Genomic DNA, 439,247 nt, shown 5'->3' on the forward strand with positions numbered 1-439,247 from the left:
CACATTTACAGGAAAGAGTTTTCATGAAGCTTGGACTAGAAATCTGCAGAGAAAAGCAGGACTATGGTGCAGAGCAGCATCTTCTCAGAGCATACACTAAAAAATGCTCAAAAGGAAACTTTCCCAAAAGATGTTGCCAGTACAGGCTTTGGTCAGCTGTGACATGGAAAAGTCAAAGCAAGTACTTGTGAGGCTCTGCAAGGTTATAGGAGAGGTTCATGCTCTTTACTCCTTCTAGTACTAAGTAGTCATTATCTGCAGAAAGAAAATGATTTTGTAATATGTTTCTTTCTTTTAGCAGCTCATGTGACTGTGGCTGAGTGGCCGTTGGAGTTTGTGCATTTGTGTTACCATTTGCCACAGAAAACTGAGCATAGGCAGTTGTGTACTTTGGCAGGGATCAGGGAAGTTTGTGCATTTGGGATGTGCGTGCATTTGCACTGCACTAAAGGGAAACATATGTACAGTGTGAGATATGCCACTACCATGCAGTGAGGAGGAAAAAAAAGCCTTGGACTAGCAGTCTGGCTGTGTGTAATTAGTACACTGGGTAATTAGAATCTTTGGAAATAAAGTCACTTTTATTTAAGTCTCCTTTCAGTGATCTAGTTTTGAAAAATGTCTTTTTTGAAATAGACTCCCAGAGCCTTTATAATGGTGCACATACCTTATATTCTCAGCAGATGATCGAGTTAAGGGCTTTAGAAGTAAGAAAATCATCACTGCAAGCAGACAGCTTCCTCATGAAGAGGCAGCAGCAATTCTTCCTTATTCATTCAGCTTCTACTCTACCTGGAAGAGTCAAAAGGGACAGCTGTGGCTTTTTGTAGATTAGTATGGCAGAGGCTCTCACTTTGCAGAGGTTGTGCTCAGCAAGACAATGATCCCCCAGGAGAAAGCAGCATCTTGTGCTGCCAATTGCTTGTGTTGTGGGACACGTACATCCTCTATCACTGGCTGAAAAAATCACCCCAGGTCTGAGAGACACTGAGGTATCTGTGAATACAAAGCTCCTGTCATTGCAGCTTTGCTGGGGCTTGCTTATCTTGTCCATGTTTCTGCAAAATGTCTGCTGGTTGGTGGAAATGGAGTAGGGAGGAAGAATTAGAACCTGTGGTTTTCTCCATTGCCCCTAGAGGCATTTCTGAGCCTGGGGAGGAGGCAAGTCCTCTGCAGACAGCGCCTTTCCCTTTCCTTTGCAGTTCGGAACCACACTGATGGTGCCTAGCAACATTGTAGTGGCAGCCCAGGAGAACGTGAGAAAACAGAAAGGAGAAGCTTTATCCCTGGAACCTGAGCTTTTTGTATGTCCTTTTCTGGGGGTTTGTATTGCCTGGCTGTAAGTCCATTTTAGATGAAAACTTTTTTTTTTTTTTCGTGTGTGTGTGTGTGTGTGTGTGTGTGTACAGAAAAACTTTTGAAATACTACAATAAAAAGGCTTTAAGTTTTCCATGCTCCTGATTTTCCAGTCCCTCCTCTTCAAGGTCTCTTGTTACAAACCAGCAGTTTCAAAGCTGTGGTATGAAAGAGGTTTCAGTTTGTCCCGTCTCTCATTTGTTCTTTTTCCTAGACTACTTTAGCATTTAATGCAATTAATGGTAACAGGTTTATCAAACTAAATTCCCTAGGTCTGGACATCCCAGGGCAGTGCATCAGCCTGAGCCAGACCCTGGGATGAGGTGGGGAAACAGAGTCCTTCCACTGCAGGGATGGGGCAGTGGGTGATGGGCTGCACAGAACCCTCCACATTCCATCCATACCCATAAGCTCGCACCTGCAAACACGCCTCTTAGGTCCCATTCAGCCCTTCATACCCATCGGAGCAGACCCTCTACGCGTGCCATATGCTCATCACTCTACAGCTCCCCACCGGTGCTCCGGGTTTCCCTCCGGCGGGGAAGGGAAGGAGTTAAAGGGAACGACGGAACCGCAGCCGGTATCGCCGCCGGGCACCGCTTCCCCCCCCGCGGGCTCCGGATTTCCCCCGGTGGCGGCAGGTGGGGAGCGAGGAGAGAGCCGCCGGTGCTCCGGGTGCGAGGCCGCCAGGGGAAGCGCGGGGGGCGGGGGGTGCCGGGCATCCCGGTGAGAAAGCCGCCCGGGAGTGGAGGAGGCGGGGAAGGAGGAGGAGAACCTGCCGCTCCGGAGGGACGGGGCTGCAGGCAGTCAGCCCAGCGGCGGGGCTGCGGGCACATGCCGGGCTTGGAGAGTCGGAGGCGGGAGTTCCCCGCAGCTCTGTCGGACCCGCTGCCGAACCGTCCCCTGCGGGAGCGCCCACGGGGCTGCGGAGGGGAGAGGCGCTCACCTCCGGCTTCGCTCCCGGAACGCGCCGAGCCGAGAGAGAGCGGACCGCGGGGTGAGTACTTGGGAGTGCTTGTCATCTCTTATGCGTGACTTGTTGCAGTTTTTAGCGTTGCTCCGTGGGCAGGTAGAAAAGGACTGCTAAGGACGGGCGTTTCTAGGCGAGGTTGCGAAAGGCGGCTCTTGAGTTTGAATTTAGAGCCTTTCAAAGACGAGCGTGGAGCCACGCGCAGCAATTCCTCGGTTGAGCATCCAGGTCTGGTGGCTCAGACCAAATGCATTGTTGCTGTTTTGAACTTCTGCTGTTCGCAGAGTAGCTGGTGCCGTGTCACACAGCTCACTCTGTGTGTCGGCTAAGGGTAAAGGCTGGTTGGCACTGCTGAAATGTAACGTGTAAGGATGAGAGAAGGAGATGAATGCTTAAAATCATTAACTTAAAATCATCCCCATGAGAGTGGGAGGTAAAACCACGTCTCTGCATGCTGCCTTCACGCGTTGGAGCAATGTGCTTTTGGAGATTGCTTTGCCTTAAAAATAAAGTAAATGCTTTGCCATGTAATCTTCTTTCCTGTCTGTGCACATCTGGACACTGGGCTGGCACTGCTCCCTGCGCCCAGGGAGGGAATGACATGGCAGAGGCTGGGGGTCAGGGACAGACAGGCAAAATCCTTCCCTTCCCTTGCAGCTTAAGGACACTTTTGAGCCCTAGCCCAACTTTCTGCAGAGCAAATCCTGCAAGAGCTTCCCTAAAGCTGGGAAGCAGAATCTAAAGTATTTTGAATACTCAGTTATGCTCTCTACAAAGGGAATGGCTGAGAGGATAAATGCAAGTAGCTGAACCACACATCCTTCTTCTGAGTGTTTCCAAGTGCTGAGCCCTGTGCAGGACAAGCAAGGAGCTGCACGACACACAGAAGGTGTGTTCCCTGTTAAGACTTTCCAGAATGATGTCCTCACTCACAGGAGTGCTGGAAATACCATTTCTATCAGTGAAGCTATTGGGGAACAAGTCACTCCTCTCGCATTTTAAATCCCAAACACAGGGACTATCTCCCTCCCCCTATTTCCTTCACACGTCTTTATTTTTTCCTAATGACTTGCACTATTATTTGCCAAGTATGGCATACGTCTTCCTGCGCAACTTCACTTTGCTGAGATGTTCCTGTATCTAGGCTCCAAGAGCGCAGTTTAGGAACCTTCAGTTTGTAAACCAGATTTATATTTACTAATAACTGTCAATTGGCACTAATAGTTCAATTTTGCCTGGCGTATATCCATAGCATTTCTGGCTCTTCGTGATGCGATTCTTGCATAGTGACACGGGATGGGTGCTATCTGCACTGTAGTTTTGTTACACAGTGCTCACTGTAACACGTCTCCATATCTAGATTGCTCTCATCCTTAGCACTTTGCATTGCAGCCCTACAGGACAAGTGCTTTAACTTCAGCAGTAATTAGGGTGACTTTGTCAGTTGGAGGAGGAGCAGCAGGATCAGCAGCATGTACCTGTGTGTGTGTGATATGTTAATAGTATTTAACCTCAGAGAGACATGAACAGAAAGAAAACGCCTGCTTTAACATCCATCTCATCTAGGACATGGTATAAATGTGGGAGGCTCACACTAGTTAATATCACTGACCCAGTTTTATTGGTCTTGTAGGAAAATCTTAAAAGGTTGCTGCAAAGGAAGTTAGAAACCTGATACTCTGCTGTTGCAAGCATCTCTCTGTAACTTTAATTGCCTTGCTACGTGGTGCAAAGGAGGATGAAGGAAATAAACCAATGAAGCTCTTTTGATTTGCTTCCGTAATGCTGAAAGTGAGTTTACTAAGTCTGAAATAAGCAATGATTACATATTGTCTTTGGCTTAAGTTAAATTTCAGAGTGATTTTTCACTGTTTTTTCATCTGTTATTCTGTTCTACCTACCTCCTCCTTTAAGATCCTTAGCACTTTCTCTGGGCAGTGGTCCTATTTTTACAGTCAATCAAAATTGATAGCAATATCTTTTTGCAGGCCAAATGCACTGCATTAAACTACAAACCAACAGTTACAAATTACTTTCAGAACCCTCCTAAAACAAAATGCAGTTGTAAATAGAGTTTAGAGCAGCTCCAAATGCTGTGCCTTGAAGCTGTGGATGTCTAAATCTGGAAAGTCTATTCGGGAGCTCTCGGTGGGACAGCCATGGAGGGAGATGGCTGAAGTTTCTGGTTAGACCTCTGGAGAACTGGGAGCCCCAGTCTGTGGTTGTTGGACTCCCGTACGGAGGCTGGGTTCAGACCTGAACATAGTCTGGAAGAGATCTTGGACCATTTCATCCCGATTTGGCAAAAAGTCTCATCTCCTTCATAAAAGCATGCCAAATCCATACTAAAACATGCTAGAGTCATTTGATTTTGCCCTGCTTAGAGTTTTACTCAATAGTTTCCCATAACTGTACTCCACAGGTATGAGTTAGGAGGTTGTTAGCAAAGGTAATAATTCTTCTATGGCTGGTTAATATCCTCTGCTGTCTTTGCAGCTATATTATTCATTTCTAACCTGAAAGTAGGCTGTTCTTTCTCTGATTGTTCCAGCAAGGTGTTGCTACACCTGCTGCAGCAGACACTGCTTCTTATTTTTTATTTATTTACAATCTATTTCACTACATTGGCATCCAGTGTTGCAGATGGGATCTTAGCAAGCATTGCACAGCTGCCTTAATCCCTCTCACTGATGGAAACACAGCCATGATGTACATTAGGATTACATCTGCTTTTCAGACTTTAGCAGTGCATGACAGAGAAGAGATGTGATTATGGTGCTTTATAGTGTTGAAGAGGATTCATTGGTGAAAGCAGATAGATCCAGGCAGGACGCACTCTAGAATTTTTTATTTAAAGCTGTCTCTCTGAGAAATATCTATATTGTCTGTGATGACAGTTTGGATTTTGATAAAGTCTGGCTCTTTCCTGAGCAGTTGTATTGGGTCTGTTGAATGTGCTACAGCAAGGTCCTTCCTCTACTAATGTCCACATTAAGCTTCTCTTCAAACAGAAGAATGTTCTAATTGCCAAGCTAACATGTCATTTGGCTCTGTGAACAAGCTACTGAACACCGACTTATGAATGGAAACTTGAAAGGATCACTTGCAACCTGTTACATGAAAGAAATACCAAAATGAGATGAAAATGCCCCTGCATCTCTGTGGTTGCTGTTGCTGCTGTTAAAAGGACTGGGAACAGAAAGCTGATTAGAATGCCACTTTTCCTGGGAGTTAACTAATTTCATAAATGTTTTTTTCCTCCTAAGTTTCAGCAGCTGCTCCCTATGTAAAAGCTAGAAATTGTTCTTCAGTAGGAATGAAAGGAGAATTGAGCTCTATACAAATGAGGAGATTAGAGCTCCATGAGGCATATACCTCTTTAATGCTGCTGGAAACTAAACACACTAGAATAATCTTAACTCTCACTTCTGGTGAGCAGAAATTCTAAGAAAAAAAAAATTTCCTTTAGTGACTTATTAACAAAGGCTTTTCAGGTTTACTGGGATTTATCATGTGAGCCTAATCTATCTTTTGTTCATCCAGTTGGCAGGCTTTAAAATTTAAAAGGGTCTGCAGAAACTCCTCCCTCAAACTCCATATTTAATTAAAGAGGTTCTGTGCATTATTTACCTTCAAGTCTTCTATTTATGTGGGAACAATGAGTTGAGGTTAATATATTGTAAAATATTTGTGAATGCTGCATTATAAGCAGAGACAGGGAAAAGGAATAGAAACTTTGGCTCTAACTTTGTTTACAAGTTTGCTTTGACATACAAAGATTCATTTTGAATGTTTGAAAACAAGGCCACTCCTACATAAACACTAAAAATAAATACAGGTGTCGACTCCACAACAAATTTCCCTTCTTCTGTAGTGAGCCTGGATGGAGGTTATTCTTTATTTGCTGCTATGGATGTGCAGATTTGGATGTGCAGAGTCATGGATGCGCAGATTAGGCTTTGAACATATTGGTATTTTATATATTTTTCTTGGGTAGCTCAGCAAGGACTGTTAGCTGTAATTCTCTTACTATTTCCTCAGTTCCTCCTCCTCCCCCACTCCATTCATTGCTGTAGCTGTGAGCATCGAGTTGCAGATAAAACGACTTCTGAGAGAGCAACGGGATGCAGCTCTTGCCAAAGGCAATTAAGTGCTTAGGATTACAGTGTGCTTTACAAAGTGTGTTCTTGCTGAATCCCTTTCCTCTTCTGCTTGCTGGTACGAAGCAGTTTCTTGGCACTTATCTTTGTTATAATGAGTTGAGCATTGCTGAATTTCATTACAGTGTGTCAGCTTTCTCAATCAGTCCAGCTAGCTTCAGTGTCTTGTTCCGAGGATTGTCATGCCGGTGATTCTTTGCTGAGAGTCAGCTTGACCTCATCACCTCTGCTGTAATTGGATTAAGTTTACTCACTTGCCAAAAACACGTCCAGCTTATGGCATATTTATTCTTTAGCCTGAAGTACTGTTTGTATGCACAACGTTCCTCACGCTAAAGGCATTTTTAGGGCCAGTGTGATGCTGCTGAAGTGCCACAGGATTCAGAATCCCCACAGAGGGATGTTCTCAGTTATTTGCTTTACCTAGGAAGGATTTAAACAGTAGAAGATACAGCCCATGGGAGAAAGAAGAGAAGCTGAAATGCTGAGATACCACAGCTGGCTCGAAGTCACGGCCTCCTGGTTGAGGGAAGCGTATGATACTGCACGCTGTTTCAGCACATCCACTACTATTAATTTATAATTGTAGCACAAAAGATCAAGATTGTCACTCTGAATGTCCTTCTACTGCTCTCTGGTGTTTTCAGCTGTCTTGCAAGTTGCAGAGTAAACAGCATGACATCTGATATTTGAAGAGAAGTGTGTGACCAGAATGACACCAAAACTGTTTAGTGGAGGTCAGTCTGACCACAAGACCTGTAGTTTCATCTCCAAGGATGTACTGTCTTTGGTGTAACTCAGCTTCCAGTGGGAAAAACAGGCAAGTAACAAAAATTACTATCTTCATCATAAACCTCCCCAAAATATTAAGGGATGAGTCCGTAATGAGGGGACCAAGGACTGAGCAAGTTGCAAGTGCTCTCACAAATAGGATCAGGATTTGTGTGTCTGACAAGAAGCACATGTTGGTGCTTGGTCTGGCCTAGTCCCTTAAATATCCCAAACAGTGAAAGGATCCCCATTTTGTGTTTGCTGTTGTTATCTGCCCAACAGTATTGAAGTTTCTGTTTCTGTTTCAACAATTAGCTCTCTCGTTTGATCAAGAAGTTGCATTTTATTTCATGGTGACACTTCTCTCTTAAGTGCTATGAACTGATGAGTATTCATGATGCAAAACATTAGCAGATGGATAAGCAACATGGGACAGGGATATGAGGTTTCCTATTTCTACGAAGTGGCAGTCACAGTTTCATTAACTGCATTACTACATAAATGTGCAGCAGAGAACATAACAGGATGCCTAACTTCAGTAACACACTATAAAAGGAATGTAGTTGTGTAATCATGTTTTCTGCACTGTTTACTCTTGTGAAGTTGGTCTTTTCGTAATTAAAAAAGTATGTAATTCCATGAATTCCTTGCGATGATATAAGTGGTTTGTTAAATACTGAAGTAAAGGTGTTTTTTCTTTTATGTCATGTATTTGGAATTAGTGTAATATTAAAAAAAAAAAAATCACTGACCACCTCACTCAAAAATGAATTAACAGCCTGCCTGTAAGGAGAACAAATGAGAAGGCATGTTCTGGAAGTAATCACAAAGTGCAGGTCAGGGACGCACTGTCTGTATGGCCTTACACTACTGATTGTGTCAAAAAGACAGAAAAGGAGTGATTGGCAGACTGTTTAAAACTTACAGGAGAGAAAAATTTGAAGGAGGGAAATAAAAAATAAAAAAAAAAGGTTTGCTTTACTTACATTATCTCCTCTGGATCCTTTTTAAGGTTATAAACTTCCTGTTCCTCTTGTAGAAGACCAGGAGTATACTATGTAAATAATTCAATAATTCTCATCTAAACATGTTGCTAGGTCTCCATATCACTAATTCCAGTCCAGCCAGCTCTGGGGGTGAGAAAACCTTTCACTCTGTTTTGTGCAGTCTAAGTTTACTTGTCAGTTATATCACTGAGATCTGCTTGTGCATATGCTGCCTTCTTTGAAGCACTGCTGTTCTGGCTGTGGTGGCTCTGGGGGTGTATCTCCTGCAGGGCTTGTGTGACCATAGCCGAAGGAGCCCTGGCTTTGAAATGTAGCAGCTGGTGAAGGGGTGTCTCACCCCCAGCCGCAGTGCGGTGCAATCCCTCTGACCTCAATAGAGCTGCAGCATTCACAGTTTTCAGTAAGGTGGGGGTGAGGCTGGGCCTATCTTCTTTTAACTGGTCTATTTAGCAGCTCTTTTCCATATGCAGTCTCCATGCCAGTGACAGGAGCTTCCTGGAACTGACAGGAGACACAAAAGGCTCTCTTCTATAAATCACTGGACCTTAAGGATATTGAAAGGATGTTACAACAAGCCTCATAATAAACCATTGTCAGGCTCTCTCTGAGGATGCCTGCGGTGGTATCGTACCTCTGAGTCTTTCAGAGGGGGTGTGATGACCCCACATGGCAGAAAATAGAAAAGTAATGGTTTGGGTGGCTGTGAGGAATGTTGTGGCATTACTTGAAGCCAGCTGGAGGCAGTTGCTGCTGACTGAACTCATATCATTAAGAGGCAAGCAAACAGCCAAGCACGCATCAGGCAGTTTTCAGGAAGAGATCCTGGCTTGTGTGTCTGTGCATGCCTGGGTGCATCTTTCTCACAGACAGGGGAGTGGTGAAAGATGCTTTGTTTCTTCTTCATTTCCCTTTCTTCCTACTCATTTGCCTCTTCCTCTTCAGTACAGAAATGTTTCATGTTGCTGCGAAAATATCTGCCCTCATGAGCAAATTGAACACATTTGAATGGAGGAGGCCTGCTAATTTTTGATGTCCAAGTGCAGCTATTCCTAAGGGAGCCACAGGGTTTGTGTTCTGCCATTCCCTCAGCACTGGTCAGTGATGTGCATGAACAGTGTGTTGCTTTCCTTAATGGAGAATTCTTTGCAAGCCACCTCTTGATTGCCAGCAAAAAAAAAAAAAAAAAAAAAAAAGGGCTCAAAGCAGGGAATTATACATTTTATTTGTTGTTATTTGCCCATCAATACAGTGTAAAGCACTGCAGAGGGCTGGAGACTCCGTGCCCTCTGTGGGTGACTGCTGCCTCACCACCCTTGCACTGGCAGCCATTTTGGTGCCACAGTTGTGCTCTGGTGTGGCTTTTCCTCAGTGGCCCACTGGCACCAGAGCCCGCCAGAACCATCCAGAAGCGGCTTGGAGCAGTCATGGCCTCTGCACTGCCACATGCCCGGTAAGGGCTGTGTGTGAGAAAGGCAAATAAAAGGTGGCCATGAGTGTCCACTGAGGGGAACCCCACAAGCTGAGGGGCAAATGAGGAGGCAGGAGCTGGTCTGGCCCTGCTGACATGGCTGGCCTGGGCTGGGCGCAGAAGCAGATGCCATTTTGCCTCTGCTTCAACCTGTTGCAGTTTTGTTGTAATTGATCGGGAGTTTTGCTCAAGTCATGAGCTGAAATCAGCCTGGGCTACTCACTGATAAATTAATTCTTGAAATGCTTCAAATTTAGTTGAAGTATTGCTCCTTCATTTTACCAGAGTTTTTGCCAGTATCTTGTTCATCCCAGGTGATCAGTAAGCCATCCAGTCCTCCCAGGCTGTTCAGCTCTTATCTGCAATTTGGGAGTTATATTCTTTCTCCAAGGCATTTCTGATCGATAGCTGGGAACTTTGAAGTATGGAGAACAAATTGGCAGTCCTGGTTATCCTGAGCAGAGTGGGAGCTCATTTCCTCACTGAACAACTCTGACTTCCAGAAAATGAGGCTGTACGTGTTAACAACTCATGTTGTGTCTCTGCAGCAAGGACAGAAAGCCAGGAATGTTCAAATCATTAACCAGGTAAAATAACGTGGACCTTTCACCTTTCTCTATGTGGGATCTTGACCTTAGACTTAATGCAGTATCCTCTAACTGCATTCTCTTCATCACTTTATCCTTTCTGCTTTGTCTGAAATGGCAGAAGAAAACATAAACATATAAATAAGTTAGTAATTGACATTATGTTGTACTCTCTAGGGACATTTTTCAGCTCTTTCTCAAAACATCGTTCCTCGGATTTATTTATATATGTATTTTTGTCTAATGAACTCTGTATAACTTGCTTGAAAACTCAGGTAACTTGCTTTGAAATTGGTGTGATTTTTTATCAGTGTGTGGGCTCTCTGCAGAATCCTGTGTGTATGGGAGGTACTGTATTAGAGATGAATGGTGTAGAGAACTGTAGTAACATCCTACTTCTTGCCAAATTATAGCGAAGAAAAATGCTGATAGTGGTTCATGTCCCTTCATGCTTGTTATCTGTTTTGAGGTGAATGCATTCTCTATGTAGCTTTCCAGTGTTTGTTCCTTTCTAGCTGGTTTTATTACAAGCATAAGGTTCTGAGACAAAATGTATCAAGACCAGACACAAGAGGTATCTTTGTTAAACCTTCCTAATATTTGACCTATGTAGTACACAGAGATTTTTTCCCCCAAGGATCAAACAAAAATATTTTCTTTTAAAACTGTAGGAGTTAAAGATAATGAGGAAATGCATTGAACCTAAAAACAAAGGCTTTATTGTCTTGAAGACAAGCTTGCTGTAATTGCACTTCTTGTGAGGTTTTTCTTCCCTCTGTCCTTATGTTTCACTTACAAGACAGGAAATACAGCTTTACTGATTAAATTTTTTTTACAAGGCATAAATAACTTACTGCCTTCAAAGATGGTATTCATTTCAGGATGAATCTAAAAAGAAGGTGTTTGTGATTAATTAAAAATTAAATTAAGATATTTTACCTGGGTAAGTACAACTTTTTGTGGATGTCCGTACTGTGTGTACAGACATAAAAGGTGTTTTTATGCAAAGGGCATTGAAATAAATGCTCTGGCACTTCAATTAAGTCCAGTTTGTTTTATTTTCTATTCTTTGTGGTTCTTGTCTGTTCCTGTTCCACTATTTGCCATGAGAGCTAATGTATATGCCTGTTTTCTATCTACTTGCTGCTTTGCTAGAATTATAATACAGATAAAATAATTAAATGGATTCAGAAGCTGAATAGTCTGGGTTGCACCACTCATATACATACACACACAGACGTGTGTGTGTGTGTATATATATATATATATACAGCATTATTTATGGATAATATCATTAAATTCAAAGAGATGGGGATCAGCATGTTGGAAGAGAGCAGATATCTAACATTATACTTCTGTGTTAAGCCATGCAATAATTTCTGGTTTGGTTCTCACTGTGGCTAGAGGCCAAATTCTCAAGCCCCAATGAAAACTGATCATTGCTCATCGTCAGGATGAGGTACTGCATGGGAGCAATGTTGAGTCTACCCAAAAGATGAATAACATTAAAACTGACTCCAAGTTTCAGTTAGCCCAGCATTGTGCCTGAGAAGTTAGTGGGAGATTCTTAAAACAGCTACTTCTTAAATTCAACTTTTCTCTCTAACTCTTCAGTTCCCACAGTTTGTGTGTTAAGAGTACTGGAGGATACGTACTCATTTAGTCCTTTAACTATCCATTTATTAACCTGTTGTCCAGGAGCTTGTTTAATCTCTTTTGGAACATATGGATATCCATTGCCTTCACAGGTTCCTGTGAAAATAAGTTCCAGGAGCGTGTAACCTACTGTGTTAACAAGTATTTTCTATCTAAATGGGTTTACTGCAATCTTCAGTAAGTACAGCCTCATTTTAGTTTGTGAGATTTGGCAAATTACTGTTCTGCTTTCAGCAATTCATGTGTTTGTTTTTATGCCTAGTCATATCCACCCTCAGCTTTCTCCTCCTCCAAAGTGAAGATTACTGGCCTTTTTAGTCTCTGTGTAAAGTATTAGCTCCATTCCCACTGCTCACCTTTTCCAGTTCTCCTCTAATACCACAATGTCTTTCTTTGTATGTGGAGAACAGGTAAGTATTTAAGCTGTGAGAGCACTCAGATTGTGTATAATGGCATAAAGATGCTGTCCACCTTGCTCTCTGCCCTTCTGATGATGCTCTATGCTTTGGCTTTTTTTTTTCCACTTCTGCTGAACACTAAGCCAATGACTTTAGAGAACAGCAAGAGGTGTCTACAGCTTCTGAAAAGGAGCAGTCAAAGCTGATATTGTTTAGATGAGTTGTCAGAAACTTATCTGCACTAAAGCCTACCTGCAAACTTTTTGCTCAGATAGTTAGCTTTGAACATTGATAAAGATGCTGAATAACACCAGCCACTGCACTGATCTCAGAGTTTCCACTGCTGATTCCTCTATTAAGTCTGTTAAGTTCTATTCTTTGCTTTCTTATTCTTTCTAAAGTGTTCACTCTTCCTGTGAATGAGGTTGGACTCACCAGAATGTAGTTCCCCGGATTCATTCCACTGGGCTTCCTGTACTTGAGAGTTACACAGGCAGGACCCTGAGTGCCTTACACAGAGGCACTCAGTGATGCTGTCTTGCACGCCTAGGCTAGTGGTTCTGCAAGTTCACATTGGAGTTTTTTAAGAACATGTGTGAATGTTGTACTGTCTTGGTGACTTATTAACATCTGAGTTCCTTGTTTGTTCTAGCATTTCCTGAATTTATTTCGGTTTGACATACCTCCTCAGCCTGACTTTCTATGAAGAGTGTAGTGGCTGTGGAAATATCCCCTAAGATTTCAGCTGTGAAGACTGAAGAGAAGAATTCACTGTTCTTCTCCACTACAGCTTTATCATCCCTATCTGCCCTTGTACACATTTATTATCTTGAGGTTCCACCAGCTTCCTAGCCAGTTTCCTGGTGCTGATGTATTTAAAAATCTGTTTACTAGAACTGTGATATTCCTTTGCAGGCATTTAATTTTTATTTTTTTCTTAGCCTTCTTAATTTCCTGCTTACATTAGACTTGCCATGTTTTATGGTCTTCCCTATTTTTACAGAAGTGATCCATTTTCCAAGAGATGACCCCTGCCCTGCAGCACTATATAACTCTCCGTGAAGCTTCTCACTTTTTAGGCTGCTCCTTTTTAGTAATTTTTTTCCTGCTTGCTACATTATTGTTTAGTTCAATTTCTTAAAGTAGACTGTCTGACTGCTGGTTTGGTGACCCTTAGATCAGTGCCATTCACTGTATGCCCTAGCAGGTGATCTTTATAGCTTTCTGTGCTTCAGATTGTTTCATATCCTCAGAAGTGTCTTTTCCACTGGAGGACTGTATCTGCTTCTAAAACGTTGACTGATACTGTATTATCAATCAAATGGACAAAGAATGAGTATTTCTGTAAGTTCTTGTGTTGGTGATAGATGACAGCTATTAGCGTTGAAATACAGTGGAAGTAATCTATTAAATTTGAGAGGCAAGGAGAAGTTTTGGGAACCAATGAAACTACATGTATTTCCTTTTGCATATACACAGTGATGATTAAGTCTTCATATTTATGCACATTTTAGCCCAGGTTTTCATAAAATTCAAAACTCCTGCTCTTACAACATCCAGGAAGAGGATAAACTTGTTCTGTACATTTTTCAGACAGAGAAAAAATGTGAAGGAGGATATTTATATGAGTTTATATGAGAGGACTCTGTTGACGCGTTTACAAGAGCTGAAGTGTGTTTATATTAACTTCTGTGCAGTTTCTGGAAGATTGTCCTTCTTTCATAAAGCATGTGCTTGCATTTCAAGGAGCCATACAGAAAAAGTTTATTCTCTACACATGCACTTTGAAGAGCTGCTCTCACTGGTGCATTCCAGCATTGCAAGCTGTGCACACAAATTATTGTTGATTAATACTGCTTAGCAAGTTACAGCTAATATTAACCCATAACACTTAGGCAGATGAATAGCCTAGTACTGCATTCTCTTTGCACTGGATGCGTTTTTTCTGGACCATGTCCAGTCCTGTGCTATTTCAGTCACTCTGCATTCTATAAATAGTCTCACCTAAATCTGCAGAGCTTGTCTGTTTGATACTATACTTAACCCATGTGTACTGGACCAATTTTCCTTCAAATCTAGCTGTATGTCTGTGCTGAAGGCCTTGGATTGAAGCCTACTCCATGCCTACCTGCACCAGAATGCTTCTAGAAATGTGCGTGCTGTCTCTGTGTGAGCCTGGGGCATTGATATGTTGAGATGACTGCTGATGAGTTGCAGGAGTTTCACATCATGTGAGCAACTAAATAATGAAGAAGAGTTGTGTACTTTAGAAGTTACTGGGGGGGGGGGGAAGTGAAACTATCCAGAGCAATTTCTTTGTTAAAGCTGACTGGAATCACATCTGTGGTGAAAACCTGCATTGTTTCATTGTAATATGTGCAAGGGAAATGACGTTAAGTGAAACAGTTGTTTGTCATAAGGGGGAACTGGATTTCATGACATAGAAGACTTCTTGCAGTTCTGTATCTGATGAATCCATTCTCATGAATGATTTCTCATCAAATGATATTTCAGTGGTTGTCAGGTTATTTTGTGATCATTGGCTTTTGTGGAGCTCTTTGCCTATGCATTTCTTCTTAGCGCTAGGCTTCAGAAGGATTTTGCTTGTTATTTAGACAGCACTTTTTATTTTATAATCACAATGGTGTGTCTATGTGGCTAACTTGGCCAAACTTCGCTAGTCTGATATTTAGGCTGTTTTCCACAACATGTTAATTTACATCTTTTTCTATCTGTAAGCTACCTTCCTTTATGGATTATTTGCAGTATTTCTACTAGAATGTTTTTCCAATGCTATGGTCAAATACCTAGTTCTTGTTACTTTCACTAGATTTCAAAACACTTTACAGAGAAGTAACAGAGAGGAAAGAGCTGAAAAGGATTTCTTTAAAGCTTGGAAAAAAAGGTAAGCAAGGGGAATCTTTCGAGTCTCTGGCTGAATGCAAAATTCTTTTACTCTAGCTAAGACTGATTTAGGAGTTCGTTGTATAAATGTACCTCTGTGAGATGTACACCTGTGAGAGGCATTATGTTTAATAGGCTTAGACTAAATTTACCTTAATGTGCTGAGGGGGTGGGACAAGCAGACACATCAATTTTAAATGCTAGCCTACACACATGAATGTTCAACTTTTAACAAAATCTGAGGTTCTTACCTTTAAAATGTGTGCTTCATACACAGAATTTCTGCAACTAGTATCGTTGTAATGTGGAACATACTTTTCAGTCAGTTTTTGAGCTTAGTTCTCTGTGAATCTCTAAATTTTGCCCTGGGCTTGCAGTAATATTAATTCTGTCAGGTGAGCTGGATTAATTAGCGTAAAAAATGTAATTAATAATAAAAAAATTAATTTTTTTTCCCACAAGAGAAGATTCAACGTAAAAATGATTTTCAGAGTTAAACTCTGACTTCTTATTATCTATAGCTCTTCCACCTCTTCCTGCAGAGCAGGAAGACATTAGGAGCTCTCACACTAAGCATGAAGCTATTACTAGTTACCATTTGAAGTTTGTACCTTGAAAAATAGATAAGATTTTTAAAATCACTCTTAAACCCTTTACGTCAGCTCCCTGTTCCTTACCCCTTTCATATAACAAGTTATTCCCTCTTGTTCATTCTCAAGTGTGAGAACATAAACGTGCTTTATAGAAAAACAGTTCTGCAAAGTTTCCGGCCTTATAGGAGACAGAAAGACTTCTGGAAACTGGAAAAAAATGAGCTTGCTAGGAAAATACAAAGCTTTAGTGAGCTGTTTGACAAATATTGTATCTCAACTTCAGAAAACAAAACCAGACTTAAGGTTCAGTGTCAGGACGTGATGCAGTTATTTGAACACTTCTGGTTAACTTCATTTCTCAACAAGGACTGACTGTTCCCTTTTGCATTCTACAGTTACGTAGTACAGAGATTAACTCTGAGTTGTGTTACGCCAGCTGCTGTGCAAACACTGAGGAAAAACTTGTCATTACTCCCCAAAAGCTTTGTCCAAGATAATGAACAGCTTCCTTCCAGTGTGGTGATTTTTTTTCTTTTAAATTTTTTAGCGTAGAGATGTACTGAGCTGATAAAAATTGCATCTTCGTAATTTCTTTGCTTTTTTAATGTAGGGGCATTTGTTGCCCTGCACTTACTCCTTGCTTTTTGGGAGCCAGAGTCTATTTATTGATCTCATAATGTGCTAACTAACTTCTATTGTTAAAACGTATCCTCCACAAAACACCTGTTATTTATTTGAGAGAAGAAGATAAGGGACCAAAATGATATTCAATCACATACAACTTTTTTTTATTCCCCTCTGATTTGTTACCTTTAGAAGAAAAGAACACTCCAAGTTCAATTTCTGCACCTTGCTTCCAGACCCTGAATCTTGGCATGCCTTTCTTCAAGATAACTTTAAATTAATAGTCTCTCCTTCTGCCTTGTGTGATAAGAAATTCTTAATATATATTATTTTCAATGTACTGATTACTTTCATGGCCATTTAATTATCAAACTATTTCAGTGCCTTTTTAAGGGATTATCTGGATAACTCCAGTCTCAAGGCAGAATCTTGTGCCTTTTTCTGGCTCACGTGTGAGAGGACTTTTTGCTTCAATGAGGCAGTGACATTTTCCATTATGTGTGTGTGTGTGCGTCAAATAAACTGGAAGGCCTTGCCTGCACTTCGAATTTCTCTAAATTGCTAAATTTTGACCCAGACTCTGGAAGAAAAATTCTAATCCTGGATGTTTTCTAAAGGAAAAATAGGAAGAAAACAAAGGAGAGGAAGAACTAACTAGGCCCTGGGGATTGATCTTGACTGCGCCTTCTTACCACAGCTTTATCCTTTCCAGGTCTCAGTGATGCTGGCAGTTATTGAACCATGATTGGATTAGTGCACTGGAGGGATGCCTATAGATTGTGGTAGTGATATTGTTTCCAGCTGGTTTCCTGGCAGGCAGATTGGCAACAAGTTGTCATCTTTGTGGTTGTGAGGGGGAATAGTATGGATTTTTCTCTATTTTTATGGAGCTTGTCTCAGCAAATAAATACCAGTCAGTGGGTCAGTCTCTCTGAAAAACAGTAGCCTTGTGGTAAGCTGAATTCTGAAGATTTATTGGAGTCTATAGAGTAATACAGTAAAAGGATATGATATTTATATTGCTACCAGAGACTTAAAAGCTCCATAATACCTGCTTCTCCCTCAGTCAGCAGGGAGCTGTCTTTTGAAGCTACACGTATCCAGTGCATGTGGAATCTATAGGATAATCCCAGACATGTTTCTTGGGGCAAATACTGGATTTCACAGGACTTAATTCAGAGATTTGAGTCGGTCAATGCACAGCTGTTAGAAATTGTTCAGACATAAGTGTTCAGAAAATGGCTTTCTATATTTTGTGCTTCACCCAGGTAGCAAACATTAATTTCGATATAGGTGTGAAAGAGCTGAATTTGGTTGCTTACAGTATGCAGTGGGTCAGAATGAATGACAGAATGTCTGACCTTTCTTCCTAAAATTTTTGACACCAGTATAGTGTCCTATCCACTTTTTTGTGTTGCTAAGAAATTGCTGCTTTTTAGCAACAACACTGTTTTGTTTGTATGATGGCTGCATGTACAGCTGGCTCCATTTAAGTCATGAGGCTGAAGTGGTTTGTGAAGCAGTTTCTTATTTATATTGTTAAAGCACAGATTAACCTCTAATTTCCTCTTCTTAAAAAAGGAGACTTCTTTCACATACCAGTATATAAAGTGAAGACTTGTTGGGCAGAAGAATCAGATGGAAGACTGGGAATGTCACAATTCACTTCCTCCTTTGGATCTGAGTTCTTTCACTCCTAGAATATTGCTGCCCTTCTAAGAAGGGAGGGGAGCAGGATTCGGTGGGAAGTCCCGATCCTAATACACTGAAAATTAGCTTACAGGTTTTTGTTTTGTTTTGTTTTGTTTTGTGGGATTTACAGGCTGTGGTGTTTCACCATCACTAATTCATTTCAAAATTAGTTTAAGTATACCTAGATGAATTGTATTGTGTGCAAACAATAGTGTCCATATGTTTGATGCATTGTAACATATATGGAGTAAGATGGAAAATTCCTTAGATATTTTTGCCCTCCCACCTTCACTGCATTATTATTTCACACTCCGTACACATAAATATTTGATCCTACCTAAGAACACATTTGGGCACAATAGCTTTCCTCCTTTCTTATCTGTTGATCTCTTGGTGAAAGAAGAGATGAAGGTGGAATGAAATGATACATTTTTCTGACCACGGGACCAAGTATGCCCCTCATGGTTTGCACAGAAAGTGTTTTTTTTAAAAGGTGTATTCTGTAGCTTGGAAGCACCCTTACTGCTCACATTTTAACATACGAGCTAGGGAGACCATTGCACTGTTGGACTTTTAGCACTAGAAGAGAGGGAGATGATAAACTGCTACAGGACAAAAAGTCTTGTCTAGTATTTCAAACTTTAATAACAGTTTTTGTTGTAAGGAAGCTCTGAAATTGCAGTGGTTCAGAGCCAGACCATGCTATAAATCCATGATGTTAGAGAGAACTTGCTCGTAATGTTTTCTGAGGCTGAGATTTCTAAGAGAAAATGTGGTTCTTATTGCAATGTGCCTCCTCATTCCAAGACAACTGGCAGCTGGTTCTACTACTTTCTTGTGCCAATAAGGCTTTAACTCTGTTTTTCTCTTAATCACCAAATTAATTTTCTTCTAGCCCATGAAACTGAGACTTCCATTTAGGCACAGATTTAATGGTGGGCTTAAATTTGATGTGTCCTTTAGGTTGATAGTGTGCACTGCAGAAGTAAGAGACCAATGGTTGTGGAAATGCTCCACGTAACTACTTCAACTAATTTCAGTTTGTGCCTTGTCCTTCCTCAGCTTCACTACTGAGTCCTACCTGCTTCCATCTACAGCCAATCTAGTAAAAATGTTGTAGGAATTTGAAATGATACATACCAGACCACAACAGGAGAAAGCCAACTCATTGTGCCATGGTTCTAAACTAACAAAATCTCTAATGTCTGATTTGTGACTGGGGTGCATCTGGCCAAATGTTCCCATGCCGTAATTAATGACAACTCTCTGGTGAGCAGTCTCTAGTGGAAGGATCACTAAAGCTTTCTGTGAGAAAGCTCTCAAGGAAAACAGTGTTCCAAGTTCATTTCACCACTTCACTTGTCTTCCGAGGACCAACAGCAGCCTGAAGAGTACAGAAGCAACAAAGTTTTTCTCTCCATACTAATTCTACTTTGTAATCCAATCTAGAGCAAATATATATCAATGTCATTGACTAGTGTCTTCCACTGGAGAAAAAATGTCTTGGAAATAGATTAACTGCTATAGATGTTTGTATAGGAGAGGGGAGCATCTTGGCTTAGTTTTCTTAAACCAAGGAAAACTGAAATAGATATTCATGTTCCTGGCTTGATTCTTGAATTTGTGGGCAGAGGGAGAAAGGGAAGTTTATTCAGTGAAGTGAGTCTGGAGGCAGATTGCTCAGATCTGCCCTCAGAAATATAAGCACAACTTCCAGTAATTTCAGAGGAAAACATACAACATAATGAAAGGATAACATGATGCACAGAGGTATCCATTTCTAGTCCTGTTGTTGCATGGAATGAGACTGAGTGGTGCAGCAGCACCTGTCTAGCCTTTTTTTCAGTAGTTTTGTCATACAACCTCTTCATACTTTGGTCTTTAAGTGGAGTTAAGCTTCTTTCTGTGGTTGGGAATTGCTTTTTTTTTTTGCCATACACATGAGAATTCTTTTCATTTCTAAGCTAAATACATTCACTGTTTATTTTGTACCTGTGATTTTTGTGTGTCTGGTTGTCTCAGCCTTTTGCTGCTTAGATTTGTTTTACATATTTTTGTTTATTTGTTTGCAATCTATGAGAAGTATGTGGGACTGAAGTGGAGCTAAAATCCATCTGTGAGTAGTAGGAAAGAAATACGAGTGAAAAACAAAGTGAAGCAGTAGTATACTTACACAGGCAAGTTACCCAGTTTGGCTGCAAGAATGCAGATTTGGATGTAGGACTGCTTCAGTTCCAAGGTACACCTGACTGCTTGCTCTGCTTCTTTGCCATCTGAGCAAAAGGAGATTGAAGGCGCTGACAGCTTTATGTGTAAGGCTCCTGGAAGTGTCCTTGTGCTACCCAGCAAATGATGGTCTGTGGCAAGAAACTAAGTTGGCATGCTAGGATTTCATTTTATATCCCAACTTTTAAGTCTCTGAAAGTTAGCAGTGTGTTTATTATTTATGATGTCAAGAAATAATGATGTGGAGTAGTGTAGTGGAAATGCTAAGTCACAGCTTGAAGCAGTGACTGAGCACCTGGTGAGAAGGCAGGGCCAACCCAGGGGAGCTCAGGTGCATGCAATGTAGCTGAATGACTGGAAGGGGAGGAGCCAGGATTCACCTCTCTCCAGAGCTCATTTAAGGGTTGGCAGTGGCAGTGAGGGTATTTTGGTGGAGATCCCTGTGTACCTGAGGCCTTATGAAGGTGAGCAACTTCTTTCTTTTATTTCTTTGCCCGTGGCTGTTGCATTTGAGTAAATCCTTGCTTGCCATAGCCTGGGACCTTGCTACTCTGCTGTCATTGCTGTGCTTTCCAGTAGTAGCTGCCAGAGATTGACTTATGAAGAATATTTAATTTGAGAATGTTAGGGATTGGAGAAAAAGCAAAACACTCCATTTTATGCTGAATCTGGTAGTTCCTAAAAATAAATATATTTAAAAAACACATCTGTGTACTAGGGATGAAATTCCAAGCAAATCTATTTTCCTCTCTCTACCTTCCCTGTATTGTATGGCAGTGTTTGTCAGAAATACCTATTTTCTCCTGAATATTAGAGGGATTTAACGTGTAAGAATATGAGGAGCTCTTGAAAAATGTGTTCTCTTTTACTGTTGCTTTTGCTGCGGCTCTCTAGGGAGGCAGTGTTGTATTTAGGATTAGCAAGCTTACCTGTTCTGCCATGTTTCTCTTGGATTTGGGCTGAAACAGAACTGCAAGTTCCTGATCAGTGTGGAAATGGGGAAGAAGGCTGCTATCTCATGGCCAGATATGTGGAAATATATATGAACTTGATTACCTTTTTGGATTGATGGATTTGATGCATGTCTAATATTTGTTTAGGTATATGGGCCTTTCTTTGGCTGTATCTCAAACTTGTTTCTCAGCAAGTTAAAATAAGTTACGTAAGGATTGAGAAGAATATCCCTTAGAACTGTTTATATCTGTCTGTCATGGTTTGCACCTCACAAAAATTACCGGGTGCTGTATTATGATAAGAGTGTGGGAACTTAGGTTTGCAGTAGTGGCAGCACGAAAGAAATGAAGTGGTTTGTTGTGAAATTTTGAAGCTGAATAGGAACTGAAACCTGGTGAGAATTGCTTGTGAATTGTGCTGCTTCATCAGCTTGTTTAACTGAAGTCCAGAAATAATATAGTTAAAAGAAACAGGGAATTTTTGTGTTTTGTGCTTTCTTCCTGGTTTACTTCTTAAAACATCAATATACATCTAGTTGATTTGTACCAGTGGAAATCAAATGAAGACTTTGATTATTTCTTTGTTGTGAAGCTTGTTTGAATAGTTGATCACAATTGCCTTGATATTTATACCAAATCTCTGATAGCCACAGTGTGGCTTGGGACGTGATGTTACCCTATCTTCTGCTTCCTTAGCCAATCCAGAAGATCAAAAGTAGCAAGCTAATAAAATAAAACTGTTTTATAACTCCCATGCAAGCTGATAAGCCTCTTCCTCCTCCACATACCTATATAGGATGTTTCTACTAACCTTGCTTTCAATTGTGATATTATGAAACCTCTCAGGTCAAATAATGTTTGGCTTGTATCTATTTAGGTGGAATATTATAGCAAGTGCTTTGGTTACTACTGCAGAGGCTATAGCAATTTCTTGTTTGCAGTTTTGCAGAAGCACTACTATGCCTCTTGTCTGTACTACAGAGCTGAGTGCAGTAAGGGCAAACCTGAGTTTGTCTTCCTTCATTTAAATAAAGTGACCCTGAAGCTTTGCAGTTCCCCTTTTGTTCTCTGTTCTCCAGAAGTACTTTAATATTTGGAATTTGTAAACACAAGATATTGGGATTCTGTGTGCATCTGGAAAAGATAAACTATTGGTAGTACAGAGATGTAACCCTTCATACTTTCAACCCAAGAATTCTCCTGAGAGAACTTACAGGCACATCTGATGTAGATGCAGACAGATTCCTAGCAGCGAAAAGCAAAATGGAAGTGTTGCTGTTGAATGAGTTCAATTTTCTTTGATTAGTATGTCACTAGCAGGGACAAGAGGCAAAAATATATTATAGAGTCTAGCAGTAAACACAGCCATAATGTTTTGAGCTAGGAACTGTAAAGATAAGACAGACAAAACTTGTCATTTGGCATTAGTAGGGGAGAAAACCTTTTGCAGGAGATGGGCTAGTATATTAAAAAAGATATATATATGAATCATTTAGTTTTTATATATATATATATGAATCTAAACAGAAAACGCCTGGCAACTTACAGGTCATCACAGACCTGTTTCCATAGTGACACTGTTCAAACAGAGGCTTAAAGGAATCTGAGTACCATTGCAGTCCATAGAAGATACCAGTCTTCCAGCAGGGATGTTGGCCATTGTTGGTTTAGTGTTTTATCCCAGTCGATAGATATGGGGGGAAAAATGTGGTGGGGAAACGAGCTTAGGCAAATAACTGGCTTGACATTATACTGCTTCCTTTCTGGCTCCTGCTTTCTGCATTTTCCATACCCTTTCCACTCATTTTTAATTTGATTGTTGAAGGTGTTAAAAACTGCATTCAACTGTTTTTGGGAAATAAATAGAAAGAACAACCCCCTGTGCATACACTTGCCTAAACTGAAGCAAACACAACTTTATCCTAGCTTGGGATTCAAATATGTGCATTCCTTCACATCTGTCTTTACTCTCCTTTGATAAGAAGACGTAAACGAGCCATTTGCTAGCAAGTGGATTTGGTGTGAGTATGGCATGATACATTTATTTATCCATGTTGCCTGCTGTTCTGATCATTCTACATCCATTGGGAAACTCACTAAGTATCACCTTTTTTCATTACTGATGCTTTTCTTTGCTGAGAAGCAGGGCAATGTTCTTGGTAGAAAAAACCTTCTTCATGTTACAAATATTCTGGTGTTCTTCCTTCCCTTTTTCTTCTCTATCTGCCATTCTGCAGATTTTTCTCTGTTAAATCTACTCTAAAAATAAGCACAAAGGCTTAAGTTATAGCTGTATTGTACATATTTCAAGATTAAAAACATACCAGTCATGTCTTTGTCTAAATTGTGATACATTTTCTTAAAAACAGTTCCTTATTTAAATAAAACTGTAGCAGTTCTTGGATCCACTTGAGGTTTTTTTTTGTTGTTTTTTTTTTTTGTACAGGCCAAGTAATGTAACCTGTTAAGAAAAGAAAATGATGTATAAGGGTTAGTTAAAAAAACTGTTACTTTAGAAGCTTAAGTGCAAAGGGGACTGGGGTTGTATGGAAATGTTGCAGGGGTTTTCTTGTTTGTTTGTTTTTTTGTTGTCTTTTGATGTGGTGGTGGTGGTTGTTTTTACAACAGCCAGGTTTGGTTAATTCTTTAGTCTTGAGCAGCTTCTTGTTTTGGACAGATAGCTGTTGCTTATCACTACTGTGACCATTCTTACTAAAATATTTGAAACTATATGAAGTCACTGGAGTTGCACTCAATCTGGATCTGGTTGCTAACCTGTTTCTATCTGAGTAGTTTGAAGTGTGAACTTTATTTACTCATTGAATCCATTTACCTTTAGAGTTAAAGGGAATTACCTAGGGAAGGTTTTTGGCTTCAGAGAAGTGAATGAATTACTACTTTTTTTCCAGTAATTGATTACTTGGCTCAAAGCTTCACCTTTAAACTGACTTGAATGTATATTACATGATATTAATCTTCTGTATGTTGATTCAAGATCTGCTTTTTAAAGAAAGTCATATCTCAGCACTTTTCACGTGCAGAGGGAAGACAAATAACTGTGAAAGTGCAATGTCTTAACATAAGCAACTTTAAACATACTAAACATACTATTCTAGTTGGACTTTGTTTTGGTTAATGAAACAGACTGGTAAAAATGTCCTGTAAATGTATAAATTTGAGTATCTAAAAAAAAAATGTAGTGATGACAATGAACTTGGAAAATGATTCACTTCAAAATAGGTGTTTCTGCAGACTATTCTGCTTCGTTTTGTAATGGGAGTTTTCGCACATTCTGTGCTTTACCTTTCTTTCAATTATAGTCTTTCTGAATGGCAAAAGAACAGACAATAATTATTAAAATCTTCCCCCTCCATCTTAGGAGAAAAAACACCCTGATATAGAGGACTGGAATTCTCAGGCACTAAAGCAAAAGTTATTTATCTTTTTTTTTTTTTTTTAAACAGTGGTTTGATATTGGTACATCTTTGCCAGAAGATGAAGAACTACTAAATTATGAGCTTTCTTATGCATCTGAAGGAGCCTGCATTGCTTTTGTTTTCTCTGTTTGCTAAAAATGAGAAAATGACTTAAATAAAGTCATACTGTGAGGGAAAACTATTAAATACAATGAATAATCTTGCATAGGAAGTGTCCCACTGTGAAATCTGACACTAGTGTTTTCTTTTCTTTTGTGTGGGGAGTATATTTATGTTCTCCCCTCCCATCCTAAGCTGCCCTTCTACTTCCAAGTGATGTGAAAAATGCTGGTGCCAAAGAATAGCTAGATGAAATATTGATAAATGTGGGAATCACTTACTTAGAACAGAGGCAAATTAGAAGGCAGCTGGTTTCCATCTCTTCTCTTAACTTCATAGATTGAAGCATTGGGACTACTGATTTATGTCCCCATATCATGCTCTTGAAGAAAGGAAAATTCAAGAGTGCTGGGAATGAGGATTGAGCACACAGCATTTCTATTGACTTCCTTTTTATTATGGATGGACTTCTACAAATGGAGGGAATGGTTTTTGCAGCTCTGTGTCTCTGTTCTGTCAGATATGAGTGCATGGGATGATATGAGACTAATCAGTGGTATGCTTTATTCCTAGAACAACTTCCCTCTCAAAACTCTTTTTTTTTTAAAAAAAAAAAAAAAAGCAAAATGTATGTTCTCCTGTGTTCATAGTATGGGGAGAATCTGTGGTGCTAAATGTTGTGTTAATTCTAGATTGGTCATAGATGTCTTTTATCAGTAAGTACAACTGAGGATTCAATGATTCACGTACAGTATATTAATGGAGAGTGTAATTTAAATTCTTATGTAGGACATGTAATCTTGGCATTACTATAGACAGTTCATTCAAGTGTCTGCTCAGGGTGGCCAAAAAATGCACTTAAGAATGGAATAGAACAGAAATACTCTTTCTGGCATTATCAGAATTCATATCTGTGGCTCAGACCATGATTCCAAAGAGCATGCTAGAACCACGAAGGATTCAGAGGTGGGCAGAAAAATCAGAAGTACGGAATGATATCCATAGAACCAGAGCGCGAAGCTGGAACTCGTTATGCTAAAAAAGATTTCAGTCAGGATGAGGATATCATAAATGCAGAGATCTGTATGGAGAATATAAACAAGGAGTAGTAACTCATAGCCTCACTTGAATAATGAAAAGGAAGAAGTCCGAAGAACTCAGGCAATAAGTTTAAAATGAAAGTCTTTTTTTATTTAATTATTTTAATGCAAGGCATGTGCAATTGATTGTGTAACTCACCACAATAAAATGTCATGAAGACCAAGATTGGTTCAGGAGAAGGTTAAATTCATGGAGGTTAAATTCAGGGACTATGTAATATGATGGTCTGGCTTCTTAAGTCCGTAAACCGCTGATTGCCAGAAGGATGTATTTAGGAAAGAACTGCTGTAAGATTACTCTGGCTTTGTGTTCTTTCCCAAGGAATATGCTACTGATGGTCACTGGAGATAGGATATGCATGAGAATGAAATATTGGGGCATTTTTATGGCTTTCTTTTCAATATCTCTAGCTGTCTGACTCCATGTGCAAACAAGATACTTTAGTAACATTTCACTTAATAATCAAACTTCATGTTTATTCTACTTTTGTTCATATATCAAGGCATACAGAGAAGGCATAGCAATGCCTGCTACAGTATCATCCAGGAACTTGTCTGAATTATCTGCTCAATGTAACACCAGGATTTTATCAGAGAAACTGCTTGTGCTGATCCACATTCAGTTTTGTCTTTTTCTGCAGACTATGTATGCTTGTTTCATCGCTCTTTGTCTTGGGAGCCTTTGCTTTATATCGGCTTCTAGTTATTGAAGTTATCCACAGTTGTTATCTAGATAACTTAGCTGTCCTTTTCCTAATTGAGGAATTTCCTTATTTCCTAATTGAAACTTCTTTTCAGCCCCTAGCCTTCCTGTTTGTCCGTTCTTGGTTATAATTATTTCTCCCTTGAAATAATGGGTGAGGGGTATTTCCTACCTCTGTCAAAGAAAGGATGAAAGCGTGGCACCCTGCTTCATACTTGTGAGTTGCTGAGGGAAGAGAGACAAACTAGCTTACAGTATATTAATCTCCTTTGAAAATGGAGACAGACAAATGTATTTCACATGGGTAAAATGTACGTAGGATTTTTCTTGCTTAATCTTCCAACTGCTGTAAGAAAAACCGAGGTCAGTGTCAGTGCTGTGCGAGCCAGGGCAGCAAAGCTCACGTTGGTTCCTTAACCTCTGCAGAGGTATGTTCAGAAAGTGTGTATATTTTTGCTGCTGTCCCTGGGAGTGAGAACTTGGAATTTTCCCACTACAATCAATAGGAAACCAGCAAGTACTTAGGAATGAGAATTGCTTTCCTTTCTGGTAACTGGCCCACTGCCTATTTCTGTAATTTATGCAGTATTCCAGCTTTCACACTCCTTCAGGGGTGCAGAGGTGACTACTTTCTTCTCCAGCAATGCATGCTAAAATATAGTTTGCATACAGTGTGAATGTACGCAACCCTAGATGTGCCATCCATCTTCAGGGAGCTGTGGAGGTTTTGATGCCTTTCTGGGAAGAGTGTCTTGTTGAAAAAGCTGTCCAGAGGGAAAACAACTGTGCCTTAAACACATTACTTCTAAAGAAGCTTGCTTCATTTATTTAAAAAGAACTAGCTAAACGTTAGGGGGTTAGATAAATACAACAGTAATACTCTGTTTTCCATGACCAAAATATTTCAAACTAAGTCTCAAGCTGTTGTAGTTGCAAAGAAAACTTTTGAAGTGTGACCGCATCATAGCAGTGCAGCCATGGCCACCTGAGCTGGCAGGCAGCCCGCAGTAACAAGCCTTGAGGTGTGAATTCCTCTCATTCATTCAATGGATGGTTAATTCAAATGGCATTGATACAACTTGAAAGGTGAAACTTAACTGTTTCACTGTGCATCAGAGCAGCTAAAAAAATGGGCGGGCGTGTAATGAAGGTGAGTTGTACTGTGTTGGGCAGTCTTCTGACAGCACAGGGAGAGATAAAGGAACACTTGGCTTCTGGGGATCTGTGCAGCACTAGTCTGCTCAGTTAAAAATAATATTACTTATAGTAGAGCAGTGGTAAACAATGGAAAGTATGAAGTGAATAATGAGAAAAATAGACTTTTGTCATAACATTTCAACTGCAGATAGTCACACACTTGCATACTGGCAGCGTCATGCTCACTGAACTTTCCTATGCCCTTAGTATGTGTAAATGTTTACACGCTTCCTGGAATTAGAAATGGTGCCTATCTAGGTTGAGAGGGATGAGATCAAATATGCTTCCTACCTGATAGGTAGATTTTTTTTTTTGAGATAGGGAAGTGTACGCTGTATTTTGTTACTGACATAAGTAAATTAGTATTTTTCATTTAGCACAAAAAGATTAGTTTGGAGACATGAGTACTGAAGCTATGTAGTCCAGCTCTGGAGAACTGACGTGTTTTTAAAAGCGGATCTGTGTTCATCTGAGTTAGGGAACACTCAAGAAATTTACTGTATGAGCTTTTATTTTAAGGAAGCTCCAGCTGATTAAATAACCATCCTGAGAGGCTGAGATACAACTGAAAATCTCCTTTTTTTCTTTGTCCACATCAAAAAGACTTAATAATCAGATCAATTAATATTTTCAGATCGTTCCATAGTTAGAATATCCTGAGTTGGAAGGACCCATAAGGATCATCTAGTGCAGCTCCTGAAGTTAAAGGATTTCAGTGTAATAGTTTGGAAAGAGGACCTCAAGCCTCAAAGCACTGCAGTCTGGATTTAAGTGCTAATAAAGTAGAAAAGTGTAGTGTTCCAAGACATCTGTTGTGGCTAGGTTATCCAGGAACATCTCTTGGATTAGTGTGGAAGTCGGTTCTGTAGAAGCCAGGAGCTGATAAACCTTGGAAACTGTTATTAATAAGGGAATACTAATTTTAATGTTTATAGTTATAGCAAAGCTCTCTCAGGCTGTCCTCTCCTTACAGAAGCTTCTTAAAGCAGATTCTCCTGGTCTGTTTGGACATTGATACAGTATATTTTTGCCAAGGAGCTTGGGAGTACAAATAGCAGAGCTAATCTAGAATACCTCTGCTGAATGATTTGATCTTAGTTCATTTCACTGGCCTCAAACATGCCTGCAGTTACCCCAGTAGGCTTGAATCATTTCAGGGTTTAAACTGTTCTGGGTGCCCATTGCTCTAAGCACTGACCTTTAAAAATTGTGCTGCAGGCTTTTCCATCCTGACTCAGTGGGTTTGTTAACACATCCTGCTGCTTGTTTAGAAACTCTAAAAAACAGTGACAAAGGTACTGCAGTTCTCATCTTCTGTACAGCTGTGTTAGAGCTATCTTAAATCTCCCTAGTTTCATTCTCTTCCTTCAGTCTTAACTTTCCCTGGTGTATCATGTGTACTTTCCAAAGTAAGGGGCCAAATGCTGTGAAACTTGTTGGAAAGGTTTAAAATCTTTGACGTGCTCTAAGTTCCACATGTTCCTGCTTTTCTTAGGCTCTTTATAATTGGTACTTCCACTCAGTCTTTCCCTTCCAATCGAATCCCTCCTAGATCTTTTTCCATTATGCTGTTCTTGAAGATTTCTGGTCCTGTTGCCACCAACTCCTAATCTGGTTTATTTTCATGACTTGTAACTGTTATTAAACTTTTTAAGGTGTGCATTATATCCCAAAGTCTCCATTCATTTTCCAGTATTTCCAGCCAGTATCTGCCCAGTGCAGTGTCCACTACTGCTCTAATTGATCCTGCTGATTTACTAGCAAAGCTGTGAATCCCTCTTCAGTCAGAACTGCGCTTCAAGGCTAAGTGTAACAATCACATATAAAACTGTAATACCTGAAAAGCAGGTTGGGACAAAGAGGACACTTGAGTGTTTCAGATAGTAGTGCCAGCGTTACTGGAGGCCTTACTGTCTCCCCAGTGAAACAAGTCCAGAGATTGGCTTTGTTTCCGTAAAGCTGAATTCAGCCAAGATCATCCCTATCCAGCCTCTTAAGTGTCTTGAAAACATTGAAATGAATTGCTTTAAGCCCTAATATGTAATTTCTATTACCGAATAGGACGCATTCACTGCCAGCGTGGTACTGGTGCTGAAAGTGGATTACATTAGCCTTTTGTTTGAAATCAATTGAGTTTACAACTCCACTTCAAAGTCTTTAGAGATTTAAAATAGTCAGAAGAAACTGTTTAACAAGTCAATGCTGCCTTGGGATCTGCATTGTTCTATCTTCAGTTGTGAGAAGGAAAGACTTCATTTTCCTGTACTTTCACTTCACCCAGGGTGAGTGTTGCGAAACAAAAGCATCCTATTCAGTTTTGCCTTACCGCTAATTTGCTAGGATTTACCTATGTAAAGATGTCTCTTTATATAATGTATTGTAACTCCTCCAGTGCTCTCATTTGAAAGCCTGTTTTACTGTTAAATCACGCTGTCTTTTTGTTATCTCATTTTTAAGATCTTTAGATATGATGAAGAATCCCTTAAAACGTGTTATGGAGGAGTGGAGCCTTTTAGACTTCACGTAGTAACTTTTTCCTGTAGCACAAAGGGCAGCAAGTTCTTCCAGTGGCTGCAGGAAAGCAATGGCAGTAGTTTAAAGTGCGGATGCTACGCTACTGTTTAAAATTCGTACATTTCTCAATCATGATGCATGTTCCAGCAGAATCAACAAAGCGGGAAATCTTAGCTTAAACACTACTAGCTTCTTCTGAGGTAGGGAGCCGCTTTCCATGAAGAAAGGGCTTCTCTTTTAACCTTCGCACAATGAAAAGGCATTTGTCAATGTAAGCAGGCAGAAGGGGAAGCAGAGAATGAGTGGGTGAGTACTATTGTTTTACTAAACGTCTTTGCTCTTTCATTTGTCTCAAGCAGTGAGGAAGTTAAGCAGGAAACAAGGTGCCTCTTACCTCTGTAAAAGGCTGCATCAGTCTTGGTCTGCTTTTCACCCCTTTCTTGGTCTCTATTTCTCCAACTCAGGAGTAAAATTTTCTTCTTTTTCAAGGGCTACTGACCCAAGAACAAGCAGATGCAGAAGTGTCAACTGTGAAAATGAAAAACACATATGACTGATTTTTCAGGACTGAGGAATTTGAATTTCTAGTTTGAGAAGTATAGGCACTGAGGGTAGTTCTAGAGCCCGTCAAAAATGTGATAGATGACAAAAAGCAATACACACTCACCAGGCTTGATGTGTTGAGCATGTAGGTTTTTTCTGTAGCTCTGCCCACAGTAGGAAACTCAAAGTCCTGGACTTTCCCTGCCTCTTTCAAGGACAGGAGAAAGGGGAAATACAGATGCATATAGTCATACTACATAAAGAGCTTTTAAGCACACACTTTGCTACATGTGGAGCACTAAGGATCATACCTGGTGCAAGCATCAGGTGGAATCTGAATCATTGTGTCCTCCCCTCCCCCAGAATCTGAATGTCCGTGTGTTCTGACTCAAAGCTGATTTTGCACCTTCTATTCTTGATTGGAACAAACCCCTTCAGGCTGACCTGTATTTTCCCATGAAATGCTCTAGCTATGCCAAAGGAACTGTTTTCTTGAATTGCTTTGCCAGAAAAGTCTTCATTGACTCTTACACCATTCCCTTGAAATCTACCCTTTTTAGGGGAATGCAAATAAACTTCTGTTTTCCAGTTCTTACAGGTGCTATCTCTGACACCTAAGGCAAGGCTCTTCTTTGTGCAAATTGAAACAAAATCATAGTTGCTTGCTGGCATGAAACACTAAACCTTTGGACTGCCTGTAGCGTTTGCTGCCCAGAGCTTCCTTGTTCATACAGTGGGTGCACAAAGTGCGAGTGATGGGACAGAGTAGGTCTTGGGGTGTATGTGTGTAATGAATAAGGCAGTGTGCCTCACTCTGCAACTGCTGCTTCAATAAAGCATCCATAGGAATTTCCATCAATTGCTTTGCAGTACTGCCAAAGACAAAAGTTTAATAACAAGTGAGAAAAGCTTGAATTGGTTTTTGTACTCTGAATCTTTATCTAATGATTTCAACATCTCTGCATTTTAGGCTAAATAGGATTGAGAGTAAGACTGGAAGTTGTGAGCAAGCAATACTTGCATTTGCTTTTCCTGAAGATTTGTGCAAGGAAAAGAGGAGGAAAGGAAGGGAGGAAAAAAATGTAATAAATCCAGGCCTTTTGCTTAGAAGAATGGCTTTGAATGAACAACAACTGATATTTACAAACAGTTTTATTTGTTGGAGTGCAATTTGCATCCTTACACAATCTCCTCATTATAAACACTGGCTTCCCTGTGCTGGGTACAGAAGATGCATCAATGCTTAAGCTGCCAAGCGCTGTGGTTTTTCAGAAGGAAGAAAAAGACTTAATGCTATTTGTTCAACTCAGCCAGAGATCTACTGTTTATAATCTAAAATATCATAAAATGTGTTTTCAATTACCTTGTGCATATTTTCAAAGAATTAAATTTCCATCAAAGGATTCTGTGAGCTGTTTGATCTCACTGTGTCTGAAGGGCCCAATCTGACTGGAGATAATTTTGTCTGAACTTATATGGTACAATTGTAACAAACGTGCCTTTTGAGTTTATGTGAACTTAAGAGAAATCAGTCTTTTTATTAGTGAGACATGAGGATAGTGGGGGAGATAATTTCCAGTTTTAGCTGTGAAATGAGTAGTTGAAGACTGGACTTGCGAAGGGACTGTGGTTCTTTGTGCTGTATGGCTGATTTAAGTTTTTGTTTTCTCACTGCGTTAATCTGGATATAGTATTCCATTTTCCAGACCTCTTTAAGTGTGAGACAGGGCCCCACCCTATTGTGAGAATCTAGGAACAAAAGATGTAGTACTTTCTGTTGCACTGAGAAAAGACTGTTTGTGATGCCATTGTGCTAGGCCTGTACCAGCACAATGATTCTTTGATCTGTGAATTAAAATTCATTACGAAGATAAAAGAGAGGAAAAATGAAATGTTTGTATCCAGAAACAGCATTAGATATTTGAATTCCTGCTATGTGACAGTTATGCCTGCTAGATTATGTTGTCTTTCCAGTGTCAGATTCAAAGCAGTGCAATAACAGAATTCAGCTTTCTGTTGCACCTAAATGGAAACTGCATTGCTTAAGTTATTAAATCAAGGAAAACTGTTGAAAGTGTGCAGTTTATCTTGCTGTATGTGTACCTCTTACACAAAGGCACACCTGAAAAAAATTAGCTTAGGTTTCAAGAGTGTTAATTGGTCCAGTGGATTAACATGCTATTTTAGCTTTGAACTGGCCTGGATGTGTCTATAGGATATTGTACTGTCCTGATCAGGCTTACAGTAATGTAAGAGCACCTTTCTCATTCTATTAAAGAAGCTGTTATGTCTCCTTAATCAACACAGGTATTTAGAAATCCACTGTAGTCAAGCATGCATGTTTTTGGTCTCTCTTCCTGTTATGCTCTATTGCTAAAGACTCCTGATATGAAAGTTGCATTTTTGCACATTTTGCCCCTTTCCAGCATTTATTGCCCACCTGAAAACTGTATCTTGTTTGGATTTAAATGAAGGTTGGGTATCTTCTACTATTTTTGTCTACCAGTTTGAAATCCTCTTTCAGAATGCTAATTTTATCTATATTTAACTAATTAATGAAAATAACTACTGCACAGAATTAAAGTGAAATTAAATTGGGAACGCTTGATTATTTGTGTCATGGATTTGATCAGTCTTTTCCTAACACTGTAATTTTTAATTAGGAAATGCCTGTGATAACACAAGATGTCAGGTGGGAAATAAGAAGCAGAAGGTGAAACCTTTATAAAGAGCTTTTCTGTGCAGATATCACTCTTCCTAAGGAGAAGGGAAGAGAAAGCCAGACACTTTAGAGCAACAGCAGCTGGATCTAAGGAGAAAGGGGCCTATTTTTCCAAAGTTTCTAGCTAACGATAGTACAGGCAGTAATGAGATACAGAATTGCTTTCCATCTTACTCTGCCAATTTAGCTCCAACAAAGATGCCAAAAAAGTTCCCATTTATGAGCTTTTCAGTAGAAAACAGCTCTAGCAAAGTCCTTGCTCTTTTTTTTTCTACTGCAATTTTCTGATTTATGATATTTGCTACCTGTCTGACTGTCATTAGGATGAAGCAATGGAAGATTTGGGTAAATATCATGTATGGAAAATCATTCCTTAAATCATTCACTGTCTGTTTCTTAGTATTTCTAGATGGGAAAGCAGCAACATCTCTAGGGATGTTTTTTCTATCAGTTGGACTAATGTGATTAACAGTCTAAATGCTCCAAGTAAATCCATCACTGGCATCAGTTGCATTAGAGGTGAACTTTCTTCACTTATGAATATCCCAGTAAAAACCCAGTTTCAGCTTCTGAGAGCCAATGGATCAAGTTGAACATTTATTTTTATCTCCACTGAGTTTTTTGGATTAGTGTTCTTGTACAACAAGTACAGAAACATTACCCTCTTGTGAGCTTTGTTTCAACTGAAATCTTACGGGGAAACTCCCTCGTATCAGAGGCACCTTGACTGCAGTATGCCATGTTCTGTTCCTAGGTGAGTGGTTAACTGTAAAGACTTGCTGACACCACACAAGTCTCAGTAGGGCAGAGCTACTTTCCTTTTTGTTTTCCTTGTTTCTATAGCTTTGTGTGGAGACTTTTGTTTGTTTCTCTACACCAATAATGTAAGGAGAGCAGACTTATATACTTATCTGGATCTTATCACAAAGCAGACTTATGCTAATACAGTCACTTGTTAGACCACAAACATGGGAGCAGAGCGTGGGTCACATAAGATAGGGAAAAGCACAAAGCGTGACAAGAATATCTTTGGAAAGGTTTGGGGGCTAGTACTAGAGAAACAAAGAAATAAGGGTGACACTGTAGACGACAGGTCTGATTACTGAGAAGTAGAGGAGGAAAAAAACCTATCAAGGAGAAGCAGAAGTGAGGCATTGCTTTTCAGGGGCTATTATACACTTGCTATATCCAATATTAGCAGGCACACTTTATGAAAGAGTCTGAAACTGGAAAGGATTCAGGAAAGAGATAAAAGAGTGAGTCATTGTCTGGAAAAATGCCTTGAAACCAGAGACAAAAGAAGCTGGTCCATGTAGCTTTTCAAAAGGTTAGAACTTGACTTTAACTGGTTACAACTGTGCCTATCTGGGTAAGAGGTGACTCATGCTATAACTGGAGGTTTGAAGCTAAAGAAGAGCTTAATTGCTATTAGATCTGAGATGCAAAAATACTGAACCACCTTTAAAATAATAATCTGCCTTTAAAGCCACCTTAGAGTGACTGGATATCTTCTCTAAGAGACCTTAAATAAGTGGAGAAATTCTTCTATGATTTCTTTGGGCAGCATCCTGCAAAGCTCATACACAATTGATTGGAATAATCTCTTTTGACTTTGAACTCAGTAAAATTTCTCAGTTGTCAGCTTGACTTCAATTCAGGCTACCAGCTTGTGGTCTTGTTTATAGTCTATCTTAAGGCCTATTAGGAAGATAATTAGTGTTGTCTTATTTTTGGAGGACAGATATCTGTCAAAAAGCCTCCTTATAACTGGTGCCAATGGAAAGCCTTTTTAGAGCCTGCTTGACTTCCAGAGCTCTTCATTGTTGCCATGTTGCTTTAACTTCTGAGTTACATCTGGCTGTCTTCCCGTAAATTGGGTTGAGGACTCAGACCAAACAAAGACTTAAATCTCATTTTGTTTGTATAGTAAAGCTAGGGAAGATAAATTAGGGTAAGGCTTGAGCATGCAGCACGTGAACAGGACACACACTTTCATGCTCTAATGCTGCTTCTGTGGTTTTTGAGAACTCACTTTGGCCAAAAATGTTGTTAGTGAGTGAGCACGCTCAAGGGTGTGATTTGTGGCAGTAGAAGCAAGCAAAGCTCATGTGTTTGAGTATGAATAGAGAAACTTAACGAAAATTCAAGCTTTAATGAAGGCGATTTGGGTTGTTTTGGCCATTGTGGCTGTGACTTCAAAATAAAAAAAAAAAAGAGAAACTTTTGATTAAAGAGAGCCACAATGAGCAGCTGGTTAGTGTTACTATTTGGTGTATCAGCCACAGGCAGGCCTGCTGTCTCCTTCTGTGAGGGCTATGGAGAATCTGGCAGCCTTTGAGAATGTCTCACTTCTCAGCTCATATGCAAAGTCGAACAAAGGAGAAATAAATTCACTTCATCCTCTGTCTGAGGAGTCAGCTACTGATAGTGAAAACACATAGTATTGAACAAATACAACAGAATCATTTGAAATCTCTTACAGAGTTGCCACTGTACCAGTTAAAGATAAGTCTATCCAGTATCCAATTAGAATGTATTGATCTTAATTTCAGAGAAAAAACTGAAAAGCAATCAAGCTTTATTAAGCTAAGTTTTCAAGATATTACCAGCATGGTATTTCCACTACTGAGAGAAACATTGGTCTGTGCTAGCACAGGTGAGAAATGCTGTTCTCTATGTTCTGCCAGTCTCTGCACCTCCCTCTTGCAGTTTTCATGGATGTCTCTTGGAAATACTAAGAGGAAAGAGGTCATGGAATATGTCTAATGGAGCAACAGTGGGCAGGTTGATTTGTAGAGGTTATCTTGTACAAATGACTGCTCAAAAATATGAAGCCCAGAGTAGCATGTTGATACCTGCATCATCCATGTAATTTATTATTCTTTCTCTATAAAAATTAAATGTTTAGATTCTCAGCTACAAAGAGGACGCTGCAGAAGTTACACTTAATAAGTTACACTTAATACAGATGCCAGTATCCCTTTTAAAAGGAGTTGTCAAAGATGAGTCGTTAATTGGATTATCATTAATCATCCATGACTAAAAGGATGATTGTTGGGCAGACTATCAAGATCTTGTGTGAGTACTCTGACAAACTGTGTGTGCTGTCTTGCAAACTTTAGACATGATAGCTATACAAATGAACTCTATTTAATGCCTTTTTTTTTTTTTTTTTTTTACTTTCTCCAATGATAAAAATTTCTGTCTTGTGGTACACTACTTCCTGGGCCAGCAGATATATCTACAGGCACTTCATAAATAAGTATTTAGAATGAATAGGTTTCATATTGGGATTTCATTGTAGTAGTTAAACAATAGTCACTGTGAAGTAACTGGGAACTCCTCCTGCCTGAGCCAGCATGTAGATCAGGAAATCTCTAAGGCAGTTCTTATCTGGGAAAGATCAGATAAATTTTGCTGTGTACCACATGTTCTCAAGTCAGCTGTATTAAGAGTGAAGACCAATCAGCAAAGATTAGGTTGATTATTGCATCTTTCTTTAGGCAGTCTTCTATTTCTAATAAATGGCAACACCTCCTGTGTATGTAAGTAACACACTCTCCCGCCTGTTTAAACAATAATGATGATGTTATGGGTATATAACTAAAATCACAATTAAGACAGATCAATGAATATTTCTCTTCAAATTACATTTCACTGCTTCCCATAACTGTGTGAGGTGTGACCCCTGTACACAGCTAGGGCAGCTCTGAGTATAACTGCAAGCATTTTGTTACTCCTGTAATGCCCCAGGTGTAGGGGACTGGAGGAAAGTTCAGTGTATTTTATGACTGGACTTTGCTTCCCCTCTCATCTCCCTTTAAAGATCCCTCAAGTGCAAAAAAAAAACAAAAAACAATAGTGGCTCCTTTTCAGAGGCTATATTCAAGAACATATACTATTTCAAACAGCTGATGTAGTCATTGTAATCCTTCCAGTCCCCTCTTGTGAATGTCTGCATCTCAAGTGGATTGAGAAATACCTGAGGCATTTCAGACAAGCAAGACTATCATATGAAGTCTACAGAAAGAGAAGCAATGAACCGCATATGGGTATTAAACATGAAAAGTATAGATTAAAACATTTTTGCAAATTGTGTAACCTTATCAGCTTTCAAAATACTGCAAGGTTTGAGGTTCTTCCTCTTCCAACTAAAAGTTACAGCCTACTTCTAGTTAAAGGAATGTCAGTGATTGCATTTTTGATTACTGCATTTTCCAGTGTCAGTGTGTGTCTGGATCTCTAAATAATATCTGTACAAAACTCTTGAAGGCAAGTAGCCCTGTTTCCATAAATTAATTTATTCAGTACAGTGTGGATCTTCAGCCCTTTAAAGGGCAGTGAATTAATCTTGCCAGGAATTTCCATTTTCCCCATTATTGGGTGATGTCATTGCAGGCATGAAGAAAGAAAACGAATATAGCTGGAACAGCCAAAATTCACGGGAGCAGAAGATGTTAATTTTTTTTTGTTTGGATTAGAAGTTCATTTCAGACTAGTATATTTTTCCAGCATTTAAAGCCACTAGGTTTTTATTTAGTATGTTTTTACCAAGTTTTGGTATTAGTGAGAAGTCAAGAGCTGACGAGAACTGGTTGTAATCAGGTATTGCTTAATCTGTCCTCGTTTCTTGTTGATGCTGCAGTACTTCCACTACAGAGCCAACCCACTGAAAATCCCCACAGGAAAAAATGCAGAGATCTTGAAACTTCCACAGATGGAAAATCCTGATCTCTTTGTAATTTCCTAAATCCAATTTGTGATATAGTGACAAAACTGCTTTTTCAGCATGAAACAAAATAGCAGTTATAATGAGTGAGAGTAAATCAAAATGACTCCATTGGTATTCTGAAGAAACTTCATAGTGTTCCTCATCTCCTTCTCTGTCTCTACCTAGTAGAAATATGTAATGCACTAAGAATGGTTCTTTAGCTCAGTCAATGGCTTCTCATGATTTTAAGGCTGGAGTTGCATTGGTATAGAGCTGTCAACAGTGGTAATTTTATTAACGTTGTGATGTGGGGATGTAGATGTATATACCTAAAAGAAGTATTGCACTAAAAATAGAGAGAAAGTCATGGGATCATCTCCTATGTACAGGATTGTTATAGGGCCAGACTGAAGTCAACAAATTCTGCTACTAAAAAGGCTTTGATCATTCTCATACAAGGAGCAGACTCGAACCACCAGGGGTTATCTCTATTTAGAAACTTATCTTGTTAGTTTATTTTACATGTTAGCAGACTTTGTCTTTTTGGGGCGATAAGGGCACCTGACAGTTATTTTACTGACATATAAGGTTTTCCTCTAACAGACCTCTTGGGCTCAGATCACTTGATTCTTCCATGCAGCAGGTGTAGTAGCACTGTAGGAGAGTAGTTAAATCACAGGCAGCACTTGAATCTAAAGAAAGTAAAAGTTGATATAAATAGCACGGGGAGAATCTGGCAAAAAAAAAAAGAGTCCAGAAAAATCCTTTTCTCATCTCTGGGAGGTCTATGAGGTACCACAGGAGCTACCCAAATAAAATTCTAAATATTCTTAAAATGCAGCAATGCATTGGAAAAGTTATCATTAGTGTTGTGTTTTTTTTTTTTTTTTGAAGTCAGTGGCAGAAAGGCAAAGAAAACTTGAACAAAAACAAACCATGGGTGCCCTGTCCCTGGAGGTGCTCAGAGTCAGGTTGGATGGAATCTTGGGCAGCCTGATCTGGTGGGTGGCAGGGAGTGGAACTTGGAAGATCTTTATGGTCCCTTCCAGCCCAAGCCATTCTGTGATCCTATGTCAAGTGCTCTTGGCGAATAAGCACCTGCCTACTCAACAGATCTTCCCTTGGCCTCTTCAAAATCTTATCTAATTTTCACTTGCTGTAAATGTGCTTTGGCTCTCTTCTCTTATTGCTTCAAACTCATGGTAAGAGGAACTCTGTCAGCCATCACAAGTGGTGCTTTATATAAAATGCTTCTAAGCTTATGAAGGAGGTGGGTAGAAGTGAAATTAGCACTTTTTCATAACAGCCTCTTGAAGACTTGAGGTTGGTGCATGAAAATCCAGTGTGCCTGTAGTTCCCATCCTCTGTTTGATGTGAGAAGAGATAGCCCTGCTGCTCCCTGACATCTGTTAGTGTCTTGCGCTGTCCTGAGGCGATGGAGTATTGCTGAGTGTTGATATTTCCATTATTCCCTTCTCGCTTCCAAACCCCTTTGATCATTGGATCCACATGGTAGAATGCAAGTGGAATTAATATCATTTTGAGCCTTCAGGCTAGTTCAATTTAGCGTGTCTCTTCCTTCATATGTATTCAATATAAGAGCCTCCTGTTGAACTGAAAACAAATACACTGCATTTGTCTGCTTAATTCATTTTACAAGCCTCGAAGATTCGGTGCTGCTGTTACCCAGCTAACATATGTTTTTAAAAAAAAAAAAATCCTAGAAGAGGGGTAGATTCATTTTCCTGTGGCTCTGTGTGGTGAGGGAGCAAAGCAGTCATTTGCTGAATCAGACCAGTAGACTTTCAGCTGAAAAACAATTATTGTGACTAGAGCAGCAAGAATATCTGCAGCTTCATGCATACAGGCTCAGCATGGATCTGTTTTATCCTGTTTCTGCTTGATGTGGGTTTGCATTAAGCTTGGATTTCAAATGCAGACAAAGGCCGCTTCTGGAAGGAAAAGCTTGCTGTGAGTAGGGATGGCAAGGGTAACTGAGATGTTTGCCAGCTTCAGGAAATTGGCTTAAGTTTTAGACTTACAAGAAACTCTTTCAAATGGGGCAACCTTATTCTTAATTCAAGTTTGTTCTAATAATTTCTAATTGTGATATCAAAAACCTGTGGAAATTGTTTAACCACAAGTGTTTTGCCAGATTTCTTTTCATGCATAGCACCAATAAATGCAGAACAGTGTCTGATTTTCAGGCAAAGGAGCCTCTTTGTGGAAAACAGTTAATAATTGTTACAGATATTTCATGGGCTGAGCTAACAGTGCTGGGAAAAGCTGCTCTTGTCTGTTATGCTAACAAATCAATTCTTGTTTGGAATTCTACTGCATTTTGTCATTTGTACTTGCTGTTATTCCCTAGCAAAAACTTTAAAATAGAAAATTGAGCAGCAGTGAATCTTCTGAATGTCTTTTTTCTTCATTCCTCAAGAAGGGAATTTGTTTTGGCTTTGTGTTCATGATGGTATGAGTGTATTAAAATTACTGATGCTCTGCTGATCTTATAGTGTTATGTTATCTTCTAGGGTCCTGGAAAAGCCCCACTGTCACTTGTTACATGAATTATTCTGATTTTTATTTATTTATTTTGCTGTAGAACCAAACATAAACAGAAATACTAGCTCTGATCACTTGGATTGAAATATCATCTAAAAAAAACTGTGCTCTTTATTTTGGTCTTTGATTTAATGACAAAGCACAAAGCTGCAACGGGCACCTTGTGATAAAAAATAAAGTTGATTAGAAACCATAAGAGTCAAGTCCTACTGTTTTGCTGCAGGGCTTTGATCCAGAGTTTTCAAATGCATTTAAAAATAAAAGCTCATAACCATCTCAAATGCAAGTAGCATTTTTGTACTAATCAAGAGATGTATTAAGAGAATGGTGGAGAAGAAAATAACAATCTGAGAGGGAATCAGGATCAGAACCACAATCTGGCAGCTTGGACTCCCTGTCCTATTCATTTACTTCATCTTCTGTGAAGTTTATTAAGGATTATCTATTAAAGCAATGAAAAAGATGCTTAGAAATATCTCTACTGTTTGAAAATAGGACTATGCTATTCAACCTGAAGAAAACTCTTGCTAGCTGCTTTGTCTGCCATTTCAGATAACTTAGTTGCTCTAAATAAGAGGCTGGTGTCCCAGTAGCAGAAATCCTTTGTCCTGTGCCCTATCAAGGCAGATTCTGGGAAGCTGCTTTTTCCTTCCAGATAAGAAATAGAATAAATAATCTAGGTCACTGTGATTGTGGATCTCACAGAACAGTAGCACATAGTTTATGATTAATGGGTTTACACTGAGCTGCCAAAACTTTTACAGAAGGTTGTGCTACCAGATCCCCAGCCAATGTATGCTGATTCACTTCTGTGACACTGTGAAAATAAACCAGCTGAAAAGTTATATTCATACCTTAAGAGATTCTCCTATCTTATGAAAACATGATAATAGCAATTAAAAAAAAAAAAAAATCAACCCAACAATATTTACCTGTGCTTTTCTGGCCTTTGTACTTTACCTTTAATTTTAAATATGCTAGTGCTCAGCATTTTGGTCATGAGTAGTAATATCTGTAGAATATATCTCTGTACTGATAAAAACAAACCCTCCCAAACAAACAAGCAAACAAATCCTCCCTCACCACACCCCCAAAAAAGAAACTCAAATAATGTTTAAAAAAAAAAAAAACACCCCCAAAACAAAACAAAAACAAATCCTTTAGAAAGCAGGAGATGAATCTTTCAACTAAGTCCAATAGACTCAATTCTGTCATAAGGTGATGCTACACAAAAAGATCTTGTCTACCTGTATTGCGGACTCTGGAGGATAGTAACTAAGATTGAAATATGTTGAGACTTGTTAAAATATTGTCCTGTTTATCTGGAGTTCACTGATGCATGTATCTAGTCTGTATACTCATCTGGTCTTTTCAATTACTTTATCTCTTCTTCAGAGTTAGATTCTTGAGAAACTAGACTTGATACTAAAAATAAATTCCTCCTTCTGATTCCTTTAATTCATTTTTTTTTTTTCTAGAAATAATTGAGGTGTTTGATTTCTTTAAGTGTTTGTGCTTACAAAGGTCTTTCAGCAATCAATCGCTTTGCATGTGATTTTGGAGGTATCTTTTACAACTCAAGCCTAAGCATTCCAAGATCAGCGGACACGGATATGTATCACATGAGGTGCAAATATTCCAGGCATTTCCTCAGCAAGACCAATGAACTTTCTGTTTATGTACCTTTGCAGTTTTTAGTGCTCTGATTTCTACTCTCTGTTTACTGGTTCTGAATATGAATATGCTTTTAACTGTTTTTTATTAGAAATGACTGCCTGCCTTTTAAAAACTTCCAAAGAAAATGAAATAATCTTGCACAACTGATAAAACTGTTACTTCCTAGAATTGTGCCCATGTTTCATCTTTCCAGTAGGTCCACTAGAATAAGCAGTTTTCTGTCCTTTACTTATTTAGTGCTGGTTTCTAGACTGGAGGGGGTTTCTGAAAAGGGGATTTCTGTGTTTTGTGAGAACTCTGATTCCATTGTGATGCTGTGTGTGATGATTTCTTAGGGCAACTTTCTGGTTGTTCTTGATACAGGAAAACAGACTGTGTTTATGGGGAAAAGCAGCATGGGTTTTATTGATAGTTTCTCAGTCATCCTTCCCAAGGTTTAGAAATTTCTTTGAACTTTTATAACCCGTTAGTACTAATCAAAGCTCACATTTCCCTCTCCTTTTTATTTTATTTCCAGGTTAATCAAGAATTTTTTGTTCCCAAATACCTAAAGTTGAGGCATACAGTTATTTTTAAGATGTCCTTATTTTGCAAGCTTAGTCATTTTTTAATTGATAAATGATCCTCCAAGGCACATCTGCTTTAGAGCTTCTCTGAGAAGTTTAAAAGCACGTCCAGTTCTGAAATGCTCTTTGGAAACTGCAGTGCCCACAAGGAAGATCTTGCCTTGGGCCTGGCCCCCTTCAGACGCCGTGAGGGCACTGGAACTCTTTTTACTGATTTAGTTGAAACTGAAGTGAGACAACATCGTTTTGTCTATTACTCACCTCAGATAAACTACCTCTGGAATGATGTGTGACCAGGAACAGAATACAAACTGGCTCAGTTCTGCCTTCTGGTCTCCTTTGCTGATATTGATTGTCAGAATGGTTTGTCAGATGGAGAGAGATCAAATTTCCATCTTGGTTAGGGCTTCAATGTGCTACTTTATTATGTGTATCTCAATGTGGTGGTTAGGAAGCTACTTTAAGGGAAAGAAAAGGATGTTTATCTTAATCTATTTTTAAAGAAGAAATCTCTTCAAGAAAAGGGAATCGAAGGCAGTAGAGAAATCTTGAATTTTTTTGTATATACAGGAGATATACCAAAAAGATCATGTGGTAAGTGTCAGTGACTTTTGAAAACTGTGCATTTTTCACGTCATCTTTGAAAAATCTTCTTAAATGCTATATCTTTAAAAAGTGAGAATGCATTTCTCTGTTACAATAATATCAATATTTCACATTTTTATTCACATCTGTGTAAACACTTGGATAACTGGCATCTTTCCGACCAGCTTGCTTTTCAGTATTGACTTTCAGAGTGGTTGCTGGCATATTACATAAAGGAAAATTGCCCTAGACTGGCAACTAGACTGAGTATGTGAGTAACTTCTGTGGGTGGGAGGAGCATGGAATATAAAACAGTTTGCAACACCAAAGCTTAAAAAGAAATAAGGGAAAAGAATGATTCTTCAACAGCCTGACTTTGTCCATGAAAGTCTGTCAAAATAAGTTTGTATGAACCTCAGTTACTTTTGGATTATTTGTCTGTTCTTATGAGGGGGAAGAGAATCAAAGAAAGTGTCATGAAATTCAACAATGGAACATTATTAACTCTCAGCCATACTACCTGTTCAGCTGAAAATTGGTTGGCCTTTAGCAATTTTTATCATATATTCTTCTCTGTGACTGAACTCTTCTCCCAGCCCAGTGCTTCTCTGCATCGTTAGACTTGTCCTCTGTGACTCTTTTCCATTTTATTCCTTTTGTTTATTTTGCTTTTATTTGTTTTCTTAAATTTCAGATCTTCCTTTTCTTCACAGTTCTCTCCTTGCCAGGTATAATTTTTTTGCCTAGCAGTGGCACAACAATATTTACCTTCCATCACTCACTGCCAGTGAAGAGAGAGCTTAGGTCAGTTACTCCCAGTGTGATAGACCAGCTGATGTGACAGATGGAATCAAGCATCAGTTGAATATCTTCACCAGAACACTGTAGTGTTAAACCTTCTTTAGGCCTTCTAGAGGGAATAGGAAAGCCTATGCTTTGTAAACATGATAGAAAGATTTTATTATTCATAACACTTCTTTTTCCTTCTGATAGAGTAAAATTTGGTATATTCATTGAACTCTTCTGTTAATAGCAGCCCCACAGAATTGTGAAGGGGCTCCAAACCACTGTTTCACATATGAATCTTCTATGGATGCTTTTAAGATGATAAATTCAAGAGCGTGCACAGTGTGCACTTGTGGGATCCAAGTTGAATAAATCTGTTGTAATCCATGTAACTTATTGTAACTGCCAAACTTACAAATAGAAATAAGTGACCCAAATATGTAAAAACAGCTTTTTTAAGTGGTAAGGTGTTTGAATGTAACAAATCAAACTCTTTCAAATAGTGAGTATCTTTAAAGGCACCAATATCTTTGCCTGCATATATGACTCTGTAGTCTCAAAAAAAAGCTGCATTTGCTAGTTATCAGAACTGGACATTTAGCTGAGATTTGCAAACTGTCGTTTAAGTAAGATTAAACCAAATTCCTTCTGTCTGCCTTCTTGTAAGCCTTGCAGCGTTAATGATTTATATGTTGATACTGTTGTGGTTTTCATAAGCTGATTTTTTTTTAAGTTGTCTCGCTAGCCTAGACCCAGCGTGTGAAAGTCCTTTTCTATATTCCAACTTTAATATCAGTTGTCAGCTGAATCATAGAATCACGGGATTGGAAGGGACTTTAGAAGTCCATTTAGTCTTTCCCATGTCCAAGGCCAAATCAACTGTACATGCTGTTCTCGTCATATATTTTTATGGCTTCCAGAAGTGAAGACTTCACAGACTCTTTAAGCAATCTTTTTCAGGTCATCTTCAATTCTTACTCAAACTTTTTGCCTAATGTCTAAATTAAATCTCTTCTGGTGTAATTAACAGCTTATGACTTCTCATCATATTTCCTATTTTCCACTAAGAATTTATTTTTCTTCATTTTCTTTGCTGCAAGCTGTTAAGTGTTTTTGTACAGTTACCACATTAACTTTTCTACTTAGTGGGGTTCATTTTGAGGGATTTCTCCATACAGGAATTTATACAAATTTTTGTTTGCTCTTTTCGAAACCTCCTTATCTGGTTCAGGCTTTGAGTTCAGCATACAGTGCTGGATGTGAAACCTTATTAGCTCTTAGAGTGGCTTTGGTGTCATGAGCTGGTCTTGTTTGGTTATATTATTTCTAAAATTTTTTTGACAGAAGTGAGAAAAGAAAGGATGTGTTTAGGGGTTCACATTCCATCATCTACGGACTGCTTTCTATTTTTCATAATCTCTGGTACAGCTTTCTTTGGAAGGTACTCTCTAAGCTTCCACTCCTTTTCTTTCTATGAATAGAGATAGGGAAAAGATCACAGGAATCTGTCCTGTGCCTGATAGTTGATGTGGGCGTGAAGATGATGTGGACCTACCAGACATTCATTCTCTTTAGTATGTGTCACTTTATCCTTAAGTTGTGTGAGCTATCAACCGCGTAGAAGTATTTCTCCTGTACTCTGAAGTACACTTATCAATCCTGTAACTGGCTGACTTTCTGGGGCATTTTGCAGCAGTAAGTTCTGTGTGAAACTTTGATTATTTTATGAAATAAAACCAACTATCTCTTTGTTAATTAAAAAAAAAAAAAGAAAAAACGATTGCCATTATATAACCCATCTCATGTCTTGGTTTTAATTTTTTCAACAAGGCAGTTTTTATTTGCTTTGCAGTGCCAAATATATTGTCAAGGACTGTAAAAAATGATTGTTGGAGAATGCTGGCTTGCATACATGAAGAAAACTGCAGTTTCCAGAAAAAAATAAACTTGTGGGAGATCTTATGGGCCAGGTTTTATGCTGACAATTAATGGGACTTCATAGAAGGCAGAACAGAGTCTGGCTTTGTGCAGAGTATCTCAGCATGAAGAACCAGTGGCTCTTTCAAACAGAGAAACTAATTCCTTTAGTATTAAGTATTTGCAGCATAATTTGAGGCTTAGTGATGTTTATTCACAGCCCAGTCTATATTTGGCTGAAATCAACAGATCTTTTTCCAATGCTACCCTGGGGTTCACACACCTCAGCCAGTAGAGTGCATGTGTTCATTTTCCCAAATGGTGTAGAATTTGGCAGACTTGGGTCTCCTTTTTCTTTTTCTTTTTTTAAGTTCTGAGTATATCTGAAACTAAATCACAAAGCAAAATGTAGAGGCTAAACATTCTGTGTTCTATGAACTGTAAATCTACCATGATTCACCTTTCATGCAACTTTATGACCCTACTAGCTTGGAAATGGGCAACAGCCATTTACCACCTGCAGCATTACTATCTAAGAAACTTAATGTTATGGTTACTCTTTAAAATGTGCCACCTAAAAGAATTTAGTTTAAAAAAAAAAAAAAAAAAACTCCACTAGAAACTGCTGATTTAGTGTAATGTTCTACCACCATTAAGAAGCTGCAGAAGTATGACTTTTGCTATAAATCTTCTTTTAACTTAATAATCAGGAGAAAGGAATCTTAGGCAACCTAAAGGAAGCTATCTTGAAATGTTCCTGAAAATACCTCAAAATATTTGCTTCCCGAATTCTGACCCACTGCTGTTGTACAATACCAGGCAAGTCAATAACCTCTTGACTTCTGCCTTTTTTTTTCTCTAACTAGTTTTCTCTAACTAGCTTGCTATTCAGACCGTAAAGAACTTGCTCCATGCTAACTTTATCTGAAATTAAACTTGTTAGCTTTCCTGTAAGCCTTGCTGAACCGTGCACTCAAAAAAGATAGTTACCTTCCAAAATGAATAGGAAGAGTTTTTAATTCTTAAAAGAATGTTCTGTGTATTCAGTTCTTCAAATCTGAATGTCTTCACTTTTTTTTACCACTGTAGTTTTTAATTCTTTCTAGGTAAACATACTAAGCTTCTAGGCAAGCAGTGGAGCTAGTTTTTCCTCTCTTTAGGAATGTCATAGACTATTTAAAACATACTGCTGGCTCTCAACTCAGCTGTATATAAAAATGTCTCCATAAAACTGTAATATTTGCTGTGGTTCCCCTTACATCCCAGGACCTTTAGTGCCAGTGCCTGTCTACTTTCAAGTGAGATTGTTTCTCATTTGCCATTGTCTCCTCTCAGCTTTGTCTTTGTGGGTAGATGGGCGAGAAGGAGTTACCTCTTCACATGACAAACTGGCTTTAGTCCCAGCTCTAAAATGGCTACAGTTGTTTCAAGTTTTCAGAAAGTGATGACATTCTGCAGGTGTATATAGTGAACTTGGGAGTGAATTGACTTTTCTCCCTGAAAGGCCAACCCATATAGTAGGCCAGCAATTGTGGAGTAGAGACTAAACATCTGAAGACAAAATGTTCTTAAACAGACTCTCAGTGGAATCACAAGTTCTATGCTGCTTGAACAGTGAAAGGAGATTTTTTTAAATACTAAGTAGAGTACCATGTTCCCCAGAGAGAATGATCTCAGTTTTGCCCTTACCTCTGCCCTGAAGTTGTGATCATTAGAGGTTCACTGGGGATTCACAGACTGCCAATCTGACCAGTGGTTTCTTTTGTCACAAGTGGAAGAAAATGACACCAGCTGTCAATGATGAAATTTAAAATTTAAAATTAAATTTAAATTTGCTGTTTTACTTAACCTTTCCAAGACTAAGATGTTTGGGTTTGGTAAATACTGAGTATTAAAAATGATCCAGTAGAACTTTATTGATTTTGACCTGCTCCTGAGTACATTGAAAACCTTTCTTTAGGTCTTACCTTTTTTTTTCCTTTTCTTTTAATGTTGTTCATAAACTACAACTGTAGAGGGTTTTGAAGTCAGATTGAATTACCTTCTCCAACATGTTTCTTTAAGAAGCCTTTATGGCATCAGCAAAAACAAGCCCAGCTTGCATCCCGTTTGCCATCTGTGTTTCCCTCTGGCTTCAATTTTCTGCTATAAAATAATTCTTAGGTATGGATGCTATACTGAACCTGTATGTCATATTTAGTTAATCACATTTTTCCAAGATAACAGCTGCAAAGAAATTGTGTTTCTTGATTTACTGCTCCTTAATCTGATGTTTCAAATTAAACATGCCAGGTTTTTGAGTCTTAAAATGCATTGCATTCTTCTAAATTGCATGTCCAACTGCTTTGTAATGGACATCTTTTTTTCCTTAAATTTTAATGCTTGGTGGTTGCAGAATAATTGAATAATGTAGCGTGCCTGTCTATAATCAAGATAAATATATGCCGTTAAAGGAATTAATCTATTTCCCTCTTCACATGGTTTTCTGTACCATTCTTCATACCTGAAATACCCTCTGAGGCCACTTTGATATATCAATAAACCATTAAGATGTGATTGTGCAAAAGCAGATACCATGGCTCTTGTTAGATGTGGTCTGTTGCAGCAACATGATTACTGACAGTAGGTGAGGTTGGGTTATCTGTATCTCAATGGGCCTGGGATGTTTCAGTACCCCAAATGGCACTGTTAATTGAGGAAAATTGGGGAACGGTTACAACTGGCACTATCTGCAAGAAATGCACATCCTTGCTAGCGATTTCTCTGCTAAGCAGCACAAGCCGAAGGTTAGGGAGGGCATGATTTTTCTTCATTGATGAAAACATGCAAGTGTGTTCTTTTTTCTTATATGGCATATGTAAATGAAGATGGTTGACAGTCATAATTCTCATGCTCTAATAAACCTATATGCAAATAAACATCAATATCATATTGAATTATTCTCTTACACAAAGAAATGAAATTCTTCACTCATGGTAATCCTACCATGGAAAACATTTCAGTGGACAGCCCGTGCCATAACAGGCATGCAAATAAATATGCTCTAAATTTATTGATTAGACAGGTCTAATTTTAACTCTGATCTTGTAAAAGTAGTTCAGTGCTTTGTGTCACGTTAAACCATTACTGTTTCTGAAATGCTGTGTAGGGACTACAATAGTATTTTGTTAAAATTAATACCTTTAACAGTTTGAGCCTGCTCTGTCCTTCTTTCCATGTGCAAGCAAGAGTTTTGCTTGAAGCAGAAGCTCATTGCTGATGTGCTGAGTGAAATTCAAGATACTGTAATAATAGGATCTGAAGAACTTGCTTACTTCTGGGAAAGTCTTTGATGTAAAGATCCCAAATGAAATTGTAATTCAGCATGGAAATTTTTTGCTGTCACTTCAGAGATTCAAAGCTTTTGCACAAATCACAAGTTGGTCTGTAATTCCCAGGAACTGTGCAGGACAGTTATGTAAATGCTCTTTGTGGGAACATACCCTGGGATTTTACATGCACGGTGTTGCCTCAAGTTACGCTTGCAAAATTTTTGGATCACAGAGTAGCATGAGAAGATTTGGCATCTCATCTCATTACTTCTGATGTGCCTAATAGCTGCTATTAAATTTTACTGGAAAAATCTTGATTGGACATTTAGGGGTCTGGGTTGAGAACACCTTGGATGTTTTTTGATGAAACAGCTTTTTTAGAGGCTAGCTAGGTAGAGAATCAGTGAGAACAAGATGGTCATTTATGGAAGAGGCAATGGAGGAAGGAACACTAGCCAAATCAGAACTGATACAAGGACAAGCTGCCTACAGTGTGGCTACAGTTAGCAGGGTTGCAAGTTCTTTCTGTTCCCACTTCAACCTCTTCTTCTCCGCTAAATCCACAAATGACTTTGTCACTTGAGTTGCTGATTCCTTGTGGTTTTTTTGTCCTCCCTGCATGCTGTTTCTTGGGTACCGGTAGCTGACAAGAGCTGACAAGGATGCTTCCTTGTGTGGTCTGTTAAGGTAAGAGTGAAAAGATAGTCACAAGTGATATGGCTGCAATAAACCATTTCTGTAACTCTGTGGAGAGTGTGTTCTGATTTGTGCAAATGTATGGTCACCACACGTTAGTCCTTGTGGTAAAGAAAGAAGCTGAAGCAGAGAAAATAAGGTGTGTGAAAAGAAGAAGCTGTCAAGTCAATTCTGAAATACTGAATGTTTTGAAGCATAATGGATGGCATTTAGACCCTAGAAAAACTGTTGACTTCAGTGATCTATGTATGGGAATCAAATTTACATAGTGTTTCAAAATGCATACTTTTTTTGGAAACATCACTGCACTGGGGAGCGACAAAGAAGCATGCTATCCATGTTTCTGGAATTTCATAGCATTTTTCTGCCTCTTTAAAAATCTGTACTGTTCATATGGTTCTGTGATTGTAGCCTAACTCCCATCCTCTATTATAGTTATACTGCAGCACTTTTCTGTGGTAAAGTACAATAATCTCCTCTTCACCAGTAGGGAACTGTGGCAAAAGAGAAGCTTAATGACTTGCCTGAGGTCATGCAGGCAGCCCCATCAGCGAGCAGAGAATTCAGCCAGGATCCCAAATAGCAGACAAATGCTCCAGCTCTGGGCTGGCCTTTTGCTCCTGTATTTAAAGAGCTCAAAAGATTCTGTCCAGATTTCAGAGATGGTTCAGAGATTATTGAGGGCAGACTGGATAAAATAACAGAATATCTGAACCAAGTAAAAACGAGTTGCTTAGGTGGAAAGCTGCAATATCAGGAAGACTCAAAGCTCTGCTTTTCTCACAGTTGTGTGTACTCACTCTCTTACACACATGTCCTTTCTGCAGCTCATTTTTTTTTCTGCATCAGAGGAAGGACACGTTAAAAGGAAATTAGTATACTTAAATTTTTATGTAGGAAGCTGATTTTAAGTGTTTACTTATATAAGAAAAGTGGATGAGAAAAAAGATGAGATGGAATTCTCAGTTTGTTTTGGGGGGTTATTTTTGTGTACTGAGTGACAAATTTGTTCCCAGTAAAAAATGCTTGAAACACATTAGTCTGCTTTGGTATTACAAAGATTAGAGGGCACACTGAGAATTTGTACAGATTTATGTGCTTTTTAGAAAGGATTAAGAATAAAAAACATCCAGATTAGAAATGCTGTCTAACCACATCACTGCCCATCCAGCCAACACTTGCGTGAAAGTTTTCTTTTATGTTTAATGCCACAATGTTTTTATTGCAACTTCAGTTACACTTGGTTTTGTTTTAAGACCATAGTCTAGGTGTGCACAGCATGTGAAATGAAATGTTATGAAATATCTTTGAAATCTTATTCAGCAGCAAACTGAGAAAAACACTTTATGGATAGGATCGTTCTAGAAAGCTCCCTACATTAAAAAAAAAAAGTCAGATGTGTCCCATAGCTTTTAAGGGCCTGCATTTTTTCCTGTCTATTGAATTTAAGCTGGAATAAGATTTGTTCTTCAGAACGCTGTTTTCTTAAAGTATTTGGACATGCTAGTTCTATATTAACACCAGGCTGCACATGGATTTATTTATTTCTTTGGGAAAATAATTGTAAAACATTCTGTAAACTGGAAAAAAAAAAAAGATGACTTCCTAATTATCTAGTAGAAGCATCTTCAGCATACGCAGCTAATTAGAGTCAGACTGCTAAATGTGGATGATTAGAGGCTTATGTTGTTAGAAAACTGCTTGTACTCATTTGAGCTAATATTCTTTGGTAAATTCAATCTTATTCAGACACTATTTATAAAAAGCATAAATCCCTGCACGATGTCCTTAAGGAAAAGACTAGCTGTTACTTTATTTTATACGTTACAGTGTCATAGTATTAGGCTTCAAGTTGTTGACAGCTTTGGTCATGTTGGTTACCAAAATGCAATAGAAATGTAACCTGACCATACCAATGACTGTTAGTTGTCTTAGGACCTGATTCCTTTCCTTCTACTTCCCCCACAACTCACCTTACTTCCTTCAATCTGTCCAACTGTCTGTCCTCTGGAGCTCTGTGGTTCCCTCACTTTAGAACAAATCACCATCTGATGCTTTGATAAAGTATTTTTTGAGATTGACATACTCTATATTTACTGAGCGTGTCAGGTGTGTTGTATGGAATCACTGTGTTCTCAGACTGGATTTTCAGAAACATACATGGCAATGTATCCTACCAGAAATGAACTTTATGTTCCAAAATTGTCCAGTCCATTTTTAAAAATGCTTTTCTCGGTCCCTTAGCAAGAAGTTGGAAATTTTGAGCAAGAGTTTCAAGGATAATTCCTGGAATTGGCACTGCTGTTAGCTACAGAAGTTACAAATGCAGAGATCTAAGAGCCTGCTTTGCAGGGCCGTTTAGTTGGTTTTGTGTGGCATAGTGCAGGACTCAGAGGAACTACTACTATTTTTTTCTGGATAAGCTAGGTTTTTAGACTTTAAAATTATATTAGGGTTTTGCTTGTTTTTTTGTTTTCTATTGGGGATTATAAGGTATATAGCAGTACAGTCATATCTGAAGTAGGTATCTGTAACGAGATTTCTTAAATGACATTTATGTAGCGTAAAATTTGGTGCTATTTTACTAGTGTACGTGCTGTAGAAGTATTTGCAGTAAAGTGGAGACTTGGAATTTCAGCAGAAGTATCTATTATGTACTAGCAGTACTTTGGAGGGAGATAGCAGATATATCTTAAGATCTTGAAAGCATGGTATGAAAAATCAGATTTTCCACATTCCCACTCGCAACTTAACTCCAGTGCAAACAGAGGTCTCTTTATTTCATAAGACTTACTTAACACTGGCTCTTCTTCTGAGACTTACTGATATTGGTGTACTACAGGCCAGGAAAATCAAAGTCACATTGCAAAAATATCCTCCTGAAATAAGTTATTACAATTTAATGCAGTTGTAAAGGATGACTTCTTGGTTAAGGAGCTGGCCTGGGATTTGGGAGTTCAAACTGAGTTCAATTCAGGGCTGTGATCCTGTAACAACTGTAATGCACACAGTCTTCCTGGGTCTCAGTTCCCCACCCAGAAAAAAGCACTTGTTATTATAGGCTGAAGACTCTTAGCGGTGTATATGCACATAACATACATATATATGTATAGATATAACAATTTCACTCTGTTCTGATTCTTAGCTGCAATTGTAAATAATTCATTCTCCTAAGTTCTTCGTGTTTCTCTTTTACAGTCCACATCATGGGGGATGTGAAACTGGTGACGTCTACTCGAGTATCCAAAACCTCCCTGACACTCAGCCCCTCGGTTCCTGCTGAAGCACCAGCATTTACTCTTCCTCCTCGGAATATCCGAGTGCAACTGGGAGCCACAGCAAGATTTGAGGGGAAGGTAAGAAAAAGAGATGATGAAACGCTTCTCCATTTTGTCTTTTCCTGAGGCTGCCTAGTAGTCTGCACAGCTAGTGAAATTGCCTCTCCAATATGAAGTCTCTATTCAAGAAGACTATATTAGTGTTTCCATTCATGCAGAGGTAGTTACAGGTCTGTTTCTGAGTACAGGAGAGTGTTGCAAAGCTTGATTATGTGCTGATTGTAAAGTAGATAAGCGTACAAGGGACCAAACTATGTATCAGTGGAAAACAGCCCCAAGAGCTGTCTCTAATCAGGGAGCAAATACTCTCCTATGGTGTATTGAACTCCCTACCTCCTAAAGCTGCTGTTCACAAAGCTTCATGTGTAACAAAATAATGTTTTACAGTATGTACTTCCTGCTAAGTACACTAGGAATTGTTGTGGAAAGTTGTGATGTTTTTGTAGCTGCATCACCTCCTAATCTGAAAGGAAGAGGAACACCTTCAGAGGATAGGCTGACTTGTTCAAGGAAACTTGTTAAAGGGATTGAAGGAGTTGGGGTGCATGGATCCCAGGTTCTCTCCTTCCCCTCACAACAAGAGCATTAAATTGTCCTTACTTTGCATCCATGTTTCTTTCATTCTTCATCCTGCTATGAGCTCTTGTTATGTTTATCCTCTTCTCCTTTAACCCAATTTTTTTTCTCCTGGAGTCACTAGTTTTCTGTATCAGCCTGCTCAGTTTCCTCCTGTCCACGCTCTGATTGCATGCTGACAGCTATATCATCAAACTGAATGTGGTTCTGTTCTTTGAAGTGGTGGGATTTCTCTGGCAGAGGCAGGAAACTGCAATTTCACTATAACAAAAGCAAGGACTAGAAAGAATTTCAGAAATTTATAGCTTCTGAAACTAACATAAACAGCGGGCCAATAGAGGGCATCTGATATTTATCTTATTTATGCAAGAGCAGGCTAGGAACTGGGATTTTTCAACAAGAACTGGATTATATTAGTTTTTAAGTCCAAAATGATATTTTTTCTCAGAATTATCTTAGTTATTATTTTGAGACGAGACTCAGAAAACCTCTCTGTGTATATGACATATTCTAGCCCCAATAAGCATTCCCTTTCTTACTGGCTTTTTTCATTATTTCACCTTGCTTAGTTACAAACGGTAGAAAAATGACAGCATGCTGCTACTTTATTTATGTGACATTGATACACAATACTACGCTATGACTGGTTCTTCCAGACCAGCACTGCAAATGGTAATACCAGTACATTTAACATTAGTTCCAGCATGTGATGTTGCTAAGTTTTCATTTATTATGTTTCCTATTTAAAAGCTGAAGTAAAATATTTCCAATTTTGGTGCTATCTGCAGATATTTTATTAGTTAAATTAAAACAACTCTAAAATCTAGTTACCCACAAGTTAGTGTGTAATCATTGCTTTGAGGTTTTTTTCAGGGCAAACTGCAGCTTGTTTTTTATTTTTTTATTTTTCTGTAGCTTGGACAAAATACACAAATTCAAAGTACTAACTAAACAAAGATGTAAGTTTCTTGAAGAATTAAGCTTTTATTGAGATTCTGGATTGAACTTCCTTGATGACAGAAATGTAATTTAGATTTCATTTTGGTATATGAGCATGGCTGAATCCTTTAATCTTCTGTCCTCAGAGCACAGATGATAACACACTGGCTGCATGCTTGTCGGACTGTTGAACTAAACCTTTATAGCTCAAAATGCTTTGTGAGTGCTAGACCTTAAGATCACAGCTTTGTTGAAATGCATGTGGGATCTTCAATTTGTTTGTGGTGAATAGGCTGCCTCCACAGATTGGCAAACCGGGATGTATAATTATAGCCACTGTCTTTGGCACTTCAGCCTCTTGCCTTGCAGAGTATTGTCTGGTATTTACTTACTGCAGTTTCATTTTGTCTCTATGAGCAGATGCAGCTGAGAAGTAGCAGCATGTGACACAGCTGTAGACATAAAACAGCCAATCTCTATTATTGTGCACTAATTCCAAATTCTCTGGAATCAACTCTTGTTGGAGGCTGAGATACAAACTTGCAATTTGAGGGGGAGGGAGAACAATCTATAATAGATTGGAAATAGAGTGTAATGTAACACTGCATGTTCTCCTTATTAACGCGTGCTGGAAAAATGAGATTCTAATGATCATACTGCCTACTGAAATTCAGTTTATGTGCTTTGTTGTTTATAATATATTTGGAGGGCTTGCGTTCAGTTCTGTTGCTACTATTGGATTCAAATGAATATCTTCCTTGTGCTCCTTGTCTGGTAACATGGGCAGGGTTGGGTGAAAATGTGACAGTGTGGTTTGGAAGGACACTGTCACTCACTAGCTGTAGTCCTACTAGATAACAGCCTCAGTGGTTATATCATTTGGGATCATATTTAGCTGTTGTGTGCAATGTAACTTCTATCATAGCAATGTTCCAAAGAGTCAGAAGGACAGTATTTATTACAATTTAGTAATAGAGGGAGCTACTGAACATACTTGAATTCTTCTATCCTGGAAAATAAGCTACAGATGTTATGATGGATTGTTACTGATGCTTTGCTTTATCACACAGTATAAATATTGAACTAAGGCTAAATGAAAGTAAAAAGTTTTGAATATGGCTAGACGGGAGATTTTCTTCAAAGAGTTCCTCTGTAGTGAAATCTATTTTATCAGGAAAAAAATATTATGAGAATCCAAGACAGGATATAAATCTGATATTGTGATGATCCTGTGCTTTCATTAAGTGGACAAGGGGGAGAGAGCCCTAAAGTGAAGATTGTTGCTTTTCTTTCTGACAGCACATAAGACAAATTCTGTGAAATGCCACAACTGAAGACCAAGGAGAGAGCAGAAATTGAGAAATAGCCTATTAGATGTAGGAAATTGCAGGTGGAAAGGATCTGGAGTTACCATTAAAATTAATCTCATTTTTATGTTCCGTCCATTACCACTCTGTTTTTCATGCTAAATTCTCAGCAAGTTTAACTATATTTTATATATGTGGGAGCTATTGGTAATAGGTGAACGGTTGGACTGGATGATCTTTTAGGTCTTTTCCAACCTTGGTGATTCTATGATTCTATGACTTGACTGCAGATTTCAATTTCTCAGTGTGACCTCAGGGCAGAAAGTTAGCTCATCTTTCAAGAGTGTATGAACATTATTTTGGCCTGAAACTCAAACTGAGGTGTGGAACCACTTATGCTAAGACAAGGTTATCTTCTCCAGGCACTCTTCTAGCCTCTTCTACATGGACATCTAAGTTGCTCATCAATCCATTGCTGAGATGCCAAGTAGAGAAACTTTCCCAGATTATTTTGCAACTGTATTATGGTTCCCAATTTGTTAGGAATTGACTGATGAGCTGACCTTCATTGCATATCACATGTGAGGTGAGCTGGTCAATATAACAACTCCTGCCCTGTGCTAGGAGGGCATTCTAGCTTGCCCGTCAGCACCTTTTAAGATACTCTTGGAAAAGCAGAGTATGCTATAGTATTACGGGGCTCTGTTTTAAGCTGTTTGTTTCTCTGTTGAATTAATCAGTGGAATATTTATTGGTGACTTGCAATACTGTGATTTTTGTATCTTTCTAATTCAGATGTACATCACTGGATTTCATAATACTCACTGGCCTACTGACAAAGGAAATTCTTTCATTTGTAGAAAACACCATGAGGGTTTCAAGTGTACCACAGGATGAAAGGGAAATCCTTTTCAGATGAAGCTCTTAAATAAGAGTCTGTAAATTATCAAGCAAGGTGGCATTTTGGTGTACATTACTATTCTGATCTAGAAGTATAAGACCTTTAGCTATGTACCTACTTTAAAAATGATTTTATTTTAGAATTTCTTGATCTCTCTCAGCTGTGCTATTCTATTAGCAAAGGCTATATGGATGTAAACTAATTGAGCAGCTGAGAACTAAAACCAAGAATCTTTGCTGTTCTCTAGTGACCAAACCATATCCTCCTGATCGTTCCCTCTCTATTTTAAGCTTTGGGTCCTAAGACCGGTAAGGTTATTCCTTAAAATTAAAAAAAAAGAGTTCTTGAAAGCAAGATTTTTTGTTGTTGGTGGTAACTGTGATTAGCAACCCACACATAGTTTTGCTGAACTTAAATAGCAATAGAATGACTACACCAAAATATAACATGAACATTTTTCGCTCTTTGCTGTAATGTCACTGAGTGTCAAGCAGTAAAAAATGGCAAGTCAACCACTACTTTTCAAAAAGCTTTTCCCTGCCCAGAGTGATATTAACGTCTGTATTTGATTGCTGCTAGCAGTTAACCTGCTTTGTCTGTATGTTTGTATAATTTTTGAGGGTAAAACTGATGATCATTAATTTTATAAACTTAAAGAATACTTGTGCTACAGCTCTGTCTGAGAGGAACAGCCAAATGTGCTACAGATCATGGACTGACTGCCTAGGGGTAAGAAAAGAATTCAGCTCCTTGGATGCACAGTTGGAAGCAGTGCAGTACGTGTTGTTTTTTTGCTTCATGTGAACCATCATATATGGTCCATTGCCAGAACCAAGATATCAAGCTACTAAATCTAGTCTGGTATTCTAATCTGAAGGAGCTGGATTTCATGTAAACCATTTACGGACAGATGTAGTTCAGAGTTTATGTAGATGTTGGGGCATTTGGATCAGATTTTGATACCCACTGACTAATTACTATCCTGCTCTTCCCATTCTATCCACCTTCAAATAAGGGAGCTGGATGATAAATTTTAAGGCAAGCCAGGTTCTCGTCAAATCCTTCCCTTATGTAATGTGCTTTCTGATTTTTCCTTCTTCTATCCTGCTGCAACACTGGATCTGCGTTTGTTTATTCAGATCTCAGTCGAGTCCAGTGATGTGTGTGAACTTGCCAACTTCTGAGTGGCTTTTGCTGCTGCTGGTTACACAGGTACCCTGTGAAGCATGGTGTCCGAGCAAATTTGCCGAGAACAGGCAGAGAAAAGCAAGAAGCAATGGGGAGGCTGACAATGATCCTGCCACCTGTGCTGAGATCAATCACATTTTTTAAAATAAATTTCTGCTTTTCCTATGTAGGAAAATAAAATAGTCATTAATTGTCAGCAAGCGCGAGGTATTCCAAACCTCTGCAGAAGGCCCCATGTGGAGAAGGTTTATAATCAAAGCAAGTCATTACTCATTGCTGTTTTTTTGAGTCCGTACTCACTCTAGCTCTCTAGATTCCAAAGTTTAAAAAAAAAAAAAAAATCTGCTTTTAACATATTATTTGGCTCTGTTCACTCATGGATGCAGTTTGAAGTTTGGAAACCTACAGGGCAAAACTAGACAGCATACATTTTTACATGTAACATCTGGATTTCCTAGCATCTAAGTGCATGCTGAACCAAATAAGATCTGTGAATTGTGTACAGCTCATGAACAGATGACCAGTCCAGTATAAAGGCTTTGAGCTGACTGTTCACATAGGTTGAATTTATTTTAGGAAAACTGATAGACAAATTATTGCCTGCCAGTAACAGCTCAAGCATTTGATTACACTGGATGGAAGGTTCTCTAATTCTCTGTGGTACAGGCAGGAATATGTCTAGCAATCACAGTGACCAATTTTCCAAAGACTCCTTCTGCATTTATGTACTGAATGTGGTATTAAAGATAATTCTGGAGTCCAGGCCTCCAATTTGCAGTGAATCTACCTCCAAGTGATGTGCTGAAGGCCTGCTACAAGTCAGGCAAAGCAGGAGGTCAAAGATGGTCATTCTTGACTGATAAATGAGAGATCTGACATCTGGGCTAGCCTTCTCACATTGAGAATGTGTTGTAGTGATTCTCTGGAAGTGATCTAAGTTCTTACACCTTTCTTCTTCACAGACCTTATAGCACTAAGTATGACCCTGCATGAGTCTGAACACCTGGAAATGTTCCATTTACAAAAAAAAACAACAACATTAAAAGCATCTCTTTTTAGGCTTTCTGATGATGATAATAGTCTTAGTTTCTGTAAATCAGTGTTACTGTAAACTTGTGGTCAGACAGAAGAAAGTAATCCTTGTCTTCTGAAAATACTTTGCTTAAAGCTGCTACGAATTCCAAGTCAGCTCTGCATGTCTTTATTGCTTTATAGAGGTCTTTATAATTCATGTGTAGAATGAGGTGAAATGGAAAAATACATTTTTATCAGTATTTCTGAGTTTGCCTTGCCTTTCTGCACCTTTTCACAATATTTCAGCAAATGTTACTCTATGGAATATATTATTCGCTACGAGCAGAACAACTGAGCCTAGTAAGCTGCCAATTAGAAGCTGCATTGTCTGCCCACACGTAGCATATACACTAACTTTTCTTCTGAAGACGACAACAATTTGCACATATGGCCCAAAGAAAACAGAACATAAAAAATAACAAATGAATTAATTCCTGTAGTCACTTGACTGCTGATGACAGAATTCATCTAGCTCTCTTCTTTCTTGATTCATGATTAATACCATGATTTATCATAGTAATTTGCCTCTAGCTGTGCAGTAGAATCTTAAATTGTAGCTGTGTGTCTTAAGAGGCTGCCATTCTTTCCGTGTGCCTCATAAAACAAAAGTAACCCTATCATTATGGCAAATGTAGTATTTGCTTTCTTTTTGCAGGACTTTAGAGTATTGTGTGATACATTCTATTTTGTAAAAAAAAAAAAAAAAAAAAAAATTACAAAAGCCGCCTCTTAGTTTTACCTGGCATCTTGTATCTGAAATCTAACCACTTTGTCACATTCCCATACTCATCAAACAATGAATTAAGAATTCCCATTTCTGGGAACACTGGAACAACTTAAATACACTTTAGCTTCATTCTTCTGCTTATACAAGGTTAGTGTTCTTTAATAAAAGAATACCTCAGCATTTTGACTCTGCAGGTAGACACTTCTATATTTCATAACAAAATGATGTTAAAAGCCAGTGCTCTGGAAGAAGTAGTATGGTAAAATTGTACTCCCAAGGGAGTACAAATTAAACTACTAAATGATAATTGTCTTTTCTTAATTCAGGGTACCGTTTAAGCAGCCTAATTCAACGGGAAACTTACTATATGATTGTTGACAGCAACAGATACATAGGCCAGTTTAGAGCTGGGCCCTTCTCTGATTACATTCATAGCTTAAAACAGTAGAGAAAATAGTTGCTGCAATAGTTGTCCTCATTGCCTTGACACAAAAAATAGGTTGTTTTCATGTTATGGTATGCTTGTGGACAGAATTGTAGACAAGGATTTGTCTGCTCTGTGAACTACTACACACAGGTTTAATGGAAAGCATTATGATGGATTTGTTCAAATCTCAACAGGAATGCCAGCGACTGCAGTTAAGTGGGGCTCTATTGAAAGCATACGCAGAGTAAGCACTTTTTTTCACAACTTAAACAAATATAGCTATTTTTTGAGTGCACGTGTATGTGTCTCTTACCAAGATCACAGAAATTCTAGTTTTGAGAGAAAACAAAAAGGAGAGGCAAGCCCACAAATTTTCTCTTGAACTCAGCAGGTCTATAATTATTTATTCTGAACTTTTGAGCTAGAAATCCATAGCCACTTCACTTTAGGTTTGGTATTTCTTTTAGTATTTTGAAGGTTTTCTCTCTTACACAGTTGAACCTCAACCATTGACTGTTATTAGATACGTTTTAGTTTGTATGTTGTGCTGCATGAGTTATCTCTGCTAAACTGTGATTAAGACATGCATATGCTACACTTAGAAAGGTTGGGTTTTGTAGACGGTTATAGGATGTTTGCTGCTAGTTACTAAGGAGCACTTTGTCATGGGCTTCTGTATGGATGTCTTAATTACTTAATGCGTAACAGCAAGTGTCTTGTAACAGAATAAACAGTACAAAGATAAATGCCTAAACAGGTTGTCTAAAGTATTCAGATCTTAACAATCCAACCTTGCATTTTATATCAATTTGTCATCGCATCATTCTGCTTTTTGATGAAGTGTAAAACAAATGACATTTCATGCCCAATCTAGTTGTTAGCTCTGCAAAGTTGTATTAACAATGAAGCCATATATATAACTGAGGAGAATATTTATAGCCTCTCCAAACCACTGCCTTTGCCAGCAGCATTCATCACTATCAGATTTTAAATGAACATGCAACTGTGCAGTCAACTCAGCAACAAAGCCCAGTTTTAGCATTTCCTGTGGCCACTGATGTGCTGCTAAATGGCGAGAAATAAGTCTTGCATGGCTGGAAATTGATATAGTAGGGACATTCAGAGTTTATTCAGAGGCAAAACTTTTAGCCAGCACATCACGCTACAGGCGTGGATTACTGCCATTAGTTATGAACCTCAGAGCTCCAAACATATTTGCAGTAGCTGTGTGTTTTGAGTACAGAGAGCACTTTTTTCTTTTTGATTCTTCTTATTAATTTTCCATAGTAGATCATACATGTTTATGCACACGTAAATTTATATAGATTCAATGCTTGCAGATTGCATCATGTATTGATATTGCTTACTGGGGAAGACCATCTTCAAGCTAGGAAAGTAGGAAGATACACTGGCTGTCTTGGTCAGTGGCGTAGCTCCCACAAGAGGGCTAGGCTGCCTCTATTTCACGACACAAAATCAGTTCGCATCATGTTAAGATTGAAACATCATATTGGTAAGAAAAAATAACAATCTTTCAGAAATAATAGTCAGTGGAAACAGTAGTTTTGCATATGTTATTACAGTGAATGAAGAACGTTGTCTTGAGAAAGGCAAAAATGTTCTGTGCAAATAATTAATGCAGTTCAGTTCTTCTGGGTTTTTTTGTTTTGTTTTTGTGTGTGATATGACCTGAGTTTTTTGACCAGATGTTACACATACTAGCTGTGGCTCGGAGTAGACATGTGAACTGTTTGAGTCTTTATTCTGATTCTGCAGATGCAGTAAATCAGGCTGTCCTGTTAAAGTGGAAATGAATGAACTGCTCCTGTTCTGACAGTGCTCACAGCTTAGTGAAGTTCTGCTGTTTCCCAAGGCAGAGGTTGTTAATGCTTAGAAATGAACTCTGGCCCTACTGGGAAACTTCTGGAATGCTTCTAAACTTGTTGATTGTAGACTTATGTCAGCTACCTTATTTAGTAATACTTGATAGATATTGATTTAGAATCACCAAAAATGGGGAGGAAGAGAAGGATAGGGAACAAGAGCATACTTTAGGAACATACTGGGTACGTGGAACAATTAGCACAAGCTTATTTCCATTCTGCAACCACTGTGGTTTCCCTTTGAACTTATTTACACACTTATTGCATAATCCTAAATGACCCATAACCAGGCACACAGATCAGTTATTTCTTTGCATTTGGAGCATTTCAAACTATTCAGCACCTCTTAAACTTTTAAACATTTTACAAGGCCTTGACACCAGTTCACCTGTGAGAAGAAAGCTTCCTCTTAGCATTCATTTTTTTCTTTAAGGAGAGACTCAGAAGCAGGGAAAGTCTTCATTAAAATTTATAAGCATTTGATCCAAAAAAGGATGTAAAGTTTATTTTCCCTATTTTGTGCTTTGAATTCTTTTGTGACCCATTCTGTAGACTACTCTGTTCAGCAGAGCTGCGTGGCAGTGTTGGAGTTGCTGAGAGCTGACCAAATCATGTCTTCCAACATTGCTTACATTCTCCTGTGGTGTTGAGTTAATTTTCTCTTATTTGTAGCATTCTTTTGCATGTTTCTCATTTTGCTGCAAAAACCTTTCCTGCAAAGACCTGTGTGTTTGTTCTTTACTCAATACTGTGCACTTTGATACCTCTACACCAACACATTAATGTGAGGTTGATGGGCTCCTCTCATTATTGGAAGAGCATATGCCTTCCTGCAAATTCAGTTCAGTAGTTCTATTAATTGCTGCGATATCAATTTTGTTAGCAAGGCGAAAACAAGGTTAGATGGTTTGATGTAATGTTATTTAATAGAGAAAGCTAATTCTCTTCTAGTGTGAGGTTGGCAAAGTCTGAGTGTCTCCCTGTCTCAGATCCTCAGCTACGAAGTTAGAGGAACATTTTCCTACACAACAGCCATGTATTTTGGAACTGAGGTTGTCTTCAGTTTTTTGTATGTAACTCAGTACGTAACACACTGCACACCCTCCTTGTGATGAAGTATCAGAATTTCACCCCTTGTCAGCTTTGTGTGCCACTCTAACAAGATGTACAACTGTAAGAAATTAGGAGAGATTTGGGATGGTATGCGGGTGCTGATGATGGAAAGAGCCTATGCTTTCTTCCAGTCTTTATCAAATCTGTGACATCTAATTGGAATTGTTAACCCCCTTTTTTTTTTTTCAGGGGAAAATTCAGAAAGTGTCTAAAGACAGATCTAAAAAGGGACAGATATTTACTCTGCTTATAATCACATATTACATTCAGAAATCTTGCATTTACAGACAAAATTTCCAGGGGAACTATATGGGTGGTTTGCATAAAATTCTCTTCATGCTTTTAATAGCTATAGGTCATGGCTGACTGGCTGGCTACAACATAGGGAAGTAGAAAGGCAGGTGTTGCTTATGGTAGAATGATTTATTAAAGCTCCATTTAATATAGCACTGTCAGTCTGGAATTGCAACACCTGAGTTAAAATGCCCCCTACTCGTGTAGCAGAGGTTTACAGTCTTAAATTCAATAAATTGACATAATAGATACATGTATATAGAACAAATGTCATCTTCTAGACTGAATTGGTACTACTCATGTCTGCTTATTAAAAAGTGCAGAGGCCACCTTCATAGTGTTCCCTACTTCATCTCAGTAATATTTTGGGTTATTTAGGGACTGCATAAAGAGCCCTTTAACACTGTTAGTTTAAACTCAGTAAGATTAAATTCATTTTTTAAATGAATTAAAAGTTAAGAAAAGCACCTATGCACATGGTTAATTCCAAAAGATGTAAGTAAGGCTTATGCATATGTTTAAGTACTGGCGCTGATGTCCAAACTTGGAAATTAAATAAACTCAAAGCAGTTTCACACCAGTGCAGCTCTGAAATTCCTCTCGGAGATTTTCAGAAAAAAATCGGCACAGACAGACTTGTTATGTTACCTGGGAAAGCAATGCCTTAATCAAACAGCCATACACTGGTGATTGAGCACAAAGAAGGTACTTCATGCACCTCTGGGAACTCACCATACTGAGTTACACAAAACAAAAATGGTTAAATGTATAAGACCGAAGGCAATACCATCTGCAGCTGCTGTCTGCGTTTCAGTTAGCAGACCATGTCTTCTACGGATAGGTCATAAATTCTTCCCTGATGGAAGTGCCATGAATGCTGATTCCTCCGAAGATCTGTGCTGGTGCGTGGTGTTCAATGCCTTTGTAATCTGCAAAAAGAGGCTGAATGGTGAGATGACAAAGATTGCAGATAATTTAGAACTACTGAAAACAGTCAAAAGGAAAATTGGTGGGGAGATATCTGCAAAAGAATTTCATTCTGTTTAAGTGCCTAGATTATAAAACACGAATGCCTGGCACTGATGGATACAAAACAGTAAAATAATACATACTTGGTTCAACTTTTATTAGCTATTACCCCTGGAAAGAAAGATCTTATTCTGATCAACTTTCTTGAATAATCAGGTCAAGGTGCTGAAAATAACAAATTCTGTCTTAAGATGGATCTTCTTTGTGGGTCTTCATTCTTATTTAGGCAATTAGAAATTGAGAGGTGTGCCAATAGTTCCCTAGACCTGGATAGAAATGTTTTCCCTAATTATATAAGTTTTATATAATAGTTATTATAGTTTGTAATGTCATCATTGGTTTATGATCTGAACTGATCAATCCAAATACAGCATTACAGGTCTAATGAAGCAAGACCTGATTTCAACAAAAATTAATCAGAAGTTTTCATCAAAATTTTTTGTGCAAGTCAAGCATTTTCCTACGGAGTTCTAGATGGTCAGTATTGGTGTCAGGGATGGAATAAGCACAGAAGCATGGCAGAAATTTACTCTTCTGTGTGATCAGATCATTACATGCTTTCTAGTATGGATGAATGGACTCTTCGCCAAGGTGCTGCAGAAACTCTTGCAGATTGTCAGATAGTAAAATGGAATTCTAAGGAACGATCTCTTACACAAAAATTGAGAAAGAATCCCTGAGCTCTTTACTCTCCCCTAGCTTCTGTCTTATCTGAATTCTGTGATTGTGTTCTGTGATCTACAGGTTAGATGCAGGGTTCATAATCAGAACACTGTACGTATAGGTCTATGATATTGTGGTGGTTTTAGTGGACTTCTAGAAGTAGTTGGTACAGCAGTCAAAAGGAGCCAGAAGCATTCAGTACTTTTTAAGTCACTATTTCAAGTCAATAAAACATAAAAGCTTCATATTACCTAGTATCCACAGTTTTTTATAGGTTTAGGTAGAAGTAAACATGATATGGTACATTAACCATTACATTGCTGAAACAATGATTTTAAAGGAACAGCTTTTAATAAGTAGGAAGTAAAAATCTCTTTTTACTTCTGGGCCTCCTTATCTTCCTCAGATAATATCTCCTGATCTCTCATCAGAGGAAAAGGGACAATGGCAAAGCTTGCAGCCTTTTTGATGCTCCAGTAGTATATCATCTTTTCACTCAAGGCTGATAGAATGAGTTTTCCTTTACTCACAAAGATAACACTAGCAATGTCAAGGAGACCAGTTGTGCAGAGGTTTTCTTTTCATGGCCATGAATGGAATCAAGTAAAATGCATATGGTTTGAAGTTTGAGAAAGGAGTTTAATGTAATTATGGATGGTCTGATATTGCCTAAAACCAGAATGCAATGAGTGCTAGGGATGGGTGCCAGGAGAATGAGTTGTCACATTTGATGGTACTTATCAGAAGTTTTATTCTTTCTATTTTTGATTCTTTTTTATTGGCCATAGTTCTAGGATTGGTTTTGCTGCTTTTTTTTCTTCTGTTTTTGCAAGACAAACAAGTTTGTTTGAATGCTTGCATTGTCGTTTTTCTCTCCTTGCTTCACACCATTTGGAAGAAGAACCAGAGAATTGCGCACACCAGTTGTAAAGACTGATGTCTTCAGAGTAGGGTTCCAGTAAAGATTATGGCCAAAGGATTAATTTATGAGGACTGTATGCATACAGAACGAGAAAACTAAACACCAGATGTAGCATACCAGAGTTCAGCACTTGAAAAAAACATACGCAAAGTTTACAGAAAGAGTATTATTGTTTCTTATGGGTTCTACGGATAGTGCTTTGAAGTGAACTGTGTTTAGTCTTAGTGATGTATTCCAGTTTTGCTTTATATGAGGCAATTGTAGATTTTAGACTGCTCATTTGAGGAGATAAGAGATAGCTATAATCTTACATACAAAACAAATATCTTACTAAATTCCTAAATATTCAGTATTTTCATGTTTAATCTTGCCAGGCAGGTTCTCTGTTTTAGAACAAAGTTCATTTTTTTTAAATGGATAAACTATTTTCAGATAGAGTTTGTGTGTGTTTAATCTCTCAGAACTCGACAGTGTATCATATCCGCTTTCCTTTATCAAGCACATCTGCTGCTAATTTGTTAAAGCAAACTGTAGTCAGAACCTGGCAGAAGTACTTTTATAAGACCTACAAAAAAGCTACACTGGCCAGAACCATATTTTTCACCTGTGCTAACCAAAATAATAACAAATTTTTTCACCTTGTATGGATCACGTTCACTGCAATCTCCACTGGTTTGTAGTACTTTTCTCCTAGAATTGACATTAATATTTCACAAGAGTATAAGCTCATACAATTCATACAAGAAATAGCTTTCTTGTTGCAGAGCAAGCTGGACAGAGCATTTACTACCATAGCATCCTCTGCTCTCAATTCAGTTCATAAGTCTTTTGATCAAGGTCCAGAAATATTTGGCTCTTGCTGAAGGTAGAGGACACTGGCTAGAGCCTAATGACTCTGGGAAACACACTTTTTGGGGGAAGGATTTAGGATGAGTCTTTTGTGGGATAAGCCACATCCACAGAACAACTGTTGCTGTCTAGATTGAATCCTTTGGGCCCTGGATTGCCTTTAACTGTATGACTTTTAGATGAGACTGTCTAGTATGTAGCTTGCAATAAAGGGAATAATTTTCATTTTCTGATACCTAAACATTAGCAGAAGAGGTATGCGATACAGTCTGTATCATATTTCAAGTGTCAGTGATACAAATTGTTTATTCCCTTATTTACACTTACTTGAATATAATTTCTTTTACAGAATTTGTCATGCTGCTCAATCACATTTCTTCTCCTGTTTTCTTGATACAGTATGATAGATTTAAGTTTTGCAAAGGTACAAGTGCTTTACTTCCAGCTTGTAGTGTTCTTTGTCAGGCCTTCTTTTCTGTGTCAAGCTTTTGTTTGCGGGCTGCAGAATAAAGGTCAAAGTTGGTCAGATATTCTACATGGTTTTCTGCATCTCACTAAGTCTCTTCCTGGTGTGATGTCTAATGATCTCTCCAAAGCACACTCTTTGGAAAAGGTCAGTTGTAACTGGAGGCAAGCATAAGTGAGGCAATCTTTTTATCCCTTAGAAAGTTCTGATCTTGGTGGGTCTTTTCTTGAGCTGTAGTTTCTAGAAAAAAATGGTTTACATTTGGAAGCAGGTATGGGACAGAGGATAGACTGCAAATTCTTCTCAAAAAGTTAATTCACTCTGTGGCATTCTTTAATGTTAAGACAAGATAAGGCAGCCAAATAAGCAAGAAAACTACTATTCCTCTAAAGAAGTTCACTCCTGTCAGAGTGGACATCATCTACTGACCCACTGGCCACTTTCTCTTAGTGTTCTTTGACCAAAGTTGCTTGTGGAAATCTTTTTTTTTTTCATGTAGGCGTAATGAATTGATCAGTAGAAAGACCCAAAAAGCCAGGAATTTAGCCTAACTTGATTACACTTCAACCATTTGTTGTGAATTCAATTAGAATTTAATATACATGACCTTATAGCCATGGTTTCTTTCAGCCCTGTTTCTCACTAGTGTTCAATTAATTCATTTTTCCTCAAGGAAGAGTCAACTTCATACCCCCCATTCCTGATAGATGTTTTTCAAACTGCTGTATGGACTCAGTGATGACAGCCTTTCAGTGGTAAAAGCATATTTGTGTCTTTCAAAGATAAATTCAAAATCAATTGTTCTTTAGATGAACTGAAATCACCCAAATACAACAAATCTTCTTATTCAGTGATTTAGTAGTTTACTTATTGTGATTTTAATTCTGGATTTTGTGGAAGTAAAGGGCAAAGGCAGGCTATAGATAAAGCAACAGAAATGAACACTGTGTGCTGACAGATTCTGGATGTTTTAAAATTCTGATTTCATGGGGGAACAATGGCCTTCTGAGAAGACTTTTAGTGGTTAGTGGAATTCATACTGCAGCATATGAAGTCATCTTTATGAGGGGAGTTATTTTGAATAGCAATTTCATGACAGTTGTATCACTGCCAGTTTTTCTTGGTACAGCTTTTGATGTGCCTGTCTATACATGATGTACTTAGGGGCAATTTCTTCTTGGTCTTTTTGTTTGTGTGTTGCTGTAACCTTGAGCAGAAACAAGTGACATTTATCAAGCCCTTAACATCAAGAACGGAATGCTTCAGCCAGTATAATGAGTGATATACTTGAATATGCCATGTACAGTTTGCCAACATTTCCAAGAATCTTAAGGTGCTATAGTCAAAGGGAGTAACAACAATGTTATGCAGCCTGTCAGTAGTTCACAGCTGCTTGTGCTTCGGATTTTTTCTATTTGTGACTGATTCTTTTTGCAGATTCTGGGTTTGCATTCATTGTTAATCTCACTGAAAGCAGTGACAATTATCACAAAGTAGGATCTGAATGGGAGTTAAAAGCATGATCCAAAAGAGCTCATCAGATTACCCAAAGCTGTTACAGTTAAATAGGCAAACCTATGTCTTTTGGAATTGATACATAAGCAGCTGTTTTATGGAGCATAGATAAAGGCCAAGTTTTAGAAAAAGCTTTCCCTTACTTTGGAACAGACAGGAAAACACCTCCCCTGTGAGGACAGGCTGAATGTGCTGGGGCTGTTCAGCCTGGACAAGAGAGACTCCAGGAAGATCTGATGGAGGACTTTCAGTATTTTAAAGGAGACTATAGGAAAGAAGTGGACAGACTCTTTAGCAGGTGCTACTGTGACAGGATAAGGGGAAATGGTTTCAAACTAGAGGAGGGGAGATTCTGGATATAAAGAAGTTTTTTACGATAAGGGTGGTGAGGCACTGGCACAGGTTGACAAAAGTAGTGGTGGATGCCCTGTTCTTGGGGACATCCAAGGTCAGGCTGGATGGGGGTCTGAACACCTGATCAAGCCATGGGTGTCCATATTCTTTGCAGGGGAGTTGGATCAGATGGCCTTTACAGGTCCCTTCAACTCTATCAGTTCTATGATTCTTTGATTTAAAAGGGTTTCTGAATATGTTTGGCCTTAGATGTGACTGAATGCCTTTAGGTTTGTGACAACAGTGACTAGTTTTCAGTAGGAGATTTTTGAATAATATTGTCCTTTAGTAATAGCTTCCTTAGACTTGTTGGACAACTTCTGCTTGTTTCTTTTATTTGGGAACACCATTCCTTTTCATCAGCATATCCCCAAACCTAGCTGCAGAGCTGAATCTTAAGTCTTGAAATTTCACAAGCAACAGATTCTTTCTCAGCTCTGTTCACTTACCATGTTGATGTGTGAAGCAGGAGATTTGTTTTCCCTTGAGTTATCTAGTCCACTTCTCCAAGACTGTGAACAATTGATGAGTCCCAACAAAAACTCAGAGCTCACAGTGTATATACTCCTTGCAGTCAATTTTCCACTTGTTAGTGTTGTTTAGCAGGTAAAGAAAAGCCACAGCCTCAATGGGACTGGCAATGCTCAGACAGGCCATGCTGTAAATAAAGGTTATAGCCTTCTGCTGCTGGGCATTAAATAAGCAGATAAATTTCTCTTCACTGTGGATTTATTCAAGGCAGATGTTTTTAGTGAGCTCTGGAAAGGCTGGGGAGGAATATAAAACCTGCTGCAGTTCTGGAACTGATCCATTAGAATCAAAACCTAGTAACCAATCGTACGTTTAAGGGTCCCTGACACTTTTATGGCAAGACTATGTATTTCAGAGAGGCTGGCTCAGTTTGAAACACATTCCAAACCAAAACCTGAAATAAATTCTTGCAACAGAGCAATTCACAAAACTCCTACTTGCCCCTTATTTTTGACAAAAATGAAACAAACAAAACAAAATCAACCAAGATTGGGAATGGAACGATGTAACTTTCTGAAAGGAAATGGCGTGCTGATTGCCTGTGTTTCTATTTTTCTGGGTGGCATTTCTTCAGCATAGAGGTGTGGATAAACAGGTATAACAAGTATGAAATAGACACACATGGAAGAAAAGGAAGAATACTTAATATACGCTTAGCTATTTAATACTGAAAAAGCATGTATAATTGTCTACCTGAATTTGAGGGGCCAGGTAAGAATGTCTTCATGTGGTCCAAGGAATTAAGAATATGATGAAAGAATAAGGAAAATAAAAGTAAGATGATTCCCACTGCTACAGCCTAGTAGTTCCCTCAGAAGTATTGGAAGGCTTGTTTGAAACTTAATGGAACAATACATTGTAAAAAAAAAACAAAAAAAAAAAACAAAAAAAAAAACCACAAAGAGTAATGGAAAAATTGATGTTTTGTAAAGCATAAATGACAGGTAGAAACTCCCTCCTAAGACATTCTCTGGTTTTGGATAAGTCACTTAATCCAAAATGAGAAGATAGGCAGGAAAGCATTGACAATCCTATGACAAGAAATGGTTTTGTGGTATGAGTCACATTCTTTACCAGTGAACATATCATCACTTCTCAAGATCTACACCACCAAAAAACAAACAAACAAAAAATTGACATTCCACTAACTCCTTTTTGCGAAAACTAGAGATACTGAGAAAGACATCCATCCTGAGAGCCTGCCCTCTCATTAAGCACTAAACCAATGTTCTGGAGTAGTGGTAGGGGGCGTGGCTGAGTAGGAACTGCTGTTTTTCAGAAAGCAGAAAAAGACATGGCCACGAAGAGCTTTTCAAGATGCTAGGGTAGTTTTTAAACAGTGATTGATCCCACTGCACAGGGATCCAAATGCGTTCAGCATAGAACGTGGCTCTTGCTGAGGTAAAGAGACTTGGAGAGAACTGAAGAAGTTTGTACCAGAAGTGGAAAATTTATTCAGCAGATTCATTAATGTTCTCTCTCCATATATTAAGAAACGTCAGGAAGAAGTGGCAACAACATCACGGGCAACATTAATTTTTCTGAACAGATATCTAAGGAATTAAAGGAAAGAGACAAATTTCTGACAGCTGTAGCTTAAGCTCAGACAGATGAGAAGCCCAGATGTAGTGAGGTGGAACTGGAAGGTTTTGAAAGAAGAGAGCCTAAGAATGGGTAAGGATGTTTGGCTGAGAATTGTAATCTTGAAAATAAGAACCATGCAGTCAGAGGAAAGCAGAGCTGAATTGGTGATTTGAAGGTGAGAGGAGTCTGCAAGGAAGGATTTGGACAAGCTACAATCAAGTCATCTTCAGTAATCAATATTTTGCCCGCCTGGAATTTGAAGGAAGTTCCTGTTCAGTTGCCCAGGTTTTATAATATAGTTCAATATGCAGTATTGCCTCTTGCCTAGTGAACAAACTCAGACATGATGATTGCGTACCTGAGTTCATCTTGATCCACTCAGTTATTTCAAGGCATTTAGGCAAAGGATCAAAGAGTCGGAAGATGGCATGCTAACATATCAGAGTGGGGGAATAGGAAAGAAGTGGGGAAAACTGTAATCAGAGGTTGTTATGACAACAGGGGAAGTGTGCTAACAGTTAACACGTACTAAACCAACCTTCAAAGCGGATGGCACATCTCATAAAGCAGAGGAAGAAACTTTGCCTGAGGAGATAATTCATTGATGGAAACTGGTATATGTCTGGTTTTTCCATCTTTTTATGAAAAAGACAGATTCTCAGCAGGTTTCAACAGCCTAACTGAAATCAATAACTCGGTTCTCAGTTACTCAGAATCTGTCTGCAAATCTGAAGGTATCACTAATGCCATAGCAGGCAAGGATATATTAATGTGTCTGCTGTATAATAAGCGTAGGGCTGCTTTATTTTCTTGAAATCTGTTCTTTGGGCGACCAGTAGGCCACAAAGCTCCTTAAGCATAGCAGCATGTTTTTGTGAACATCTCTCGGTCTTTATTGTTCACCAGCCACCATCACATGAGAATTACCCTTAATGACACCATCTCAAATGGCAAACCCTTGTCTTCTGCTTTTAAAGACAGCTTCTGCTTTTTCAAGACGGAAAGTGGCATGTACCTGCACCTCCTGCCTGTAAATTGGCTGGAGCTACTCCATCTCAGCACGTATGAAAACTAGATAGCTTCATACAGGTTTACAATATAAGCCTAATCCTTAGCAGCCATGCTAGAAATTTTCGGTATAGATACCTTGCAGTCTTGAATACTTAGAGATATAATAGCACTTCTGCCCTTTGAATCTCTGGACAATGAAAACCCACACATCAGGATTTTTCATTAGCACCGTTTCTATGCTTCTACAGGCAAACCATTCTAGTGGGAAACTTTTGCATAGGTATCTATCTGCTTCTCTAGTCTTATGATTTTAACAGTTTGACTTAGCCAAAAGTTTTTTCATTTCATTATGTTCTGCCCATTTGGCTTGCGAGGAGCATGTGTTTAACAGCTCCTGTGTCAAGAACTTTCCACTGTATTGCTAAATGTCCAGCATTTCTTCCTAATACCATCATCTGTTTGCCTTCATTCTCCACTCTTTCTCACATTGTTCCAGGTCAGAGGCTACCCTGAGCCACAGATCACATGGTACAGAAATGGACATCCTCTCTCAGAAGGTGACCATTATGCTGTGGACCACAGCATTCGGGGGATATTCAGCTTGGTAATCAAAGGTGTGCAGGAAGGTGATAGTGGTAAATACACCTGTGAGGCTGCAAATGATGGTGGGGTTCGTCAAGTGACTGTGGAATTGACTGTGGAAGGTAAGACAATACTTAAACTGCTACTGTGATAATAATAGAGTTTAATTAAATGAATAGGTTGAGTTAAACCACCCATCCAGTTAAGATCATAACAGTACATACATGTTTTCTCACTGTTGCAAAAGTAGCACTCTTCTCTGGTAGAGGAGAAATCCCTTTTTCATAGCTGTAAGTCTAACAAGGGTTCGGGAATTGGGGCATCTAAATTTTAATATTTCCATTTCTGGATGCTAGATTTAATGCCTTTTTTCCCCCAAACCTTATGACCAATTAACTATGAATGGGATATTAATTCAGGTCATTCACAGAATTCTCTCATTTAAATCCAATCTAATATTTTGAAAAATTATGCAAAGACTTCAATTAAACTGATGAAACCTTTAGGATCTGTGATATAGTTATGTACTATAGCATATTGTATGGCTAAATATGGTAATATGCATTCCAGTGAGGAAATGCATGGTTACTAAGAATGACATTTATATGTTTTTTATTTTTCTGTACTCTTTGTTGAAGTCCAGTTCTACAAATTAAGATTTAATATTTGACATGGTGCTGCCTATTAGAGACACAACTGAAACAGGTGAAAGCACTTACTTTTGCCACAGATATTCATATTTACAAAACTGTGAGCAAATTACAAATTGCCTGAGAAAAACATTTGCTAACAGAACGTGGGTTTTTAGTTAGTTTGTTTGGTTTTTTTGTTTGGTTGGTTTTTTTGTGTGTTTTTTTTTGTTTGTTTGTTTTTTGTTTGTTTGTTTGTTTTTTGGTAGATATTGTTAAAACAGAAGTCTTATCCTAACAGAATATTAGAAATAATTTAATAGTTGTAAAGGACATCTTCCTTTGGAAGTTTGGCCACCGTTTTGAGGCAGCCTGAAAGTTGTTTCAGGGGCTTTCCTAAAAGAAACAGACAACTTCTGCCAGACTTCATTTTTCTTCTACAAGAGGAGGGCTGCTTAGTTTACATGTTCAGCTTGTGAGGTGCAAGGGTTTGAACAATTTTTCTTACTCCAAGCTACATTCTTTCTGTTGTTCCTCCTTTTCTAGTCCAAGTGTTGCAGAGGTATCAACAGCCTTCCTACTCTCACTTCTGAACTACTTGTTATCTTAACTGTTGAGTACTATTTCCTTCCTGCCTTTGTTTATGGACAGTTCAGGCCTGCTTTGCAGGGGGGTTGGACTTGATGATCTCTAGAGGTCCCTTCCAGCCCCTACAAGAGACCCTACAGCTCTGTGATTCTTACTCAGGCTTTACAATGATTCAATACTGTTTTGGATCTCTTTTGGAGGTTATCCATACTGTTGGCTGATTGCTCAACATGGCAGGGGAGTCATCTTTGCCTGCAAAGTTAACGTTTTCTCTTGGGCAGTAAGAGCTATGGGGATCTTGGAGCTTCACAGCATATCAAACGAGCACAGTGAGGCAATGTGTTCCTGGAGTTCTGCATGTGTGCTTCCCTTTGCTAAGTTGAACGCCTGGTTGCAATTGCGTACTTAATGTTACATGGAAACAGCTAAGATCAAGCCCAGGAATTTTTAAGAGAACATCTGCATATTAAATAGTTGCAAACTGCCATATTTAAAATGTAAAGAGTGACATAAAGCCAAGGAGTAATGGAAATCAACTGTGCTTCTTTTCTCTTAGCTGTTCAGTCCTGCTGGAAATCTGCTAAATATCAAAGCGTCTCAGGTCACAGCTTTGCACTGAATTCCTGAAGCACAGCAAAAATTGACAGCAGGCCTGAAACAACCAGCATTTGGTATATTCTGAGTAAAAATCTCTTACACACATCCTTGGAGTACTGACTGAATCATGCATATGTCTGACACGATATTTATTGCCTTCTGTTTAAAAAAAAAAATTGTGCGAAATCATTTTATTCCCTAGTTTAAAGCTGTCTGAGAAACAACTTCTGTGGAGGTGGAGTTTCTTTAATATGTTTTTATATCAGGTGTTCTGACATGGGCTTTGGTGCTGTTCAAAAGCAATTCCATGGTAGTACCCAGTGACTGAATTTATCAGAATTTAAGAATTAAAGTGGTCTTTATCCCCTCATAAAGGGATCTATAACGCCTCTACGCATCAGGATGGCAAGGCACAGGGTTTTTTTTGTTTTCAGCAAAGAATTCTACATGGGGCTGACTGTTACCTGAAAATATGAGTGACACTTTCTAGTTTTTCTATCCCACCATTCTATCTGAAAGTGGGTATAAATTCTTAGCAAATGCTAGCATAAGTTTCTTTCTTCACAGCCATCAGAGCTGTTTGTTCATGCTGCCACTTTGGATCTATCTCAGGCCACTATCCATTTTTTCTGAGCCAGATCTGCCAGGAATGCTGTGTGCAGTAGATGGCGCTGAACTTACACGATTTCATATACACATAACCCTGCTGCTAACACCAGTAAGCAGGATGAACTTCAGAGCTTCGAAAGGAATGTTGTTGTTTTTTTGTTTTTTTTGGATTTTTTGAAAAGGTATTCATCAGAGCAACAACCAAAATAACAAAAATAGGCAAGCAAAGCAAGACCTCCTTCGGAGTCTAAAAAATATATATATATATATGCTATCTAATTAGTATTAGTGCTGTGGAAATTAGACACTGTCATTCATTCAAAAATATTTTTGCATGATTAGTCAGCAGTGCAGTTACCACTGAGGTCAAAGGCTAGATGGTAACTCTGTTAAAACCTGTTTTTGAAATTGGAGAGCCTAGCTTCAGGGTTTAGATGGCATAACCTCATACTGCAGGTGTTGCATTCCTCCTTCATTTTTGAAACCTGGAGAAATGCATGCTTTACATAGACTAGTATCTGTAATTCCTGATGGGCTTGTCAAAAATTCTTACTTCCTATTTTCCTGTCTTGTGCTCACAGGAAACTCCTTGAAGAAATACAGCCTACCATCCAGTGCCAAAACCCCTGGGTAAGAAGTCCAAGGGCTTTCATTGTTTAACAGATGCATGAATGTATTTTGGTGGGTAAACAAATAAAATGACTCTTTCTAAAAGATATGCACTTTTCCTTTCAAGTGCTTCCTGCATCTTGTCCTTAGCTTTGATTTGGTCTGAGAGCCAGACTGAGGGTTGGATTCTTGTCTAGATCTCAACAGTTCTTCACTGGAAATGTATCCCCAATGCTTTTTGCCTGTTCAAGAATGAGGGAAATGGAGGAAAGTAAAGCCTGGTAGTTAATGACTCAGTTTTGCACAGCATGATGTTGGAATAGAGTAACTGGTTGGCATATTTGCTCACATTAGCAAGATGAGAATAGCAGGAATGCCTGTGCTCACAGAGGAAAGACAAGCTTAATTTCATCAGTTCAAAGTTCTTAGCTTCTTTAGAGCTGAGTGTCAACTACAGGCACAATCTGAAAACAAACAGATATTTGTGAAGTCAAGTGTGTTAAGTCCAACCCTCCATTTAATCCAAGCAGAATAGATACTATGGGAACTGCTCTGTCAGTAAAATGTTTGAGGCTACCAGGAAGGCATAAATAGCTTGATACAACTACTGCTCCTTCATACTGACAGGAATTCTTATGGCTGAAAACAGAACTTCCTGCTGGTGTCTGTGCTCCAGTTTTGCACTCTCCTGTCTTTGCTCTCTGATATTCCAAAAGCCTTCCCTGCATCTTTCATAACCTGACAGGCATCTTTTAAAAATCAGAAAAAACACTGCTTTTAGAATGATTAGAAAGAAATAAAATCAACTGAAACCAGCATTGTCTCATATGTAATTTAAATATTATATAGTAGCCTGGAAAAAAGACATATTTTGGTTTGGTGTAGCCTGGTGCCACGTTGATTAAGAGATCTACAGTGATTTACTCTGGCACACAGAAGAACCTTCTTTCAACCATACCTTAGAGGTAGCTTGAGGAGGACAACATTAAAAGCTATCTGATATTTAGTTCTATGATTGTTTCCCATTTTCGCATATTACAGTTTTCTCTCCTAAGTTTTTACTGATCCTCCTGTCCATGTAAATCCTTTCATCGTGGTCTTGTTTCTTATTTAGAAAACTTGAGTTGCCTATATAGCAACCATCATGTCGTGGCAGCACCTTGGCAATGCGGTCTCTTTTAGTATGTGACACCTGGTAGAAATGGTGAGGTACTGACATCTTACTTGCATATGGTAAAAGGCCATCTGGAAATGAAGGTCTTGAAAGTGGTTCAGTTTGCTTGAAATTAAAGGTTAAAAAAAAGGAAAAAATTACTGATTGCCACCTGTTAATGTGTGTCTTTGTTGTACCAGGGCTTTAGAGAAAAGAACATGAGTGTTCCCTTCCACATTAACATACTTGAAGTTGCAAATTTCTTTTTCTTGCTGTGTTACTGTTTGATGTTTGAAGTTTTATGGCTACCTAACTGAGGGTTTTGGATTGCAGTCACTCCTGTCATTCTAGCTTCATTCCACATGTGGTTTCCCAGATGTGCCATCCATTTAAATAGAGCTGGATTTTACACTTAAAAGACATTCACTGCTGTTTGAATGGGTTTGTGTGCCATTTCCACGTTTGCTTTAGCAGGATAGAGTCAAAAATGTTGCCAAAACAAATTGATGATTTATATTCAGAAATTGCACTGAATGCTAAAACAAACTATATGATAAAGAACTGTGAACATTGAACAGGTATGCACAAATAATGTATCAGGGGACAATTAAGAAACAGAAAAGAGGGAAAACTAAATATATGTAGTGTTTCTTTTCATTCAGTTTATCCAGCTCTTCTTATAAGCATCTCATATCCCCAAGATCTGTCCTATGTGTTATGTGTATCCTGGATGAGGGTGTGTAGCACTGTGCTTATTTAACTGCATGAGGAGGCAAGAGCAGTTATCACCAGCATTTGCATTTCTTCCATTGACAAAAAAAATAAAATAAATAGTGTATAGCTGAAAATCTTCTACACTAAAATGCTTCCTGAAGTGTGCTTAACCACAACAACTTCTAGTTGTTCTTCTTTAAAATCAGGATGTCAATTGCCTTTTTAGGGGAAGACTTAGTGTTCCACCTGTGGAGCTTAGGCCAAGCATCTGGGGAGAGAGTCCACCAAAGTTTGCTACAAAACCCAATAGAGTTGTTGTGCGTGAAGGCCAAACAGGCAAATTCTCATGTAAAATAACAGGACGACCTCAGCCTCAAGTAACTTGGTCTAAGGTATGATTTCCCAATAAATTAATGTTTTCTTTCTATTCTGAAGTTTTGTTACTTGGTGAAATGCATTTGCTACTGCAATATGACAAATCAACAATGGCAAGAATTTATGTACAACAAGGAAAACCATTTTCTTTCTCATTTTCATACTGAATAAATCCAAAAAAGATAATAGTGTACCTTCTTAGTACAAAAGAACCACTAAAATGGCAAGTACAAGATGAGCTTACCCAAAGACCTTGCTATCTAGATAAGAGAAATAGAGAAAGAATAGGAAATATGAACATAAGCATCTGTTTTATAGAGAAGATCTGCAGGAATTTAATGCTTTAGCTGTGGCCACAGAGGAGTCTCTGACAGCTTTGAAAACTACAACTGTATTTTCCAAGTTCTATGTCAGTTCCTCAATCATAAACTGCCTTTTCTGTTTCATTTATATGGGGTAAGTTAACCTGCACATTAAAATTAAGAAGCTATCTGCAAAGAAACGAAATGGAATTGAAAAGAAAAAAAAAAAAAACAGTTTAGAAACTAAAAGATATGATTTTATATTTGGCATGCATGATTGTTTTTTGCAAATTTAGAAAAAGAAAAAATCTAAAAAAAATCTAATCAGGTGAACAAGGGTTCAGCTGATTCAGTTCAACTTCTGCTAAAACACTGGTAAAGGAAAGGAGTCTGACACAGAACAAGAGACCTGAGCTGTCAACTTCAGGCTTGCATTAAAATGGGAAACTGTGGGCATATAGAATGTAGAAAAATAAAATAAAAATAATCAATACTTAAAATTCATTTGACTAATAAATGACACTGAAGATTTAAGTCCTACTGCCCCCTTTGGGCATATACAAGATCTGCAATCACTTTTGTCAGTAATGAGAGTTTCCAAGTGATTATTAAATACTTCACTGATTAGGCCTTTTTTTTTTTTTCCTTTTTTTTTCCTGAAACGGTCATTTCAGTGAATTACAATAACTTTCTTTAATTTAGAAGAACACACATTTTGATTGCTCTATTGGCATCTTGCTCCCATTCAGCCTTCAACTGTCTGATCATATCTCGTGGTATTTGCAGGGTGATATTCATTTGCAGCAAAATGAGCGTTTCAACATGTTTGAGAAAACAGGAATCCACTACCTGGAAATCCAAAATGTTCGACTTGCTGATGCAGGAATTTACACATGCATGGTGGTAAACAGTGCTGGGAAGGCATCTGTGTCCGCAGAGCTCACAGTTCAAGGTACAGTAAAGATAGTAAGGACAGAACACAAATGAATCACACTTACTCCTTTTTAAAAAAATCTTTGTTTATTAAAGATGAGCATTTACTTTTCCCTGTCATCAAATGACACTGTGATAGCTTGGAGCATACTATGGAAGAAAAGACCATGTTGGTTCAGTGGGAAGAAACAGTTGAAATGCTTGTTTGTAATAACTTTAAAATCAACCTCCCACTTTTACTGTAGTTTTGACCTTCGTATCTTTTGAAAATAAATTTTAATTTCAGCCAATTGAAATCTTGCACTTGTAATTCTGGACAGTAATTAATTTGTTATTTGTTGAGTATTGACACTGGGTGCATATTTATACCGACTACCTTTTGGGAAACAAAATTGTACCTGTGTTTGTGGAACAGGGAAAATAAATCATAGGAGCATAATTCTGAACTGCAAAAATCAGAAGTGTAACATTAAAATTCAGGCTTGTCAAATTCTACCTTTACATTATGTCCCTACGTTATGTCCCTATGTTAAAGGAAATAAATACTTTAAGATGTTCTATTTCATATATGCATTACCATATACAGTTCATTTTGTAGTTTGATGCTTCTTGGGGTATCTTTTACACTAGCCTCAAAGTCATAATGCCTTTAGCAACCACACTAAAGATAAATTTCAAGAGGTAAGCAGATGGCTTTACAATTGCTGGACTCAATGAAATAATTAAATCAACCGCTGATGCCCTTAGCTGCAATCACAAGATAAATAGGTTGCATGCACTCCAAGCCGTGAAATCTGTGGTGCAAGCTTTTTGGGTTCACATCAGTGCTGTCACTCTGTAAGATATCAATATAAATAACAATAAGATTTGCATTTGGGATCCTCAGAACTACTACTTGCCTTTACTAACTAAAGCTGTATGTTTTATCTGTATGTTGCAACCTGATGAGGCCTAGAGACCCTCTACAGGTTGCCTATTCTACTGATCTTTTATAGAAAAAAGGGCCATTAAGTACACTAAGCCATTTTTTAAAAAACATGAAACTGGATCCTTACTGGCTCTCTCTGAAGTGGGTGGCTTTCTGTTGTATAATGGGTAGGTACATCTGCTCTTAGACATGACGCAGAACTGGGGTCACAAAGTTGCTTGTGGTATATATTTGCTTCAGATGCTGACCACAACTATGAATAATGCACGCATTCTTTCTGGGATTAGTGCAGGTCAGTAAAAAGGGCACTGTCTTGCAATGAACTTGACTAATTGGATGATTTCAGTTACCTAGCCACTACATATAATGCCTAATTCTTTCATTATTGATTAAATCAAGTAGTAGGAATTGCTGCAAAATGCTAGCAGACAGTCAAGTGGCTCAGAAGTATTGAATTTTCTTTTTAAACTATGCAATCACATGTATAATCTTACCCCAAGATGGTATGCATGGTATTTTATATGTAAGTTACATATTCTTTTCTTCATTTTTTTTCTTTTTCTTTATTTCTTAATTCCAGGTCCAGATAAGACTGATACACATGCTCAGCCACTATGGTATGTTTTTACTGGGATTCTTTCCCAGCATATACTGGGGTTCTTTCTCAGTAGTGATTTCAACATTTAGTGCATGAGCCTTCCTCATACAGTGATAAATCTTTCTGGGTCTTATTTGGAAGTTAGAAAATGTGTACTTGGAATGAGATAGTGCCAATTTCAAGTCTTCTGGTAATATGAAATATTTGGTGGAAGTGATGGCTGAACTCTGAAATACGGAGAGCTGGTTTAGCTGGTTTAGCTAAGCAAAGTTTAGATGGCTTTATGTTCACAGTTTCCATGTAGTCAAATGTTTATATATTATGAAGAAAAACTATGTGAGGACACCCACACTTATTCACACACAATTGGTATATACGCTCTATTCCAACTATCAAATCATTTATTTACTTAACTTTTGAGTCAAAAGCCAACACATCGAGTGCTGAGCAGGTTGTTCCTTGCTGTCATAAGCAAAACACACTATGACCATGGTCTTTGATGTTGTCTGAAAACTGATTACAAAAGAAAGGGTAAAGTAATAAGAAACAAACAAATCAATATTTTAGGACTTAGTCAAGATGATTGATATTAAAATGGTTTCTTAAAAATCATAGTAATTTATAAAATTATTTCTCATAGATAGAAAATGCAGAAATGGAATGCTCTAATCTGATGTATAACACGCTTTAAGCCTTTAGGCCAGCTGATTTACAATCTCTAGGGTGTTAAATCTGTCCTTGTATGCCCTCGATGGAATTTCACAAGTAATGCATTTACATTGTCCTGACTTCATGTCCATTGCAAAGTAGATCTGAAAATTCCATGTTATCTTGTTTTAAGGTTTGTGTGATTTTTAGAAACATGCTTTCAAATAAATTTAGTGCAAATATGTCGCAGAAACTGTGTTTCTCTGCAGCCAGAATTCCCTATGTAGTGTGGGTTCTCCAGAGCATTTTTGCCTGCTCCATCATTTATTCATGGATGAGGGATATTTTGTAAAATGTAAAAATCTTATTGTTGTAACAGTAAATCTCATGTGCATTAAATCTCTAGTACAATTAACTCTAACTGAAGAAAGTACCATCATAAATATCCTGAATCTCCCTGGGAAAAAGACAATGACATATAGCAAAGCAGATCTGGATTAGAAATGGCTTTTAGTATTTCAAATATGTTCCAATTCTGCCTTGGGAATATATTTATGCTTTTGGAAGTGTGAGACAGACACAGCACTTGGGTAACAACTTAGTGGTCAGGGGATGTCAACATCAGTTTATGATATTTAAATTCAAGTCCCTAGTTTTTCAGTACTCTTGTGCCTTGATTTCAGAGCAGCAAATCCACCATAACTGTAAGAAATTCTTACTAATGAAACCATATCTGATATTTTTACATCCAGTCAATCAATTTTTGATAACAAACTAATTTTTGATCCCAGTTGCTCCCCTAGACTTTTGTCAAATTTACTGATTTACCCTTTTGAAACCACCTAATTTACAAGACACCGTAACTAGAAACAGTAAATTCACTGCCTAATTAACATTTTAATTTCTCCTTAAACAGCTATTTTATGTAGTGTTTTAAGCTATAAATACACATTGCCTGAAGTTATTAAAGCATGTAGTAGCATTACACTAAGGACATTCTAGAGTCTCAAGTAATTATTCTCTAGCAGCGCATGCAAGGTTAACATCTGACTCACATATCATCTGTTACAACCTGAACAGAGGATTTGTACTCAGGAATTTCTCAGTTGAGACAATATTTGAGCACTGATCATATTTAATTAACAATTTCATTTTACCTCTTCCATCCATGTTTTAATCTGTCTGAAGAAGAGTAGCACATTTGCTACTAAAAGCTAATCAGTTCAGTTTCCTTCTCAGGGTTTGGACATTTATATCACTTTTTATAATAATAACTAGTCTTAATACAGAGTCATATATCTGTAAACCTATCATCTTCCTTCAGCATGCCACCAAAACCAACAACACTTGCTACTAAAGCTATTGAAAACTCAGATTTCAAACAGGCAACTAGCAATGGGATTGCTAAAGAGCTAAAATCTAGCAGCACTGAACTCATGGTTGAAACCAAAGACAGGGTATCAGCAAAGAAAGAGACTTTTTACATCTCCAGAGAAGCCAAAGATGGTAAGCAGGGACAGAACCAAGAAGCCAGTGCAGTACCTCTTCAAGAACCTAGAGGAACCAAGGGGCCTCAGGTCTTACAGAAAACTTCAAGCACCATCACACTACAAGCTGTCAAAGTGCAACCAGAACCAAAGGCAGAACCCCAAACTACTTTCATCAGACAGGCTGAAGACAGGAAAAGGACTGTGCAGCCCCTGATGACAACTCAAGAAAACCCACCTCTGACTGGACAAGCAAATGCAAGGAGTAGAGAAGCAGAAAACAGAGCTGGAGCCCGGAAGTCTATAAAGGAGGAAAAAAGAGAGCCTTTGGGAATCCCTCCCCAGTTTGAGAGCTGCCCGCAGAGCCTGGAAGCATCAGAAGGACAGGAGATTAAATTCAAGAGCAAAGGTAAAGGGTGAAAGTTATTAGAGCCCCAGGGTTAGTCAGGTTCCCCTTCTGTGTGGTGAAGCACTTCCTCCTCTGCAAGTTGCCCTCCTCCTAAAGCATTTTGGAAATAAATAATGAATTTCATGTTTCCACAGTACTCAATGAAATTTTCAAATAATTCTATAAAGTAGCATCCATGCCTTCTCTGATGTTTCCTCAAATGTAATCAATGCCACCATTTCTGGGGAGTAGTTTAAGGACTTCTTATACAAGAGTGCAAAAGACTCTTCTACCCTTATATGTTCTCCATTGAAAGGGTCTCCTGCACTGCATTATACATCTCTTTTGCTGATATTCCTGCCCTTGCTTACTGTCTGTACCTTCCTTCCAGTCTGAGACACTGTTACAGTGGATGAAATGTTTTGAGTTGAGGAGGAATATCAGCAAGGTGAAAGTCCCTGAGAGTTCTGCTTGCTGAAGAGAAATCAGGGTTGGTGTGGGTGACCTTTTCTGGCAGCCATTCCTCTCCTCTCACCCATTACACCTACTGCCTCCCTGAGCACTGCTAGGACCAGTCTGGCTTTCCAGACCTCTGATACAAGAAAAGCAGACAGTAAAGATATATATTGCTGTTTTGCTTTTCTGCTTCCTGAAAGTTTACTGTTTTAGAATGCTGTCTGCTCTCTCTGTATCTGAACTTTAGCTGGGAAAAACAATCTTATAAGTAGGGAGGCTCCACAACCTCCCTGAGCAACCTGCACCACTATTCAGCCAGCCTCCCAATGAGGAGATGTTTCTCTATGTTCAAACAGATCCTTCTCTGTTTCAATTTGTTCCCATACTCTCTTGCCCTATAACTGAACACCACTGAAAAGTGCCTGGCTCTATCTTCTTTGAACCCTCTTTTCACATATCTGTATATATTGATAGCCTTCTTGTATCCAGTCTGTAGATTCCCATGATGAGCAACCACAATATCAATTTCAGTGGTAGGTATTATGGTCTGCGAAGTGTTGCTAGGTATTCAGAAAAATCAACTTAGCAGGAGAGGAAGGAATGGTGGTGATGTTGTTTTTTCTTTACTATCTATTTGTGTGTGTGTGTGTGACTTGTTAGAGGAACCATTTTCAGATAGAAGTGCTTGTTGATTTTTCTAGTACCAAACGTGTTATTTTAAAGCTGGAGTGGCTGAAACCTTTTGGAGAATCAGAAATATCAAACTGTCCTTTTGAAGATCGTTCACTATATCACTTACACAATTATAGAAACTTCAATGAGTATGTGTAAATTATACCTACTGAAGTACCTGGAACTACACTAAACTTGTTTAAACACAGTTCAAATACCTGATTGTCTAGTTTCAGGGAAACCAAAACCAGATGTGGAGTGGTTCAAAGAGGGTGCACCTATTAAAACTGGAGAAGGTGTTCAAATTTATGAAGAAGATGGAACTCATTGCTTATGGTTAAAGAAAGCCTGCCTGGGGGACAGTGGATCTTACAGCTGTGCAGCTTTCAATCCCAGAGGCCAAACTTCCACCAGCTGGTTGTTAACTGTCAAAAGTAAGTGTGTGTGAGCCCATCTTCACTTTGAAAATTGTGGCTGGGTTTTCCCTATCTTGTCAGAGGTTGGTCAATGCTAACCTCTTACTTGAATTTCTCAATGCAGATAAATTCCGATTTCTAGTTTTGTCATTAATGGGACAAATAGCTGGCAAACCATTTCCTACATCAGTTTCCTCTCTGATCTGTTTCTGTTGTTTGTGTAACTAAAACCATCTCATCAAATGCTTTGAACACAGGGAGAACTGTTCCCTAGTGGGATTTTACATTAGTGCTTGTATTTGATACAGGTTGCCAAAGATTTTGTTGTTGTTCTGCATGTAGTTCTCTCAGAGTTGCTTAGCATTTCTATAAGACGCTGCATATCTGAAATGTTTTGTGAACACAAACTGATACTGTACAGTAAAGCAAGAAGAAAAAAAGTGAAGGAATGAGAACTGTTTGCTGCCAAATTCAAGTACAGCTCCCAGCAGCAAATAATTTTGAGCTTGAAAGCACTGTCTTACTGGCTGTTGAAATATTTGTTGGCCTCTTAGGAAATCCTATCCTAAATTCTAATATTTTCACCTACTTTTAGGTTTTCTTCTGGAGCTATGATCATGTTTATGCAGTGTTTCTCTGTTTACTGTGCCTGAGTATAAATTAGCATACCCAAAATGCTCTCACTTTCTGTCTCATGAGACATCTGAAAGCAGCATCCTTAAGTCACCCTATTTCACTGCCAAACAGGGGAAACTGGTGAAGTTCTGAGAAAACACGTGAAGAGAATTATTCTTCATGTTCCTCGCACTGAGCTCTCAGTCAATGTGTTGCATATCCCTTTTTGTGATTGACTGCAATAGGTGGATTTTTATTTTTTGCTGGTTGACATGGATTTATTCTATTAGCTCAGCCATGTCACCTAAGTGTGCCTAGAAAACATCATGAAGTGGTAAAGGTAATTTTGTCAATTTGGGCTAAATAAACTATTTTCATTGTGGTTTTAAAGGGTCTAAAGTTGAAGAGGTCGCTCCATGCTTTTCCAGTGTCTTGAAAGGATGCACTGTGAGTGAAGGGCAAGACTTTGTGCTGCAGTGCTGTGTAGGAGGTGTACCTGTGCCTGAGATCACATGGCTTCTCAATGGTAAGGAATCCTCTGGTATGCAATACACACGTGCACCCACTTACGTTCTCAGTCTCAAATGCCACTCTGATCAGGACATAGCATGGCTGTGAATACTGGACTCTTAACTCACCATAAGATAGTACACTAGAAAATCTACTTATATGCATGTAATATGAAGAAAGGATAGGTTTTAAAAGTACCTTTCTGTTTTACTGCAGTTTTCTAGTATCTCTAGGAGGGACTTCAGTGAAAATGTTGTATACTTACGAGTTTCCTGGGTTATGTTAAATGCAGTTTTTACCATGCTGCAACAAAGTCTGTGTTGCTATTAAAAGCTGAATTACTGTATTCTGAATCCCATGATATGCTACTCTTTTGTTATGAGCCTCTGCTCTGAGAGTAGTGGGTTGTCATCATGATCCTGCAGGAAAAATATGTTATAAGCAAACTAAGTGCCTTATTATTCTTTAAGGCTGTAAAGAAATGCCTGATTTCACCTGTCGTTCACCTGGGTAGGTCATAATTAGTTTTACTATGTATATGCCCAAGATACTAAAATCACAGCTTTTCTCATTCCTTGTCTGCTATAAGGATTTTCCTTGAGACCCCGATGCTGCACAGGAATGCTTATCAAAAGACAATTAAAAAAATGATATTTTTTTTATTTCAGGTTCTCCTCCCATGCTGTAATTAAATAACTGAACATGGAAGCTTCTTTAGTGGTCCCCTCTTAATATGTTCTCAAACATCTGTGTTCTGCTTAGTTTCCAAATAATTTCAGGTATTCAGGGATTATATGATTTGACTACAGGCTCTTTCTGTTTGGAGTCATATCTATTAAACACTAGACAGATTTATTCTGCTCAACTCTTGATCACTTCTGTTACTCCTGAAGCACTATTGACTTTTTGCATACTCTCCCTATCTTTTTGTACGTGTGATTTAAAGACAAAAAACGGCGTGCTTCACCATAAAGCTATTTCCTCCAGAATTGTTTTAAAATGAATTATTTGTAAATGATCTCTGTTTTTCTTAGAGTAAATGGAATAACTCAAAAAGGTGGCAGGGCAAATGAACCATGACCTTGAGATCGGTATGTTCCCACAGCCTGGCCTGTTCTCCTTCCCAATAGTCTACGTCTAGAATAGAAAGGCCACTGCTTTATTTACAACATGAAGCATATGTGAATGAAAGCTCTGATATTCTCCCATTGGAAATCATTTGTTTCTCTTTCTACTCTGCAGTTCCTCCTTTGCAGACTGCAGTAGAATCCCTGTAGCAACTCAGGAATTACGTCTTGCAGCACAGAAAGAGTAACTCCTACCAACAGGGTCATCTGTTTCAGTTTTGTGTTTCAAGGGTACCCCATGCCCATACACAGTTCTTTTAGTCCTGAGTGAGCTATTTGTCTTCCATATTACACAGACCATATTCGTGTTTCAAACATTCAAGTTCCAAATGCAGGCACACATCTCCATTGATGTAGCTTTACCAACTAGAAAACCATTGTCTCCTGGAAAAAATATAGCCTAGAGATCAATAAGTTTAGGTTTCTGTAGGTCTTCAGTATGTACCACGCCATCCTGCCATTTTTCAGTACATTTTTTTATGCTTTGACCTTTCTCCTTTGGCCTCAGCTGAGTCTGCACCTTGTCAGGTGTAACTGGTATTGCTTCCAAGCTTCCAACTGCAATCGGATCAATATCACAAGGAAGCATAAGCAGTTTTTCCCAAATCATTGGATTTCAAACCATCAAAGGTTCTGTAGGTGAAAGCCAGTGCATTAACTCTGTTCTTAAATCAAAAGGCAATAATAATTCTGAGGTACAGAAGTACAATAAGCTATCTTAATAATAAAAGTTGGGGACATTGTGTATTTTTCTAAAGATGAATGCATACTTCTTTTGTTCTAGAAACATAGAATATATCACTATATGTTAATGCTTTTCTGTCTTGCATCTGATTGTGATACATAATGTTTTATATATCATTTCAGTACTAATTTGAATGGATTATAAACAGTAGTTTAATGCTGATAATTCCATGTACATGCCTAGGATCATGATTTTACATAACTATCAAATTAGCTGCTGTGAGCTCCATTTGAATGCAAAGATATTCATGTCTACTGGCTAACTAGATATACAAACTGCTCATATTAATATCCACAGTAGGAGATACTACTATTTTAGCAGTTGTGGCTGCATGCAAATTTAAAACATTTTCCAAGCCATTATAGATTGACTTGTCTTTTAGGTCAACCAAGACAAAAAAAATAAATGAGGTAAGCTGTGCATTGTCATTAATTACTTCTTACTATCTGTGTGGACAGGATTTACTTCCATATTCACCCAAACTGCAGAAATAAGAGCTACTTGGCTGAACCGTGGATTATTTTCTATTATATTGATTTAAAGCTGTTTTCCAACTCTTAAAAGACAGTTCTTTTGTCCTGTTGCTCTAATTTCCACTTTTTAATTTAAGTTGTTCTCACAGAATTTTTGCTGATTTAGTGGCAAATTCCCTGAAAGCAAGCTTCTTTCGTTGTTGTGCCTCACCAAAGCATTGTAAATTTATTCACATTCTCTGTGTGGTAGTACTTTGGTACACAACTTCAGTTTACTTTAGCCTCTCAAAATGTTTTTTAGTAACTTATTTTTTAATTTGCAGAAATATAACCTGTATCACTGTATTTCAAATGTCTTCCTTTCTATAGTGCTTTCCTTTCTCTTTTTTCAGTTGAACATCCTTCTGCTGAATTTAAAAACAGTATGACCACAACTTTAACAGAACAATTCTCCGAGTAGTGTTTTGTTTTAGAATAGCTTTATGATCTTTCCAGAAAGCTTTTAATATATGAGCCGGGGGAAATTTTTCCTTCTTCTGGCATAACATGCCACACTACTAAGGTATTTTTGTTATTGTTTCTGCTGCCAAGCTGTCATGGAGATTTGACTGCTCTGCTTCTAGAGAAGGGAACATTTCACTATTGGGAGAGTTGTTTTTATTAGATCAAACTATAAGTACAATGGACATAACTTATAATATTGCTGTAGGTTAATCCTCAGGGCAGATATATTATTATTATTTTCCAGGGTCTCATGAAAAGACAAAATATTGAAAATGCTTTAAAATAAATAAATAAATAAAGAGTTACAGTTCCGTTGAGTTGCAGTGGGAAAGGATATATGTGGTATCCCTGGACAAATTCTGATATTTTCATTTGGGTCATATTGAAGGAGAACATTTTCTTTTTCCACAAAGAACACTTATCCTATTTTTGTGTTTTTTATTTTTGTTTATGATGATGCATATTTTATCCTTAGTTTATTTCTGACCTGGTTATCATCATAATATCATTAGGCACCATTCATAGATTCAGAGTAAGAATCCCAGGCAGCATTCCCATCATGTTAAGTACTCTACATTCAGACCATAAAGGCAGTCAAGCACCACATACTCTCTTACAGAAAGCTTTTCTCTGCTAAGACCTAAGCTCTGCATTTGCATATTTCAATGTAATGTTATTCTTATATGCAAAAATACATATTTTGACTTAATCAAGACTTACAACAGTCTTTTGGTTGAATGAAAGGGAGCCAAGGGAACTAGTAATACAAATATGATTTATGAAAGAATGTTTATTCTAAAATTGAAGCCTTATGGGCAGTTGACTGAATGTTCAACCCAGTTTTTCATGAGGTAGACAATTTGCTAACTTAAATAACTTGTAAAACAAATAAGACAAGAAAATCATCTACCCCGAATTATATATTTTTCAAATATTGGATCAAGTTCATGGTATATATATATTTCAGAATTAAATTTCATAAGCAGACAGTGCATAGGTAATAACAGCCTCCAAATATTTTTAGTGTTGGAAATCAAAAATAAGAGAAAAATCTGGGCCATCGTTTAATTTATCCTGCTGATACTGCAGGGCTTGTTCTAAGAATCCCCAGAGTTTCTTGTCCTGATTTTTTTAAAGTCACTTTAGCAATGAAATTAATTTTTAACCTTCCTTTTGATCATGATTTCCCAAGTGATAGATGTCACATCTGTTTCACCCTCTTTTCAGATGATACTAGTTTCTCTTTCCAGCATGGTGTTCGTGAGCAGATATCAGGCTCTCTTAAGCATAGCATACACTGGGAAAGCAACCAATGGTGAGTCAGTAGTGGAAAGTATTTGATACGGGGAAAATAGATTGGAAAAGCATTTCAGAAAGGCTGAGATTGATGACTGTTTCTGAAGCAACAGCAAGGCAACTTTAACCTGTCTACATTAACATCTAAGGATTTTCCATACCAATTTACAGAACCAGTTTCTTAAAATGTACTTCTTAATAGCTATGTCACTGTAGGCCAGACTGTACCTGTCTGCTACCAGACTGTATATGCTCCAATTTAGATTAACTGTGTGGTAAATCAATCTCTTGGCTCCATCATAGATCTTTTTGCCTCTCTTGGAATGTCTTCTGTTGCAAAGTACATGATTTAAGGAACTTCAAGTGCTTCATCACACCCAGCAGATTTTGTACATTGGGGCAGCAATGCCAGTATTTTTTTTCAGGCAAAGTCCAATACATCAACAATGTCTGAGCAAACACACAAGACATCTCTTACCTATCTGAAAGATAATCTATTCGGAATTCAAAGATAAACCTGAGAGCAGCACTTGGCTCTGCACTCTAATGTACAGACTGCTGTTAAGCATCCAGATTTCAGGGGAAAGTGAGAAGTGCTTTTCAAACTTACAGTTGATGTATTAGGGTAATTCTCTTTCTCTCTGTCTGTAGAACAACCAATTCAGTATGCCCATTCCACTTTTGAAGCTGGAGTTGCAAAATTGACTGTCCAAGATGCCTTACCAGAAGATGATGGCATTTATACATGTCTGGCTGAAAACAACATAGGACGGGCATCATGCAGTGCTCAGGTCACAGTCAAAGGTGAGTATATCAGCCTGCTGTAACTACTGCAGTGATGACAGCCATCACTGACAGAATCCTGTTGATAAGTCATACGGTTGTTACAGTTACAGCATTATGCTCTTTGTTCTTATAATCTCATCTGGTATTCATTTTGATGGTTGTTTTATGGCTGCACATGATCAGACTTCAGCTCCTCCAAGATTCAGGACTATTTGTATTTGTCATCTGCAAGTTATTTTATTCTCAAAGTTATAATACTTTGTCACTGCCTCTGCAACGTACTGATGAGTGACAGTTGTGTTGGGAATTATTTGATTTGTCTAGGACAAATAAAACCTGCCCCAAATCAGTGCAGGCAGCTTGGTGAGAAATGTACCCCAGGATACCAGGGTACTAGGATACCAAGATTCAGCACTTCAGCAATATACCTGCCCCTATTTAGTTTATATGAATCCACTTAAAACACCAGGCAAGTTTAAAATGAAAACAGAGCAATTCTGGTTAATCTGAGTTAAATTCCTGATTACATAATTGGAAATGCAGTACCTACCCAAACCCCCCCCAAAAAGGGCACAATGTAAGAAAATATTGACTTAAAATAAGTTTGAACCTAATCTCATCTCAAAGCTGTCGCTTATAATTTCTCCAAAGCATTTCATCTGGATTAGCTAAAGCATCAAGAGAACTCCACCTCAAGGGAGCAGTCATTGATATGGGACCTGCTCATTCTTCACCAAGACACAGAAACCAAAAAGACAGCCTCTGTCTTACTAAGCAAATCAGTTATTTTAGGGTTGACATACAATGCTAACATGGGAGCACAAGTCACCTATCTTTTCCCGAGAGTTCTATACTCTGAGCTACCTCAAGCTACTTAGTCACCGTTGCACTGATTTGAATCCCTCCTGTACTTCAGCTAGTCTAGGGCTCAAAAGCTGCATTGCTGCAGTTACTCTGCAGTGGGGAGCTCATTCCTCCATTTCGCATCCCACTTTGTTTTCTTAGAGTCATGGAGCATGCAGTGAAAAACAGAAGCAGAACTGAGAACGCTCATGACAGGCTGTAAGGCCATGGGTTTAACATTTTTACAGCTTTAGCTCTTCACTTCCTCCCTAAAACTCATTATGTTCCTGTTGTCATGAGGATTACAGTAACTTTCCCCAAGACTCAGAGGGATGTGGATTTACCAGACAGAAATAGTAAATTTAAGATCTTGATTTCCAAATCTTTTTTCTTTTTACTTCCATCAGATCCCATATCAAATACTTACTGCCTTGAGGTTTCTTTGAGATCTTCAATGCTGCAGCTAAGGCTTCTCTAAATGCTTGGCTTTTGCAGAGATTACAGCAGGAAATCAGTGTACGTGCAGAGAGAGAACTTCATAAATCCTCTCCTGACCAGACACCGATTTTTGGGATAAAGTCCGTACAAATTGTTTCTGAATTGTAACTCATCTCTTCCTTTTCATCTCCCACATGATTCAAAGTTTTCAGGTTTCATGCAGTGCTGTTTGTTCATTCATGGCGAGAGAAATATTTTTTCTTCTGTACCTGAAATCTATTTGTATTTAATCTAAGACAGAATTAATCATCTTGCTATAATATCTGAGCTGTGTCAAAAGCCAGTTTTTCTTTAACTTGCTGCTCTGGTGCTTGGACACTTCACTGAGTCTGTCTGGGGCTGCATTTCACTTCATATTGCTGCTTTTGGCTTCGATGTTTTAATGCAGCATCTCATGGTGGAACTTCTACCTGGAGTGATTTGTCTGTTTGACAGCAAAGCACAGTATGTTTATTCAAAAGCAAGAAGCTCCATCTTCTAAATTAAAATAAGCACAAAGATAACTCAGAAAAGTCCAATCCTGACTGGAAGGATAGTCAGTAATGATTTTTTAAAAGGGAAAAAAAAAAGGAAGTCTCATGTTTGAATGATAGTGCATTAACACACTTATATTTGCTAAGGTTTTACAGGTATTCTCTGGCTCTATTTTATGTTCTTTCTGATCTTTCCTGCTTTCTTTGTCCTTCAAAAGATCTGTTACTTTGTTTTTGTCAGAGGAAAATGTGGAATCATTACAGGAAACGATATTTTGAAGACCCCATTTATTTCCTATAAAGGAAATAAAGGAAAGGCCTATAAAGGGCTACTCCTCCAAGTCCTACTAAAGATACGGAGATTTTTTTCCAGTACTTCATTATGCTTTGCGTCTGGCCCGGTGCTGTGGCAAAGTGTTCCTTCCAAGTCATCAGTCTTGGATTAATTTTGCCTCTCTATTATTAAGCAGTACAAATTCTGCCTAGTGCTCAGCAAGATCAGTCATTACATGGTTTTCTATGAAAAATCTTAAGGCAATTAATTTTGTTGGGGAGTTTTGGAATCTTGTTGAAAAAATCTCGCACTTCATATGGATGGGGCATAGTGCTAGGTGTCCCTGCCTACAGCAGGGGGGTTGGAACTAGATGATTTTAAATGTCTCTTCCAACCCGAACTATTCCATAATTCTATATAAGAAATGTTCTGGTCTTAAAAATTAAGCATATTCAAGCTAATCATTCAACTGAAGATCACTTAAGTAAAGTCAGGCTGACTGAATTGGCATAGGTCCATAGGTAGTCTGAAGAAAGTGAGTTAATCAAGGTGAAGCTAATTCTGATCTCGTGAAACACTAAGCAGACTAAATTGAATCTTGACACTCTTCTCTCTGATGGTGTTTTCTTAAAGCTGAGATACAGTTAGAGATGAACTCCTGAGAGTGAACCTAGCAGATAAAATGCTAAATTAATCAGTCTAATGTAAAAAAAAAAATGCTGAGTTGTGAGAAACTATACAGATTACTCAAATGCTTAGTGACAGACCTCCCTGTTCCTGTAGCACTATCTTTTGTCACTCTGTAAATGTTAGATTTTTTTTCCATTTAAATTTAGACATCAGTTTCCATACATAGAAAAAATGGAGTTTAGGAAGCTGTGGGGCTGATGTGCAAGTTTTTCTGTAAGCTTCTAAACAGTATGTGAGTGTCTGAGTCGTGCTCATTAAAAAAAAGCCAGCTCTTTAAAAGGCAGATGCAGAGTACATTCAGATCACCTGAAATGTATTGACAGTGATTATACACTGATGGGGAAACTGAGGATGAATATTAATCAACTTTTTGCCAAAGTGTTTTAACTTTTAAATTAGTTTTTTTTTTATGAAGAGGAAACTGTGGTGAAGAGAGGTTGATTGACTTGAACCTACATAGAATGAGTCAGTTACAGTACTAATAATTGGTGTAATTGAAAGTGAGGTCAGCTCCAAGGGATAGTAGCTGTTCTTCAGATCTGCCTCACACCTGAGATAAACATTCTGATATGTTGTTGTCTCTATCAGTTAACTAATCATTGACAGGGGACAACAGAGAGATCTGTCTCTAGCAAAGGTGTTATAAACACCAATATCTGGGTGTGCAACACAAGATTATGGAGGTGAGGGAGATCAGGAAGAGAGATGGGACATATGATGGATTCCATCTACTACTGTGCTGTTATGAACTAATATCATCTGTAGGAAGCTTTTGTTCTTTCGCAAACAGACTCTGCATGTAAAATAAGCAGTTATTTCCTTTTTCCAACGTATAAAGATGAAGCGCTTGTTACCTGAGGGCTGACTAACAGGAGAGTGTTCTCAAAGAGTGTTCTGTCTTGCACTTCTGCCCCACTGCAGAATATCTGACCTACTGAAACTCTTCTTTCACCATGTGGATTTCCCAAGCTTCACCCTTCCAGACAGCAGCATCTCTGGTTTCAAGAGGGAGGGCACAAAGCCTGGGTGATAGCAGCAGTATGGACTTGGAGCCATGGTACTCCTGGGGGCTCTAGTGCTCTGCAGCCTCCCAGACCTGTTTTGCTGGTGCTAGCCTTTTGTACATTGTTGTCTTGAATAGAGGCCTAGCACTGCCTCTCTCAGTGAGCAAATGCTATTTAGCAAATACTGTTGTTTCTGCTCATTGCCTCTTGACCTCATTTCTTCCTCCCTGCCAGTAGTTCACTTTCCTGATTTCACATCTGTTCCCCTTTCTCCCCAACTGCTTTCTGTTCACATATTTATTTTTTCTTTTAGTGCAGTTTCCCCAGCATAAGTGTCTATGTTAGGAAGCTTGTAGCCCTTGTAATCTGATTACTGTAGTCATTCATTGAGCATTGGACAAGCAGATTAGAGTCACCTGGAAGCCTGTCAGATTCTCTGCTCTAGTAACCAGTTTACCCAAGCAGTGAAGGGAGATGCTTTCTGGGAAAACAGTTTGTTTTGCTCCTGTCACTGTACCTGGTGTGAGTGGAACTATACAGTACAACCAGGGGAAAGAAAGGCTATCAGGTAGGTATCTTTTCTTCCACTGGTGAGAGATGCTTTCTTTAAGTCATGGGATGTTTTCCTTTCTATCTCATAATGACCTCTTGTAGACATTAATCTTTTTAAGAAGGTAATCACTGCAATAAGCAACCTCTCTTTGAATCCTTATATGAGAGGCTACAGTTGTGTTTCTCTGAGATATACTTCTGTCTGAGATAAGTGAAGTGTGACATCCAACTTGCCTAGAGTGATGAAATAGCTGTGACAGCTTTTCAAAGCCAATATTTGTTTGAAATAATTTGCAATACTTGAAGTGTAGCATAAATATAAAGGACTATAAAGTCTTTCCAAGATATACAAGTCTAATCTTGTTAAATGTCCAAAAGATATTCCAGACCAATAGCCTGGTAGAACTGCTTGGCTATGATTAAGAATTGGTTCAGAGTTCTATGAAAATTAGGCATTTTTTATTTTTTTGTTACTTCGTAGAAAGGTCAGAGGTAAGCTGTTACAAGCAGAGCTAATATTAGCTATCAAAGAAACTCTGTCCCAGTGCCTCCAAGAGTGTCCCAAAGTTCTTGGTCCAGTGCTTTGCATGGGTCAACAACAGCTGTAATCCTCATAAAACTGAGCTGCTTTTTTTAATAAATTGCCTTCTTTCAGCAACTCAGGCTCAAACATGAAACACAATACCAGCTAGAGAACAAAAATGAGGGACAAAAGCAAAACATGTGTAGAAGCTTTTAATGATTTAGGATTTGTGCCATCGATATAAACGGTGTTTTCTAAAGACTACTTCTTGATATAAACCATTTCCAGTAAAAAAGGAACCAAATTTGGATGCAAATGAGGGATGAGTGCTTGCAGAATGAGTTGAAGGACTGGAATTGCTTTCTTTCTTTTCTTTTTTTTTTTAAATGCAAAACAAAGCTGAGATGCTGAGAGAAAAAATGTGTCTAATTTAAAAAGAAGAAAATCACCAACAACAGGAAAACCCCCTGCATCTGATGGTGTTTTCAACTGTGGTCTCTGACCATTAAGCTATTGTACACCAGAATGACAGAAAACAGATGTTTTTTATAACACTCTTTGCAATGGCCCTGCAATGGCCAAGGAGCAAACTGTCCAACTCTGGATTGCCGAACTGTGTAATATTCTATCTTCAGCTGAAAAGTGGTAGTCATCAAAATACATACAAAACCTATTAATTGAATATGTGCCTGAGTAATTTTGAAAGCATGGGCATGATACTATCCCAAAGAATGTTTAAAAGAGCAGCTGATATGGATTAATTGCAGTGGGTTTACCTGGAGAGGAAAGGACTGAAGGGTCCTTCACTATTTTGTTAGTGGCATCCTCAGGGTCACTTGCACTTTCTGTGACTGCTTGTTCCTGTTGTGCTTCTATTGCATTTCTGCTCACAGAAAGCCTGTGGTTTTTTTTCCAATCAAAATGATAGATCAAGGTGCATTGCAATGAAGTTACACTCTATGTATGCAGCCACAGAGAAATCATGCATGCAAAGGTGAAATTCTGTCTTACCAGTATGCATATTTTCACTGCTGGGTTGTTCTGGGATACACAGAGCAATTTTCTGAAGCTGTCCATGCCAAACTAGTGTAATTACATTTATAACAATGCTATATTAGTGTAGGTATTGGAGTGCATTTCTAGAGGCTAACTAACGCTGGGGAATTTGCTAGCAGTGGGCCAACTGAACTGCTGTATAAATGCATTTCATAGATATACAGACTCTCGGGCCTTCCATGGATTTTCTCTCTGTGGCAGTGACAAAAGAGCCCTCACTTAATGTAAATAACTCACAGGCAGTGTTAGTCGTTAGTAAGGCAGATGGCTCTGAAGGCAAAAGCAAACAGCACTTTGGCTGCAAAAACTTCCAATGAGACTGTCGCCAAGAGATTTGGTCTGCTGACTCTGAAGAGATCTGCAGTGAACTCAACAGGCGGCTTTGTGTCTAAATTGAGACTTTTGACCATGTTTCTTCCAAATTGTTGGTCTTAGTGATATTGGCATCTTTTGGTTGTGGGATTTCTAGAGTGGCATCTCTTTGAAATGTTGCAGTGTGCAGTAGAAACTGAATAGACAAGGCAGAGGTTAAAAATGCTGAAGACCTGGATAAAAAACATACAGAGGGAAAGAATCAGAGAAGAAAGAGCATATATGCACTGCAGCATATGCTGTATTACTGTCCTGCAGTGTGCAGTAAATAGGTTGCCAGATTGGATAAAGTGGAACTCAGCTTCCTTTGTATAATCTTCACAACCCTGGCTAATATAAGGATGGGGTTAATAATATTTCTGGGTAATGCAGAGCATGACATCCAAACTATTATCATAAAACATCTCCCAAGCATATTTAAACCTTGTCTTCTATGCACAAAACTAGATTATAGCTGCAGAAATAATTTATGGGAGATAGATGTGTAAAAAAAAACAATGCTAGGTCACTGATTGTCTAATTCTTGTGACTAAAGCATGCAAAACAGCATACTCACCTGAGATTTTTAATAAAGCAGAAACATCTCTGCATGTCTCACGTGTACAGACATCTCATTTTTTTCATTCCAGTGTCATCAAGTCTGCAGTTCTTGGGAAAGTGGCAGAGAAAATTTTGACTCTATCACTTTAAGCCTGAGACAGATGAGATGTGTGTCATAACATCAATATTCTGCCTTAACAACTCAAAAAAAGTAACAGATTTTATAGCATTGTTAGTGTGAGATCTAGTAACAGCCAGATTTATTTACACTGAAAATATCTGGGGAAGTGAAACTCTTTTTAAAAAGTGTAATTCAGCTTGCCAGGCTGCTTTACAGCTCTAGCTATACATGTATGTGTGAATCTGAATCTTGCTTTGAGAGTTTTTTGTCGAATCTTTTATTCTCTCTGAGTTCACTCACATGGAGAGCGTTTTGAGTTAAGCAGTCTCCCCAGCTCAGTTGACAGATTAGCCTCTGAGCCAAAATTACATTTAAACACCATAAATGGTAAATGTTGCTGAGACAGTCCTTTCACACGGCTACGACTAGGCATTATTTGGCAGCTAACCGTATGATCTGGCAAGCAGATTCCTCGTGTATAATTAAATCTCTCATAAGACTAAACAGAGTGTTTGCAGTGTTCTGAACATGAGGCATCTAGCTCTCTATTCTTTGTGTGTCCCTGACCTGTAACCAGTTGTGGCCATGATCTTGTGCAGCTGAGTTGTTGCTTTGATGATGCATATGTTCAGTGCTGTAGCTGACTGCGCTTGAGCAGAGGACTGGGCCAGACGGTCTCCAGAGATCCCTTCTGACCTCAGTGTTTGTGTGATTCTGTGCGCTGCTGAGCATGCTGAAGTCCTGATATCTCAACGGGAGATGTCAGCATTCTGCAGCTCACATTTAAAAGTCTTTGGAAACTCTGGGCAGGCAAATAAGCAAGAAAATTTATTAGAATAGACAATGTGTGTACAATATTAGCTGTTTTAGCTAGAGCCAGGTACAGCCTAAGTGCAGTCTTTAGAAATCTTGAAGTTTGTATCTTGATATGAGTATTTGTTCCATTTTAGTTTCAGTAGCAAACCTGGGAATGAAAGTGCCAAAAAGCAGTTATTTATTCATTTTTTTTTCCTTCTGTATGCACTAATTTATCTGTTTCTCTTACCTTGGAAAGTAAATGGTTGTATACTTGCTGTTAAACTGGTAAATGTGTACAGTACAATTGATTTGTAGTGGGCTAATTTCAGTGCAGCATGAATATTCCACTGACTTTTTCTTTTATATATACACCTTCAACACAATAGCTCATCTCTGCTTATCCTTTTACAATATAAATGTTTATAGTTGTATTCAAGCACCAAGTTCTAATTCATGTCTGGGTTCTAAAAAATTCAAGTGTATTTTGGCTTGAGCCCATAGCTAACATTAACACTAGTCTTGCAATAATTTTCAGTCTGCAGATGTATGGAGGTTAAGTTGATGTAAGGCACTCTTTAAATCCCAGGTTAAGAAAAGTTGAAGAGGGAATAATTTTTTTCACCTTAAATTTATATGAGTATGGGTTAATAGATAAACAAATATTTGATATTATAGAGGTGGACAGATTCATTTTGCTATCCATTACATAAACACAGGAGAGCAGAATAATTGATGAATGGAAAGTTTTGTATCCTTACCATTGCCTTCCAAATATTCTAAGAATCTTTATAAGAAACTGGAAGGACTTTAATTCTCCTAAATCTCTGTGGATTCAATGCACAAAGTGGCTTTTTAAAACATAGTTTTGATTGCTTATTAGAGTGTTTTTCTAATAAAAAAATGAACCCTTAGGGATAAGTCAACAGTGTGGGAAAAGCCTAAATTAAAATTGCATTGTAGAAAATATACATAGGTATATAGGGTATCCTTTTCATACTTTTCTTCTTATTTCTGATCTCCCAGGCTAAGCTCTTTAAAGTGGCAAATGTGGGATGACCTATTTGTTTTTACTGAACTGTGCATTTTATCACTTGCTATTTCCCAGAAATCATGCCTGAGGAAAGGCAAAAAACAAACAAACAAAAAAACACTGTGGTGGCTGGGCTTTTAAATCTATCATCTTGTGTAATGCCATATCAAATTACTGTTGAATTGATAAGACCTCACAGCTCTTCAGAGACTGCCACAGCTGAGCTTATACATTGTGCCAGACTACAGCTCTGTGCACAGAGCTGTAAGTAAGTTTCACAGTAAGTGAAACTTACTGAGTTCATAATTTTAGTAGAGCCTTTGAGAATTCAGTGGTCTATAAGCAGCCTTTGAGAAAATCACAGTATCTTCTGCATTATCTTGGCTGATTTGACTTGCATGAAACCAACAGCTGTGATTAAAAAATTGTGACCGTTTTTATAAGCTACTGCAAAATGCACTGGTCGCACAATCTAAAAACAAGATATTGAAATAGGCATATGTTTTATCAAGCCCACCTTGTGTAGTGCTTTCTGATGTGCTTCACAAATTGCTTAGACATGACCATGTACCACAGCAGCAGAAGTGGACTGGGGAAAAGAACAAGAGGAAAACAATGAAAGGTCAGGGTAGATATTTTTTTAGTTACTATGACAGTATTGCTATGTGTTAAGTCTTACATTCTTTTTTTTCATTCTTAAAGTTAAACCTATTTTTAATTGGAAGCAATAAGAAGTAAGAATGGTGGGGAAGATGTTAAATGACTGTAGGTGATTAGAGGTGTTAACATAATAGGAAGATATCAGATCTCCTCTATTTCATATCCAGCTGATTAAGCTTGAGGATCGGAAGATATGTAAAAAAGTCATGCCCTTGATGCTAATGTCACTTTTCTTTATGTTCCAGATTTTCTTTCTGGTGCCACAGTGTTAAAAATGAGGGTGTTTCTTTCTCAACCAGAAGCACAGTAGTTGGTAGTATCTGAGAAGGTTCTGTGCTTTGTTTTTTTTCTTTCTCCTCCCTGATTTGAGTTCTGCAGCCAGTTGTCACTGAAGATCATGGGAAGCTGAAACAACAGAGTTTGTGTGGTGAAAGGGAACTTGAAGGAATGACAGAAAGCAAGCCCTAGTACTGTCCTTTTGTTATGTGCAGCTTTTCTACAAGCATTTACAAGCTTCAAAATTTGAATATAGTTAAGATCCAGACCTTATAAGTTGGTCTCTACATTATTGCATTAATCTCTTCTGAGGAAATGCAATGATTTTTTTGACCAAGACTAAATAAAACTAAATAATTAAACTAGCTCTGGTGTCAGTAAGTCACAGAATCACAGAATCACAGAATGACCTGGGTTGGAGGGGACCTCAAGGATCATGTAGTTCCAACCCCCCTGCCTAGCAGGGCCACCAAACATACACCTTTACTAGATCAGGTTGCCCAGAGCCTCGTCCAACCTGGTCTTGAACACCTCCAAGGACGGGGCATCCACAACATCCCTGGGCAGCCTGTTCCAGGACCTAACCACCCTCCTAGTAAAAAACTTCCCCCTAACATCCAACCTAAATCTTCCCTCTTTTAACTTAAAACCATTTCCCCGTGTCCTGCTATTATCAGCCCTTATGAAGAGTTTACTCCCCTCCTGGGAGTAAGTTCCCTTCAGATATTGAAAGGCTGCAATGAGGTCGCCCCGCAACCTTCTCTTCTCCAGGCTGAACAAACCCAACTCCCTCAGCCTGTCCTCATAGGGGAGGTGCTCCAGCCCCCTGATCATCTTCGTGGCCCTCCTCTGGACCCTTTCCAAAATCTCCATGTCTTTTTTGTACTGAGGGCTCCACACCTGAACACAGTACTCCAGATGGGGCCTCACAAGAGCAGAGTAGAGAGGGACAATCACCTCCCTATCCCTGCTGACCACCCCTCTCCTGATGGAGCCCAGGATCCCATTTGCTTTCCGGGCTGCCAGAGCGCACTGCTGGCTCATGTTAAGTTTCTCATCTATCAGGACCCCTAGGTCTTTCTCTGCCGAGCTGCTCTCAAGGACAACTCCCCCCAGCCTGTACAGGTGCCTGGGGTTCTTCCGGCCCAAGTGCAAAACCTTGCACTTTGCCTTATTGAACCTCATTAGGTTCACCCGAGCCCAGCTTTCCAGCCTGTCAAGGTCCCTCTGAATGGCCTCCATTCCCTCCACCGTATCGACTGCACCACTCAGCTTGGTGTCATCAGCAAACTTGCTGAGGGTGCACTCCATTCCCTCATCGATGTCATTAATAAAGATGTTAAAGAGCACCGGTCCCAAGACAGACCCTTGAGGGACACCGCTCGTTACCGGCCTCCACCTGGACATAGAGCCATTGACCACCAGTCAGATTTTTGATTGTTGGTTTGTTTTTTTTTTTCCCACCAAATCTAGAAGTCTACAATATCGGATTTTAAGTGAAGAAAGAATTATTACATGGAATAAGCCTCTATGATTTTTCGATGAACATATAGTGACAATATATGAAACTTAAATCTTTCTAGTTGTTACTGCCAGATTAAAAAGTGATGGACAGTTTTGGTCATATTCTACCTAAGTTGATCAGTAGCCCATGTTTATTCTACCAACAATGTACACTATTGAACAGAGATCTGCAATTAAAAAAAGTCTTCAAAATGTAGGAACAGATTGCTTGTTTTGAAGAAAGTCTGTTCAGGTTGCCATGGAGTCAGTCCTTTTAGCTATGTATTTATTGTGTCCTGGATGCCAAACATTTGAAAAGAAATACTGGTTGTCTTAACCATGACTAAGCTCTAATTTCTCATATGATGCTGATTTGAATTAGAAATAATTTATAATTGCTTAGACATTTTTGAGCTTTCATATGCAGAAGATTGCATATCTGTTGCTAGAGAAATGTCTTCAATATCCCCATGCTGCAGAGTATGCCAACAAAAGAAAAGGACACAATTTTTAATAAGTTTTGAGACATTATGTACTACTGCAAGAACTGTACTAAATCAAACTGCACCCATGCATTGGCATAGGATAAGTTTGTAAGGATAGGAAAGTCTGCAGAAAGGCTGTGACGTACAAAGTTGCTTTGTTTCTGCCTGAAATTATCCTCAGGGAATCATGAAGGTTGGAAAAGACCGCTAAGATCATATAGTCCAACTGTCAAATTATCAACACCACACCCACCAAATTCTTTCAGAGAAACAACTTTTCCTAATATCCAACCTGAGCCTCCCCCGGCACGGCTTAAGGCCTCTTGTCCATCACTGTTACCTGGGAAAAGAGGCTGACTTCTACTGACTTCTGCCTTGCCACAAGATTTTTTCAGGAAGTCGTAGAGAGAGATAAGGTCTCCCAATCTCCCGTATCTCCAGACAGAACAATTCCAGTTTCATCAGCCACTCCCTGTAAGACTTGTGCCCCAGAGCTTTCACAACTCTGTTGCACTACTAAGGGATGCTCCAGAACCTCAATGTCTTATAGTGAGAAGCTCAAAACTGAACACAGTACTGAAGGTGCCATTTGCTAGTGTGAGTACAGGGGGGTGTTCACTTCCCTAGTCCTGCTACACTATTTCTTATACAAGCCAGGATGTCATTTGCCTTCTTGGTCATTTGGGTAGACTGTTGGCTCATGTTCATTAGACTGTCAAATAACACCCTCAGATTCTTTTATGCTACTCAACTTTCCAGCAACTCTGTCCCAAGACTGTAGCAATGCATGGGATTGTTGTAACCAAAGTGCAGAACCCAGCACTTGGTCTTAACAGAACTTCATACAATTGACCTCAGCCCATCAATCCAACCCATGCAGAGCCTTCCTATCCTCAAGCAGTTAACCACTTCCTCCCAACTTGGTATCGTCTGCAAACTTACTGAGAGTGCACTCAATCTCCTCATCCAGATCATCAATACAAATACTAAAAAGGACTGGCTCCAATACCAACGCCTGAGGAACACCACTTATGACTGGCTGCCAGCTGGATTTAATTCCATTCACCACCACTCTCTTCTTCCTTTTTCACCTTTTATTCATTTCTGGTTCTTCTGCCAGGTCTGTTTCTGTCTAAGGTGCTAAGGGATTCTCTGCAATGCACTGAATTAGTGAAGGAATACCTGCTGATGCTGCTTAGTCCAACACTTGCATATAGCATTTTTCCTGAGTAAATAGTACAAAATATAGTATATAGTATAAAACATGCTGTTCATTAGTGCAGATGGATTTGACCCAACTTCATGGCTACTTTCTGTATAGTCTTAGTCACTTATAAGCAGATGCTATAGGAAGCCCTAAGACTGATCAATTTATTTTGATGATAAATCAAGTATTTCAGAGCACGAAGTCCATAAAACTGAGCTGAGTGGGTCTCAGTCACGTCCCATATTTCCATTCTCACATGTATCAATGTCTTGCTGCTTAGTGCCAGGAAAAGATCTAAGATGTAAGCCAACGAGACAGGATTTTGGCTAGAAAAAGCTTTACTACAGAAGAGGGAAAATTTCCTCTCATGCAGCTTCCAAATTTACATAGAGCTCAAATAGCCCTGGGACAAACTTAAATTTTGGTTTCCAGGAAGTTCAGTGGACTTGCTCAGTAAGGTGCTTTCAGCTTATTATAATCACCATAATTTTATGAATGGCTGTTTTTTTTTCAGTCTGGCACTTTGTGTTACTGTAATACTCTTTTGGATGGCCTTAATATACATTTGAATATTTTGAAGGTAAGAATAATCAAAATGAAGTTATTTTTATGTATGGAAAGAAAGTATGGTTGGCATTTTAGAGGCAAGACGTAAGAAGTCTGAACTGAAGCTAAACAAAACAAAAAGTGTATCCAAGTGACCGATAAATATTTATGGCTTCCTATATTTGGTCATGATCACTCCTTCAGCTCTAGAAGTGTCTTTCCTGGCCTAGTGTACAATACAAGACACAGTTAAATGACCTTCCTTCAAAATCTCTGAATATGATGCAGATCCCACTGCAGATACTAGAAATGTAGAACAGCTAGATTTTATTTTTAAGAGTGATTAATTTAAGTCCAGCACTAATAGTTTGATTGTATAGCTCAATAAAAAAAATCTCTGTAATCCAACAGTTTGTTTTGTGATATATGTTGATAACTTCAGGTTTCAGCCTTCTCCATAATCAACATAGCCAAGTTGGTTGGCTAAGTGTAATACAGGAAAGGATCATGGTGAACTTTTCAACTATGCTCTTAGCCATGTTATACTGACCATCTGATTGACCAGATGGTTTTTAATTTCAGAGTGGAAATTTCTATATTCCTGTGAGTTTAAATTTTTCACTCATCAATCGTGAGAATAGCAACTTGTTACTTATTTTAAGATTTATAACAACTTAGCAGTGGTTAAAGCATTGAATTGTTGGTTCAAGTTGTTGGGATTTTTTGTACTTGAGCACATGTACTTGGGAGAAGTGACTAAAAATCTATGTGATACTCTACCGTATATGCTAACAATGAGTTAGAGAGGTCTCAGGAGGAAGGTCCCAATTCTTACCATTTTATTTGGATTCCTGACAGAAGAAAACATCAGTATTGGGGTGGATTCAGCAATGCTACCCTCTGAGAGCTGGAACAAGATGACTGACTTCAAATCAGTTTGAACTTAAGGACAAAGCCTGTAATGAAAATTCCAGTAAGAAACCCCTCTTGTTCTCCTCTTGACTTCACAGAAAAGAAGAGCAGCAAGAAGGCAGAAAGCACACAGGCTGTCAAATTAAACAAGACTTTTGCACCCATCTTTCTTAAAGGACTGACTGACCTCAAAGTAATGGATGGAAGTCAAGTGATAATGACTGTGGAAGTATCAGGTGAGTAGCTATAGAACATTATTATTTAAACAAGTTCAGTCTAGCTGCACTTTTTGCCATTATCCTTTCCTTCTAGCAAGTGCTGTGTTTGAAAGTATTTCAAGGAACAAGTTTTTAAAAAAGTGAAAACTAATACTATCTAGTCTATTCTTCAGGCTGGATGAATGTTGTTCAATGTTAATATGTTCAGACCTGTGCAAATGTTCCTTTACGAGAATAATAATTTTCAGGTCATTATCAAGTCCTGTTACAGAACTATAACTAAGTCTCAGAGGACATGTAATAACCTTTGTTTTGAACTGAACAAGATTGAATTCCTGTCAGCTGGGGTAGACTTAATGCTGTAGAAGAAAGCAGACCTGGTATGAACTTTGGTAATAGAAATCCTTGACAGCTCACACTGTGGTAACTGGAAATCACTTCCCCTCCTTATTATATACTTCCTTCCATTATTCAATTATATTTTAACTCTGATAATACAGAATTAAAACTGTTCCATGCTGTGCAGCATGAACAGAGTTAGTGAAATTTCTGAAAGTTTTGAAAATGACAGTGCAGAGTCAGGAGGCAAAAAACAACTGAATTTTGTCATTTTCTTAATCAGAGCTAGGGGGGAGTTGTGTATGTCTCTGATTTTTGTTCTTTCCTGTTTTTCAGCTAACCCATGCCCTGAAATTATCTGGCTGCACAATGGGAAAGAAATCCAGGAGACAGAAGATTTTCACTTTGAGAAGAAAGGCAATGAATACAGTCTGTATATCCAGGAAGTATTTCCCGAAGACACAGGCAAATACACCTGTGAAGCCTGGAATGAATTAGGAGAAACACAAACCCAGGCTACATTGACAGTGCAAGGTAAGTAAAGTTCTTCTCCAACACAGGGAATACTAAAAGGAAATCACTTCAATGTGCTTGGAGGAGTGTCTGTTTAAAGCAGATGAGTGTTTATAAGGTCCCTTTTGAAGGGTGCTAGGAGTTTTCAGTCCATGCATCTGAATAAAAAAGGATATTGAGCAGAAGCAAGTTCAAGAAAATGATTTCACTCTGGAACATTATGTAACTATTTCAAAAATGCATTCCTGAGTCCTATTCCTGGGGACAGTGCAAAACTTCTGCAACGTGCAGCTTCAGATGATAATTATGAGGCTTACTTAGCTATGAACTTAATGTAAACCATTTAATGATGTGTTTTTTTGCTGTTTTTTTTTTGTTTGTTTGTTTTGGTTTTTTTTTGGTCTAATTAAAGCACTGGCTATTTGGAAAAGCTGTTTAGGAGCCAGGTATCTCTGCTTTAACACTAGTATTGTGACAGTAGCTAATGAGGAACATGTGATTTCTGCAATTTGAGAAGTGGATACACAAAATAGGACTTTGAATCTTCGTGTATGATATAAATCCCACAGCACAAACACTGAAGTACTTACAGACCTTCTGTGATTTGGGTATTCATTACCTTCATAACCCTAGAGTTTGTCTAATCTTGCTGCAAGCCAACTATTTTCCTATAGTCATTACTTGTGCTTTTACTATTTTTAGCATAAAGGATCTTAACTCCAGCATTGCAAAGAGCTCTGCCTCAGGGGGTGGGTCTGTGCAATGTTGTCACTGTCTTCCCTGAGCTCTAGCCTTTAGGGTCATGTGTTTTGAGTTAAATGCAGTTTTATGCAATTGTTAATGATTTATTACATGATCTCTGAACTAAACAGCAGTCATAGTACTGTCAGTTGCCCTTAAAGCTATTCCTACCCATGTTCTCTAAGGACAAATCTTCAGGATTCCTTTTAGGGCAGCTTTAAAGTCCTTTTGTTTTGTCCTTAATATACTATATCGAGCCAGTCAAGTGCCAAGTAAATGATTAATTTTAGTACCAACATTAAGTGACTTCCAAAATTAAAGCCTGGATTATTTTCAGATTAAAAATTTATACCCTGAGTGTTCAAAACAACTTTGCTTTGTTTGCTTCACCTGAAATTAGTTTATTAGTTACTTTCAAGCTTGGCATGTTCTCTTGATTTGTAAACTCTGTTTGTAAACTGCAGAACCTCAGGATGGCATTCAGCCCTGGTTCATTAGCAAACCGAGATCAGTGACAGCAGCTGCTGGGCAAAATGTCCTTATATCTTGTGCCATTGCTGGAGATCCTTTCCCCACTGTTCACTGGTTTAAAGATGGGCAAGAAATAACACCAGGAACAGGCTGTGAAATCCTGCAAAATGAAGATATCTTCACACTGATCTTGAGGAATGTACAGTCTCATCATGCAGGGCAATATGAAATTCAGCTCAGGTATGTTTACTGTGAAGAGTTTGTTCCCTTGGAACAATTAGTTATATTTACCATAAAGCTGCAATTTCTGCTGAGCCAAACAATTCCCTTCTATTTCCACCAATTGATAAAGTACTAATGGAACTGAGTATTGTGGAGGGATTAAAAGATCTAATCAAACAGAAAGAGGAAATACAAGAAGAGTCAGAGAGGACAAAATAGCGTACAGTTTCTTTTGGGATCTTGAAAAAATAAAGCTTTGTTGCAGCAATGTGGGAATCAGTTTGGGTTGCTAGCAGGAGAAACCATAAGCTATGTTTCTATTTGAGTCATTTTTTGGGGGGTCATTTTTATCATTTCTCTGGATGTTTGTAAGGATGCCTGCTTTCCATAGAACATCCTCACCAGGAGGCCTATTCCACTAGATTGGATGATCCACAAATTTAAGCAGAGAAAATGTTTCCCTACTGTTTTTGAAATGTCTGAATTTTATACAGAAGTTGGTTCTTTTTACCTTTCACAAAGAGCTTGTAGCATTTTCACTATAATGGTGAAGATGGGGCCTAATTACATATTGCCTGATGGATTAAGAAACAGAAATGTACAACTTTAGACAGTCAAATGTCATAATCCTCTGCTATTTACTGTGCATAGATGTATTGCCTTACGTGGCTAATATTTGTCACTTTCTTTATAAAAATGTTTTTAAATGTCATGGACAATTGAATTCATTATACTGTAAGAAAGTTCTCTGCTCCACATGCTACTTTTTTAGTCCAAGCTGACTAGTCCAGTAGACAGTTTAGACAGAAATTGTGCAGTATTACAAAACATTACAATTTCAGTTCTGTGTCACTTGCACTTGTCTGCTTTATGTTTTTTTTTGTCTTTTTTTTTTTTTCCACTATTAACAAGGTATATTTGTTTCATATCCTTCAGACTAGTACAAAATTCAAAAAGTGAATTATTTTATCAGAATTATTATGTCTGCCTAAGGAATATTCATGGAGCTAAATGTTAGCTATATAACGTCATGTTTCCAGTAGAGCTACAACAATTGTCAGCAGAAAATAATCTCATCTGTATAGATTTTGAACTGCCAACATATGTCTTTAATAGTTGATTGAGAATTGTTTATGTATTCAGAAGCTATCTTAACTGTATCTGTGAGTAGGAGAACTGCATTTAGTGTCTTTCTCTCAGAAACTCCTACAAAGTCCATTAAAAAATGTGGTTTCTCAGCTATTGCACAAGTCGATTTGCTAAGGATATAGAGAAGCTGACAATATACAGTGGGCTATTTCAAATCACAGTCATTTTCTTTTCAAATTAACTGTTCAGCTCCTTTTCACAAATTAATTTTAGAAGCATTTTGCATAGCTGCTCTTAGGGAGTCATTCTCTCTCCAATTCCTTTGCTTAGTCTGGTCATAGTTTCCTACCAATGTTAATTGTTTTCCTATTCTCTGTTATTCTAAGTCCTAAATTCTGTTCTTATATCTTCATGTTTCTCCTTTAATGTTGCCTGCTCACAAATTAAAACTTTGGTTTTAAAAAGTGGGGTTTAACAAAAGATCTTCTCAGTTCTTTCATCAGAGTGAGCTGACAAGGGTGTGATGAATCACGTGATTCATCAATAATTGCTGGTTGGCTTTCTTTCTTTCCTCCCCTCAATATCACTTAGGATATGTTCTTGCTTTCCTTTTGGTGTATAACAAATTAGTAAGTCTGACTTCTGAGGCAGCTGTCATGCTAACTTCTGCTGGTCCTGGCTTTAAGCTTACACTCATTTCTCTATACTTGCATTTTTCATTTTAATTGTCCTGATAGTGTTCCACTGGGCCTATTCTTGCTCAAGCCTCCAAGAATGGTCTTGCATAAATATCTACACTAAAAAAAAATACCAACAACAAGAAAATAACAACAAAAAATAGTTACACGCACAGCTGTAATTTATCTGTTGAGATTTGAGCATGCTTGCAAAATGCCAACCCATATAATTTAGGAGCAAGAAATCAGTCTCCATGAAACCATCACAATTGAAATGGGAAAGAAAAATCAATTTTTAATTCAGAAAATCACAGGCATCTTTTTCTTCTCCTCTGCATTGCATCCTTCCAGTGATACCAGCATTAGGATCCTTTTATCCCAGTGTGCTTCTTTCAATCGATATATATGTCTTAAGTGCAAAGGCAAGCAAAGAAATTGGAAGTACTGGGCTGAGACTGAGTTTGTTGAGCAAAGCCTTCATCTTTGTAATGGTAGAGTCAGCACAAGACCTCAGAAATCCTCTTGTAGTTTCTTAGGAAAATCATCTGCTTTGTTAACCTTTGTCTTCTTAGAAGCTGAGTATTTCTCTTCTCGCCATCTGCCAAAAAAGTTTGGTTAGTATTGATTAACCTTATTTAGAGATTTTGATACTGTGATTAAAATCAGATGTAAACATTCATCTTATTAATTACTAGTATCTCAAATACTCACCAGTTCAAGTTATACAGAAAGCAGTTGTAAGATTACCTTTCATTACACCACAGTAAATATAGCTCTGTCTTTGTGTAGCACAGAGTTCTCTGCTCTTAACACGTTGTCTAAGTTTAGAAAAGGAAGCCACAACTTCTACCCATTCCATTCTCCCACTCAGTGTTGCAAAATGCAAATAAAATGATTAGCTATAAGCACCCTTAAGAGAGGTAAGTCAGTGGATTCACATTAAAGCCAATAAAGCTGCTCTGTATTACATCCACTAAATTTGTGATCCAGTAGATCAGTTGCTTTCTTTAGGATGAAAACTTCAGAGGGCTCTAAAGTATATTTCTCTTAAACTAACTCACAAAAGAGTTGCAAAACTTCATGCTGAAGCTTTACAGGTATCTGCACTGAAGCACCAGCTATGACTAGTGATCAACTTATTTGTCATTGTCAGTTCAATCTTTAAAGATGTAATTTGCTCTGCAATACTTGTTTCACACTTGATAGGCCAGTTGGAATTCCCAGCATGTCCCCATGTTGTAATTAGCAGTGCATTTTTTTCCTCTTCTTCCAGAGTGATTCCTAGGAATACATGAACAATAAGTCTCATCTAAGGTTCATTTCATTGAAAATATTTGAGTAGATTCTGCCAAGAAACTAATATTTCAAGATATTTTGAACATAAAAGCCATTCCAGGGAGAACTGATCCTACAATAGGACAGGGAGCTATTTTTAAAATTGCTTCAGGCTTTGCAGCTGGGACTCTTTATTTTTGTTTTGGCTTTTTTTTTTTTTTTTTTTTTTTTGGTGGTGTTGTTTTTCTTTTTGTCTTGTTTTGTTTTGTTTTCTTAGATCATGTGCATGAGCATTATACAGAACAATCCTGCACAATTCAACACTTTCAGACAAATGTTTGCAGCATAACTACTAAGCTTAGCTTTTATCCATGTCTTATATTATTCCACAACAACAAAACCACTGTGGTTTGTCTTTGTCTAGGGTTTTCTTGATAAAATCCCAACACAGAGAACTTCATGTTCCAGAGGTAATGTTGTTGCCAAGACTCAAAACAGCAGAGACCTGAAAGACTTGAAGTAGTCCTTGTATACTGGAAAACTCATTTTCCTAACTTTCCCTATGTATTTTGCCTTACTTACATTATGAAATTGTATAAATGAAAAAAATATTTACAAAGCTTCCAGAAATATTATTGATTGAATTTTGCATTTAAATCATCCCAGTCCTTAATTTTTCTTAGCTTGTTTCTCTTTTTCTATCTTGTGATCTCCAAGTTGTTCAGTATTAGCAACTTCACTTTTTTAGACCCTGCAACTGAATTCACAGGAAAAAAAATATGTTGTTCCTTCTCCTAAAATCAGAAACTAAACTCCTTTTGGTTTCACTGGAAGCAGGATTTGAACTGAGGAGATCACATGATAGTCAGATAGAAACTCAAGATTTGTATTCAGTAACTTCAGCCAACCTCTGCCATTTCTTCTTGAGACTAAAGACTTCATTTCTACACTGTACCGATCCCTATTTCATTTTCTAAAACAAAAGAGAGCAATGGAAATCCATCTGAAAAGGTGATTGAACAAATTGCTGTTACAAAAACAAGTTTTTGCTGCATTTGTGTTAATGATGTTACCTCCTACATGACTCCATTGCAAGTTGCAACTGAGTTGAATTATAACTTAGTCACATAAACAGAACCATATCTAGGAATGTATTCCCATGTGCTATTTAAAAGCACATCAGAAAATACATTTATGGGAAACTAACAGAAAGATACTCCTAGGTCTATGTTTTAAACTTTAGGGCAAATCTAACTTAAAGGTGTTCTAATCTAGCAAGAGCTTTTTGAAAGAACAACATTGGGGAAAAAAAGCTGCCTCTTCCTTTCCTCTCCCCAGTTCACATAATTTTTGTCCATGCCCAGGAAATACTTTCAGCAACAAAAATTGTTTTTGTTTTCAAAAATCATCCAGGAGTTTGCAATCCATTTGCAAGCTTAAACTAGGAAGCACAAAAGTGTTTTCATGTATAAAAGATATCTCTAGCCTTCAATAAATTTAAAGGAGTACGTCAGAGGTTTTTAATAGTATTTTAGGGAAGCAGTGCCTAGAGGAGTTAAAATTTGCTTTTGGCATCTCCTGTGTTAAGTGGAGAAGAGCTGTTTGGGACTAGAAGAATGATATAAAGCTGTGGGAGGAAGTGTGCAGAGGGGGTAGGGGGAATGTTTTAATGAATTCTTTAATGGGAGCCCTTTTCAAAAGGCATCCGTGGTATTCCTCTGCAAAAGGAAGAAAAAGTACTCAGCACCATATATGGTGACACTTTTATGTTTTTTAATATAAACATGTCCAGGCTGGAGCAATCCATGTAGATGGGATTTGCTGATTGGTTGTGCTGTGGGGGAGGGAAGGAAATGAGACCCTGCTTTTAATATCTTAACATTAGGAAACTTAAGAGCTTGGGCTTGAATAAATAAACAAGAGGCAGAGTTGGAAAAATTTTCAATTTTGCAAAATAGCCCCCTCCTCTGCCTCAATTTCCAAGCTTTTGTGTTTGTTTTCCTTTAGCATGCTTGTCTTCAGCTGTTTCATTCTGTAAATTGCTTTGATTTTTCTTCAGAGAGAATCTGTTCCCAGTGTAGACAGCAACAGATCAGGAAAAGATATTTTTGAGATAGCTTGGCTCTGAGTAAAATGAGACCAAATTCACTTAGTCAACCACTACAATGCCACACTGGCTTTGAGCTGTTTTGTCACTGAGCTGAGGAAAGTTACAGTTTTGGAGGGAGAAACCTCAGCTTTTGTGATTTTGTTTAAACATTTTAGGAACCAAGTTGGAGAATGCAGCTGCCAGGTGTCTCTGATGCTGCGAGAGAGTTCAGCTTCCAGAGCAGAAATGCTCAGAGAGTGAGTATTTTTCCCAGGGACGTGCATGGGTGGGTTCTATTTTTTGCTCCGTTAATTCTCTGCCCTTACAGACCCAGGCTGGCTGCTGTTCAACCTAATCCCCAAATGTGACCCAACAAATTGTTTTCATCATAGAGGCTAAGCACATTTTACCAAGCCAGAGTAGAGAAGATCTTTTTTGTTTGTGCCCTTATATGGCTCCTGAAGTCATCATTGATGCAATAAACTAATGGAGTGTGCTCCTCTAATCAACCTCCCCTTCTATAAACACATTTTGTTCCTGCACTGAGATTGTTCTCTGACATTTTTAAACCAGCCCCTTTCCTGGCTGTCTCTTTCCTTTCTTTTTCGATCATAGTGGGAGGGAATCAGCCAGCTCTGGAGAGCGAAGAGATGGTGGGAATCATGGTGCACTAACATTTGGTAGAACAAGTGCCTTCAAAAAGAGCAGTGGTGAAAGCAGAGCAGCTGAGGAAGAGCAGGAGGACGTCCGAGGTGTACTGAAGAGGCGGGTGGAAACTCGGGAACATACAGAGGAGAGCCTGAGGCAGCAGGAAGCTGAACAGCTTGATTTCCGTGACATTTTAGGCAAGAAAGTCAGCACCAAAAGTTTTTCTGAGGAGGATCTGAAAGAAATCCCAGCCGAGCAAATGGACTTCCGAGCAAACCTGCAGCGGCAGGTCAAACCCAAGACCTTGTCAGAGGAGGAAAGGAAAGTTCATGCTCCTCAGCAGGTGGACTTCCGCTCCGTGCTGGCCAAGAAAGGCACCCCAAAAACCCCACTGCCAGAGAAGGTGCCACCTCCTAAACCAGCCGTTACAGATTTCAGATCTGTGCTGGGCGCAAAGAAGAAGCCCCCTGCAGAGAATGGCAGCGCTGGCACCCCAGCACCAAATGCCCGTGCTGGTTCTGAAGCACAGAATGCCACCCCCAATTCTGAAGCCCCTGCTCCCAAACCACTAGTGAAAAAAGAAGAGAAGAATGACAGGAAATGTGAACATGGATGTGCAGTGGTGGATGGAGGAATAATTGGGAAAAAAGCTGAAAACAAACCAGCAGCAAGCAAACCAGCAGCAAGCAAACCAACACCACCACAAAGCAAAGGAACAGCACCATCCTTTACAGAGAAGCTTCAGGATGCTAAAGTAGCAGATGGCGAAAAATTGGTCTTACAGTGTCGAATTTCCTCTGATCCCCCTGCATCTGTCACCTGGACCCTAGACAGCAAAGTCATCAAATCATCCAAGTCCATTGTCATCTCCCAGGAAGGTAAATTAATTGAATTACAAGCCAGCTGGGTGGCACTCTGTTATATCTGACTCATGATTAATAATATTTAGCTTGTTAAAGGTAACGCAATACTTTATTTAAGTTCTGTGCCAGTAACTGATTCCAGATGCAACTTTTATGTTATTTCACTGAAGTATACAAGGAACAGTATTGTTTGACGTTTCTTACAGATTCTCCTTTAACAGTCTGCAGATGTAATTTTTATAAAGTTGTACTTGTATTTCTAAATGCTGGTTACATTGCTAAAACTGTTTAAGATGCTGGTACATTACATTTATTTTAGTTAAACTTTAAAGATTTAAAATGCTGGAAACAATATTATTGCTGTTTTACAAATTGCGATTTAATTCTTTTGTATATTTAATATTTTAGGCTTTTATTGCATTAAGAATTGAAGAGAGATTGTGTTATAGAAGGAAATTACTACATCTTTGGATTATATACTCTACATCAGATTTGAGAGTTGATTTCCAGTGCATTTAATATCCCATCAGGGGGTATTAAATACATGCTTTGTCTTTAAAGACACTCAAGTATTTGTCCATCATTGGCATGATGACTTTTAATTAATTTCAGGACAGTACAGAATTTGGTAGAAGTCCTCAGAGAATACTTACTGTGGTCAAGTTGAGTCATTTTTTATATGCCACATTCTGGATAACCAAACTAATTAGATTGTTTCTGGATGAAATTTAATATTGTATCTAGACAAAATATATTTTCCTTGGGACAAAAATAGGAAGGATTCTGACAATACAGAAAAATTTCATTACTTCATATTTGTTTCATAAAACACATAGCAAATTATTTGGAGAATAACATTGTCCTGTACATATTAACAAAGTTCACACATAAAATAAGAATCATAGTTTGACATGGGGATCTATTCTCAAAATTGTGAATCTTTCATTTAATCCAGAGTATTTTCAATACTATTAAATGATAATCAAATGAACATGCACAGTGGTTTACCACTCAGTGAGCCAAGCACTGAAGCATGAAGAGTTCTTTAAGTGGATATAGGCAGAAAAAATATTTTATTCAGATAGAAGAAAACATAGTAATAATATCTGAATATAATATTAAGGAGATAAACTAAAGATGGGGAGAAGGAAATGCTAACAGGTGCACTGTGTACATGTCTAAAGTAGTGTGAGAATTCTGTTTGTGAGCACATGATGATTTTTACAAGAGGGGACCTACAGGAATAGGGGTAATCTCATCTGTATGAGAAGAAATTGACTGGAGGAAACACCAGCCTTGTGAAAAGCACTGACAGGATCAGGAAAGTGGGAAACTATATTTTTGTCACCCTTACATGGGAAAAAGTACAAATAGCAAGATTTCAAGAGTTTTCTTGGAGCTGTTCAAAATGAAATCATGTATCTCAAAGATCACATCTCCTCTCAGAGTACACAAGATAGCATCTCTGTCAGAGGGATTCCAGTTGCTGGTTTATAAAGGATCAGTTTATCCCATGAGCCATGGGGGAGCCTCTTGGAGCATCAGATCTTTGGTGCTGAGGTAATGTAGAAAGTTGTTTTCTTGACTGAGAGAAGCTGAGTAATTGACCAATCCCCCGGTTCATATTTGCTTTATGAAATGGTACTATGGTTGACCAGAGAGGTTACAGATTCTCTCTCGTTGGAGGTATTCAGAAGTTGTCTAGACATGATTCTGGACAACCTCCTAACTGGCTCTGCTTGAGCAGGGGGTTGGACTAGAAAATATCCTGAAGGGAGGCCCAGAAAACATCCACTTGCCTGGGCTGGGTATGTGGCATGTTCCACCTAGTTGTCTAGACAGGGTGACTCTCATGATTTATATAACATAACAGAGCTGGCACTTTGTCAGGATGTCCCACCTCCGCATGTTTTCCACTGAGGTGAAGAGTGAAGGTCACCATTGGATGAGGAACTCATTATTTCAGGACAGTTGTTTTTTGGTTTTTTTTTTCAGGGAATTTCCCAGCAAAGAAACTGTCCTTATGGTTTACCTGCATTATTATACTACTATCATATATAATTAAGTAGATATGCATGATACTTAAAGTAAGTTTCAATTTTATTAGAAGTTGATTTTCTCTTTTCCTATAATTAGAAGCATGTAAGTAGTCAAATAAACTAAGGGAGGAGAGGGAATAATTGGAACTACAGATTAGGATTGTGAAATAACAACTTCAGGATGAATATCAGGAAATATAGCTTGATAGAGAAACTCTCCGTATGGATTAGTGTCACAGGAAGTATTTGGAGGAGCTTTAAACAGAGAGGGAGTCAATAAAACTGGATGTAGTGCACAGCAAGCCAGTGGCAGTATTCTGTCTTTTGCCCAAAGGCAGGTTGGTCAGGCCTGCAGGTGTTATATCCTGCAGCAGCAATGCCTTTGGCCAACCCTGGAGCAGCATTAAATGGGCTCAGCAGATAATCCTCTGCAGCATCCTCAGCTGAAAGAGGGTTGAGTGTCTGGAGAAAGAAGGAAATTTAGAGGAAATGGACCTAGCTGAAATTAATGGGCTTAAATCATCCAAAGCTATTTTTTATTTCTTCTTATGATCTCAGTCCTCTTGTGTTCCACACCAAATTCCATCGTAAAAGTGGGAATGTGTGTGTTCTATTTCAACTGTTTTTTTTTTTCCGCTGAGCTGCTGTGATGTTTCATGGTCACTACTAGCTCTCATATATGGAAAATGGCATATGTATATTTTCCAGAGGAGTATCACAGATGAATCACAAAATCACAGAATGGCCAGGGTTGGAACAGACCTCAGGAATCATGAATCTCCAACCCCCCCTGCCACATGAAGTCTGTGTAGTCAGTTTAGTGATTTCCTGGTAACAAATATATTGTAGATATAAGTGCATGAAATTTGGTTTCAGAAACACTTGATAAAACAAGTGACATATTTGGCAAAGAAGAGCAGACTTAAAAATGTGCTTGTGTGTAACAAGGTAACTGGATAGGCAAGCTAACAACACCATTTATGTGCTTACTTTCCCTGGCACTTACTTCCCATCTGATACTAAGGCCATTTACCAGTTAAAAACACTCCTTTTCACATCTCTGGGCTTGAATAGGCTGAAACTAAAGTCTTTGTCCAAGGCAGTTTAGCAATTGGTGAGCAAGAAAAGCAGGGGATGTTGGCCCACTTCTTTGCCATCAGAACCCAAAATTCAAACACTGGGCTTTAGAATAATCAATGATTGTTAAAGTTTTCAGAGAGTGAAAAAAATGCAATCTGCTTCAAAAAAGCCTCATCTTCAAGCATACTGTGTAGCATATATTGTAATATAGTAATTAATCTAGAGTTTGCAGTGTACTCAGTATTCCAGGATAAAATTTACACTAGCAATTAGAAATCAAAATCTAGGCAGCATAATACTGAATGTTACAATCACAACATATCAAAGAACAATCTCAGTCCTTACATTTTGCATTTCTGTTATAAATACTTGCTCATTTCCCTTCCAAATAATGTAAATTAGTACTTTTCAGTTCATTAGTTACCCCATTTCTTCTAATAATTCCCCAATTAGTACACTGTAGGCTAGTTGACATGGAGTGATTTGTTGCTTAAAGTATCTTCTTTTATGAAGAAGTTGAGCTCTTGCTCCGCTTTTCTTTCACCAACTTGTCTGAGATGGTAGGAATTAAGTAAGATGACTTCATATTTTTCTTCTTTTAAATATTTGTTGGAGTGTTTATTCTATTTCTGGGATAAGCACTAATGTTATTGTTGGTGAGTTTTTTTGTCTGTGAAATCTCAAAATGTAACAGACAAACAAAGGAGCATGCTCCTAACTTGGAGCTTCATGCATATATATGGGCAGATTAGATGGTGTATGGTTAAGAGGTAGTTTTTAATATGAGAGAATGTCTTTGTTTGAGGCTATTGGGAGGCTTTTTATTTGAGAAGAAAAAAAAAAAGATTTTAAGAAGGCTGTAGCAAACACTACGTTGGAGTTAGACTTATAAGGACAGAGCAGAACAACAAACTTCCTCACACGGTGAACTCCTTAGAGCAGAATCCATTCTGTTTTAGATTTGCATGGTACTTGCCAGAGTAGTATTCTGTGCTAGTGTCCTAATGTGACTTTTGGATAGGAAAATCTGGATTGAAATTTTTTACATGGTTAAAAAACTGGTTTAGAACACAAAAGGGAAAGGGCTTTGGGAGCTGACATTCTTTCTAGACTAGAGACTTGAGATGAACAGTGAATATAAGTACAAACTAGCAAACTTTCCATTTTGCTGAGTCACCTTGCTATGCTTTTTTGTCTTTGTATCATGTGACTGTACAAATTGAGGAAAAACTACTTAATATAGGCATGGGTGGCAGTAGCACTGTAGCTTAGAAAATGCCCAGTTTGCACTGCTTTGTGTTAGACACTGCAATTTTTAATTTCTCAATGTCTTGGCAGCATAAAGAGTTGGTAATCCTCTTAGCAGTAATGCCTTAACAACTTTCTCGTGACTTAATATATCTCTTGTCTTCCTATCAGTTGCTCTTGTCTGTGTCATTCTAACTAGGATCTGCCATGAATTTTTGTATGTTTCAATTAGTGTTGAGCAAGAATTTGGTGTGCAATTAACACATTTCTATGTACTGCTGAAAGTAGTTGGAATCTGCAGCTAAACGGGCTTCTTCATAAAGTTTATGTCTAGGGCAATTGTCTGAGCATCAGTTCTAACGCAGCTCCGTGTTTGTCATGTGCCACAATATTTCTATACTCTAATTTTTTTCTGAAGCTTCCTTCTTTCAGGAAGATGTATAGTGTAGATTGAAATATAGCAGAAGAGATGAATTGGCTATAATCTCTGGCAATTTACTGCAATGGATACTTATTCTAAGTGTTTTGGTTTTAGACCTAGAAACAAAGAAATGTCTTTTTACATATTTGAATGTATGTGTTTTCTGGTTCCAGATATTGGTTTCCTTTCTTTAATAGGCTAAGGATCCCGTTTATGCTTGATAAAATGGCTTTGATTCTGTAATAAAGACGCTTCTGTCAATTCTCTTTTATTTTTCTAAGGCTTGACGAGTCAAGCTCCTATTAGCTTTCTCCCAGTAATGCACTTTGTCTAGAACTTAGTGGGGTTTTGTTTGGTGATTTTGTGTTGGTTTGTATTGTGTTTTGTTTTGTTTTTGTCTTTTTAATGCTCCTCTTCATTGCTGTGTGTTGGTTTATTGCCCTATGAAAGGTGGCAGAACCATATTTCAGCATCAGTGAGATAGAGGTCATCTTCCTGTTGCTGTGTTTGCTGGAGATAACTGGTCCTCTTTCTACTGCGTAGTGGAGCTCATATCTGTTACTTCTGTGTTAAACCTTTAAATATCCTGAAAATAGAGCATCCCTTGTTGCTTGTCATTTCAGTGTCTTAAGCTGTATTACTTGTCATTTCATTGTCTTAAACCGCACTTCCTTTGAGTGAATAGGACTTAGATTGAAAATTAGCTTGTCTGCGAGGCGTGCTCTATTTTCTCTTTCTCTTTCCATTTCCAACTGTCCTTTGATGTCTGTAAGCTTTTCAACATTTAATGTAGATATAATTGTACATCACAGATTAAAATATTGAATAGCTTTGGTCCTCAGTCTTGTCACAGAGGAAGTCCACCAAAAAGTGATGATCTCCTATTGTCAGCTTTCCCCAGGTTCATTATTTTGGCAACTCGAACTCTACCTGCACCTGCAGGTAGTGCATTAATGTGTACATTAAGAAGAACGTGTCCAGCAGATTGAGGGAGGTGATCCTTCCCCTCTACTCTGCCTTGGTGAGACTACATCTGGAGTACTGTGTCCAGTTCTGGGCTCCCCAGTTCTGAAAAGACAGGGAACTTCTAGAGGGAGTCCAGTGGAGGGCCCCAAAGATCCTAGGGACCTAGAGCATCTCCCCTGTGGGGAAAGGCTGAGCAACCTGGGACTGTTCAGCCTGCAGAAAAGACAAAAGTGGTATCTCTTCAATGCATGTAAGTATCTAATGAATGGGAGTCAAGTGGATGGGGCAGACTCTTTTCAGAAGTCTTCAGCAGGACAAGGGACAATGAGCACAAATTCGAACACAGGAAGTTACTTACAAACATGAGGAAAAACTTCCTTACTTTGAGAGTTTGTTTGGAGCACTGAAACAGGCTGCACGAGAGGTGGTGGAGTCTCCTTCTCTGCAGATATTCAAAACTGACCTGGACACTTTCCTGTGTGACCTTCTCTAGGGAACCTGCTTTAGCAGGGGGGGATTGGACTAGATGACCTCCAGGGGTCCCTTACAACCCCTACAATTCTGCGATTCTGTGAATGCTTTTAATGTATTAAAATAGTATTAATTACTAGCAGAAACATGAGATAACACATATTTCAGAAATGACTAATTACACAGATATATTTTGCAGTTAAGTGTGTAATCTCATGAATAATAAAAATAGGTTTTTCACATAGTTTGAATTCTATCACTTAGCGATAATTATATTTAACTCTTTTTCTTCTCTGAAACTCTGGTGAGTTTTTTTTTTTTTTTTTTTTTTTTTTTTTTTTTTACTACTTTGCCTGCTGTCATTCTGATTGGAGTCAGTACTTTCCAGGTAAATCCACTTGCCCTTTTTAAACATGACTGGGGCAGTAGCACATATTTGCACTTTCCTGTACAGTTAGTGCAGGATTTATTAGAAAATAAATTTATTAGAAAATTTAAAAAAATCAATTCATTACAAAATTAACACCAGTGAACCAAAGAGTTCTTCAATAAATTTATTGTGACTCTTAAACATAATTTATTATGGCCTAGTGTTTAATAATGTTACTAAACACTCTATAGTCCTCTTTGTCCCATGGGATACAAGTGAGAGGGTCAAAGTAACTTCAGTTTGTATTAGAGACAGGAGTCAGGAGTTAAGCTATCTAGATGCCAGAGCAGGGAATTAGATGCAGGAGCTGTTTTTTGTTGGTTTGTATATTTGTTTTATATCTGAAGTTCACTTTCTGCAGAGTATCATGGAAAGAATGCAGAAGCCTAGAGATATTTTAAACTGGTTTGTACTATTTCTGAGCAAGTCAGAAAATCCTTTAATAGCTCAGAATGTAAGGGGAAGGCTTTAGGTATATAAACCAGAGCCTCCAGTAAATTGTAAGCTTCCGTGGCTGCTAAGATCTATCTAGAGCTTCATCAGTTCTGTTAAGTGGAAGATCCAAACTCTAACCCCACAGTTTTTGATAGCGTTTTAAAGTCTGTCAGTGAACTGGTTCCTAAAAGGAAAAAAAAAAAAATAAGTAGAGGGATACTGGGACAAAACTGATTGCCAATTATTTTAGTTGACTGGAATTTATGAAGTGCCAGCCTTCAGAATTCCAACTGGAGTAACCTTTGAGTTTTCTTCCAGTTATGAGAAAATATGCTCATTTCAGGTCATAAAGAGTTTTTTCAGAGGAAATACCAAATATTTAATTGAAAGACATTTGGCCCTCTAGCCTCAGGAATCCTGCTCTAGATCATGGAACATTGGACTTCTGGGGAGTTTCCTATTCTTATTAGATCTCATCAAGTTTTGCCAATTTGTTGCTTTTATTTTTTGTTGTTAGTGGTTGTGCTTTTTTGGTTGGTTGCTTGGTTTATTTGTTCATTTGTTTTATTGTAGTTTTCCAAGAAAAGATTTCTACAGCCAATTCTGTTTTCTCTCTGCCTCCCCTTGTTCCCCCGTCCCAGACTGGCTAATACCTCTTTGGATCTTTGGCCAATTTCACACTGTTTGGGTAGTTCATATCTTCACAAATACTAGTAGCTAGATGAAGGAGAATAACCCAAATTATCTCATCTCCCCCCTCTACTGAGAGCAGAATGCGACCATTGCATCCAGTGGTAGAAACATGCCTGTCAGTCCCAATGTATGTGCTGTTCCTAGGTGATTGCTGGGGAGTATGCTGAAGTGAAGGGAAACAGGATACAGATTATTGCTGTAGGAATGTTGAAGTCAGGAGACAAAAGGCAGCCCTTGGAAAATCGGGTTTCTTCTGTTCACTACATGACTTACATTAAAGCCAAATAAATATTCTTTTGCACTGGGCAGGACTGGAATTATTTCGTAAGGACCCTCTTTTTAGTGGAGTAAGCCAAATGCAGCTTTGATCAGACCTCGCTGCCTGGCCTGGCCAATACTGGGTTCTAAAAGCACAGCTAGAAGAGTGCTGAATGCACATAGCAAGTAGAGGATCATCATAAGAAAATCCCAAAATTCTAGATTTTACTATAATAGTGGAGAATGACTTACTGTTAGGCTGGAGACTTTCTGTTGTGTTTCTGCATCAGGAAGTGTTTCTTGTAAGATATTAACTTATATAGCTGCAGCATGCTGTATGGACAGCAGTGTAACAATATGAATGCATATCGGTGAGATCTCCATCACACATCATTGCTTCACAGTCTCTGTTTTTTGGCAAGAGCATTTTTGGGTTATAATACATGACCTTTTCTAAGCATATCATATAGATTTTATGCAAATTCTTAGACTACAAGTTATCATTCATTTCCCCTCTGATTTTCTCTAAGCAGAAGAGCCACCTGAATTTATATTTGCTAGATGCCTGAAAGAATACTTTTCTAATGTCTCTCCTCCATTTGGAACAGAGCTGCAGCTCGTGACATTTTTGGCTCAGCCTAACTCATGAAGATGAGCTGACTCAGGGAAGGCACATGGCTTTTCTCTTCATGCTGTGGTTGGCTGAACACAGTCCCTGTGAGTGAGGGGTCAGTGCTCCTGAGAGTTTTCACATTGTTTCTCAGGGGGGAAATTGGCATTATTTAGAGCTTCTTGATTTTGTGGAGAATGAGGAGGAGGGAAACATTCAATTTTTTCCAACCCATGTGTCTCTGGCAAAGCAAATTTATGGAGAAACGGTTTGAAAATTTTTTATAAGATTTGCTTTGAATTATATTATATTATCCAGCTTTACAGTGAGGAAAAATCTGAGTACCAAAAGCATAATTGCCACATCAGAGCTGCAGTCTAGTCTCCAAGAGGAGCCATTAAGCTCGCAGTGTTTTTCTAATGCCATCTCCCTCATTACAAGTGATAGTGGTGATGGGGAGCCTGAGATCAGGCACTCTGGAAAGTAGAAGGTAGCCTCCAGTTAATGTAGAAAGAAAGATGGAAAATGACAACAGATGCTGGGAAATTTCCCTATGTGTAAAGACTCTTAGAAAGTGTCTAAGAAAGATAAACTCTCCATCCATCAATTAGGAGAGACTGAGAAAGGTAAATGGAGAAAAAAGAGAAGGTACTACTGTGACTGAAATAAATGGAGAGTGGAGGCATTGTGGGCAAGAGAACAACATTGTCTGAAGTGCACACTATCTCAGGCTGTGTTTAGGGCATAGGTCAGGCTTTCCAGTAAGAATGGAGAAAGAAAGACAACAATTAATGAGGAATATTTGGAAGCTAAAAGTGTTTTAAGTGAGGTTTTCCTTGGGAAGCAAAGCACATAGTTGTTCCAAGTAATGCAAGTGGACGTAAGGAATTAGGTGAACCACAGTTCTCTTTCCTTGTCCCCAACCAGTGGGAACATCTTCTGTTTTGGTTCACAGAGTTTTATTTTTTAAGAGGAAATGTATTTCCCTTGGGTCATACCAGACTCCCTTTGGTCACTACCGAGCTTATGTCGCATCCTGTTTCTACATACCCACTGAAGTCAGATGTTGCTTTCTAGTTTCAAATGGAACGAATTTGTTGCAATGACAAATTTGATTACTGATTTTATGTTGGACTTTTTAACAAATGCTTTACAATATCAGATGATCATTCTTTGATGAATTCAGGCAGAACAAAGTGGCTCTCAGTTCCATTTTTAAACTTGGCCAGCAAGCTAACATTCTACTTTCAAACATGGATGCTTATGCTAGCATTTTTTGAGAAACGAAAAAGTGAGGAGTTCTTTTCCCTGCTATAAGACAAAGAACATTAGCAAAGACGTTGCTCTCAGTCTTCTCTACCATTATCCACTAACCTCTTCAGGGCTGCAGCTTTGAGAATCACAGAATCACAGAATCACAGAATCACAGAATGACCTGGGTTGGAGGGGACCTCAAGGATCATGTAGTTCCAACCCCCCTGCCTAGCAGGGCCACCAAACATACACCTTTACTAGATCAGGTTGCCCAGAGCCTCGTCCAACCTGGTCTTGAACACCTCCAAGGACGGGGCATCCACAACATCCCTGGGCAGCCTGTTCCAGGACCTAACCACCCTCCTAGTAAAAAACTTCCCCCTAACATCCAACCTAAATCTTCCCTCTTTTAACTTAAAACCATTTCCCCGTGTCCTGCTATTATCAGCCCTTATGAAGAGTTTACTCCCCTCCTGGGAGTAAGTTCCCTTCAGATATTGAAAGGCTGCAATGAGGTCGCCCCGCAACCTTCTCTTCTCCAGGCTGAACAAACCCAACTCCCTCAGCCTGTCCTCATAGGGGAGGTGCTCCAGCCCCCTGATCATCTTCGTGGCCCTCCTCTGGACCCTTTCCAAAATCTCCATGTCTTTTTTGTACTGAGGGCTCCACACCTGAACACAGTACTCCAGATGGGGCCTCACAAGAGCAGAGTAGAGAGGGACAATCACCTCCCTATCCCTGCTGACCACCCCTCTCCTGATGGAGCCCAGGATCCCATTTGCTTTCCGGGCTGCCAGAGCGCACTGCTGGCTCATGTTAAGTTTCTCATCTATCAGGACCCCTAGGTCTTTCTCTGCCGAGCTGCTCTCAAGGACAACTCCCCCCAGCCTGTACAGGTGCCTGGGGTTCTTCCGGCCCAAGTGCAAAACCTTGCACTTTGCCTTATTGAACCTCATTAGGTTCACCCGAGCCCAGCTTTCCAGCCTGTCAAGGTCCCTCTGAATGGCCTCCATTCCCTCCACCGTATCGACTGCACCACTCAGCTTGGTGTCATCAGCAAACTTGCTGGGGAATCCTGGGGAGCAGTGATGTGTATCCATGTGGTTTTATTTTATTTCAGCATTAATAAAGTTCTGACTCTGATGTTAAATTATTAAGGTCAACACATGTTTTTCTATCAGTTAATATCAACTGTAGGAAAGGAATGGTTCGTTTCATGCATTCTGTTTGTTTTGTGGACTGCATCATGATGTCTCTCTTATTTGGTCTCTCTTTCCTTTGTATTAGGGACACTGTGTTCACTAACCATTGAGAAGGTCATGCCTGAAGATGGGGGAGAATACAAATGCGTAGCAGAGAATGCAGCAGGAAAAGCAGAATGTGTTTGCAAAGTGCTTGTGGAAGGTAAGTAGTTTCCTGGATACAGAAAAATCCTCTTTAATTTTATCCTTCCTTCCTATCCTTTCCCAGTAGCAGCCTTTATGAACCACGTACACAAAAAGTATCTCTGCCCACTTCTTCTCTCAACTTTTTAGTCTATACAGAAATTGAGTGCGCTCCATAAAGGAGCGTGAGCAGAGACAGTACAGACCCAAGAACTCTGTTTGCGTTGTGGAATAATCTATATTCTCCTGCTGCTCTCTGTATTTCACAAGGACTGTAGAGCTGGACTTGATTCCTAGCTATATGCATTCTTTAAAAGCATGTAAGAATTCAGAGTGGAAGCCTGGCTAGTATTCTGTTTCAACTCTACTACATATGGCTTCTCAATTCTTTGTATTGACTTTCAGTCCTTTGTTTTTTCTAGTGAAAGGGAGGAAATACAAATTAATTAGCAGCTCAATCACTCTTGTATGCCAAGTCTTAGAAGATGGATAATTGGCTAACAGGGGAATGCCACTGGATAGTCCATGTCCATGACTGGCAGAGGGGAAGGATAGCAATTATTTTTAAATAAGAATTGTGATCTAAAACACCAATTCATATTGCTCCTTTCTACTCAATCTTCTGTCAGCTTCCCAGATGATGATTTTTAGATTCCAGAAATAATCTTTAATTTCATTATATCCATTTTGTTCCCATGGACTCAAATTATGTCTGAGGAATATTTGACTTCAATGATCAAAACAGTTATGGGACAAATCTGTAAAATCTTAAGTGTCTGGACTCAGACCTAGCACAGCCTCCTTCTCTTAATTGTTTGGTAGGAGAGTCTGTTTCTCCATTAACTTTTTAGAGAATACAATTTTCACACTTTTCTGGTTCCTAGAGACAGATGACTGAAATGGGTCTTCCACAAAGTTTATGCTACCTTTTCCCCAGTAACAAAATTTTGAACAGCTATTTCCTGTACAAATAATTTGAAAGGTGAATATTTGAAACCTATAAGCTGATAGAGCTATTGCTGCAGTCATAATCCTGAATTGGATTATTCTCTTCTCTTCTGAAGAGAAATGTTGGGATCAAGCAGTCTAACAAATGATGCTCATTAGAATTTGTTACCTGAAATGCACTGCGTGGGATAACCTTTGTGAAAAACATTTGCATCTTCTACTTATGTGTCTATATCGTATGGGAACATACAGGGGAAATGCTGATTTTCAAAGCGTGCTAGTCTATAGAGTTTATATAGATAATGGAATAGAAGAATGACATGAAAGAGATTCTTTAGGGTGAAATAATGCTTCAAAGATGCCTTAGCTTCCCTATTTCCCTGCCACGTCTAAAGCAATTTTATGCAAATTGTGCTTTGTTCTATTGAGTCAAAATGGGCCCACTAGCTTTGATGGTGCCTCTTTTTCAGTTGTTCTCTCAGGCTCTCAGTGCAACTGCTCTCATACAGAGATTCTCCCTGTCTGCTCCCTCTTCATTTAGGAATGTGACATTCTTCAGCAAGTTTGTGCAGAAAATCTTGCTTGAAAAAAATAAAGACCAGTAATCTCCTCTAACCCTGCAGAAATATAAAAACAGACAGTTCTTTCATTATTGTTTTTAAATAGAATTTGTATTTTATTATTTGTTTTGACTGTAGATACCTCATCCACAAAGGCTGCAAAGCTTGCTGAGAAAAAGACCAAAAAGCCTAAGACCACACTTCCCCCTGTGCTGTCAACAGAAAGCAGTAAGTGACAGAGATTTTAATTACTTTCTTCTTACTGGAAATAAACGAGTGCTTTGGGATTCCACAGTCATACCCTTCTGTTTGCAGGCATAGTATTAGGAGCTTGTTCTGTTCCTTTAACCCCTGCACATAAGGCTTATGAAGTGTGTTTCAGTCTTGTGGGGATTAGAAGTAAGAGCTAAAACCATGAGTTCAGATCTAGCCCACTCAGTTCTCAGTTTTTTATAATGATGCAATAAACTTATGACACAGATTTCTTTTTGGCTGCCTACCAAAGAGCAGAGAAATTCTCAAGTGGTTTGCCTGCAGTCATGTTGTATCCAGTGTAGACTGTATATTGTCTTACCATTGGTAGGTAAGGTATCTTTGCTGAATCATCTTGTAACATGATCTTTTTTTTAATAAGAAATTTCTACTACTGCTTTTGATATGAAGTGCTCGTAGTATACAAATGTCTATCTCAGATGTCAATGTGAGTTCCTAAAAAAGACATAAAGACAGAATTCTAATGGAAAATGAAATATTTAATCCTGCTCTCAAAAGAAAAGAAAAACAGAAGTTTATAATGCAGTTTTCCACTTGGAGCATTTTCTGCTTTTTTTAGCAGCAGTCAGGATTCAGTGCAATTTTGTATTTGTTGATGATCACAGGTAATAATTATGCTTCTGGAATTGTTGTCTTATGTATAGCTATGCCCTAGGTTACAGCTGTTTCTTAGTTGCTTGCTGAGCATTACAACTTTTCCCTTCTACATGTCATTTAGGAGTGTGTGAAGGGCCACACCAGCAAGCTCCAAACATACTCCACCTCTGTACTTGAGCTTGAAATGCTGTAAATTATAGGAATTAAGCACAAGCTTTTTTTTTTTTTTTTTTTTCCCTTAGACATGAAAGGAAGTTTAAAGCCATTCAAAGCTCCACAGGATAGTGGAGTTTTGTATGCACTCACATTTCACAGAATCCCAGAAAGGTTGAGGTTGGAAGGGTCCTCTGGGTCCATCTACTCCAACTCCTGCCTAAGCAGGGTCACCAAGAGCACGGTGCCCAGGGCCATGCCTAGGGGGCTTTTGAAGCTCTCCAAGGAGGAAACTTCACAACTTCTCTGGGCAACCTGTGTCAATACTCCATCATATGCACAGCACCAAACTGCTTCCTGATGGTCAGAGAGAACTTGTTTTCCAATTTGTGCCCCTTGCCTTATGTCCAGCCCCTGTGCACCACTGATAAGAGCCTGGCTTCATCTTCTTTGCACCTTCCTGCCAGTTATTTATAGACACTGATACAATCTCAGTCAGCCACTCCCCACAGCTTCTTCTCATCCTCCCAGCAGCGTTATCAATTGCAGCTTCCCTGGGAGAACGTGTGAGTAGGAATTAAATCTAAATACAGGGATACATGCCCTGATCCACATCCTAGTAGAATCACTGCTTGTCTTGCTGTGGATGAAAATTGGATAGGAGGAGTGAAACAGAAGTTTGTAATCCTGGATTTAGTAATAAATGGGAAATAAATGGGAAGATTAAAATAATGGTGACTGTTGTTCTTAAGAATTCCCTTTTTTTCCAAAATGCCCTTAAAGCATCTTTCCTGTTGCACTGAAAACATCAAGGAAACCAGAGAGAATGTTGGCCTTTGCAAGAGCTTTTAGAAAACTTAAAAATAAAAAATAAAAAAGATGCATATTTAATTTTAAAAGGATTTGGTTGCAGAAATTCCATGGGTATTTTCTAACATCTCATCCTCAGTCTCTGGAAGACTGCCTGAAATGAGCAAAATATATAAAACTGATCCAGTATACTTCATATTTTCAATATGAACTGAAATCCCTTTCAGATGTAGAGAGGTTCCTTATCTGAAAGAGAGTGGGCATAACAATTCAGTTATGGGTACATCTTTGCCAGTTCTTTCCAAAAGAAATCACAATCTAATAAGCAGATAAATTTTTACTAAGTGCTCTTCTAGTCTTTGTTGCCACATCAACTCATCAGCAGCCCTAATGGCAACTAAAGTGGAGGGAATTACATGGAAGAAATAGCAAGGAAAAATATCCTAGCAACTGTATAAATTCTGTATTTTGAGTAATTGTTTCAGTTGTAAACATCCCACCTGTTACTTTGAATAGATTTTTGGAGAAATAAAGACATTACATAGCAGAGATTAAATAGACTGAGAATGTTTAGCTTTAAAAGATATTACTGAAAAGGAATATGATAAAATCTATAAAATGATGAACAGCACTGATCTCCTGCTCCTAGCATGGAAAAGAGCAAGAAATGCCATTTCTGGTTGAATTCAGAAATGACATGCCATTAAATTCAGGGTACACTTCACAAATCTGTAAATGGTTTGCTTTAGTTATTCTTCCTGGATTTATAAGTCTGAATTCTATGAAGTCACAGCAGTATATACTATATGGGTATAGAAGCTGTATACTCTGTCATCTTAAGAAATCCTTCTCAGGAAAAATATTCCATATTGTCTGTTTTCTATAAGAAAGTAGAAGTCAAATTCTGTATGGTGAGCATCTATGTCAACATTTCCTCCTTTTGGATAACTTATAAGAGATTCCAAGACTTTTGCCCTGGTAGGAATCTTCAGGAAATCTTATGGATATTAATTAACTTTTAGTTCCTGACAATGAAGGTCAATATGCTTCTCTTTCTCAAAGAGAATGAATGTTATTGGCTTATTAATCTGTAGACATTTTCTCACTGTGAGAATTGTTGCTGCCTCATTGATTGTACTATAATAGGAAGAAACTGTATCCCAGTTATTACTACTGAGAAAAGAATTGGTTTTGATGCTTCAAAAAATAACCATCCTAAGTCAATTGGATCAAAGTGTTTGGAGAGAAATGCCCACAATTTTTTTGAAGATCTGATTCACAGCACTACTCCCAGTAAATAGTAAGAGGTGGCAAATGCCACTTGTCATAATCAGTGATATGAAAACCTAACAGGAAATCTTGGATTCCAGAGTAACACACTTGTTAAACCTGCCATTCTCATACCCAAAGCACATGCATTGAAGGGTGGCCCCAGCACACATTTTCATTGCACAAGCATAATTTTTTCTGATCAGTTAAAAATAAAGTTACATCAGAGAAATAACACCTCCAAGTGAAGGGGCCCTACATGCATTAGTTAGCAGTATTTGGGATCTTCCTGATATAAATCTTTTATATCAGCCACTGCATTAAATCTGTTTGCTTTCATGTGAAACATTTTTGGTTTAGTAATAATGCACATTTTTGGTTTAGTAATAATGCATTCTCCTGCTGACAGTTGTTAATAACATGTTGTCAGTGACACTGTCCAGATTGAATTCTCTGGAAGGACTGCTCTGTTATCTACCAGATCTGATTTCTCAACAGTGCCGGTACTTGAATTCAGGCCGAACAATGGCATTTCTGGAAAAGAGCATCATAAATATAAATATGTTGGACAGGACTCCTTGTCGTATTATGTATTCATTTCTGTGGAGTTGGGGATGGGGTAGGTTCTAAGCATTTTAATTACCATGGAAAAATTGTGAGTCAGTGGCCCAAGTGATTAGCACACAGTTCTGTTATCTGCTTTTCAATAAACATTCTTGTCAGAGGATCCAAATCTGCAAACACTATTGTAAGAAAATGGCACATTAAATATTTAAGCTTGATGAATTTTTGGTTGATTTCTCTTCTTTCAGTGTATTATGAAAAATGGCCCTGAGGAATATAAGGTGTTTTAAAATTTTACTATCATGTCAGATTGTTTTCTCCTTAGTATAAAACTTGCCTACTTCTAAGAGAAGAACTATGTTGTGATGGAAGCAACTAATCAGGTCAGAGAAATTCTCTTAATTGCAGAAATGAGACTCAACTGTGGAGCAGACAACTGTGGCAACTGTGCTACTGGTGCCCTCTTTGGTCCCTAGAACCTTCTGAGATGCATTTAGGGTTCAATGAGACTTTTCAAACCAGTTCCCTCAGCCCACTCCTTTATCATAAGGTCCATGGTACTCCTGACTGCTGCAAGAACCAAGTTCTCTACACAGTGAATACAAAGTATCTAGATGTCTATTTAGTGTGTTGGAGCAGTATGAATTTCACTGCCAGAGAAGTCTCTAGCTGAACTTTTTCAAGGAAAAATCAATCTCTTTTTCTAAGAGAAGCTGAATCCTCCTCTTTTAGTATATGTAAATAAGATTATCACAAGCTATTATTAAATCCTAGATACAATTTCTCTGAAAGTTTGAATAATAAGAGGTGGTGAATGCATTTCTCAGGATTAGGATCCGAGGGTGAATAACTGTAGCACAAGTCCTCACAACAAAGCTATGTGAAACAACAATGCAGTGGTAACTGTGAAGTTTGGCTGCCTTCCTAGGTGAAAAGAAAATTCAGCAACTGTTCTTATGAAGACATCAATTGGAGAAACACTAATTTGTTGTTCTCCACGAAGCCCAGTCCAGTACTGCTGGCCCAGTACGCATTTTGATTCTCTGCCAGGTTACTTTATAGCTCACACCACTCTGACATTTTCTGAGTTAATATTGGCACAGAACAGTATTTTCCATGTGTTTTTCATACGGTCTATCCTACATAGCTGTATGTTGACCGAAGAAGACAGAAATGTTTATTGATTGTCTTATGCAGAGAAAAATGAGGATAGTTTTTGCAACGTGGCCTCGAACTGAGGAGGTGCCACACACCATCAATTCCCAGTTATGTCACTGATGACAAATTGCAGATCTGTGGCATGTTATAGAAATATTGACCAAAGTTTCTTTTCTAAAAGAGGGGCCTACACCCACTGACTTAATTAAGATACAAAGGCACAGAACATCTAACTTGTCCCACTAAAATAATTCAGAGCTCCTGAATGTCCAAACACTCTTACAGTCTTTTTCCTTCCTAGCAGACTGAATAGCAGGCTAGTGACCTAGTCTAGGCTGCTGATTGTACACAACTATGCACAGCGTTTTAGCATCTATTGTCCTTGACCAATATGAGAAATACCAAAAATGGAATCTATATTCAAGTAGCTAACATTCTCTTGCTCCCATCAAAACTTTCAGTGGAATTCACACATCTTTGATAGTAAACACTGTTTGATGTTGGACCTCTTTTGCACTTTAACTGCAGAAACTGCTCAAGCATTTTGGTGACAAACTGTGATGGGATTGTTTCTCTAGCTGAGATGTTTTAAATGCTAAGTAACTTTGAGAGTAGTATTTTGCGTTACTGAAGCGCTGAATGTGCTAGCTCTCTCTTGACTGAAATGCAAGAGTGAATATTTCTCAGATTATTTTTTTCTCATGGAGGAGGCTAGATTTTTTTTCAGTTAGTGGACAGTCTGTGTGTTTTAGAAACTAAATTTGGGATGTTGCAACAAAATGTTGGTTGTTTCTAATGAGAAAAATAAAAGCCCAAACTGCTGAAACGTGCAAACTGAAAAAAAAGTGACTTGTATGGCATTTAGTTCTTTAATTTCCTCATGTCATCAAATTCAATTTCATTTAAGAGTTCCTCTCTATTTCATTGTATTTAGGTATTAAATGTTTATTTGGAAACAGAACTAGTAATTTGCTTCTTGAGAAGCAATCAAATGAAATTAAGCTTTCAAACCATGAAGTTTTCAGGCTACTGGTCCTGGTACATTGTCAGTGTTGATTTTCTCTGTAGCAATGAGTATAGGTTCATGAATGCATTAATAAGTTGGTAAGTAATTTATGTGTTTTGTTTTAGTGCAATTTTAGCCATTATCTTTCTCTTATCTCAGCTTATTAGCTCTCAGTAATATCTGTAATAAGTTTTTGTACCAACAAGGAAGTCTGCAAGAGAAGCAAGGATAGAATGGAATAAGTCATTGCCTTAACTGTGAGGATTTTACTCTTCTGTACTTCTAAGTCTCAGTCACTTCATGCATTCTAGCACCAGAAATGGTTAGAGGAGACAAAAACTGTTTCCTTTGTATCATACTCTGATGTCTGGTCAGGAAGAGGTTACACTTTCTTATGTTTAATAGAATTAGGTGTTTACTGTGCTTATTTACTAGCAGAAATCCATCAGTACAGAAGATGTGCACATGGCTTTAGACATGTCCCTAAAGGAAAACAGAAATTATGGACTGGATGGAAATACTATCTTGAGTACTGCTGTTTTTTCAGACTGTAACAGAGTTCTACTTCATGCTTTAAGAAAGCAAGTTGTACAGAGAGCCATTTCAGGAAAGGGCTATGCTTATTTTTAGTAAAATTCCAAAAAAGGAAAACAAAAAAGAAAGAGGCTTCCGAACATATCTGCTCTCATGAATTCAACATCAGGGCAAAGAACTGCACAACCAAATGTCCCACAGCTATCGGCCTGTATGAAATCTTTCCCTTTTTTAGTGTATGTATGTGCCCCCAGACACAAGCTCTCTAAGAGGCAAACCTGGCTATAAAGTTATGTAAATACCAGCCTTGTGATGTTTACATTAAGTCGTTTCTAGAAGGCAGATTCGTTTAAGGAGGGAATATTATGTCCTTTTTTTTTTTTCCAGGCTGGTTTTCAGCTTCAGCCTGTTTCAATGTAAATACCAAAAGAGAGAAAAGGTCTTTTCTGCTGAAAAAGCAGCAGCAGCAGACTTACACTAACATTTCCGAGAGGCTCAAATATTTTAATGGAAACAATCATTTGACCTCGTCAACTTTGATTAATATTATTAGATTTTTTCACTGTCTCCAGCAGCTTTTGAAACAAAAGCTGCTTTCAAAAAGATGCATGAGATGAGCTGCGATTCTTAAGGATGGTCTACGAGCAGTAGAGCGTGCATCATCTGCCAAAAAAAGTCAGCTTCAAGGATGCAGAGACGTATCCTTCTACTCATTCCCTGCCACACTGCCCCTGCCTTGCATTGCTGCTCAGCGCTATTTGTGTCTGCAAAACAGGATATGCAGCCAGACCTTCCAGCAACCCTTTGCAGTCTGCATGGTGTGATGAAATCCAGTGACAGTCTGTATAACCTCAGTTAAGTGAATGTTTTGTCCTCGTGGGTAAAAACTAAAAAAAGTCTTGTATTTTCATGTAAAAAGCAGTGCCTTAATTGATTGGTAGGTGAGGAACTGGGAGTGGCTGATGATAGACTGGGGAAGGTTAGAGAAGTATCTGAATGATACTGAGTGATATAGACACTCATTCTGTATATGTATTGTGCAAAGGCAGCAAATTACAGTGTCAGCCAAGTGAAAAAAATTCGCGAGATATTAAGAGTTAGAGTGAATCATGAGAATTTGGAGAATGAGATCACCCCACCAGCACTTGCCTGACACTTGCAACAAACAAGTGAATATCATGCTAGATTAAGGAAAATGCTTTTTCTCCTATTTGTCTTCAGTGACATTTCTGAAAAATAGCTGTAGTATCTACAACCCAAGATGGCATTTACTTTTTCCTCATCACTTTGTTCATAACAGGCTTAATGGATTGTAGAAGTAATCAAATTCATATCATTACTCTAACTACTATTAGAAGTCATTATAACTCTTATAACCCAGCAGCTATTTCTCCCTAAATTTAGAGGAGGAGAGAATCTAATATCAAATGCAGCACCAAAAAATTATGTATTATTAAATTGTATAACTGAGTTATTTTGCATAAGATTGTGCATCCAGTGCTTAACTAATGGCATATTTTCACTAATGGCGATGTTTAACAGCAGACAGTAGGCTAGATTCTGCAGCCGTTCTAAGTGGCACCTGATCACAGAAGTAGTTTCATCTACATAACTGTGACTGCAGTTTGAAACAAATGAGTTTCAGCTCCAGGTGTGAAAATGCAATGACAAAGAGAAGAGCTATTTCAAAAATACCACTTTTTGCTTTCGTTCATAGAAGTTGGATGGGAAAGAGAAGCTGGAAATATTTTTGCTGTTACTCACTAGAGTAGCCAGGGGACATCTCAGTCCATTGATGACCCAACAAGTAATGAGTCCCTTTAACAAATAGTAGGGCTCTTTGAAAGCCTCTGTTTAAAAAGAGTTAAGCCCACATGGTAGACATGGTCCTGTTATGACAGGATAAAATCTACAGAAGTCTTAATCAAAACCTTTAATTACTGCTGTTGAGCTGTCACTGACGAAAGGCCTCCTTGAGAGATATCCAATTCTTTTTTGATTCAGCCATAAGCACTGCAAGAATATCCTACCTCTTCATTATTGTATCTCATCTGCTTTGAACAAAAACGATACAGATAGAGCATATAGAAGCTAAGTATACTAAGAGAGAAAATAGCTATGCAATAGAATAGATCCTACAAAGAAAGTGAGAACAACTTCACTGCACAATGAAATATTCTGCAGAATGAACTGAACATTGATGTTGACTGGTAAACCATTATTTTTTTATTAAAGCATTTTGTCTTTTAATAACCTATAGTAAATCAGTTGTGACTTTAAAAATTAAATCAGTGTTCACACAACTGCCCATGGCTCGATCTGTAACATTAGATCCCCACAGTGAATTCACATGTCACAACTCCTTATTCTCAAGGTGTCAGGTGACACATTGCCTGTGTATCTTGCACAGCAAGTAGCAAAGGAGGTTGAAATAAAAATCTCTGTTGGTTTGGTGGGAGGGTTGTGAGGTTTTGTTTGTTTGTTTTTTTCTGCTCAATGTCTTCTGAATTCAAAATATCTTTAACAATGAACCAAGTCAAACCTTTTGAGAGTGTTATGGCTGTCACTATGCACATATAGAGATGCTGCCAGATATTCAAAAGCACGTGGCAGATACTGCCTCCACTGCAGAAAATAACATCTTAGGAGCCAGACTGGTTCAATCAAGCTGCCTACCTGAGCACAAGAAAAGAAAATATCTTCTCAGAGCAGAAGCACCTAATCTAAGTGTCTTTGGCAGTCTTTTAGTGGGTAAAAAGAGAGTGCTTTACAAGGAATTATTTCCTCCATTTCTGGAATTCAGTGGTTTGAAGGCATCCCATTCCGTTACATTTAATGGCCAGCGCTAGATGTAACTCTTATGAATTTGTCCTTTTGAATCTCTTTATGTTTCTATCGTGCAAAACATAACTTGCCTGTGAACATAACATGCGTGCCACATTTAAAACCACTTCTGTTTCTTTTTTATCTGCTCCCTCGTAATTCAAGTAGCCTCTAAATACTTTCTTTTTCTTTTTTTCTGAGAAATGGCAAATAGTCATTTTCTACCTATTTTTCTTCTCAGTTGTTTTTCTACTTATCATTCACAATTTTCTAGAACGTTGTCTTCTCAATATGTAAGTGCATAAGTGTCAAATGTTGGGCATATGACTCTTTCATTGTGAATATTAGCAAAAGTTGTCCCTACCTAAGGAAGAAGATGTGGCAGAGGAACTGATATGAGTGTTTACTGCCAGTACATTTCTCTTTGCTAGCTCACACGAGGCATAAGAAGTAGCATGTGGTACTCATTGTATAACTCTGAGCTTGTTCAGCATTGATGATGCTAGAAATTTTAGCAGAAATTCAGTATGAAGTAGATGTCTGACTAGTGTCTTCACCCCTGTTAAGCTGCTATAAGAAATGGAGTATGATGGAGAATGGGATATGTGTAGCAGATGACTTTGACTCTTTTAAAAAGTTCTAGTTTCAACTGTAAATATTCTGAGGATCATTCAGAATAATTAGTGGCTTTTTAAAGTATTTTAATTTCATTAGTTTAATATGCTGCAAGAACATAATAGATTTCCAAGTTCAAAAAAAGCATCACTGTGAATGTAAGCTTCACAGTTAATCTGCTTCCTTCCAAAACTCAAAACTTTTAATTAACTTTTTTTTTTTTTAAATATAATTAGGTGAAGCAACAGTGAAGAAGAAACCAGCTCCAAAGACTCCTCCAAAAGCAGGTAATCATTTGCATGTATCATCCTGTAGGAATTAATAATAAACCATTACTGTTTTAAAGATCAGTCAATGCACTTCTAAGTACAGCTAAATGTACTGTGCATTTGTGATTAAATGGTAGGTATATGTTCTGTGAGGAGAAAAATGGAAAGCCAAGCCTGTTTTACAAGCTTGTTCACAAGGTTACATTTGGCTAAAATTTAAATCATGAGCATACAAAAATAATTCCTACTATTGAATAAACTACAGCAAAATTCTATAGCTTGTCAGCACTGTAACTCCAACCCTTCTGAATATCCACAACACAGCTTAGCCTTCAGCTAAAGGGTTTTTCTATGTATCACAGGATGCCAAATCTGTATAAGCACATGCCACTGAAAAGCTGAAAAATCAAAGATTATTCTGTGCCTGTGTAATAGATGTCCCACATGAAGCTCACCTGGCCGTTGAACACAGATGGTCAAAGGCAGCTACCAAGTTTTAGATTTTCCAAGTGCTGTTGTTATGAAGCAAGTTTGCAGTCTCTGCCAGCATATGCAAACTGAGATGAGGCCAGAAGGGACCCCTTTTCAAAAATGCGAAGTGAAGGAGAATCCTACAGCACATCTAGTGAACTGTTTGTTTGGAACTGGTGAACAGTTTCAGCAGCTTTGGCATTTGTATTTCTGTATGTTGGTCTTGTATGAGCAAAATTCTGATGTGTACATTGCTATTGCTTCTTTACAGTGGAATAAATAATGTTTACAGTGTTGTTTTATTGCAAACAATAGGTATGTGCCAATCCATGTTTCAGATGTGGCTCTGAAACTGTTGAGCTGAGAGAGAAATGTATTTTGAATTTTAAGAAAAATAGGAAGTATAGTAACATAAAGGGATTGGTGGTGTTTTTTTGTTTGTTTTGTTTTTATCAGCTACTCCACCTCAGATTACTCAGTTCCCAGAAGACAGAAAAGTCCGTGCTGGTGAATCAGTGGAATTGTTTGCCAAAGTGGTAGGAACAGCACCCATAACTTGCACCTGGATGAAATTCCGTAAGCAGGTAACTTGTTTTCTGATCTCTTTAACAACTGGGGAAAAAAACATAGAGCTGGACAGGAACTCCATCAATCCATCTCATCCATTTCTCTTCTCCAGGACCTGGCAGTGTTCATGTCATTCCTGACATATTTTTCTCACTGTTGCTGAAAACATTACAATGATGGAGATTTCACACCCTTCATTGACAACCTACTTGCAGTGCTTAAATATCCACAGTGTTAGATGTCTTTTTCCTCACACCACACCTAAATATTTCTTGTTACAGTTAATACTCATTGCTGTCTGTTCTGTCTCTATAAAAAAAAACAATTACTGTTTCTTTGAGAAAATCCTTGGAGCATGTAATTAAAGTATAGGTGATGCAAAGAATATGGTTACTTGAAAGGTATTTGTCACAGGAAATACTTCTTTCCTTTAGAAACAACCTTTTCTTCATTGATGCTTGGTCTAAATCAATGACAGAGGACAAAAGGGGGTGTAAAAATCTTGAATAAAATATCTTAAAAAACAAATGTCACCATGCAAGGCAAATCAGCAGTTGTGTTTCTCTCATCCCCTGGGCTTAAAGTTCTTTCTACTTGAATTACTTTTTATTGAATTACACTGCATGTGTCCATAAAGGCAGCTTATAAAAAGAGTTTCTTTAATGAATAATTAAAACACTTAAAACCAAACAATGCAATATGCAAGTGCTGTGTTAGGATAGAGCAAATATAAATATGTACTGTAGCTGCTATTGTGTTTATTTTATTCTGAACTTACTATGCACTCTATAGAACATAAACAAAAACAGCTCCTTCTACAAGGAAGTTTAGACTGTAAATTCAGATGGGTCAGCATTAAATTGAAAGAGTTCAAAACAGTCTGCTAGTCCAAAAGATCCATCTTTGCTAACCTCAAATAACCTCTTACTTTAGGAGAAAGAATATGGTGTAGGTTTTTGGGTTTTTTTTCCTGAACTCCTGAATTTCCTTCAAATTCTTTAGTGTAGAGATTGAAGATTAAAAAAGATTTACTCATTTCAGCAATAATAGCCCTCAAGTGATATTTAACTCCCTGTTTTGCTGAGCTCTGTCTTGGCACAGCAGTACAGTGTGCCCCTCATAGGTGAGTTTCTGATATGTTCACAATTCTGTGTTCACCACCAAGTATAACAATCCTATTTACATAGATTTTGAGTTCGTTTTTATATTAAAAATCTAAGTGAAAACAGAGACCAGCATTTCATCATACCCATAGCAGCTTCATAGTCTGTGATTTTTTTCATTTCTAAAATGATAGTTAAAATAATCATCTTTATACCTGCTTAATCATTTTCTATGAGACAATTTAAAGATTTGCAAAATTGTACATTACGATGAGATTTTTTTTCAGGTATGTCAGGATGAAAAGGAATTGATATAGAAAAGAAAAAGCATCATAAACAGTGCAGAAGGATAAGTGAGGGCAGCTGTATTTCACTTTTTTAATTAAATCAGGAACCAACTACTATGTATTTTGCTGCATAATTATTTTAATTTCTTTTTCACATACATTTCATCGCATTGTTTTTTTTTCTTCTGGATTTCTTCCTTTTCTATAAATGCAGATGATTTTGACTCTGTTCCATTTCCATTTGTAAAAGTGAAAATCACTGTAGTGTTCTTACAGTCTTCCTGGGGACTATCTGTAGTTGTTTCAGCAAAGCCAGAGTGGTTAATTCTGATTTCAGCCCTTCCGCTGTGTACTGCAGTAAGCAGAAGGGATTCGTCTCCTCTGTGCTCCTTCCTCACATTCCCTCAGGTTCAAAAATGCCACAGTGGCCTCCTACAGGTATGATCTGGATGAATATATTGGCTGAAACAAAGGAAATGTCACCTTGTGATGACCCATATAATTGTATGTGACAGCAATCTAGTGGAGTGATGCTCAGCTAAAACAGAGACAGCTTCTGAAAGCCTCTTCTATTAGCAGAGTAATAAAATGAATTTTTTTTTACCCCCCAGTTATTGGATATTCTTAACTATAGCCAGTGTATTTTTTTTTTGGTTCTCTTACTATTAACTAATTCTAATGAAGCAAAACATTACAAACCAGTGTAGAATCTCAGAAGATCATGGGGAAGAGAAAAACTTTCAGAGTAGTTTAAACTGTAATCCTACATAATCCCATTTAATTATTTTCTATTCCAATTACTGTAGGAACCATTTTCACAGGTTACTTCTGGGCATATAGCAATGTGCATGTCTCATCTCAGCTGAGGAGAAAGCAGAGCAAGTCCTGCTTTTAGCCTTGTAATTTCTGATTCACTGAATATACGTGACAAGATATGTCAAACTAAATAGCCTTCATTTTTATTGAAATTCTGAGAATAGTTGGAAGAGTCTCTTATCTAAGAATTATCTAAGAAGGAAGTGGTGGGAGAAGGGCATTGACATTGTTGTCTGCTTCATAAGAACACAGGGTACAGAGTCTATAATTGCAGCATAGCATTATGAGTTTTAAAATAATCTTTCATGTCTCCAGTTAATACTGATTAAAATCTAAGTCCCCTTGGTCATTTATGCTATGATAGCTTTGTTTCAATTAAAAGCTAGTTCTTAATATGCCTGTGGTATTTAGCTGAGATTTCAGGTTTTGCCTCTCCAGAAAATAAATATGCCTTATGATGGCTAATCTGCAGTTTGTACTTCTCTCTGCAGAGCTGTACCATTACATCTCCATTTCAGGCAACAATATCTTCAGTTGTTCAAAACCATGAGACTGTTACCATGATTTATGTTGAAGTACAGAACAAGACTTGTTGAGATGAGAGGGTAAAAGACACAGCTATGGATGATTTACACATTTGGAAAGACAAATGAATTAGGATGATGAGGGCTAAACCCTTGTGCCACTGTGATCTCTGTGAGATATGTGAGACCAAAGTTTTTTTGCGTGCTTATTACACAGTGTGCATTTTAAACCTGTAGAAGAGATGGTAGAAAGCAAAGCCCCTGCTCTTTAGTGGAGTCCCACAAGCATCAATGCTCCTTATTTCTGTTGCAGGAATGGAGCTATTGTAACATTCCACTGCATTTCTAGATGACTTGAGTCGACTACATTCTTTACCAGCTGAACATAGTCACTGCTTGGATAGAGTTATCTGCAGATGACCATCCTAACCTTGTGTTTTATGTACTTTGAGCTCTTACAAGTATGAAGATAAAGAAATTCCTCCCGTAAGATCTTTTTTTTCTTTTTGAACTTGGCAGATTCAAGAAAATGAATATATCAAAATTGAGAATGCTGAAAACAGCAGCAAGCTAACAATATCATCGACAAAGCAGGAACACTGTGGATGTTACACACTAGTTGTAGAAAACAAACTTGGCAGCAGACAAGCACAAGTCAACCTTACAGTTGTTGGTGAGTCTGTAATAATGATATAGAGTTATACTTATTCTAGACATTGTTCTTTATTTGTTTAATAGTGTATATGATGATATGCAAAAAACAAATAAATAAAACCATCAGATAAGTTAAGAAGAATGAAGCAAAAAAACCAATTCTTTAAAAAACATGTAGGCTGGACTGTGGCACTGTAATAAGCGTTATAAGTAATTTCAGTGGGGCCATACTGTGTTTTATTTTCAAAAATTACTAATTATAGATGGAGGTACAAAATACAAGAAAAAAAACAGAACAATTCATGCCTCCATTTCTGGTTAGGTACAACTGCAGTCCATCTTTTTCCATTTAACATTTGTAGCATTCAGATGTTTGCCAGACTGCAAATTTTAGAAGTGCTGGTTTAGGAAGGACTGAGATGGCCTCTCTTAAACTGGAAACTTGAAAACATCCTGTTGCTTGGAGCAGGGAGGTCTTGTCCTTGTAATTGCAATTCCTACCTTTGTCCGCTTGTTTTATAGGGGCAGAAAGCGATGGGTAGAGACAGTCTGTTTTGAATATAAAGCCCTTTATATTTGGATGTCTGTATCACACATGTATTCTTAAATATGCGTGTAAACTATGAGAGAATGAGAGCATTTTAAAGTTTCAAAAAGCCATATCAGATGACAGCTTCAGAGCATCAAGTTTGTTGTAATGGACTGTGGACAGCTACAGATAATTTTAGACTGGCAGACAGTTTCAGTGTGTTTGGAGATTTAACTGCTGCCCTGGTGAGTATCAGGGAAATCTAGGCTGTGATACCGAGTTTTGCAAGGGGCAATGAACCCATCTTGACATGGATACACAGCAAGTGGTTCCCATGCAAATCTAAGAAATTTCTACAACAGAGATTGAGGTCTGGTTAAAACATCAGTCTGCTTCCTTCTGTTCTCTGTGGCCTGCAGAGGTGTTTTGACATGAGGACCCCTCCCCTTGGGGAGGGAAGAGCCCAGGTATTTGGACAAATTCTAATTCAAATAGCAAGTCTTCATCCTATCACACAGTCATAACTGCATTGGCTCTGCTGTCTTAACAGATTGTGGGCTAGTGAGTAAGTAAGCAATGTGTGCATAATGCCAAAAGTAAAAATCTGACTCCAATGAAATCCATGGCAAAATACCACTAATCCAAGTTGAACTAGAAATTTATTCCAGCAATCCAGTGCAATGGATAATGTTCAAAGTTTAATGAGTAGAATCACACTTTCAGTTACAACAACCACTGTGAAAGAGAGAATATCTTCAGTTGAACACTATTGAGTGTATTTTCAACACAGGCCACCTGATTATTTAACTTCTTTTGCCCAATCTCTGGCACTGGGTGCAGTTAAAAATAACAATAAATGAGTATAAATATCATGTAGACGCCAGCAACATGCCATAGAACGCAAGTAAGCATTTTCACTTGATATATACATAAATCATATCACTCCTTCCAATAGTAGGTTGTACATGTCAGAAGTATAGCTAGGTTAAAAATAAACGCTGTGAAGGATTGGTCCTCAAATAACCATCGTATATATTATTCTGGCTACAGCTTTTGTGATCTAAGCCCCAACACAACTGACTAGCAGCCAGAGGTATGGCAGGAGATCATTTGCTCTTCACGTTTCCCTTTTTATTACTCCTTCCTGGGCAGCTGCTACAGGCTGCTAAATGTAGGAAGTTATTGGGCAAGATGGATTTTTTTCTAGATGAATTGGTCCAACAGTGCCTATGATCTTGTCATTAAGTGAACCTTGCCTCGTCATTATATAAGTCACTGTTTTATATCTGTTGGAGTTAATTGGTTTGAGAGTCTTTGAATTCTATAACCTTATAAAGCTTCATCTCAACCTCCTGCTTTGCTTTTCCATAAGAGAGAAATGTGCCAGAGAACAGTGGGATTCACAGAGATGCTTTTAGGAGAGTTGAGTGAAGAATCCTTACAATGTGTTCAAGTTTGCCATGCATTTTGGCTGATGACAAGAATGAATTCCCTTTTGTAAAATTGCCAAGCTCTTCAGTGAGATGTCTCACTGAGGTCAGCACTACCAGAAGCATGACAAGGCTCCTAGTTTGCTCTATATGCATTTTAAGGCCAGATTCTTTAATCTGGGTACCCCAAAATGTGAGGAAGGATGGTAAAAGTGTCTCCCTTCTAGAGGGAAGGTTTGAATCTCACTGCTGAGAAAAATCCTTCACTCTGTTTGCACTTTGAAATGATGGAAAGTGTTGTCTTTTCTCCAAAGTTCTAGTCAGAATGGGGAAGCTGTGCTTCTCTAAGCGTGCAAAACGTAGAGAACTCTAAATATAGCAAAGCTCATCCTTATTTCTGAATTCTCACCTGTCTGTACTCTGCTCTGTTCAAAGTACCAGGAAGGAACTTGCCCTCGCTCCCACATTTTTAACATGGAGAAAGCCCTAGTGCTAGAGAGTAGATTTCATCTGCAAGCTTAACTAATCTAGGCATTGATTCTGACACTCAGAGTTTGAGGAGTGTATGATGGGAAAAGAAGCACTTGAAAGAATCCCAACTTTGTTCTAAGGATTTTTATTTATTTATTTACTTATTGCAATTATAATTAATATCTATGAGCTTGTGGATCAAACCAGTTATCCATATCGATGTATCAAACCACTTATCCATTAAACTCAGCCTCCAGAGTGAGCTGCTTGCAATCCACACAACAGATGCACAAATATTCAGTTAAGTTAGAGGAGACCCTTCTAACTGATTGGCAGTGTGGTGTGATGATGAGCACACGGGACTGAGCCACAGGGGCAGTTTGAGCTTACCATTGATTCAGTGTCTAACTTTGTGCCTGTATAAGCACTAATAATACTGAGAGACCTGAAGCAGAAGACATCCAAGTTGCCCTTAAAGAACAGACTGTTCTCAAAGTGCCCGTGTTGAGTTTTTCTCTATTGTCAAAATTAGCTCTCTCAATTAAGCAATTCCATTAGTTGAAACATCTCTCTAGGGGGATTTCTGCAGCATGTTTCTGCTCCAAATCCAAATCAGCCTGATGTGGGACTGAGCTAATGATTCACAGCAGACACTGTATCAGATTAAAGCAGACTTCTGCTGCCAAAGCTATATTAAGTGAGCCAGTGATGTGCAGAATGTACGATAGGACTGATTTAAGAAAGGCAGAGCCCTCACTCTATGGTGATAGCAGGGAATATTCATTCCTTTCATGCCATTTATTGGCTATATCTGGGTAAATATATCAAACTGCTGTTTCTGAACGTTTTAGATATGTGACAGGAATGCCTCAGTCTGCAGCCATTTTTGAAAAATAAATTTGGTCTTCATATCAGCTGAAGCTGGGTAGTGTGACAAAGAGTCAAAAAAATAATATTTAATGAGGAGAATTTGTCAAGGAGAATAAGTGGTCTATTTGGCAGCTGTGCTGTAAACTGCTTGCATGATTCCGGGCAAAATGTGTAATGTTTCCATGCCTGATATATAGGGGTATTGAAGTGTTCAGTGAATACTTTTGGTATGGGTGAAGATTTTTCATACAGAACTAAAAGCACAAATACTGCCTACCTGGGGCATAAATTTAATCAACTAAGTATTTTAAGTCCTTTAAATTTGTACTGTTTCAGTTGTAGAGTTGTATAAAAATTATGGTGGTGATTAGTGATCTGTATGGCAGATACATGGAAAAGAATAAGAGCAATATCTTTATAATCTGAAAAGCCCAAAGATAATTGTTCTGGTATATTTATTATGCTGAGCAGCTGTGTACATAACGTACACTCTGTGTCCTCTGCACAGCGATAAGCCAGGAACTTAAGTATACTTACATATTAGCACATTCCATACAGATGTGCAAGCAGTATAATACGACTTTAATAATACCTGCTGCTCTGTGTGATGCTGTGATTCCCTGCTTGAGTGAGGATGGAGAAATCGCATTCTGTGGCAAAACTTATTTCCCTGCCTTTAGCAGAATATGTCTGAGCAGTCTCCCAAGCAAAAATGAAAACACTAACTTGAGAATTTGCATGAGAATAAGATTAACACTAACTCCAGTAGTCAGTGAACATAGTGGTAGACTTACTAATTATTATATGAAGGACTTTGTTCGGATTCAGCAAGGAATATAGCTGTACTAACATTAGTTCTTTGCTCTTAAATTCTATTGTAAGGAAATGTAGTAGCATAATCATCAGTTAACAGTGGCACTATCAGCATTTCTGTGAGTGCCTGAGAGGTCTGGCTTGGGGCTAGCTGCTCAGTGAGTGGATCCAGTAGTGTGAGAAACGGTGTGTTCCTGTCTGGGAAAGCAAGCGCAGGCATCAATGAAGCAAGCAACAGAAAACAAGGCAGCTCCAGAGCACTGACATGACTGCTTCTGAAACTTTTTTCAGTCTCTTTTGAGGAGCACCAGATTATATCTTGCAGAAGTCATGTGATTCCCTGTTTACATCTAGGGTCCAAGAATGCAGTGAATTTCCCAATAGTATGTGGGTGGATATGACCTCTAACCTCTCACCTTTTAAATTCCTTTGGATTGCTGGAGGATTTTTGTCATCAGTTTTCTGTTTAAAGGGCAATTAGACTGACAGTTAAGGAAGAGATGTCTTACGCTGCCGATGGTTTTGTTTCTGTTGTTGTAGTTCAGGAGTGTTATAACTCTCATTGTCAAGTCTCCCCTCTAATGCTTGGTGGCCCAACTCCGCAGTCACATCAAAACTAAATTATGTCTGCAAGGTTAGAGCATATAGAGGACAAACAGCTTATGTTGTCTTATCCATCAGTGCTGGTACATTGATCCCTTTATTCTCTGAAGACCCATCTAGTTTCAATGTCATTTCTGCTAGGAAAAATTCCAACAGAACAATCTATTTCGTTTTTTCCCTCATACTTATCTTCACTTGTTCTTTCCCAGTAAAGTAAAGGAAATGTCATGGAAAAGGAAATATTCTCAAACTTCCTGTATTTTACCTGCTGTTAAATACTAGGAATTTCTTAGTTCAATCAAGGAGTGATTGATTCATCGTGACTCCAGTTCTGCACATGAACTCAGTGTTCCTAGGACCTAAACTCACACTGCAAAGATTTGGAATCAGCTTACAGTCTCACCAAGGCAAGACTTAAAACTCACCTTGCTTTTCACTAGGCAGGTATCAGAGCTCTTGTTCAACCAGTTATCAAACCAGTTGCCCAATGTGTAGCACATGAGTAATCTGAATAGCTTGTTGACTCAGGGGCATAACAGATGGTTTAGAAAATGGGCTCCTGAGAATGCATTAGATATATTTGTTTGTACCACTGGGCCCATGGCAGAAGGAGATGTTCTTGTGCTGAGGGCATATGCGTAGGAGTGCTGAGCTCTGGTTTCATTCCCAGCTCCATTCTCATGCATGTCCTTGGGCAAGGTCATTGCACTCCTGCATGCCTTAGTCACCCCACTGGCAAATTGGGAAAAAAACGACACAAGGCAGTGCTGCAGGCCTTCTGTGTTCACGAGCTATTTTATCCACAGGTCTGAAAAATGCAGTGTTTAAATAACAGCTAGAGCTGTAGGGAAGGGCCCCAATTCATGAAGGCTAGCGCAAGTCTTCTGTATGCATTAAAGGGGAGAGGAGAATTTCAAACTCTGACAAAGCTGTAGCTGTGGAAATCCCCTGAGCTAAGGGACTTTGTCCATGAGGTCGTTGGCTCCCGCTGCAGAGGCTGCTTCAGTAGGAGAAAATTTCCTCTTCCCTTGTGTTGTTTTGTGGGAGAATGCAGGATTTTTTTTCTAGTTTATGTCAAACCTGTGGTGCAGTAACATCCAGCAGGATATTACCAGGTAATATAGGATAGAAAGGGGTAAGAGTCTCTCTACTTATAGCAGTTCCCTCCTTTGGAAAAAAAAAATCTGCAGGGCATAGTTTTCCAAGCACAGCTGAGAAGTCTGCCATGACCCCAAGCTCTGTCAGCAATAATGCAGAGTTCAGTTATGGCCTTTTATGGTTTCGCTTTTCTCCTGCTGATGAATTTCAAATGAAGGCTCTGCCAGTGCTGTCGGCATGGACAGTGTTCAACTGGCTTTTGCAGCATATTAAATACCTTCTCTGGCTAAACATCTTGTGGAATGGAATTAAATTGTTTCTTTCTGTCTATTCTGTATCTGACAGACAAATATCACAACAGCTAATAATAGTATTATACAGTAATACGATAACTGGGTTTAGAAAGAAACCAAACCAATTTTGAGAATAGATAAAGAAAACTACTTCAGAGACATTGCTTCGGTGCTGGCTCTGTCAGTAAAAGAAAAATTAATCTTTTCAGGGACTGCAGTTATACTGTTCTGCATTTCCAGAGGTTTTCTACTGCAACAGCTGAAGAGAGCAGCAGAGCCCTGTGAGCTCCTAATATGCAGCAAGCCCCGGAGCTCAGCTTGGGCTTGGGCTGATCCTCACATCAAACAGCAGAGCAGTCGCCATTTCCCTGCACTCTGAGTTAGATAAGGAGAACACTGCCTTTTTTGGTCTCGTAGAGTGGTGCTTGTGTTCTGCAGGCTCTGTAAACTGAGCAGTGTTGAGAAGTCAGTGAGAATCTGGGTAGCACAGTTTCATGTTATGCGGGCGCCCTGTATGGGCTGGGCTTTGCCACCTATACAGGAAGAGAGAAAGTTCCTTAGGAGGAGGAATTTGGGTTTGTAGACCACTGAAAAAGACCAGGACTTCAAGTTGAATTTGGTTCTATGATAAACGTTATGCATGCATTTATGTCTCCCTTGGCTGCAAAGTAGCTTCTTTTCTAATCTGTACATAGCTGCTGGAGCACAAAGACCAGAGGACCTCTTTCACATCATCTCCACTCTCCTCTTACTTTCCTGTGCACAGCGTATAGCACACAGGAGCTGCTACTTCCATCTTCCCTGTAGTGTTAGTGACTGTGACTGTATGCAGTCTCCATGCAGCTGTGCAGAGCAGTCCCTAGGGTAGGTTGGAGGCCAAGTTAGCTGATTGGCCTTCTCCTTTGCTTGCAGCTGGCCTTTGTGAGCCAGTTCAGGGCAACCCTGCTGGTAACCCTAAAGAGATTACCTAGGGAGCTTTGTGCCTGAGACACACTTAACGTGTAGCTGTCCAACCCCCAGCTTACCTTGTTCACTTTTGCAGTTATTCTATTAGGCAAATAAGGAGAACACGCATCCTAGCAAAAGAAGTGTAAGTACTGTCCATTTCAAAGGAAGGTGGAGTTTTTAGGGTTCTGACCAAATTCAACAGTACTGTGGATACAGCCAATTTTATGGACACCATCCAGAGTACCATAAAGCATAGCTAAGACTTTGTTTTGGTGTTATATGCATAATGCAAGCTGGCCAAGACTGGAATGTCCCTGGTTTTGCATAGATAAGACATCTGATAGAGAACATACCTTTTTTCTTTTGCTGCAAATAATAGTGAAGCTGAATTTAGATATTGATGTTTAAAATCAATAGCTCCCCCTACCAATATTTCCTGTGGAAGTGTTTGCAAGGAACAGTATATTTTTCAATGCACTCACTTGTTTCTAGTTCACATTTTGACTTGAAGCACTGATTTAATACAGAATACCAAGAACAAAATTGTGGTCTAATGAAGTCTACGTAAAGTTCTTGTAATATAAGCCTAAGTGTGATGTATATGAGTGTAAAAGACTGCACATGACACAAATGAAATAGTGAAAATTGACAGCTCAAGGACATGAATGGTGCAATAAGCACCAAAACAGAAGGACAAAATAGGGAACTCCACACCCCATCTCACTGGATGTTTTTATTGGAAGCAGTTAATTGTGCTGATAGATATTTCATATTCCAGAAGGGAATGTAGTTTGGCAAAATATCCTAGCTTTCAATACAGACAGATGAATAAAGGGTAACCTTTAAAATCCCCATGGAATAAACTACTGAGAAACAAAACAGACACATGGAGAGACCATCTGCAAATTCTCTGAATGTGAAGAGCTGTGGAATACCATCCAGTCTGATATAAAATAATTTTTAACCACATTAAAATGCTATATATACATCTGTCATATTAAGAAAGAGCAAAGATTAGGCTTTCTTGTTTATAATCTCCCATAGCAGCTACTAACTCCATGTGCATACATTGAGCAGATCTGCAAGCAGCAGCACTTGGTAGGTTTCAAATCAAAAGTGCATCTTTCTGGCTTGAGCAAGTCCAGCCAGGGCTCCAGGTTCACTTATTCAAAAGTCAAAAATCACTTATTTTTCTTACTGGGAAAAAATATGTATATACTGCAATAGAAATACTCTCAAGATTGGCAGATATTAAATTAAAGTCATGTAGCATTTTCTTGACAGTTGACATCCCCTTGGCCATGAATGTTTTCTTCTCAGTGCTCACATGCTATAGCCTTGCTTTTGCAAACTATGCTGACAAAATGTGTTGCTGTTAACCAGGTAAGTGGAAATGGAAAGAGAGACCACCAAGGTAACTGTGCCTTAGGATACTGATATCAGAGAATCATAGAATGGCTTGGGTAGAAAGGAACCTCAAGGATCATCAAGCTCCAACACCCCTGCCACAGGCAGGGCTGCTGATCTCCATATCTAATACTAGACCTAATTAATTAGGCATATCTAATACTAAATATGGATTCAGTGTAGAGCTGTAGTCAGAAGCTATCAAACGTATGGAACACTATAACCCAGCCTTATCTCTTAAAACAGGTCTTAGCATTGGAACAAGCTACCTCTTTCTTTTTTTCTCTTTTTTTTTCCTTAAAATAAACCCGTATTGCCCACATTCAGCTGTGTGCATGGCAGATGTCAAATAACCTGTGCTACTTGGACAATTCCAACCAGACATCTCTGGTGTGTGATACACTACTGGTGTAGGTTTTTCTTCAAAGTGTTTCCCCTTGCTACCTGGAATTGCACTGTTCTGTTTGGATTTAGGATAAGTCAGCCGTTAGCCAAGTTATTCTCAGAATCTGCATTCTGAGATGATGCAATATGATTCTATAGGAGGAAAATATGACATACAGCCAAATATTCTTCTGACCAGATTTTCAAGAGGACGTAGGCAATATTGTTCCCTGCAAGGTCTTTATGGTTAATAATTTGTAGTGACAAACAGTTGGCCAGTTGGTACACAGTTGTGTACCACGCAAGCAGTTCTCTGGAGCCTGATGCAGTATTGTAAAAAGGTGGTTATATAGTGAATGTGAGCACTGAACTCTCGCTTCTTGCCACTCTGAGGAGGCTGGGGCAGAACTGTTCCAGAGAATAGGGCTGCTTCTCTTCAGGCATCAGGAGACTGTGATTCTGTCCTAGTCTTCTATAAATTTGTGCTTGTCAGTAGTCCTTTATATTTTGCCAGAGAGCGAGGCCAGTAAAATGTGACAACTAAGCAGGGCAATAAGCCATTCCAGAGGTTAAGAACATCATGTCTCTATTTTGTTTAACAAATGAAGTACATATAATAATGACTCTTAGTGGAACAGTGTTTTACATGTTGCCAAAATTAGTGCAGATAACCTCTGCTCCGGCCATCAATCTCTCTTCCACACAGGCATTGTCATGTTGAAGCTATCTACAAAGCCTTGGTGCTCATACCTCTTCTTACCTCGCAATGTTTTCCCTCATACTTAAAAATTCTATTTATACATCTCCTACTACTTATAAGCTGTGGATGAAGGTGGATATTCAGTGACAACTGACTTTTGCAGGGAAATTATTGGTCTATGGAACTCTGTAGAAAGAGGATGGCCCTGTTCCAGACAATGAAATGATGTTTAACTGTCTTGATCAGATTAGACTATCTTATTTTCCTTCTCTGTGAGCAAAACCACAGGAGTCAGAGAGGTCTTTCAGTCCAAGAACCAAAGGCATGATTGTGGCAAACTGTGGCCACTTCTGCTTGCTCTGTCATTTTCCTAAGAATGATAATTTCAGTATGGAGACATAACTGATATAGTCCACCAAGATAATGTTTTGATCGAAGTGCACATCAATTTCACCAGTATTTTGATGTTTTTACTGCTAAGAAAATTAGCTGTGTATTTTGGCTAGTCTGGCAGCTCTGCCTCTCTTAAGGAAAATGTAATAATGTCCATTGGCAGTTTTACCAGCAAAAGGGGATGGCATTTTAACAGTCAGCATCCATTGCAACTGCTATTTGTAGCATAACACTATCTTTTTATTTTTATCTTCTGTCATTTTATCCCATCCCATGATTTTTCATTCAGCCTTAGTCCACTAGTTCACCCAGATCAACATCATCATTATTTTGTAGGTTTTGCTAGATTACTTCTGAGAGGATTATTCCCAGAGAAGATATTTTGTTCCCCTTAAGTCTTCAAAGTGCTTAACTTCCATAACCCTTGTTTTAATCAGTTATTTTTTTAGAAGTTGGTTTTGTTTGTTTGTTTGTTTGTTTTTTGGCCTTAGATGAAAATTCATTTCAATAAATAGTTAATGATTAAACTTTATTCTGAAAAAGTTGTATAACTTCAAGGTTTTTGTATTGTCACACTCCTGCATAGCTGGTTGCTCATCTGCATGCCAGGTTCTACTGATATTGGCTCTAACCATGCAAATAAGGAATGTATGAATAAGTCTCTAGGTTAGGAAGAGCAGTTTGAAGTCTCTGTGTTCCACCTCCCCAGCAGTTTCCAAAATGTACGTGATCTGAAAGTCTCAATATTTAAATAATGCATTGTAAGTTGAATTCCTTTCCAACAAAAAGCACACTGAGCTTCTAAAGTCTGCTCACAGGCAAAGAAGTTCAATAAATTATTGGCAGACATCACCCTTCAAGAAGATCTGTGAGGGAGATTTTCTTTCAGTACATGAGGGCTGTGACTGGTTTTAGTCTCAGTAGTTCCTGTAATGATAGCTGCGAAGGGCATTAGGCTTCAGCATGGCTTAGCTAGACTCCCAGGGACTGAACAGCCCATGCTGAGGCCCAAATGGGATTGGCATCTATTTTCTTGTTCAGGTATCTCTGTTTGCCTGTGTTGCAGCTGTTCCCTTACTCTAATACAAACATGCGAAGCAGAGAAATGGCATGGAAGGGCCAGTAACCCCCTAACAGAAGTCTTGCCTCTTTCACATACAGTTGCATCTAACATGCTTTGTGTATATGTTTTTACAGATAAACCAGACCCGCCTGCTGGAACACCTTGTGCATCAGACATACGAAGTTCCTCCCTCACTCTTTCATGGTACGGCTCCTCTTATGATGGTGGAAGCGCGGTGCAATCCTACACGGTGGAGATCTGGAACTCAGTGGATAACAAATGGACAGACCTCACTACCTGCCGCAGCACGTCTTTCAACGTGCAGGACCTGCAGGCTGACCGGGAGTACAAATTCCGAGTGCGAGCTGCTAACGTGTACGGCATCAGCGAGCCCAGTCAGGAATCTGAGGTGGTAAAAGTTGGAGAGAAACAAGAAGGTTAGTTTTAAAGAGAACTTCTAAGAAATTTGCTTTAGAAAAAAGCAAATTTGCTTGCTGCTAGCCAAGCACTGAATACACAACAGAAATTGAGTGTCTCGTACCTAGGTATAGTTCCCATGCTTCAGATGCCAGCATGGTAGAGCACCTCTGTCCTGTTGCTCCTAATACTCTTGATTTTGTGAATTCAACACTTGTATCCTACTTGGCATGTTGAGTTTGCAACATTGTGTGGTGCTAAAAATATTTTTGATTCCACTTGGATAGGTGTGTAAAACTACTGTTTAGTATCTCTTGACTCTTACTGTTTGCTTATCATCTTCTCAAATGGGAAGAGCTGGTGCATTTTAGAAATTACTCTGAAACTCGTACAAATATTTTAAACACACACAAAAAAATCAACATTATTTTTGACAAAACAGATATTGTACATAGATTTCTGTGCAAATCCACAACTACCTACTGTGCAAGAATCACATTTATACACCTACCACACTGAAAATCCCAGAACTGGGTACCAAAATGATGGTTTTTTTCCATATTTCCAGGTTTTAGGGACTGGTCTGCGTGTTGTCTCTCTCCTTCCTTACTTGTGTATGCAAGCATTGGAGTTCTGAGTGTTGTAGATAATCTTTGGACTGATATCTTCCATTGCACAGAAAGGCAAAATGATAGCAAGGTGGTGCAGCACTGAAAAGCTCTGTAAGCCACTCGGTAGGCACTTCTAAGCAAAATAAATTGTGTTCCTCTTTGGGTGCTGACTTGGATGCTTTCTGAGAAATTACTTTCCTCTATTAAAAAGATTTAGAATCTGATGTAAATCAGGATGCAGATTCTCTTCAAAGAGGAATAAATACCATTAAGAGTAGCAATAAATTTGAAAGAAAGTGAGATATTATTAACGCTTCATAATAAATTTCCCTGTGTTTGAATGCTCTCTTTCTTTAGTTGCAGGGCAAACATCTTTTAGAGTTGGGGATGTGACTTTTCCTGAGAGCAAGATATATGCGTACTGGACCAAAGCAAACAAGCAATTTTTTAAGACCGACAGTTTTTATACATAGTTTTAATACAAAGAACCTATAGAGTGTACAAATTATTGTGATAAATATTTTTAATAGCAAAATGTTTCTTTGGGTGAGAAAAAAATTGCATTTTGTTTGCAGGAGGGTGGGTTGTCTTTGTGTTCTTAATTCCAGAACTTCTTGTTTTCTGTTCTTGATGCTGCAGCTAGCATGAAGAAAGGACAAGTCATATAGAGCATGATTTTTCAAGTGCATGAGTATAGCTTTAATTAGAGGCAGTGGAAAATGCGTGTGTTCAGCAACTCTGAAAGTCAGGACATTAAATTGTCATCTATGTAAACACTTAGCTGAGTAACAGGGGATTTTCCATTACTGTCAGAAAGAGTGATTACTAATTTTCACACTGAGGTGGCTGGTACACATCAACAATCCCAACAAAATCCTAGTGAAGAAATGTGTGGGTAACTCTTCACTGTTAATTTCAAGAAAGCAGCTTTAAAATAAAGTTGTAAGTCAGAACATATTAAAGTAGACATTGCCATGTTTGAGGAAAATGTGGTGCCATTGGGAAAGTTTCTAGCACAGCTACTCAGAGCTTACCAAGCTCAGATATATTCTATTTATTTAATTTAGGCTTCCACTGGTGGACCAAAATGTTTCCAGTTCATGTCTTCAGTATCGTGTCTCTCCAGAACAGGGAACTGACTTCTTTGTCTGTCTAATCACTATTTGGCAGAAGCTAATAGCTGGCAGCAAGGTTGGGATCAGCTCCCTTATGCAGCCCTTAAAAGGGGAGGAAAATGTGATGTGCTCTCTGCAAGTGTGGTTTCTAGCTGAGGAAGATCTGAGGACAGCTACCCATGCATGGGGAGGGTTTGCTTCCCTCCCTGCTCTTCTGGTAAATGACTGCAAAGCAGCTACTCTGTGCTGGGACATACAAGGGGTTGCAAATCCTGCAAAAAGAGAGGGGGGCTTTAGGAACAGATTGTAGACCTGATTGTCTTTGCCACCAAAATACAGTTGCAGCTTTATATGTTGGATAGGTGATGCCTGTCTCAGACCAGTTATCTGTGCTCCCTTCACCCTGTCTTTCTGTTGTTTTCTTGTCACCTACTGCACCTAGCTCTATATTCTGAAGTTCATGATGGCATACAGGGTATCACATTAATGTTTCATAACATAAATTAGTTGACACAGTGGGGATAAATCACTTGGTTGGGCTTGCACTCTACAATGAAAAACTGCAGCTTAGTCAATTACAGGGAGAGTTGTTCAGGTTTCTGGAACTGTCTTTGCAGTTGCTCAAATTGCTGGTCATAGCCACAAGTCTTAGGAACAAGTCCAAGCAGTGTAAGTAATATATAACAGCATTCCAGCAATGGCCCCTTTGCTTCATTCTTGCAGGCAACATAAGAAATAACACAAAAACCTACTGACAGTTCAAGTACATGAGAATTAAAAATAAAAATTGGAACACTCAGGCCAGCTTTCACTGTTTTGTGTCATTGAGCTTGCTAACATCTCTGTCTGCCCTTGGGTCCTGCAGAACAGATTCTCCATTTGGATATCATCAATTTCAAAGTTCAGTCGTACTCAGGAAGGTGCACGCTCTCCAAATTTTCTAGTTGTCTTGAATCTGAAAAATGTGTCTGGAGCTCTGCAGGAAATCATTCTATGTATGACTGTGCTTTGCTCTTGGTCTCGCAATGACAAAATTGCTTTGAAAAGCCAGAAGAGGATTTGTCATCAAATCAGAAGTGTAGTTTTCGATTTTAATATATTTAATTTATTTTCTATTTCACTAAGACATTCCTAAAGCAATTTATTAGGTGACTGTGAATTGATTCAGAATGCTCATGTTTCTAGTAAGGAAGTAAAAAGCCAAGCAGTGCAAAACACGTGAACTTTATTTATCAAGAAACAATGACTAGATTCTGACTATGTAACTAATAGAAATAAAGAAGTGGTGAAGAGATTTTCATTATGAAGTTAATTCCCTGACTGTTTTTGATGCTTAGCCATAGAGTCTACCAGTTACACATGTGTTACTGTGAATAACATGGTTGTTATTTTTAAGTACCATATCCTATTTAACGAGCTATTCATGTCTTTATTCCCTTCACAGAAGAACTTAAAGAGGAGGAAGCAGAGCTATCTGACGATGGTAAGAATGTCATATTTTAATCAGAACAAACTAAAAACTCTAATTTAAATTAATGTTTTATGGAGATTTTAATCATGGTCCTTAATCCTTATTTGTAGAAGGGAAAGAAACAGAGGTCAACTATCGGACAGTTACTATTAACACTGAACAGAAGGTTTCAGATGTCTATAATATTGAAGAAAGACTGGGATCGTAAGTACATTATTGTGCCTTTAAAGACACCTTGTTTTTCAAGCTACCAGGCAATTACACAGTTTAGTCACTCTCACTCTGACAGCATCTTGTACTCCTAGCATTCCAGCAAGGCTCCTCTGTTGCTATCAAAATAAATTCTAATATATGTCAACCTCCAATGCATAAAGACCCTTTATTCCTATTAATTGATATTTTAAAATAGACATTACGTGCATTTCTGGCAAGGAAAATTGGGCCTATGTATGAATAAAGTGAGAGGATTCGTTCATTGTTCAGTGCTCTGAAGTCTAGCTGAGAAAAGAAGAACACACTGTGCACTTGCATTTCCATTATACCCATTAGTGGTAACAAGATTATCCTGCCCACAGGCTAGGATCTCTGCTGACAGTGGTCATAATCCCAAGAGCATTAATAGAATTGCTCAGTGAAGGTCAGTGATTAGCCTGGCTGTGTTTCTCAGTGCTCAAACTCGTGGTTATGTGAATTGCATGCCATGGTAATCTTTGAGCAATTTGTGCTGCTGGTGGTGCTGAAGGCCAGGGATGATGTATGCTTCACTTAACAGATCCGTCACTTCTAATTGTTAAGTGTATCACATAGGTGCAATTGTACTTATGCAACAAAGTGAATCAAAAGTACTTGAGACCCTTACATTCAAATTGTAATTTCACCTACATCTTGAAATGTCATGTCATAGCTGAGGTGTTTCCTCTCTGCTGCCCTGCAGAGGTGTATGGCCTTTAGAAAAAGGCGTGCAGAAGAATTAGAGTCATATGAATGAAAGCCTGGTTCTAGGCTTCCATTTTTTGAAATTTCTTGTATGAAAGAATTGTATAACCGGAGTCTCTCAAAATATGGTACTCATCAAAATTTCTTGTAGGTTATTTGCCATAAAATCAGTATGGAAGAGTACTTGATATGGTAGTATTTTTTTATTTCAGATGGATGTGTTTGCACAGGAATATTTTGTAAAATGTTACTGGTCATGGTGGACAATACATTGTGAAAACATTTTATGGAAATAGATATATGTTTTCAGGGGGAAATTTGGACAAGTCTTTAGGCTTGTTGAAAAGAAGACTGGAAAAGTGTGGGCAGGAAAATTTTTCAAAGCATATTCTGCAAAGGAAAAAGAAAACATAAGGGATGAAATCAGCATCATGAACTGTCTACATCACCCAAAGCTCGTGCAATGTGTAGATGCCTTTGAAGAAAAAGCCAACATTGTCATGGTCTTGGAAATGTAAGTATAAAGCAGATCATACTAACAAAGTTAGTAACATTGAAATGAATTATGCATCCAAAAGCAGCAACATATCTAAATATGAGAGACTGTCAAAAGTGGGTTTTCAGCCCTCAGAAACTTTCCTGATCATTTATTTAAGTCCTTTAAACTTAAGTAACCCCACAAAAATAGTGAAGATGCATTGCAGCCTTTATTGAGTTTGTTTTTGGTCTGGTGTGTGTGGTGCTTTTCTGCAGCTCGCTCTTCTATTGCCAGCTTAGGAGAGGAGAGAAGAAAAGTTAACTGTAATTCGGTCTCACATTTAGAACCAAAAGATCCTTAAGAAGTAGAAAAATATCCTTCTTTAAGCAGTTCTAAACAGGTATTGAGGAAGTTTGTGTCAATTTCACAAATTTCACTGACCAGTTGTCTCTTACAAAGAGCTGAATATTAGTTCATAACAGACTGTTAGAGGGGAAAAATATGCTTGAAAATGCAAATTTCAGAGCTATATTCTAACAAAATAGTTGGGTTTATGTGACAAATTCATCTAGGCAAATTTATAGTACCAAGAAGCATTGGAAGTGCTTCAGTCTTTATATCCAATTTTGAGATTTTTAAGATATCTTAAGGGTTTTGTCTGATGTGTTTTTCCTGCAACAACATAAATACTGATTGTATAACATTTATTTGTAGTAAAAGCACCATCCAAAAAATGCCCACAGATAAGCACAGTGCTGTAGAGCTTCTCAATGGGCTGGGACTTAGGGGTGTGAGGACAACAGACACTTTTTTCTTCAGGAAAAGTGAAAGCTGAGAACATGTTCATGCAGGAGAATTCATTGTAAGAACCTGTATGATGTGGGGTGGAAAGTAAAGGTCAGACTTCAGAAACACAAAGAATGAGTATGCATGACCAGCGTGATGTTTGCATCATGCATAGCACACCTGCTTAGTGTGAATCCCGTACTTGTGGCAGTAGCAGCTGGAAAGAAAATGAAATCCTGATCTGTGTTGATGTGTTTTTCCAAAAAGTTACATCAGCCACTGTGCTGCTTCTACAGGCAGACAGCTGCACATCCACGTGCTGTCTGCTGCAAGGAGAAGCAGGTTCCTTGCTGGCTGCGACTGCTGAACAAGATACAAATTGTTAGGAGCAAAAGAGACTTTATCTGTATTTGCTTCCTTGGCACTTGCCTCAATGATGTAAAAGCTGCTATTGCACTGGCATATTTCTGAGGCTGAAAGTCCGTTATACAACCTTAGTACTTAGTGTGCAAGACAGTGCTTTTATTTTTAGATTCAGTTGAACGGGCTGATGATGGTAAGAGAAGGGAGCCCTACTTAGCTTGGAACTGGGAGCTGGCAGGCCTAATGGAAAACAAGGAAATGTATAAAGAGGTTTGAATTGCATATGGCTTTACACTCCATTAGTTCCCCTCTGGCAACAAAAGGAGGTTATATAAAAAAAAATACAGAAATACCAATGTAAGCTAGTTTTGCTGATCAGTCTAATTATGATGAGATTTTAATTTGGGATGGATGGCTACAGTGGTTTTTGAAGCCCCACATAGAAATTTCCATAGCGTTACTTTTATAATAAATTTAGGTTTTTTTGATGACTCATTTTAAGTCAACTATTATAGCAAACGAAATCAATCAGTCCTTCTCTGAAAACCCTCCTATCTACTGTCTGCTGGAACTCATGTGCAATCTCAGGCATTTCCTTGTTATATATAAAAAAAGTACTTCTTCCAAAATAAGTATCTCAGTGGAAAATGAACATGAGAAACCAGTAGCATGTGGTAAATGGCATTCAGCATTGGGAGCTGAAGTGCCTTCAAGTGCCTTTTTTGCATACTTCAGATAGTTTATTTTGACATGGATAATAAGATTATTGTGTTGAAAATCAAAATTATTAAAGCAAAATTACAGCCATAACCTTTGCGTGTCTCCACTTACTTGGTGTGATTAAAGCTGGCACAAGGTTGTTGTTTCAAAGAGAGACGTATTACAATGTAGTGAATATTTGCCTGGGCAGTTCCAACATAGATTCTTCTCACTGTTCCTCCATGTCAAAATCTTACTTACAAAATCAGACACTTCTAAATGTGTATTCTGTGCCACTCTAGAGAAGAGCATTTTCCTCACACCAGCCTGGTCAGACACTTAGATTCTGATGCAGCTGTGTGAAGGAAGCTGCTTCTGCTATGCGTGTGCAGGACCTCGTCAGTTCAGTTCAGCTTCCTAACCCATGAAAAATTAAACTGGATTTCAATCAGGATATAAATGGAAAAACATATATTCTGTTCACGCACTTGAAGTTTAATGTAATGATGTTACCACAGTATCTAGATGTTCTAAAGTGAAGCAATGTGCAGATGCATTAACTGTAACTCATTTCCAAATAATATGATAAAGTGACACTTGAGGCAATGGCACGACTTCTGGAAAAATTTCACTTTATGGATCTGAAAAGTATGACAGCTCTCTGTTAAAAAGAAGTGATCGTTATTCGTGTTAACAGTCAAAAAGGAATCTTTACTTTTTTAGTGTCAGGATAATTATCGTGTGATTGCAGAGTGCTCCAGTTATCAGTATTTTGCAAGCAGATGTTTTCACAAACACCTCGTGTTACAGATGTGCTGTAATCCAATGTAACCCTCTGTTTGTGAAGCATATGCTGTTCTTTTTATTTCCATATTAGTAGGAAACTGCAGTGGCATTTCTGATTATATATCTTCTAAAATATTATAGCCAAAGTAACACATGTGCCCAGAACTCCAGATGTTTCAATTTCAGTTTAGGACATAAGTATGTATCTGACAATCTGCAAACACGGCAAAGCCATTTTTGACTTATGTGTTTTCTTTCTGTAGCTGAAACATGGAATTACATTTGGCAATAAGCATGAATGCTGCAAAATATTAAGCCATATAAAGACCATGGAATGTTTCAACTAGAACAGATTTCTAATAGCAAAGCTGCTCTGCAGCATTTGCTCCATTCTGTGTGGGTCGTTTATCTTCATAGAAAAAAAAAGTATTTCCCATCTTTGGACATGAGCAGATGATGAACCAGTTGAGTGATTACTCAGAATTAAAAAAAAAAAAAAAATTGCCCTTGCATTTTGTTTCACTAAATCTGGGTGAAATGTGCCACTTCTGTTCCACAAACAGTTCTGAGTTTCTACTCTGAGAAGACCTCTTATTTAACATCTTATGTTCATGTTAAATGAGCATAAAGATGGAATTGACTTACAAGGAGTGTTACGATGGCTCAGCTGGAAATACCTGCCCTGGAAGAGTTGTGGGATATATCCTTGCCCTGTCATAGCTAAGGGGAAATTCCCACTGAGCTCACTTGGGTCAATGATTTACCCTTTGAGCTTTGCATTCCAATTAATCATATCATTTGAATTCTTCCCTCTTCAGACATTCTTTGGCACCCTCGGTCTCTCTTCTTCCCAAACACCTTTTTGTTAATCACAAGAAGTTTTGTTTTCCTTTTCTGCAACCCATCCTATACTTTGAGATCACACTCTTGATCCATACTTTTTTCTCCTCCTATCCTGTACTGTAGTTTACTTTATTTCTAAAAGATATTATTTGCACTTGTGTAGAAATGGATCATAGGAGGGGTGGGAGCAGTGAGAAGTGTAAGTTTGGAGCATGGGATGATATTACAAGCAGTAATTATGTAATAATTATGTCAGTTGGGTGGCAACCGCTTTGCACACACCTTAGGGCTTGGTGCAAGAGGCTGCATGCTAGAGGCAAGATGTAAACCCAGCTATCTCCTTGCTGGCTGGGATAATAATGTGGCTGTTTCACAGTCCTGACCTGGGAAAAATGACTTCAGAATAGCAAAATCTAGTGTCTTATACTATACACGAGAGGTGAGTCTTCCTATGTGACACTTGTGTGTTTAGATAATTGTGTGTTTAGATAATGCTATGAAAAAGTATGGATTGCATCCTGAAGGAACTACTGTAAGCTTGAATTATTTGCATTTGTGTGAAGGAAATGAAAAGGCTACAGAAGTCCTCTTTTTTTTTTTTTTTTTTTTTTTTTTTTTGTCTTTTTTAGGGTTTCAGGAGGAGAACTCTTTGAACGAATCATTGATGAAGACTTTGAACTGACAGAGAGAGAATGCATTAAATATATGAGGCAAATTTCAGAAGGAGTCGAGTACATCCATAAGCAGGGTATTGTCCATTTGGATTTGAAGCCAGAAAATATCATGTGTGTCAACAAGACTGGTACAAGTATCAAACTCATTGACTTCGGACTTGCAAGAAGATTAGGTAATAACTTTTCTGTCTACTTCAGTATGGCATGAGGAAAAGGGCAGGAAAAGCAGTAATTTAATATTATATCAATAGTATATTCTTCTGTATAAAAGAGTAAACAGACATTTTTCAATATAAGTAAGAATGGTTTTAGGAAAAAAATATAATAAAGGGAAAATAAGATGTTTCAGAGAGAGACTGGAGCTCCTTATCTTCAAAAGGAGTTGGTAGTGAAGTGTTTACAAAGCAGCTATTTGCTTCTGAGGCCAGGAGTATAACTGGAGGTTACGTGGTGAAATATATAGTAGTACTAACATGAACAGACGTTTGCATTTACTCTAGGAAACTGTAAAACAGTAACTTTCTGGCTATAAGTAATAGAATGAAGCCTAAATCCCATGGATGTTACAAATACTTGAGACTTTTTTAACAGCAGACTTTAAAGTGATGCTCTCAAAGACTTTTGAATATGGACAGTTGCATTCAATTTACACTTCACAATTAGTGTTACAACTTCCCATCCTAACCAGAAGCACATTGTTGTTCATGTTAAATATGTGAGGAATTCAATAAAAAGCTGTGTTTAGGTTGGGCTCAAAATGATTAATAAAATGTCACTACTTAAAAATAGCCTAACAGAATTGAAAAGAAAAAAAAAGGCCCATTTGACAATCCTCTTCCAAAGCTGTTTTTAGCAGCTTCTTATTGTTCATTCTGGAGTAAGTTTTTCAACATGATCTGCAATTTGAAAGCGTAAGGCCTTGGAGGGTTCCTCCATCAGTGTCACCTCAGTTCTAGAAAAGCTAGAATAATTGATGGTCTTAGAGGTCTTTTCCAATCTCAGTGATTCTGTCATTCTGTGAATTGTGAACTGAGATTTCTCACTCATTTGCCATTCATTTGGTTCAGACAATTCACATGCATTGCTGCTCTCTAGACGGGGAGGCCCACAGATAGATTCCTAGTAGTAACTTTCCCTCTTTCCTTCTTTAATCAAAATTATATTTAGTGCTTATTATAAAACAGAACAATTATTATTGTAACAGAAAAGTTTGCAATTACAGCCTTCTGTTTTTTGTTGTCTGCCTACCTGCTGCTTATCCCAGTTCTTTTGACAATTAAATAATAGACAACTACATGCCTAAGAACGTATTTTTACTAAAACAAACCAAAAATGGTGCATTGAATGAATGCAGGAGATGGATCTACTCATTTTCAGGTGATGGAATTCCAAGAGGGCATTACATGAATCTCAGTCACATGGACACTGTGAAATCAGAGACATAAATGTTTATTCCATTCATTAAAATAGAGCAGTGCCACTTCCGTTCCTGCATCAGCGTGGAGCCCATGGTTTTCTGGGAGCACAAGCTGGGTCTTGCTCTTGCTGGGGAAGCGGGAGAACTGTTTATCTGTTGGTAAGGGTTTTGTTATCAGATATGTGAAAGACTTCATCTGCAGACATTCCAGCTGTAAGCCTGGAGAGTACTGCAGTACTGCTGAAGTGAGCATGTTTCATCAACAGGAGATATACATGTAGCCACAGAAGGCGTTTTTCTAGAAACTTCTTCAGCTACTTTAATAATGTGAAACCACAGTTAAACTCACATTTAGCAAGAGGAAGATGCTATTGTCAGCAGCCTGTTCACACCCATTAAGCTTTCCATTTTTCTGGTAAATGCAGTGGCAATATGGTGCGCTACGTGCGGACCCTGGTTGGTGAGCTACTATAATGTCCCATATAGCAAATCTCTAACCTATCTATAGTCTATTTATTTATTTGTTTGTTTGTTTTTATGTAGAAGGATGACGCTTATGAGCACTGAACCTGATTTTGATTTTACAATTCTCTATGTTTATCTGGCGTAATATGTTTCTATTTCTTGCAAAGTTACATTTGAGGGTCTTGCTGTTTCTTTAATAGCCTGCCATCCTGGACATCCCGGGGCATATGGTTAGGAAGAGAAGAGCACCCTGCTGTCCCATGCCCCCAAATCAAAAGCACTGTGTTCATCACTGAGATGTTTGTCACGTTTGGCTGTCATATTCTTCAAAAGCAGAAAACAATTTTACCATCTCATTTATTCAAAAAGTGCTAAAATCAATTTTTGTGAACTGGCCTCTTTTTGCCAGCTGTGCTTCATGGTGCACTGACAGCACATTCCTTCACTTGTGTTCCTTCATGCTTTGTGATTTTGGAATTGTCCAATTCACTTTGGTTTGACAGACGTGGGATTAGGAGCCCGTGTACTCCAGCCATAGCTCTGAGGCAGCAGATAGCACTCAGCCAAGGGACTGCCAAAAGGAACAGTGACCAATTTTGCATTTCAGCTTCTGAGATTTATTTATAATTTTTTGTAACTAATGCAAGTGAATGGATTTAAGTATTCCATGTTTCTTTCAGTTTTAAAGAAATTAGGATCAGTTCCTTCTGCTGTTGTTTTCTGCAGCTAATTAGTTCTCTTCTACTGTCAGGAAATACCAAACTGCAGTGGGATATTTTCCTGACCTTTTTTGGTGTGCCGAGGAACACATGTAGAAAATTGTTCAAGATAAACTTCTTGAGGAGAAGAGAATGGTTTTTGAGTACTGCAAAGACTTTTTTATTAATCAGTTGATGATATACTGTGTCGGGAGCCTGTCAACTTTCTGTCTGAACCGAATGATATCCAAACACAGATCCTACTTGTGTATCAGGCTTGTAAACATCTGGGTAAAGAACTGACATATTATTGCCTTGAAAAGATCTTTTTTCTTTTTTTCTTTTATATGCACAAAATGCTGTATCAGTTCTTTCACATTGTATGCTTGCACTCAAATGCCATGTTTTCAAAAAACATTTATCTGATCCATGGGCAGCACATTTAGTACACCAGCCTTCTGCATAAGGCTGGCTTGTGGTAGTTTATACAGTGCACAAAAAAGCTTCCAAACTTGGATGTGAAACATCTGAGCCTGAGATTCAGACGATTGTGATGAAGCTTTTAGAAAAACGGGTGCTTTGTGACAAATTTTGGTTCTTTTTCAGAAGTACCATTGTAAATACATGTGGATGCTGACCTTAGAAAAGCAGTGAGAGAGAAAACAGTATCTCAGGCTTCCTGTTCGAGCTTGGAAGAGCAATTTCTCACTGACAATATAGAGAGAACGTGGGCCTTGTTCTTAGCTAAATCAGTTAAGGTTGAGTGCAGAATAAAGGATCTGCCTTTTGGTGTAAAAAAGCTATTTTGAAGGCCAGTCAGACAGCCAGCAAGAAGGATCTCGGTGTTGGTGAACTTGCACGTGGGGAACAAGGCGGTTTCCTGGGACTGCCCCCGGGCTTCCTTCTCGCTGTTTCCATCTCAGAAATGACCTGCCTCTGCAGATAGAGGCTTCTTAGCATGTGAAAATGAGGTTTGCACAATCAATTTCCTATCATCACAGCATTTACAATGGGAAACTGGTGCAACTGTGAATAATTCACTGTAGTTGTGCTTAAATTTGTTGCAAGTGTGCTGCTTAATCTGTAGGGAAGTCATTAACCCCTATATCCTTCAGTTTTCATTTTGTGTGTTAGGAATTTACGTAACTTGAAAAAGTAGCAGCTTGGTTGTATGATTATGTTGAAAAGTGTGGTAATGGGAGTTCTGATCAACAAAAATTTCTGTCATGATTCAGAATTGTAGACAAGTAGCTTTTAGGGTACTCTTCTCAAAACTTTGACCTGTGATTTATTTGGTGGGGTTTTTTTTTCAAGCTTGTCTCTTGATGGCCAAGCTGCAAATCCCTGAACATGTAGGTACCTGAACAGACACAAGACTGGAATCTGTTACATCTGTCTTTCTTCCCATACATATCTGCTTTGTGTAGATGGTAATCTCTTTGGGAGAGGAATGGTTCCTCTCTCTGTCATTGTACAGTGCCTCATCGAGATGCTCCTCTTGCACAAAAGAGAAACGCAACATAATGGATCTCACTTAAGGCTGATTGTTCAAATACACCTGCAAACTGGACATGAGTTTCTCAACCCAAATCCAAGCTTGTCTCAAGTCAGAAACAATTTATCTCCTGACATTTTTATACTTCTAGAAAACTTTTTTTTTAAATTGAAAGTGTTTTTTTCCCAACCCTGTTCTTTTCAGCTTCCCTCCTGCCCATGCTTATTCTTTTCTTCTTCTTCCCATTTTATTTGAAATGAGCATCAATGAAAAGTGCTGCTTCAGTTAAAAGATGTGCAACCCAACATTGATTCTATTTTCTGTTTGAACTATATAAATATGTTGTAATAAAATAATTATTTATTATTATAATGTTATCATTACAGTACTTCTGCAGATCCCAAGCTTTAAAAAATCTTAGATGATTTGTTAAAACCCTTTTCTGACCCTGGAATCCTGAAATCCTCTTGTGAAACTGTGTGAACTCTTTGCAGTACAATCTCCTTATTTGTGTCTTGCACAGTGTTGTATGTTAGAGGATGCTTAATGCTTAACATACAGTTCCTTTTTTTATAATTATTATTTATGTTCCAGCTAAGAAAATAGCATCTCACTCGGTCTAGTATTAAATGTGGAGGTTGGTGGCCCTGCATGTGGCAGAGGGGTTGGAGATTCATGATCCTTGAGGTCCCTTTCAACCCTGGCCATTCTGTGATTTTGTGATGTTGTGATTTAGTTTTTCTGATTAGAATCATTAACAATACCACAAACATATGTGAAAAAACTTTTTTTTTTCTGTTGCTGGAAAAGAATAGTTTTTAAAAATTAAAATGCAGCAATTAATGGTTTTCTCTTTCATCCTTCACAGAAAGTGCAGGTTCTCTCAAAGTTCTCTTTGGGACACCTGAGTTTGTGGCTCCAGAAGTTATAAACTATGAACCTATTGGATACGAAACAGATATGTGGAGTATAGGAGTCATCTGCTACATCCTGTGAGTATCTTTGCTATTCTTGATCTAAATCCCAACAGTTTCTGAACATATGAAATTTCCATCAGCTTATGGGTGTTCTCCACGTTTCAGGCCTTTTATATTATATTTAATAGCTCCAGCATGGTTAATAAAATATCTCTGATCTCTGAAGCAGTGAACTGCAGAATTAGCAGTTCTAGAAATTTAGCCATGTAGTGTTATACATCTCACATCACAAACCAACCACATTTCTCATTTAAAAGCCAATGTGATCATATTTAATTATTAATTTCAAACTGTGTTTCCTTCCCAGCTGTTTAAGTAACATGTTTGGGCGTGCACTTGTAACTGATCTTCTCATTCTTTTATTCTCAAGAGAGAAAATTTTTGTGTAATTCTGAGGTCTTGCTATTCAGATTACGTCTCCCACGGGACAGACTAAAATATCCCAGCATTACTGTATTTGTTCACAGTGCATTTTAATTTATTATTTAGTGCAAACCACTGAATAAATTCATTTTAAAAGCAGCATGGATCAACCTCGTGGACATATTTTAAAGAACAGTTGGCTGCAGCTCCTGGTTACACACTGTGGTACTTGCTGCAGTCTTTATGTTGACAACATGTGATTACGCACTTCAGTGGGTTTAGAGAAATGTCTGTGGAAACAACACCTCCCAGGTCTCATGCCTAGGACAGTAATCAATCTTATTCCTACTGTGACTTTGCAAATGTGATGCTACATAAATGAATGAAACGAAACTCAGTTTGGAGTGTGGTTGTTTTTCCCTCACTGCAGTTTCAATAGCAAGTAAGTAGGAGATCTTTTCGCTCGTTCTCTTACCAGGCTTCTGTCAGTATCTTGCTTTCTTTTCTGGAAGAACCCTCTTCTCCCTGCCTGGTCTCATTCCTGACACCTGGTGACATGGAGGTTTTCCCCTCATCTTTGCTCAGTCTTACTGCAGTTCTCTGTGCCTTGTCAGCCTATTCTTGTTCTCATACCCTCCTCATTTCCAGACTAAGCAACATCATTTTCTTCCTTGTCCTGTGCAAAAGCTACTGCATTATCTCTCTTACTCCCAGCCAAGACTGAATACTTCTGTTATCTTCTGTTTCATATGTGAAGTGTGTTATACTCTTCAAGGTCACTTTGCTCTGCCAGTTTGTTTACAGGACCTTCATTTTCCATTTAGTACCAACATTTTTTTCTGGATCTTGAAAGCTCATTTGGATCATTCCGTAGTTCAAATAATTTAGACCACACAAGCTGTACTCAGAAGACAAATCCATTTATTTCTCTAACTTCTGAGGTCTCCTGTGTTACTGAGCACTGGAAGAGTGGTGTGGAGATCTCAAACTGCCTGTGCAGCAGTGAAAAAATCACCAGTGAAATCGATGCTGCATTGCCCTCTAGAGGCCTTTTACACGTTAAGAAACAAACTATTCAAATAAGACACACACATTTGAGGTTTCTAACCAAAGTATACAATGAGTTTTTGAGTGCTTGAAATATAAGCAGGCTATTTCTTTTGAGAAATGTCAGGCATGCATGGCAAAAGTTGGCAATGGTAGTTATGTGTGTTCCCAAGGGAAACCAAACCAAGGCTTCTACTCCCATACAGTACACACCAATCATGTCATCAACATCACAGGGCAAAGGGAACAGGTGAAACAATTGTGAAATGTCTTGCCAAAGATCAGTCTGCTGGCAGGGGCAGAAATACTTCTTCCCTGTTCCTCTGTGCCACCAGAAGTGAAGAAATTTGAAAGCTGATGGGACTGGGGAGGTGTTGCATCTGATCTGATATGCCTTGTGAAATACTTCACGAAATAACTTGTTTGTAAAGATGTCTTTAAGCTCATTTAAATCCTCATGAGGGTAAACTTACATTACTTAAATGCAATGAAAATCTCCTTTTTCATGCATAAACTATTGCCACAATAGCAATCAGCATTACTAATCAGCATTTGTCTTTCTTGCCATAAGAACAAAGTAATAGCAGTTGGGGAGAGCTGTGAGGAGCTGAGTCATCACTTGGACTTTCCCTCCCCACCCGGAGGGACAGGCTCCCAGTCTGTCTTCACTTCCTTAACGCCCAGCTATTTTTGCAGCCTTTCAACTCTGAGCCATTATCCAAAAGGGACCATCACATCATCATTACAGAATGCAAATAAAAGTCATTGAGAATTGGATCTCTCATTAACTGTAACTCTGCTTTCCTGTTTTGATTGTATGCTCAGAACTGCCAAATCTCATGTATGAAGTGTAAGATTCACTCACTTGGTGTCTGCTTCCTGTGCCATCACTGTGCTTGTACTTCAGCATTTGCATTCTTTCTTTCTGATGTGGTGAGTCTGATCATGAAAGAAGAGCTGAGCACTGCAGTGGCACTGGACATAAGCACAAGGCTGCTCCAGACAGCTGATGGTCCAGAGCTGCTGTGTCCAGCACATGCTTTAAGTGAAGTTGCAGGGAATGCTGCGAAACTTGACAGCATCTCTTTCATGGTAGGATTTGGGACAGCTGAGAGGCCTGCAACCTGCCTAGAGAGAAACATGCTTCCAGTATGCCCTGCACAACCAACAAGCAGCACAGGTGCAGCAGAGCGTAAGAGCTACTTAAGAGATCTCTGTGGGTGAAGGGTCTTCCCTACAGAATAATTATTAGGTGGGATGTTTCCTCAAGTGAGAAAGAGGGTGAAGTCATTCCTCCAAAACCCTTCAGGTAAACCTCTCTCCTGCCATACAGACAGAAGTACAGGTATTGCACTCTGCTGCATAGCTCCCTTACAGCATGGTTTACTTAATTCCATTCTACAGCTCATGAGTATCCTTTCCACATTTCTAAGCTACAAACTAAATCCTTTTAATCTTTTTGGATAACTGATTCAGTCCCATCTCTTCATCACTCTCCATTCTTCCTTAAATTTCCCTGTTTGTATTCTCCACCTCATGCTTTTTATCTTCCACTTTTATCTTGCTCTCTGTCCTGTTCTGCATCACAGTACTGTTCCACATACTTAAGTTGATCTATTGCCTTTGAAGTAACAGGCCACAAATATTATAGCTTGTGTATATCATCTCCATTTATGTCTATTTCAGTGTTTCTTTTTGCGTTTGCTGTAACCTTTATCTAATGAAGGTTAAAACCTCCTGAATTCTTTCCAGCTCCTTCTGTCCAATTTAGTCCAGGCAGAAATACTTGTTTGTCATTTTTCTATTTCCAGTTCTTTCCAGTGATCCATTTGGTTAGCCTGTGCTTCTAATATTTATTAATCTGAAACAATTTCTAAATTTTATTTTTTTCTAACCAGATTTCAGCCAAAGATCTCAGCTCTGTAATTACACTGACAGAAGATAGCACTTTTCCTTCTGTCACCTTGTAATCTAACTAATACAAGTTCATTGTCTGCCTCATAATACATACCGTGATTCTTCAGACATTCCCTTTCATTTTCATTTACTGTCTTATTCATCGCTGCTCCTTTTCCTCCCTCGTTCAGCAGTTAGGTCAGCTGAAAGACCTTTTAGCATCCTTCATCTTTTGAGTGTGCATACTCAGGACTTCGGTGCCTTTGCTGTCTTGCACTTGGCTTTATGCTATATTAAAAATTTAAGCCTTGTTGATATAAAGGTAAGAGAGCATTCTTTTTTCTTCAACAAAGCAAGCTAAGAGGCCTTTAATGTCAAGACAAATGCTCAAAAGAAAATGGATTATTTGGTCAGCAGCACTGGCAAAGTGTGATTCCACATTAATCCACTGAGCATGTAAAACAAGGATGAGAGCAGAGTACTGGCATGGCTTCAGCAATGAGCTGTGTTCCTTTACGTGGGCATCAGTGGTCCATTTCTTCCTTGCAATCACCAGTGTAGGAGTGAGTCAGCCCTCCTCTGAGGAAGAGGTTGTTTTGTCAGCGGATGCACATCTCCAGCAAATGAATCTACTGTAAGCTTTATTTGCAGAAGCATTCAAGTACTCATGATCTCCAGGGTGCAGCCATTATCACCTCTGCCTAAATGGGCTCACGTGGCATAACCTGCCACAAGGCAGAGGTAACTCTTCATACTGAAAATTGTTATTTTTTTCACTATTACTGCAGTGGAAAAACTGTAGGCAGGAGCTTGGTGTCAGAACAAATCAGTTACTGTTGGAAACTCTTCTTCCAGAGTAATGCTCAGTCTCATTTTATGAGACATGCAGCAAGCCCATCTTTCCTGGGTTGGAGACGGTTCTGGCACAAAGGCTTCCAAGTGAAAGCTGTGGACTTTGTTACGTAGGCACTAATACTGGTGACCACGTTGGACTCTTTTGATCTTGACATTTCTATATGTGCAGTCAGAGTTTCATTAGAACAGGCCAATAAACGTTAAGGATTGCCTTGAGAATAAAATATCTTTCTTCTTTATTTAGAAGTGGAAACCGTGAAAGACTTTCTAAACAAATGGTTCCAACATGCCAGGAAGATGCCTGCTTAAGTAGCTGGAAAAATGTTTTCAGTAAACATCTTGCTTCTTGTCTAATAGTAGCTTCACAGTGTATGCTCAGTATTAATTTTCTGGAGAGGTAGCTCATCTTTATCACTTAGCTTCAGCATTCCAAAAGGAAATTGTTTCCATAATCTGTCAAAAGAGTTGCTCAGCCATTATTACTTTAAATGGCTATTAAGAAATGAACAACCAAGACTGGGGTCAGTGAGATCTGTGATAAAGAAAAGAATTTCTGAGTATAACCTGCATAAGTTTCTGGGCTGGTTTTTCTTTTGCTTTCTGACTATACACAAGGATCCAGTTCTCCTTACAAATATTTTCATGACAAAGCAACTGATTCACAATGTAAAACTGTGGTGGACTGACAAGGTTATTTTCAGCTTATAAATTTGCAACAGCACATTCAGAAATGCAAAAATATGTTCACTGAAGCCTTTGAAGGGGCACTGTTACAGTGGTGTTTGGAAATGGCAGATTAATGGGTACCAGTCAGGTAATTAAACAAATGCATGGAGTGGTTTGATCCTATGAAAGCAAATAAGATTATAGCAGATAATCCTGTTGTGCAATTCTTCTTCTTCAAAAAATAAAATAAAATAAAATAAAATAAAGCCAACCAAAGCAACCCAGCTATTTTTTACCACTCTAATCTCCTCCTACTTATCCCTCATCTGTCAAAAGCTGTGTGTGACATGCAGTCCCTTTGCCCAGAAAGCTAGATGTCTCTCCAAACCCTGCATCTGCAATATCAGATTGGAGCAATGGACACTGTCCCTGTAGCATGGGAGTGATCTCTCAATAAGCAGCTTTAATCTCTGGACATGGGCCAAACTATTATTACAGTACAAGAGCTGCATAATACTATTTGTGGTAATACTATGCAGAGGTCACATTTGCTATCCTTCGACAAAGTGTTGAAGGGAAATGGGATTGTTTTTGCTCTGGCTACCCAAGTGTTTCCTCTGGAAGTTTAACAGCATGAAGAGCATCTCCTAAATTGACGGTGAATTAAATAAATATTTCACAGAGCTTTTGTTAGTATAAAACGTGAGCCTTTTGGTAAGCCACTGAATTGGTTGAGAGATTACTGTGCTTACTACATAGTCGCAAAAGAGACAACTTAGAAATCAGATTTGTAAGCCAAAACCTAGATGAGAGCTTTTCACCTCCTAAAACATTACAGAGAGAATATTTATTGTTGTTATAGGAAAATACTTAAATACTGTAGTGGGGGTAGTTGTAAGGCTCTGTAGGAGGGCTTTGTGGATTCTAGGAAGGAGTTTTTGCATCAGCAATGCACCTGGCCACGGCTGCTGATGTGCATGAGGACAGAGCAGAGTCTCTCATTCTGTGGTGGCTGCACCAGCTCTGCAGTGCTGTCAGGTATAACACGTGTCTCTTCCAGTAAACTGTGTCAAAGTCAGAGAACAGTTACAGTAAAGTAGGTTGTTTTATTGGAGTATTTTTGTGTGTGTGCATTAATCTTTCTGCTTTCTGCAACTCGTGCCTATGATATGTGCATAAATTTATGCCACCTTATACAGTTATAAAGGCAGGCTTCACTGTTGTATTTGAATGCACCCTAGATACTGAAAAATAAGACAGCAGATGCCTTCTGATCTAATTTACCTTCTGTCTGAGAAGAAAGCAACCTTTTATCTTCATCCTCATGTATTATTACTAGCAAATTTCTGAGGTATACGTGCAGGATCCTGCACTCTGCTGTACTGCACACAACTTCCAGAAATGGTAAAAGATTTCATATCTGCCTTGCCTGCGACTTCAAAGAATGCATCTTTCTGCTTGGCTTAGGGAAGTAAAATCCATAGGAAAAAAAATCTGAATGAGATTTTGAATGTAATTAGTAACAAAAGAGTAACAAAACAGCTTAGCAGGGGATTGTATTAATATTATTCACTCACTTTATTTGTTCCCAATCTCCTTTCTTACCAATCTTTCTGTAGTATTCAGAAGCATCACAGTATTTTTCCATACAATATTTCCAGAATAACCTTAGTAATTTCCACTTAACTTTCCAAATTAAAAAAAGTACTACTATTGAAATGTATCTGATTGTTTAAGAGAATGGTTAACGTGATTGTACAGAGAAAGGAAATAAAGTCCATAAAACGTGACTGAGGATAGGTTATCAGGTAGGTTGCATGCCAGGATGGAGACATGGACAACTGTCCAACTTGCAGTTTCAAGGAATAAGCCAACCTTTCATCTGAACATGTTCACTGACCTAGAAAGTATCAGAAGAATCTGGCTGCACAAAGGTACAGTATAATGAACGACACAGCTCAGCTACAGAAACATATACTGCAGAAATGAGACCATGATGTTCTGTAATTGCCTTTCACTTGCCATTTATCAGTTATACTGAGTTAAAAGCCTGGAAAGTTCAACTTATGCTATAAAAGTGTATTATTTCCATTTCAAGCATCATCATGACTGATTGAGAACATAAAGACCAAACTACTTCTGGATGCATCTGCATAGCTTTACAGCCTGCTGTGAAGTAGGACTGTTTTATCTGGCAATATAACTCTGGGAGAGAGAGAGGTGTGATTTTGTTTACAAAATAATCCTGGGAATATCATTATTTCATGCTGCACCTTTCTTCCCAGGCTCTCTCTACAGAAGTAAATGGAATAAAATGTACAAAACACTTGGTTTGATGGTAAAGGTGGGAAAGGCACTATGAATGCACACGCACACAAAAGCTGTCCAACTGACTTTGGTGTGAAGATGACAACATTATTTATGCAGAACGATGCAAGTCATTTCAGTCTCCATTTTCACCCAGTTCTACTTTACTCCTCAGAAGCCTTGGGAAGTGAGAAAGAAAGAGCAAAATCATTCCTCTCAGCTTTGCAGGTCTCTTCCCCATAGCTGTAACCCCAACTGTAGTTAACTTTGAGTCTTTTTTTTTTTTTTTTTTAAAGTAAGCTTTGACTGACAAAGATCTGCAGGACATAGGGGATGTCACACACTAATTTAATTCCCTTTGCAAACTGACGCTGTTTGCCTTGTGTCCGTCTGTCTGTTCTACCCCAGGGTCAGCGGGCTTTCTCCCTTCATGGGAGACAACGACAACGAGACCCTGGCCAATGTCACCTCGGCCACGTGGGACTTCGACGATGAGGCTTTTGATGAAATCTCTGATGATGCCAAGGACTTTATCAGCAATCTACTGAAGAAAGACATGAAGTAAAGCAGTTGGACTTGATACACTTTCTATGTTTGCATTTAGCCAAACTTGCCAGTCTTGTTTCCCCTGCTGCAAACTGCCGCATCGCCGCAGGCACCTCTGGCAATACTTTATAAGGAGCTCTGCGTGCTCTTCTCCTGCGTGCAGCTGGCATTTATTTCACAGTGCAGGGGCTGAATGGAGTGCTTACTTTTAATCACCCGCACTGTCTGCTATTGCTTTCCCTCAGGCTGGGTGCGTCCTGAGGCTCTGTGTGCCCACTGTGTCTTTGCTGCAGTGTGGCCACCACATAAGAACTACAGATTGCTGCATCAGTGTTCTGCCTTGATCTGAATGGGCTGCAATTTCGCTAGGTTTATTTCCTTGTGTGGCTTTTTGAATGTGGTGCCTTCAAGTACCACAGTATAAATCTAGCAGTTGGACAAGAAAAAAAGAATAGAATAGGAAACCCTGCTTACAGCAGACTGAACAAAGCAAGAAAGCCTTCTTCTTGCAATGAGTTTCAATGGGATTGACAGAGAGCAGAGGATTACGGGGTGTGCAGGCACAGGGAAGCAACAGAGTCACTGTCCCTGCAGATGTCCGTGAACTGTGGAGATGTAGCACTGAGGGACCTGGTCAGTGGGCATGGTGGGGATGGGCTGATGGTTGGACTGGATGATCTCAGAGGCTTTTTCCAACCTTTGTGATTCTGTGATCACAAAGTGGAGAATGGGTGTGGTGCAACCAGAGATTTGGACGCTGCTGTTTTGTTACATGCTTGGTGCTGTATGGAAGGGAGGGTATTAAGCTGTATGGAAATGAGGAAAATTCTAGAAGTGAGGGAGAGATCTGGGACAGGGTTCTGCAGGCATGAGGTAGCTGGATCATCACCATCGTGGCTCTGTTGTACGTGCTCCATGCCTAAAACATATGGCTTTTCGTGCTCTGTTTTATAATGTTTTATTCACACTTGAAAATGCACAGCTCTCTCTCTCAAAAAAAAAAAAGAAATCCAGAAATTGAGAAAGTGAGCTTGGGAAGTAAGCATGGCTGGGAAAGCAGTGCCATGTGATCCGTGCTGCTAAATTTAGGAAACAGAAAGATGGGCTTTGAGAAAAGAGAGAGGGAAATAATGTTAAAGCAGCTGTCATTAATGGCAACACTGACTGGTCTTTTTATATAAAAACAGGAGTCGCTTAAATTGTACTCAATGTCTTCAGCACCCATGGCTGCAAAAAGACACCAAAAACATGGAAGCCAAAAAACTTTCCAAAGATAGGATGAAGAAATATATGGCCAGAAGAAAATGGCAGGTAATGAAGAGGATGTACCAGTGGGCTTGTTATCCTAATAAGTCTCTGTATTTCTAATGTTTGTGATTCCAAGAAATAAGTCGTGCCAGGCAGTTTCTGCAAGGGAAACTCCCATGTGGGCTGTGCATGAGTACAGCACTGTGTGGGTGTCCGGGGGTGAGGAGGAGGAGGCTGTGCCATGCATGTAGTGTGACTGTTCCACTGCTACAGACCGATGAGTCCAAGCATAGGTTTGCCACTTCTGGGGCTCTGACTCCTTCCTCCCTGCACTAATGAGGGGTTTTTGTTATCCTTAATAAACCTGAAATCTCCCAAGCCAGTAGTTCCTGTCCTGTAGAGGCACTCAGCTTCTCATGGGACTGTCATGTTGGTTTAATAATTTTATTTCACATGTTTTTTTCTCCGTATCTTCTTGTTTCTTAATGCTGGAACGTTACACTCAGTCCATCTGTGCCATTCTGATAGTTAGAGTAGCTGAGACTAAAATCCTGGATCCAGCTTTTTAGTAGCCTACAGAATACTCATTTATGTTAAATCAACCTTATATTTCCCCTTAGGTTCTGTTTTGCATGTTTCTTAGGAGATCATGCAAGCTGTACAAAAACACACGTGTCTGTACTACAGGCATTGCGGTTCGAGCGTATTTTAGTACCCTGGCAGTAGATTCTTGAGCCTGTCAGAGGTCTGCTTCCATCATGCAGATGGTACTTTCTCATTCGTTTCATATTAGCTGCTTATTCATTCTGATGAAACTCAGTCCAGCCCATAACGCTATCGAGAAACCCATCCACCACCAGAGCTAAGTTGCAGTTAAACAGTGCATAGCTTTCTTGCTGGCTCCCCTCTTGCACAGCGCTTCTTATCCTCAGCTAACAGAGACATTCATTTAGGTATGAGTTCATCAGGGGAAGTTTATATCTGCAACTAAATTTGGTAATTCAGACCAGCCTGCTCTGTCTCTCCTAAAACATCAGAGCTATATATAAGCAGTTTGTCCAACAATTCCAGCGCGGTTTGCAGAGATCCCAGCTAATTTGTACGAAGCACCATTGTCACAGAAAATCACATGCCTTTTGGATTGGATTGATCAGAAGCCTTTTGTGTTATGTCTTAGAAAACAGGCCATGCTGTCCGAGCAATAGGAAGACTGTCATCCATGGCAATGATTTCTGGTATGAGTGGGAGGAAGGCCTCTGGAAGCTCGCCTACCAGCCCGATAAATGCAGACAAAGTAGAGAATGAAGGTAAGGAACTTCGCTGCAATTCATTTTTACCTCTTCAGGAATCTTAGGAAAACTCTTAGCAAAACGCTAGAAGAGACTGATTGTTGAGTTGGTTATTTCTGCACTCTGTCTCTGTTATTATCTTTCTCTTTTTTTTTTTTTAAAGAAATCTATCACAAAGTCATTGTTCTCATATTCTGATACTCTCAATGCCCTAGCCTAAGTAGTGGAAGCAAACTGTTCTCTTTTTAAAGGCAAAGAATTAAGGCAGATTTTTCAGCTGCACGCTGTATCAGTTTCGGAATGCATGTTTATACAAAACTTGCAGTGATGTATGAGCTCCTCATGAGAGCGAGCAAACAGTGAAGCATTAACACTTGCTGTGACCAAGAGCTGTACGATGGGTAAACCGTGCTACTCAGATAGAAGTTTTTAAATAAAATGTCCACATTATTCCCCTAGATCCCCATTAGAAGCGTGGATTTGTAGTGTATTTCAATCAGAAGTGCAGATGTTTGACACTTCTGAAGATCCAGCAAGTCATTCTGACATACCCACATAGACTGATCCGAGTTGAAGCAGTTTTCCCCTCAGACCAGCAGAAGTCTGGTTTTGATTACAAACAAATTCAAGGAAAAATTAAAGATTATTCATAGCACAGTGGCCTGCATGTTGATTTCATTCTATTTATGGTCTGAATATTTGTGCTGCTGTGACAGACTGGCAACAGCTATGCAGCTCACGTCCTCTCCGTCCCATCAGCTCCAAAGAATTAAGTGAAATGAAATAAAAGCAGCTTTCATTACTGCCTGGTTAAAAATAAATGAAATGCATTTTTTGAGAATATCCCCTAAAAAATTGTAAAACAATTAACAATATTTTCACTCTCCTCCAGATGCTTTCCTTGAAGAAGTGGCTGAAGAAAAGCCCCACGTAAAGCCATATTTTACTAAAACAATCCTTGACATGGAGGTTGTGGAAGGAAGTGCTGCTAGGTTTGACTGCAAAATCGAAGGTACACTGAATAAGCATTATCTCTTTCTTTCCTTCCCTGCCACCTTTCTGCATTGTGCTGTAACCTAGCTCTTTTTTTTTTTTTTTTTTTTTTTAATTGTTGTGTTGGTATCATTTTTCTTTACCAATATCTGCATGTCATAGCATGGATGTGTTGCAGTAACAGAACTTTGGAGCAGCATGGGCTTGTTCTGTGCTTGTCATAGAACAGCAGCCTCGTAGAGTCACTGTGTGAGTCACTAATTCAGAATACCAAGTGGGAACAGCAAGATGATTTTTGAGGGTGGAAACAATAAAAACAAGATGCAGTGTAATATCACAGGTTGCAAAAGTACACTCATAAAGATTGCAAAGACTGCTTACCAGAAACTTAAGAACAAAAAGAAGTCATTGTCTGAAACGACTGACAGGTCTCAGCTGCCCTCAAGATGACTTTAAATCGTGCATGCATTGTGGTAAAGGTAAAGAAATCCCTAACTCCCTTTGCAGAAGTAGTAATGATAATATCACTGTGCTGGTTGCAAAAGTCACATCTAGAAAATACTGTGTGATTTTATTTTTTTTTAATTTGCAAGATCAAGAAAGAAAATTCAGCCTGGAATATGCAGATAGAGTAAGTTTCCCAGTAGTCACTGAAGGAGCTTAGCTTGGCCAGCCTCGCAGTCTGAAGGCAGGTAGTGTGAGCATTTCTATTGCAGTGAGATTGAGGTTTCTATGTCACAGCTGTCAATGAAAACTGGAGATTAGGAAGAGAAGAGCCATTAAAACAGAATGGATACCGTTAGTACCATACTGCATGTGTAAAAAGTTAGACAAATCTAACCTTAAAATTAGATTCAGAAACTGCCTCACTGACCTTCTGCTTGTTTGTTTCTGTGCTCCTAATCTCTTTCACTGCCTGTGTTTCCTACCTCACAGCGGAGATGTGAGGATGGATTATTGTTGCTGTGGATGCTCAGCGTGAGGGGTATGTGCCTAAGTACTGCATGGAATAAATAGATGGATGTACATGGCCCACAGTCCAAACTTTCCAGTGCATCACCATAATGTTTGCTGTATATTAGGGATTCTGGCCCTTTATTTCTGTTTGGTGGAAAGCCATCCTCCCATCACAGTGCAGAACTTGGCTGAGACAGCCTTCAGTTTGTTACTGCAGCCAAGAGTACTGTATAAGGGATTGTTCTCCAGCATGAACTGTACAGCCCTGCTCTGGCTGCTGGAGTACAGCAGAGCCATTTGCTTCACAGAAGGCTCGGAAACTCCTGTAGAGCTGCATAACTGAAACACTTTCCTTAGACTCCCTTGCTTAACCTAACAAAGGGAAGTAGGAGGTGGGAGTGCCGCGGTCACCTTACAGGACAGGCTGGAGTGTAAGGCTTAGACTGGGAGGAGGAAAGTTCAGATCTGCCGAAACAAAGCAGCCTGAGAAGGATAATGAATTGCAGTTGTAGCCCCAAACACCGTCCCCTCAAAGCACTAAACGTCAGCATTGGGAACTGCAGGTTCCACAGAAGCTGTAGCACAAGGTAAGCTTCAAATACACTTTTACGAGTCCCATCCTCGCTGATGACCAAGACATATGAAAAGTTTTCTCCAGTCACTTTAAAAGCAGTTGTAAGTGGTATCCAGTTTGTACCTCAGAGGTAGCTTCCATTTTTTGCTCTTCATAATAAGGTTGTTTCAGGCAAATGTAAAGTAAAAAAGACCTCAGGTCATTTGCGTTTATTTTACATAAAACTCAATGAAATATTTCTGTACCAGCATGTCCATACACAGATGTGGAATCGGAGTTGAAAGTAATGACAGATGAGTTAATACTCATTTATTGCAATTGCTGGTCTCTCTCCGCTATTGCAGGCTATCCTGACCCTGAGGTAATGTGGTTCAAAGATGATCAGCCTGTCAAGGAGTCCCGTCACTTCCAGATAGATTATGATGAGGAAGGGAACTGTTCTTTGACTATTTCTGAAGTATGTGGGGACGATGATGCCAAATACACCTGCAAAGCTGTTAACAGCCTTGGGGAAGCCACATGCACCGCAGAACTCCTTGTGGAAACAATGGAAAAAGAGAAAGAAGAGGGAGAAGGAGAAGAAGATGAAGAGGAGGAGGAAGAATGAAACAAGGCTCAAAGAAAAAAAAAAAAGAAGAAAATATATTTAAAGACTCTCCTTATAAGGCTCAGAAAACCAAGTTAACAAAAGCACCTTGTGTGATACATAGGTCTTTGAGGGGTTGTTTTTTCAGCATGATCAGTTGATACCTGTTTGCTTTATGTACGGGCATTAATTGAAATCAGCAGGCAATTTAAGTTACTAGCATTTAAGCAAGTCATCGAGTAAGTTGTCCAGTCTATCTTTAAAATTAGAACGTATGGAAAACAAGTCTACAATTATATTCTGAGCTTCTTAAAGAAAAGGTCTGTTTACTGAGCTCATTGCTCTATACCATCATTTTCTCAGCCAAAACTGCAGCTAAGTGGGCTCCCTAAGGTCTCCTTTACAAGGAATCATTTGCCAGACGTGCAGTGCATCGCTCCAGTCCAAAGAAACTGCTCCCGGAGCAGTGTCTCCTATAAGGGAAGGTCTGATACAGCCAGTGTTGCAATTTGCCTGTTGCCACGGTTCATTTCTCATCTGGTTTAAACATTGTTTCATTGTCTTAACTTCAAACATATTTACTGCCCTGCTGTTGGTGCAGCTCTAATGCTGGCTAAGCTGAAATATCAGTGGGCTTTGCTGAGGTACTCCTGGTGCTTAACCAGCTGATGGTACCTGTCAGCTTTCCCTTATAGAACCTGGCACGTCGGGGCGCTTACAGACGCCTGCTTAAGAAACAGACTGAAAGCACAAAGACAGAATATCTTCTGTTTTGTTTTGGTGATTTTTTCTTTTTTTCTTTTTTTTTTTTTTTTTTTTTCTTTTTCCGGTCAGTTTAATAATGACCTATTGGTTTATATATATGCTGCTCTGAGAAATAGGTTATTGCACCGTCAGTGAATGGCTCTGACGTGCAGATGTGTGAATGGAATCCCAGGTTAGTTAAAATTTTACTTGCATTTATTTGGCAATTGCAAAACAGATTTCAACTGATGATAAGCTGGAAACTCCCGCAGATTTTTTGGAGTAGCCAAAAAGATAGTAGTCTGGATTACAAACTCCTTTATACTTAGCAGTTTCCAAAGAATCTTAACGTATATAGGACCTATTTGTACCCTATGAGCTTGACTGTCTTGTTTTTGTCTAGAACCTGCACCACTAAGGCTGTTGCCTTTTTAAAAAATGCAGAAAAAAAAAAAAGAAACAAAAAACCCCAGAGCCCAGCTTTCTTTCAGAAATGGTTAACGCACTCAAGACTTAATAACTTTGCTTTCCTTTCACAGTATTGGCACTTTTTATTTTTTGTTGTTGTTGCTGTTCAGAGGTAATATCAGAGGCTGTAAGGTGATATGCATAATCCAAAAGCAGCATGTCTTTCTTACATTTATGTATCATTCCAAAAGTGATTCTTTTCCACTTTGTGTGTAAAGTGCAACAATTTCAAAAGTTACCTCTTCAAAAGAATACCTTAAGTCCTCACAGTTAAGTAGGCAGTGTACTTTATTACAGGTGTGTACAATATCAGCCTTAGGTTGTTTGATATTACCGAGTTGTGTACGTGTTTCATATGATTTGCTCTTCTGCATTCAAAGCTCAACTAATGTGGATGACACAATGGTTTTTAATTGCTTTACTCTTTGTTGCTAAGTTCAGATTGCCAGCATGTCTTTTCCTTTTCAATTGATAAAGAATCTTGTTATACTAAACACAGTATTGCCACGATTCCTTATACAGAAAGGTTTTTAATCTGATTTAGAACATACAGAGCTTTTCTCACGTTTTTAAATGTTTTAGGCAACAATGGGGTGTATTTTGTACCTTAATAAAAATATGCTAATGTTTTCCCTGTTTGTTAAACCATCAGAATTGCAAAGATGAGAACGCTACGGCTGTAGTTACTCACAGTTCCTAAATAAATAATACCACAAAGCACACTACTTGTATACTCTATTGCAGGCGTTACTGTGTTCACATCGCTTAAGGAAACTGACAGCAGAGGTATTCTGTCCTCACACCTGCCTGGCACAGAAATGGGTGAGGTGACAGCAATGAAACTTGCTCAGTCTCTGCGGTGCTGCTGCACTTGCCCTGTTTTGTGAGTGCAGCAGGAGGCTGCTGTGCCCAATGCAATCAGGTGCAGCATGGGGCTGGTACCACTTACAGGTCTCCAGCCTTACTGCGTATCTCACAGTGACTGCAAACATGAATGGGATGGGACACCACTGCAGCTCTGCTCTTCTCTTACAGTTAAGAATTCCTTTATGATGGGGAAATGTATAGTTCAGGAAGTCTGCAGGAGCAAAAAAAAAAAAAAAAAAAAAGAGGAAAAAAATTGAAAAGTTAAAAAGTAGACACATTCATACCGGCTTTCCTACAAATTGTAAAGATAACAGCATTCAGCATGTATACTTGTGCTGCTCTTATGCTGACTTCTTTTAATGTGCAGTTCGACGCAGCACGGACCAGGCAGAACCACATAGAAGCTCTTTAAAGCAAAGATTGTGAAACACCTGCTTGTAGCAATATGTTTCTTGAGCAAACCTTCAGCCCTTGAAACAGTCGTCTTCGCAAGATGGGCTCCACCACCACCTTGTGAATGTACTTTATTCACTGACTGCTGATTTCCATTTGGATAGGCACATTTCTAAAGCAGCAAAAGATACAGCTTTGATCGCCTAGGATGTGGGCATGGCAAGATCTGCAGGTACATATGTGGGTAGGTAATAAAGCCTTTAAACTCTGCACACACAAACTGTGGCATTGCACAGATGTCCCATTCCCTCTCCTCCTTTAATAGTCCTACAGGATATAAACTGCCTCTTTTTCTCCAAGCATGTACTGAGCTTACCATCCTTCTGTAGCCTCCTGTTAACATCACTTCTTCAGTCTGCATGAAATCACAAACTTCAGAGATGGTGTGATACATAATGGTGTGATACAGTACCTAATTCAGCTTTAAGCAATTCACTCCAACTTGTATTTAACCTTTTGTTGTTGTTGTCAATTTGAAGAACAGGAGAAAGGCTATTCTATCTCAACAGAAGGTATCTTTATGTATTTACAACCCTGTCTAATTTTGCCAGCTATCCCAAATGGTCTCATAAAAGGTGTTACCTCTTCCTATAACCCTCGTCCAGCTCGTAAGATGTTTGCAGAGAGCCACACTTTGGGTGTGATAGGGTTGAAACAACCCCCAGAAGCAGAGTTTATGCAAGATGCTGCACAGGTTGGATCGCTTCATTCTTTTTGTTTTCCTTTTGTACAAAATTCAGTCTTGTTAAGCAGCATTGGAGATTTGGGACTGGCTGGTTTTCACTAGTTGAGTTTCTGGATTTGCAGAAACCTAATTGACCTAATTAGAGTCCTGTCGGTAACGAGCACCCAGCGCACACAGCGGGTGGATGAGGAGACACCTGCAAGTTCCATGCAAGGGACGCAGGTCCCTGCAGTGCTTCTGTTTGCTCGTGGCTGCCACAGCTCTCTCCTCTGCAGTGCCGGGCTTTGACAAGACAGAATTTTTGCGGTACTATCTGTGAATAATAAGCGAGCCGCTCGTCTAGCATTTCTGGGAATGCTTCTTGGGAAGGCTGAGAACACGGTGCTAACAAATCACTGTCCGAAAACTCTCACAAACCATTCTGCAAACAAAACCCACTCCGAGGAACTCGCCGCCCCGCTTCATCCCGCGGGTCACTATTTGTAACCTCTTTCAAGGCGCAAACGAAGACCGACCTCCCACCCCGCAGGTCGCATCCCGCTCGGACCTCCTCCAAGATGGCGGCGGCGGCGCCCCCGAGCACGGCGCCGGGAAAGCCCCGCCCCTCGCTCCCGCCGTGCGCCGAGAGCGGGCGGAGGCCGCGAGAGCGCCGCAACATGGCGGCGGCGGCGGGCGGCGGCAGCCGGGCGGACAACGGCTACGGCGGGCAGCAGCCGCGGCGGAGGAAGGGCCCGGGAGCCCTGGCCACGGCCTACCTCGTCGTTTACAACGTGGTGATGACGGCGGGGTAAGGAGCCGGGCGGGGGGCCGTCCCGGCGCGGAGAGAAGTCCCGCCGCCTCGCGCTCGGGGAGGCTTTAACGCCGCGCCGCTCTGCCGAGCGCCGTCCCGTTGCGCGTGCCGGCCGGCCGCAGCCCCGGCGGGTTCGAGCGGCTGCGGGCCGCTCCGCTCCGCTCCGAAACGGGCGCACCGTGCCCGGCTCTGCTCCCGGCTGGAGCCGCGCACGCCGCCGCCGCCTCTTCCTCGGCCCGCGCCGTGGGCCCGGCCGTTCTCGGCAGAGGTGCGCCCTAACGCGGGAACGTGTCTGTAGCGGCAAAGAAAGGCGAAGCTCCGGTGCCCGGCGTTCTCCCGGCCCTCCTTGCTGCGGCCGCGGGGCGATGCTGCTGGCACCGTGCAGCGCGGCAGCGGGAGCGGAGCGGGGCGGAGCGCCTTCGGCTCTGCGATGCCGGCGGCAGCCGGGACTTCATCGCTACGTTTTTGAGAGGCTGTAGAGTATCGGCGTAACTTGGATGACAATGAAATCAACTTTTGAAAGATGGAGGCGGTTCGGGTGGGAGGAGAGAAGAGCCTTAAAAGGGGCGAGCCGGCACTGCGGGGTGAGGGCTGCGGGCCGGGAGCCGGGCCTGGCTGCTCCGGGAGCCGCGTGCAGAACCAACGTAGGTGAGATGTGCCGGGATGAGGCTGGTGCACCCCGCAGCTCGCTGCTGCCGGCTCGTACTGCTCCAGCTTCTGAAGCCATCTCGCTCCTTTGGAGCAAAGGTGACTGACTGCGGGGCAGAGCGCTGTGCTCACCCAGCAGGTGTGTGGTTGCTGAGCACTGCTGAGATTTGTGGTTCCATGTGATGTGTGCAGGGCTTTTTACTTTGAGGGAGAGAATAATTGCTTACTAGTCTGATGCGATTCAATCTTTTTTTTTCCTCCCCATCAGCCAGAAATATTGAATTACCAAACAATAAAGAGCAGTGTTAACTGAACCTCTCCGGGCACTTCTCTGAACTGAACACGCTTACCTGTCTGTTGGTGTACAGATACTTGACTTACTGGTATTAAAAAATCTTATAAATCTGAGATAAAACCTTGCAGTAGGAATGGAAAGGGTTTTTTCAGCATCGTGGCAGGAGAGCCCCCGATTGTAGCAAACTAACACTTCCTCAGGAGAAAAAATGAAAACAAATCCAGGTGTTGGAAACCAGAATGAAGCAGCATAAATCTGCATTGGCTCCCTGCTGTCACATAATAAGGTTGTTTCCCAGGAGTTGGTTGCAGAAGCTCCGTTCTCCTATGAGATCCGTGCACAGGTGATGGCAGTAGTTGCTAAGTGTCCCCGTATCAGTTGAAACACTCAGGCTCAGCTCCCCACACTGCGCTGTGTTGGAAGAGAAGCATGAAATGAAAGCACAGACATCTCTGAGATGCGCAGAGGATGAAGCGGTGCTGTAAAACACACAACAGCTTTGCCTTCAGTCGAATGCTGTTGTCCTGTCACCACATGAAGCAGAGCTCCTGTGCCCAGCCTGGCACCCCATCTCATTCTGGAGGCATAGCTGCAGAATAGAGATTATTTCCTAAAACCCACGGCTGGCTGAAATCTCTGAGTGCTGGGGGTGGGCTCTCGCTGTTGGTTAATGTGCATATGTTGGATAAGTTGCTTAAAACGTGACGATGTCTCTTATTTGTAGTTGAGTGCCATAGCTGACTGTACTTGTAGAAGTAACTGACAGTGATACAAACAATGAATTTCAAAAGGATTTCACTCAGAGAAATTAATCTTAATGCAGCAGCTTTAGAATTTGCCAGTTGATGTTGTCAGTGCTGAGCAAGGAGTGCTCTGGGTTAGGAGCTTTGCTGTCCACAGCTGCAGTGAGCAGTTGCTGGGAGTCACAGTGCACTCTCCCCTTTGCAGGCTCTGTCTGTAGCTTTGCTGTGTTCTCTTTTTGCATTAACTAAGCACTACTTTGGTGAAGTTGGCACACTTTTAAGCTTAGCTAAGGAATTAAACTAAGGTCCTGAACACGATGTTTGCTTGTCAGGTCTGAGCATCTGAAAGCATTAATTGCGTGTATGCCATATTCATTTTCCTTAATTTGGGGTAATCAGAGAGTATGAGAAGTCTTGCTTAAAGTTCACGTGAATGAAATGCAGCTGTTGTATCAGGTAGATGGTGGTCAGAGAAGTCTGGATAAATGAGCTCCTAGCTTTGCTTCCATGAGGCACTGCGGCCTCTTCTTGCCTTTCTCAACTTCTCTCTAAGCTTCTTTCTTGGTTGGTGTTATTGTGTTCACCCACTTCTGTTTTTCCTTGTCATTGGAAGTGGAGAACTATGTAAGAAACACAGAAGTGGGCTAGAGGTGCTAAGAGTTTCAGTCCCAAACAGGAACATCTTTTACTATTGTGCAGATTGCTGCTTTGATGTGTGCTAACAGCAGTTCTGCTGGGGAGGTTGGAGGAGGTGAGCAAGGCGAGTTCCTCAGGTGAGAGCAGATGTCTGCAGGCACGAACAGGAACCCGTATTTTGTGCAACCTGAGAAGTTGCTCAATTTAGTGACATTTCTCAACAGGCAGGGAAAATCAGAGGAACACAACGGTGACAGCCTGCTGTGAGCTGTTGCTCTGAAGGAGGAGCATTCAGTGCTGCAAGGGAGAGTCCTTAATTCTGTAGTGCTTCTGCAGTGAGTCTAAATACCACATTCATCTGGTTCTTTATCAGTGGGAATTACTTGGCAAATGATTGTTTTGGTTGCACGAGACAGCGTTAGCTGAAACAACTTCTTAACTATGAGAAAAAGGAGCTTGTTCCTCACTCCCCATCTCTTCCCCACTCTGACTTCTTTTTTTTGGTGCTCGCCTTCTGAGAAGTCCAGGCTGAAATGGAATAGCTGGTTGCTGTTGTACTAACATACATTCCTACAAACACAACCTTGGATGTCAGAGTTGCTTATTACTGAAAAATCTGCACTTTAAAGTGCATTTCATGTAATTCAGCATAATATTTGGGAGAACATTTTTATGCACTTCATAATATCTAAAGTAATGTGGTACTTATAAGCATCTAAAGTGCTGTAAATTACTGGGAAATGTGAAGAAATTCCTTTCCAAAACCACAGCTGCAATTTTCTCTTTCAAAGGGTAAAAGGCTGTTGCGTGCTTTCTGTCTGCAGATACTTCCAGTGAGGTGCACCAGTGTTAGCAGAGACACCCAGGGACTCAGCATTACCTTTGTAACAGCACTTCTGGCTTTGGAAGGTGGTGGAAATGAGGTGGGCTGGTATCCCGAGTAGGTAAGGGCAGCCCGAGGGAGATCCAGGCAGTGAAAAGCCAGGGAACTGCCAGTAAAGATTTTCAGATTTACTTCCTAAATTAGCTGAGGAGTCAGTGAGCAGGGCTAGCAGGTCACATTCTTCATAATGAAGTTGAAGTTATATAGGCAGGCCCAGTTGTCTTGCAGTTACTTATTTATAATTCTCTCATAAAGTACATTGTGGAAATGAATGGATGGTCTATGATAAAGCCTAAGGGTCTACTTGGAACTGAAACATTAAGGTTGCTTTCTGATTCTTGCTTGCTTATGTCATAGTTCTTTAAATCATAGTACAGTGAGAGAGACTTGACTCACAGTAAATGGTTTTCTGCTTAAGCTAAACAAAATGTGGTGCCAATCTTGTTTAAAATTTCATGAGTACCTTCCATAACTAAAATACAGCTCATTAAAAAGTAAATCTAGGTGTTAAAGATAACTGTCATCATGTTGATGCTGCAGGATGTTTTAAAAAACATAGTATTTAATTTAATAGATTTGCAGAGCATCCAGCTATTGAATGTTTTGTGTGTTGCACTCCAAAGTTGCAGAAGGTAGGCAAAAAGTTGGTGTATTTCAACACAGTTCTGTATCTGCTGCTTTGCCATGTATTGAGAGAAGTGTCAAGGGTTTCTTTGTATTTATGCTCTACTTAATGCCTCCTTATCTTAGACCTTGTTTCTCTCTTTCAGGTGGCTTGTGATTGCCGTTGGGCTAGTTCGAGCATACCTGGCTAAAGGTAGCTACCACAGCCTTTACTACTCCATAGAAAAGCCCCTGAAATTCTTCCAAACTGGAGCTTTGCTAGAGGTACGTGCAGTGGTCTTGCTCAAAACACTCATCGGTTTTTTGTTTAGCAGAAACAAAGCAGCCTTTGAACAGTTCTTTCTGGGTGCCTGCTTTTTATTAGCATTTGTAAGGTAACTTGGAGGTAAATGTAACTCTACAAGTACATCACACAAATGCTGAATGTATTGCAGTGAAGGAGCTTTTAGTCTGCTATTTATCTGCTATTTATCTTGGGTAGCAGCGCTGAATATGGCTTAATATTTGAAATACCAATATGGAATCTAAAGCTTTTATGGTAGAATTAGGCGTTGTTTCTGAATTGCTTCATTTGAAATGTTAGTAATTTCAGTTTCTCTTTTTGTTCTAGATTCTGCACTGTGCCTTTGGTAAGCTTGCAAACCTTCATTTTTATTCTTTTTGTAGAAAACAGCAATTTTAGCAGTGGTTCAGCACTATATTATGCTCTGTGAATTTGCAGGTTTAAATCCTACACAACTTTTTAATGTTTGCTTGAAGTACATTCCTTTTTTTTTTTACTGAATATTTGACAAGTTAAATCACAGAAAAGAAAGTAACATATAACAGGTTTTCACTTGATGTTATTTGAGACACTATTTTTTATCTACCTCCTTCCAGTGTTACAGCTCTTAAAGCAGTTTACAAATGCTTTATAGGAGGTCATGACTCTCCATTCTCTCCATCCTATAATTTTCTGTACCAAGCTGACTTTTCTCAAACATTATTTCTAGCTGCAAATAACTTAAAACCCAATAAAAACAACATTCCAGGCACTTGAGCTTTGCTTGTGCTGTATAACTGGGTAGAGGGAAATTGCTCTTTATCACAGATTCATTTATGCTTTAACGGAACTATCTGTGAGACTGAGAATAACCAAAGACTTGAGTTGACAATTCTTGTTAACCTAACACTGTGAGCTTGTTAGCTTGGTACAGGAGTGTAGTTGTGTGTCAGTGGCCTGGGGTAGGCAGTGATATTGTGGGTCAGTCAATCTGAAGAGCCTCATGTCTGAAGGAAAGGTTGCATCTTGTCTGGTTAGTCGTCATCAGTAGTGAGCATTTTCACTTTAGCATCTGGGTTGTTTGATTGTAGGACAGAGAGCATAGAAAGCTCAGCAAGATCAAAGATGCAGTGCTTTAGAAGGGAGCAGTGCTTGCCTGTGCCTTTGCTTAGCTCTGATTTCTCTGAACAATTGTCTGCTCAAAAAGACAGTCTTATGTTCAGGTACTTGGTATTGTGGTTTTAAATATAAATGCCTGAGCTCCTGTGTGAATGTTTGCTAGCTACTGTTTGAAGAGTAAGGTAGCATTAAAGTTTCCTAAAGATGTAGCTACAAAGCTGCTTTTTTTCTTTTTTGCTTGTAAGCCCTCGTTGTACTAGAGCGTTCTTCAGGACCTGTAAGCTCATATTGGCTTTTTTTGCAAAAGACTTTTCTGAGTAATTAGTGGTTGCTGGAAAACTTAAAATCACATTCATAAATTTGTCAGCAGAGGGCAGCGTAATTCTGTGTTTGATGTGGTATTTCTTGCCTTCCTCAATAATTCAGTTGCTCTGAAATTGCTGCCTTATAAAGGGTAACTTGTAGATTGTGCACAGATCATACCGAGAAGTGAATGGTCAGATGCTCTTCAAATTAATGCAAAACCTTCTTAGAGTAGATGTTGATGTAGAGGTAGCTACAATTTAGGTGAAGGAAAACCAACTGGAGTTGTTGGTTTTTTTAAAAAGAATGTTCAGACAAGTTTTCTCTACCCAGTAAATGCTTGATCCTCTCCAGAGCTTCACTTCCTCTCTTCTGTCTTGGAAGCGATGCTTTTAATGTAAATAAATCAATTATTTCCAAATGAAGTCTTATAGTCAGTTTGTTTCAGTTTACTGTAATGAGCATACAGGTTTTTGTGAGCACTCCTGTTAGGTTAACCGAGCAGAAAATAGCTGTGTGCATTCTTTTTTGATGCTGGGTATTCCAACACAGGACTTAACATTCAGGGTCTGAATATGCAGCCATTGTAATCATTCAGGAGGTATGAACTATTAAGGCTAACAGAACTGTCACAAACAGGAATGTGTCATAGAGTTACCTGTGCTGCCAGTATGGTCCTTCGAATTCCATTTTATTTTACCAAATCTCAATTGCTGTTTTTTGTTGTTGTTCTTAATCTGAATAGTCCATACTTGCTTTAAAAATATTATTTTTGATGGATTTGGAAATCCTATTTAACAGGTGGCAAGAAGGATAAGTTAAACATCGGAACCCTAGGCCAAAAAAATTGTGAATAAAATGTTCTTTTACAATTCCAAAGCTGTAATGCAAAAACACTGGAGCACCAATGCCTTACTGTTTTCTTAAACGAAACTTGTTTGCAGATGATGACTCATAAGGGTATAAAAATTCCCTTGGGTTATTTTTTCCATGCTCCTTACAATGTATCTCTACACAAGTGGATGGCAGGAGATGTGGTCCTGTGTTCCAGGTACCTGCAGAACTGCTTCCCAGTAACCCTCTGATAAGCTGGTTGACTTTGCTTTAGCCTGCTCTGTTAGGAAGGATATGAGAGCTCCACTTTTAATCTGTGATGCATCCAGCCTGTTCTCAACTGGGAACTTCCTGGGAAAGAGGGAGAACTTGTCGGAGTTGGAGGATTTTCTGTGGAAGGTGGGAGGCTTAGTGCAGTACGTGGCAGAGGTCTGAGCAAGGCTTACTGCCTGGTTCTGGGCTGGGGAGCCCTCTGTCTGCCAAGAGCTGCTCTGGCATGCACAGTGTTAGGTGACAGATGTTTTGAAAATGCCAAGTTGAAAAGTGTCTGTTGGGTACCTTTTTAGAACAATTTGTAAATAATTAGAGGTGAGTAGAGTTCACATAAATTGTAGCTAGTGAGTCATTGAATTTGATCTCGTGTTTTTGGCTTAGATTGACATTGTCTTGGCCATAACAAAACAACCTTGTTTGTCTTATTGTGACATAATCTTGGTTGGTTCCTAGTTGGTCTTTTTTTATGGATGAGGGTTTTTTTTATTTGCTGCTCTGGGGGGTGCACTCTGCAAAACATCTCTTGGTTTTACCTTTTGAATCATAGTAACAAAAATTATCTTGTATGTTTCTTTTAATGAATCAGATTGTATTTGAGAGATTGTGTTCCAAAGGCTATCTCATTCAGCTGTGTTATGTATTGAGCAATGTGCAAACTTTTATTTGCATTTTGGTATACAAAGTCTTGGTCAGGGGGCTGTGTAGTGCTGGGCTTTATGAATATACCACAGGACAGGCTTCATACTCAAACTGAAAAAAGAAAAAATGATTTCCTTCCAAAAACTTTGAGTAAGTGGACTTTGACTTAGCTGTGCTTTATTTCCCCGCCCTCATTCCAATGGTCAGGGATATTTACTAATTGCAAAATATCTTCCAGGCATTGTTCCCTCCTCTGTTGTTCTGACTGCTTTCCAAGTGATGTCAAGGGTTTTCCTGACCTGGGCAGTAACACATAGTGTAAAAGAGGTAAGTTATGCTACAAAATAGATTACAATAACTAATGACCCATGCTGAAAAGCATTTGTTGATTGCTGACTTGTTTTCCTGCAAATGTCTTCTGTTGTTTCACATTGTGTGGAATTGAGTTTACATAGATCAAAGGAATAAGATTGACATTATTTATTTTTTTCTTGAAAATCAGATAGATCGAAGTTTGAATCTCTCCCAACTTTTGTAGTCTTTACTGCAAGTTGAAGAGGTACCAGTGTGCCATCTGGACCCCAGGATTTGGGACAGCATCCTGGTATTGATCTTGCTGGAAGCAAAATATTCTCACTGTCTCTGTACATGATTTACTTGCTGTTCCACAGCATATGGAAGCTCCTACTCAAATGTTTGTTCATGGCAATTCTTATATGTTTTCTCTGATCTCTTTTCCAGGGTAATCTTCCCTCTGTATTTTGTCAGTCTTTCTTGCATTCAAGTGTAGATTTGGGTTTCTGGTTGTTTCACATTGCTTACCATACCAAATATCGCTGTACTTTTCACTAATGTCTGTAGAATCTTCTGGAAGCAATCATTTGAAAATTATTCCCAGTGGATGGCTATTTTAATATGTGAACATGCTTTAACTGATACAGATGGTGCTGACTGACTTCACGTGGTACAAATACTTTGCGGTAGTTCACGTGTTGCATCTATGCTGTTAGTGTAGCCAGCTGATCTTTTTGTCTGCTTAAGGAGAGAAAGTAGTCTTGATTCACAGTCAACATGGCTGGCTGAAAGACAGACATCTAGTGTTGTCATATGTGCCTGTGAAAGATACTTTGTGGCTTGACATGGAAAATGTCCTAAGGAGTTTGTCTCCTTGCCAAGTAGGGAAGCTGAGTTCTCTTCCTTACTCCAGCACCTGTTATGAAAATGTCCATTTGTATGCAGAGGAATGTAAGATGGATCCTAATAATTAACTTCCCTTTGTGATATTATAGTGGTTGTCCATGTGGAACCTTATTTTTGTGTGGCTTGAAGTGAATGAGTGTTATTTTTCTCAAGAGACTCAAAATCATATAAATAATTATGTTCTGGCAGATTTTATTTTTGGTGCTCGTAGACAGTGTTCCATTCTCTGCAGCTCGGTGGAGGTAATTGTTAGATAAATCTGCAAAGTGATTGTGGGTTGGGCTTTTTTAAACTTATGCCTACATTTTCACTAGGAAAAAAGCAAAAGTGAAACGAGAGGATATACAAGAAAGTTTAGGCCAACATTCTTTTTAACAAGGATCATTCCAATAATATTGCACGTGGTTTTTTTCCCTCACGCTTGTGTGATTGGTTAAAATCTTGAGAGAGACTGTCTTGTGTTCCTTTTTTTAATGTCTCAAAAAGTAGGCATAAGAATGGTAAAGATTCTTGTGATGAGCTTTTCACCTCTGACTTTAGAAGTATTAAGTCAAATGAAGAGGTGATGTTCTTTCCCCCATCAGTCTGTCTTCACCCTAAGCAAAGAGCCTGCAGTCTCGCCTGAGGAGGTGTATTTCAAATGTCATAAGTGTTCTACTCTTTCTAAAGGGCTGCCTGCACAAGTGAGCTCCATGATGAAGTCCAGGATTAAATTCTCACACAGCTTATGGAACTTGTAAGCTATGCAGTTGCATGATGAGGTTCTCGTAAAATAAAACTCAGTTTTCCTCCTTTAACTTTTTGATTGAGAGCTGTTCAATATCTTTTTCAGACTGTTTCATATCTAATGAGGTTAAAAGAAGAAAAGTCTGTCTTGCATCCCTTCTTTCTGCCCAAATATACTTTGACATACTTGATGTGATTTGAAGCATGCTTCTTGCCACTAACACGTTTGTGCTTTTTGTTGAGTTTAGTAGTGATGTGTTGTTAAATTCAGTATTTATTATAAATGTTAAAGCATGGCAAATGTTAAAGCACCACGCACTTCTTGGAGTAGTGATTAGATTTCCCTTTATCTCCCCAAAGTAATTAGCTGTTAATGTAGTGGAGAAGGGCCTGGTGTGTAATATAGCACCTGCACTCCAGAAAATAGCATTTTGTCATTATATTGGAAAGGAATTGGTTTGGTGAATTTTACTGTTTCCTCTGCGAAGGAGAGAAGAGAATGAGGAGTGAAGGGCTGAAAGAAAATAGGGAGAGGAAAACAAGTTGCCTTTCAGTTCAGAGTTGTCTTCTTGAATTTATGTGAACAGTAAGATCATCTGGTGCCATCACAGAGGGCCTTTGTGGAGTTCAGTGTTGCACCTGGTTCTGACAGCTAATTAGAAAAGGTGCTAGCTGTGATTTAAAGATGGTGTTACAAAGGTAGCATTGTATATATTTAGAGGAACCTTTCTAGAACACAATCAAAAAGCACAGTGTGAGGAAGACATGTACAGCTTATTGAGCAGATAATTAAGACTCCAGCATCTGCGAACTTGCCATCTTTCATCAATAGTAAAGGATACTTACACTTAAGATTGAAGAGCATTTTGATTTAAATAAGAAGCACACACTGGGAAGTTCTGAATACCAAATTGGTGAGCATAGCTGACAGGCCTAATTTATCACTGCTTTACATGTGTGTAAAGTTTGAGTAATTCTGTACAACACAAATGTCTGTCAGGCCCTTTATACATCCTGTGAGGCTGCAATGTTTTTTAACTGATATACCACGAAACCCAAGCTGTGGACTCTGGAGAGAGGTGTGTTTCAGCATCTCTGTTGCACAGTGCTGCTGTTTTTATCTTTCTATTTTATGATGTATGTAGCTGAAATTATCACTACACTATTTGTCAGACTGTTACTCTTAATTCTCCAGGTTTTTCCGTATTTCTACACTTATGATATCTTATGCCTTTCAAATCTTGTGTGTAACTTTTGTGCATAAGAAGTACAGTAGAAGCATCTTAGGCTGTATTTTATTGATTCCCACTTCTGAATATCAATTTTGCACCTTAAAAGGCTATAAATTCTCTTGTATTTCATGACTGTTTGTTACTTGCAGTCATGATGGCAAGCTAAAATATGTTCAAGACCCCCTGGATGATAAATGGAAACACGTGCCAAAAATTATGCCTGTGGTATAATTCACCCTAACTAAGGCAGCTGGACAAATAAGTTGTATATAAAGTGTAAAACGTGCTTTGACTTTTTCTAACACCACCTTCAAAAACTAGAATGAAAAGGTAGAGGAAGAAAAATTGGGTTCTGAGGGCAGCACTGGGATTTGTGGTTTAAAAAGGGTCTGCTGTTTATTGGTTGTATTATCCTCTTTCCATAGAGGTTGCAAGAGGAATGATGCAAATGCAGCATTAGCAGTGCCTAAATGAACAAGGCTCTTGAGGGACTGTTTTGTAAATTAGTTCCCAGGAGTTTGATAATGTGCATCTCAAACATCTTTATCTAAAGTACTGAGAAATTGTCAGTCCTCAAAGAGAAGCTGTAATAGTGACAGTTTTTTGACAGATCCATTAATGTGTAAGAAATATACTTTTTAATTATGAGCTATGGAATGTGGTTAAAATGTGATGATAAAGTGCACAGTTTGCTCCTCTTTGTTTGAAAAGTTCATAGTTCATAGGCCACTCTTACACAGAACAACTACCAATTTCCAGCGTTCTTCCTTCTTTAAGTATGGACACAAACTGTAAGACACAGTCTGTAATTCCCTGTTAAGTGACCCGTTTGTTTTTGATGGTGTGAGCTGCTTCAGTGATTTCCAAGCATGCTTCCAATACCAAGGTTGATGGAAAAGACTAGACTCGAGTGTTAAAAAACCTGCAGTCATCTGGCAGCTACAATTTCAGTTCTCTCTCCTATGTGCATCAGTCACTGTTGGCCTAACAGTTTCTTGCTTGGTTCTTTGTGTGCTTCTTCAAGCTACAAATTTTCCTTTGTTGGTTTTACTGACTTCCATAGTTAGGAAAAGAGGTGGAGTTTCAAAGCACAAGTTGAAGTCTGCGATGCATAAGCTTAGCTTACTCGCTGAGCTGCTCGTCCTGATCTGACCAGAAGATGCAGCTCCAGAGTGCTTGTGAAGCATGTTGCTCCTTGAGAACAGCATCATCTGTGAGGTGATGCTGACTTCCAGGTTGAGAACTAAGTTGTCTTTATAAAGCAGACCACAAGCAGAGTTAGGATCCTTTTCTAGTTACTCAAGTAGTGTGAAAAATAAATTTGGTTTCTTCTCTGAAATTCTTCAAATAGGTTTTGGATACTGTTCTTTTATGGTCCTGTATGGTAGGCTAATATATAAGGAAATTATCAGTTTCAAGTGAAAAAGGATGAGGTATGCTTGATGCAAAATGCAATGAGAATGACTTTAATTGTTCTACACAGCAGAATATAGAATAACAGTAATTGTACTTCACAGGATTTCCAACATTTTTATACAATTCTTCTTGGATTCTGTGGTCTCTGTAACAAAGGGATTTTTTTAATGAGTAATCCTTGTGAACTTTTTTGCACACAAGTATATGATCAGTCCCTTCCTATTAAAAGGTTTCTGCTCGCCCATATATTTTCTTGTTCCTTTGTTTGTACATGTACTCTGCCCAAGATGAATAGGGTGTACCGCCCACACCTACTGACTTCCTTTTCCCTTTTTTCGAGAGTTGGAGGAAAAAAGTAAATGCAGCTCCTTGTAGTTGAGCTCTTTTTTGTTCCCACGGTCTACAGAACTTGGGCTGAAGGTTCTCAGACAGCTGAGAATTCACATCGTGCTTCTGTTGGGTGGGGAGGGTGCTGCATAAAAAATTGTGTTCACTCTCTGGAGTTTATTGGGTAGGTATGTGACCCTATATAATTCCTCATATCTGCTATCCATCTGAAACTCATAATTATGCTCCCAAATCTAATGGTTCATTTTAAAATACATGCTTTTGAAGGTTAATCTTCAAAAAACAAGGGGAGTAGGAACTGTTTATGTAACATGCATTTGCAGTTCGAGCTCTAAGGGGGGTAAAGCTGTGAAACAAAGTGGTGCCTTGAGTGTAACAGTAACATTTAAAGGAACAATGTTGCACACAGTAAGCTGGGAGAAGGAGCAGGGAAGGATGCAGCAGGTAGTTGTCAAGTTTATCTGAAGCGAGGCAACCTGAACTGCTGGTTCTCTGCTCTGAGCCTTTGTCCTGCTGATTGCTACCTTGCTGCTTCTCGGAATTTAGAGCCAGCTTCTCACTTGAAAGGTGTGAGGAAAACAGTTTTCCTTTTACTCAAGAAATAGTGCTGGGTAGGATAGGAGTGTAAAATCTAAACCAGATCCTGAGTGCTAGCATCCTGTGCTCTTCCTGTGCTAGAAAGCAATCACAGGACTGAAGCAGAACTTGGTATTGTATAGGAGTGGAAAAGTTACAAGCTGTTTTCAGTATCTGATCAGCAAAGCTGTTCTTAAGCCAACTAGAAAAATATGGAGCATGGCAAGGGATTTTTTTTGCTGTCGTTACTAATGTTGCTTTTAAGCTTTTTCCCAGAGTCTGTTTTCTAAACTGATGCAGTAAAGCAGCCCATGGAAATTACTTTCTTTGGGGTATTTAAGTCTGGTGAATAATTAGTAACACTTGTGTTCTGTATTTAAGCTTTTGCTTCTTCCTTGCAGGTACAAACTGAAGACAGTGTCCTGTTGTTTGTAGTGGCCTGGACAATCACAGAGATAATCCGTTACTCCTTTTACACCTTTAGCTTGTTAAACCATCTCCCTTATCTTATTAAATGGGCCAGGTAGGTGGCAATTAAAAAAAAAAAAAAAAGCAAAGCTTTGAAGCACTGTTTTGATGTGGATATTTCTCTTGTAACATAGTTGCAGCAGAGCAAGTTACATTCTCAGAGTAATTGTTCTGTTAGTGAAAGTGACTTCCTAGCTTCCTTTCAACGGATTTCTGGATTAAGAATGTATTAAATGTTAGCTGAAAGTACTTTATCAGAACTCAATACCATTTACAAAGTGATTATGGTAAGTAAACTATTATTTACCAGTAACCATTGAATCTGAGGGTTGTACTTGAAACAGTTGAGCTCATTAATTAATACTGACTGGTCCTATTTTAATAATATGTTCACAACTAAAGAGTTTGGAGGTCAAAGTAATGAAGTATGGAAGTGGGGGAATTGTTTTAAAGATACTGTTCAGATTCTCAAAGATTGTCCTTAAATAATTCAAAAGTGGTTGCTGATGTCAGTATTTTGTCTTGCATTGATGTTCATACACTGCCATGCTCAAATCAAATCGAAGTTAAGGATTTAGAAGTTGAATATCCATAGTGGTACTTAAGTTCTTTGTCACAACTTTTAATCCTGTTTTTAAATGTTTTGTTCTAGGTACACTTTGTTTATAATATTGTATCCAATGGGAGTCTCTGGTGAATTACTCACAATATATGCTGCATTACCCTTCGTCAGGCAGTCTGGCTTGTATTCCATTAGTTTACCTAACAAGTACAACTTTTCTTTTGACTATTACACATTCCTGATCCTGGTTATGATCTCTTACATTCCACGTAAGTACAAGTTTTCAGTTCTTTAATATTAAAAGCAGTATCAGGAAAAGCTAACAAGTGTGGGATTAGCATGTATACAAATAATCTTGCAAAATTCATTTTGGACATTTAAAGAAAGAAGTCAGAATTAAAACTGCAGGATTTGCTTTCTAGCAATGCTTGTAATATAGCAAAATGTGTTTTTTCTCTTACATTTGATACATAAAATAACTATAGGACTTAGCAAACATTGACATCTTCATTTTGTTCCCATTTACAGGCTTCCAGGAGAACAAGGTTTAAAGCAATTTCTTAAAATGTGATTCAGAAATAAGAATGTTGCTTTTGCAGTAATGGCTGGGGAGGCATTTCTGTTGAATTAACTTGAGTTGATACTGTCTTCGAATGTTTTTACAGATGAAGGTTTGGCTTTGCTGCTTAGTGATTAAGAGCATGTAGGTCTTCAGCCAACTTAAATGTGCAAATAGCAGTTTAATGTGCAAAATAATGCAGTGCACTGCTGCTAGCTATCTCTGTAGCTGTGTTTATATGGACCTTGTTGCTTATGCTGAGTGACAAATCGTATTCTAAGATTTAAATTTCAGTAGTGTGGCTGTCTATAAGCACTTATTCTTTCTGTGAACTATTTTGGATATCAAAATTAGTAACTTTTTCCTGCTGTTCCTAAGAATTTTTTATACGTGTGCAGCTGTTTGTCTCCATCCTCCAAAAACACTGATATTACTAACTCCAAGGAGCCAGAACAATAACTTTTGTTCTTCCCCGATAAACACAAATATTAATTACTTCTTATGAAATTGCTTGATCACAACTGGCAGACCACATGAGAGGGAAGCACAGCAAACTCAAATAATTTTAGCCCTGTTTCTCCATTAAAATTGCAGTCTTTCGGCTATTTTGTAATTTGTTATCCTTTGCTGGTTGTGTAACTTGAATTCAGTCTTTCTTTTTTTTTTTTTTAAATTATTGTGAATTGGCTTCTTACTTAAGTCTAAGAACTGACTGCGTGGACTTGAGAAGTCCTAGGTACCTTTTCACAGGCAGACATTCCTCTGTTGTTCCAGAGATGTAAGAAAAGCCACAATCATTGCAGTTATTCATAAAAGCAAACTGCAGGAAGCTTGTCTTCTGAACTCACTGAAGGCCTTAAAAATTTTGGGAAAGTTAACATCATGAAAAAAGCAAGTTTTAAATCCACTGTTAAAAATTAAGATTAATATTCTTGTTAGTTGCATCTTACCATTTATCTGGCTTTAAATATCAAAATTAGTTCTTGCCTGTCAAATAGACATCTTGCAAGAAAAGATATCATTAAATTCTTTGTGTATAAAGATACCAATTATTTAAACTTCAAAGAGAAATCACATGGCTCTGTATACTTCTACATTTCTGGACAGACGTATTCACTACTTAACACTGGGGGAGTTAAATGAAATGAAGGGTAGGATTGGAGGAGATAGTCAAGATATTTAATATTGGGAAAGAAACCCAAGGGAGAAAACGCTAACCTTAAAAAAAAAAAACAAAAAAACTATGAATTAAGTAGTCTTTGGTTGCCTCACACTCATGGCAAACATTAGGCAAGTGTAACTGATGTCATCTATATTGATATTGACCTTGTTTTATTTTCACATTGTTCACAAAGATGGAAGTTTTTGCTGTTTTGCATCCCCTAGTTGTTCTTCTTCTTCTTCTTCTTAATGCAATGTTAGAAATAGGAGGAGAAAAGCTTTGCAGGAGGATAGAGATGCAAGAGGTGCCAGTTTGTATAAAGTTTTTTTAGATCCTGAAAAAGAGACACTGGAATCATAAGATATGAAACAAATTTGTGAATTTCATTCTTTTGGATGACTTCCATTTCTCATGGTGGTTTATTTTGCCTCCTCACAAAGCAGTTTATTTTCATTGTATGCATGCAATTCAAGAAACTTTGTCATTCTTCTTGTACGTGCAAAGTTAATTATGAAATAACGTATTTTGCCTTTAATTAAAAATGGCATAGTTGTAACAAAATTAAATAATAACTGAAGTCTAAAGGCAGTATTGCTTGTTTTCAGCCAGTAGATGATTTGAGCAAAGTGGAAAAGCAGATTTTCTTTTAACAGAATCACTGACTTGGAGTATGTGAGTGTGTTTTACACCAGCACAGAAGCCTGACTTCTTCCTTGTCTGTTTTCTCTTCAGTCTTTCCCCAGCTGTATTTTCACATGCTACGTCAGAGGCGAAAGGTGCTTTCCCACACTGAAGAACACAAGAAGTCGGAGTAATTTCAATTCTTTCAGAACTTTTCAAACATCGAAATGCTGCAGATTTTCAATACCCAGCATATTTATAATAAATATACCAAGATAAAACTGTCAGAGGTAAAAGACCAATAATTAGCAAGAATAACCAATAAATCTGATTTCACTGAAATTCCACAATGTGAAACATTCAAATAATTTTCAGCTTGCAGTGCTTCAGAAAACTTCTAAACCTTATCTGGCTTGGCAGGTAGCCTTTTACTTTTCATTAAACATTGTGCTAAATGGTTTTCATTTTTGTTATTAAATGCCTGAAGGTTACAGTATGAATGATAAAATTGTAAGCATCAAATGCCTGAATTGGGATTGTGTCACTGATACCTCTCTCTTTTTTTTTGAAGTGCTTGACTGCATGCCAGAAACTGTATGTATTGCTGTGGAAGCAAACAATATGCTCTGGAATGCTTTAGGATTTTGTCAGAGACTCCAGTGGAGAATGTAATCCAGGCAGTGTTTGAATTCAGAAGGGTAGGTTGTGTATTTAAAAGGTGATGGAAACAAGAACAGGAAAGCAATTATGGGAAATGAGGGGAACGTGGTTCATTAGGAATTGAAACAGTAGGGTGTCTGACCAGAGAGCGTTCTTTGAAGATTTTGTTTAAGCTGATTACTCAAATGTTAATGTTAATTCAGAGGCTATAATGCTTATCTGAAACATTAAAAATCCTTGAAGTACTGCAGCCCTGGATGCTTTTTTAAATATTGAGGAAATAAAAAATACTAACTGTAATATTTCTTGTGATATCAGTAATTAATCTAAAGAATATAAGGAGGCGAGTCAGCCCAAAACAGGTGCAACTTCTCCATTTTTGACTTTAAATGATCATCTCTAATCATTGTCCACTATTTCAGTGGTACTCATCTTTTAGTGTTAAGAACTATTTGGTCTACTGTGGAATCACCTGAGGATGTGTTCTTCAACATGACTTTTTCTTAACTGATTAATGTTTATCACTCTAGAACATCCAAACAGGCAGTTCTAGGCACTCAGCTTCTGAAAAAACCCTTGTAGAAACCCTAAATAACAAGTACATTTTTGAAAGCAGATTATCTCATGTGTTACTTGCTGCTTTTACAGATTGGACTAGCTTTCCCTTATCTGCTCTTTTGAAACAGCAGAAGAGCATGGAAAGACAAATTTTCCAAGGTGCTTGCTTAGGTTTCTCAGGCTAAACCTTCCCTTGGGAAGGCAAAGCAGAAAATGAAAGGACTGAGCCATGTGGTGAAGCAGAATCCACTACTGCTGTGTGAGCAGTGGCCCAAAATATGAGCAAAAATGTTTACTGGGAGGGGGCAGTAAATAGAAGCCACATAGGGACCAGGGGAAAGAAAAGACATCTAGTCAAAGGCAAAAGAAGCGTAACTAATGGTCACAGCTGTATCACATATTGAAAGTTGAATAGTACTGTCCTTGCCCCTTTGGAGCTACTAGACAACAAGACAAGGGTATCTCTGACTTCTCTCTTGTAACATTGTGATTTGCTGCATAAATGAGGTGTGACTGTTTTATGCCCACCAGCACCTACCTTCCCCTGGGCGCAATCCATATCTGTGTCCCAATTACCTGTATGTACCTTGCAGTTCTCCCTAAATGTAGGGCAATAAGTACTAAGTGCAATGCCTCTTTGTTCTAGTGCTGATGCAGAGCCATATTTACAATTACTTTTTGTTTTCACATTTGTCATAGCTGTATTAAATTTAAAAAAACCCACAATCCTGCAATTTTCAGTCATTCCTTTTGGTTCCATCAAAACATCTGACTGGACATTCCTAGCACTCAGTAACATGTAACAACTTTCCTGTTCAAAACAAATCTATTAGATGCTGGAAGAGGATAAGAGACAGTAATGAACTTTGCTTCTATTTTGAACCTTTTGTAGACAGTTGTAGGCTGAAAGCAAAAATACTGTGGCAACGTTTAACTTCAGAGGGGTTCTGCATTCAAAGATGAAACAATTCAAGTTCATTTCTCTATTAGTCTGTGTATTTATTTGCTCTGGTTGTCTGAGAAATGTTGCATTATACTGAACTCATTGTTTAGAACTTCCACATCTGAACAAAACATCTCCTTTTGCTTGTTCATGCTATCAAAGATGTTTGTGACAGCATTTCTGAAGAATGTCATCTGAAAAATGTGATTTCATGATAGATTCTGGTTATTGGATGTTGTGGATACTCAGCTCCTTCATTTTTTTCTTGTATTTAGGCACAGAGTCAAACTGAGACCTGGATTCAAGTTTGCAGTTCCAATTTCCAGGGAAAAAATGGTTGTGTAATACTGCTATATGAAACAAACTCATAGATCTATTGATGAGAAAGATGTAGTACAGATCTGTATCAGATAGCATGAGCAATACGGAGAAGCAGAGAGATCTCCTGATATGGAAGAGGCTTGTACAACCAGCTGAGTAAGCTTTATTATGAAATATTTAATTGAAATTATTAATTTGCCTTTAGCTTTTTGAGAAAATTCATTTTCCTTCTACAAGAAGAAGCTGAACTATGAAACATTTAGTGCTTGCTCATGTCAGGCTTCCATGGAAATCACTGGAAGGTGGTCCTGAGTACAAACTGTAGTGCAATTCCCTAATATTGTTAGGGTTTTCCCTAGCACTGACTTTGGTCACATGTATTTTTTTGCCATCTTAGTAAGCAAATTTCCCCTCTTCAGTTACTGAAGCTGTAATGCAATATGTGAATTTTATAATAAAAACTTTGATTAGTACTCTTTGTCACAAATCTACAAGTTTGATTTTTTTTCCTCCCCCACAGACTATTTACTTGGCTTGCATGTTTACTATCAGCATCACCAAACTGCTGCAGCAGATGTTTTCTGCTTTGGTTGTCTTTGTGTTATGTGCACTGGTTCAGTTGATGGTACTTTGTGTTCTACCATGCCAGCTTTGACCAAGTTAGTCGTTACCCCCTAAAAGACCAAGGTTCTTACCAATGTCGAGCTTACAACTGGAATTGTAGAAATGTTCACAGTGTAAATTACAGTACGATGCAGATGATACAGTGCAGGTAAATAGTAATTTTTCACAATGCAATGTTTCTATCCAAGTTTTTTATTTACCAATAGCAAGGTTGGTATTTGTGTAGACCAATCTGCAGTGTCATTTAAAAACCTATCTTTCATCTTAAAATTTTCATGAGTATACATCAAATCATGTGCTTTGATGTATATTTGTCGGTGAAATTTTGGGGAAAACTATATACAGTCATTTTTGTATTTTTTTCTATGTTGTGAAGAATAAAGTTGTAATTTTATAAGTCTGATTCACTAAGATTATTATAAGTTAAATGTTTTTTTTGTATATTTAGGAATCTGGTATTACGTGGAGCTCTGAAAGATTAAGCATAAAATTTTATGCATGTTTGGAAGATATTTCTACTTGACAATGCGGTGAAATGGTTTGTATGCTAAAATACTAGTCTGTGTTTTTGCCTTGTGAAACTGATTCTGTGCTCTCTGCCTGGATTTGGCCTACTACTGACCAGTGATACTAATTGCTATAATCCAAATAAAAGAATTCCAAACAAAATATGCTGTATTGGTACTGTTTAAGGAATATAAGCAGCTCCTTAGTAAATGTGAATTAGGGCTGTGTTTTTACTCATCTGATGTAAGGCTGTACATTGCAATTCCCAAGTTTCTGGGGCATACCTCACTTCTGGAGCTCAAATGAAAGTCATAGTAGATGCTTAATGCTGTTACAAGGGCTCACTTCCAAAAGAAGTATTCATAACAACATGTTCACTGACTGTATGAATGTTCCAACTTACAGCTTCCTGAAGGATCCTCACTAGAATGGCAGCTCTTTGTTCTTCTGTTACCTGCATTCTAGATGGTGATGCTTTTCTACAAAAACAAAATCTTTTGAGTATTATTAAGATAGTTGAATGCTTAAATAATGCAACTGAATATTTCAGAGTTCATTTACTAAATATAGTATGTCTGCTACCACAGCAACGTTCTTAGCATTTTTAACACTTCCTGAGAGAGATTTAAATGCTGTGTCTAGATGCCACTAATGCTCATAAATAACAAGTTATAATCCTCTAATAGGAACTGAGCACCAGTTGCAGAGTGCATGCTATTATTCTAGGCATATGCTTGTCATAAGATTACACAACTACAATGATTTTTTTGTTTTACTGCAGAAAGGATGAAATGTTGTCATAACAGCATCAGACATACCCTATGCATGATAGCTGGGACTGTGCAATTAAAAACTACTTTGAAATGTTATGCTGTGAAGAGTGGTGCTCCATTTCTGTCTTAAAATAACTATGACTAGTTACATGTTTTTTCTTTGCAGCCTAAAAGCAGCGTGTGTAAAAACAATTTTAGCTACCTAGGGCAACATTAAGAAGTCTGAAAACGTAAAGTTCTGTGCTTGTAAGTAAGTTAAGCTCTTGCTAGTATTTAAGGCTTATCTTAAATAAATCATAGGCAGTTGCTGACTTAAGACACACCAGTGCAGATCCTTGCATGGGTTTGGTGTAAAATGCAAAGGAGTGAATGTGTGTGATTTCTTTGGAATGGAGTGAGCATTTCTGGAGAGTTGGGGTTGATTGACAGACTCAAGGCACTTGATTTTTTGGACATTCCATTCAATATGTAACTGTTTTTAAGCTCTGCTTCCTAAACTAACACACTTTCACACTTCTAGATGTCTTCTGACAAGTGTGGTGAGAGAGAATTAATAAAGCTTCTGTGGTGGTTCCTGAAGGCTCCCCTGAAGCAGTTGGAATTAAAAATTTGAATAGAAAATTTAAAATGTTCCTAATCTTATTGGTCACTCTTTTCCAAAATAATGCCTTCTTTTACAGGTATAAAAGATTCTAAAGCCTTTTTCATGTTTTCACAAATTAACTTGGCATTGCCAGACATGTGCTTTTCTCTTTGATATATTGATAATGTGCTAATGTTAGGAAAAAAGATGTTACAGACAGTACTATCCCTAAATTTTCTATTCTTATGTAGATGCATATTATTTCAATTCACTATAAAAAGAAAATTAACAACATTTAACATCCATGTCTAGTTACACTTGCCAAGGCACAAACTCTAAGGTGTCATGATAAACTGTGAATTCAGTCTAGTTTGTACATAAAAATTTGATGTTACCTGGTACTACATAAGGATGTTTGTAATGTGAAATTCATTATCAGAATCCTTTGCAGAGGCTTATTTTGCAGAATTGTGAACCCTGAGCTGCGTTTTCTCCTGTCTTTTGACTTGCCGCTTTTGATGGTCTGCACAGACTATTGCAAATCATCGAGCTGCTATTTAGACACTATTAAAATACACATCACTTACTCTGGCCATGTGTTAAACTGTTAATGCTGACATTTTTCTAGTTTGATCACCTGAACTTGTGGAATTGTGCTGGCTGTGTAATCTGAATTGTGTGCCTACGAAAAAAAATATCCATTGGAGGATGATATAGGAAGTGGAGGGCTTTCCATTCAGCTAAATAAAAGGTTACTTTATGAAAAAAGTTGGCTTTTTAGTTTAAAGTCCCTTCAGGTAAAATACAAGCTCTTCAATTACTGAATAAAAACAAAGATACTGAGTGCTGGGCTTCTCTACTAGATGATATTCTAATACAAAGATGAGCTGGAAGAAGAGGACAGGTACTGGAATATACTGAGCTACTGAGTTTCTGAAAAACACTTTGGAACTGGCAAAACCTCAAACTTGTCTTTCTTTTTTTTCCTTTGGTATCCAGTTGTCTTTTTAATTTACAAAAGAAAAAAAAAAAAAGTAGAATGATAGCTTTAAATGGAAGTGCTGATATGTTTTTTTCTAGTGTGCTGCTGACACGAAGTCCCTTTCATTCCACACCGAGTGTTTATTGCTTGTTTGTGGTGGTGGGGATGGCACACATGGCTTAGGTGTGCTGTTTTAGTGCACTGTTCTTGTGTATAAAGTATTTTCAGGAAAGCTTCTAGGCTGGCTATTAATTGTGTTTCCTTACTCAGCTTTTCAGTGCAATTTAAATTGTTCTAGGTTTTATTCCTCTAATGTTTCAAACCTTAGTACATTGCTTTTCAGAAGCAGTGAAGCTGAATGGGATAAATGTTCACACATTTCCTTAGCTGAATAAAAGAAGTAGTTGAAACCAATTTCATCCTCTCCAGAGGATGCATTTGTAAAAGTTATTTACTTTCTCATTGCTCTTCATAGCATGGGAAGGTGCTGTTTCAGTAGAACAAAGAATGCAAAACAGTATATGGGACAGAACACTGTCAATGCATACGGGAAGCATCAAGTTCATTCGAGAGGAAAACATCCTTCATTCTCATGCTGCTGTAATGATTTTACAATTACAGTATGCTGCTGCTTTGCTTTAGGAGGTTGTGGATGCCCCATCCCCAGAGGCATTCGAGGCCAGGCTGGATGTGGCTCTGGGCAGCCTGGTCTGGTGGTTGGAGACCCTGCATATAGCAGGGGGGTTGGAACTCGATCATTGTGGTCCTTTTCAACCCAGACCATTCTACAATGATTCTATATGTGCTTGCTGGATTGCCCTTGCTAGACAGTAAGAGTAGTTGCAAAATAAGTTGAGCTTTAACTGTTCTGAAGTTAGCAAATAAACAGCAAAAATAAATAATTATTTAAAAAAGCTTTTTTTTTGCATCACAAGAAAATGGCTGGGAAATTGAAAATAAGACACCACTGGTTCATTTACTAAGTAAGTACTGGAAATTAACACTTGTAATATTGTCCAAGCTCTACCAGAAAAAACTGCAATCTGAATGGAGCTCCTTTATTCTTCAAAAAGCGTTGTCAAATCAAAAGACATGGAAAACTGTTCTGCTCCTAACAGGTGCAAACAAACGTGAGGCAGACATGAACATTCAAGGGCCAGGAGTGTTCTGGGTTCCTGGTGACATGTGACTGCAGGTCACAGCTTGCCAGATTTTGCAGAACTAAATTGCTGGTAGAAAGATGTAAAAATTGATATATACCACGGATGTAAATCATATGATTTAGTTATTCTCAGTTCTAACTTTCAAACCAGTACTTGTTTGCATAATAAATGACCACTGGCATCCTATTACATGTATTTGAATAATAAAAGCACTGTACAATGTAGTGTTATCTGCCCATTGCACAATTGGGAAACTTATAACAACTTGTGAATATAATAGTTTCTTTGTATATTATTATTCAAAGCCTGGCTTCATGATGAAAACAGTAGGCAATCATTCTTTTTTCTTGTGCGTTTATGGGAATATTACCAGCCACATTTGAAAGAATAGTAGAAGCCTCAGAGAAATTCCTGCAGCTTGTATGTGCTTTTTTTTTTTTTTTTTCTTTTTTTTTTGACCAGCCATTGCATGTGCTCATTCCATGTCTGAGTAAATGAGGAGGGGAGCACAGCATTCAGGTGAAAACATTTGAAACTAGGTTTTGTTGGTCACCTTGAGCACAGAATAATGCTCTTCTATCCCCCTTCTTTTTTCCTACCCTCACTTAATAAAAGGAATTGGTTTCTCACGTAGCTATGACAACATCAGTCCACTTTGTTCAGTATATGAAGCTGAGGAGACTTGAAATAAGTGGTAAGTCTGATCGGCAAAAATGCAACTGGCCCCTGCTTGTCAGGTGTACTGAAGTTAGCCTTTCTGGAAGTGGAAGCTGATGTGTGGCTGGTGTTTTGCTTACTGCCTTTTAAGTATGGGTGACCTTGAATATTGGTGTCCGTTTGTGTTTGTGCTGCAGATAAGTTTTATAAGTGAAACTTAATACCAAGCGTCACTATAGCCTGTGCAAATGTACTTGATAAACCAGCCAAAAATTGTATAGCTGGTGCCAACAATGTAACTGTTGAACTCTGAGCTGTATACAGGCAACATACAGGACAACTGTTTCAGCCATAGTAACTTTGTTTTGATGTTATCTGCAGGGGAGCTTGCAAGAGTAAAACAAGGCTGTATTTAATAATTGTTCTTGCAATCTTTTTGAAGAAATGGAATTCTCAACTACTTTTTCCTTTGTGTTGGGCTTACAGAAAATCCCTGCAAATGATCACATGAATTCTATGCATGAAGGTGAATTTCACGATCACGTGTTATGTATGTGTGTTCCAGATCTAACTTAACCTAAACAGCATAGAAGTGCAAATATTTTTAGATCTGCATTTGGGGTTAAATGCTGTGGATGCTACTAAAGAAAAAGCTGATAAATCCAATTCAATAAGCACCTTGATCTGACGGCTTTTATGTGACCCTAGGAAACCTGAGTCAGTGATGAATCAGGCTGTTTTGGTCTTGCTTTTTAATTTTTTTTAATGACTGTGTTTTTATATTTTCATAATTTTCTGCTCACTTTTGGCTCTATTCCTTGTGAATCATCAGATTATGGGGTAGAGGGAAAGCAGAGACTATGTAATATCAGCTTGTTCAATTTCAGTATTTCATGTCTCTGGGTCATGTTCTCTCATTAGGTTTCAGAAGGCTATTTCGGAGTGCGCAGAGATAGTCGGTGAGAGGACCAAGAACATGTCTTATAATGGCTTTACTAATTTAGGGAGCATTGCTATTTTAGAATTTTGGTTTTAATACTTGCATGAATCATGAAGGCTGCAGAAAGTGAAATATGTGACTGACGTGTGTTCTGAGGCTACTATGTAGATGTTATTCCTGTTGTGTGTAAATCAAGCAAATGAAGAATGCTGATGTTTGTCTACTGCATCTGTTGTAACAGTAATAAAATAAAGTGTTTGTATACAGATGTGAGGCTATGTGTGAAATCAGAATTGCGTAAATTGTTCGTGCGTTGAAGAACTTCTGTGCTTCACTTAGCTCTGTGGCTGTACTTGTAGGTTCTCTCACATATCCTCTGACAGATCTTGTGGAGCTCATATTCTAGAAACAGTGTGCCAGCATTTTCTATATCTTCTGTATAGCTCATATGGAGAAGCACTTGCTGAAGGAAGAAGGGGTTTCTATTTTGATCCAGAATTTGATTAAATTGTGATTGAGGGAACACAACAGAATTTCCCTCCTATCCTTCCCCCACCCACCCTACCCATCAAAAACAAACGGAAGAATAACGCTTTCATGATTGGGTGAACAGCATTTGAGAAGACTCTACTAGCAGGGAAGGTGGAAGTTGCTTCGTTTGAGTATTGCAGTGTGAACAGGACAAGTAAATGTTCTCATTTCACAGATTAGAACACAAAGGCCACCTGTATGAACTGAGGTCATAGCTGGGACAGAACTGAGCTGTACAGATGCAGATACCTGTCTGCAGTCATCAGAAAGGCCAAGTCACCAGAGGAAAGGGTAACAGTTCTGTGTGTGTCATCTATTTGTTAACAGGGAGGGTATTAACTGTCTGAACCTTCTTTTAAGGATTGTTTGGCATTTTTGAAGGATGTTTTTTCCATCCAAGGTATGTTATTTTGCTTTCACGTGTGACTCTGAAGAACATGCAATTGTGTCAAAATTGCACACGCACTCATCTCATTTCCTTAGTGCCCAAACTTTCATGAACTCTCTGGATGGCTATCTGTGGCGTTCATTATCTGCCATTTATCATCGTCATTACCTTTCTCCGAGCTCTCCTTTATCGACGCGGTCACAGCCGGCCCGAGGCTAGGACAGTTCTTCAGGCTTTACCTTCTTCTGCTTCTCAGCGCGGTGCCGCCTCCGTTTCTCACGCTTTCACCTCCAGGTCCGGGTACCGCCACGCCCGGGCCGCCCCTCAGGCAGCGCCTCAAGGGCGGGACCGAGGACCGCGCCGAAGCGGTTAACGGCCGCGCTGCGGCGGCACGGCCCCCGCCCGCCCTCCGGCCGCACTGATTGGCCGGCGGGCCGTCGGCGGCGTCCAATGGCGGCTGGCAGCGGCGGGGGGCGCGCCAATGGGGGCCGGCGAGGGGCGGGGGCGGGGGCCGGCGCGGCCGGCGCCCGGTTGAATGGGGAGTACAAAGAGGCGCGAGCCGGGGCGGGCCGCTGTCGTCCCTGCCAGAGGCGCGCGGAGCGCCGCTGCCCGCAGCCCCGCGCTCCGCTCCGCTCGTCCGAGAGGCGCCGCCTTTTTGCTTTTTTTTTTTTTCCCCCCCTCCGCTCGCTTCTCCCGTTCTCCGGTGTCCCTGGAAGAGGCGCTCCCGCCGCCCGCAGGCGCACAGCGGCGGAGCGGCGGCGGCCGTGTGCATGAGCGGCGCGGCTGCCGCCCGCCGTGCCGTGTCGCCGGGGCTCCGCCGCCGCTGGGAGGCGAGGCGAGAGCCCGGCCCGCCCCGGGCAGCCCCCCCGCCGCGCCCAGGGCCCCCCCTGCAGGGGATGCTCCCTCCTCCGCCGGCCGCCGCGGCCCTGCGAGCCTGAGCCTCCGCGCCCTCCCAGCCGCCGCCCGGCCCGCGGGGCGGCCGCTGCCGCCGCCCGCCCCGTGCCCGGCCCCGAGCGGCGGGTGCGGGCCGGCGCGGCGCGCTGCGATGCGGCTCCCCCGCCGCGCCCGGAGCCCCTGCGGCCGCCGCGGCGCGGCTGAGGGCGCGCGGCCGTGAGGCGGGGGCGGCCCGGCGGCCCCTCAGGCGGCGCCGCGTTCGCTCGGGGGGTGTCGGAGCTCCGGGGCCGGCCGTGGCCGCCGCGCTGCCCTGAGAGGACGCTCCGGCTCCGGGGCAAGCTTCGGGAGCGTTTGCGGGTTTTGCCTATATATATATATATATATTAATTTTTGTATTTTTAATTATTATTATTACTTTTTAATTCCCAAGCTCTTTCCCCGTTGCGTTTTGGGGTTTTGCCCCTCGCGGCCAGGACCCCCCCCTCCCCCGCCCGACGTCCCCTTCCCGCAGGGCATGTCCCGGTCCAACAGCGTCAGCCCCCCGGGCTTCGGCGGCCCCGCGCCCTGGGCGGCCACCGAGCAGCACCGCTCGGCCTGGGGCGAGGCGGAGGCGCGGGCCAATGGCTACTCCTACCCGCCGCCTCCCGACAGGTCCTCGGGCAAGAAGGCCTCCCGCATGGCGAGCAGGTGGCGGAGCGAGGAAGACTACGAGCCCCAGGCGAGCCGGAGCCGCGGGGAGAGCGGCTGCAAGATGATGATGAGCTTTAGGTCCAAATCTGCTTGGCAGGAGCGCGGTGACGAAAGCCGACGTCACCGGTCCCTCCACCAGCCCGGCGGTGATTCCCCAGCTGCCCCCAACAATGCCAGCCCCCGGGAGCAGGGGGAGGTACGGCCCCGCTCGGTGGAGTTGGGGCTGGAGGAGAAACGCATCAAGGCCAAGATCGAGGAGCTGGAGGAGGAGGACGGGGACGAGGAGGACTCCGAGGTGGCCTTCTCCATGGGCAGCTGTTGCAGCAGCCTGCTGCAGATCTTCAGGTCCAAGAAGTTCCAGTCAGAGAAACTGGAGCGCCTCTATCAGCGCTACTTCTTTCGACTCAACCAGAGCAGCCTCACCATGCTCATGGCCGTGCTGGTGCTGGTCTGTGTGGTCATGCTGATCTTCCACGCCGTATACGGCCACTACGAGGTGTCCTACGTCGTGGTGCTCTCCCTGGCCATCCTGCTGATGGTGGTGCTGTGCATGGTGTGCAACCGCAACGACTTCCACCAGGACCACATGTGGCTGGCGTGCTACTCCGTCATCCTCGTGATCCTGGCTGTGCAGGTGGTAGGGGTTCTGCTGGTCTGGCCCAGGAGCGCCTCGGAAGGCATCTGGTGGACCGTCTTCTTCATCTACAGCATCTACACATTACTGCCGGTGCGGATGAGGGCTGCTGTTATCAGCGGGGTGGTGCTGTCCGCCATCCACCTGGCCATCTCCCTCAAGATCAATGCAGAGGATAAGTTTCTCCTCAAGCAGGTAGGCAAACCCCTGGCCTCTTTGTGTCTGCACGGTGGCCCCAACCTTCCCTGGACGAGCTGAGTAGGTGGCTTTGTTGGGCCATGACCTGGAGCTGGATGGGTTGGTGTCCTCCAGCCTGAAACCTGGGCTGTCTGATGCTGCATTGTGCTGCCTGGTGGTAGCCCATGCTGTAATGTTTTCTCATTTCTGGATTTCATTAAGGGTCTAAATGTTTAGGAAACCCGCCTGAAGGGTTTCGAGTGACTGCGTGGTTGCTGGCTGGCCCTGCCAGTGCCCTTCAGCTGTGTTTAATGTCAACAGCTGTGCACTAAGCACACCTGTGGAATGGTGTCCTGTGGGCTGTCATTATGTGCAGAACATTGTGTGGGTTCAAGGCTGTCCTTGTGAGGAGTGCTGGGGTCTGAATGGTTTTGGTGCACGGCTTCCAGAGCATGCCCCATAGAAGTGTTGGGTGAGGTTTGGGTTTTACAGGAAGGTGTTTGCTCTGGAAATAGTGATGGTGGAGAAGCCCAGCATTTGTGTACAGCTAGCAGAAAAGTGAAGAAGTATAAATGCAGGTCATTAGCTGTGTTATCATGTTAAACTGGAACAGCTTGGTATGCAGGAACAATAAGTGTATTATTGAATGCGTTGCAGTGCAGTTTTTAATTACCATATCTGTACAAACAACAGCAGTGCAAGGTGCTGCTTTCCTTTTGGAGGCATAGCAAATGGATGTGCGGGTCCTGTGCTCAGCACCATGGGGACCTCAAAACAGCGACCGGGAGCGTCGCAGTGTGACAGTCACCGTGCCTCCGAGGGGCAGGGGTCTGGGTGAGGAGCATGGCCACAGCCCGGGCACCCATGTGTTTGCTGCTATCAGGTGCTGGGCTGCCTGCTGACCTGTGGCATCGTGCGCACACAGCCTTGTGCCTGTCTCTGTCTGACCTCGAAGCTGCTTTGAAGCTTTGTAATGTCAGGAACGTTTCTAGGGCTTTTTTTTTTTTTTTTTTTTTTTTAAAACCCCTTTAAATAAAACTCCAGCATGCTCAGGCTGTCGCAATCTGCCTTACAAAATATCCCATCAAGTTATTTCATTTTTCCTCCCCTCCTATTCTTCTTTCTGCCCCCCCACTCAGCTAAGCCCGTTGGACAGTTTCTGGCTTTGTTCTTAGCTTCTTACAGATATTTTTATAAACTGCACATGGCATATTTTTCTTATGCTCGATATAAATGGCTTTTTGTGCATTTCCAGCAGAGCATACGCTGCAAATGAGACAGTGACTGTTTTTTTTTTTGCTGGACTTGGAAAAGTTTGCTAATGGACTCAGCTCCTCCTTGTGGGGCTCTGGTCTTGCAAAGCCGTAATTTTATACTGAGGCTTCTCATGTTGAGTTCAGCGTGTTGGATGGAGACTGTTCCTACATATGAAGGCAAAGCTCATCATGATTAAAGCCAAAAGTCTTAATCTGTTAATTTTTGAGGGTACTTGGAATATTATGTTGGAAAGAGTTGATGATAGCATCTTAATGGGAAGGAGCCTATGTGATCACCTCCCTCTGTGGAGAATTTGGGGCAATGGCAGTTCAGAATCATTGGGCTTTACTGCAGTTTCAGAATAAGGCTTCAATTGATGAAAAATGTCTTAGGAGTCCCCTCACTCTGATTTCAAAGACAACGCATCTCTTCACATTGTGGTTTTTTACACCAAACGTCCTCTCTATCTTGCCGTGGTCTCCCTGCTCCCGCTGAATTTGCAGGGCTGTACAAGGCCAAGCATCAGATTCCCCACACATTTGCGTCCGAGCGTGTGCTGCTATCTCTGGCTGATGTAGGGCTGTGAGCTGCTATCTCCAGCTGATAGAGAAATCCGTTCTGCAGAGTGCAGTGCCTCAGCGCCCAGCAGGCCTTCCCTGCTGGGGCTGCCTCTGGTTGCTATGGAGATCTGCTGTGCTTCGCTCTGCCCCACCGGGCACCTTGGCCCCGCTGTCCCCTCCGACTCGCATGGGTGAAGGTAGATGGAGGGCTGATAAAATTGGAAGGAGAGGGTTAAGTTGTTGCTGGTGGCTGCAGTCCGACAGTCACATCAGCCTGGGTTCAGAGGGGCAGGTGTGGGGATGATGGCATCTGTGAGGACGTGACCAGATGGATCTATATGTACAGCACTGGCAGAAGGGCTTTTTGGGATGTGTATCCCCTGGTTCCTTTGTGTCACAGCATTTTAACCATCGTACTTGAGCGGGTTCTTTGCAGGGGCCTTTTTTTCTTTTCATCTTCTCCTAGTTGTTTCCAAGCAAGGACAAATCGTGCGTTCCTGCTGTGACCTACCCCAATTCTGGGCCGAGTGACTCTTGCATAGAGTCCTGAGCACTTTTTACCGGGCTCCTGAGCCTTGTAAACCTTGCTGTTTCTCTTGAGAAAAAGGGTGAAGTCCTTGGTTGCTGGTCCCTTTTAGGAGAAAGGCAACTTTTTTATTCCCTTTGTGAGAATGCACAATTTGTTATCTTGCTCCTTGCCTCTCTGTCACCAGTTCTGGCTGGGCTTCTTTACAGCACAGCCTTCCTCATCCCTTGGTTCAGGAAAGGGTTAAGGCCCTTTGCTGGGTGGGGTGGCGGGAATAAAGGTGGCTGTGGTCGTTGCTTCCTAGCTGAGCTGCTTTCTTAATAATTTTGGGGTCACTGGACTCTGTCTAGGTACAGGCAATGGTCTGGGCATCTTGAATTGATGTTTAATTGGAACAGAAATGCTAATTAGTGGGAATTATTGCATTATGTTCAAAAGTTATCCCATGGTGAGGGAGGGAACCAGAAGAAATTGAGTGCTTGAGAATTTACTCACATCCAGAGGCTGCTGATACAAGAAGAGCATAGTCCCCTAACACATACATTCTTCCAATTGCAAATTGTGATCACTTAAAGTTTTCTTGTGCGTGTACCTATGATCAGTTCCAGGGGTTGGTGTGGGGTTTATCAGGGAGAGAATGACTGCATTTATCTTCAGGTTTGTTTGGGATATGTTCCATGCTCCAAAAGAAAGAAGTCACCTAACTGACCCACAAACTCTGTACGGATGCACGGGGGGGATCTTGCTGTGCATGGGTTGCAGATGCTTGGCTGAAGTCATGTGAGTGGCCCAGCTGCCCTCAGAGCAGCAGGTCTTGTGTAAGCACTGGCATTTCTGTGTGAGTGGGGGCTAAGGGACAGGCAGTTTCACAATGGGGTTTATTGGGCTGTGAATCAGTGTTGAGAAGAGATGGGGATGGTGTGTGGGAGAGGCGGGGGACCAGGAGTGAGGGATAAGAATGCAATATACAAACATCAAACAAACCTGTGGACTGAGGTTAGATTTACTCCAGCTTTCCCATCCAAACCTGTTCCATTGTAACTGTCTGAGGTTCCTTGTTCAAGAGTACAGTTAAGGCTTTGTAGTTTATTAACTCAGTGTGAGTGGGTGACTGTTAAGGTACCACAAAAACAGAAGGCTGGGAAAAGATGTATAGAGTTGGTTTTTTTTTTTTTTAATTTGTTATTGTTTGATTCTTTTTTTTTTTTTTTTTTTTTTGGTCTTGTGTCTATAACATCACTGAAAGAGAAGTTGAACATCTCAGATCTTTTCCCTGCCCAAATACTATTGCAAGCCTCCTGTAAAGAGTTTCTAATAGCACGGCTGTCAGCAGCTGCCCCAGCACACGCTTGTGTTCTTGGCACTCTGTTTCCAGGCTCCTGATGTCGAGCTCCCTGTCACCCGTCCCTGCACCTTCATCATAACAACATTACATGAGTACTCCTCATTCCTCACTTCTGAGATCTGTGTGTTGGCCTTTCTCCCTGTCAGTCCAAGTTAATGATATGTGATGGATCCACAGCTGCACGGTGCCTCTCTCCAAAGTGCAGTGTTTTGATTTAACTGTTTCTGTGTTGGTAGAAAAACATGTGTATTCTTTTTTCTTTATTCTTAAATAAACTGTCACTTCAGCAGGGCTAAAAACAGCTTCTTACTGTAATAGGATATTGACTTGTGTCTTATGGGTATCTTCTAGCATCTTGTAAAGATGCTTTTTGGATGCAATTTAAATGGCGTTGTATGAGAAGCTTGCTGTGTAGCAGGAGAAATAGTACTGCATGTTCCATCTGGGCTGCAGCATGCTGAAGATAAGTAGGTGATGACTGATTTTGAGACTAACAGATTCTCAGAAGCGCGTTACCAACTCACTGCATTGCCCTTTCATTGTCTGCTGGTGGCATTTATTTACAGAGGAGTGATGTGCTACCTGAAGTGCAAGTGGATCTGTTTGTTTGAATGGTTGTATGCTGCCTGTTTGACATTTGAGTAATGTTCATTTGGGATGTGATTTTATAGCACTTCAGAGCGTCCTGTTCTGCATAAGCATTGCTGCTGGGAGAGCTGCTCGTGCAGCGAGATTTGCTCCAGCAGCGCTGACAGCTGAACAGCTGAGCCGTACTTTGAACTTTGTAAAAACTGACCATTTGAGGAGAGGAAAAAATGGCAGCCCAAAACATCTAGTAGCTGTTGCATTGATAATAGCCTTCCCAAGTGTAATTCTCTAACAGAGGTAATTAATTTAATCCCCGAGGTATTGTATATCAATTAGTCCTTAGAAGCAATATTGCCTGTGTCTCTAGGGAATGAACGCATTGCTGAGGTTTATAAAGGCGTATCTGTTTTTCTTATCTGTGAAATTACCCTGTGGTCCTGCCACCTCTTATCTTCTTCCCTCACTTCTCCACCCCCGCCCTTCCCACCACCCTGATTTTTTGGCATTTCGCTGCAGCATGATGCCCACAACTGTGGACAGATGCGTGTCCCAATCCTACAGCGCAGTTATTGACTTGTCCTCACGTGTCCCAGGCTGATGCCTTGGTGCGACCACAGCCCTTATCCTCTGTTGCAGACCTGTGTCCCAGGGCAGGACCTTTTATTTACATGCTCTTTTGTTTCTGACCACATTCAAATGATTTAAAACCTGAACTGCAGTGGAAACAAAATGCTGATGAGTCTCGTGCTAACAACTCACTGGAACTGGCTGTGCCTTCCCAAGCCCAGACTGGCTGCAAGCACTCCCAAAATGCCCTTTTGCTGCATGTTCACCGCTGCTGGCTGTGCTGCTGCTGGGACTCTGCCCAGCTGCAATGTGAACTTTGGGCACCAGGCTGTTTCAGTGCATTCAGCTTGTGTTTGATTAGCTAATCTTTCAGTCATGCACCACATCTCCCTCTGAATCTCGTAAGAAAATTGAAACAATTGCTAACTTTTGGGGCATTTCAGTAGTGGGAACAGCTGCAGTCTCTTGGGAATAGCTGCTTTTGTCTTTTCATTTTGTTAATGGGTATTACTCCCATCTTCTCACCAAACCAGAAGACCTTTCCTTCTGTCCTGGCACAAGATGCAATGAGAAAAAAACCTCCAGCAGCAGCTGAAACACCAAGAGGTAACAATTGCAATTATTCTGACAGCAACTTCCATGTTTGTAGTAAAGCTGTCCACCCTGTAGCTGTGAGTGGCTTCTGAGAACCTCTGCTTTGAGAAATTCCTGTCCTCTTCTCTTTTTTTCTTATGTTTTCTTTTTTTTTTCCTTTCTTTTTCTTGCTTTTTTTTTTTTTTTTTCCCTCTGCAGGTGGGTGCGGTTCAGAAAAAATACCCACTTTTGTTTGGGGAGGTGGAGGACAGGGCTCCAAGTTCTGCTCCCCTTGGGCAAGCTTTGTCTTCCCATCTGCTTTATACTATAGCATTTACCTGGCACCTTGCACAGGCAGTGTGTGCCCAGAAATGCAGTGCAGGAGGAGCTGGAGCTCAGCAGCCTCCCCCCAACCTTACAAACGCTTCAGCACTGCGTGGCTGTTTCAGGGCCCAGAGGGGTAGGATAGTGACAACACGTGTGTGTATGAGGAATGCAAAAATTCACAGCTTCTGGGAAGTGGGTGGAGTTACTGTATAACTGAGTGGCTTTTTTCATCTCCTGTGAGTCCTGGGTTTTGATGTGGGATGCAGCCAGTGTTTGTGCCTGTATGCCTTCTGAAGTCTAGCCTAGCGATCTTGGCTACTGATATCTTGCATCCAGGGGATGCTCTTTATTCTTTTTGTTTTTTAATTGATGATACTTTAAGAAAAATCTTTTTTCTCTTCACCCAAGATGTATCCTGCTGCTGCCAGAAGTTTAAATGGATCCATTATTATGAAGTCCTTAGGCTAGGTAAAAACCCAAGGGGAAATGCCATGCGAATGAAAAAACACAACCCCAAAGATATTAAAAAAGATAATCTAGTTGTGAGGGGGTGTGAGAAAGAGACAAGAATTTTAATATTTGTCTCCTGAACTCCAGGATGTTCTCACTTTATCGTGGAAAAGCTTGAGGTTTCTATCACTTAATAAGATCACACATAAAGTAGCTGTTAGGCCAAGACAAGAGTCAAAGTGCTTTTTAGCACCTGCAACTGGACCACTCCCAAGAAAATCTGTGCTTGATGCTTTGTGATGTTGATGAGTTCTGCCAGCCTCACTGTTGGCGGGCAGAAGAATGGCATGGTTGGATCCCTTTAGCTAATTGTCATGGTTCTTTTGCAGTTTGATGAGTTTTCAGGTGAAATATGGAACTTTCTCTTCTTTTCAATGAAATGTTTTGCACACCTGTGGAATACCCATAAAAGTTCTTACTGTGAATTGGGACTTCATGGTATTGCAGTGCTGCCTCTTCCTGGGAAACTTGGCTTTCAGGGAGTTGAGCTGGGGATTAAAGCTGCTATTTTAACACACGTATTTAACATATAAATATAACATACACATTCCACTAGTATCAGAGTGCATCTTTGTAGACAGTAAACAAAGGACTGTGCTGATGCAACAGGGGAGGAATATAAATGAAGAAAGTTGTTGGTTCTGTTCCCTCCCCCTCCACCCAGATATTAGAAATCGATCTCTCAAAGCAGCAGCTTAAGCAAATTGTTTATTCCTTAAACATGTTTGCAGCTTGTACAAGATATTCTGTCTTACTTCATAGTCAAAAGAAAAGACTGTGACATTGCTTGCAAGAATCTGTCATAAAGTATTTCTAACACAGATGGTTCCCTGGCTGCATTTTCCCGTTCAAAAAAGCCGCAGCTCCTTCCCTTTATTCCCTTCCATAGACTAAATGTTACAAGCACTGATCCCTGTGTACCTCAGGCTCTGGAAACAGAATTCTTAGAGCTAGCACTGTGGTGAGGGACTATTCAAATCAGTATTTCTAAAAACAGTAGTTTGCCAGTCAGCCCACAGATGACAGCACTCAGACATGCCTGCTGAGTGATGTATTCTTTCCATTTGCTGGGAGGTACCCAAAAGCAGCTTTGTCTGTGTTCTTCCTTAATGTATAGGGAGGTACTCACACGAGTGGATGGACCAAGGAAAATGTTATTAATGAAGATGCTTCCAACTGAATGGGATTTCTTATTTTTAGGCAAGCCGTTACCTGTAATCTCGTAGAAGAAATGCAGCAATGCTGCATGGTACCAGCAAAGGAAGATGCTATGCGCTGTAGTGGGGGACTGTAATTACAATGTCATTCTAGCTCGTTAAGGATAACTGCAGTCTTTAAAACCGTTAAACCAGAGGGAGGTTACCAGTGTGGGAAGAGCTGTTCTGCAGAAAGCCTGCTGGATCGTAAGGCCAGAAGGAGTGCTGAGGTTGCTGACGCAGTTCAGTGAACCGTTCCCTTGCACTTAGTGATGGCTTTTGCTCGTGGCAGGTAAAACAAGCTGAAATGCTGAATGGATTGTGTTTGTCAGCTGAAAAAGGAATTGACATTGATCTCTGACCTGGTGGTGAACCGAACCGGTGCTTCCGCCACGTCTGTGAGACAGGTTTATAACACCCTGTGATGGAATGTGCTGGGAATATTTTCCTGCTTAAGGTAGCATCGTCCACTTGAAGCATAAAACGTGGTCGTGTTAGTTTGTGAAGGGGCTCTGACATCGGGCCCAGATTTCATGCTCAGTAATTACATTCTTACCTTTGTAACTGTTGTTGAACACAGCATTTTCTCTGCTCTATTTCTATCCTGGTGTCTTTAACAGAACATGATAGCACCATAAGGTAATTGCTGTGCATATGTGGGTTTTACTACCATAGCTGAGACATTTTCAAGGCTGGTGGCAGGCCAGAAAAAAATTGTGTGAGTAGAATTCAGGCTTGTTATCTTCTCAGTCACATTAATGTGCTGGAGCAAGCACCCTTCCACTGCTCTGATAGATACACTGACAACTTTTGAAAGCTACAAAACTGGAAATGATGTGGTTGAAGGATGCCTTTGGAGGCCAGCAGTACGTTTGTACAGCATCTGGCACAGCTGGCTTGAATAAGGGGATCCTCAATAAGCTTGGCATTAAGCTCCTTTTATGGGTGACTTCCCTCAGCTGCTGGGATAGGTGCCCTTGGTTTGCTTCATTCCTGACCCGTTAGCACTTCAGGGCTGCTCCATGGGCTCTTAAAAGCACGTACTTTTTGCAACCACGCTCAAAATGTCTGTGAACAAATACTTAAGAAAGTATATCCTGAAAATATTTTCATTTCTCTTTAGATAAGTTTGGAGACTGCAATTTATTTTTCCTTCTTAATGAATGTAGATAATGAGTGTCTGGCTGTAGACAAACTTTTGTGTCATGACTGAATAATGATGTCCAGGAAAAGTAATCACAGGTGGATTAGGTAAGCCACAAACAACAACAACAACAACAAAAAAGAACAACTCAGCACTGTATAGAAGCTGTTTGTCCACAGCTGAAATCGCCTTATTTTACTACTGCAGATGCTAATGGATCCAGTTAATTTAATTCATTTCCAGAGGGAATGCAAACTAAATAAAGTCATGCTTGTTAGAGAAGTGTGCACACAGGTTTAAATAATCTTCAATCTTTGTTGATGAACTTTTCTGAGCAGACAAATGTTTACCGTAGTGTCTGCAAGGTAAGACTGTAGCTTGTGTGAGATAAGAGCATTTATATTATTAATGTAGGAAGCAGCATATATGGGCAGTGCGCTTTTAGAACAGACAGTATCATCCTCTGTGCTATGTCCTTCCCCCTTGGCATAGGCTGGGCTGTCTGTGACAGGGACAGTCAAGAAAGGAGCTCATCTGTCAGGCACAGAGCTACATCGCAGGAGCAGCTCCCTGACACTTAACCTTAATGGCCAGGCTACTTCACCCTTTTATTCCCTGTTGCACACAGATCTAATAGGAATTCATACCTCTGTCCAAACCATACCCTCAATCCTCATTGCCTTGTCTAGTTTGTATTTAGAACCACAAGAAATGAATGGAATCTAAATGTGTTCTACCCAACGCCAAAAATACCTTTTTCCCTCTGGCTGCTTGGGAAGTGCCTTTAACTCCCCTCAGGGCCTTTCTGTTTGAAGGGACAGCTGGTGCAGAACAATAGAGACTGATTTGCAGCGATCAGCCTTCACCTTTCTGAAAGGCATCTGTCCTACGGTAGTGCACACCTTTCAGAAGGGTACCCCTGGGAGATGTTTGCTATGCTTCCAGTCCCTCTGCTCATCCAGACTCCTCTACAGGTCCCTAGAAAACAAAACCAAACACACTGAGAAGAAATTCTTCACAGCTTATTGGTGTGAGGTGTGTTTTCCTCTTCTCCACCTACATGGTGGGGTTTTGGGTTTGCAGAATTTTGGTTGCATGTCCTTCAGGAGCAGTATGTGCCAAGGAGACTGTCCAACTTGGTAACTGATATGTTTTTCCCTAACCCTGGTGTCAGCCCAGCTCAGCAGAGGTTCGTTTCCTCTACTTACTTGGATCAAAACAGTCTGGGAGGTGCATGTGTGCACCTGATCTGGCAGCTGGGTATTGTCTTGTGAGAAAACAGTGTCAAGGAGACAGGAGCAAACACAGATGTAGCTAAGGACAACATCCTGATAAGGACATGCACTGCTTTCAGATTCTGCTAGGAGGGAAGAACATAAACCCTCTATTTCCAGAGAACCCTTAAAATAACAAGAGAACAGCCATGCCTGGCCTTTCCACCTGCTACAATCTCCCATCTCTCTTGTGCCTTTGCTTTCACCTCCTCACTGATGTGAGCAGCCACAGAGAGGGCACTGGGCAGTGCAACTTGGTGCTCATACTGCTGGCTGTTCTTTTCCTGGAGCACTTTACCTGTGCTGGTGACTAGGATGAGCCCTGGCAGCAATCATATAGCAAGAGGAGAGCAAGCTGTGAGAGGTACCTACAGCTGTTGGTTGGATCTTCACTGCCCTGTCCTCCAAAGGGACAGCAGTGTTTCAGTGGCTGTCATTCCTCTTACCCCAGTAAGCAGCTTCAGGCTTTGTTTGTTTGTCCCAAATGTCTCCAACAATCAATCGAGTGGAAGGTCCCTCTTCAGCCTCTCGATAAATTGTAACGGGTAGTTTTATTAAAAACAGGGCACTGCCCCAGTTCCCCCCATTTTGCATTGGTACAAGTGGAGAGTGTGATTGAGAGCATGACCCAACAAGTATTATTTTGGAAGCCTCACCTACTGCATGGGATTAGAGGTAGTGCCTACTCCCTTACACTTCATGTGAGGGCAATTAGTGCACGTGCATGGCAATTAGTGCTGCAAATGAAGTCGATGCTGGTGTATTCTGCCTCTTTAATGGCTGGCTTTCCTCCTCTGCCAACAGAGCAACCAGGCAGTCTCAAAGGAACCTGCTGCCTTCTGATACTTAATTTGCTTCAGGCTTACCTTGGCATCTGCCTCTTTCTTCTGCTGCCCAGCCTGGCCCACCTGCCTGTTCCTTCTACCTGCACTGCAGAGAAACATTGCACACTTCTAGAAAATCAGGCCGTGACTTGCACAGCGTGCAGAAGTTCTCCAGCACTGTCTCTCCATGCTGTGCTTTATCTTTCTCCATTTCTGACCTGTTCTCTGCAGAACGTTGGGGTCATTTCTGATGAACTGGAAGTGGCATCACCTGGCAGGCAGGTATACACGTGGGAAGCCGCAGATCCATTCTTCTCTTTTTCATTGAGGTGCTGTGTTGACAAGGACCTTACATTGCCTGTGGTACACAGCATGACCACATGCGACTGTCTGGAGTGCACGTATTCTGCAGTATTGTCAGTGTGCATATGAACTCCTTATGTAAGGAGCTGCATCATTCGTGTCTAAACAGGAACGTTAACTGTTCCAAAGGATTTTTAAAACAAGTGGATGGGAAAGGTATTGCAAAGCAGATGTGCAGCAGAGGACTCCTAGTTAGAGAAAAAGCTAGGGGTTAAAACACCAGGAGAGACCTCTGAAGACACTGACAGCAGGAGGGGGGTGTGGAGGGTGCAGGAGGAGTGCATTAATTTGTTTTGTTGTAGACCGACTTGTATGGCTTCCCTTATTGCAGCAGAGCACCTTACAACGCGGACCACCAGGTTTGTTTTCTGAGTACCTGACATGCACTGTCTGCACAGTGACCCTTTGTATGCCCGTTAGTAGGAAGCTGGTAGTTTATGAAAAGTTTTTGAGGTGGAAGCTGGTTTTTGTGATGGGTTATGATTGCTCTGGGCAGGAGTATGGAGTAACCAGCTTTACTCTGAGTGGATGTGATAGGCAAGAAGTTCAGCACTGCTCCTTTCAAGAGAAAAATTACCTTAGAGGACCTCTCCCCTGTGGATGGCTCGGGGCTAATGGTGTTACTTGGGAGCATTTTCTTGTGCTCCACTGATCTTGGAGACAGCTCAACTGTAGGCCAGTTTTTCCCTTGTTCTAAGCAAAATTTGCTTGCACAGTGCAACAAGCGGGCTGGTGCTTTCTAGGTAGTGTGGGTGAAGTGCTGTTTTGCTGAGGAAGTAGGGAGGTTTTTATTTAGCTAGCATTAGTATGCAGGTGTTTCCTAACTCTTTTGTCCTGAGAATTTACACCATTTTTTTTGCTGGCAGTTTCTTAAACAGAAGCATGCATCAAACCATGATTTTGTGCCATCAGCATCACTGGTCATAGTGATTAAAGGTTGAGGAGTTCACAAGAGTATGCCTTCAGTGCAGGCTCCAAAATCCTGACAAGCAGCTGCTAGGGCTTCTGGCAACTTTTGTGAGGAAAGGGAACTGGCAGACAGAAACTGTATGGAGGCAGGACTGCACATCCCTGCTCTATGAAGTGGTGAACATATGGAACAGACCGTCGTTTAGGAGGTCTTGGGGGTGGAATATTAACAGCAGTGAAAACAATGCTGCAGGAGCACATGCATCCACCCTGGCACTTTGCATGCGTGTCGTCATGGAATTTCCAAAGAGGGCCCTAAACAAAACAGCATTATAGAGGAACAATAAAGCATTGTCAGCAGCAGCCAAGGAAGCTGGGCTGGCACCTCTTTCCATAACTGGGACCTAAACTGGTTCTTGTTCACAGAGTTTCTGGAGTTGTAGCATGCACAGATGTATGTTAACTTCTGACTTAAATGGTTTTATGAAACTGCTATAGAAAATGGTGATGGTGCTTTTTTGGGCTATGCTAGCTTGAGATCAGTGCTTGCGCTTAGAATTTTTTAAGGTTGATGGTTTTAGGAAAACTAGCTTCTTTTTTTTTTTTTTTTTTTTTTTTTTTTTTTTTTTTTTTTTTTTTTCCAGATCAGTGTAACTTGCCTGGAAGGGAAAAGTGCGTGGATCAGAGAAATTCTGTTTGAACAACTGTGTTCATTAGAGTTTCATTGCTTTGAGTTTGTGAGGTTGTATTTATCCCTGTTTCATGACTGTGTGTCTCATTTGAGGCTTTGCTGAGGTTTGCAGAACTCCTCTGAAAGCTGGGGTGCTCGAGGTACGTGATGAGCAGTGAGCTGGTCCTCCTGGATGAGCATCTGAATCCTTGTGAGAACATCTTACAAATGAATATGCGTTTTCATATATGTGAAGCATCTAATGCTTGTCACAGTGAACCTATGGAATATCTTGTCTTTCCACTCTTAATATCTAGGAAGGGGGCATGGTCTGAAGAAGGGTTCATTTTGGGTTGGTTAACCTACCCAGCAGTACCCAAAAGCACTCTTAGGCAGAGCCTAAGCACTTCACATGAGTACGTCTCAGGCATCCAGAGTTAGGTGTATGCTCCCAAGTGGGTCTTCTAAATGTAGGCATCTAAAAACATCCTAAAATGCATTTTTAATTGACTAAGTGGTGCAACAGCCTCCTCTTGCCTCAAGTCACTTTTACAGAATAAATAATAAGCTTTTGGGTTTCTGTATTTACCACTATTCTGCCAAACTTCTGGAGGTAGCAACACTGGAATAGGCATAAGCTGCCTGACAGAGCTGCAGCAGGCTGATTGGTGATGTGACCAGCAGTAGAAATTAGTGTGGTAGAGCAGTGAAGATTCTCCCAGCACTGTTGTTGGCCAGGAAAAGCTGGGATATTCTGTGGGATTGGTGGAATTGGTCTGCAGGACTTGGGGAGGTCAGACTGAAAACAGAGCATGTGTGCAATGAGAGCAGGCAAAGATGGGGGGGGGTCTTGTTGGCTGGAGGGGAGTGATGGGATAAGCAGGCTGGGAATAAACCAGTGGGATGGAGCACGGAGATGAAGAGAGACAGCTATGAGACATCACTTGAGGTTTTGGGTTGATTTTTTTTTTTGGTGTAAATCTGTTCCTGTTCGTTTGAAAACAAAGATTGCTTTCATTATAATGGAGGCCAGACCAACCACTTCTTAAATTTTCTTCTCTCTCTTGAACAAAGAAAACATTACAAAGAACTTGCAATTAAAATGAGTTGTGAAGTGTTATCTGGTGCCTGCTGAGCAAAATATCTTGAGCTGGCTGAATTAGTAATTGGGAGGATGCAGTGAAGCACAGAGCTTAGGCTGTGGCAAAGAGATGGAGCACCAAAGTCCACCAAGTATGCCCAAGCTCTGCTGCTGCCTTAGCAGTGGATATATGGCAGCAGGCAAGCCAGTAATGACTGCTCAAAATTCTCTGAAGGAGGCTTCAAAGAAGAGGCTGCAGGGAAGAGAGGGCGAAGGGCTGGAAGAAGCAAAGGCAGATTCTGAAGATGAAACCTAGAATGTCTTGCCTTGCATCTTATATTGGGAATAACGCTTTATAGAAGTTTTCTGGCATGCACGTGTTTTTCTCTATTTCACATGCAGCTTCTCCATAACAAACAACACTCAGCTGGGACTGACAATAGAAAAATTGTAGGAAACTTTTACCAAACAGCTCGCTGGTAGGTCTGCCTCCTGTTTTGTTCTTGAGCTTTTCTGTTTTAAAGGAACCATCTGCTGTGTAACTGTAAACAATGCAGACTTTGCGAGCAAGCTTTACTTTTGGAAGGTCAGCATCCATCTAAGACAAACTGCTGGCAGGCTTGCATGCCCTGCCTCTTTGTTGCCACTGCCACCACCCCTTTCAGGCTCTTAGCTTTTGGAATTGGCAAAGCTAACTCTGTAGGTCACAAACTTCCCACAGCACAGTGATGGCTGGCATCTGACAGAGCCATGGATGGAAGAGGCTGCTGTGTCATGTCCTGCGGGATGGTTGGCATGGATCAGGCTCTACAGCTGAATGGTTGCACTTCATTTTCTTTTTGAAGGATGTTCTACAGGGTCTGTTCACCAGGTCTTTGTCAGGCAGAGCAGTGCATGGTGCTGAGTCCATCTTCTCTCTGTGCACCTTGCTTGGTGGCATAGGTCAGCAGTTAAATGAAGAAGTGGTTTTCAGAGGGGCTGGCATCTTATATTTCAGCATATCCTAGTACTGGAGGTCTTGCGCTGTTGCATAGGATAGGCTTGACACAGCTTTCTTATGCTTTTATTGAAGGCACCTATTTGGGCTTTTTCCAAAAGGAAAAGGAAGATATAGACTGCCAGAGCTTGACGGAGGGAAATAGAGAGGTGCTGAGGGATGAAGTGGTGTGAAATCTTTGTTCATTGACACAGGGAACTCAAGGGGGTTTGCTGGAGGAAGCACTGATAACAGATACACTGTACCAGATGCGATTTCTCCTCAGCAGAAGATAAATCTTCTAGTCTGCATAGCCTGGCACAGCATTTGCTGTGGCAGCACAAGTATTTTTTTGGCATGTTGACACCTAAATCTGGGAACTGGCAGGATGTGAAATTACCTAGGGAAGGGGGAGGAGGATGCTTGTAAACAGTGCAGGGGAAGGCAGTATGTGTAGCAGGCTGATTTGTGCTTGTGTGGGTGAAATTATGGGTCGAGTTCAGTATGGGTGAGACTGGCCAGAGCACAGATCTTGAAAGGATTATTTCTGGTTTAATGCATCCAGCCAGCAGGCCCTGACCCAGACATCACCGGAGGAAAAGAGGAGAAAGCAGTCAGCACATCCGCTGTTAGCAGAATGGCTGGGTCACAGGGCTGGGAGCCCAGAGCCCCAAGTCACGGTGTGTGTCTTTAATCCCTTGTCTTTAGCAACTCATTTTAATTTATCAATCTCATCTTTGTTAAACCGATGAGGAAATTAATGCATGTTTATAGAGACCACGCCACGTGTGATATGAGGAGCAGCGAGTTAATGTTTAGCAACGTTCTTCTGAAGATGAGGAGTGGTATACAGGTCCTGTTCCGACTGTCTCAAGGTTAGTCTTGATGAATAAATGCTGTTTTTGAGAATTTTTCTGCCACTGCTATTGCACTAAGCTGAAAATATAGCCGCACATTCACTGCCCAGCTGATTCTGTATAGCATTACAAGAGCATGCTGAGTAGAGGTGTATATCCTTACAGGCTGGAGAGATGTACGTCAGGTGAATAAAGCCGGGAGAAAGCTGACCTAAAAAGCATGCAGAGCTCAGTGACTCAGATGGCAACGTGCCCCAGAGGAAACTTTCAACAAGGGTGATTCATTAGCAGTCAAACACTCCTTTTTGTTTTCCTGCCCTGTTATATTTACACTTTGAAATGGTGCACATCTCATTGCTAGCTACAGTGTTCTTCCAAATGGGAAAAAGGAAGATGCTGTGTTTAATGTTTGATAGACCATGCAGCTTGGGCTACAAAGCTTCATTCAGTGGGTATATAGTCTATACCAATAGCACCAGAGTTGTTTGGGTTGTGATTTAGACAGGACTGGAACTCTCTTTAGGCACAGGTTGTTGTCTTGTGTGCACAAAAGGGAGAACCCTCGAATTTGGCAGATAATCCATGTGAATTGCAGAGTGTGCTGAGGCATCGTTATATCTGCAGGTCCTTCTGCACCCACAAATTCCTCTGAAACCAAGAGTACGTACATACGAACCACACAAACTGCTGTGACCCATACTGTGACTGTGAGAGCTGCTGTCCCCTACAGCAGCAGTGAGTCCCTGCTTTTTGTGTGGTGCTCCTGGCTGTGTGCTGTGTCATGCTTGCAAGGCTCCCGCTGCTACTGTGTGAATAAGAGAAGGTTTCCTGCATTAGTGTTGTGCTAGCGACAGCTACTAACTCCTGATTCAGTTAAACCCAAGCATGATGTGGGCAGACTGGTGGTTGTGATTTACAGGGCTCTGCTGAAGTAGAAAGCCTGTTGTCTATCAACACATTGTCCAGGCAGCACAACAGGGTAAGGTAAGCACTGGAAAAGCAAGGTCAAAGAGCTGACAATACCATATTGTATTGCGTGACCCTGGACAAGTGGTTTACATGCCTTGCTTCTGCTATTCTGTGTGAAACCAGAGTAGTGCTTGCTTTTATAAAAAATGCTATACGGTCTGTGGGTGGGAAGCATTCGTTTGAGTGTGAAGTATTTCTGTTGTAGAAAGAATTAGTCTCATTTGCCATAGTTTCCTGTTCCCAGGCCTGTTTTTCATGGAGATCATGAGTTCCTTTTGAAGATGGAAATCTCTTTGTAGGTGTTCTGACTTTCATTCATCATGATCCATCTGGAAATGTGTTTTGAAATGATCCATTTTGTTTGTGGCTTAGCTGGCTTTGCATTCTCTAAATAGCAGAGAATGATTTGGGCTTTTTTATGGCCGCTCTGGCTTGGTTCCAGCTCAGGTTGGGAAGGACTGAAAGGAATTACCCTTAGGTCTGTAAGGCAAACCTGTAAGGCACTAGCAGAACACTGGGCATCTAGTAGCAGAAACCAGACCAGACTTAGTTACAAGCAGCCTACGTTGTATGATTTGGTGGGCTTGAGCTTCTCCCCAAAAGCTGCAAAGTGCCTTTTTTGTGGAGGGTCCCAGCAAGGCAGCACTGCCTGGTAGCAGCAGCCAGTTGCTGCTGGCTCCTCATAAGCGGTCTCTCCTGCTCCACACTGCTGCAATGGGCTGCTTGCTCCCAGGACATCATTTTCTCTCTCTCTCCAGTCCCTGCCCTTTCTCTGAATTCACAAGCTGCCCAGTCTGCCAGGCTGTATGGGAACGGCACGTGTACCTGCCAGGTGAGCCAGCACCTCTTCTTTGTAGGCAATGTGGTGCCTAAAAGAATGGCAAGAATTTCAGCCTGTTAAGCCACAAACTCTCTTAAAGTTGTTGGTTTTTCTTTTTTCTTTTCTTTTTTTTTTTTTTTTTTTGCTCTTCAATGGGACAGGTCCTGATATTATAATTAACCTCCCCCTACCTCCCAGCTAGCTTTCCGTTGAGCGTCTGCGTTTTCAGATTCCGCCTGTCTGCGGTCCAGCCCCAAGATAGTTAAATGTAATAAATAAATAATGATAAAAATAGTCTCTGAGGACTTGGCAGGCAGCAGGCCAAGGAATCTGGGCAGGCTGCCAGCAGCTCTTCCACTGGAAATCTAAAGTTAACTCAGACGATGGGCTCACATCGCTCTGTTCAGATGGCCTTATGGAAAAGTCCCTTTTCCTTCTGCATCTCAGTGCGAGGAGATGGGCTTTGCTACGTGAGAAGTCCTGGGTGACTGCAGCACGAGGTCTGTTGGAGGGCGAAGGCCACAGTGCCCGCACTGCTGGAGCAGCAGCACGGACAAGGCCCAGCTGTGCTTCTGCTGGACTGTGTGGGCTGATGTCAGAGCAGAGGAGTCAGCCTTGGGTGCTGGCATGTGCAGGGCCGGCTGCTTGCGCTCTGCGACCTGCTAGGTTTTGTGTCCCAGCCCAATTCCATCTCAGGGTACAAGCTGTCACCACGTGTATTTATATTCCCCTTTTCCTGTCATGTTGTATAGTCACGGTGTACCATTCTGGGAGCTGGAAGAGATCTACCCACACCCAAGGCAGGCAGTTACCACTATCAGGGTTATCTGGGAAATTATGTATCCTGCAAAATGTGTGCCCTCTGGTGAGAAGCAGCCTGCCAGCAGGTGGGAAGGTTTAGTTAGAGAGCTGGGATTCCCCTTTAAGGAGAAACAAGGGCCCAGAAGAGTGAAGCTTTCCAAACATGTGTGCAGTGATCAGTACGGCTCCTGCAAGCGCACCCAGCACAGAGAAGTCGAAAGTGCAAACACAAACCTGTGCCTTCTCGCCCTGCCCTGTTCCCCAAACCAGCCCTGTTTCACTCAAGCTGCTTGGTATCTCTTTTAAACTTTCCAAAGGGTCAGGCTTACTTTCTGTAGGCATGTTCCTATAAGAGCAGCCACAGGAGGAACTGGTAGCAACCGGGTTTAACACTGGCTCCCTCAAGCTTTAAAACTCCTAAGTGTGGGATAATCAAACATCCCCAGATCGGCACACGCCTGCAGCATGGAAATTCCAGCAAAGGCTGGTTTTGGGCACGGTACCTTTGTTTTGCAGGCGAGGCTGGGCACGGTGTCTATATTTCTCCTCGCTTTTTCATCTGTATTAATAACGTGTGACCTCGAGAACTGGCAAGGTAACAAAGATAAATGTGCTCTTCAGATTTGGCATGGTGCAGGCCAGTCCCTGTGGATTTGTCTGTAGGTGGACTTAACATAAGCAGTTGACAACAGGTGATGGAGGTACCTGAAATCTTCTCGCCCCAGTCCCAGGGACAGTCTCCATTGGAGTAACTAGTGAGGGGAAATCTCTTCGAACATGTGAGATCTTTGCTGTGTGTTGGGCCATCTGAAGATGCACGGTGGTGAAGGGAGAAGCTACTACACACTGACGCTCCAGTCCAGGGCTTTGGGGTGCAGGATCAGGGCTTTCACAGCCATCATATGCTGCAAGGAATCTAGCGCACCGCCATGGAAGATCTGTGACTCAGTATAGGCTAGAATTACAGTTCTCTTTTATTGTAATTATTATATTTTTCCTAATCATACTCTTAAAAGCCTTCTAGGCTTGCTTTTATCGATCTGCTCACTTTTTTAATTTTTTTTTTTTTTTTTAATAAAAAGCTTCCAGTGGAGGAAGCTAAAGTGAACTAGTGAAACTTCAGGGTTTGGTCTTTCTGAGGCAAGAAAGTCAAGCTATAGCAACCCTAAAGAGTCAGCAAGAAGATGTGTGTGGGGAGAGATCTGTAAGTAATGGGCACCTGGGATGTCTGTGCTATCAGCTACTGAATTTAGGGAGGACATTTTCTACTGGAAGTGCATCAGTCCTGCAAAATGCAATGGCTTTAGATGCATCTCTGGAGCTTCTCTACTTGTGAACTCCATATCCCTCTGCAGGGTGTCAAAAAGCAAGTATTATTTTTCTCCTTGTAAATACTTCTCTAGGGGTATTTTGTTCTTTTGCTTGAGAGTCTGCACTCTCTTTTCCCCTGGTACCATTTGCACCTACTACATCCATCCAAAAGTGAGCCTTCCTTTGGGACAGCGGCGGAGAAAGTTGCTGCTTTCTAGCTGGAGCAAGACTGTGCAGCTGAGAGCTCATAGTGTGTCTCATCTCAGGGTGAATCTGTCCACGGTGAAAATCTCTTCTTACCCCATAGCACTGTTAGACTGACGTGTCTGATTCATCGTGGAAATAAGTTCTGTAACTGTGGTTGTGACCTGTGACCCCAGACAGGGGGAAGGTGGTGGATTCCCTTTGCTTCAGGAGCTGTCCTAAAGGAAATACTTAAATACAAATTCTCAAAAGTCTGTATTACTTTTCGTAGCTGGCTTTTACCGCTGTGCTGAAACAGCTTGCTGGTCTGGTATTAATCTGGCCATAGAGCAACCCTGCATTAAGACACTTGGTTCATTTCTGCTAGTTAATAGTTAAGCACTTGAGCCTTGTTGCAGTGGCTACTTCACTTAGTACTTCATTGACTTCAGAGGGTGTTGGATAATGCTCTTAGTGTGCACTTATGGTTTCTATTCCCTGCATAGCTGTACCAAAATGATTTGTATTGGTGTGAGAGGAAGGGCTAGATGGCTTTATACTCGAACATAAAGTTGTTATAGAAGTAGGAAGTCACAGAGAGAGTTGTGCTGATTCAGTGAAGCTTATTTAGCCTATGAGAGCTTTGAAGAAAGTACCCATATGTACCTGCATCCCAGGAAAGGCTGGAGAGGAGCCCTGCTGGGTCAGCACACGGGGTGCAATGGTGAGATCAGAGGTCTGTCAAGCAGAAGACAAAGCAGGCAAACTAATTACATCTTGGCAAAAAAATGTAATTAGGAAAGAAAGGCCATTACTTAGATGGCTGAGTGCCTCTGCCCCTGCCGAGTATCCCAGCCCTCTCGACTGGCTCCATGGAAATGCCACTGCAGTGGGCATCTTAGCACGTGGGCCCCTGATGAAGCCCACACGAGTGTTCTCTCATCAACAGGAGACATCTGCAAGTGGATCAAAAGGAAGAAACTTGTTCTGGCTTCAGCTCCATGAGCCTTATGAGAGTGTAGCTCAGATCAGAGAGAAGGCCAGCTGTTCCCTGGGGTAATCCCAGCAAAACCAGTGCCACTTGGGGTGGTTTCCTCTTTAATAAGCCATGGTGACCAACTTCAACCTACAACCGCTGACTGTACTGCCGTGGCAGATCCCCTCTTGTATTCTTGATGGCAATGCCACCACTTGCTCTCTTGATTCAGTTAGCTTTTTGCCTTGTTTCTCTGCTGTTTTTCTTGTCCCTCCTTCTAAGAGACCAGTTGGTTCTTTTGGCTTGTCTCTTTGCCAAGGTATTGCTGCATACATGGAGGAGGGAGTGCCTTTGCTGTGTCTCTTTGCTATTTTGTTGTTGCTTCCTGTAGCTCTTTTTCCCTGTAACCAGATGGCTCTGGTTGGGAGACATCACTTTCTCTACTTTGTGTCAATTTTCTCTGATGGTCTTTCTTGCCCCGGTCTGTTTTCCTGATACCTCTAGCCTCCCTGTTTTTTCATTACTTGATTTGCCCCTGTAGGCCATTAGAAGGCAGGTGCAGTCTGTTGAAGATGATTCTGGAGGTTTTATTTGAATACTTGTGGTTTAATACCTGCCAGGAGGAGCTGTGGCTTGCAGTGGGATAGGGCCGTGGGAGACCTTAGTTCTCTTGCTGGCTGTCATTAAGTCATTGGGTTTATATTGAGATCCCCATCTGTAAGAGAAAGAAAGTTGTAAAACATTTTTCTACAAGTGAGAAGTGTTGAGTTGTGCCATGCTTAGGAAAAGAGTCCCATTTTCTCTTTTGGCACTTCGGCAGTGGTGGTTGTTTAGCTTAGAAAATAATGAATTTTAAAGAACGTAAAATGTTGGCATCTTATAAAAGGCACTTAGAAAGTTTTAGCATCAACTGCTGCATACCAGGACATCTATTTTTCAGTCAGCTACATTGTACTAATGAATTAATATCTGAGAGTCAATGGGAACCTCTAAATGTGTGCTTGAAAGCTGCAATTAAAACTGTTTACTTTTCATTAACTTGTTTAGATTTCACAAGTCATGTGAAACATGAAAGTGTGTCAAGAGAGCAGTACTTTCAGATATGGAGCAATGTTTGAATGTTTAAAAAATAAGAGTCTTTAAAAATATTTATGTTGAGGTAAACAAAAATTCTTTTAATCTGTTGCATCTTTATGTGTCAAGTTTGCTTTTGCTTTGCATTGGATTTGACTCAAATAATTTTACTCCAAAATTATTTCTTTTTGCCTCTCCATTAAAGATTTCCTTCTTCAAATTATCTTCACATTGTGAGAGAAGTTGCAAAGCCTACACTCAATGTGAGCATGCTGTGCCGTGTTTCCTCCTCATATCAGTGCTCATGGCAGAAGCCCATGGTGGTATCAGTGCAGTTTTTGTATATATATCAAAAGGATCAGAGAAAAAATGTTCTGTGTGAATGGCCTGAGTGAAAGGCAGATGTTGGACTATTTGTTAAAGAACTCTGAAGCTGATAACCTTGCAGAAAGGACATGTGCATGCGCAGTGCCGGAGATATCGCTCTCTTGAGCCAATAGGCATCTTGGAGGGCTTAGTTAGTAAACATCAGTGGAATTATTTCAGACTTATGCTGATGCATTATGCAAATGTGATTCAGTTCTCTCTTGAAATCATTAGGAATCTTTCCATTGCCTTTGCAGGAAATTGGGCTACCCTGCAGAGCAGAATATTTCCTGTTGAAATTTCCCACTCTTCACTATTTCTGAGGTTCGTTAGTTTTCCCGAAGGAGTGATACGCTGGAATGGAGATGGAAATTTGGAGCTCTGCTGAATACCATAAGTGCCATTTCCCAATTTAGAGTCCTGTATTTGGCTCTGATTCTTATTGGTTGCACATGGATGTAAGTCTACCTTAATTTTCCTTTCCATAATAATCTCTGCCGAAATATGTCGACCTTTGGGACCTTCACCTAAAACTACCTTTTTAATAAGGGCTTCTTTGGAAGAATGGAGCAACTTCAGTGAGAACCAAAATGCTGTCTATACAGCTTGAACTTACAGGCTTTGGATAGTATCTAGTTCATCTTGTTGCCTTTGTGATATAAGTGACGAATGCATTTGTTGTGGTTTGTGGTATTTTATTCACTGCAATTCTTATCCATGGTCCTAGAACAATTAAAACCCCAAATGTGTGAAATAAATGGGGAAATATTGGAATAATAGAGCTATTATGTATGTAAGGCTCTCTGTTAAATATTAGAATCTCTCCCAAAAGCAAGATGTTTTAATGCAGTTATATTTCTGTGTACCAAATGCTGATGGGAAAAAGAATGATGCAAAGGTGGAAGCTGTTCTGATGTCTATAAATTAAATAAAATGAAAGGCCTGGCTGCTTAAGTGTTCGTGTTTGCTCCCCAGAGTGGAATCAGAAGCCCAGATTTAGGCATTTGGGCTCCTCATACAAAGTAAGTTGCAGACTGATGCAGACAAGCAATTACATGCTGAAAAGCTTGTGCAGCTTTATTAAATACCTAATTAAGAGGTGCACTTAGGCTATTGTTCCAGAGCATAGCATCCCTCCTGAACCAGTCACCAGTATGTGCTCTTCAAAGCATAGTCAGGGAGAGGACCATAGCAGCCCCATGGAATGGCTTGAGACAGTGACTTTCCATCTCTTTTTCAGCTCTTGAACTCAAGAGAAGCCCTTCCTTCCAGGGAAACAACGGAAGGAGTTTAAACCTACTCACCGCAGGCTTGCATTTTTTTGGTGTCTTTTCCATAGCTCACCGAAGCAAGGCTGTCAAAAAGCCAGAGCAATGTCAGGTTTCTTAAAATCCCAAATCTCCCTTGCCTATTTGCAAATCTTTCAAAGCAGTTCCTTGTTTGTGCAAATAGTTTGTTCCCAGCACTTCTCCTCACACTCAGGTTGCTGTTTGGGTACCTCAAGATGCCAGGGGATTCAGCTGGATTCTTGTCAGCCTCAGGTGTTGGAGATGAGCCCAACAGAACTCCTGTACTAAACAGTTCATGTTTGCATCTTTTCCTAATTCTACCACTTAGGACAAACTCTGGAATGGATGCACTGAACTCCATGAACTCTTTGAGATAAATATTTTTAAACTTCCTCTGCTGGAGGAGGAGGAGTTCCTAAATATTATAGTTGGCAAACTGCTTTTCTCCTGACAGCAGGATTAGGTGTGAATTTTCTGCGAGTACCTCCATGCAAACAGTTTGAGAAGTTTTATTTTGTTCTTTTAAATATTTGAAGTTAGATATGAAATGTGCATATCCATCTTAAATGGAAGTGCTTTAATATTGAGGGAGTCTGGGGTCACAGAAAGAAGATAAAGCAATCTACATACACAAATATTTAGATGTTGCTTTTGTTGGTGGGACTTGTTAGGCTTGGGTTTCACCTGGGATTTCTAGCAGTTAAATATTTATTTTGAAGTACGATGATGGTTTATATCAACGTGGCTCTTGGCTTGTATTCCGCTGTGCAACAGTATGTGGTGCCTTTTACAGGGAGGCTTGTGTTTTAAATGTACTCATCCATGCTAGGGAATTTGCAGTGCTTTACATGAGAGTGGTAGAAGTAGATGGATGCACAGTGTTTGGATGTTAACAGAGCTTTTATTCCAAGCTATTGACTTTTCAGTTGTTTTTGTTTCAGGAGCATGTGCGTGACCCTGTGTTACATTTAAACCTTTGGTGACTCTCTCATGTGATGAGAGAAGAGATCAATGAAGCTGCCGGAAAACTGTTTGTCATGCCCTCGGGTTGAGAACCAGTGCAGAGGCACTGCACATCTCAGTGTTGGTAGGCACCATTTTCTTAAAAGTTCCATTTACTATCAGGAAAACGGCTGCTAGGACACTTAAAAAGCAGCTGAAAGTTTCTTCTAACTGTGTTGGTTGTGCTTGAGTGGTCATTGAGATACTGGGAGAATGGAAAGTATCAAACATAATGCTTGTCTTTTGAAAAAAAAGCAGAGGGGGTGGGCTGGAAACAGGGTGAAGTGTTGGGGAATTGTAGATCCATCAAGCTTCACTTCAGTTCCTGGAAAATTCTGAAAGAAATAATAGCACAGTGTGCAAGCAGCTGGGATGTAACAGAGAGATGAATAACAGCCAAAATGGCTTTGTGGAGGACAAATGGCATCCAACCAGTTATCTTCTGTAACAACAGTAAGAGGAATGATAATGTCATTGGTAATAATAATAATGTCCTGCATCTCGTAGGTTGGCTTTTGATGCTGTCTCATATGACAATCTCAGAAGCACACTGCATCAAGATTGTGTTTCCCTAATGTGGGGTCAAGAGAACCCACATTATGAGAGAGAGAATGCTTGTAGATTGTAGTGAGGTTATGAAGGATTTACTGTCAAATGAAAAGATGCATTGTGTGAGATTTTGGAGATGTTTTTTTTCCTGGGTCTGCTTCTACTCGATGTTTAGCAGAGGAGATATGGCTTTTAAATGTGTAGATGACGAAACCCCAGGAAGAAGTGGAAGCTGGTGGTGACAGAGCAAGCCTCTGAGAACCTGTCACAGGAATGAGCATTTCCTCTGGCTTTTATCTATAGGGTTGGATTGCAGTCACTGCAACCGGTTGCGGTCACTGATGAATCTGTTGATTTTGTCCCAGGAAAGAAGAAGAGATTTGAAGCAGAGGCTAGGCAGACCTGCTTTCTGTCAGGAAGCAAGAAGTGACCTGGAGGTTTCTGAGCTCTTCGTTCACCCTGCTCCTTCCCTTTATGCCCCCACACCAGCACATGGCTGACCCATCTTCCCATCCAGTGACAAGGGCACATCAGGGTACCCTTACAGATGCAGAAATGGGCACTTCAGATGCACGTCTGGCCCTTTACTTTCAATTTTTATTTTTTATCTATCTTTTTTTTTTTTGAGGTTCCAAGTTGCTTCGTTTTATTAAACAGTTGGAGTTTTCTTTTCATCTACAGCTGGTCTGGACAATGTGCCTTAATTAAACCGTTCTAAGCATCATGGCATGGACTGCCTGAAACAATTTGTAGTTACTGACAGTCACCCTTTCTGACAGTTTGATCCTTAGAGCCATAATTTCAGTGGTGACAGAAGAAACCAGTCAAATGACATGTATTTCTTCACACCTTTTATGACAAGCTAGAAATAGCTCTTTGACATGCTGACTTAATATTTGTCATTTTTCTTCAGCAGTTGGGGGAAGCATGGACAACAAATACAGATGGGTAAATTAATTTTGCTCTGATTGTCTCCATTCTAATTAGCATATTTGAAACAAGATGATGAGAGAAATGCAACACAACACAGCTTTCTCAGGCATTCTTAAAGGATGCTCTTGGGATTCACAAGACCAGCTTACAGAGCTGGAGGACATCTAAAGTATATAATTTTAATATGAATAGTTTTGTGCTATTTTTGGTCTGGCTTCTGAAGGAAATGAAGCTTAAACAGTCTTTCTCTCTTCCTTCCTCCCTCACCATAACTTTTAAATTTGTCAGTTTCAACCAAACAGAGGGAGATGTAGCAGCAGTGTCAGAGGAAGTTTTGTGAGCTTATGCAGGTGGAGGTCAAGATATGCCAGGTAGCACAGACAGATGACAGCACTGCAAGATGCTGAGCTGTCTGGTTAGTTGTGTTTAGCTGGGCTCCATCTCAGCCGTTCTCTGTGAAGAATGCTTGAGCCACTGTTGTATTTCTCAAGCTTTGTAATCAAGCTTCTGTTGTTTCTACAGAGTTCAGTGTTGAAAATTGAATAGGTCAGGAGCAGCTCTGCTCCTGTGGTAAAAGTTCTATGCATAGGCATATTGCCCTGTACAGTGATTCCCCAACTGTGATGGGGCTCCCAGTTTTGCAGTTGGCACAGTGGTGTTCTCAGAGACAGTCTGCTAATAAAGTCTGCTTTGGTGATCAAATGACTTTTGAAGTCTATGGAGTCACTGGAGATACTTCTATGTGGATCACCTTTTCACTCAGTGCTTAGATCTGCTTTGTTTTTTGTTGTTGTTTTTTTTTTGTTGATGTTCAAGAAGTTTGAGGACAGGGTTCTATAAGTAATTTAGAGGTATTTCTGTGAACCCATGATGTACAATGCCATGCTATCATGCTAAAATTGTTCCCATTTCTTCTTCATGCAATCTTCTTTTTGCCTTATGGTTTTTTGTGCATCTCAAGACAGGTATATTGGAAACAGCTGTAATAAAAAATTTGGACATATCGGATCAGCACTGAGTGTAAGCTGTTCCAGTGTAGCAGAGGAGTCTGCAGGTGGTAGCAGCTAAACTGAAATTGTGAACATTTGCTGCACCTGCTAATCATCCCTGAGGTTAGGTGGTGCTGTCAGCCTGGGAAGGCACAGGTCACATTCTGGAGCACAGGTTTGGTGGGTTTTCCATGCTTTGAAACTGTCCCCAAACCTGTGAAGCTTTCCTGCACAAGCCGATAGATTTGGTTGGATGGGCTTTACCTCTGGGACAGGACCACTAGATGGGGGCAGAAGGCCACGGTGGGTGTGTGGTTTCCTTCCCTCCCCCCTAGGCCAACCCAATGAACACATAATTTACTTTGTGCACCACAATCTTCAGATCCCAGACAAAGGGTGGGGTGAAATATGCAAAGGAGAGTAGGAGACAGCAGGATGCCTTGACGTTCTTTACAATATGCAATTTTGGGTGGCTGAATGTTTTGCAATTGCTTACATAGCAATAAGCTTCAACTTTGCCTCCTGTAGCCGTTCCAACCAGATTAGTTACAGCTGAAACTTTGTTTCTCGTCTGATGGCCTGTGGGTTTGGGCAACATTTTAGCAGAAATCACACAGCATGACAGTAATGAAACCAAGCTGGTCATAATGGGATCCTAAAAGCTGTGGACCCTGATAGAGGGGGAAAGCAGAGCATTTGTGAAGTAGGGAAAAAGCTTAATAGACTAATATCTGAACCAGAAAAGAGTTTAAAGCAAATCTGCATTTAAGGATAAAGAAGGGAATGACTGAGTGAGATAAAGGAGAAAAAAAAAAAGTTTTTCTTCCTCAAAATTTGACTGTATTGTTCCTCTAGCTATTTAAATATGGAATTTGTGGGGTATCTTTCACTTGTCTGAGAACTGATACCTTTTAAGCCTGGAATATGTAATTCTCTTTTAAGCCTGGGTGCAGTGTATTCATTCACCTAATATGTAAACAGAGAGGATATGTGTTGCAAAGTTTAATCTCTGTTTACAAAGCAAAGAAAAACAAGTCCACTTTCTGGGGACAAGCAGGAAGATGAGCTAGCACTGTCCCTGCTAATCTACATGGAAATGTATTAAAGCAGCAAAGCCGGATAACTCATATTGCTGCTGTCTTAATGATGCAGTCTTGGCACTCAAACTTTTTCAATCTTTCAGTCAGTGACAGAGCTGGAAAACAGTCCATTTATTTCTGGTTTCAACTGCCAGAGGTATTAGTGGCTGGTAGCTTCCCTTATTAAGATTTCTAAAATATGTTAGGTTAGTGGAATCTGTAGTGCTAGCCACACCAGTTAATCTAGTGCTTTCATGTTTTTGCCTTACTTAGCATGTTTTCATAGAACCATAAAATCATTTGAGTTGAACTAGGTTGCCTTTAAAGGTCCCTTCTAACTCCCCTGCAGTTGAACAGGGACACCTACAGCTCAGTCGGGTGCTCAGAGCCTGGTCCAGCCTGACCATGAACATGTCCAGGGACAGGGCAACCTGTGCCAGTGTTTTACTACCATTACCATAAAAGAAACACACAAACAAATCCAACTTTTATCTCATATCCTACCTATATCGATCTATCCTGCTTTTGTTTAAAACCTTTTCTCCTTATCCTATCATGATAAATGCTGCTAAAGAGTCTGTCTCCTTCTTTTTTATGGCTCCCCTTTAGATACTGAAAGGCTGCTCTCAGGTCTCCCCAAAGCCTTCTCTCCTCCAGGCTGAACAGCCCCAGCTCTCAGCCTGTCCTCACAGTGAGGTGTTCCATCCCTGGGATCATTTCTGTGGCCCTCCTCTGGATGCGCTCCAGCAGCTCCATGTCTCTCCTGTACTGGAGACTCCACCTCTGGACACGGTGCTCCAGGTGAGCTCTCACAGCACAGAGCAGAGGGGCAGGATCCCCTCCCTCGCCCTGCTGGCTGCACTGCTTTTGATGCAGCCCAGGACACCGTTGTCTTTCTGGGCCAACGAGGGCACATTGCTGGCTCATGTCCAGCTGCCATCCACCAAAACCCCCAGGTCCTTTTTAGCAGGGCATCTCATACCTCAGGCTTGTCAACCACACCACATAGCTTGGTGTTCTCCTGCAGTTTCTTTGTTTTCCAAGGCACTCAGATCTCTCACATGTGAACAAAATTTCCACCTCCTAGATTTTTCACTTTGGAAATGAATTTAGTCAATGAATACTGTTCCTTTTAGGATGATGAATTCTCAGATGCATTTAGCTCTCATTTTTTTTTTCCTCTGTATAGGGAACCTGGATATGCTTTCAGAGATCCCATGAACAGTATTAGTAGGAGTAAGATATAAGCCTTCATGTGTGAGTAGTAATCCTTATAGTTCAGCTCCATACGAGACCCTTCTGAAGCAGCAGTTTTGTTCCTTTAGCAGCAGCTGTCTTTCAAGGTGGAGTGTAAATCCCACCTGACAGAAAAGGATTTTTCAGGATTTGTAACTCATTCTAGGGGTTGAGTTTCTTTGAGTGGAGTTGGTGAGACCCATCTTCAAGGGCACGGATATGTTTTGCTTTTGAGGGTTCAGTTATTAGGAAATTCATTGTTACTTGGTTTTGGATGCTAAAGAGAAATCTGAAAGAGAAAACAAGGTGGCTGAAAACACCTCACTGAGGACCTATAGCTTTATCCAAAGTGAGATCAACCAGCAAATAGCACCTTGCTAAATATCACTGATTCTGACTAAATCTTACCCATGGCATTTTGACTTGTAAGACAGAGGCTGTTCATGAGTCAGGCAAGCTGGAAGAAAACCTCCGCTTTTGAAATAGATCTGATCATAAGATCTAATTAGGGCAGGTCATTTCTTTGGCTTTCTTAATTTCAATGTATGACTGGATTTTATTTCCTAATAATCTGTCATTTTGAAAGGATGAGGAATGTAGTTAATGGGACTTCTGAGCTGCCAGCATAGAAAACGTGCAGAGATATAGCTTTTATTTATAAGGGCTACTCCATAAGTAATGCCTCCTATTTCATTATGTTGGCCCACTATGTTAGAGGCAGATGTTGATGGCAGCCATAGTCAAGGTTGAACTTTCCCACCAATATTCTGTTCATTTTGTTGCTGCATGACAGATGGCAGCAGAGGGGCAGTGTGACAAAATGATGTTTGACATGGAAGTGCGTATGAAGCAAAGATGTGTCACTGAATTCCTCCATATGGAAAAAATGGCACCCACTGGCATTCATAGATGCTTTTTGAATGTTTCTGGAGGCCAAAGAGTGGATATGAGCACAGTGAGGACGTGAAAGACAAGCCACGTTCAGAACAGCCATGCACAGCTGTCACACCATGAAATTGAGTGCTTAGTCAGTGTTTTGTAGCTGAGAGTTTACTTTATCAAACAGTGTTACTGTGCTCTTTGTATCTGTTGTAATTTCTATGGAAATAAAGAAGAGTCATTACTTTTGGAGTGACCTACTTATGTGGGTGCTTACATTGCCATTTGAAATCCAGAATCCTTGCTGCAAGGTCAGTGAAAATGTAACTGATGAATGTTGTTATCCTTAAGTGTTCCCAGCTCTTCCATTTGTTTTTAGCTTTGATGGTAGCTTCAGCAAACTCTGCCTATATAATGATTCTTTGCAATAAAAGCAGCTGAAGGGCATGTGTGTCTCTCATACAGAGAGTTGTGGAAATCCTACAGTTAGTTATAAACCCCCCAGCTATTTAAAGGGCTTGATTCTTTGTTTGGTTGCAGATCAAAGTCAGCTTATTTTGTGTCCGCTTTGTTTAAAATTGTAGCATTAATTAGTAATGCAAGATATCAGCTAAAGACTCTTCGCTCTTCTGTGGATGCTCAGCTGTTTCACTTCTCTTAAGGAATTCCATGCCGTGTGTTCCAGCTGAGGACAGAACAACTTCCACAGCCAGTTAAGCAATGCTTTTTTCCAAGGTCTCTTCTAATATCTTCCTGATAGCAGCACTTTCTCTCCATTTGAGAGGGAAAGGTCACAGTGGTGGAAATGGTGTGTGTTTGTTCTCTAGTTCCTAAGCTGTGCTGTTCTGTCACTGCTGTTGTATCCTCTGACAAGACGTTGCCAAGCCACTTTGTCATCACCTCTGCATCTTGACAGAACGCAGGAGCTGTCCCAGATAAACAGGGAAGTACATCCTTCCAGCAAAACCTGAGTGACTTCAGCCAGTGCTGGGTTGGAGTAGGCCTGACATTTTCTGGCCATCTTTGGAAACAGGATACTTCAACAGTGCTCTGCTGCAGGAGTAGATATGCCTCTCTTGCTAGAAAACAAATGTTTCATTTTGGTAAAACCAGAGCTCAGTGCTGATGGCATAATCAGTAATGAATCTTTGTAATGAGTCCATGCTGTTTCTGTGTCTGAAGCCTCCAATACTGCATTGTGCTGCATTCTGAAAGACAGCTTCCCAAACAGAAACTGTCTGCTGAGGCTAGTAAACTAAATTCAGTCAATACAGTTTTGCATTGCGTTATGAGTATAGTTACTCTAATTGCAGGTGGAGAAGGAAGAACAGTGAGTGAATATAACAAACTGTCATCATTATCTTCTGTTCTCATCCCTGTGCTAGAGCCCATTACGTTAATGCAAATAGTAGGAGCCTCCTTTAATGCTCTTATCAGTCCGTGTGCAGTTCCTATGCCCTGAGAACTCCCAGCAGTCCATTGCAGTGCACTGTGTTTGTGCATCTTATCACACAGTGAAGTCATGGTATCCTTTCCAGCTCCCCCTTTCATGCACTTACACTGGTAAAATATATCCATTTTACTTGCATGTGGATTCTGAGATTTGTCTGGTTTCTGGTGGCTTAAAGCTCAGTAAAAACAGCATTTCATAAACTTCCCCTGATATCTGAACAAGGAGAGTACAGTTGAGATGCTGTTTCCATCCTACACAGCCGTACTGCTCTACTCACACTCTAGGTGATTTTTGTGCTTAGTTCAGACATGCTGCTGCCTTATGTACAGATGTCAGTCTCAGAGCTAAAAGGTGCTTTTAATGGCACATTTGTTCTCAGAGATCGCTTTTGCTGAGCAGCTGTGGCAAGATGTGGCACAAGTCATCAGTGCTTACCCCAAGCCTTATTTGTCTCTTTGCTTCTGCTGCTGCTGGCAGGGAAGAGCTGGCTCATAGGTAGGGCAGAGATGCTAAAAAGTTTAAGGAAAACCGAGGTTGTTTTTCACAGGCCAATTCTTTTCAACATCAGAATATTTGAGACAACCATTTTGCATCACTTACACAGAAGTCTTTCTCTCAGAAGCTTGTCAAAATTCAACATCCAGTTGACTCAGGCTTCTAAAATTGTTTCAGAAGGTTTTAAAGAGATGATCAAATATAAAGATTTGTACTGGCAAAACCATGAGATAAATACAAGTTGAAGCAGGGGGGAGAGGAGAAAATAGTATTCAGTAATGCTTTTCAGTGTTTTTATCTTGTCATTTCGTTAACTGATGTAAATATCCATGGCAATGCACAAGAATGGAGAGATCTGCCTTTAAAAAATGAAGACGACTCACCGCATGCTGGTTTTTTGCCATCGTTCATCAGAACTGTGTGCTCCAGTATTGTTTTTTCAATAATCTGTGCAATTACATTAACAACATCCCTCGAGAGAGAGCTAGGTGAGCCTCGATTGATCTCCAAGATTGTAGGAAATGAAACCTTGCACCTGCATCTCCTGCTTCCAGGAGGGTATTTTAAGCATGGGGCTGTGCTGTTATGTTTTGATTTTTTTTTTTTTTCCTCCCATAATGTTTACATTCCTGGCCTTGCTGGGAAACGTAGACTTCATGCAGACAAGCCTGGCAGTGCAGTGTGCTAGCCTGAAATGAGAGGACGGTTCTTTAACTGAGTGGGACATATTATATTTTTCTGGCTCAATACTCTAAATTGTTAATTAAGAGTGAGCAGGGACAGCGTGACTTCCTCCCCACTTGGCACACATACCAGAAAGCCTTGAGGTTGAATGCTGCTCAGACAGGTGTTTCTCTGGCAAGGGCCCCTTGCTCTGGGCCTCAGCTACGTGGAGGCATCCCGTGCTCAGCCCAGCACCTGTGGGTGCTGGGGGAACCTGGGCATGCTTGTATGCCGAACATTTCCTGTTAGCGTATGGCATGTAGGAGTCACAGAGGTGGCTCTGTGGTTTCGGCTTCTAGGTACAAGTTTGCATGTGAGTGAGAGCAGAGTTCTGAGGTATGTGGTCTGAACAGAGGTTTTGTCAGTTCTCCCCCCACTGAATGCTTTAGCACCTTGGTTTGTGTGCTTAGGGGAAAACCTGCTTTGTCAGAGCTGAGATCCTCCCTGGCGGTGGCGTGGGCGGTGTGAGCTAATGACTAAGTGTTGCCGTAGTGGGAAGACACCTGCCTGGTGGATGGCATGGAAACCCAGGCTTCACATTTCAGAACAGCCTCTGGCTGCAGACCCATCACTGGTCTCAAAATCACCTTGGGGAAAAGGAGATTGTTTTCATTCTCCACTTGAGGAGTAACACTTGGTTGTCTCCCACATCTTTAGGTGCCTGAAGCGGGTCATACTCCTTCCATAGACTATCCATCTGTACTGTGAGTTACCTGTTCTTGCTGGCTGCAATGCAGGTTGCCCTTTGTTTATATATGCCTTCTCTGTTAGCAGATAAGCAGATGAATTAGTCTTAAAAACTGTTTTGCTGGCTGAAGAAATGAGGTTTGTGCAGGTATTTGTTTTCTTTGAGTGGGTGAAAACTTGATTGGCAAAGCTCTGCAATTCTTTGTTAAAACTAGTGAATAACTCGGGAACAGCCAAATGTCTGTGCTTTCTGACAATATGATTGGCTGAGGAAGCACTTAATCTTCAGGGAGAGTTGGTTTACATGTGAATTGTTATTTCTATTAAAAAATAAAAACCTGCATAATTAATTGGCGGTGTTTTTTGTGTCAGAAAGGTGTCCTTTACCCTCCCAATAAATGTCATCAAATGAAGGATTGAGACAGTATCTTGGATAACTCTAGCTTGTTAGGTAGGTGGAATTCAACTCTCTGGAGTACAATCTAATCTCTAATAAGAAGGATTCTGAAATTACAAAGGAAAAACAACAAGAAAGCAGCGCTGTTTTGCCCAACAAGTGGAAGATTGTTCTTCTCCTGCCTAGACTCTGCTCCCTGGGAGTGTAAAGAGGCCACCACAAAGCTGCCTTGTGCTGGGCAGTTGGTAGAGGTCTCTTCCCTGAGCAGATGTGTGTGTGTTGCAGAGCTGGAAAAGGCAAGTTGCTTAGCGTGTAAATAACTTGACTAGAAGTAGAGTGGGGTTTTAAAGCTTTGTCCTCTGCCATTGGTTTTATCTAAGACTTGACTTTTTAGTTCATAAAAAGATGCTTGCAGTGTTCAGCTTAATTATCTGCCTGCCAAAGTTACTATCTTTCTGTATATTGGTAATTTAGATGACTTGTTGTAGATACTAAAGAAAGTAAATTAAATTATTCTGCAAAACTGCCTCCCTTATAAATAAGTTATACGTATGATTCAGAGCTCTACATGATACTAAGAACAAATGACTTAGGAAGGGCTTGGGAAGTAACTCCTTTCTTCTGGGTTAAAATGTGTTTGCCTTAAAATGATTTTGGTTCATCTTGATGTTATGAAGAATCACTCTGCAGAGAAGAGAATGGATGTTTGGCATTGCAAAGGCATTTTGATCTTTTCCTGTCCTTTCATAGCTCCTGGAACTGTATGTGCAGGCGAGCAACGACTGTTGGCAATATCTCTGTGTATTTTATTTTTACCTTCTCCTTTTGTGTATGGTGCATTGTCATATATGGCAACCACATCATTGAGGAGCACACTGCATTACTTCTGTGCAGGAAAAATAGTTCTTAAAAAAATCTTGTACCATCCAGTTAAATCAGTGCAACAGGCAACATTAATTTCTTAGGTTCTTTAGCAACGTTTCAGTGTTGGCTTACTGTGTACAAAAACAGGTGACATCTGCTATCCTTTCTTCCCTCCATGTTGCTCTGCCCTTACATAACACAACATGAAAAAGGGATTCTGTGCAATTCTTAAAGACTTCTGCTTGAGACAAATACTTCCTGTTTTTTGAATTTCCCTGTTATTTTATGTTGTAAAACGGGACTTTGAATGGATTTTCTTCTATGCTGTCACTAAGCTGAGTGTTCATTTTGTAATGTGTTGGGTTTTAGTCTTGTTTCCATAGGAAACAAGCATACATGATGAAGCTCTTTCTACACGTTTTTTCCTTCCCTCTTCTTTTCTCCTCCCTTTTATAACCTGTTGGCCAATCACAGCCAGATTTTACAAACTGGCATAGGTCTCAAGAATGACAGCATTACTGCAGGTGAATTTCTTCCTCTGGATAGTAGAGGATCTACCCAATGCAGAGCCCTGAGATGTGGTCCCAGCTGTGGGAAAAGCTTTGCTCAAAGCTTGTGCTTTGAGCTTGTGTCACAGAGCCCAGGATGCAGATTCTCAGGAAACATGACTTCTGTAATTTCTGTACTCAGGGAATATTGCAACATATTGCTGCTCGTAGCTGAGCCGTACATCCAGGGATATTTCTGTGCAGCACTCTTACAAGATGAGGGTGTCCTGTTGGAGACTGGGCTGAAAGCCACTGCTGACTCCAAGGCTGGGGTCTCAGATGGCCTCCTGGGTCTGCTTGTGCTGTATCTGTTTCATTCAAACAAACACATAAATCTTCCTTCAGCTGTTCTCGCTGTTAACAGCCTGTAATTCTTGTTCTGACATCTTTATCCTTTGGAAACAAGAGAGACAGCCAATCCGTTTTTCAAAGCAGAAGCAATTCTGGTCGGACTCCTGGGCTTTACAGCCTCATTTCCATGATGCAGAGCCTCCAAGTTGTCATGTCTTCTGGTCTTTTTTTCTGTTCCTTGTCTTTTGATATTTTAAATAATTCCTGCAATAGTAAAGTTTTCACCAAGCCATGCTGCCTTGAAGTATGAGGCATTTGCAGAAAAAGCAAAAGCTACAGTTAAAGTTGAAAAAAACTGTGGGATATTTTCTCCACCTTTTTCCTCTAAAATAGTCTATATATGCTGAATTGCAAGTAGCTGGTGAGATGCTTTCCCTGTACTGTGCTTCAGGCTTAAAATGCTGTATGAACCCAAGAACTTCATGAAGAAAAAGCTGATGTTGGTCACAGTGTTTGATCAGAGTTTCTGTTTTATCAGCACTGCTGGTGCAATGGAATGCTGGTTGTTAGCAAATTTATAACCAGTGATCAGTGCCTACCGAGTACAGGATAGCCAAGGCTTTAGCTAACAGTGCTGTTCAGACTTACTGTCACCCAACTTTATTTCTTCCCTCCTCCTTCCTTTGTGTTTGGTTTGCTGTCATCACTGTGACATCTGAAAATGGCACAGATATAAGACTTTCCTGGACTGTGGGCAGTCTGACAGAGCTTTTACTTCTGTACTGGTGAGGAGAAGAAAGCAGCAGCATCCTTCAGTTAATGAAATTCTACTTCTCTTTGCTTCGTTTTGATCTCCACGTACAGCTGCTTCACCCTTGCATCCTTTCCACGTTCATCAGTCCATTTTCAGCTCCTTCTCCACACTGACCAGTTTCCTTACGTGCTAGTTGTGTGATTTGGGCAGCTGCCTCAGGATGCCCTGCCAGGATGGAATTAAACAGCCTCTGTAGGAATTTAAGCTTTAGTGATAGAAGAGCTTGAATTTTGAAAGAGCTTCTGTCTGCCTGGACATGGCTGACCACAGCCAAATCCATTACATCCCTTTTTTTTCTTCTTTCTTTTTCCTTCTTTTTTTTTTTTTTTTTTTTTAAGATTTTTTTTTTTTTTTTTATGGCACAAACAGCAGCAGGAGAAAGAAGGGCTAAGTCCCCTTGACAGTGCCCCAAGAAGAGCTGTAAGGTGGGACTTCTGCACAGCACAGCCCCAGTGACACCTTGTCAGCTGCCAGAACTTCTTCATAGTTGCTGTTCTCTTCTGGCACGCATGCAGGCTTTATTTTCCCTATGGTTCAGCACCACTCTTCAGCTGCTACAAGCTCAGGCTTCAGAAAGCAGCACCTAGCTTATTGCAGCAGGAGGATCCACCCAATTGTAGTATTTAATTGTAAAAAAATTTTAAATGCAGTCTTCTGATGTTGGATGAGCTGGGTATTTTTCTCTAAAGGCTTCTAATTACTGTTACCTCTTGAAGTTTCAATGGGAAACCTGTTCTATATAACAATTCGATTAAGTTTTCAAAGAGAAGGTCATGATTTACTTAAAATGTCAACACCTGAATTCCCCTGACATTTTACTTTAGTTTTTGATGAGTCTTGCTCCGTGTTTCAGCTTTCAGGGATCTGTTCTTTTAATTACAGTGTCACTGTGGCTGGCTCTGAGCCAGCTCTGGCAACTTCAAAGGAGTCATTAAGAGCATCCTAAAGACAATACAATTTGAGATAATTTAATAGCAATGCCATACAGAGTTTTTATTGCCTAAGGTTTAGGAGTAGCATATTATTTGCCAGCAGCAAAGTCACTGCAGCATAGCTTGTTCTGAACGGTTGATAATGAAAGGAAGATGAGCCCCATCACTGCATATTTAGCTTTTTGTGTGGATATGTGCAGTACTTAGGAATGAGTATCTTTAATGCTACATTTGATGATCTAGATGATATTAAATGTCCCTCCCAATCCAAACCATTCTATGATTTTGGTCATCACTTCTTGAGCCAGCTAGTTTTTCCTGGCTCGGTTATATCCCATTGCCATAAGAAAAGACTTGTACAACATGAGCAAAAATACTTTATTCTAGACCCTGAAGATTTCAAAGCTGGGCTTTCTCTTCATATAAAGCTGGTGCACATTATTTTGTGTCTTGGTATGGATTTTAGAAGTAGTTCTTACCATAGGATGTTGATGAATGCCACAGTTTTCCCCCTTCAAAACCATGAGATTTCTCCATCTTAGCTTCTGGGAGGTGCTGTGGGCCATGTATAGTGGTTGATTATGGAAAACAAAAAGGGGGTTTATAATCTATAAAATGAGTAATGTGTAGAAACCCTCAATGTTTCTTACTGCTGAAGTGGAATCAAGCATTTATAGGACAGAGAGCTGTGCTTTGCTCTGGGGCTGCTGGTGAAGGAGCAGTAGAGCTCTGTGCTGAAGGAAGCAGGTATCTCAAGGCAGTGCAGGCAAGTTTCCCTGCATGTGCCAGTGTTCAGCCTGATGCAGCAGCCCTCTCCTCCACAGGGAAGGGATGTGCCTGAGGATGATAACAGCTTGTTTGCATATCCACAGAGAGTGGCTTGTATTGAATAAGTGCATATGACCGGGTGGGAAAGCCCTGCAAACATTAATTTGTAGTTTTAGTTTTACCTGGTATGTGATACTTTTGTGGCTCCTCCGAGTGATTCTTGCTTAAGCTGGGATGCATACTAATGAATTACAGGATCCTTATGAACAATATTCAGTCTTAATTAAAGTGAGCCCTAAATAATAGTTAATTACTGTTGTCCTTAGTAAGCCATTACACGTTTGTGGTAAAAAGGTGCCTTATGTTTCCAGCTCAAATGTCATGTTCCTAGAATCCTGATCACTGGAACAAGTTTTGCTTTCATCTGCATGACTAAGAGTGTTGTGGCATCAGTTCTCTTTCTGCGTATGAATAATTGCCTTCCCATCTTGCTTTCATTAAGCTGCATAAATGAACTCCTTAAGGTCTGTTCAAGACCAGACCATTCTAACAATTTTTCCTTTAAACCATTTCAGATTTTCAGTCTTTTTTCTCCACGTCAATGCACATGAGGGCACTTCTCATGGTAGAGATCCTCATAGCAGAGGGTGGAATGCTACATATCCAGGACAATTCATATCATTTGTATTTATTATTTTTAATTTTAATAAATTTCATTCCATCTTCACTCAGCTTGTGGATGATGTCACCTGCCTTGTCGGTTCAGCATACAAATGGAGGTAATGTTTTTGTTTCTGCTGACTGCAGGTTTCTAGACAGTATGTGCCTTCTCATCATGATAAAGACTTGTTCAGTGGGAGCTCCTGCAGCTTGGAGACAATGCTTTATTTGCTAACCATTATCTGCAGGTACTTGTGGAAGATCTTGATTCACAGATGGGTCAGGACAGCTCATACCAAGGTACAGCACTGACCTTGGTGAATTTATGGAACTGCTTAACAGTAAGTCAGTGTAGAGTTGTGAGTCTTGCCTTATGAAAAACCTACCTGTACATACCCCAGCATTAGAGTATTGAGTACTAAAAAGCCTTATATTTCTGGTTTCCAGCATAACAGCATAATTGTACAGCTTGGAAAACCTGTTATATTTATTTATTGATAGATTTCTATTTCTTCTCTCCTCTCTCAGTTGAGCAGTGGTCATTTGACCTGTGATCTTTATCAAGTATGGAAATGTGGGCGTAATTTCATTTCCAAATGGACTCGGAAGAGAGTTTCCACCCACTCAGAAGTGATATCAAGTGCTTTTATTGGCCTTTGAGTTGCCTGAACCTGCAACCCAGAATTACTCCTTGAAACAAAAAGAAAGCCAAACACCCCCAGTGCCTAACTAAGTGCTTGGAGAAATTGAAGGTATTTTGTGCTTCTCCTCCCCATCTCTGTCCTCTCCTTAAGTGAAGGAACTACTTATCCCACAGGTAAATTTCAGGCTTTTGAAAATCTCTGTGGGGTAATAAGAGGCAGTGCTGCCTTTTATGTGTGAAAATTACACAGCAAACAATTGATTCTAAATTAAAGTTTAGAAGAATGAGTCAAACCCTTGTAGAAAAATAGCACGTGGCTGAAAATGCTTCTTTTGTAACGAGGGGATGTCAGAATTCAGAGTTCTGAGTCAACAAAATTGTCATGGAGTCAACAAAAAAGTGCCGGACAAATGTGTTGCCTTCCTGCTTCCTTGCCTTGCTTCCATTGGAGATGTGTTTTTAACAACAAAGCATCATCTCCTTCCCCAATGCACGTATTTCTCCAAAAATAAGTTTATATTTGCCCAGGGAAGTGGTGAAGTCGCTGTCCCTGGAGGTGTTCAAAAGACATGCAGATGTGGCACTGAGGTCAGTAGTTACTGGGTATGGTGGGAATGGCTTGAGCGTTGGACGGATGATCCTGCAGGTCTTTTCCAAACTTAATGACGTATGATATTTCATTCTAAGCAATCTTCCAGGCCATGTAACTGGAATTTCCTAAACTGTGAATATAAATTTTAAAGATGGCAATGTTCCATTGAGGAGGGAGGCAGGATCTCACAAATCAGCTGCTTATCCTGGAAACCAGGAGAAAGGTGTCCTATATTGTGATGAGGCAGGTAGGATGTTGAACAGATGGGAACTGGCAATGCATTTTTTTTTAATCAGTTCTGCAAGGGAAGATTAAATCCTAGTTTTATGGGTGAGAGGACACAGTGGCATAGACAAATGAAGGTTATGTTTGAGATCTATCTTATGCTGTTAAAAATGTATAACTTCCACTATTTCAACACTTGTTATTCCCAGGTTTTAATTGCCTAAAAAACTTCAGAGATTTTGGCAGTTTTTACTGTTCAGAAATTGAACCTCTCTATGAATAAGTTAATCTTGATCCTTTTGATCATAGTGGTTTTACTTTGTGCAGTCAAAGTAGTTCCTTAGAAATACATTTGTTACAGTGGTTCTTGGTTTTCTGGTAGCAAAATACTGGGACAGCTTCTGGACAGTTACAGAGGTGGCTTCGCTTCACCCAGAGCTGCACAGCAGGCAGAGGATGTGGCTCCTTTGGTCCTATGGAATTACATCTCTGGGCTGTCTCTGTTGCACTTTCTGTACTCAGAAAGCATCAGGATGAGAAATATGTTCTTCTGGGAAGAAGAAAAATGAACTTTCTGGCATGGAAATAGCATGCTTTTTGCTGCAAAATCTCTCTGCTCTGGATTTGGAGATTAAATTAAATGTCCTTATAATTGGAAATAAAAATATGAACCGGCTCTTGCAGTATTTTTTAGATGTAAAAATGCTCCTTTTATGGTCACACTTGTATTCGTTTTCTCATGAAACATGGAAGCCTTTTCAGTGGTCAGCTCCAGCTGTTGCACTCTCTGCTCAATGGCACACTCCTTGTATTGAAGGAAGAGAGGTATGCAGGGAGGACAGACAGGGATGGGGAATTATAGCAGTCCCTGCATCCTGATGATACCCAAAATACATTCAGTCATGGCTGTATATTCAGTGGTGGATTTTTTCCCCCTACCCTTTATGCGGTGCCAGTGATTTGAAGTACCTACATCAGTACACTGCTGTGTTTCCTTTGCTCAGATTGCACAGAGGAGGAAGCATCTGCAGGACTGGACCTTGGCATCAGGCTTACAGAGATGTCAAGGACACTGCAGAGCCAATTTATGGAAGCATTTGCTTTACCAAAGTTCAAGCAGCTGAAGAAAAAAAAAAAAAAACAAATGGTAGGAAAGGAGTAGGTTGTGTCCTGATGAATAATAAAACTGCTTTTCTACTTTTTTCTTTTGAGTGAAGTATACTGTTGCTTGCCAGGAAAGTTCTTCCAACTGACAATGCGAAGGAGAGTGGTAAAATTATGAGAAATGCTTGTGCAACACATCACTGCTGCTTTGTTTGTATTTATGAATGTTTCTTTCAGGTGGCAATAGGACTTAAATTACTCAAATAACTAGTATCTTTAGGCTATAGTGCAAGTGTTGTTAGTAATTTTGTTTATCAGCAAAGGACGGTTATGTCTTGATTTATTGCTTTAAAACAAGTTGTATGGTGGCAGTGGTGAAAGGTACTGTACATACTTGCCAAGGTCCCCTAAATTATGAGTGTCATAAAACAAATCCCTTTGGTTGCCGAGAGAAATAATTGGAAAATGAAAAGGTCAAAATTATGGTATGAAAAGCACTGAACTTATTTTAATAGGTTTTTTGTGCTTTGGTGAACAGTCATTCTGATATTTGCTCTTAAGCCATAAAATAGAACTGGTCCTGTTTGTGAACAATTCTCTGTAATCTTAGAGAATAGCTGGTGCATCCCTCACTTTTTATTGTGTAAGGCTTCAAGTGGTGCCTTAAGATGGGAGAAGGATGGATGGGAAGAGAAAGGCCCTCCATCGAATGAATATGGAATTGCATGTTGGATTCTATATGTGCTGCGCCAGCGTGTATCTCAGTTAAGATCTGTGTTGTCCTTTCAAATGCTTCCCTGTTCTAAGTTTTCTGCAGTGTCATCCTAAGCAAGGTTGCTTTTAAAGAGCGGGTTTGTTAACACACATTTTGCTCCTATTGTTTCTCTTCCAAAGTTTACAAAATGGAGTGGTTTTGCAAGAAAGCCCAGATGTGATTGAGGACTGTGCAATGAGATTTTTGGCTTGCAGCAGAGCTATTCCCACAGGACAAGTCTCAGCTGAGTGCAGAAGCACTGCAAGGCTTCTTGTGCTCATCAGTAGTGTGTTCTGCTGGAGGCTGCACTTCTGAGGAAAGAAGGTTTACAAGAACCAAACCTTTAACTACTATGCCAGAATGGATGTCAGAGTGCTCCTCTTGCCAATGACACTGAAGTCATGGAGTCAAGTGGATTTGCTTATGAGAGACTTAGGGTGCAGTTACTATCATACCAAACATAAGCAGCCTCCAAATGCCAATGGTTCTTCTGGCCAGTGAGCTGATGCCGTACGTGTCCATACACTACTGCAGAGATGCAGTTAAAATATGTGATGCAGAAAAATGTAAAATAAGATCTGCAAAAATCTCTCTCTGGTTTGTTCTGCTGCATGTTTGCTTGCCACTCGCACTTTCCTGTCTTCATCAGGTTTAGAGGATGATCTGGACATTGAAGGCTGTTTCTAGAGGAATAAAATAAAACAAATATTCTTTGTCCTCTTTCTTTCAGCAAATCCAGTCTTTCATGCGTGGTTGGTCTTAACTGATAGCTTCTTGCAGAATCAAAGCCAGTTTGTAGCGTGAAGGGAAGAAGAGTTGAGTTCTTTTGACCGAGGCCGTTGAAGAATCAAATAACAAACTCCTATGGCTGTACTTCAGATGGAGGTGCTAGGTTTCCATTTAGTATCTCATACATGCTGCTGTAAATTGGATGTGTGTATTCCAAGTGCTAACGGGGAACCAAAAAGGACTGAATAGTTTCCGGGAGCCTCCTTGGCATGTGTAAGCACGTGCCAGCATGTGAAGCTGTGCTGTGCTATTTTTAACAAAATGAGACAGGGAACTCGTTATCAGAGAGATCAGAACACACAGTGATTGGACTGTGGTAAGGGAAGATGCAAAGGAATACCCTATTGCACAAGACAAGTTGTATGTTTTTAGTGGCCTTTATGTTGCTATGTCAGAGATTAAAAGCAATAGATGTACATGCTTTTTCCTTTTAAATACATAATATGTAAGATACAGAGAATCAAAAAGAATTACTCAGCTTCTTCTATAGACCTTTTTTCATTATGAAATTCACTTGATCTACAGAAATCTCTGAACAATGACAGAGAAGAAATACAGAGAAGATCTTATAGCAGACTCCTCTGTCTTGCTGGACAAGTCTCTCATAAGCAATTTAATCAGTGCTGCAAGGTTTTTGTAGTCCCTGCTTCATCTTGTTGTTTGTGGGTTTTTTTTTTTTTTCCAATGTCTCATTGGGTTTATATCTGTCACTTTTTACCTGGGGAAACTATCTCAAAAGCTGTTTCTAACATCGTGTTTACAAAGGCTCCCTTGGAAGCACAAGCATGTTGGCAGCGAGAAAACAAGCCCCAAACACAGCTCTATCTAGAAACATGCCAGAGCTGAGATTCTGCCAGCACACAGACCCACTGGATTTATTGCTTAAGAAGGAAGAATCCTGAACAGGAACAAGCATCCAAGGAGTGGACTGGCACGTTATTGCCAAAGTCGTGTGGTATAAATTCATTAGATTTATCTTCTCAGCTGCAATTCTTGACTTTGTGATTGAACTCTGTCCTCTTTTGAAATGCTTTCCTTCGAAACTGATGAGAAAAACCCTCTGTCCCTGCAGGCTTCCTTTCTTGCTGCCATTTTTTCATTAGGAATCTCTCCTGGCTTTACCACCAACAAAGTTACGTGGATTTTTTTTCTTGAGTACTTCCTTGCGTGGTGTCATCTATGCGTGTAGTTTTGGAAGTGTAGCTGAGCTAACTGAACCTGTGTGGGTGAGATGGAGCACTGAGGAATTCACTACAGAGCTGTCATATGTTCAGATAATCCTGACTGTGCCCTAGCCTGAAGTCTTTATAGCTTAAGCAGTGTGGCTGTGTAGGGAGGAGCGGGTTTCCTAAGCTTTGATAAAAATAATTTTTCTGCCTGGGTGCCCAAACTCCTTTTGAAAGGAACTTTTCTCATTTTCATAGGAAGAAAGCGTGAAGTTGTTGTTAATGTTTTTATCAATGAAGAGAGCACACAATGTTGATGGAGCACTGTGGGACTGAGTGTGATCTTCAAGGGCTAGAGAAATCTCTGCTGGTAGTAGATCTGCCACTGAGCCCTCTGCCACTTTGGACGTGTTGCTGGAAAATCTTTACCTTTTTTTTGCTTATTTATATAGTGAGTTCCTCTGGCTCTGAATGATCTCCTTGTGATGATATATTAGGTAAGGAACGTTCCTGATGTTGGTTCTGTCTCTTAGTGAGGACATGATATTGGTATTTAGATAGGATTCACAGGTAGCTGAAAGAAAGCAACTTTAGAGGGGCAGTGTTTGTGTACATGGAAGTGTTCTTCAAATACTCATTTTTGCATTTTTGACACTGCTCTGCTCCTGCTTGGACTTGCCTTTGACCCAACGAGAGAGGAATAGAATTAGGCTAGAAGGAAGTGAATTTACAAACACTGCCTTTTTTCAGGACAGAAAACCCCAGTGGTTCATCCTGTGTCCAGAAGACAGTGCTGCAATGACCTACTGACATCATGGCATCCTTTTTTCTCCCTTTAATTCTCTCTCCCTCTTTCTCTCTTCCCCACCCTTCTAACTCAGATTCAGAGAAATATTCACCAGATGACTGGAGAAAAAGAAAAAAAGCGTTTTAAAGAAAGAAGCAAGTAGTACTTGGCAATGCTAATTACATCCCTCTCCTAATAGTTGTAGCATTAAGGAAGTCGTTTCTGTAAAAGCCATCTCCCTGTCAGTTTTAAGTGTTCTTCTCCCTGTGCAAAAGATAGAGTGCTTAACCGTACTCAATATCCAGTTATTTTTGTTGCAAACTCACTACCTTGCTTACAGCAGGTGAAAGTACAAGTGCAGTATGTTACAGCATGCACACTGTCTCTGGTGGATGTGATAGGAGAGAAATGGGTAATCCTTGGGATTCCCGAGCGCTTGTGTGCCTAGACATGGCAGAGGTGGTTGGGAAGAAGTACCTGCTGCTTTGGAAATTGCAGTTTCTCCACGCCATTTGAAGGAAAAATGAAGTGGAACAGGATTCTTTTTAGGGCGTGTATGATAATCTGTTTTCTGATACGATTTTGCCAGCATTGCACAATTATCAGTTGCAGCTACACAAAGCTTTTTCCAGTCCTTGGCAGCTGTTGTTGTAATTTATACTAATGACTTTTTCCTAATGCTTGTGACGTGTGTGGGACAGAGCCCTCTGACAGCTGAAGGTGGGCATGTGGAGGGGCAAGGAACCCATCTGCAGGTAGTGGGTACACCACAGGAGATAACCTGGACCTGCAGTGACTGGACCTGCAGCTTTGGACTCTTCGGTCCTTGTCCAGTCTTGCTAATGAGAATGCTGGGCTTTTTCAGGGACAGGCAGGCCAGCAGAGCAGTGCAGGTGGTTGGTTCTCCAAGTGGTTCTGCAGCCCATCTGCATGGGGTGCTTCCAATGCATAAACCAGCCATAAATCACTCCGTTCTCCATGTTGTGGGGTCATTTTCTTTCAGAGAAACAGGTAGGATAAACACACTTGAAGGAAAGTGCAAGACACTGTTTTGTATTAAGTCTGCTGCCAGCGGCAACACAAGCCTATCCATGTCTCCTGACAAAGTGCAGTCTCTCATGAGTTTAACTCATTTAAAGAACATACTGTGCTATGCAAGCCATTAAAGGTTTCCATGGAAATCTCATAATGCAAATGACATTTGGTACCTTTAAAAGTTTTTTAAGTTTTCTTGATAACCCAAGCCTATGAAATTTCAAGACTGGAAACGCAGGGAGAAAAAGTTAAAATCTGGGATTATCAGACCTTCTGTACTCTCTGGATTGTTCATTTATAATGGTGTGTGCTTCTAATAACTTTGCTATATTCAACCAGAGCCTCATTTAATAGAGCCCTGCTCATGTCAGGGGAGCTCAGCCAAACTCATCCTTTGTGAGTTTTGAGTTAGTCTGTGCTAAAAGCATCCTTCTCTGTGGCTGGGGCTTCCGGCCAATGTCCTGCTGTGCTATTTCATCCACTGCTTGAATGAGTTATTGATCCAGGGTTACGTGGTGTGATTGTGCTCTGCTCGGCCGCTATAATGGGAGCCGGGCACCCCGTGCTGGGAACGAGGGAAGTCCCAGGGCAGCCTTGGAAATGCTGATTCAAACCTTGCTGTGGCCCTGAACATATCCGGCTAGTTAGAGAGCTGTGGCTTCCAGCAAGCTTAGTGAAAGCTCTTTGATTACAGCAAATTGTGAATATTAAACAACATGTTTTTGTAAAGAAAATGTAGCTATTAAGGATTTACCTGCTCCTGCTTCTGTAACATCTTTAAGTTTTGGTACTCTTCTATCTGAGTAAGATAAATTAGGCTGGCAACCTGTTTTTTCTTTTCTTTTTTTTTTTTTTTTTTTGTTATATTTTGATTTTTCTGTTGTTGTTTTAAAGGAACCATCTCCTGTAGAGTAGTTCCGAATGTGTGAAGTTTCAATTAAACAGGTCTATTTCAGGACCTTACATGTAGAATGAAGATGATGATTCTCACAATGAATATGTTAACGAAGTGTTTTGAAACAGAAACTTTCGTGGAAGTAGAAACAAGGTTCTCATTTCAGGTAAATATTTTATTTTGTGCTTAAAAAGAAAGCTTTTAGGCTGCTCCCTCAGCTGTTGTCATTTGAAAGTAAATTCACGTTAGCGAGCTTCAACTTTAGCAAGTACTGAAGCATCCCGTTGTTACTTTGATCCCATTTGCTGACTCACCTCTCCTCCGTTAGCCATATTTCCATAGGTCATAGGTTGGAAAAGACCATTATGATCATCTAGTCCAACTGTCAACCCATCACCACCATGCACAGATACCAAGCTCCAACTTACTGCAGAAGGCACTGTTGTTATTTTGCAGTGTGCAGTAAGATTCTAGCCTGGTTAATGGCTTCCCTGCAAGACGCAGATTTTACATGCAGATGGTATTAAGATCCCTGAAAGTTAGGCCATAAAACATCTGGCTAAATGCATTATTCAGACATGGTATCTTACGTATTGTAAGATGTGTCTTAGTCTGTCTTATGACATAATGCTTTTCCATCTGATTTGTGTCGGAGTGTTTCTAGTGGAAGTTTGTGTGGGCTGTGTGATGGGCAGCTCTGCTGACGGCTGGAGTGAAGGCAATCAGATGTATTATGCCTTGTGCAGGAACAGCAGATGATAATACAGACACCCGTCCTAAAAACTGACCAGCTGTTTGCATCAGCAGTGGCGTAACACTGCCTCGTGCTGATAAAGTGTGGGAACAAACAGTGCGCTGCCGTGGAAAGTGCTGGAGAGACGGGGAATAACATTGCTGGGTTTAGTCTGTGGGGCAATAGGAATGAATACAGTGACAAAGCAGTTAATTTTGCTTGGAGAGCTGTCAAAATAACAGAGGCAGAAGGAGCAGTTTGGCCTCGCTGGGCAGATGTTTCATATGCCATGCGATGGAGGCACTGCCTGGCTGGTGCTTTGTCAGATGGAATGGACACCAGGTCTGCTTGGAGCTGATGAGCTATTGGAAGCTTCTTCAGCACAGACTCTGTCTGAGCGCATGTTTAACTTCACAAGGCAGAGCTATAAGGAAGTACATTAACATGCAGGAGAATATGCTTCTCAGAGTAATGCTTCACTGTTTTTACCTTATGAAGAGTTCCAGAAAAAGCTTAGGAAAAATGAACTTTGTCAAACTTATGCAGTCCAGAGCAGAGTGGTTAGCCTCAAAGAAAATGAGCTTAAAACAGCCCTGTTCCTCACTGCATTTAAGAGGTGCTCGATTGTAGCCATGACTATCTCCATTTTAAAGAAGAATGAAAGTGCAGGGCAGAAGACAGTCATAGAAACATAGCATATTCTTGTGCAGAACCTTTTCCTGATATCCAACTTGAACCTTCCATGGTAGTGATGGATTTGAGCACCTGCAAGCAGAAGATAGTGGATTAGAATCTACTCCAGCCTTTTGCATGGCCTATTGTTGATAGCCAACTGTTCAAAACATCGTCTGGATGGAAATGTATTGATAGGAATGATTTTCAAGCAGGGATTTAACACTGCTGTTCCCATTGTACTGTGGCATTTGTCCTGCATGAAAATAAACAGAGCATTCCAGATTTCACTGGTCTTACAAGCCTACCAGCTATTGCACTGCAGATTAATCTTCATTTTGATCTCTTGAAGCAATTTGCTTTTAGTTTTGTGAAGGCAATAAGTCCTATGGTGGTGGCCTACCTATCTGACTAGGACTTAATGTGAGTGAGGCCTGCCTATTGGGTGTACGTTGGTTGTTGTATTGAGCTGTATCATTTGGGGAAAACTACTTACAGTGTTTGTTTGGGAGTGAAATTTTTCAGAGAGAACCTGGAAGTCATACAATGTACAAATTCTGAGGTTCTCAGAAATAATTTAGTAGATCCTCACTCCTTTTGCACCCTGTCCAATTTATGCCTTAATGCATTCAAACATTAGAAATATAATGCTGCTTCTCAATTTGAATGAGAATGCAAAATTACCACCTTCAGGATGTCAGGTAGTTCTACCACTGAAACTTTTTATGATTTATCACGGGTCCATGATTTTAAAAGGATTCTTCAAAGTGCTTTCATTTCTTACTTGATCCACACTGCTGAGGTCAAACATCATCAATCTTTTTGATATCAAAAGAACTTCTGACGGCTTACTGCACCCCTTTATCTTTCTCATCATAAATGTCCTTTTCTCTCTCTGGAGACGTATGTGACTTCTGAAGATGAAAGCTTTGGTCTTTTTATTGTTTAGAAAATGATGTTTGATATCTTTGAGAAATCAATTTAACTTTCAATGAGTTGCTGCTCCAGTAATCTGGTTAGCCATTTTTATGTGGGCAAACTTCTGCAATTATATGTTGCATGTAAATGAATTAAAATTCAGTTTGATATCAGGGCAAACTTCACTTTCAAGCTTTCCTGAATGATTTTCTGTTCTGCTGGATGATCTCTAGACAAGAAAAATGTTACTGTTAAAAATCATTCACTTCATTTAGAAAAGGTATTTGGAGTAAACACCGAGCTCAATTCCTAATCCAAATTAAATCTCTTTTTTTCAAGCCTTTCAGCTGGTTGAGCTAGCAAACGTTCATGGACAAAAGTCTGTAAGTCTGAAATTGCTTGGGGACGGTAACAGCTTTGGACAGGTGAACTTCATGAGCATATGGAAGCCTTGTTAAAGGCTCAGACTTAAAGGCTCAGAACTGTCAATGTTCTGCTCCTTACTCCTCCTGGCCATAGGAGAGCAGCGCTGGTGTTTGAGGGGTTTCCTGGCACCTCTCCTTCAGGAAAAGCCAGCAGCCAGGGTTATAACCAAAGGAACCTCAGTGACACCTTAATATATCCAAGTGTGCCCATTCCAGATGCCTGTCTCTATTTAGTCATAGCCTTTTGGTGTAATTTTTTTGGTCTTATTCTGCTGAATGTGTAACTTCCAGGTTCTAGGGGGCAGCTAGGATTGGCTTGGTGGACTTGGGAGAGTGGGCTTCAAGGTGCTCTGATTCTGATTGCATCAGAATAAGAATGTCTGACTCAACAGACCCAAGATTTTCTGGGACTGGTTTTGCTATTTCTGTTCTTAACCATATTAACAAGTAAATCTTGTTAAGTGTATGCTTGCTCATGTTACACTTGCGTATACTTTGCCAGATTTGCCTAGACAGGTGTAACTGTGTTCCCTGTTGCACATGAATTATAATAGTTTGTATGTTCATGTTGTCCTCTGAGTATCAGACTAAATGAGCCTAAGCACTCTGCATTGTGTTTTTAAGTGCCGTTTTTCAGCTGTTTCAGAGGAAATCATTGCCCTTTGACACTACTCCAATCTCAAACTGCTGCAAAGAGCTGTAAATGCCCTAATTCCTTTTGTGGCTGCAGCAGGATTTCTCCAGCATAAAACCGTCAGAGGGCAATGACTTTGTTGTACATCTAGAATCCATAATGCAGTATGGCATCTGAACTCTGCTGTAGCCATTAGTCATCCTTGCAGGTTTGCCATAATTTGGAAAAGCTCAAAGGTCTGAACACAAGCAGGAGTGTCAACAGCTGATAAAAAGTCCCTTTGGTTTATCCTTAACCTAAAACTCTGACTTCTGAGCCGTTCTTCTTGATGGATGTGGAATGATATCCTGCCTCTATTTCATTCCAAGTATAAAGTATAACGCTGCAAAATGCCATCAATTTCTGTACAAAACAGTTGTGAAAGCCTTGTCTGTGACAGCAGAGTGCATCCTTGTGCACAGGAAAGGTAAAAGGAGTTCACTCCCAGGTTTAAAATGACTTGTATGACATGTTACATTTTAATTAATGCAGTGATCACATTCAGTATTGGGGACAGATTCAAATCCTGCCTTTGGTGAAACTTCAAATCTAAACAGTGGCTTGGGAAATTGGGAGTCTCAGATGGATTTTCTCCAGTGAGAGCCTGTGACAATGATGCTCAATAATAATTAAAGGATAATGTTAGAGATCCACAGCTAATCTTGGCAAGATGATGTTTTTTCTTCATGCTCTGTAAGCAGTTTGAATAGCAATTCGTTTCTCCTTTTCAGAAATTATTTTTATTAGCATTTCCAAATATACAATGCAGGAGACTGTAAACATCACAGGATACCAGTCTAGCTGTGACTCAGTGCAAACTAAAATTACCATTAGCAGCAATCAGCAAAAAGATAATAAAGGGAAGCAGAGCAGCACTGCATATTCTCATGGGGGTAGGATAGTGAGAGATGCTACAGCCTCTGCTAGGCACAGTGCTCATCACCAATGCTGTTGTGCTGCTCACGCAGGTTCCTACTGGGATTTTCAGGACAGGGCTGGTGACAAGTCATTGTGGCTGGTGAGATTTCTCATTGCAACAGTGAGTTCTAAGAGAGGCTCTGGAACAGGTTAAAGAAGCTGTGGGTGCTCCATCCCTTCAGGTGCTCTAGGCCAGGTTGGATGGAGCCTTGGGCCACCTGATGCGGTGGGTGGCAACCAGCCCACAGCAGCAGGTTGGAACAGGTTAAGGTCCATTCCAGTTCAATCATTTTTTGATTCTATGAAGGTGACTCAAGTTAGTTCTTGAAAAAAAAAAAAAAAAGAAAAAAAAAAAAAGACTAGTTTGTAAAAATAATTTTATTTTCTATTTTATATTCTAAAATGGGTATTCACTTTAAAGCTATGCCTCGTTCCAAAATAAAGGCTTTGTGTAGATAAACCTTCCAGGGAAGAATAACCCTGGAAATTCTGAAATTGGGATAAGCAAAAAGGTCACATGAAAGCTGGGAAAGCAAAGGGAACAGACTGAGACAGCAGTCCCTGGCACGAGATGCCCAATGCTTAGTGGAGCATATATTGTACTGTTGTTCTCTTACTATTTTGCACTACAGTGTCTCTCAAGCATCCTGTAATATGATGATGAGAGAAAGGCATCACAGTCGATAGCACAATTACATCTCAGCCTGTGATGAGTAATGATGGGTAATATGGGCTCACATTGTGCTAGCTAGGGGCCTTGTCATGGATGCACAACAAGTACTTTCTCTTCAATTTGCACTTGAATAGTCTTATGTTCTTGGTGTAGTGGATAAACTCTTTCTGAATATGGAGTAAAACAAATGTTGACAAAGCATACATGAGGGGACTGGAGGAATGTTTTCCAGGTCATCTGTTTACTGCTGAATGGTTGCTGAAGCTCTCTAGACTCTACTCCAAGACCTTTTTCACTGATGGGCAGCCTCATCACTGCTTAGTTTGTGGCTTTATTTCACTGTACTTGTCACTCAGACGCTCACCTCTACTCCCACTATCAATAACAGACACAAAATGGTCCTGCTAACAGACCAAGATTGCATTGCAAACAGCCACGCTAAAATTATAGTTCATCATAGTGAGGATGTTTTGCACTAATGATGCAGTTGTCTATGACTGAATGTTCCCGTGCATGTGTGTTCCCAGAGGAGATTTGCATTTGGATGCCAGCCACATGGTCCCGAGGCCCTTTGGGGTTGTACCCAACTCATGAGAGGCACACAAGCAGCTGGACCTGCATGCTTTCAATTCACCATGTACAGCTGGAAACCCAGTGTCAAACTGCCAACATCATTCCTTAACCCCAGTGAAGAGCCAGGGATTTCAGGGAATAACTGGGGTTTATGTAGGGTGTGCTCAGATGGTTGCTGGTGGTAGGGTCAAACCCAAAGATGCATCATAGAGAGGTTCTAAGACTATAATGTTATGGAGATGGGGCTTTCCGCTCACGCTTGAATGTTCATATGTCCATAGAAGACTGTCACTGGCTCAGAATATTACTTTCTATCATTAGCCAAAGCTTAAAGAGAAACATCTTTGTAGTTTTCTTAGGTTATATCTTGTTCTTCTGTGCTCGAGTTTATTACAACTTGATATTACAACTACAACACAGGACACAGGACTGATAAGGATCTCTAGAAACACTTCACTTGAATGAAGAAGTCCTTGAAGGTTGTTTGTGTGGCTTCTTTGCACTGAATTGACCTCTCATTATTAGTGAAATTCTGTTAGAATTAATTCCCCTTCTTCTCAGATGAAGGTGGCTAGGAAAACAGACTGTGCAGAAAAGGACCTGGCCCTTTTCGGGCTTGTTAGATGCTAAGTGATGCCTATAGAACAATATATAGTTTCATCAGAGGAAAAGGGTGTGTTGAGAGTAACTTTCCAATATATTTCTAAGATATTTGTGTGTCTCCAGGTGGAAATATTAGCTGTTTTGTGTAAAGATATGATTTAGCAGAGGGTTGTTAGAGTTAGGATACTATGGTTAGGCTGTGGTTGGACTTGATGATCCTTGAGGTCCCTTCCAACCCAAGTAATTTTATGATTCTATGATTCTAAGCTCAGTGATCTTAGCTCATCACATGTACTTGAGGGCTATGCTATCATTTATAAATATGCTTTGAGAAAGCAAGAAAAATACAGAACTTGAAGAGTTGAGATGGGTAATTGCAAGAAAAGCACAGAGAAAATACCCATTAGAAAGTTGTGTTTTGGGGTCTGGGTTGCCACAAAGCAAAACAGAATCTGGAAACTACTTCAGGTTTTTTGTTTGTTTGTTTGTTTGTTTTTTGTTTTTGTATCATGGAACTTTCAATGAACTCAGTAAGCGTTTGTTTTGAAGTTGCCTTCAGAAGTGCAGACGAGCTGGCTTTGCTGGCATGTGCCAAGTGGTTGTGCAGCTAGAGCACAGGCACTTCCCTCCCTCATTGCTCCCACAAAGTAATGCAAAATTGGGAGAGCATGTTTTTTTTTCTTTGTAGCTAGTCTAGGGGTTGTGAAGTGTCCAGCAGCATGGAGATAGGAGGCAGTTTGTAGACGCTGAGTATCTTTGTCCCTGTGGATGTGGCGTTATCCCAGGGAGTGGTACAGGCTGGAGCTTTTCCATGCTCCCCATGGCTTTCTGCTGTGTATGTGGCAGTACCTGCCAACTGCTTTAGCAGTTCTGTTAAACAAACACTCCCTTGCTGCATCCTGCGTGGGCTGCGCCAGTGCTTTTTTAGCTGAGCTGTCCCTTTGCAAAACTGTCCACATTCACAGCTCAGCACTTCTCACTCCTGGAGGAAACACCTGTCACTGAATTGTGTGTCTAAGCAGATGCTTAGTTTTTCATTGGAGTAAATACTAATTTAATCCCTATCTCAGACCACTCCTTGTGCAGAATAATTTAGGGTTAGTATTATTTGCTTGATTTGAGAATGAAGCAGTTGTTAAAGTTGGGGTGAATAATTCATTTTTCAGTGTTCTTCTGAAGGGTAGATAGTAATACTGTGAAGCTGCAGCTGATGTTACCAGAACAAATTGCCCCTTGGCATGCTGAAAAATTAACTCAATTTGCAGCATGGGTGAAGATGAAATCTCTCTGGCTAAAGTGATGTTTAAATCACCAATGAGATAATTGTATCTTGGCCTTCCAACACGTTCTTATGCAGCACAGATATGACTGCTCTTCCATACAGCTCTAACAACTTCCAAGCAATTGTTTGTGCTTGTTTTTCTGGGTTTCACTGACTTTTATCTGGAAATAATATTAAAAATGAACAATGTGAGATATGCATACATAACATGTCACCCAAGTCAAAAGATAGGCAAAATAAAATCAATGTATGCTATCTATTCACAGACAGAACTTTGGGAGAACTGGTGCAAGTCCTTTTTCCATGCAGGATGAGTATTTGTTGTGGGTGCAACTGCTTTTGAATGCAGTAATCTTAGGGGAGGTCCTATCTTCTGGTTTATATTAGCTTGCATGAGAAAATGAAGTATTTACGTGGGCAAATTAGGTTCAGTTCAGTATGATGTTAAAAATTAAGCCCATGATCTTTGTGCCTTTGTCAACATAACGTTGAATAGGAGGCTTTATTTTTTTTCTGTTTAAATCAGTTGCAGGACTTCACAGTGCTACTCTTGCATTTGAGCTGAGCTTCCTAAGCAAACAAATTATCCACCAAAACAATGTCTTTGTGTTTCTAATAGAATTGTGGCAAACACATCTTTTTTGTTCCCTTGTTTGTGCGTGACTTGTGTAGAAGACGACGATACAAAGCCAAGCGTGGCTTTCATTTTCTAAAATCCAGCCACACACAGAGCTGCAGGAAGATCCTCTGCCTGCCACTCTGTACGTCCCTTTGCCTCCCCGCTGTCCTTCTCTGTTTGGGGAGAAGGGGCAGCAGAGGTTCAGCTCTGTTTGCCCTTGAGCCCCATGGCATGGTGCCACCATGCCAGATATGTTCTGCCAAGTGAGCTGAGTCACTGATGATCCCAAGGTGGGAAGCAAGATGGGAGATGCAATTGTAGGATCAAAGAAAGCTGCTCTGTGTGCATAATATAGTCCAATCCTCCAACTTGCCAAGTAAAGAATGCTTTCTATACTCTATATACCTTCAAATGTACCTGAGGTCCTGTTATTTGGTGCTTGCAGGCTATATTTGTGGAAGGAGTTCTGTGGCATGTCATGCATTTGCATCTATGAAGTGTTACTAATCTAAGGTTATCTAAGCTTTGAGAAGCTGTGATGCATTAAGATACTCTTAAATACTCTAAATCTCCACATGGTGTGACTACATAGTAGCTCACAGTCGTATGCACCTAATTAAATGCTGATTTGTCTTCTGCCTAAGTAGGAAGGTAAAACTGAGCAGAAACCATTAGTGAATGTCTCAAGCTTAAAAAGATGGTGAAAATGAAGCTTTTGAAGTGGAGCTGTTGGTCTGATCCACAAATTTATTCAGTTTTATCTAAGAAAAACAGCATGAGAGGAGATCTCAGTTAATTGCATTTTCTGTTTTGTTTTTAAGTGGTATCTTTACCTCTAAATTTACCTGAATCTTTGGAAAATGATCTGGGTATCTGAAGCTAATAATAATATCATTCTGTCAACTTCACAAAAATAAAAAAAAAAATAAAATAAAGAAAATAAGAAAGAACATCTTTGGGTAAAATTCTCATTTTGATTACTGGATACATCACCTTCAAAAAAGAGAAATCTTTGATTCTTGCATCTCTGTACATAATTGAGTGACTGGATGGCAAAGGAACTGGAAAAGTAGAAGAGAGTAGACTTGGAAAAGGGTTGTTCCTGTCATTTTTATTATCAGAGAAACTAACATAAGGATGGAGCTTTAAGTGTGTGGACATACCACAAGTAAGTGGCAGAACTGAAGGTGTCATGCATTTGAGTGTCCTGATTGCTGTTCTCTTTTTCCTTTGTGTAAGAAGGAAATGCCTACCTATACCTCATACTCTGATCAGAATTTGTCTTCATACCTGTGCCAAGTCCTATTACAAATCTTGTATTTAGGCTCATTTCTCCTTCATTTGATGCTATGGTAACTCTCCTATCTTTTCTCAACCATGGTGTACTGCCAATCATGTATACAAAACTCATTGTGTTGATGGGTTGTAGTCTCACTGCACTATTTAGTGACTGTAGATTAGAAAGAGAATGAGAACTCTGTGGTTATATCTTGCATGAGGTGTTATTCATTAAATGCAGATACCTGTTTACTGCAATTGTGGGAAAATCACATTTCTAGGGCTTCAAATGCTGTTTCTGAGACTTGCTGTTCAGTGGCGTATTTGTATAGATTCACTCTAATGCTTTTCAGTTCCTAACTGTGGGAAATACCAAATTTTCTAAATTTCAGTCTGATGTTCCACCCGAGCACTAGAACTTATGTAATAAATGATAATGAAATGCATTACTGATGAAACAGAAATGAGTTGCTGGACAGATTTGGTGGCTGTATACCAGAATCTCTTCTTTGACCCTGAGCGTGCCCTTTCACTGCTGTGCACCCATAAAGTAGGCATAATTGCTCCATGCCCATCAAATGGGTATCTCACAAGGCTAATTAATGTTGGTAATGTGCATTGAGGCCTGGAGATAAACGTGGTCACAGACTGATGATGCTAATACTGACATCAGTTTATTAATACAGGAATCTTCCCTCAGTTGTTGCTCTCCTTGTTGTCTAAGATCAGACTATTTCTCACTTAATAAGTTGCATGTTCGCAGGCCTGGAGATTGATAGTTGGTCTGCTATAAATCACTACAATTAGCGATACTAAATAATCATTTTCTATAAGGATTCCCTGAAATGTTTTCTTTTCTCTCCGTGCACTTAATTTCAGTCTGGCACAATATAAAACTTTCTTTGTGGGGAACAACTGGAAGTATGGGCCATCTCTTCTTCCCTCACCAAATGGCTTAATGCACTGTGCGATGGACAGTCCTCAATGAACTGTGCCACAGATGACCTCTTCTTCCCCACAGCATGTTTCTGAGCTACCAGGTGAAGCATTCATATTTCCAAGTAGGATTTGATGTGTGTTTCAAGCAGAAGATTGTGTGAATTTAAAAACTTTATTGATTTTTCCTTTAATACTTGACTGTCAGAGGAGAGTTGCTACTCCCAGATGCAATGAATTTGCTCGAGTGGTCTAGGGAATCAAAAATGATTCATGTTCTTATGATGATGGTCAGGCAGGAAAGTGTCTGGCTATTTCACGAGAGCAAGGTGGGAATGTTTAAGAAGTCCTATCCAGCACTTCCTTAGCTACATTTTAAACCCTTGGTTTCTTCTGGAGAAGCTGTGATTAGCTGAAATCAGATGGTTAAAATACAAATCGTTTTCTAAGAGACTTTCCCTCATACTGTGCACAGCTTTGGTTCTGTTGTATTTCTGCCTCTCCAGCCAGCAGCACAAGAGTTGAGCTGTTCAGAGTGCTGCATTTTCCATGGTTCCTTTTGGCAGTCCCATCAGGTCTGTGCTGGCATTATTCCTGCTTCAGGGGAATGGCCAGGGGCTCAGATCTGAAGGCTGATGTATGTCAGTGGTGCCAAAACAAGCAAGCAAACAACCCCCCCAAAACCCACAAACCCCAAATGCTGCAGTAATTTATGTAACAGGATGATGGGCTCTGGCAGCTCCCATCTGTGGCCGGGAGATTGAAAGGGATCAGCAGGCAACATTTAATTCTGGACAAGCAAATTCTGCTGACAAATGGTAACGAAGCTAAAGTTAAATGTAAAGCAGAACCCAATAACAGTGGCAATAGGTGGCAGGAACACTGTCACACTGGGAACAGTAAATCTTTCTGATACCCTCAAGGGATATGAACTAATTCTCCAGGTCCCTGAGATGAACTACCAAAAGAAAAGGTGAAGTAAAAGAAGGCAGCCTGTCTTGCATGAGCAGAAGTCAACTGCTCTCAGTCTGTGTGTGTGTGTGTGCTTGCACACCTGTGTGTGCACTCATTAGAGGAGAGGGTGAAGTGTTCAAAGCCAGAATTGCTTCAGGGTGCTGGAGTGAACTCATCCTGTGGCTGGGAGACTGCAGAACTGCAGGAAGATGTGTTCCCATGGTAACCAAAAGCTGTTTTACCCAGAGCCAGAGCAGAAGCTGTGCCTTTCCTGCAGGCCCTTCCTACAACTTCTGTGTCCAATATTAAGGGTTCAATGAAGCAGAATTGTATTGATCTAGACTTAGGGATTGTTCAGCAAGAGGAGGAAGGATTATCAGGTATCTATTGGCTGTGATAATGCTGCTGGAAAGCACGCAACACTCCATGAGCATTGGGGTTTTTAGCAATAGAACCATACTACAGCACAGCAGTTGGTTGTGCAGCTGATGCTTTTCAGTTTGTTTGCTTGGAGTGTGAAACAGCAACTCAGCCTGTGTGTTGTTTGAGCCTGGGAGCTTAGCACCATGCCCTTTACCTGCTTTGACATTATGCTTTCAATATTTAAATGAGTAAAGTAATATTTTGCAGTACGCGCACCTAATGTCTCAGAACCTGAGCATCAGAGGTATTAAGAATTAGATATTATGTTTTGAGGAGACTGGGACTCTACCTTTGGGAAGTGAGGCCTCTGAAAATGAACACTATGCCATTGTCATGCTAAGTATGAGAAATCAACCTTCTGCCTGTAGGAGAAGCTGTGTGTAAGCATTCCTCTGGAGGCTGGAAGCTTCATGCAGGTAACTTCCATGTGAAAGAGAAATATTCTGTTTAGAAGAGTAACTTGGCATGGGAAAACAAGGAATTCTCATCCCCTTTGTCAGAACTACCCATTCTCAGTTAAAATGGCTGTTTGTTTCTCCCACTTGCTTGTCATTGCCTCTCACTGGGAGACAATGTGTTGACCAAGTGCCCCAAAATCGTTCATTTCCCAGCACCAAAACACTGTGCTGCATATGGTGAGATCTGGCAGTCATTTAGGACTGCTGAGCTGCAGTTTGCTGTGAAGAAATTCAAGATAAGAAATGAAGATGAAAACCCTTTCCTATTAAAGCTGTAGACAGAGTAGGATTTACATCACTGAGGGGTAAATACATAGAATACAACATTGATCAGGAACATCTTTGCAAGGACTCCTCTGGCATCTTTGCCCATGAAGGAACATCTGAGTATGTTCATTCCATCCTCTGTTTTCCTTCTACCTTCATCTCTCTCCATCACTGCTGAGAGTGCATATATATATATATATATATACTTCCATTATTATGGTGATAAAGATAAGTTTCAAGTTAATATCTTGTGTTATATCTTATTTTAGGGACTTGCAGTAATCCACCATGCTTTGTAGAGCACAGAACAGGGCCCTAGTTGTCTCTCTTGGAAGAAGTGACTGAGGGAAGTGGAGTGAATACTGAAAACTTAGAAAGCTGTAAAAGGTTTAGTGCAAAATGCTCTCATTTCAGATCTGTCCACCTACCTGAATCTCATCTTTCCTGATTTTTTTTCAAAATGCAGAGGAGGAACAAATCTCACTTTGATGAAATTTCTTCATCTTGTTTCTTAACCAGCTGAATAACTCACTATGCTAAAACTATGCGAGGGAAATATTAAAGCAGAAACAGAAGAACTCAAAAAAATTGACAGTGATCTATGCAGCCCAATGTATATGCATTTCTGTATAGCCTTGAATTATTGATTAAGTATTATTTTAGTAATTGATTTTTCTACTTTACACTGCCCTTAGAGAAACTTGCAAGAATGAAAGCATTAATTTGTATTTTTGAAGCAATTTAGTACATCTGTACTGGCTTTTATGAGGTGATTCTGCCCTTCTACAGACCTACTGATCTGTATCAGTTCAGCTTGACTTAGTTTATACTGATAAATGAGGGAGAGGATGGGACCTTCCATAGCTTTTATAAATTTATTTCCCTCCCCAACTAATGACCTTTGCACATTTAGCCAGATATTTTTCTTGCACATTTAAACAGAAAAGCATTATTATAGTGTCTTGTAAAGGTTTTTGTCATGGACATAAACTTACAAGCAGCAATAGATTTAGCCATGTGTCTTCTAAATCATGTAGAAATTCTCAGCCTAAAGACAATAAAAAAATATGAAGTATACCTAGTTAGCTTAAATAATTACTCTTTAAATATAATTGCTGCTTGTACTATTTCTGGTAATTTCTGGTCACCCTGTCTCATTATAGGAGAGAAAATAAAGTTGGATTTTAATAAACATCAGATTCTCAAAGACAAATCAGTTAATTTTTAGAAGAGCATCAAAACAACTCTACTGGGTTGGAGCAAAGATCCTCCTGGTCTCATATCCTGATTCTGACCATAGTTCAGTTCTTCACACTCTTTTTGCAAGGCATCTGTTGTTGGTCAGTGGAGGGCAGGAGCAGCAGCATTGCTTCCCAGCTTCTGGCAGTCAGCCACTTGGGTATTTCTTGAGCCAGAGGTTGTATCTGCATCCTTGTCCTTAATAGTCCATGATGGACTTTTCTTCCATGATTTTCTCTAATTGCTTTTATTTTAATCCATTTATGCTTTTGGCTTAAAAAACATCCTGTGGTGATGAGTTTTACAACTTAATAATGTACTGTATAATAATAATTTAAAAAAAAAAAAATTGCCCCCTCTTTTTTTAAAACTGTCTGATCACTTCATTTTGTGCCCCCTATTTCTTGTTTCATGAGAAGAGTTCTTCCTATTCACTGTCTTTGCTATTTGTGATTTCTGACCATAATCCCATTCCTCTCTGCCATCACCTCTCTTGCAAGCTAAAAAATCAACCTCCAGATAATCTCTCCTTGTAAATAAGCTATTTTTTACCTCTGTTATTTACGTCCTCCTTCTCCTTGATTTTTTCTAATGCTCCCAAATCCATTTTAAAACTGTGTGTAGAACTGAAGATGTGGGCAAAACTTCAGGTTATCCAGAGACTGATTATGTTCTCTATTCCTTTTGTAATATTCCCTGACATTGTTTTTCCCTTTTACTATTCATGAGCGTTCAGCTTGCTACTGAGAACTCTGTTTTGTGGTTACAAGACTTCTTTCCTGAGCAGTAATAGATAATTTAGACCACACAACTGCGTATGCACAAACTCAGTGGGTTTCATCCATGTACAGCCTGTTGCCTTTATTGACACTGTATTTCCCAGTGACTTTCTATCTTTCTGCTGTTTATAGCATTTATGCTTCCATAGTGGGTGAAACTAAGCAAATAATTTATCTGAAGGATTTTTGCCTTGGTTGTTGCTTCTTTCAAGTAAATCACAATTTCTTCAAGTTCAGATTGTGTTGGTGCTTTATGAAGAAAAGTTGAGAGACAAGGGAGAAGAAATGAGACATTAGCTTAAGCAAAGAACCACATTGATCTGTTCATACATTTCCAGGTGCTCAGGCTATCCTGGACTTCTTCTTCTGTACCCACAGAGAGGACAAATGGCTGCAATGCTATAATGTCTCAGTAGTAAGGATTACAAGTAACAATAGATTAAAAAATTTAAAGCTTATGTGGCATATATGGGGCCATTTGGCCATAACTTGGCCATGTCAATGCCATCGATAAAAGATGAAAAGTGGATGGAGGCCTCTTTATGCCGTCCTTCATAAAGCAGGAAATGCCAAAGGGCCAGAAAAGCAATCTGTAAGCAGGACAAAGGATGCAGCGAGGGACCTTCTTCCCTTGAGCTCGTGAGTTGTGTCCCTGTGCCCAGGCAGGGCTGTGTTCTAGGTCTTTGCTGTTCTTCAGTTGCTTTTTCTTTTAGAGCCAACCATGCAAAATTAAATACAAAGGTGAAAATCCATTTTTCTGGCATCTTAAGTGCTGACACTGTAGTATTTCTGAAAATTGAAAACTTGTGTTCTGTGACTATTTGATGGAAAATGTAAAGGCTGAATAACTCAGTAAAAAAAAAATAAAAAAAATCCAAATAATCTATTTTCTCTGCAGCATTGGCTTTCCAGGCAGTACAGCAGCAACCGAATTTGGTTCCTGAGCAGCTTGCATGACCATTAGGTATTTAGTATTGAGTAAATATTAGCTTTCATGGTCTGGTGGGTTTGTGTCACTGCGTGTGATTATCATTTTTTATTAAGAGTTATCTTTAAACATCTGTGTGATAAATAACTGCAGTGTTATGTCAACTTGTATCTGTCATGTGAGCTGACACCCAACCAGAAAGGCACGCTTTCTTCTGTGGCAACTGCTCCTGGTTTTGATGTTTTTTCTTCTCCACAGAAACAAGCAGACCCTTGTGCTCAGCGGTTCTGTGTTTATTGTCCTTCTGTTTCTGCACACCAAAGCGTGAAAGTGGAGGGAGTGTCTTTAGAGTTATTGTTGCTATCTGGAAATTCATTTTTTCACTTGTCCCTGTTATTTTCTAGAAATAAAAGTTAAGATGGGAGGAGAGGGTATAGGAGGATGACTGCAGAAGGGCTTGCTTGGGGACCAGAAGTAAAACTGATGAATGCAGGACTAAGCCTCAAACAGTCACAAAGGAGAGCAGGGAAAAAGTCAGTAAATACAGAAGAAGAAATATCTGGCAGAGATCCTTCCCTTTTACCTACCTCTTGTCATAACCAGAGCATTTACTGAAGATAAATTTAGAATCTCTGAATCTATGTATTGTATGATTTTCTGTGTGTGTGTGTGTGTGTGTGTGTGAAAGCTGGCATTGTAAAAAAATGGGAATGCTTTCATTTTCAGGTTTTGAAGTAAAAGGAGGAAAGGAAGGGCACATTTAGACATGGCTGCATGCAAAAACAAAAACAGTTTGCTGAATCCAAGAGCCTTTTGATAGCCTATTAGCTAGCTAATCCCTTGTGGATATAACTTGTATTGATCTCATTAATGGATTTCTAACAGTGAAACTTCCCAGCTACAGATGGCTTATGTACGAGTGGAGAATATACAAGAGAGATTCTGCCTTGTTGGCTATATTCCATTGTACTTTAATGTGTTATTATATATAAACATAGGTGATTTTTTTTTTTTAAATCTGGTAACCATTGAATAACAAAACTGAACCTGATCAAGTGTGAAGAGGAAATTTACTTACCTAGCAATGCTCTCTTAGATTATTTCTAAAAGTTTAAAATAAATTTGAGAAACTTTTCAAGTCTACATTTATAAGGGATGGCACAACTAGTTTGTATTTTAGTCTGATAAATATTCAGTGTACCATTTTGGTATCGTGATAATGTGAAAAGGAAAAGCATATGTTGAGAGCAATTGCAAGAAGAAATATCAGCGTCATGTTGTACTTGAAAGCGTCTATATATAGATGCTGAATCATCTCAACCACCTCTGAAAAGGAATGCAACCACTTGCTTAGACTGAATTGCACTGCCATGCAGCAGCTTAGGACAGGGCTGACAACTTTCTAGTGTGTGCACTGCTCTGCCATTGGCAGCACCTGTAGGTTTTCCAGGGATGAGCTATAAATCACTATCAAGGATGGGTCCAGCACCCCAAGCCTCCTGTCCTGCACCTGCTTTGCTGTGGGTGTGCTCTGGGAAAGCTTCCCATCTGCCAGCAGAGCACTGGCTGCAAACCTGAAGCAGAGATTTCCTTGCTATTGCACCACAAGACCAAAATCTTCCCAGTCTAAAACTCAGTACATATGTATTTCTTAAAAATTCTTCATCTTTTGTTGAGTCTGATTGTGAGGCCGAGAGTTAATTTTGCATGTGGAACTGACCATCACATATTTCTTATTAGTGAAAATAAGTTAGGAAGTTGAGATAAATAGTACAACTTCAAAAAATAAAAATAAAATTAGATTAAGTATGCTTTCAGTAGTTGGTACAACCCTGCCCACAGCAGGGGGTTGGAATAAGATGCTATTTGAGGTCCCCACCAACACCAGCCATTCTGTGAATTGATGTTCCTGATTATGCTTATGGAAATACTGAACTCGCTTTAATGTCTGGTCCACACTACATTGATAACTGAACATTTTCCTCACATTAAGAAGAAAGTCTCTGACAGCATCAGAGTTAAAAAGTGGATATTCTTCCTTGAGGACAGTATGGAGCAGAAAGAGAAAACGAATCTGTAAGAGAGACTTTGGGAGAGCCTTCAGCTGTGCAAGAGGTTGCATTGGATCCAAGGACAGCTGCCCCAGGTCCACATATTGCACACATTTCTGTGCATTATTGTAACTCAGTGCAGAGAAGTGTCACCAGGGCAGCACAGTTGGACACTGCAGATTAAAGTTAACAAGATGAGCTGTGACTGCATTACGGTGTGAAAGTGAGTAACGGTTGGTTACTTCAGTTCTAACTGCAGACTTGTAGGGGATATTTCTGCCCATGTGAATTATGTGAAATCATCCATAAGGCTGACAATTATTAGTAGCAGACCTAATTGAAATGTCATGGGAGCAATGGAAATTTTTGCAAAAGAGGCTGAGCAGTTTTGTCATTTGTACACCAGTAAAATGCTTGCAGTTTGAGGATCCAAGACTGCATATGTTTAAAAGCTAGTGAAGTTCTGGTAGCATTGCTGTATTTCCATAAATAGCTTGTGAATCCCTGAAGCTTCACTTTTGAGGTTTTCCAGTGCATCTGTGTACTACTAGAAACAAATCAGTGCAGTACTTTGTACATAGCCATAGCTATGATATAATTCTATACTATCGTATATTTGTATATAGCATGTTTGTACATAGCAGCCCTTCAGTATCTAAAGGGGGGCTCTAAGAAGGAGACAGACAGTTCAGCAGGGTTTTTGATAAGGCATGGGGAAATGGTTTCAAACTAAAAGAGAGAAGATTTAGATTGGATGTAATTAATTAATTAATTAATTTTTTACAAAAAGGGTGATGAGGCTCTGGCACAGGTTGCCCAGAGAGGGAGTGGATGCCCTCCCTGTTCCTGGGGACATCCAAGGTCAGGCTGCACGGGGCTCTGAGCACCTGATAGAGCTGTAGGTGTCCCTGTTCACTGCAGGGGGGTTGGACCAGATGGCCTTTAAGAGTCCTTTCCAACTCAAACAATTCTGTGGTTCTGTGGGCAGTGTGTGTGTAGCAGGACTGGAGGTTGGGACTCAGCTGGCCCCCGAGGCTTCTTCATGCTCTTTTCCTGAGAAGAGTTGGCATGAGTGAGGAGGATGTGATCCTGTGTGGGTATGGAACAGAACAGAGGAGACTCTGGAGATGGTGAAAGCAGAACTTGAAATCCTCCATGCCTCCTAGGTTGGGAGGTATTGCTGGTTAGACTTTTATCTTTAAGAGAGGGAAGGGAGAGTAGATTCTTTCTATAAAGGAGGAAGCAAAAAAAAAAAAAAAAACACCTTTATGCTGAGAACATTTTTGGTGTTGTCTTTTGGTCTGAAGTAGTGTGGTCTTTATACCTCATAAATGGCTGGTCAACTCCCTCCCTGTGCCTGCTTGTTTTCTCTGTCAGATGCACTCTGGGACCTGTTTCCCTCTGATCTGAGCCAGGTCAGGGAAAACATAGCCTCTGTGTTGCTGAGAAGTGGGATATGCATTTATCTTCCTCTGCAGCAGTGTGTGGGATGGGCAGTAACCAGGGCAGCTCATGGGGTTCCTCCTCCTGCCCAGCACTCTTTCCTTTAAGTAGATCTTACAAACTAGGAAAAACTTTGACAAGTGCTTCTGTTTATATTTGGCTTTCTACAGCCTGGTTTTCTGAGGAAACGAGGCTGCGTGATCACACTGTCTGTGAATTTGGCCTGCTCCCTCACCAAGATGGATTTGAACTGGCTCACTGGTTTCCACCAAATTTGACAAGGGAATTGAGGTCTCAAAAGTTACAAAGTTCCCAGAAGTTGCATAAAGTGACTGGGTAGAGGAAAGCAACCCAAATTCATGTTGTATTGAAGGGAAGGCAGGTGAAACTGAGGCCAGGGGTGGCAGTTGCTGCCCAGCCCAGAGGTGGTAGCCCAGTGGTGACATCCCATGTCACTGCTGTGAGCTGGCCTTCACAAGTCCATCCTTGCCACGTGCTTAGCTTTGCACAAGGCTTTTAAGGAGCTGAGTTTGCTGAAAGTCAGCCTTTGGCACTGAACTCAGGTGAGACACGGCCTTGTGACAACTGGGAGAGGGGGAGAAGTGAAGTTTGGGCTCCTGCCCGGCCAACCTCGGCTCCTCGCTTCCAGTCACAGATAGGTTCATGCAAACCAAACCTTCAGAGTGAGAAATGAGTGAGAGTGGCAGAAAGTGCCCCAATCCAGCCAAGCTCTAATCATCCCCATGTCCCCAGGATAACAGTCCCAGCTCAGGCAATGAAGTACCTGTGTCACCTAGCTACCAGCAGCAATAAGGGCAGTGTTATGACAATAACCTTGGTACACAAAACTTCTTTACCACTAACTTCTGCTGAGCGTTGGTGAAATGCAGTTGTATCCTCGCTGCTAATCTGTTCCCATAACATGTGCTTGAAGATAAAATATTATTCCCTGGGACACGAGACAGTCGCGTGAAAGGCCTGTTTGCCTTGCAGCTTCCAGCAGAGCACATGTAAATCCTCATCATGTGTTCTGAAAAGCTGAACACAACACCTTTGTTGCCTGTGGCTCCCTTGGCATCCTCTGGGGGAAGGCAGCTGTGTCCCAAAAAACACTGTAGGGAAATAGAAGCAGGACAAGGTTGTGAGCAGCATGGGTCTCCAGAGCAGGAGAAAGCTGTGTTTGTAGGAGGTGGTTTTTTGACTGTCAGCTTCAGAAATAGCCAGGATTCTGAGCAGCTGCTTTCCACCAAATTCTCTCCACATTGCGAAAACCTGGCAGTTGTTTCAAACAAAAGTGATGGAGGGCATCTGTGACCAGTGCTTCAAGTGGACTTAACTTTTTCAAACTTCAGGGAAGAGAATATTCTGCTAATCCAATTGCTATGTAGTGCTAGCCAGAGAGGAATGTCTGCTCTTCTGTATAAGTGCTTTTTTTTTTTTTTTTTTTTTTTTTTTGCGAAAGTAAGCAATGTATCTTGTGAGTGAAGTGCATAACTGAAAATATCTTCATCTATGATGAGGTTGTAGCAAAAAACGCTGCAAAATTTTTCCCTAGTCTTGGTGAACGCACAGCAACCTTCCAGAAACAATCCTTTATTTTGGAAACACAAAGTAAAACAACTGTTACTGCTGAATCCTTACAGCTATAGAGCGTCTGCATCTCCCGGTGACGTCACCTGAAGGTTAAGTTACAGCACTCTAAGCTGACAGATCTGGGGAAACGATGATGAATTCTTCTCCAGGGCATGCTTCTTTATATTCAGCTGTAAAATAGGAATTATATTTACCTAAATTTTGAAAGATTAGACGTGTATAAGGCGCTTGGACTTGATGAGAAAAAGCATTTTTGAACATCTTGATATAAATCCAATTTTTTCAGAGACTGTGATTGACAGCAGGGTAAATCTGGCTTTACGCAGTCTAATATTTTGATAGTCTAGTATCAAAACCCCCATGGCAATGCAGATACGGTAGCTGGATCATATACTGCCTGTCCAAGGAGGGGCAATGTGGGCTAACTTTGTACAGGCAAACTTTCTAGATTGACTGCTGAGGGGTGGCCTCAGCACGTGGACCTATGGCAATGTCTGTGCAGTCCCACCCTGAGGTGTGTGAAAGCATTTCTAAACTTCTCCTGTGAAGGTTTGTGTTGTTGTTTGGTTTTTTTTTTTTAGCACAGATTTTACAACATGAAATAGCCTGGAGGAGCCACGTGGATGGCATCTATCCTCAGTGAATTGAACTGCATTTCATGAGTAGCACTTCTTTCTTTAACGTCTAACATCCCTTCAAACAACTGCAGTTAGGTATATTTTGTGAGAATTGTGTAAAAATTGTAAAAATTTGCTAGTTCAAGGAACTATAGTATGCATTCAGTTTTTGGGAGGCACATCTTCAAGATAATGCAATAGTACAGATAAAATAGCAGTAGCTGCGTGTAGGAACTGCTGTGAATGTGTATTGCAGGAACTGGGCACCTTGCTGGCTTTTCTTTTCTTTGACAAACATTCACTTTTCTGCATGTATTAATTTCAGGTTTCTGTACACGCTGTACATACCTACATACACTTAACCCATTTTCCCTTCAGCCGTGTGATGTACTGTAGAGTTTTCTCAGGATTTCTCTTTCAAGATAGCTATTGGACTATATAGTGCCACTGATAGCAATTGGAGTTCACTGAGCATCTGTTGTATTTGTAATGACTGTCAAGTAGTGTAGTAAAAACCCGGGATCCATCTGAAATGATCTAGAATGAGATACAGATCTCAAGTCAGCCTATAATTCAATTTTTCTGTCATTTCATTGTATTTCACAGCACTAAGAGACAGAAGAGAGGGAACACAGAGCAGATTTACACGTAGCTTGATGTTCTATCTGCATTTGCAATAAAAACATGCTAAACTTGGCACACAGTGTGTATTCACTATGTTGTAGCTGTGTGGCTTCATAAAAGAATATTTACAATAAATGGTTAGCGTTAAAATTTCCAAAGCCTCAGTCATCTGGAATATATTCATCTTTCCACATTAGCGATCCTGAAGTTAAATTTCCCATAAGATTTTTGTTTCTCTGCCTTACTGGTTTTATGAGCAGCAAACCAGCTATTGGAGGGCTGGTTTCAATTGCTCACTCGAAAATACCTTTTCATCAGCCTTGTGATCTCACAGCAGTCCTTGCTGAGCCAGTTTCACCGTATCACTAGATCATGTTACTCCAAGATTTTAATGTGCACAGCTAGTATAAAGTTTATAGCTTTTGAGGTCTTCCCCACCACCACTGTAGGGCTTTTCTTTAGCTATTATTAGGAATATTTACTAGCCTTGGGCAGAGCAAAGGCAGATGCCTGACTCCAGCAAGTAGTGCAGGTGGGAACCAGTGGTTCCCGAACATATCTTTTTTTGTTTTATTTTATACAAAGTAATATATAAAAATCTAGTCACTGTGGTGACTTATTTTGGCAAGAAAAGAAAAGCCTCACTTTAGAGTCCATCCACCAAAGGGTATGTTAGTAAATTTTGTTGTCCAGTTGACCAGATAGCCATTCCCATTTCATTGCATCATCTGCCTCCTCTTGGAATGGCATGCTGCTAAAAGCTGAAAGGACATTACCTTCTCAACAGTACCTCCTAAATTTTAAGAGCTGAACTTAAGTATAGACTTTTCTGACTTCCTAGCTGTATTTCTGTAGGTGGCTGCAAGTTTACTTCAGGGCAGGGATATACTGAGAGGCCTGCAGAAACTCCAAGTAATATCACAGGCGAGCTCTGGTTATCTGATGCACAGTACCTTATTCTTGCAGGTTAATTTCCTGCATCTAGCTCTGGTAGTCATTTGCCTTGATTTTGATCCTAGTTGTTGGTTATTTTGTGGTAAATCACCATATTTTAGCACTGCCTTACAAGCTGCAATGTTAGTTTTGTTTGTCTTTGCCTGTAGTGTGAGAGTCTTACAAGACAGTCCTTGCTTCTGTGGCAGTCAGCAGCTACAAGAGCTGTTCTGCGTGTGGAGGATGGACTGTGGGAATCCTCAATAGAAAGGCTTGTAGCAAATGAACAAAGGATTTTTTGGAGCATATTTTGCAAGTCATTTCTCTCTGGCAAAGTGAGATTTTGTTCAGTTGTTCTAAAGGCCACCCCCGTTGTGGCAGAGAAATTGCTGGTAGCAGTTGTGGGTGCCAGATATCGTCGTGTTCTCCACAGAGTGTATGTTGCCTCAGTGATGCTCAGGCAAAGGAAACCTTTTTCCAGCTCTAGCATTTAAAATGCAAGTGTGTATGGGGTGCTGACTGGAAATGCTCCCTTGAGAAAGAACTTTGGGTTCATGTAGGCAATCCACGGCTAATGTGGGTAAGGTTTTGTTTTTCTGAGTGAAATACGTAGCACTGTTCTGACCTGTGTCATTTCAGGGACTGAGAGCACTGTTCATGATGGTTGGTGCAGCTCTGTAGACTATTTTCTCAGCCTAATGAAGCAAGGGAGGGAAATAGGCTTCTCTGGGTGCAACTCACAGCACCTGCAGCAAAGTTCAGGTTTGAATAACTGTCCAAAATTGTGTATTGTTCTGAATACTTTTGCAATCTTATTTTACCTTTTCCAAAAGATTCAGAAGCTGAGGGATTAGCAGCAATCTGGTTACAGTCCTTGCTTTTTGCTGGTTTGTTCTTTTTGTTATTTTTTCACCTCCTAACATCACCTCAGTTTTGTTCTTGAGGCCCTAAGGAGTCACAATATGTAATGTAGCCCTGAGAGGGACTTCAGAAAACTATCTAGCTTCATTTTTCATGTCTCTTTCCTTTTTTCTCTAGCACAACTAAATATCCCGAGGCCATTCCTGATAGTTGTTCTTCAGTTCTTAAGCATCTTTAATGGGGAGAGTTCCATAAGTATCCCTGCCACATGTTCCTATCCTTAAGTGTTCTTACCTGAGAAAAAATTCCTAAGATCTGACCTTCCTTTTCTGCCTTCCTTCTACCATCCTTCCAAACTTCCTTTTCTGCCAATGGAGCCAGCTCAGTCTTTTCCTCTATAAATATGGAGAACAATTAATTGCTGTCTTTTTGAATATCACTATTGTTTCTGAAGAGCCATTGCACCCAGAACATCTTCCTTTTTTTCTAAACTAATCCAGATCTTTCACTCTTTAATTCTGGTTATTCCCTGTGCCTTTGCTTTGTAGAGAGAATTGCCACGTTTTACTTTCCCGTTTTTCTGAGTCATTGACGTTCAGTATCACTTCTCAAAGACAACTGGCAGTGATTCAAAGGTTTGGGATTTTTGGTTGAATTCATTATTGGAGTTAATTAGAACTTCTGGTTTGACTACATTTAATCCACCTTATATTTTTTAGTTGCTTCTTTCCTTATTCTAGTCTGTGTTTTTCCCTCGTTCATAGAATGATGGGAAGTTTCTGGCCATAGCTAACGTGGTGTGGAGACGTGGAACCATGACTTACTTTGTCATCAATTATTTTCTTTGTTATTAAGCAGTAGATCTGTACCTTCCTTCTAATATACTTAGAGAATATTCTCTTTTCACCTTTCATGTCCCTTGGTATTCGTCATGCTCTTTTTGTGATGTAGGCTTTGATTTTGTCATGGGAGAGCCTTGCTGTTATTTTATATTGATTCTTAGCCAAAAGAAGTTATTTCCACATTGGATTTTCAAAACTTCTGTTTTTTAAACTGCTCTGAGGGCAGTGATGGGGAGGCCACAGTGGAGCCTCCGGAAACTATTCCTGGTGTGCATCAGCCCATTCAATCCAAGGAGTTATTTAAAACACACTGGCTGCTCTATAAACCACTGGAGTAAAACCTGGACAGTGCGACTTCTCCTGCTGCTGTCCGACTCAGAAGGCAGCCAGTGTTTACGAGCTGCTCTAACTAAGTCGTTTACCTAAAGGAGGTGCTAAGTGATGTTTAAAATGTTAGCTCAAACCTTTCCTAAACACACCTTGCTTGGTTTGTTTAGATAAGACTGGCCAATATCTCCTTCTGCTGGAAATGATTAGTCACAACCCAGGAAAACATTTCTCATAAATTCCACGTGGATCCCCAAACCTCAGTGCAGAGCAGTTGGATGGTGCTCACAAGTACCCCTTAATCTTCCTGTTTGATGGATTTTGCATCAATAGGAACAATGTTTGCTCGCTGCTGGTCAGCCTGCACCTCCAATCTTATTCAGGGCCTTCACTGTGTCCCCCTACATCAAATGCATTGGGTTAAATTTTTCTTTTTTAAAATCTTCATCTTCTGTATATTTGCCCTGTTAGGTACGCTTTATCATCCTGCGTGCTTGATTGAACGTTTGTCAGATACTGAATGGAGCTGCCCATTGCCAGCTGGATGGAGCTGGGTCAGTGGGGAATGCCTCTCTGCATCTGGGTGGGTTGGTTTTCATGTCGAGTAGGAGAGAAACCTGAAATGAAATTCTCTTGCAATTGTAAAGCATTGTGCTGTGTTCTTTGAGCAGAGAATGGGCCTGGGATGCCAGCTACCTGAATTCTTGTTTATAGGATTGCTGTTGCCTGCATCACTACGGGCAATGGAACAGGAGGAGAAACTAGGAAAAGAGGAAAGTGCTCAGAAGCCTTTCGTGTGGAAAGCACCATGTAAAAACCTGGTGAATAACCAGACAGTGATGTTTCTTTTACTGCTGATACAAAAGTTGATTGAGATTTTCTCAAGTCTGCAGATAGTTAAGACCTTACCACCTTTTAGCATACTCCTGCAAGGCTTAAACTTTTTGTTGATAACAACAGAAACATATTTTTTGAAGGAGCAGAGGAAGCATTTCCCTGGCCCCTACCCTCCCAGCTTACATAGATGTGTTTGTGAGGTGCTGATGAGAATCTTTTAATAATTTTCCGAGCATCCCAAGTCACACCAAATCCAAATGCCTCTCTGTCATTTTCTCTGTTGCTGCCTCAGTGGGATTGTGCTTTCTTTTCATCCAGCTTTCTGCAAGTGCATTGTGCAAGAGTATGTAAATATCTTTACAGGGAGGGTAGCATAAACTGCACACATGGTACTGTTTAGGCAACTGAGACAGATGGTACGAGTGTAGTTACAATGAAAACAATTCCTTAAACATGGGTGGGGGGAATGTTTCACATCTTTTGGCTTGTGGGGAAGCTCCAGCAGGACCTAGGCCTGGGATCACTGGCTGTTCTAGCTGAAAATTGCATTCTGCAGTTCCAGGTAGCTTGAGTGTTGTCATGTTTCCCACCTCGACAAGGATGCAGGATGGAGAAGTAATATTGGCTTCGCTGCTTTCCATTCAAATCTCTCCCTAATTTTTGACTTCCAAAACACACTTTTATTTACCCTTACCCAAATGAAAACATAAAACAATGGTGGGATTGGTTTCTGAGGGCTTCAGATCCTCAGTTATTCAGTTACAGTACTACACAACGCTCTACAGATGCAAGTTGCTTTATGTCTTCTACTTGCACGGTGAGCACAGAGAACTCCCTTTTGAGCTGACACCAGAGATTATGAAATTGGACTCCCTGCTGCCATGAGATGGGCTTTGTCCTATTACAGAATCATTAAGGTTGGAAAAGACCACTATGATCATCCAGTCCAACCATCATCATCCAGTCCTCTCCATCCATGTTTCATTCCCTCCCACTGTTTTCTTGCTCTGTAGCACTGTATTTAAAATAGGGGCTTGGCAATGAAGAAATAGCTGGGGCAAGAGCAAAAACAGGCATGCATGTAGTGATGGTTGAGGTAAACCTGTACTCAACCTTATGTTCAGCATAAGGTCTGTCCCTGGCAGGGTTCCTCTGCTGCCCAGTTTGCTTTGCATGGGCTCCCTGCAGCATGGTTCTGGGCTGCAGCTCCCCTGCTGCCATCCTGTCTCGGCCGCACGAGAGCACGCGTCCTGGCTCCCCAGCTGCTGCCTTGCTGGAGCCCCTGGATGATAGCTATGCAGAAATATGCGTGACAGACAAGTCCTTGCTCAGTCTAGCAACTGTTGCTAGGGAAGAATGTGACATTTAGTGCTAGTACAGAGGGTCAATTGGATAAGAGCCCTAAGGATAATTTCTATAATATGGGGTTCGGTGATTCGGAGTGAGGGAGAGAGCTGTAAAAATTATGCAGCCACAACTAATCTAGATGGGGTGGTTTTTGTGTTTTTCTTTTTTTTCAACCTTGCCTCAGAGAGCTTGTGGTTTCACCAGGACAGATGTTACCACCTTCGGATATTAAAGACATGCTTAATCTCTATGGAGACATTTGCTTCACCTAATGAAATGAGCTGCAGCAATCAATTTCATTCTGCGCCTATTGATCATGTCTGTTTTAGGGAGACAAATACAAGACAACCTTAATTAAGAGGATCTATCTCTTCCTTAGTGGTGCTTTCCAACAGGAAGCTTTCACATCTTATATTGTATTTTTTGATAGAAAATCTCCCTTCTATTTGAATTTAAAGATTAAATTGAAATCAGAAGCTTGTATTTCTATTCGTTGTGCTGATTTTAAAGGAACAAAATGCTCTGTATTTTTTAAGTGCTTAATTCAATTTATTTAGATTTATTATCTCTCAGGAATTGGAAAATCAATAACTTCAGCTGCCGGGTGCACTGTTTATTTATATGCATTTTAAGGCCACAAATGTGGATGACATCTGTCTCTTTGGAATTGAGTGGCTTCCTTGTAAATAAATGAAGAGCAAAGGATTATTTTTTCTTTAGCATTTAGCTTGAGGATTGGTTTCTTTCTCTCTCTTCCTGGCCGTATTCTACTTAGAATATATGCTGGCTTCAAACTAGTCTGCCATCTTCACGGCCCTCAAAGACAGGAGCTCCAGGATGTCAAAGAGCACCATCAGTGTCACTGAGGGTGGTCTAACCCAGCAGGGGTCCTATTTGTTGCATAAGATATTTGGATCAGATTGCCCTGAGAAGCTGTGGGTGCCCCATCCCTGGAGGTGCTCAAGGCTAAGTTGGATGGGGTCCTGGGCAGCCTGAGCTGATGGGGAGCAACCAGGTCACAGCAGGGGGTTGGAATGAGATGGGCTGTAAGGAAGTCCCTTCCAACCTAAGACATTCTGTGATTCTATGACCACTGGTGCAGAACATGCTGCTTTTGTGTCTGAGCTCTAAACATGAGTTAAAATATCATTGCATCTATATGTGCCAGTGCTGGATGCGGGCTCTGGAAGGCATTTGCTGATAGATCTACAAATGGTTTGTGGCTGGCGCATAGCAGTGCTGCATGTGGTGTGGCGAGGAGCAGCTCATTCAGCGAGAGCACAAGCATGAAAATAGTTAGCCAGTGCCATTAGATTGCTCATAACTAATGGTAGTAGTACTGCAGGCAATGACTGTGCAAAACACTGCATCAGCATGGAGAGATTCCTGTCAGCTGTCAATAGCGCTCAGCATGCGCTGTGCTTCCCCATCAGCTCGAGGCATGTGTCATCCTCTGAGGGAGGAGAGGGTCATTCTGCTGCATGGAACTACAAACTTGGGCGCAGGGGAGAAGACGCATCCAAGCTCAGCATAAAGCAAAACCAGGAAGCAAACAAGAGAAACCTTGTCCTGGGTCCCTTGTGCCTCCACGTGTAGAACAAGGAGTGCTTTGTGTGAGCTGATAGCCCAACACTGATGAGCTTTCTTCTCGTTTTGTTGCAAGCTGGGGAAGCTGGGCATGGCACAGATACCCAGAGCATCCATGCCCCACAGGTACAGCAGGGTTTGTTGCTCCTGGCTGCTCTGGGGCACTGAGCTGTTTGTTGGAGGCACTGGATGCAATGAGGTTCTGCGTGGGCAGCCCTAATTCCAGTGCAGCTCTGTAGGAGCAGCACTTTGACTGAGTAGTCTGAGTTGAAAACTCCTTGCAGCACAGTGTGACTTGCTGACATCCTGTCTTCACAAAGCATTAGGGCTCCTCCTGAAACCTGTGTGGCATCTTCCACTCCTGGACTGGAACTCCTGGAGTTTTGCTCCAGGTGCTTCTCAAGTTGGGATCAAAAAGATATATATTTTTTTTACTTCTGGTCTGGAGTTAGCCAAAGTCGTTTCCTTTTATGGGAAAGCTATGTATGGCAGCTGGGGGAAAGCGGGTCTTTAGCGCATTACTGTAAACAAAAGGAGGCGTTTGATTCTTCAGCCTTTAAACCTCCACCTCTGTAAAGCTGATATCTCTGATTTTGGAGAGTAATGATTGAAATAAGTATGTATAGGAAATGCCTGCTCAAAGCGGTAGTTCAGTTGTTTATACTGAGATGACACTGAGAACTTTTTTATGAGCAGAGATGCACTAACATAAGCTTATTTTTATTTTTATGAAGTCCAATAAAATAAGCAATTTCAATCTATTGATATTTTCCTCCTCCTTTCTAGAACATGAGCTCGATATCGTTTGACTTTCTTAGACATTTTTTGCCCCTAAAAGGAAGTTCAGCATCTCCTAGCAGTATGCTTTGCTTTGTTTTAATTCTCTGCTGGGTCTCTGGGTGAAGTTTGGTGCCCTTTAGATGCTGCTCAAAATTCAACACACCAGTTTATTTATTTGTAGGAAAACAGTTGTTGTTGGATGTCTGCTGCTTGTGGTTCATGCTGGAGTTAATACTGTTGCACTGCTCAGCCTGAATTAGTAATAAATACAGCTTGACCTCTGTGACTTTGAGAGATGGGACCTTGCTGGGACCTTACTGTGAGTGATATGAAATATTACCTGGAGATCTGCATTGGATTTGTAAGTCCTGTGACAACGGATATTGCGAAGCCAGCAAGAGGCTGCTGTAATTCAGCATTCTTAATTTTCTGACTGTTATTTTTCTATTCAGACATTTGCTTGTCACGAAAAGCAAACTTTAATGATTCATTAGTTAATGATTCAGCCAGTCACTGTTGGTGCAGTTTGGGCTAGAGCTTAAAGGGTCTCAGCTGAAGCCCATGCAGTTGGTCTTGGACAGCTGGGCTGCATGGAATTGAGCTTTTCAGAGCACAGATTTTGAGGGAAAGATCTCTCCAGGGTTTTTTTAATGAACCGAGAGATCTTCTCAGGGTCTGCTGGGGAGACAGGAGGCCATTGTCCTCCTCCATCCCCTCCGTCTTCCAGCTCATAATCACAGTTCAAGTAAACCAAACAAAAAAAGCCATGATTCATACACGAAGGCTTTGGAGAGATGTGTTTTACAGCTGAAGAGAGTGTTTTATATCCTTTGAAATATTGGTGCTTATGTAGTTTTCTGTCTGGTATTTTTCTGTTTGAAAGCTTGTCAGTCATACCAGTAGTTAAATGACTTTGAAAGGCCAGTTACCATCTCCAGGAGTTTGTGTGTTGGGTTTTGTTTTTCTTGCCCCAAGGAATGTTTTTTCAACCATCAGAGTTGTTAGGTTTTCTTTCACTTTGAGTCCCTTTAATTACAAGGCCAGTATATTTCAAAACAGATTGAAAAATGAGATCTCTGACACACGTGGAAAAGGCAAGGTGGATTTATTCACTTATTTGTATAACAGATAATGTTAGACTTGGTTAAGTACCAACTTAAATTATTGCTTTCAGCCTACCTGGATTTCCCCTAGAATTTTGCTTAGAGATGATGCTCTTTGCTTTCTCCTCTCTATTCTTTGCAGAGCAGAGTTGTCTTAGCCTTTTCCAGCATGTTTGTCTAACAGCACTGAGTTAGTGTGTACTGTATCTCAGTACTGAGAGAGCAATTTCTCTATTGCTATCTCTGCAGAGCCTTTGGGATAAAGGCATTCTGCTGTTGTGAAATGTTTTCTTCTTTTATTACTGCAGTGATAACGTCTTGCAATCCTTTTTCAGTAGCAGAATTACACCCAAGAGGGAACGAGTTCATGCTTTAGCAGCACTACAAATTAACATTGGTCTTCTATTCCTCTTTAAAGCACGGAAGTAGCATCCCTACTTAATAACAGATGAATTTGAGGCAGGATTAAAATTTTTTTTGAAGGGTCATCAGAAAAACTATTGCAGTGACTCAACCCAGAAGGCAATCCATCATTGCATCTATTCATTCCAAAAGGCAGAGAACCTCTTCTTAAAATAATGAGGGTTGTTACGGTAATACTCACCCAAGGTGTTAAGGATTCACTGCTAATTCCAACAAGCTTGTTATATGAATGCAGCAAACTTACTCTTCCATCCTGAAACAGAGCGATCTGCTGGATGGTACCACAGGAGAGAAAGACTTTCTCCTTATCAATAAAAAGCATTAAATCTTTCTACCATTCACTTGCATTATACAGCACAAGAAAACTTGGAATTCATGGCAAAAGTGTGTTTTGTGTGCAGCTGAGTATCCTGCACTGGGATCAGTGGTGAGTGTTCAACAATTTTGAGGTTGGTGGCCAAACATGTTATGATATCCCTTAGTATGCACTCATAAAGTAAAATGGATAAAGTCATTTGACATGTGAACTCTGCTTACAGCAAAGATGTTTTTACAACTTCAGCTTCCTGACTTGATGTTTAACAATTGAATGAGAGTGGCATGTGATTCTCATAGTATTGCATTGATTTTTAACCACAGGTTTACTTAAATGGTAATGATTCAGCATTCTGTTTGAGGAGACTTAGCAGAGAGACTTTGTTCACTGAGGAAAAATGCAAGTAAGTGGGCATTTTCAGGGCATCTCCATAGCATTGTTTCTGGAAACAAAGCATAGGAAGCAGTGTATGATATTAAATCTACTGGCTGTTTGACAGTAACCAGTCCCAGGTATTTCAGAGGTTGTTTTACAGAATGCAGAAGAAAGCAGTTAATCTGCTGAAGGACGTCATTCCTCTTAAAGCCAATAGCTGAGAGGTTGATGTCAACTCCCAAGTTTTAGACATGTTCTGCTGCTTATTAGTGACTGGACGTACTTTTGTCAGTCACCTTCTTATTTAAGGGATTCCAGTCTTTCAATATCATTTCCTGAGAAACCCTTTTCCCCTCATGCTTTTTATAATTGTCGTCTGTTTCTGAGTCCTTTTCAGTTCTTTGGCACCTTCTAATGGTGAGGATACTTTGGAATGCAGTCTTCTAGATGGACTGTAGAATCACTGAGGTTGGAAAAGACCACTAAGATCATCTAGTCCAACTGTCAACCCATCAATACCATGCCCACTAAACGTGTCCCATTATGGTGAAGCAATGATTTGTAGAAGCTTTTGCTACAACTTTATGGAAAAGGGAAAGAGTGCATATCAGTTAGAAGTTAGATGGGTTTCTTTACCCATAGTTCTGTCCTTAAACCTTGCTGCTATGAAGTTCCCATTTCAGATGTTCTGTGATTAAGTACAAATATCCCAGTGAGGCAGAGTCCTGTCAGAACACAAATTGGAGGATGGAGATTGCTTTAAGCAGATAAATGACTTTTGGCCTATGAAGATTTGGTGTCTGAATAAATTACATCTTAGTGCTGAACAAAACCAGCGCTATAAATGATGTAGTTGGAAGATGAGCATATTTTTCACTGTAATGTGAAACTGACATGAAAAACATGAAAAACAGCCTGAACATTTAAACTGATGGAATCATTCTTGTTTTCCATGTGTGTCTTATTGTTTCACATCTGTTATGTTTGTGTAATTGACTTTTGTAGTAACTCCATAATACAAGCAAATTGTCACCAATAAAGCAGATGGAATGAAATTCCTTTGGAATAATGTAATTAAGAAAATGAGCACAACGTAGGAAGGAGCTAGTAAGTTGCTCTCTCTCATAGTGGAGGATCTCATCATCCATGCCAACGCCTGTTGGCAAAGCATGCGGGTGCTTTTTCTCTTCTTAAGCATTGGATTGTTCTGCTTGGCTTTTCTTTTGATTTTGTTTTAAAAAGCCCTGTGTGGATAATGATGTTCAAAATTGTTGCTATCTCATTGAAATTGGTGGGAGTTTTGGCCTCGCTGAGAACACTGCTGAATCCCGTAGTTATACATGCAAGTGTGCATTTTCCTCTTAATTAGGAAATAAGTGTTTCTAATAAATAAAATAATTTGAGAACTTAGTCTATTTCATTTTCCTTGCGTAATCCAACTGAAATGCATAATCGTCAGACATGCTAATTGATGCACCATATTTAAACGAAACTGTGCCATTTAAAAAGTCGTACTCATAAGATAATAATTAAAACAGCAAGTTGGAAGGATTAAATATCTGCTCGAGTCATTCTTGACCTGTCTAAATTATTATGTAATATCTCTGGAGTTTGAGATTTCCCAGTTTCCCTAGGCAATCTATTTCAGTGCTTAATTATCTTCACCTTTAGAAAGTTGTGTTTGGTAAAACACAAACTGATGATGATAATCAGCTTTTTTAAATTTACAATTAAATTCTTATTCTGGCTTACAGTAACATGAAGAAACAGTGATTTCCCTTACATTTTTTTTTGCAGTAACCCTTCAGATACTGAAGAATATATTATTATGTTGCTCTTGCTTCCCTTAATGAAGTAATCTTAGTACTTATTACGGGGTATTTTTTCTATACCGGAATAAAGAGCTGGAAGGGAGGAAAGCTGGTAAAAATTGTAGCAACGGCATTGTTTACTACTTGTGCTGTACTTTATTAGTTCTGAATTGAATATTAATAATTATAAATAACTGTCTCACGGGATCTCGTAGTAATGTGGTTTTGTGATGCTTTCAGTAGTGATCTTTGAATTGTTTTCGACACATTTTTAATGCTTGGCCTAAAAAATCTGGATCTTGATTTTGTTGAACATCAGAATACTTTTGCAATAGTATTTGTAGTATCTCAGTGCTTCTGAGGTTCTTGAGAGCTGGAGTTCATGAACCCAGAAAGCAACTGTGAAGTGCCTGAATTGACTTTATTAAATTGAAAAGGATGATAGAAACTTAAGATCAACTATAAAACTTCCTATCAGTGCTGTTATTGAAGAGATGTGGAAAGTCCATTTCCATCCTTCTGCTAAGTTGGATCTCTCTATTTTTGTGACCATCTTCTGACATCTAGCATATTCCAGTCCATAGCTTAATTTATGTAACCATTATCATTTTACACAAACCTGCAAACCATTGGATACTGCATCGTATGTCACTGTCCAAGCAGGAGATAGGTTGAAGAAGTCCTTATAGTTTACTTCAATTGAACATTAGGGCATTGCTGGCCTGAGGAATTGCCATGCAGGCAAATGCATTATTTCTTTATATTGTCTGGCGAATTAAGTAATCGAGTTCAGCTGATGTTCATAGGATCCAAAGCACATAAAGGAATAGTTAAATTACATGCCATCAGACGTGTTCAGAGTAACTGAAATGTCTTAGGTAAGTTATTTTTATAACTTGCCTAAGAAATATAAATGTCAGTTACAGTTCTAATCTTTTTATGGTTTTATAGCTCAAGTTGCTGAAGATAATCCTGAGTGTCATCATTTCTGTGATGAGATGAGTTAATTTGACGTGATGTAGACAAAAATGGCACTATTTGTACAGAAGGCAGAACCAGAACTGGTCTTTTCTGTGTGTAGTGCCAACAAAGAGAAGAATTATGTGCCATGGCCATAAAATACTGAAAAATATAAAGGTTTTATAAATAGCTGTTGCATGTTCTCCTGGTAAAAATGTGATAATGTCTGACAAGGTGTCAGCAAGGACTGGAATTTCAGTGATATGATAGTTTCCTTCTTTGTTTCTTCCTTGCATACAGAAGGTGAAGGGAGAGTCCCCAACAGCTTAATTTCCCCATCTCCCTCTCATTACTGTTTCCTAGTAGGGTCAGTGTGGAAGAGCTGAGAAGTGTTGATCTGGTAAAATAATTGGGCTGTGCATCATTTCTTAATCCTTACGTTGGCGTTGATCAGCCTTAAGGAATTGTTTTGTTTCCTCACCTATCTTAGGCTGTTATCAAACACATCCAAGTCTACTCTGACTCTTTTGGCCTTGAGACATTAGGTGTTAATGAATTCAGTAGAAAGACACTTGAGCTAACTGGATACAGTCAGTTTGAATGTTACTCACTAATTAACTCCTTAGAATGGGCATTAGTGCAACCTAATAAACTCACTGCATCTTAAACTAGAGTTATTAAGAATTGCATGGCTTTGAACTATGCAATGCAAGCATATACTGTCTTGAGCCAGCAATAGTTCTGTGTTCTTGTAGTGTTATATGGACTTGTCTACTGCCTCACAGATGCCTTAAAAGAAGAATCAATAACTTGGAATTTCTGCATTCTGGCACTGCTGGAGTAAAATATTAACATAATGAGATCTTGAATGCAATGAGATATACTGCTTTTAGGTCTGCATGATAGCCAGTCTATCTGTAGTGAAAGGTATTTCCATAACCAGCACACTACTTTTTCACAGTAGCTTATAATCAGTTCCATTATCTTCTTTTGTGACTTCCTATGTATATTCACTGTGAAATGTCACACCCACAGTACTTCAGTTTGAAGCAGAAAAATTGCATAGAAAAAATAGATTAACAATAAAATGGAAAATGAAATGGAGATGCGAAGACATTCCTTTAGAATTTCATTAATTCCATCTTCTGTAAAAAATACTTCAGTGTAAAACTATTTTGGCACCTCTAAACTAATGTTCTTAATGAATAATTCTGCAAAGTGAAGTTCATATTGATAAGCATGGAACTTTCATGTTCTAAACCAAAAGCCACCAAAAAAGGCTTTTCCATCTTGCCTTCAGGATGCATCCTGCAACAAGTCATGTGAAAAGTATTGAAATAGGAGAGATTATGTTCTAGATTAAGAACAGAATTTGAAACTGAAGTGGACACGTGTTCAGTCTTCATAGCATTGCTTATTTTCAGGGTTCTGCACTATGGTAAAGCTACTGGTAAAGCAGTGCAAGAAAAAGGTGCTGAGATCATCTTTCATCTGAGACCAAAACAATGATCAAGATCTAAGCTTCCTGGTGAAAAGCTGAAGGACTGAAGGGTTTCCTTGTTTCTTTGAAGACGTGCAGCTCTGGGATGTGTGCAGAGTGCTCTGTGGTTATGAACCAGTCTCAGAAGCCAAAGTAATGTGTTGTACTGTCATTTTGTAAGGCAAAGGCTTTCAGAATCAGGCAATCCAGTGTAATTTGAAATATGCTACCACTTAGGCAGCAGAGCAAAGGCAGACAAGCACCTGCAGTCCTTATTGCTGAACTTGGCTCTGAAATGAAAATCTTTGGAGCATAAAGGAAGATTTACCAGGGGAAAAAAAATTAACTGACGGGTGAATTTGAAAGAAATGAGAAAAATAACATGGCTAAAATATCATCTCATCCACAGGAGGAGTAGCAGATGTCACTTGTATTGTGGTGAGAGTTTGAAGAGTATGTTCATTTTAGTCCATACTGCCATGCAGTGAAGTGGTATGGACTGGGGCTATGGGCACACATAGTACTGGCACACCCAAAGCTGATACTGGGGAAGGAGGATGAATGGAGTCCAAACTTCTCACTTTGTTGTGAAATAGCATGTGGGAGAATGTGGCTGGAAACCCTAACTGTAGGATTACTTTAACTATAATGCTAAGAAACAGGAAATAATATTTAGGAATGCTTTCCTTAATTTACAAAGTGAGTGAATAATTGGGACTTCAGTGGTGGAAAAAGGAAGGGAGGGCTGCTCTGTATACTGCCTTAGTTTTTTGTCCCCAGTGCAGTTCAATACCTGAGGTCAGTATCTGAAAGAATTGTGGAAGTAAGTTCAGCAGAATTTATTTTTCAGTGAAGAAATACTACTGTATATTTTAGTCACTCGAGGATAGTCTAACCCAGCTTAGTCCCTTACCAGATATGCATCCATACTAGGACCCTGCTCATCACCAGCCCCTCCCATAGGATAGGCTTTGTCAGGGAAAAGAGGTGGTCAAATACCCACTGTTACGCTTTAGATCTGGGCAACTGCTGAGAGTTTGAGTGAAGTTTCCAGAACCAGAGGGCACAAAGCCAACTGAAATATTGTATTGCAAACTTCACTGTTTCACTGCTCTCTATTTCTCTGAAGCTATTTGTGAAACTACTCACTCTCATTATTAATCCTCTTCTCTCTCTCTGAATCACTGCTATTGCTAATTGTTGGATTACTTTGACCATAACGCCATGAAACAGGAAATAAAGGTTTAGAAATACTTTTTTTTTTTTTGGCAAAGTAAGGGACTAAATTATTTCATGTGATGGACCCTGGGTAATGTGCACGTAATTGAGATAATGGGATGAAGGAGTGGCAGCAGAAGTTGGAAATGATGGGCAATTGTACAGGTTAATGAAGAAGAGGGAAGAGGTGAATGGACGTGGTGGCACGTGAAATGAATGTTGTCACAAGCTGTGCCCAGAACAAAGAGTAACAAGACTGATTTGTGTGTGCTACAGGATTTTAAATTAACATCTATCATTTGTGGGTGGAAAAAAATATTTTGGGGAATAAAAATATTTATTCCCACAGCTTTCACTGTGAGAAGCTGAATGAACATGCCTGCTCAGTGCGTGGTGGTGATCTAATAGAACATATGTCAGGACTGTGAGGAAAAGGACAGCAAATACTTCCCATTATTATAAGTAGGCATTTTCTGTCACTCCTATTTCTGCTGCATCTCTATGTCAGCAAGTGATGAAACTCAGCAAAATAATGTTTACCCAGTTTTTGGAGAGTGTCCGCTTGTAGGTTGTGCCTTTTTTCTTAATATATATTTAGGAAAAAATATGCATCGGACCAGTAGTTATAGAATTATGGTGAGTGGTGGAAGTTAGGAAGAGACTTCCTTCTGCATGCAGTTTATCAGCTAATTTAGGTCTGACAAGTTTTTTTTCAGCTTCTGCTCCATCAGTTACCATCCATTACCAATTACAGGATACTGAATGCAGTAACGGTTGGCCAGATTTGCATTGATTTCTGTATTGATTATCTAGTAACACAGCTTTATAATGCTTCTGCTACAAGTATATTCATATCTGATGCAAAACAAAATCAATCTGCTTTTTGTTGGTGTACAATTCTGCATCAGCTTTACCTTGCAATATGAGAAGGAGTGAGGATCTAAGTACTGTGTGCAACCCCTGGTTTTGCAGGAGAGTGCCAGGGAACGCTGGGACTTCAGGGGTTGGTTTGATAGAGCTCTGTTGGAAAGGAGAGGGGCTGACAAAGCATCATTGTGGGCCAATTTCTGCATTGTGTTGCAACAGCTGTGACTTCTATGAATACATTTTTAACTTAATTCTGACCCTGTTGACATTACAGGCAAATTCCCACCAGCTTCAGCAGACAGATGTTAAGTCTCATATCTACTGCTAATCAATACTGAGGGAGACAGCTATGTAAGGAATATATTGATGGAGAGAGGAGAGAATCCTGCCATTTTTCCTCAGCTAATAGTAAATAAAGTGAACATAGAGAGGGAAGGCTGCTAAGGCAGAGGTTGTGTGATGTGGAATTGTGAAGTAATAGACATAGATCCTCGACAAACTTGGATTCTAAGCAGCAATCTAAACAAAGAAAATCAAGTACTGCATGTATTCTTTAGGCAAGAGTGAAAAACTATATGAGTTGCATTCAGTCATCTGCAATTGCTACAAATGCTTTTGGCCCATTTACATCAGTGCAAACACTGAAGACCCTACAATTCTAGGGAAAGAAACCGGCAACAAGATCAGAAGCCAATTAAGATAACTTGGTAATGGAAATACTGTGATTTTAGGGGATTTTTGTTGGTAAGATAACAGCAGACAATGGGTGTAATAGCGTAATAGTAACTGATGTGAAACAATCTTATCCCCGCAAACTGTGTGTTTGTGTTGGGTCCAGACTGAGATAACTACTGACTCGTTCCATACAGACCTTATTTTCCTGTTATGCTGTAAGTGTGCAGCCGGGGATCTGGACCTTAATGCACGGAGGACTGTGCAAACTCAGAAACGAGTTTATCTGGCCCATCAGAAGATAAGGGATGAGTGCAAAGTAGTGTTAATGTTGTATTTGTTCTGGTGTTCTGAACATGCCTTCGAGAACCACTGAATTAATGTGTCAGATTTTTCTGATTTAAGGGTTTTGGTGGGAACTCATGGAACTGAGAGAAATTGTGCTTCAAAACTGAGAATACAGCTGATTTCCATAAAAGGTTAGATATAGAAATAGGACTTGGCTCAAGATCCCTTCAGGCTCGTTTTATATCGTCCTGCATTATATGGATTGGAACTTGGGCAGAGAGATAAGAACTTTAACTCTGAAATAAGTCAGCCCTTTTATTTGTGCAGTGCTTAGTCGAGACAGAGATTACCTGAAACTCCCATGGACTGTGGGGTTCCAGCAGGAATAAAATACCCCAGATGACATCACGTAGAAAAATAAGATTAGATTAAAATAACATGGAGTTCCTTCCTGAGATTTGCTTACAAGCTTTGCTACTAACTCTTCATGCAAATTCCCACTGAAATAATCCGAGCTTGCATTGCATTGAGCAGAGCAGAATCTCTCAAACAAAGTAGTAAATGATGTGAAAATCAGCTGTGGTTTTTCTAAGCTACATCAGAAAAAAAAAACAGTTCCTCAAGGAGAGATGAAACATGGCGTAGCTTCATGATACTGTCTGCTTGTAAAGATTGCTTGCTGCCCTCCGGCATAGAGTAACTCCCTTGTACACGGATCTTTCCTTGAGGAGTGGTAGTTAAAAGACATGTCTTGTTTCCATTTTGGTAGCAATACAGTTCATCTTGCCATGATGCTTCACCTTCTAGTTTTAATTTTTTATCCTTAAAAAGCAAGGCATGTTGCTAACTCACTAGTACCTCTGCTTTTCTATGGGGCCAGCCTTTCTTCACCTTCTCCATTGAACTGCACTTCTTTCTCCTGATGCCAGCAGCAGCCTGCCATGCTTTCCCTTTGGGCTTTATGTCTTCCATAGCCATGAAAGTTTTAATTTCACGTGTCATGCAGCTTGCTGTGAAGCTACCTATTTGATTTGAGATAGTTCTCTCTTTTTGATACTCATCCCTTTCCTCCATTTCTATCTCTGGATTTTTTGTTTGATTCCAGTATTTGCTTCTGCCCTTCTCCCAGCCTTCCTCAGTACTGATGTTTTATCAAGTTTTCACTTCTGTTTTTGGGGATAGATTTATGTGGAGTAAATGTTGACCATATTTTGACAGGTTGGCACATTTTATTTTGTGTGTAAACACGATTATAATAATCTCTGGCCAGTTTTAAACCAGTGTTCAGAGCCTAAGGGGCTCTAAATGAAAGTGAGTCACGGTGATCTATTGTATGTAAACAGAATAGGAGCTTGATTGATTTCCAAGATCAGTTAACATGACCTGATTGGAATGGGTTGCTATGGGAGAAGGAAGGTGATAACAAAAGTAACCAGTTAGTTTCAGAGCGTGGTGGCTATCACAGGTTCTCATCACATGTAGAGTAAAATGTTCACTAGAGTATTTTTAAACCTTACCTTCATCATGTGATAATGTAAACATTTGCTGGAGTTCTGGCTTGGCTGCACGAGAAGCAATATTTGCTAGAGAATGGGGAGTGAGGGCAGGGTCAGACCAGCTGTTCCTTGGCACACCGCAGTCAAGATGGGGCTGATGTGCCCGTGAGCCTACCCTTCCACTCTTGTTTTTCCTTTCAGATGAATGATCTCCGAGGCAGCCAGGTTTCTGAGATCTCTCAGCAGGGGATGTAGGGCTTTTTGTGTGTGATGTTTTATGCTTGCCTTGGAAAAGGTTGGCTTTGCGTGCCTTCGCTCTCATTTTGGCGAAGTCCCTAGAATAGAAATGTATCCAGTAAACATTTAATCCCAGGGATGCTGCCAAAAGATTCCACACTCTGTATTGCTTTGAGGTTTAGTGTTGAATCAATTTTTACTATTCCTTGGAACTGACCTTGCAGAAGCAGAAAAAACTGTGTCAGAGCTACACTGAAGGTGAGCTGGCAGCCAGCAACGTCTATGGGCACAGCGCAGGCATGCTGCTGGTATCCTGTTATTTCCTGAGAGGACACCAGGCTGGTGAGAGCTGAGCACAATGGCTCGCCTGCTTCCCATGAAGTTCTGGACTGGGTTGAATCAAGTGGGGCTTTAAAGAGCTGCACACTTCGACTTTCTCCATTGCACTGTGTCATTGAACTACCCACCTAATTGCAGCACTTCTGTTCTTATTTTGCCTGCCTGAGCGTATTTACATAGATAAAAATAGAGCAGGGGAAGAACAGCAGCTGCCAAGGCTTGGTTTAAGTTTAAGACCACCTAGGAATGGAATAAAGGTGAGTAGCTGTTTTGCCTCGGGACAGTGCTGCTGAACATCATGGGAGGGAGAGAAGGGGAGAAAAGGTGAAAGGAGTACTGTGAGGAGATACAGAGTACTGCAGCTGTCACATCAAATGTAAGCAACACTGCATGCTCAAATGGAGGGAGAGGAGCCGAGGAATCCTGAAATAGGCAAATAGTGGTACATTACATCACAAGGAGTTTTAGTGAATGCATTGTATTGAGAGGATGGAATAGGTCTGAAGTATATCTGAGAATGCAGACTCACCAAAGTGAAGGTCTGGGTATTCTCCTGGTTGTTTTTGGTGGTGATTTCAGTTGACAAATAGAAATCTTGGACTTCAATCTTGTTTTGCAGTTGTGGCCTCTTTCTTAGAGATAGGGTCTTACCAGTTGACAGCTGTTGAGTCATGTTAGATTTAATTTCAGCTCCGCACTTAGTCTTCATGGGTTGGAAATAACAGAAGAGGAGAAGGAGCGCATGCATGAGTCAGCCCCACAGTGACTAAGCTGCCAGAGTGGTGCAGCCCTGGAAGATGCGTGCAACCCTGGGCTGCATTCAGCGAAGGGCTCACAGTGCTGGGAGTACTGCGTGCAATTCTTGTTAGACAGCTTTGGGAATGAATTTTTTGACTGTGGACTTGTAAGAGGAAGGGCTTCCTGGGTTAGCAAAGGAATGGAGAGCCTGTCTTACACAGGGAAATTAAAAGAAAGTAGCTTCTCCTTACTTAATAACAAAAAACAGGAAAAAAAAAAACAAAAACCACTGAATATTTTGAAATATTGTGTATACTCTGTTTCACATTTGTGAACAAACTGAGAAGGGGAAAAAGCTGAGTTAAACGGGTGGGCATCATTTGTACCAAAAACCCTGGCTGTGAGTCAATTCAAGTGAAGATTAGAATCACAGACTGGCTTGGGTTGGAAGGGTCTTCAAAGATCATTTAGTTTCAGCCCCCCCTTGGAGAATGTTTCTACCTCTTCAAACGATACTATTTTAGAATACCTTGTGCTGGCCCTTCCTCAAATATCTGCCTTTAAGCTTGGTCCCTTAGTCGCAAGGAGAAATGCATACCTGTGTTTGTGCCTAGTGTCAGCCAGCTGGGCAGGGATCCCTTTGTACAGAGTGCACATCCGAGTACAGCTCAGGCTGCTTCACTCATGCGTATTGACTGCACAAACAAATTCATCATCTGTCAGCATCACGACAGCATGCTTGCCTGCACTCTTACTCAGCATATTTAGGAGTTTTCTAGCTTTAGAACAAGCTTTTCAATTAACGTGTGCAACTAAATCCAACTCCAACTTGGATTATTTAATTGCAGAGCCTTTGCTTCCATGTGCCTGTCAATGTGAGCGTTGCCCCAGCTCACACAGCACCCAGCACGAGCTGCTAGTTTGATGCATAGTACTTATGATCAGTGAGAGACCTGCGTAGTGGAGAAGAAAAAAGATAATTAGATTTGAGAGTCGCCTACATAAATCTGTGGCAGCTTGCCTGCAACGCCTTACTCCTGGTTTTTATTCCCTCACTGCTTGAGTGGCAGGATGGCTGTAGCATCAGCGTATCGGACCACTCCAAAGGGGACACACTCTCCATGAAAGAAGTACTATTGCATGGACTGCTGGCAGCAGAGCTCTTTCCTCCTACCCCTTTCCTTCCATTATCGTCCTTCTGATTTCATACGTTGATGTTTAAAAAAAGCCCTGAAAACCCTTAGTCAGTTGAAGTCTAATAATATATGCAGTCAGTGCTGCAGCTTTCTTTTCTTTTTTTTTTTTTTCCCCTCAATATGTCTTTTTAGTGCTGTTTTAGGTCAATGTGTGTCATTTTACACCTGTCCAACCTTTTGTAAGGCTTTGCTGGGGTTGTACAAGGACAAGCGTGGGTGGAACAATGTGTTTAAAATCTTGTATGGCTGTTGACAATGTGTGAGAAGGGAAGAGCCCTCTGCTTCCCAGACCCCAAATTAAGCCTGCGGGGCTGACAGCAAAGCAATTCTTGTAATGGTACATGGAACTAATTTGTTATGAAATCAGAGAAGCAATAAATTTGGAAAAAGCTCATTCCAAGTTTAGAGTAGTCTAGAGGGAAATTACACTATGAGCTCTGTGCTGTGCTGCTTGCCGTCTGGTACACTTGGGTTGTGGTAGGGTACGTGGGCCCATCCCCTCACATCTCCCATTCCCTCATCTGAGGGCACACTCGTTTCTCCAACTACAACTTAAACCGAGAGAGTCATGTAGGGGTTTTCCTGTCAGGGTAGCCAGGTGTGCTGCTCATTCACAGCCTGGAGCTGCTGGCTAGCATGGAATTGCTGTGACCTTTAGAGCATGGGAGGCCCAGCTGTTCAGCCCCTGACATTTCTTGTCCCCACTGCTCAGGGCGACCTGCTCTGGGCCAGCTGCTAGCTGACAAGAAGAGATCCCAGCTTTGGCCAAAGGGAACAAAGCTACGTTTGCAAGATGTCTTGCAGGCAGATGTGAGCCCATCCAAGCTTGCTCGTTGGTGGACTGCATTCCAGGGCCAAAAGCTCTGTGCAGGAGGGCTCACAGCTATCTTTGAGGTTCCAGGCTCACCAACACCCCGTAGACATGCTCAGAACAGGCAGAATGCACTTTATGATGGTGCAGCCCTGAACCAAGTGGGCAGATGAAGTGAAATGAAATGGGTTTCAGGATCATGAGAGAAGTTGGGCTCATGGCAGGGCAGATTTTGTGTGACCTCTGAACAGTAACAGCCTGACTGCAAAGACTGGGCCTTGTCAATGTTTGCGTTCTTAGAGCATCGCTCATGCCAAGCTTTTTCCGTGCAGGCACCAGCCAGGAAGTGCTGCTCAAATACAGCGTTTCTGTGCTCTTCTATTCATCGGGGCACGCAAATTTATTCAGCTCTATCATTGTTTCTGAATTAACGACCAGAAAGAAACAGAGGTCCTGCAGATACCGTAGGCTATGGGAAACTGCAGCCGTGCTGAGATAACATAGTTGGTACCAGTACGTCCTGCTCTCATGCCTTCTGAATTACTTTGGCTAAAATAAACAAACAAAACAGGAAAACTCTGCTGGCCTGGAAACCCTTAGGCACACTTTCCTATTTTGTGTTGAAAATTTTGAAGAAAAACACATCGCCTGCTTGTCATTTTCCCTGTTTCTTGTTAGAAATTGCTTAATATAAACAGCAAAACAGGTTTTCTTCACTGTCTTGAGACAATAAGTCTCCGGGGAAGACACAGCTGACCTGTGAGGAGGAGGCGGTGCTTCAGATTGCTGTTAGTGCTTGGCCTTCGTGGCCAAACAGGGACTGGGACTGAAGGGATTCAACAACTTTGAGGGCTTAATGACAGATAATAAGAAATAACCGTTCGTTATGCTGCTGCAAGTGCACTGACTTTATTTCTTAGAAATTATGAGTTTACTCTAACTGAACTCCCACTTAAGGAACTGGGATAGTGTTTGCCCAAGGGAAGTGACTGCAGAATTAAATCATGAAGAGTAATTGTGCTGTGTTTGCTGTACCTTCCACCAGCCCTTCAAATCCGCCACTGGCATGCTGTGCTGTTTATAATAAATTGTTATTAAACTATACTCCTTAGGACCAGGACTGGAGCCTCGTTGTGCTATGTGCTGGGAAGCTGCATTGTAAGAAACTGTAAACTGTCCTCTGAGCAGCCTGATTAAATGAAAAAAGAATCCACAACCAAGCCCTGGCACATGGTGATACTAAAGTGAATAGCTGTAGGTTGTGTAGTAGGTCTATTGCAGAGGTGGAAACTGAGCTAAGTCCCCTGTGCTGTCAGTATGCACCTAAAAAAATAGGTTTCATTTTTGTTCTTCTCACTCGATAGCTTCCATTTATTCCTTCAGCTCTTGTCCAGATTATGGTGCAGATGAGCATACAAATGTGGCTGGATTACGTCCCTCAAGACTGCTTGTTCTCAATCCTCTGCTATCGCTATTAACATAACTAAAAGATTACAGATGACTGGATATTATGCTGGCTGGAATGCCAAGCATCCTTGAGTCTGTTTCTTTTGAAGTTAAGCTTTTGTGGATAGCATCTGCGTTTATGCAAGATACTTTCATATGCAGAGTTGCCTTCATTCCATTTTGACCCATGGAATAACTAGGGCTGCTTTGAAGGCTTCAGCCAGCCCATCCAGTTTGCTCCTCAGTTTCTTTCTTCTCCCCATGTTCCCATCTTCTTGATGGAGAACTGGAAAGGACAGAGGGGCTCTTGCCTGCATTGTTCCATGTCTATAAAGACCTAGACCCACCGGCCAAGGTAGTTCAGCATGGCTGTGTTGTTTTTAAGTATGAAAGAAATCCTAAAATGTAACTTTTCTTTTTGTGGCTGGTGGAAACACTGCAATAAATTAAAAGCTCAGGAATGCCTTGTTCATGTACAGTCTGTACCAGGACATCATCAGCATAAGTAAAGAATCAATCTATCATCCAAGTACATGGTAGCTGTGAGACTCAATCTCTTTTTTGGTGATTTTTTTTTCCTTTCTTCTCTGTTTCCTCAACCTTTCATTTGCTGTGTCTGAGGGGCAGCCTGGACCTTGGTCTATGGCTTCAGGTCAAGAAAGGTTTTCTGGAGGCTAAATGAGGGACCAGGGTAATCCACCTAGTGTCTGCAGCTGAATGCAGGGAGAAGCCACAGCCTGTGCCTTGCAGTCCCCGAGCCTGTGTGTGTGCTGTGAATGCAGAAGATTGGTGCCTCTTGAAATTGATGTGCAAAGCCTCGGATTGAAGCCTGTGGACTTAGTGATCTGTGGCAATAGCACACTGGAGAAGGTACTTTAAAAGGGGTTAGACTTGTTTTCTGCAAGTGCTGAACTTGATGAGGAGCTGAGCCTGGTACCAGGAACTGTGGAAAAGGAGGGACAGGGCTGTGTATTGGTGGGATGAGATAGTTCAAACTGGCATGTATTGGTGGTATTTGTAAGGTCATGTCTTGCAAACATGGGCTCTGGGCATTCACTCAGCCAACAGCTTTTGCCATACGTGCGGGCAACCATGTTGGAAACTGCTCTGTATCTTATTTTTCTTCCTTCTTTTTAATGTTGTAATTCATCTGAGGGAGAATCACAACAGAACTTGAGACCTCAAAATCACTGTGACTGCAGGAGTCAGCACTTAGAGGCAGCTTCGCCTCTGGTCACGGCATCAGGTTCCTTTTGAAGCCTTTGAAGTCATCAGTGCTGTAGGGGAGAGAGTGTTGTGTTGTTTCTTTAAAAAGAAACACGCTTCAGTTATATTTGCAGCTGAGTTTTTAATGGCTGAGAATTAAAGCGTGTTTTATTTGGCCTTTGTTTTTAGTGCATTTTTCTCCCCTTAGGGGGACTCAAAGCTGAGGCACAGCTTGAAACAGAGCAGGCTGCAGCACAATGACTTAGCCTTCATCAGCCTGGTCCTTGTTGCCCTGCTCACACCTTGGGCTCCCAGCCTCCCCAGTTCACTGGCTGGGCACCTCTACATGTGCTGTGCCTCTGCTCGCATGGCAACAAGTGGTTTGTGGCTGCCTTTGTAGGTTGGAGTGAACTGAAGTAAACTTTGAGCGTTGGCCCTGGAGACCATCATTTCTAATCAGCTCCTATTAAATTACTGTGAATCTGATAAAGGGAAAGAAGCTCAGTTTAAAAAGGCACAGATAGGCACTTAATGTGATTTAATGTTCATCTAAATAGTTTAGCTGCTTATCTGCACATCTGGCCTAAATACTTGTGCAAATCTGACCTGCACTGAATTTTAACCATATTGGCACTAGAAGGAGAGGAGGTAGGTGGTGCAGTTAATAGGTTGCAGCTTGTTTCCCAATTGTTCCTGGGACCATCAGCCTTCCTGCTGAGTACAATCAAAGGTACCCAGAGAGCAATGGCAGTGGCCAGCAAAGTGCTCTACAAGGCAAGTTCATAGAATCATCATAGAATCATTTGAGATGGAAGGGACCCTTAAAGGCCTTCTCAACTCCCCAGCAATAAGCAGGGACATCTACAGCTCCATCAGGTGCTCAGCTCCTGTCCAGCCTGACCTTGAGTGTCTCTGAGGATGGGGCATCCACCACCTCTCTGGGCAACCTGTGCTAATGCCTCCTACCCCTGTAGTAAAAAACTTCTTCCATTTACCCATTCTACAGTCTATCCGATGGCTTTCATTGTTAAGAACTTCAAGTGATCAAGAATATTTTGTTTGGTTTTTCCTCTATGGCTTTTCTTGTGGAGATGAAGACATGGTGTTTTTTTTTAAAGCATTGGGCAGTGTGGTACTTGAGAAATCTGTATGCAAATCCTGACTTTGCCTTTGTTTTTTTCTGTGACCTTGGAGTAATTCTTTGAATACTCTTTATATATGAGACATGAGGGTAATGTCTCTCATTTGCAAAGGTGTTAAAACAATTAGTCTGTAAGTACTTGAGGGGCAATGGAGAAGTAAGTATCATCAAACCAAACTTATGCCTTGTTATCATCACATTTGTATACTGCTGTGAAGAAGGAAGCTTCAGACCAAAAGATTTTTCTTACCTCTCCCAAAATTCTAACACCCATCTGTTAGTACAGCATCACTATCAGCTCTTTGCACTGGGAGCCTGTGTGGGGTGGTGTCCTTGGAGTAGCTGGTCTGGGTTAGATTTTGCTGGTTTTTTAATTATCATGGCACAAGTGGGAAAGCTTGCAACATAGATTTTGTCTGAATATTCCCATACTTTCTGCATGTGTTTTACTTCAGCCTTTTCACCTGTCTGTCAATTTTCCCTCTGAACAAGCGTAGTAGGGAGTAGTAGAACATTTCTGCTCTGTAAGGTATTTTCCATCCCTCCCCTTGCTTTCTGTGCCTGGGAAGATAGTGGCCTGCAGCGGATTCCCTGCAGCATCTGCGTTATTGCATACACATGCTTGTGACACTTCAATAGTAGCTGTCAGATAACATTAATGTATTGCTGCTACAAATAAATCAGCGGGGCTACAAGTGAAGAAGTGAGCGAATGAGGAAGGACAGTCTCATGCACTGCTATCAGACAAGTGTTGTCTGCTCACTTCACTGCTGAAATTGCTGGCTATATAAAGATGTGCTTAGAGCGGTTAGCCAAACCTCAGCCAGAAGCATTCCTTCCTGTGAATACCCAGAGAGCTTCACGTATCAGTTATTGAAAGTGTGGGCAGTAAGCCTTCTGACATACCCCTGAAGACCCTCCCTTTTTTAACTCCCAAGGGCAAACCTCTTTTTGTGAGGTATGGACAGGAGGAGTGATCTCTTGAGAAAGATATACTGTGTTTGGAGCACTGAGGGCATTGCTGCAGCAGCAGAGTCCCAAATCTCAGGGTGATTCAGCATATCAGGTGACTTAGCATGGCTGGTATAGCAGAAGATAGTTAAAGGCTGTGAAGAATGGGCAGTGACTTCCTGCTGTGGCTGAATGTGTAGGCAGACCTTGAAGCTCAAAACACCTGGCCAGCCTCCAGCCCCGTTTTCCAGGAGAGCTGTAGCTAGTCGAGCTCACCACCAGAAATCACCATCTGAGGGTAAACACAGTTAAGCTGAAATTCCTCCCACATTTACAGCCCCAATTATTTATCAGTGTCCTGCCACTTACGGGTATCTGTTTTATGGCTCTCCTTACACCTTGGAAAGGTCTGTTAACTTCATACTGCTTATAAAAGGAGCTTTTATCCACTAGTGCAGATGTTTCCAAACTCATGAGTGCAAATTCCCCCTGGAATATTACCCTCCTACTGCTTGTAGAGATCCTGGAAGTATTTCTTGCATTTGAATGCCCTATGAGAAAACGAGCCGCTGTTAACTTACTTACAGCTTGGATTGCAGTACACTTCATGCACTGACTCTTCAGACACTACAGTCACATTGGCAATAGAAGTTTGGCATTTGATAGCTGACATAATGGGACTGGAAAATTACTGTGTTGGTTCTCCTTCTTTAATGCTTGTTGACGTAGCTTTATTAGGTTGTGATAGACTACAAGGAAATATAGATTGTAAACTTAACGTATACCAGATGACTGCCTGGTGCCTGAAAAGCATGCAAGTGTCACTTTGAGTGGCTCTGTGATTCAGAAGAGTCCTTTACAAGCCTGAAAGCTCAGAAAGTTTCAATAAATTAACAAAAAAAAAAAAAAAAAAAAAAAAAAGAAAGAAAACTTCTTGCAGAAACAGTTGCTTTTAATGTGTGAAGGTGGAAAATTATTTCTTGTGGATTCAGCTGTGGAAAGTAGCATCAAGTTCTTTTTTTTTTCACTTTAAACATGATTGTCGTGTTCTTAAAATTCTCTCCGTGACAAGTCTTTTGTGTTTCCTTAAACTGGTGAAGGGTTTATTATGCTGAATTTGACAGGTTAATGATCAAGTAGGGAATCACATAACTCTTGTTAGTGCAGTTTCTGATGATACTAAATTAACTCTATCCTTTCTAAAACCGGAGATTAAATCTCAAGTTTGGATGTAGGGGAGAGATTGCAGTAGATACGTACAGGAAACCTGTGTCAGAGCAATATTTACTGATTCCCTACTTAAATATTGTATAGCAGAAGAGACATAAGCCCTCATACTGATGATTGTAAGTCAATACCCAACTCATGGGATTTTGGAGGAGTGTTGTGTAGGGCTAGGTTATTTTAGTGATAGATTGGCCTAGGAGAATCTTTCTCTGAAGTGTCAGAATTTTGCATCTCAGATGTAAGGATGTGTGGTGGTTTATAAGACTGAGTCTGTTCAAAGTAAACTGCCATCCCTTCATTTGGTCATTAACTTCCACTATTATGCAGTGGTTCAAATGGAAATGTCTGTTATTTGGGCAGCATCATAAGGGAAGCAATATCAACAGCAATACTGACACACCATTGCTAATAATAAGGATGATACAAAAAAAGCGATAAAGCAGTAATCAAAATAAAGGCAAGTGCTTTGGCTGGCACTGGTCTAGATTGTGCTTGTGATTTTGAGTGCTGAAGACCTCACAGTCTGTTTTCAGACTTCGTGCTCTGGGTATGTATTTTAATAACATTTTTTTTTCTGCTCAAGCAGAGCAAAGCCAGGAGAACAAGATGTTCTTCTGGAATCCTGTAGTTCATTTATTCCCAGTAGATTCCAGTGGGAAATAAAATCAACAGCCTCTCTACTTCTGAACACTGACCCTCGCTGCGTTTGCTAATACCTCTCAGTGTCTGTCTCCATCGAAACTCGGGATGTAATTGCTAGATCAGAACATATACAGGAGAACAAGAACTGAGTTTTCTGAGATTCAAAAAAGAACATGAATTACTTTTGATTATGCGTGCTCGAAGACTGCACTTTACTTTAGGTGCAGCTCATTTGTTTAAACAGCTTTTAAAAATTGAACTTTTTATAGAGATAGTTTAAGCTCCTAAAAACACATCATCAAAGCATCTTATTGAACCCATGACAGCTATACACCTGAAAGTCTTTGAGTGTGTGGGCACAGATGCCAAAAATTGATTTCCCTCTGGGGCCAGGAGAAAAAAGAAATTTTTTTAATCTCCTAGTTGAATTTGCATTTGACTTTCCTAACACTTCATGCTGCTTAAATGGATTAGTGACTGAGTCTTGCAGCACAGGAGATGGAGAGTATTTCCAATGTGCATACTTTAAAAATGCACAAAATGGTTTTAATTCAGCTGTTGCTGAGCAATTAAAAGTGGGTTCTGTAACACACAGTGAGAAGTAGAGGTAACAGCCAAATGACAGAAGGGAAAGGTCAATTTATCAACATGAAAATGGAAAGGGACATTGTCTAATAATAACTGATGAACAGAAGGTCTTCTAGAAGTGCTAAAATTGTGGCTGAACCTTAATCCCAGAGATCTGGACTGTAACTCCATTTTCTGTATGCCTTGCCAAATTAAGAAGATCTCAAACTGTACTTAGGTAGGCAGAAAAGAAGGCAACTGGGAGGGGAGGGATGCAGATCAGAGCAGGATGAGCTGTAAGGAAGTATATGAAAAAAAGTTATTTTCAGAAACATGATGGTTTCTTCAAAAGATAAAACCTGTATATGGAGTTGTCACATCCATCTTTCCCCTATTACCATATTCTGCAAACAGAAGGTTGTAGGTCCCTTGATTCCAATAAGTAACTAGATTGAATTTCTGCAAAATACTCCACTAGTTAGAAATGAGCAATATCTTTTCAATTCACTGGCTATTTAAAACAAAGCAAATAAAAAAACAACAACAAAAAACCAATCCACCCTCCAATTCTGTCTGCTTTCCTATATAGACAGAAGTAAAATACCATTTAAAGAAAAAACAAAGTTTCAGTGATTAAAAAAATTATGTTCTGTATGAATAAAGTACTTGTGATGGTATCAATATTTTATGAATCTTACCAAAACTGCTTGATTTCATGAGGTGGAAAAGAGAGAAAATTAATCAAATGTTTGTTGGTTCTCTGAAGACCCACGTAGCCATCATGCTGTGGAGATGGATGACAGCACATGCAGGTAACACATCTGTTCATTACAGGCTGTTTAGGGGTAGAGCTTCTCTTGCTCTACTAAAGTAGACTTGTGCTCCTGGTTAAAAAAATACTGTTGACGTGCCCTTGGTATGTATTGTGGACACTGGTACAGCCAGTAGCCTGGGACTATTGTCCCTTTTGCCTAAATACTTTCTCACAAAAAGGTAAATTTCCATTCTGTCCATTGCCTTACTGTGCCTTCTTGTATTGCATCCTCTATCAAATAGTCAAGCATTTGGCATGAAAATGTGAAACCAAATAGTTTAGAGGGACGAAAGGTATTTAATTGCCTGGTGCTTGCTGTAGATGGATGAGTTATGTCAAGGAACACTGGAGTACACAAATAGAAACCTAACATACCTAGATAAGGAAACGTGTAGTCTGGAGCCCCCAGTACAAGAAAGACAGAGAGCTGTTGGAGAGGGTCCAGCCGCAAAGATGATCAGGGAACTGGAGCACCTCCCCTACAAAGACAGGCTGAGGGAGCTGGGCTTGTTCAGCCTGCAGAAAAAAAAGGCTGCAGGATGACCTCATTGCAGCCTTCCAGTACCTAAAGGGAGCCTATATACAGGAGGGGAATCAACTCTTTGAAAGGGTAGATAACTGCAGGACAAGGGGAATTACTTTTAAGTTGAGGGAGGGGAGATTTAGGTTGGATGTCAGGGGGAAGTTCTTTACAGAGAGAGTGGTGAGGTGCTGGAACAGGCTGCCCAGAGAGGTTGTGGATGCCCTGTCCCTGGAGGTTTTCAAGGCCCTGGGCAGCCTGGTCTGGTATTAAATGTGGAGGTTGGTGCCCCTGCCTATGGCAGGGGAGTTGGAGCTTCGTGGTCCTTGAGGTCCCTTCCAACCCGGGCCATTCTGTGATTCTGTGTAACCAATGTTCTTTTTTAATTGTGAGATGGTTGTTTAATACAGCAGCTGTTAAAGGCCAAGTGGCCAACAAGGGTCTTGATTGAACATGTGCTGGATGAAATTTAACTGTTTTCAGAATAAAGCATTTCTGCAGAGCTGGCGATAAAAATGGGATGTCATGGAATAGGATTGTTCGCCTGCCCTGAGGGGCTGTTGTTATTAAGATGACTTTCCATGTAAGGGATCTTTGACTGCTTCCTGACACTTTGCAGATAGGTATACTTGAGCACGTTTTCCATCCACATTCAGACAGAGGACCAATGATTTTCTTCCTATAGCTGTTGCTGCTGGGTGCATCTTTTGTCCCTTTGATACTGGAGCCGATGCTTTTTAGTCAAACTGAGAACGGGGACGGGGATAGAGCTGAGAAGGCAAGCTTGCAGGAAAGCGCTTCATGATCAACCAACTTCTTCACTATCCAGCAGCATCTACACAGACTTCCACTTCTAGAGATATTTTATGATATATACAGTTGTGGACTTGGGACAATGTGCTCTTTAGGTCTCTTTTTTACTACTCTTCCCATAAAACCACCCTTCTCACAATACTTGGATTAAAAAGAGGAATGAGAACTCAGCCAATATTGTATTTCTGATTCTGCTGTTTTAAATCTCAAATTCCCTTCCTTAATTCCTGTGGGTAGATAACTTCAGGAATTTAATTTCCTGTTGTTTAGAACTGATGTGTGCATAGTTTGATGTAATCATGATTAGATTCTAGCATCTGACCCATATGCAGTGGGAGGAAATACTAGGAAGGTAAATACTCTCCTTGGGAGTCCGCATTCTGGATATTCACTTGTATAAAGTAGATATTGACAGTCCAGTAAAACTTAGCACTGATTTTTCTACTGGTTTCTGTCTGAAAGCAGCACAGCTTGTTCTGAACTAATTAAACAGCAATTTGTTGGAGAGATCTGTTTGGTGCCAGTAATCAGATGTATCAATATTACTCTGTAAAAATGGTATTTTAAGAGCAAACTGAAGCTGTGAAGTTGGGCACTCACGCTAGGAGACGCAGCATATTTCTTACCAAGGATTGATTTTAAACTGATAAAAATTAGCCTGTGAGCTGATGGACATTTTCAGCATTTAGGTGGCCTCTGCAACATTGATTCTGTTCTCTTGATTAAGGCAGTCCCAGGACGAAGTGTTGAATGTGTGTGTGTTCTCCAGCAAGGCGTGGCAACAGAGGAGCATTGTGTTCTTTGCAGACCAGCTGTTTGAAGGGGCTGTGAACCTAGTTTGTGACTGAGCACAAGTGTAAAAAGCATGAAAACAGCAGTGGTCTGATTTCAGGTTGTATATGAAAAAAAATGTGTAGTCGTTGCAGGAAAAGTGCAAATATTTGTGCTTCTCTTTCCATACCTTCACAGATCTGACTTTCACCATCCGTTCACTTTTTCTTCTGTTTACTTATTTTAGGAGTGCTGCAGCAGGAAGCATATTAGGATGTGTTTGGGCCTTCTGCATTGCAGATGATGTATCAGTTATCCTTGCAATCTGTCAAGGACCACCTGCTTTGCCTTTGAAGGGATATCTCATGTTTGCTTACTATTGATGATCACAAAGCACTAAGAAGTGCTTGATGAGCAAAGATCTTAGAGATTAATTCCAAATCGTTTTCTCTAGTTCTATCTGTCTTAAGCTGATAGAGTTAACTGATAAGAATAGAGAACTGGTTCCAATACCTTTATCCTATCAGGAGCTACTTACTCACTTCCTATGGGATTTAAGCCGACAAGTATATGGCATTACAGTAGCACAGCAAAGAATCAATTTATGATTTCAAGTTACAGTCCTGGTACTGATCACATGCTAAAATATTTTTGCACTATCTTCTAATATTTTTTTTTTTCAAATTATCATAATCTCTTAATAAATTCTTTGTTTTTATATGCCTCTCATTTCCCAGACATGAAGGCAATAACTGCACCTCATTTTCAGTAGATAGGAAAACCTCTCTCAGCTATTTTATTCCTTTTAAAGCAATTATTTGCTCAGTAATCTTCCACATTTGAAGCATTTTTCGTAAAATCATTTTATGTTTTCAAGTACACTACACTTGTAAATCTCCAGTTGACACAAGTGATGATTTGTGAAAGGGTTACCAGGCAAGGCTAACTGCACAGGTGCTGTGTTCTCAGAAATGAAAAATATTAATGCAAAACCATGTCTAAATATCTGTGCTGTGGTGCAACAGATGACGATGACAGGGAAAGGAAATTGCAAACTAATTTGTGATCATTATTGTGCACTTCAGGAAAAGGAAGGGTCTCTTTGGGATATATTAAGAAAGGTACTGTATGCAGTATGAAACAAGCAAGTATGGCAATTAGATGCCACTTAAACTTCAATCCTATTGTTATATCATTTTTGTATACTGTATTTAAGAGGCGAGCTGCAAATGAACTACATAGTCAGTGGGATTTCTTCAGCTCTTTGCTGTTATGCTGTCATGTTACAAAATATTCTGAAATTAAAAAAAAAAAAGTCTTTTCTATTTTTTTTTTCTATTTCTTCCTCAGATTAGGGTACTTTAAATCTTCCTAATTCACTTTTCTTTTCAAAGTCCATTTCTGTGGTGTGCAGTATCCTCTTGGGGAGGTCAGTGTGACATTAGGTCTATTTTAAGTTCACCTCAGAAAACTTTTTCAGCTGCATAATCTCTGGTAATAATCTTTGGGAGAATAAAAGTACAAGCTCAAATACAGATTCAGAATTTTCCACTAGCTAGAAATTTGGATTTCTTTTCTTCATATCCTGCCCAATTCTCAACAGACACAGCTTATAAGACTCTTCCAACTTGCGCATCTCCATTGCAGCGAGGATGATTTGTTTGTTTCAGTTAAGCATTTGAATTTTACAGTGTCATAATACCAATATTTTCACTATATTCTTCTCAAAGGACAGCAAGAAAAGAAGGTTTACAATCTTAACAAAAATAACCTCTGGCTACAGCATATCTCAGTTCAAGAATCCAGCTGCTTGCCATTTTGTAATGCTTAAGGAAATCAGTGATACACTCTTGTGGTATGGGACTTGGAGGATGTATTCAGTACATATGCTTGGAAAGTACACCTTGAAATTTTTTTCTTCAAATGTCACAAAACAATTTAAAGTGTGTCTTGCACTGTGAAAAGCACATCTAGTAGCATAAGAACTGCATTGTTGGAGCTATCAGAAAATAATGAGGTTTATCTTGACTTACTTAGGAATATTCATTTGGTTTGATCCTGGAGTTGTGAGGTTGTATGTTTTTTGGCAAAAAGACTGGGGACAGGAGAAGAAAATCCATACTAATGAGTGTTACAGTAGAAAGAAGGCCTAATAAAAGACAGTGAGAGTGGAGTGGTGCAGGTCTAAAGGCAGATGAAAGAGGGGCTGGATATAATGAGATAACGGCCAGCTAAATTGTGTTGTGTGATTTGTATTGCAAACAGGGCTAGTTGTAACCAGTGCTGTTAGATTGTCACGCATTTCTTTATCAGCTATTCTGAAGAGTCTTTTGGAGCTTCTCTCTAAAATCTGTTGTTTAACTGTAGACCTTTGAAATACACTAAGACAAAGCTGAAGGTCAAGGAATGTGCCTTCAAGCTGTCCACTGTGCTCAATTAAAATTTCGTTGAGAATTTGCCTGCTAATAGTTTTCTGCAGTGCTGAATGTCAGTCTGTTCAAAGCTTAACTGCTCACGCAGCCAGACTGTAAGATACAGCAATGAATCTCAACTTCTGTATTCCACTCTCTCCAATTTTCTGTTTCTTCCACACAAACAAGCAAAACCAACCAGATTCACCATCACTTTGAAAACATGAACTCTAGTGCCTGGGAAATAATGGTTTTTATATTTTACAGCCCATATTTAGGGCACTCTTTTTTTCCTGCTGAGTAGCTGGCGAATGTTCTGTATTTTCCGAGATAAATAAGACTTTCATGTAACTAGATAAATATTTTTGTTTTCCCAGTGACTGGGAGGTGAAGTCTGGTGCTTAAATGACTGTGGAAGATAAGGGGTGATGCACTACCCATGTCTGAATACCGGGATCCCAGAGACATTCCCAGAATCACTAAGGAATGGATGTATGAGTATTTTTTCTCATAGCAGTTGGAAGCAGCCATAGGTCTTGCAAAAGATACTTCTCTGTGAATTGTGTTTGCTGGCAGCTTGAAGCCTGATTGGCAAGACAGAGTGCTGGGGGATGGAAGGGACAAGCAGTGGTACTTGGATGTGACTGAAGAACTGGGATGTCAAAGGATGGACTGCAGAGGTCTCTTGGTGGATATGCTGTAGGAAAGTACCATGTGCACATTGATCCAAACAAAAAAAAAATGTGTGTTCCCAGAATGGGTCAAACTCATTGTCAGATACGAGTCATGCACAGTAAGAAGAAGAGCTTTCATCCACTTCTGGGACCTCATAGAGATGTTCTGAATGTTTGAAGTCCTATCTGAAGAGCTTTTCTTTCACTGAGATTGTATTTGGTTGCTCAAGCCTTTGCCACGTAGAAACCTCTATTGCTTGGAAATAAACACCCATCACGTGAAAACTGTCACATGTTTATAGCGTGTTTGTTAAGTGTGAAGATGCACAGAAACTTGGTTGCCACAGAGATTATGGGAGAGTGGATGATAGGACCTGAAATCTTCCCCACTGGGCTGTGCCACTGTGCAGAGGATCTTTGCTGGTGTCATGGCAGAGTTCCAGGGAAACTCAGCCACAGAAATACCCCTTTTAGTAGGTACTAGACCAAGGTTTGGTCAGGACAGTACATTCTTTCCTTGATAACCAAAGATTTTTTTTTTTTAAAGGCAGCAATGAATAAGTAGAATTTATCAGTTTGATGTATAAATGTTTCCTCTTGAGCTGCTTACTAAAAATACATCTGTTTGTAATATTTTGTTCTTTAATTGGGATTCAAATTTTTAGTTATAAAAACAAATCATAAATACAGTCCTTTATGTTTCTGTATTCTGTGTGGCAACGAGAGTATCAGTAGGAAGGAGTGCGTGGCAGGTTTGCAGTTACAGCAGCCAGTAAATGAATGGAAATCTTGTTGAGCAGTGTGAGATTAAAACTAAGAAAACAGCAACAGACATTTTGCTTTCATCTGAGAGAATGGAAAACCATCAAAATCTTAATTTTTTATTCTTTATGAGGTGTGTAATGTATCAAGACTTTAGCTGCGGGCATGCTTACAAAAGGTGATTTAGATATTATTTTTTTATTCTAAAGGAAGACTGAACGTATATGAGGCGAGATAATTGCTTGTCCTTCCCCTGGGAGAAGAAGAGCATCACATATTGGGGTGGAAAGGTGAGATGGTCACAGAAATATACAGGATAGAAGGCTGCAGTATTGTGTTTTTATTGACTTGAATTGTTGAGCAGAGATATTCATAAGTGGCATGTAGGTTCTTTCAGTGTTCTTAGGCACAGTACCACTAATTTGCTCTCAAGAAGTAACTTCATGCTGGATATAAAGTCAAGTTGAAAGGCTGAAGTAGACAACTGCTACTGCTTACCTGCTTTCCAAACAGAAAAAAAATATGCAAAAAAGGCATTGGAAATATTTCTACAAATAATGTTTTGTTGTCCTCAACTCTGAGTAGATTTTCTTCAATTGAGAGCATCGCTCTTTAATAAATTCTGCTACTTTGGGGGTCATTAAGTTGCCTTATGTCTTAGGGAAGCATTCAGATTTTCCAAGCTGGCTTCTGTAGTGCTGCTTATGTGTAAAGTGTGTCTGGAGATGGTGGCCATTGTCTGTTTTCTGTTCTGCTTGAGATCCAAGTGTGTGCTTACTGCACGGATGTACCAGAACACAGGGAGGGCACCACATAGCAACTTGGGCAGATTTGTTCCAAGACTCCAGTGTTTTATCTTTTCTTATTGCTGTTACTTCAAGAACTCAGTAAAAATATTTGTCACTTTTAAAATAAGAACTCCTAATTTCTTCACTAGTTTTTTACTGGCCAAACATGAGAGGAGGACCACATGATGGTTTAATTATCTCTCTAACGTAATCTACAGGTTTTCTCTTTCTTAATACTCTGCTGGTTGTAGATTTGGGAAACAAAAGATGTTGTTGTATATACAGCCTCAAATGCATGAGTAATTTGATCTTGGAGCCAGCTGATGTTGTCTTTCGTTTTAATTTTCATTATGCCTTTGGCTCTTTAGCTGCTCCTTTTTTTTCTTTTTTTGAGATATTAGAATATAAGGAAACAATACAGGGCTATTAAGCTGCTTAGTGCTTTAAAATAGCATCGTAACAGGTTTTTTTTTTCCATAATATTTGTTTCTTATTTTTTGAACTTTAGAATTTATCCGTGCTTCCATTCTGAATTGCACACATAGGTGCTACAGAAATAGCTAGAGCTTTTGTATGCCATCACATTTTTGTTCTTATGTTCTGTTACAGGTAAGAATTAAAGATTTTATAACCATTTTTTTTTTGTGGTTAAAAAAGAAACTCTCAAAAGTAAATCTAATTCCAGTGTCTGCTCCTACCATTAATAGTTGATCCAATTTGTCAGCTCAGTATACAACCACCATAAAAAGCAATCTAGAAGCTGAGTTGTTATCTGTTTTTAATCTAGCTCTTGTACCAATAATTGATTGAACATAAGATTTCCTATTAATAAGTCCTGTGAGAGCTGGCAAGCAGAGGCAGGGCAGAGAGAAACTCCAGAAAGATGAGATACGCAATTCTTTTCCTCTCAGTAGTTTGCTTTTTGATCCCCATGACTTTTTGATCCCCATAAAAGGTGCTTTCCTTCTCCCTTGTGGCAGTTTTACTGCCTCGTGGTGGAAGTTTAAAACGTGTTTGCAAAGTGACCACTTTGGAACAATATCAAAATATTTTGATGTAAATGAAAAATAAGCTATCAGAAAATGATCTAATGCTGTGATCTCAGAAAAGAAAGAACTCAGAACCTCTGCAAGAGAAGCTGACCAAGGCAGGGTAACTTGATGGAAAAGAAAGGAAAAAGGAAAGGAGTAAAAACCTATGATTATTACAGGAAGCTATATTATTCAAAGAAATTTGGCCCGTGTTTTCATGGTAGTAATCAGTCTTGTTAAAACTGGCAGAGAAAAGGAAGTAACAAAATTTGTCTTGGTACCATCTCTCCTAAGTATGCTGTCTCTTAATTACATATTGAATAGTAGCTGGTGTTTGAAGAATAACAGAATAGAAAGATAGTAAGGAGAAACATGGCAATATTGATTCAAGCTGGTATTTCTTTCTGCTGGAAGGCTCTCGTTGATCACTGAACCATCAGGGTTCCTCCTCAGCCTTTCCTGAAATGCCCAAGATGTTAATTTTGTAACAACAAAGCCAGGCCAGATTTAGCTCTCAGTTTTGATTTTGTAATACCAGGTTTTCGTAACTCCAAGAACATGTGTAACTGAACTGTTTCCATTTCTCCTTTCTTTTTTTTTTTTCCTTCTGTGACCGAGGGAAAAATACTGAAAGCAGTTTCCTGCAAGAGGTTCAACAAAAGCATTGCAGTGCTCCGGGTGCAAGATAAATCAAAGTGACAAGAAATGGTCTTGTCTGTTCTGTTGTCTGAGATTGACCAATCTATAATTTCAGTGGAAGGAAGAAGTCATGCCGGTTTTTTGAAGAGCCCTCCTAGTGCATAGCTTTTTGTTAGGTGCTGAATTGCCTTTAAACACCTCTGCCTCAGTAACATCAGAATAATAGCACTTCTCTGCCACACGCAGATGCTGTAGGAGTAAACATACCAGTTTATGAAACATTCAAATGCGATTTTACTGCAGGCTGATTTAATAGCTTATCTAGGACTTACATGTAAGTGAAATAGTCTTTTATAAACTATTATTTTCCAAAATTAGAAGGGCAGGAATCTTCTCAGACTGTAGCTAGGCAGGGGAAGGAATTCAACTCTAAAATAGACAGCTGTATTTTCCCATTGCCTTGAACAGCTCTTCGACGCAGATTGTCTGAAGTAGCTGCAATAATATCTCTCTACTTTTCAGACAGTGGAGCTTAGAGATTCAGTTCTTTAACATCTACATCATCTCTTTCCTCCTGGGACTGAAGCTGGTTACCATAGCAAAATGGCGAGGAAGCCGATAAGCTAGTGGTACCATTTGGCAAACAGGGTACAAATTCATTTTATTAAGACACCGAACTATGAAAAAAAAAATGAGGTTAGATGTTTTCTTTTTCTGCTTTAACATGGTATAAAATACTTGTGAAGAAAATGTTTGTGAATGCATACTGAACAAAATGATCTTGCCTACATAACAAGCGTTGCTGCAGATAGTAGGAGCTTCAGTTTTACACCTCTGCAGATCTTTGATGCTCTTAACATTACACTCTAATTTCCCTCCCTATGGTTCAGAGTGCTGCAAAGATGCCATACAGCTTCTATTTCACAGAATACATACAGGTGTCTATTTCTTTCCACTTTAAAATTGTGCTGCAGTGTAGCTTTTAGACAAAACATGGTCTTCTGAGTCTGTCTTCTAAATTAGTCTGCAAAGTCCCTTGGGTTTGTATAGAATGATATCGGTGAGAGCTTAAAAGTCAGGTTGCTTTGTTGGTTTGCACGCCTTATGAATAATGTCATGTTTGATAGTGTTTTTTACTCTGCATAGGCAGAGTTGATCTTTGTGCATAATCATGTGCCTTGAGCTGTGCTTCTTGGCTTCTAAGGGCTACTTCAGAACAATGATGTTTTCATGGTTGTTCCCGCTGGGGCTGTTTGTTGACACTGAGGTCTACCCATGGAAAGCTTGTTATCAGGTCTGAGGTGTCTCCTGTTCTTGGTGCAAGAGTTGAGTCACTGTTTTGGGAAGTGTGCTTTGGGGTTGCATTAACTATAAGTGAAATGAGGTCTTGATTTCTTGGGGTTAAAGTAGAAAGCTGAGTATTTACAATCCTAGAATCCTTAGAGTTGGAAGGTACCTTTAAAGGTCAGATAGTCCAACTCCCCTGCAATGAATAGAGACAACACAGCTAGATCAAGTTGCCCATGGCCTGAATGTCTCCAGGTGCAAGGCATCTACATCTCTGGGCAACATGTTCCAGTGCCTCACCACTCTCACTGTAAAAGACTTCTTCCTTGTATCTAACCTAAGTCTATGCTGTCATTCTGTCGCAACAAATCCTGCTAAGGAGTCTGTCCCCTTCTTCCCTATAGCTCCCCTTTAGATATTGAAAGGCCACTATCAGGTCACCTTGGAGCCTTGTCTTCTCCAGGCTGATGATTTCCTGAAAATACTGATAATAACCGTCTTGAACTTGTAGAATTGTTGTTCACAGACTGCTAGTAATGCAGCAGTGGTGCAGGAATCTGAGTAACTCCTAGGAAAGTACTTTTTCTGTTCCATTTTTAAGCTGTTTCTTCATGAAAATGAACACCAGTGTTTTTTATACTTGGAGAGGGATTTTTCATTCTTAAGATCCTGCCTTTCTGCTCATTATCAGCAAAAAAAAACCCTATCAAATGCCCATCGGATGCAGTGGTGGGTTAGCTGGCAGCTGGCTGATGTCTGATCAGCTTCAAGAAGAGACGCAGGACATTGGACCTGTCAGGATCCAGCCAGCCTTATAAAGAGCTGAGTGAGAATATAATAGCAAGGGTTTGTAAATGTGTGAATTTAGGATCATATTCATGTGTATGAACTGCGCCTTAGCCCTATCTCTGTCCTTTCTGAGGGCACTTAAGATGAAGGGAGCAATCTGCAGGGGATGAGAAAGACTTTCCTCCTTGAAAACCAGTTATCTGCAGATAGATCTAACTGGTGTTGATGATAACCACCCACGGGTATCTATAACCTGCAAGTCGTTGTATTTTAGTATAGTACATAAGCGTGGGAACTTTCTGCAGGGACGCAGCCCAAAATGCAGCAGGATACAGGAGCTTTGTGTGTTGCCATCTACTGGCAGCCATCCTCAGAGAGAAGTCCCTCAGCTGGTTGTAGTTCAACGTATTGTTTAATTTTGAGCTGAAAGACCAATTTTTCCTGCCTAAAATCTGTTTCAGGTCAGAGTTGTTAATAAAACAATTTCTGATGTCTTCATTGCTTGCATGCAGTCAAGATGTTTGAGTAATCCCAGGGGACTTTCTACTGCTCTTTGGGATGTTGTGAGTGATACAGGGAGAGCTCCTCTACTCCCTGGTCTGGGGACTCCTGAGCACCCACTGCTGGCTTGGGGCCTGAGCGATGCCCATAAGGGTGCTGCCTTTTGGAGCCTGATCCTGTGTTTTCAATGAAGGGACTGCTCTGGAAATTATTAGTAACAAAGGCAAAGGGTGTATTTGAACTATATTTGGTCTATAAGGAATAGAATAAAGGTCTCTGTTTTTAATTTAAGAGTCCTGTAAGTCTGACAGTCTTTCCCCACTAGAAGAGATGAGAGGTGTTTTGAATAAGTGTCCTCATAGAGAGATACAGTACAGTTTGTGCAGCTCTCCAGAAGTTTTATTTTGACCTCTGTCAGGGGAAAATATTTATATGATACTGTCAGAAGTAGTTTTGAACATTATACATGAACCAAATGCCAGCAGTAGACATGTTTTATTTTTTCCTTTTTATTAAAAAATGGTTAGGAAATAAGAGTTGCGACACTAGTTTGCAGCAAAAGTTATGTGACTGCTTTATTACAAAACATAATCCGTGTGGAAGCAGAGGAGTGATGTTGCTTTTCCATTATACATGTCCAGTTCAAATATATGTCAGATTTAATAACCTTTTCTGTAGCCATGTGCATAGAAATGTAGAAAATGTAATTTTTTTTTAACCTACTAACATAAATTTTTGAGATGAACTACATAAAGAAAGGATTGCTCTTAAACTCTGTGAATACCAGCATTTTCCCTTCACTATTTTAAGCACTGTTTCAAAATAGTAGTTATATATATCTTTGGCATGTTTTCAAGCCAGATATGTAAGTACGCAAATGTGGAAATATTTGTGTTCCTCTGTCTGCATGAGACTTAGCTGACAGAGTAATGGTGCATTTTTAGGTGCATTTTTGTCACAGTAGTTCCAAGGTTTGGATTACCAAAGGTAGGACTATAGCATTGCTAGTAGAGCTGTATTTTTTATTTTATTTTATTTTACCAGGGAAGTAATACACAATGCTAAGAACATATATTTGAGGCCACATATAGAAGGTTTATATTTGAAATCTAGAGTAGTGAAATAAATTGGAATTAAGAGCTTAAGCTTTACCCATGGCTTGGTTCAAAGAGGTGTGGAATGGGCTGAGTTCTTGCTACTGCTTTGTTACTGATGGCAGGTTTCCAAAGTGTAATCAAGTATTTTTCTCTTTGTTTTTTTTTTCCCCTTTTGTTGCAGCTGGTCTCCAATGTTCTCATCTTCTCCTGTACAAACATTGTAGGCGTGTGTACCCACTACCCAGCAGAGGTGTCCCAAAGACAGGCTTTCCAGGAGACCAGGGAATGCATACAAGCCAGGCTGCATTCTCAAAGGGAAAACCAGCAGCAGGTAAGAACAACAGTGGGAAATAAAAAATGGAACTGCTGAAATGCAATTAGCATGCAAATCTTTCCTCTAGGATTGCATTTGTAGGCCTCTTGCTTTATGACTGATACAAGCAAGAGGAGGTTGATAGGAAAGAGCAGGATTTTTAAAGGCTTGAAAGAGAACTCAGGGAGTATTCCCCAGTACACTGAAGAATATCTCCGCAGACATCAACAAAAATCCTGTGGTCTGTGCTCTGTGGATGAAAATCACATAGTATGCAGATAGTCTGCACGGCTTTTTTGTACCCATTGGGGCCGCCATGTGTTGGATTTAGATGCAGGACACAGGCTTCAGATGGACCCTCTTTGTGAGGCCAAAGTGTGGCACGCTTGTCAGCAAAGCCACAGCCAACAGGAAAGGTGGGTTGTAGAGAAAAATGTAGAAATTGCCCCATAGAGCATATTGTCCCTTGATTCCTCAAAAGAGGGTCCGCTTCCTGCCTTATTCAAAATTTACTTTCTGTTTGTACACCTCTGCACACCACATAGGCCTCAAGTGAACTGTATTTAACTGAGAAGTGAGATTCATCACCAACTCCAATCTTCATTTGCTATAAAAAGATCCATGGCTGCCAGCAAACAGCCTTGTCAGGGATGCTGACCACGTCTGCTCCTTTTGGACCAGCGTGGCTGTTCCTTTGCTAATACACATCTCTACCCTGCAGTACATTTGTACTTCTTATCGTAGTCTGTCCAGTCCAACTTGAGATGAATCATGAAATGGGGCTTCCATCCCTTGGGAGACATCTTGGAGCATGGCTGTGGGCTTGGGAAAGAGATCAAGAGAATGAATCAAATGAATCAAGCATCTTTGCATTTCTTTGGCAACATGGCCTAATTTTCCCTCATGTCTCAGCCCATCTGCATCTTTGGGTCTGTTTTTGGCAGTGTTTTATGAGCTTCCTCTGGCTAGACATAGTAGCTGTTTAACTTTACTGTTGAATAGCATGTACATGTGCTTTATTTTGAGAATATGTATATGAAAACCACATTCACGATCAAAGCTTCTTTTTCCTTTGTAACAAATGTAGTTTCAGAAAGATGAAACAAGTGGACTCCTTTGGCACCTCAAGATGGAGAAAAGGATTAGCCCCAGGGGATACCCATTTTATTTATTGATTACAACTCTGTCCTCCCTGCTGAGAATGCATGTGCCATTCTGGGGGTAGAAGCTTCTGTGTCAGAAGTATATCACGAAAGAAAGAGAAGTGCTCTAGCTTTAGGCCTTTTTTCTTCCCTGTCCCCAGAAGATGCCATACCATGCAGAAGAAAGCCAGAACATCAAAACAAAACACAGGTCAAAGCCAGTCACTTAGATGTGCCCTCCGGAACTTCCAGCAGGAGCTGTGGATCCTGGCAGCTGGGGACTCCTAATAACATTACTTGCTGCCACAGCCTGCCCTGACATTGATTTCCAGGTTCAGTTCAGATGCTTTTCCATGCATAATGCATTGAGGTAATCTTAAGGTGACAGCAGATGCAAATAAATGTCAGTTCAGCCTGCATCTGCAAGAGCTGGGCTTCAAATAGGTGCGGAGGGAAAGGGAATGGCACTGCCTGGTGCTGTTACACTCATTTGCCTGTTTCAGAAGACCTGATGATGCTCCTGTGTGCTGTTCTCTATTAAAGGCAGGCATATTATCTCTATGAAAGGGCTGTATATTTTTCCTCATTAAGTTTCTGCCAGCACCCAAAATTAGAAATAAAAATCCAGGGTGTCCGATTCAAGATAGACGCTTCTCATGCATTCATGATAGCCCAGGGCAGAGCTGTAACTCTGTTCCTTGCCCAGAATAAAATAATCTTGGATTTAAAAAAAAACCAAACACCCTTAATAGTCTGCAAATACTTCAGATTTCAGTAAAAAAAGTGGTTGTCAGAAGCACACAGTTCTAGCATCGCTTGGCTTTCACGTGTGGGAAATCATTCTTCTTTTCATCTCTGCATCGCTTAACATGTGATGAATAGTCAGTGTTGCTAAACCTGAGGACAAATGGTCAGACATGAAACACTAAATATTTGTTGATGCCTTAAGGTCATCTTGAGGGAGTGCAGAATACATAGCTAAAATTCCTATGTAGTATAGAGTCATTGTGCAGATGTGTGTGTTCTATATATACACCCACATATACATATATCCACATGTGCTTATGTAAATAGAGTAGATCTGTATTGTACTCTTTCATCTGTGCCTATTCTAGAGACTGCTTCTCCTCAGTCTGCATTTGTTTAATGTATAATTCAGTAGAACTATACTGGAATTGTATTCTGAAATGAGAATTATATATGAATTTGCTCTTGCTTTTGTTGTCAGGTCAGACTGATGCCTTATTGTGCAGCAGTCCTGGCTATCTCACTTATGCCTAAGTGATTTTACAGTGAGGGCTGCACTCACTACCTTTCAGTTGTAATACCAACATGCAAATTGTACTCTAGTGGAGACTTTAATTTCATCTCTCCATTTGAAATAAAGGGATTTTTTCTTGTTTTCAAGGTCTTTATGATGGCCTGTGCTTTAGCACTTGTAACAGCCTCCTCTTGGTAGTTTGAGATGTTAATTTCAGTGATCCTGACGCTCCCAGCATAGGGAATGAAGGTAATGTCCAGCTCTGTCATGCAGCTCAATCTCCTAATTAGTTCCTATGTGGAAGATAGCTCCTGTTGCATGCAGTCGTTTCATTTGTTAAGTTTTATTCCCACTTAGTGATACTTCAGAGAGGTGTTAGTTTCCTAGAGATCCTGAATGTGTTGAAAACATTGGTGGTTTTATCTGGCAAGTGCCTGTGGTGTCAGGAAGAGCAGGGCTGGGGGTTCTCCTGCAAAAGTTAGCCAGAAATGTGTGAAAAATCCCTTGGAGCATTAGTTGAGAAATTCACTCCCCCGTACATGTCCCTGGTTTGCAAGCAATTAAAAAAAAAATCATTCCACTCTGCTGCACCCACAGGGAATGTTCCAACCTGGGGTGCCCCTAAACTCTCCAGTGAGCTCCGAGTTATTTAAAGGATGCACATGTAGAATAGCAGCTTTCACACATTTGAGGGATGCCAATTATCATATGCAAATGACAGCAGCATGTAACACTAGTTACTCTGGTAAACATTCAAAATGTGTTGTGCTTTTGCACTCGAGGAGTATGCCAATAGCTGGCAGAGGCCTGAGGACACGTGCATGATTCATCATCTTTTATATATATATATATATATAATTTGATGTGTGAATGCTAGCACATGCAGTATGCTAGTGAAGGTGAGAGTGCTTTACAAAAAAGTATCTTGTCAGGACTGCTGCAGTTTGGAGCTGGGGAGGCAGACATCCTCTAACATATCTTCTCCTGTGTTATTACTACTTCCTCAGGGGCTGGAGGTGAGAATCAGTCTCTTTAAGGTACATGTTGAAAGGGGAAAATGTAAGTACTGGGCAGTGCTGCAGCCTATAATACATCTCAGTGCATGCTGAGCACATACTCAGCACATTTGCCTCCTTTTGGTTCCCTCAAAGTTTCTCTCCCTCCCTAGAGGAAGAAATTAATGAGGACCTTTCAGGGAAAAAAAAAAACAAAAACAACCAACAACAGAAAACTGGAAATTAGAAACCAGAAACTAGGATGTGTTTATAACTGAAGTGCAGGCAAGAGGTTTGGTGACGTGAATAATTAGTGCAGGAATGCTGACCCCTCTGAGTCAGGGCTGCTGTTTGAGCCCTACTGTTCCCTGTGTTGTTGAGAATTAATGAGCTGTTAGATAGGGTTAGGCACCTTCGTTTATTCTATGTGGTCTTTGTCATCAGGAAGGAAGGCCATTTTTCTTCCCTCTGGTCACTGCAGGGAAATAAAATAATAAAGGAGAGTGCACTGCGAGATTTTGGGATTTTTCAGCTGTTCCTCTGGGAACAGCTGGTACTGCCTGCCAGTTGGGCTGTGCTGGAGCTGGGAGAGATGCCCACCACCTTCTCCAACCATGGCCAAAACCCTCCTGTTCAGGAGCAGGGTGTGAGTGGGAATCAAATTGAATACAGAGAGTGAATGGTATGGGCAGAATTAATCAGGTGAGATCCCTGAAATACACAAACACATCCCTAGGGTGCTTATTACCTGCAGGTGTGAATTCTACAGCTTTTACATAAAATTGTCACCAAATTTAGAATAATAGCAAGTGCTGGCTTTTGTGTGAGTTTTCAGGAAAGTTACCAGAAAGTCATTGTTTTGTCATGCAACTAATTTTTGCCTAGCGTACAAAACTATATCTGGAACAGCTCATAAAATGGTATTATGAAAGTCACACTAAAGCTATTATCAGTAAATAAAAGTGCAATTTAGTTGTTCTGAGTGAGGGTGGAGAGCAGTGAAATGCTGATGACAAAAGGCGGTTATTGGAAGCACTCTTGTGGGGAAGTGAGTGGTTGTATGGGTCTTAACTCAACTGGGCACTAATAGTGGTTTTAAGTGTAGAGGTGCAGCACTGTATTGCATAGTTGGCCTAACTTCTCATGCTCATTTTATTGGGGCTTTCCTATTAACTTGTTCCTTGCTAAGAATAGGTTTGTACCTGCTTGGGGAATGTGCTCAGATGATTAGGTAGGGGAAGAAGGGAATTTAAATGGTGCCTGAGGGTGTTGGGGTGTGAGTCCTGAGGTGGTATGGGAAAGGGGACTTCATGGTGGCGTGGAGAGACTGTGTGGAAGGTCAGATGGTGTCATGTAGCAGGGTCCTTCTTGGAATGTGCAAGTGCAATTTCTGAATTGTGTGGATCTTTCATTTGCAAGAACTGGCAACTATTAATCACAATGCCCAATGCAGCTGGGATGAAAAATAACAATATCCACTCTAAAAGCATTGAATTCTTGTTTTAGGGTCAGGATAGAATTGCAGATACCTTAACAGGGGATCAGATGCTGGGTTTATGGGTATGGTTCTGTTTGGTTGTACTCATCACCCCCAGTGTGGTGACTTCATTCCACCCCAGTGCGGAGCAAAGCGTGTTTGTTAACTGGGCAGCAGGTGCTTTAATTGCTTCATCTGTCTGACTCCACAGGAGCGTCTCCTGCTCTCTGTACTTCCTCGACATGTTGCCATGGAGATGAAAGCTGACATTAATGCCAAGCAGGAAGATATGATGTTTCATAAGATCTACATCCAGAAGCATGACAATGTCAGGTAAGAAGAGCAGGCTGTCTCCCAGCTGCTGGGGAGGATGGACTCTCCCAAAGCTTGGCACCTATGGCCCAGAGATGAAGTTGACAGCAGCACATAATCCAAAATAAGTGTAAAAGCAGTTTGGAGTGTCACCGGTTGACTTTGTAAGCTTGTTTACAGGACAGGAGAAGGATTGCCATGTGTCCTCAGCATCTTCCTTTGAGAAGCAGCTTTAACTAAACTTACCTTCTTTTTTTTTTTTTTTTTTCTTTTTTTTTTTTTTCTTTTTTCTTTTTCTTTTTTTTTTTTTTTCCTGGGACTGTGTCTCAATGGCTTTGAGAAAGTGAGAAAGTGGATTATTTGAATTTGATTATTTTTTCGGCAGTAACAAACACCGTTCTGATAAGTCATGAAGGGATGCAAGTTAAAGATGGGTACCACCTTCTGTGGGATGAATTGCAGAGCCCTGCTAGGGTTCAAGTCCCTTGGAGCAGTCCTTGCCAGCCTGTAATTTCAAGCAGGATATCCATTTGTGACAGCCCTTGGCACCTGCTCAGCCACCAGTGATGAGCAGAAGAGCTTCTGCATGTTACCATGTTCTCTCTGCCCACTCCCCAAGGAAGAGGGATTGAAGTTGTAATGTAGTTGCTGGATATCTTTATGGGTTGCAGTTAAAAGTAAAGTTTAACCTAATCTTAACACATTTTACCTCTGCTATTGTAATCTCTTTGGGAATGACTTCTGTGTCTGTCAGGCCAGATCCTGACACTGTGTAACAGCTCTGTAAGTACTTCTTCTGAGACATGGGGCTGGAAACAGGCAGCTTTCCTCCTTGCTCTGTCCATCGCCCCTTTAAATAAGTGGCTTTCTTGTAAACTGCTCGTGTAGCCTACTCTCTTATATAGCTCAAGTATGTTGATTAATTATATTTTCTGATACTTAGTAGAAGTGGATTTCTTGCACCTTTTACTTACTGTGCCTCCATAAACTCCATTAGATGATGCAGTGAAATCAAATTAAAATTCTGAAGATTTTGAAGGCTACAGCAAGTTGACATTTCCTTAACATTGAGGGCAGAGTGGAAAGGTAACAGACAAATGGAAAATTGAGAGGGGGTTGCTTGCTGTGGAATCTTGTATGAAACTCACTGAAATTGGGGCAAGTCTGTACTGGCTTGGGTCAAGTTCAGTTTGACCTTTCGTCATTTTGGTTGTGGCTGGGCAAAGGTCCACTAGCAATACTGAAGGCAAAAATGTCATCAGCTGTTATGGTTTTCTATTGAGCACTTAAGAATATAATTATGATAATAAAGGTGAGGGGAATAGTCTTCTCGGAGTGACCACAGTGGAGTCGGTTGCAGTAGAAGATGTTTTCTGTTTTTATATACAGTTTTTTCCATTATTACCCTTAGCTTGTTCCCAGTAGGTGTGTAAATTTCTTATGATAGATGGCATTTGTGAATTTTTGTAATAGAGAAATTACTTCTTTCCACTACTCAAAGGTTAGCTTGACATTCAAATTGAATGCAAGTCATTGGATGTGACATGAGACTAATCAGTATGGTATTCTATTTGTTCAAATTTGTTTCCATATATCATTATTTGCAGATCTAAAAGTCATTCAGCACAGTTAAATCCTAGTAAAGATTATTATCTGTTTAGGATGATGATGCTTTGAAATTTTGTTTTAATCATGTCACTAAATAAGCAAAAACAAATTAATAATAAATTAACAAATGTGAATCAAGCTCAGTATTCAACACACACATTTTTTTTCCTACTTTCTCTCTTTCACTTTGACAGGTAACAGCTTCATGTAGATTTTACCCACATGTACTGAGAGCAAAGAGGAGGTAACTTAGGAACATCTCATCTTCGTATGCTTGGGAAATGAATAACTAAGTATGAATAGAGAAAAAGGAAACACGAGTTGGTACAAATGACTCATTTCACACTAGGAGTTCAGTATGGAGCCTTTGCTCTTGCCTGGGTGCTCTGAAACCACCCCTGGTGGAAATTACTGTGAATGGTTTTGAAGCATTTACGTGCACCTGGAAACACAGTGGTGGCAGGGGGTAGTGCCTCAACAATGTGGATTAATGAATTGGCTGAAGAAAAGCAAGTGCACACATTACTTATGGAGAAATGCTCCAGGGAAGGCTTTTGACATTAGAACGCTGCAAGTAATTTTGTTTTGTTTTTGTCACTGTTCAAAAATGTCATAAGATCTGAGTTTTTATGAGCTAGAGGTTATTGTGTCAAGGCAATTGAGAGGCATGTGAAGGGTGCTGTGCCCAGCCATTGAATCTGGCTTCCTGTTGCTGATTTACGAGCAGAAACATTTCCTCCACAGTTTGCAGAGGTGGGAAGGTCTGTGTGTATGTGTGCAGAGACACGTGTTTCCCTCTACCAGCGACCATAGGCAATGATTCTCTTTTGCCACTCTCCCGGATTAGTTGAAAAAGCAGACTGTCAATAAAAGGTGAAGCACCGGCATGGGCTGCCCAGGGAACTTGTGGCTGCCCCATCCCTGAAGGTATTCAGGGCCAGCTTGCATGGGCCCTGGGCAGCCTGAGCTGGTGCCTGATTTAGTGTTTGGCAACCTTGCTTGGGGTAGAGGGTAAAAACTAGATTGCCTTTAAGGTTCCTTCCAACCCAAGCAGCATTGTGATTCTGTGGAAGTAAAATGAATAGGAACTTTTGTTCACTGTTAAGATTGCTGTCCTAATGCCTTGACCATTCTACTGGCTCTTCAAGCTGCTCACAGATTTCCCCATCAGCATGTAGGCTGCAGCTCCAGAGGCCCAAGAGCAGAGCCCTCCTCCTGCTTTGGTATCTTAAGTGGGAGAAGGGGTTTGCAACATTCTGTGTCAGAGAAGATTAAATATTCTAGTTTTTAGGAATGATTGGGCCTGGGCACCTCTAATTTTAATTGAAAAACAAACCTAAATCACTCTACCAGCAGAAAATTTTATGCTAAAATTACGTGAAATTGCTGTGTGTTTTTGCTTAATTTCTATTTTAAAATGTCCAGTTCTGCTGTAATATTTTTGGTTTGTGATATTGCGAAATGTACATTTTTCTTTTCCTTAAAAAAAAAACAAAAACACACACACAAAAAACACAACCCAACATCAAACAATGTACAAAGATCTTTCCCAGCTGCCAGGAGTAGGTCTGTAAAACACAGTCATGATCCTTTAATAATGGCATTTCTGCCACAATATTGCTTACTGTGTTACATTTATCTCAGGGGTTAGTTTATCTTTGTGAGGGAAAAGGTGATGTTTTTATGTCTCTCTGACCTGAATGGATAAAAGCAAACCTTTTTAGAACCTTATCAGGACTTCCTGTGAATGAGTTCATAATCTCCTGCTTATTGTTATGGAAAGTAAAATTCAGAGACTAATTTATCCACAATGAAAATATAATTTCCTGTCATTTTTTTTGGCAGCAAAATTTGTTTCAAGATTGTGTTCTTCTGAAGAAATTAGGGTGATGATGGAACTAAGATGAAGGTTTGGGGTTAATATTCTCTTTTGAGATGCAAATGAACAAAACCTTTGAACAGGGAATGAAACCGTTCCCCATCCTGATGCATTGAATGAGAATTAACTTTGACAAACAGAGAACAGTAGAGCTTGACGTGACCTCTCACACATATGTGTGTTAAATATAAAGTCTATTGTCAAATGAAATCAGGAAAGGAGTTCCCGAGACCATGCAAGTAATTCTGGGCAAACAACAAGGTGAATTATGTAAGTCAAACAGTTTGCTTTATCATGAATGAGATTATGTCTGATAGACAAATCCTAAAATACTCATAGATAATACTGTTTACTGAAATGCTTCCTAGGCGGAATTTAAAATGTTTTATATTGACTATTTATAGTATTTCTCTGCAGAGATAGTGGCTTTAATGTTATCTAAGTGTGGCCAAATATAGTAATCTCTATGCTGTAAAAGGAGACTTGAAGTCCTCTGTGAAGGGATAAAGATTGGCTTTGTCGTTGGAATTCCTTTGATGAACTGTTTTAAGAAGTTTATTTTAGGGCCAACATCCAAGCATGGTGAAAGTGACAGTTTCCTCTTTTATCCTTTTGCATAATTCTTATGAATCATGTACTCAACAACATTAACCTGATCTCAGAGTTTTCTACACATCTTGAGAACTTGAACTAAACTATTCACAGAAATGAAACAGTCTATTTGCTTTTGGCTTTGTAAATGAAAACTGTTTTTAAACTAGTTGTCCCCACTGTAGTTTTCTGATCTAGTAACATTCTAACAACAAAAATGTCTCCTTAAAATTGACTAAACAGTTGCACTTGGGCTGAGTGTCAGAGCGTTCTATCCAGCCATGTCAACTTAAACTCTTCACCTTATGGGCGTTGTGGTGCTTAATTAGTTGCTTACAAAGGGCATCAAGCTCTTGGATTGCAAGTTGCTATCTAATTGTCTGTTATGTTTTCAAGAATTTCAACTAAAAAAAACAATTTTCTCCTTCTTTACACTGTTCCTGTACACAGGATGTCCAGTCTTAATATTTCTTGGAGTTAAAAGAGTTATCAATATAAATAGCAGTGCAAGGCTGAGCTCTGTGCAGCTCATAGGAGAGCTCCCAGAACACAGCTGTAATGGGATGTACCAGTTGAAAGCAGTGCGCTGCTTAATGGTGTATTCTGGTTGGTGAGTACAGGCATGGGGCTGCTTCTTCCAACTTGCTAACAGCAAAATGCCTTCTGAAATGCTAAATGCGTTTATAATGAGACATATTCTCTCCAGTCTGGGTCAGACAGTAGATTGTCTTTTGGGGACAGTTTTGCTAATTGGCTGGTTTTCTTCAGGAGTTCATCTGGTTTCTGTTTTTGTGCTTTTTTATCAAGAGAGGTTATTGAAACTAAGCAGAAACCACTTCAATTTTACCATCTTCAATAAATAAAACTATATTAAGGGAATGTAGAAATTTGTGGATGTTCTTCTCTGGATTTTTTCAAAAATTTCCCAAATAATGTCTTGTATTGTTCAAAGCTTTAATTTCTGTGGAAAGTCATGTTGCTAGGGAATAATAACTCTTATAATAGAGTCATGGAATGGCTTAGGTTGGAAAGGACCCTAATGATTATCTAGTTACAACCGTCTGCCATGGAGTGGTTGCCACTCACCAGCTCAGGCTGCCCAGGGCCCCATCCAACCTGGCCTTGAGCACCTCCAGGGATGGGGAACCATCCCTGCCTCCTTTGGGCAGCCAACACCAGTGCCTCACAACTCTCCGAGTAAAGATTTTTTTCCTAACATCTAACCTAAATATCTCCTCTTTTAGTGCAAAGCAATTCCCTATTGTCTTATCACTATCAGCCTGTGTAAAAAGTCAGTTTCTCTCCTGCTTGTAAGCTCCCCTCAAGTACTGGAGGGCTGCAGTTAGGAGTCCCCAGATCCTTCTCTTCTCCAAGCTAAACAAGCCCAACTCCCTCAGCCTGTCTTCAAAGAAGGGGTGCTCCAGCTCTTTGATCACCTTTATGGCCCTCTTCTGGACTTGCTCTGGCAGCTCCACAGCTTTCCTGATTTGGAGGCTTGAAATGCATTCATGGATGGGTTGATTGGTTCTTGCTATCAAGTTGACAAGACATCTACCTGCTTTTCTTCATTCCAGCCCTATGCTCACATGCAGCAGTAAGTTATTTTTGGAGGTAGATGGAGGAGAACTGTGTGGGTTTCATGTGGGTGAAGGTGTCCTCCGCATTAAATTGCCATAATTCTGGTTGTAGGCTGAGAAAAGTCAGTAGGAGGGAAGTGATCAGCTTTTCCCCAGGTGGCAGCAGTGAATTTTACTTTTTCAGGAACTCTTCTGTTTCTCTTTTAGGAGCCAGCTTCAGGGTACTTCACCTGTGTCTGTCTAGGAGTAATGTTAGCTTTTTAGGTTTCCAGAAAATGTATGATTTTTTTTTTTAAGATAGTAATTTTTAGGAACTGGCTAAGCAGGTTTCACCCATGGGTGATGGTTAATTACTTTGTGCTTGCTGCTAATTTCTTGGCTCTACCTAAAGTATTTGTTGTTTTTGAGAGGGAAATCAGTCTTTTAGGGAAAAGCATTTAAGCTGAAACCAGTGTGTAAAGGAATTTGTTTTTTTGTAACCTTTATTATGTCTGAGCCTGATATTGAAGCTATGAAATATGTTTAGAAGTTGATACATTATGATGCACTTCAATTAAACGTCACTCTCTTTTCAATACATGTCAGTGCTTCAATTTTGAAAATTTTAATTTATAGAATAGAGCAGGCTTATATATTTACTGATTTTGCCTATTTGCGCGTGTGCTCAGCACCCTTTCAGAAGAACAAACACATGCTAACTTGTTTAAGCATTCATCTGACTGTCTGCAGGTTTTTCTCTTTGAACTGGGAATACTCTGTGATCTTGGTCTCTGCTGGGAACTCCTGGTGCCTTCTGGGGCATAAGAGAGTCTTGTACCCTCCATAGAACAAAACAGATAAATAACAGTTTGCAGGGCGCCCTGCTGGTTGCATTACTTAAACACATGTGTTCTAATAAAGACAACAGCCCAAAAGTGCAACATGCCAGGTGACTGCAGATCTGCAGCCACCAGCAAGTCATCAGCAATTAGGAAGAGACTGTGATGTATAATTCACACCCAAGGGTCTGTGAAGTTCACAGGGTGATGGATTGAAGAGTGTTAGATGTTTTAATGATGAAATGCTTGAATAGTAATTTGGAGAGAATAATGAAGGTGCCTGCAGAAGTTTACAGAACAGAATTTTATCTCATCAAGGTTATTTGGTTTCTCTTTTTTCTTCAGTAGTAATAGAAATAACTTAAAAAAAAAAAATCAAATCTCACTGCTGATTGGCCTGATTGATAGTAAAGGCAATTGCATTAAATGTATAGTTTTAAAAATATATATATATTAAACTAAATACTTTCAGTCTTCTACAGTAACCTTAAGGGAGGGGGAAAAAAAAACTTATTTCTGATCAGAACTTTATAAAGTCTTACTTGTAAAAACTTGGTTAACTTTCACTTAATCAATTACTGTGTCATGTAGTTAACATGCAAAGTGGTTTTAAGAACATTGAGCTTATATAATAACATTTGAAGAGGTTCTTGTTAAAATTATCCTACCTTTTTGCTTCCTCCATAGACTATAATGACTGAAAAGCAAAATCAGTTAAACTTTTTTATTCTGTAATGCACTGAATTTGGCAAAACTATTTAAAGCACTGATTTACAGAAGCTGTAGAACAGGGACACAGCATTTGGTGGGGATGGATTAACTTGTCTTACACTGTATTTAAATCCCTCAACAACAATTGCTAATATGTGCATCTGTTCTCACTGCTGTATATATAATTTATACACTGGATAAATGATGAAGAAGAGCCAAACCTGAAACCAATTAGTGGAGTCTGGTATCCTGTGATTCGAGTTAGAGCTTTGCTCCCTTGAAGCTATGTCCTCCAATTGCTGAAAATCATAGTGTATTTTTAAAACTTTCATTAATTTTGCTTGAAAATGAGAGGTTAAAAAAGCTGGAAACAGGCTGGCACTGGCTGTGTAGGAACTAGTCTAGGAACAGGTTGCTTCAGACAGAGAGCTGAGCAGAAATAGAAAGCAACCAGAGGACTGCACAGAACAGCAAAGAAGGAAAAAGACCAGCAATTAAATGAATATCAGCATGCACACCATTGGCAGAATATTGGCTTTGTGAAATGATGGAAATGCTCTTTATAGAAATTGGGGACTTTTCTGTGTCCAGTGTGTTTCTGGTGTAAAGACCTAAAAATATACACAGAGATTTAAAAGGTGGGAATAAAGATTTCTAAGAGCAGGTGAATTGTGAAAAATTGAAGGTTTGCAAATAATTTTCATGAACCACACAGAAATATGCGTGTTAGTTCTTCTCGATCAGTGATCTGTTTTTAAAAGACAACAAAAAAAGAAGAAGATGTGTATTTTCTTCCCTTTTACTGTGGCCAACAGAAACCTTTGGTGTTGCTGTATGTGTGTTTGGGGGATACCTGAGGCTCTCAAAGATACTGACAAATTCTAAGGATGTTGGCGAGTAACCATCTTCCTCTTTGAGCCAGAGTCCTAGATGAATCCTTTAAATATATAGAAGGGTGATGAGGGTTTGAAACTGGTTTTGTCTACCTCAGTCGTATAGAGCTGATCCCCAAGCCCTTGTACAGTGACTGCTCATGCTAGATTCTCCATCATCTGTGTGACTTTCAGCAAAATATTCTCACCTAGGTTTGTGTGGCCGAGAATATCATAGCACATGGCTGGTGACACAGGTGGATGACTTTGTTCTGTTGCAAGATCATCCAGAAATCCCTTTCTCCTTTGTTAGCTGCTGGAATTACAATTTGCCCTCCCACATGAAGGGGAAGGTGTGAGGCAGCTGGGAATTTTCTCTGAATAGAGATGCTGACAGTTTGTTGATCCACCAAGACAGCTCACTTGGTTTTTGTTGTTATTGTTTTGGGTGGGACAGTTTTTAGCTTTATGGAGAATTCTTACAGATTCTGATAATACATTGATACCATTTCACACTTGTCATAGGGAATGTGTTGCTAATAGGATGTTACTGGGACAACTCTCCTTCTGACAACCACTTAATTTCAGTTGTTTCCAGGGTCTGGCAGACCCATACATCAATGAATGCAGCAGCAAGTTGGAGAGAGGCTTTGTAATGCCCTGGAGTGTGAAAGAGATGAGAGACGTTGTGTGCTGGTGGGGTATTCATATAGTGGTGAGGCAAAAATTACAGGAAAGCCCAAAAAATCTTGGAAAGCAAATGCAGCAATTGTTAGCAATGGCTGGAGGAAAAGAGATGAAAGAATGGAGAAGAGCCTCATACTGATTCAGGCAGTGGATTGCCATAGCAGTTCTGGTGGAGAGACTCCAGCCTGGGGAGTGTGCACGCCAAGGTGCTGCTGCTTTCTGCAGGGAGTTCTTCCAAAGAATGAGCTAGCAAGAATCAGTTTGTACAACAAAGCAAACAAAGCTTTGGCTTCTGCTCAGGTGAACTTCAGCACTTCTAGTTACAGATCAGACTTCAGCAGGAGCCAAATGGTGATCCATACAAGTATAATTATTCTCTTTCATTTGGAGTCTTTTGTTCTGGGTTATATTCAAAAGTACTGTAAACTCGTTTATAGGATTTATTTTATTTCCAGGCAAGAGAAAAAGGTTTTTTGAGTTAATAGTTCTACTTTGTTTTAATTAAAAAGGAGAAAGAAACCATGTCTCCTGTACATTGCTTCCTTAAGAATCTTCTGTGCTGCAGAGCAGCAGCCCCCAAGTTGCAGTTTAGGATGACAGGTCCAGTGCAGGACAAGTCTGTATTAGAGAATATAAAGAGTAAGTGATATTCTCTTTGGAAGATACAAGTGTTCATTGTCATTTTCAGCTGCAAACAGAACAAAATTTTGTTACAGAAATCAGAAGCGATTACAGATTTCTTACAAAGCCTGAAATTGCAGCTATGACTTTCCTGCTGAGCTCCTTTTCCTTGGAAGTATATAATGGGGGAAGGAATAAACCGAAAACAACGTGTTCTCTGAAAGTCTATAAAGATCTGGAATAAAAAAAGGAAAAATAGTGCTGGAGAACAACTGTGCAGAACTGATGCTATGGGAATTCTGTGGGGATCTGGGATTCTGAGATCAGCATAGAAAAGTGACAGCATTTGTTCCCACATTGCAAAATGACATGTGATGAGAATCATCCCACTACACTTCTGTAATACAGAAGCCCAGATAGCACCAACTTTGTAAGCATGTATTAGATCACTGTATGTCACTTAGATACATGCCCTCATTGGTTTATTTAAGTGATTTTTTTGCACTTTCCTTCATATCTTTTTTTTTTTTTTCTGCAGATTCAAGTAGTAGTTTTTAGTGGAAGATCATAAAAGCTGTATTTTGTTGGTCTGTCTTGAATCCCACTGTCCTGTGTCACAGGGAGCACTGAAATCAGCAGGGCAGAGCGTGGTGCCGCCTGCCTCTGCCTCTAATTATTCTGAGTGTTTTATACATAATGAGCAGCTGCAGCACAAGGTCCCTGAGGACACCCCCGTTCCCAATCCAAAATAGCCTGTTGTCCAACTCACACTACATTCAGGCAGGGTGAAAATCAGAGCCATGTTTTCTCACTTCTTGCAGGCAGGGGGTCGTGACAGTTTCCTCCCTCCGCTTATTTCTTTATAGCGGGTTTTTGCAGAATGTTGAGGAATGCAGGCTGCAAGTTGCTGTGTGTCCTCTGTTCCTTAAAGATGTGCCTGGCTGATGTGGGGTTTTAGCTGGCTGCAGTATGGGCTCCCAGCAAAGATTTGGCAAGAGCCGCCTTGCAGGCAGCGCAGATGTGGTGGGAATGTTCCTAAACGTGGGGACACGCATCCTTCTTGCTGTAGTTGCTGACTTTGCCTGAGCCCCAGATGAATTTCTTAGTAGAAAATAAAAAGAAAAGGAAGACAACAGTAAACTGCACTGTAAGATGCTATCATGAGGCTCAAACTTAAGCAAAAGTTGATCATTGGGGTTTTCCAGCTCCCCTGATCCTTCATTAACCACAGGGGTATGAACAGGAAGAGAGGACCAGAGCCCAGTGTGATCCTGGAGGTTGTTTGCTTTCACATTTGACCACTGTTAAGTTTTGTCTATTCTGTTTGTGAGGGCTCTGTTGACCGGCTGCTGTCAGCAGGATTTTTTTTCAGTTGCATAAGGACTGGGAAAACAGTCTCTGTCTGACTCTGTCACAGTGAATGGCTTTTAAGTTAAGCCATGGCTGCAGTTATTGTGCTCTAGCTGTGACACTATAAATAAAGTTATTAACAGCAATATGTAAATGGGTTTCTATTTTTGTCCCCTGTATTGTTTGCAAAATCTAGGGCAGTTATTCAGTAAGAATCATCTGCTGTTTAGCACTGAGCCTACCAGCATTTGATGCTGTGTGGGCTGCTGCTTTTTTTTTCTTTTTTTTTCTCCCTCCCTTTCTTTCTCTGTACTGGCGTTTAGAATCCAGCCCCTTTACAAGTTTGTTTATTGTGGTACATAAGAAATAGAGTAGCTGTGCTAAGCGTTTTCAGGCTTCCAGAAAGTGACTCGGTACTTAAGAATAGAGAATCATCTCTTGATATCTGAACTGTAGGAGCATTAAAAACAGCTCCAACAACATCGAATACACCACAGCTGCTGTTTGCCTTCATGTGCATCTTGCAAATTCCAGTTTCTTCAGAAATCCATGTTTCCTTCCACTCCCTTCCCATGGCTCAGCTAGGCCAGGTGAGTGGGGAGTGCTGCAGGAGGGCATGGATGTGTTGTTGTCCAAACACTACCCTACTGTCATGGCTACTCCTGTCTGGAAGGGCAAATTACACTAATCCAAGGCATCTGTTTAGAAACCAGAATGCATCCGTGCTAGGGACAGCAGCTGTATTGCTGGGATGGCTGGCAGATACACTGCCCAACATATTTCTAGCATGGGTAAGGCATCAGTAGCTGAGGGCATGCTCTGGTTCAGTGTTTCACATAGGACAATTTGAACAAAATTCCTCTTATTCTATGCATGTATTTAGACTCATTGAATCATGTAAGTTGGAAGGGACCCTTAAAGGCTATCTGGTCCAACTCCCCTGAAATGAACAGGTTCACCTAGAGCTCCATCAGATGCTCAGATTCTCATCTAGCATGTCCTTAGATGTCTGCAGGAACAGGACATTCATTACCTCTCTGGGTAACCTGTGCCAGTGCCTCACCACCCTTATTGTGAAAAACTTTCTTATATCCAATCTCAGTCTTCCCTCCTTTCATTTGAAATCATTTCCCCATATCCTATAACAGCAGACCCTGCTAAAGAGTCTGTCCCCTTCTTCCATGTAGCCCCTCATTTAGAAACTGAAAAACTGGCCTTCCCCACATCCCTTACAGAGGAAGCCCAACGTGCTTGTCCTGTGCCTTCTCACAGTTTCAGTGACAACCATGTTGGCTTGCAGGCAGGTGCCTGGTTTGCATAGATGTAGGAAGGACTGACTCAGTTACTTTCCTCTGATTTTTATGGTCTGGGATGCATCACCATAAATATGTTTTAAACTGTCCCTAAGGTGGCTTCCTATGCTATAGAAAAGATCTGGTCACAGTCTATTGATTTTATTGGTATTAGTTTAGTGGTAAACTAATAACTGTTTACAGGAAATTCATTTGGAGATGGCATTTTGCGAATATTGCAAGTTGGAAGCAAATGGCTTAGTGAAATATCTTAATGCATTAACAGATAAATGAAATTTTCCAATGGAAAATGTAAGAGAAAAGCCATTTCTTTATATGCATATCTATTATTCCAGTGATGGCAATTATAGTAATTCTCTTGAAATCAAGTTAAAATTACATGCCTGCTTCATTATGAGAAGAAACCTCTGATTGCAAAAATCAGTGGAGATTTGACTGAAAGTTATAAAAAAAAGACTTCCACATGCAGTGGGCAGCAATGCCTCACCACGCTGCCTGCTGCAGCATTTCCATGGGCCTTCATGCAGATGTTCCCAGGATTCACAAGGCCAGGATTCACATTCCTGCTTTGCCGTGGTGTGATTTTGAGCCTCTTTTTTATATGCCGTGCTGCTGTCTGGTGTGGCATTGCTTTCATTGTGCAAGTGAGTGAATATAGAGATTTGTGAGGTGCTTAAACACATGTTCATAGTCTTGCATTTGTTTTCTCTGACTGCACAGCCTTCTTCCTAAGTGCCTTTGAAGCTTCTCTCACACACACACCCTTATTGCGAATATTGCTACTGGTTGTAATATGTCACGTCTTGTGAGCCATGGCTTTTTTTAGTATTTCCTCATTTTATCCATTACTTAATGCTGGTTTGTTTGAGAACTTCATATTGAAAATACAGCGGTCTGCGGTATTTTACAAAGAAGGAAATTTGAGGCAGAAGACAGCTAAGTGGCCACGTGGTCAAATGAGGGGCTGGTGAAGATGAGACTCAGGGGGTCTTGACAGCTTGTACCTTGACCAGCATAACGGAACAGAAGTGTGTTGTAAATGCTTTATGATATTACACATCATTACATTTATAATCTGGATGCCATAAAGTAGATTTAACACTACTTAGTATGCATGAAATATCACATTTATGCAAAGTATCTTGAATATGATTAGGGAGTGAAGAGGTGTGTGGAATTTAATATTCCTTCTTCGAGGGTGATTTTTGCATAGAAACATGCAAGTTAGTGAGCTCACCTATGCTGCCTGCCTCCTAAGAGGGAGTGTTTTTACTTCTGATATTTATTGTGCAGAATGTCATTCTATTTACATTGCTACTCCATGGTAGCTGGAGTTTTCTATGTCACCAGAAGGAAATGCACGACTTTGGCAGCTAAGTGTCATCAATCAGTTGCAGTGTATTAGTGAATTACATCTTAAAAGGAAACAAAAGCCTTACATTTAAACTGTAGGCCCCATAAAGTTGGGAGAAATTTGCTTGTGACTTGAGCATATCTATTCATTAATTGTTCTTATCGGGTAAGCAGTATTAATATAGTGCACAATAACCAGATAACAGGTTCAATTTCCTGCAGGTTTTTTCCTTTTCATTTAATACTGAAATAACAGCCAATCCCACTTCTCACTGAATGCATCATGTGCGTTGTTATTGAATTTATTATCAGGTTTGTTTATTAATTAGGAACGATAATTGAGCTCAATAAACGGGCTGTACCCTTCTCTTTGGTCAACCATTTCACCTTTCCGAGCGCACAACAAAGAATTACGTCTTAACTTTAAACTCCATTGTTGCATTGATGTTTCCCACTAAAGTGGCCATCAGGAAGCACTCGTGGTAAAATGTCTCTGTATACCTTGGGTTTCTCTTTGCATTTTCTCTGTATCGTTTTAAGAACACAACTGCTGTATTACATTTAAAAGTATGAAAGTGAGGAGACAGCAAGTCTGCGAGTCTGTTCACTTTTCCAGACAGGCTGGTAGGACTCGTGTTGCTTTGCTTCAGCAATTAGCGTTCCCAACAAATGGCCACTTCAGTGTTATTGATCTTGTAGGCTCCCAAACACTCGTGGTATCTGCCAGTACGGAGAGCTGCATCACTTGTGTTCAGTTTATACTTGAAATATTTTGTACCTAGTCTGCTCCTTTTGAAAAGAAGTTTGAAAAGAAGGAGACAGCTACAGGGAAGACACAGTTGCTTGTTAATGTTGTAAGTTATAGCATTTACAAGGGCTGCTCTGAAAGTAATGCTTTCTGTTTTATGATGTTGGCTCACAACATCAGAGACAGGTGTTGGAGGTATGGCAATATAGGTTGAACCTTCCCACCAGTGTTCTGTTCCATGCTGTTGCTGTATGACAGACAGCTGCAGAGGGGCAGTCTGACAAAATGGTGTCCAACATGGAACTGCCCTTGAAGCAAAAGCATGGAACTGAATTCCTCCATGTGGAAAAAACTGCATTGACATTCATCAGTGCTTGCTGAACGTCTATGGAAATCAGACTGGTGGCTGTGAGCACAGTGAGGTGGTGGGTGTTGAAACACTGTGAAACAGTGGATCACTTCTGCTGGTGAAGATTTCTATGAGCACAGTATGCAGGTTCGTTGCTGGCAAAACTGTATGGCTAATCATGGCAGCTATGTTGAAAAATAGTGTTTTGTAGCTGGGAATTTGCTCTATCACATAGTGTTATTGTGCTCTTTGTATCTCTTATAGTTTCCATGGAAGTAAATAGGAGGCATTACTTTCAGAGTGACTCAGGTAGATGCTAATGCAGGGTTTTCACTATGTCCTCACTATTCAGAGGAAAAAGTGAAGAGACACTAACTAACTATTTTATATATAAATAACCTATTTGCAGGACAAATAAATCACCAAAGACCAGGATGCTGGGGAAGCTAGTGGAGGGAATGAAGAAGTAAGGTTAGGTTGAAATGACCTCTGCTTGCAGAATTATTGCAGCTTTTCGAATAAGGAAGAAAAATGTTATTACTTGACTAAATATCCGTGATACCAGGGAAAAACTGGAAGCTATTTGAACAAGTATGAAGAGCTCATTCTTTCAACAGTAAAGATAAGGAACTGAGCAGTCTGTAACAGAAAGCATCCCAAACCATGATTCTGTACAACTCATCAATCTGTCCCCTATTCATGACCCAGTATTTCAACATACACATGTGAAACTGTTAATTTTCCATGCCAAAACGTGTAACTACATTGCCTTTTCTGACAACTGACTGACTGGTTACTGGCACACTGCCTGTAGTGTGCTTTATTTAAGTTCTGAGTTGTTTCTTTTTCCTATTGCACTGCTTCTGTGTCTTCTTGCAAGCAGTCCCCTCAGAGGATGGCAGGCAAGAATAGCACCTGACAGCTGTGGTGGTAATGGATAGTCCCTTCTTGTAGGGCTCTCTTAGTTTTGACTTTCTTCTTGGTTTTTGTTTTTTTTATGTCAAAATCCTGCAAGAAAAAAAAAAAAAAACAACCAACAAACATTGCTCTAAAGCCAGAAAACAGATTGCAAGAGCACTCACAGCAAAAAATATGGTCGAAGTTTGAAAAAACAGAAAATAGCATGACTTATCCTTTTTCTCCTATATGCAGTTCTGAACTTTTGGCTGTCTTGTGGGGCAGACGAATCAGAGATTCGTGGACCATTGGTGTGGACCGGGTCCAGCTCCAGTGTGGACAGAGCTGCCAGCTGTTTTGCACTGGTCAGGCAGGCCTGGGTGAGTCTGGGCTCGCTCTGAGTCTAGGAGATGTGGTCAGAGTCAGCCAGATCTGAACTGAGGCTAATGTGCTCTCTGCTTGGTTATTTATTCAGCTACTGAGTAGATAAGGCTACTTTGCACTACGTATATCCTTAGGCTTTGCTTTCCTAAACTTCCTCAGAGCTGGAATGGATTTGGCATCCTTTTCACTTAGAGGTTTCTTCTCATCCTCACTGATCAGCAGTACAATATTCATTCCCATCAACCCCTTCGCAGATACATGTAAAGGGGCTGAAGTTTCTCCTTCTTAATAGCTCAAAGTCTCATTTGGGCAGCTAATATTTTGTTTTTTTTTATGTTCAGCAGACATCAGCATGTAATTTGGCTTGTGATTATGTAGTAATAAAATTCCTTCCATTCATCTCAAAGTTATCTGTAATGCGTTCCACCTACAGTTAGGCTTGGTAGCCACTGTGTATCTTTTTTAGTTTTGCCTTCCCCAAATGGTTTTTCTTCCCAAAAGGCTATTTATTACTTTTGTTCCCAGTGAAGAATCAGTCTGGTTAAATATAGTCTGCTGAGATAGGAAAATCTATTTAACTCGAGATTTTTAGAGGGAGACAGACAGTAACAGGGTTTTTGGTTTTTTTTTGGTTTGGGTTTTTTTTTTTTTTTTTTTTTGGTATTTAAAATTAAAAATGAGTACTGAAACTGCTTAGCTATGAGTAACTTCTGATAACTGGGATTGCTGCTCATACTTATAGGCTGCAAACCTGTGAAGGTCATGGAAAAACTTTTCCCAGTGTGACTGGTGCTGTCTTCCTCTTCTGCTTGGTGAACTTAATTTCTTCTTGTTTCCTGCATTGGTAGTGAAGGGCAGATCGCAGGCATTGAGATGAGGAACATCGACCATGGTGGAAAGTGCAGTGGCATTTTTCTCAGCATCTCTTGGGAGTGCTAGGAGAAGTAGATGCTCTCAGATGACAGTTCCCAGAAGCACACTGCTAAGCTGACGCTGCTAAATCCACAAACACTGATAGTTTCTGCTGGTTATATCCACCTCCCATCTGTGTTCCCCAGGCAGCTCTGACCTCCACTCTCTCATCTGTGAACAAACATGGGAAAATCAAGTAAACATAGGGTTCTGGAGTTGATATCTTTGCAAATGAGCTTTGCTGTCGTTGTTCAGGAGCTCTGTGGATGGCGGTCTGCACGTTGCTGCCGATGTCTCCAGAGCCATCTGGTCTACTGCTTTGATGTCAGTTCTCACACTGCCACCAGCTTCAGTTGGTATGATACTGCAGAGTGAATTTGAACAAGGAGTATGTTTTTGGTTTACATTAGTGACTACTCTGGAAGAGGTACGGGGGCTTTCTGCATTTACTCTTAACAAAATGGTGAAAAGGCCCACAGTTTTCTAGGCTTTTGTTTTTGTAGAGTGTTGTTTTTTTGTGTGTGTGTATTTCATCCTGTCTTATTTTGTTCTTTCTTTCTCTCAAGTTTTACTTTGCTTATTGCATTATCACAGCATTCATGTAAGTATATGCCTTCTCACCTTCTTCAACAAGTAGAGCTAGCATGGTTGTGTCCTGCTGATCAATGCATCACAGAAGTGCTACAGCTCAATTAAAATAAGCAATTTCCAATAGCAAAAGGGATCTTCTAATGGATCTTCTGTGAAATGACCATAAAAGTTCAGGAAAGAGAGAGATTATCTTTTTACTGCTGTTTTGTGATGGGTTTTTGTTTTTCCCATGACTGAAGAAAAAGGAAAGAAATATTTTAACCTCTGTTCAGTCTGACTTCCTGCTGTTCTGGAGAATATATTTTGTATTGCTAAGGCTAAGACCTTAGCCTGTCTTGTAGACATCCCTAGAGAGTTACGACTGACGTTGTTGAGACCTGAGTTGATCTGGAAGCAGCAAGAAGCCTTTGCCAGGCCCTTCTCTGGGCTGTCCCTCAGTTCAGTGAGCTATGTGGGCCACTTCCATCTCCTTAGGTGGGTCTTGCTGTTCTTGCTCAGATCTGGTCTGCTTGGCTGTGGTCACTCCATATGGTATACTTTAGTCTCTGCTCCATTTCATTTGTTCTTTTGTTACTGTTTAACACTGGAGGGTAAGTACATCATGATGTTTTCTCACTTTCCAGAAGCTGAGATTCTTCATGTGTATAGGATGGGTAGAAGAGAGCACACAGAGATCCTCCATGCCATGCCATCCCCAAGAGGGGTATCAGTAGAAAAGAGAAGAGTGATACCATGTCTACCCTGGGTACTTCTAGATGAATTTAGCACTACATTTATGATGCTGAAGCATACACTGTAAAACAAGTTTGGGGCTTAGTCTGCTGGCAGAGAACTGACTTAAAGAAATGTCCAAGTATGAAAATTGACTCATTTATCAAACTGCTCAAGAAATGCTGTCCTATGGAGGTACTCAAAAACCTCCCGGACACAGTCCTGGGCAATTGGCTGTAGGTGGCCCTGCTTGAGCAGGGGTTGGGCCAAAGGATCTCCAGAGGTCCTTTCCAACCTCAGTCATTCTGTGATTCATTTGCTATTACAGGGCTCAACCCAACCCTTCAACTGAAAGTTTTGTCATCTTCATCTCAATCCATCCTTCTTTCTCCTTCCTTATTTGTAGCATCACTTATCAACTAGCAACACCACTAGTAGCGTGGTGTTGTAAAATAACAGCAGCATGTTTGAGACATTATCCTTGCCAGTTAGCCTGGTGAATTCACTAACATGCACATGCTGTGCCTACAGCAAGTGACTTACTCTTGTTATACCTTTACTGGTGAGTGCAAATTAGTGAGCTTGTATTTAATGAGTGATTATTATTTTATTTTGGTGCATTAACTTTTCCTTCTCTTTTTAGGTACCCTTCATTACAGTAAAATACCATGGCTTTGCTTCACGTATAGTCAGATGCACTTCACTGTTTTTATAAGTCATTAAAGCTTACCAAGTCTGGGGTTTTGTTGTTTCCCATGCAGTGCCTGTGGTGTTCGGTTTCCAGTAACACATGGTGTTTATATTCATGACTGGCATTACCGTTGTGATGGTGATAGGGTTTGTGTTTCTTGCCTTGCTTGATTTATGTTGTGGCTGGCGTACATGGCACGCACATGTCTCAAAATAGAACACAACTGTTTTTTTGTTTTTACATTAGAAATACTGATGATTTAATTTAGCATTTTGAACGATCCTGCATTTGCAAGGAAACCTGGCTGTGTTGTATCCCTCCTTTGATAACTCTATTAGCTTCAGACATTTAAGACTGCACTTCAGAATCACTCTGCGTAGGTGTCTGTGGATTTTAAAAATCCCATGTGGTTTTCCTACTTCCCACTTTTTGCTTAGCTCTTCCTACCCCTTAGGTTCTTTGATTTCTGGCAAGATCTCTCTCCTTTCCCACATTTTTGCTAAGAACTCTCTCCTTTACCATCCAAAAGATGCTGCAATGCTTCTTACTTTGGGGGGTGCTAGCTGTGCAGTTCCAGTGAAGATTGCCTGAATTACAGGAGCTACTTTTAAATGGTCTAAGTGGTTGTACCTGAGATGCATTGGGATGGTGCTGGGCACGGACAGCCCCTGAAACTGGGCTGATCCAATTGCAGGCCACTGTGGGCCCTGCATCATGGAGCAATACCACCGGCTGGTTCCCACTGCAGGCTCTGAGCAGCGGGGATGGCGACAGGACCTGGAAGCTTCTCAAGCTGCTCCTCATCTCTCTTCTCCACCAGTGTCACGAGCCACATAGGGCAATAGCCACAAAGCTCAGCTTGCCTTGTACAGCTATGAAGTCTTGAGTCAGTCCTTGCTGGAAATAGGAGCTGAAATAGGAACTTAGGAAAGTATTCACCTCTACCCTATAACATATTCTGTGGTACTTTTTGACCTAAATTAAACAGAAATAATTTTTGAAAAACCTAGTAAAATCAATGTTAACTCCACTTTTCTTGCCCTTCCTTCCCAGAGCTATTTTTTTGTATGGTTTTTTGTTTTTTGTTTTTTTGTTTTTTTTTTTTTTCTTTTTGAGGCCATACCCTGGTTAGTGCTGGGCAAAACCCAAATCAGATGATAACTGAAGTCAGTGATGAAGTGGAAAATATATCAAGAGCTCTGAAGCCATTACAACACTTTAATTACTTGTGAAACTGGTTTTTCCACACAGTAATAGCCTTCCAGAAGGGACTGGGACCCTCTGCTGATAATAGTTGCTGAAGCCCAGACTGCAGATTGTGTGGTCAATCCCTTCCAGTCAGCTTCATGTAATACTACTTCTAAACCACTCACTTATCTCACATTATTTTATAACTGTAGGAATTATGTCATTTGACCTTCTGCTGACCACTGTCATTTACCCCAAATTTTGGCACAAAGAAGGCTTATTACTGGCACTATGCTCCCACCAGCAAGGAAATGCCTTGACCTCTGAAGACTGACAAATAGTCGGTTTAAGTTGTGCCCCTCATTACAATCATCCATCAGCAGCAGCAGTCTTCTCATTACTGAGGGTAGTCTGAAATGAAAGTCTGAACTGAGCTGTGAGCAGAGACCCAGGGGTAGGGGAGAAGCTCTGTGCTGAAGGCTTGTGATCTCAGTACAATAAACTTGCAGGAATGGGAGATGTTCCTGCAGCCTCACAGTGTTTTGCATGTTCAAGGAGACCTTACAGGCTCCTTTTTAAAGAAAAGTTCTGGCTAAGCACAGGTGAAGTTCACATGCCATTATCTGATAGGTATTATAAATATTTTTTCCTAGTTGCATATTTTGCAAGGAGAAGGGTGAATTTAGGGGTTACTGGGGCTAGTAACAAAAGGAATGGATGTGGCATGGCACAACACCTTGTATACTGAACTCTATTCCTCTTCTATGGGCCACTGACAGGACTGGGGGTGATAAGCTCAGTTTTTGTCTCTGCTTGCTGGAGCTGCTGGAACAGTGCAGCAGGAGCGTGCTGAGGGAACAGATGAGCAGCAGGAGTAAAATGTGATTTAGTGGCTCTCAGAGCTTATTATTGACAATGGAGGACTGAAGCTTCAGGCTGGAGTCCTGTTTGAAAGGCTGTTTTCTCTAGCTCTTTCCCCAGTCTGTTGCCACAGGTGTAACTTTTCTCTCTCTGCCTTCAGGGCACAGATCACTCCCCTTTCTTTTTGTGCCTTGAGGAGGTTTTATGTCCCCTGCAGCGTTTGTGCTGCAAAATGGACAATGAGAGCCCAGGTAGCATCTTCTGATGGCTCAGTTGCTTAGACAGGTGCTTGCAGAGGTCTTAATCTGTTTCTAATCTGCAGTGCTTAGCTGCTGCTGCTGTGATATCCAGTTAGCAGATGTGGAAGAGGGCACCATGCTCAGTCAGATGGATGCCTTTTTGTTAACCACAAAGTGCAAAGTCATGTGAAGGGATTACTTAATATGTAACCAATTCTAAGTAGGTTTTCATATAAACAGCAAAACTCACATGCTGGATGGAGCTCTTTCCTTTATTGCCTAACATCATGTCCATGTTGAAGGCTCTGAGGAGACTGGAAGCATCTAAGAAAGAACTGAATTATTCCTTTACTTTAGATAAACTATTTTTCCTTGTCTTCCCTCTCCAAAATGATCAAGCTGACTCTGTTGAAATTATTTTATGCACTCCTCTGTCCTCAAACAAAACACTCACCCAGAGAAGCATCTGATGGGATAAATGTTGGCTTTCTAACAGAGGGATCAGACAAAATTAACTTCCAAATACTGCTTCTGGCTCATGCACTTAATGCATCTTCGAGTCCCATCTTGCAACTTTTCAAGGCTTTGTTATCATAATAAACCCATTTGTAATTGCTTATAATTGCAGTTTTCAAGAACTTGGCCAGAGTGATGCATGTGGGGCTGCAGCTGTCCTTGGAAGTGCAAGACTATAGGGTCAACCCAAAGGAGTAGCTGCTGAATTCAAACAAGAATCAATTTATTGATTGCCTGCAGAAGATTGGAGGTTTCAGAAAATGTTGTAATCAGGTAGCTTAAATTTAAAAGGCCGTGAATCTGTGCATAGGTTGGCTCCATAGGTCTCCACTGATTGCTTCGTTTACCTAGTTGAAAATATTGCTGCAGTTTAACTCTGGGAACATCCGATGCATTTATCTGGCACAATAGTAATGGTGAGAGGAGGGGTCAGCCTTCAGTCATTTATCCATGTTTATTAAGGCACTACAGTGGCAGTGATTTTCTGAATAGGGCATGAGGAGGTGGCTCAGGGTATTCCTATGTAGAGTCTTCAGATATACCCTATGTCACATTGCACTGTTTGCTCTATGCTTCTCCTGTTTTAACACACACATCTGTAATAACACACACACAAAGGCAGAGTGTGAACATGTCCTCAAGTGAAGAATTTGCTACTTGCCCTATGGTGGAACAGGAACAAATCCACATCCCTCTGAATGAATGGGTTTGCATTGATTTTATGCATTTTATATATTGTGTCTTTCATGTGTGACACATAGTCCACTCTTGAAAACTTAGCAGTCATGTTACAGAAGTATTATGTAGATTTTCAGCTTGCAACAAGATACATTTTGTTACTGCCACTGAAGCTGGATGAATTTCCTATTTCTACATTGCATAAGAAAACATACTTAAGTTGCTTAGAGAGCAGTATAGACATCTTGAATATTTCAGTAGGTTTCAAGTGTATTTCTCTGGGAAGTTTGCTTCTATTTGTAAATATGTGAAACACTGATATATTTTGTGTATATTTTGTCAAGAGTTTTTAAAAATGGCAAAGTATATTTTCATTCAGACATCCCTGCGTTCCTCTTTTGTATTTTTCTTGTACAATTTAACCTCAGTCTGACCAGCGAATAAATATTTAATGCACTTTGGTTGGTGATTTATTGGAGCTGAAATGTAGAAAAAGAGCATGAAAAGCATGCCAGAATTAAAAGTGTTTTGGGATTTTTGCAAAAAATGCTTCTGAAAATGTTTTGGGTTTTTTTGTCTTTGTTTCTTGCCTGAATACATTACCATGAAATCACAGTTTCTGCAATTGCTGAAAACACGTCAGAATTTTATTTTACAAAGAAGAAACAATTTTGAAGTGCTTGTTATTTACATTTTTAATTTCTCTTTTCATTCAAATGCAGTTTGCAGCTTCAAAGAAGAAATCAGCTATTGTTAAAAGTTCTAATACAATAATATGTGACATGAGTTTTATGTTTGTATCAATATGCATGCATATATAAATGCTGTCTGTCTGAGATCTGTATAGACAGAATCTGGTGCTTGTTTTGCTGAACAGTTTCAAATGCGGCATAATGGCTTTGTTTGATTGCAAATCAGTGTTTTCAGTGTTGTAATTGTTTCTGAGACAGAGTAATTTCTGAGGCTCTGTGTATTATAGGGACTTTATGTTGTGGCTGCACTTTGAGGGGGGGGGAGGGGGAGGGGGCAAAGGTGTGTTGTTTTCCTGCAGTGGAGTTGAGAATTAGGCAATGTTATTGAGCTGACAGATGCAGGAATGTGAAGAAAACAGTAAGTGGGCTAGGCTGCCCTGGCCATTGTGTAAGAGAGCCTGGCTGTTAATAATGTTTGGTAGCTTTATCCAGCACCTCTGGTTCCCAACATACTGTACGTTTTCTGTTACAGAGCAGAGGTGGGAGAAAGAAAGGCCATGGGGTTTTCAGCCCTTTCTAAACTCTGTCTCTGTAGAGACACCCCTATTTCACATGTCTACCCAACCCAGGACTTCTAACCCAGAGCTTACACAAATATCAGCAACAAATTGATGACACTTTCATTTTTTTTTCTCTTTTTTTTCCCAAGCATCCTCTTTGCAGACATAGAGGGTTTCACAAGTCTGGCCTCCCAGTGCACTGCTCAGGAGCTGGTCATGACGCTGAACGAGCTCTTTGCCAGATTTGATAAGCTAGCAGCTGTAAGTTTTCTTTTATAATTCTGTTATATTTTTTTTTCCTGTTGCAAGAATGACAAACTGTGCTGGTTCACTGGATTTCTGTAAATATTCTCTGCCCTAAAAGGCAAGCTATTGCAAGCATGAATATAAGCTAAATGCTTCTCTCTCCTTTATTATTATTTTTTTAGGAGAACCACTGTTTACGTATCAAGATCCTGGGTGATTGCTATTACTGTGTGTCTGGGTTGCCAGAAGCAAGAGCTGACCATGCACACTGCTGTGTTGAAATGGGAATGGATATGATAGAGGCCATCTCGTAAGTACCATATTCCCTATGGAGAATTTCAGAACAAATAGCAAGGAGATTCACTTCCAGTTAGATATTCCATGCATTGCAGCAAAATAGCCAAGCTGGGGGATTGATGGCAGTAGAGACCAACTGGAATAAGTTAACAAAATGCAGTGAAGGTTTCACAGCAGAAAAACAGATGCTTGAATCTGTTACAGCCATGTGGAGATCAGAGCTCCATCTCCTGATGACAATGGCAAAGGTTACCATCACTGGTGGAAGTCTCATTCCCAAAGGATTCCGGTGAATAACAGAAATGTGAAATCAAAGGATTAATAATAACTTTATTAAATTTCAATCACTCTGTACTTATCTGTTTTTGAACCAGCTGTTTACTCACAGTACAACTCCTCTGCTAATGTCTGTCTTTTTCTAGTTAAGCTTCTTCATGTGTTCTGATACCAAGTAGGTCAGATTCAGCACTTTCTGACTTTAGACAAATTATCGAGGAAACTGACAAGGTTGGTCTGACACAGACATATCCATGATGCTTTTTACTTTATTTCTACTTACATCTCCATTTTAGGATTTTTCTTTTAAATTTTTGTTCTGTATTTGTCCAGTGTCCTCCACTGTCTTTGGGAAATAACAAACATGAGACCCTTATCTAGTAATATTACTTGGAGGATCGCAAACAATATTGAATAGTGATTGCTTCAGATGTAAGCTCTCACATGCCAGTACTTTCAGCATGTGGGGAAATGAGATCTGTTTGGTCATCATGAGTGCATGCAAGTTTAGGCACAAAGTTCATTCAGCTTTGAATGGTAACTGAGCAGACCTCGATATCTACACCATCCTTGCTGCCCAGAGAATCTGCATCTTTTTCCTTTCTCTTCTATTTTTTTCTCTGTGAAAGCATCTTCTAAAATATCCACAATACTAGCAGAGATGTCTCTATGCAGTACTCTTCTCATTTTCCTCACTAAGTAGATTGAGATTTCACTTAATCTTGGGAAAGACTAGAGGTACATAGTCTGAGCTTGATATAGTACATCCTGTACATCTGGATTTCTGCAAGGATGCAAATAGACACCCACAGTTCTCAGCATCATTTTCTCAACACACATACATAATTTGAAAAGCGTTGTTTTCAACTAGGAGAGCCTATTCAAAAAGCAATAGGCAGCAGCATTTCCTTGTTTTGCATACAATGTATGTTGTCAAGACCTACTAGCTCTTATCTGGTCTAAACTCTTATTACTTTGCACTGGCCTCCTTTTGGGCTTTGTATGCAAGATGCAAAATAAAAAGAGTTGTAAGTAACTAGTTTTCAGTAGTCCTTGGAAGGGTGCTATTTATTCTGCATGAAGTACAGTTAAGTGGCAGGTGACAAAGTGTCTTGTCAAACACAAGAAGGTTCTTACTGAACCAACCCTATGAAGAAAATTCTGTGTACATTAACCAAAAAAGTCTCACTTTCTGCAGTAGCTGACTTGATGAAATCCACAGACCTTGACACATAACCCCCCCAAGGCTGACTCAGATGTCTAGACTTCATTGATTACTCCACCTCTCCTTGAAATAAACCAAGCTGAAGTGCACTTGATGCTTGTTTAAAAATAGCTCTTCAGCAGCCTTTGAAACTGGTTTCCCACTTGCTGTGGAATGAATGCGTTTAACAGTGTTATCTTTTAATAAGTCTGGAAGGTGTTGTTGTTTTCCTTCCCCCTGCTTTCCCCTCCTCCACCTACCCAAAGGATCATAAGGGGTTTCACAATTCTGGTAACAAATATCTACTGAAAGTTCACCTGCGGGGTTCACCAACACTAGGACTTGCTTGTAGGCCTATTTCATCTGTACACAACAAGAGCAGATCAGAAATTCATTGTATTTCTGGTAGAAATCTAAAAAATGAAAAGATAACAAAAGCAATTCCTTTTCTTTATGAAGGGTAACAAAGCTTATTTGCTTGCTGCAGAGTCTGATGAAAGTCACCTTCTCATCCACGACCATACTGGGAAAAGTACCCTTGTCCTGTGTCAACAACATGGCTTGGCACAGGGTGCATTGAGCTTTGTGGCTGTCAGGCAGTGTGTTCCTCCTCCCTCCCTAGCACTGCATGCATATTACAGCTGCAGTTGTCCTTGTAAAGCTTATGGCTGCAGCTGCATTTTCATGACTCCAGTTCTGAATCCTTTCCTAAGTGATGTAGTTCAAGCTCTTTCAGTGGTACCTTATTTATCTCAGCTTCCCTTCACTTCTGGGGAATCTCAGCAACTTGTTCATGAACGTGTTTATTATTTTTATTAAAACAGTGTATGTCAGTTCAGCAAGTAGATAATGAAATATCAGAAGATAGAGATTGTAAGGAGAATGGTATTGTAAGTGTAGGGTAGGAGCTGTTTCAAAGAGAAATGTCTTGAATATCCTTTTAAGGGGTGCATTACACTGTAAGGAGTGAATTAGAATCCAGAATTGGTCTATCTTTAATCATCATTTTCATCAATAGATAAAGTTAAATATTAGCTCTGTGTTGATGTTAGGAAATTGGGAGGACTTACGTGTCCAAGATGGTGTAAGGAGTAATAAGACCCTGAAGACCAAAGAGACTGAAATCTGGTAGGTACAAAGTATGACTTCACGCTGCAATGGCTAACAGCTCAAAGGAAAGGACTGTCCTGTGTGATGTGGGTGAATTTCCCCATGGAACACAGGCATTCTGGAAATGGTATGACCAGCAATAATGAGAAGCAGAATTGTTCTGATGGCTTCATCAAGACTCTCCCCTACCCACATTCCTGAATATATGTTTCATGTGAAAAATCTTGAAGTTAACTTTTGCCCTAAAAGGGCAAAACCCACAAAGTATTCCAGCAGTCATTTGGGGAGTAAACAGAGCATCCAAGACCTCATTAAAATCAGAACTTGAGTATTTGTAGCAGCCTGTTTGGAGTAACTGCAATAGATGTGGTTCTCTGGTTTTGCTGCTCTGACTGTAGCTCTAAGACCCATTCAAGCTTTCCAGTGCCAATAGGGTATTTCACACACATATCATGTTTCATCTGTGGAACAGTTGGTGCATGGTGCTGTACAGACAAATTAAGATCTCTGAAATCATTTCCTTTTTCTCTTTGAAACATGCTATTAGTCTTAATGAGTCTAAGTGCTGGCAGGTTATGTCCAGCTTTGGTATGGAAATCAGAGACCTTTCCTTTCACTGTTCCCAAAGATTTTTTTCATGATTTTTCAACTTGGCTGTGAGTTCAGAGGACATGGATTTACTCCAAGGGGTCCTCTAATCTTATTAGTGCTCTGCTTGGTCAGCCAGGCCATCCAAATACAGTACAGTCTATCTGGTTTTGTTTTGTTGTCCTGTGGATGAGCAGCACTGTGTGTATGCATGAATAATGTATAGGTCAGTGTGGATGTTTGTGTTCTGTGCAAGCCTGTGCCACTGACAGCAGTTCTTAGTGATGTCTCTTTTCCTATATTTTTTTTCAGATTAGTCCGGGAGGTGACAGGAGTAAATGTCAATATGAGAGTTGGAATCCACAGCGGGAGAGTTCACTGTGGAGTCTTGGGCCTTAGGAAGTGGCAGTTCGACGTGTGGTCGAATGACGTTACATTAGCCAACCACATGGAAGCAGGGGGCAAAGCTGGGTAAGTTGCTTCATCAAAGCCGTCGTGGTCACTTGGGTGTTGTTTTTGTGTCTGACACTTTGCAGAGAGGTGTGGAAATGGGGGAAAGAGGTTTTGACAGTCTGTATACCTGCTGTGAAATTATCTGTGGTTATAGTTTTCTGAACATACGCAGATGTTAGCAAGGTTATTCAGTTGTCTATATGCATGTCTTAGGTTACAGAAAGTCTACAAATTCCCAAGATGGGCATATCCTTCTGTGGTAAGAATTGAATTCCTTCTCTGTGAAACAAAGCTGATAGCTACAGTAGACAAGAACAGGTCTGTGTGAACACTAGCAGAGCTGGCTATGGTTCCAAAGAACGTGGCTGTATGTCAACGACACCTGCTGGAGAGCATTCCATCTGTTATTGGATGTTATGAGAAGAGTTGTTTCAGTCTTGCTTTCTGTTTTGAAACTCTCCTTTGAGAGAGCAGAATCAGTTCTTAGTTCATGACTGTTCGGACCAGCTGAAGTCTGACTTGCTGCCACTCTGTCCCTGGGAGATATTTGCTCAAAACAACTTTCCATGTCTGTTTAAACAACTTTCCTCTGTGCTGGAAGAATGTGTAAGAGTATGATTCTCAGTGGGTTACCTTTACAGGCACTCTTGTACCAGTGACTAGAGGGATGCAACAAAAAAAGATATGTGCTACAGTATGTATTACATATGCCCATTAAATAGACTTTAAAGGGTCTGTATGTGCCAAAAATATATGTATCTGTTAGAGTGATCAAGGCATTGTATCTAAGGATGTGCTTATAAATGGATGTGTAACATGCTTCTCACTTTAGAGTTTGTCTCCTTCCCTGCTTCCTCTAAAACATACAGAACTTCTGATACACATCTGTAAGTGGCATGGCTAAATAAGTTGGGTTTTTGTGCTGGTTTGTTACAGGACATGTAGTCTGTTGCTGACAGGAACTGACTTATAGACAAATGATAATTTCTCAAGCGTACAAAACTGTCTTGTCTTTTGTCTCCTGTAAGACGTATCCATATAACGAAAGCAACCCTGAACTATCTCAATGGAGACTACGAGGTGGAGCTGGGCTTTGGAGGGGAACGCAATGCTTATCTGAAAGAGCACAGCATCGAGACCTTCTTGATTGTACGATGCAGCCAGAAACGGGTAAGGTCATGAAAACAAATGCAAGTTTCAGATACTTTTAACAACTAGGTGGTCTCCAACACATCCAAGCAGAGCAAACACTAGCTATTTTAGAGGAGTGAGGACTCTGTGAACAAGGCAGTTGACCATCTGAACTTTGGTGGCAAAAATTCCGATTTCACTTCTTCCTGAATTCTGCATGTGTAGAATGGAGTCTAGCCAGCTTCTGCAAAGGTTTCTCCACCAAGTACTTTTTAGTTCTATCAAAATATGTCCTGGGTTATTTTAAAAACCATTTTTAAGGATGGTTTTCATATAGATTTGCTCTTTTTTTTTTTTTCCCTATTAAATTTGATACTTGTGCAAGTTCTTACAGCAACAGATAAAAACAAGTATGTTTTTGTCCACTGGCTCACTTGTATTGCCACAAACATAATGTTTAGAGCAGTTCTTTTCGTGACTTTTCAGCCTTTGCTTCTGAAGATGGGAAAATCTGACCCCCTACAATGATGAATGACACTGTGACAGTGGGATGAGATCATAGCTATTGCTATGACACAGATCAAACTGCACAAAATAATGCTATTAGGACACTGCTTGTTTGAACTTGCATCAAGTCACACTCAAATGGACTTCAGCCAATATATAGCTTTTTATGACATGACAGAAATTAGGTTGATATTAACACTAGTTTGTATTTTTTAAACAATGGTAAACTTTAGTACTAGAAAAAGAAAAACATTTTTGATCACCTAGATGAGTCTACCCAATGATACTTCTCTAAGCAGTTTCTGCAGTATAGATGCTGCTTTCCTATTCATAGTACAGACAGGCATATAAATGTTGGCCTCAACAGAAAATCATGTCAAATGTTTCTGAATCAAAGATCAATTAAATCTACCTAGAGCCATAAATGTGGCAATCATGTGATTAAATTAGTAAGTATTTGCGACCAGTTCCAATAGCGTGGTTGCTATGAATAGCTGTAACACCAATACAGAACTACTTGGTTACCATTGCCTCATTTCCTGAGAGAATGGAAGCCTCAAATCTCCTTAATGAATATTGTATAAAAAGTCTTCAAGAAAAACCCTTATCATCTCCTAAAGGAAGAAGCTGATGTTTTGGTTTCTATCTGCTCATGCAGTAAATCTCATTAACAGTTGTCAATCTTCAAAAGAAGATTAGAGCTTGCAGTACAAGTGTATTGTTTCCTGAGTATCATTGCATGTCAGTGGACCAGCTGATATTCATACCTAAACCACTTCATTTCTGGGTACATTCAAGAACATAAACCACAATACCTTTATCAGGCCCCATCTCCAGAGGTGGAGAAGATATATTGACTTGTTAAATCATGCAGTCACCTCCCTGTCTGCATCTTCTTGTGGAGAACAGAAGGTTTCTGGAGAGAAAAGGAAAAATTAGGAAAACATCAGGTTTCTGCTCCTTGCCAGTGGAGAGAAAACACTCAGAAGATACCATAGCATATAGAACTTGACTTTGTTTTTGAACAGAGAGCACCTTGTGACAAGCAGACTGGATAGAGAGATATGAGTATTCCATTCTATACGTAAAATAAAATGTTCCCTCCTCCCCATTTTCTTTCACCACTTTATCTGTGTTTGTTACAGCTTTGTTAAGTAGTAGCTGAAGTCTCCATGCACTACTGTAATGCTGCTTATACATGCTGCATCCCAGAGTTGAGAATAGGGACATGCTCATGATATATGTAATTTTTGTGCTAAATTGAAACATAAAGAAATTGCTACCCAGTGTCATAGATTGTAATTCTTGGAGCTTGAGGGGCTCCTGGTTTGCTCATACTTCTGCAGACTTCTTTCTCCATAGCCATTTTCTCTCCCTTTGTGAGTAGTTTCAAGTTCTCTCCTTTCTTGAAAATTCATTTTCACTTAATAGGAAGATCAGAAGCGAGAAAAGCTTTCTCCAGTAGCCAGCTTGGTCTGTCTTGAATATTTTGCTAGACGTTAGGAGAATTTGTAGCACTTCACTTTTGCTTTCCATTTCTGCTTGACTTTGATGACTTCCTGTGATGTATTTAGCCAGGTTTTCATTTGTGTCTGTCCCAGTAATGACCATAAAGTGTTCACTTAACTTAGTCATGGCTTCCTGTGAGTTGTGTCGGGGTTCCTGCTGTCCTCAAACACAAGCTGTGGGGTTTTCATTAGAGAGCTCTCTGTGCATGCCATTGTGATCCTAGCTAGCAGCATCTCTTCTGCTGGAGAGAGCATAAATCATGTCTGCCTGAATTTTTACCCTCTTGGGCCTAGGCAAGGACAAGGGGAACATTTCCCATACCCTATGTTTCTTCTGTTCACATGGCTTTCAATCTGTTCTGCTGGTTATGCCATTAGATGAAGAATACTTGTTTAAAATCTTGTCCCTTCAAGGGTGTAACTTATGTCAGGTTTCGCTAAGAATGTTTTTTGATGGATGCTAGAATATTGTCCCTTGGATTCTGGTTTCTGCAAGGTGATGAAAATATTCTAACATTTGCTTTGATCAGGCTGCCAGTTGCCTTCCCTTCATAACAACTTCTTGCAGAATGAAAGGTGTTGTCCATGTGTAGTAGATGAGTCTGCTCTTAACCTTGAAATGACATTATTAGTTCAAGTAGTGCAAGTTCATGCTTGAAGGCTCCATATTAAAACCCTGCTGTTACTTCAGGTGTGATCAGGTACATCTGCACCATACCTCACAGTTCTGATGTCCTTTCAGAAAGCACAAACTACTTAGCTGCAATTGGCATTGCAAGACTTCTTTCAGCTTAAACTCTGTGTCCTTCTGAAACATCAGCCTTTTGACAGTGGTATTTCTCATGTTCTGTCTCTGGATTTGATTGAGCCTAAATTCTGAACAGCTCTCACACTTGCACATTCTGATATGATCAGTCATTGGGAAAATACTGTTAATGAGTTTAAGTGGATATTAATATCTTAAGGCAGCAATGCATGGGGCAGTTTTGTTGGTTTTTTTTTGCATATAGATCATCAAATTTTATTTCCTAATTCAGTCTCTTCTGTGTTGTGAGAAAACTCCATTGAAAAGCTGAATGAATGCACACAGTTATTAATATATATGTAAAGAAATGAATCAAAGAACAAAACAAAAAAAAGGGAGGGGAAGAAGAAATGCAGTTTAATTAAATGTTTGTTCTAGAGGATCTAGCAGTGAGGATGCTTTATTTTGTGTCAAGAGTAGATGCATAGGTGACTCACTTAGCTGCCTGAGCTATACCCCAGCTCACACAGGCCCCCTGGAATTGCCTGAATCCCCTGTCCATCAGTCCCATGGTCGTCCAAACCCAACAACCTCAAGAGCTCCAGTGAATGCATGTCATGTCAGCATTTACTGTCAGACCTTTTCTGCTTATTGTTGCCATGGGGAGTCATAACTTCTAACTTCCTGTCTTTTATTGTTTACTTTATGTTTTCAGCCATTAAATTAATTCATTGTGTTAATGCCATTTCTTTGGCACAGAGTAAATAGGAGGAACGTTTATGCAGTATTTTTTTGTTCCAGGAATCAGAATTCCTTCTTTGAAAATAGCATTTTTTCTTCTTAAGAATGTTGTTAACTGGAATATATTTAGTTGTTTTGAAGAAAAAAAAAAATGGCTAGATTTTGATTACTTCAGCTTTTTTCTGTAGCTGAAAATGTAGTCCTTGTTTTCACAGAATCACAGAATCAAATGCAAAACCTTAGAAATACTGTCTGCTTAGGTTTCTCTTTCCTCATCCATAAAGGAATTCACCTTTCTGCTTGCACTGTCCCGTGCTATTGATGTTCTTGTGGATAAACACTTCCCTGTGAAAAAAAGCGGTGTGTCAGAACTGCTTCTCAGATAGCCCAAAGCAGGAGTGACTTGAGCAGATAAAAGGCTTTGATTGCTGTTTCCAATTTATTTTTTGACCCCTGAAGAATGCCACTCGCCGCTGGACTCCACGTGGAGACCAGTTTCTTAATGTATGTAAGAAAGGCACAGTTTATTAAACTACGTAAGAAATGCAAAGATAGATATAAGCTATAATGTAAACAGAAAAATGTAACTAGAAAGAATTTCTTGAGCCATCAAATCTACCTCAGTGCTACTTGGGGCAATATGCATACATCACACAATTCTTACAGACAGCAGTTGTATCCTCTCTGTCCCTCTCAACCTTTTCAATCCCAAGACAAACTCTTTTAATCTCTTCTTGCAATGAAGAAGAGAATCTCAGGTTCTCACAACAAACTCAGTTTTCCCAATGAGCAAAGAAAACCATTACCTCTTGCACAGCTGCATTACCTCCGAGTCTCATAGTTGTTCTGTGATGGATGGATGTAATTTCTGATAATGAAGTGACATTTTTTTACTGTAATCTCTAAAGGAATGATTCTAGGTTTTGTAGATTGGAATATCCCATTTCTGCTATGTCAGCCCTCAAATTTCCAGTGCTATCTAATATTCTTTTTCCCTTATCAGTCAAATATTGCCACCACTTCTCTCTTTACAAAGTCCAACAGTGCTGCGCTTGGTGCCTGATTTGGTAAGAAAAATATTTTTTAATTATGCCCCAAGACTAATCACTGAGCAGCTCTCTCAGTGACTTTCATCCAGCCTAATTTATCTTCCCTCAAAGTCATCTCTTGCTTTTTCACCATAAGCCAGCTCTTCTCCCAGCTTCTAGTTCCCCCACAGCCTTATCCTCATTCCCCAGCACAGCACTCTCAAATGCTCTACGGAAAAAAAAAGCAAGTCCAGGGACAGTTAATGTATTTTTTCTGTTTAGAAAAGCTTGGATGCTCTCATGGCTGTTAATCCAAGCCAGCATTTACTGCTCTACAGTTCAGTGTCATGATCCCTGACTAAATAGTTATTAAAAGTATCTCTTACCATAACTGAAATTGAATTTGGCAGTTTTGCAGAGATCTGGGATGGAGGTCGTCCTTCTGCATTCATTACATTACATTTTAAGTTTTGCTTCCAATTTCTGTCATGTTTTCTGCTTATAACCCTACCCTTATGATCCCTGTTCCTTTTTGCCTCGACTGCGCAGTACTGATTATCTGAAAAGAGAAACAGTTTGTTCCCTAAGTTCTGGAATGATGTAGATTTTTGAATATCTGTTTCCCTGGGGTTATATAGAGTGATTTATATAGAGTGAGTTCTACCATAATTCACAATTCTTTTCTTATTTGTTTGAATATATATTTCCATTGAACTTAGTACCTTCGCATGAAATAAATACAGGAAATCTCATTACCTATTATTTTATGACTGGCTTTGCTTCTTCATTCTTTATCTGGAAAACCACTGTTTCCAGATAAACAGAGAATTATCAGTTAAAGTTGCTAAGACTGTTACGCTGATCATTACTGGTCCCTAAACTTAGCCCCAAGGCATTGTAATGAACTGCCTAGCATTACCCAGTACGACTTCTTCATCCTTCAGCAGAATGATTTTGGTTTATTCATGTTATACTTCTAAATTTACTGTGCAGATTGTGGCACTCCTAGCACATGGCTCTGTACCTCAGCTCTTGGCTTTTATATCTGTCTTCCTTTTATTCAAAACCTCTGTCCTGGTCATTACTGCTATTTCAGCACATCCCTGCTATTTTAGAGTATTGAATTTAATTATAGCAGTATCCAGTAGTGAGAGTTTGGTGGGCATGGTGGTGATGGGCTGGAAGTTGGACTGGATGATTTTAGTGTTCTTTTCCGACCTTAATGATTCTGTGATTCCACGTCCTTATTTTGTCTGAGCTTCTGGTGTTCGGTTATCACATCACTTAGTGGTTATGGCCAACTTTTGCTTTTCTTTGAGGTCAGGTGCCAAACTAGTTGATCTGCAGAACCAGCACATGAGTTCTAGTCACTGATAGAGTCTTTAGAAGGGTGCAGAAGTATGTGATATGGGCCTAAATTTAAGGTGAATGAGATTTTAACAGCACATTAGGTTCACAGTTAGTTTTATAGACCTCAAAAAATGCCAGAAGACTGGGGAAATGCTTTGCTTTGAACACAGGTGGAAACAAAACGTGACTTTCAACAGATGAGCAATACTGCTGACTAAACACTGCGCTGGGTGCTCAAAGGCAGCCAACTGAAAAAATGTTTATTTATTTCTAAGGCCTTTCAGTCACAGTAAATATGGGCGTTTCTTTTAACAATAGCAGGTACACAACAGTTTCAGAAAGAATTGTTGATGATGGCCTTGAAACAGCTCAACAAAACTTTGGCTGTAACTCCTAGAAAAACAATTCCCATTCTTTTCCAAATAGTGTCCTGGAACTGCATCCAGCTGAAGAAACATAATGGTCATTTAAATGCTGAGCATGTGACTCTTCTAAAACACCATCAATCTAACGTGTTGATTCCCCAATTTAACGAATTTAATCACGACTCTGTGGGGTTCTACTCCTGTAGATTTATGAATGCAGTGTTTAGACTATGTATTACTGCAAGAAACACCACTCATACCAGTAGGATTTCAAGACGATTTAAGGCAGAATAGGTAGCTGAATGAGAAATGCTTGATCCCTTCTCAGCATCACTGTTTTGTTGTACTGATAGCAATTGCATAGATTGGAAAATCTGATCATATGCTAAAGAACTGACAGGCATGCTTAATGCAATTGATAATTGTAAGAAAATCGCAGCTGTTTCTGCAGTTCTGCTATAGTATTACTGTAGCTTAGTGTGTGGGAACTGGTGGTGGGAATGCAACCAAACCTCTGGGAATACAATTTTACAGGCTCTTCGTGAGTTTGGATTTGAAAAGTTCCCACATCTTCTGAAGTGCAGCCACTTGAAATCTGAAAAACACATTGCTGTCAGAAACCTTTGCACCTGCTCCTGTTGTTGGTAGTACCTGTGATGAGTAGGACTAAAAGGTGTCTTCTGTTCCTTCTTTTTATTCTTCTTTCCTGCTTCGTTCTGCCTTAGGGAGCAGTGTGTGCAAGGTATGCTGATGCTGCCATTGGAGGAAACAGTGTAGGGATCCTCATAAATTTCCAAACCAAAGCTGTGATCCTGCTTGTTCTTCATTTTTAGACCTTGTTATTCTCATCAGCCACTGAATATGCTACTTTTCAGAAATAAATTACCTCTACTTTAAAAAATGTAGAGTTTGAATAAATGCTTTTTGAGTAAGTATTGATGTTAACAGCAAAGTCCTACTGTCCAAGATAACAGAGTAGCACAGCATGTACCGTTGGAAAACAGAAAATCCACAATTTATTTATATATGTGTTTTAATGTGATTGGAAATATTGCTGAAACACAGCTCACAATCCAACATAAACCTTCTAAAAGGGGTGGGGAAATACCCCCACAGAGTGCACGTGGCCAGGGATAATTTATGGTGCCTGACCTCTCTCAGAAGTATGTATTTACCCATTTGTCCCAACCTTACCTCAGTGCAGATGTGCCAGTATACATGTATGAGGTCTTTATTTATGCATAAATATTCATATTTATCAGGTGATTGGCGTGAAGTAAAAGTAGTGCTGCAGAGTCACCCTGCACTGGAATCAGGTGGTAGGATCACTCACTGGCTGGTAGGGCTTAACACATCTGATTGCATTTTGGGACTTTAAGGCTCTTCTCACATTTTAATCAAATTGACCAAGTTGTGGGGAAAAACTGTTCCATGTATCTTTTGATCATCTGTTGATGTAAAGGTATTTGCAATATAAGCCAAATAGCTTTGTTTTATAGGTCCCCAGCTTAGTTTTTGATTGCTTCAGGTTGAAAACCCTTCACTAAACTGCAATAAAATAGATTGTCAGTGTCACTTTTATTAGTGACAACAATGTATATCTGCTTGTAGAAAATGGAACTACATTTTCTACCAGTTTTCTGGCATCACGTTGTATAAAACAAGAAGCACAACTGTGAAAAAAAATCCATATGTGAAAAAAGAAACCACAAAAAGTGCTGCATCGCACTACAGAGTGCGACTTCTAAAAACCAAAACCTCAAACCAACTCAAATCTGCACATCAGCATTGCATCACACTCGTGTATTTTTAGCATTTAAAGTGCTGCTCCCCTGGAGGTTATCCAGTGGCCCTGTCAGGATTGCTCATGTGAAGTTCCCTGGTGCCAAGCGGTGGAGTTTCCAGCGCTCGCAGCTGAGGCGGCGGTGGGTCTGACATGGGGATGGAGGCAGCTGCAGCTCTGGGGGCAGGAGGTGTGGGAGCACACATCCCACTGGCGAAGCTGGTGTTTCCTTTGGGACAAGCCTGCAGGGCCACCTGCCCCAAACGCTTGTTGCCCTCATGGTGAGCATGCAGTCTCATGGGAAATGCTGTCGTAGGAGTTTGTCTCTTCTTTGCAAGAAAAGAGATGAAGATTTCCCATACTTGACAATCAGATGGTTTTCCCCAGCACTGAGTTTAAACATTCTTTTTGATTTCCTTTGGGGAAAAAAAAAAAGAAATCTAAGGCAGCATAACATTTGACATTTAACTCTCTGGTTTCCATGGAAATAACACCAGGTATTTTGCAAACTCTTGACAGGTACAAGTTACAGTGAGTAACAAGGAATCAAAATAAACAGATAAGGAAAGTGGATTCCAGGCAAAAACAGATGTTGACCAACGTTGTCATTCAGGACAAACAAAAATTCTAAATTTAAAAGAACTGGTTCTTTTTTGTTAATGTTGTCCGGATGCCTGAATACTGTCTGCAACCCAAAATTAATGATTTCATCTAATTGTTTTGGTAAATGCATGCAAGCAGCAATTCTGTTGAAATAGGTTTCCTCTCCCAAGTAATAAGCAGGCAGGTTTTAGCCGTTTGTTATCCAAGCCCTAAAGAGTTTGTCTTTAAGTAAGGTAAGATAATCACTGCAGTTCCATGCTCTTGAGTTGGTGTTGAGCTTTAAGGAAACCTTTCAGACCTGCAGTGTACAAGATGTACAGTAAGCTTCCAGTACAACCAAGATTCAAAACCATCTCTGGTAGCAAACACAAAGACCTTGTCCAAACTTTAGGGAAGTTGCTGCCACTGGGGATCATTGGGCAGAGGAGACCATTAAGGCATAGGAGATCATTTTATTGTCCTCTTGCCCTTAGCAGCTACTCATTTCAGTTGATTGTAAGATTTATGTGCTAGACATGTCTGGGAAGATGTTCTCTTCCTTCAAGTGTGGAAAATGCCGTGCTTGTACCTACTGAGAGAGGTGTTGGCTATTCACACGTTTCTCTCTTGTTTGTCTTTCAGAAAGATGAGAAAGCCACGATAGCCAAGATGAACCGGCAGCGCACCAACTCCATCAGCCACAACCCGCCACACTGGGGTGTCGACCGGCCCTTTTACAACCACCTCGGAGCTCACCAGGTCTCCAAGGAGATGAAGAGAATGGTAATGCCTTGCATTATGGCCATTAATGTCTTTTTTTCCTGATACAGCGCTGTATATCCCTCCGTGCTTTGTCTAAAGGTTTTTGCAGTCCTGAGGGCATCTTCCAAATGTGGGTAGTAAATTGTTTTTTTTTACTACAGAAGTAGTAATAAATAGTACATCTGGAGGTAGTGATGGTGAGGTGAGGCACAAGGGGGTTTGGAAGGAGAAGGGAGCCTGAACGGCAGAAAAAGGGCTCTTTGGTCTGACTTGTCTGAAAACTCATCCAAGCTGGTGGAGAGACTGTGGTCAGCTACAAAAATGGCTCAGTAATGCAAGCATTCAAATGGTGAGTGGCACACGTTTCTGTGAGCTTATAACAGACTTCAGCACTTTCAGAGGATTCTCACTTGCGTTATACAGGCAGGTGCTGCTCACCTCCGAGCTATCTGCCTATGTATGCTCGTGGGTCCCCAGGAATCACACCACCCTCTTTAACTCTCAAGAATACATTATAAAGGACATGGATTAATTGGTCTAAGGTAGCAGGCATTTTCATTTCATAAATTATATCCTTCATTACTTCTAAATTAAAATGAAGAATGGCCAGTTACTAACACAATTGGGCTGAGAGTAATTTTGTGGCTTATTTTACATAGAGATTTTATCTTTGTTTTCTGCAATAAAGATTAAGAAAAGAGAGTTTCTATTTTAAAGACTGTTATTAATAATAAAAATAGCTAGCACCTATTTAGTAATTTGCATGTGTATGCAAATTGCTCTATGATCTTATTATTCTTTAGATGAAGTTTTAAACAAATGAATTCCTTTTAATATTCTGTACGTGAATGTAATTTAGGACAAAATTAAAGTGTATTTACCTGGCTTATGCTTGGGTGTATCTGTCAAATTGGTGATGTCAAAGCTGTTTGAGGACTGCAAATCACATTCTGTTAGTCATACATGATATTCAGCTGCTTATCCAGCTCAAAACTCACTGATTGAATGCTGGGATTTTTTGTATACCCTCTTGTTCATTTGACTGTGACCGTAAGCCAGAGCCCTTCTGCAACGAGTTTATCATGCTGTCTTGATCCTTTGTACACAGTCAAAAGTGTGTATTTATTGCCTGAGGTCAAAGTTTTGTTGCAGGTTACCAAAGCTTCAGAAAAATTTTTAACACGAGGATCACCTTCACAGCTTAAAATTTTTGGCATAGTTACAGGCAATTGCATATGGTGTTTTATAATGGGAAATGCTGGCACATTTATTAATAGTTGGTGCTAATATTATTCAATCATAATATTATTTTACAGTGCTAAACTGGATTTCTTAATCTCCATAGTAATGTTTCTTTCATTTCTCAGATATTCAAATAAGGGTTTCTGACATAAGCGTACAGATCTGTGGAACAGTGTGTTTTTTAATGTGGGCTTTTCAATAGGGCGTGCTCAATAGGCACGACATTATTAGAAGAGCTAATCACACTAGCATATAATTATAATTATAAGTTTCTTTGAATAGCTTGTAAGGAGTTCTTGCATCCTCCTGTTCAGAAACAAGGTGTGAGCATGCTAAACAGTACCGTGCTTCTTGGTGTTAATTACGGTTTGCCATGTCTAGCTGGTTGTTTCATTGGAAAAAACATAATTATTTATTGAAATTTCAAGCTGAGTCCTACAAACATCACTGTCCTGAGCTAGTAGGAGGAAAGGATTCTTTTCTTTTTTCCTTTTCTTATCTTCAACCTTTCCTTGTAATGATATTTACCTTTTTATAGATTCAGCTGCTTAGAAAATCTTCTCCACTCGATCTGTTTCTGTGCTGCCTCTTGTAGCAAGGTCTCCTTTGAGAGGGTGATGTCTGTGTTTCATGTGCCATGCTATTTTCTGAGAGCCAGTTTAAACCTCTTTCAGATATAGCGTTATTTATTTTTTACTAGGCTTTATGTTGTTCTTGGGGAATCAGTTTTTTTCAAAATCATTATTTACAGTAATTCCCACTGCTGTATCTCTGAGGTGCTTTAGTCTGAACAAAAAGATGCTGCTTTCTATGGACAGGGACCATCTTAATGTCTGCTAGATGGACATCTTATTGATCAGATCATAAAACCAGTTCCTTGTGTTAGCTTCTGATCTAAGTGAGCATTGCTTTGCACCACCTATCTTTGCACAGTACTTCATTTGTATGCCACCACTGATGCCGTGTTACTTTAAGCTACATGCCCTTAAAAGCACGCACAGTGCACAGTCTGCATGCTGCCTGCTTAGAAATACAAAGTGCAGACAGACAGAAGGGGGGCAGATCTACAAAGGCTTTTTCAGCACTCCTTTGGGATGACATGCCATTGATCTCGGTAAGCTGCACCAGCTTTCAAAGCTCCTCAAGATGTGCTCTTTGTTCACGTCACCTACCTTTCCTCAGCCCTCCTGTATGTAATTATCTGTAGTCTTTTCTCTGCAGGCAGTGCAGCTTTGCTTGTTAAAACCTGAAGTCCCTTAGCCCTGTAATGTCAAAACAGGTGTTTGTAACAGGGATCACGAGCTAGCACTGCCTGGAGCAGAGTGATGTTGCAGTGATGTGCAGTTTCCTTATACTGATACGTAGATATCACAGAATCACAGAATGGCCCGGGTTGGAAGGGATCTCAAGGATCATGAATCTCCAACACCTCTGCCATAGGCAGGGCCCCCAACCTCCCCATTTAATACTAGACCAGGCTGCCCAGGGCCCCATCCGATCTGGCCTTGAACACTTCCAGGGACAGGGCATCCACAACCTCTCTGGGCAGCCTGTTCCAGCACCTCACCACTCGCTCTGTAAAGAATTTCCCCCTGACATCCAACCTAAATCTCCCCTCCCTCAACTTAAAAGTACTTCCCCTTGTCCTGCAGTTATCTACCCTTTCAAAGAGTTGATTCCTCTCCTGTTTATAGGCTCCCTTTAGGTACTGGAAGGCTGCAATGAGGTCACCCCACAGCCTTCTTTTCTGCAGGCTGAACAAGCCCAGCTCCCTCAGCCTGTCTTCGTAGGGGAGATGCTCCAGTTCCCTGATCATCTTTGTGGCTCTCCTCTGGACCCTCTCCAACAGCTCCCTGTCTTTTTTGTACTGGGGGCTCCAAACCTGGACGCAGTATTCCAGATGGGGCCTCACAAGAGCAGAGTAGAGGGGGACAATCACCTCTCTGTCCCTGCTGGCCACCCCTCTTCTGATGGAGCCCAGGATACCATTTGCTTTATGAGCTGCAAGAGCACATTGCTGGCTTTTCAATCCATCAGGACCCCCGGTCCTTCTCTGTAGGGCTACTCTCAAGGACTGCTCCTTCCAGTCTGTATGGATGCCTCCGGCCCAAGTGCAAAACCTTGTACTTTGCTGTGCTGAACCTCATTAGGTTCATCCAGGCCTACCTATCAAGTCTGTTGAGGTCCCACTGAATGGCATCCCTTCCTTCCACCATGTCAGCTGTACCACTCAGCTTGGTGTCATCAGCAAACTTGCTGAGAAACTTGCGAGCTCACGGAGGCCAGAAACCTTCCGTGGAGCAAAAGGGCAAGAGCTTGCTTGATCTAGATATAAATACATTTGTATGTAGGGGTAATATGGATGGTTATAGGGGACGTATGTTTTAGATACAGGACTTAGAATTCATTGCATTATGATAACCGTATTTTCAGGAAAAACAGAGTCTGTTTTTTGCAGCACTACATAGACTTCCCCAGAAGATAATATTAAAGTTCCCTGAATAGCATTTTTGTGAGGGATCTGTTTTATTTAAAAGTAAACAAAATTATTTTGGCCTTCTTTCTTGTCTTTGAACGCTGGCTCTGGCAAGCTGTCTGTACTCTGAGGATTTATTAGTAGAAGTCCTGGATAAGACAGATCCATATCAAAGGCAGCTGCAGGCTTCTTCCTTTCCTCCTCCTTCTGTCACAGCGTTTCGGTGCTGCCGTGTGTGGGCATGAGGGCACAGCATCACACCCAGGTGGAGGTGCAGCAGGGCTGGTGGGGCAGCACCTGGCCATAAGCCTGTGTTGTGGCTGGAGCTTAGCCTTGGCTGGGCCCAGCTGCCTTCAGCTGTTCCCCCAGGAACATGGAAGTTTATCCAGGCACTTGCAGACTCATATAAATAACGCAAAATCCCAAACACGTGTCCATGCAGCAATAATCTGTAACATTCTGGAATTATTCCCCTAGTCCTATCCTAGCTTAGCTATGCATGAGGCAGCTGGGGTTGCAATGGTGCCAACCCATCCCACCCTACCCTGAGTCTCTGTTCTGTTCGTGGTGTACGTGGAGAAGCAGAGCTCCCACAGTCCCCTACACCAGCCTGGTGTTCCCCACTGTTTCTTTATTCTGTTTTTTAATTGCAAAAGAATCAAAAATAAACTGACTTCAAAGCATCTGAGAACACAGGTGTATTTATAGCTAGAACAATATTTATACACTGAGAAAGACTTTGCTTTTCCCAGTACAGATATGAGATTGTTTTTATAAATATTGATGAATTTTAGACTTCTTGAAATAATGCTTGTGCATCAATTCTCATCAGCAAAACAAAACTATGGAAAAAAAGGAAGAAGAAAAAAAAAGATTGTAGTAGATTCTACAGTGAAAGAACTTCACTGTAATCAACAATTAAAAGGCAAACACTGATGCCTTCCTACATGGCAGGACTGTTCTAGATGACAAATGATTTTATTCAGTGTTAGTTAGCTGGAAAACATGTCCAGTTTGGGATTACAATCCTTTAGGAGAAAGTGGATGAACTGGAGATAGTCCAGTGGAGAGAATTACAAATGAGGAGAGTTTCAGCAGTGTGACCTGTGAGGAAGGGCTGAGACATTAGGTTTGTTTAGTCTAGAGAGGAGGACATTGAGTAAGAACGAAGTCTTCAGATATATGAAGGCCTGTAAGGACAAGGTATCACGGTAAATCATTCTCCATGTCTGCAAAGAGCAGGTTGAAAAATAGTCATCTTAATTTGCTGCTGGGAAGATCCAAGAAAAAAGGTTGTAGATACAAGGATTGGGCTATGTAAGGAGCTTGTAGAACTCCTGCTGTTCCTGAAAACATTTTGTTTGTTTCCCTCAGGGCTTTTCAGTCTGGAGGGTCATCTTAAAACATTTTACAAATATGGAAGCAATACTCTTAAAAAAAAAAAAATAAATCCGTATTAGGAGAATTTATAGAGCATAAAGAATAGAAAATATCTTTAAATATTTTATGAAGTTTCCAGTCTAAGCTGTGCTAAACTTTGAGGCATCTCTCTCTCTTTGGGCAAACGCCAGTTATACCCACGTTTCTGGCAGGTATTTCCTCAGCCCTTGCATAAAAATCTGAAAAGATAGAAATCTCACAGTTGTGAGAAATTTCATAGGTTGCCTGGAGAAGCTATGGGTGCCCATTACTGGAGGCACTCAAGGCCAAGTTGGTGGGGCCCTGGGCAGCCTGATTTGGTGCGTGGCAACCAGCCCATGGCATGGGGGTTGGAGCTAGATGATCTTTAAGGTTCCTTCCAACCAAAGCCATTTTATGATTCTATTTTACACTGGCTGGCATGGGCAGGTAGCTCAGAGTGTTCCACTGATACCATTGGGAAGATTCACACTGGGAACAGGTACATCTGAGTCCATGTAACCCAACAAGAGCAGAATGGCTAATGTGATTCCTGAGCTTGGTTGTAGGTGTTGGGCAGATTTCCTTTTATTTTTTCAGCTGCTGGAATGATCTAACATCAGGAAGTTTAGGAACAGAAAGAGGAAACCCTGAAGATCTGCAGTCCTGATTTCAGACTGAATGTGTTTCTGCCATGAGCCTGCATGAGACCTATGAAGCATTTAATTTGCAGTGAAATTGTGTATGACCTCAGTGTTAGTTATGAAGTAAACCAGAAGTGAAATTGAATAGGGTTTATACATGTGTGGGAAACATGACTGCATACAGATGTTAAAAATGTGAAGTGAGGTTAAAAAAAAGCATCCTGGGAATGTCTGGGGCAGTAAAGAACAAGTCCTTATTCAAGTGGCAGTGCCCAGTGCCTTGTGGCACTACTGCTCCATGCAGTCTGCTGCATGATACTTGTTTGGTGTTTGCTTTCTAACAAAACATCACTCATCTACAAGCCTAGTTTTTCAACCATAAAATTCTTTGTTCTATTTGCCCTGTCTTAAACCAAGCAGTTCTCTGTGTGTTGCATCACAAATACAACTCGCTTCTACTCCTTCTTGTCCCCAGCTTACCCTTACAATAGATTTTCTTGTTACTTGGAAATGAAAATTAGGGAACAGGTGCATCAAAGGAATGAATGCTATAGCTGGTTCTGTGCCAGCTACAGTGATTAGAGTAATAGAATCATTAGGGTTGGAAAAGACCTCTGAGATCTAATCCAATTGTCATCAGAAGTGATTAAAAATATAAAAGAAAAGTCAGTGGGCAAGTTTTCTTTGGTCAGTAGTGCAGCCTCTTCAAAGAGGTTTTTTCATCCTTCTAAAGGTTTTTGTTTAGCATGAGGTCACCATTATCCTCTTTTCTAGCAATCACTAAATCTGATAATAGCAACATTAATGTCAACAGAGTTGGACAAGGACACCCAATGGAGAATTTATCCCACTACATCTTTGCTGCCATTGTAGTATTCAGAATCCCCCAAATTCCCCTAATCAAGTAGGGAGAAACTTTCAGGCAGTCCATTCTGCTGTAATCCCCAGGCACTGCTACAGACTTGGGAGGAAACTGTTAACCTGGTCTTGGTTTTCTGAAGCCAATTTGTTTGACAAAACAGCAAGTTTTGTCAGCTTTGGTGCTTCTGAAAAGAGGACTTGTCTGATTCAAATGTTCTGTGTGATCTCTCATAAATGAGTGGGAGCCATATAAAGCACTGTACATTGCTCAAGTTGTTGGAGGCTTTGTGTCTGTAACACAGTTTTGTGTCTGCAAACTTAAATTTCATTCCGGTTGATCGGGGCTTGCAGTCAACCTTGATAAAATTTTTAAAAGAGGAATAAGAGCAATATGCAACAGCTGATCTGCAGCTGCATGTGTGAAGTCTAGTTAGAGTTTAGTATTTGCATGGAAGTCCTGCACTGATTATTTTCCAACAATCACATGCTTTTCTCGAGTAAACTGTAGTCATACAGGAAAAGGCAGATTGGATCAAGACACAACTAAAAAGTCATACAGTCTTTTAGCAGGATTAAACTAAGCCTACAGAAATAAAGATACCTGTTTCTCTTTTTGCAAGATGCACCTCCTCTGATGTTAGTGGCAGCCCACTACAAATTGACTTCAGAGGTGAAGCTGTGGCACTGACCAGAACCATTGCTAGAGACAGTGGGTGACTAATTAAGGGAGGTCACATTTGGATTCAGTGTCGGCATCTGTCTACATCTGTGCATCTGTTTGGTTCAACAGTAATTTCTGTAGAAGTGTGTTGTTTATCATCACATAGATTGTAGAGATGAAAGGACAGAGATAAAGGAGCCAGGAACCGGTTCAGAGCATTTCTACCATTACCTGGTTTTGGGTCTTTTTTGTTTTGTAGGTATGGTAACTGCTCACAAGTGAGGCACAGAATCACATACCATTTCACTTGCAGATGTGGCTGTGACATGTAGAAATTTGGATTCAGAGTTCAGAGAACTGGGAAGTGTGAGCAACCTGCCCTTCCTCTGGCAGTGAGTTTCAAGCCAGAAATGAATTAAAATTAAGGTGGGAAAGCTATTTCAAAAGCAACAGTATATGTTCTACATAGTATAAATCTGATGAGCCAAATAAATCCTTGGTTTTGGTCTGGTCCAGTCTGTCAGAGGCCATGTAACAAGTCATTTTCAGCAGAACGAAGTGGAGTGCTTCACCAGCTGTGAGCAGTGCAGTGGAATGAAAGTCTATTTTATTAAGTGGGGTGGAATGCAGAAAGGGAGCACTTCAGCTTTCCTTTTCAGAACTCGTTAGTCTGTGTTCCAGCTATAGCAGACACCCTGGTCTGATCCATTTCATAAACTAATTTTGTGCCAGTTTGTTGTTCCACACTCAGATTCTTGTTAAATACCCTTCCTACCAGACTGTGTATTTGTGTGCCTGTACTTTCTGGAGTCTGGTATAGAAATTACATTATTTCTGGCTTGAGTGCTCGAAAGTCCTTCAGTTCTGTTTCTGCTCTTATATCTACCAGCATCTGCCTTCCTAGCCTTGTCTGGGTGACCACAGAGACAAAGGCAGAATGTAACACAGTACTGAAAACCTGTAAATGGAGGTGAATAATTAGTTTTGTGGTGGAGCCATACCAGGTTTGTTTTTAACTCTATCCACTCTCTGCCTTTCTGTCTCCATCTGTGTCTTCAGAATCTCTGTTACCGTGGAGCATCTTTGCAAGTTGGCGTGAGCCCTTACAAACCTCACTTTGTCATCTTGATTCATAAGTCTGCAGTACTTTAGATTTCATGTAAGTCCCATTCATTTGGGTCTTTGTGCTAGACATGAGCAAAGGGCAAGCAAAATTAGCTTCTTTGACATTTTTGCCCTCGCGATCTTTATTGGAGTTGCCAGCAAAGCTTTTAAGGTGGAATCTGTGCATTCCAAGCACGTTGTCATTAAAAAGGTCACAGAGCTCATCAGCTCCTCTATTATCTTGTTTTTGGAGCTAGATGAAAAGCTAAAAGGGTGTAAAGTCTACTCCACTTTTCTTTGCATATTTACAATATGTTAATAATTACAGCTAATGTTCTCAAAGTTAGAAGTATTATTTCTAATGGTTCTTGATCCAAAGCAAGTCAGCTTGTCACAGCTTTGACAAACGCTTTATCATTCTATTTAAGGAATACGTATTAATCTTCAAAGAAAACAGCTTAGTTAATTTAGAAGTCAAGAAGAGAGGCAGCAGTCACATGAGCTTTTAGTGCAATAGATTTCCATAAAATATCCCTCTTAAAGTTGTAAGCTTTTGGGACAGATGCAGTAATATAACATTCCCTCTTTTTTTCCTCCTGCACGTCAGTTCCCACAGAGGATGGTCATTAAAAGTAAGTGCTTGTAAATTCAGAGCCACCTGACCTGCCATAAAACATGGTTGTGTTTTTTTAAGAATCCCACGTAGAAAAGAAAAAAGAGCAAGACAGTTCATCAGTGGGTACTATTGCCTGTAAGGGAGCTGATACAGCTACGTTTGGGTTAATATTCCTCAATGCAGAGAGGGAACTTTCTTAGTCTCAAAGCAATTATGAAATGCTTTTACCTTTTCATTTGCAAGCTGATGGCAGAATAATGCAGCCTCCTGGGGGAAGAGGAAAAATCCCAGTATCAGGGATATTAAAATAGTGACTGAATAAGAATTGCCTGAGGTCCTTTAGCATTGACCAGTTTCATGCCTTAGGTTTCCTTCTAGAGAAAAAGAATTTTGACTGTAACAAGGGCTACTCCGTCATCGTGGTTATGGAGCTATTCCTGAATTTCTGTGAACTCATTTCTGTCTGATTCCTGTAGCCATCACCACTTTTGCCAATTTCATTCCTGCTGACAGTTCCCAGACTTTTCTTCATAGCACCCTGGAAAGCCATTGGTACTGCTTCAGCTTGCTGGGCATAAGTCCATGAGCAATCAAGAGGGGATTTATATACTCTACTCCAGGAACTGGCATCTTCTCTTCCTACCCTCTTATGCCCTTTTTTCCTAAATGGTAGGCACATGCTTTTTATCAACTATTTTGTCTGGGTGCTCAGATCTCTGTATATGTGTGTGCAGAAATGCCAATCTTGGTGTACCTTTGAGGAGCTAAAGCTACTCCGTACCCAGACAGGCTGGGTACTGCACTGCCCAGCACAGCTACCCAGCCTCCAGCAGCATGGATAGAAGAGATCAGAGCTGCTTGCAGCAGCAACGCTCATTATCTCACTTCCTGCTTGAGCTCCTTCACCTGAAGATGTTTGTGCACACGTGATGGGACTCCACGCAGAGATCCCTGAGCTCATCTCAGTAGAGGTGAACAGGGGAGGAGAGCTGGCCCCAGTGTCTGTGTTGCTTTGCCTATTGTGATTTGTGGTCATTTGTCTCCTAGACCATGAGTGTGTTAGTCCTTAGGAGTGAAGCCAAACCTCTGTAGCCCGTTTTCCTGCTAGACCCATGCTGAGCCAAAGGATTTTAATTGGAGGAAAGCATCCAAGACATCAAGAAATGAAACTGTTTGCTAGCAGTAGAAATGAAAAAGGACCAGTGTGCTCAAGCTTTGTGCAAGGGGAAGGAAATAATTTAAGTGACCATTTTCAAATGATTCTAATGGGCCAAGCATGCCCACAAAGTGGGAGGAATTGAAAACACATTAGACAGAGCCCAGGGGGAAATTTCCTTCCCAACCTGAAGAGGGTGAGCAATATGACACTGTGCACACGATCATCTCCCCGCTTGAAAGTATTCTTGGCATGCAATTGAGAGGCTGGAGCTTTAGTGAACAGGGGAAAAAATCTCTGGTCGCAGACAGATCTTTGAGACGTATATTTTCTGAATCCTAGCAAAGTGTTTCAATGCAAAGGAGAAAGATCTCCTGTTATATGCTATCGGTTTCTAAGAAGCTATGTTTTTTTTTTTTTTAATTTTTTTTTTTTTTTTTTGGTTTGGACTTTTTTTTTCCTAAAATAACCTTGCAGACCTCTCTCCATAACAATTCCATTTTTGGAAATTCTGCTTGAAGAATCTTTCTCACGAAATGGGAACATTTGAAGTGAATCATTTGATTTGCTTAACTCAGAGAGGTTCCTACTACATTTAATTGTAAGCTGATTCTCTCTAATTAGAGTTCAAGTCACTCTTAAATATTTAGATACTGTTAGATAAAGATTTGGGAAAGAACACAGAATAATCATTTCCTTTTTTGCTTTTACCTGAAATAGGCTTTTGTGAGGTTTTAATTTTAAAGCACCAATTTTGTTTGAGCTGCCAACATGAATAACTTCTAGGGCTTCGAAGCACAATCTAGTATTTTAAAATGAAGAATCAATGAATTCTGTATTATTTTAGAGATTTTCCTTACGATGTTTTTGCTGGGGAAGAGAGGCAGGGGAGAATCTAGTTCTGTGTAGCTGAAGTGTTCACCCTGGTCAGTGACCAGCTAAAGATGCAGCCCACGTTTTTTTTCACGCTTGAAGTATTGTGGCATTTACTGAGGATATGTTTGCTGAGTTTTTCTTGTAAATTGACCAGTTGGCTTGTATTCCCAAACATGCACACCTAGAAGGCAGGAGTCTGAAATCTGTGTTTGGTTTCAGGACATCAGTAGGATGAATGGTTTCTCAGCAGTCCATGAAAATCAGACCATTTTAGGAGACGCTCCAGTTGCAGTCAGTCATCCATTTCCCACGTGGATAAGCTAGAAAATGTGAACTTGATGTCTATCTAATAAGCAAGTACTGTCTGTTTTCACATCAGTTCTCTCCCCCTCATTTGTTGGCTGGTAGCTATCCATCTTCAGCTGATTTTCTTATTTTTCCCAGCCTAACTGGCTATGACACCAGACAAATTACTAAGCATTTTGTCTCCATGATTAATCAGTGAGCTTTCATTCTTGGCACTGAGTTGTAGCATTGCTTAGAGGATAAATAAATAAATCAGATATTCCTGACAACTGTAGAATGATTAAGGAAAAAAAAAAAAAATAGCCACACAACAAGAAGCTGAATGATCCCTTCAGCACTGTTTAATGTGAAATCAAAAGTACATGTTTTGTTTGGCTTGGACAAGTGCACATGTTAACACTGAATCAACGTTACTGTTTCCTTCTTCCCACTGCACTTGAATCCACTGGTGGTTTTGTACATGGCACTGAGAGCCTTCCTTCATCTGGATTTCGGATGGGTTAAGTTGGAGTTGCAGTTTCTATTTTGAGGTGTGGTTTTACTTTGAAACGTAGGGTATAAAAATGGACATAAATCTCTGTGAATCACAGTCCTGGCTGTTGACCTGAGGGACTAGGGCTTCTTTTTTCCACTTGCTGAGTTGGTGTCATCCAGGGTCGCTGTGTTGGTTTTGCTTCTGCCCATTGCTGTAACACCACATTGCTAACTCATCGCAAGGGCAAAATCTATTCTCCTTTAGAATCTGGTCCGTGTTCTTGTTGCTGATGGTGACACACAACGCAGCTGTGTGAAAACTGTTGCCCAGAGCCTTTTCCTTGTAGTCATACAGCATCAGGCAGGCCTCTGTTTGCTCCCCCAACCCGGGAGCAGCTGCAGGTCCAGCAGCTGGAACATCTTCATGTGCTCTGAGAGGTTTTGGCCTGAGGTCTCTGGGAGGAAAACAAAAGCAATGTTGCATATCTCCCAGCTACATTTCTCTTATGTTTTGGAACACAGGGTACAAACCCTGTGCCTGTGACCCTGCTTGTCAAGTATACAACTTCTCTTAACTTCAGTTGAAGTCAAGCCAAGATTTCAGAGGGGAGATTTTGTTTCATCCCATGCAAAATGTCCTTTTTCATGGTATTTGGTCTGTATGGCAATACTAAACATATAGAAGTGTGCCTCCATATGTTTTTCTCTGAGGCCTTCTAGCCACTTAAGCTATGGGTCACCATGAATACACACGCTCGCCCAGTTCAGGTGGCCCCAAAGGAATTGTGAACATTTTGGCTATTACACAAATTATAATTTCTGCAGTCTTATTTAAGAAAACACATTTTTATGTGTGTGCATGCAGTGAGAGGAGAGGGATGGAGACTCTTATGGGGTTCCTGCTGAAAAAATGTAAAGCAAAATGCATTGGGCTTCCTTAGCCAATCCCCAGCTTAAATATTAAGAGGTGCAGCTCTGCTGAATTAAATACGTGGTTGTCCCATGTTAGCGGTCAGAGTTTTGTATCTCAAACAACGTGTGCCAGCAGTCAGCTGAAGCATTTCTCTTATCTCCATTTCCATAAATTTATACCTGAAGGCATGTGTTTTTCTAAAACTGTTCTGTCTGCCCGATGACACAGCAGCACAAACATTGCCGTGGGTTGGTAAGGCTCTCCATCCGCACCTAGCAGTGAATGCTCTGAAAACTCCTCTGCAGTGTCGTTCTCTGCATGCTTTGAGTTCTTAAGATTTGCCTGTTTCCTAACCCTTGTGTCATTTTCCTTTCTTACAGGGTTTTGAGGACCCCAAGGACAAGTAAGCAAATTTTCTTCTGTCATATGCTGTTACTTTTGTGGGTTTTGTGTTGTTGGTTGTTTTTTTCTTCTCATATTAAAAAAGGACAAAAATTAGTGCCTAGCAGCCAAGAATAGTGCCTGGACCCCCCAGTGACTTCTCCTGTAGGGACAGCCAGTCTGAGGACATGGGGTTGACTGATGTGCAATCAGAGCTGCCACTGTCTCAAAACATTTATTGATTTGTCTGGGTCTAACTAGCATTTGGAATTAAAACATTTTGCTGCTCTTTCCCACCCCACCCCACACAGTGTTATTCAGTATTTGCTGTTTTGACAATATCCCAAGAACAAAATCATCATGAAGAGTGTGTCTAGCAGTGTTGAATATTTCCAATAAGAACAAATTATGTATGTCTAAATGACATATATAGTTCCCGAGTGCTTCTTATGTATGTACTTCTGATTCTTTCATAGTACTAATTTCTACATGCAAAAGTAAACTCAGAAATGACAGTTCATTTTAAAAGGTGAATTCATAATTTCATATTGTAAAATGCAAGCACGATAGAGCAGCATTTTGATCTATTTCATATCTAACAATTTTTTTTAATGGTAAAAATAATGATAAAACATGAGTGGTATTTGGTGGTAAAAAAATCTCTTTTGGAGGAAGAAAAAAAAAATATAGTCCCTTTCTCACTTCCACAGCTGGACATTACTAAAAAAATTCTTGTAGTGAGGGTGTCTGTAATTATTTCTTATTCAGAACCACTGAATGGCATTAATTGTAACCTTGCTCAGGGCAAGACAGGTGACAGTAGAGGAGACTGATGCCTGAAATGTGTTGCTATTTCTATTTATCACATTTCTCAGGCTGCCAATAAGGACTTGGCAGATCTGTGTGTGCTGGGGCAGCTGAATGCTTCTGTGGGCCCTAAATAATGTGCCTTTAGGGAAATTCATGTTATGATGGCTGAGCACTGAGTGCAACTCCCTAGAAGTAAAGGAATGTGGTAAGATTGGACATGACAATACTTGGAATCTTCTCCTCCTCTTACCCTTCACTGCAAACTCTGTTTTAATAACATTTACCTCTGTGCACCATGAGATGTTTCAGTGTGGTGCAGGGTGTCTGGGGAATGTCCATGTGTCCATGGCTGCTGTGTACTCAACTGATACTGGATATATTTTGGAGGGAAAAGATCTAACAGATTGCAACAAAATAATTGTGAAGAATACAGACATTTTTAAGTATTCTTCATGAAATAGGATCTTACCTTTCACATAAGAGAACATAAGTTCTCCTGCCTTGGTGCTGGGCTACAGGTGAGTCACTCAGTGAATGAGGAGTGGTTCCTCCTCAGGTGGGTACACCAAGGATGGTCAAGTCTCTCCTCTGTCCTGCAGTTTGAAAAGGTTACTTGAGCTGCTAAGTGCTGGCAAGGATTATTCTGTATTTACTAGTGCTGATTCAGTGTGCTATCTTACTATACAGATTGCAGGCTTTTTTCATTCTTGCTCCACACACACAAAAAAATCTCCTAATTGCCTTAGATTCTCTTGATCCAGCAATCTGCTTAATTCAGGGATAAAGATGTGGCTAAAAAGAAAAACACCTCTGCCAGGAAATGTTGATGGCATTATTTAAATTAGACACCAAGCACTCAGTTCAGTGCTTTCGCATGCAAAAGCACAGCTCTTTTCCAGCAGCAAAGATGAGGCACCATGCATGTCTTAGAACAGGACCTGACACACGCCTGAGTGAAGATGTAGTCATTGAACCTAGGCATGAAGCATTTACAATTATGGCATATATGTAGTTCTGGCAGTGGTCACGCTCTCACACTCTTCATTTGCAGGAAGTAACTGAATAAGCAGAATGTTTTTGGGTTATTCTGAAGCCAACTTCTCTTGGTCAATTGCTAGCTTTTACATGCACAAGTGGAGTGCAAAAGCTACTCCCAGCTCTGTTCGAGTTGTTCCTGTCCCTTGTAACAATTTTCTTTTGGCTGCATTTTGTACAGATCTCAACAGCGCTTTTAAAGAAGTGTTTCTGAAAGTTTCCTGGGGGCCTGAAATCCTTGCTTTTCCCCCACACACTATCAATATATGAATACACATTTCCACATATGAATTTCATTACTCTGTGGCGGTAGCTCAGCTCTGACTTAGGAGCACTGCCTGCAGGGCTCTCCTTAGCACAAGAACATTTGCTCTTTTGATTTAGGACTTATGCAGATGTACCCAGACTTGCTGTACAGTAATGAATAGGGGTACAACAGGCAAGGATGCAGAGCAGCCACCCAGCAGCAGAGTATGTGCAGGTGATCACGCTTCCCTGTTGTTTGCTCGAGTGTGGCTACCTTGCAATGAACATCCCTGCAAGATCACCTAAAAACTGCAGAAATGTGTCTACGTAAGCTGCAACCACAGAAGTTGTAGTATGAGAAATGCCTTCCACAGTACAATGACCTGTTACAGAACTGGAGACAGCCTATGCAGATTTTTCTTCTCTCTTCACATCCTCCTGAATGATGCTGTTCAACTGGAGGTTGAAATGTGACTGAGGTTCACCAAGATGCTGAGCGGACTCTTTTGCTCCAGTTCTGGAGGAAAATGCATTGCCTCTCTCGTACATGGTATGAAATGACTAAATGTGAATGACCCACGTGTGTAAATAACTTGCAGGATCTTGGAATACATTCTGTAAATATGAACCATAATGGTTTCCTTGCTCTTTTTAATCGGTCCAGAAGACAGACTTGTGAGGACGGAGTGAAAAATAAGCAGCCACTTGTTGATTGCTTAAGCAGATGTGCTTCCTCCAAGGGGGCATCTAGAAGTAAATTGAATTTCCTGTCTTTCTAGGGACAAAATTTTGTTATAGTTTCAAAGAGGAATATATGACCGTCAAGAAACTAAATAACTACAGACTAAAACTAAAAACAACTCTTTTCCTCCAACCCTACTGAACTACTGATTGGGTGAAGCAGTAATGAGACACCAAGGCAAGGTGGACAAGCTTCCATTGCCACATGGCCATGAAGAAACATGTTGGAGCAGACTGGCTGGCCAGGGGCAGGAGGGGTGGCAACGAGCCTGTAGGTCTGGTCTGCCTTTTCTTGGTGAGAGGTACATAGCAGAGCAGTGGCACAGAGCGCCTCTACAATCCTGCCATGTCCAGCAGAATGGCTTTCCTTTGAGAAGGGGCCTTTAACCTTGAGCATGGCATCACGTCCTGGTTTGTAGGCCACGCTGAGCAGCCTCTGCTCACAGCACAACCCTGCCAGTAAGCCCAGCAGCAGCCTTGGGCATTGTGCCCTGTCCTACAGTGCAAACGAAACTCAGAACAGAAAACACTGCAGCTTCCCATCTTGCTGGTCAGAGCCTGGGACTTTTTTCCAGAGTGCCAAAGGTGAAGGTCACTTAACATGAGCTGGAAGCTGCATTCCCACCATGGGATTTGCACACAGAAATAGCTGTCCACTGGAATATACCCCTGTGCAACTTCTGTGTCCTTGGCAATCATGTAAACAGAACAGAAAAACAGCCCTTCAGAATGAGCTTTTAATTTCTGCCCATGGCTAGTTTTAAGGCAGACCATTAAAATGGCATCAGCAAGTGACTACATTTTAAGAAGCAACAAGAGATTTTTGGGAGGTGCTTCAGGTTTCCTGACTGCATGTGCAAATTGCCTCGGGGCAATTAATTTTTTGGTGTTATTTTTTAAAATATTTTTTGAAAGCCATAGATGAGCATCAAAAACAAAATGGCAACAAAGATTATAAGCAATCTCAAAATCTTCTTTCACATATTTGGAAAGCAGAATCTAATTTATCTTGGGGAGGATTTTTTGCTACCTTCTTCCTAGCTCAAGTGAATTAAGTATCTTGTAAACAGGAAATATTGTCTGCTTCTCTTACTCATAAAAACTGCATGAGGGAAGCAGTGGGGTGTCAGGCCACATTTTTTCCCTATGTTTGTTTTTGTCAACAGTTTGTTCTGTGTAAACAGTTTTTTTCTCAATAATGGAGAATTGTTCAAGTTCTGAAATTTTTGCAGACATCATAGAATCATTAATGTTGGAAAAGACATCTAAGATCATCTACTGTCCAACCATCCACTTACCACCAATATTGCCCACTGAACCATGTCTTTAAGTACTACATCTATCCTTTCCATTAACACCTCCAGTGTCAGTGACTCCACCACTTCCCTGGACAACCTGTTCCAATGCCAACTACTCTTTCTGTGAAGAAATTCTTCCTAATATCCAACCTGAAATATCCAACATCATTATAGACACAATTATAGCAAAGCAGTGAATATGGCTGCTTACACAGATCATTGATAGCACAGCAGGGAAGAGTAAGTCTGAGGTCTAGTGGAGGGAAACTACAGCCTAGTTGTGAAGATGAAGCACAATAAAGAGACTCCAAAGCAAGAAAACTCCTTGATGGAGGTCATTTAGAAAAAAAAGGCAAATAAATGAAATCCTTTCACTGACGGGCTGTTAGTGAGCAGTACAGCTGGTCTCATTTTCCTCTCAGCTCATAATCCGTTTTCCAGCTCAAAGTTGTCATAAGCAAAATGCCATTAACCTACAGTTTGTTATAGAGTCAGATGATAGCATGTGGTTAAGAGGAGGCAATTATCTTATCCTCTTATGTTCCTTTTTTTTTTTTTTTCTTTTTTTTTTCTTTTTCCCACATCCTCAGGAATACACAGGAAAGTATGAACCCAGAAGATGAAGTGGATGAGTTTCTGGGCCGGGCCATTGATGCCAGAAGTATTGACCGATTACGCTCTGAGCACGTGCGCAAGTTTCTCTTAACATTCAGGGAACCTGACCTGGAGAAAAAGGTAATGCCTTGCCACCCAGGGAGCCGTAAGTGCTACAAAGATTCATTAGTCTGTCTTTGGAAACCCATTTTAAGCTACAGTTAGACAGATTTGGGAGAGAAGAGAAGCAGACCCAGGAGTCCTGAATAGCTGATAGCTTTCAGATATCTTTGCATTGTGAGGCAAAGATCTTTTCAATTTCTCTGTCTATTAAATAGAGACAATATCTTCTCTGGACTGTAATATTAAGCCCAGTTAAATCCAGTTACTGTTAAGGGTACCACGTGAGCTACAGTTTTTAATTGCCCAAAGAAATTCCACATCATATTTTTCCTTTTTTTTTTTTTTTTTTTTCCATCCAAGCACAGATGCTTGGGGTACTTGAGCAGTTTGCATGTTAAGCTCACCATGTAATGGATAAAGTTTCAGAAATTAAGTTGGCACTATTTATTTCGTTTTATGTAGAAATACTCTTTCAGTGACAAGAATTGCAGCCTACTGTGAAAACAGACTTTCGCAGAATTTATAGCTGTTCAATGAATGTGTGGGATCAAGTAAAAGCACAAGCATGTAATTTACCCCCACTCCTTCTCTTCAATTTTATGGCTGAAAACTGCTAAGAAAATTATCAGTTCACCTGTTCTCAGCACCTTTCATTTCATGGTTCAAACATTGAGACCGTTTGTACTGAGAACCATGCTTCAAGCTAAATAAAGCATCTTTGGGAATCGGATGCAGCTCCCATGTGACTGATATGCTGACAAGTAGTTGGAATGAGTGACTGTGTGAAAACCACAGCATCCTCGCACTATCGTTAGAGTGAGCCAAGCTGTCTGCACAAAAAAACCCCAAGGTTTTCTCATTAGCAACATTCAGCCTTGTTGGAGGAAGCTTCCCATGAAAGAAGTTCATGTCTGATGATAGTGACCTATTATCCTGGTCCCTAGTATCCTCATTTCTGTTCCTCTGATGCAAGGACCAGGCTTTGAACCCTCTCTCCATCCAGCTGTATTGATTTGTTCCCTGGTCTTTGGAACATTGTAAGGGTTCAAAGCTTGCCCAGGGACCAGGGGAGTTTGTAGTTTTGGTCTTTTCCTACTAACAGTTCTTTCCAAGAACCTAAATGGAAGCCAAGAAACAAGTGTTTGTTGACTGGATGAAGGCAGCAGCCAATTTTTCCACTAATATAACACTTTGCTTTTTTTGCAGTACTCCAAGCAGGTAGATGACAGATTCGGAGCCTACGTGGCTTGTGCCTCCTTAGTCTTCCTCTTCATCTGCTTTGTTCAGATCATAATTGTGCCGCAGTGAGTATCTTATCTTATCACCCCTTTGCTTCTATCTGCTCCCCCCCCAATATTCTAGCCTATATTTCTTTGTTTTTTTTTTCTTGAGAATTCAGAGCACCAAGGGGAAAGGAAAATCCTTAAATAATTCATTCTTGAATCATGTGTGATGCTTATTGTTTCCACTCATTTCTGGCGCATATTAAACTTCCTCACTGGAGTCTTTCAGTTTTGCCAGCACGATCTCTCTTACCTTTTACCTCCACCTTATGAAATTTGATTTGGCACATTTATAAGGCCGTGGAAAAACAAATATCGCTAAGCTGGAAGCTCACTGTGCCTACTGAGGCATAGTGTGCATTCACAGCTTGAGTTTGGTCCATCCCCTTATCTAAATGCAATAGAACAGAGAGGTGAAAAACCCATCACAGTCTCACTGCTCGGAGTGCTGAGGTTTTGGGGTCTGCTTCACAGGTGAGGTTTAACCTCTTGTGCATTTGTTCTTCTGGATTCAGAGCAGCCATGCAAGAAGAAGAAAAGTACAAAAGGCTACACATGCCTAAGCTTTGATAGCTTACCCGGGGTTTAAGGGATGCAGTCATTTCTTTCTCCAGGCAAGAGAGGGACTGAAGTGGAATAAGCTCCTCTGAGCTGTGGCGCACAGAGCTTTTGAACCACTGCAGTGTGTTCCTGCATCTGAAAGGAACAGTGTAACTCTCTGGATCTTTTCCAGCAGTGAGCTCTGCAGACATGGTATTTCTTCTCAAAGAGTTCATGAAAAAATCCCTTGAAATTAAAACATGTTGGTATTTCCTGTGCTCTCATTTAGTAACAATAATATATCATTCACTGAACACTGCTGTGTTGGAAATAAATTTAGAGTTAGTCATTTTTAATCTGAAGAACAAGATCTCAGAAGCTCTAACAATGCTCCAAATTCATCTTCATTACAAGAAGACAAAAAATTTTTATAGAGAGTTCCAGTGCTATTGTTTGTCATTACAACTGCTTCTACGTCTGTTCACACTGCACTTCTTTTCAGAGTAGAGATTGGTTTGTACCATTCAGAGGAGATGTTTGGAAGGTCATAGAAATAGTGCTTGGTCTGTTGTTTGAGGTCATTCGCTCTCCCAGGCAAGAGGACATTCACTTCTGCTCACAGAAATATCAGATCAGTGAAATAACATCAGTGCAAATGCATTATGTAAACAGACAGATCCGCTTTGGGAAACTAGAGGTTCAAAACTGAAATCAGATAGATCCAAGCAATTACCACACTGTAGCTAATGGCCAAAATATTCTTAGAGAGCTTGGCCTCGCTTACTAATGGCTGACACTTTGGATCTGCTGGCTGGATATTACCACTTTGAGCTCTCACATGCAAAGGCTCTCTACGAGACTTTGTGTTTCTCATCAAACTCCCTAAGCAGCCACTAAGCTGTACCCAGTTCAACATTGAAATGACAGCTTGACACTTTCTGATCTGCACCAACCATATGGCTGACTCTTTCATATTACAGGAGCCAATCCCTTATGGCAGCGTGGTATAAATGTCACGCTGTTCCATCCCCTTCCACATGACCTGGAAGGGGGTGGTTAGCACTCCTGGTAAGTTTTTAAGCATCCATAGGTAGCCTGATCTGTCTGAAAGATAATTTGATTTGAATTAAAATAGAATTTAATGGTTTAAATGCAGATCAGATACATTTTGCTTCTACTTTAAGGTTGTTTTTTCCAGTATTTCAATTTCATAATTTTGGTCTTCTGTTGAAGGTAACAGTTAAGCTGCAACCGACACCACAGGTGTGTATGTGTCACCATCAGAGCTTCATCAAAGACACTCTGGAATTTGAGTCTGACACTAGAGACAAAATGGCAATGGTGACTTGTGATGTTTAAGAGGAATCGCTTTAATGAATTTCATAAAGGCTCAGTGAATTAGCAAGTACAATTAGTCATGAGAGAACACAGAGACTAGCTGGCTTTGGTGTGGTTAGCCTTAATGTCATGTTGCAAGAGTACTTCCTTTAAATTATGAACAAGGCAAACTCCTGGGAGGGGGCCTGTCCTTTCATACTGAGACCAATCACTACAAAATTGTTCTTGAATATCTCCATGATCAAAACACATAAAAAATGCATAGTACAAAGTTAGCCCTGAGGTCCTGTTTGTACTTCAAAGTTGAGAGGAACAGAGAAAGGAGAGGAACAGCTCAAGCTGACCAGGCTAGAGCTGTTACCCCCATCCTTGTGCCACGGTTGCTCCTGTTCCACACACAGGATGAAGCTCAGGCATGGCAGGGCTGTCCCCACTGAGCTTTTCCCTTGTGCGTTCCCTCAGAAAAGCACCAGGTTTCCCAGCTCTACCTGGGGCACAGATAAAAGGGGTTTCATCAGCTTAACATGAAACGTGCCTTCCCTGTGGATTTCACATACACTCAGCTGCACTGCAGTGCACAGCAAGCTTTCCTTTCTGGGGTCTCCAGCCCGCAGCCAGCGGGGCTGACCCTCTGTAATAAATTGTTCCATCACCTCCTCAAGCACAGGAGATTCTTCTCAGTCCCTCTGCTGTCACCTCGGCAGGAAGGTGATTGCTATAAAAGATGCAGCATTCTCTGCTCTGCAGCCTGTGTGACTAATTCAAATATGGCAGCCTATCTGTTGGTATTCAAGGCACCTTGCATCTCCTACTGCTATCCTAATTGGAAAGCCTGTGCAGTGTGTCATAGCTTGTACAAATGTCATAGTCTAGAGATCAGAGCTGTAGCTTTCTATATGGTATGCATTAAAAATAAATCTCCTTGCTTTCAGCTCTACATTTATGCTGGGTTTTTACCTGACCTGTTTTCTGATCTTGACCACGGTGGTGTTTGTTTCCATCATTTACTCCTGTGTAAAGGTAAGCAATGTGCTTTCTTTGTAGAGTCCTTTGCTGAAGCTAACTGGATCAGTAACTTGTTTCTTCAGCTAACAGAGCATGTTTTGTTAGCCATCCTGTCCGCACTGTGTGATAAGGGTTACAGAAAAGGCTTTGATAAGACAGAATGAACAGCAAACAGATGTTAGGGTTGGCATCTCTTTAGCTCAGCAAGCAGTAATCACTCTGTGGATCTGCATGTCTATTAAGTCCCCACTCTCTCTGCAGGCACTCTCATATTGATATAAGAAGATCACATTTCCCAATGTGGAACAAAACACTGATCACTCGTTTCCTCCCTGCAAACTTCCTGCAGAGCAGCCTGTGCACCGTCCCCTGCTGCATATGCGTGTTTGGGTAGGCAGATAATCAGAAGTGAAATATCATCAAGGAAAAATGTCCTGGGGGGAAATAAAAGCCATAAACACATATAACTTTATCAGCCATTCTCAGATGAGTATACAGAGCTCATTCTTGCAACTGTTTCTGATAAGCAGAGAAATTTGTTGTGTGAAATCTGAAGTCATAATAATTATTCTTGGTGTTTTGTGGTAAAATGGCAGTCAGTGTTTTGGAACAGTGATAGCTCTTCTTTTTCACTCAAAGGTATTTGTATTAAACTGCTCATGCTAGTTGGCTTTATATGCTGCTTTGGAGGTCTTTCCATTCTAGCAGGGTCTGAACGTGGAAATCATACAGATTCAGGCACCTCAGTCCAAGCTGAGCTTTGTTACTCAGAACTTAGCAGAAAATAACTTAGGAGCATTAATTTCTCTGCAGAAGACAGTTAGGTAATGGATTATGTCAGGCAGATGATTTACCTCCCTTTTGTTATCTTCTCTGTTCCATTTTCAACAGCTGAAGGTGGAAGCTTGACAGACTTGCACCTTTCACCTCTTTTTGGTTTTTGAAAGCTAGATCTGCAGAATCAAGCTTTGCCTCTTGTTTAATAAGAGCTTATGAACTGTTCTCAATGAAAGCCTTAGATTAAATTTGAATTTAACAACTCATAGGACTTCCCTTGGGCTCCTGAGGTTTCTAAAGGGAATCAAGCGCAGCATCTCATTGGCCCTGCTTGTTCACCAGCAATGAGATGCATAAGTCAGAGATAACAGTGCTAATGGGATGACTTGTGTCCCTTGAGCTGAGAAGTGGTACACTCAGAACTCTGAAGGATTCAAGCTCACTCACTTGCCACCAGGTGGATTTCAAAGCACATGGTTGTTTGTCACCCACTGGCTTCTTCAAGCTTCCGTGTACGGATGGCAACACTCACTTGTTCTGACAAATTCAAAAGTTTTGGTTTAAATTTGGTGACTTTTTGATTTCTTCATTATTACTGATCTGAATTAATGATAAATTTAAAAGGCACGTGGCATTCTTCAATCCTTGTGACCCTGAGAGGATGTTCAGTCTTGCTTTCTTTGCCTTGACCTTCCAAGCTCCTGTAAATGAGGTCTGTTTATTGGTGCCTGCAACCAAGTGAATTCAGACTAACATCAGAATTTAATGGGATTTTATTAAATATTTCCAAAAGTGTGTTTTCAGCATTCTGCTCCAGACCCACAATGTAATTACGTATAACATTCAATGTGACCATTGTATTGCATGTACAAATTGCAAATACTGAAAACATAGAGCCTTCTGGCTCCAGTAGCTTTTTGATTACCCCTTTTTATTGCCTCAGCTTACATCTGATTATGACATGACTTGTTTAGGACAGGTATTTCCTGCTATATGGTTGGCTTGTGAGCTACCTGTCTGATGCTTCTGTCATTAAAGATTTTGGTGTTTCGGTCAGAATTTTTTAATCAACGTGTTGAGCTAACGCTTGGTTAAGGGATATTACTTTATTACTGTGTTGCACGTTGCTCCATGAAGCCTTTTTACCAGTACACAGAAGTGAGGAAGGCAGTTTTACAGACCCTTTGGAGGAAATTTTAAGACACAGAGATGTCAGCATTATTTGTTTTGTTTCACACTTGGATGTGGGATAGGAAAGCATGTATTTTACATACCAGTGGTTAATTCCACACAAAGTTGGAAAGCAGGTGTTCACCCCAGGATACCAGTGTAAGCATAACTTCTGCCTGTTTGCTGTACTGTTACATGATAAGTGTCTCTTTTCCTTCCTTCCCTGTTTTGGCCTCTCCATCTCTGGCTTTGACAGTGGCCAGCAGGCTCTTTCAGGACAACTTGATCATGTTTTATTTTCTTTTGCTGTCGTTATTATCTTCTACTATAAAATTCTCTACGGACTATGAGTTGATCCGGACCTGCCAACACAGCCAGTCTGGCTTTCCAAGTTCCTTCAGCCGCAATAAACAAGAGAGTTCCAGTTCTTCACTTTGATACTCCGTGAAGACTTGGCCACTGTGAGATTGTGTTCCCTCCCAAAAGAGTCTAAGGTCATGAGAACCATGGTCTCTTCACAAATACTCCACTGTCAGACATCTGTTTTGCTACTAACTTACCAAGTTTGTGTTTCTTCTTAAAATCCTTAACTCCTGATATCTAAACTGCTGCATGAAATTCAACTTCTTGCATGTTCCTGGGAACACGTATGGCAAAAAGTTCAAGTTATCCCTTTCTCTCAAAAAAAAGGATTTTGAGACTGTACCCGGGATAAGTACAGTTTGCTCACCTGTTTCTCTGCCTCCTGAGCCTGGGCTAGAAGCTCCTTTTTATTTTATTTTTTTTTCTTCTCAGGCTAAGGAAGAAGTACCTCTGAATATTGTACTTTTTTATAGACTAATAAATCTCTGTGAAATAAGTTACATAAATGGACTTGCAACAGCAAGTTGCCTGGAGATATTGTCTTTCACTCCAGAATCATCTTAATGTACTTCAAAATGTCTCAAAGGCTATTATTACAAATTGAAAACTCAGAACTTAAAGACTTCCTATTTTCTTGTCATCTCACAACACAGCAGCAATTATCTAAGTGGTTTTCCATGTCCACAGTATATCTTAAGAAGATAGAAAGGAGAAATATTACCTTCCTGTCTGCGATCAGCTGTTGCTGCAAAGTACAGTTTTTATTTATTGTATGTTATTTTGTCTTATTTTTGTCATGCAAATGAATGGATGACGTGGATCATTTTCAATATAGCACTAGCATTTATTGCTTTGTTCCATTAGGACTTTCACCTGGAATTCAGTGCCCTACTTTCCCCTTCTGTGCCCACATTCACAGTGGGCATGGTGGTGATGGGTTGACAGTTGGACTGGATGATCTTAGTGATCTTTTCCAACCTTAATGATTCTATATTTGGCACCTGCATGCTTTCAGAGACTCTTGAGGGAGCTTACATCTTCCAGCAGCGCTTACACATTTCTGTGAAGAATGAACTGGAATTGACTTTATCCCATTGGGGTTATTTTTCTTGACACAGGTATTTTAAGAGAGCTAACACGCAGTCTCAAGATTGTGTGGCAACCCAAGTGTGAATCCAGGCTGCCCGTGTTAGATCCTTCAGCCCAGTTTCTCAGGAGATGCACGTACACTCTTGGAGGTGCCATTTCATCGGGCCCTTCCATGTTCTGTCCTTCATTCAGGCATGATCTGAGGTATTAAGAGGAGCAGAGGGTGCTGGACAATACAAACGAATGGACTAACTGCCAATAGTGAGCAGATTTTCACTGTACCATAACATCTTGATTGTTCTGCTTTTCTTACAAGGACAGAAGGGATTATATTTTGTTAGAGCTATCCACTTTTCTTTCTTTCTTTTTTTTTCTTTTTGGGAGTTGTTACACCCCTGACTTGTGGCTACTTTTATGGAAGGAACATTGCTAGAGCAGAGCCAACCTGCCAGGGCTGGGACAGGTCCCCCATTTCTACCACAGAGGTTTTCCAAACCTCAGGTATTATGGGTCACTGTGACTGCCTCTGTAAAATGAGAGGTTACACGTGTGCAGTGTTCCTGAAAGCCGTTCCTAATGCAGAGGCCGCTCAGATGTGAGGCACAGCTGTGCTGCTGTGCTCTCCATTGCAGTCCTAACCTCCTATGGCTTCTGGCATTTGTTACCTCCTCGAGACTTTTTCCAGCTGCACTTGTTTACTGACCTAAGGTTTTCCATATTTTGTAAAGTAAGGAGAACTGAGATTAATACAAAAAAAAACCAAAAAAACAAATCCAACATGTTTTCATTAAACTTCAGGTATCTTTCATTGATAGCTTTGCTTGATATCTCAGGCTTGGTTCAAAGTCAGGCTTTTTTTGGGATCGCTGGCAGCAGAGGCTTGAGCATTCCCAAGCATTACTTAGAGCCTGATTTGCCAGAGATTACAGAAAGAGACCACCTAGGCCCAGAGATTGTACAAGCTTTCCACAGATTTCAATCCATTTTCATCCAGTGCAAATTGGTCAGTACCCCAAACAGACAATGGCCCTCTCCTCCCTCCTGGAGGAAACTCTCACTGTGTTGGCCTCTCTTCTCCTGCTGTGAAAGTCACCAATAAATCAGTGCTTCATTTGCTTCGTAATTGCGTTGTAGGGTCACTGTGTGGGAAGCTTGCACTGACAAATCGTTGCATCTCTAAAGATGTAAGAGTGAAGGATAAAAGGGAAAAGCAGGACTTTTAATAGAAACATTAGTCATAGTTAAATTGCAGTGCCATGTTGCTGTGCCGTAGCTTCTTTGTGTCTCTAAAAATACCTTCTGGTGACTTGGTTATTCATGCAGCATGTGGATATGGGGAGTTGGATTCTGGAAAACTTTGGCAGGGACCAGCAGAGTCCCTGGAGCGGCGGCCTGGCGGGGACAGGCACTGCAGGGCTGGTGCTCCCCAGTCACAGGGTGATGGAGGATCTGCTGTGCCCTTCTCTTGCTGAGATCCTGAGCATGCTCTGGATTGGTGGTGTTGAGTAAAGACAATGGGAAGAGAAAGGGTTTGTTTCAGTGACTCTGCTCTTGCACTGATGCAGTGCAAGGAGGTCTGGCTGATGCTGAGGTGTGACCCCTGCAGCACAGCACTCCTCGTTAGGTTTTAACACAGACTGTTTCTTCCTAGGATGCAATGCAGCACGTGAAAACCAAGAGTGCTGCAGGTGTATGGTTAAAAGGCAATTAGAAGAAGTCTTCCAGCTTTGATAACAGCAAATCTCTGGGATGGGCTGTTTAGGGAAGTGCAGGGATTGCCCTTAGCAGAGGTTATTTTTAGCCCCCTGTGGGTGCTGCAGACGAGCCAAGGCCAGCTGGTTTCTGCATCCAGGGTGGAACAGAGCACAGGGCTGGCCAGGGCTTTTTAACTGCGTTGCTGAAATGGCACCGCAAAGTGCTGCAGTATTGCTTCTTGATCAAAGGGATTTAACTCTTTTCCTCTTCCTTTTTTTTCTTTAAAAAAAATTTCATTTCTGCTTTTTTCAAAGTTGGATCCAACAATTTAAAAGCTCCAGCTCCTTGTTATTTCAATTACAGGTGGCTTGTGGTTTGCTTCTCCCAGCAGGATGAGGACAGCCCTGTAAACAGTGCTTTCACAGCTCACAAACTGAGATCAGGCAAAATGTTCCCCGTTGGGAGGGAATAAGCAAATTCCACCACAAGTCCATCATGTTCCTGCCTGCCTTTGTCCCAGACCTGTCATCCCATCAGCCGTTCTCTGACCCCTGTGCAGCATCCACACAGACACCGTGCTGAAGGATGTGGGCAGCTCAAATGCAAGTTGCAATTTGTAAAATAAGCAATGATTTCATGTTTATTTAGTCTTTTTTTTTCTTTCTCCCACATCCAGCTTTTCCCAGCACCACTCCAGACTCTTTCTAAGAAGATTGTACAGTCCAGGACCAATAGTACCTTAGTTGGAGTCTTTGCCATTATCCTGGTTTTTCTCTCTGCCTTTGTCAACATGGTACGTGCATCAATTCCCTCAGCCCACTAAGTTCTTTATGGTGTTCTTATTGACGCATTGCAGCAGCGTGACCCTTACAACCACTGGCTTTAATGTAATCCTGCCTAATGCTCACAGTATCTGAGGTCAGTCTCCTTTTGCTTTTCAGGCACAGAGAGGAAACGGGAGGCAGACAGCTGCGTGCTGATAGCCTGTTGTGTGCCTAGAGCTCACTTACGCCCGTGTTCTTTCCTGATTCTGTAAAAGCTTTTGCTACAAGTCCACCCAGGCTGACACGTATCCCAGCACGAGGCCCGTGCATCATTTAACTCCCACAGCAGTGAGTGGGACTGAAGTGGTGCATGGGCTTTGCTCTGGCTGTCTGCACAGGGCCAAGTCTTGCTCCGAGTGCAGTTATCGCTTACCAGGGGTTGTAAAGACTTTGCTTTAAGTTGCACTGTTGGGACCGGGCTGGTTTTGCTTCGCATGCAACCAGCTTTGCTGATTTCAGGCTTGGAGGGAGACTGGCTATTCTCTAGGACCCTGCAGGTGCTGGTTTCTTACTTGTACAAATGGCTTCAAGGCTGCAAGTATTTAAAAGAACCACTTTAATATTCTATCCCCTACATACATCTACTTCAATTTTTAAGAAAGGGGGAAAACTAGAGATGGCCCTGGGACTTGGGAGTAGCTCCAAAGGCTCCATGTGGCTTTCTGCTTTCAGTTACAGCCTCAGCTGAGGCAGTGCTTACTGGTATACACAGTAAAACACAGCCTGGTGATTTAATTTTGTACATCGCTTAATTCCCTTGCTGGAGCCATTTTCAAGGGCGTCTTTAATTGTTACAAACTATTTGCTTTTTTCTTCCTTGTCTGTGCCTTTCAGTTTAATCCCATCTTTTTCTTCAGTTCATGTGCAGCACTGTGGATCTTGCCAGCTGCATGGCTGCAGAATACAACATCACTCCTGACCGGGTGGACATATGCCTTATCAGCAACCTGACTTCCAACTACAGCCTGGGCACATTGCAGGGATTCTGTGACAGTCCTTTGCCCAACTGCAACTTTCCAGAGGTACTGCTTGAAATAAATGGGCTGCATTTGTTTGATCTGAGAAGGGGGAGTAGAAGTGTGTGATAGATCTCAATGATTCAGAGGAAAGGAGGTTGCTCCTGGGTGATCTTATAGGGCCAACACAAACTCAGGTGTCTGAAGTTGTTGTCATGAGTCCACATTCATGTTAAAGTTTCCTCAGGGCTGAAAAATTGGAAAGCTTTTATGATTGTTTCTAATGGCAAAAAGCAAATACCTTTTACACAGAGGTAGAATACTTTTCCAGGAAAATCACCTCTTTGCTTAGCTGTTCAAAATCTTTCCATGAGTTTTTAGATCACAACCCTAAGGATTTGGGATTTTTTGTCATGGTCATCTGTGTTATTGGGGATCTTTCAGATTTATGGCTGATTTATAACCATACAGACATCCAAGATGCTACTGATGTCCCTGGTGTCCTACTGAAAAGGTTTCCATTTAACCTAACGGAGATATTGTCACAGTCTGATTTGGTGAGGTTTTTCAGACTACCATGACATTGACTTTCAGCCCTGCAAAGGCCCTTAGTGTGTCCCAGAAAGACCCAGTAGCAAAATCTGGCACGATGGAGAACTGGAAACAGTCTGTGCCCATCAGAAGGTGGGGAGGAGTAATGATGGCTCAGGACAGGGATGTTTCTAAGCAGTGGGGAGCAGCCATTGTGCACGCAGGGGATGCTGTCACCACTTTGAGCCTCTGCTGTTCAGTGGGCTAAGGAGGGGGAGACCCTGCCCTGTGCTCTGCAGGGTGGATGTTGGATCTGGTGCCACTGTTGCCTGTTGCTCCCAGTGTGCTTTCAGAATGTTGTGGGATCCTGGCCTTCAGCCACAAGGAACATCCACACATATTTTCTAGAAGCTGAGGAGGCAATTAACAAGCTGTAAAGTGATTTTCTCAAATAGAATATATCAGCAACGAACTAATAATAAATGAGCTCAGAACATAAGCATATTTATTCTTCAAGTAAGTCTTGCTTTTAACCTTTTTCAAAAGGATGGATTGTCTCAGACCTCTGATACAGTCTGGTACACTCTGTCTGCACGGAGTGGAAGCTTAACGCCTCACAGATTTGATACCTGGAAGGTGATGAGATAGATAGTGTGCCTCTCTGGGTTTTACATCGATACCAACTTTCCCAGGAGCCATACACTGAGCTCACAACCTGCAACCACATTTGAAAGCACTGGCATGCTAAACATTCAGCTGTCAGAATGGCAGAAGTTTGTACCTGGTAAAGCAAAGCATGGCAGAGGGCTCTGCTCCCACACATCCACACGTGCTGTTCCTGCAACATCTGCTAGAAAAAGTGATCAGAGTGTTGGTAGGAGTGTGTCCAGCCTGTATCTTGCCAGTGGGTTCAGTGTGTCACATCAGCAGGGTAATACCTTCCAATTGGACTCAAGTGGATGTGTAAGTCACGACAGTGTGGATTCTTAATACCCTTGGTTTCATGTGATGTGCAAATACTTGACTTCAAGACCAGAATTTTAGTTTAAAACAGAAAATATTCCGGCATAATTGGTTGATGCTTTCTGCTGGTTTAACAGCTATGTCTAGGGTGAGCCTGCACCACAGCTTTTGGGTCTACAGCTGTGAGCCTTGTGCCTCTGGAGTAAAACAAACAGCGTCCAAAGCAGAACAATGTTCAGTTAAGATTTAACATTTAAATCCCTTGTAATGTTGGAGGATCCCACAAGCAGAACCCAGTTTACATGTTCATTCAGCTCAACCACATGACTCCCAATCCCTTTCTTATCCCTCTGTTCAGTTTCCTTTGTTTTCAAATTTGATTTATCCTGCTGACATTCATTTTTCTTCTGTTTTTTTTCCCCTTTTTGTCTTTATACAGTACTTTACCTACAGTGTCTTATTGAGTCTCCTGGCCTGCTCTGTGTTCCTTCAGATCAGCTGTATTGGAAAACTGATCCTTATGTTAATCATTGAATTTATATATGTTCTCATTGTGGAAGTGCCAGGGGTGAACCTTTTTGACAATGCAGATCTCCTGGTTACAGCTAACAGCTAGTAAGTGCCTTTCACTTCTGAAATCTTTAAGTAATTTCTTTCAGCCAGTGATTCCAGCATAGCATTGGATGGGAGTGCCAAGGCCATGGTGCAAGCAAGGGAAGTGCATGGTGTGAGGGCAGGCATGGCTGTAAATTAAAGGCACTTCAATTCTTCGAAGCTGGGGATCACAGTTCCCTTTAAGAACTCTTAAATCTGGGATTTGACTAATGAACTGCCTATTAATAACAAAATATAACTGCAATCAGAGTGGATCTGTGTTATTTTTCTCCCTGAAATGGGGAGCAGTTAGTCATTCTCACTTCTTCTGATAACACATTCTCAATATAGAAATGTCTTTTCTCAAAAAGAAAAACATCTCCAGCAAATTTGAGGTGGCTCAGGGATGTGATAATGAACCACTGCAATATTCAGACATCTGGTGTGTCACAGCCAGGTTGGGGTTGTGTATGGGAACTGGTGATCACAGCCTGAACCTCTGATTGACCACCTAAGGCAAGCAATGAGTCTGCTGTGGGAGCACAGGTGAAGGCAATTCACCTGTGCTACCAGCAGGGGTGGAGCCTGGCTCCACCTCTCCTAGATCCCATTTAAGTGCTCACTACCACTGAGGGAGGATCTCTTGCTGGAGACCACTCCTTGAGGAGTTTACTGCAAGCCTGCGACACTGGTAAGCATTCCCTTTTATTTTGATTATCTTTCCATTATGATAATCTTACCAAGCTTAACCTTTGTACGCCTATTGATTGTACTGGTGGCATCATGTGGTGTTTGACATTTGGCTAGGGATCTCCTTACAGCTGATCTTGGCCACATGTTTGCAACACCTTGGTCCCACCATAGCTGTGGGACCTGGACTGGTTGGGAGTAGCCAGGTGCCTTTTTGCTACAAAAGGTAGTTTGTCTTCGCCAGGTCACATATTAATCATGGTTCCAACCTCCATCCAATGACAGGTTGCCCCTCTCCTGAAGGGCCTGTCAGGGAGGCAATTGAGGCACATTCACGAACTCGTCCTCCTTCACAGCTTTGAAGTTGCATTGTTTTGTTAAATGCTTGTTTTGATTACTTCCCCTTGTGGGCAGTAGTTGTGCTTGAGTGTGGGTAGAACATGAAGTCATGACTTAAATGACAGCAAAGGATATTTGCATAGGCACTGAGAAGCTCTTTAATGGTAAAGATCTGGTAAGGACAGAGATAATTGAAAAGTTTCCAACGCTGATGGTTTAAAGGACAGTTTAGGTAAATTATCAGTCAAGGATTATAGCTATAGTTGTTTCAGTCTTGAGACAGGAGGGTGATGGAGAATATGTCTGTGGTCCTATGTTTTTTTTTGTATGTTAAAAAGCAGCTTGTGTAATTGCTCAAATTTCTTGATACTCATTCAACCCCACAAGCTGGATGTGCCTGGTTACTTCTGTCCTCCACATAAATATCCTATGATTTTTACCGTTCCTGCATAGCCCTTAATAATTGATGGAGGTGTGACTTTTACATCTATTGGCAGTAATCACTTAAATTATTTTGTTAACTCATACAAATAACATCATGTAGGAAACCCCTTGGAGCTTTCTGTGAGGGTATGGGAGAATGAGGTTTTTCCCTCACTTCTTTTTGCAGGTGATGTATAGTCCAACAGTGGAAGCTCTTTTACATTTTTCTAACTGAACTCAAGAAACAAAAGCTTTTTATATTCCAAATATCATTTAATTCTTGTAAGTCAAGCACTAAGTGAAATTAGAGCACTTAGAAGTATAATTTACGTCATTCCACAATCAAAATGTCAGTAATAAAGTGGAGAAGGTTAGCAGGTTTTCCCAGAAATAACTTTGTGTGGTGCTGCATTATCTCTCATTAAATTGCATTTGTTTTGTCCTGAGAGCCCCAAGGACAGCTATATTCTGCCCCAAAGCCTGGCAGTCTCTTTGTGCATTTGGGGAGTGGGAGCTCAGCGTGTGACACATGGTTCAGAGATGGACCTTATTGTCCAGCTGATAGTTTAAAAAAAAAAAAGCACCCATGACCTAATGCTACTTTAATTGGATGTCCGTTGTAGCTCCATAATTACTGTCTGTTCTGCAGCCATTATTGGGCTCTGACTAATTAGAAGCGATGCAGATGTCGCTTCATGCTTCTGTGTACAAACCAACCAGCATGCAAGCAACTGAAAAGCTGACTGCAGTATGTTGTGATTTGCTTGTCCTGACTGTAGTGCCACACCAGCACGGTGACACGTGAAGTACAATGGGATTCACAGAGCTACTGTTTATTGCCTTACCTTTTTGCTGTGCGGGAGATTAAAATAATGCATTGGATTTCAAGATGCGATGGGGCAATGTGAGCTCGTTTGCTGCATTCCATAGTCTATATTACTGCTGAGGATTTTAGAGCAAGCATAACACCCACAGTGAGCTGCAGGCTCAGCACAGAGGGTCAGATCTGCCACAGCCTAGTCATAAGACTGAGAGATAATGAGAGCAGGCAGTCATCCCTGACCAGGCAGTGATTTAGGGGAGCTGAAGAGCCATGCTGCATGCACCAGGCATCTCTAGCTCCAACTGGATCCATCCTGCAGTGTAGGAGCTGGCCCCAGAGCTGTGTCCCCAGCCAGACACAACCTGGGCTTCATTGTGTGGTCAGTGCTGGAGCTGGACAAGGGAAAACATCTGTGCAAGGCAGCATGGGTTGCAGAATCCATGTCAGAAGGAATTGCATGCTCAGAGCTGCAGAAGATATCTTTAACAAACAAGATTAGAGAGAAGCTATGCTTTTATTTTTTTTAATTTTATGCCCAGTTAGGCTCCCTCAGTGTCTTCAGTTCTGATCATTTCTTAGCTTTGTGTAGCATGAGCAAGCTGCAGACTGGCACACCTGGCCTCGTGTGAGATTCTCAGCTAGAGCTGTATCCCATTTGTAGCCTGCAAATCTCTAAGTGCATCAATGTCATTATAGTCAGGACAAGCAAATCCAGTGCTTGCTTGCTTTCTGTATAAAAAGTATTTTAAAAGATACATATATTGGTTCTCAGCCACCTAATATTCCACCCACACTTGAGAAGAAACCAGCAGCATCAAAGCAATTGATCAGGCAGGAACTCAGCCAGCTCCTACCTACCAGAAAGCTCTTCTCCATCCTTTTCACTGTAAGAAAAGTTCACCCTCCATCTTCAGCAGCAATGCTTCATAGGAGCCCTTTGCATGCCCAGTGCAGTGAGCAGTGACAGCAACCTGCATCAGGCTTTTCTCGGTGCTCCCATGTGCAGTACGTGTAGCTGAGCACAGCACAGGAGATGAGCACCTTGCCCAAGTGAGCAGTAATGGGGTAAAGGGGCTAGACTTGTCTCCATGTTAGAATGCATGGGGAAGAAGGTAACTACCTCTCATGAGCCGTTCACCCAAAGCTTCTTTAAATCAGTTTTTAATGGCTGACCTCATGGAGCAGTGACAGATGCAGAAGCGTTTGCTAAATATCCCGCACTGACATTAAAATCCCAAATGATTCTCTGACTCTGAAGTCTCCTTAGATGTTTTAACCATGTTAACCATGTGGTACAATCACAGACAAGGTCCTTTTTTCTCCCCTCATCTTTCTGTTGCTGACTGCTTTAAAAGGGCTACAGCCCCGCTCAGCGTCAGCAGTGCCACATTGCAGAGGTTCTGTTGCATTATGTGCAGAGGGGCGGGTGCTGGAGGCAGCAAAGCACTCCACTAACCATGTCTGTGTATTTTTTTTTTTTCCAGCATGTCAACAAATTCAACGTTACCATGGTGAGTCACTTTGGCATTACATATTTGCATGGGTATTATCAGTAGACATTTTCTGTTCTCAAGGCGCAGTATCAGCACACTGACTTCAACAGTGCCTCGTACTTGTATGTGCACTGCTGTGTTCTGGGGGCAATGCAGTACAAATGCCCTAAATGCATTGAGTAGTGCCCTTTTATCTCAACTGATGCTCCCTGAGCACCCTTCTCCCTGTGAGAACTTGTTTTATAGAGCACCTCATAGATCATACTTGGAGTTACAAACTAAAGCGTTTATCAAAATATTTTCATGCTGTGTAACACTGGTATTCAAATCATTTTTATTTGCTGGCTTGCCAGAAGGGTTGGGAACGTATCCTAATGTTCTTTTCAGCTATCACAATTTCTATAAAACAAAGACATTTAGAAGTTGCTAATTAGGAAAGCAATAACTGTAGAACAGCTCCAGACTTTGGAAGCTGGGGAAGGCAGTGCAAGAGACACAGTAAATGCAGTCTGAAGAGGTGTCAGCATTCTGGTTTTGCCAAGTGTAGCAATGGCTGAGCATTTATGGCTGCTCTCTTAAAAATGACTTTTAGGTCGATGTTAACCCTTGTTAGGAAGTTGGATTGCATTTTTAATTTCAAGGACCCGCTTTAGAAACCAGCACCTGTAGTCCAAAGTCCTGAGGTTTTTTTTCCAAGTATTGCTTTCCTTTGACCAATGTGGGCTTCAACGGGAAGGAAAAATGTGATTTCTTCAGAGCTTGGTTAGTCCTGAAGTGAGAACTGGAGTGTGTGGCTGAGCTGTGTCCCTTCACACTGAGAATAACCTGACAATCCTGCTCCTTGTTGACCACAGCTCTTCAGCAGTGACACGAGTTGCACTGAAGATCGTCACCCCTGTCATCATTACGGTCTTTGTCCTGGCACTGTACTTGCATGCCCAGCAAGTGGAATCCACTGCAAGGCTTGATTTTCTCTGGAAACTCCAGGTTAGTGGGTATCGCTGTGTTGGAGGAATACTGGAGTCTTTGGGCTTAGTATGAAACTGATGAGTTATTCAGAAGTTTCAGAGCATTATAAAATGCCTTTGAATTTAAGCTGAATCTGATGTATAACAGGGCATACTAGTAACATTCACTTCTTTTGTATTTTGCCTTCTGAGTGCTTCTCATCCTGGTCATTTACTTTAACCCTCTGTTTCCTTGTAAATTCACTTGGGATGGTCCCTGCCATAGAAGATCATAGATCTGAAGATCTAGGTTAACAAACTCGGGCACCTGAGCATGTTGCTGTTGCAGGAACCTGTAATAAAACATCATTTGTAAATATAAGCATCTCTTACTGCTGACTTGTTTCCTATAGTTCAGCTTCAGTTTGTTGTGTTTAGGGATGTGAAGGATTCACAGCTGGATTTTCATTCACTGTCTTCTTAAGCAGTGGAAGTGGCTCGGTATCCAGGCTCCGTTAGCCACTAGGCAGCGGTGTTGGGTAACCAACATGGTACAGACAGTGCCTTGCTTTGCTCCCATCCCTGGGTTTGTTGTTAGTATTTTTACTGTGTGTGCCCATGAGTGGCATTAGGGTGTCCTGTGTGATTCTCAAGAAAGCAGAACGCATCTCAGCTCTGCCCATGGCTCACAGCTGGAGGAACACAGGTCTCCTATAGATTATTTTTACCTTCTGGATAGTAGAACATCATTCTAATAATAGGCTTCACTGATTTTTAGTAGGAATCACTGTGGAAGAAGCAATTAAAGCTCCTTAGGAAGCAGATCAATGAACATTGCTATCCTCATTTATAAATGGTAAAATCTCAGAAGAGATGAGCTGACTTGGCTGTTCCAAGTCTGAGTATACTGTTTCTCCAGGCAGAGCCAAATGTTTTCCTTGTTCTGTCTGGACATATCTTCTAAAACATCTTTCTTTGCTTAACCCCATTTCCAGTTTCAAACATCTTGTTTTAGAAACCAGAAAAGATGCAAGGTGCTCTGCAGCTCCTGCTTGTCCCTTTGCCAGCATGTGGCAGGGAGATGTTGGAACAGCAATCCCTTGTATGTGATGGCTGATACGGATGGCTGTGCTGTGCTAGTCCATGATAGAGTGCAAAAGTGCCAGGAGACTTTTTGACTCCAGCTCTCCAGCAGTGGCAAAAGTTATTGGGGGGTAAAAAAAAAAAAAATTAAAGAAAACTTTGCAGTGTTAGGAAAGTTTTGACTGCTGCCTCTGTTGAGCAAGTGGTGCACAGGATGGCTCTGGGGCATCCATAAGCTGAACTGCTCAGTGTGTCCCCTCAACTTGTTGTGCATTCTGCAGTTATTGCCTGACCCTGCTTTTGTCCATTGGTCTTTCCACTGAAATATTCAAAGTAGCAAAAAGTAAAACAAGGGGTAAAATACTGCTGCTTATATTGGGGTAAAGGAGGAGAGAGAAGCAACCACCTCTATGTATTTACCTACAAACTTGAAACAATGACTTGAGGTGATGGTAGTACTGGGCAAGTCTGCAAAGACGAGCTATTGAATCCTGCTGGGAGTTCTGGTTCCAGCCTCAAATCCACATCTGTTAGAATGAAAACAAAGCAGCCCATTTTCCTCATGGTCCCCTTTGCCAGATGTTCGCCTTCTGCCACCGGAGCCGAGGGCTTTACAGGCTGGTGAAAAATCCTCTTCAGCCTGTCATCTTCAGCCTGTTTCATGGGCTCCATTGTAACTGTATGTAATGACCATCACAGTACCCCCATAAACCTTGTGGAAAGGGAGGGACCGTGTACTGAGCTAGGCAAAAAGCCCTTTGGCTTTTATATACATGTGCCCACAGACACACAGTCTTCCAGTGCAAAATGTGATCCTGCATTTTTTTTGTCTCTGTCCTCCTTTGCCATTCCCCCCTTTCTTCTATTTCTGTCCTCCCTGCAAGCTCGTGCTCAGCTTTTTTCTTTCCTTCAGAGCAGTTACCAAAAGATATAAGCGTGTCACTCTCACCCTCCTAAACTAGGCCACTGAAGAGAAAGAAGAAATGGAGGAGCTGCAGGCCTATAACAGACGCCTCCTCCACAACATTTTGCCGAAGGACGTGGCAGCCCATTTCTTGGCTCAGGAGCGGCGAAATGATGAACTGTACTACCAGTCCTGCGAGTGCGTGGCTGTCATGTTCGCCTCCATAAGCAACTTCTCTGAGTTTTACGTGGAACTGGAGGCCAACAATGAGGGGGTGGAGTGTCTGAGGCTGCTCAATGAGATCATTGCGGATTTTGATGAAGTAAGTCACAGAAAATTTGTGTTGCTAAAGAAAACTGAGCGATGAGTTCATTTATTTGGGCTTTGCTAAGCTTATGAATAAGCTTATGAAGGAAGGTGGCTTATTGAACCCTTGTGTCATGTTTCGTTTCTCCTTACTCCAGAAGTCTTTAATTCTTTTCCTTTCAGATGAAAATCCCCCTCCTTCCCTTGTCCATCCTCAGAATCATTAATCCCCTTTCCTTGTGTAATTTGAGTAATGGAGACTCTGTCCAGCACTTTGTAGTGCTTGTACCAAGGCAGGACACTGGGCAGGAACATGCCAGCATGTATGCATTTGACAAGCTTATTCAGTTCCCTTGCAATTCTCTCGTGTAACAGATAATAAGTGAAGACCAATTTCGGCAGCTGGAGAAGATCAAAACCATTGGCAGTACATATATGGCCGCGTCAGGCCTCAACGACTCCACTTACGACAAGGAGGGGAAGACGCATATCAAAGCTCTGGCTGATTTTGCCATGAGGTTAATGGACCAAATGAAATACATTAATGAACATTCATTCAACAACTTCCAGATGAAGATAGGTAATGTCACTGTTTATGGGATTAAGTATTGGTAGCTGTCATTCTGAGCTGGGGATCTTACAGAGAGAAAACAACATAGACATTACCTTAACTGTGCAGGGATGTTGATTGTTCTGTACCCAGTGACAGGAAAATAACAGTCTGCCTGCCTCAGCCTCTGAGAAATGTCAGAGCAGTTCAGTTAAGGCTGAGATGTTATTACCAAAGCTCCCTGGAGAACCAGGAGCGATCGAGCAACAGTCCTCTGTGCACAAAGTCTGTTATCACAGCACGGTCACATGGGGTGGTTCTCCTTGGGCTCAATGCACCTGCGATGTGCTCTCCTGCCCACGCTCCCAGTGGTGCCATTCAACAGCTGGTATTGGACATTGGAATAAAAGAGACAGGAAAGGAGATTAAAGAGTGAGGATGTCCAGTGTTGAGTTCACTCAGAGGCTTTCAGGCTGCCACAGTGCCCATCGCGCAACTGCCCAGCATCACAGTAGCTGTGTACAGATGTCCAGTTAGCTTGGCAGCCGGATGGCAAATAACCCTTATCCCATCGTCTGGCACTGGGAAAACAGCTGTGGATTGAGCAGCTGATCAAAGAAGCCAACTTTCCTTTAAAATGTCTTTTCCTGCCTGAAAAATAACTTGCCTCAAGCTTCACATGTGATGCATTTCTCCCCTATTTCTAGGCCTCAATATTGGTCCTGTTGTAGCTGGGGTGATAGGGGCACGTAAGCCCCAGTATGACATATGGGGAAACACGGTGAATGTAGCCAGCAGAATGGACAGCACAGGTGTGCCTGACAGGATTCAGGTAAGGCACTCAGTGGAAAACTCATTTATACTGCCTGTCTCACTTATGGTTTTTGAAACTTAATCAGAATTGGAATTTTTGTTGTATTTTATTCATTTATGTCATACATTTACTTACACAGCACTGACAGAAAAGCAAACCAGGGAATGCCAGCGGTAGCATCAAGTTATGCCTTATAATTTTGACCGTTTTAACAGCCTTGGGTTAAACACTGGCAAAGTAGTTCTGAGTAGAAGTGTTGAGTGGAGTTTCCTTCCAGCTGTGCTGCCTGCCCACCCATGCTGGTAGCTGTGCTGTGGGACTGCACATAAGTGCGGGCTGTTTGATTTTGCAAGGACTTGATTCACAAATGTATTTCTGTCTGTCACTTCTGTCTGCTGTGCCTTCCCCGTTGTGAGGCTAGCAAGGAGCCAGGCATTACTGGAATGGGAGTAACAACCTGGAGAGTGAGGGCAGTTAAACTGGTTAATGGAAAGCTGTAATCCAGGCATCTATTTGGTGCTCAGGCAGTGACATTCCCAGTGATTCATTTCACTGTCCTGCTTTTGCTGGGCCAATGCCCACATACAGATTGTTGTTCCCTAGGAAAATACTGAAGAGATGTAAAAAATAATTACAGTAACTGATGTGAAATCCGAGAGGGAAAGCCATGCTCTCTCTTTCCAGCTCAGCTGTCAGATAACCAATCAATATTTATCCAACACCATTTAAACTGTCCCACAACAACTTTTGTTCCCTGAACAATTTTTGTTCAAGTTAAACAAAACGACACAGCAACGTTACAGCAAAAGGAAGGCAGGAATGGAAATATTAGAAGCTACCTGAAGAAGGATGAGAAAATACAGAGTAAGAAAGGGTTTGCCAGTGAGCAGGATTATTTAAATTATTAAATTATATAAATTAGCAGGAAGTTGCTGCTGTTTTTGTGGTGCTTGTTTGATAATAAAGTTCATGTGAGGAGTTGATGTTTATGTGATGTTCACATTATGAGTCTGTCAGTGGGGCTAAAAACCTCAAGTGCTGTGAGTTAGATCTCAAAATCTTGTAAGTTTGATCAACTGAGGTGCCTGATGTAATTTGCAAAATCCTACTTTGAGCCCTAGTTGGTAACTGAGAGCAGTGAAATACCTAAAAGTTATGTCTTGGAAAATGCAGCTCTCTCCAACTCGTGTACCTGTATGGCTTCTGTAGCTGCTCAGTTTCTAAAGGCTTTGTTCTGCAACTTTTGATATCAAATCTCTCAGTGACTGATATGAGAGTCAACTTAGAAACAGAACTATCCTACTTTAACATTACCTGTTGTTCACCTCAAAAGCAAAGGAACAGACTGCGTGGAAAGCATGACAGGCATATGTTAACTCTCATTTATTCTGCAGGTTACCACAGACATGTACCAGGTTTTAGCAGCCAACAACTATCAGCTGGAATACCGAGGGGTCATTAAGGTCAAAGGCAAAGGAGAAATGACCACCTACTTCCTAAATGAAGGTCCTCCAATCAGTTAGCACCAATTGCAGCATCGCTCAAAGATGGAATCTGCATTACAGAAGATTGTGACTCAAAGAAGAATCACTTTTTGGCAGCAAGTCTAAAACGCAAAGCAGTTGAAATTTCACACAGTGACTCTAGAGCTGGTATCAGCAACCTCTTTGGCCACCTGTCCCTAAAGGCAATGGAGAGAAACCACCTGGGATTTGCTCCTGGCTGAGTGCTAAACCGACCAAAGATGTGTACTACAGCATTCACAGATAAGATGTGAATTTGGGGTTTTTACAAAGGCTGCTACTGCAGGATGATCTAAGAAGCTATTTAAGTATTTATTGACGCAACACAACATTTACTTGGTTGAAGGAATGTATGATTCACTACAAAGCATTATTTTGGAATGGATTTGCACTCCCATAACGTTTCCATCCCATACTGCCAGCTATTTGAAGTGTACCACTGTGCTTTTATTAGCTGTTTTGAATGGGCTTTCAAAATTGACACCCACTGTTGCAGCACACAAAAAGGCCTTTTAGAATGGCATCGTTAATGTTTTAGTGTGAGAAGACGTTTTAGCCCTGGCCTTCTTTTCTCCCTTCTCTTACCTGGCTCAATGACTGCTCTTCTGAGCAGGGCTGGCACATCTGACGACAGGGAAGATCGAGATCAAGAAAGAAGGTTCAACAAACATATTTATTAAGAAGTCTTCTGTGCTCATCCTTGGTATATATCAGTTTACATGGGAAAGACTAGATGTAAACAAGAGACACTTTGTGGGAGAGAACTCCCCTGAAAGTTGTTGTGGGGTTTTTTGTTTTTTGGTTTTTTTTTTTGTATTTTTTATTTTGTAATATTGAAAACATGGAGATCTAACAAATACCAAATTCTATATTTTGTAAATTATATATAAATTAGAAGGCAGGCTGTCCACACCAAGGTGTGTTGGGAGGTGTATATAACCTGTTAGACTTTTGTGTAATTTTTTGTGCATAATACTCTGAACACAGACTTGGCAGTTTTCAGATTATCACTATACAATCAAACACGTGAGGTTCCGGGCTGAATCAGATGCATTTTAAAAGGAAAATCCAGAAAAATCTGCAATCCCAACGAAGAAGAAAAAAAACCCAACAAGGTACAATAGTTCAATGCAGCATTCACACAGAGGGTGGCATCTTAACAAATGGAAACAGGACTTATTTTATGAGCTTTAGCTAATGAGACGGTATCTGTCAAGCATGTTAAAAAGCTCTAAGCAAGTCTTCTAATTAACTGTAACAGGAACTCTTAGGAGGAAAAAGAAATTGAACTTTCATTTTGAAAAAAAGCAGTTTTCAGAGATGGATTAATAGAATCTGATGATATGAGAATTGTCTGCTATTGTAACTGCCATTTGACATTACAAAGAACTATGTACTGCAGCATAGAGTCGACTTTCCTGTAGTAAGCACTTATTTAAACTGTCACATTTTCCATTTTCAGGAGTTATTTAGCTGATCTTCAAAAAGAGGCTTTGATGGCAAATGTGTGTATGAGATGAGTGACCTTAAAGTACAGTGCCATTGATATTGTCTGACATCTTTATCACTAGCGGGGGTTTATGAATAGTTCACTGTTACCATTTATGTACCTTTTCTAGCTACAAAAGAAAAATCCCTTGATATTTTATTAAAGAAAAGAAAAGATTTTAAAAAGTTATATTTTTTATATTCTATGAGGGGCAAGTTTTGATATTGAATTTGGCTAGTGCTAAAAGTGGCTCCAATCTTTTGATGTTTAATAAAGTTCTTTTCCACTCTTCTCAGGGCAGAATTATTGTAGTACTAACAGCTTAATGGTTGCACTGTGGTGGTAATTTATTTTTTCCTACTTGACAACAAGTACAAGTAAAAATCCATGGGTCTTTCTTAATTAAGTTGCCATATTGCTAAGCATAACCCTAGCATTAAGCCATTTAAGTGCGAGCTTAAATGGCACTGCCCCTTTCCTTCCCCTTGGAAACATCTCTGAAAAGTATAGTATATTGACTTCTGTAAAACTGCCAAGTCTGCCCTTGTACTATACTTTTGCTCCTTGACATCCCTCCTGTTTGCAGAATACTTACGTTGCATCATGCCATTATGCATTTCTTGCCCCCTCCGCCTTCCACCCCCTTGGTCCCCTCACTCAGCTCCATTACCTCCATGCTATACACTCATTTTTAGGTTTGCTTTCTGCTTTATGAAAGTCTGCAGTCGTCTTAACTTTTGATTCATCTTAGGAGGTTGTGTTGTCAATGAAATTTCAAGTCCCCAGTATCTCTAGCTGTGATTGTTGACAGTGTGTCATGATCATTTCAAGGGGTATTCACACACTTTACTCTGGATCTTGCAAAAATGGATACAGTTATGATTTCCCATGGAAATTGAAATCTATTTAAGTAATTTAACTATATTAAACACTGTTTCACTGGTAAAGCGTGTCTGTTTTATTTTAGATGCAGCTGGCTAGTGAATAGATTGGATGGCACAGAGCAGCAGTCAGTCAACTACAGAGGGATGATGGGGCCACACCAGTACTGTACAGTACCCACTTAGAGCTCTCCCAGTCCCTCCCTGCACAGGGAGCATCCCAACTCCCCTCTAGTGCAGGGATGCTGTACACACATACCTTCAGCTGTTAGTCCTGGGATAGCTGACACATCCTTGCAGCAGCACTATGAATAGCTGATTAAAAAAAAAAAGGATTTTAAGTAGATCACAGTTTCCAAAACATTACACAGATACCTCTGTATTTGTCCTCACAAAGACACCTTAAAGAAGGCAGCTACTTGGACAACACAGCCCTTGTTAGTTTTCTAGATAAAAGTTGCTGCTGGATTGCTCCACTAAGTGCCACACTTATCTACATCAATCCCCAGAAGCCTGTGGTCTAACTGAGAAACAAAAGGCTCCATCTTCACACTGATTTTTTCAATTTAGAGTCTTTTATACAGGCAGATAAAAATGGAAGAACTTCAAATCTGTTCCTTGTTAGGTAGGATTTCACATATGTACTGAGACTAAAACTGCATTAAGAAGGAGGAATAAAGTTCTTAAAAGACAGGCTTAAAAACCAGCCCTCAGGGAGGTGCTGGAGAGTTGCTTCATACTTTGTGTGTCTCCCTACATAATCATAAAGCAGCATCTCAGGACATTGCCTGACATAAGCCACTTCTGCTAGCTGGACAAGGGTATTCCCAAAGGGAGGGAGACCAGTCTTGTGCCCTCTCATTTAAGTAAGTTGAGAATTGTTGCCCACACCCTCTGTTTTCCCTCAGTGCTTTATTTTCCATCCAAAAACCATTTTGATGAATGCACTGTGTCTGCCTGTGCAGAATGAAATTGTACCTGTAGGAGGCACTGCATTTGTTCCAGGTGTCCTGCACTGCCAGCACACCTGGACCCCATCTTGGTACATTACATTACTTGGGAAAAAGCTGCAGCTAAAAACCCTGCCTAGAAGGAAATATTTACTGTCCACTGACCTTCCTGACTGCCTCTGAAGACAGTCACTTCTAATTTGAACTTAGGGGGGTAGGGGAGCTTTCAAAATTGTCTTAGGATGTCTGCCAGCTAACCCAAAAGCAATGTTTCAATTGAGAGGAGGCAGAGAGCTCACTTGGGATGCAGTCTGACAGGATCAATGTAGCTGACTGAAGCTACACCAATCCAAAACAAATGAAAACAAACAAACAAACACTCACCTCAGGTTCCATTCTCTTGATCCTCCCTCACGAGCTTTTCAATGGAAGAAGCTGGAGCACTTTAGTGTGGTGAAGGCAGCAGCATTGGGCAGCAGGCAGGCAGTTTGCTGTAAGAAGCAGAGGTTTGCTGTTATCTTCCCATCCCCGAGCACCTCTCTGTCCCCATTTTGCTGAGGAGGGCTGCACAACACAGTCAGGAGACCATGTGCCTCGTGTCAGGCCTGTCCTGCCCAGGATCAGCATGGACAGAGAAAGCTGCGTCACCAGCAGTTGGCCCTACATCTTTTTGAGCACACGGTTTCAGATCCAAACACCTATTGCCATCTACTGGAAACAAATGTGCAGCTTCAGCTGGGCAGCACAGGCCCACTATCCCAAATCAGTCGTTCCTCAGTCCTTCAGTAAAGAAATGATATATTGAAGAATCAATACTGAACATTAAGTAACCACAATATCTGCACAGGAAACCATTTTCCATCATCTTATAGATCTCTGCTAGCTCTGAAATATCTAAAAAACAGTCCAAGGAACACACAAATACATTCCATGATGGAAAGCTGCCTTCTTTCTACATCCCCTCACTAGATACATTCCTTGCACAAGAGAGACAGAGCCTGTGATTGTGATTTGGGCCCAAATACTGAATGTAAGTGAGCAGACCACCAAGAAAAAGTTCAGACGCTAAAGGAAAGCACACAAGGAAAAATGAATTTTTAGAAGCTCAAGCAGGGCACTCTGGGGTAATCAAACCTCATACACTGTGAAAGTCAGTCAAGCGTTGGGTGATTCTTTACTGCAAGTGAACTCAGATTGTGAAACTTTGTTCAAAAACAAAACAAACAAAATGATACTGAGGCTGCTGGATGTACCCATTCCAACCTTAGAGAGGACAAACTCCATAAATGCAGCATGATGTGGGCTCTGCTTCTACTACATGCCACAGAACAGTCGAGCAACAATGAATGGCTGGCACAACTCAAACCAAAACAAACCACACTGCTCCAGAGAGCATTCAGCTTTCATTAATCCATCCTCACAAGTCCAACTCTGACATCTGCAGCTACCAGCAGGGAAGCACCTACTACTTCTTCAATAACACTGGATTGTTACAAGCAGACAGGAAGCCCTGGGAATTAGCAACCAACTTTCACCTCTAAGCTGCTCTCGCTTATCTTGCATTTCATTTACACAACATTTCAGCACATCCTGACATTACAGTCAAGCTTAAGTAATATCCTCAAAAGCCACATTTTTAGCACATAGTAATATCAAGTGATGAAAAGTCAGACTACCAAACATGCATCACTGAATTTTCCTTGTGAATTTTTTTTTTTTAAATCAGTACCATAAAAACAAGCAAACAAAAACCCAACTGTCTTCTGCTATGTAACAGTTGCATTCATTCACTACACCCGTAATCATCCACTACTTTAATGACAGCAGAACAGGAACAGAATTATGCCAACTCACACTGTAGCAAAGGAAGTTTTCATTCCTTAAGGAAGGAATTCCTTAAGAAACAGCAGGAAGGGGTCACAGAGAAAACAAGATTATCTGCTGACATATAAACCAAAGACATGATGCAAGAGAAAAGTCCTCATATGTACAAAAGCAGAAGCCAAAAACAAAGCAGTATTTTGGGTTCATTGGGTCTCATTCATGAGAACTTCCCCACCAACCAGCTGGGGTGAAAAGGCAGCAGGACTGCTCTGGACTTTGTGAGCAAGATAAAGCCTGGATCCTTTCTCAGGTTTACATAAGTTTCTTGACTAAAATGATCTTTTAAAGAACTAAATAAAATATCTAGCTCTCTTAGTGATTACCTGACTCTAAACAGCCTACTGAAACACGCACCATTTTGGAATGAAGTGTGACACCTTAGAGCACAGCAAAGCTCTGCCAGTCTCCAAATCCAACAGCACAATACATTCAGAAAAACTATTTCAGTGAATTTTTACATTACTGCAAATCACACATTAAAATCTCTCAACTTGCATCTCATGAAACAGCACAGATAGCTGCCATCTAATTGCCAAATAGCAAAGCAATCTAACTGATCATAGGAATCACAGAAACTGAAGGTGGTACAACACTGCTGCTACTGTATTTTGTAATTGCTAGATGTCTCCTGGTCTATTCACAAACTTCAGGAATACCTCAAGGATGGCCCTCTTGAACACAAGAGGTTTTATCACAGCACAAAAATACATAAAGTCACAAAAATGAACATTCCAATTTGGTTTTTCATTTATGTTAATCAGACTGATTTATCCTGCTTATCTCATCATTCCCACATTTTTAAAGGTATATAAAAAGAACAATAGCTCTTTTTACTCTTTTTACTCACCTGCTGGTCCTTTCCTTTCATCTCTCCAGAGCTCAGAGGAAGTGCACTGAAGTCTTGGGTTAAGTGGCAGAACTCTTCGGACCATTCCTGAAACAAAATTCTGTCCACACAGACCACTTTCAAAGGATAACCAAAAGGAAACCATCAGTGACAAAACATACAAGTGTTTATAACACTAGATGGATGGCCACAGGTGCCAAAGAGCTGATACCAAGAAACAAAGAGTTTCCAGGTTATGTTTTAATCAAGAAAACACTCACGCAACTGTCAACGTGTAACAAAACATTCCAAAATTTAGTAGCTTACATATTCCAAATCTAGTTTGCTAATATGCAACAGCATTTTTAATATTAACTTAGCCTATCCTCTACTGCCTCACAAAGGCAAAACTGATTTTGGAAGTGAAGAGCTTGCATGATATGCAGGACACATACTCTAAGTTCCTTCCATTGACATACTCTCGAACAAAGCTTTTTTCATGCCACCAAATTGCCCCAAATGAGTCTCCCATCAACATATATTTTACTACATGATACGACCCATTTCTCTCCTCTAGTTCTGCATTCATCTGTGTCCTCAGCTGTTCCTTTAAAAGAAAAGGTTTTTTAACCAGCAAGTGAAAAATGTCCGCAGGCATCTTACATTGCTTTATTAAAAAAAAGGAACAAAACCAAAAAGCGCCATCCAGCCAGCTTCTTCTTTTGGAGAACAGCTTTACATTCCTGAGAGTGAATATCTGTTGGAACAAGACTGCCTCTAAATGTTCCAGGACTTGTCAGACGTTATAATCTGGGGACTTCCCCTGCGGTCGTCGCAGTCGAATTTGCAACGTTGAAAATGCTCCCACAGTCACGTGAAAGAAGAGCTGCCACAGGTTGCGCAGTTCATACAGGTACATGTTACACAGGCAAATTAACCCAAAAGTCAGGAAGGATTTGGCATTCCTCCAGCCTGTGTAATATACGAACAGGTAACACTGTCAGGAGAAAAAAAATGGTATTACTGCACAGAAAACAGCTTCCAATAAAGCAATGCCTCTGGTTATTAGTGAATTACCAAAAAATACCCCACAAACAAGTCAAACTCGAAACAAGTAACACCAGTGTTAACATAGCCCATGCTAAAGTAAAGTGGATGTTCCTGGCAATCTCCAGTCAAAAACATGCTCTTTGTTCTGCTTCAGAAGAAACACGATCCAGTGTTACGACCTCTTCAGAGGAAAGAGTGGAAAAGACATGGAAAATCTCTAAAAGGACAGAACTGTCCCACACTCTTTTGTGAGAGTTATCTTCACTTTTGCTATTGTTCTGCCTACTTCATTTCCACAAAAAGAGTAAAAAAGAAAAAAGAAAAAAGTTTGTCTCATTTGCATTTGAGCCATTTCCATCTGTCAAAGACAGTTCTTGCTGGGCTGCAAGGAAAATACCATCACCACTTAGGTTTAATTTTTAATCGAAATTTCCTCCTGCAGAGCAAATAATGATGTTCACACCAATATTCAACCAAATTCATCATCAGATTATCTAAGTATGTTCTTGGTTATTTATTTGCTGTGTTTTATCTCTTCCAGAGAAAATTCTACTTCATTCTTTTAATTATTTATGCTCCTCCAAAAATGCCAAAGCATTTTACACTTGCAGCCAAACAATACAATTTACTGGGGTTACTTTATGGAAAACCTACAGACATGAAATGTAAGCACAAAATGTCAGACAGGAAAACACAGTGAAAAGTGACTGAAAGATTTCAAAAGGAAAGAGATGCATGAGAATGTATGAAGTGAGAGAAAATCTTGGGTGCAGTGCCTATCTATTAATATATATATATATATATATATATATATATATATATATATATATATTCAAATCCTTGCAAAGAAATGCTAGATACACTTAAGCTAAGAAACTTGTACTTGAAGTAAACAAAAAGGTCTCAAGCAATGGAGATTATAACAGATAAGGTACACCAGATCTCTTAATCAACCACCTGGAAAAACATGTCAGCAAACAGAAGATGTATGTATGAATCTACTGTGTGACAGTTTATGCTCAATGCATTAAAATACAGAAATTATTTTTATAATGACTCTATCCAAGCAGCTGTGACACTCAGGAAAATATGTTTTCCTAAAATTCTATGACTTTATGTTGACACTTATGCTTGACTGAGCGATGTGTCTCAACTTTAGTGAATTAGGCAAGCACCAGAACACACCTGGTACAAACAGGCTGCTGTTCCAAGAAAAAATGCAATAACATAGCTGAAATCTTCACCTTCATTCTGTGAAAATAAAGCAAAAAGCAACATTTTACAATGTTTCAATGAAATACCAGATTGCACCTATGGAAGTTCTTCAATGTATGTTAAGAGAGCCTTACACACAGATTTATACAGATTCCTGTATAAACTAAATCAAAGCTGGCAATGGGCACTCTGCACAACTCTACTCTCCTGTAGCTTCCAAGAATGGGAAACAAGGTAAAAGAGAAGGACACAAACTGGCCACTAGGGTGTAGTAAAATGCTACACAGAGAACAACGCAGGCCACTGCATTAATGGCCACGAGAACAAACAAAACAAGTTTAGCAGACAGATTATTAGAAAATTTTGTTTTCTTGAAGGAAAAGATGGGAAAAAAATACCTGATGTGTACAGATGTTTCCACTCTGTGTTTAAAAAACAAAAACAGCAACAAACAACAAAAATGGGTAGGTCTGTACATAAAGGCCAGGCTGGATGGGGTTGTGAGCAACCTGGTCCAGAGGAAGCTGTCCCTGCCTATAAGCAGGGAGGTGAAACTAGATGATCTTTAAAGGTCCCTTCCAACCCAAACCATTCTATGATAAAACTGACCTACATACGTAATGCAGTACTCTTCTAAAGCACAGGCAAATCTTTGCCTCACAGCATATTTGCTGAAGCTCAGGCTGTAACAGTTTGGCTAATATCCAGGTCAAATGCTGGGTCAAAAATCCCACCCATGTGCCAAGAAGGCCCCACAGCATGGGGCACTTTCAGTGCTCCTGCTCAACTCTCTCTGAGACCTCCAAGATTACTGTTTCGTTAAGTCTTTACATATAACTACGTAAGTAACCAGAATAAAGGTTTGAGCAGAGTTCACATAAGCAAATAAATGTGTGTGCGGGGGTGACGTACTTTTTTTTTGTACATTTTTGTTTGGAAACAAGGAATCACTTGGTATTTTCCCTTGCATCAATCCTTTCAGAACACCACGAACAATAAGTAACCTAAGGTTTACGAAACATAAACAGAAACACAGAAAGGTTTCTAAAAAAGGATTTTACGAAATGGCTTTCCAGATCTCTGCACCACAGAACTTTTTTTTTTAAAAAAAAAAGGCCAGATTTTCACAGCTGTCCATCATTTCCTCACAAGTATTTTTTCATAGTATCTATTAAAGTGTTTCATATCCTGGTATAAATTTAGGAAAAAATTCAGGAACACTGTGTTCACATACCTACTGCTACCAAAGTATCTACAGAGAGCGTTGGTCACTCACCTTCCATTACTTCTGTATTTCCCAACATTAATGAACAGTGCACCACTCTCAGAAAGGATACATAGCTTATCAACAATGTAAGTGTCATAAATAACGATCTGACCTCACAACCAAGTATTTGTGAAAATAAAAGCAAGACTTACTTCACATAGCAAGCACATTCAGAGATGACAGCATGATTACTACGATGAACAACTCATAAACATGGTACAATACCTGTAGAAGACTTTCTATGGCATGGAAGCCACGAATTAAATTCAAAGCTCCGCACAAGAGACTAAGTACAAACGAAACAATCCCAGGCAGAGTCACAGGTTCCAGACGTTGGTGAGGAGCTGCAAAAAGACAAAAAGAAAAACTCAGTCAAAGTGGTATATTAAAAAAATACAGTAAAATATTAATCTAATTTTTCAGTGTCTTCTAGTTCAGGAGACTGCTGAAGCAAACCACAAAAAGTATTTTTTTTTTTTTTTAAGAAGAGGAAACATTTTAAGGTTTGAAGGAAAGCATATTTTCCTTCCATTAATTTAAGACCAACTTGTCTCACTATATTTAGTCTTTAACTCTTGTACATTCAACTCACTCAGTAAGGTCCTGAAAGCTGCTTAAACATGCCAGGAAATCAATGGCAAATGATGCACTTGCTAGTAAAATTTGCCCACGATTAATAGCCAGGTAATAGGTCACACACTTAGCAGCTCCTCTCACAATCTCCGTTTTTCCTTAACACTAATGTATTAGCAGAACTATCAAGACTTATTTAGCTGCTTGCTGAACTGGAACACTCTGAGGCAGAGCCTATTACTCTCCTCTACCTTAAAAAAATGCAGCCGGGGAGTACCAAAGGCAGAAACAGAAGAGTTCTGAAACTACAGCACATTACCAACCTTAAAACCTCATACAGGCCTTCCAGACAATGTTTAAAAGGACATTAAAATTAAAACACTCTTTCCTTTGGGCTTATCTTAATGTCACAAGTACATAACAGTTGTGTATGTTTGCAGTGACTGTCCCTTTCCATAATTAATAACAGAAAGCAAATATGAAGAAGTGATGCAAAACTCTTAGCAACACGGGGAAAACAAAAGGACTGCTGAACCATGCTTAAATCACTCTGTTGGAACCACCCAAGTGTAAAGATGTGAAGAATGAGGTTAATGAGCTGCAGCACTAATAGAGAGAGAGGGGTGTCAATCCTGGCTGTGCACTCTGAATACACCCAGTTTATGAAGTTGCAGAAACTAAACAAAAAAGTGACCAAAGCGACGTTGCACTGATAAGCAGACAGGGCTGCTGGTCTGACTACCAGTCTGTGATAACTTGCAGCACAAAACGAGTTCTGTTAGCTCACTTGTGCTAAATTCAGTATTTAATAATGAACTTAAAGGAATATTACTAGAAACCACTCTGTTATGGTTACGTACAGCATCTGCACACCAAACCATTGCTTAACTCTGACTCGTAACTTTTCTTTTCTAAATAGACAATGTCACCTAGAGTGCAGCAAACAGCTAAGGGCTGATGCGACTGCTTTTGCTCCCAAGTGTTTCACTAACTAGTGAATAAAAGCAGTTCTCTGGTGAGTTCTGACAACTCACACACAGCTCTCCATGCTGGTGTAACCGGGTTAAATGTAAAGCAGCATGTATTAAAGTGTTTAAAATGCCTCTTTGGAACCACATGGAGGAAAAGTAAACCGTGCTGTCAGTTAAACAAGAGAGACTCTGAAGAAGCATGAAATTACAATGTTTCCCTCTTATTAAAACAAACAAATAAACCTAAAAACTTTAATGGGCACTGTAAAGTGCTGCTGATGTCCAGAAGCTCTCCCAGGCCTAATAAATCTCAGTTTCACTATCAAAGGAAAAAAAGTCATTTAAGTACAGTAAAATAAAGGCAAAACCATAAGAATGAAGGAGTATTGGATAAGACAGGGCAAAGGCTAGCTGTCCTCAAGTCAGTTCATCTACAGATCTTACAAGGATCATAACGGCTGTATCAAAAACTCTCTTCAGAATTTCTGGTTTCTTTGATCCTTGGCTTGCTGAACTAAAACTTTGAAGTTTAGATAACAATTTAGGAAATTTACACGACATAAGATACTGCTTTACTTGTAAGAACATTTATTAAAAAAAAAATTAATGGGTACACCATCAGGCAAAAAGGAATTTTGATCCAAGAACTGTTCCTCTGTTGGAAAAAAAAAAAGCTCAGAAAATAGTCCATCTATCCAAACCAAATAAATACCTAAAATTTCACATATCAGCACATTGTCACCCTATTTCTAATTCCTGTCAACACCTACATATACATTTGAAACAAAATCTTACCCATAATCTGCGCTTCCTGCTTCTCTGATGCATAGCTTAGCCCTATTACTCACTGCACACAACAACTTTCAGTACAGCAACACCACTTGTGCCTGACTTCCTACCCTACTCATTTATTGTACTTAGTTCACTTATAGCGTGCCATATTTTTAACAGGACAGCATATGTAGAAGTTACACTACGCAGAGCACATCTTCTGGTGAGATGCATGAGTTTCAATATGGCCAAGTGTCAGGTCCTGCATTTTGGTCACAACAACCCTACAGGCTTAGGGAGGAGTGGCTGGAAAGCTGCCTGATGGAAAGAGAGCTTGGTGTACTGATGGACAGTCAGCTGAATATGAGCCAGCAGTGTGCCCAGGTGACCAAGAAGGCCAATGACATCCTAGCTTGTATCAGGAATGGTGTGGTAAGCAGGACTAGGAAAGTCATCCTGCCCCTGTACTTAGCACTGGTGAGGCCTCACCTCGAGAACTGTGTTCAGCTTTGGGCACCCCCAGTACAGAAAGGACACTGAGGGTGCCTCGCAGCAGGTCCAAAGAAGGGCAACAAGGCTTATGAAGGGCTTGCAGAATGCGCCCTATGAGGAGAGACTGAAGGAACTGGGGCAGTTTAGTCTGGGGAAAAGGAGGCTGAGGGGAGACCTTATTGCTCTCTTCCAATATGTGAAAGGTGCTCACAGCAAGAGCAGAGTTGGCCTTTTCTCACTGGTGACAGGACAAGGAAAATGGCCTTAAGTTGTGCAGGGTAAGTTTGGGTTGGATATTTGGAAACACTTCTTTACAGAAAGGGTTGTTAAGCACTGGAATAGGCTCCCCAGGGAGGTGGTTGAGTCACCATCCCTGGATGTGTTTGAAATCCACTTGGTTGTGCTGCCCAGGGACATGATTTAGAAGAGGTTTGTTAGTTAGGGTGGTATGGTTAGGTCATGGTTGGACTCGATGATCTTTAAGGCCTTTTCCAACCTGAGTGATTTTATGATTCTATGCTGTCCTTAGAGCAAAAGGGAAATTCTGAAGTTCAGTGAACAGACTGTGTAGCAAACATCCAGAGAAGATTCTTTTCAAGGAGGGAGAATTCACAACAATTGTGAAGCATTATGAAGGTGTCAGTAGACATGCTCAGAAGTCACATTCAAGATGCTATTATTCAATAGCATTTAAAACTGGAAGAGCTGAAGGAGGAAAGTGCAAACCTTTCATAATGTACAGCCCTTTGATGACAAGTTTCTACAGCAGTTCAAGGATGAAAAAAGATAACTGAACAGAGAGACGCATGGAATTCAGAGGAGGAAGAATGTTAGAAGTAACCAAAAGGGGGAAAAGAACCAGAAACCGAGATAGAATAAAAGAGGACAACAGAACACCTTCCGTACAGACAAGCTGTGGGGAGGTGGGGAAAAGATTAATCAAATGATCATCTGCCACATCATAGACAGTTTAAATGTACAGCCAACACTGATGCAGGCAGAATTCTCAATAAATAAAAGCTTATTGTTTATAATTCTTCCAGTTACAAACTGATTCAGAGCTCTCAACATCAGAAATCTTAGCAAAAGTTTCAGCCCAGTTGAAAACCATATCATGCCATATTTACTTCCTACATTAGGTCAACTGAAGTTTAAAAAAAAAAAATTAAAGACTGCTTAAGTGAATATGACAAGTAATACAAAATGGCTGTTACTGACATCACACATAAAGCACTTATTTCAGATAGAACTTCTTCTAGCACAACTCTTAGGAAGTATCTGTGATTGTGAAATTCCAAAGCATCTGCATCCCACTGGGCAGAAATAATCAAAACTGTGATATATCATAGAATGTTGTGATATATCATAGAATGTGGAAAAAAAAAAAAAAAAACAATCATCTCGTTAAGTGCTCTTCTTCATTTGCTTATTTTCATGTAGATTTTTTCCTTCAATAAGCTGTCCGTTGAATAGGCACATATCTCTCTATGAATGCATTGAAAAGATGAACACTTAAAGCTGAGAACAAAATAGGTATTTAAGCTAAAGCATAAAATTGTCATGATATAACAGGTATTTTAAGAACACCATAGTGAAAAACCTTTTTTTTTCTGAAGAAAAGAACAAACATTTTGGGAATGCCCCAACTCTGGATGCATTCAAGGCTAGGCTGGATGTGGCTCTGGGCAGCCTGTTCTGGTGGTTGGCCACCCTGCACATAGCAGGGGCTTGAAACTAGATGATCACTGTGGTCCTTTTTAACCCAGGCCATTCTGTGATTCTATGAAACATTAAAATAAAGACAACTCTGTATCTTTGTCACTTAAGGATGAAAATAGAGAAGTTTAAAACTTACCTGCAGATATCTTACCGGTACCCTTATATTCTGCTGCAGATAAATGTGCAAACCCATTAGCTGAACCAAGTTCTGACAGGGAAATTTGACAAGGTGGCCTCAGTTTGATTTCTGTCTGCATGTCAGCAAGATTCATCTTTGTTGATAAAGAACGCGTGTTGTTATATCTCTGTTTGGTCCTCTGAATGAAATTATCTGTGTAAAATTTAACAGTTATATCCTGATGGACTTCTGTTTATAAAGTAATCCAAAACCATGCAGTTTTATGCACTACACATTTCCCAAATTTGAACAGAAGGTTTGAAATGCCTACATTTTTCTTGGCACATTCCAATACTCTTCGGTTTTGTGACTAATATATCATGTGCTACTTAATTCTGCAAGAAAAAAAAAGAGTCTCTAGAAAGCTGATTATTTTATAATAGTGAATAAACTCAAGACTTTTCACTGCATGATACTGAAAGAATTGCTAATACAATGGATTTACTGCACTTATTCCAGCTTTTCTGCTAAGTTAAATATCCTTAGGAGAAAATTAACTCCTGAATTCAAGTACAAACTTGGGTATGAGATGTGCCTGCAAAATATGCAAGCAGAGAAAAGCAATACCACATTATACCAACATAAAGACTGTAATAGACCTACATTCTAACTCAGCAATTAGTAAAATGAAAGCATAAAATAATTTTAAGGAAATCTTTATAGACAAACATCATACAAATATTGCTACTAATGGACTGACTGAGCTACAGAGAAATTAAATAAATGGAGCATTTCCTCAATATTCATTAGATATTGATATATATTATAACTTCCTCTAGAATTGCAGGTTTTTTTGCTCTGATGCATTTATAAGAATACTTAAAATAACACACAGCTTACAGTATTAAAGCAACAGATATTAATAGAATCCATAAGAGCTGCAACAAGGTTTATATGAGATTAGTTGTATCTGGAGCTTGCATGACAGAAGATTAAAACGCCTATCATAAGACAAAAAATATCTCCTTTCCATGCACTGAATCAAAACTGCAGCATAGCTAAGAGTCAACAAGAAAGTGCAATCTTTTACTTGAGAAATTTATGAAGCTCTGTGCCTTCACGGGTTGGAAATGTTAACAGGTACAAAGTCATCAGTTCCATGTATGATTAACTAGGAGAAGTTGAACTCTGATTTGGTCAACAAGTTACAAGCCTGAATCTACCTGAATGTCTGCATAAAACTCTAGCAGCTCAATTTAAAGCCAAGAGTTGCTTTCTTTTGAACTGATCCTAATTTGAGTTACATCAGATTCCAAATCCACCTGAAGCACAGCTACAAGCTATCTCAGATGTTTCTGTTTTGTGTATATTAAGCTGCACATCTATTTAAATAAGCATGCGTGAGTATTTAAGTAAGCAGTGTGAGAATGAGCATGAAAAGAAATCAGATCCTTACCAAACTCTATAAAACAGTACGGTCTGACAGCAGTATTTGTCTTCATCATATTGTAGGTAGTGATGAACTCTTTCTGAAGCTCATCCAGGAAGCAGAAAGCCAAAACACTGGGATAGTTTTCAGTGCACAACATCATGTAACTTACTCCCAGAGAACTGATAAAGCTGTAATTGAGACAACAAAACCAGAATTTCAAGTATCTATCTAGGTAATAGGCAGCTTCACTAGTTTGATCTCATATTCCACAATCAGAAAAGCAAAAAACTGGGATAACAAAGGAACTAATGCTTAATGAAAAGTCAAACTCTATTTTAGAAGAAAATAAATTCAGTTTTAGTCAATGTATTTACACACGTACATTGTGTGTGTATGTATATATACATATGTACACATCCACTCATCCATGGATGGGATAATCAAGTTTTGGGATCATTATGTAGTTTTTAAATCTGCTGTAGACTAAAAAGAGAAAATAATTAAATAGTTGAACTGCAATGACAAAGGACAAATGTGATAATTTTTTTGAAATTAACTTTGAAATTAACAAAAATGCTTCTAGTAAGTCAAAAACTTTTATGTTATAAATTTTTAACTAAAACTTCTACTGAAGTATAACCAGGCTTCAAATCTTTCTACTATTTCTCAATTTGCAACTTTCGATATATAAATACTGCCAAGTACTACTCTTATTAGTGACATGACTAAGGCAATGGCCTCAAGTTGTACCAGGGGAGATTCAGGTTGGATGTTAAGAAAAATTTCTTGACAAAACAAGTGGTCAGGTGCTGGAATGGGCTGCCCAGGGAGATGGTGGATTCACCGTCCCTGGAGGTGTTCAAGAAACATTTGGATGTGGTACTAAGGGACATGGTTTAGTGGGAGAACACTGGTGGTAGGTTGGACAGGATGAGCTGGGAGGTCTTTTCCAACCTTGGTGATCCTATGATTATTCTGAATAACCATTTCTACTGTACAAGCATTAACTTTACAGACAAAGGATGCGACATGTGAAAAAAGATGTTACATACATAAAAGAGAAGCCTTACTTTATGTTGTACTGTCCAGTTTTCAGAGTACATCTATCAGGAAGCTGAGAAAGTTTCTTTGAGAGCATTTTAAAGTATTTTCTACATTCTTGCACTCCTGTGCTTTGATCATAATCGGTAGATGCAGACAGTGGGAGTCCATCCCTCACACGGACCACAGAGGCAGATAAAATCATAGACATTGCCAACAGAGTTAACGACAACCTAAAGCAAAACACAAAATGAACTTAGAAATATACGACAAGATGAATCAGAACTGAAAACAAAGGAGTTAATTAAAGGAGTGATTAATCAAACATTCCAAACTTTGTGTTGGGCTCAAGCTTAAAACAGAACAGGGGGATAATTTGCAGCTACAACTCAGACTGAAGCTCTAAGTGAAGAGGACCTATTAGTCCATGCAAAACACAAAGTGGCAGTAAATAGAATGGCCATTTTCAAACTTTTTTTTTTTTTAAATCAGAATTTCCATAAATCCTCACCCAGAGATACCTATAAAGGGGGATACACTATTACTCAGCCTTAGCACTGCTGTAATTGCTTTCTTCAAGCTGAGAATTTTATTATTATTATTTCAAATGAAAGAAAAACGATAGTGCAAACAAATAACACCACCAGCTGGATAGGAAGTGTGTGTGCTATAAGCATACATCAAATAGAAAACATATCCAGGTCTTGATAGCAACAGTGTTGATATGCTTTCATGAAACTTACTGAGTGCTTGCTGAAGTACCTTGACAAATAGAGATGATATCAAATAATAAAAATCAATGAATAAAACAGCAAGGAAGGTAATCCAGCTCTCCCAAATCACAGCAGAATTTCTTAAACATAATGCATCTTCCTTCTTATCTGGGTCTTCATTTTTACATCTGTGAGACATGTCTGTCAGTAACATGGAAACACTGGGCAGGCTGAGGAGGTGCTTGCAAAGCCTGTGCGCTTTTCCAGTATTGAATTTTCAAGTGTAACAATTAAAGCTTTGGGGAATCCAGACACTTAAAGAACAAAAAAATTGTGTACTTAAACATTTCCCACACAAAGGGAGTAAAATTCTAGCAGGCAATTAACACTATCAACTGTATAAACACCCATCCTGCAGACAGTTTTTCAGGAGAGATGACAAGTTTAAAACTTTCAAGTTCTTCAAACCTCACGTTAAATCAAAACATGCAGAAGTTTATCAAGACAAGCTTTATGCAGATTTTTTTAAAAGAAAGATTACTCTGACAAGTGGGCGAACTGCTAGAATCAATCTGAAGCCAAAAGCAAACACTTCCTTGTCAACTCCTAACACTGCTCTGCTGACTCCTACCATTTGCTACACCTATCACTTCAGAAATTATGGAAAAAGTGGGTTTTGCCTCCCTCAGATGATGCTACTGACGTTTCATATAGTCATAAACTGAAACAGAGAACAGATTTCTGAATACAACTGAAATATGCTTTAGTGTGCAATACTGACGTGTTTATAGCACCTTTCAAACCATGACATTAACAGTGCTTTACGAGCCTTAGCATCTCAAGGACTGGATTTTGAAAACCTAGCAATGCAAATTTTCCCCAATTAGCACTGCCTCTTCATAAAAGAAAATAAATGAAACAGCTGGTTTTCCCCTGAACTCTAATCTTTCCACTTTCTCACTCAACAAAGGTTATAAATAAGGATACTTACTGAGTACTAATCAATACTGAAGTTGTTACTGCTGAGAAAGACACATGTACTAATACAAACACAGAAGATTTACTGTAATTTCCAACTTAAGAAGCTCAGTCTCATCAGCAAACTTCAGCCTGCTTTGAGAAGATGCAAGTTAGCTATGCACTGAACTTGGAACAGCAGCAGAAGCCACCACTGTCTGCAGTCTACTGAGAGCCTCTGAGCTCTATAAGGTATGCTTGTCATTTCAGCATTTCATTACAGAATTCTTCATTGTACAAAGTGTTTTCATCAGGAGGATGTACAAACAAAAAAATAAAAGCAACCAGAAAACTTCAGGACTTCCCAGAGTTAATTTAACCTGCAGTTCTAGAAATTTTTCTCTCTGTGCGTTTAAATTAATGTACACACTTCCAGCAGGACAATTCATATGGAAAACAAATGGCTCTTGTACCCTTAACTATACTGCTAGCCACGTGCCCATGGCAGCAGCTCCACAGCATGACAAAGCTGCAGAGGAGCTTTAAATTGCAATGGTTCTCACATAATTATCACTTGGGACCTGATTCTGAAAGGGACTTCTGCAAGCTATATCAATATGAACATAAGAACTATAATGGGATAGCAAAGTTTAAAATTCCCCTCATTAACTTACTTGCACAAGACGTAATTTCACGGATCTGCATTTCCTCTGATGAAGCAAATAACTCCATTAGCAGCTAAAGTGAAAACAGGAACGTATCTCCATGTCCCATCCTAGGAAAAGGCAGTGAGTATGATGGCACTGCAGGAGGAGATCGGAATCCTGTTGCCAGCTCTCGGAAGGAAAAATATTATTCTGTTCACTGAAATGATCTTGATTGTTACAGCTCATCTTGTGCCATCTGATGAGAACAAACAGAAAAAAATAATAAATGTATTTACTGGATAACAACGTTCTTAAGGTCTTTTTATGAGGGCACACTGGTTGGAAAGGCCTGAACACACCCAACAGGATCACACGGGTACTCAAGTAACAGGAATATTAAAACGTTTCAGTGTTCCTTAGCAGAAGCTGAAGAAGTCCCATTACTTCAGTCATTTGGGAACAAATACATTGCCAGCTGTATAGTACATTACTAATGCAGAATAAAATTGCCTTGTGTCTGAATCCTACCATACACTTCACATATTAAATTCAATTAATTTATTATTTCCTCCGATTGGAAAATTTAGGAACGTAGCACAACACGACCACAGCTCTATATCCAGAGCATACAGGCTCTCAGTATTCAGTCTAACAACAGCCATTCTACACTCAAGGATAAAGAAACTACCACTAACAACAGAATGTATGTGTGGGCACGATAATGAAACCATTAGAGGTATTCCTTTCATTTAGATGTCTATCTTAAATAAACATTTGCATAAATCTAGAATGAAAACAGTTACATTCCTCAGGACTCCTATTTAGAGAAATTAGTCTGTTACAGAAGATAAGCCAACACTGCAACCTGCCAGTTCTCTCTATGTACTATAAAATAACACAGGGAAAAAACTCTGTTTGTCTTAATACCAACAGTTAATCAGCTTCCACTATCATCCTTATGAAAACCCACCCAGTGAAAAGATGTATTTTTTGTATTTTTTTCTCAGCTTCCTGAACTTGGAACAGCAGCAGAAGCCACAGCTTTCAGCACACTCAGAAAGCTACCTGAAAATGAAGTCAATAAAAGAAATACCACACTGTTGCACAATCACATGTACACACATGTACAGCACCTGTACTGTAAAACAACATTCAGCCTCACCTGAAAACATTTTTAAAAGTTCATTAAACCTGACTTTATGTAGCCCTCAAGACAACAGATTCAGAGAAGGCATCATGCAGTAATGTGACATACAGAAGGGGAGACTGAGAAAAGAGCATTAGTGATACAGGACTGGTTTCAGAACTAAGTTTAAGTGTCTTTTTTAAACTCATCTTCAGAAGTGCAGATATTATTTCATCATTACTTCAAATTCCATAGGCTTTCACAGAATCACACAGAATCACAGAATGGCCCGGGTTGGAAGGGACCTCAAGGATCATGAATCTCCAACTCCCCTGCCACATGCAGGGCCACCAACCTCCCATTTAACACTAGACCAGGCTGCCCAGGGCCCCATCCGATCTGGCCTTAAACACTTCCAGGGACAGGGCATCCACAACCTCTCTGGCAGCCTGTTCCAGCACCTCACCACTCTCTCTGTAAAGAACTTCCCCCTGACATCCAACCTAAATCTTCCCTCCCTCAACTTAAAAGTAATTCCCCTTGTCCTGCAGTTATCTACCCTTTCAAAGAGTTGACTCCTCTCCCCTCTGTAGGCTCCCTTTAGGTACTGGAAGGCCGCAATGAGGTCACCCCACAGCCTTCTTTTCTGCAGGCTGAACAAGCCCAGCTCCCTCAGCCTGTCTTCGTAGGGGAGGTGCTCCAGTCCCCTGATCATCTTTGTGGCCCTCCTCTGGACCCTCTCCAACAACTCTCTGTCTTTCTTGTACTGGGGGCTCCAGACCTGGACGCAGTATTCCAGATGGGACCTCACAAGAGCAGAGTAGAGGGGAACAATCACCTCCCTGTCCCTGCTGGCCACCCCTCTTTTGATGGAGCCAAAAAATAAAAATAAAAATCATAGAATGGCTTGGGTTGGAAAGGACCTCAAGGACCATCAAGCTCCAACCCCCCTGCTGCAGGCAGAGCTGCCAACCTCCACCTTTAATACTAGATAATAATAATCTATGTCCTCCGACCGCACTCACACCACAAATGGTCCATAAACCCACCACACGTATGGGGAAACGAGAGGGATGGGGTTTGCCATCCTGTGCTACCTAAGCCCTGAGGGCAGTGACAGGTGTTGGGCTCGGGGTAACACAGACGGTTCTTCACAGGACACGCAGTCAGCTCGCAGGATTGCTTGTCACAGGATGCTCTCGATGCCCAGACGTCAAGCAAACTCAAGAAGAAACTTGAAAAGCTCCCAGAGAAACTACGTAGGTTCTACAGACTAAACCATCGCACTGCTCGGGGAGATTCTGAACCCCGGGGACCAACAGGGAGAGCTCGTTACAGCAACACCCCGCTGCGCCCCCGCCGCTCACACCGTTCCCTGCACGCCCTCACCGAGCTCCCTCTGTCCGACGCCGCAAACAGGGCCGCTGCGGGCTCAGGGAAGAGCAAAGCCCGGCTCCGTGCAGGAGCGCAGCCCGCCCGTTCAGCACACGTCGGCCTCTGCCGCTCTGACACGTGGCCCCGGCCCCGGCCCCGTCCATTCTGCTGGGTGACGAAAAACGCAACCTGCCTTACTTTCGTGCCAGATTCAACCACCATCCCGTTCACTTCTGTTATGCAGGCGCTCAGCACCGAGAGCCTAGAAAGCGGCGTACGTCGCAATGCTTCCAAGCACCCCGCTACAGCCGTTCCCACCGGACAGCAAGGCCTCGGCCCGACTGGATACCCCGCGCACAGGCCCAGAGCCCACCGGGCCGGCGGGCGGCTCCGTCCCCCCGCCCCTCGCCCTCCCTCAGGCCCGCAGGCGGCGGGCGGGCCGCGTCGCCACGGCAACGGCCGCGGGGAGCCTCACCGGAGCGGAGCGCGGCGCGTCGGCACCCCAGCACCACCACGGCGGCCGCGGAGCACTATGGGGACGGGCCACGTCCGCCGGCGCACCGGTGCCATCACGTGACGCGGAAGCGGCCCCGCCATTGCTCCGCGCGTGGCGCCGGGGGCGGGGCCGGGGGTGTCGCCATGGCGACGCGCCGAGGTTGGGCCGGGCCTACCGCTATGGCGGGGCTGCTGCCTGTTCCTTTGGCTTGGGTTCCTTTGAAAGTAAATGAGGCTTTGTAACCGTGCCCTTTGGGTTTCGCTGTGTGATAACTTTTTGATTATTCGACCGGTTTCCGCCGAGTTCAGTAGAAGCACGAAGGACTTGGCGTGTGCTGCTTACCTTCACATTGGTGTTCTCCTGTTAGGCGTCAGCTGCCAGCCCATAATTTCACCCGTTCCCGGAGAAATCGACAGCATGCTCTGAATGACAGTAGAAAGATGAAACGTGGTGAATCTCGTTACTAGCGCCAAATAGAGATGTGTACATTAAAGCTCTCTTTACCAATAGTAGAATAAGAAAGCAGAATAAGACAGAGCCCAGCAGGGTCTGTTGTGACAGGGCACAGGGAAACAGTTTCAACCAAAAGGAGGGCAGGCTGAGGTTGGATATCAGGCAGTTTTTCATGATAAGGGTGGTGAGGCATTGGCACAGGTTGCCCACAGGGGGGGTGGATGCCCTGTTCCTGGGGATGTCCAAGGTCAGGCTGCACTGGGCTTTGAGCACCTGATGGAGCTGCAGGTGTCCCTGTTCACTGCAGGGGGTTGGGCCAGATGGCCTTTAAAGGTCTGTTCCAACTCAGTTCTATGGTTCTATGAGTCTGTGTATAATTTTCTCCCTGTTTCTCCTCGTTACCATTTCCCTGTCATATCACGCGATTTTATTCTGTCAGCTCAGCTCTCAAAGGCAAGCAGTCCATTTCCTTACTAACACCTTCAATTTCTTTGATTTTTACTCATTCTGCACAAGTGCTTGCTGCACCGTGTAGTGCTGGCTGCGTGCCTCATGCTCTGGTCACACTCAGAGTCTCAGCAGCAAGGTGACCAGGAGAACAGCACCAAAATGCCTCAGCATTTCCAAATCCGAGTCTGCCTTCTCTGAGCATCACCTATTGCTATAATAAGACACCCTGGGAACCCCAAGTGCCAGCATACTGATGGCACAGCCTTGAGACAGTGCCTGGCAGTGGTAAGATGGCTCCTAGGCAGCCCCTTGAGCTAATGAGTGTTGTGGCCTGCCAGGAAGAAACGCTGTCCCCAGCCCTTTTATAGAGCTGAGCGTGGAACATCTCAATCCTGACCCGATGACAGTGTACGTTAGAAAGATAATGCACTAATCTCAATAATTTCCAGAGCGCCCTTATCCTGTACAAACAGAGTGCACAGCATTACAGGCTGCTACGCAATTTAACAGCGTGCGATAGCATCTATATAATGCTGAGAAGTAGTGATTACTTAATTAGAGGCTGCCTAAAGGTCTGTGATAAGTGCACACGTGTGTCATTTTAATTTTTCTCATTCTTGTGAGCTGTTTATCTTTCAGCCCTAAAATTCTCCTGACCATTTGTAAATGTTTTGAAGGCAAAAAGATAAGCGTTTTGCATTTATATAAACAGAACTTCAAAAATTATATACGGGTCTATTAGTTAAGACTCGCACATTCCTAGGAGAAAAAAAAAAAAAAGGTAATATTCTTTATTTTTAGGCGAGCATGGCCCTGGGAGCTTAACAAACTGCACAAGGTCACTGAGGGAGGCAGAAGTAAAGTTACAGTTCCAGCACTCCCAGCTCTCATGGTGAACTTAAATCATACCCATTACTCAAGAATGTGCATAGCTAATGAGCCAGATACATTTAAAATATCTTTTTTTCCCATCCCATTGGTTCCCCTAAGACAATGAAGCAGTAAAACATTGTTAGAGGGGCACCACACAGGGAATAAATTAGGGAAAGCTGCAGCGACAGATAAAAGTGAGATTTGTAGAAGTAAATCCCATCAGTGCAAAGGCAAATCAAGGGAAGGAATGTAGATGTTTGGAAAGGAGGAGAGAGAAAGAGATCAGGAGCAGTGCACAGGCAGGTACAGACAGCACCAGAAGTTGAAGAGGACTGGTACCAAGCATGGTGCATGGGTACAGCAAAATAATGAAGCCATTCGACTGGTGAATATGTCATCAGCCAGCAGGAGAAAAACCAACACCAGAGATGAGTTCAGATGGTTTTTAGCTCAAAGAAGTTGCTCACTAGAGAAGCTGGTTATTGCTTTTGCTGCTCCACAGTGGGTGCAGAATAAACCAGATCTCTAATCCAATTTGTAACCCATTTTTATAGGCTAACGTGTTACTATCTTCCTTAGGTTTCCCTGATTTAGACTCACCAAACCTTTCATTGTTTTCTAAAACTTCTGTTTTACCAAACATCTCTATAATTCTGTTGCTCCCTCCTCTGGACTTTGTCAGCTTCTTCTATATTCTTAACATTTGGTGCTTGTAGCTGGAGGCACCCGGGCTGGAAACCAGACTAATAATCCAACACTGTGCTTCCCATTTCTTTACAATAATGCCAGCTCCCATGAAAATACACATATATTGAATCAGTGTCTATCAGTTTGTATTAAGTGCAGCCCAACCTCATCACCAGTGCTTAAAAATACAAATCAGACCCCTGACACGACAGCGCAGGCTAGGAGTTCATGATATTCTAACAGCTCTGTGCTCTAAAAAAGATTTGCATCTGATTTGAAAGGTTTTGGACAATATGATCACAAGAGCTAAGTTATCTTAGTTTGAATGACTAATAGGAAGTTAGTCATTAATTAATAGAAATTAACACTAGAGACATTGCTTTCCTTGCTGATGAAACTCTTCTCACTAACAGAAGTGTGAGCAAGGTCATAAAAACCATCAGCAGAATATCCTTTTTTTTGCTTCTGTTTTAAATACTCCTTTCCTGATTCAAACCTAAGGGCCTGTGCTGGCCAAAGAGTTTCTTTCATGCAACAATATTGTTCAATTCTTGAGGGCTTTACACCTCATAATGTCACAATGAAGTATCTCAAAGCTAATAAATGCAGATGTTAGAACAAAACAGCATTATCCCAATGGTTCTTGTTGCAGTAGGCCCCAGCATGATCTCCTGCATAAAGAACATTGTATTGCTGAAAAGCAATCTTCGTGCTGCATCTCAATTAGTTTGAAAAGCGGCATGTTGTTAATGCATTTTTATTTACAGCATTTATTTTATCAGCATTTTGGGCTTATGGAAATAACACGACTGTGCTTTTCTGATGCTCGTGTCCCAAGCCATCCCTACAGTAGCAGTGTCTCCTTGGGGGTTTTCTGCTTACTTTATTCCCTGGAGAAGAAGCTGTTCTGGAAAGCTGCAGGAATATACTCCTAGTACACATAATCCCTTTAGTTCCCTGCATGACTGTAACTGAACACATTAGCACACTTTGTATTTAAATATTTTCATATGAGGGAAAGTCATTCCAAGCTGATCGCTTCATGAGGCCAAAAATTTCATTAAGCGCCATTTAAAGAATTACAATAAATAAGAAAATTATTATTTGCTAGTAAAGTTTTGCCATAAACACTCGAGTTCATATTCAAGGAGCCCTTGGTCCCTAAAGAAATTAGTTGTTATGATAATAGCCACAACAAACTTACTTGAGCAGGAAACAAACAGATGGCTTTGCAATCCACAGTTAGGATGTTCTATTTTAAATTTAATTCAGAAGGACAGAAAGGTTTCTTAGGACTGGAGGGACTAGTAAGTACTGCAACTTCTGATGTAAGATAGAGGTGACAGCTCATAGTAATAGAAACTCACTAAGACACGGGAATACACTATGGCATAGGCCCAGCAGAAACTTCTAGGTCATCAAATCCAGTCCCCAGTTACTGCAGGCAGCTGTATCAAATAATCCGTGTAATACATTTTCTGAGCTAAAACCATGTATGTTTTTGTCCTTATAATTTTTACACCCTCACTGGATAGGTAAATGAAAAACACCAAATTGATAGCCCAAGTTGTTCATGGCAATTGATTCTCGCTTGTTCTCATGCCCCCTTGTTTTAGTATTTCCCCTACCAGTGTATTAATACAGAGCAATCAGTTCTCACATCAGCCTTCTGCTCCTGAATGAGTAGTCACTTTCATGCCCTAAGAGGTCCTTCAGTCTCCTGTCATCTCAGCAGTTATTTTCTGCACTGGTTTCAGTAAGAATCCAGCTTTAACATGACTGATCAGGACCACATATTGTCACAAAGTTTTGTTTGGGTTCTATACAGGGCCGTTTATACTCCCTTTCTTTAATGCTTGTATTTCTCCTACTGCACTTTAGTAGGAGTAGCCCTTTCGGTCCACACTATACAAGGACAAAGACAAATCCTTCTGTGCCATTGCTGTTTCCTGCAGGAGTTGTTCTGCTGTCACCTCCCTTGCCAAGGACATTGGGTTCATGCTGTGTGGCATTCTGAATCTTCCCTGCACCAATGATACCTCTTAGCCACGTGACTTCAAGACATTTTAATTATCAGGCACCTCTGTTTTCTACCTAGGTCATTAAGGAAATATTAAATAATAATCAATCCTAAGATTGACTTGTTAGGAACTCCAGATGATTCCCTTCCAACGTGCCTTAGGTTCTCCTAGCACAATGCCTGCCTTTCAGCTTCTCCATAAATCTCAGACTTCCCCAGGTAGGAGATATAATTTTACACATGGCTCCTAATCAGCTGCTTTATTGAAGTCCAGACACAGATTTTCCTTCCTTGTCTAGCTAAATAATTACTGTATCAGAGGAAGCTATTGAGTTAGTCTGGCATTATCTAGCCTTAGTAAATACCAATTCAGTTTTATTGTTTTCCATTGACTGTCGTGACTTCTACATTTCTCTCCCTTCACATTATTTCCTAAAACCTGGCATAAAGCCTTGATATACACAAAGCAAATGCATTGTGCCTTCCAAATGAAATCCATGTTTTATTCGTCTTCAGTATGGATTATTTATTTACATCAATAATGCATTTTTGACTTTGCAGGTAGAGCTGAGCAGTGATGGTAAGCACACTGGATGCCTTGCTATATTCACTGGCAGAAGCACACATGCATCCTTTCTACTTTATTACTCTAAATATTTAGAACTGTTACTTCGAGTAACACTCCTAAAAAGGATCGGAATATAAATGGAGTGGGCTGTGCCAATGGGACATGGCCCCATATGGAACAGAGCCTTTTCCCTAGCAGGTTTGTTGTGAAACATGATTTATGTTGCAGAATATCGGAGAACAAAGCGTGCAGTAACGTGACTTGTAAGGTGATGACAGGTATAAGGCGTGAAAGAAATACAGGTTTTGGAGAACAGAGAAGAGTGGGGGAGGATTTGGCCCAGAGGTACTGGATGATTGTTCCAGATTGAGATAAATTACACATGGTATTGTTGTCTTTGTGCTTCATTTTTATTTTTAATTATGTTGTGCGCAGTACCCAAATTGAAAGAAGAGCTGGTAGGGAACTAAATCGAGACTTGAATTTCAAGTCCAGCACTGACCCACAGACTGTATGTCCTTGGGCAAAATGCTTTTTCCTTTTTTTTTCCTCTCACTGCCTCATCTGTAAAACACAGATAACACCACTTCTTTTTTTCCCAACCTGACTATTTACATAATAAAAGCCTTTCCATGCATGACAGTCTCATATATTTGTACAGCATCTAGCATAATGAGGACCTAGATCTTGAGACTACAATGCAAACAATACACAACAATTAAGATTATACATCTATCCAAAATAAACCTAATGTGTCTAATACTGTGGTACCTCACTGAAAAGAGATGACTTCATTACACAGTGAACTCTACCTCTGCTGCTTCTGTAGTCCCTCTTTCTGTTCTGCTCTCTCATCTAAGGGAGGCTGTGGCAGCGAGGTAGATTTTAGGAAAAAAAGGAGTCGTGCCATTATCCTTGTGCTATCTCCTGCAGGTGATGGGCTCCTATGTCCTAAGTGATCAGCCAGAAATGAGCAGCACCATTTAAATTAGAGGCTCTGTATTTCTGCTCTCCAATGAACCAGTCCTCCTCCCTTGTGCCAGGGAATGTCAACCTTGAAGGCAACTCCTTCCAGTCTGGAAAGGAAAAATTGTCCTCAGCCCAAATCGTCTATTGTCTTCTCCATATTGTCCCCAAGGTCACATCCCCTCTGCAGGCCAGCCCAAGCACAGCTGTCCCTACTCTCGCTACAGTAAGCAGATCCCAGGCTGGTTAAGAGGTCTTGCTACATTCCGGAGATGCAATAGGCAACACTGGACCTGATTGCCCTGTTCCATATTCAGCGAGCAGGGAACATAAGCAAACTCCTCCTCACCAGCAACCTGGAGATTATAGGATGATGTAGGTCATTACAACAGTCCACATTTTCCTAGGAACTGTTATCTTGTATGCAGTAGTTTATGCTTAGTTTGGAGAAAGCTGGCTTCCAGCAATAGAGCTGCTGGAAAGAGAAAATAAAGCTGGCAGTCATGATGTCTGATGGAACAGAAATGCAGTGTGAGGAGAAGAAGCACTCAGCCTCACGCAGCTGTGAGGGAGGGCTGTTGCTAGCCAGCCACTGAACAATTCACCAAAAAGATGTTCTGAGATTTTCCCTTATTTCACTCCTGCCCCAACTCATCCCAGAAGCCCCAAACCAGCTCACAGCTCTCACAGCCACCTGCATAGCCTGCAGAACCCCTGTCTTCAGGACATGGGAAGTTCTGTCCCCATAGCCTGTGTTGGATGGGGCCTTGGGCAGCCTGATCTAGTGGCTGGCAACCCTACCACAGCAGGGGAGTTGGAACGAGATGATCTTTAAGGTACCTTCCAACCAAAGCCATTCTGTATGATCCTATATACGCATATGATTTATATGGCAGAAGATGGAGCCCAAATCTTGCTCTGGTCAGAGATCCAGCTGGGTCCGTGCCACAATTTCCCCCATATTAATAGAGTAACGTGAGTAGGGATTGCCTGACTGCCCCATGCCAGAATGTCCAGGCCTCTGAGCTGGGTTAGCTCTGCAGGTTCTCAGCAAGAAAAGAAATAAAATCATGCATAAATGAGCTTTTCAGGCCAATTTTCTTGTTTTGTTCTGGATTAACTCACTGTCTGCAGCAGTAAGCCAGCTTCTCTCTGTGCAGGTATGATGATTTTGTAGTGCCTTTCCTCATCGGTAGGAACACTACAGCACCAATTGTGTAACTGGCTGCTCAGTCTTCTTTTCCCTTTCCCTTCCTAAGTTTGTCACCAACAAAAAAGGACAAGAAAAGCGATGGTGACTGAGTCATTAATAATGCAGCGTTAGCAACTGATTAATTTGGTTTCACGGGCTGTGCAAGGAAGGCTGCGTCGATTCGGCTGTTGTTGTTTTATGGGAATTGAGACCAGCTATCAGGTGTCTGTTACAAACGTTAGGCACAAAATTAAACACCCACACACGCTAAAGGACCATCACAGCAGCGGGAAGAATTATTAATATTGCAAGGAAAAAGAATGACACAGCAGAGGAATGACAAATGCTCCAGATAGATCCAGAGCTCCAATCTAATGCATGGGATAAGGTCCTCTTTTTTCAAGCCTCAACTGTTGTACATTTCCTCCTTCTCCATCATTGAACTCTGCACATATTTGGCATTTAGAATGTGACGGATTTACACATTTGCTACCAAATGAGCTGCAAGAGCTAATCAGCTCACACAGAATTGCTCTTATTAATGAAGAAGGCTCTTCTGCATGCCTGCAATGTAGACACCCACTTAAGTGGGGCATCAGAGACTCATTTGAAAAGATTTTGTTCATATAGGAGCTTTTTTCCTGTGATGAATGCTTGAAAGGAATCGTAAAGAGGGAGGGAGCAGTTTCTGCCACATGTGACTAACTGGTGCTCATTACTGAGTGACTCAAGAGCAGTAGGAAGGATAAATTATCAGTGTCCGAAAACTAATGAGAATAATTAGCACTGTGATGCTTTCTGAGCCAGGGCATGGGGTGCAGTCCAGTGCCAGCTCAAGTTATGGCAAATAAGTTTATGCATTTTAATATCCTGCGAAAAAATCATGCAGCCATGCTTTCCCTTTTGATAAAGGAATTTGAGAATAGGTTTCAAGATTGCTGAAAAAATAATCTTTTTTTTTTTGTTTATTTGTGACTCAATTTTCCTAAGAACATCACTTGTGAATTTTCCAAAAGGAACATATAGAGTTGCAATCAAAAATTTGATCACGTCTCTTTACCATACTTTTATAAGTCCTCTCTTACCAGAGAGAAACATCCCTCGCTTCACAATCACATCTTATTCGTGTCATTGCTTTTTGGCAGTACATACATTTGTGAACAACTGATTTTGAGAATGAAGCACGGGAAGAGTAAAATTTCATCAAAAATCTCTGATGAACACCTGAGAGCTCATTGAGAACTGCAACTACTGCCACTGAACAAGTCTGATACATTAGGTACACAAAAACAAGTTCACAAATACTGTTTTTACATTTTCTGCATAAAAAATTGCAACCATTGACATCTATCAATGCTTGCTGAAAGCTTTTGGAGACCAAACAGTGGATGTGAGCACACGGAGCTGTTGGGTGATGTGTTTCAGCAGTGGTGACAGCAGCAGTGGGTCACCTCTGCTGGTGCAGATTGTTAAGAGCACAGCATGCAGGCTCTCGTTCATCACTGGTGAAAATGCAGAGCTGATGGTGGTCAATATGTGGAAAAAATAGTGTTTTGTAGCTGAGAATTTGCTCTATTAAATAATGTTACTGTGCTCTTTGTATCAGTTGTAGTTTCCATGGAAATAATTAGGAGGCATTAAGTTTGAAGCAACCTTTGTAGATGCAGCTCTAGACACCCAATGTGGACCAAGCAAGACAGAAGGTTGGACACCCATGGGCTAGCATTAGGGCAATGAATCCCTTTGTAGAAACACCCAGGTACTCTCTTCTCAGCCAGTAAATAA

The 439,247-nt window shown here is 40.3% G+C and overlaps 4 protein-coding genes and 3 long non-coding RNA genes across 14 annotated transcripts; 3 read left to right on the plus strand and 4 right to left on the minus strand.

The window, feature by feature from the left end:
- The first annotated feature begins 2,075 nt into the window (after positions 1 to 2,075).
- MYLK (myosin light chain kinase) lies at positions 2,076 to 183,261 on the plus strand. 5 transcript variants are annotated; one of them, XM_031590646.2, is made up of 32 exons: positions 2,076 to 2,354; positions 53,694 to 53,851; positions 73,722 to 73,929; positions 76,812 to 76,860; positions 78,933 to 79,098; positions 80,170 to 80,335; positions 81,825 to 81,861; positions 83,815 to 84,386; positions 85,724 to 85,927; positions 86,916 to 87,050; positions 91,831 to 91,983; positions 106,427 to 106,564; positions 107,222 to 107,419; positions 108,604 to 108,850; positions 114,139 to 114,219; positions 114,578 to 115,488; positions 126,666 to 126,782; positions 128,410 to 128,499; positions 138,310 to 138,360; positions 139,270 to 139,397; positions 142,630 to 142,783; positions 153,901 to 154,203; positions 157,354 to 157,392; positions 157,491 to 157,584; positions 158,627 to 158,830; positions 162,901 to 163,118; positions 167,889 to 168,012; positions 175,540 to 175,692; positions 176,865 to 176,988; positions 178,103 to 178,232; positions 179,107 to 179,226; positions 181,083 to 183,261. In XM_031590646.2, the coding sequence occupies exons 1-32, from the start codon at positions 2,192 to 2,194 to the stop codon at positions 181,343 to 181,345; spliced, it is 5,898 nt and encodes a 1,965-aa protein (XP_031446506.1). In that variant the 5' UTR covers positions 2,076 to 2,191; the 3' UTR covers positions 181,346 to 183,261. The 5 variants fall into 5 exon arrangements, with proteins under 5 accessions (XP_031446506.1, XP_031446507.1, XP_089999781.1 ...); XM_031590647.2 differs by lacking the exon at positions 2,076 to 2,354 and adding an exon at positions 9,495 to 10,320; XM_090143655.1 differs by lacking the exon at positions 2,076 to 2,354 and adding an exon at positions 20,861 to 20,877.
- Positions 183,164 to 185,102, minus strand: LOC116227383 (uncharacterized). The gene is made up of 2 exons (XR_004166555.2): positions 184,173 to 185,102; positions 183,164 to 183,614 (listed from the first exon to the last, which is right to left on the minus strand). It is a non-coding gene; the product is annotated as an uncharacterized LOC116227383 (long non-coding RNA).
- Positions 185,103 to 185,159: 57 nt separating this feature from the next.
- Positions 185,160 to 205,235, plus strand: HACD2 (3-hydroxyacyl-CoA dehydratase 2). Of its 2 annotated transcripts, XR_016468164.1 has the most exons (8): positions 185,160 to 185,328; positions 189,307 to 189,424; positions 189,771 to 189,789; positions 192,829 to 192,917; positions 198,490 to 198,611; positions 199,209 to 199,387; positions 201,572 to 204,098; positions 205,015 to 205,235. XR_016468164.1 is itself a non-coding variant. In XM_031590649.2 (7 exons), exons 1-7 carry the CDS (start codon positions 185,198 to 185,200, stop codon positions 201,652 to 201,654), a joined length of 741 nt encoding a protein of 246 aa, XP_031446509.1. In that variant the 5' UTR covers positions 185,160 to 185,197; the 3' UTR covers positions 201,655 to 205,235. The 2 variants fall into 2 exon arrangements, 1 of the variants encoding a protein (XP_031446509.1); XM_031590649.2 differs by having other exon boundaries at positions 201,572 to 205,235.
- Positions 200,555 to 211,473, minus strand: LOC116227382 (uncharacterized). The gene is made up of 3 exons (XR_004166554.2): positions 211,259 to 211,473; positions 205,477 to 205,552; positions 200,555 to 201,628 (listed from the first exon to the last, which is right to left on the minus strand). It is a non-coding gene; the product is annotated as an uncharacterized LOC116227382 (long non-coding RNA).
- A 952-nt stretch (positions 211,474 to 212,425) lies between these two features.
- ADCY5 (adenylate cyclase 5) lies at positions 212,426 to 408,284 on the plus strand. Its single transcript, XM_031590642.2, has 21 exons — positions 212,426 to 213,503; positions 323,892 to 324,041; positions 329,110 to 329,231; positions 352,757 to 352,868; positions 353,036 to 353,163; positions 356,641 to 356,799; positions 357,810 to 357,951; positions 367,164 to 367,304; positions 380,391 to 380,413; positions 385,112 to 385,256; positions 386,445 to 386,542; positions 389,332 to 389,419; positions 395,175 to 395,291; positions 396,180 to 396,344; positions 398,212 to 398,387; positions 402,126 to 402,152; positions 402,989 to 403,121; positions 405,127 to 405,390; positions 405,750 to 405,954; positions 406,632 to 406,756; positions 408,133 to 408,284. Exons 1-21 carry the CDS (start codon positions 212,499 to 212,501, stop codon positions 408,259 to 408,261), a joined length of 3,654 nt encoding a protein of 1,217 aa, XP_031446502.2. The 5' UTR covers positions 212,426 to 212,498; the 3' UTR covers positions 408,262 to 408,284.
- Positions 261,174 to 264,437, minus strand: LOC116227379 (uncharacterized). Its single transcript, XR_016468165.1, has 3 exons — positions 263,046 to 264,437; positions 262,300 to 262,662; positions 261,174 to 261,608 (listed from the first exon to the last, which is right to left on the minus strand). It is a non-coding gene; the product is annotated as an uncharacterized LOC116227379 (long non-coding RNA).
- Positions 408,285 to 410,096: 1,812 nt separating the features above from the next.
- On the minus strand, positions 410,097 to 430,376 carry SEC22A (SEC22 homolog A, vesicle trafficking protein). Of its 3 annotated transcripts, none has more exons than XM_031590643.2 (10): positions 430,233 to 430,376; positions 427,285 to 427,513; positions 424,970 to 425,173; positions 423,924 to 424,087; positions 422,486 to 422,680; positions 418,049 to 418,167; positions 416,527 to 416,592; positions 414,313 to 415,288; positions 411,966 to 412,072; positions 410,097 to 410,946 (listed from the first exon to the last, which is right to left on the minus strand). In XM_031590643.2, the coding sequence occupies exons 3-8, from the start codon at positions 425,149 to 425,151 to the stop codon at positions 415,088 to 415,090; spliced, it is 927 nt and encodes a 308-aa protein (XP_031446503.2). In that variant the 5' UTR covers positions 425,152 to 425,173; positions 427,285 to 427,513; positions 430,233 to 430,376; the 3' UTR covers positions 410,097 to 410,946; positions 411,966 to 412,072; positions 414,313 to 415,087. The 3 variants fall into 3 exon arrangements, with proteins under 3 accessions (XP_031446503.2, XP_031446504.2, XP_089999784.1); XM_031590644.2 differs by lacking the exon at positions 430,233 to 430,376 and adding an exon at positions 429,956 to 430,183; XM_090143658.1 differs by lacking the exon at positions 430,233 to 430,376 and adding an exon at positions 428,228 to 428,322.
- Between the last annotated feature and the right edge of the window lie 8,871 nt (positions 430,377 to 439,247).

This window comes from Phasianus colchicus, chromosome 7 (genome assembly GCF_987193195.1).
Source record: "Phasianus colchicus chromosome 7, bPhaCol1.hap1.1, whole genome shotgun sequence".
In the NCBI taxonomy this organism is placed as follows: domain Eukaryota; kingdom Metazoa; phylum Chordata; class Aves; order Galliformes; family Phasianidae; genus Phasianus; species Phasianus colchicus.

What these genes read in the sequence shown, in the direction of transcription:
- HACD2 (XM_031590649.2), top strand. Translation starts at nt 185,198, where the DNA reads ATGGCGGCGGCGGCGGGCGGCGGCAGCCGGGCGGACAACGGCTACGGC. An exon ending in AACGTGGTGATGACGGCGGG is followed by an intron (nt 185,329 to 189,306) that starts GTAAGGAGCCGG and finishes TCTCTCTTTCAG; the next exon opens with GTGGCTTGTGATTGCCGTTG. An exon ending in TATGATCTCTTACATTCCAC is followed by an intron (nt 199,388 to 201,571) that starts GTAAGTACAAGT and finishes TTTTCTCTTCAG; the next exon opens with TCTTTCCCCAGCTGTATTTT.
- MYLK (XM_031590646.2), top strand. Translation starts at nt 2,192, where the DNA reads ATGCCGGGCTTGGAGAGTCGGAGGCGGGAGTTCCCCGCAGCTCTGTCG. An exon ending in CTGGTTGTTAACTGTCAAAA is followed by an intron (nt 85,928 to 86,915) that starts GTAAGTGTGTGT and finishes GTGGTTTTAAAG; the next exon opens with GGTCTAAAGTTGAAGAGGTC. An exon ending in AGAGCAGAAATGCTCAGAGA is followed by an intron (nt 114,220 to 114,577) that starts GTGAGTATTTTT and finishes TTTCGATCATAG; the next exon opens with TGGGAGGGAATCAGCCAGCT.
- SEC22A (XM_031590643.2), bottom strand. Translation starts at nt 425,151, where the DNA reads ATGTCTATGATTTTATCTGCCTCTGTGGTCCGTGTGAGGGATGGACTC. An exon ending in GTACTGTTTTATAGAGTTTG is followed by an intron (nt 422,681 to 423,923) that starts GTAAGGATCTGA and finishes AATTTTACACAG; the next exon opens with ATAATTTCATTCAGAGGACC. An exon ending in CCATAGAAAGTCTTCTACAG is followed by an intron (nt 416,593 to 418,048) that starts GTATTGTACCAT and finishes TTATTTTCACAG; the next exon opens with AATGAAGGTGAAGATTTCAG.
- ADCY5 (XM_031590642.2), top strand. Translation starts at nt 212,499, where the DNA reads ATGTCCCGGTCCAACAGCGTCAGCCCCCCGGGCTTCGGCGGCCCCGCG. An exon ending in AAAGGGAAAACCAGCAGCAG is followed by an intron (nt 324,042 to 329,109) that starts GTAAGAACAACA and finishes CTGACTCCACAG; the next exon opens with GAGCGTCTCCTGCTCTCTGT. An exon ending in AACCTGACCTGGAGAAAAAG is followed by an intron (nt 385,257 to 386,444) that starts GTAATGCCTTGC and finishes CTTTTTTTGCAG; the next exon opens with TACTCCAAGCAGGTAGATGA.